Source organism: Sylvia atricapilla, chromosome 14 (assembly GCF_009819655.1).
Source record: "Sylvia atricapilla isolate bSylAtr1 chromosome 14, bSylAtr1.pri, whole genome shotgun sequence".
Lineage (NCBI taxonomy): Eukaryota > Metazoa > Chordata > Aves > Passeriformes > Sylviidae > Sylvia > Sylvia atricapilla.
In genome coordinates, this window is record NC_089153.1 from 15,071,466 (window position 1) to 15,613,554 (window position 542,089).

The window sequence follows — 542,089 nt, forward strand, 5'->3', positions numbered from 1 at the left end:
CAGCCCCGGCGCTGCTCCTCCGCTCGCATCCAAGTTTTGCAGCCTCAGCACCGAGGGGGATTGATTTATTCATCAGCCTCTCCATCCCGCAGCAGCCCTGCAAGAAGGAGTGGTGCAGTGAGCTGCTGCGTGATGTGACGAGCAGCACGGCGGGAGCAGGGAGGGATAACCGGAGGTGGCTCCGGGATGACCGGCGTCTGACCCTGCCATGATGCCTGACGGTGGAGGAAGGATTCCTCAGGGCGGGAGATGTGAGCAGCAAACTCCCCTGGGGCCATGGTGTTGAGCCCTCCTCACAGGCACTAAGACACTGTTGTCTTGCACCCCCTTTTCAGGACCCCCCTGTTCAGAGAGCGATCAGAGATCCCAGTGGCCAAGCAGATTGCAAAGACAAGTTGCAATGCAAGGAGCCCACCCCAGAAAGCACCAACTCCAGAGCATCTCCAGGGCTTGGTGGGAGCTGTTCTGAGCACCTACAAACCCAAAACAAAACCTAGGGGGGGAAAGAGCCTCATCTGCCTGCCAGGAACACAAGGGCGACAGCCTGTGGAGAAGGACTGGACAGGGGGAGGATGGGTTCCAGCTCCTCAGGCCAGTGGGGATCTTGCAGTCCTCTTGACCTTGCTCAGCACCAATCCCTGAACCAGGCTTTGACTTCTTAAAACCTCTGTGGACAAGTTCTTCTTCTTCTCACACTCCCTCCTTCTGCTGTTCCCAGCCCCATGCAGCAGCACATGGCCAGCCTGCCCATATCCCCATCCCGGAGCTCTGCAGCTCCCAGAGCAGCCCCTGCTCCAGCCTCTCCACCTCCTCTGCTCCTCCCTGGCTTTTCTGTGAGCCCTGCAGCCTCCAGCAGGCTCATGGCTCTTCATCACCCCCATCTTCAGGACACCCTGGCAAAGAACTTGGGCAAGGAGCACTGCTGGCACCTGAGCCCCCCAGAGGTGCCCTGTCTAGAGACCCCTCCTCTGGAGGGGCTGGCAGCGCCATGCGAGGGGAATCACCAACTCAGGGGGCAGAGAAGGACCAGGGCCTGCGGGGAGAGGGCAAATATAGAAGGAATTGCTGGATGAGGGGAAACTGGCAGGTCCAAGGGGTCCAGAGGGATGGCCAGGGAGTGGGGAGGGAATTGCTGGGTACTGGAGAAACTGGAGGCCAAGAAATGTGGTACTGGGAGACATGGCTGTTCTGGCACTGGAGGTGCAGCTGTAGGCACAAAGGGGTACAGGGAAGGATGCTACGAACTGGGGGTGATGCGGGGTGAGGGGGGACATAGCCGGCTTACAGGGGGCGAATGGTTGAATAGCGGGGGGCGCGTCTCGGTACCGGAGGAGCAATTACCGGGTACCAGAGGGAACCCGCCCGGTAGCAGGGCGGGAGGCCGGGCCGGGGGCTGCCGCCCGGGGCGCGGGGCGGTCCGGAGGCGGGCACGGAGGCGGCCCCGCCCGGGAGGCCGTGCGGCGGAGGGGGAGCCAGCACCGGGCCCCCCCTGTACCGCTACGGCTCCCGCCTCCCTTCCGGCGGCGGCTCCTTCTCTGCGCCGGGGGCGGACGGGGCGCACCGGAGCCGCGCCGAGGCAGCCAGGTGGGTGCGGGAGCGGGCCGGGCCGGGCCCGCCGTGCCGCAGAGCCCGGGGGGGCCGGGCACGGGCGCGGGGATCGGCCCGCCGAGCCTCCCGGGGCCGCCGGCTTATATAACGGGGCGGCGGCCGCGGAGCGGCGGGATGCGGCATGCGGGGCGGGATGCGGGGAAGGATGCAGGTGATGCGGGATGCGGGGAAGGATGCAGGTGATGCGGGGCGCGGGTGCAAGATGCAGAGCTGAGCGGCGCGCCCCCGGGCTGCCCACCCGCAGGTGTGGGGAGGGGGGACACGCCGATGTGCAGGAGGTGGCAGGAGAAGGGCTGTCACCACCGGACCGGGCTTTGGATGCCCCCTCCAGCCCCTCCGTGCCCGGCCATCCCCTGCGGGGGGGCTCCGCAGAGCGTGGCTGTGGCAGAGAGAGGATGCGACCTGATCCCGCCATCACCCCCTGCCTGCAGCCGGGAGGCTCCGTGCACCTTTCTGCTGTGGGCACCTGCCGGGCTCTTCCCGTGCCTCCCCATCGGTGGCTCCCTCCTCCACCCTGCTCTCCACGGCCAAGTCCAACCACTCGTGGAGCATCCCAGCTCCGCCGTTGCCCGTCCCCTGTGATTGAACCCCTGTCCCCTCTGCGCTGTCCCTACAAGGCGCCTCCTAAGCCCCACACCCCAGCTCCTCTCCCCGCCGTGCCCCCAGCGGGGGCAGCACACGGGCAGGTGGCTGCGGCGATCCAGGCCTTGGCACACGCGGTGGCAGTGCCACCCGCATGGCACGAGCGTGACCGGGCAGCCACTGCCCGGGGCTGGCAGGGCGGTGAGTCAGAGCAGAGAAGCAGGGCTGGCACCGCCGCTCAGAACAGGGATCACGGCTTCTCCCTGCAGCCAGCCGGGCTCGCTGGTGGTGGTGGCAGATGCTGGCAGGGGCTGGTGAAGGAACCGGAGTGATTTGAGCCAAGCTGAGGTGCTGGGTTTGGCAAATAGAGGATGAGGAAGGATGGGCCGGGCTCAGGGCGTGGAGAAGTGTCCTCCCTGCCAAACCTGCCCTGGTGCCTCTGAGGCCACAGGACCCCAAGGGTTGCCAGGACAGGCTCCAGGATGGAAACAAAGGAGCTCAGTCCCCATCCAGTAGCAGTGCTTACAGTGTCTGACCCTCACCCTCCTGGGGAAACTGGAGACGGCTCAGCTGAGACAAACTGGCACAGAAAAATGTCTCAAAGTCTCACTTGGCTGCGGGCCGAGTGCTTGTTTCTTCGATTGCCTTGCGTGATGACATTAGTATTGAAATGACCCCGAGAAGACAGAGCTCAGAACACCTCACAGCACTGGAGGATGATTGTGGTTCACACCTTGGCTCTTCCCTGCGTTTCTGCAGAGGCTGCTGCCAGGCACAGCCCAACAGGCCCATATCAGGAGCCAAGGGGAGCTGTGTTGAGTTGCCCAGCCTGGTTTATGCTCTGAAGAAGTCCCAGCAGAGGTCCAGTCCTGTGGGAAAATCCTCTGGGGAAGAGGTGGTGATCACTGGCAGTGTGGCACATCTCCGTTCCTACCCCTGGGCACCGATGTGCCCCCGTGGCCTGGAGCTCAGGAGGTGTGGTAGGCAGGAGAGCATGGTCACTGCAGCCCAGGCTGCTGCTTCTCCCACTGGCGCTGAGCCCAAGCCCTCGGGCATCACACACTTCCCCAACAGCCAGGGCTGGACCCCAGAGGACCGTCCCTGTGGCCAGAGGATCTCTGCTCTCGCCCACAGCCTCTGCGTGTTCCTGGCCAGGCCTTCCCATTTGTTCTTATGCCAGCATCATCCTCGAGTTTAAATGATCCTTCTCCCTCCCCGGTGTTTATTCTGCGGGTGTATTTATAGAGAGCAATCAGGCCTGCTCAGCCAGGGTAAACAAGCCGTGCTCCTGCGGGCTGCTCTCGCGTGAGCGCTCTCTGCTCACTCGTCCCAGGAGCTTTCCCCTCTGCCTCTCCTGGTCCCACAGAGCCTTCCCGGCTGCAGAGACACAGATCTTCTGCCTTGTCCAGCTCTGGGCTCTCCAGGCTGTGCTTCCAGGCTCACTATGTCACCCACTGCCTTGCCAGGAGCCACTGTCACTTTTGCCGTGTTGTTCTGCACCACAGGTCCCTGTTTCTCCTGCACACAGCCAGGCCAGCAGGTCCATCCCTCCCTAACTGCTGTCACCAGCCCCTGCTGTGACACTCACCAGAGGCTCAGAAACATTGTTTGTCTCAGTCAAATCCCAGAGCCCACAATGGTGCAACCCAGACCTGCCCTAATCCGAGGCAAGAGGAATTGTGCAAGAGGTATTGAGGTGTTTGAGGCTGAGAATCTGCTTTTTGAAGGCAAGGCAGAGTGGCTCAGGGACACACCTCAGCTGGGCAATGCCTCTGGGGGCTGCCTGGTGTGGCATGCCACCCTGAGTCCTCTGCATCCCTGCGTGAGAGCCAGGACAGCCAGCACAGGCTTTCCCCAGACACTGTGACTCTAAACTTTCCGTCCCACCTGCTGCCCAGGCAGGAAACTGGTGCCAGAGCCAAGGCAGGTCCCAGGAACATCTCCCTTAGGCAGGGGAAGTGTTTCGAGATGTGTCCTGAGTTTCTCAGCCCATTCACCTCACTGCTCACCCTCCTCCTTCCCCAGCCCCCTCTCTTCTCAGGTGCTTGGACAAGCTCAGCTATTCAAGCAGAGTGCTGAGAGCTGGATGTGCCAAAGCAGAAGAGCTGTGGACTCACTAATGTCTCATCTCGAGCATTAAGTTTTCTCTGGATACTGTGTCTTGTGTCCAGACTGGATGAAAACATCCCTGCCAGCACCTGAGGGCACTGCTGTCTCTGGAGCTGGGGGTGTTCTGGCACCATCACCCTGCTCTGCTGTTCCCTCTCCTCTGCTTTGGCTGTGGTTGGTGTCTGGCTGCCTGGACAGACAGACAGACTGAGCTAGTGCAGCTGTCCAGAGGAGATGCATCTTCATGGTACTGGCAGGCTCTGCCTATTGCAAAGGAGATTTAAAAACTCTTTGGTCTGGCTGAAATAAAAAAACACCCTGCAGGGATTGGAGCAGCACCCCTCAGGACCCTCTGCATTTTCTCAGGTACCTGGGCAGGGTATTCCTGCTCTTCCCACCCTCTGGGGTTTCAGCAAATAAATATCTGCTGCTCTGCACCCCAGGGCACAGCCAGCAGAGCCAAACTGAGTCTGTCCCAGCCCAGCTGTCTCCCTGACGCGGCGCTGTCTGGAAACCAGACGCCCCCAGGAGCACATCCCTGCAGCTCTCCGCAGCCCATCTCACCCTGCTCCAGAGCCTTCCCACATCCCAAAGGAGGCAGTGGTTGTCCCCAGCAAAGGTCACCTTCACGCTGCTGTTGAGCCCTTTCCAGGCTGAGCTCTTTGTGCTGCATTCCCAAGGCACCAGTCACAATTCTGGGGTCTCCTTGGAGATCCCACTGGGGACCCTTTGCCTCTTTCCATAGCCAACCTCCCCAAACCCTGTTCCCAGGGGCTCTCAGTGTCTCCTGCTCCCAGGGTTGGAATGAGGCATCCCTGCTCTGTAAAGCTTTTAAAAATTCAGGCTCCGTCCATCCCAGCCCCTGCTCCTCCAAAGCGTCGGTGTTTGCCTGTGTTTCCCCTGGGTCATGTATTTATCTCCAATTTGCCAAAGCCTCCCTCCTTCCCCAGAGTGGAGGAAAAGCCTTTGCTTGAAGTCAGGATGAATTTGTAACTTCCCCGGGAACCTGCTCCTCGAGTTGCAGAGGAGAAATCACACTCATGACACGTCACAGTGACATGAGCCACACCACAGGGACAGCACACCCCAGAAACCACCAGCATGGCACCCAGAACTCTGGTACCCAGGTCCCTGCCCAGGCCACCATCCCCCTGCCTATCCCCAAGCACCACAGGGGGATTTCAAGGACATTTGAGGAAGGGATGAGATCCCCAGACAGAAGTTTCCTGTGGTCCAGCAAGAGGAGGGAGCCCAAAGTGGCATCAGGCTTCCTCCAGTTGCTGAGTCTGAGCAAGGACTTTTGTTTGGTGGCTTGTTTTAACTTGCCATTATGTTCTCTAAAGAACAAATTCATCATGTGCAAGCTAAGGAAGGCAGAGTTAATGTGAAATTTTAAAACCCTTAAAGGGTTGAGAGCCCTCTAAATTTTTAATGAAGGCATCCAAACTGCCAGGTACCTGCAGAGATGGCCAGGAGCCCTCTGCCAGCAGCAGAGTGGGTGCCCCTGATCCAGGAGAGGACCAAAGACTCTGATGAGCTGCCACCTCCTGCAGCCTGTCACCCTCTGCACACCCTGCTGGGCTCCCACCTGCAGGGAGATGGTGGCTCTTGGCAGCAGGTTGCTCCCATCCTTGGATATCGGGATGCAGGGACTACACAGACCCATCCAGCTGAAGGAGAGGGCAGCAAGCTCTGGTGTGCTCTGTCTGTTGCCCATCAAGTGATTCCACTTTGTCTATGCCACCCGGTCCTGTGGCCCCTCCAAGGCACTCATCCTCTCGCTGTTGGTGTCTCTCCAGGCCCTGCTCTCCCTGCGATGCCCAGCCACCCCCACGAGGTCCTGGTTCCCCTGCGTTAGGTGCTGAAGCAGCAGACTCCTGGTGCTGCACACACCAAGGTAGGCAGCACTGTGGCTCTTGGGGGATTGGGGGGCCATTTCACTCCCCATGGTATGGGGGGGCACAGCACAGCCATGGGATGGATGGGGAAGCTCAGAGGTACCACCTGGAGTTGCCTCAGTGGGGCCAGTCATGTCACCCAGGATGGGGGGTCTTATCTTGGTGACACTTAGATGCAGGGCAAGAGGCACCTGAAGCAGCTCAGGACCAGGCAGAGGCCACGAGAGTGAGGACCAGCTCAGGCTCTTGGCAGATGCTGGGCACAGTCCCACCTGGAGGCCATGGCAAGTGGTGGTGACTGTGGAGGTGGCACAGGGCCAGGGGTTTTTTTTTCCTTTCTTCTGCTTTTTTTTTTTTTTTTTCCATTTGAAAGCCCCCAGATGGGAAAGGTACGAGCCAAACCCCACTGAAAGCCGCCAAGAATGAATTTTCTGGCCCAAGCCCCAGCAGCTCTTAGAGCAGCACGGTGCCTGTCCGGCGTCACGCCTCAGCAGAAACCCTGAGCACAGGCAGGCTGGGGGAAATCTGGGATGGGGAACAAGCCCCACACCCATCCCAGCTACTCCTTGGTGGTCCCCTCCCCACCTCCCCAGCCAGGGCATCTCAGGCTCATCCTGTTCCCACCGAGCTGCAGCTTGGCCAGAGCCCAGGCACCCAGATGTCCCCCCCCACGCTGCCATGGAGCCCCCCACCAGGCGGCCATCTGCTGCCATCAAGGACAGGGTGTCCCTGGGGTTGCCCCCCTGGTGTCCCCTCTGTTGTCCAGGCCATGGGGCATCTGGGCTCCCAAAGGCCCCCTCTCAGGGATACAATGAGCCTTTCCCCCACAAAAGGCAGATGCTCTCCCAGACCAGGCTGGCAGTTTGGGTCAAGCATCCCTGCTCCTCACTTCTCCCACTCCCCAGCACTGGTGGTACAGAGGGGGGAGAAAGCATCCCAGTCTCTGTCCTCAGCTCAGGCGCCCCAAAGAGCTCACAGGATCTTTGCAAAACCAACACTGTCAGCATGGGGCTGAACCTCAGGGGAGCAGTGCCAAGGATCTCATTTTTTCGGGTGTTTTGGCTGGAGAGGGGACAGGTGGGGGCTGCCATTGCTCTGCCATGACCTGGATGGCCAGCCTTGAGCCAGTTATGCCCTTGTCCTTCACATCCTTTTTCTGTCAGTGAAATGAGGGTGGGTATAAGCACTTTGAGGCTTTCTGTGGGAAATGGGTGCTCAAATCCTGTCGTGACACAGAGCCAAGAGATGATTCTTGTGCATCCACTACCCGCACAGTCCTGACCACCTCAATCACTGCTGGCTGCACAGCCCCTGTCAGTGTGGCAAGGATGAAGACCAGTGTGTGCACGGGGTGGGGCGATGAGGAGGCAGCACAGGGGCTCAGGGGGCTTTTGTCTGCTTCCCAAGCTGTGTCTGGTGTGCTGCACCCAGCTCGGCTCCGCACCGGCCCCTGCAGAGCTGCGCGGGTGTGCGTGCCTGCCATAAATATTGATGGGGTGGACTCAGTGTGCCCTTGTAGAGGAGATGGGGCTGTAAAGGCTGTACCTGATGTGGGCAGGGCAGCACAGCCTAGGTGAGAGCACCAAGGCTGAATGCAGTGTCTATTCCACAGCGAGGTGGGATCCATCCTGTACAGGATAGGGGGGTTGGAAGCGGCCAGGTGAGTAAGCCCAGGGGTCATAAACCTGTTTGGGGAACTGGCCAGACCTGAAGTGAGCCTAAATCTTGTGGCTGAGTCTGCAGCGAGCCAGCACGGCTCCCAGAGCCCGTCCCCGCACAGCCACACCAGGATAAACAGCGAGGGGCTGCAGTGCCTCTGTTTAATAATGCATGGCACAGAGGCACCGGACACACGCTGGGAGTCAGGAGCTGCGGGGATCAGGAGTCACCACTGCAGCACTCGAGTGACAGGGTCCATCTCAGCAGGGTCCCCCTGGCACTCACAGGTCCATCCCGGCGTGCCCCAGCGCTCGTGGGATGTGGACTCCTTGGGGTTCTGGGCAGCTCTGAGGCTGGGGCTGGGTGAGCAGAGCTGCACAGGGCATAGAGTGGTGGTGGCAAAGTCAAGGTGCCTGGTCACACCATGGCTGACATCTCAGCCACTCTGGAGTCTTCTTAGCTGGAGCCTGGAGCTGAGTCCCTGTTCCCTCGGGTGGTCTCACTGGGAGATTCAGCCCCTGCATCACTCTGTGACAGAGATGTAGGTGTAGATGATCGTTTCGGGGAGCTCTGGAGGGCTGAGCAGCTCTGGGAGCACCCCTCTCTCTCTCTCTGGTATCCTCCTGGGACACCGCCCTGCTGGGAGCAGCTGGAAGCCGTGGGCTCAGTCTCCTCACCCCATCCCTCCGTCAGCCGCAGCCTCCCCGGCTCTCTCCCGCTGCTGCCTGGGACGAGCAGGTTCGTGATGGGGCCCCGCAGGCGCCACTCACAGCTCACGGCCGGCTCCGTGAATGGCCCCCCGGGGACAGCCCTCCTTGCGTGCTTTTCCGTGATCCGGCCCCACCGACCATCTGCTGTGACACCTCCCTGCCACCCGCTCACTCCCCAGCCCACGCCGTGCCCCTCGGCACACAGGAGTGGGGCAGGGATGAGCCGGGGGTGCCCAATGCACCCCTCGTGCAACGAGGAGAGGGCAGACGGGTCAGCCAGAGGGACAGTGACAGGGCTGTGGCAGCAATGCGGATGGGTATTAATGCAGACGGACCTGTGTGGTGATGCAGGAGAGCAGCAACAGCCGCAGTGTCGGCCCAGAGCCCCTCTGGCTGCAGGGGTGCACAGGGTGGGCAGCAAGATCCCCCCGCTCCCCAAGGCAGCCAGCAAAGCCCAGAGCCAAGGAGACCCTCAGGGCTTGGGGTTGCAGAATTTGCCCCATAAGGGTGGGGGTTGCCCATTTGCTCTGTCCCTCTCTGGTGAGCTCAAGGGGCCCTGCCGCGGCTGGAAGCATCAGGGTGGGGCTGGGGTCAAGCATGAGCCCACCTCCGTCTCCACCAGCCCCAAGGCTCCTGGTGAGTGCTGAGCAAACAGCGAGACCACATTCACACCCCGTGTCTGACATGGGTGTGATAACGGGTGCGTGGGTGCTGGGGTGTCCCCCACGTGTGCTGGAGGGTCTGTGACTCGCTGCAGGGGCAGAGTGGTGGCCCCGGCATCCCCAGGGACTGGACGTGGGTGGTTCTGAGCATCACAGACTCGCCTCGCCCTGAGCACAGCGTGAGGGAGTGACCCCGGGCCGCCCCTGTCCCTGAGCAGTCTGTGCTCAGCCACTGAGCTGGAGGGGCTGTCTCCAGACTGATTCCACAGCACGGCTGGTGCCTGTCCCTGTCCCTGCCCCCGCCGGGTGCCAGCCCCAAGGGACCAGAGCTGCTCTTCAGAGGCTGCAGCTGCTGCATGTTTCGTGCTGCCTCTTCCTCTTCTCCCCGCTGCTGTTTTTGTTTTGTTTAAGAGGCTGGGTTACGAATTTTAAACAGGCTCCTGAAAAACCCAATTACCTCCAGAAGACAACCTGATAAAAGCTGCCTAAGTGGCACTGTGGAAATCGCCTTGTGCAGCAGCTGAGGGAAAACCAACATAACAAAGCCTTTGGAAATGGAGTTAACCACTTTTAATCCCTCGGTGCAATGAGAAGGACCAATAATTATTTTCTGCAAAGATGTTGGGGGCCGGATAAGTTAAATAACTGCCCTGTGTTAATGGGTGACAGCAGGCTAGGCTGGCAGTGCCGCAGGGATGGGTGCAGGTATTCCCTCTGCCTGGGAGCTTTGCAAGGGCCCGCAGAGGCTGTGACCTTGCAGGGTCCTCATCTGGCTCTCAGGGGACAGTGGGGACGATGCCAGCAGGCAGGTGCCACTGTGGCGTTGCTGACAGCAGATGCTGTGGCCGATGTGGTGGCACCAGCCAGTCCCATTCCCTCCCTGGGCGCCAGCGTGGAGGGGAGCACGGATCTGCTGGGGCCCTGGTGCTTGTGCAAACTCCACGGAGGCGACTTGCAGGGCTTGGCGGTGCTGAGAGCTTCCTCCTCCATTTGGCTACGGTGCTGCTACCCCAGTCCCTCACACCTCTCCACATTCCTTCCCTTCCTGCCTCCCCCAGCAGCTCCAGGCAGCCACCCAGCAGGTGACACTGCCCAGGATGATGCCAAGGATCAGCTGGGCCTAAAGGAATGCCTGCGCTGGGCACAAGCATCAGGAGCATCCCCCGAACACCAGCCAGAGCTAGCTCAGCTCTGGGACTGTCAGGATCCCCTGGATCCATCTCTGTCCCAAGAGCAGGGGTGTGCAGGGCAGGAGGCAATGCCCAGGGCTGGTGACAAGCCCTCGGCTGCTCTTCCCATGGGATCCAGGTCAGCAGGGCAGAGTTGGGTGCCCGGCAACTGCGGTTGCACTGCCGGCACCGGCAGCTGGAGTGCTGGGGCGGGCGGCCTCAGCCCACAGGAGCCTCGTGCTTCCCGCAGCAGCAGGGACGGGGGCTGCTTCGCCCACCTCCCCTGGCCACCCCACGAGGGGGACAGTGCTTGGTGACACTGCTCCAGGCCACTGAGTCCCGAGAAAGGCAAGCCCGACTTAGCACTGGGCACTTGCACAAGGGATGTCCCTGCCAGTTTGGCCTCAGCTCATACTGGGAGCAGTCCTCTGGCACACTGGGCTCTACTGGAGGAGGATGTGCTTAATGAGCCGAGGCATCTCCAAAGATTGAAAGACTCAAGGACCCATCCCAGGAACAAAAGGAGGCGTTTGTCAGGCGCTGAGAGACGGGCTCGTTAATTCCTCCTGGCTGTCACACTTATCTGTAATGAATTTGTGCTCCGCTGTATTATTTTTAATACAATAGGAGCGGTGCCGCCCGCCCACCGCCCGGCTGCCGGGAGCGCTGACGTCAACGCCCGGAGCAGGGCTGCCGCAGGACGGACGGACGGACGGACAGACGGACGGGCCAAGCACAGGCCTGTCTTGCCGCCCACACGCCCGTCCCACCAGCTGCCAGCTGGCAGAGCGGGGCTGGGCACGAGGGCAGGAGGCTTTTTTACCTTGGAGGTGGAAAAAAAAAAAAGGAGTTGTTGGTCAATGCCAGGCTGAGGGCTCGGGGCTGGTGGAGATGGGTTGTGCCAGGGGGTGGTTTTGGGAGCAGTGAGAGCGGGTGAACGAGAGGGACGAGTTGTGCCGTCCCTGCGCTGAGAGTTGTCCGTGGCAGCGGCCGTGCGTTGAGGCAGGAGCTGGCAGCGGGTGCACACACACACAGAGATCTGTCGGTGCCGCATCTCTGTGGAGGTGGCACTTGCAGGCCAGTTTTGGCCCCTCTGGCTGTGAGGTGTCCCCCCAGTGCTGCCTCACATCCTGCATCACCCCCAGCCCTCCCACAGCAGCCTCAGAAGCACCGGCAGCGCCAGCAGCATCTTCGCAACCCACCTCAAGGGGCTTGTGAGGGCAGCTGCAGCCTGTCCCAGCTCCCTGCAGCCGCCCACGTTTAGGGGGGGACATCCCTGAAAGGACCACGCACCCAGACCCTCTCCAGCACCCTTCTGGGGCCCCGCAGGCTGCTACCCCAGAGCCTATTAAACACCAGCTATCCCAAAGCCCGGCTCCAAGCGCCACTAATGTAATTGGCACAGGGCTCATCTTGTCTCTAAGAACTCAGGGCTGGATTAATTAGGAGGCACCGGCTGCCGCTCTGAGGAGCAGACACCGTCCCTATGCATCGGGACAAGGGTGGGAGACCCGAGGAGCCCTGCCCTGCACTGCAGAGGAGGAACACTGGAGGGGATGCAGGAGCTCGTCTCCCTTTGGGCAGGTGCAGGGGGGCCAGGCAGGGTGCTGCACCTCATTTCCTGCCCAGAAACCCTTCGCTGAACGGAGTTCTGGGCTCCGTGGGCATCATATCCTCGATGCCACCACAGACCCCCTCCGGCACCCTCTCCCTGAGCACCCTACGCCCGCCCTGGCAGCCCCGCGGGGGAAACAGCACCAAAAATCCAAAGCTGGGGCCCCCGGGAGGCAGTTCTTGGCGGAAAGAGGAGGGAGGCTGACATGATTTATCATGGACTTTAATTAAGCTCCCGCAGCTGCCCCGCATCGCTGCAGAGGAGGCCGGGGTGCTACGGGTCGAGGGGTCGAGTGAGGGAGCCGGGGACTGCGGGACCGGAGGCACCTCCGGCTGATTAATGCCTCGTTTCGCCCGTTAATTGCCGCGGCGGTGAATCATTAACCCCGCGCAGGAGGCGCTTTGCCCTGTTCCTCCGCTGCGGGAGCGCGGGCTGCTGTCCGAGGGGGCCCCGTCCGCAACCTGGGCAGCCGTGGGGGTTCCCCGGGACGTTTCCCCGGGGGTCTTGCGGCGTTTGCCGGGAGGGGTCCCGCATCCCGCCGCCCCCGCGGGGGCCGCTCCGCGCGGTGGCGGGGGGTGTCGCTCCGGGCGGGCCCACGCGTGGCCGCCGGGGGCGGGAGGGGGCCGGGCCGCGGCGGGGCGGGGCGGGGCGGAGCGGCGGCAGCGGCGAGCGGCGGCGGAGCCGGTGAGTGCCGGTGCTGAAGGGACAGCGCCGCCGCTGCGGCACCGGGCGGCCCCGGGCGGCGGGCGGGGCCCCGCGCTGCAGACGCCGGGATGGGGTGGGGGGGCCGAGGGGTCCCCGCGGCACCGCGTCCCCTGCGCGACCCTCGCCCCTCCGCGCGGTTCCCGCCTTCCCCGTGTCCCCGCGTTCCCCCTCGTCCTCGGTGTCCCCTGCGCCCCCGGTGCGTGTCCCCCGACCCGGGTTCCCCCCTCGTCCTCCTCGTGCCTGCGCCCCACCCCACCTCCCCCCACCCACGGCGGGGCGCCCCCCGAGTCCCGCGCTCCGCTGCGGTCCCGGTGTCCCCCGCATGCCGGCTGTCCGCTACGTCCCGTGTCCCCGCCGTCCCCCGCCTTCCCGGCGCCCCCCCGTGTCTCCTGCGTCTCTGCAGCCCCTGTGGCCCCGGTATCCCGGTGCCTGCCGGTGTTCCCCCCGTTTGCTGTGTTCGCCCTGCTTCGCCCGTGCACCTCCCGGTGTCCCCCACGTACCCCGCTATCGCTACGAGCCCCCCCCCGGCCACGCGACCCCAGTGTTCCTGTGCTCCCCGGGTTCCTTGCGCCTTGTCTGCGGCCCCGGTGTCCCTGTGCTCTCCGGTGTGCCCCCGTCCCCGGTGTCCCCCAAGCCCCCGCTGCGGTCCCGGGGCTCAGCACTGTACTCCCCGAAGGAGCCCCCCAGCGTTGTCGCGGGGTGCCCCGGGGCTGGAAGCAGCAAACTTCCGAGGGTCACAGCTCGTGCAACCCCCGCAGTCCCCACGGGGCTCCGGGGAGCCGGGGTGGGGGTCCCCGCGGGGCTGCGGCACCCACCGGGCACGTACACACACACACACACGCTGCAAACTGCACCCCCAGGCTCCGAGCACAGCCTGCAGCACCCCACTCACACGGGGCATGTGGGGGGCACGGGCACCCCACACACACACCCTCCGCCTGTAATCCCCCGCAGGCACACACACACGGAGCACACAAGCAGCCTGCAACACCCCCACACGTACACACACGCGACACAGTCTGCAAATTTGTGCGCACAGCCCCCCGTGCAGCCTGCAAACCCACGGACCTGCACACACACGCAGCTCCCCTCACACTCACACTAACGCAGCCTGCAGCACCCCCTGAGTGTGCAAACACACGCACACTCGCAGCACAAACACCCAGCACCAGACACAGCCCGCAAACCTGCGTGCACACACATCCGCAGAGCCTGCAGACCCCAAAACTCGCACACGCACACGCTCCAAGCTTGCAAACAGGCTGCAAAGCCGCACATCATGGGGGCACACGCAGCGTGCAGCCCCACAAACTTATCCACACGCGTGTGCGCACGCACCCCCCATGCAAACACAGCCTGCAGGCACCCGCAAACACACCTCTTGAGCAAACACAGCCTGCACGCAGAGCTCACACGGCGCGCACCCGCTCCGTCCTGCACAGGCAGTGCCCCTGCACGGTGTCACCCACCCGCATGCATCACACACTCAGTCACAGGCTGCTGCCTGCAACCCCTGCAGCCCCCAGGCACTGCCGCAACCTGCCAACAGCCTCTTCCCCGTCCCTCTGCAGAGCACTCGCACTGCCGTAGACACACGCGGGCACACACAGCACCCCGGGTCCGGCTGCGCCACGCTGGGGCCCCCAGACAAGGTCTGTTACCCCCTCCCACAAAGGAGAGGGCACACGGTGCATGGTGGCATGGTGGGCACCCATCCTACCAGCCCTCAGGCAGCACACCCGTGCTCCTGGTGCGACACCAAGGGCAGTGCTGCGGTGGAACATCCCTCTGGAGTCCCTGCCTTGGTGCCTCCACAGGTTCTCAAGGCCAGAAGGGATGTAAGGAGGGGGCTGAGGGGAGCAGGCACAGTCACTCTGCCTGCAGACCCCAGAACCTCCCTCTGCCCGTCCTGGAAGGCCTTTGGGCTGAGGATGTAGAGGGTGCAAAGTGCAGCCCCAGAGATCATTCCACCCCTCAGCTTGGGCAGTAGGGAACCTTGGCACGGTATCCCCAGCTCTGTCCTTCTCTGCCTGCACAGGTGGCCCAGGTCAGCCAGCCCGGACAGCAGTGGATGAGCGCTGGGCACTGGCCTAGCCCCACGCACACACCGGCACCATGGACTTCGTCATGAAGCAAGCGCTGGGAGGTGAGTGGGAGCCGTTCCCCCTCAGGGTCCCCCCTCCAGGAGCAATGCTGGCCCAGCACCCCAGTAGTGCAGTGGGAGGGACGTGGCAAGGAGAGAATCACACAGCCACCAGCAGTGGGGAGCCCTGCAGGTTTCCCATTTCCAGTGCCGTCAGCAGCTGGCTGGGGAATCCTGGCTCTTCTGCCACTAAGTGGGATTCCCCAGCGGGTCCCCTGGGTGCTGAAGAAGGAGCTGCTGGCGTCTCCCCTAGCTGACACTGAACTAGAGCAGAACAGCCAGCCCGTGGCACTCCCCATCCCCACAGCCTCCCGAGCCCATCTGCAGCCCGCTTCGGCACAGGCGGCCCTGGGGATGTCCCAGGTCCTCCCCGCCCTCCCTGCTGCTGCAGGGGCTTTGGCGGCAGCACCAGGCTGCAGCACCCTTGGGGATCAACCAAGCGTCTTGTTATGCGCAGGGGCCACCAAGGACATGGGGAAGATGCTGGGGGGCGAGGAGGAGAAGGACCCCGACGCGCAGAAGAAGGAGGAGGAGAGGCAGGAGGCCCTGCGCCAGCAGGAGGAGGAGCGGAAAGCCAAGCACGCCCGCATGGAAGCGGAGCGGGAGAAAGTCCGGCAGCAGATCCGTGACAAGGTGGGCACGCACCTCCCCTGTGCCCGCCCCTGCCCGTGGCAGCCGGGGTGGGGCTGGGACAGGGAGCCGGCATGGCCGGGAGGAGGGTGGCCCAAGTCGGTGGCGATGGGCACGGGGCACAGCGCAGGCAGTGCCCGCTGCCTGCCCTGCTGAGAGCCTGTGTCCTCTCAGTACGGGCTGAAGAAGAAGGAGGAGAAGGAAGCAGAGGAGAAAGCTGCTCTGGAGCAGCCGTGTGAGGGCAGCCTGACACGCCCCAAGAAGGCGATCCCGGCAGGCTGTGGGGACGAGGAAGAGGAGGAGGAGGAGAGCATCCTGGACACCGTCCTCAAGTACCTGCCCGGCCCACTGCAAGATATGTTCAAGAAGTAACAGCACCGTCAACCCTGCCATAGGGTGCTGGGGCACGGGCGCCCTCTCTCCTACAACTCCTCCATCAGCTCCCTTGGCCCCGGAGAGGGGGTCCCCACACCCCCTCCCATCCCCTTCTGCCCCGTCCCCCGACCAGACCAAAAGCCCGCCCCGTCCCGTCCAGGCAGGGCCCCCCCACCACGCCAAAGGGGGGCAGCCCTGGCCGGACAGGGCGAACCGGGACCAAATGCACTGATGTAACCTCGCGGCAGGCTAGGGGCACCCAGGCCCTACCGGCCCCCCCGGGGTGGCTCCTCGTGCCCCCTGCCCTGCCCCTTCTGTTCTCCCAGGGGACCCCAGTAGGCCTCTGCTCGCCTGCCCTCGTCCCCAACACTGCCATCCCCCTGCCCCCCTCCCGCCCTGGGCCAAGCCCAAAGCACAAAGCCAGGCGCCCTGCCCGCAGCTCCCCCATCCCCGGTCGTCGGGCACGGGGGTCCCCCGGGGCTGCCCGGTGTGCCCCTACATCGGGGGGTTGGAGGGGACCCCCCCTCCCCGCATCTCTGGCCCCATAGTTAAAGCCATATCAGTTAGACTGCAATACTTCAGCACCGGGAGGAGCGGGCGCCGCGCTCCGCCAACCGTGTACAAAGGCACGCGCGGGGCAGGGCCCCCCCTGCCTCGTCCCCCCGTCCCCGCCGCTCGCTCGTCTGTGTCTTGGCCCCGCTGGCCCCCGTTCTCGCATTAGTGTCTCTGTGCCAGGGTGCGCCCCGTCGCTCCATGCGTCCTCGTGTCCGCTGCTCAGACTCCCGCCCCCGAGTCCCCCCACTTGTCCCCGGGGGCCGCCCGCGGCGCCCCTCGCCGCGCTGCTGGGACCCCCACTCTGCCCCCTGCAATAAAGCCAGCGCGGGGCCGAGGGCTGCCGGGCCAGTCCCGGGCTGGGAGTACCCGGCTGCCCTCACCTGACGCTGGACACATGGGTCCCCCGGGCCTGGGAAGGGATCCCTGGGTACGTGGCCCGGGATGTCCCAGGAGCCGCTGCTTGCACCCCAACGGGGGGAGGCAGGGGCACACCCTCATCCCGGCCCGACTCTTGCCGCACCGTGCTCTCCCCTCCCTGTGCTTCCTCAGCCACGGCCCCCAGCCGCTCACCAGGGCCCTCCCAGGAGGTGGCGGGCAGCTCGGGGCCCCACAGACATGCTGTGACCATCCTGCTCGAACTAGTCTTTGACGAACTAATAAAATAAAGGGATTTGTACATTGCTCCGGCCTCTTCTCATCCGTTGTTTTCTGGGCCCCCATGTCAGCTCCCTCACCCCGCCAACCTCAGGGTTGAAATCTGGCTGCTCATCAGACATGGGCTGGCCCCCAGCCAGGCCTGTACAGGTGCAGGAAGCAGCCACATGTGGCTCCCAGAGTCCTGCTCATTCCTGCTGCCTTCCTACTCCACAGGCATCTGTCCTCTCTGGGCTTGGGGACAAGACAAAAGGGATGTCCCACAGACAGAGCGTGAGGGTTTCTCCCCCTTCCCCTTGACTCCAGGACTTCCCTCAGTGAATGACTGGGGTCCAAGTGCTGTTTCTGATGGGTCACAACCTTCTACCACTCCAAGAGAGGAGCATGAGGCTCTCATGCTCCCCACACCAAGGCAGAGGCCCTGGCAGTGCCCAAGCTCAGGAGGCTTCAGCCTGGTGCCAGCCTCAGCTCTGACTGATGTACCATCATTTACCAGCAAAGAGCTCAGCTGTTACCCAGGCGGCATCAGCAGAGCAGTCACCCAGAAAAGCTTCTGTCAGAAGGAAATACGAGGGTAGAAAACGGCAGAGATCTCGCAGACAAGGTCTCATCGCAGGCAGGCTGTGCCCTGTGACCCGGCACGACGGTGCAGGTGGGGACAAACCCCCACAGCCCTCCCTGGGCAGGGGACAGGGCAGGGGAAGGGCTCTGCCCGGGGCTGGTGGCCGTGGCACGGAACCGGCAGCGTCCTCCATGTCCCCATCTGAGCAGTGTCCCCGCTGTCGCCTGTCCCCACCGTAGGGACGCAGCGCCCCCTGCTGTGGTGACAGCGCAGGACAGGGGACACAGAGCGGGGACAGGCAGCAGGGACACGAGGGACAATCCTCGACGGACCCCTCTGCCAGGGCCTCGCTATGGCCAACGGAAGGAGGCAAGGGAGGGAAGAGCAGCTCAGCACCCCCCTTTTTCCCCTTCAAAGAGCCACAGGCACCTTCGTTAAGGAAGAGAATTTATCAAAATTAGAAAAAGACACCACAAATATAAAAAAAAAGCCCAGGCTGGGAAAACGTCTACCAGTTCAAATGCCCCCACCCTCCCCTCATTGCCCCAGCGCAGGGGAGGGACATGGGATGTCTGGGAGGGAGAGAGGCAGGTTGTGCTCCCAGAGCTGCCCTTGCTTTTGGGGACAAGGGGACAGTCACATATCTCATCACTGCTGGGGAGCCTGGCCAAAGCAGAGCGCCTCCCATGGGAGGCTCCTCAGCAGCCACCTTCAGTGACTGATTTTCTTTGGCCACTTGCCTTTGGAACAAGCCCCCCACGCCCCAGAGAGGAGGTGGCAGAGGGGGGCCCTGCCAGCATCCCCCCATTCTCCCCAGCACACAGCTGCCTGTTTATAAAAGCTCCCAAGAGCAGGACACACCGAGCTGAGCCCGAGGTCACAGCCCTGCCAGGCTGGCAAGGAGATGAGCCAGCTCCTTGCCCCACCTACGCTATCTAAGCTCCCACCCCCGAGAGCAGGCAGGTGCTGCCTCCCTGGGGTGCAGCAGCTTCATCAGGAGTCGTTGGGGAGCCCAAACAGCTTGACAGTGCCAGCCTCCCGGCTGCTGTCATATTTGCCATCTTTGTCGTCACAGGCGAAAGCCAGCAGCGGCCTCTTCGGGTGCCAGGCCACTGTGAAGGTGGGGGACTCACACTGCACCTCCCAGAGCTTCTCTCCTGCATGGAAAAAGAGCCACGTCAGCCTGGAGAGCCTCCAGCCCCCTCTGCTGCTCACCTCCCCAGAGCCAAGCACCTGCTGCTTCCCTCAGCCAAGAGGGGAGGCAGCACAAACGCTGCTCCAGCGCCTTTTAGTCACCCAGTGACAAGGTACAGACATGACAGGCATGTCTGCCACAGACTACTGAGGCAGAGGCTCCCCCTCATGGCAGTCTGCTCTGCACAGCAAAGCTCTTCCTTATCACACTGATTCTCTCTGTGCACTCCCAGCTCCACCAGCACTTTTCCGTCCAGTTCCCTCCTTGCTGTTCCCCAGAATAAAACCATTACCTGTCTCCACCTCGGCAATGTCAATGAAGTGATCTTCTGATGCCGAGGCCAGCATCTTCCCATCATGGCTAAAGCTCAGTGTGCGCACGGGCCAGTCGAGCCTGCAGCAACCGAAGGGAGCAGAGAATGAGGCACTGCCACCACAGTCCCCAGAGAGGGGGGAAAACAATTTTGGGACAGCTCTACCTACCTGGAGAAGCACCTCACACACACCAGCTCATCCACATCCCAGAGGCTGACCAATGCGTCAGCACTGCCTGTGGCAAAGTACTTCCCCATGGGATCAAACTTGATGCAGATGCAGTTGGAAGGATGAGCATTGATGGACTGGATGGGTTTCAGCTCTGGGTAGCTGTGGAGGGAAAGGGAGAGGGCAGGGATCAGTGAGAGAAGCCCAGGGATTCCCTAGAGCAGGGCAGGCATGAGGCACACCAGGACTGGAAGCAAACCCTGCTGAGGAAGAAGACACTGAGCATCCAGTGAGTGAGGCAAAGCATCAGGGACCATTATGGGGAGCTGAGCCCAGCCCACAACTGTGGCAACCTCAGCTCCAGGCAAGTTCATTCCTACCAGAGGGCAGGGGATTGCTGGGATGTGGGGCTCAGGTTTCCCAAAAGCAGCAAAGGCACTTGCAAGTGACTGCAGCCAGCCCAGCCACCCAGTCCATCAGCAGCCAGGGACACCTGCCTGAGGATGTTGATGCAGCCATTCCCATTGGTGAGGAAGAACATGTTGTTATCGTTGTTCCAGGAGATCTCGTTCACCTCAAACTTGAACTGTTCCTCAGCTTTGGAGCGATGTGTCTTGGCATCAATGAAGGTGACCACATCATCCTTGTTCCCCACGGCGATGGTCTGTCCATCAGGGCTCCAGCAGATGTTGATGTTCTCACCTGAAGGGATGGAAAGGCAGCAGGTCCCACTTCTACTTCAAAGCACTCTCAAAGGGGAAAGACTGCCAGTTCTTCAGTCTAACACACAAACTCTGCACAGTAGCTATCCAGCAAAACCAAATTTGTGAGAAGAAAAGCTTGAAAACAATATGCCACACCCCATTTCAACCAAGATGGGACCACAGCAATCACCACACAAGGTCAAGTCAAACATCTCTGAATCCAATTATCTCTGAGATCCAGAAAAAACAGAAGCCAAAAATAAATATATTTGAATAAATACAAGAATGTGGCAGGTTGCTGTTACACAACCTTACAATGCCATTCCCAGCCTCAACAACCCAAAACTGGACATTTCCAAGAGATAGTATTTGAGTTAAGCATCACATGAATTCAAACTGTTTTTCTGAATCCACATAAACTTTTATTTCCACTATGGCTCTCTGTAAACACGCTTATCTCCAGCCTCACAGCCCACTGACCCCAGAGACAAGTACAAAGGACATTTTAACAGCCACCATATTTCAGTCGTTCTACCAGTCCTGACCCCACAGTAAATCACCTGTTACATGATGAGTGCAACACAAATATAAAGCAGTTAGCAAAGATGTCCCAACCAGGAACAACCACAGGAAAGGTCCAAAGCTCTGTGCCACTGCAGATGGGTCCCACGCAGCTGGGGTCCTGCCGGTACTCACCTGGGAAGGGAGGGACTCACCTTTGGTGTTGACAGTGGCGATGCACTTGGTGGTGCGGACGTCCCAGATGCGGATGGTTTTGTCCCCTGACGCTGTGACGAAGAGGTCAGGGTTGCTGGGGTGCCAGCAGAGCTGATCCACGCTGTCCCCGTGGCCCCGGTAGTTGTTCTCCTTCACCTGGAGGGAGAGGGCAGACGTGGTGATGCGCCTACCTCTGCTCCCACTCCTGCCCCATGTCCCAGCCCTCTGCATGGCATCGACCCGGGGCCTCGCCCGATGGAGAATCCCGGCCGCGTTCCCCGCCAGGCACCAGCTCCACTCCCGGCTCGCAGACCCGGCCTGCGCCGTCCTTGGCGATGCTCCCGTTCCGGTGCGCCCCGAGTACCCTGCCCCAGGCCCGGTACCGACCACCGGCACACCCTCCCGGTTCCGGATACCAGCCCGAGCACCCGCACCCGGGCTGCCCAAGGGCTCCCGGTTCCAATCCGCACCACCGGGGGCTCTCACCAGCCGGTCCTTCTCGAGCAGGAAGACGCTGGCGGTCTTGTCGAAGGAGCCGGAGGCGAGGCGGCGGCCGCAGCAGCTCCAGGCCACCGAGTGCACCTTGGCGCCGTGCGCCGGGAACTCGCGGCTCCGCGTGTTGGCGCGGAACAGCTCCTGCATGGCCTGCACGTAGGGCGACAGCGCCATGGCGGGGCCGCCGCCACCGGCACCGCGACCCCGCGCGCGCCCCGCCCCGGCGCCGCGCCTGACGTCACTTCCGCCGGCCGCCCGCGCCCGGCGCGGCCCCACCGGCGGAGCGGAGCCGCCGCCCGCCGCCGGGATGGACGACGACGTGGTCCTGGTCAGCGATTCGGACTCGGTAGGCGTCCGCTCGCTGCCGCTCCGGCCCCGCCGCTCGCTGCCCGGCCCCGCCGTGGGTCCGCGGCTCCCGCCGGGCACGGCGCCGTTGCCCCACACAAAGATGGCGGCGCTGCCATGGCGAGCGGGGATGGGAGCCGCGCACGGAAAGCAGCCTCGGGGGCAGGGGAGGGGGTGGGCGTGTGTTCCCCGCTTCCGTCGCGCCCCAGCCGCATCCTCAGGGAACTCCCACCCTCTTCCCAGCCGGGCTCGGGTCCCCGAGGGCACCTCCCGCCGGCAGAGCCCCGTTCCACAAGCGGGCCTCCCCGCACGGATGTCCCGGCCGAGAAGGGTCCGGCCCCGCAGGGCTCTGCCCCCGGCGGGATGCGGTGCGGTGGCTGCCGCCCTCCGCCCTGTCCCGCTCCGCCGGCGGGTGCGGGGCCGGTGAGGCGGCGGTTCCGGGCACGAGGCTCCGGCCCGGAGCGGGAGCAGTCGGTCCCCGTCCCGCACCGCTGTCCCGGGTCCTGAGGCGGATAAGCCCCGCAGCTCCCGCCCTCCGCAGCTCCTCTTGCGAGCCGGAGCCCGCTGAGCTTTGCCGCATCCTTGGGGAAGGCAGCAGGTCTGAGTCAGGGGGGAAAGAGGTGGACAAATTATCTGCTAAACGCGTTCCCCGCTTTGAGATGCTGAGAGGGACTTTTTTTCCCCCCAAGAGCGAACAGGCTCTGACCCCTCCTGGGCACACCAAAAGCTTGGGAAGTGCAGTGCCTGGTGCAGGCACAGCTGCCTTCCCCTGCCTGCTCCTGCTGCCCCTCAGACCCTGCGTCGCCCAGCGAGGCCCGGGTGGGAGCCCCCAAAGTCTCAGGGCTGCTGTAGCTCCGATTAGTGCCACAGATCAAAAGGCAGCTTTGTTTCCTGTCCTCCAGAATGGGTGGCCAGAAAGGTGCCAGGGTGTGGATCCTGTGCTGTTCTGCCAGTGCCTGGGTAAGGAGAGCACCCTGTGCTTTTGTTGCCCTCCCTGGACATGCCAGCAGGATTGGCATTTCCCTGTCGTGGGAAGGAGCTGAGCAGGCAGCAGCCAGGTCTGCTGTGAGCCAAAGCAAGAGGGCATGAACCCTGAGGGAAGTGGGGAAGAAGAGCCTAGGTTAGGGTCTGTGCTGCCAGGGGAGGCTGATCCCAGGGCTCAGGGCCACAAACCCCCACGGACAGGCAGAAGGGTCTTTGCCCTTGGTTTTCTGGGCTAGTACCTTTTCCCTCTTGGACTGGGGCTACAGTGCCACTATAGCAGAGGCCCCTGGCAGGATGGGACATTGACACTGCTGCTCTGTCCCCACAGGACATCATTGACCTGACCTGTGAGGACATAAACACGAACTCGACACTGTTGAGCAGCCTCGACACCATCGACCTGACTAAGGACATGTGCAGCCCTCTCCACTCCACCCTTGGTGCTACCCAGAACCCCAGAAATGCTGCCCCAGCAGCATGCATGTCCCATCCCCAACTCTGCCCCACCGCAGAAAAAACACAGGCAGCAGCAAAACCTGCACCAGCATCACACAGCAGTCACGTGAAGCTCAGTTCCACCGTGGTCCCAGCAGAAATCATGGAGAACTGCAGCTGCCTTTCTCCTGTCTCTAGGCGCCGTAGCTGGAGCTCAGAGCAGGATTACAGCACTACTGCCTTTAACAGCAACTTGGACTCACAGTCAGACTCAGACTGCCTGTCTCCATCTCCCCCCAGCCTGGAGAGCAACAGGAGCTGGAGAGCTGATGGCCCAGAGGAGGATCCTCCCCAGCCCTGCCAGGAAAGGAACTTCCCCCCAAGGCTGAGCCCTGCCCCTATTCCTGTTACACCAGGAAAGGCTCAAAAGGTTTTGCTGGAAACGAGTGGCTTCCCACCACACCAACCAATCCAGCAAGCCACCCCAGCCAGGACTGATGCTGACAGCAAGGCCAGGCTGGATAAACTGCACAATTTCAGCAGAAGTGGAGTCCAGCACCTCTTCCTCCAAGGCATAGAAGCCAACAGGGAAACACAGCAGGTAAACAGGGTTTAGAGCAGCCTCTGTGGTAGAGGATGGAGAAGGGCAGCCCCTGCTCCCTTTGTCAGGCAGTCAAGGGCTCTGGTTAGTGCAGGTCCCTTCACAGTGGGCCCCAGATCACAGCTGGGTTCCTCTGTGTCAGGGAAGCTTTCACTCATTGTTTTGCCTTGTACATGGCAGAAACCTGGACTCATCCCCAGCATGAAGCTGAGCATGGTGCACACCACCATGGAGGAGAACATCCTGGAGGGCACCTTGTATTTCCTGAACGAGTTTGTCTCCTGCCAGCACTGTCCCCCCAAAGAAATCATCTCCCACCTGATCAAACAGATGCTGTCAGACACCCATGAAGGGGAGATCCTGAATGACATCTACATGCTGCTGCTGAAGATCCAAATGTATGTGTTCACCTTGTCCCAGGGCCCTGGGGTTTGCTAGGTGCTGCCAGGGTCTATCCAGCATAAGGGTTATTCTCTGTGGTGCTTACCCACAGAACAGGGTGTGATTTCCCCTATAAACCAGGATAATCCTCCTGCCAACACAGGCACAACACAGGCTCTCTCTGAGGGTGGGTCAGGGACAGCTTGTGACACAAGGGAGCTCTTGGGGACAGAAGAGTGTGTTTGCCTTTGCCCTAAAGTCATGGTCTCATTCTTCACTGCTGTGACATAGCAGAAGCATCTTCCCTGGGCTGCAGCAATGCCAGCAGTGGCTGGAGCAGCTCCCTCAGGTTTCCCTCAGAAAAGCACAATGTTTTATGAGGCCATGAGCCCAAGAGTCCTGGGCCTCTCCACAGAGTATAGCCCCTGTCAGGAGCTTGCTTGTGTTATGGGGAGCAGAAGGGGTGAGGAGAGATGGAGAGGAGAAGGGAGGGAAGGCACCTGAGCAAGTGAGGCTGGGAGTGGCTGGGGAAGGGCTAAGGGGCTGCAGCACCTCCAGGCAGATGGCAATTCAGCACAAATGGACATGGCTGTCCTTGCAGGCTCCATCCAGCCAACATCACCACGGTGGGATGGGACTGGACACTGGTGAAATTCATCATGGAGGACGAGGTACTTGGCACCGTGTGTGTCACATGGGGCAGGGATCATCCAGCACACGCTGCCTGAGGGTGAGCATTTTCCAAGTGCTTCCTGTGGCTGTGCTCTGCTGCAGAGCTGGCCAGTCCAATAGGGAGTGCCAGCTGAGAATCCCGCATTTATCCACCATGCTTCCTTAACCCTCTGCACAGTTTTAGCCAAGTTATCCCACTGAAGAAGGCACAGCAACAAATAAACCCTCTCTGGGTCACAGCACTAGTGCAATGCCCTTCAGGGTCTTGCCTGATCCAGGCAGCTCCTCCTACAGTATGTACATCAGTTCCTCAGTATGTACATCAGTCCACTTCCAAGACAGCCAGCTTCCCTGGTGTTTCTAAACCCATGGCCCCACCAGACTCCTGTGCTCTCCATCTGCTCCCAGGAGAAGCCCCCCGGACGGCTCCTCTTCCTGCAGTACGTGGTACAGACCCTGGAGGATGACTTCCAGCACAATCTGAAGTCACACCAGCTGCAGAAGTCAATTGCCAAGAAGGTGCTTTCATGTGACTTGTACTTCAACAATGTCAAGTAAGAGACACTTCCTCCTTGTTCTGTAACCAGATGCTGAGAGGCAGGGACTCAGGGAACACTTGTTGAGATTCCAGTCAGACTTTCCAAGAAGCAGACTTGGGAAGGGAAAGGAAAGTGTGAAGTGTAGGGCCAACTATAAGAGCTAGGGAAAGATTTACAAAAGCAAACCACCAGAGATGATGCATGGCCTTTCCAGTCACAACAGCATGGGCTTTTCCAAGCAATGAGGTCAGATTTGCATTGCTTAGGACAGGACTGAGAAGGAGGCAGTCCTGTAGGAGTATACAAATCAAGAGAGCTCCTCAGTTGAGCTGTTCAACAGAGCTACTCTTTAACTTGTCCAAGTGGGTGGAACATACTCTTCATTCTCAAGGCCTTCCCTCAAGCTCCAAGTGGATCTAGAGGTGAGAACACAACAAAACAAGGCACATCCCCAATAAAATTCTTGTTTCTGTCCCAGGGAAGTGGTCAAGTGGTTGGTGGCAGCAGTTACAGGAGTCGGGTTCTCCCAGCCCCAGGAGCAGCTGCAAGAAGCCAGGGCTGAACACAGCTCATCTTCACCAAGGCTGGCCAGCACTCAGACAGCTCAGACAGACCAGGCTCAGACAGCTTTCTTTGCCCAAAAGTAAGCTCCAGAATTCCAAACTCCCTGCTGGCATTGTCATGGACCCAAGTCAGGCAGAAGCCAGAGTCTGTCTCACTGTCAGTTCAGGGAAGCCAGGCTGACCAGCTTTGCTCATTCTTCTTTGGGTTAAAGACTTGGTGAGCACAAGTCTCTCACCTGGTAGGAAACTGGCTCAGTGTCATCCTCTTGCATGTAGTGTAAGGCTGGAGCTCGTGGCACACAGCTCAGGCAGCCCCATGCTGCTCCAACACACAGGAAACCCACCGAGACCTCCTGAGGGTCACTCTGGGCATGAGCTTTGCTTGCAAAAGCATCAGATTCAGATGCCACCAGGAGACACCAAACCTGCATTCCCACATCCCTCATTGCATGAGAGTGAAGTAGGGGCCATCCCCAAGGCTTTGCTTGGCAAGCTGAGGGGCAGTGTCCCTGTGCTGACTGTCCCTCTCACCCAGGACGATGCTCCTGCTCCAGCGGATGTTGTCCATGGCAGTGGAAGTGGACAGATCTCCCAACTGCAGCTCCCGTAAGATTGCAGATGACATATTCCTGTTCATACTGCATATCCCCCAGAGGAACCAAAGGTGAGACAAGTGTGTGCGAGGCAGCATTTGCCTGTGTGAACAATGGTCTTATTCCCAATTCACATCCAAGTCTGGATACATAAAGTTCTACAGGCCAGCCAGCAAGAGCATGTCTGTGTCTCCCACAGAGATACAACATCCCCAGCTGAGCAGGTGATGTGTTGCTGAAAACACACCCAGATGGTGGTGTTGCTGAGAACAGTCAGTTCTCCCACTGGTTAAAGCTGTGACCTTAAAACTGTAAAGAGGGTCTGAAAAGCAGCACTGTGCATCAGCACAGCCAAGCACTGGCAAAGTAATCACTCATTCCCATGAACAACCAGGTAGTTACAAATACGATGCAGTTCCTACAGCTTTGCCTTGACATCCTTTGTTTGCTCCTTTAAAAAACACTAATCTGAAGCCAAAAGCACAAGGGCAGAACTGGCTCTGGTGTAAGCAAGAGACCACGAGGCCCCCAAGCATTTCAAACCCACATGTAAATGCCCAGCAAGCAGCTCTTCACAGCCTTTCAGCAGAACCCTGTACACACAGTAGGTATAACCAAGCCAAACTGACTCTAATCAAGCTGTCACTTTGCCCAGGACAGATATAGACCCAATTACCCCTGACCACACGTCACCCTTACTTGGCTGGGCTCCCTGCAAGTCAGCAGGAATGAGCCACTGCCACGCAGGCGGCTGGGCAGGGTGAGGTGCAGCAGCTCAGTTTGCTTTAGAGGCTGTACTCACTTCCAGCTGCTGCAGGTCACACCTGAGGATGAAAACACAGCCATGGCCAAGCCACATCACAAAGGTCTCACCACATCTGGTGGTCTTCCTTCCACGGCATAGCTGGGTAGCCCCTGCCGTCACCCCACATCTGCACTAGGTCAGCTGCACAGCAGAAGCTGGAATAATTGTCTCTGCTCAGGGTGTGCTGTCTCAGCCAAAGTAAATTCCTTTTGTGTTCCAGGGAAGCTTTATTAAACACCATGGAGAGCCAGCTCCTGCGCTGCAGACTGCTGGAGCTTTTATTCCAGCACAGTTGTGATGTGCCCACAGCCTCATCTATGTCTCTGGACAAGATCCTGTATTTCCTGAGCCACTCCTCTGTGCTGCCACAATTCCAGGTATCCAGTCCAACCTCTCCTTTGACTTGTTTTCCTCTGAGAAAACTTCTAACAATCAAATACTGTCTCCTGTCCTAGGATGCAACAGCAACATGGCAAAGGTGGGATGAGATGCTGCAGTACTTGAGTTTGCTGTTGCTGAGTTACCAAAGTGTAAAACTGGGTAAGCAGTGCTTGTTCTGGCCCTAACAGTCTCATCAAGAGGCTGCAGTAGAACAGCCAAATTCCTCTTCCTCCTCTCATCACCCCTTGGAGTCATGGCCACTGAAGGACAGTGTGCCTCCATCCATTATAGTAACTATTACCAGTAGTCAAAGAAGTAATGTTGCATCAGTCAGAGCACCCACCTTGCTTTGCCAAGTTTAACCCCTGCAAAATAGCCTTCTTCCTAAAGGAAGGAAGCACTTCTTAGCACTGGAGAGTACACAAGAGGTTGCTTTGTACCCACTGTTATCTAAGTTGCTGCACGGTGGGTGGAAGAATAGGGTGGTTTAGGAAGAAAAGCAGAAGACAAGGGATCACAGAATATCCCAGGCTGGAAGAGAGACACGAGAATCATTGAGTTCCATTCCTGGCCCTGCACATACACCCTGTAATCCCACTCTGTGTCTAAGAGAGCTGTCCAAACACTCCTGGAGCTCTGGCAGCCATGGAGCCATGACCGTTCCCTGGGGAGCCTGTTCAGTGCCCAGCCACCCTGTGGAGGAAGACCTTTTCCCAAATAGCCAACCTAAATCTCCCTTGGCACATCTCCAGTCATTCCCTCAGGTTCTGTCACTGCCCTACAGAGCAGAGGTGGGAGCTGTGGACCCCAGTGAGGTCAGATCTGTCTCCTTGAGAACACACCCAGTAACCTAAGCCACTCATGTAGTTTCCCCTCTAGACCCCTCACCATCTCTGAAGCTCTCCTTTGGGCATGTCAGGACACTTTCAGCACTTAGGAAACTGTACAGGGAGCACCACCCACAGCAGCCATGGAAACAGCAGCAATTCTGACCTCAGGAGAGTGGCACAGTCACAAAACACTCTAAAACTCCGTATTTTGCCAGAAGTCTCTTCCAGCTTTGGGTGCTTTAGCCCAGGGTTAAGGCTGTCATTAATGAATGCAGAGTCATCATATATGCAAAGTCTCACTCTCCCTGAAGCCCCAGACAATCACTGTTGTTGGGCTCTTTAGAGACTCTTTTGCAGCTGCCCATTTTGCCATTCACACAGAAGGATTATACGAGCCTTGCCCCCTCCCCATTCCCTGGGCTCCCTCTCCAAACAATGAGCTCCAGGAGGGGCCAAATCCTTCTTCCCGGAGTCTAGTGCAGATCATCATCGAGGATGACAAGAGGATCAGCCCCACTTCCAGCACTGCCTGTGGCACTCTGGGATCCATCCCAGCAGCTTGGGCAGCCCTTTGGGTGTTGCCTCTCCCCACCAGCATTTCTTCTTACAGAGCACCTGCGGACCTCCGTCACTGACCGGATGGATCTGATCGCTCAGAAAGCCAAGCCCAGGCTCCAGGACAGTGATGACATCAGCCAGCTGGACATTCAGCTGAAGATGAACAACTTCATCAACAGAATGCAGAAGACCCTGGGACAGCCTTTCCCCCCGCAAATCCAGGAGAAACTGTTCATGCTGCAGGAGTTGTTCTTCATTGTCATTGCTGCCTGATGGAGACAACCACTGAAGCAAGGGGGACAAAACTTCATGTTCTCAATACAAAACCTCCCATCTCATGCTGCAATCTCAGCATCATGGGGGTTGGTTTATACAGTCCTTTTGAAAGATGTTTGGTTTACATTGTCTCAGCATTTCCGTTCAAGTTTGACTCGTCATGCAGTTTTACAAAGCACTTTGTACACTTTAAAAAATAAATTTTTTTTCATGTTTCCTAAGACTCTTTCATTCTGGTGCCTTTGCTGCCCAGAGGAAGTTCAGAGATCTGTCAGATCACTCCACAAGGCCATGCTTTAACCCCAGCCTTCCCAATCTGTGAGATTCACCTGTGTAATCAGGACCACAGCAACAGCCTGTACCTCAATACCTCAATCTGTTCCATGACTTTTAGCTCAGCTTACACTCCCGGAGCACAAGGAACACCAGCATTCAGAGCCCAGACTTCCCAAGCCCAGGTCAGTCATGTGCTCCATCTGCAGTATTTTAAAGAGCAGCTAAAAACACTAAAACATCACCAAACCACAACTTTCCAACAGGGAACTGGGCCCCTCTAGGGAAGCACCAGCCTAGTTCACACACCTGTGCCCACCTGCACAGTACAGGTGGAAACACAGCACACAACCAACAGGATAGAAAAATCTCAGGAACATGAATTTAGATTGCTCAAAAAACCACAAAGACTTCATGTTTAGTTTCATTTGCACAAGCCCTAAGATAGAACTGAGCCTGGCTGTAAACCCAGTCTCCCTGTGAAAAGAAAATTTGTGGGCAAATATTTCACCCTAGTGAGGTGCTGCCAGAACCTTATCCACCAGAACCTTGACCCCACACTCACTGGACAGCCCCACATCTCTCCCACAGATGCTCTGCCAGCACCAAAACACACTGTGGACATCCATTCCACAAGGCTTTTATTGTCTTGTAACAAACAAAACACACACACACACACATTAGGAGACGTGAATACAGTCAACAAATAAATTAATGTCAAATGAGAGCCTGATTGCCAAGGTGCAAATGAGCAGTGGCAGAACTGCTGGTTTGGGTGGGGGACTTGCACACAACACATCACTGGCAGTGCTGCTGAAGCTTGAGAGACAGCAGTGCTACAAAATGTGCTGTTTCAGAGGGGCCAGCAGCCAGCCAAGGGAGCCAACCCCCGTTTCATTCTCCAGGGAGATTGTTTGGTTTAAGAAGGCAGAAACCCGGAGCTCAACAGTTACCACCTGTTAAGTAACCTCTGTATAATGTTCTGGCAACAGAAACTTCCATGTCCAGACAAAAGGCTGCTGCTGGCCGAGAGACTGCAACACAATTGTGAGATCAAGAGCAGACCTGAGGAGACCCATTTGCCACAGCACAGGTGAGGATTAGAGAGCAATGCTGCCTATCAAGCTTAAGGGATCAGATGGTAGCCAGGAGTTCCTTCCACATTTCCTGAAAGCCAGTGTTAGCTGTTCCCAGGAACTGGTTCAGACTAGGTCAAGGCTCACATCCAGCTTAGCAGGGAGGATTGCTCAGCCTTGGTCTGCCCTCAGTCCTCCCCCAGCCCTGCAGAGCACACTTAATGTTGATAAAACGAAATAACCTGTGTCTGAGAAGTGTTTCCAGCATCTAATATATCCTACATGATTCTAGGGAAAAAAAAACCACAAAAACAAATCAAGCAGCATCCAGAGTGCCAGAACACCTGCAAATCTGCTGTCTAGAACACAGGACAGTGCTGTTTTGCAGAACAAAGACAGGAGGATTACTTGGTTCAAGTCACACCAGCTTTGGTTACATCCACCTTCTTAGAGGAACATGAAGAGTTGGGAGAAAAGGAATTTTCCCTTATTACTTCCAAGCTCCATTAGATTCTGCTCCCTGCCTTTCCAATGAGAACATCTTAGAATGGTCACTGGTCCCTTTTCCCTTTAAAAAACATTCCAAGAACAAAAAACATGGTCACACTGGATAGTGAGGGAGTGCTACATTTATACTGACCTATCACACACCCCATCTTCCTTCTGGCAGTTAATGGTCCAGTTTTCAGTCTTTGCTTGTTCACATCATTTTCTGCTTGATCTCTTGACCACCAGTCCTCCTGTGGGTCCTTCAGCACTGAGCAGAACAAGACAACCAGATTCCAGGCATATGAGCCAGGTGCACACACACCACATGGAATCCTGTCCCAAAAAAACACGGCTCAGGGTTTCACTGTGGTGTGGTGTACTGGCAAGCACATCCAGAGCAGCCTGGCAGCCCAAACCAGTGCAGTGCAGTAGACAGGATGGTTTACATTGGTTTAGAACTGATGCAGGAGCTTTTCCAAAACTGGCTTTAGCAGGACAATCACGACTGTTTCTTTTTCTGAGATCAAGAGCTGGAAAGGGAGACTTTCCTACTTAACTGCAGCACATGGGACAGGGAAGCAGAGCCTAAGACACCCTGTAGCCTGCTAAAGACACTGGAAGCTTTCCTCTAGAACCCAGTGGGAGTGAGCACATTCAGATCCCGAGGTTTAATATTGTGGGAACGTGGAGATTGTTTCCTCCCATCTGTGCCTGGAATGTCCATTTTGGGTGGCTTGAAGGTGACTGAATCCTCTGTCATCCTTGTTGCCTGAGCACGCATCAGCTCCATTGGGGATGGCTTCTGGGCACCCTTATAGGACTGAATGGTAAACCCTCCTGATGAAAAGAAAAAAAATCACAGTAAAAACCAGGAAAACCAGTCAAATCCATTTCCTCCTGCTGCCAGGAGTGAGCAGTGTCACTGACACTCAGCACCACAGACAGCCTGTACAAATTCCAGCAGCTTTATGTTATCTGAAGCCTATTCCATATCAGGGGCTGACACTTCAGTCCTGGTTGCATCACACATCAGAGAAAAGAGTAAAAAGCTGTCACCTTCACACCCTGCCCCTCCCACTGCAAGTTATCTCTATTTCCAGACCCTTGGCACATGTTTTACCCAACTGCTCTATATTTAGGCACAGAAACTATATGACTAACACGCATTCCCAAGGTGGTCCTGGAGAGTAACAAGGCAAGCAGGATAAGACTTCAGAAAGTGCCAGCAAGTCTGCTGTGACAGTTCCTCCCTTGCTCTTTGCAAGGCAGATTTTCAAGGACATACCTGCATCACTGGCCGATTTCTGGACAGCTCTGGGTCCAAAAAAGCTCCATCTTTCAGATGACAATCTGTCCGCACCACCTTCCATAGCAAAGTCTGAGCCAGTGATAGAAGTAGAGGATCCCTGACTAAACCAACCCCTAAGAAAAAAAATTATTGATATGTTTAAAACATGATAATAAATACTTTCAGTGACCCCACTATGCCAAGAACTCTTCATGTAGTTTAAAGGGCCAACTGAAGAAATCTTAATAGGTTTGTTACTACCCAGGATAAAATATACATGCTTAAGTTCCACAGGCTTCCAGCCTTTGGATCTATCCAACAGAAATCCTCATCAGGCTCTAAATTTCACCCTGTGCAGTCCCTCACAGAATAAGAAGGTTATTTGTAGCAGCTCCCATCTCAGCAGCCTGTAGGAAACCAAAGGAGGCAGAGTACCTTTTTTTATGACTGGGGGAGGAGTGGGGGGTGCTGCTTGGAGTGGACTGAGCAGAAGAATTCTGTTTGTCATCTTTTGTTGTCTCTCCATTCTGCATTTTCAGGTTCTGTCAGGAGAGGCAACAGAAACAGAAGCAACAGAGCTTAAATACTGGACACAAGGAAGGACATCTAGTTTTACTGCCAAAACCAGACAACTGTTTCTATAACAGGTGATAAAGTGCCACCACACCTAAAGTTGTATCCAGCATTATGATACCCCCTTAAGTTTCTCTCCACATCAAATACAAGCATTTTGGAAGTTCACTTTGGGCTACAGGAAGGAACACCAGCACTCATAGGGAGGTTGTGGATACAGCAGAGCTCACTTCAGCTACCTGGTGGTCTAAATGCCACAGCATCCATTTGTCTTCAGCACTTTTCAGAGCAACAAAGCTTTCAGTCCCACCAGTTCTCTAACAAGGGTGAGACCAGTGCTCACAGAAGGTACAAGGTCAGACACCAGACAGTGTGAAGCAATTAGTGTACATCAGGATGCAAACACTGCTCTGATAAAGAGATGAACCTGGGCACAAAATAAACAGGAACTGGGTGTATGCAAACCATGTTATTATAAGCTGGACAGTACAAACTGAACTTTGAAGAAGTCATTTGAAGGGCAGTTACAGTTCAAACACAAAATACACAGGGTACCTTGTAATGTTTCCTGTGGCTATTCAAGCCACACTAATGCAATTCATGGACGCAATTACTGAAACTTTGGCCTCGTGGGAGGACACTGGAAGAGTTGACTATTAAACTCCAACTCAAATTTTTTTAAAAGCTCAGTAGCCCACAGTAACATGTTTACTCAAGACTTCTGTTTTCAGTAAGACACAGCTGGTTCCTTCCACAATGGAAATGCAGTTTACAAGTTCTCTTTAGACACAGTTTCAGAAATCTACTGCAGGGCCCCATTCAAAAGTACAGCAAGAAATTAGATTGTGTAGGGCTGTCCCCACTTGGAAAGACAACTGTCACAGTTTGGTATGACAGTGAAACACAACAGATTTCAGAAAAAAAAGCTGTTTCAAAACTACAAAGCCTAATGTTAACTTTAAAATAAAACTGGGTAATGAGTTTACCAAACACAATGAGCTAATAACCTTCAGAAGAAGCAGCTTAAGGAAAGTCTTGGCAACACGCTCCAAAACTTACGTCACCAGGTAAATGCTAAACCAGACACATCCTACATAGAGAAACTGAACAGAAAACAAGCCTTACGTGGACTGCCTCAGCCACTCGGTGGTACTTGGTCTCCTCAGTGGTGAGGCCTTTGTGGGGTGTGTAACCAGCTTCCCTCAGCCCTGCCTGCTGCTCAAAGCGCTGGATGCTCTCCTGAGTCTGCTCTGGAGCACAAAAGAGCACAAATTCACACAGAAATGCCACCACAAGCAGTTCTAGCAACTGAAGGCAAACCCTTTTTTTCATCATTCACACACTGCAACAAGATAAGGCAGAAAGACAAAGCTGGTGAGATATTCTGACTTGCCACCCTGAGACACAGGGCTAAGCAAGAGGAGCAGTGATTTGTCCCAAATCACCAAATATATCACAAATGCAACACCTGTAATTAATCCCACCTCACCCCAGACACTGCATCACTCCTACTCACAACTTCATAAATCTAGGAGAATCCAACAAGCTGGACACTTTAAGTGGCCATTGTATGCAAGGGAGCCTTGCAGATCATGTTTTAAAGACACTCAGTGATTTCATATCAGGTAAAATAAGCTATTTCAGCCAGATACATCTTATACTGACAGCAACTTCAGTTCTGAAATACATAAGCACTTTCTCCAAACCCCAGTGTAAGATGTTCACTCCCTAGTGGAACAAGGAGAAAAGTCAAAAGAAATTAGAGCACAAAAACATTTGTGGAAAAAGCTCATTGTCTTCTTTAAAACAGGTAACACTTCCCATCCTAAAGTTATTTTCAGACCCTTGTTATTTGTAGTCACTGAAAGAAGAGGCAGCACGGACAGAACAACACAGAAATAATTCCTCTTATTGCAAAAGGGCACATCTTCTCTGCAAACATAACTGACCCAATTTCATTTTAAAGCATCATGATTTGAACCATGTTTTGAAGTGTTGCAGTTAGCAAGGCAGCTGCTTCTATTAACAACATAAATGCCAGCAAAAGCTCCATTAGCACATTGTGTCAGCTCTCCTCACTGCTTGGGTTAATGGTAGAGCTCTGCCTGTCATTCAGAAACAACAAGTTAATAAGCAAACAGAGCAGCAGCAGCCTCTGAGCTCCAGGAACACGGACTGCAGTGCCCTGTCAGCAAACAACAAACTCTGCACTCCTCCCCCTGCCCCTGGAAACACAGAAGCACCACATGTGGCCTATTCCCCAGTTCCTTGTTGCCTTCTAGAAACATCCTCTGAAAAAAACAAACTCACACAGAGCAGAGCCAGTCTGAACCCAAGAGGTCTCCAGGAACCACCCTGAGGCATTACCAGGCTGGAGCACCCTCAGTGCCCAACCCACACATGAGTGTGAGAGGTGAATTCTTACTTGTGATCAGGGAGTTCATGATGACGTGAGTGGCCTTGGCCTTCACCACAGGCACCTTGTTCACACTTTCTGTGGACGATGAAGGAGTTATGACAGGTTTCGTGTTGGCATCCCCTTCATCATCCTGTGGGGAAGCAGCAGGGAGACAGTTTGAGATGGGAAAGAATCTCAGCACCCAGCCAGGGCACATCTCTAACGACACAAGTGAGACAAGGCCATGCTGCTCTGGCAGCCAGCCTTCATCCCACAGGAGAAATCCCCGTGCTGTGCTCACCGCAGACCAGGAATGTTCAGAACCTTAGAATTCATAGCAAGGAACAAGTGACTTGCACCCAACATTTGAAAACCTCCCAGGCTCAGAGCAAACAAGTCATTAGCTCACGTACAAAAAGGTCAACAGAAAAGAAACCAGAACATCTGTTCTTCTCTTAAATGCCAACTGGACTTCAAGGTCAACTAGGCAAAAGCACCAAGAGCACCTTCCACAGGCAGCTCAAGCACCAGCTGTTCACATGAATGGCAGTCACAGAGCAGAGCTTGGAGTGAACAAATTGTTTTCCCACCTCATTCCTTATATGTTTCTTGCTCAATGTGTCCAGTGGTCATAGTTCTACCACTGACCACAAGACCCCAGCAAAGAAACAGAAGATAAATGCTAGAATATAAAATATCTTGTGAAACACTGACTTCCTTCTCCCAAAACAGGAGTTCCCTGACTAGAGAGTTTACTTTTCATACCAAACCACAACTTTCATGTGTCTCTCACAAGAGATTTAAAAATCTAGGAGTTATAAAGTAGAGATTAAGCTCAAAGAGACAAAAGGTTACATACTTCCATCCAACAGCATTTAGTTTAATTTCAAACTTTAAAAACAGCCTCTAAATTTAAAAGAGCTGGTCCTGCACTCAAAGCATAGAATCCTACAATGGTTTGGGTTGGAAGGGATCTTAAAGATCACCCAGTTCCAACCCCATGCCATGGTGAGGAGACACCTTCTACTGGAGCAGCTTTTTCAGAGCTCCCACCAGCCTGGCCTTGAACACTTCTAGGGATGAGGCAGCTACAGTTTCTCTGGTCAAACTGTGCCAGTGCTTCACCACCTTTATTGTAAAGGACTTCCATCCAACCTAAACCACCCTTATGCTGGTTGCTGGGGTTTTTTTACAAACACGGAGGAGACGCTCAGCACATTGTTGTCCCACCCACAGCTCCAGAGCGAGGCAGAGGCAGCAGCGCCGGGCTCGGTCCCCAGCCGCTCCCGAGGATCCTGCTGCAAGGGCGGGGGGACAGGGCCAGCCAGGCAGGAGGGGTGTAAGGACAGGGGGAATGCCAGGAGAGGGCCGCCAGAGCTGCAAGGAAGGACATGCCGGGGCCAGCCGGGCCCGTACCTTCGAGAGCTCCTGGTACTTGCGCTCGGGGATGACCGGCTGCTTCCAGAGCACGCTGGCGCACAGATCGGCGGGCGGCGGCGTCATGGGCGCCGTGTCCTCCAGGGCATCATCGTAGCTGAAGGCGCGGCGTGGGACGCCGAGGGGAAGCGACATCCTGCCCGAGCGGGGCCCGCCACCCGGCTCCAGCGCTGCGGAGAGAGCGCAGCACTCAGCGCCCGCCGCCGCGCCCGACCGAGGCCGGCGGGGAGCGCGTGGGGAACCTTACCGGGAGCGTCGGGCTGCCCAGAGCTCATGGCGGGGCCTCAGCGAGGCTCGGTGAGGGGCAGCAGGGCCAGGCCCGGAGCGCTCATCGCGGAGCGCCGCCGAGCCGCCACGGCGGAAAGTGAGCGGCTTCTGCGGGGGCGCTCTTATAGGGGCGCGGTCTCGCGAGATGTGGTAATCTCGCGGGGGGCACCGGGAGGTGTAGTTCGTGCGGAGAAGGCGGGGCTCGCCGGAGAGGCGGGGCCGGGGCGGGGCCCCGCGCACCCACGGCCACGGTGGCGGGGCTGGAGTCGTGTGCTGCCGGCGTGTCCTGTCCTTCTGCAGACAGCCTCCAGGGCGCTAAGTACTGGGAAACCAATCCTGGAAGCTGGCTAGCCCATCAGGGAACAGGAGTACGTGGCAGTCTCACTGTGATACCTTTTCTACAGCTGCTCCTTCCTCTTGTCAATGAAAGGGTGACCTCTCTGCTGCTCTCCAGTTCCTCAGCAGGGAAGGGGCCTCAGCCTGCTCTCCCAAGCTGCAAACCCGGGGAAAGGAAGCAGCACGTGGCCCTGCTCCAACTTACCTTGCCTACAGGACAATCTGCCAAAGTCTGAGTGCTGCCCACACCCAGCCCTGTCACCACAGGGGCTGGCACGTGCCCAGTGCCACCATCACAACGGCTGGCACCAGGAGCTCTCCAAAGCAGGACTGCACCAAGCAAGACCCCACAAACAAGACATTCACAAGCAGCTAGAAATAGTATTTTATTTTAGCAAAGCTGAAGAAATGCTGGCTGCCGCACAAAGTGAGCAGAACAGCACAGTCACGGTGCCAGTGCCAAAAGAGTCTTTCAAGGATAGTTATAATCATCTCTGCCTAGTGAGGGTCCTTCCTCCTTCACCAGAGGTTTTTTCAGTTTGGAAAATACTCATGTCAAGCCTGCACATGCAGGTAAACCTGAGGCAAAAGAGCAGTCACTGCACTTCCATTTTTTCTGGCTTGAGTGACGCAATGAAGTTCTTGTACTCCTCAGGATAGAAATTCTTGTACACATTGATCTTCCTCTTAATCTGTTTTGGCGTATCCTGGTAGTAGTTCTTCTCATCCCGAGCCATTTCCTGTGACAAAAGAGAAGTTAAGTGAGAGGAGCAGCCCCAGGAGCAAACACCAAACCAGCCACCCACACCAGCGTGATCACTGCCTGACTCAGACAGGGAGCTGGCCACAGTTCAAAGTGGTTTTTTTTCCCTAAAGAATCAGCTGACTACAAAACAGAATCCAGGACAGAGAGGATTAGTGCTCTCATCCTGCTGATGGGAAGATCCAGCAGTGAATCACTGCAGGTGCTCCTTGCTCTGGAATGTACCTTGTAGTTCTCCCCGTGGTTCTGGATCATGTATCGCACATAGTCAATGAGGTCTCGTGAGAGCGTGTTCGACTTCTTCTCAGGGAGGCTGGCTTCCAATTCCATCTCTAGGCAGAGGGCAGAGGCAGCATGAAGGAGGGGAAGGAAGCAACAAGACCTCAGAGATGCCCAGCCTTCCCCCAAGGTTGACTCCAGCCACACAGCCTGGCTGCTGGTGCATGCAGAGACATTTCCCAGCACAATGGTGCAGGAAAATGGCCAAGACAACAGCCCTCTGGTCGGGCTGCAGGCATCCAAGCCTGCACTGCAGCTCTTCTCCAGCTCACATACTGGAGGAGCAGGCCCTTTCAGGACAGGCTGAAGGGTGTGACTGCCCAAAGCTGCCCAGCCCACCACTGAGGCACATAAGGTACAGCCTCCATGGCTTCTTGTCACCCTGGACCCACACACCAGCACATCTCACAGTGACAAGAGCCCTCCTGAGGCTGCAGGGACAAACACTGTGGGAAAGACATGCTCCTCCACAAAGCTGGATAAAAAATAACACTCTTCCCTACCCCTGGCACAGCACAGGATAACAAAATAACCCACAGAGGCTTAGGAGAACCCCAAATGCAACACTGACCATTCACCACATACGGCTTCCGCACTATTTTCTTTCCTGGCTGTTGTCCATCACTTTCCACTTCCATCCCCTGAATTACGGCAGAGAAAAGACAAATGAAGAAAAGCCCATTTGCAAGAGTGCTGTGTCCCCACACATTGTTCCCATAACTCCAAACTGCTTCTACATGGCTGCAAGGGGCAGGAAATCCCAGCTCGTTTAAGCAGAGACTTATTTGTGCCATTAAACTGGCTTGTGGGAGAGGCTGTCTGCTAAGAAATGCTGTGTGAATGGAGACAAATGGCATACAAGGTCATTCCTACTTTTTCCTTGAATTTCTTGGGGCCACCTTTCATTTGAAAACACTGTCCTCTTATGCAGATAGGCCAGACTGGAACTGCTGTACAGAAAGAGCATTTCTCTGTTATCAGGAGGAACTTGGCTGCAGTGTTCCCAACCCCACTTGTCTCTGGCAAGTCCCAGGAGATGGACTGACGTTTTTAATATTTGTTCTAAAGTCTATTCTGTCTCCGGAGCGCTGTAGCTCGTTCCCACGCCAGGATCTTGGTGAGATAAGAGTGTAGATCAAGATAAGAAACGTGTCTACTGCCAGACACTTATCCAGAGCCACCTGCCCCGTGCTGCGAGAACACCTCCCCCCGCAAAGGAGCGGTCCCGGCCAAACCCTTCCTTACCAGCAGCTTCTTCGGGATGGGGACAGCCTTGTTGGGATCCTCGGCCAGGCCCATCTCGGCCAGGTTCTGCGCCACTGACTTGTGCGGGTCCCAGGCATGGCGGATGTGCGAGCTGCGCAGGGAAAAGGGACATCACGGCTGTGTCCCCTCATCCCGCGGCGGTGCGCGTCCCCTCCCCACCGACACGTGCAGAGGCTGCCGGCCGCCCTGCCCCAGCCCACGCTCGGCCCGCGCCCCCCGTGGCCCCGGCGCTCACCAGGCGATGCGGGGCGCGGCGCGGCGGCGGGCGCTGCGGTAGAGCCGCTTGCGGTTGAGGTTGTAGGAGTATTTGTGGCGCCGGCTCTTCCCCTTGGCCTTCGGCATGGCGGACACACGCGGGCTGCTCACGGGGCCGCCGCGCTCGCCTCGGGGCACCACGGGAAGTGTAGTTCCGAGACGGCAGCGCCGCGCGATAAGTGTGCGCGTCGGACTGCAACCCCCGGCATGCACTGCTTCGGAGGCGGCGGCTACGGCACCCGGAAAGGGCCGTTGTTGTCACCTTGGCCATGGCGGCCGGGCCGCCCCCGCCGCTGGATCCGGGCGAGCTGCCCACGTTCACTGATGAGGGATTCACGGAGAAGTTCCTGCGCAAGACCCGCGAGAACCCCCTGGTGCCCCTGGGTGAGGGTGGGGCGCGGGGTGGCGGGCCGGAGGCTGAGGGAGGGGTGCGGGCCGGGGCGATGGTCTTTGGTGAGGGGTCCGGTCGCTCAGCCCCGGGCCGGGTGACCCCCGGGGAGGCGCGGCTCGGGTTCGGGAGTGCGGTGGAACCGGCCCGCAGCGCTCAGGCCCGGGGCCAGCCGCGCCTCACAGCCGCCGTCCTTTCCCCGCAGGCTGCCTGTGCACCCTCGGTATCCTGACCTACGGAGTTATCTGCTTCAAAAAAGGCAACACTCACCGCTCCCAGCTGATGATGCGGGCGCGTGTTTTAGCCCAGGGCGTCACCATCGCCTCCCTGGTGGGGGGCATGTTGGCCACGACTTTCAAATCCCGACAGTGACATCGGACAAGAGCGAAGCTGCATCCACCGACAAGCGTCTACCAGCAACCCTGGCTGGCAGGGTGGATCCTGGCTGCGGATGGAGTTTTCTGAGGGACTGTTGTGTTGTCTCAGTGAAGCCAGTTCTAGAGCACTGGAAATGGGGTGAATACACTCTGTGATTAACATGTAATTTGGGCCGTGGCTTTTTTTTTTGTTTCCCCAAGAGCTCGCCCTCCTGTAGCACTGAGGCTGCATGTCACTGAGGCTTACTACCCTGTTAGACTTCTTGTCCCTGGTTGATGCTGTCACAAGTTGATAAAATTGTGTCTTCTTGGTCGTGCCTGGTCTGAGGTGTGGTTGTAGTCAGGCAGTGACCAGCATTTGAGAAATGAGCTGCCCATGAGGAAAGAACCGCTGCTTATGGCTTGGTCCTGGCAGGACAGAGTCCCTAGGGAACAGAGGGAGTTCCTAGGCAGTTTGGGAGGTTGTGTGACCTGTTCAATTGAAACTGGTGAGCAATAAAGTGAATTGCAGCAAGATTCTGATTGATACTGTATTGCAGAGCACTGAGAAGCCACAACAGTAAACAGTGCAGGGAGAAAAGGGAGTGGACATGGCTATCCTGAAGCTGTGGTGATGCAAAAAGGAACAGGACATGAAACTCCCTATGAAAACAAGCAGGGAACTCATATTACTGAAATGGGATCTTGGCTGTGTTCTCTGGGATGTGCTGCTGCTTCAGCTGTTCTTGCTGTGAAGTCAGCAACACCTTGTTCCCCCAAGGGACCTGTATCCTGACAAACACGGTCCCACTGTTGGCTTTGGATCATACCAGGGGGTTTGGTGATCCACGAGGCTTCACTCTCCCATGGCAGGGCCATAGAGCTGGGAGGACACAGGGCCACATCTCTGTTCATTGCACTGTTGGCTGCAGCAGCTCGTACCTGCTGGGGATGGGTCACAGACACCTCCGCCTGTGCTGAAACACCTCACCAAGCAGCCTGGGCTGACTCCAGGTGTTCTGTGAGGTGGTGCATGTGCCCTGAGTCCTTATAAGGATGGGCTGAGGGGTGAACCTTCTATCTGCAAACAAGCATGTGGATTGTCCTGTCCAGGGATTTGTGCTGGTGAGTATTGGCAAGGAGAGAGGGAAGGTTCTTGCTCACCAGAGCTGACCTCTGAGACATGAGGGTAGGCAACAAGCCATTGCTGACCAGGGTGAGCTCCACCTCAGCACTGGGGAACCCAGGGCCTGTCTTCCCTCTCCAGCTGCCTGCATCTTTCCCAGAGGAAATTGCTTTTGGCTGCCTCACTGGCACTTCCAGCCCAGCCAGCTTGGGGCAGGGGTGTGAGGAGCAGCAGGTGGGCAGATCCATGAGCACAATCCTTTGGCAGCTGGGGAAGGGCGCAGTGGACAGGGAAGCAGCTCAGCTTGTTTGGACAAGCTGGAGATTGCAGCTTCTTGGAGACAGAGCCAAGCCCTGGGCCCTGCTGCTACTGCTTTGGCCCCATCTGAGCACAAACCCTCCAGCCTTCCCCTCACTCCTGTTTTTTCCTGTAGGATGTTTCTTCTCCAGCCCCATCATTCCCACAGGAGGCTTCATGGCTGTGGGTTCTCCTAAACACAGCGTGCATCCCTAATGCAGAAAGACAACAGTGCCCTGTAGGATTGGAGATGTCGGTTTATTGTAACAGGTAATTTGGACAGTCACAGATACCAAAGCCGAGGGGATGTAGAACAGCTGTGGGCACGGCTCCCCAAGAGCAGCCCCATGTGCTGCCTGACACAGAGCACATGGCAGCTGGGAGACCCAGGGGCCCAGCTGCCTGCAGGGGCTGGAGGGGCAGAGCATGGGGGGGAACACTGCCCCCCACAAGTAGCCAGGGGTGCTTCCTGCTGCTCTGCAATAAAAGGCTGAGGCAGGTAGCTGAATCCCCAGGTGTCCTGCAGTACAGCAGAGCTGCCTACGCATGCTGGAGCTCAGGGGGGCCAGGCAGGAACGATCAGCCCTATGGGCAGGGGGCACAGTCCCAACACACAACACCGAGTGATTCCCTACACAGCCATTTACCTTCCCAGCCAACTGGTGAGATCATGCCCCAGAGCCATGGGTGCCCAGGCATCCCCCACAGCTGCAGCAGCAGGACTGGTTATACTCTGGCCCTGGAGCCACAGCTGCAGGGCAGAAGAGCTCTGAACACTTGATTTCCAGCTGAGCAGGGCTCTGCAGAGGGGCTTAAATGAGTATTTTGTGGCTTCTGCTCTATGTCCCCCCACCCCCCAGGCTGCTGTAAGCCTTTCCCAAGCCCTCAACAGGCCAGACCCTGGGCACCAGCTCAAGGTTGTCCCACTCCTGCTACCCAGGAGTTGTGCAGGTTCCCAGGACTGGTGCCATCCCTGCCAAACAGAGGAAAGAAAGTTCGAGCAGGGAGCAGGACTGAGGCATCTCCCTACACTGCCTTAGGTGGGCAAATCCAGGGGAGCAGAGCAACTGCAGACAAACGTGCAGGTTGTTCTCAGGGACAGTACAAGCCCCAGCACCAGAACTCTGCCCAACACTGCTCTGGGTTATGGAGCTGGGGGGCTTAACCGGCCCCACAGCAGATGGGCCTTCCTACCTCCTTCCCTGCAACTACACAGCCTCCATCTCTTATTCTGGTAGCAAGAGAAGGAGCAGAGCAAAGCCAAGCCAAGGGTCCCCCAAAGCCTGGCATCCCACATTTCCAACTGCTGGTGTTCATAGGGGAAGGACAGGAAACATCCTGCACACTCCTCCCACAGTCCATTCCCACCTGCACCACACTGTGCTGCCAGCACTGCGGGATGGATGGGACATGGACACTGGAGCCCCACCAACTTTTTGGGGCAGAGCCAGGCTGGGCAGAGTTCTGATGGGCCTGGAGCAGCCACTGGCAGTCCAGGCCCAACCTAGGTGCCTGTACTCACATTCCTCGGTCCGTGCCAGTCTGGCAGTGCCATGCTGCAGCCACGCTCCCTGCAGGACCCAGCAGTGTGGAGCCAAGCCAGGGCTGTTTCTCCACCCTCCTAACTGTGCTCCAGCTCTGCTCTAAATCCCATGAGAAAGGCAGACAGCAGCCCAGGATCCTATTGAGATCCCTGCCTCAGGGTTAAGACTGAGGCCTGGACATGGGGCTGCCAGGACAGCTGCAGGCAGATTTATTCCCAGCACAGGCTTGAAGTGGGGAACACAGGATGGGATATTTCCCGCTCATTTAGCCAGGCCCTCAGACACAATCTGCTCAAGAGCCTGGGCTGGGGCTTCCCCACTAACTCAGCTCTGCCACCCAGTGCCGCTTCCCGGGGAAATGCCACAGTGATTTATAAATAAGTGTAAAAAGAGACCAATGCACCTTTTAAGCAAAGGAAAACCATGGGGAGAGTTATACAACCAGTGACTCGAGCACAGCCGAGGCGCAGATCAGGGAGCAGGCAGCAGGAGGCCCTTCCTGGGCCAGCCCCTAAAGCTGCCTGGCTCAGTGAGCCCAGCCATGCCCGCTGTGCTCCCGGCTGTGCCAGGCACAGCTAACGGGACAGGGGCATCTGTTTGAGGGAGATGAGCACCGAGCGCATCCGCGACACATCCTTGCTCTGCTTGCTGCTCTTGGGGTTGAAATCACACAGCTGAGCCACCTTCTCCCACTCAGAGCCTGGGGTCTCCTCCTTGGACTCCTTCAGGAATGCTTCCTCCGAGGCCCTGCAAAGACATTGAGGGTTGTCACTGGCAGACCCCTTTCCAAGGAGACTCTTCCTTCTGTCTTAACAACTCTTGTGTCCCTGCTTCCTGTCCCTGTACTCCAGCTGATGAGCTCAGTGTCCTCTGGGACCCAAAAACATGGGATGCTCAAGTTTGCCTTTGGCTGCACTCACCCAAAACATCATTCATCCAGGGGTGCAGGAGTATCTGCCTGCTCCCAAGACTTCACCCCCCAGAGCTATTCCCAAAAAGGCGTAAGAGCCCACAGCTTTGCATCTTCAACCAGCTCCCACAGAGGCATTTCCAGGAGCTCCACTCATCTCCTAAAACTCCACCATTTGGAGACACTCAGCTGCCTCATAGTCCCTCTGGTACCTCATGAGAGCCCAGTACCTCCCAGCATCCCCACTTCCCTTGGCTGGGCAGGCAGTGCTGGGGCCAGGACCCCAGAGCCTGCGGGGCAGGATATGGTCTGTAAGAAGCACATACACGTAGCCAATGATATCGGCGTCCGGCTGCTGGTAAAAGGCTTTGTCAGCGATCCTAGCCCCAGGCACAGAGAGAGAGAGAACGGAGCGGAGCAACAGGCAGGCAGAGGGTTAGAAAGAGAGAACAGAGGGGGTTAGTCCTCCCAAAGAGTGACCCACACACTGCAGCACACCAGGAGAACCTGGAGCCCAACCCTGCCCCCCTGCGAGCCCCATGTAGGGGCAGGAGGCACCAAAATCCCAAGGTGATCCCAGTGTGGTTCCAGCCAGAGTGGCTCTGCACAGCCACCAGAGGCACTCCAAGACCTGGGGTCCCCCCGCTTGCTTGGCAAGGCTCTGTCCCTGCAGGGCTGGGCCCCACTGTGGGGAAAGAGGCCCTCAAACATCCCAAGAAGGCAGACAGTCTCTTGGCCATGCTGACCCTGACAGACCTGTTGTTTGCTCGGTTCTTCTCCATCTGCTCATTCTGACGCAGGTTCCACTCCTCCAGGTCCTTCTTGGCCTTCTCACGCCATTCCTGCTCAGTCACCTTCGATGCCGCATCTAAGGCCCAAGTGAGACAGAGCCCATCAGCCACACTGGCACCTTCTGGGTGTGCTGGGCAGCCCCTTGGCAGGCAGGACAGCTGCAGCCCCTCAGACCTGTCCCTAGTCCCCACCAATACTGGCAAAAGGTGCCACTGCCCCAAGGATAGCAGATCTTTGGCAGGGACACGAGCCATCTCTCTGGGATGCAGCAGGGTCATCAGGAGGTGAGGGACCCCAAGGGTGCTGACTGTCATGTCACAGGGTGCCACAAGCACAGGGAGCTACACATGGCCTTGGGTCTCACCCAGCTCCTCCAGGCGCTTCTTCTGCTCCTCCCTCCACTTGCGGATGCTCTCGGGTTCCTGGGTCAGCCGGTCGGCCTTGGCTATGGCTGCGTAGGCATCCGTGGGGCCGTTGGACTCCTGCGGGACATGAGCACCCCACCATCAGCACCAGGGTTTCCAAGAGCCCAGCCCAGCCACCTCCAAGGGCTGGCAGCAGTAAGGACTCCACACTCCCAGCACTGACAAGCCAAGATAGAAGGTAGGAAGGGTGACACCTTGGGACATGTGTGACAGTGTTCCCAAAGGGCTGCTGAAGCTGGTGTCCCAGCCTCAGGTCCTAAAGCCTTCCCAGCATTTCCCTCCTTGACTCACTGCTTGCTGCCACGCAGCTCTTGTATCCTCCAGGCAGTCCCACTGCACAGGGCAGACACTGGCCTTGGAACTGCTCCCCAGGGATTTCCTGGCGCTCACTGGGGCCCAGGCAGTTCTGGGACTGAGCTCTGAGAGAGCTGCTTCCCTTGCATATGATTTGAGGGCCTCATCAGGCCCAGCACCTCCCCTAACACCTTCCACTGGCCAGATGCCCAGTCTGACACCAAGCTCAGCAATGAGATTACAGCTTTCTTCCAAGATCCTCAATCTAATTAAGTCTGTCCCATTCCAGATGCCATTATCATCCTATGAACCAGGCATGGGCAGGGCAAATGCCCCACTGCTGGGCACCAGGTGGGGTAAAGGGCTTGTCAGACGCTGGCACTGCTGACAGCAGAGCTGGGCTTCAGGCTCCCAAAGGGATCTGAGACCCAGGTGGGTCCTCCCAAAATGCCCCTGGCCACGGGGCAAGTGGTTTTCATGAGAGATCCAAGTCCTATGGCAGCCCTATACTGGCTCTGACCTCTGTTAAGAGATGCTCCTGCCTGCCCCAGAGGCCTCCAGAAGCTAACCAGGCTGGAGAGAGGGGCTTCTGGGGGGAATGGACGATTTGTCACCTGCTCTTAGGGCCCAGGCACTCCTTCATGGCACAAGCCACCTGCAAACAGATGTGGGGCAGGTCATGGCAGGTGGGACACATCTTCTCTTCAAAGAGAATGGAGCAGCCAGGACTCCCACAGGAGACCCAGGCCTTTCCAGAAGCACCGTAGCTGTTCTGCAGCTGGATAGCAAATTCCAGTCAATGCTGGGGACAGAGTAGCAGAATGCTGGCCCCACACCCACCCGATCTCCCTTAACAGCCCTGGGCCAGCAAAAGGCTGAGCTCTCACCTGAAAGGCATCTCCATTGACAATGGCTCCACCATTCTGGAAACCTGCTTGAGAAAAAGGAAGAGAGAAGAAAAAACACAACTATGGCAGCTGCAGGTGATCCCAGAGAGGCTAGTGTTCATGAAACTACATCATACCAGTTCCTGGGAGTTTATCTGTGCCTTTTTCAGCTCAGCACACCATGCATAACACCCCCAAGAGTGTCCTGTCCTTGACTGGATTCAGCGAACACCTCAAACGCTCCCACACAAACTTCTGCAGGCATTTACATCTTTGTGGTGTTTTCACTGGTGTTTAATGTTTTCACTGGTGTTTAATCTTATCTGAAGATTAGGGAAACTGCTCCAGCACAAGACCGACACAGGCTGCTGCTCTGACTGTAGAAACACAGCCTGACCAACCCCAACCTGCAGAGGCTGCCGATGGACACAGCTGATCCAAGAGCTGCCGGCCAAGTGCCAAGGCAACTCTCCAGGGACACGGCCCATGGAAACACTCCTTGTTCTCCACCAGGACAGGAGGGAATGCCTGCAGGCTGAGGTTCTTGGGAGCCCACCTGGGATGAGCTACAAGGTTAGGGTTGGTAATGAGGTGCCCATCTGCCTCCATAGTCCCAGAGAGCTGCACACCTGGGTCACAAAGCCAGGCCAGGCAGGGGGCTTTGTGATGCCAGAAGAGAAGAGGTTTTGAAGGAGTCTCACTCCAAGGCCCTCAGCTTCCCCCAGTGACCCAGGGCTTCTCCTGGCCAACCAGCTGCAGGCACAGATACAGTGCAGCTCAGGCCAGCACTGTCCCCAAAGTGCTCACCCCCAGGACTACACCCAGCTCCAGCCTGTCTGACTGCATTTATCACTGTGGCTGTCAACACCTCTCCAGGCCCAGATCTGCCTCCATGGCCCTGTGTGCAGAGCTCTGAAACCACTGCTCCACAGCCAGCATGACGAGACCCTGTGGGCTGGGTTAGGGGAAGGAGTCAGAGCCCTGTGGCAACAGTGCCCCTATGTCCATACAGAGAGCAGACACCAGAGCCCCTGCAGGCTGGAGGGAAGAGATCAGGATTAGCACATTCTACCTGCAGGGCCGGGGACCACAACGTTCCCAATGGCAATATCTTCCATTTTGCATCCCAAAGGGCTCTCCTGTCTGTGGGGACAGTGACAAGGCTGTCATGGCTCCTCAGTGCCGCCTGGATGGCTTTTACACTGCCATAGCTGCGAGCACTGAAACATGGAGTCGGGAGTCCATCCAACCCGGGAAACCCAGCCTCAGCACAAGGGGGAGAAATCGCCGCATGGATGGCATATCCCAGCTCAGGATACATCCCACATCCCCGAGGTTCGAGAAGCCCTTTGGGCACAAGCACAGGCCCAGACAACCCTCGCTAGAATGCCAGCCTGGCCCACAGGGTCACCCCGCCACCGGCCTATGAGGTGCAGCACAGACCTCATCACCCACACGGGGATGCTATACATCCCCCGGGGACCCCAGCTACGTATGGATGCGGCCCGGAGGACCCTTCCCTGCCTTCGGGGCAGAAGGGGGCACAGCCCGCGGTCACCCCATGAGGCCGGCAGCCCGCCCGTACCCAGCGGGAGCGCAGCCGGGCGGCCCCCGGGGCGTGCTCACCCTGTTCCGGCGGGGCCGTCTGCCCGCCCGGGGCGGCGGCCGCCTCGCCGTCGGTCGGCCCGAAGCCCTCATCGTTCTCGATGCCCGCGATCTCGCTCTCCTGCTGGGCCAGAAAGGCGGCGGCCGGGTCCTCCTCGGCGCCAGCGCCCTCAGACGAGGAAAAGAAGCCGAAGTCGTCGGCCATGACCGGCCCGCCCGCCCGCCCGCCCGCGCCGCTCCCGGTCCGGCTGCGCGGCTCCGCTGGGCTGGGCCCGACTGTGCCCGGGCGGAGCTGCCGCTGTCACTGCGGCGGCGGGCGGGGCAGCCGCGCTGACATCACGCCAAGGCGGAGCCGCGGCCGCGTCCCTCCTCCCCGCCAGCCGCAGCGGGCACGGGGAGCCGGGGCTGCCCGCCTGCCACCCCCGGCGCTCCACTGGCCGCGGTCCCGCTGCGCCGACCCCTCACGCGGGCGCTCGTAGCTGCGGGTGGGAGCGGGGGCCCCTCACAGCCTCCTCCATCTTAGCGGCCGCCGCCATCTTGGGCCCGGCGCACGGGCGGCCCAGCGGGACGAGGGGTGCTGGGCAGAACCCGCCCGGCGGGACCGGAGGTAGCGGGCAGGACCCACCCGACGGGACTGGAGGTGCCCGGGCAGGACCCACTCGGTGTCCGGCAGCCCCCGCGGTGACGGGAACACAGTCAGCTCCCGGGGGTCTTCGCCTCATATCCCCCTCTTGGGCTGAGGGCCCGCTCCCCACAGCAACGGGCTGCCCCCTTATCCCCGGCCTGTTCCGGGAACACGCGAGCAGCCTTTGGCACGCTTCGGAACTCTTCGTGCGTGCCCCGAGAACAACCGAGCGGTGCTCGGACACTTCGGAACTTCACGTGCGCCCGCCGGGGACACCCGAGAGCGGCCACCGCCGCCGATGGGATTCGGGCATCTCCGGACAGGCGCTAGAGCACTTCGGTTTTGTCCGGAATGCGGGCCAGCAGTTCCGGCGGCGGCCGATAAACAGCCATTGGCCGCGCCGCGCGGGGCCGGGGTGGAAGTGTGGGCGGGGAACGTCACTTCCGGAGAGTGACGGAGCGGCGGGTCAGAGGCGGCGGCAAAATGGCGGCGCCTGAGGAACGGGAGCTGACGGCGGAGCAGACCGAGAAGCTGCTGCAGTTCCAGGTGCCGCGTCCCGGAGGGCCCGTGCCGGCCGGCGGGAGCGGGGGAGGCGGTGCATGGACACGGAACGGGCTGAGCTGAGCCCGCCCCGTCGGCGCTGGGGGGTACGGGGCTCACAGAGCCGGGTAGGCCCGTCCTGGAGTGGGGTGTCGGGCTGGACCTGGGGGGACGGTGAGAGGAGAGACACCTGTGGTCCCGGTCCTGCCCGGGGTGAGTGAGATTTCCGTGCCCCTAAAGACTTTGTCGGGACGATGTTCTGTCATCGCTAATTGACGAGGCGAGAGGTGGCTGCTGAGTAAACTCCGTGCGGGAAAAAACCCCCTGGTAAATCCCGGCCATTTTAATTATTCTGAAAATTTTCCTTGTCGTAGTTGGAGAGCCTTTCCTGGCACCGAGGGAGAGTTACCCAGTGGGTTTCTGTGGAACGTGGTTCCTGCCTCTCACGATTGGGTAACGCCGCTGGAAACTGTAACGATCTAATCTGTGTCTGCTACACAACACGGGCAGAGTCGCTTAACCTTTGGTTTGCGAGGCCCGGGGCTGTGTAGCAGATAGATGATCATAAACACAATCGGAAGATGTGGTTTATTGGGGAGAAAACAGTGCTGGGCAGATGAAATACTTAGGGTTGTTCAGTGATGAGTAATTAAGTGTGCTGAGCAATGCAAATTACCTTCAGGTGTCTCGGGTTTGTTTCTGAGCTGTAGGACATCGTGTGGCATCCCTTGGATTGCAGTTCTTTTGCAAATAACATGATTACTTTCAAGGGCGTTTTGTCTGCTTTTGTCGCTTTACATTAGTTTTTTTAAGACTGTGTATTGGAAGTTTGGTGTGATGTACCTGTAGATTTAAAGGGACTCCAGAGGCATCTGGCCCTGCCTTCCCCAGGTGAGACAGTGCAGGTGTTTATTCCACACATTGACTTCCCAAGCCTTTACCTGATTCACAGCCCCCTGACTTAATGTGCTGAGGTGTTCTCCCATGACTGGACTTATGAGGAAACTTGCTTTATAGGTGTCCTCTCTAAGTCTACTGCAAGTTGAGCTGTTTGGGCAGTCAAATTAAATACAGATAAAAGGCACAGAGCAATGTTAATAATTGCTGTTTCTGTGCTGCTTGGTGAGGAGTAGAGGGTTTGGCACATGTAAATGTATAAAAGCTCCCATTCTCTTGCTGTGAGATATCCTGGTTCTTGCTCTTCTGCTTTGTCTGGACAAGTAAGACCAGCTGCTCTCACCACTGCCCCTGCTGCTATTTTCAAACCCCTGTGGACAGCTGTGAAATAATCCTGTTTCCCAATGCAACCTGGTGTTGTCATGGACGGAGGGCTGCCAGGGAGGCAGAAGGAGGGATTCATGCCTTAGTCCAGCTTCCTGTACAGCCCTGGTTTGAGGCACAGGGAAATACTCCTCAGGCTGTAAAGGGTAGAAATGTTTTCAGTTAGACCACTGCTGTGCAGAGCCAGGTGTGAAAGCTGTGGTCCAGAATGCTTGGATACTAGCCAGGATCCTCACTCCTCTGTCTTGTGGGGTGTGTGGATCAGCTTTCTCCAGGGCTCGTGACACCCACTGGTGATTCCTTCTCCTCTGATACATCACACCTGGCTGAGAGGGGCTCAGGTGTGTGTCCTGCTGTTTCCTCAGAACTAAATCAGTCCACCTGGAAGAGTTTTTTCTCTGGCTCCAGTAGAAAGAACGTGGTGTTTGGAGAGATTAGCTAAGTCTCATTAAAATAATTTGTACATTGCTACAAGTCAGCTTGGAATTCCTTCAGGGATCCCTGCTGACTTTGCAGGGAGCTCTTCACTGTTTTCAAGGATAACTTCACACTCCGTGATGTGCCATCATAAGTGGGCTGTGCAGCATTCCATGGTGACAGAGTACTGCACTTCCACAGAAGGTTATATCCCACGGCAGTGTGGATAGAGCAGGAGAGCAGACTAGGAAAGAAGGCAGGGTGACAAAGAGGAGGTAAGAAAAAGTAGAAGGCCCTCAGTTAAATAGAGAGCCAGAGGGAAGCATTGAGCAAGGGCTGCTATTCATCCAGCAAACAGCTGTTAGGGGTGAAGATGCTGTTGCTCTAAACTGTTTATCCTACTTCTGCTGGAGAGTGCACCTTTCCAGGCAGAGGTGAATGTGCTGGCCTGGCCTGGCCTGAGCTCTTGGGCACAGTTGTGTGTTAGTGCCTGCTCTGCATTAATTCCACTGATGTTTGTGTGGTGGGTTCTGCAGCGCTCGTACAAACAGCTTTGCTGGCAGAATGCTGAAACCAGCAGCTTCCTTGTAGGCAGGGCTGGAACAGGGCAGCTATCTGCACCATGCTGGGGCAGGTTAATAGAGAGGGAGGGAAAAAACAGTAGAGAGAACTGGGATAAACTTGAAATGAAAGCAGCAAAGCCTCTTGCATGCTTTCAGCCTCCCATTTACAGCAAGAAAACTGGCTAATAATGTCAGGGAATAAAAGCATCTAAATGTTTCATCTGTCAAGACCTCGCTGTCCTGACATTTGGAGAGAGGAGTTTGATGTGAACAGTTTAGGAAAGCTGTGGAGATATGATTCATTTGGGAGATGGAAGAAACAGCAGAGCAGCTTTTGTAGGATCTGGTTATTGATCTGTGCCCATTACACTTGGGCTGATGTCTGATACTGTAATATGCTAATGTAAAGTAATGGAGTGTTATTTGCAAAAGAGTTGGCACTCATGATATCATCTCTGACTTCAGTTGGGGAAAACAGAATGCTCAAGGCTGGATATGGCTCTGATTTAGGGGAAGGAGGAAACATGAAACTCCAGGCAGCTTTCCCACTCAGTGTATCGATCAAAACCCTCAGAAATGCATTTGCTGTAATATGCAATGAGAAACTCTTGGTTAAGGCTTTTTTCCAGTTAGAACTCAGATGTTCTTTACCCTTGGAAAGCAATTCTCTGGAATTTGGCAGTGGGTTGGGAAGTAAGAGCAGTGCCAGTGAGTCCTGTGGATTTGCATCTCTTGTGCTGGTTTCAACATCGGAGCGAATCTGCAGAGGCGACGGTTTCGTAAGTCCAGTTTACAACCTTTGTCCACTCAGGGGTATTCCTTCTGCTTTTGAGCCATGAAATTGTACTTTCCACTACTTCAGTATTGAGAGGATTCTGGGCAGTCTCAAAGGTGAGAGATACAAATAATTACCTCCAGCAAAAACTTCGTTATGTTTTACAGTAACACTCTTGCTTTGTGTGGTGGTTGAGAAGGCACTATTGAACTTTCCTGGCATTTGTGGAATTTAATATTTTGTTTTTGAAATATTAGCCACTGTGTTGAGCTTGTTGAATGTTTGAGAATGCTGGTTTAATGGGACTGATTTTAAGTATGTCTGTAAGATACATGCTCTTAAAGGCAGCTAATAGAGACCACAGTGAGCAGGATCTGAGCAGCAGGGTTTGAAGCTGCTGGTTATTCTCCTAGCCCTGATGATGCTAAGAATGTGCTCGTTTGCCATGTACCTAAGTTTGTGGCTGAACAAAGTTCACCAGAGATGCTGTGAGTGAGGCAGTGGAAATGATGTGGCATTTCAAGTTTCTGATCTTTCCCGTGACTTGGTGAAGCAGGGGCTGTAGGAGTGTCCTGGGGGTGATAATGACCAATATCAGTGTTTGCCAGCAAGAGTTGCCTGAAGTGGCAGTTGAACTGTGGTCCTGCCATTCCTTACTTGGGGTGTGGGTCATTCTGAACCCTGATGTGTCTCCCAGAACATCGTGGAGCTGTGGTGTATCCAGTGGAGCACATCAGAGTAAGAGCCAACAAGGTGTTGAGTTTTAAAAGCTGCCTTTGCTGGGCAGGTTTTTTTCCCTGCAGTGTTTAGTTGTGAAGCCTCATTGATCAGACAAGTGGTGGGAGCTCAGCGCTGTGCTGAAGTGGCTTTGTCACTTGTGGTTTGAGTTGAGAACAGCTGAATTAAGATGCTAAGGAAAGAAAAAAAAAAAAAAGATACAAGGAAATTCCCCTCCCTGGAGAGCTTGTGTGGAAGACTGAGAAGCGACTAGAGCTGCCTGACATTGTGGTGGTGGTCAGGAAGGGAGAAGTTGGCTGCCTCTGATGTCTCTGTGAAACTCAGGTGGTCTTGCAAATGCTGCAGTGATTCAGTGCTCATTAAATGCTTTTTGATAGCTCTGCTGCTTTCTGACCTCAAACTGCAGAAGAATTTTGCATAATTTAAAAAGGAGGAAATGCTCAGTAGCGTTCTTAGTGCTCACAGATAATCCAGGCATTTAGAGACAAAGGTGTAAATGAGTTTCTGGGTCTTGTAAACTTTGTAAAAGCCAGCAGAATTGCCAGGGTGCTGAGGAATGGTGATCAGAACACTTTCAAGGCTCTGGAATAAGCACATTGTGACTCCACTGTAAAATCAATTAATTGAGTAGATTGCAGGTGCCTTTAATGTTGTCCTTCTAAAAAGACAATGGAATGTTTGCTGTAGGAGTTCAGGTTAAAAAAAATAAAGTCAGAATTCAAAATAAATGGAATAAAAAAAATAAATAATAAAGTCAGAATACAAACCTTAAATTTTACTCTGTGAAGCACATCTTGAAAGAAAGGTAGCTAAACTAAAACATTAAATGGTGAAACTGAGTGATAATTAAAGGTATTCTATCAGCAACAGCTGAGTTCACTGAGCTTTATTTCTTCTATGAAATCCAATTCTGCAGTGTTCCCTTGCAAGGCTTGCTGCAGACTTACTTTTTAATAAATATTTATACACCACTGAACAGCAGCTTGAAGTGCTTTTTTTTCTGAGCTTCTGCAGTCACCATGCTTTAAGCAGTCTGATTGGTTCTGTGCAGCAGAATGAAACAATGATTTTTGCTCACTAGATTGGAGAGATGGTGGTGATCTGGAGACTTCGTGAGAAAGAAGCCAAGAAATGCTCAAAAGTTTGAACTGAGCCCAGAGACTGAATAGGGCATTTGTCCACAGTGTTTGTTACTCGGGTGGAAATGGCATGTGGAATGTGTGAAGGGGGGCAGGGAGGGGAATAGATGCACCATCCTTCTCCAGTAAAAAAAACAACTCAGTGCGTTCTTCAATGGTCAGCCTGTCAGGAATGTATCAGAGTCCTTTCAAGGAACCAAGGAAAATGTCTGCTCAGACCTTAAAGCAAGTGCAGTGGGGAGAGATGTTTCTGTGGCACAGCGGCAGGGATCTTCTCTTCAGCAAATGTTTGTCTCTGCTCAGGAGATCTTGATGTGGCTTCCTGTAAGAACAGACACAATTGTTTGATGTTGTGTGCAGAAATTCAGATTGGCACAGGGTTACAATGTGCCCACTGGCTTTGAGGTGTGCCAGTGTATTTGGACTGTTTTCTGTTTCGGCCCCTGTGTTGGACGGTTGCTGCTTTTTTTACTACACTGTTTACTATACTTTTTTTTACTTCCCCTGTGATGCTGGGATCATCACCATTGGTAATGCCTGGCTCGTTTTGGGTTTAGTTTCTGTTTATGCTGGCAGAGAGTGGAGTAACAGTCATCCTGAGTTTTCAGAAATGCTTTGTCTGTATTTTGAGTTCGAGGTGATGTTTGAGGGCGTTGGCCTGGCATCTTTTCAGAGGGAAGCCTGTGGGCAATATTGTGTTAAACCTTAGACTGTGCTGAGTGCTGTTGTAGTGACAGACCTTGGGCACACCGAGTTGGCTGGTGCTGGAAGGGTGCAAAGGCCTGTTTGAGGCCTCATGTGTTTACGGATTTGGGCTGGCTCAGGTCACTCTGCTCTCAAAAAATGAGCATTGTGATAATGTGTTGTGGAAACTCCCATCATGTGCTCGTGGGTTGTTAAGAGCAGTCAAAATGCAACACTTCCTGGCACTTATCTGCTTTTATTCTCCTTCTTTAGGACTTGACTGGCATAGAGTCCATGGACCAATGTCGCCACACACTGGAGCAGCACAACTGGAACATAGAGGTACCACTGAAAATGAGATTTGTAGCAGTTTCCAAGTACCTGGATTAAATGTAGCCCTCTGTGGGAGGGGAGCCCTACCAGTAAGATTAATCTGTCCACCCCTGGGTTTACCCGAAGGAGCTCTTTAGAGCTGCATCTCCACACGTCTGGAGATCTGGTTTCAGGCAAACACAGCAGAGTCATTATGGCTGTGAACAATCCCTTGACTGGCACACGGTGTGGCCTCCCGTGGAGCCTGTGTGCTGGCTGCCATGGAGAGGGCTTTCCATATGGAAAAGAGCACTGTTGGTTGCTGTTTGTGAGGAATTGTGCTTATCCAAGTGCCCCGGGGCTGTGGACAAGTAATACCCACTGTCAATGTGCAGAGTATAAAAACCTTAAAATGCCTGAAAACTCCCTTTGCTCTTTCTTATGTCAAAGGCAGCTGTGCAGGACCGACTGAATGAGCAAGAGGGTGTCCCAAGTGTCTTTAATCCTCCTCCACTGCGGCCACTGCAGGTCAACACAGCTGACCACAGGATCTACAGCTACGTTGTCTCAAGGCCACAGCCAAGGGCAAGTTATCTTACAGTGGATTTTGTCCTGCTTCTTCTCTATGAACACAGACCTTGAAAGCAGGGAAAGGAATTGTTTTCTTTGCATGTTGTTATCTCCTTTCTAAATATTTTATCTTGCAAAAACAAAATGTGGAGCTATTCCTTCAGTTTCTGTTACTGCTGTGGAGATTTTCTCCATGGTGTGATTCACAGTATGAGGACTTTCTTCTTTTTTTATCATAGACTGTCTTGCTGTGGTGTAGTGAAACTTTTAGATCAGTTGAATTGGAACAAAGGACTGTCCCCTCCATGTGACAGTAATAATGTTTTTCTTTTTAGAGCCCCCTAAAATGTGTATTACCTAGAATGCAGTATTAATTACTTTCATTAATGTTTTACAAATGAATTTGCACGAGCACCTGTAAGACTTGCTGCTGTTAATATCCTTGTATAGTTAAGAAAATTAAATCCTTATTTGTAATTGCAGGGCCTGTTAGGATGGGGTTACTACTTCATAATGCTTCCATTCCGATTTACCTATTACACGTTACTTGATATATTTAGGTAAGTCCTTGTTTGTGCTGACTCACTTATTGACTGCATCAGGGAACACACTAGCTCAGATTTGGCTGGATCTCTGTCACTTAGATCTTTAAGCCTCATGGCAGATTTTCCATTGCTTTGCTTAACTGGCATTATCTCTAGCCTTGTGAAGTTCCTGTGCTGTTTAGTAAGGAATAAATCTTATTGCAGAGAAAAAGAGCACCTTGCAGCTCTGTAAATGAAGTGTTTCATTGGAGATCAAACTCCACAAAGCTTTACAATCTGAATGCCATGTAAAGGGGTTGCAAAACAGTGTCCAGCTGTTTGGTATTCTTGGATAAACATCAGAATCATGTCCCATTGGGCTGGGCCACAGGCGAACCTGCCCTAATTCTGGATGGTATTTGGCAAAACCCAAACTGTAAACAGCTCTGCTTTATTTGAATACCTTTGAGGTCTACTGCCTCTTCTCCCTTTGCTGCCCTGAAGCACTAATTCTCCTTGTCTCCTTTACAGCATTGATAGAGGAAAAAGGGAATGGTAAGGGTGGGAAATAGCCAGCAGTCCTACCATCTGCACTGGTTTGGCAGTTTTCCCTGTTGTATTGCTTTTTTCCCCACCAAAGACATTTCCAAAGTCCAGTGTATCTTCTGTGCATCAGTAGAACTAAACAACACGGATATCTGCCTTGCATTGAAGCTTTTTCAGCTTCAGAGGAATGGCAGTTTCATAGGACTTCTAGTGTAATGTTCCATTTCTGCAATTCTTTGTGCATTGGAATTGTTAGTTCTGGATTAGCAGAAATGCAGTTTTCAAAGTTATCTGGACAAAATTGCTTGGCTTTTAACAGCCTATCTTTGACTAAATTCCTCAAACCTCCTCCTGTTGGTGTGGCTTATGCCTGATGCTTCAGAGGAAGCTGAAACTGTTTAATCACACAGAATTTGGATCCTTACTGATCCCTGGCATGAGATGAATCTTCACTGGGAGTTGGTTCTGTAGCAGTGGTATCAGTTTGGAGGGGGAGTCAGTTCAGGCTCAGATTATAAATGTTCAAGGGTCTCAGCTGTGACTTTTTTCCTCTTTATGAAACCCAGTGACTGTGTGTGGAAAAGAAAATCTGTTCCTCAAGAAGTCAGTGAGCTGAATTTCCAGTGTCCTTTCCTTCCTTCCTAGGTTTGCTCTGCGTTTTATACGCCCTGATCCTCGTAGTCGGGTCACCGACCCAGTGGGTGACATTATTTCATTTATTCATATGTTTGAGGAAAAATATGGGAGGATACACCCTGTCTTCTACCAGGGAACTTACAGCCAGGTCAGTGTCACATGTTGGTGCCTAGATCCTGGGGAGCTGGGGAGTGGGAATTTTGCCACATGGTATAAGGGCCTTGATGGCAAAGTTGCTTTTCATCTACAAGCCCAAAGTTTATCCCCAAACTCTCTTAACAGGGTAATGGAGAGCTAGTGAACAAGTGTATTGGGAAACCAGTGTCTGCCAGGCTTGATGATTTGCCAAGCCTGCAAAGTTGGAAAGCAAAGCTGCTCTGGCTGTTCCTCGACCGTCTGTGTGACTCTGTAGCCGACAGCTTTTCTTTGTAATCCTGCCTTTGTTTTTATAAACTGGTGTGCTGTGCCAGAGTCTATCCTTCTGTTCACCAAATTGGGATTAACTGCCTGGGCTTGTATCACAATGCAACTTCACAGTAGTGCAGAGCCTCAAAATTGAGAGGGAGCCCCTAAGAAATTATGGGAGGCGAGTGTTCCATAGATCAAACCTGAGGGGGCTGTTCCCATGGACACTGCCTCTTCCACAGCTTCTCTCAGCCTGGCCAAGGGAGGGGTCTCCTGCAGAGCATCCCATCAGACAGCTGGATCAGCACTGTTTCCCAAGTGCCTGGGATAAGTGTCAAGTGCCTGTCTGCTCCACACTGCACAGTGATGGAGCTCACTGCCTCTACAGCTCTTTTAGGCTCCTCTGTCATTCCTGGAATCCAAACTCAAATAATCATGGAATGATTAGGCTACTAAAACTCAGTGCCAGTAAAACAGGGAGCATATTGTGCACTTATCCTGTGGTCTTGTTAAAAATGCTCTTGGGTGGGTGGAATCCAGACACTGTAAATGTGGAAAGGGAGAGGTTTTTTTTCTTTGTTGTCTGGTTTTTGCAGTCTTGCAGCATTATTTATTACCTGTTTTAATAGAATTTTCATTTGGTGTGATCTGAAGATTGTGTCCTGTACAGGCTCAAGGGAAAGCTCAGCTTTGGCCATTGTGAATGCAGGGGGGTGAAGGAGGTTCTTCACTGCCAGCTGAGTCTGGTGAGGCAGCTGAGTGTCAATCCATGTCATTGCCTACCCAGTTCCACTCTTGAGTTCAGTGTTCTCCAAAGCCACATCCTGAGAGGATATGAGAGAACACCACTGTAGCCCTCTTAAATGAAAGGCTTATTTATAAGCTCTGACAGGTTCATCCTCAAACTGCTCTAGTGGCAGAGTAGTGCCTGGGTCACACGAGCCTTGTGGGTGCTGCATTCCCCTTGCCCAGACACTCTGTAACTTTACCCCTTCTGCTCTTATGCCAAGGCACTGAACGATGCCAAGCGGGAGCTGCGCTTCCTGTTGGTTTATCTTCATGGAGATGACCACCAAGACACAGATGAGTTCTGCCGGTAGGTAGGGGAATTTCCCAAATAACTGTTCTTTGCACTTGAAATGCAGCTTCCCTCACATGGTCTCTTCTCATCCCCCAGCAATACACTGTGTGCGCCTGAGGTCATCACCCTCATCAACACTAGAATGCTCTTCTGGGCTTGCTCAACCAATAAACCAGAGGGATACAGAGGTGAGTGTGTCCCTCCTGGACTTTACCTGTCCCCTCCTGTCTCTGGAACAAGCCAGATGCTCTTTGACAAATTTACACGTGTGAAACACTGTATTTTGTGCAAGTAGACAAGAGGTTTCAGGATTGCATGGGGAAATACATGTGTTGGTTTCCTGGGATATCTCAAATGGTTTGGGTGCCAGGGAAATACATTCTGATCTTCACCTCCACTCTTCTGTGTGTTTCTGGACAATCATAGTTCTTTGCTCATCGATGTGGGCATTCAGGCTGCTTTCAGTGCCTTATCAAAGGGAGTTGGTGGGTGTGTGCTGGGGGTGAACTGAGTGGAGAAACAGGTATCCAACTAGATCTGTCTATAACACTGGCTTCTGTGATGCCTGAGGCCAGGAAGGAGTTGTTAGGTGCATTCTTTCCCTTTCTGAGACAATCATTGTAATCCACACCCAGTCTCTGTCTCCTCAAAAACCCACTGTGTTTGAGAGCTGTTGATAGCTGGCCAGACAGAAGTTGGGTAAGGTCTTGCTGCAAGTGGAGCCTTTTCCCAGAGTTCTGTTCATGGCTCCTGTGTTGTTTCCACCATTTCTGTTTCATGGTCAGGAAAATGCTAAATTTGGGTCACTCTTGGCTCCATAGTTCTGCTCCCAGTTATCAAAAACTTGAGAAAACAGCTCTCTGAGAAGACATTATTTGACTTATTCCTGTTTTGTCGCTGCAGTGTTCTGCAGTCACAGCCTGGAAAGAAGAGCTGAAAGGGATCGTGGCCTTCCATTAAATTCCTGGGCTGCTCTGGTTTTCTTTGAGGGGCTCCATTGGTAACAATGGCTCCAAGTTGCTGTACCATTTGTGTTTCAAGGAGGGCATCAACAGCTGTATATGAACAGTAACTTAAGCACATAATCTGTTCCATTCCCTGCTTCAGACAGAGCCTGCCTCCAGCAAAACCAACCTAAATTTGTTCAGAAATGTTCAGCATGGACATACTGCCATCTCCCCCATGACAGTTTCTACCTGAGTCCAACCATGACAAATACCTGAGCAAGTGTTTCCATGTGCTTGTCCTGTGTTACTCTTCCTGCAGTTCAAACCCATGGCTTTGTCCCATTTTGAATGGACATTCAGAGCCATTTACTTCCTTCCTGCTTGAGTTAAAAGAGCCTTTTTTGGTTACTTGAAAGCTTGGGGGTTTTTTTCCCCCATCAGTCTTTGTGCTCCCAAAGCCATTTCCTCCCTTTGCTAACTTACAGGGTTTAATTTTCAAAATGGAGCCTGAGGCCTTTTCTTCCTTGGGAGAGAGAATGTCTGGGAAAGGTGCTTTCCTTGGCCCTCAGTGATGGGAAACATTTGTGCTGCAGCCCTTGGTGGCCCTTGTGGATGGGGTGGTGACATTTGTGGCTGTTCCCAGTGTCCCAGGCTCTGCGGGAGAACACGTACCCGTTCCTGGCCGTGATCATGCTCAAGGACCGCAGGATGACCGTGGTTGGGCGGCTGGAGGGCCTCATCCAGCCCGACGACCTCATCAACCAGCTGATGTTCATCATGGACGCCAACCAGACATACCTGGTGTCCGAGCGCCTGGAAAGGTAGGGTGCAACCTCCAGTAACACAAACCTTGTTCTGGCAGGCTCTGCTCTGTCCCCTTCCTTCCCCCAGACACTGTGTGTAGGCACACAGCTCAGCACCTCCCGTGCTGTAACACAGCCCGTGGGCTCTCCTCTTGCCAGGGGGATCATCAGTCCATAAATTCAGGCCATCTTTATAGCCAGAGAGCCAGATGTGTTGCACACAAAATCCCACCCCTGAAAGGTGGATGTGAGTACTCTGTTCTCTGCAATTGGAGCACACCTTTGGCATGCTGGAGCTTTGCAGAGAAAGCTTGGACAATAGCCAGTGGGATCCAAGTGAGAGCAAAGGCATTATAGGCAGGGGAGCTGGTGTCCACAGGTAGATGGATGGTGAGTGTGTGCTGCTGGCTGGGCTGGCTGTGCTGAGCTCTGGCAGCTTTTCTGGTGTGGCCACAAAAGTCCCTTGTGACTCTTAGGATGTACAAGTTGGATCCAAAACAGGACCCCACCATTTGATTTTCTGTCTGTCCCTTCTCTGCCCCACGCTCTGCATGGGGACCCAATAACCAATAACACGTCCCTATTCATGAAATGTGCAAGGAATTAACTGAAGGAGATAAAACCAAGAAGACTCTCAAATATGAGACAGGAATCCTGGGCACTGTTCTTGTGCTGTCTGTCAGCTCTGTCAAGCTGCAGGGCTTGAGAAGCCTTTTAAGTTCATTTCCACCCACCCTTGGGAAGCAGTTTCATTGTGAGGGACTGTGGGGACTTGGCTTGGCCTTTTGGGAGCTTGTGGTGTCTCAAGGCATTACCTGCTGTGTGCTCCTATTTGTTGGAGGCTGTCCCTGCACCCTTGGGTCTGCCCTCAGCCTGCCATCCCCTCACTGTAGGGCCTGTTAGCCCTGACCACTTCCCACTCGTGTTTGCAGGGAAGAGAGGAACCAGACCCAAGTCCTGAGGCAGCAGCAGGATGAGGCGTATCTGGCGTCCTTGCGCGCAGACCAGGAAAAGGAGCGCAAGAAGAAGGAGGAAAGGGAGAGAAAGAAGAAGAAGGAGGAGGAAGTGCAACAGCAAAAACTGGCAGAGGAGAGGCGGCGGCAGGTGAGAGCAGAGGGATTGCAGGAGAGGCTGCAGTGTCCTGTGGGATGCCTTGCCTGCAGTAGGAATTGCTTGTCATGCTTCTGGGGCTTGAGCGTCCTTTGAGGCTCCTGGGGCAGCTGTGCTGCAGGGGACAGGCACAAAGGTCAGTTCAGTGCACAGCCTTTGCTCCTGCTCCCCCCTTGCCTTGCAGACACTGCAGGAGGAGAAGGAACGGAGGTCGGAATGCCTTCCTCCAGAACCACATCCCGACGACCCAGAGAGCGTCAAGATCATTTTCAAGCTGCCTAACGATTCCAGAGTGGAGCGGCGATTCCACTTCACACAGTCATTGACGGTGAGCCTGGGGCAGAGCAAGGGGGTGAAGAGACTTGCAGGTGGCTCAGCTAAGCTTTATTTCCCTTGGACTTTGCCAAATGGTGACCTCTGCTGAGAGCTTTGGCAAGGCAGAGCTACTCCTTGGTAAGGAGAGTGCTGTGGGGCCTGGTTCCACCACCCTGGAAGAGGAGAGGAAATGGAAGAAACTTTTTTACCTCCTTAAAAGCTGGAAGGTGTCTCTTCCCATGACAGGGCAGGGTGGGACTAGGTGATCTTTAAGGTCCCTTTCAACCCCCTTAACATTCTGTAATTCCACTGCTCTCTGTGAAATAAAGATGTAGGAAGAGCCAGAAACAGTGTCTGGTCTCCCCAGTGCTCTGTGCCAAGCCCAGTTTGACGTGTGCCAAGGAAATGACTCTCAGGTCTACAGTGCAGTGATGGTGCAGATTTGGGAACCTTCCCCCACGAGATGCCAGGGGTTCGCTCTGGCTGTGTCACTGCTCCCCCAGCTGGCGGTTATTTCTCTGCTTCTTTCCCAGGTGATCCACGACTTCCTGTTCTCCTTGAAAGAAAGCCCTGAGAAGTTCCAGATTGAGGCCAACTTCCCTCGCCGTGTCCTGCCCTGCCTCCCTACAGAGGAGTGGCCCAACCCCCCCACGCTGCAGGAGGCCGGACTCAGCCACACGGAAGTCCTCTTTGTGCAGGATCTCACGGACGATTGACACTTCTTTTTTGGTTTTGTTTTTGTTTGTTTTGTTGTTTCGTTTTTGTTTTTTGGGTTTTTTTTTTCCAGAAGACAAAAAAAAAAAAAAAAAAAAGAAAAAAAAAAAACACGGAAAGAGAAAAATTCATATTATTATTATAATACAATATTTTTTTTAAAAGACTGCATACAAAACGAGGGATCAGAGACCACATGGCCCGTGCCAGCCGTGCTGCGTGTGTGCGCTGGCGAGAGGACGCGTGCGCACGGCCATCCCCTGCACCGGGGTGGGCACTCAGGGGGGAGCTGCTGTCGCCCCTCCGCCCTCCCTGGGGAGGAACAGGAATGGCAGCTCTTGGTAATTATCGCTTTTATTGATGACAATAATAATAAAACCCCAGCAACCCAACATCTCGTCAAGATTTGATACTCTGCTGCTCCTGAGAGACACAAGACCGAGCCACCGGAATGTGCTGGGAGTGGGGTGGGGGGAAAAGGGCTGGACAGACTCTCTTCAGCTTCCCTCTGTGTATAAATACTGTTCTTTTAATATTTCTCTTGCTTTGTAATGACCAAAGGAGATTGGGGTTGACTATAGTATTAACTTTTTGATAAAGAGCTGGTTCGATTCTTACCCATGTGGGGTCTTGCCCAGAGTTCTTAGCCTGCGTAGTGTAATAAACTCTGCCTCTAGCATGTCTGTGCTGATGCTTTCTGCCCATGCCCCAGGGAGGAGCTGCTGTGGGACTCATGGCTCCCAGAAGTGTGGGTGCACTCAGCTTCTGGTCTTACACTGGGGGTGACTTTGTGCCAATGGAGCTGTTACGTGAGACAAGAGTGTGTCCAGCACAGGGGCTGGCAGGGCTGGAGTGCTGCTGTGCCACCTCCTGTGGGCTCAGGCTGGGAGCGAGGGAGCTGCTGAGGCTGGGTCAACCCTCTTGGAGCAGGTGGGAGGTGGAAAAGGTGTGGGAGGTGAGTGTAAGGCTGGTCCCTGCCAGAGGCTTGGTCCGGGCTGCCCAAAGGCAGAGTTGGTAGGAGCCTGTTTGTCCAGTGACCTGTTCTGGAGCCAAGAATGGTTGGGGGTGGAAGGAATCTCAAAGCACATCTCACTCCAACCCTCTGCTAGGAGCAGGAACACAGGGATTGCCTCTTCCCTGGGCCAGCATGGGAATGCTGGAGGGTTGGGATGGAGGAGAGGTGGAAGGTAGCCCACTGCTGTGGCGGTCCCAGAGTAGCAGCCAGGACTTCCCCATCTTTGTGCAAGCTGTGAGGGGTCTCCAGGTGGGAAGGAGGGAGTGTGTGGTGCTGCTCAAAACCAGATCCTGCTGGGGCAGAGCATCCACCCAGTCCCTGCTCCCACCCTCAGGCTCTGCTGGGCTCTCCTCCAAGCCTCTCTCCAGGGCCCTTCCAGCTGCAGCAGCTCCTTCCCATCCCTGGCCCCCACACTTCCCCTCAAACCCCCACGGAGACAAGAGCTGGGCCCAGCGTGTTGGTATACATCATACATTTATTAGTGAATATCCCTCTCAAAATCAGCCACAACATTAAAAAAAATAATGATTGCACTACTTGGTCAAGCAGAACTAGCAACTTTCATTTTAAAAAAAGTACAAATCTGTTAAAAATTTCAATCAGTATAATACACATATATATAATACAACATACTAGTTATGTTAAATGCTACAAAACCAATATGATTCCAATGGAATGGAAAAAAACAAACACTTTTAGAGCTTTAAGAACCTTTTTTTTTCTATATATTAGCCTTTTTTCAAATACATACATGGGAAAAATGAGGTAACTGTAAAATGTGCAAGTAACAGAGCAAAAAAAATTATATATATATATTTATATATATATATATATATATAAAAACTTTCTAACACAGAACACACGTCCTAGCACCTTCCGGGGAGCCGCGGGGAACGCGGGGGTCCCACCGGAGGGCCCGGGGACTGGTATAATAGAACAGTAAACAGTCCACTATCCCACCACAGGAATTCATTGGTAAACAGTGGTATCTACAGCGCAGTCAGCAATCACAAACACCCTAAATAATTGTTTTTTAGTATTTTTTTTTTGTCATTTTTTCTTTTTGTTATTTTTTTTTAAATGATACTTTTAGCTGCTCATTGGAATAAATTCTGCAGCACACGAGCTGTGAGCTTTCGAGTCGCCGTCAAAGGACCGTAAGGCTTTCCTGGCTCCCTGGGCACCGCGAGGGCGGGAGGGGAGGAGGGGGGCGTCTCCGGGGGCGCGAAGCCGGGGACTCCTTTGGTTATCTGTCACTGAGTGAGGGGACGGGGAGGGGGCCGGGGTCCTGCCCAAGGGGCACCGAGCCCAGCGGTGCCAGCGCCCGTGCCAGGGCGGAGCGGGCGGCGCCGGGCCGGGGGCCCTTGGCCTCGATGCTCCGCACGGAGGGCGACCACCGGAGAGGTGGGAAAGGGCGGCGAGGGGGAGCTGGCCCGTGGCCCCCCCACCGCTCGTCGCCCCCCGCGCCCGACCGGGCAGCGTCTGGGGCCGGCCCCACCGGTGGCTGGCACCGCCCTCCGGCCCTCAGCGTGGGGAACACCGTCGTGCCCACCCCGTGTGCCAGGCGCGGCCCCTCTCACCTCGCACCCGGCCGAGCCACCGCCGGGGGCCAGCCCCGCGCCTGCCCCCCGCCCCGCGGGGAGCCGCCCCCTCCCACCCCGGTCCCTTGCACACGCCGCCGCCGCGGGCGCGGACCCCGCGGGGACGGCCCTGAAAGTCTCACGGTCCTGCTGTGGCGTTGCGGACATGTGCAGTACAGTGCATGGCAGTATCAGCTGAGCACAAAAACCCCTCTCCCCACCCCCCTCACCCCACAGCCGGCTAGACGTAGCCAAGACCACGTTCCAAGCTGGTCAGACATGCATGCATATTTGTGAACATTTACATAGGGCTGGCGTCCGCTCGGAAGCTCCCAGGCGTCAGCGACGCGCCAGGAGGGGAGGGCGGTGCTCTCACCACCACCCCTGCCACCGCCTCCCGTCACCCTCCTCGCTAATTAATCATGCAAAACAACGGCCACGCGGGATTGATGGAGCCGGGCGGCGGCGTGGCGGCTTCTCCCCCGGCCCCTGCACGGGCAGGGGGGATACGGTGGCAAGGGGACCGCTCACAGCTTCCCCCGCACCAGCCGGGCCGAGGCCAGGGTAGCATTGAAAGTACTCCACGAGGTTATGAATAAAACCTCCCCCGCTGTGGGGGCCGCAGCCCAGCCGGCCCCTCGCTGCCCACCAGCCGGGGAAACCGCGCCGTCCAGCCAGCAGGACGGGGCATGGGGCTACCTTGATTTACGTCGTCGGGACAGAGAAATGAGCAGGAGCCGGGGGCTGGGCAGCACACTGGGGACACCACATGCCCGAAGCCCTAGGGACGGGGTTGGTGTCCCCTCCTCAAGCTTGGCTGCCTTGTGGGATGCCACGTGGCCTGGCCCCGGGAGCTGCGCTGGCCAGGCACAGGGGAATGAACAGGGAGAGGGGCCAGGGCTCCGCCAGCACCATCCTCCCACTGGCAAAAGACCCCAAGCAGCCACAGCCCTCTGGGGCTCCCCGGGGCAGCGGAGGCAGGAGAGAGGCCGTGCCAGGCTGTGCACAGGAGCGAGGGGACAGAGGCATTCCTGTGTTCCTGCCTTTCTGCCCCAGCCATGCCGTGGGGTTGCTGGTGTCCCACCTTGGCCGCACTCCGCCAGCCACCTCCTCCGGCTGTCCCCGGGGCCGCGGTGCCGCCGGCATCACACCCGCAGCGCTCCCTCCTCTCTCCTCCCCGCGTCCTCGAGAGCAACGCCCAGGGGAGGAGCCGCCTGCGCGCCCCTAGGGCAAACGGCCAAGGAACCAAAAACGTGATGGAAATGAAAAGGAAACAAGGGGGAAAAAAACTATCGTAAAAAAAAAAAATAGTGACAACGGGAAAAACCACTAATTCCCTAGCAGAGTACAAAGACCTGGAAAGTGATGGAGCAACAACAGCGTCTTTGGAGCGCAGAGGGCACGGCCACGCACCTCCCGCCTCCAGCACAACACGATTCGGGGCCCTGGGAGCGCAGCGGGCAGGCGTCCGGCCGAGTCCGTGCCCCGGCGGGGAGGAGGAGGGCTGGCCGGGAGCCCGGACTGCTCAATGCTCACCACATCCGAGGAGAGGCTTTGGGGAGGGGGGGTAAGCGCAGGGTCAGGCCCTAGCAGCGGGCAGCGGCCCCCGCCCGAGCCCGGCGTCCTTGTCCTCTAGTGAATTGTGCGGCACAGCGCCCGCCAGCCTCAGTCCGCCTCCCGCTGCACCTCCGACGCGTCCGCCCGGCAGATGGGGCACGTGCGGTTTGCCTGCGGGCAACGAGACACGGGGGCAAGTGAGCGGCACCACCGGCAGTCACCGGACCCGCCACGCACCACCGCCAAGGCTGGAACCACATCACAGAAATGGCTTATCCAGCCCTGCGCACTGCTTGGCCCCGGCTCCCACCCAAAAGGCAGCAGCCTGTACCCACAGCACCTCAAGAAGCCACCCTGCTCCCCCCACAGCAGGCACAGGCAGTACCTTTAACCATTTGTCGACACACTTGGCGTGGAACTCGTGGTTGCAGGGCAGGACACGGAGAAGCTGCCGGGCCTCAAAGTCACTGAAGCACACGACGCACCTGGGGGAAGCAGCCATCAGTACAGCCCCACTGTCAACCACGGCCCTTGGCCCCTAACCCCTGCCAGGCCCCCCATGTGCACCCTGAGCCCACTCACAGGGTCTGCTCGGACTGGTGGCTCTCAGGGTTGAAGCGGTAGGACGGGAGGTGCTCGATGTCTGCTTTGGTGAGTCCCCGTGGCTTGGCCTCCCCCAGTCGTTCAGCCAAGTTCAGCAGTGCCTGAAGGGAGATGCAGAGGCTGCCTCAGCTTGTCTCATGTTCTCACACAGCACCTCTCCAGGCTCTCCCCTCCCAGCAGAGCAATCAGAAAACCCCTCCAGCTCTCCCATCCTATCACTGTGGGGAAGCCAAGCTGACGCACCTCATAATTCTCCATCTCCACATCATCCACGTCCAGGTCTAAGCTGATCGTGGGCCCCACGGCTGTTGGCGACACAGGAAGCATAGAACTAGGGAAGAACAACAAGGCAGTCAGCATGGGGCTGCAAACCCCAACATCCACCCCAGCACCCCCCCAAGGGGGCACAGCCCCCTGTGCCAACACAGTGCCACCCCTGCCCTACACATCCTACAATATCCCCACCAGTACTCACAGGAAATAGGGCAGGAAGCTCGGATAGTACGGAGGAGGCGGCGGAGGGGGTGGCGGTGGGGGCAGCGCCTGTTGCAGCCGGTACCGCTGGGTGTTCAGCCGCCGGGGCATCATGTGGGGGTATGGCTGCAGGGAGAGACGGGGCACTCAGAGTCGTGCCAGCCCCACAGTGTCCCCAGCCCCTCCCCAGGATGGGGACTCACCACGCCAAACGGCAGTTCTTGGTGCAGCGGGTCGTGGGGGAGGTAATGCAGCGGCATGGAGGGCGACAGCGTGGGAGCGTGGTGAGACGGAGGGTATGTGAAACCTGCAATGGGGTGCTGCTCCCCTCGCAGGTCCACGTCATTGTCTATCCTCTGCAGAGGCTATGGGGGAAAGAGTTAGGCTGCGAGGAGCATCCCAAATTACACTTCCCCAGTGCTATGAGGTACCCTGGGCACTCTGCCCACCACCCCCAGCTTAGACCCACAGGGGCTGCAGAAGGACAAGACCCCAAGGTGGTGGGCACCTCACATCCCCAGCCCGTCCCTCCACCCCAACTCACCATACGTGGATGCTGGGCTTGGAGAGGTACGAACTGCCCCAGGGGGGCCATGTGGGGCGGCTGGTGGGGGGGCACTGGCGGCGGGGGTGGGTGCAGGATGTAATGGTCGCTGGAGATGATGGGGGGGAATGTCTGGTAGGAGACGGGAAGTTGTTGCATGGCACATGCCTGAATCAGCTGTGGGGAGAGAAAAGAGAGAAAAACAAGGGTCAGACACCCCTGCCTCCTCCCCAGGGCCTCCAAAGGACCCTGTGCTCCCAGAAGCTTGCACTACAGTGGGCTTGGGGACCCACACTACGTCTGGGCACTCACAGCCCAGGCTGTCCCCAGGAGTCCCCTGCTGTGACTCACCGGGGGTGGGAGGCAGCAGAGCGGGTAGTGCTGTCCACTGAACATCACTGAGCATGCTGGGAGCTGCTGGGTGCTGCACCCAGGGATGTGCTGGCCAGCGTGGATGGGGAAGCCTTGCGTTGTTACGGTGGTAACCGTGTAGGAGAGAGGGACAGGTCCCTGGTGCACCTAAGGACAAGGTACCGAGGCCGCAGTCAGGGTACAGCCCTGTCTGAGCTGTCCCTGTCCTGACAGGATCACAGCAGGATGCTGGGCGCACAGCACTGGGACAGCTGGCATGCCCATCCCGCTGGTGTGGACCAAGGAACAGGCTGAGTGATGGCTCAGCTTGAGGGAGTTTTGGACCCTTCTTTCCTCCAAGTGGACAGGCTGATACAGCCTCCAACACATCATCATTACCATGGATTATGATGACAGTAATCACATGTACAACCCTACAAGGGGACTCTCCCCAGCCCTTGGGAGCAGGGACCACCCTGGACATACCCAGCAGGCACAGGGACCCCAAGATTTAAATCTTGGAGAACCAGAGCATCAGCAGGCTCAGGGCTGGGTGATCCCAAAAGCAAGTGGCCAGAGGGGACCCAGGGACATATCACCATTCCAGACACCAGCCCAAAGAACACCACAGGATCACATTTTGGAGCGGGATTAGGGGCTGCAACACCTACCTGGTCATGCAGATCCACCATGAATGGGTTCTGGTGGGGTGGGTGAGCGGCTGGGTGAAGCATTCGTGGCGGCGTGCTGGGAAGAGCGTAGGCACGGGGCTCATCTACAGGGATGTGCGGCTGCTGGGGGAAGGCAGGGTGCACCTGGGGCTCATCCTGGCCCAGCAGGGTTGCCAGAGGTCGGTCGCGTCGTCCCCACTGACGCCTGGCAGAGGGGCTGTGGGGCCACCGCAGGAGAGAAACAGAGCAGGAGTGACCCCCCAGGCCAGAGGGGCACCACAGCCCCAAGCAGGATGGCTACGGGAGGATCGATGCCAGCCCAGTGCCCAGGGTGAGATGCTCAGGACACTGTGCCAGGACACCTCAGGCTGGACAGCTCCAGAAACAGCTTCTCTGCTCAACTCTGCAAGTGCCCTCTCCGTGTCCACAGCATAAAAAGGACCCTTGCTCCCCAAGGACCCCTCATCTGGGCCAGGTGGATGTGCTTCCCTGTCAAACGTCCCCCCAAGCCCCACTGGGAGCTGGTGCCTTGCCCCAGCAGGACCAGAGAACCGGCCCCACGTCCCCATGTGCCACAGGGGCCAGGGCTCCACACCACCCTGCACCCGTACCTTCGCCGGAGGTGGTCGGGGCTGCTGCAGGGTCCCCCCGAGAAACGGCGCTGGGCAAAAGGGGCAGAGGGCGGCCGCCTATTCACTGCCAGTTCCCATGGTCGCATTGGTGACGTCGGGAGGCGGATGGGCACACGGGGTCTCAGGCTCCAGGCAGGGCAAGACACCAGCACCTTGAATTCTGCAAGAGGGACAGCGGGTCATGGCACTGTCCCGCCACCGCTCAGGCTGCTGCTCCATCCTCACAAGGATGGTGACGCCAATAGCTGGAGCTCTTGCTGCTCCTCCACCTGGAGCTGCCCCCACCCCATCTCCTGGGGCTGGATGTGGCCCTGAGAGGGGTTAGGAAAAGCCTGTCCCCAGCCCCCTCATTGCTGTCCCTCCCCTTCATGGCCAGAGTCATCCCCTATGCACAACGCACACACAAAGAGAGAGAGAGAGAGAGAAGCACTTGTTTTTGGCACAGAGGAAAGAAAGTGATGAAGAGCCCCGTGGCCGTGGCAGCATCCCAGCCTGCTCACCGGCCAACAGGGAGCCTGAACACAGCATGGGGAGTTTCCAGCAGGTCCCTGACGCTGCTCTGGGGTTGCTCTTTGTTGAGCTCCTGCATATCCTACTCTGGAGTGATGCTGTTGCCCCAGTGACTGGCAGAGGGGTTGGTGGTGGCAGCAGGGCTCATGGCCCTTCTCTGTCAGGGTTGTGCACTTCAACTCCCTGCTGCAAACAGGGCACAGCCACACGTCCCCACAGAGCAGGGGACAAGTATGGGCTGTGCTGAAGCCAGGCAGGCACCTCTGCTCCCCTAGCTGCTCTCCATGGCAGCGTGACAGTGGGAACACTGAGCTGGCCCTGCCCCATCTCCCCTCCTGCATCCAGCCTCAGTGGTGTTCCTGCACCAGAGCCCCCTCCCAGGACACAGCTCGGCCACAATGGAGCCTGGCACTGCACAGAGGAGACATCTGCATTTGGGGCTGAGCTTCCCCAGACTCTGCTTTCCCAGGTCCCAAAAGTGCCTTCCTTGGCTCCATGTACTACCAAGACCCTCCCTGGGTACCTTTCCATTGCCCAGCTTCCTTTGGCCTCCATAGCACCAGGTCAGCACACAGCAGCAGCCATGGCCTTGCTACCACAAGCCCACACACCCCTAAATCCAGCTCACCGCAGGCTGGTGAGGTCTCCCCCAAAGCAGCTTCTTCAGCCCCACCTCCTCCTCAGTGCCCACGGCAAAGACACACCCGGGACAGGAAAGACACTCCGCGGACCTGGAGCCTGGGGAATGCTGCTCAGCAGCAGCTGGGGGATCTCAGCCCAGCAGGGAGAAGCTGCAATGTCACTTTTGGGTGATGGGTATCAACAACCACTGGGGCAACTCCTGTGCCACACACAAGTCTCTTCTTGACCTCACCTTCATCTCCACACTACTGTGGAAGCTGAAAGCAATTTTGTCTCTTTGTTTTGGTAGGAAAATGAAGAAAAGCAAAAGCCACAGCCTGAGCACCCCCCGAACCTGTCTGTGAATGTCAGCAGGGAAGGGGGTGTGCCTGAACAGGAGGTTCCTTCCACAGGGAATTTATTCTGCCCACCTCGAAGCTCTGCCCGACCACAATATGCCCCTGAGTGGGCTGGGGGCCAGAATGCAGCAACAACCCAGGTTTAGCCTCACTCTGAAGAAGTATCTCTGAGATGTTATTGCTTCCAGTTCCACATCCTCACTCTCGGAACATGTGTGGTGCCAAGGCTCTGTGTGATCCAGCAGGCACCTTCCAGACCAGGCACCACAGCGATGGGCTTGGGGATGGGCAGCACATCCGCAGAGGAACACTGAAGCCGTACAGGGGCTTGTCTGTTCCTGGGACCTCCAGAGCAGAGGGTTGCCTGCGCTCCCAGAGCCCCAGACGGCATCCCCAGGCAGAACGGCACGCCCGACTTGTGGGACAGTGCTGGCCCGGCCCTCGTCCTGCCACAGCCAGCACCCATAAGGCACTCTAGTCCCAAGCGGGCAGACCCGGCTCCCTTCGCACCCGTGTCTGGAAGCCAGCGGCCACGCCGAGCAGGGTGACCGTGACCCCGCGGAGACCACCGCAGCTCCGAAACGAAGGGGATCGCGGTCCCGCAGCCCTTCGGAGGGGCGGAGGGAGGCGGCTCCCGAGCCCCGCCGAGAACAAAGTTAGCAGCGCGCCAGCGCTCACGCCCGGTGCCATCTGCTCGGGCAGAGCCGGGCTCCGGGACTGCCGGGGGAGCCGCCCGCCCCGGGGGTCCTGCCACCCCGCTGCCATCCGCCGCCGGCTCTGTCCCGACACCCCGAGCTCTCCCCGTGGCCCCTTCCCCACCGTTCCCACCCGAGCGCCGCCAGCTCGCCCGGGAGCGGGGTCACCGCTGGCCCCGCTGCACCGGCAGCCCCTTCGGAAGGCCGACCCCGACCCCCAACCCCATCCCCAGCCCCGACCCGAACCCGGGTGTCCGGGACGGCGGCGCACGGCGGGGCAAGCAGCACATCCCGGAGCGCACCGACGGAGCGCCCCACCGTGCAGCACCCCGGGGAGGCACCGCGGCCGCCGGCACCCGGGAGCGCTCCCCGGCCCGCGGCGGTGCCGGTGCGGAGCTGTGGCTTTAAGAGCGGCCGCTCCGGGGCCATGTGCTCGGCGCCAAACAAAAGCAATAACAAAGGCGGCCGCCGGACCCCGCCGCCGCCGCCCGGGGCAGGTGCCGTCGGGGGTCCGGCGGGCGGCCCCCGCCCCCGCCCCGCTCCCGCCCCCCCCGGCCCGCACGTACCTGCACCGATGGCCTGGGCCGCCGCTCCGGTGCCGCTGCGGCGCCCCCGCCCCCTCCCTCCCGCCGCTCTTTGTTCGCCGACGCCGGGCCCGGGCCTGCCCCCCCCGCCGGCCCGCCGCCGGCCCTCCCCTCCCTCCCTCCCGCCCGCCTCCCGCCGGGCCGGCCCCCTCCCCGCCGCCGCTGTTTCCGGTGCCTCTTTGTTTTCCGCGGCGCGGAGCGGCCGCGGCGGGCCGGGGTGCGTGGGGGGTGCCTGTCCCTTTAAGAACCAGCGGGGACGCACCGGACCGAGTCACAGCGCCCGGGGGCACCGGGGGCGCGCGCGGCTGGCGCGGGGGGAGAGCGGGGGGCGGCCGGGGGCACCGGGGGGAGGGGGGGGGCGGCGCGGCGCGCGCGCGTCCCACGTGACCAGGCGTGTCACGGTCCGCAGCCATCTTGGAGCGCGGGGCCGCCACGCGGGGCAGCGACCCCCGCCCGGGACCACCGAGGCGGCCCCACAACGGGCGGCACCGGGCACCCACCGCCCTTCTCCAGCGGCCTGGTGCCGCTCCCGGACACCTTGTCCCGCCGGGACTGGCCTTAAAGGCTGCTGGCACCGTACCTGCGGCTGTGCCCCCCGCATCACTCCCGGGCCCCTGCTCACCGGGTTGGCAGCTCGGTGGGCCGCGGGGACGGCAGCCTCGTGCCCGGGAGTCGGCGTGCTTCTGTGCTGGTGGGCAGAAAAACCCGGGGGTGGGGAAGCAGAGGCTCGCTTCCCCGCCACCTCCCGCACTCGGACGGGGGCACGGAGGAGCTACTCCCCTCTCGCTCGGCACATCGAGCCCTTTGCCCGCACCGACACCTCTCCCAGGGCATCTGTAGCCAGTTCAAACTTTTATGCACTAGAAAAGCCCTTTCTGCTTCAGAAAAGCCTCCTGTTCTCTCACGTTAATTAAACAAGAAGCAGGAACTCCTCGGATCACCACCTGCACACCTGCAGCTCACCTGAGCGAGTCACCCGGCTGGCGGCTAAGGCTGAGAGCTGGACACGGAGAGGCCGAGCCACCGGCTCCCCGTGTGTCCCAGCAGCACCGCTCAGGCACCAGTCAAATCCCCGTGCCCAGGACAGCGCATCGCAGCAGCTTCACTGAGCGCCAGATGCTGCATCCGAGCCAAATTTCCCCCGGTTACAACGCACACTTAGAAATTCCCAGGTAGGCGAGCGAGCCAGCCGGCAGCCCTGATGTAATGCCTATAAACCAGCCCTCCCCTGACAGCTGGGCTTTAAAGTGCTAACAACCAAAAGGGAGCTAATTAATTTGTAGCATCACCCCTTTCAAAGAAAACCTCAGATCGACGATTTAACAATTCAGTAGCTCATTGTTGTGATGCGCAGTCAGATTCAGCTTTGCCTGATTCCAGCCCTGTGCCCAGGTCCCTCCAGGCCCCTCGCAAGGCTCTCACCTCTTCACCCCACATCCAGGCGTGCAGGAGCAACTACACCAGGCTCAAGGATCCTCCAGGACATAGAGCATTCTGGGGAAAGATGCCTCTACCACGATTGTCAGTAGCACCACGGCCAATTGCTTCTGTCCCCAAAGTAGGGGACACACGGGACAGGAAGGCAGCACAGCAGGGCAGACCTATGATGGTGTCAGAGCCACGCACTCAGGCAAGAACTCCAGCAGGAAAGGCCAAAGGATTGAATCAGCCCAAACCTGAACAACCACCCTCCAGGTCTGTTCCATACAGCCTCTTTGCTTCAGGAGCTGGGGACTACAGGGAAGAGCAGGAAAACAACACTCTGTCCTTTGACCTTGCCATTGTTTGTGGGCAGAGACAACACTGCACCTTCACAAGGCTGCCAGGACACGATCTGATCTGGGCAGAGCACCGGCAGCAGGCAGAGGCCACAGATGGTGGATATCTGTGCAGATACTCCCTCCAGACCCACTCCAGCATCACCAGCTCCCCTGCTAGCAGCAGCTATTGATGTCCTCAGGATGGCATCAGGAGAAGCCATCGATGGAACACAGCTCACACGCTGCTCACGCTCCCTGCCCAGCCAGGCAGGATCATTCCCCTGGCACAGCCACACTGCACACGGCTGTGCCAAGTGAGGACGGGGCACCACACAGCCAGCTACAGGATCAGAGCATGTGGAAACGCTCTGCCCACACTGTATCAGAGACACAGCCATGCACACAGACACCAACACTGCCCCAAGTACAGAGCTCTGCCTGAAAAGCCATGTGAGGGGCCCAAACAATGCTGGTCAGCACTTCTGGGCCAGGACAAGGGATCCCAGTCCAGCCACAGAGACCTGTGACACCCTTGGTGAGTGAGACAGTCCATAAGCCATAGAAAGCTCTCTACCTGCAGGGGTTGCTCAGGCTGAACCTGGCTGCTCTGCAGCTGACAGGTGGCCCATCCTTTCCTTCAGGATAGCCAGGGGCCAGCAGGATGAAGTCTCCCTGAGCCCAGGCTCTTTAAGACACCATCTGCTGCCACAGACATGCCACCTCCCTTGCCTCATATATGGGTCAGGTCTGACACAGGATTAGCCAGGGTGATCCAGTGGTGAGAACACATCTCCCACTGTAGGCTTGGTCTGCCCTGTGTTCTCCCCAACACTCAGCATGCCAGTGCTTCACCTCCACATTCTTCTGGGCCTCTCACACATGTCCAGGGAGAGAAAGGGGCCTCAGATCCTTCTCTTTTTTTCCCCTGGGCCTAGAAAAAAGCATGAAGAAACCAGCACCAAGAACACAGATGCTCTCAGACTGCAGGGAGGGAGGAGCAGCAAGAGTGTCCCTACCCTACCCATGGCTCAGCATAAGCACCAGAGGACATGGGACACCCCAACATCAGCAGGGTGAAGTGCTTCTCCACCGTGGAGATGGAGGAGCAAGGAGCTCCCTCCCTGCTCCACACGCTCAGTGGAGCCGAGTTCACTGGCAGTGGAGGCAGGACGCCTCCGCCGTGATCACACGCCACCCACTCCCACCCCCGGGCTGACAGCACTCCCATCAAACGCCTCCAGCCACACACACGTGGAGGATGCTGACATGAGGAGCGAGTAGCTGCACAGGCAGCGGAACTGATAACGCCCAGTTTCCTGTCGATCTCTCCCACGTGGATTCTCTGATGTCTAATAGCATGGCTGAGCTGCACTGCAGAGGGAGAACTAGCAGCACCTTCCTCCCCAAGAGCCTGAGCCTGTAGCAATCCAAGACCTCAGAAGCAGCATCCACACCTGACACCTACCCCAAGTGACACCGTCCAGCAAGCTCAAAGAGTGAACACTCACAAATAAGCACTAAGCTTGCAACAGGCCTTCATTTCCTTAGGACAGGGTAAATAATCTGCAGAGATCTCCACCTTCCTTCGTTTGCCCTAGAAACACCAGCACAACCTGAATAGCATGACCAGAAGGTGGCAGGTGCAGCAACTGGGTCCAGCTTGGCCACCTCTGTAGCTCAGCAGCATCACGGAATGGGTTGTGTCCTCCTCTCTCCTGGGTGGCCTCTTCTCCCCTGAACAGAAGAACGCTGAACTACACGCACCTCTGTCTGCCCAGGCATCTTGCAGGAGCCACTTCCACAGCTTAGTTGCACATGGGTGGGAGGAAAAGAGCAAATGTCACCATGTCCATCCCCAGCCTGCTGCCTGGGTAGCCTCTCTGGCCCTTCCTTTCCTTCCTACTATGAGACTGCTCTTCAGGACTCCATAATTCTCTGCCCTTCACTTTTAGTTCTCATTTCAGACAGCCCTTTCCTAAAACAGACCCAATCTCTCCTGGGGCAGAGACAGCTCAGAGGGAGGAGGGATCACCCCTCTTTCCCTTCCCCACACAACATCCCTGGAGTCCCCAGCTCATCTGTCACCTCTCCACAAAGCATCTCTCTGAGTCCAGCCTGCTCTCTACATGCTGTGGACAGTGTTAATGGCATCTGTCAAGTGAGTGGCCAAGGGCAGGAGGGGCCAGGCTCCAGACACCTTCCCCACTGCTCTCGGGCAGAGCAGCTCCTGAAAAGGGATACAGCCAGAGCCAGGAGCTGGTGGATGGCAAAGAGCAGTTTCGTTACCACTCAGCAAAACGAAGTGTCTCTTGAAAGCACTAGTGACAGTCAGGAAGTTGGGCTGGGTGGTTTGTTTTGCATTTTAAGAAGCCTGCAGGGACACCGACAACCTGCAACGATCATTTTCAGGAAGGAGCTTAGAGAAACTCATGATTTTCAGCAACCATTTACCCTCCTTTGTCCTTGATTAAAAATTTGCCAAGAGGCTGCTTACAAGATGCATCAAAACAGGGAGTGACCAGTACCCTAAGTGCAAAGAAGGTTTGCTGCAATACATCCCTGTACATCACCCAGAGAACCCCACACCAGTGCCCGAGGTTGGTTTTAAGAGCAAAAACATGACTTTCAAGCTGACAGCCCCCGTGCACAAAGCGCAACTGTGCTGTGACAAGAGAGCAGCCTGGGGCACAGGAGCTGCCTGACCTCTGCTACAGCTCTCAACGGCAGATTTTTATTGTTCACCACTTTCCCAAAGCACAGGCATGGAGAGAAAACCAACTAAGACACTTGGCTCAAAATGCAAATGTAGCCAGGGAGCCCCACCAGCACAGCAGGGAAAAGACAACCTGCCGGAGGGGACCGCGCCTCAGCACTGCCAGGCTTGGGGGAAGAAGGACCAGAACATGGGCCCTCCCTTCCCAGGGGCAACAGCCAGGGATGCCACAGGCCTGGATCACCAAGACAGGCTCACCCGAGAGAAAGCAGCTCCTGACACACAGTACTGCAGGCCAGTCCTCTGCTCTGCATGGCTGAGCTAAAAACCTTCATCCTGCTTTCCAGAGTAGCCAAGGAAGACCCAGAACTACAGCTCTGCAGCCAGTGAGAGCAGGTCTCCAGGGACCAGCCTGCAGCTGGAAAATAATATTCCCAAGGCCAGCAACGAGCACTGCTTTGTTGGGGGACACTGCTCAGCCTCACCCTCTGCAATGCACACAGCAAAATGTGGAGCCCTCCTAAACCACCCCACTCCAGAAAACCCAGACATGCCACACTGGACATGGTCTGCTTGTGCCCTCCAGGAAACAGCTCCTGCCCTGAAACACTGAGGACTTGCAGGTGCAAAGGTAGAGGAAAGGATAAGCACTATGGTGCAGCTCTGCTGCCCAGAGAGTCAGCAGGCTGGTTTCTCCCAACACCCTTGTGAGGCGACAGCACAGATCCTCACTGCTCCCCTCTGGAACTGACCTGTCTCAGGGAGCCACGCAACATCCTCATGCAGCTCCATGACCGCAGGGCTCAGGGCTTGGCTCTCCCAAGTTCCTGCATCAATGTTGGAGGGTTCTGGGAGAAGTCCCCAGCACCAGCAGCTTCCTTGGATGTTTTTGCAGCCTCTGGACACATCAGACTGGCACTCTATGGGCTGTGCCTGCATAGTGGGTACACAAACCCCTTGGCCAACCAATTACCCATACACAGCAGGTGACAAACCATGTTTCTCAAGACTGGTCCAAGCAGGGAGCCAAGGGATGGTGGGGAAATGCTGTGCTCTGGCTCCTCAGTGAAGAGGTGAAAATCCCAAAAGCATCCAGAAGCCAGGCTTTTCTGCCGAAAACCAGCACCGTGCTGCCTGCCACCACCACCTCCCCAGCTGTGTCCTGCGGCCGGCCTCACGTGACTGTGGAGTGGATGCACACAGGAGGAGTGGCTCTAGTGACAGCCTTACAGCTTGTGTCCAACACACAGCTGAGCCCAGCAAATCCCAGCGCTCTGCAGCTCTCCTTTACAAACTCCACACACTGCGCAGGGCGCGCACGGGCATCAGCAAGACCCCCAGTGCCACAGCCCAGGGAAAATGACACCTAGAGGGAGACAGCCCAGTGAGTACGGGGCTCCCAAACTCTCTGATGTCCATTAGCACAAGGACTGGCCCACACCAAGCCCCAGGGACCAAAGAGAGCTTTTCTTACACCAGCCCAAATTGCCCAGGGCCAGCCCCTCTGCTATTTCAGCACACATACTCCCAGCAGGAAGCAGGGACACCCAGCAGGATAAGCAGGACTTCACCCGGTCTAACTCTGCTCTGAGTGACTTCACATCATTCCCCACTCTACCCTGGGTGGCAGGACTTGACCAGTTCTGCAGACAGCCTGCAAGAAAAGTGCTGCGAGCTGAATCCCAGCCCTCACCTGCCGGCTGTTATTTCATTCCTCTAACAGGTCCATAAACCAAGGATAATTAAATCTCTCCTAAACTCTCTTCCATTTAAAATAAAAATCTATAGTCCCTATTTCATTAGCTGGCTCTGGGTTTTACAGCTTGATCAATTCCCCTCACAGGGCCCTGGTCCCGGACAGGCAGATGCAAACACGCAGCTTCCACGGTGTGGATCAATGGGACTCACAAAGTCTCCTACCCCATTCCTTGTTCCTTGCTCACCAAAGGGAGCCACACAGCGCAGCAGGTAGGGACAGTGTGTTTCACTGCTCAGGGGAACACCACTGCCATGTGTGGCCTCAGATGTTAGAGTCAGTGCCTGGCAAGACCAGAGGCAGCAGCGACACGCCCTCTCCAGTGAAGGGCCCCAAGAACACAGCCATGACCCTAAAGGCAAAGCAGCCCAGCATGCCAGCAGGGTGACATCTCCCTGTTTGCTCCACAGCAAAGAGGGACAAAGCTCAGCTCCCAGGGCTGACAGCTGGATTCAGAGCCCACCACAAGCACCAGCTGGGAACCAAGAGCAGCCGCCACCTCTCTGACCTCTCTGCACACAAAGCGGAAGAGGCTCGTCACTGAGACCCTGGCACACAGGCTCAGTGTTTCCTGCCCTTTCCAGCCCTCTGCTGCTGCCCTGCCACGCAACACCTTCCCCCTGCCAGGCCAGTAGGCTCCAGATGGCTCTCACCACCCCTGCAAGCCTCTCCCTCCGCTGCAATGGGAGCTTCCAGAGCCTGGCAGCAGATGGAAGGACCACAGCAGCAACCAGAGCTGCACCGAGAGCACCCAGGCAGAGCCCAAGGAGTGGACATCACAGTCCTGAGCAGCCCTTGGCCTGGGCCAGCACCCAGGTGCCCCCCAGCACCTATCACATAATTTCCCTCTGTTCCAGGTGCATATCCCTTCCTCCCTCCCACCTTTGCTCAGCCAGAAAACAGCAAGTTGCCACAGTCCAAGTCCTGCCAGTGCCAGAGCACACCATGGTGGCAGCCACAGAGGGAAGGTCCAGCAGGCCCCAGCTCTAGTGACCTCTGCCCTGGCACACAATGCCAGTGATGGACAGACCACACCACCAAGGCCCAAATCCTGATCTGTACTCGAACCAGCTGGTACTTGAAAGGGGCTATAAGGGTAGATTTTTGGGACACAAAACAGCCACCACTTCGAGACTGCCCACCTCCAAGCAAGGCTAGGGGAACAAAGCTTTGCCATCCTACCAAGACTCCCTGCATGGCTGCGTGCAGGAAGGTGGCACTGCAGCCTCCCAACACACACAGGTGCCTCCTGCCTCACCTCCCATGCCAACACCTGTCCTGTCTCCACTGGCATCACGTCCCATGTAGGGAGAAATGGAGGGGCCACAGTTCACCTGCTAAACCTAACCCACTGCTCAAGGGGTGTGACACCACCCGGCCAGCCCCAGAGCAGACACCCAAAGGTGACAAACAAAGGCGCCCAGCAGGCACTCCGCATTAGCAGTATTTTTAGACACCACTATGGAGCCGGCCTTATTATTTTCATTGCAACGTGCATAATTACCCACCATGCACCGCAGTGACATCAGACGCAGCCGGCTCTCCTCCGACAGCTGCTCCTCCTCCCGGGGCTCCTGCCTGGCCCCGGGGACCCAGCTGCCCCCGCCGGGCTCTGCCCTGCGCATCTCTTCGGGCCACAAGACCCACCTCGAGGGGAGCCTCGAGGTCCTGGCGCGATAGAGCCGACATGGGTGCAGGTGACAGAGGGACAGAGCAAGGCACTGGCACAGAACAGCAAGAAGGCAAGCACAGGGATGATCTCTGGAGCTGCAGGCACACACTGCCAGTTGTGCTGAAGCACGGGGCTGGTGCAGAACTGGTGGACAAGGTATCAGCACAAAACAGACCCGCTCTCCTGGGAAGAGTTGTTGTCCCCAGTTGGTGGAACAGCACCTGCCTAGCCAAAGAGCTCAACTCCTGCCCGGGAGAACAAAACCTGGAGTGCATCCCAGCTGCCCACAACGCGGTCCCACACGTCCTCCGTGGGACAGGGCTGCCAGGGGCCTCACACGCAGCCCACGCTGCCAGCACAGATCCTGGCGGGCCGGTGGCACGGATTGTGCCACTGCCACCACCCCGGGTGCCACTACCCCACCCCGTCGCTCTGGGCTCATTTGTTTCCTACCTCCTCCCCAGGGACAACTTTCTGAAGAGTTTCACCACTTCCCCTCCTGTCTCCTATCCCACACCGGGGCTTGCCCCTAGCTGGCACAGTTTACCGGGTCCGGGGGAACGGCGGACGGGACACCGCGAGGTGCCAAGCCGGACAAGGCACAGCACCGGCCTCAGCAGAAGCCCCTCACTCCCTCCCGGTCGGGATCGCAGGAGACCCCAAGGAGGGGCTCGGGCCGGGGCAGGCTGGGACAGCCCCATGGGCAGCAGCGCCCCGGCTCTCTGCCCGCTGCTCCCCTCGTCCCCGCGGGGCTCCCCCAGCAGCGGGGGCTCCTCCCACCACCCTGCGGCTGCACCGGGCCTGGCAGCGCTTTACGGCCGCTTCCCCGAACCCAAATGCGCCGGCAGCCGCCACCTCCGCCCGCGCCGGCCATCCGCCCCCTCGGTGCACCGGGCCGGGCCCGGCCGCCCCCGCCGCACCGGGCCGCGCTCGCTCCTCCGCCCGCCGCACCGGGCCCCGCGGCCCTGCATCCGCCCCATCGCTCCGGGCCCTGCCCGCCGCCCTCCCCGTCCCGCTGCCCCGGGGCTGTCCTCCCCCTTCCCCCAGCCCCGGGCCCTGCCCGCCGCCTCGCCCTGCTGCCCCGGCCCTGCTCCGCACAGCCCGGGCCTGCGGCCGCCGCCGCGCCCCGTACCTGCGGGAGGCGCGCCCCCGGCGCTCGGTGCCGTGCCCCGGCGCTGCCCGCCGCTCAGCCCGCTCGCATGGCGCGGCGGCCGGGCCCGCCGGGCTCCGTGTCCGTCCCGGTGCCGGTGCCAGTCCCGGTGCCGCTCCCGCTCCGGCCTCAGCCCCGCCTCATGGCGCCCCCGCGCCCGCGGTGCCGATGGAACCGGCCGCGCCGCGCTGCTCCCCCTCGCGCGGCGCCGATGGGCGCGCCCGCCGCCTCCTGCCGTAATGAGCCCAAGAACGGCGCCGCGAAACTGAGCAGCGCAGCTCTCCGGCCGTAATGCTCCGAGTGCCAGCGCAGTCAGCGCCACCCCGGACTGAGTCGGGGAAGATCGCAGGAGTTAGAGAATCACAGAATCAATTCGGTTGGAAAACATCTCTGAGATCGTGCAGCCCAACCTATGACCCAACACCGTCGTGTCAACTACACCATGGCACTAAGTGCCACATCCAGTATTTTCTTAGACACCTCCAGGGCCGGTGACTCCACCACCTCCCTGAGCAGCCCATTCCAACGCCTGGCAAACCTTTCCGTGAAGAAATTCTTCCTAATGTCCAGCCTAAACCTTCACTGGTTGCCAGGGGGAAGAGGTCGACTCCCACCTGGCTACAACCTCCTGTCACCCACAACAAGGAAGTTGTGGATGTCTCAGGACAACCCTGGGAGGAGTGGAAGTGACCTAGGACAGCCAGGGGCAGTTTGCAGAACAGAGTCAAGCACCAGCCCCAGGAGTGTCGGGGGAGGCACCTTGGGACAGCCCTGGGGGACTCCGGGGGTAACCCAGGCAGCTCATGGAGTGTCTGTGAGGATGTCCTGGAGCAGCCTTTGCAGGAGCTGGGGTGGTCCTGGAGCAGCTCAGGAGAGGTTTGCTGAGGGGTGATCAGAGTTTATCCCCTGTAGGATCTATCCCCTGTAAGGGGTTCTCTGACCCAGGTGTAGAGTGAGATGGGAACCTCAGAGCAGGCTGAATGTCTGGGGAGACTCCAGAATTTCTCCAGTATCCAGGCCCTGTGCGTTCCCCAGGGAATAGGGCCACAGATGCGGGGGTCCAACAAGCTGGCCATGCCCTCCCCCTACCACCTCCCAGCCCTTTTCTGCCTGAGCAGAGCTGGACAATCCACCCTTGTCCTTAGCGGGTCTGAAGTAGGTCAGGGAGGCTGGGCCAAGCCCCTGGGGAGGGGAGTGGGTGGCAGGGGGTGCAGAGGGCCCCAGGCACCCGCCCCAGTGGCCACACCACGAGATTGGTGCCCACCCCCTGTCCTGGTAGGACCCCAGTGTCCCCAGCTGAGGGGATGCAGGGCATTTCCCTAACCCCTCTTTGATCTCCTGGGGTGTTTTGGAATCCCTCTGCATTCCTGCAGGCTCCACACCCCTTCTGAGAGCTGGGGTCCTACGGATGCAGGCTGGGGTGGCTGAATCCTGAGGGACAGCACCCAGTATGGAGACCTGAGGACCTGATTTTGGGGAGTGAGCCTGGACCTGAGCTGGGTGGGAGCTGTGGGATGAGCAAAAGGAATACAGGAGACAGGAGAGGGATTTCTCACCCTTTAATTGCAGTTAATGATTGATGAACATGTTTACTGCAGGAGGCAAAGGTCTGGCAGTGCCAAGATGCGAGTGCAGAGGCAGCATCCCCAGGGACGCAGCCACAGGTAAGGGATGTCAGCCCCTATCCCAGCCCCCAGGGGGGGAGGTGGGGGTGTCTGTCAGCTGTGGAGCTCCCCACAGGCCCTGGCACAAGGAGGGAGACACCGTGGTCATTCCTTGGGTTGCTCATGGACTTGGGCAGGCCCTGTCGGGCACAAACAATAATGGAGCCTTCAGCCATGCCCAGGACAGGCTCCTGGAGTCCCCCAGGCACTCCTACAGTCTCCTCTACCTGGAGGTCAACCCTGTCCTCCCAAGCCATGTCCTCAGGGAGCCCATGCCCAGGAGTGCAGTGTGGAGCCTGATGTTTGCTCCCCGGCCGAGCTCAGCAGAGGGGACTGTCCCCACCAGCACCCCTCCTGCCCTGGTCGCTGCTCCCCAGGAGGGATTTGGGGGGCAAGCCTCAGTCTCTCAGGTGCTTGTTCTCTGGTGTGTACCCACAGGCATCCTGGCAGGATGGCATGGCACTCTTTGGTGCTGCTGCCCTTCCTCCTGGCAACAGGTAAGGACTCTTCTTGGCATCTGGCATGGGAGGGTGGGAGGTGTTGGAGCTGCTTTCAACCCCCCGGTACTCTTTCTCAATTCCCTGGGGGAAGCTGTGACCCCAAAACAGCTGCCTACCCCACTGGAGAGCCAGGGCAGGGCAGGGCTGGACAGTAGGGAAAATATGGGGGCTGCAGCTGGGAGAGAAGCGTGGTCTGGAGGTTAGGGATGAGCACAAGGGTGAGGGGGCTGGGGGTTCCCCTGTTTCCCATGGAGACCCAAACCATGGCTGGGAGCTGAGGAGGTGCTGCCAGACGTGGGTCTGCCAGCAGAGCCCGGCACAGTGATGGTGCTCAGCTCCTCTTCCCTGTAGTTTCAGGCAACACAGTCCCCATCTTCAACGTGACCATCTTCTACGTGCCTGAGGACCTGGAGCTGAGTGAGTAGGGTGGTCTTGAGAAAGGCCCTGGGGTGTCAGAGGAGTGACTGTGGGGTTCTCAAGCAGGGACTGACACTGTCTGTGCCCCCAGATGAGTTTGCTTTCCAGCTGAAGGCTTATGATCTAGACAACGACCCTCTCACCTACCAAATCCGAGGTTTAGATGCCTTCTACTTCTCTGTCGACTCCACATCAGGCAGAGTGACACTGAGGAGTTCCCTGGACCGTGAGGTGTGATCAGAGGATGGGGTCAGATGTCCCTGCCTGAGTCTGGGGCTATGGGGATGGAGGACAGAGCCTGTGGGTCACTCTCTGGCCCCTAAACCCAGCTCCTGGAGGGAGAGTTGTCCTCACAGAGGCTGGGGCTCAGCCATCCAAGGATTGAGCTCCACCTTGGCCCTGACCAAGTCCTGCCTTGTGTCCCCTCAGCTCCAGGCCAGGCTCACCATCACCGCCGGAGTGTCTGATGGTGTAAATAATGAGGTGAGTGCTGGGGCAAGGGCTGGGTGGCTGCAGGGGGAAGGGAGTTCCCATGGACAGGTCCATGGACAGGGCTCAGTGGGAAGGCGATTGGAAGCAGGTGGGTGATGTTGGCTGGCTGGCCAGGGTGGGCATGAGGTGCCAGAACTGCACCCAGCTCTGCTGGCCACCATCTCCTAGACACCCATCCTGTGCCCTCTCTGACACTTGGTAGGTCTCCCAAAAAATTACCATCATCGTGGAGGACCGTAATGACAACGCCCCGGTCTTCCAACGCCTGCCATATAATGCTGTCATTCCCGAGGTACTTTTCTGGAACTTCCTTACCCCCACAGACAGCAGGGCACGGGTGCTGGGTGGCTCCCATGGCATGAGTGTGCCAGCAGTGGAACAACAACAGGCTGGGAACTGTCTGACCCCACTCTGAGTGTGTGGTTGCCCAGTTTCCCGCAACACAGCATGTGGTGACAGTGTGCCTGGGCGTGGGGTCGTTGATGGTGCAGCCAACACCTGAGAGCACTCTGTGCCAGAGCAATTCCCGATGTCTCACCCTGAGATACTGGAATGTGACAGGGACTCTGCCCTTGCAATAAGTTTCTTTTCTGGGTGTGGCTGTCAGCCCAGGACAGCGTGACACTTGGATCAATGTGTGGATGGGGTGTGGGGCTGAGTTTGACCCCTATCCAGAAGCTCCAGGGCTGGGGTGTAGCCTCTGCTCACAAGGGGCCCCAGGGAGGGCACAGAGCAGGTCCAGCCTCTGCCTGGCCTGAGCAGGGGCAGCAGCTCGTCCCTGTGTCCCGTGGCACTGGGCAGTACCTGCAGCCCTGCAGGGCCAGAACATCCCAGGGCAGGGCTGGCAGGGTCCAGGCCCAGCATCACCCCCCTGCTCTGCCACCACCACCCCCCTGTGTGCCCAGAACGAGAATCCGCACAGCATCATCTACACCGTGTTTGCCAACGACAGCGACACTGGGAACGCCTCCAGAGTCAGCTACGGGATCGAGGAGGTGAGCACAGGGCATCGTGGAGTATGTCATACCATAAACAAACCCCACCCCTGGGCGCCACCCCTGTGGTGCTGGGGGACAGGGCCAGGGCAGACCCATATCTCTGGGGGTGCAGGGAGGTTTTGGGTCAGGACCCACTGGGCAATGGGTGCAAGGTGCTGAACACTTTCAGGCCAGGAATGAGCCAGGTGATTGGGGGTCCCCATGGGCTGACACAGGTTGATGTCCCCTGCTCAGGTGATCCCAGACAACACGGAGAATCTCCATCTCTTCTACATCCTGCCCAATGGGAGTGTGGTGCTCAATGGTTCCCTGGACTATGCCAAAAACACTTTCTACCAGATCAAGATCCTCGCCCAGGTGAGGACCATCCAGGCTGGGGGTGCAGGGCTGCCAGGTAAGGGAGCTGTGGGACTGACAGGTGCTCTGCTCCTCAGGATGGCGGGGGATGGCTTCACAACAATTGGACGGTCCAGAAGAGCTTTACTTACCTGTCCCTGACCATTAAGGATATGCCAAACCTGAACCCACGGTTCCTCAATGAGCCCTACTCGGGATCTGTGCCTGAGAACTGCGACCTGGTCAGGAGCCTGTCTGCCCCGGTGTCATGTCCCTGCCCCTGGCCCTCCCTGGGGGCTCTTATTTATGTCCTGAAGTGTCTGGGCTACCAGGCCTGTGGGCAGCTGGAGATGTCATAGGTCCTGCCCTCATGGCCATGTCCCCACAGGGCACCATTGTGCTGACTGTCAAGGCCATAGACCAAGACACAGGGGTGAATGATGAAATCTTCTACATCATCACCAGTGAGTGAAGGGGCAGAATGGGTCAGGCAGGGGATGACATGGTGGGATGAGCAGGAGGGGTGGTCAGGCAGCAAGGGGTACCCTGGAAACTGGTTCTGGGCATCCAGGCTCTGACAGCCTGACCTGCTGGCAGAGAGAGGGCCAGGCCTGCCTTTCCCAGTGGCTGCCACTGGTTCCTGCTGTCCCCTTGTCCTAGATCCCAGTGTTCCTTTTGTTATCAATAACACAACGGGCACCATCACTGTGAGTGAGCCCCTGGACCGTGAGCAGCTGCCAAGCGAGGAAGTGCTCCTGAACGTCACAGTGAGTAGGAGGCAGCAAGGGGAACCTCTTCCTCTCCCTGGGCCCCTCCAACCTTCTCTCTCCTCCTGCCCAGGCACGCGAGAAGGACCTGGATATCCACGGCAAGGTGGCCCAGACCAGCACCCTGGTGACAGTCTTGGTGACTGATGTCAATGACAACAAGCCCCAGTTCTACAACTGCTCCCTGTCCAGCTGCAACTTTGCCAGTGCTCAGAACAAATTCACAGGCAGCATCACAGAGCACTCCTCCTCCAGACTGCCCGTGTCCAACCTCAACATCGTTGCCCATGATCCAGACAAGGTAGGAGCTTGTCCATGGTGCTGGGTTGTGTGCTGGTCTCTGTCCTGGCTGTACCACTCACCCTCACTCTTGTCCCTCCCTGGCAGGGCATCAACAGCAGTTTTGAGCTGAGCCTGCAGGGTCCGAATGCCAACGCCTTCACTGTGTCCCCCACAACGATTGTGGGCACAGGGGAAGTCCAGATCCTGGTGCAAAACTCAACCTTAGTGGACTACGAGATAAGCCATGTCATGGTGGTGCAGGTGGGACTTGTAGGGCTGGCCTGCTCTGTGGAGGCCATTCCTGCTCCCTGCAGGCATTGGGACACAGTGGGGTCACGGCCCTTCTCTTGCAGAGTTCAGGAGCTAAAGCAGAACAGGGCTCTGCCCTGGCAGTTTGTTTGGTGCAGGGGATCTGGACTGGAGTGTGACAGGTCTCTCTAAAGTTTGGGGGCTCATGTGAGACACCATCCCTTTTCAATCCTGCAGATCATTGCTAATGACACGGGGAACCCTACAGACTGCTGCTCCACGGCCACCGTGACCATTGACCTCATCGACACCAACGACCACATCCCTGAGTTCCCCCAGAGCACCTACAACCTGAGTGTGGTGGAGAACAGTCCCGATGGCACCATCATCTCCCAAAACATCACGGTCAGACACTGAGCAGGGAGTGGGCACACCTAATATCCCCAAGCAGGGCACTGGGCACACCTAGCATTTTTAGTAGAGCTTGTGCTGAGGGCATTGATCTCTTCATGCACACAGGAAGGACTCAGGGCCAGCGGGTACTCAATGGTGGGATCCCTTGCCTATCAGAGCCATATTTTTGGGGTGCTCACTGCCAACAGCCACTGCCCCAGACTCATCACTGCTCTGAGGGCTGAAACAGATTGATCAGATGGTTCCTTCTGCCTTTTAGGCCTATGATCCAGACAGCGGTGTCCTGGGCCAGATCACCTACCAGCTGCTCCCGGAGAACATGTAAGTAAGAGCAGAGCCAGCCACAACCAGGGCATCATCCTGGAGAGTGGGCTCCAGGCCTGAAGGCCCTGTGTATGCCACAGCCGTGACACCTTCATGGTGAACGCCACAACCGGGGCACTGCTGGTGTACAACGGGAACTTGCTGGACCGGGAGACTCGCTCCATCTACTACGCCAACCTCCAGGCCAAGGATGGGGGCAACCAGGTGGGCACTACAGTGCTGGAGATCACCGTGCTGGATGCCAATGACATGGAGCCCATCATCATTGGCACCTACTTCATCTCAGTGGAAGAGGGGCAGAATGTTAGTACACAGATCCAGGTATGTAGCAACAGAGGTGGGGGAGCTGACAGAACTGTCAGAGGGGAGGAAACCCTCTCCAAGGTGCTTGACAGCCTTGTTCCAAATGCTGACATTTTCAGGCCATCGACAATGACCAGCCTGGCACCCCCAACAGCAAACTGGGCTTCATGATCCTGCCAGGACTGTTCAGCAACAACTTTACCATCGATGCAGACACAGGTGATATGTACAGCAAGGAGCCGCTGGACCGCGAGGCCTTGGAGGATGAGCGTGGACAGATGGTGGTGACAGTGATGGTGTATGATCACGGCGAGCCACCACTGAACACCACAGTGAACGTCACCATCACCGTGGGGGTGAGCCCTGGGCACAAGCAGGGACATGCTGGAGCAGGCTTGGGCTTGGAACTGGAATGGATGGGCAGGGAGGGGATGTGGAATCCCTGACTGTGGCAGAGGTGTCTCCAGGCTTTCTGTGGGGGCAGAGTGAATAGTTGTTGCAGGGAGGCAGGAGAGGGCTTGTGTAGCCCCTGCCTGTGGGCAGGCAGGTGCCCACACTCCTGTCCCCAGCTGGCTGTGAGGAATCCTGTTTCCTCGAAGGGCTACAGCCATGGGCTTTGTCTCCTGCAGGACCTGAATGACAACATTCCCGTGTTCCTCAACCAGTCCTATGAGTTCTCAGTCTTTGAAGACTCTCCAGGTAGAAGTTGCATGGCCAGGCTTGTGGGACCAGCAGTGGCCCTGAGTCAGTTCCCACTGCCCACTCAGTGTCTGTCTCCACCTGCAGGTTCCTTAGTGGGTGAGGTGAATGCCACAGATGCTGACCGGACAGAGATCAACTCCCGCATTTCATTCCGACTTGAAAGAGGCAGTGGCTCCAGCAACTTCTTGATCCGCTCATCCCGCCTGGGGCCAGGGAATTACAGTGGGCAGCTGTCCGTAGACCCTGACATGTCCCTGGACTATGACACGCTGCAGCAGAAGTCCTTCACCCTGACAGTGCTGGCGGAGAACACAGCTGCAGACGATGCAGGGGACACGGCCAGTGTCTCAGTGACAGTCCATGTCCTAGATGTCAATGACGAGTCCCCCACCATCCTGCCAGGCTCACTGCAGGACTTGTCAGTGGCTGAGAACAGGACACAGCTGGGTGTGATCCACACACTGAACGCCTTCGACCCTGACACCAACCACTCCCTGGTCTTCGAGGAGCTGGCAGTGGCCTGCTTCAAGGGGGACAGCAGTGCTGAGGACGTGTGCTGGGACTGGTTCGTGCTGGCACCCAATGGCTCAGTGCTGGTGAACAGCTTGGAAATCGACTACGAGGTGTGTGACAGAGTCCTGCTCACGCTGCGGGTGGAGGACCTGTACACTGAGAAGGGCAACCGCTACAGCCAGAATGGTAAGGCTCCTTCCACCACCACTGAGCATGGCAGGTGGGACCTGGTCCCAGCTGGGACCTGCCTCTCCCACCTCCCAGAAGAAGCTGTGGGCAGCAGGGTGGGAGCTGGGTGGTTTAGCTTGAAGGGAGGGTTGCTCCCTCTAGCTCTTTAAACCTGAGCCACTTCAGAGGACAGAGCTCCCACAGGAAGGAGAGGATGGTGTTGCAGGATTTCTCTGTTGGTGATCAGAGCTCTGCTTTTGGGACATTTGCAGAAACCCTGAGGATCATCATTACTGATGTGAATGACAACGCACCAGTCTTCGAGGCCATCTCAGGGATTTTTGGTGAGCAGCTGGGGTTGGCACATCATGTGGGCTCCTCACTGTACCCACCCATGCCCTGCCACATTCACCAGCAGTGAGGATCTTCTCCAAGACCAGGGCAGGGCTGAGCAGTGGGGGCCAGGCTGGGGTTACTCAGTGCTTTCCGTGAAGGCTGTGGGGCCAAGGGCAGCAGTGGGTGCTTGGAACCCTGGGGCTGTGTGGGTGTGGGGTCTGCAGCAAGTCTGGCTGCTCACCAGCATAACTGCACCATCCATCTGTTCCTTGCAGTAGTTGTCCCCGAAATCTCTCCTGTGGACCTGGAAGTGGCTACTGTGAAGGTGAGGAGCTGCCTGCTGGTATCTGTCAGTCTGTGGAGCGCTGTTCACTTGTCCCACCGTGGGCAGGGAGGGGCCATTCTCACCTGTGCTCCTGCTGTGTTCTGTCCCTGCAGGCTACAGATGTTGACTCAGGGCTGGGAGGAACCCTCAACTTCTTCATCATCAGTGTGGTGTTTGTGGAGGACAGTGGGGTCAGTCGGCCCTTCAGGAACCTCTTCAGGGTGTTGACAACTCCCGACAAGGACGCTTACATCGGGAGTATCAGGTGACGCCATAGGTCTGGGCTGGGGTGATACAGCTGAGCTCCTCCCTGCAGAGGGCCAGCAGGCTGGAAAGAGGATAAAGCCTTTCTGGAGTTCTGCTTGGGCATGGAGGTAGGATGGAGCTTGTGGGATGGCAGAGGACATCCTGTGCAGTGCAGTGGGATTGCTGATGTCCCTATCCTCACAGGGTGGACAGCAACCTTGATGAATCACTGAAGGGGCAGTACAAGGTGACGGTGGAGGCCAGGGATAGTGAGGAACCAGTGCACACAGCACAGACTGTTCTGAGTGTGAGTGTCACCCCCAACCCCCATCCCAGAACACCAGAGGCCCAGCCCAGCTCTGCTCACCCCTGCTCCCTACACACAGATCTTCACGGTGGATCAGAGCTACCGCATTCGGCTCCAGTTCTTGTCAACAGTGGAAGAAGTCCAGAGTAACTCCGAAAGCATTAAATTGTAAGGGGTGCTGGGCCGGGGCTGGGGGTGCATGGCTGGACCCACCAGCTGTGTCTCTCAGCTTCATGGACTGTGAATGGGATGGACCAGGCAGGTCCCCACCAGACGAGGGGGCTTCAGGGGGTCCATCTGCTTCCTGTGCCCATGAGCAGAACAGAAGGATGTCCAGATGTTCCCCCCTCTCTCTTGTTCCTAGGGCCCTGACCACCGTGACCAAGGCAGCAGTCTACGTGGTGGCCATCCGAAGCACAGACGACACCCGTGACACCCAGTGAGTGGTGGTGGGGAAGGGGACATGGTGGTGGCATCAGGGGTGTCATTCTGGGGCAGGGTACCATGCCCTTCACCCCAGCACCTCACTCTCCCAATATCTCTGATTCTGCAGAGCGGATGCCAAGTCAGTGATGGAGGTCTACTTCGTGTACAGTAATGGCACTGCCCTGACTTTCAATGACCTGACCACGTGAGACCTGGGGCTGTGCATGGGCACTGCCACATGCTGGAACCAGCCCAGCTGCTCATACCTCCTCTTTCCTTGGCAGACTCATACAGTCCGATCCGCTGGGCTTGGCTGAGCTGGTGAAACTGGGCCTGGCTGTCATTGTGAGTGGGGCCAGGCAAGGGGCATTGGGAGAGGCAACAACCCCTTTGGGGCTGGCTGGGGGGTTCCACTGGCTGGAACTGTGTCCTCACCTCTGCTCTGTGCTAGGGTCCTGGGGACGTGACAACGCCCACCAAGGAGATAGAGCTGATTGGTGTTATCGCAGGATTGGCAGCATTCCTGCTCATCTTCATACTCATCATGACCCTGGTTTTCGTACTCACCACCAGGAGGTACCTCACTGCCTGCACCCCTTCCTACTGACTCCCACTGTCCCCATCCTCACCAGCACCCCCAGACCCACCCCTGTCCTCCAACCCGCTTCTGCCCACCCCATCCCACAGCCCACCTCCTCCCTGCCCCTCTCACCCACCCCATCTCTGGGCTTTGCAGCTACAAAAGGAAGCTGAATGCCATGAAGGCTCTGAAGGTGGCCACAACATTCAACCCAGTCACAGCACAGCAGGGAGCTGGCATCCCCGGGACCAACCAGTACAATGCCGAGGGGTGAGTGGGGGGCTCCCTGCAGCAGATGGGGAGAGATCGGGCTTGTCCCCACATCCAGGGGCTGCAGCTCCCCGAGGGGTAGCACTTACCTGCCACCCATTCCTGACCAGGGCCAACCCCATGCTGAACCTCCCGCTTGATCCCTCCCACGACCTGGGCTTCCATGAGGACTCCATCTCTGTGACCAGGTGAGCTCTGTGGGCAGGGCCCAAAAGTCACAGGCTGTCACCTCATACCTCACTTCTCCAGTGCCTTTTTTACCTCCCACTCTCCGTTCTCCTCAGCATGAATTCCCTGGATGAGAATACAGTAAATGCACCCGCAGATGACAACTTTGAAGTCGAGGTAAGTGTGCAAAGAGCTGCCAGTGCTTGGCAGCTGGGAGTCCTGACAGAGCACCCTGCATCCTCTTCTCTCTGCTGTGGTCCCCAGGGCCTCATGGACACCTTGTGTCCTTTAGTCTGCACCCCTCAACAGCCCTCAGCTCCTGGGAAGGACGGGTGACCCTGCCCTACATCTTTGTCCCCATCCCTTCTGACCCCACTCTCCTCCTGCAGCAGGTCAAAATGCAGCCAACAGACCCCACCGACAAGGAGGTGCTGGTGGCTGCCCTGAACCTGAAGGAGCCCACCAAAATAGCGTACATCAACAACACCTTCACCACCACGGACTTGTGAGCGGGCTCACAGGGTGCAGCGGGGCTGGAGCAGGACTCCGGCAGCTGCTTCGGTGTTGATACGTTGTGTCTGGCAATAAAACTGTTCCGCGGGGGTCACGGTGTCCTGTGCCATCAGCCCATCCGCCTGGGGGGCTCAGTCAGCTTGGAATCATCTCTCCCAGTGTGAAGTGCTGGGTTTGGGGCAGCTGGTGCCAGAGGGGAGGTGCCACTGTGGGGCTCAGCCTGGCTTCTTGTCCCCAAGACCCTCTCCGCCCCAGGGCAGGGAGGCGCAGGCAGCCCCGCGCAGAGGTTTGTGCAAGGTTTTATTACCCAACATCCACATTGACAGACTGATCCTCCCGCCCCTTCCTCCCCCCGCCCCACCCCCAAAAGAAATGAAGAGGAGAAAAAAAAAAAAAAAAAAAAGGAAGAAAATAGGTGATGAAGCTGCAGCGCTGGTGTGCCACAGCTGGCAGTGCGGGGCTGGAGGTGAGCGCAGCCTGGGGCAGGGTGGCAAGGGGACGCCCCAGGGCTCCTGGTCTTCCTGGCATGGCCGTGGCACCGGTCCCACAGCCCAAGGCACTGAGCAGAGCCAGGTCCCAGCGAGTGCCACAGCACAGAGCGGGCACTTGCCATGGCCCTGGCTGCCAGCTGGCACTTCAGCAAGCCCTTTGCAGCCCCTCAGGGACAAAACAAGCCCAGGATGTACAGTGTGGGTTTAGGTGGGCAAGACTTAACCCTTAAGGAGGGAAAACTGCTGCAGTGATTCTGGCTCCTTGAGCCCTCCTGCACTTCTGCCCAGAGGGGATGGTGCAGCTCTCCAAGCACCCCTTGTTTGCAGCCTCCTGCCCATCAGATGCTGGATACAGGCCTGGGCCCCCCATTGCTGTGGAACTCTGAGGCTGGTCCTCTGTATGGGACCAGGCTGGGGGGGGCCAAGATCCACGTCTTGGCAGGACATTGAGGTGCTGCCAGCCACAGGGATGTGGCCCAACCACAGAGATATTCACCCTCCTGCAGACTGACCCTTCAATCCCAATGCTCTTCAGAGCATAGGCAACGTAGGAACAGTGTTTGAAAAGATGGTCTCAGCCCCACAGGCCACCGTGGAGAGGTGGCTCCAGGCAAGACGTTCATGGCTGAAAGTGTCTCTTAAAAAGCTCCAAAAATGCAAACACAGTTCAATAAAAGCTCCCCTTCCCCCCACCCTGTAAAACCCCAGCTGTAAAAAGTGGCAGCGTTTTGCAGTCGTCGCATCCCCAGCTGCCGTTGGAGAGGAGAAGCCAGCGGGGCACGTGCCCGTGTCCCCAGCACATGTGGGGCCTTTCCAGCACCACTGGGGCAGCTGGACAGGCCTGCAAGCAGGACAGGCTTCGTGCCCACCACCAGCCGTGGCGAGGATGTGCTGCTTCCAGGCAGGTTGAGCTGGGGGCCATGGGGACAAGACTCCACAAGCACCTCCAGCCATGGTGACAGCAATGAGCAGCTCTCCATCACACACGTGGTTGGCCCGTTTCTCTCATTTGAGATCTGTCCTGGTGCCCTGCGTGGCCACATCCTCCTGCTCCAGGGCACCCACAACACGGCAGTGAGGCAGAGAGGACAGGGCAGTTGAGGGACTGGTGCCTTCTACGGGCAGCAGTGGGGACCTACACATACACAGCCACGGGCTTGTTGGAGTGTGGCCAAGCCCTGCACAGGCAAAGCAACGGCAGGGCGATGCACCAGTGTCTCTCCAGCATGGGAAGTGATGCTGCTGCTCGGAGTGCCAGAGTTCAGGGCAGCCAGCAGCACCCACCCTGAGCCATCTTCAAACCTGTGCCACGGGCAGGAGACACACAGGAGCAGCTGCCTCCATCTGGAAGGAGCCACGTGCTTCCTCGTGCTGAAAAAAGCCACCAAGCACAGAGACAGGGCACCAGTCTCATGTCCAAGGGCACCTCCATGGGGCTACACTCATGGGGGAACCCCAGGCCAACAGGAAGGACCCCAGCAAAGGAGATACCTTGTCCCAGTGTGCAGTGCTCCATCACCACCACAGCCCTGCACGCTGGCACCGGGTGTCTCAGGACGTCAGGGCAGGGACCCATCCCCACTTTCTCCGAGAAGCCCCGAGGCACCCCCACCCTGCCAGCACAGGCAGCAACTCACTCCATGGCAGGGCCGGCGCGGGAGCAGCACCGGGGCCGCCGGACGTTCTGCAGCAGAGCCCGAAAGACACTGGGCTGCCTCTTGGCCTCGCCTTTGCGGGGCCCTCCCTTGACGGAGCCGGCGCGGGTGGTCTGCGGGGTCACCACCACCTGCCGCCCGTGTTCCTCAATCTGCTTCTCCAGGTGCTTTTGGATGGCCATGCCCAGGACCTCCACCTCCATGGAGGCCCCATACACCTCCCACGTCATCCCCTTCTCATCCCAGCTCACCTCCCGGATGGGCTCCGGAGGCTCCTCCTCCACCACCTCCGGCACCGTCCCCTTCACCTGCACCTCAGGATACGAGGTCTGCGGGGACTTGGCCACGGGTGTCATGGGCCCAGTGGCCACTGAGCGGGTCTCCACAGGCATGGACACCTGCATCTCCGCGTCCTTCTTGGAGGGCTCCAGGCGTGGGGCTGCAGAGGCCGTCTCTCTCTTGGGGAAGGTGAAGGCAGCAGCCCCACACGGGGGGCTCATGGGGCTTAAGGCCACCGACACCAGGGACACGCGGCTGTCCACTTGTGTCCCCATGTCTTGTGTCCCAGCGTCCTGGGGTGGGGTCACGTCAAAGGAGTAGGATTCACAGAGCTGCTTGGCTGTTTGGGGCTGCTGGCTGCTCCCAGCACCCACATCCCGGGCTGAGCTCCCCTCGGCTTTGCCCTGGCCCAGAGCACTGGAGCTTGGTCTTGGCTCACTTTGACCCCCAGTCCCCACAGAGCTGGTGCTGGGGAGGTCTGCTGTGCCTCCTTGGGGGTGCTTGGGAGCCTCGCTGCTCTTCTTCTGGGGAGCAGCAACCAGGGATGTCCCTTTGCTATCCTGGGGCTGCTCCTCTCTTCCAAGCTCAGCTGTCCCAATGTTTGCAGTGGGCTCCACAAATGCCACGTGTTTGGCAAGAGCTGGCGTGCTCCCCATGTCCTTGCTGGTTGCCTGGAGGCAGGGATCAGGCACAGGGGAAGTGGGGGCTGCATCCTCCTTCTGGGTGTTTGGGATCCCCATCCCTGTGGGACCACAGGCAGGAGCAGCACCACTTGGTCCTCCGCAGCTCCCTGTTGCTCCTGCCGCACCCTGCTCTGTGCTGGTGTCCTGGAGAAGCGTGCCAGGAGCTGGTCCTGCTGGTGATGGCACCTTCTTCTCTACCACTGAGCTGGCCTTGGTGCCCTGAGACTCTGCCTCAGCCACACAGCAGGTCCTCATGGCACGGGCTCCCGCAGCACAGCCGGAGCCGGGCAGGCACTCCCCTGTCGCTGGGCAGCCAGGGGAGCTGGCACTGGGCTCACAGGTGTCCTCAGCCCCGGCCTGGCACCTCAGCACCTGCAGCCCCTCGGGCTCCTTAGCACTGCCCATGCCCAGGGAAGGCTTCTCCCATGCTAGTCCCGCCACGGGTCTGCAAGAGAGAGGATGGAGCAGTGAGGAACGAGCAGCACATGGGCCCCCAGTACACCTCAGCTGCTGATTGTTTTTCTTCATGCCACCCATGACAACAGGTTGGGCGGCCACCTGGAGCACTCACTGTCCCTGGCACAGCCCGTGTGGTGGCACACGGTGCCCAGGCACATGGGAAGGGAGGAGCAGTGTCGGCTGCCTACCGTTAAAGTCAGCCTTCTCCCGGCGCGGCAGGACCGGGAGCAGGATCCAGGCGTTGCTGTGGCTGGTGGAGCGGCAGACACGGTGCAGGCACCCCTGCAGAGAGAGTGTTAGCTGGAGAATGGTCCCGGGCACCAGGCTGAGAACCGGGGGGCTCAGCAGCCCCCTCCTGTCAGCGGGAATCAGTGAGGGGTGAGAGCAAGCTGGGCCTGGGGTCCAAGGGAGGCTGCAGAGAAGGGCAGGAGCATGGGGTAGCCCAAGCCCTTCCTTCTCCACATGAGGAGAACACGGTCCAGTGTCAGCCGGTTGCTCCAAACCCTTCTGCCCTATGGGACAGAAGCAGGGCAGGAAGCCCCAAACATTCCAGGAGCCCCCCACCTCTGGCAACTCTACAGAGCTGGGAGCACATGCGTCCCGCAGGCGTGGGGCACTCCATGCCTCAGGACACGGCCACTCGTGGGTCCCGAAAAGGGCATAGATGAGTGGACGCAACTGGAGCCGAGTGATTTCCCCCCAAAGGAGACGACAGGAGCAGGGACCAGGCGGCCACCGACGTCCCCCAGCAGTGCAGAGCCTGGAGGCGATGGTCCCCGCCCCGTCTGTAGGTTCCCACGCAGCACCCCGATCCCCGGAGGGCCTCGCCGCCCCGCACCCCGACCTGCCCCGACAGCATCCCGATCCCGCGGGGCTGTGGCGCCGTGCCCGGTACTGATGCTCCGCGAAGGAGCTGCGAGCCCCGGCACACGCGTGTGCACACGCACGGGCACGCACACGCCAGCACATGGCCACGGGCACACCCGCACGCACGGACACGCGTGTGCACGCCCCGGCCTCGCTTCCTCGGCCGAACCCCGGACAAAGCAGCCCCCGCGGCAGCCCCGGCCGGGGGAGGCCGACCCGCCCCCGCCGCTCGTCCCGGGGCTGCAGCCCACCCCACCTTTCCCCCCGAGGGTGCCGGTACGGGGCGGACGACGGCAGCTCCCGGCCCGGTCCCGCCACGTGCGCGCCCCGGAGCCGCCGGTACCTGCGGCGGATGGTCCCGCCCGGTCCCGTCCTGCCCCGTCCCGTCCGGTCCCGTCCCGCTCGGCTCGGCTCGGCGCGGCGGCGGCAGCGGCGGCGAGCATGCGTGGGGCGGCGGCGGCGGGGGCGGTACCGTGCCCCGGGCCGCTCCCCCCGGCTGCCGCCCGCCCCGGCACCCCCAGCAGCAGTGGGGAGGCGAGGGGGAGCCGGCTGCCGAGAGGGGAGCGGGGGTGCCGGCACACCGCATGTCCCCCGATGTCATCGCTGTCACCACAACGGCCTGCCCTGGGAGGCCCCCATCGTCCCACAGACCCCCCCGGTACCCAAAGCATCACCACCCCGCGTGCCCCAGGGATGAGCATCTCGGCACTCCCCGATGCACTGGGGCACAGCAGGACACACAGCCGGGACCGCTAGAGTCCGGGGATCCCAAACCTTCGCGTAGGTGCCGTGGGTGGGGGTGACAACAACACAGAGCCCAGTCCCCCTCCTACCTGGTGATGGAGACGGTCGCTTCCCTCCCGGGCATTACCGGGGACGGGGCTGCACCCCAGTCAGCCCGAGGGACCGGGACAACGTGCCAGCGTGGCGGGATGGAGACGGGCTCCCGAGTGCCCCTCGCCCGAAGGTGGGGGAGGACGGGGAGGGAAGAACGGCCCCGTCTAGCTCCCGGCAGCGCTTGCCTCTGCTCCCGGGCTCAGGCTTTGTCTAACTCCTTCCCACGCACTCCCGCTCGCGCTGCTGGGGGGAAGGCGGCCTGCTCGCCTCACCTGCATCCCTGCATCCCCCCGAAAACTCTCCAGCATACCCCCCAAACTTCCTACTGGGTCTCATCACCCTAGGGGATCAGGGTCCCCTCCCTGACCCAGAGATGTCATTACAGAGACAGGAACCCTATAGATCTATAGGGTCCGGAGAGGTGAGTCCTAAGGTTAGACGGGCTCCCCATCTTGGAGATAACGTTAACACCAGTCCCCCAGCCCTATAGATCTATAGGGTAATGCTGGTTCCATGGGAGCTGGCACACCTGGTTGCTTGGAGACAAGGGAGGTTGGAAATGCTTCTTTCAGTAAACAGCCAGCTTGGAACAAAACCCTGAAGGCTAAAAATAGGGAGGCAGGATATGGAAATGAAATAAAAAGCCTTGCCCCCCTCCCTCTCTAGGGCAGAGCAAGGCATCCCAATGTCACCAACAGGGACTCCCAATAGATGGTTGGAGAGGCTGGAGTGCGAGGTGTATCCCTGCACCCATCTGTGTGTCCCCTCCTCAAGGTGTTTGCGTGCTGGTCCCGGTCCTGCAGCATTGACTAGACCCAATTGCATGCCTGCAGCGGTGGGGGAGCTAACTCACTGTGAGGCACAGGTGTGGGGTTACATCCTCTGGTGCCCCGTGTGGGATCAGACCCAGCGCTCGGCACATTCCCTTTCAGGTCCAAGGGACACCATGGACCGGGGCAAGTCCTGGCAGAGGAGGGGACAAACGCTCCCTGGCCTCTAGCTGGGACTTTACCGCAGGCAGGAGGCTGCGGGGTCACATCCTGCTGCCATTTGCTTCCACCTGCCTCTCTAAACTCCTCCAGCAGCGTCTCTCCCCATCGGCATCTTGCCACCAGCGCGGCCCCGTCCCACCACAGCTGGCTGAGGGTTTGGGGAGCGAAGAGGGGGGATCATGGAGAGCATCCTCCCCTCCTCGCAGGCAGCCTTCATCCCAGGCTGGCTGCCTTCTCCTCCTCCTCCTCTCCCCGCCCGGGCACCTCAGGGCTGGCAGGAGAACAATAGCGAGGAGGATGAGTAAGATGGTCCCCATCGCCTTGGCAACGCAACTCCCGCGCTGCCGGCTCGGGAGGAGCCAGGCAGCTGCCTGAAAAGCGCCTTCTCCCTCGGCGGAGGGGGATGCTGGCGCAGGTAGCACGGCACCCCCTCCCCGGGCGCCGTGGCCCACCTCCCACGCCGCACGGGCAGCGCCACGTGAAGGCGCACCGGGCTCCCCCACAGCCGCCGGCGCCCGCACACGCCGGAGCGGGCAGCACACGAGCCCCGCGCTCGCCTCGGCCCCAGCTCGGCTCCGCGGCCTGCGGCTCTCCGGTGGGACACGGCTGGCCGAGTCTGGTCGGGAATGTGAGCCCTGCGGCAGGAAGGAGAGAGGTTTCCCACGGCCTCTCGCAGTCGCGTCACCTTCACGCACGGCCGCCCACGGCATCGGTGGGCAGAGATGTCGGGGGAGGAGGTGGTGGGGTGTTGGCAGATGGCGGTGGCAAGGGGTGCCCAGGGGAACCAGGATCCTGTCTCCAGCTACAGCCATGTGTCCCGTGTTGTCCCCCAAGTCGGGCCACCAGCAGGAGGACTCTCAGCGTGCCCAGAGCTGTGAGTGCCTCGGGGTGACAGGGATGTTCTCCAGAGATCCAAAAGCACCAAGCACCCTAAAACCAGCACTGTTTTCCCAGCTTCCTTGGGGTGGATATGCTGGGGGTGGGGAGGGTGGGGGAGACTGGTATCTGATCCCTGCCAGACACCTCCTGTCCCAGGTACTCCAAAACACATCCCCTGCCACAGCCCTGTGGGATGGGGGAACACTGCATCCAGGACACTGCAGCCTGGTGCCCAAGAACACAATTTAGGATATTCCTGGGTCCAGACAGGGGTATGGCCCCAGGGCCAGCTGGGGGCAGAGGCAGGAACAGAGGCACAGAGAGGCCCAGCTGTGCCAGCTGCTCTGTGCCACTGAGAGGGAGCTGGGTGGTGGCACTGGGGAACGTCCCAGTCACACATTTGATCTTTCAGCACAGGATGAAGGAGAGCTCTGGAAAAGAACCAACAAAGAGAATCATATAACCAATGAATGGTTTGGGTTGGAAGGGATCTTAAAAATCATCTCTTTCCAACCCCTTGCCAAGCTGTCCTTGGACAGGGACAGCTTCCACTAGACCAGGTTGCTCAGAATCCCACCCAACCTGGCCTTGAACACTTTGAGGGATGGGGCAGCCACAGCTTCTCCTCTCCAATCTGAACAGCTCCAGCTCTCTCATCCTGTCTCCACAGCTGAGATGCTCCTGCCCTTTGATCATCAATACAATCATCTATAACAACCAGATGCTGCTGCTCCAGAACAATGAAATTTTCTTACAGTGCCCCTGTGCCTTTGTGATAAAGAAGCAGGGGTTCTTCACTTCTTCTCTCTCCTTTCCCAGGGGTTCGTTTCAGCAGCTCAATCCATGCCAATGAAGTGAAAGCCCTGGCTGCATTAAGAGCACACAAATGCACTGTAGTGGGTGAGTACAAAGGGAACATAAAGCACATGGTGGCTTGGGCATGGGATGGGGCCACGAGTCAGAAAAGCTCATTAGGTGCTGTGAACATCAGAAGGTCTTTGAACGTGCAGGATGCTCCTCTGGGCACAGATGTGTGAGGGCATGTCTTGTTGCAGAACATGCCACTGGCAGCCTGGAATGTTGGTGTTAATCAGGAAGTGGCAAGCATCATGCTCCTCAGATGCAGTCATTGTGCCTGGGTTGTCATGGATTCAGCTCTGGCTGGTGGCATTTGTGGCAGGCTCAAGGTCCATATCCTGTCCTGCCTTCAGCTCTGCTCTGCAGAGACTTCATGGCATTTCCAGGGAGCCATGTGTGGCGTGGCCCCTTGCCTGGATTCACCAACACGGTCACGCTTGCCATTGTCACTTCCTCCCCCTGGGGAGCAGGTGAGCTGGCGGAGAACATCTGTCTGCCTTACCCAGCCTTTTCCAGATGTTCCTTTTTGTGTTGCCATGGTGGGTGTGAGGATCAATCCAAGGAAATGCTGGGTGAGTTCACTCCTCGTTTCCCTGCCGACAGCCCATAACTCACGCTCCATTTGCACAGCCCTCCCTCTATCACAGCAATGTGCTCTGACGAGTGGGGGGAGACGTTTGTAGTGAGTAACACTCACCCAGCGACTGTGAAAAGCAGCTTGGGGCGGGGAGAGGGGGGTGAACTCTGGTTTATGGGTTGGTGCATCTGACCCGAGACACGCTGAGGGAGCCTGGAGTGGGGATGCTCCCACCATTCCCTGCTGTGCTGGGGGAAGGGGCAAATCAGCAAGGGCTCACAGTGATAGTGAGCAAAGGGGCCACGAGTTCACACATATCTTTTTTCCATTCCAAGGTCCCCAGCTGCTGTGACTAAATTCCCTGGAGCCGTCAGGCAGGGCAGGGCAGCTGCTGGATGCTGTACTGAGGCTCTGTGATTTTTTTCCTGGGGCCTGAAGTAACAACTGTGTTTTGTTGTTCTCAAACAGGAACACGAGCTCAAGAAAATAACAAGGCCTTTTACTGTAGAAAAGGCCAAGAAGGAGTCTGTAGGTGGTGGGTTTGTCCTGGCTCTGTAAGCAGTGTGTGCTGGCAGTCAGGGGAGCAGGCAGCAATTGCCTGGCCAGGCAGATACAGAAGTTGTCACCATCACTGCCTGTCACTGTCCCAGTGCTCCACTGTCCCTTCACACTTTGCCTGCACTGAGAATTTGGAGTAGAGGGACCCTCAGGCTGGTCCTCCTACTGGGCAGGGGCCTCACTTGGACATTATCCTGTACTCTCACCGGCCTGCTCAGAGTTTGGGGTGGCCCTGGGATATGGGCAGCACCACACATTGTTCAAGGGACTCCTTGGTGTGTTGAGACCATGGCCAGCCTGTGGAAATCACCCAGTTCTAGATATACTTTGGTTGAAGCTCAGCAAATGAGTTGCAAGATGTGACTGATTTTTCTACCCCCACAGGGCCTGGGATTGATGTGCTGGTTCCTGATGTCAGTACCTGGGGAGTAGGAGATGCTTTGGATAGCAAACATCTATGCCCATTCAGTGGGGCACTGGCTGAACTCTGGTTTGGAGCCCCAGAGTTCGGCGGGACCCTGAGACTACCGGCATTGCATTTTCTCCTCTCCTCCCAGGAAGGACCTTCCCTGTCTTCCCTGCAGACCGGGTCCAGCTCACAACTGCGGTGAGGTGCTTCCCCCTGCTGTAACTCCAACAGCTCCTGCTCTTGGCCAGGCGCTGCTGCTCCGACCCAGCGTGGGCAGCTGCCCATTCCTGAGGCCATTGACAGGGAGGAATAAACTGGAAAACACACAGTCGAAGTCCTGATGGCACTCTGTGTATCCCTCCAAGCCCTCTATCCTCACAGAATTCCCTCCTGCGTGGAAAAGGCTTTGAACCAAGGCTGCACCCTGAGCTGCTGCCCACAGTGCCCTCAGGAACTGCCCTGTCTGTGCTGATCCTTTTTCTTTCCACACATCCCTCTGCTTCGCTGATGCAGCAGAGAATGAGACAGCTGAAGACCTCAACTACTATGTGGATAGTTCTGCAGTGTTTTGGGACTGGTTTTGCAGTGTCAGTTCTGCTTTTAGGAGCTGTACTAAGCTGGCAAGAGCTTCAAGGCAAACTGTGGAAAATCCTCTGTCCCAGTAAGTAAGGTTCATCTCCCCCATGGCCCTGCTGTGTGCTGATGCTGTGGCAGCCAATTGCACGGGAGTGTGAGGTGCAGGGTTGCTCAGATTGTGCCTGGATGCTGCGTGGTGCCCACCAAGGGACTGTTTCTCACTGGATCTGTTTTCTACCGGGATTGGCTCTTAGGAACTGAACAGCATGCTGTGCTTGGAACATCATGTCCAGGAGCTGTGGAGGTGATAAAGACAGGATGAGCTGAAAGATGAGCAGACTCTGCTTTACACTACCCTCTCACCAGCCAAGGAGATCTCTGTCCTGCCATGTCCTAGTCTATCCAGCCAAAACATTCACTAAGAACAGCTATGCTGAGATTTCTTTTTGTGCTTTTCAGCAAAAGCTCCTGAGAGGAAGCTATTATCAGCACAGAGGGTCAGGTTAAATGTTTGTCCCCACAGCTTCCCTCTCCCCACACCATCTCTGCTCTGTCTCACTGTAAGGCTTTGGCAAAGTGGGCTGAGCACCTGCACGAGTCTGGTGCCTGCTGTATCTGTGTGGGGGACAGAGCCACAGCCATTTCCAATTCCAGAAGGATCAGCACCAAGGCACTACAAGACTATGAGCAGGTGAGTGGAGCCCAGTCATCCCAGTCCCTGTTCTTTAAGGGGTGGTGGTCAGTGCCTGTCTCTGAAATGCCCTCAGAGAAGGTGGCTGCCCCTCCTGTCTTACAGACCCAGCTCTGAGGGCTGTGCTTAACACTGCCAGGCTGGGAACAACAGGACTCTCCTGCACATTCCAGGACCACAGCAGCATCCTTGGCTTCCCAAAAACAGATCCCTATGATAACAGCATCCTGGAGATGTCTCACAACACCCTGCCACTGTTTAGGATCAGCTCAGGAGGGAGAAAACACCCCAGAGCAAGCAAACGTACAGACCACTCGTGCCACACACTCCTGACAGACCCTGCATTGGTGTGTGAGTGGCAGCAGCACGGCTGAATTTTGGCTTCAGGAATTCAGCAGCCCAGGAACGTGCCACATCACCACATTGATATCTTGCCTGCTGTGCCAGAGGGATGGAGCATGAGGTGGAGGTAGCAGGTTACATAATTTGGGGGAAGAAAAACCCAAACCCTTCTGTTTGCTGGCAGAGAGCAAGGATTGTTGGAATGACCTTGACTGGCTCTTCTGCATCTTCAGTCTTCATTGTTGTATCAGATCTTCCCCCAAGGCAGAGGAGATGATGCTCTTGAAGGTAACTGGGGTGTCACCGTGTTGGCACTGAAAATCATGGGCAGCAGAAAAAAAGTGAGCAAAGCAGAGGACTGCTACAAATAACAGCTTCCTTCCACCACTGTGTTCAGGATTGTCCTACACCATGGAACTGTCAGCCTCTTTGAGGCTCTTTGCCTCACCCATTCTTGTTCTTGGGCTCTTTGCCTTGCTACAGAGACCCCTGGCTGTATTTGAGGGATTCCTACCCATAGCACCTCATCACAGCTCCTGGCAGGTCAGCACAAGGCCTGACTTCATCTTCCCACAGTGACTCCATCCATCTCCGATAAAGCCTCGTGCTCAGCAGTGCTCCTTGATGCTGCTGGGTCTCTGTCCCTCTCTCTGCTGCCACAAAGCTTTGTACTCCATTTCCAGGGCTGTGCCTGGTGCTCACACATGTGGCACTGCCTTACATGGGCACTTCTGCCCCCCTCTTGCTGCCAGACCCTCCTGGCAGACACCAGCCTCACAGCTCTCCTCTCCCTAGAAAATTACAGCCAGGACTGCAAGTACAGCCTAGGTGAGGGCAGGGAACCTGGAGCAAGTGTTCACTGTGTACAATGAGGTCAGCTGCACCTACAGACACAGCACCCAGGGGAGCTGCCCCGGTGAGGGTCACAGTCCTGCTGTGCAGGGGGTGCTGCACAGAGGAGACACCCTGCTTTCTGTAAAGCATTGGTTTGAGCAAGTCCTCTCCCTGCTCTCTGCCTTGCAGCTCTCCAAAGCACAGGCCTGTCTTCCCCCACACTGCCTCTGCCCCAGCCCCTTTGTAGCCTCCCTGGTACCTAGGGCATGCTACACTGCTGCTGGTTTGGGTCAGCTTGCCCGTGGACGGCAGAATTGGACAAGGGAAGGAAAAATTGTCTAGGGGAACAGGTAGCCAGCCCCCAAAGAGCTGTCTCGGCCCTTCCAATAACACACAGTGGGTGCTATGAGCACTGCTGCAACCAGAGCCAGGGTAGGATTTGCTGGCATCAGCAAACCTGTTGTGTGTCCGTGCTGACTGCTGCAGATTCACTCTGCGCTGGCAAAGCTGGCGAGCCAGCACAGGTGGGGGTTCTAATCTGATATTCATGGCAGGGACACTCAGCCCCGCCTCTCACCCCGGCTTGTGATGCAGTCAAGGGGCTAAAGGCTAGCTGGGGGCCCAGGCTGGGTTGGTGCTCCTGCCCTGGGAGACCTGAAGACCCAAGGATGGTGCTGTAGGGTGGGAACAGGACCCCCTGCTATGGTAGACATCCCGCAGCATGTGTGACAGCCACCTGCCCTGCAGATGGTCACACTGCATCTGAACAAGCCGTGGGTGACAGCCACGTCCCCTGCCCCTTGAGGGGAGCAGAGGCACCTAAGAAGGGGGGAACCAGTGCTGGAGCCCAGGGCTGTGTCTACCCTCATCCTGGCTTGTTGTCCTCAGCCCCACAGGGCCCCCTGCAGACAGCCAGGTGGTATGGGGACACCGCCTGCACCCCAAGTCTCAGCCAGAGTCTGGCTGGAGGTCGAGGGCACAGTGACCTGCCGTGATGCAGCAGCCAGCAGACAGAAAGACATCTTGTCCTCATGAGCAACCAGTCCTGCCCACTCTCCCAGCATCAGCCTCATTCCTCCTTGCAAAATTATCCCTTGCCACCAAAGCACAGGGGCCAACCCCACCCCAGGGACCCCACAACCAGGACCAGGGGGCTACAGACAAGAGTTGGCTTTATTCACGGTCACGGGGACAGCTGTGTCACTGGCAGCTGCCCTCGTATTGCACATCCAGCGACGGGGGAATATCCATGCCACGTCACAACACAGCGTCGGCACTATGGGACCTCGGGGGGGGGCGCAGGCACCGTCACCACCCAGCAGGCTGGGGAGCGGGCTGGGGCGCCAAGGGTTCACAAAGGCAAAAGACCCGTCCACCCATAGATAGAGAGAGAAAGAGATATATAAAAAAAAATAGTTCCACGATGACCAGAGCAGAACCACAGGGACACGCGTGCAAGCGAAAATGTACAGCAGCCCGCGAGCAGGGAAACATGCTTTGTACACACACAGACACGCCGGGACGCAGCCGGGGTTTATGGTGCTGGGAGGGAGACAGAACCATAAACCCGGGCTTCTCACACACACTCACACACACTCACACACACACACACCAGCCCCTGCGGGCAGCACCCACGGCTCGGGCACGCGCCGGGGCTCGGGGGCTTGGACACAGCGGGTGTTTCTCACTGCTAGACATGTTACGGAGACACGGACACGGTCCCTTGGAACGGAACTGGAGGAAGAACTCGTGAGCGAACGGGGCAGGGGAACCCCTGCTCCTCCCCGGCGCACAGGCACCGGCTGGGGCCGGCTGGAGGGGAGCAGGGGGCTACCGGCGGTTCGTTGTGCTGCTGGTGGAAGAGGCAAGGATGGGGGTCCATTATGCCTCTGGCTCGTATTCCTGGTATTCCTCCTGTGGGATGCAGAAGGAAAGAGCCAGTGAGAGGGTTCAAGTGGGGCACAGGGCCTCTCTCTTCTCCAGCCCAACACCAGCTTTGCTCTGGACAGTGCACTGATCACCGTCACACTGTGGCCACTGTGCCACCCTGTCCCCTCACCTGTGGGGGTTCCTCGTAGTTCTCCCCCTCTGGCTCCAGCAGCGGCTCGACCAGTGGCTCCTCCACAGCCTCCTGGGCCACCTCCTCTGCCTGAAAGTGAACCAGGAGGTCAGTGCCACACGCACACACACAGCACCCACCGTCCCTGCCTCTGCCAGACCAGCAATGCACCCAGGATACAAGGGGCTCCATGGGGAACCAGTGGGCCCCTGGGCACACAGCAGCCCACCCAGCTGGGAGATGACATGCACACCTCTGTGGGAGCAGGGGCCATGTGTGTATGTCCCTACACTGCTCCCAGCCCCAGCCTCGGGCAGGCAATGAGTGCTGGCGCCACGTGGGCCTCGACAGTCTCCAGGCACTGGCAGGGCTGTGGGAGCATCCTGCATCCCTGGCAGGGGAGGGTGGCGCTGGGTAACCCCTCCCCGGGGCTGGCAGGCGAGAAAGGGGGGCAGCCAATCCCCCTGTGCAGCAGCATCGGCGGCGGTGGCCTCATTTCTTCAGCTGATGCTATTTTGGGCTAAGCTGGAAGCCAAACGGCTCATGGGGCGGAGAACTGGAACCCGCTGCCCCTCCCGCAGCTGTCAGGTCACCTCGCAGCAGCCGCTGGAGCGATGCTCCGGGGACCCACGCCGCCGGCCGCCATGGCAGGCCCCGAGCGCGCACACGTCCGCACAGCGGGGAGACCACCTGGGCACCCCCTCTTTGGGAGCGAGGAGCAGCCAAGGGGCTCCTCCTGGCCAAACCTGGGCATGTGCCAGTCTCCCCACGGGCACGGCAATGCCTGGGGACTCGATCTCACCTTCAGGTCTGCAGGGAACTCCTCCTTCTTCACCAGCCCGGTGGCCGCCGCAATGTTGCCGGCGCCGGAGAAGGCTGCTTCGCCCAGCTGGGACGCCTGCTCCTTCGCTTTCTCAGCCACTGCAAGAGCCGGGGGTGCCCATCAGTGTCCAGCCCCATGCCAAAAGGGGTGCCCAGCTATGGCTTCGTGCCCTGCACCACCCAGGGGGGGAGCTGGCGGGGAGATGCCGGGCAGGATCAGGCTCTTCCCACTTCCTCGCCCTGGTGGGGAGGGGAGGGGGCCATGACACTGCTCTGCAGCTGGACAAGGAGTGTGAGCAGCCGCCGCAAATCCTTGGTTGCCGTCCCTGTTATATAAGAGGCTTTAGCAGAGTGACATCAGCCCCTCAATTAGCCTCTGATCTCGTTAGTGTGGCCACACTCTCAGGGCCGGAGGGGTACCGCGGCAGGAAGACAGAGGGGTCCGTACCTGAGGTTACGCCTTGCACCACACCTTGGGTTTTACTCCCTGAGGGTAGAAAGAGACAGACATCAGGTTAGAGGGATTGACAACTGGGCTTCCAACATGTGCCATGCCCGGAACCCTGGCAGGGCTCTGAGCCAGGACAGCATCCTGTCCACACCCCATGGCACGGCACCTGGGGCGCTGAGCACTTGCCTGGCCCCCCTCAAGGCTCCCTGCAGGAGCCAGAACTGGGGCAACACAGGGCTACCACCACGTGCCAGGCAGGGCAGAGACCCCAGGGCCCAGCACCGCGTCAGGGCATAGCCAGGCAGGGCAAATGCAAGCCGTGCTGCTGAGAAAAACCTTCCAAGGGACCAAAACCTAGAGCTGGTGCCAAAATAGAATAGGAAGCCCCACAGATGGAGTGCCCGGAGTTTGATGCTGCTGCTGGCTGTGCCAACCTTGCCAGGCCCCCCTGAGCAGAGAGACACCATCCAGGACACCCCATGGAATGGGAGTGGGGTGTCTAGGATGGAAGGAAAGGTAGGGGCTGGGCAGCTCCTGTAGGATGAGGCCTCAGGGTGTTCCTTGAGCTCAAACACCCTAGTGAGGATGGGGGCCCAGGACAGACAGACACCCACCACTGCGCAGGACAATAGTTCTGGGGCCTCAGTTCTCCCACAGAGCTCGTGCCCTCTGGAGCAGAACAGAGCCTCAGGCTGCACCCTCCTCCCTCCCACCGCAAGCAGAGTTGGCCTCAGCTCCCTCCCTGGGCATTTCAGCACCACAGCCAGGCACACAGACTGCCCAGGAACTGCTTCTCCTGCCAGCCACGTCTTCTAGGACTTGGCCCTGAATGGATCCTGCCCTCAAGGGGCAGCACGGAGAGACCCCTCAGTCACCAGCCGGGCACAGGGGAGATGCCAGTGTGGGATGAGCTCCAGGGCACTGCCTCTCCAAGGGGGACAAACATGGTCCCTACCCCCCTGCCCCAAGATAGGCACATCCTAACACAGGGGTCACCACCTCCATCACGGGCCCTCTGCTTTCCTGCTCCAAAGCATCCCTGGCGCAGAGCTGAGAGACCCTCGGGCTCAAACTGCGAGCTGCAAGGGGTATGGTCCCCGAGGGTTCCATCTTCTCAGCCTAAGGACCAGTCCCCGACTCTGCTCCTGCCTGCAGAGCCCACTCTCCTGCCCTGCAGACTCCCGGTGGGCAGCGAGGCACTGCGGGCACCGACCCGCTGCCCCGGAGCACTCCGCCGCAGGGTGGTCGTGGCGGGGAAGGAGCAGGGGAGAGGAGGAGAGGGGCCGGGGACAGGTGGAGACGCAAGGGGGACGGCAGGGGGATGGGCAGGAGGACGCAAGGGCAAACGCAGGAGCAGGCAAGGGCAGGCAGAGAGGGCCGGCAGGAGCAGGCAGGGACGGGCAGAGATTAGCCGGGAACGGGGAGGCAGGGGGCAGGCAGGGGCTGGCAGGGGGCAGGCAGGGGCTGGCAGGGGGCAGGCAGGGCAAGCCGGTCCTTACCGACATAGAGGACCCCTTCCTTGGTCTTCTCGGCAGCCTCTGCCACCCCCTGCTTGGTCTTCTCAGCTGCGGCGACCACCCCCTCCTTGGCCTTGGACAAGCCCTTCATAAACACCTCCATGGCGGCTCTGCGGGGAGAGGCCGCACGGCTTCACCCCGCCCCGGCCCCGCGCCCGCCAGCCCCGCGCATCCCGGTCCCGCGCATCCCTTCCCCGCGCATCCCTTCCCCGCGCATCCCGGTCCCGCGCCCCCGGCCCCGCCGCCCGCCCGACCTGGCTCGCTGTCGGCGGGGACGGGCGGGCCGGGCCGGGCCGGGCCGGGCTGCGGCGGGGCGGGCTCAGTGCGGCTGTGCCGGGGCCGCGCTGCGCTGCGCCGCGCTGCGCCGTGATGCGCGGGGGGGACCGCGCCGCGCCGGGCTGCGCCGGGCTGAGCCGGGCTGAGCCGTGCTCGGCCGTGCCGAGCCGTGCCCCGCCGCCCCCGCCCGCCCCGCACCGCCCCCCGCGGCAGCGGCGCCCCCGGCCCTTCGCCGCCCCAGCCCTGCAGGCTCCTTCCCCGCGCTGCGCGGCGCCTCGGGACAGTCGTTCTTCTCATCCCCATCACTCATCGTGATCTCACCCCAAGCTGTCCCCAAGCTATTCTGTCCTGACCCCCATTGCGTCCTATCCTACCTTCTCCCGGTCACGTCTCCTCCCGTTCCTTGTCCCATCTCGTCCCGATCCCATCGCTTTCCATCTACAGGCTGCCCTTACCCCGTTCCATCCTTGTTGCCATTCAACTCCCTCCACGTTCCACCCTGTCCCTATGCAATTCCCATCCCCTTCTCGTTATGTCCTCTTCCCACCTCATCCCACCCCATTCCCATCATACCACATCCAGTTCTGAATCCATCCCCTTCCCATCGCATCCCCCACTCTCCCCATCACATCCTGTCCTGACCCCATCCTCCCCATCCCATCCTACCCCTACCTTCTGACCTGATGCTATCCCACCCTCTCTGTCTACCATCCTCCCCTGCCCATACCACATCATGACCCCCACACATGGTGCACAACATACACAATTCTACTCCCTCATCCTGATCCTATCCCACTCTGAGCCCCGGTCCTCATTCCCCAGCTCCCTACCCTAGAGAGGGATCCCCCATCTCTCTGCTCCCCAGGAGGGGCAGGACTGGCCTGTCTCCTCCCACCCCATCAGCTGCAGCTGGGATAGCTCCTCATCCCACCTGCCCGTGGGTACTTAAGAGCCAGAGGCAGCCTAGGAGAGCCTGTGATAGTCAGGATGGCTACAGGGGAGCAGGTGGGTGCTTGCCCTATGGGCCAGGGAGGCTGTACAAGACAAAAAACCATGCCAGCCCTCGGGCTGCCCAGTGTGGGAGGTAGCTGGGGGGCTGCAGGCTCCCTGCTGGGGCGGTCATGGGGCTCTTCAGGGCTGTCCCACCTTCCTCTGCAGAGGCAACAGGAGAGGCGCCGGCAGAGGGCTCGGCAGCAGGAGCTGCTCCCGGCAGAAATCCTAGGCAAGCACCCCCTGCAGAACAGGTAGGGGAGGCCTGGCAGTGGACAGCTTCTCCCAGCATGGGAGAAGTATGGGAGGGGTGTGCTGGGACTGGAAGGAGACTCCAGCATGATTGAACACCCATTTTCTCTCCCTCCCCAGATGGGCACTGTGGTTTTTCAAGAATGACAAGAGCAAGATGTGGCAGGCAAACCTGCGCCTCATCACCAAATTCAGCACTGTGGAAGACTTCTGGGCGTGAGTGTCCATTGGGTGGGCACACCCACTGTGCCCCTTCTGGAGATGTTCTGATGGGAGTGGGTCTGAGCCTGGACACCTATTCTCACCTGCTTCTGTGTCTCCATCTAACACAGGCTGTACAGTCACATCCAGCTCGCCAGCAAGCTTGCAGCTGGCTGTGACTACTCCCTCTTCAAGGTACAGTACTCCAACCTCAGAATCCCCCCAGCACCCACCATTATGGGGACACACTGGGTGCTGGTAAAGCTGTCAGGATTGCCCTGGCCATAAGGTGGGAGGAGGAAGTCTAGCTGGATGTTCACAGCTCCCCAGCCCAGCTCCGGCTGGGTACTTGGTGCCCCTGACTGTCCCCTTGCCCACCCCTAGGATGGCATTGAGCCCATGTGGGAGGACAACCAGAACAAGCGTGGTGGGCGCTGGCTCATCACCCTGGCCAAGCAGCAGCGGCACACCGAGCTGGACCGGCTCTGGCTGGACACAGTGAGTGTGGCCCTGTTCAAAGGTCCTGGCTGTGGTGTTCTCCCTGCCCCAGGGCTGAGTCTCAGTGGGGACTGTTCCAGGCTCCCCTTCTCCTCCCAACAGCTGCTGTGCCTCATTGGGGAGATGTTTGATGAGTACAGTGACGAGGTGTGTGGTGCTGTCATCAATATCCGCACCAAGGGGGACAAGATTGCCATCTGGACTCGGGAAGCTGAGAACCAGGAAGGAGTCACCCACATTGGGTAATGCAGCTTCAGGGGAGCCTGCACAGGGGAATAAGGACTCCCCTTGTTTGGGGGAATAGGCCCAGTGGGAGAAGTGGTGCTGCCCTATTCATGCATCCCCTTCTCTCCTCCAGGCGTGTCTACAAGGAGCACCTGGGCCTGTCACAGAAGGTGGCCATTGGGTACCAGGCTCATGCAGATACGGCCACCAAGAGCGGTTCCCTTGCCAAGACCAAGTTTGTGGTGTGACTGCAGGGAGAGTGGGGAGCTGCCTATGAAGTCCCCATGTACTGTCTCACAATGAATTTCTGCATCTGAGCATGATCTGTGTCTCCAGAGCTCTTGACAACTTGGGGTGGCTCCTGTTTGTTGGGGAGGTTTCCTGGGAGGGAGATGATGATGTGCCATATCCTGGCCCCTCCATTCTGGGTGAGCAGAGCCAGGAGCACAGAGCTGGGTTCGCTGTGAGCTTCGGACACTATACATGTCCATTCACCTCCTCAAGAGTCCGGCACCAGTGCCCCTCTCCCTGATGCTGTGGGGGTGTTTCCTGTGTTTTGAGGGGCCTTGGATAGCTCCCACAAGGATGCTACTCTGTCCTCCCCTGGCCAAGGCCTGGGCATAGCTCACTGCCCTGCAAACCTGGGCATGGCAGGGGCTGCCCAGAGGCCCAGCTCATTTGGGTCAGCTCAGCCTGGGGAGCTGGCCCACTTTTCTCCTAAGTCGCTGCACATCTGTGGGACATGGGTCTGCCTTCTCAGGAAGATCAGTTTCCCAGCTGAGGGCTGGCCATGTCCCTGCAGGGTGGGTGCTGGGTTGCAGCACAATGTGGTCCTCATGCTGCATCCCCTCGCACAGACACTTGCAGCACAGGTGTTATGAAGTTCATTTTCTTCTCAAGGATTTGTTGGTGCCAGGCCTGCAGGTTCACAGCCTCAGTCTTTTGAGCCCTGTGACTTGGCTGGCCCCTCCTTTCCATGGCTCATATGTTCTGCTGTCCCTTCTGTTGGTCCCGGCCCCCCATTCTCTTCCAGACCCACCCCACACTCTGTCCTTCAATCTTTTATTTGTGTGTTGGATTGTTGTAGCTGTACTTCCCTCCCTAGTCAGATTCTAGAGGTGGAGCTGTCTGCTCACCTCCTGACAGTGGCAGCTGCAGTTCTGCCCTCGCTGCAGCTCTCATCCAGGAGTATCCTCCATTCTCTCCAGCAGCACCCCGGCTCCATCTCAGCCCAGGGCTGCACCTTGTCCAGGGCCACATGTCTAACTCATCCATGCCACCTCATCAGCCCAGATGCTCGTCCCCTGCTGTGATGGCTCAGTGCTGCCTTGCCTGCAGACAGGCTCTGCAGAGACCTGGTCCTGCAGGATGATGTATTGACCACTCTCTGCTCTTAGAGCTGATTGTGACCTGTCTGGTCACAGCTTGACAGGCAGCTGGTGTGGCTGTGTCACCCAGGGTGACACTGCCTGCAGTGCAGCCTGTGTGGTTGAGCTTGCTGAGCCCTGCACTACCCTGGGATGTTGCCACGGCTGCGGAGAGCTGTATCCCTGGGACTCAGCTGCCTTTCTCCGGGGACATCAGCCTTGCAGGGCCCTCCACCACCCAATATTGCTCCTGTTCCAGGCAGAAGATGATACCAGAGACTGAAGACAGGAGCTGATCCCTGGCAGGCAGTGCGTCAGGCCATGTCCCTGTGTCCTTGAATCCTGTGATGGCTTTGGGTCATTTCTCTGTGCAGGTGCAAGGGCAGCAGCACGGCAGTGCCCTCCCTGGTAGGGCAACGGGGCTGGGGAGGGCACGGGATTGGGATGAGGGGATGCAGTATGGGGGGGTAGCAGCCCGGAGTGGGGGTGCTGCAGGAGGCAGGACTGGGATGAGGGGATGCGGCAGGGGGGCAGCACCCCAATCTGGAGGTGCTGCAAGCGGGGGATCAGGGGCTGGCTCTGTCTGCCTTGCCCACCGGTCCCGCACGGGCACGGCGTGCCCGCAGCCCGGCTGGTGCCTGCGCTGCCTGTACCGCCGGTCCCTCGCCACGCGATGGTGCCGCTCGCCCGGCCTTGGGCAGCTCCGGCGCGGCGGGGATGGCAGCCTGCCCTGCCTGCGGCGGGGTCCCTGTCTGCCCTGCTCTGCCCAGCCTACCTTTGGGTCTCTGGCTGAAGTGGGGTCACAGCGCTACCCCAGGGCGCCCCCCCCAACTCGCCCCCCCCAGAATGAGAGACAGGCAGAGCCACGCGTGGGGCTGGCAAAGCCGAAGCCAGAGGAGGGGTTGTGAGACCCCCCCTAAAATGCACCATTAATGTCCTTCGCCAGCAGTGACAGCGTTAAGTGTGTCCCTCTGTCCCTTCAGCCTACTGCTCTGTCTCATATATCCCTGTAATCGCCCCCCATGCGGCTCTAGGGCTGAGCCCCCTGCAGCCAGACTGTCCTTGTCCCCTTACCCCAGCAAGGGCGTTGTTCTCCTGGGGTGCTCTTGCCCCATCACGTCACAAGGCCAAGGTTAACTGGGGCAGGAGGGGGTGCAGAGGCTGCTGCACTGCCGTGGTTCATCACCATTCTCATGCAGCCACAGTGGGATTTCATTTGATTGGAAAAATAATAGGAGCCATTTATCTCCATGGCTTTATGGGTTCCCATCAGCCCTGCAGCCCAGCCAGGCTGAGGGGCTGGCAGTGCCCACTCAGAGCCTGCCCTTTGGGAACACAATGACCTTCATCCTCAACTTTTGCACCCCACAGTCCCTGTCTGAGGGCCAGAGAGTGCTGAGGGACACAAAGTCACCCTCTGGGTGGGCACAGCAGTTGCCAAGAGCCACACAGTGAGTACAGCAGTGCCAGGGCTGCCCCCGGCCTGTCTCATGCTGGGCAGCTGTCCCAGCTGGCAGCCGAGCTGGCAGGCCTGTCAATAATAATAATTAAAAATTAATACTAATCAAAAGGGAGAGGCAGATGGCAGCAGACATGCGGCAGGGCTGGAGGTGGGGGTGGGAGGCACAGCAGACAGAGGGGCCTGCAAGGACAGGAGTGGGGGGGCCGGGGGTGCTGTGGGGTCTGGTGGGGATGGGAGGGGCAGGTCAAGGGACCCACGTGGCACAAGTGGGGTGAGGGATATGGGGCTGGGATTGCTGTGGGGCACAGCAGGGATGGGGATGGACTGTGCTGCTCCAGAGATGGGGCCCTGTATCCCCTTTTCCATGCAGGGGGTGTGGGTCAGTGGTGCTGGGTGCCCGTGCTGGGTCACCTTGCCAGCAGCTGGTGTACAGCCATGGCCAGGCACTGCCAGTCCAGCTTCTCCCTGAGCCACCAGCTCTGGCAGCAAGGACAGATCCTGCCTCCGACCCCTGACACACCTCTGGTGCAGGCACCCATTCTTGCAAGCAGTGAGTGCTGCAGGGTTAAAATCCCCCAAATAACTGGGGAAGGAGCTGCTGGCTCCGTGCAGGGTGCGTGGGCCAGGGAAGAACAGGCAGCGCTGGCTCACCGTGGGAGTGGGCAGGCAGTGCGGCTGCCGGCGCTGAGGCTGTGCCACGCTGTTCCCGCAGTGCTGAGCCCACCTGCCTGCCCCGTCACACAGCCAGGGGCCACGGGGGGGGGACTCTGGACCTTGCAGGAGAGAGGTGGATACACAGAGATCCTCCGTCCCTGGCTACCGCCAGCATCCCCGTGCATTCCTGGACTGGAGCTCCCCGTGTCCTCCCTGTCGGTGCTGGAAATGGCACAAGCTGCGAGGACCCTGCGTTCAGAATCGCCGTGGTGTGCAAGGAGGGGTACCCAGGGTGAGGGGTACCTACAGCGCACCGTTCCCATGACAACCTCCCGGCAGAGACAGCAGCCGGTGTGGGAGATGCGGGAGGCGAGGGGCTGTGGACCTGCCAGGCACGGGCTCCCACGCCCGGCAGGACACAACGGGGCACAGCAGAGCGGATGCACCTCTGGTTTTTGCTCCCACGCTTGGGCTCTTCCTTCTCGTCCTGTTTATTGCAGCTTGGGACAGGCAAGCACGGCACTGCTGGCGCTGGGCTGCCGCCCTGCAGCTGGTTTGCACGGTGGGGAAGTGGTTAAGTGCCTGCGGGGTCGTCTCCAGCGCCAGCAGCAGAAGAGGCAAAGACGGGGACAGTATCTCCTGCCCTGAGCCTCAGGGAGCCTGTACCTGAGAAGGGTCCTTTGCTGTCACTTCTCATCTGGGTGGATACCAGGCTCTGCAACACGGCTGAGCACTCTCCTTCCCCGCAGGGACGGGCTGGCACTTCTCGCTTGGCAGAGGCAGGCGGGGGAAGTGGGCGGGTGGGATGGGGACAGGGATGGCGATGGGGACAGGGACAGGAGCTGTGTGGCCACAAACCTGCACGCATGTCTGCAGCACGGGGCTGTGCAGGCAGTGCCACCACACCTTTGGGGTGTGTTCTGCTGGTCCTGTATCACGGCCTGGCCGCCCCCCAGATGGCTGACACGTGCCCACAGAGCCTTTCCCTCCCCGAGTCACCGTGTCCATGCTGTCCCCGAGACTCTGGTACTGCCCCTGCCCGCAGCCCCCTCCCCCAGCTCCCACAGTGGGTACCACCAGCTGCGAGGGACCACCCTGCACCTCCCTCGACAGAGATTCATCCACACATTAGCACGTCCTCGCAGCGTGACACAGGAACCAGCCGCTCTCCCGGTTCACAGGGGAGCAGGTGTCAGCCCCGAGGCTGCCTGGACACGGGACACGTGGCAGTGCCGTCGGTGCCTGTCCTTTCCCTCCCGGCCCTGCGGACCCTGCTGCGCCCTCACAGGGGGCTGGTGATGCTGCACCCACAGCCACCCCCTTTGGCGGGGCTGGAGGCTGCCAAGCTCCTTGTGTGCCCCAGCTCCACGGCTCTGGCTGGGAGGGCTGGAGTTTCCCGGGCGGTCGATGTGCCCATCGATCCCGCACAGCTCCGCCGGCTGCTCTCCCACCGCCCTGCTAATTAATTGTCCTCTGCTGCTGCTGTGGGAGTGCTGGGCACGGGGCTGCTTGGGCTGCCCTGCCCTGCCTGCAGCCTGCCTGCCAGCACAGGGGCTTTGCCCCACACGTGTCAAGGAGCCAGCACCCACTTCAGACCCACCTCAAAGTGGGTCTGTGGGTACCACAAATTGGGGGGGTCTGTGTCAGGGTGGGGATGGAACTGGCAGGCCCAGGGCAGGGTGAGGGATACAGGGGATGTTTGGGGGGGTAGCAAATGGCCACTTGCAGCCCACTAGCTGCCTGTATCCAAAACGACCTCACACTGCTCACAGCTGCGCCCACCCCTGTGCCAGCCCCCAGCCTGGGATGGGGACAGAGATGGGGACAAGGGCACTGCCTTTGTGCCAGTCTGTAATGAGATTTTTGTTTGGCTGTCTGGATAGAAAATCCCAGCCAGAGGATGCAAAAAGCCTCTCCAAGCCCCAGCAGCCTCCTGCCCCAGCACCCACAGTACTCCCAGGGGTGCATCAGCACCAGCTCCATCCATGAGCACGGACTGCACTGCTTGGTGTGGGGCACCCATGGGATGTGCAATCCAGAGGCTTCTCTACCTATTGATCCCACTACCCTTTGTCCCAGCCAGCAATGGCTCTGGTGCAGCCTCCCCATGCCCAAGCTGGGTGTGCCAGGCATACCCTTGGGGACCCCAAGCTGTATGCCAGCACAATGCCCACTCTCCTGTCATCCTGGCTGCCAGCATCTTCATCTCAGTGCTGCCAGATGCCGATTCTCTGTGGCAAGGTCCTGGCACCCTGGTACTGTGTCTGCAGAATTTGTGTGTGCAGGGTGGCACCACACTGTGCTTCTGGCCACCTCTTTTTCCCCCACAGCAGCAGCAAATCCATCTCCTCAAAAAGTGGGGAGTGACTCTGTGGGTGCTGGGGGCTACAAGGAACAGGCTGTGCCCAATGGGCTTTCCTGCACATCGGAAAAGAGCCCGTCCCACCCCCAGCACCATGCGCCGTTAATCTACTCTTGCAAATGGCTAATTTTGAAAATCCTCTTATCAGAATTAGGTCCTCAACATCCATATTTATTTACTTTTCATTTTCATAATCTTTCTGCTCCTGGTGTGGCTGGGGTTGTTTTCACTGGCTCAGTTTCCGAGCACCCCTGTGCTGGATGACACCTGGGGTGTCCCACGCTGTGCCACACTGTCCCAAGCCACGCTGTCCCATGCCATGCTGTGCTGTGCCGTGCTTTGTCACCTGTCTGTTATACAGCACACGCGCTCCTCACACCTTTGGCTCTGTCAGTGACACCATCAGCACCAGTGTCCCATGCCCACCACAGCCCAGCCCCTGCCTGGCGCCAGGGCAGCCACATCCTGCCCGGGGGTCCCTGCATTATGCATTGTTTATCCGTCAGCACCTTCCCTGTTTGTAACTCAATTAAGCAGGCGCGGTTTCGCTAATACAATGGTGTTTAATATTCGGCTTCCTTAAATACCACAAATGGATAGGGAGGCAGCGCACGGGCGATCCATTATACATGAGCTCAAATATCTACTTAAATATTTGATGGGAGTTTAGAAAATCTCAGGGCTGGCCTTGCCCGTGGCTGCCAGGAGGTCGGGCACGGCACAGGAGGGGGCTTGCCAGGCTCTGTGGTGGTGGGAGCTGCCTCACCCAGCTGGCCCAGACAAAAGTGGCACCTGGGGCATGTGGTGAGAGGTGAGCAGTGCCAGGGAGGTGACATCCCTAGGGAGCTGGCAGCTGCAGCCCAGAGAGCCTGGGTGCAGCACTGCTCACCAGGTGATGCCCTCCCTCCACCTCCACCTTAATCCAGTCTTTTTCAGAAGAAAGCCCTGACACAATGGGTGTAGCACGTGGCTGAGCCATGACCGCAGAACACTGGAGAGGAGAATTAATTTTTAATTCCACCTTAATTACTCTGAGTAATAATCCATTTACAGCACCCGGTGGGACCGGTGTTTCTGGCATCCCCCTGGGGTTCACAGGACACCCAGATGCTGAGCATGTGGGGTTGAAGGCACTGGGCTAGCCAAGAACTTCAGTCTCCTCCTCAAAGGCTCTGATTCCCATGGCTCCCCATGTGCTGCAGCCCCTCACACCACCCTGGCAGGTGGTCAGGGGTCCCAGATGCCCCCACAGGCATGAGCCAGGCAGACATTGACCCTTGGCAGCAGGACTCAGGGCTCTGGCAGCTGTAGAGCAGGATCTGGCTCATCCATCCCCTCAGTTTCTCCTCAACAAGAAGGAAAGCAAGCGGAATTAAAAGCGATCTCCCCAATCTGTATTAATTAGAGTTTATTCATTCATCAGTGCACCCTGCCACTTCTCCACTGATGACCCAGCCGTGCTGGCCCACAGCACAGGAGGGACATTCAGGGTGACACCACACAGCCTTGGCATGGCACCTCCATAGCAATGAGCAGCACCAGCACATGGCGAGGGGAACTGAGAGAAGTTGAGGCTGGACTGGGCACCACCGGCACCCCCGGCTGGGCACAGGGACAGGGAGGATGCAGTGCATGCCCAGGGGGTGGGAATGTTGTTGCCGGCTCACTGCCAGGAGCAGGAGCTGGAAGCCATCCCGGGAGTGAGATGCAAGGAGCAGATGGGGCTGGCATCGCACTTGGGACCCCCAGGCCCCTCCCCAGAGCGCTGCCCCAGGGCAGCACCGTGCTGGGTGCCCACCTCAGGTCCCATCTGCACTGGGTATCCCCACCTTGCCCTGCCCTGCTGCTTGCCGGGGGGGTTTGGCCACCGTGGGAGCCCGAGCTGGGGGTCCCGGCACTGCGGGGGAGCTCTCCCCGGTTCCCATGGCAGCCCCCCGGAGCTCATGTGCAGAGCGGTGACTTCAGCAGGAGCAGATGGAGCCGCAAGGAGTAAAAACATCCTGTTTCCATGCAAATGCCATCAGTAATAACGAGCCAGCCTGAAGGAGGGTTGTTATTGCTGCGCCAGAGCTCTGCCCACAGGCGCTGGGGGTCTCCTCTGCCACTGGCCCTCACCAATGTCCAGGCAGATGTCCCGGGACTCGTGGATCTGTCTGGGGCAGCACAGTGGGATGAAAATGGGCACCCACGAGTGTCACCCCACAATCTCTGCCCTACCTGTGTGCATGGCTTGTCCAGAACTGCATTGGCACAAGAGGTCCCGGGAGGTGTGTGATGATGGGGGATGGCTCTGGCCTCGCTCGGAGCAGTGCTGGCAGTGGGCTCGGCTCTGCCTGGCACTGGCAGCATTGTGTTGGGGTGGAGGGAGGCCACGGCACAGCTGGTGCCACCCGGGAGAGCCGCGCTGGCTTCACACGCGCTTCAGCTCTTGAAGGCATCAGAGCAGTTGTTAATTGTTCCTGATGCCACTAATGAAATTATTGCTGCACGACGCTGGGAGCCACTGCCGGGCCCCTGCTGCTGGGGACAGAGCTGCTCAGCACGGCTGCTGCAGGCTTTGACTGCCACAGGATTTCAGAGCACCCCGGGCACCCCGGTATAACCTCAACCCCCTTTGATCTTTGCCCCTTGCCCACATTGCAGCTGCCCACTGGTGACGGCAGCACTGCTTGTGGGCACCTTGGCAGGGTGCAGGGAGGGGACAGAGAGGGAAGGGGCCACATCCTGCGGCCACATCCCCTGGGAGAGGCCAGTGTGGCTCAGCATGGGGTATTGAGGCCGGACCGCAATGTATGGCAGTGAGGTGGGGGCCCCACAGGTGACCCACGTCGCCGCCAAGATTGTGGTCCCTCTTCTGTGACATTTCCCGTGGGGTGCCAGGCTGGGCTGGGGAGCATCCCTGGGCATCACCTGGTGGTGCAGCAGGGGTTTGGGGCGGAGTGGGGTGTGGAGGGGAGATGAAGTACGTAGCAGGTGTGAGCTGCTCGGGGGGTGTCCCGGGGGGTGCAGAGCCCGCGGGCGTCCCGGAGAGCAGGAGTGACGGGGGATGCGCCGTGCCCGGGGGGGATGCGAGCCGGGGGAGCCGCGCTGCGCTGCGCCCGGGGACGGTGCGGACCCCCCGTGCCGGCTCGGCTGTGTGCAGAGGCACGGGGTGCAGCGCCGGCGGGGGGAGCGGTGCCGGCGTTGCGGGCGGGGGGCGGCGGCGGGGGCGCGCCCAGCTGTTGCGCCGTCCCTTCCGCGGGCGGGTCCGCGCTCCCGCCCCGCATTGGCGGCGCCCGGGCGGAGCGGAGCGGCGCGGCGGCGGGCGGCAGCCGCGGCGGGGCCGGTGGCGGTGGCGGGGGCGCCATGGCCCGCTGAGGGCGGCGCGGAGCGCGGCCCGCCCTGCTCCCTCGCCCCGCAGCGCTCCGCGGGGCGCGCCATGGGTGCGCGGCCGCCCCGCCGCCGGGCCCCCCCCGCCGCCGCCGCCGCCGCTGCCGCCGCCGCGCCGGGGCCGCTCGGTGCCCTGCTCGCCGCTGCCCTGCTCGCCGCCGCCGGTGAGTCACCGCGCGCCTCCCGCGGGCACCGCGCTCTGGGCGGGAGGGACCCGGCACCGGGACTTGGGCGCCGGGCAAGGTCACCCGGGGAGCGGCGGCGGGCGGGCGTCCTGCGGGACGCCGGTGCTTTCCCGGCGACGGGGACCGGCGGTTCGCCGTGCGGGATGCCCGCTGCCTGTGGGAGGTTCAGGTCTTGACGGGGCGCCCTCCCGGACCGGGGATGCGTCCCCGCGCCCCACGGCGGGCACTGCCGTCTCCCACTCCTTGCCCGAGCGTGGCTGCACACGCGTGTCCCGCCGGCGCTGCCCCGGACGCTGCCCGCGCCGGGAGGGGGCTGCCGCTCCCCGCCACGGCTGCGCTCCCCCGGGGCTCTGCCAGCGCCGGGCAGCGGTGTCCGCAGCGCACCTGCCCCACGCGTGGTGTCCCTGCCCCACGCACAGCATCCCTGCCGCTGGCACGGTGTTCCTGCCGCTGCCATTACTTGGCCGGGACACGGAGGACCGCGGTGAGGGGATAGCCCGGAGGGTGCTGTCACACCGCGGGGGTGCGCGTGGGTGGTCGTGACGCGGGGATGATGCGGGACTGTATCGGTGGTGCTGCAGACGCGGACGGTCCGGAGCACGGCTACCCCGGGCAATGACCCCCCCGGGAGGGACCCGGCGGGAGCGGGAGCGGCAGGGTGGACCCTCGGGGTTTGGTCACTCCGGCGGCCGGTCCGTGGGGTCGGCGGCCGGGAGTACGGTGGGTGCCCGGGGCTGGCGGCCGCTGGCAGGTGTCACGGCAGACGGGAAGTGGCGGCTGCAGACAAAGGACCAGGCGGGGGGCGGGGAGCTGCGCGAGGCTGGACGTGAGCTCTGCGGGGGGTCCAGGGGGGTGGACGACTCCCCCTCTGCGCCCGAGGGTCCCAGCCCACTGACCCTCCACCCGCCAGCGGAGATGTCCCCTAGCATGGTTTCAGTGCGTTGGTGGGCACGGCAGACACCCAGAGGGGCTGCAGCCCCTGTGCTCCCTGCAGCCGTCTGGGCATCCCCAGAGATCCTGCGTTCCCAGCATGGCCCCGTCTGCATGGGGACGCTGCAGAGAGACGGCGTGGTGGGTGGGCATCCCTTGGGTACAGGGGACCCTAGATGGAGGGTGCTGTGGATACCGAACCCCAGCTGGGCATGGACCACAGCTGTCCCCACAGCACCCGTGGGAACCATGAGGATGGATGGAGATGGGGGGCAGAAGGTGCAGGAGATGCACCAGAGCACCCCATGCCAGCCCTGTGATAGGAGGCGTGAGGAGCCTGGAGGTACCAGCACTGGCTCGGGCAGTGTGGTGTGCTGTGGTGTGCTGTGGTGTGGTCCCATCGCTTGCTTGGCAGGCAGCTCACAGCCAGTAACGGCGTGACTGAGCCCGGTCACCTGCACAGCCACTGCTTGGCACAAACGGGGCAGGGCTGGGCCTCTGCTCCAGCCTGGCAAGGCATGGCACAGCATGGCACAGATGGCATGGCACGGCTTTCCTCACCAGGGTTGTCAAGCCACGGGCTGGGGACAGTGAACCCAGGTGTCCAGGCAAAGGGTCCCTGTCTGCTGCTGGAGCAGCATCCCTGGCTGTGGGCTGCCTGCCCGCTGGTGCCCGCAGGGGAAGGGCGAGAACAGCAGCGAGGACTGGGGGTCTCCCATGGGCAGCACTGAGGGGTGAGCTCCCGAGGTGGGGGACTGCCCTGCTCAGCTGCTGCCCTGGTGGGTGGGCAGGGGCAGAGGGGCACGGTCCTTCCCAAGAACTGTCCCTGGCCCAGTTGGGCCCTTCCCCTTGGCATCGCTGCAGCCGGTGCCAGGCTCTGGTGCATCTCCTGCCCCAGCCCCACAGCGGCTCCTGCTCCAGCTTCTCTGGTCGGGGCCACGGACTCTGCTGTAACCGTGCAGGAGCCACGTTGTGCTGCTGACTTCACTGGGCTGCCAGGAACCCCTGGGCTGCAGCTGACAGCCGCCAACCACGGCACTCCACACCTGAAGCCCCACAACCCGGCACCGCAGGTCGTTGCATCATTCGGCACCCCACAAGCCGTGCCCGGCCGGGCACTGGCGGCTCCGTGGGGCAGGCAGGAGTGTGGGGTGGCGGGCAGGGCTGGCGTGCGCCGGGCACCGGGAAGCTGCCGTGCCGTGCCGTGCCGTGCCGTGCCGTGCCGTGCCGTGCCGTGCCGTGCCGTGCCGTGCCGTGCCGTGCCGTGCCGTGCCGGCTGTCAGCACGAGCACGCGGCAGACGCAGCCTGCCCAGGGCTGTTTGTTCTGGCTCAGTGCCACGCGGGGCTGGCACTACATCAAACCGTGCGGAGCCTGGCAGGTGCTTGCGGGAGGGAACCGAGATGCTGACGGTGCCACCAGGGGCTGGGCACCCCCGGAGTCACTGCAGGCACCTGATAGCCTGGGCCACCCGGGTGGCCAGCAGCACACGAGACCACCCTGGAACTGATGCCGGTGCCCAAGGGATGTTGGCATGGGGACTAAGTGCTGTGCATGTCCCACTGTCCCCCCTTCCCTGTGCCCAGGGGTGCACCCTCCGTGCCGGCACTGCTCTGTCAGCACAATCGCTGGTCTATGCATTGCATGTCTGCCCATGGGAAGGCTGAGGTGGGCTGGCTCCAGACTGGGCACACTGAGACCCTGTCCTCATCCAGTCAGTCCCGGTTACTCAGTACCCCTTGGCTCTGCTGTCTGCCTGTTCTTTAGGTGCTGCTCCCAGGGAGGTGTCAGGCAGGTTGCTCCCCACGAGCCCCCAGACCCTGCTCTGCTGAGGCTCCTGCAGGATGCGGTTCTCAGGTCCCAGGTCCCTCAGCCAGCCCTTGCTGCCACAGGCTTGTGAGGTGCCAGGGCTGCCGTCACCACTGGGTGACAGGGGAGAGATTGGGGCTTGACCCTGGCACCTGGGACTGTTGTCCCCTGCCTGTTCCAGTGGGATGGAGGACTGAGGGTGACCTTGACACTCCTCGCGGTGGGGTCAGGGCTTGGCCAGAGCTTTTGCTTCTCACCGTCAGTTAAAGGAGAGCCAGGAAACCCACTCGGCTTCCCAGGATCGAGACCCCAGCGACAGTTCCCGCACGTTGCATTGGCCCAGGCTTTTGTCCCCCACTATCCCAATTTTATACTGGGCTGGGGGACCCACACATCCTCCACTGAGCACGGGACCCCTTCCCCATGCCATGCTGCTTAGAGGGGCTGGCAGCTCTCAGCACGAGTCCTGCCGGCACAGAGGGTACCTGTGGTCTACACTGCTCTTCAGCTACCCAGAGCTGGTCAGGAACATGTCCTCTCTCAGCCCCGGCTCTGTGTGTGCATGGGCAAGAATGTCCAGCACTGAATGCCGGGGCTGTGGCCCTCAAACAGGCAGAGAGGTGGTCCCTGGGTAGGTGCTGCCACCCCCGTCTGTCTTTGGTGGCACTGGCGCCATTGTCCTCAGACCCCGGGCATGGTGCAGCGTGGGTCATGTGCGGGCGCAGCCAGGGCGTGCAGCCCTGGGCAGGCGCTGGGAGCCCTGCCCGCCCTGGCACATGCTAATTGCATGTAATGGGGAGAGCAGTATCAGCTCAAATCCGTAATTAGGCAGCTCCATTGTCATGCAAACCCGCCTAATTCATTCACAACCAGCACTCGCTTCATCAGCGCCCAGACGCTGCCAGGCATTCACCGGGAGACAGGCACCTCCACCCAGCTTCCCTCGTGGCCTTAGGGCTGGCACACGTGGGCCACACGCCTGAGGGGCCCAGACAATGGCCAGCTTGTGGGGACACGCCAGAAAATAGGGCACACGGTCCCAGGGCGGGCAGGGGCACCCCGCTGGACACAGTGTCCATTGGAGAGTGGAGGCCGTGTTGGCATCATGTGCCCAGAGTCGCATCGTCCGCAGCTCTCAGCACGCGCCAGGCTGGCCAGGAGCCAGGTCCTGCTGCCCAGCGCTGGCATCCGACCCTGCTGGCTCCCTGCCCAGCCGGGGCTGGCACTGGCACCCGCCTGGCCTTGCCGTGGGGTTGTGTGGGGTGGAGAGGTGGGTGCAAGGGAAGCATTTGACAATGTCCTGATGCCCCAGGTGAGGGTTGGAGCAGCTGGGCGGTGCTGGGTGATGCTGTTGCCCGTGGCTGGGGGTGTCTCCCAGAGACAACACCAGCTCATCATGGCTCAGAGCCAGCCTCTCCCAGCAGGATGGTACCCAGCTCAAAGCCTCAGACGAGCTTTTTGATTGTGGCGAGTTGTGCCAGTTCCCTTCCCTGCACCCTGCAGAGAGCAAAGTGCCAGCGACGGGGACCCCTGCGTGCAGGGTTGGCACCCCTAGGCTCCCCTGGGAACAGATGGGCACCCTCTGCCCTCCCCCTGAAGCCCACCCTTCCCTCGTTAAGGCCGGAGCAATCAGCAGCAATTATGGCTTTAATTACCTGCTGCTGGGGCACACGCCGAGCACCGGCAAAGTGCGAGGAAATTTTTCATGTTAATGGTGTGCCAGGCCTGGCACAGACACGATGGATGGGGCATCAGCTGGAAGCGAATCTGCCGGCTGCAAAGCCCACGGGGATTTGGGGAGGTCCTCAGAGGGCCACAGTGGTGGAGGCAGGTGGTGGCATTGAGGTCCCCACGCTGCTGTGGGGACCCCAGAGTGGCAGCAGCAGGCAGGAGAGCATGCAGGAGGTGGGAGCAGAGGGAGGATGGGGTGAGACGCCCCATCGGGAGTGGCTGATGTGGTGGGCAGCAGCGTTCAGACAGACCCGTGCCATTGGAGCGCTGTCCCACTGCAGGCAGCCACCTGCTGCCTCCCAGGGGCAGCTGTGCCGCACGGGCACCCTCTGGCCGTGCCGGTGCCGGGGCTGGCGCTGCCGCAGCCACCGGCGGGCAGGCTCTCCTCGCCAAGAACACGCTGACCTTCTCAGTGTCTCCCCGCGGCAGGCACAGAGGCACCCACCACCAGGCTGCTCCTGGCACCACTGGGGACTTCGGCACCATCACCCAGGGAGGATCAGCCCCTTGAGGACCAGAGGGACCATACTAGGGCACCCACTGGAGCCTGGTGGGTTCTATCAGTGCCCCCCCCAGCCCCCAAACTGGGCAGTGCAGTGTCTCACGGTTTCTCCTTGACCAGTAACACCAGAACACGTGGTGTTTCTGCTGCTGGGGGGCCCAGGTGCTACGGTGAGAGGCTGTGTGACCACCCGGGGTGGCAGGAAACAGGGGGAGATCTATGCATGTGGGGCAGGAGCAGCTGGGGGTCCCACAGTGCTGTGATGAAGGCAGGGGCAGGCGCCCAGAGCTCACAGCGGGGTGTCCCTCTCCTCTCTGCACCCTGAGGTGGGTGTTGCAGGCTTGTTTTCCAGCCCACCACTCTTCCCCTCCATCAGGCACCACTCGTTAGCCCACGTGTTGGGGGGATAATTGATATTAAATCCCTGCTTAATGCACCGACTTTACTGGCTGAGATTTATCGGCGCTGGAGCAAACTGTGCTCCCAGTCACCCCTTTGGCTGCAGACAGAGCTGCCGAGGCTGTGCCCTGCCTCGGTGAGGGAGGAGGCGAGGGCTGTGTGGGACCCATCGCCCCTCCACCCACCCACCCCGTCCGCTCGTTCCCCGTCCCCGCCGAAGTTCCCCGGTTCCCTTTGCCAAGGTGACATAAGCATCTCGCCTGTTTCCATGGCAACGCAGCGGCAGGTGAGCGCGAGGCGGATGCGGGAGCCGGCACGCGCCACGTGGGGGGCCCGCTGCCCACAGGGAACCCACGCTGCGCCCGCACCCACGGGCTGGGGGTGCCACGCTTTGGGGGGGCCACAGGACGCGGGGGGCCCGCGGTGCACGGAGGAGGCTGCGGAGAGCGGGGCATCAATGGGGTGCAGGGTGCCTGTGCTGTGGGGAGTGACTGTGGTGCGGGAGATGCACACGCTGTGAAGGATGTCTGTGGCGTGGAGGGGGCCCACGGGACATGGGGGGCCCACGGTGCGTGGAGGTGCCTGCAGAGTGTGGGGCGCCCGTGGGATGTGAGGTGCCCACAGTGTGTGTGGTATCCACAGTGCATGAGACCCCCGAGGTGTTTGGCGTAACTGTGCTGTGTGGGGTGGCCGTGGTCCATTGGGTGGCTGCAGGGAGGGCATGGGGTGCTCGTAGTACATGCAGAGCCCGTGGTGTGTAGGGTACTCCTCATGGATGGGGTGTCTGTGGTGCATGGGGCACACAGACCACAGTCTCCCTGCTCCCTCATGAGGCTCCAGGCCAGCTCCAGCTTCCTGGCTATGCCACATGGCTCCAGCCATGCCCACACCACATCACAGAGTGCCTGGCACAGTGCTCAGCAGCAAGACATCCAGGGCTGGGCCGCACCCCAGCTCTGCCACTCACTGCACGTCCCCAGCTCTGTTTGCTGTGCATACTCCCGCCGCCCTACCCACGAGGCACCCAGCGCCCCGCTTGGGTGGGCAGCTGGGGGGGCTCCATACCCATCCTGCCTCCTCCATGCCTTGCTGCCGGTCCCAGGCTTGCTGCGCCCCTCCACTCAGCCGTGATGGATAGACACGCAGCTCGGCAATCGCTGTACTCATTTCACGTGTGATTAAAAAGCTGGTCCCGCAGCACAGTTCACCCGGCGCGTCTGCCACAGCCGCCCGGGCAGGAGGCAGCCGCGATGCTGTGCGGCAGCAAACACGGCATTTCATAAATAAATTGGGTTTATTTATCCAGAGCCCACGTGGCAGCACGGGTAGGGCAGTGTGGGCACCCCGGGGTGCCCGAGCAGTAGGCACAGCGGTGGGACCCACCCGCGGGTGATGCGGCGAGCTGTGCCGCAGCCGGCACAGGGACAGCACCGCGACGGGGACCGCAGCGCCTGTCCGTGCCGTGACCCCCGGGCCGGCCCCATGCTGCGGCTGGGGGGGTCGTTAAACCAGTGAAATATGAAATGCCTGTATATCCCCGACAGGAGTTTTAATTAAATTAATTGCCAGTGACATTGTAAAAGTGCTGATGGGGTAATAACCGGCGCGTTATGGTCGCCGTTTATCTTCCCCGCGTAAATTAGCTGCCGCACCTTGCCCGTCCCGGCGGGCATCGCGGTGGCCTCATCAGCACCCACTCCCCGGCTCTGAGGGGCCAGAGCCAGCTGGGGGGAGCAGCAGGGTCTGGAGCGTCCCTGGGGGACCCAGGCAGGGCCCAAGGGACCTCCGTGTCACTCACGTTCCCATCACCAGGCTGCCGTGCGAGGCGGGAGCCAGCCGGGGTGGGCACAGGCAGTGGGGTCCCATGGGCACATGGGGAGTGGCTGGTGGTTGCCAAACGAAGGTACTTAATTACTGCGCATTCCATCCCATTTAATTGCTTATTAAATCCTAACCAGCCAATTAGCAGCTGCAATTACAGCTTCATTCAGTGACACAATCGCTATTTTATCGTTTGTTAATCAAATGCTTATTTAGGGCCCTGGTTTATTAACTCTTTCCACAGCAGGCACCGGCAGGGTGGGGGGAGAAGAGGCACCTGGCCTTGTCTGGGTTGAGGGAGGTGGATATCGTGGCACTGTGCCATGTGTCATGACCTCAGCACTGCTGTCCCCGTGGGGGCACGTGTGTGCAGCGCTGAGCCATCCTCATCACCCTGGGGACAGCCCCCATGTACCATGTAATCGGGGGTGTCAGTGGCACAGGATGGGGCGCACTGCTGTGCCACCCTGCCGTGTCACCATCACTTGTCCAGCATCCCTGTGCCACTCTGGGGTGCAGCAGGGCAGGATGTGGCCCCTGGTCTGTGCCTCACAGTGTGCTGGAGAAGGGGGTGGCAGGCGCCCCGGAGGCGTGAGCGATGGCCCTTGTTGGTCACACTACATTTCCTTTTCATTAGTGCTAAGTGTGGACATGAGGGATCGGCAAGGGTTCAGCAGGCACAGCCACTGTGTGGCTGCTTTGCCTGATGGATGGCGGGGTGGGAGAGGGCTGCGGCACTGCTGGTGGAGGGGACAGTGGGGAGGCACAGGGCCACTGGCATGTGGCTGTGCTGGCACGCCAGCCAGGGCACGTGGAGGTGGCCGAGCCCCATCTCCCCACAGGTGCTCAGCAAAGCGCGACTGTGGCCAACCCGGCATCTGGTGCATCCCCGGACCTGCTGCCGCACTTCCAGCTGGAGCCGGAGGATGTCTACATTGTGAAGAACAAGGCAGTGAGCCTGGCCTGCCGTGCCACCCCTGCCACTCAGATCTACTTCAAGTGCAATGGCGAGTGGGTGCACCAAGGTGACCACGTTACGCAGCACAGCACCGACCGCAGCACTGGTGAGCGCCGGCAGGAGGGACGGTGCCAGCCCCACCCCGGGAAGCCACGTGGGCCACTCTTGGCGGGGCTTGCATGGGGCTGGGGCCACGGGGACAGTTCCCTCATGCCAGTGTGACGTGCCACTCTCCCGTCCCAGGGCTGCCAGTGATGGAAGTGCGCATCGAGGTCACTCGCCAGCAAGTGGAAAAGATCTTTGGGCTGGAGGAGTACTGGTGCCAGTGTGTGGCCTGGAGCTCCTCTGGCACCACCAAGAGCCAGAAAGCCTTTGTGCGCATCGCCTGTGAGTGTCTGCGGGTGTCTGGACAGAGTGCAGGGCACTGGCCCCGGCCTCCCATCTCATCCCTGTGCCTCCCCAGATCTGCGCAAGAACTTCGAGCAGGAGCCAACAGCCAGGGAGGTCTCCATTGAGCAGGGCATCGTGCTGCCATGCCGCCCTCCCGAGGGCATTCCCCCCGCCGAGGTGGGTCCCTGCAGCTGGGCAGGACAGGATGTGGCTGAGGATACCCCTCTCCCCGGGCAATGATGTGTGTGATCCCAGGTGGGCGCCCAGTGACGTCCCTGTGCCCTACAGGTGGAGTGGCTGCGCAACGAGGAGCTGGTGGACCCGGCACTGGACGCCAACGTCTATGTGACACCAGAGCACAGCCTGGTGCTGCGTCAGGCCCGCCTGGCCGACACCGCCAACTACACCTGCGTGGCTAAAAACATTGTGGCCCGTCGCCGCAGCGCCTCTGCTGCCATCACTGTCTACGGTATGGCCCCTCCACGCCAGTCCCTGCCATGCTGCCCTGGTGTCACTCTCCCTGTCCTGTCCCTCCCTGTGTCCCCTTAGTGGCAGGGCGCTGACGGGTCCCTCTCCACCCAGTGAACGGCGGCTGGTCGACGTGGACACAGTGGTCAGGCTGCAGCACCAGCTGTGGACGGGGCTGGCAGAAGCGGAGCCGGACATGCACCAACCCCACACCCCTCAATGGGGGTGCTTTCTGTGAGGGCCAAAATGTGCAGAAAACCGCCTGCACCACCCTCTGCCCAGGTACCTGCCCTGCTCGGGGCACCGCCACCGCCCCGTCGTGCCGATGCTGCACTCCCCACTGCGCCCATTGCGGTCCCTTGTCCCCACCAGATGTCTCGTCCTCCAATTCCCCTGTGTGTCCGTCTCTGCCAGCCCCGGGGCAGGGAAGGGGGGTGGCAGCAGGGGGCTGACCCCAAGCTGTGCCTGCAGTGGATGGTGCCTGGTCAGAGTGGAGCAAATGGTCGGAGTGTGGGGCCGAATGCACCCACTGGCGCAGCCGCGAGTGCTCGGAGCCAGCGCCACGCAACGGAGGCCGGGATTGCCATGGCCCCGAGCTGGACACCCGCAACTGCACCTCTGAGCTCTGCACCCACGGTGAGCACGGTGGGGATGGCAGGGTTGTCCTCGGGGAGAGGGGACCAGGGGGTGACCATGTGTGCTGAAGCCTTGCCTCACACAGCTGCTCCCGGCGCAGAGGACGTAGCACTGTATGTGGGGCTGGTGGCCGTGGCCGTGTGCCTGGTGCTGCTGCTGCTGGTGGGGGTGCTGGTGTACTGCCGCAAGAAGGGGGGCCTGGACGCTGATGTGGCTGATTCCTCCATCCTCACAGCCGGCTTCCAGCCTGTCAGCATCAAACCCAGCAAGGCTGGTGAGTGATCATTGCAGGGACAGTGCACCCACACTGGGACACAGTGCCCCTTGGACCTGCAGGTGGCCACACCTTCCAGGGGGTCTCTGGGCAGGAGCTGTCTGCTACAGGGCATCCCTGTATGGAGTTCTGTGCCCTATGAGGTCTCTGGTCCTGAGCTGATTTTTTGTCTTATGGGATCCCTGACTTAGGGACAGGGATTCTGTATCTTGGAGTCCCTGACTGTGGGGTCAGTGCTCTATGCCACATAGGGTCAGGTCCCTAGGGGAGGTGGCTGTGCCTTATGGGGTCCTCAGTGTGGGGCAGGGCTGGTGTGCCCCATGCCCTCTCAAGCTGATGATGCCCACACATCACTGGTGGGGACCCCCTATTTCTGCCTTGCTCTGGTACCATGGTCGCTTGCTCTGTGCTGCAGACAACCCCAGCCTGCTCACCATCCAGCCAGACCTCAGCACCACCACCATGACCTACCAGGGCTCGCTCTGCCCACGCCAGGATGGCCCTGCAAAGCTCCAGCTGCCCAACGGGCACCTGCTGAGCCCGCTGGGTGCGGGACGGCACACACTGCACCACAGCTCACCTGCTGCCGAGGGTGCTGACTTCGTAGCCCGGCTCTCCACACAGAGCTACTTTCGCTCCCTGCCCCGTGGCACCAACAACATGGCCTATGGCACCTTCAACTTCCTGGGGGGGCGGCTCATGATCCCCAACACAGGTACAGTGGGGTGGGGATTCCAAAGCACTGCCCAGGCCAGGCAGGGTCCTCATGGGGCTCACCCCATGCCTGCACCCCCATTCCCACCCAGGGATCAGCCTGCTCATCCCACCCGATGCCATCCCACGGGGGAAGATCTATGAGGTCTACCTGACCCTGCACAAGCAGGAGGAGGTGAGGTAGGTGCTGGGGCTGCTGAGGCACGGGGCTGTTGGAGGGGGTTCTGTCCTGACTCAGCTGCCCCCACCACTGCCCCAGGCTGCCCCTGGCTGGCTGCCAGACGCTGCTGAGCCCCATCGTCAGCTGTGGCCCCCCTGGGGTCCTCCTCACCCGCCCCGCCATCCTGGCCATGGGGCACTGCGTGGAAGCCAGTGCTGAGAACTGGAGCATCCGGCTGAAGAAGCAGTCGTGCGAGGGCACGTGGGAGGTGAGCAGAGGCGAGGGGTTTCAGGGATGGAGGAGGGACAGCCACAGCTGAGGTGCATCTCTGCCTGGGTGCCGCAGGACGTGCTGCAGCTGGGCACTGAGCCGTGCACGGAGCTGTACTACTGCCAGCTGGAAGCGCAGGCTTGCTACGTGTTCACGGAGCAGCTGGGGCGCTTTGCCCTGGTCGGGGAGTCCCTCAGCATGGCGGCCTCCAAGCGCCTCAAGCTGGTCCTGTTTGCGCCGGCCGCCTGCCCCTCGCTGGAGTACAACATCCGTGTCTACTGCCTCAGTGACACCCAGGACGTCCTCAAGGTACCGCGATCCCCAACCTGCCCATCCCGGCTTGGAGCGAGAGCTGCGCTCCTGGTATGGCATCTCCTGCCTGACTGCTGCTTGTGCTGGCAGGAGGTCATCCAGCTGGAGAAGCAGCTGGGAGGGCAGCTGATTGGAGCCCCCCGGGTGCTGCACTTCAAGGACAGCTACCACAACCTGCGCCTCTCTATCCATGATATGCCCAGCTCCCTCTGGAAGAGCAAGCTCCTCGCCAGCTACCAGGTGAGGAGTCTGGCCAATGTGTGGGGATGGGGATAGAGGTGTAGGGAGGTGTCTCTGCCACTCTGACACCCCCAGCTGTGTCACCTCGCTGCAGGAGATCCCCTTCTACCACATCTGGAGCGGGTTGCAGCCCTTCCTGCACTGCACCTTCACCCTGGAGCGCCTGAGCACCAGCACCTGTGAGCTGGCCTGCAAGATCTGGGTCTGGCAGGTGGAGGGAGATGGGCAGAGTTTCACCGTCAACTTCAACATTGCCAAGGTGAGGGCAGGACTGGGCCACTCCTAGGGGTAGCCATAGGATTGCTAAACATCCGTTTCTCTCCCTGCTCGTGCTCTCCCCTAGGACACGAGGTTTTCAGATTGGCTGGTCCCCGATGAGGTGGGCACCCCGGCTCTGGTGGGCCCCAGTGCCTTCAAGATCCCTTTCCTCATCCGCCAAAAGATCATCAGCAGCCTGGACCCGCCGGGTACACGGGGAGCCGACTGGAGGACACTGGCACAAAAGCTCAACCTTGACAGGTAATGCAGACTGAGGACAGTGCTGGGTATGGGGTGGCATGGTGAATGGGGGCAGGGGTTTTGGCCTCATCCTGCACCTATGGATGGATGCTGAAATGCTGTGGGATCTTGTGAGAAGCCTGCTGCATAAGGTGAGGCTAGCACAGGGGTGTGGAGCCATCCCTGTGCCCTGACTTGCTCCCTCCGTCCCCTTCCAGCCATCTCAGCTTCTTCGCCTCGAAGGCCAGCCCCACAGCCATGATCCTCAACTTGTGGGAAGCTCGGCACTTCCCCAATGGCAACCTCTCCCAGCTGGCTGCTGCCGTGGCCGAGGTCGGCAAGCAGGACGGTGCCCTCTTCTCCGAGGCTGAGTGCTGAGCATGGAGGGTCCCAGGGGACCACCACCGGGGGGCTAAGGGGGGCCCTGGCTGGCTCACCAGGCTCCTACTGTCCCACAGCGCACGAGGAGGGCTGTCTGGCCCCCTTGGGTGGGCAGGATGCCCCTGCCCCATGGCAGTCAGGCCCCTCCAGCACTGTGGCGGCAGGACTCAGCCCAGCCCCGGGGATCCCAGAGCCCCATGGTGGGGGACTGAGGGGGGCACGGGGTGTGCGTCGTGCGTGCAGTTGCCGTCGTGCTGTCTGCGTGTGGGGCCGGGCGGCCCCGGGCCCCGTGCCGTGTTGTGTAAAGCCCGTTTTTTTAATTCTGTATTAAGTGCATTCAAGTATTTACACTTGGCCTTATGTACATAGCGGTGCCGCGGGCGGGGGGTCTGCCGGACGTGAATGTAAATAAATTCGATATATATTGCTACGTGGGGCTATGCCCGGCCATGCGCTGCCCCACGCCCCTCAAGATCCCCCCAGAAGTTGGAGATGCACACCGAAGAGCTTTATTGGAGTGGTGACTATTCCATGGCGTTGGCCTCACGACTGGCCACAGCTGCTACGAGCGCGGCCCCTTTCCCCGAGCCATCCTCCGATAGCATGAAGGACACATTGCAGTTGGGTGCCAGGTCCTTCAGTGTGTTCTGGAGGTTGGTGGAGAAGCTAGGTAGGACAGGAGGGGAGAGTGAGGACTGATGCTCCCACCCTATACACACCATGCCTCCCACCACAAACCCCTTCATAGAGCAAAGATGTCATGTGGGTGCCTGCCACCCCTGGCCCCACTTACCATGGGTGCAGCTTGTACAAGGTGCCATCCACCCCAACAGTGACAGACAGTTGGTCCAGGCCCCGGTTCTCCCGCATCTTCTCCACCACAGCAGCCAAGCCAGCAGCGCAGAGCTGGGCTGCCCGCAGGGACACTGTCTGGCACACCTCCCGCAGCAGCACGCTGTCCTCAAAGCTGGCCTCAATCTCCAGTTCATTCAGGATGGCCTGTATCTGCCGCAGGGCCAGCCCCTTTCTGCTCCAGACGAGTGCCACTGTTAGCAGCAGATTCCCCATCCCCATCACTGTCCCCATCTCTTACCATTACCCTGCCTGTGCCACATCAGTGTAGCCTGGCTCCTCTCCTGGGGTTCTGATACCCCTACCCCAGGTTCAGGGAACCCACAGGAGCACAACACTCACACCTCGATGGTAGAGAGGAACTTGGTCTGGAAGATGTTCTTGGTCTGGAGTTTGGAGCTGAGTTTGCCTTGGAACAACAACTGTTTCTCTGTCATTACCATCAGGATCTGACGCACGATCTCGCCCAGGTACATGCCACTGATGAGCTTCTCAAACCTACCCAAGGCACAGCCTCAGCTAGGCACAGCCACCCAGTCCCAGCCCCCCCTGCCCCAGGGCCCTCACCCACCTCTGCTTGCCCGGGTTGATGGTGGATTGGTCCACCACCTGGTCAAAGTGGGTGAAGATGTGGTCTAGGCAGCCGTTGTCCCCAAAGGCCCCCCACTCCATGTTGATGCACATACGGCCCTGGTCCCCCTCCACAGTGCCCACGTTCTTCATCTCCTCCATGTAACAGGCATTGGTCCCTGTTCCTGCAGGCCACATGCTGTTGTCACCGCAGCACAGTTCTGGCAGAGGCATGTGGCCATGCCACATAGGGTAGAGGGGTGGTGGGGAGATAGGGGACCTCCTGGATGAAGAGGTGCTCCTCACCCACAATGAGGCCAATTTCACATTTGGGGTCATCATAACCACAGGCCATCATGGTTCCCACCGTGTCGTTGACCAGAGCCACCACCTGCATCCCTAAGTGCTGCCAAACAGGAGACGGGGACACATATGGTCTAGTGGCACACAGACAGCTCCTGGAGCTGACACTCCCTGGATGTAGGGTGTACCCTGGGGAAAGGGACAGGCCACAAGACATTCCCTACCTGTTTGCGCCGGGCAGCCTCCCGCAGCAGCTGGACAACGTCTTGTCCAACGCAGCCTGAGGCGCTGAAGCCTTTGGTCCAGGTCAGCAGCAATGCCTGCCAAGAGTATCATGAGCAGTAGCCAAGGCAGCTGTGTCACACAACATCCTGGGGTCCTTCCCACCGTTCTGGAGCTGGAGCCACCCCCTCACCTTATCTAGGCCCAGTTGCTTGCAGGGGAAGGAGAAGGTGAAGCCAAGAGGCAGCATGTCTGTCACCAGGTTCTGCTTCATCTGGAAGTCTATGATGCAGTCGATGATGTGGTCAAAGAGCTGTGGATAGTGGCCACGGTCAGCAGGGCGTAGGCTGAGGCAATGCTGAGAGGGCCTCTTCCAGCCCCATCATGTGGCCCCATGAAGAGCAAGTAGGGAGGCAATGTCCACCCCCATGCCCCAGCCACAGCCTCACCGCCTCGCCCGTGCCCTGCATGATGGCAACTGGGATGACATAGATCTCGCTGGCCATGGTGATGCCCTCCTCTGTCACATGCACCACCAGTACACGGAAATTGGTCCCCCCCAGGTCCAGCGCCAGGAAGTCACCTCGCTCTGTGGGGAGCCAGCACAGTGCATTACCACGGCCACAGCCTCCTCAGCACCCCATTCCCAGTGTCCCTGTCCCTTACCAGTGCCATCAGGCGTGTGAGAAACATAGGTGGGCAGCATGCGGACAGAGGCAATGGCATTGGTCTCCTTACCCAGGCCCCGATCCATCTCCTCCCTCATCAGTGCCTGGACTTTCTCCAGGTCAGCACGGGAGAGCCGCAGTGGGGCCAGCACCTCGTTCACCTCACGGCGCAGGGCTGCCAGGCGCAAAGCCACTGCTGTCACCATGGCCGCCCCCCGCCCAGAGCCATCTCTCGAGGGCAGGAGGGTGGCCATGCACTCAGGGGACAGTAGTCTTGACACACTCAGCAGGATCTCCTGAAACCTGCCAAGGATGAAAAAGATAACATGGGCTGGGTGTGAGGCATCCCACTGGGGTAGCATCCCACTGGAAGCCCTGTGTTCCTCATCACCTGGGGTAGCCCTTGTATAATTCTCCATCCATCCCCACGTTGACCATCAGCGTCTCCATGTCCCGGGTCTGGCACATATAGCTGAGGATGGCAGCCAGGCCAGTGGCATGGAATGTGGCAGCACGCCCCACCACTGCCCGGCAGATCTGCTGCACCCGGCTGCAATCCCGCTCGCTTGACTGCAGCCCCAGAACGTCCAGAATCCTCTTCACTTCAGTTGTTCCTTCCTCATTGCTAGAAGGCAGATCACAGCCTTGCAGCACCTGCAGGTCCACGAGCTCACAGCCAGGAACACCCATCCATCGTGCCCCATCCTCCCACCCATGGCAGCTCCTGGTCCTCAGACACTCACTTGACGATATCCAGAATATGCTGCATCGTGAACACACCCTTCTGTCTCAGGACACCAATATCAGTCCCAGTGAAGATAGCTTTCTCAGCAGTCAGGCCAATCAGTGCGTGCCGGACAATCTCCCCCAGGTACAGGCTGCCCACCATCTTCTCAAACCTGTGTGGGTTTGAGCCCACATGAGAGTCAGTCATGCCTCCCTAGCAGATCCCCTTGGCCCTTTAAGAGCACCCAGGAGCACTGCAGGGAATGTGTGATTCTTCCAGTGAGGCCTGACATGCTCAGGGATAGATGGGGAGCCTGTCCTGTCTGGGGGAGAAAGAGCACCTCTTTTCCCCAGGGTTGGAAGATTCCACATCCACGCATTCATCATAGGGTGTGATGATGTCATTCAAGGTGCCATCATCCCCAAAGCAGCCCCACTCAGTGTTGACACACATCCGCCCGCTGGTCTCGTCTGCTGTTTCCACCAGGTATGCCTCAGCCATGAAGCAACAGTTGGAGCCCTTGTCTGCAAGAGTGATGGGGCTGAGCACCAGCACAGCCCCACTGACACCCACCACCATGGTACACAGGGTGCCCAAGTCTCACCTGCAACCATGGCAACCTCACAGGGTCTTCCCTCCGTGCTGCAGGTCATCATGGTGCCCACAGTGTCATTCATCACGGCAACAACATCCACGTGGCAGAGCTGGCCAGGAGTAAATTCAGAAGATTTCCTCCTCCAAGAGGACAGCCAACTTTTACCAGTGGCTGCTGTCCCATTAGCCGATCCAGTCCCATTGGTCCCCACCTCCTGTTTATTGATGGCTGACTGCAGCAGCTCCACCACATCCTTCCCTATCACATCATTGCAGCTGAAGCCCTTGGACCAGGAGAGGAGTTCTGCCTGTGGAGAGCATGTGGCAGAGCCATTGACCTCTGGCACCAGGATGGTTCTTCTACCCACTGCTGCTGTGTTGTGGTCACAGCGTGGCACAGGGCTCTCCCTCTCACCTTGTCCAGCTGTGTCTGCCGGCATGTGAAGGGGAACACAAAGCCCAAGGGGAGGCGTTCCACAGACTTGCTGGGGTCAGAGCGGATGGTCTCGGCCAGGAACTGGGACACGCATTGGGCAATGAAGTCAAAGAGCTGCAAATTCATGACTAGGGGTAAGGGCTGCTCTCCTTAGGCAGTACCCAGGCTGTTGAAGGCAGCCTGGAGCTCCAGCACCAGCCCAGGGCCCTGCTGAGCCTCCGTGATGCTGGGCAGCCCAGCACCAGCCACCCTTTGCCATGGCCTCCTCATACCGCTTCCCCCTTGCCCTGCGTGATGCCCTCTGGCAAGTCATAGATCTTGTACACCATATTGGGGCTCATGTTTCCATCTCCGTAGAGGGTCACCAACACGGTCCGGATCTGGCTCTGGCACAGCTCCACCACCAGAAAGTTGCCCTGCTCTATGGGAGAACAGAGGCAGTGTCAGGCAGAGACCTTCCCTGTGGCAGATCTAAAATCTGCTCCTTGCCCTGTCCCATGGACAGTCAACCACCCATAGGGGATGCTCCTGAGAGCCTAAGACTCTCAGAGAGGCCAAGGGAACAAGCTTCTGGCTACTGCCCCTGCACTGGGGAGTGGCAGAGGAGAAGCTTATGGACCCCATAACTGATCCAAGAGTGGTTTACCCTCAACCCCCAGGGCTGAGTCCAGTGAGATGTGCAGGGCTGCCGGTAGCAGAACAGTTCGTCCTCATTCCTTACCAGTGCCATTGGGAGTGGAGCAGATGTAGGTGGGCAGCATTCGCACTTTGGCCTGTGCATGTGTCTGTCGGCACAGCCCCCTGCACATGTCCTCCACCATGTGGCCTTTCATAATATGCAGCCTCTCCAGCGGGACGCTGAGTGATCGCAGGGCTCGTTGTATCTGGGGATGGCACATTAGGGCAGAGATGCAAAGGCAAAGGGCAGGGAATGACTGGAGCAGGGATGGGCCTTACTGGTGTGGTGAGGGAACTATCGCGACGTTGGCTCAGATTGCCCATTGAGATCCTGCATGGAGGAAGGAGGCGTGTCACCCACTGAGCTCTGGCCCACAGGACAGGACAAATGCCTGCCCTTGCCCAGGCACGCAGTGGGGCTGGGAGCCTGTACCCAGCTCTGCTCCCACCTGGTGTCTATCTCCATGCTCGTTGAGGGCTCCATATTTTCGTCCCTGTGCAGCACCCTCACGCTGCCTCTGCGGTTGTGGAGGAGGCAGCTCTGTCCCATCACGGTCATAGGGCCAAGCTCGGGGATGGCAGAAGAGGGTCCCCACGACCTGCAAGAGGCCAGAGGCTGATGTCTCTCCCCTGTAATAGCCTGAGGGCTCTGAGGAGCCTGCACGACCCCATTCCCGGCCCCACAGCGGTCTCCTCAGGGCAGGAGCCGCTCACCAGTCCACGTACCGGCCATCCCGCTCCGTCGCGCCGGGCCTTGGGTTTGTTCTGTCCGCCCCGCCGGGCCGGGTGCTACGGCTGCCCATGGCGACGGGGCAGGGGCCGGTGTTTGCAGCCGGTGTGGGCCGGGGCTGGTGTGTGGGGCCGGTGTATGGGCCGGTGGTGGCCGGGGCCGGTGTGCGGGCCGGTGGTGATCACGGCCGGTGTGCGGGCCGGTGATGGTCACGGCCGGTGTCGGGGGCCAGTGATGGTCACGGCCGGTGTCGGGGGCCGGTGATGGTCGCGGCCGGTGTGCGGGCCGGTGGCGGCGGGGGCCGGTGTCGGGGGCCGGTGATGGTCACGGCCGGTGTCGGGGGCCGGTGATGGTCACGGCCGGTGTGCGGCCCGGTGATGGTCGCGGCCGGTGTCGGGGGCCGGTGATGGTCGCGGCCGGTGTGCGGGCCGGTGATGGTCACGGCCGGTGTGCGGGCCGGTGATGGTCACGGCCGGTGTCGGGGGCCGGTGTCGGGGGCCGGTGTCGGGGGCCGGTGGCGGCGGGGCGGGTGGTGGGCCGTTGCCGGCGCGCGCGGGGCCGTTGCCGCCGCCGTCTCCCTGGCAACAGCCGCGCCCCGCTCCGCCATTGGTCGCCCCGCCGCGAGCCGGCCCCGCCGCGGCCAATGGGCGGCGCCGCTCCGGGCCCCACCCGCGGGAGGGGCCGCTCCCCGCTCTCGGGCGGGCGGCAGCGCTGCTCAGAGCCCGGGGTTTAATGAGCTCTGCACCAACTCGTCCCGTTAATTAGGCATGGGTCGCCCTCCCCTGTTCCCCGTCAGGATGCTCTCGGGGAGCAGGTCCCTCCAAGGCCCGGTGCGAGGCAGACAAAGCCCCGCTGCCCCGAGGAGCGGGCGTACGGCCGACCCACACGGGGACAGGAAAGCACCAAGGACACGGGGACACCGCGGCCGTGGCTCCTCTGGTCGTTGCATCCAGTGACTGCGGCTTTCAGCTGGCACCAAGGTGCCCTCTGCCACTCCCGGCTGGGAATGTTAGTGCTGTGCTGCTGCACAGAGCACAGGACACTGCAGCCGCCTGCCCTGAGCCCTCCCACCAACCCCAGCTCTAGAAGAGGCCTGGGGAAGTGATTTGGGGCCCAACGTCTGCTGCTCCTCCTCTCCTCCCTCCAGCGCCCTCCCATTCCCCAGAGAAAGCCAGCAGAGCTCTGCCGTGGTGCTGCAGTTTCATAAAAACATACATAAATATATTTCCATTTCTGTAACAGAGAGCAAAGCTGCACAGGCACCTATAAAACACACAGTCGCTTCTCCACCCAGCGCTCCCCACACAGGTCGTATAAAACATATAAAAGGGGCACAGGAGACAAAGGCTGCAGGTGAAGCAGGGGTACAGTGCCAAGAAGACCCTCACCGGGGGGCACAGGGAGCTGCTGCATTGCCAGCTCCCTGCAGCATTGCCAGCCTCAGAACTTGTGCCTTCTCCGGCGGCAGCCTTTGGTCCGTTGCTGGCTGCCCGCATGGAGAGCCATGCGTGGCTCTGAGTCCACCACACCGTCCACGGCTTCTGAGGAGATGCCGGGTTTCTCAGGAGAGACATGGAAAGGAAGGTGCTGAAGGGAGATGGGGCTGTCTGCTGACGGCTCCCCATCAGCAGCTGAGAGTGTAGGAGAGGACTGTTGGTCTCCTAATCCAGTGATGGGAGTCCCCGCGTCAGCACCTGCAACAATAGCACACGTCAGCCCTCCTGTGTGAGCCACTAGTGCTGCCAAGAGCACCTCTCCCCCCTCTTCTCCTCCTGTCCTTGCACCCATAGAGGGAAGTGCTGATGCACAGACAGGGACAGCAGAAGCCTCCCACATCCCCCAGGAAGCTGGACATATCTTGGTGCAATGGTTCAGAGTACACCCCTCTTCCTGCTAAGGGCTCCGGGCTCTGGTGTGGGTCCAGTGGGCACACATCCAGTGGGTACTGGCAGGAATGCGTGCAGCCAGCTGGGGAATGCTGACAGCCAGCTAAACCCACAGCCTCCTGCTCTGAAAGAACAGACCCTTCCAAAGGGAATTTGCTCTCAGAACAGCCCAGGCCGAGCCAGGACCAAAAAGGGAGAATGGGAAAGAGCAGCCCTGACCCAGCCAGGCCAGAATAGAAAGTTTTCCACCTTCAGACATGCTCTCCGAGAGCTCCAGCATCCTGAGGAGTCCTCTCTCCTGCCTTCTGGTGTCCTGCCAAGGAGAGGAGAGCCACCATCACAGCGCTGCCACGAGGAAACCCCTTAGCCAGGATGGCCTCGTGGGCACTTGTTCCCCCAGCCCTCAGAGTGAGGCTGGGCACATGAGGGACTGCTGCTTATCCAGGGCCTCCAGCCATCCACGGGAAGGGCACTGCTCCATGCCCAGCCCACACAGTGCTCAAGCAGAGGCAGCAGAGAGCAGCTAATCAAGCAGAACTTGGTCAAGAGGGAGGCCAGGGTACAGTATGTCACCCCCAAGCCCAGCCAGCAAGCATAGGGCTGTGATAAATGGGGGTATCAGGGGCTCTGACACAGCTGCAACACATCCCCCAGCACTGCATGTCCAAGGGCAGACTGGTCCCACTCTGTCCAAGGGTATTTGGGCTTGATGTTGGAGGGAAGGGCTTTTCTTCAGGGCACAGCCAGACTAGGAACACACCTTGAGCCCTGGTGTGCCCCTGGGAAGATGCAGCCATGCTGGTCACACATACTAGGGGAAGACCACTTGGCCTGGCTGCTTTAAGCTTCACTGGCCCAGCAAAGTCCCCTCTCCTGGCTGCTCCTTGCCCCCAGAACTGCTCTGGGAAGCACTGGTATCCTGGAGCTGCAAATCACCCCAAAATGGGCCATTCCAGAAAACTGCAAGCCAAACTGTGCCACTAGGAAGCTTTGCAATAGCCCAGGCCATGCCCAGGCTGCCCCAGTGAGCTCCCACCCTAGCAAAAGGCAGGGACAAAGGTAACAGAGCCTTGCTGAGCCTTCCCAAAGAGCTCCCTGGCTTCAGCATCTTTCCCCCATACCCTGTGCCTACTTGCAGGACCCACACACCAGCCAGCTGTGGGGCACAGGGACAGAGTCAAACAGCCCCCACAGAGCTGTTCACAGGCAGGAGCAGCCATGCCCTGCAGTACTCTGAACCACACAGTGCTTGGCTGTATCCCAGCCAAAATCATCAACCAGAAATCTCATCATTTGCATCTGAATCCCCAAAGGGCTGAGGTCTGTGATGGATTTAAGGGATTATACAAAACTAAGACATCATGTTGCATCTTCATGCCGTGAATCACATTTTTGAGCGCAGGCAAAGCTGCAGCACTAGGGTTTTGCCTGCAGGAGCCAGCAGGAAGGCCTGGAAGGATCCTCTCTGGGCTCCCCTGGGACCACCACAAGCAGGAAAAAGCACAGTGGGGACTAACACCTGGCGAGTGACTGTGAGCCAGCTGCTACCCACGCTCCTGCCTCCCACCTCCTCTAGCAAGGCACGTTCCCCACACCCAGCACACCTCCACCACAGTGACTCCCCAACAATTCTCCTGGGACACTGCTGTTTGCTCCCAGCACTGAGCAATTTCCCCTGCTCTGGCTTTAAAGCCTTCCCCGTGGGAATGGGCTTGTGGATATCCAGATAGGTTTGTCATCCTGACGCTGGCCTCCACTCCATCAACATTCAGGCGAGGAAGGCTGCAGGACTGAGGCGTGCTGGCTGGCAGCAGGACAGCCCTGGCTGCCTGCCCACTGGAGAGGTTGCTGGCAGCTCTGCTGGATTAGCTCACCACTGGGACCAGTCCGTGCTCTCACAGAGTGTCATGGGAAGGAGGGCAATGAGTTCTCTGTCCACGGCGGCCCACAGGGACAGGCAATCCTACATCAGGTCAGCTCATCCCTGCCAACCAGGGAAACAGCTCCTGCTGCCAACCCAGCCCCACGCCCAGAGCAAAGCAAAGGGGATGGTGTGCAGGGTCACCCCTCACCTTGCCTCTTCGCAGCCTCCTGGTTCCCTGAGCTTGCCTAGCAGCCTGAAGGCAGCTGTCCACGTGCCTCTGATACTGCAGCAGTGGCACCAGTGACTTACAGAGGTAGCACTTCTCACACCTGCCAGGCAGCAAAGGACAGAGCACTGCATTAGGATTCACTCTGCACCGGGCTCCCAGACACCAATGGTGACTCTCCTCCTCCAGGCCATGCCATGGAGAAGACGTGTCACCAAATCCAGTCACGCTCAGTGGGGTCAAGCCGGCACCAATTGCAAAGACTGAGTGATTATCAGTTTTCCCTGCCTGCTCCTCTGTATCCTGCTGCTGCAGCAGCGGGACAGTAATCAAATCTGCTCATCTAACTATCTCAAACACCACTGATTTCTCCCCAGACATAAAGCACCCTGTCAAAATCTACAGAAATGAAGTGCAAGGGCTTTGCAAAGGGGAGTTAAATTCTGCCTGAAAAGCAAACCAAGTGTGTTAAATCAGAGAGACATTTTACCAGGGCTGGATGAACTTGTCTGACTAGTAAATCAAGCCTTTCTCTGCACTGTCTCCATTTTACATCATGCCATGCAGGGAGAGGAATTGCAGAGCACATGCTCCTGCTGGGGGGTTGGCTCAGCCTGTTTCTCAAACCCCCTTCTTTGGGTGGAAGATGCTCAGGCTCACGCAGGACAACTGTGTGTTCTTAGGAAGAGGATTATTCTGGGTGAAAGGAGATGAAGGTCAGGCATAGATTTACACAGCTACATTCACTTCCACACCAGCTCTCAGCAGGGACTGAACCCTGCAGAAGAGGACACTGGCTCTTCAGGAGGGAAGCTGAATTCCGGAATGGACTATCTCCAAGAAGAGACAAAGCCCCCAGGGACCAGCCCCAGCAACACTGTGTTCAGTTTGATAGTGGTACTCTCTAAGTGAAACACCCCAGGCTCTAAAATGCATATGGAGAGCCCCCATCGAGCAAAACTCTGCAGCACTTTTTCCCGTATTTTCTTTCCAGTCAGTGCTGATTACCCAGATAATGTGTCTAAACAGAAGCTGTCCTCTCTATAATTAGCCTAATTCCATTAGTGATGTTGCCATCCACTGTTTGTAACAGCAAAATTGCTTCCATAGCAGGGATTTTACTGTCAGATCCTCTCTTATGATGCTTTGTGTGGGTGGCAGGAGGAGGGGCTGCATGGAGAGAGATTAAACAAAGCCACTGCTATTCTGAAAGTCTAATTTAATTAAGAATATCACTACAGGTGCCATGTTGACAGCCTCCATGTCCTGGCCTCTTCTTTTTCCAGGGTTACCAAGCTCAAGCCTCCCATCAGAAACTGGCTGAGTTAGCACCATTTTAGCTACAGCTCCCCCCCAGCAGCCATGCACCCCCTGACCCATCATGGATGGGGCTGAAAGGAAATCAGTGCAAAAATAAACAATCTGAGAACAGCAAATTCCTCTTGCTTTGGTTTAAATATAGCCAGCACTGCAACAAGAGGCACTGAGGAAAACCAATTTCTTAGGGAAACACTGTTATAAAGCCAACAGCCAGCATTTGTACAGGAATAAAGACATCCATAGTCAAGCTAGAACAGAAGCACAATCTAGGAAACAATCTAGGAGCAGGCATACCTACTTACTTGTCAATGTCGAAGGATGGTGGGCTGCTTTCAGCACTGGCAGCTTTATTTCTTGCCTCTCTCTGACGCCTGGTGAGCACTGGAGGAAAAACAGAAAGGGTTAACAAAAAGGGTTACTACCATCCATCCCAAACCATCCCTACATCATGCTCAAATGCACCAAGTTTCCATCACTTCCACTCAAAGCTGCAGCAGAAGTGATGGTAGAGGTGAAGAAACAGTGGACTGGGACACTTTCCTGCAGAAATTCTTTCCTGCAGAAGAGTTTGCTGGACAAGTGTCCTTTTTTCCTAGGGGGATACTGAAAAATTTACCTTTCCCAGACTGGGGAGCCAGCTGACCATTTCACACCTAACTTGCCAGAAACAGCTGGATTGACAGACTGTAGCTTACAGGAATTTCAGAGCTGATGCACAGCAGTGCGATAGCCTGAGAGCAGCGTTATCCAGCTGCTCTGGCAGCACAGCACCACTCCCTGCCAAACCAGGCTCCTGTGCCTGCTGCAGGGAGGGACAGTGCCAGCTGTGGGCTCAGGGGAACACAGAGCTGAGGCAAAGGGCTGTGCAGAGGCACCAGACCTTTGACAGAGAGTCTGGCTGGAAAGGGGCACAGCTCACATTGGAAAGGGAAGGTTACAACAATTACCCCATCACTTTCCCACTGCCCATGTGAACTGTGGTGATCAGTGCTATTGTCCACAGACAGCCCTGGGAGTCCCCTGGATGAAGATCTCTAGCAGGAGCAGTGCTGCTCTCCAGAAGCTCCAACACGTGGGTAGCCAGTGAGATCCCAGCTGAGCAGCTGATGATGGGTCCCACCATTTCTGTTCCCTCAGCAAGCCCAAGCAGCCTTTCCCAACTGGCTCTGCAGGCATCTGCAGGGAGCACGTTGGAGTGTTGTCCCTTTCAGTTGAATTCCTCTCAGTGTATTCCTGTTGATATACCACCAGCAAAGATCCTCAGGGAACATTTCAGATAGCTTAGCTTGCTTCACCAGGGACGTTCAAGACTCCAGCTCCAAAACAGATGTCACAGTAAGTGCTCTCAGGCATGCTGGCTAAGGGGACAATGTAGGGAGCTGTTTTACGGCTTGCTGATACTGCTTCCCATACTCATGAGGAGAAAAGTCTGACTCTAAGGTATAGGCACAACAAACCTGTTATTGTTAGTACTTCATCTGTGATAAAGAAAGCAAAGCACAAAGTTTTGCGTGGAACAAAGGAAATTCTTGCGGGTTTTAGCAAAACCCCATTTCCAGAGTGTTGGGCAACCCCAATATCTATCCACAATGCAACACTGCCTATCCTTAGCAGCAATCACTGATCTGCAGCTACAACCAGCAACGTACTGTGAAGTGATCAGGAACTGTTGGGGCTGACGGGAGACAACCATGCTAAAGAAACAAGCTCAAGCGTTTCCTAGGATGTGCGTATTGTCTCGTAGGCGATGACTGATACCAACAGCTCATTGCTCACAGGAACTAAAGAAAACATCTCTTTTTAACACAGCTTGGCTCAGATTTGAAGTGGCAGCCTGACTAGGAAGACTGGTAACAATGGCCACCCCCACCCCCAGCCATCCAGCCTCCCAAGAATCCAACCAATATGTATATTTGACAGCGTGGTGAGAACTGCTCTCCAAATCAGCGTATGCTCGTTAATATTCCTTAACGAGCCTTGTGCACCAGCTCAGGTGTTAATCAGTTCTATTTTCTTCCAAAAGCCGTGAACACATCTGGCATAATGGGCCCATTAGAGATGTCTGGGACTAGCTCTGCAGCTGCCCAGGAGGAGACCCTCAGCTGTGTTGCTGGAAGAAGCAGCAGAGTAGAGAGAACAAGGCCAGCTGGTGAGGCACAACCCCTGCCAAAACATGCTGGTTGCCCCCAAGAAGGGGGCTCAGAACACAAGAAAATAACTGCCACAAGCGAAATCTCCACCACAGAGCACTGCTGACCTGCTTGTGTGAAAGGAGCCTTGTAATTCTCCCAAATGCAATGCTCTTTGCTGGGTCAGACATACTCCGTGGCCCGAGAACAACCTTTTCCCTCACTCGGCATTTCTTCTGGTTGACAAGTCATTCTTGGCCTGTTTGGCTCAAGCATTCACCCTGGGGAAGAGCAGCAAACCCTGCCCAGTATGGCCTTGCTATCAGCAAACTCAGCCCAGGCACCTCCTGGGGCTCCCAGGTCTGGCTGGCATGTGGAGCTGTGGGGTCAGAGCCACTGAGCTCCTCACCTTCCTGCTCAGCCCACCTGCGGTTCGATCCACCAGCTCCCTGTGCTCACTACCAGCTGTGCCACTTCTCTGCAGGATCTATTTGTGTCTGGCTCATGGCATCTAGTCCCTTCTCAGAAGCCATGCAGTTTTGCTCTGCACCCATTTCATTCCTCTTTCTGCCGTTATCAGTGCCACTTCTACTGATGTCAAGAGCTTTTTAATGGCACCAGTGCCGCTGCTGAAGACTGACAGCTGCATCAAGACTGCATTTGAGCCTTTGGGAGGAAGGGATATACCAAATCCTCATTTTCCTGGGCTCGCCTGGGAACTGAGAATGTCGGATGCATGCAGATGGAGGGTGAGAGGCATCGAGTATGTCACAAAGCCCAAGAGTATTTGCTGTACTCAGCTGCAGCCAAGACTGGCTTCCAGACTGAGACCAGCGGAGCCCTGTGTTGGCAGCAGCAGCAGGCGATGGATGTGGTGACTCCAGCAGAGCCCTCTCACACAAGTGAGCCCCTTCAGTTGAGTGCACGAAGAAAGAGGGAGCTGGCACAGAAACTCCACAGCTCCACTCATTCACTTGGAATTAACACCAGTCACTGAGCTGGAAACCCAGGACCTCAGCCCTCTCCAGCCTGGTACAGCAGCTAACATCAGGCTCTTCTTTTTTATTTACTCAGATCACAGGAAAGTGGAAATTCATGATAAGATTTTCATGCTGCCCAGGTATGTGGTGGTCTGGGCATTCAGCCAGGGTGACCATGTACGTAGGGAAGCAACTGTAGCTCATCTTGCCCAGCTGCTCATTTGAAAACTTGCCCTTAGATATCAGCCAGACTGAGCTGGCCTCCTGAGACCTAAGACAGAGACTTTGGTGCATGATTAGAAGAAGGAAGAAGAGAAGTAAAACCAGCAAGAACCCATCCTTTCATAGTATTAAAATGAAAACCACTGACAGCTATAGTCTGCAGGACTGCAATTCTAGAGACATCAAGAGTAAGTCCAATTAATAAATCTGAAGACCAGCTAGGAACCCCTGACCCAGTGCACCAAAGGAAAACTTTTTTTAACAGATCAGGGCATGGCTTAGAGGGCAGAACTTTGACTTCTCTCACATAAGGCTGTTGTTGCTGTGCTCCCAAGGAAGCCAGCAGCCAGCCAAGAACACACAGTGCTGCAGCAGTAGAAAACAGCTTCTGGACCCACACAGGAGCTGGCATTTGCTTCAGAAGACAGTTCTCTCACATCTTTTTTCTCCCCATGCATTAGCTTTACCTGTGGATGTTGTGCTAGTGGTGGATGCCAAGGTAACAGCCCTGGAAACAGAGTCCTTTTGTACCTGCACAGCTGTGCCAGGCTCCTGTTTGGCCTCTGCTCAGAGCTGAACATCATCTCTGCCTATTCAACCCAAATCCCACAGACTAGCCCAGCAGCTGAGAACCCTCTGGGTGACAGTTGCCTTCCAACAGCTGTTGGAAATCAGCCCAAGGTGCCCCAGGAGCCAGAGTCCCACAGGCAGGCAGGATTCTGCCCAAGCCTGGGAAGCCCATGGTACTGCAAAGAGTCTGGGTGAAAACAACACAGGTGTCTTAGACTGTTATGGCAAATAGAGCCTGGTCTCTACAGGGAAAATACTAGAATAACTAGCAATAGAAAACTCAAATTACTGTGATTTTGTCCCAGATCCATTGCTCTGCTTACAGCCATTATTGCGGAGCAAAATCCCTTTTATTCCAGGCTGGTTTTCTTACAGGGGGATTGTTCCGAACAAGCAGGAACAGCAGAGTAGCAATTCCAAAATAACTACCCTTACAAACATCCCCAAGGAGACTAGCCTGGAAGCAGAATGGAGAGGCCAGCCTTGAACTCTGTCCTGCTGAAAGCCAAGACCAAAGAAAAGAACAAATTCCCTTGCACTGCCAAAGAATTCAAAGCCTTTTCCTGATCACAGTCGGGATTCCCCAGGATCAATGGATACACTCACAGTCCAGCCACACCAGGGACCAGAACACCACAAGGCCAAAGACATTCCTGCTAAAAGGCACACTAAAAATTCTGCTCCCCTTTGTAGCACAAATAAGACCTTTATCAGTCTTGAGGATGGCAGAGGAACTATGATAATTTGTGATTTCCCTGAGCCAAGTGCTTTGCAACAGTAACTGGGTTGTGCCTGCAGAGAGAACCTTCCACCAAAATTAAGCACCAGCCAGTATCAGCCTCTGCTCTGGCTCCTGTTATCTTGACAGGACCCATGTTACATCCCCAAAGCTTTAGTATAGCAGGAATCTTTTATTTTAAAACTACATCAACTCTGCATTAAGATTACTTGGTGAAACTTTTTCCTGCTAGAGGAATGCAGAAGTTACAGTTCTTGTACTAGCTCTGATTTGCTCAAATTGCTTAAACATCGTAGATTTAGGTTGCATTTAACAACCCAGTATGTAACTGAAAATTATATATTCACAGCCTGAAAAGTTAATCTTATTACAAGCTACTACTTTGATATTACCTGACATTGTGCTAACACAGATTTTACATTTCAAGCAGCAGCTAAAACATAACTTACTGAATATGTTGATAACCAACCAGTGTATTTGTTCACTTAAGCTCTACAAAGGTTGGCTATGGAAAACTGATATGAAAAAGAATACAAAGAGGATTAATATGGGCATTCTGACTGTACTTCCATGCCTCACTCTTTACATGAAGCAGAAAAATCCACATTCCCAGATTGACAGTTATCATTTTGCAATTTTAGTGAAACAAGAGGGAAACTTTCCTGCAGTCTCTGCCACTCGAACAGGCCATTTCTGCACATACAAATGTCAGACTTCATGCAGAGCACAGGCATTCTCAGAGCAGTACAGAACATTCTCCCCTCTCAAGAGCCCTGAAGGACAATTGTCCACATGGTTCAAGCCTTCCATTTTCTACCACTGCCACATTCTCTGCAGGTCCTCAACAAAGCACACAATGGACACATTTTATAAGTATTGCTTGAAGCATCCAGGACTAGATCCTGGGGTAATATTCAGGAGCTGATGATGTGGTGAATTATTGTGTGAAGTCAATCAGAAATTATGTCTGTGCAGGAGATGCTGGTAATACCAGAGCCTCCAATAACACTCTCCTGAGCAGCGTGGAGATGCAACAAGGCAGAGTGAACAAACCTCCCCATACGCCAAACATCCTGAGAAAAACAAGACTGCAGCACCTGCCTGCCAAGTAACAACAGGGAAAGGGGGTGAGCATGAGGAGCAAACACGTGGAAGCAGCACTTGGCAGACCTGGAGCGTCCTCGGCAGGCTCCGGTCCCGCGATGCCGTTGCAGTACATGGCGTGCACCTCGATCTCGTCAGCTGGGAAGCCGTGGTCACACAGAGGGCACGACACACGGGCAGCAGCTGTAGGACTGCACTCAGACACAGTCCTGCCAGCATCTTCATCCCCACCAACCTAAGGAAGAAGAAGAAAAATTAGCCAAACAGGGCTGTTTCTCTTTCTTTGCTCCACGCTGTCTGGTAGCTACCTGCCATCCTGCAGACTCAGATTTTCTTGGAAAGTTTTATTCTTCCTTCATCGCATAGTGCCCAGAAATAACACCACTGGCTGAATAAATTGCACTGCACTAATAATTAATTCTTCTTGCAAAGGCAACATGTCCTTCTGAATCATGGTGAAACTCCCTGCACAGCCATGCACACCGTTTAAGGCAAACATCACCTGCACTACAGTGGAAAAACAGCAAAGCTTCCATTAATCAGGAAATCTCAGAACCGAAACTGATGGAAAATTCATGGGGCAAAGCAAGAGTTCAACACCTGACTTGTGCTCATCAGTTTCTGGACATGATCCATGCTACACAGGCAGCATTGTCTGGGAACACAGCTTCCCCCAGGATGAAAGGAGGCTGCTGTGGTGTTAGGAAGCCCAAAGAGATCACTGGAAGCTCCTCCTTTATAGAGGAGGTGGTTGGAGCAGTCATGAGAGGGGACACCGATCAAGGAGAGAGGCAATACCATTAAAAACCTGTGTCACACAAAATTATTAGCAGAGGCTTTTCGCCAGGGCAGAATGTCACAGCATGTGTACATTCTCAGGGTGCCATTACCACTTACTGGCACTCTCTTTTTGCATTGGTCACACAGCTGCAAAGGTGCTCCACTACCAACCCACAGAGATCCAGCCTGCTCCCTATGCCACAGACATTCCCAAATGCAGCAGACTGCAGCCATCTCACTCATAACTGCATCTCTGCCTAGTCAGGCTTGCTGTAAGATTTTTCCATATTTGAGAAAAAACCTTCCCCTCCCCACGACGATTAAGAAAAGCTATTTAAATATTAACCATGTAGAGAAACCTATAGAAAAATAATACAGGAGAGGTTTCCGTTCTTAGAGCTAAGCAGTGACATGTAGACAGTGCACAGCAAAACTGCTGTCTGCTTCCCTCCAACAGTATCATTTCAGGGAAGCAGTAATTGGGGTCAGCCAAGATTCTCCGTGCCACTGGAGCGCTTTGCTGTATTACTCAGTTTATTACTTCCTTTCCCAAATGAAGATCTGATCCTAATTTTTATGTCCTAAAGGGAAGGAGGGTGCTTTACTGACTCAGAGGAGCTATGACAAAAATTGCAGAACTGGGCTTCAACCTGAGATTCTGACTCTCAAAAATGCATTTCTCCCTGACACCAGCTGAAAGGCTACAACAGTGATCCCCAGGAACATCCCTCATTCCCAGGGAGGCTCTCTGCCCTGAATTTCTGCAGAGGAGCTGCCATAAGAGTTCCTCCAGCCAAACACAGTCTGCTGAAGAACATCACTTACAGCATTAACACTCGTACCCCTCTCTCACATTTCAGTGTCGTTACATCTTGTGAAGTCCTCACTGTGGGGCATCACACTGAAGAGCCATAAAAAACAAGATGTGTCAAATGTGAATGATCAGATCAAACCTGCGCTACACAGACAACACACATAAAAAATATGATGCGAAAAGCAGCAGGCACTGCTCCTTCTAGCTGCCTTTTTTAAAGCAATCTTAGGAGATCACCAATTCTGCACACTCTGCCCGCCTACATTCAGCGGTAAATTACTAATTTTAAATGGAAATGCAACATTCTGTAACAAAAGACTGCTTGTACAAAACCTTGCTGTAACAGTCTGGAAAACCTCAACTGCAGAACCAATCACCCCTGTCAGAGCCAGAGACAGTTGCCTCTGCTTTTTAACAGAGGAAATTGCCTACAAGACATAGTACTTGCAGCCAACAGCCAGCCAAGAGCAACGCTAGAGGCTGAGCTCAACAAGACTCCTGTGTCCTGGCTCAGCATCTGCTAGGAAGAAGTCGGTCCCAGTGGTCTCTGCTTGGCTCCTGCAAACCACTGATGCCATGGTAGCTGTTTCTGCTGTTTTCCTGGAGGTCTGGGACCTGCTGCCAACCGTAATGTTGTCAAACAATCCCTAGGAACCCACTCCCCACCATCTTGTGCCACCCAGACCAGAGGTGTGAGACACAAGGTACCCTCTGCAAAGCACAAGAGGACAGGGCAGTGTCCTGGCCACAGCCAAATGGGCCATGAATGTGCTTTGGTGGCCAGCCCAGGACCGCCTCTCTCCTTGCTGCAGTCCCTAATTGACTGAGCAGTGCTTGGAAATACCTGCAGAATGAAAGGCACATGAGAGCAGAAGATGGTTTATTAAGAGGCCTGTGAGAATGAGACATTGGAACTGCAGACGTGCTGTACAAGCTGCAAACTCCCAGAATGAGCTTTCCACAAATGAACCCTCTTGTCAAGAGCTGTATGATTCTGTATTCACGTACCCTGCGCCAGAGGAGTACTTGGCAACCCCTTTGATATCGCTCTCTAAATTAATAGACAAAGAGAGTTTTATCAGAAGCAGGAACTGAAGTCAGATGTTGGTTCAGTGACAGCTGCAAAGCAATTGCTGTGCAGGTGTGACAACACGGGGAAAGGGGCTGCACACAGTGCACATCTGCAGCAAGAGGTAAGAGGACGGCCCTGCCACTGACTTACTATTGCTATTAACTATTACTGCACAAAACTTAAGATTCCCAGACTCAGGACACTCTGCTTGGCCTGAAAACCACTATCAGCCCTCAACACTTCAAGCACATCTTTATACCAGTCTGAACTCTGGCTGAAACTCTCCTCTTAGCCTCTTGGATATGATATGTGGAGAGGAAACTGGAGTTCAGAGCACTGTAACAGGGAAAAGCAGGTGACAGCATAAGTGACTGAGGTTTACTTAGACTCCCCTTAATGCTCCTGGGGTCCCCTCTGCATCCTGCTGAGCATCACAGCTTGTACCCCAGAGCATGGGCAAGCAATAGCACTGCCGCCCACGCTGATGGCATCCTCCAGCTCAGCAGCATTGGGATATAAAAGAACAGGCTGGAATTGATAACAGCTCTCCAGCTATAGGACTGAAAGGCTTCAGAAGCAGCTGCATGCAGTCCTCAGCCAAAAGGGACTGGAGATATGAAGCAGTAGAGAAAAGCAAAGAGGGAGCTGTTTGTGAGGATCCAAACAGCCTAAGTCCAAGCTTCTACCTACCAAAGAGAAATGCCAGCACAGCTCAGATGAATCAAGGTCTAAAAGGTAGGATTGGAAACAGGACCCTTCAACTTCAAGCTCTTTTACCTGCAAAGGTGCACCTCTGATGTCTGAACAGAGCTCTTCTCTCTCCTCCTCAACAGCTTCCAGTGGGCTTGGCTGTGTCTCTGCAGAAAAACACCTCCATATCAGCACAGGTTTGCAACCCCCAACTATCTCCTCACTTGTTGATGTAGCTTAGTCCTTAATGCTTTTAAAGAGTTTTCACAGTTTCAAAACATTCTTTAGACTTGCCAAAAATGTTATCAGACAAAGTGCAACAACACAGCCAGATGAGGGGTTAAAGTCACAGCATGGTAGTGTGAGGATAAAGGCACTGCAGCTTTGTAGCTTCATGGGGAGTGAGATTAGACACAGGGAAAGTGCGTGGGACACTTGCTGGGATGGAGACAAAGCAAGAATAGAGCTGCTCTCACATTGAGACAAGCAGAGCTCCCCTTCCATGGTCTGTCTCACAGTCACACCTTCTTTAGACCTCCATATCTTCATTAGCAATAAAATGTCTCCAAACACCACCGTGACCTATCTGCTACAGCTGCTCGTGAACAGGAACAGCCCCTTCATTATTTTTCTCACTTAAAACCCTGGACCAGAAAATCTCAAAATGGTAGGAGAGACCAAGGAAGAAAAACCCCTTAGTCACAAACATGTTCAATTAACGTACAACAAACATTATTTCAGCTCTCATGCTTTGCACATTATCTTGATACTGAAAAATCTGAAAATCTGATTGCACTGCAGAGACACCTTGTTTTGAGTGATCTCTCCATGTCCAATGCACATCCAGTTGCCTCTTCAGCAAGTCTCCAGCAATCCCGTCACAGAACTGTCTTAGAGGAAATGGGTCCAAAACTAGGGGATCAAACTAAATTACCTGAATAATTTTAGCCTTGAAAAATGAAGATGAGAAAGAAATCTCATTTTGTTCAAATAACTTGAAAATTCTCTTCTCTCTGAATTTCCTAAGCATGTAACTTCTGGTACAAAATTCATATCAGTCTCAAGTGCCTCTTACCTGGGCAAACAGAGATCTCTTCTTCAGCAGAGTTTTCTGTGGCAGTATCTGGGCTCCTTTTACTGCCAAGTGGGGTCATTGTGGAGATGCTGTTCAAAATATAAATATAACATGAATCTCCAATCCAATAGGTGTGAGGAGACCTGCCTTTCTCACACAGTTCAGAACAGCAGACGATGCCATAATTTCCAAGTGGTCAATATCTGACAGCCAGAAATGATCAGGATAACAACAAAATATGGGTCTAAAATGCAATCCTAAGCAAAAGCCCCAAAGGGAACATTTTTTTTTCTTCTAGAAAGGCAGAAAGGGTCATTATCTCTTGTCAAGGGAACAAAAATACCTGCTCACAATTGTGGGACTCTGTGGGAGTTATGCAGGTACCAGCACTGTGCCTCTTTCTGTCTGGGGAAGGAAATCCTCACAGGAGAAAGACAGACCTCCTTTATCCTGCATTATCCTCTCCCTCCTCACACTGCTCATTTTCTCCCTTATCCCTGTGCACAGCATCCAAAAGCAGCATGGATGTGACACAAGGCATTTTCCCTGCAGCAAAGTCCTTACAGCATTAGCACAGTGGTTCCTCGGAGGAGCACCCAGCACTGCTCCTCTCATTTTGACCTTTGGATTCCTTCTTTTTTTTTCCTCCCACCTCACTGCACAGTGTCTTTCTGACACAGGCAGGCATTGCTGAGTAAGTCTGGCACCCATGCTGACACACTCTGCACCTTGCGTGGCTCTCTGATTAGTCTGATCAAGTATGCAAGTACACACTTTAAAAACATGAATCCCCGCACTGACAAACACAAGATTTATTAAGCTCAACCACAGGCCTTAGAGAAGAGAGAACAGCCACTGCTGATTTATGATAAATAACAAAATTCTGATAGGAAATCACAAGTGGCTTTTCTCTCTAAATAAAGCATCTCAAAGCATTTGTTATGAATCCAGGCTGAGCGTGTTTTACTCTGTGTCTAACATCAGGGCTCTCTTCAAAAGAACTCACACAAAACAACTTGCTATGACATTTATAAAATGGGCTAATCAATTTGAAGTCAAACCACATTTCTTGCTACACCAACTATCTCCTGGTAACAAAGCCTATAATCATTTATTAAAACCCCAATCTTCCATGCTCTGTACAAAGTGTGGAACAAGCAGGGAGAGCAGCCCACAGAAAGCAAGGCAATTTCTTCACAAGACTGGCACTTCCTAAACTGCTCCACTCTCTCCAGACAGCTCAGAGCCATGTTTTCCTATTAAGTGTTGCTGAGGCCAGTCAGTTGGGGTGCCTGAGCCATACCCAAGAGAGGCCTGTGCTGGCAAACTACCAGGAGCCAGATGGCAACACTTAATGTGCACAAAACTGCAAAGACTGCAGCCATTTCTTGCCTTGCTGCAGATGTTCCAGCTGCTCGAGGAGGGGCCAGGTGCATCCCACCCCAAGGCAGGCAGCCAGGAGCTCCTGGGCAGCTTGGGGAATATCCCAGACTAACCACACCAGCTACACCAAAGGAAAGAAGCCCCTCTCCTTTCACATCCTCCATATCCTGGGCTCTCAGGCCCTAAGCAGGCGGGAGGCCAGCGCTGCAGAGCGCACACCTCGCTGCCTTCTACGCAAGCTCAGAGCTTGGCTGTCACAGGCTCATCAGCCTCAGCAGCAGAGGCAGCTGCAGGTTCCTCCTGCTCCCCAAGGCAGGTTTTAAGCTTGTTAGAAAGGTGCAAGCAAGAGGGATTTTCATACTCTGCATATTGATATTAACTGCTCAGGCCAAACGCTGTTAGATCAGAGGAAAGTTGGCAGTTTTGTACCAAAGCAGGTTTAAATTATAAAACCCAGCAAATTAAAAACATGACATTATCTGGCCTTTCTTGTAACTTGCTCCCTGAATCCTCTCCCATTTGTCCTTCTTCTCCATAGCCTTTGCTGCGGAATTGCATCCCACAGGAAGGAGAGGAAAAAGAAAAAAAAAAAAGGGAAAAGAGGAGTAGGCTTAAATCTGAAGAAAATCATGTTGACTTGCCCCACACCTGTCATCTGCTGAAGTGGCTTTTCTGGAGCACTGCACTCTATCTTTGGCTGATAGGCAGTGCCGTCTGGCTTCCTCCTCCCTGCTTTCCTCTTCAGCAGTAAGGCAAGAACATAAAAATACACACAGAAATCCAGTAAACCCTTCCCCGTGCTGCCTGTGCGCTTTCCCTGACAGACACGTGATGGCATCGCTGTAAGTCACCTCCAGCTCCCCATGGCTTTACTGCACCATGTCACAGGAGCTTCAGAGGGCAAGGAGCAACTCCTTCACCTTGTACAAGAATGCACCTTGCACATCTTATAAAGAAACAACAGCAACTGATCCCTTCTCCTCAGCTGTGCCTCACCTCTCCCATGCTGCTCCAAAAGCATATATTTCCAGAGATACTTAACAGCAGTGACTGCAGACAGCCTTTCCAGCAAGCCTTGCAGCAAGCTGTGGCAGAACTGAACCTCACAATACTCCAGGGAGAGTGGAAAAGCCCATATCACTAGAGACAAGCTGTGAGCCCCACACTCTGAACACCCTACTCACCTCTGTGCAATTTGCATGGGTTCCCCATCTTCAGGCACGTCCTCTGCAGGCAGTACCTGGGCAGGCTGGAAAAGAAAATTCTGCTGTTATATAAAACAATGTGCACAGCTGACTGGGGTCTGCTGGGTCATTTGATTCTGTCCATGACATTGCACCCAGTCTGCTGTATATTTTTATCTGAAAATGGCTCAGGATCCATCCGGAACTAGTCAGCTTTTTCCTCCATCCTTCCTTTTGGCAAGGTGCTCCCTGTAATAAAGCCTTTTTGTTACCTTGCTGCCTAGACATGTTCCTGGACAGTCCATGCCCATCCTCTCCTTCCAACATTGCCCATCATCTCTGCCTATTCTCAGTATCCACTTCAATGTATTCATAGGCAGCAATCATAGCTTTTCTCCACCTCCACCTGTGCTGAGCCTGAAACAACCCAAGGTTTTTAGTGTCCTCTGCACTCCCCCAGGTACCCTAATAGCCCTCACCTACTCCACTTTAGAACTTATTTTCCTGAGCCAGAATGACCTGATCAACTGGTACAGCTAATGCTTGACCATAAGAAGCACTTTTCTGAAATTTCCTGGAGATAAAATCTGTTGCATTTTTCTTGCCTGGGAAATCTGCTGTCCCATCAAAGGAAGGGAACAGATTAACCTGCACATTCTACAGCTGGAAAATCTGTGTGCATTTTATCCCATTTTTCATTTAGCTCTACGACTCCACTTGTTCTTTCCTTTAAAATTTGTTCAAAAGCCTTATGCACTGCTGAGGTCAGGCTAACATGCCAGTCATTACCCAGATCCCTTTCTTCTTCTGCAGTGTACATGTTACACTTGCCATCCTCTAATCAGGTGGAATTACAACGGTTTATTAGCAGTCCTTGAGATCAGGCCTACAATTTCTCATGCTAGGTCTCAAAGAAACCCAAGGAGTTTTCCTCCCCCTTCCTTGAGTCTATCAAATGCTATGAGCTTGATTTCCACCAAAGGTTTCAACTTGGATCAGCTCCACTCCTGGGTATACTTCCCCAGCAAGCTCCAAATCAAGGCCTCTCCTGTCAAATTTCCCTAACATGATTCCAACCCCCAAATATCCCGTTTTATCTAGGCTTTCTTTACCTCTTTGCAGCCTAGCTCATCATTAACATAAAATACCACACCTCCTCTTTTTTTTGTATTTGTCTTTGTCCTCAATTGTGCATTGCTTAACAATGCCTCTGCCCTGGTCATGAACACTCAACCATGTTTCTGTTTTTCCTTGTACATCTGTTATAAAATATGGCACTAATTCAGGTCACCAGACTCTAAATCTCCAGAATTGGGTCTTTTCCCTCTGAATCTTTTAAAGACCAAGAGTTCCCTAACGTTATCTGAAAGGCTCTGAAGAAATTGATTCTATCAGCACTGAAGTTTGTTAGTGCAGGTTCACAGGCTGTGAGATCTCCCGACAACCAGGATTTGCTCTGTGCAAACATCCCCTGGCTGCTGGAGGCAGTGGCAGCAGTTGACTGCTGCCAGGGTGAAAGGTCTGTGCCCATTCCAGGTGAGGGTTTCAGGGCAGGAGTACAGGCAGCCTCCCTCAAGCACATAATTTGCGCCTTCATTTCACACATGGCATGAGGCCATGTCCTTTTTCAAGGACAGTTTTGAATCCTGAAGGATGGTTTCTACACTCAGCACAGCCTAAGATCTCCCACCAGCAGAGCAGCCCTGGTGGCACTGGGGGAGCCCCAGGGCAGCACAGGCAGCCAAGGGTCTCCAAAAGATGCAGCAAGGAAGAGACACGACAGCTCCGGGCCCCTCCTTTGTCACTGCCAGTGGAATTGTATTTGATAGAGGGAAAAAAATGGAGACAAGGCACAAGCAAACATCAAACATATCGATTTTGCAAGTAAATCACCTGCTCTGGCCTCAGTGTGCGACTGCACAGAGAGGCGAGAGAAAGGAGCTACCTCTCATGCTGGGTGTGATAAAGCAGATGAAAAGGCATTTAGAAATTATTTTCTCTCGTGTAAATAGAAAACTGGCAACTTTTGAGCTAACGTTGAAATTGTCAAGTCTGCTCCCTCTCCCTTATTTTTTCATCTTAAAAATATCAGAAAGGCTACATCTCTCAGCTATGGCTCTGAGACAGCTCCCATGGTCAAGAGGAGTAGGTTACGAGTTACCACTCAGCACCACTAAAACCTCTTTTCTCTCCAAGAATTAATTAGGTATTAGCATTAAACAGATAATATTTTAAAAAATACCACACAATTTTCAGTACTGATTAAAAGTTCATGCCCTTCCCAGCTGCTGTAGCTTCCCAAGAGCTTTAGAGTACACATCCGCAGACCTCCAGTCACCCCAATCTTCCAATATAATAACACCTTAATTTCCAGAGGAAAAGCTACAGAAAAAAAAAGTGCAGTTTGCTTTAAGAACCTCTCAGGTCTTTTGTATCTATCCTAAGGAAATGAAAAAGGGCACAAGTCAGTTCCTTTCCTCTGCAGATCACCTCTAAGGCTTGTTTAAATCTCCATCTGCTAAACCCGAGCCAAAGCACTGTCATGAAAAGTCACATTTCAGCACAGGCTGCTCTGCTCTTTTTCTGCAACCAGAAAATGCAGACATGACGTTTTTCCTAAGTGTTCAATATTACAAGACAGAATATAAATATCACAAAACAAGTTAAGTATCTTTCTAACACCAGGGTAAATGATCAAATACACTTGAAAACAGGAACAACAGAGCCAAGGCTTCAGTCATAGAGAAGATAAAGTTATACAATGATCCGGGAGTGAAGTCATTATGAAAAATGAGGGTTGGAAAAGGCTGACACAAACCTAAAATACAGCAGTAATAAATACTTCATCTGACTAGCAATCTGTTTAAACTTAGCAGTGACAGAAAGCTGCCTTCCGCTCCAGCAGGAGAGCCCTGACAGAGACAGAGGCTGACACCTAGTGTCTAGCACACCCGAGCCTGAGAGAAGGTGCCCAACACAAGGACAGGGAACACCAGCGTGGTGACAGATCACCAGGGCAGGCAGAAGATGCCTGTGACCACACAGAGCCTCTCCCAGCCACGAGGGAAAGGAGTACTTGCAAGGGTGAAGCACTGACGGATGCAGATGAGCACGGAGGAGCAAACAGGAAAGACTGCACTGCAAGGACAAATCCACATCTGTCTGCAAAGGGAAACCCAGAGCTCCCCACACACCCACAGGTTTATAAACTGGTTTACTAGAGCTGGTGGTGGTCAGCATCACCTCTGTGCTCTCTACCTTGACACACTGCCAGGCTGCACCCTTCTGAGAAGGATCAGTTGGATGTGTCGGTCTCTGGAGCACTAATGATGACTGCCAGGCTGCTCAATGGCCCCTGTCTTGTGTGAGCTGGGTGTCAGCCTGTACACATCTCTCCATTTCACAGTCACCTGTGTGGCTGGGGGAGGAAGTCTCTAAATTTAAGAGAGGTATTAAATAGCAGTGCCTGCTTTGCAGAAGGGAGTGAACCGTAAAAGGGACAGAAGGGCATGGCTGCTCAACCTCTGCTCAGTGGTGAAGCTCTTACCTGGCAGTAGCTGGTAGTCGGTTCATCATCAGAAGTGGAGTTCTTCTCTTCTTCCATGCTGTGCCCTGGACTCTCTGCCTCCCTCCTCTTTGAAGAGTGGAGCCAGGTGATGTTTTCAGACTCTTGTCCTTCTGTGTCTCCATCTTCTGTACCATCAGCAACCCCATTCTCCCTGCTTATCTCCTCTCCCTTCCCAAGCTCGTTTTGGCTCAAGGAAGAACTGGGCACAACAGGGTTACCAAACTCCTTCTTATGCAATAGCTGCCTCTGAGCCTGCTTCAGGCTCTTCTGGTAAACCTCCAGCTGACACAAGATGACTTTGGTGTACTGGTTGGGGTCCACCCCTTTGGGGCAGAAGGGGATACCCCAATAATAGTGCACTGTGTCTCTTGCCTCCTCCTGTTTGTGCTTCTCCTCCACTGCAGTCAGCGTGCAAAGATCAGGGGTACTGCCAGACCCCTCATTCTGCTCTGCTTGCTCTGTGGAACCACAGACCTTGGCAGTGTGCCCAGGCTGTGAGCTGTGTTTGCTACCTGCTCCTCCACCACTCTTCCTGGGGCTGTCACACTGTTCTGTGGTCCTGCTCTTCCCGAGTGTGGCTGAGCTCCCAGTACCAGCTTCTCCCACAGAATGGCCAGTGCAGGGCAGGAGCTGCTCTTTTGGTTCATGGCCTGCTTCTTCAGAAGAGCTGGAGGGGCGGGTGAACAGTCTCCGAGGTGTGAGTCGCCAGGAGCCTCCTGAAGCCACCTTGCCAAAGGTGGGACTCAAAGACATGAAGTCCTCTCCAAGAGTGCTGGGTAACATTTTACTCGAATCACTTTTTGCTGGTGAGGAAGACTTTTCACTTGACCTTGTCACAGGCTGGCCCTTCCCTGGAGACACGATTATGCTGGATACTAGTGAGCTTTCAACGATTTCCTGGCTTAACCTCCTCAACACTACCAAGGGGCTCTGGGCGACATCCATCTGTCCATTCCCATCAGCTCTGGAGCTCTGTGAGTGGGAGCTGCAGTCAGAGGGAGGGGTGTCAGGGCAGAACGCCAGGCCTCCCAGGATCTCAGGGCCTTCTTTCTCAGCAGGCTGGCCTTGGCCCTGTGAATCTAGTGCTTCCACTGACAGCTGAGGAGTTGCAGTCGACGAGTCTGAGGGCTGACAGCTCTGAAAAACAAAAGGTTGACTCTCCTACAGGCATGTTCTCTATCAGCACACCAAGGGCTCCCCCAGCACACTGGCAACCATCACCTGGACTGCAGATCCCCCTATCCCAAATCAGAACTTTGCACCCCAAAATAGGGACACCTGGGGTTAGACTTCCATGTCCCTCTCACTAGGAACAGTACAAAGCAACTACTCTGTGGCTGCTGACATTCCAGTTTGTGCTGGGAATATCTAGGCCTCCCCCACCAGTAGAACTTTCTTTTGTGCAGCATGGTAAAACAAGCACAGACAGCAACGTTGCTAAAGAACCCTAGTGAGCCTCTTCACAGAAGTGCACTTACACTAAGGCTCTCAGCAATGGCCTTCCTCAAGAGCTCCTCCTCTTCCTCTTCCTGAGAGTTCACTTGTCTAGCTTCTTGCTCACTCATTTTCAGGGCCAGTGCAAATTGTTCCTCTTCCGTCATCTCTACAGCAGAAGAAACAGGATAATGTCAAGTCACAGCTGCAGGTGTATGTAAACACTCAGTGAATATCCAGCATGTAGGGAGAAATGGGTGAGAGTCCCACCTCCCCAACAGGAATGCAGAGAAAATAATCTAAACCTCAGCCATCCTGAAAAGGTGTCACCAAAACTGGAGCAGGCAACACTAAATGAGAAAGGTAACTCAGGTCAGGAACTCCACCTCAGGTTTCTACAGCAATCTAAGCTCTCATTCCCCAAGTATATTAACTGCAACATGACATTTTATTCACCATCAAACAACACACACTGCGGTTGCAGAACGCACATTCAAGGAGAGAGGAAAAGGACAGATTTCTCAAGTGTGTTCATTTTTGTATCCATTAGGCTCAGCAGCAAGGAAGGGTAAACAACGTATCTTCTTTAAGACACTTTTTTTACTAACCATGTAGCACACCTCATTGTCTTCTGACACAGATACCTGCAATACCACAGGAGACCTACCCAAGAGAAAAAGAGCTACATGTTGTTCACCCCGAGCTGCAGGTGGAAAGCTCTGTGGAGGATAATGTTACTTGCTTGATGGTATTATAGAGGATATTTCACATGCATATATCCCCCTTCTGCTCACATCACCACTCCACTGCATCACTAAGTCAGTCATGCATGGGAAACAGGTTTCCTACAGTTGTAACTGCTATTTCAGCAGAAAATTTATTCCTGAAATATTCCTCGCTCCAATCAAACTAGAAGTCTAGACTGGCTACGTAGAAACAAAGCAGTTAGTTACTTTGGAAAACACTTATTTACTCAGACTCAATCCAACACTTTCAGTCTGCTTAAAATATACAATGCCTGCAGAATGGAGTGCAGCTTGAAAAACAACTCAACAGCACTCTCAGGAGCTGAAAAATACATCTTCTCACTCGAAACAAATTGACAGATTTCCTTCAGAACCCGCTGCCTCCTCCAGGCAGAATCCTGCACACGCCATCTCATGCATGAACCAAAGGCTCACGCTCTCTGACGGGCTACAACATCTTTAAGACATGCCATTTGAGCAGGGAGGCTGCCCAAGCACAAAACATGCCTCCACTGCTGCCAGCTCCGGAGACAAGCGTTTCCCTGGATAAAGATGTATTCACAAGTTGCAGGCTCCCATTTTCTATCCCATCCTCTCCCCACCAGCTGCCACCCGAACACAGCAGTGCAGCCGTGCTCTGGCCGTACTGCAGCCTGTCCATGACAGCACTGCTGCAACCAGGAGCATCCACAGAGCAGAGCTTTGCTCTGCCCTTCCCCCAGCTCATGGATGATGGCAGCCTCGTGCTCCCCCACCCAAGCAGGATCTGAAGCATTTTTGGACAGATTACCTTCAGATTCCTTTATGTGTCCTACTAAAACAGCACTTAGCTTCAGGTTGTTGGTTTGGGGCAGGGCGGGGGTGGGGGGGTAATTCCTTTGAAAATTAATAAAGAGGTTGAAGGGAAAGCAGACTGCAGCACTCTCAGGGCTCATGAGGATCTTTTGTCCTTGGACAAAGTCACTCTATGATGTTACAGCCAGGAGGGACCAGGGCAAAAAAAAAAAAAAAAAGCATCCTTTAATGGAAAGCATAGTCCAGTGTATGAAGAAAGCTCCCAGCCCCAAGAACAGCAGCGTTAAACAGCATATCACAGAGTCAATTAGGTTGGAAAACACCTCTGAGATTGAGTCCAACCTTTGACCAATCACCACTGTGTCATCCAGACCACAGCACTTACTGCTACGTACAGTCTTTTCTTTTTCCATAATACCAAACACCTTCCAAGCATTCGGAAAGTGTGTGCTGATTTGTTTTCCTGCCCAAACCATCACAGCAATCAGGCCAGATCCTGCAAACTCAGACATGTGCAGGAAAACTGGTGCACATGATCAGCACCCTGCAACACACGACTTTCCACGTGCTTCAACAGGGGCCTGAGTGTTTGCCAGTTCAGGCTATCAACATCCATGAAGCTTAATAAAAAGAAACATTTTTTGGCGAGTTACTGCTGTACATTTTGTTTTCTTCTCCCTCCCTGGCACAGCAATTTCCCCTCTGGGGACAGGGAATGTGCCAGACAAATGCTGCCTCTGGCAAAGAAACCGGTGACAAACAAGATGCACTTAGTGCACGTTCCAGTTGAGTAGGTGCTCTGGAGATGGGGAAAACTCGAGTTTAAACCCACCTGGTATTACTGTGGGGAGAGCAAAGAGCAGCACTGCTCATGACTTCCAGCAGACCTGACCTGCTTTAAGTGGAGCTGACGGTATTTCATGCTCCAGGACTGATCACTTCTCAGCACCGTGTGTTTTATTAAACTTGATGCTGATTGCAGCCGTCATAATTTATGATAATTAGAAACCCAGAGTGCTGCGTTAGCCCCCGACCACTGTGTGCAAACAGAGCTGGGGAGAGAGCTCAGACTGTGTGGAGGGGGCTCCACAGATCCCGGGAGAAACGACCCCTCTCCATCTGGACCGATGCTCAGCTCACACTCATCACTCGCCTGCCTTGCAACAGCTCATTCCCAGGGGGAAGCACCGGCACCAGGAACTCTGCATCTCACACTCCACAATCCTCTCCAAAGTCACACGTCCATCCCAACGCGGCAGGAAATCCCAGCACCTCTCTGGGGACCAGGGCATCCAAGAGACCCGCAGATGGGAAGGAGGGGTCAGAGAGAAACAGCCTTAAACAAATTAAACCATTTCAGAGCCTTTTTAAATGCTAATACGGCAATTTGCAAAGCGATTTATGTTCCATTTTGACATTTGCAAAGTGAATTAGATGCAAAACCCCACTAGTTGTAGTTAAAACACTTACTAATAAGAGATTTACTCAAAAATAACAGAAATGTGGGATCTCAGTATTTTTACATATCCAAAGTGCAATTACAATAAAAACATTCAAATGTGCTTTAAAGCACCGACTTCCTCCGGAAAAAGAGAGAGAGAGACTTCTTTAGGTTTTGTATTTCCATTTATCCTGTCAGGATGAAACGTCACAGATATATTTTAGTTATGGCTTTAGGTTAAAATGAATAAAACCACAACAAAGCAAAAAAGGGAGGATACGCTTTATAACGAGTGCCTGCCAATATCCGAAATTTTCCAGTTTTGAGGAGAAAGAACTCGCTCTACCCAGAAGCACCCAATCTTTACAAAAGACCAATTTGCCTCGCAATTCAAAGAATTTATTTAAAGACATTGGGAAAAATAATTACTACTTCAAACCTTAATTTGCCTAAAAGCAAACACCGAAAGTCTAATTATAGCTTCCCACAAATGAGAACAGCCTCACCATCACACGTGCTTAAATAAGCCCCTGTTCTCTGACCATGTGGTGCCAGGCACCCCCAGATTCAGACGAGCACATTAAACAACAAAAAAGGCAGCTTTTGCCCCAGGAAAAGAAAAATTATCAATAATTTCAACTTCTAGAAACACAGCAGAACTCCTCTGTTATACAACGTCTGGAGAGCCGACCCTGTCTCCTGTGGATTTTCAGGAGCACACTGAACACCTTTTGCACAGCACCAGCTCCTAAAATCCTACATGTTCAATGATGCAACAAGGACATCCAACTTCAGCAGATCCCTGCTCTTAGCAGCATATGCTTGGTCACATTTTAGTGGCATCTCCAAGGGGGGTTTCAGCTTTAATTTGGTGTTCTGTTTCCTTTGGGAGAAAAAGAAGAATAAGAAAAAGAACTCTTCCCCCATCTCTGACTTTGCTATCTTACTTGTTCAACACAGACATGCACAGTGGGCTGCAGCTCCCACAAAGAACTGGGCTGTTCTGTGCTATGGCCTTAGGCCTCTATTAAAAACAATTTAATTCACACAAGCCCTGTGAGGACTGACAAGCCCAACTGCTGCTGCTTGCGGAGCACTGGAGTGCTCCATTTTGTTCAGTGATTGCTTTGGGTTTTTCAGGAGGCAACATCTCTCCCATTTTAAAATGTCCTGAACTTTACGTGCTGGATAGAGCACTGCATCACAGAGTACAGGAACACGAGTGGGGATGCTCTGGGCCCTGGCTGCTGTAATATGTGGGGCTGTAGAGGGAGCAGAGGTACACTGGCCATGCTCAGTGGGCCCTTCTGCCTGTACATCAGAATATGAACAGGAACATCCCAGCCTTTAGCATCTGTTCACAGATTTATTGTCCATGAATGCATTAATCCCTTATTAAAGCTGTTGTTACTGACCTCTCCACAACCTCCTGTGACACAAACTTTCAGGAGTTCACCCCATGCTGTGTGAAGCATTACTGTCCTTCACCCCTTTTAAACCTGTCTATTTCTTGCTATTTCCACTGATACACCCCAGGAGCTGGTAAACAACAGCTCTGTGCTCAGCTGAGGCATTGCCTTCCCGACGGGAACTTTGATCCCACTGTTCCCTCCTAACAAAGCAGCCCCAAGCCTTCCAGTCTCTCCTCATCAGGCAGCTGTTCCACCCCTTCATGACTTGGGCTGCCCTTCTCTGGATGTACCACTGTGTCCTTGATATGCAGGGGCCAGAACTGCACACAGTGCTGTGGCAAGGGTGCACCAACGCTTTATGTAACAGCAAAATGACATCAACCAAATCCCTGGCTCTTAACACCCTTCCTCATGATGCCCAACATTGCTGGTGCTCTGGCTGCCCCCACACTGTGAGCTGATGATTTCAGAGAACTGTCAGCTGCGACTCAGCTCCTTCCTGAGCGGCAGCTGTCGGGTCAGAGCACTGTGATGATTCAGGGACAGACAGGAGCAGAGGGGCCTGGACAGGAAAGCAGTTTGTGACTGACGGCGCTTTCAGATCAGCCTCAGACAGTTTTGAACCCAGTGAGGTAGCAACATCCTTGCACACTTATTTCAGAAGTGCAAAATTTAGCCCTGTGAAGGGTCTTTTCTGCATCCCCAGGCATGTCACATGCTATTTCTGCAAGGGAAATTATCTCTAACACAAACAGCAGAAGCTGCTCAGCACCAAACAACTTCCCCAGCCCCACAGTTGAGACCTACGTGCAATTTTTCTTTTAGCAGCAAACTTCGTTCGATCCAGCTGTTTTGTTCTCTTCTTTTGCAATCCACTCTCTTCCTTTGACTCCTGCCGCAATGGGAAAGAACATGGTGAGTGCATGCAATATGTAAGAAATACTACCAGTCCCCTCCCCCTAACTACTCAGACACAAACACTGGTACAAGAACAAGCATCTATTTGTGTGAAATTTGAATTTCAAACGTAATTCAAACACATTCTGTAACTATTAAAAGCTGTGTGATAAGCCTAACGAGCAAAAAGAGTTACAGACTGACATAAACAGAGAAGTAGGAGAGACAATAGACTTCATGCCAGTCACCATCATGCACTGCACCTGCTACCCATGATTTTAGAAAGAATTTGTTTGGCCTTGCTAAAGCATTGATATTTGTAAGCTCTCAAAACAGAAAAACAGAACCTTTTTATAAGTGAGCATCACACACCTGTAAGCCAGGACTCTTTCCTGCCATGCAGCTTCTAGTACTATGCCCAGGCAATATGAGGTGATCAAAACTAGAATCCCTAGCCATTTTTGGAGAACCACATCAATGCACCCTGAGGGCAGGAGTGCCAGCTGTATTTTCTCCTCATGCTATTCTTTCATCGTATTCACAGAATCAAAGAATGGTTTGAGTTGGAAGAGACTTTAAAGATCATCTCATTTCAACTCTCTGCCATGGGCAAGGACACTTTCCACCAGACCAAGGTGCTCAGAGTCCCATCCAACCTTGATGGTGGCAAGGACACTTTCCACTAGAACAGTGTGCTCAGAGTCCCATCCAACCTGGCCTTGAACACTTTGAGGGGTATCCACAGCTTCTTTGGGCAGTATTGCTAAAAATATTTCATTTTTGAAACTTGAATACTTCAGAAACTTGTTATCTCGAGGCTCCCTGGAACAATACTCCCACAAACAACTAAAATGCATGCTGCTTTAAGCACAAGGACTGCAGCAGAAATGGGCACAGGCTTAAATGACACAAATTTCTGCAAGTTGCTGTCCTAACGGCTTAGGCGAGGGCACACACATTACCCAAGGCTGGCACTGGACCCCTTCCAATTTGTCTCTCTAAATCAGGTAGGATTAGAATCAAATCCAGTGTTTCAGGCAGAGACCCATGCCTGGCCAGAATGGGCTTTGCATGGCTCCCTCTGCAGCTACACTGAGTTTCGGTGCCATCCACACATCAACCACATGCTTGTGCCCCATTCCACCTCTTGTGCAAGAGGAGGGTTCAAGGAGGGGCACATGGCTTGTGCTATTTTAACACAAAGAGATACGTTCATTATTTTCAAGTGTCCATTTCTTTTGTCCTTTGCCTGTGTTCCGAACCCATGAAATCCTTCAGACTGCACCTCTGTGCTGAGTTTTGTTGAAGACATCTCTGGCTTTAGCATTATCTGTAGATTTTATTAATCTATATACACCACTTGCTCCCTCTTTCAGATCATTAATGAGGATGTTAAAACACACACAGACCTAATATTGATCCTCTTGGCCTCAGATTTACATCTCCTCAAGACGAGCCTCTCCTTTGTTCATCAGCAGCTCTTACTGACAGTCTTTTAGCAGGATTTCAATCCAGGAATGGTGCTATCTAGACCAAATTAAATTATTTATCCAACTAAGATTTTGCAAGACATACTATTAGGTGGTTTCCTGAAACCTTAATACATTACAGCTTTTATATGCCGTAATACCTACACCATTCCTCACTTCCACTGACTTAAGAATCACCTCACAACACAGCAGCAATCATGCTTGGCAAGTCCACACACACTGATGCTTGTGCCTAAGGGTTTTTTCTGTGACTGATTCCTTCTCTTCCCCACACAGAAAGGTTTAAGTACCCCCTTCCCTAGATCTGCCACTGTGTCTCCAAAAGGCTGCTTCACATCCAGAGTCTCTCCTCCTAGGAGATGGACGCCAAGCTCCTGCTCAGGAGGTGAAATCCTCTCTTCCAGGGCCCATCTCCACAGTGTTCCGTAAGCCATGGGATCTCCCACCCCAAACTGCCCTGCCTTGGTCTGCAGCAACAGCCCCATGCTGACCTCATGGGCTGCTCCCACCTCAGGGGATGGGGAACAGTCTGTGGGATCACACCAGGATTGCACTAGGATTATACGCTGGAGGAGGTTCAGCAACAGCTCTCCTGCCCTCCCCCAAAACCCTGCCTAACAATGCTAAACCCAGCCCAGCTTAAAACAGGGGCAATTTAATCCTGACAGGCTCTGTAAATCCCCAGCTCTTCTCTCTAGGCATCAATCTTCCCCTCATCACTCCCGCACTTGCTGGAAGGTCAACCCTGACACTCTCATCTGCAGCTCTCTTCCAGGGCACCGATGTGATTTATGAGCACACCAAACTTTCCAGGGCTGTGAGTGCCTGCTCTGTGCACAGAGACACACACTTACAACACACACCATGGGACAACTCAGGGCTCAAACACCCCCAGGGCTTCTGAGGGGAACAGAGTGCCCGGCACCAGGCACGCTGCCCAGATCCACGGCACAGCCAAGTACGTGCCTCGGTTCCCCACGCTGGTCCTGAAGAATCTCGACATTTACATCAGTGGCAGGAGCAAAATTATTGCAGGACACGTGTTGTACGAACCTCATACATTCGAGAAAGATGTTTAAATTGCTCAGCAGCGTTCTACTGAACAGCCGTGGTACAGTGAACCGCTGAAGCAAATCCAATTAATCCTGATGGGCCAAAATATATACACACATCTCAATTCCAAGAATTCTTAAATCTCCTTTATTTTTAAACCCAGAAAATAAAACATACCTTTTAATTAGGATTTATGGCTGTTTGTACCTCTGCTGGGAGACAGCCCCGCAGGCCCCACAGTGCTCTGCATAAATGCAGGCGTGGATGGTAGAAACAGAAGGGGCCAAGAAAATTCAGGGAAGACAACAGGGCTTGCTCTTCCTGACCCAACCTTTTAATGCTCATCTATCTACAAGGATAATAGGAACTCAAGGGGCCACTCAACCAACTGCCTTTCTAATAAGATCACTAGTCCAAAAATAATCTTAATCAATTAAAATATTCCCAAACTGCAGCCAATACTCTTAGTTACAAGGTCATCTCCAACACACATCTTCCAAGGGAAACGAATTATTACAGCGGAGGCGAGGTAGGAACTGCACACCTCTGCTCAGTGCCAGCCTGGAGAGCATCCCTCCTCCTTTGCTGTCAATTCAAGGCATAACAGCCAGAAGGAACCCATATTCTCTTCCTATGTCAGGCTCTGCACTTTAATTTATGATGCTCTCTTATGAGCAATTTCACTGTCAGCATTGTACACAGATGAAGAAATAGACAGGTTTCCAAAGTTCCTTACACATTTAGTGGAAGGCAGCCACTATTCTTCTTCCTTGTTTCTGTAACCTGCTTGGTTTCACTAGACAGCAGGAAATCAAATTCCTATTTTAAAAATGCTTTAGCACATACTTAAGAGAATCTGACTCTGCCAGCAGAAACAGATACAGCTCCACTCGTTTCTAAAAGCCCATAAATGGAAGCCAGTAGCCAGCATCCCACATCCTGCTCCCTCAAATCCACATGATAAACCACAGAAATCAGCTTCTACTGACTCAGGGAAGAAAAGGCTACAGCAGAATGTCTCCACCCCTAACAGTGCAGACTGCAAAGTCAAAAGGTCTGGGTAATTTTACTGCTCAACAGCAGTTGGGACCATCTAACAATAGGGCACAGCCAAACACCACACATCCTGCATGGGAAATATGCAGATGAAACCAGACTAATTTATTTTTAAAAGCCAATTAGATGTTGGAATTGCCATGTTTGGCTCTTGCCAAGGCTGCTGCTGAAATTAATATCACACCCTACTTTATTAGTCTCTGACTTCAGTTCAGAATCTGTTTCAGCTTTGCTCTTTCAGCTCATTAGAACAAACCTGCTGGAAGTGGAGATGAACAACAAGCCACAACAGGGCTCATGCCAGGATTTTCAGTTCCTGACATAGGGAGAGAGGACTCGGTAGGAAAAAAGGGCTTTTACTGGGCTGTGAGGAGACTGGATTCAGATCAATCTGATTTTCAACAAGTAAGCTCAGCAGAGCCATGAAGCCTCCTCCAGGACCAACTCACATTGCATTCTCCTCTGGGAGATGGAGGCACTGGGTCCCTGAGCATCAGCAGAGCCCATGGAGACAGCAGGGCACTGCAGCATTTCTCCCATGTGGCTCTGCTCTGCTTGGATGGTCAGTGGTGTGAGGTGGCATCCTGGGATTAAGTTATTTTTATTCCTAGTAGCTGGTGCAGTGCTGTGTTTTGGATTTAGTACAAGAATAATGTTGGTGGCACACCAATGGCTTAGTTGGCGCCAAGCAGTGCTTACTCTAAATCAAGGACTTTTCAGTTTCCTGTGCTCTGACAGTGAGCAGGTGCACAAGGAGCTGGGGGAACTGGGCAAAGGGATATTCCACAGCACAGCACCCCATGCCCAGTGTATAAACAGGGGGGAATTGGCTGGGAGACACTGATTGCTGCTCAGGGACTGGATGGGCATTGGTGAGTGGGTGGCGACCAACTGGATTGTGGCACTGGTTTCTCTTAGGTTTTACTCACAGAATCATGGAAAGGTTTGGGTTGGAAGGGACCTTAAACATCACTTCATTCCAACCCTCCTGTCCTAGGCACTTCCCACAAGTTAGGTTGCTCATTGCCTGCTTGGAACACTGCCAGGGATGAGGCATCCACAGCCTCTTTGGGTATCCTGTTCTAGTGCCTCACAACCCTTATAGTAAAGAATTTCTCCAACATATCTAACCTAAATTTCTCCCCTTTCAGTTTGAACCCATTCCTCCTTGTCCCATCACTACAGTTCCTGATAAAAAAGCAGTTCCTCTCTCTCTCTCTTCTTTTCATTACAATTATTCTTGATATAATCATTAGGATTATTAATAGTATTATTATATTTTATCTTGTTCCAATTATTAAGCTGTTCTTATCTCAACCCACGAGATTTACTTTTTTCCCCCACGATTCTTCTCCTCACCATGGGGTGGGAGTGAGCAAGCAGCTGCGTGGTACTTAGCTGCTGGATGGGATTCAACTATGACAGGTGGGCACTGCCATCTTGGCTGTGACATTTCCAGTGCCATCTTTTCCATAGCAAGATGTCCCTCTGGCCATGCCTAGTCCTGAGGTGATTGTCCACTGTCACAGCTGATGGACAGAGAATAGGGCAGTGGCTGGGTATTCCAGCCAATGCCTAAACACACCTCCCTCTGCACCACAGCCAAAATCTGATCTGGAACATCAACACATGCTGCTGATTACCCCGACTGTGAGTATCTCCAAACAGAGGAACACTCAGGCAAAGGGATGTTCCACACCAAAAGGAAGACAGGCCATGCAGAAATAGATGGCACCATCACCCTGGAGTCTTGTCATATGTTCCCCGAGGGCTGGCAGAGCTGATGGATCTGGCAGAAAGAGCTTGTGAGAATTGATGCCAACTTTATAAGTGCAGGCAGGTACTCTCAAAGCTCCCAAAGGATCTATCCAGGCAAAATATTCTTCCAGAAGGTCTCAGACCAGATCAGCAGCATTTGAGGATCAGCTGCACTAAAGGCTGAAGATCAGTTTAACAGGTCAGCACAAATTTTGGACTGTGCTCAGAGTTCATGCTTGACCAGGCCCTGTGCTGAGGAACAATCATCTTGAAGACATGGCTTCAGTGGTCAAACCAGCAGCCCAATGCAAGCAGGAGGTTCAGAAGACCAGGAATTGTCATGCTCAGAGACAGCATTGTTGGGCACTACTTGAAATATTGTGTATTTGTGAATGAACATCCATCTTCTGGCACAGGCAACCAATTCCCTGTGGGATTAAACAGCCAAGGGAGATGGGAACTACTCTACTCACTCGGAATGTCTGCAGTTTCAGAGACACAGTCTGCACAAAGAAGGTCATCTCCTCTGGTTTCCACAGAGCCAGAGAGACTGTTCTTATTTTGTCTGACCCTTTCCAAAAAAAGAGAAGTGTTCCCCGAATCCAGGATTATATATAGAAGAGATCAAAAAGCTTCACATCCAGAAAACTTTTTTCTGATGCAGCTCTGCAGATGCCACAGCATAGACATGAGCAAAGAAAGGGAACTTGGCAAAATAACATGGATGAGCTTGATAATCCAGCATGACTGAAAAATTCCTGGGAGAGGCAGTCTGCCAAAGATCATCAAAAGTGAGAAGCTGGAGGCTTTCCAGGTGCAGCTGCTACAAGATCTGCTGGTCTGGAAGCAGAACTAGGGACTTATTCTATAGATACCTGCCAAGAGACTGCCAAGGAAGAAAGCCATCGAATCAATGATGCCCAAATTGTCCTTGTAGCTTTTGATTCATAAGGAACCATGTCCTAACAGATGCAAGATTAATTGAGAATGTATTGTTCTCTAAAATTGCTATTGATCTGAGCTTCCCACACCTCTTCTTGAACACACAACAAGGTCTTACCAGTGCAAGAACAACAGTTACAACATTCAAAATTGAAATTCAGCTTGATGTACACAGAAGAGCTGAGACAGTTACAGAAGGCAGACAGTTATTTTTTTGAGATCCCAAGTAAATCAGTTTTGTGTTTGATTTTGCAGAAAACAACACGACAAGAGACTGTGGCACTGGATCTGGAAGCTGATGACTCACAGAGAGAGACTGAAGTGAATAAATCCACTCATTCAATTGACTGAACTGTTGTCACTTAAACAGAACCTAATTGGCTCTTTAACGGCCTCTCTGAGCATATCCTTTTCTGTAATATGACCGATTATGCCATCGGAATTTATTGTTTATAGACAAACTTACAGAACAGTGAGGGAGCCTAACCTTTTTATAGATGTGTTTTAAGAGACGTTTGTTTCCTCTTTTTCAGATACGTGCACATTGAGATGAATAATTGCAGACAATAACAGGTCCTGATCTTTTATGTACTGCAGCAGCTCTTATAGCTGCTGATTTCTTTTTTCCTTATAGGTTTCACAATAAAGGCCAGTGATGCAGCAGACGTCTGAAGTTAACTTAGCATATTGCAGAGCTAAGGGTTTAACCCCACTGAACTATTACTGCCATATGTTCCATTTCTTTCAGGGAATTTCCCAATGGGAAAGAACTCAGACAATGTGAAGAAAAAACATCCAATATCGTTTGCCCTACAGCTTCTTACTGTTTATTTCTAGTGATTTTCCCCTCCTCACATGATAATCGCCTTACTGGAGAGCAGCACACTGCAGATGTGGGAGCAAAAGGGACCTGATTTAAGATCTACAGCTTGAGACTGAACTGAAATGCTTTTGAAAATAGTGGAATTACAAAAAGCAGCTTAGGATCCCCAATCACCAGCAAGACAGAGCAAAGCCTTAAGAGCCACACATAAAAAAACTGATTGCAATAACTTCCTCTCGTGTACCTCACTCAGTCAGGGACAGGTTCTGAGGGCTCTGGGTTTCCCCCAGGCAGGAATTCCCGTGCTCATCCCATCGCCCGTGTAACCAACACAGACATTTCAATCTTGAGGGTAGTGCTGATGTGCATAAGCCGACGCTGGGGATCAGGGATCTGAGCCTTGATGCCTCAGCCAGGCACTCCCACACCACATTCACCTTTACATCTTTTGGAGCTGGGTTACAAACTCAGGCTCCTGTAATTCAGAATCAGTTTACCAGACATTGCCTGTCTTTGAGCTACTCACAAGCCTGAGTTCTGAATCATTTTCTTATCTATTTGCACATAATACAGAATCATGTTGCTAAGGTTTAGCTGGAAATCAATCAAATAAAAATTATGAAAAAAAAGATTTGTAAAGGGATTGAGGAAAGGTTACTTTTAAATTACGTTTCAGATTCAGTTCTGAGAGGATTTGGTTATCAAATCCCAGACTCATAACTCACCCTCATGAAGCGCACCATTCATTTCCTAGTCAAATAGGATTTGATTCATCTCATATGTAAGAAAAGGAATGGCACAAGACCCTCTGTGCAAAGCCTGACCCCAGCAGGACAGCGAGGGCTGCCCTGGCACTGTCCTGCAGCAGCAGGGCCCAGCACAGGCTCTGGGTAGCCCAAAGCCATCACTGACCTCTCCATCGCTGTCGGATATAACAATAAATGCGTCCACAAAACTGCGCTTCTTGGCATTGGTTGGGTTCCTCTTCTCTTCCTCCTCTTCCTCCCCATCCTGACCTCGAGACTCCAGGCCCTCTGCAGGCTTCTTCCTCCTCGGCATTCTTCACTCTGAAACAGAGGGAAAGAGTAAAAGCCATTTGTTTCCTTCTGATTTAGATTTCCCCTAACACTTTTTTTTTTTTCCTGCTATTTTTAGGCAAAAGACCCCAGGCACTAAAACCTTATTACAAACCATGGTGGATTTAGTGTTACTGGGAGCCACATGCACCAGTCACCACTCATCTAGTTAAGAACACTTTATTACAGCTGATTGCTAAAAAGGGGTTTCAGGGGAACAGCAACACAGACCAAAGCCACTCTGAATGCCTCATTCCAAAGCAATGAGGCTTTCCTCTAAAAGCCCGTCAGCAAACTCCTCCACAGCATCACTTCACAGTGGGTCTCCCAGCTTCCAACACAACCTCCCCTCCTCAGCCCCACACCTTGACCAAAACAAACTGGGCTGTGGCAGTGGATCCAGCTGACATTTGCACACCCCAGCACAGCCACCACAGCACAGCCCTTTGTCAGCTTTTGTATTCAACAAAACCAGGGAGAAAGGCATTGTTCGGTCAAGGATGCTGTCCTGCCGTCTGCACAGCTCAGTGCGTGGCTGCTCCAGCACTACAGACAGGGAAAACACAGGCAATGGCAGCACGCAGGCAGGAAACAAGACAACAGGTTTATCTGGCAGTATGGATTTCTCAATGAGCAGCAGCCTCCGGAAGAACTCCATCCCAGACATGCCCAAACCATCCGCATTAACGAAGGCACTTAACGAGCAGCGAGGAACCTGCTGAGTGTTATTAGTGCAAACCTGAGTGCACGGAACAATTGAGGGCAGGTGCCCACACAATACAAACTGGTACTTCAGCATCCCTTCCCTTGGCAGCCCACAGACTGATGGAGAGGGATGCACAGCAAGCATTAGCTGCCTGGATCCAAAAGAGCTCAGAGGAGAGGATTGGGAAGAGATCTCAGGAAAGGAGAGCAGCAGGATGGCACAGAGTTAAATCACCCTTTCCTGCCTGTGCTTGCTGTTTGCCTGGTAGCTGAACAATAAAATTCAGTGCTTCTTGAACTGTGATGTAAAAGAGCCTTACAAAGCAGGCTGAGCATGACCAGCTCTGCTGAAGCTCAATTAAACATGTGCAGACAGAGGCTGAACAACAAGCCCCTCGTTCCACATCAGGGAACAGCAGAGCTGGAAATGCAAGTTAAGTTGGCCAGTTCCCAGACCAGTGTCCTTCCACAGAATCACTCTGCCTTCCTTCGAGACCACTGAAATAGCTCAGATGTGTGCTGAGATCTAAAATAAGAGTAAATAAAGATGCAACAGAAACCCTACATCACCCAGGATAGAGCCAAACCCTTCTCTGTAACACCACAAAACTGCAAACAGCCCCTGCATATAGAAACACTAAGGGAGGCCAAAATCCCCATCAGCGTCGAGAACAGCAGTGCACTGCTCCATCTACAGTCCGAGCAGCAAGGTGAGGAATAACCACGCTCCCTCCCTACGATCTGCAGCCTTCCTTCTGCAAATACATGCACACACACGCCCAGAGACAAAAGGCGATTATCCTGGTGAGTCATGATTTGCACCAAAGGTTTGCTGAGCCCTCTGAAAGCAGAATGTTGCACAAATGGGCAGTCACGGCGCCAAAGTGACTGCAAGGACCTCTGCAGTCCTCCAGTGTTTGTCTGTTTAGAAATCATAGAATGGTTTGTGTTGAAAGGGACCTTAAAGATCATCTCATTCCAAACCCCTGGCATAGGCAGGGACCTTTCACTATCCCAGGTTGCTTCAAGCCCTGGCCTTGGACAGCTCCAGGGATGGGGCAGCCACAGCTTGAGCAACCTGTGCCAGGGCCTCAATGGGAAGAATTTCTTCCTAATAGCTAATTTAATCCTGCTCTCTGACAGCTTGGACCCATTAAAGGAAGTGAAAAATAAAAAACAAGCACTGTTTTTGGTAAAGCACTGGCTCTTGAAAAACAAAGCTGTTCAGCTCCAGCTAAGCTGAACTCCAGTGTTGTTGGAATATCCTCACTATATGTTCTCCATTTTTTTGTCTTTTGCTCCAAATGGTTTCTTTGCCCTCCCTGCTCAGAGAGATGGACCGAGCCTCCCACCCGGCTGCTGTGAGCTGCCCCCACGAAGGGCATCCATGGTGGTGGAAAATATTCCCTTATCTTTGGAAAACCACTCATTCATATGCTGTGAGGAGCACAGAAGGACCAACATACAGGGTCTCTGATGCTTTGGAGAGGCAGCCTATAAACCTTCTTACCCCCACAACAAAAGCAACAGCAACAAACAACTGCTGTGCTACCTCTTTTTTTTTTTTTTTTTTTTAAATCCATACCAGTATCACCATCTCTCCTCTGACTCTGCGATACATCTTCTGCTTGGTGCTCTGTGCTAAATAAGAGATCACTGAGAAATATCAGCTGAAGTTATGATGAGTCACCTACCTTCAACATTTAAAGGAGAGAAAAGAGGAGATGTAAGAGATGTAACCACACAACTCCCACAAAGCTTCTGAAAATGAAGGGACTTGTGGCAAAGAGAGTCTCTGAAAATGTAACTAAGGGAACAAGACAAGTAAGAGATCACTTGTAGCTGTGCTAGTCTGAGGCTATGAGTAGGAGAGCAGTAATAGCTTTTATTAGACAAGCTGGTGTAGCTGAGGGAAGACAACACGCATCAGAGCACAGACCTCCTCTTCAGGAAGCAAAGCTGGGCATATTTTGCTTTTAGCACTCTTGGAAAGGATAGTTGTGAGTGCCTGAGGGGAAGATACCTGCTTTCAGACCCACCAAAAAAAAAAAAAAAAAAAAAACAGGCCAGAGACTGAATTATCTAAAATTACCTTTGCAGTCCAGTTTGCAGACTCATTTTACAGTTATCCAGATTTTTTTCCAACTCTGAATTTAAGAAAATTTCTTTGTAAACGCTCTGACAGCAAAGGTGACCTCCTGACAAGGAACTCGCACATGCCACGCTTCTCCAGTCACATTTTTAGGGATATCCTTGAAGATCCCCAACTTGTGATTATTTGTCATTTTCCCTCTCATCTATCATTTTGATGAATCAGAAAGCAATTACCGACAGAATAATTCTAAATCTTGACACCGCAGCTACAGACCTGCCAAGCTGTGACAGCTTGAAAAATGCTCGAAAAAACCAAGCCAAAAAAAATGAATGACTCTCATCCCCGGATGAGTTCCTGAGCCGTTGGAGACACAGGCTGTCGCTTTGTAAACAGCTCCCCCCACCTCGGGAAGCAGAGGCACGACGCTCCCCGTGCTCAGGCGGGTCAGCACCACACGCTTCCATGGAAATATCATCCCCAGACCCTCGGCTCGACCCCGCACGCAGGGCGCAGCTGATGCTCCGTGCGCAGAACACGAGGGCTGGCAGCGCCCCGGGGAGAGAGAAATTGTTTGCAGGATTGATCCGTTTATAGAGCTGGCTCTGCACAGAGGGGACTCGGGCACTGCAGAGGCCACGCACGGCCGGGCGCATCCCCACAGGCTGCTGAGCTCGGGAGATGCTCCCTGCTCCAACGCCCTCGAGCTCAGCCCGCAGCACCTCCCTCCTCCGAGGGCAGGGGAGGAAAATGTTTTCTCTCCCGTACACGGAGGGAAAGTGATCCAAGCCCAGAACCCATCCACGGTCCTTTCCCAAGCCGCTGCCTTCGGGCGCGGAGGGCTCTGCAGGGAAGTTCACAAGGATGCGGTCAGGGATACTCGACAAGCTGGGGAGAAGCATGGGGCATCCCAGGCGGGACAGGGGTGAGCTCTGGGGAAGGGGATCAGCCACAGGTGGGCAAACCTAAGGGAAGACAGCGTGCAGGAGCTGCCCCGGGAGAAGGGGAGGGAGCCGGGCCTGGCAAGAGGAACAGCACAGGCAGGAGCGCCTCGACCTCAGGGGATGAGGCCAAGGCAGAGCTCCGGTTTTTGGGTCCTCTCCCCAGGGATCGTTTCAGGAGGAGTTACAGGGTATCCCCAGCCACAGCAGCTGGGGGTGTGCCTCTCTGTCCAAGCAAGAGACCGAGGAAGAGCCCTTAGAAGGGGACGGGAGGCGTCCCTTCACCCGGGGACAGCGCTAGGGGCCGGTCCCGGGCAGTCGGGGCGGGGATTGGGGTCATACCTGGGGGAGGTCAGCCCGGGGGCAGGGGCCGGAGAATGGCCCCGGGGGAAGGAAGGGGTTCCCCTCGTAGCTCCAGGAGCCCCGCGGCGCGCCTAGGGCCCACCCGCCGCGGGGCAGCGGCATGCCCCGCAGGCCACCAAGGTACTCACCGGGCCCGGGCCGCCCCGTTACCCGCGGCCTCCCCGCCGGGTCTCCCGCACCGGCCCCGGTCGGCGGGTCCCGCACCCGCGCTCAAGTTGGCGGCGGAGGCCTCATTGCCCTCACCCAAGATGGCAGTGGCGGCTTCGCTGCGTCACACGTGGTCATCGGGATGCTGAAGCGGGCAACGCCATGTCCGTAGCGGGCGGGCGGCGGGCCTGGACGCCTCGCTCTGAGGTGCTGGTTGTCTCACTGTTTTCTCAGCCCGGACGCCGCTCCCTCAGGAGAAGGATGCTTTGCGTCTCGCTTAAACACCCACAAAAACGAGCCGCCACGGGGCTGCCCACAAAACACCGGTGCCCACAACCAACATGTCCGCCGCCGCCTCCATTGGAGGGTGCGGTGCTCTCGCGGGAGACCACCCCGCCGTTGCTAGGCGCGGATGGGGCGCGCGGGCGGCTTATCGCGAGAACGGCGTGAGGCGGCGACGGTGGCCATGGCGGACGGGGCCGGTAGCAACGGGGACGCTGCGGGGCCACTGGTGGGCAAAGAGGCGGGTGAGGCGGCGGAACCGGGAGCGGGCGGGTGATGGGGTCTCACGAGGTGCCCTCTAGCCCGGTTGGATCCTGCGAGGTACGGAGCATCCCGAACAGGGATGGCCCGCACCTCGCGGGGTCCCACCGGGCCGCTGACGCCCCCGTATTGTGTCTCACCCCACAGTGGAGCGGCTGATCCGGGAGAACGGACATATTTTCACTGAGGCGCAGTGCAAGGTGTGCAGCGCCCTGCTCATCTCCGAGTCACAGCGACTGGCTCATTACCAGGTAGGGAAGGGGGAGACCCCTGCCTCCGCCCCAGCCCCGGGCTCGGCGAGGCACCGAGCGGGGTTTTCTCTGCTTTCCCCAGAGCAAGAAACACGCCAACAAGGTGAGACGATACCTGTCCATCCACGGCGGGGAGGAGGGTGCCCAGGGGAAGAAGATGAAACTGGAGGTGAAGCAGGTGAGAGGAGACCTGATCAATGTCTATAAGTAATGTCTGTCTACAATCACTGTCTTAAGATCTAGACGGTAAGTCCAGTGAAGAGCGGCTGAGGGAGATGGGGTTGTTTAGTCTGGAGAAAGGAGGACCAGGGCAGACCATATTGCTCCCTACAGCTCTGTCAGGAGGCTGTATCCCAGTGGGGGTCAGCCTCTTCTCCCAGGAAATCAGCAACAAGAGAAAATGGCCTCAGGTTGTGCCAGGGCAGGTTCAGGTTTGACATCAGGAGGAATTTCCTCAGTGGAAGGGTTGTCAGGTATTGGAAGGGAGGTGGTGGAGTCACCATCTCTGGAGGTTGTTTAAGAAATGACTGGACATGGCACTCAAGTGCTCTGGTCTAGTTGACAAGGTTGAGATCAGTCAGCGGTTGAACTTGGAGCTCTTTCCCAACCTTAGTGATTCTCTCATTCTGTGAATTGTCTGAAGGGAGCATGTCAGAGGTTAAACCAGACTCTGCCTAGGGGTGTCCAGCAACAGGGTGAGAGGCAACAGGCAATAACTGATGTCAAGGAATTTTCACCTGAATATGAGAGAGAACCTCTTACCTGTGCCATGACCGAGCACTGGAAGATTGCTTAGAGAAGGCATGGAGTCTCCCTTACCAGGGATATTCCAAAACTGTGGAGTCACTCTCCTGAGGGATATTCCAGGACCATTTGGATGCAATCCTGTGCCAAGTGCTCTGGGATGACTCTACTTGAGTAGGGAGGTTGGACCAGTGACACACCGTGGTCCCTTCCAGCCTGATCCATCCTTAGGTTTTGTGAGTGCAGGATCCACCAGGGCTAAATACAGCTCTGTGTGACCTGCTGGGCTAAAGGCAGTTGCACAGCCATGTAAGTGATGGAGGAAAATGCTCTCAGGAGAGGCTTTGTGAGAACAGAGAAACTCAATGGCAGATGTTTCACCAGGCCTTGTCCCAGTTCCTGCTGCCCTCCCCTCTCAGACAGCCTCTTTGAGCTTGTCCTCCCCATTTAAACAAATGCATGTTCCTCTTTTTGATAGTCTTGCTTGAAATGACAGAGAAAGAACAGGAGCAACTGCTTGTCAGGAGCATCGTTGCATAACATGACACAGAGCATGTTGGGTTCACCATCCACAGGAATTCTCTTCCCAGAGCATTCTTAATTTTACTTATTTAGGTTCCCTCAGCTGGTAGCTGGAGCCTGTTGGTCAGTAAAGGCCCCACGTTCCATTCAGCCATCTGTTTGCCCCATGACTCCCTTAAGGAACAGATTCTACTTTCACCATTGCTTCAGCTGTAATCCCTAACTCTGGCATTTGCAGGGAGCTGGGGGATAACAGCAGATGCCTTTGCACATAGTGTCAGGCTGAGAACTGCCTGCTGCTCCCTCCTCAGCTGGTGTTATGTTGCAGATGACCCAGCTGATAGTGATGTTTGTGCTGCTCAGTTCACACCTTGCAGGGGACAAGGCTGCATGGTCCAATTTTGGAAGCCACAGGCTTAACCTTGTCCTTAACCCAAATGGGCCAGGGCTGCCCCTCTGCCTGGAATGTCTTCCAACAGGTTAAAACCAGAAATCTGCTGCAAGAACACCCTCCAGGGAGAGAGAGGGTGATGCTGCATGCTGGAAGTTCTTCCTAGTCACACTTCATCAACTTAACACCTGAATGTCTTTGATGATCTTTTTTTAGACCCCCCAAACCATAGAGTTTCTCCTCAAAACCAGGAGGCTGGATGGGATGACCTGCAGAGGTCCTTCCCAGCCTCAGCAACTCAGTGCTTCTCTGTGCACAGGACAGCAAGCAGGAAGGCAGCAATGGGGAGGACAGGAACAAGTGTTGTCCCATCTGCAACATGACCTTCTCCTCTCCAGCTGTGGCAACATCTCACTACTTGGGCAAGACTCATGCCAAGAACATGAAGCAGCAGGCCCCCAAAGTAGAAGGTATGAGTGTCTGCAGCACCTTCATGTTGTCCCAGAGGGCTGTTGAGAGGTTTGTTGAACCCCAAGTGTCAGCTTTGGTGAGAGTGTGTGCTCTTTGCCATGAAATAGAATAAGCCAGCAGTGCACCTCCAGGTACCTGGCTGTGCCAGCCTGCTCAGTGGGCTGGCATTGGCAAGAGGTTGTGTGGGTTTTTTTTGTTTTGCTTTGTTTGGGGGTGGCAGCAGTCATTGTACCCATCCCTGTATGCAGGGACCAGGCGTGTGATGTTAAGATGTAGAAACCCCTGCCACAAGGTGTGATGCTCATTAAAAAGTTACAGGGGCTGAAGTGACTGGTGAAGCTCTGATTTGGCAAATTCCCCAGAGCTGCTCAGCCACAACAATGTGGCGTCTGAGGTTCACAGACTTGGGAGCTGCAGATTACTGGGGAGTGGGAGAATAGAGCTGAGGAGCATCAGTATGTGCTTGTTCTGAACTCGTCTGCCCTGGCACAAGGGTGTCCATCCCTGTGCTAGCAGCCAGAAATGCCTGGTGAGTGGAGAGTGACACCCTCAGCCCAGGGCAGGTAGGGGTAGCTGTGGGCCAGGGGGGCTGCAGCTGGTCAGGACAGAAGGAAAACAGCCATTGAGTGCACCTGAGGATGGCACTTATGCTAATTCCAAGATGGGGACTTGTGAGTCACCCAGACACCTGACTCCTGGGATCTTCCAGGCAGAAACTGTCTGTCTCAGTGTGTCTTCATGACTTTGCTAAAATGTGTGCACAGAAAAGCCTCCTCCGGGATCTTCTTGTTCTTTGGAGCCCTTGTTTTTGGGTATGATAGGAGCCTGCAGGAAGAGGTAGATGTTCACTGAGCAGTCTGGTGTGTGCCTTTGGTGCTGGCATGAGAGGAGCTCTCTGATCCCTAGCAGGTTACTCACTCTGTTCTTTGGCACTCTGAAATGAGACGGTGAAGGTTTCTCTGCCACACAGAAGAGCTACTTCTCTGTGTGGATTCACTGTGTCAGACCTAGTCCCATTTATGCTGTGTCTCAGGCAGGACTCCTTATGAGTGCAGGATGAAGTCCTGTGGCTGCACGGTGCTTCCCGAATCCCACTGCTTTTGCTGTGCAAGAGCTTATGCCCATGTTCTGTCTGGGAGATGATAACAGCAGGTGGAAGCTCAGTGTCTCTTGAATACAGTCATGCTTATGTTAAGGACAAATACGCAAATCTGTTGGAAGTTTTAAACACTGAAAGTTTTCTTGGCATTCTCTGAGTTGTGTTACCATTTCTTTAAATTCTGCAGCATTAAGAGAAGAGGTAGGAATATCATTAATTTATTGAGATATGTTACATTGACTGGGTTTGGGGTTTAGATGTAGCATGTTACTGGTTTTATTGTGGGTTTGGGGGAATAAAGTAACTGGTTTTTACCTCTCAGTTCTGTGACTGACCAGGAGTTTGGATTCACCCTACAGAAACGGTGCCCCCACAGAAACACCCCGCTGCCCTCCCCACCTCTACTGCATCTTCTAACGAAGAGAACAAGGACATTACTGACCCGGACAAGTTCTGTAGCCTCTGCCATGCCACTTTCAACAACCCCCTTATGGCAAAACAGCACTATGTAGGCAAGAAGCACAGAAAGCAGGAGACCAAACACAAGCTGATGGCGCACTACGGCCGAACCCCTGATGCACCAGCATCATCCTTCATGGGTGAGTTCTCAACAGGGAGGTTGATAATCAGCTGAAGAGCAGAGTGGGAGAGAAGCAGAATGTGTCTGACAGGCCTTTGGACAAGAGAGTCTGTGTGGAGGGAGCAGGGGAGTATTGCTCATGATGAGGAACTTGATTATACACCCTAAGATTGATTTGGTTGATGCTGTAACTGGTGGCAGCAGATGTTTTAGACTGTAGCTACTCGTGACAAGCTTTGGGTTGTGTTATGCGGTGTTGTTTAATCGGGGACATGTCCTTTTTATTCTCTGTGCGGATAATCCAGGGATTTTGGCCAGTACTGTTTCTAGTTAGGTGATTGCATCCAAAATGGAAAGATAAAAGTGGCATTTGATGCTTAAAAGTTGTCTTTGAGGGGACTAGCCAGAGATGGAAGGAATAGGTTTAACTGCACCTGCTGCTTCAAAGCACATGAAAGCCAGAAAGATTTCTCCCTGAATGCCTTTCTGCCTCTGTGTGGGCACTTCCATCTGATGAACTAATGCAACTCTCTCTGGAGCAAGCAGGAATGTGGAAAAAAACCCCCAGAGCTATTAAGGAGGAACTTTAGGCAGACAGTTAAAACTCTTTTGGTTTATGATCTGCTGCTTATGAGCACTTGTACGTGATGAAAGCCCTCCAAGTCCAGTGAAAGCATTAGGCACTCACAGAAAACTCCTTTGTTCCTCCCAGCAGCCTTCTGTTGGGCCAGGAAGTCTTAGTACCTGCTGGATACTTGAGGTAAATAATAAGCAGACAGATCATCTTAAAATCTTCATCGAGGGCTTCTTTCTCTGTCGTAAAAACCCACACAAGCAGAAGATTAATTATTCTAATTCTTTGCAGGCCACCTTTAGATACCGGTAGCACTTATGACAAATGAGGCTCAATTAGCCAAGTAATGTTCTCTCCCACATTGCGTGGCCGTGTGGGAGATGGAAAAGGTGCTCTGTATCTCACGTTACCCATCTGCTCTGCACCTAATTAGTGGGGTCTGATGAATGGTTCCACTTGAGTGTGACTCAGGCGCTGACAGGGGCAGGAGCCCCAGCCCAGGTGGGCTGGGGAGGCGGGCAGTGCTGTTGCCTGGGTGGGTGGGCAGTGCCCTGGCCTGTGTGATTGATGTGTCCCAAGAAGTGCCAGCAGAACAGGAATACATACAGTCACATCTCTAGGGCACTTCAGCTCTTCAGGAAAGGTTTCAGAGCCTGGGCTATAATCAGGGGCTTCTCAGATGACATGGGCTGCAGTGGGGTGTTTTGTCCCGTTCTCTTTGCCTGTGTGTGTGTGCCAACAGCCACAGTTGTCCCTACACTGTCTGCTGGAACCTGACTTGCAGCAGATAAAGATGTGTTCTTTGCAGATGCAGCACTGACGTGGTTGCCCACTTAAAGTTCTTTGGGAACGAGTGGTTTGGGATTGAGGAGTGTAGTTTAGACAACTTCATGCATGCACCTGTTGGATGGGGTTGCAACAAAGGAACCTTGACACTGATGGTGCTGGGAAACAGACCTGAAGGCTGTATCAGCTCCTCTGGCCTTTACTGCCCAGATCCAGCTCCATTTTGAGAGCCAAATGTCCCACTGGAATCTGAAATATCTGAGGTGCAGCAGCCATGTGGCAAAGTGTCTGCTACATCCAGAGCTGAGCTTCCCAATGATTTACTGCTCTGCACTGCACACCTGGGGTCCATGTCCTCTTTCACCTTAAGGAAATGTTTTCCTTGTGAGATTCCCAATAACAGCCCTTCTTCAGTGAACCAAAATTCAGGAATGCTTAATGTCTTGAGGACAACTTCCAGAATTGTTCCCTTTTAGAGACTCCTGTGCTACCATACTTGCCTGTTTGGTATCTGTGACCTCCTGAACTTTCAGTCCAGCTGGAGTTGTCATGTTACACAAAACCATTGATCTGTTGAGTACCACTATTGTTAGAAACTTTTTTTTTCCTGGCAGTTAACTGATCCACTGACTGTAACCAAACTGCTTGAGGACAGAGATTAATATCCTCAGTTGGCACCTCAGCAAGGCTTAGCAAAATTATGGAGCTGGACAGTGGGTGTAATCTCTGGCTGCCTTTTTAATTGAAATGTTTTTAGGTTACAAATTCAGTTTCTCCTGTTTTCTGTTTCGAGATATCCAGATCAGTGGAAGTAGGAATATGGGAGAGAAATGGAAATTGCAAAGGCATATGGAAGTTGCAAAGGCAGTTATAGCCTTTGGGGTTTGGGGTCCAAATCTGAAACTTTTACTACACCTGATACTGTGAACTGTTTGTAGGGAACATGTGTGTTTTCTAGCAGTGAACAAACCATGTTCTGATCAGAAAAGCTTTTTTGGCTTAGTGATTCCCTTGCAATGACTGGCTGATACACGGTGGGGTAGTGGGATTCTGTGATCTCTTTGGCTGGTCAGATTGTTGACTGTTATTTGTCTTTGTTTAGGGTTGTTTAATAAATTAGGTGATTGAGTATCTTGCTTGTTTCTAACTCAGGCACAGGGATTGGCTAGCTGTGTGTGCTAACATTGCTGTCTGTTTCAGCTGGGAAGGGCTACCCCTGCAGCACATGTAACATAGTGCTGAACTCCATAGAGCAGTACCAAGCTCACATCAGTGGCTTCAAACACAAGAATCAGTAAGTAATGTTCCTGTCTAAGTGTGTTTCCAGCATTGCTGTTCAAATCGATGGCCTAAATATAACCTAAAATGCAGTTTTGAGCACGTGTTTCCAGCTGACTTCCAAACAGAGCAGCAGGGTCTGTGCAGGCTCTCTGTGTCCTGACGCTGCTCCAGGAGCTCCCTCTGCAGACAGCCCAGTTGTGCTGCCGAGGTGGAAGTCTCCGGTTGCTTTTGGTTCCCAATAGTTCAGCTCAGCGCAGGCCTTTGCAGTGAACCTGATACCTATTAAACATAGTTTCTCTTAACAACTGAGATTTTAATTTAATTAAGGACTGGCTCAGTAGAGATCTGCTTGCCATTCTAATCTCCGTTGGGATTGCTTGTTTTAAAATTTGGCATATAGTCAGCACGCTCCAGAAACCTGGACTGTGTTCCTGAACTCATTCTTACAGCTGGCAAGTTAAATAATGGCATCTCCTGCATATATTATTAATTGAAAAAAATTATGCTGCCAGATGATTAATACCAAAAATACTTGTTCTGGAGACTGCCAATCTTTAATTTAAGAGCCTTCACTAAAAGACGCTCAGTAATGAGCCTGGGTTGGTTAGAAAGCTTCTTAGAAGGAAGAGGTATTAGGAAATCCTACCTTGAAGGGAAGACAGGCTTGTAGCCAAATTCCCCCGAAGGGACAGGAGGAAAACTGGGATCTCTTGTTGCCTGTCTATGAAATAACAGCCTCCTGGTCCCTCAGCTCTGGGGAGTACTTGATGGGAAGACATCTTTCATCTCAGGGAAGTTCTGGCACAACTAGATCAGTGAATAGGAAGTATCCCATTCTAGAGAGATAATACTGAGTACCCAACACACACACATTAATGTTCTCTTTAAGGACACTGCTGGTGTCAGAGCTGTTGCAGCCATACAGCTCCCTTTCAGAAGGCTGCTCTGGATTAAGCTGTGCAGCCTGCAGAGAAGCGAGATGCTGGCTTTGTAATGGGAGCTCTTTAGCAGTCCTTGAGCTGTGCCGCAGCTAATTCTGCCATGCTAAAGGTCTCTGTTTACACACAGGCACAGAGAGCAAGGATTCACTTGGAAGATTTTCTGGCAAGTTGTTGCCTTGGCTGCAGTGGGCTGTTGCTCTGCTGACAGCCTTGCCTGCTGAGCAGTGATTGCAGCTGGCACATTTCAGAGCATTGGTGACATTGTCTCCTTTTTTTCCTTTTTCTTGCTGCCTTCAATGTGCAGGATGCCAGGAGCAGTGCCGGTTGTCGGACCGTTCCCGCCACAGCAGTATGTCCGGGAAGAGTCAACTGCCCCAGGAGGCTACAGTTACTTCAGCCAAGACTTCTAGAGCAAGTTGCAGCACTATTCTTGGAGTTGTTGGTGGCCCCAGAACGCACATCCTTTGCCAGCCCACAATGGTTTCATTATCCCTCTGGATAAGCAAAGCCCTACCCTCCTGTATACACCCGTTGAGCAGAACGGGGACTGAATCTGTCAGGAAAAGGATCCAGCTGGAAGAGACTTGCTAGACAGCAAATACTTCACTCCCTTAGAGTAGTTTTCATTGTGTAATTGCTTCCTGTGAAGGTGGGTGAGGTGTGAGAGGAAATGTGTATCTGGTGTAAGGAGGGTTTGGCAGCAAGCTAGTAGTGGCACCTTCTCCCTGTCCCCACTCTGGGGGGCTGCCCGTCCTGTGGTTGGACTGCTCTCAGAGGGACACCAGCACCCTGGGCACCCCTGGGCATGACAGGAAGGGACCTGGAGCCTGGGTATGGGACCAGAGCTACCCACATGGCCTGGCTGAGGATGGAGCATTGCCCTTGTCCCTAGGTGAGCCCTGATGTTGGTGTGCCGTCAGCCCAGCTCTGCTCCTCCCTGCCCTGGGCCAGGGCTCTGGCTGCCTTGCCAGGCTGAACTCCGTTGCCTTCTGGGCTGGCAGAGCCACCCACCAGCCACATCCTCCACAGAAGCACCACAGTCCCCTGCCCAGGCCGCAGCCAGCTCTGTGGAGTCAGTTGCTCCTCCAGCAGCAGACCCTGGTCCCTGCCTTAGCCGGGGGAAGCGCAGTCCTGGCCACAGCCCCAACCACTGCCATCCCTCGTGGCCCCACAGGCTCCATTGAGTAAATGAGGTGCAGATGTGGAGTCAGGACTGGGTGCCTGCTTACAATTAGGGGCTGGGAGGATTGGGGTGGCCCTGTTCCTGCCTTGCAGTTCCTTGCCATGGCTGCTTCTTTACCAGGATGAACCTCGATGCTGTGCAAGGGACAGGGCTGGTGAACAAAGCTCCTGCTTTCTTGGCCTATAGATGGGCACTGTGGTGGCCAACCCAGCACATGGTGTGTGCCATGTCCCCTCAGGGAGCAGGACATGTTCTGGCCCCATGCACCTCATTCTCTGTGCCAGCTGCAGCACTCCCCTACACAGCCAGGGGCAGGAAGAGGTGGCAGGGCTGCAGTGGGACAAGGCATGACACTGCCTACCCTCCTGCTGTATCACCCTCAATGTGTATGTTCCCTGCTTAGCCTTTACTGCCCAAATGTGTGGATGCTCCTTTGCCATGCTGGGGGCTAGAGGAAGCCTGGGCCCCTGGTGTCCCTGTCCTGCAGCCCCTGCATTGGGCCCCACATTCTTGGCTCCCCAGAGGGAGCAGCAGGTTTATGTTTGCCAAGTTCTGCCTGGTTAAACCTTAACTGAGCTGGGTTGCTCCATCAGTCCCTCCCAGCCGCAGATAAGGATGGGCAGGCAACACCAGGGCCTGGAGGGACGTGCTGCCCTGAACCTGGCTGCTTGCCTCCATGGCAGAACCCAGCCCCTGCAGAGCACCCTGCCCAGTCTGGGGCAGCTGCCTGCCCCTCCAGTTTGCCCCTTGCCTTCCCCAGTGGGTCCTCGCTGATAGGAGGGCAGCAGGTTGTGGCTGGAAGCTACCATGTCGAAGCCAGTGGGACTGGATGGAGCTGGAAGCTCTTTGCTGGGGCTCACCCCTGTGCTCTAGGGCTGACCCACTCTCTCAGTGACAGAAGGTTCACATCACCCCAGCGCATGGAATGAGCCTGCTCAGCCTCAGATCTTATGCACGTACAGAGTACAGTGAGCCGGGGCTTCTGTGCCCCAAACAAGAGCCGTTCAGGGGAGGCCAAGAGAAACTTCCAGGAGGAAAGAGCCCCCCAGGCTCCGGCCCCCACAGGAGCCACCGAGCTGCGCGGGCTCTGGCTGGCCGCAGGTGCCACCGCAGCAGGAGTGGCGGCAAGTGCTGGGGCCAGGCACAAGGGGCGGCTGTGTTCCCGCAGCTCCGGCTGCCTTCCAAGAGCAATATTGTTGGCACCAGGCAGGCTCCCTGCACCGGCCGCACATACATGGGCCTTTCATGAGAGGAGTGGGGATGATTTACTGCCTGGGGGAAGGGGCAGGGGCGGGAGGATGGAGCCTCAGCATGCCGGCGCCCGGCCCCTTCTGTGTGCTCACTGCCGCGGGGCCCCGCACATGTAAGCAAGGCCGAGGGTCTGGCCAGGGGGTCGTCTCTCCCAATGGGGCAAGAGGGATCCCTCTGCCCCATCTGTGGAGATCTGAGAACACTCTTCATCTCCGTGCACCCCACTGTGTCTGAGTTAAGCAACCACAGGCCACACATCCCTTGTGCCACAGTGATGGGGGAAGCCCATGAGCTGGGGAAGACAGGGGCACCAGAGGAGGGTGCTGGGGCAGGAGTGCACCCACAGCAGAGTGCTGTGCTGGCACAATCCCCCCCTTGTTGAGCTGCTGGCGTGGCAGAGGCCGTTGTGGTGCTGTTGGCAGCGGGTGGCAGGCGGTGGGGCTGGGCTGCCATGAAGGGCTTTTTGTTTGCCGTCAGTTGCTGTTATAAATCAAGCCAGGCAGCCCAGCCCTGGCCCAGCGCTGCCCCACGGCAGGGAGGTGACCAGTTCCCAGTCGCCTGCAGCAGAGCCCCACCAAGCCCTGGCCTGTGCCTGGCACTGCCCTGGCCCAATTTGGATGTTTAGTGTGACACTGGGCAAGATGCCCACGCTGGTCTGCTTGCACTTCTTCCATTCAGCATTGGGGAACCCTGGGATACAGGGAATCTTTCCATGTTCATCCCAGGCTGTGGCTCCCACAGGCTCCTCAGAGTCCCAGCTCTCTCTGGTATTCCCAGTATTGGGACCATCCCCTTCTCTCTGGTTTTAATTTGGGTTTGGTTCGAAATGAGCTGAACCCAACATTTTTCTGTGCTTCTGGCATGCTGTGAACTCTGCAGGGGCGGCCGCTGCTCCGTGAAATTGATGTTCTCGTCCGCTTCACGCGTCAGCAGGAATGAACAGCTGCTGGGGGCTGCTGGCCCCGGGACTGCTCTGCACACCTCTGCACCCCAAGGGGACACCAGTACTCCAGACAGGGAGCAGCACGGCGTGGATGGTGCTATGGGGGATTATAGCACCAACCAGACCACACAGTGAAACCGTGTCATGCTGGAAGTTGCTGCTTTGGCACTTCACAAAGCAGCACGGACAAGGCTATGCCCAGGACTCGCAGTGTGGCCCTACAGAATGGGGGGTAATGGTGACAGGAACAGTGCACCCCACTCACAAGGCCAGGCATGGGCAAGACTGTGTGTAGGGCTCAGCACAGCCCTGGAAGATCTTGCTGAGAAGCAGGTGGTGAAGCAGACCGTAGTACAGGAAAGGAGAACCACTCTAGGGCCAGACCCTGGCCACGTACTGGGGGACACTGACCCCTCTTGATGGCAGCAGGATGTTCAGGGGATATTGTTCCTTGGGATCACACCAGCTCAGAGGGTCTGAGGCCAGGCTTCCCCCAGTAACCAGGGGTCCTACATGGGCCAACGAGCAGCAAGGCCTGGGCATGGTGGGGTCTGCCTGCCCCAGCACAGGCAACAGCATAGGGAAGGTGAGGGCGAAGTGTTTATAGGTCGGATTAGCCCACTCCAATGCTGGCTCGCAGCTTAGCCACGTTTTATGACACTCGGTTATGGGCTCCTAATGAGGGTCACAGCCACTTTATGGCACCGACAGCGATAACGCTACAACTAATTATGGCACAATTAGCGTGTGGGCTGCTGGGCACCCAGCAACACTCAGCACCCAGCCTGGGCTGCAACACCTGCTTGGGGCTGGAGTGTTCCCACTCCCAGCAATCAAGGAGAAACGGCGGTGACCTTGCCCCCCTGTCCCATCTGCTGCTCCCCACGCGTGGGGTCTGCCTGGAGGATGGCACAGGAGAGCAGCCTCGGGTGTTTTGCAGTCCCCTGCGTTCCCCACCGGCGAGGGGAGGCTGCACCGGCGGGACCGGGACGGAGGGGCCCACGGTCCGCCTCTCGCTGCTGGGGGGGAGGGCCGGTGCTACCCCCCTCACTTGCCCCGTCCAGCTCGGCGGCGGCTCGGTTTGCAGAGATGCCGGCGGAGCGGGGCCGGACCCCGACCCCCCCTCCCGCCTCCAGAGCGCTCCGGGCGGGGCCGCTGTAACCCGAGCGCGTCCCTACAAAGTGCCCGCGCCCCCGCGGCGGCGGCAGAGCGGGGCCGGAGCCAGCCCGGAGCGAGCCCCAGCCCTGCCCGCCGCCGGAGCCGTCCCAAGCCCGGAGCCGGAGCCGTCCCCGCCGCCATGGGGCCACGGTGTGGGGCGCGGCGGCGCTGAGCCCCGCTGTCCCTGGACTTTACCCCGGCCCGCGCAGCACAGGCGGCTCTGCCGCTGGAGCCCGTCACCGCCGGTAACCACGCCGACCGCGACCCTCACCCCCGGCACCGTTCGGGCCTCCCCTTCCTGGGACACTCTCCCCCTCCTTGGGGTCCCCCGCGGTCCTCTGCCCCCGGTTAACCTCCCCTAGCGCCCTAACCAGGCTGCCGCTGGCTGGAGAGGTCGGATTCCCGGCACCCAACCGGGATATTTCCCACTCTCCGTGCCCACTCCCATTCCTGCCCAGGGACCCCCCTGCTCTGCCTCCTGTCCATGCGCACCCACCCTCGCGGTGACCTGGGAGAGGACGGGGCTGCCCGCCCGGATCCGCTCACCCGACCCTGCCTGTCCCGCAGGGTGGGACCCCGGCGCTGGGGGGCCCCGGAAGATGCGGCCCCTCTTGCAGATCGTGGCGGGGCTGCTGCTGGCGGCGGCTGCACGGGGCAGGGCGATGGAGCCAGGTACGACTGCGGGGGGCGAAGCGGAGCGGGGGAGCGGCGGGAGTGGGGTCGTGCTTTCTGAATACTTTCTCCATCCCAGCTGGGCGGCGACCCCCAGGCTGGGATGCGGGTGCTTGCCCTGGGCACGCAGCCCCAATGCTCTGCCTGCAGGGCAGGGCTGGCGGGAGCTGGAGACACGCTACAGGGACCAGCGTGTTCCATCACTGACAGGAGCAGGGTGGCTCCAGCCAGACTGTCCCTGTGCTGCGGGACCTTGGCTTGCTCGGTGGACACACGTGGCAGAGACGGGTTGCGAGTCCGCTGTTGGCTGTGGTTGTTGTGCGTGGCTCCTGGCGAGATGCAGGCAGTCCGTGCATCGCGGTGCTGGGTGCGGGAGAAGGACGCGTCCCCAGAGACCAGCTGTCCCACATCCCTCCTGTGCTGTCCATGCACTGGGTTGGAGACACAGCCGTGCCCTCCAGGCTCCTGCACGCGGGCAGTCGAGCTGCCGTGGTATTGCTGTGCTGGCAGCCAGGTTGATTCTGCCTTCCACGTGCACACGCTGCTGCTGGCCGTTGCAAGCTGGGCTCCACTGCCAGCCTGGGCACTGCCAGGGAAACCAGGCTATAGGGGTCCCAGCCGTGCTTGGGGACGTAGAGGTCCGATGATGGGTGTCTGGAGGGGTTTTGGTGCCCTCCTTCAGTGAGGCAGAACAGGCTGGGGCACCCTGCGTCACTGGGAGTGGTGGAAGGATGGTGGCATGCGTGGCCTTGGACGGGGACGTGCCATTGGGGAAACCATGTCCCTGTGCTTCAGGGCAGAGTCCAGCCCTTACCCGCTTCCGGGGAGGGAGAGCCAGGCTCTGGGCTGTGTCACACTACATGCTCTCCACACTAGGAGGGACATATGGAAGGGTCCTGCTATGAGGGAGGGGTGAGCATGGGGTGGATGCTCACCACATCTCTCCAGAGCTATTTGAGAGCCCCTTGCTGGAGTCAGAAGAGGAACATCTCGTACTGGACCAAGGCAACACATTGAAGCTGTACTGTGATGCCAACCACAGTGATGCCAGTGTGGTCTGGTACAAGGAGTCCCGGCCACTCGTCTCGGGGGGTCGCCTCCACCTCCGTCAGAGCCTGCTGGAGATCTCAGAGGTCGCCTATGAGGACTCAGGGCTCTACATGTGCCGGGCATGGGGAACTGGGGAGGTCCTGCGCAACTTCACCATCTCTGTAGTGGGTAGGAGCCCTGGCAGCACCCGGCTACCCCCGGGGCAGCAAGGCAGCACTGCCCGCCCAGCCCTGCAGGCAGGGATGCCCCTATCAACCCTTTCCCTTTGCAGACTCCCTGGCGTCAGGTGATGATGATGAAGATAGTGATGGGGCCAGTCCCCACGGAGGCCGAAATGAGGAGTCAGTCTATGTGCACAGAGGTCAGTGCCACACCGGGGCACTACAGGAGAGGGCAGGTGGGACAGAACCAGGGGCATGGGGCACTGCTGCCTCCTGCTCCCAGCAGAGGCTCTGCCCCACTGTACATCCTGCATGTCCCCAGCTCCTTACTGGACTCACCCACACCGGATGGACAAGAAGCTGTATGCAGTCCCTGCTGGGAACACGGTGAAGTTCCGCTGCCCAGCCTCAGGCAGCCCCAGCCCCAGCATCCGCTGGTTCAAGAATGGGCGCGAGTTCCGAGGGGAGCACCGCATCGGGGGCATCCGGGTACAGGCCAGCTACTCCCACCTCCCACAGCTTCCCTCCCAGGATCCATCTTCCCCAGCTTACCTCAGTGCTTTACCTCCTTCTCTACAGCTCCGACACCAGCATTGGAGCCTGGTGATGGAGAGCGTGGTGCCCTCTGACCGCGGCAACTACACTTGCCTGGTGGAAAACAGGTTTGGCAGCATCCGCTACAGCTACCTCCTGGACGTGCTGGGTGAGAGTTCCTCAGCATGGTGCTGATCTGGGTTCCTCCTTGCCTGGTGGAGTCAGGGGAAGGGATGGAGGAGCCTCTGTTCGTGGCCTATCCACTGATGTAGCCCACATGTCCCTCACACCCCAGGGACATGGGATGGAGACCAGGCTCATGTTGTGCTGGTCTGTTTTAGGGCTGGGGAAGGGCTCTCTGTGGCTCCACAGTGGGTGAAGGACAGAGAAAGGAGCCTCTGTTCTTGGCCACCATGTCAGTGACACTGCTCTGCTTCCTGTGCACAGAGAGGTCCCCGCACAGGCCCATCTTGCAGGCTGGGCTGCCTGCCAACACCACAGCTCTGGTGGGCAGTGATGTGGAGTTCTTCTGCAAGGTCTACAGTGATGCCCAGCCCCACATCCAGTGGCTGAAGCACATTGAAGTGAATGGCAGCAACTATGGTCCTGATGGGGTCCCCTATGTGCAAGTGCTTAAGGTAACAAGGGCTGGAAGCACTCAGGTCCCAGATACCCACGCTAAAGTGGTGACAGGGGTGCACAGAGACCCCCAAAGGAAGAGGGATACTGACCATCCATCCCTCTCTCTGACAGACTGCAGATATCAACAGCTCTGAGGTGGAGGTGCTGTACCTGCGCAATGTGTCCATGGAGGATGCTGGCGAGTACACCTGTCTGGCAGGGAACTCTATTGGCCTCTCCTACCAGTCTGCCTGGCTCACCGTCCTGCCAGGTAGGAGTGGGGTCCCAGTGTGGGGTCTGGGATCCTGAGAACACAGAGGCCATGCCTCAGGCCAACTCATTCATTCCCCGCAGAAGAGGAGCTGGTGCGGGAAGCTGAGGCCCCTGAGACCAAGTACACGGACATCATCATCTACACCTCGGGCTCACTCGCCGTGGCCATGGCCATTATCATCGTGGTGCTGTGCCGGATGCAGACTCAGTCCAGCAAACAGCACCTGGAGCCTATGGCAGTCCACAAGCTCTCCAAATTCCCACTTATCCGACAGGTGGGTACCAAACTTGAGCCCTGGTAATGCAGCAGGACCTTGGTGATCAATGGGCTCCATGAGTGTCACTTGAACCCACAACACCTTACCCTGCTGCCAGCCTTGAGGCTGCTCTTCCCACTGCCTCCTGTGGCTCCCTCAGCCCATGGCTCCAAGTGAGGGTCCTTTTGCTTTTCTGTTGCATCTTTCTTTGGCCCTGGAGCATGGGATGGGATGACTGAGGACCTGTGTCTCTCTCCACAGTTCTCCCTGGATTCCAGTTCCTCCGGGAAGTCCAGCACATCCCTGATGCGTGTCACTCGTCTCTCCTCCAGCTGTGCCCCAATGCTGGCTGGTGTCATGGAGCTGGACCTGCCCCTTGATGCCAAGTGGGAGTTCCCCCGAGACAAGTACGGTGCTACACAGGGCAGGGACAGGGGGTGCTGTCCCCAGCTGCCCCAGGGACAGGAGCTTGCAGGTGGTGGATGAGGAGGCCTCTGGCCACCATAAGGACATCCCTGTGATCTCTCACGGTTCTGCTTGTCCCTGCCAGGCTGGTGCTGGGGAAGCCCCTGGGGGAAGGCTGCTTTGGCCAGGTGGTGCGGGCAGAGGCTTACGGCATAGACAGAGACCGGCCAGACAGAGCTGTCACCGTGGCTGTCAAAATGCTGAAAGGTAACACAGCTCCTGTGCCAGTGTCCTGGGAACAGAGGTGGCATCAGTGCCAGGCAAGGGTGCCACCCAGCTGGCATCGTGACACAGCCCTCCTTCCCTAGACAACGCCACCGACAAGGACCTGGCTGACCTCATATCCGAGATGGAGATGATGAAGCTTATGGACAAACACAAGAACATCATCAACCTCCTGGGAGTCTGCACACAGGATGGTGAGGGGGCTGTGCAGGCAGGGTTCGGGCAGGGCATGGAGCAGGACTGGGGATGTGGAACTGCTGGGGTCAGTGGCTGACTGGAAAGGGAGAAGGCAGGGCAGGGGCTGAGCAGGTGGCTGCCCTTCCCAGGGCCGCTGTACGTGATTGTGGAGTTCGCTGCGAAGGGCAACCTGCGCGAGTACCTCCGTGCCCGCCGCCCCCCGACACCCGACTACGCTTTTGATGTCATGGTGATGCCTGAGGAGCAGCTCTCTTTCAAGGATCTGGTCTCCTGTGTCTACCAGGTGGCCCGTGGCATGGAGTACCTGGAGTCGAAACGGGTACAGCTGGCATGGCCTGCCTGGGTTACCTGTGCTGGGTACAGCTGGGGAGGGCATGGCGGTGACAGAAGAGCTGTGTATCCCCGGTGAACCCACTGTCCCTGTGGAAAGGGAGCCCAGCCCATTCCCATAGGCTGTCCAGAACCTCCCAGCCCCATTCAGCAAAGCTCGAGGCAGTACCTCCCCAGAAATGTGGGACTCAAAGCCTGACCCATCTCCTGGGGAAGTGTATGTGACTCCCCCCACCATGCCTGTCACTGCAGCCAGCCCAATGACAGACCCCACCACTGCAGAGGTGCTAGGAGGTGTGTGGGAGGGAAACGGTGATTTTGGTGTTGGAAGGGGACATGTGGAGCTGGAATCACCATCTCACACCCCTGTGGGTGACGCTCCTCCCTGGCAGTGCATCCACCGTGACCTGGCTGCCCGCAACGTGCTGGTGACAGCAGAGAGTGTGATGAAAATCGCTGACTTCGGCTTGGCCAGGGACGTTCATGACATTGACTACTACAAGAAAACCAGCAACGTGAGTGGGGCTCCTGGGAGAGGGGCACAGGGACCCCCAGCCAGGGCTGAGCTGAGCAGGGCGTTGCTCTCATAGGGTCGCCTGCCAGTGAAGTGGATGGCACCTGAAGCCCTGTTTGACCGTGTCTACACCCACCAGAGTGATGTGTGAGTCTTGAGGGGAAGGAGGGTCTGTTGGGTGTGGGTTGAGGATGCTGGTGGTGTGGGATAAGGCAGCACTGTGGGGTTATTGGGTTCCTATGAACAGAATGGGGGTACTCTATGGGGACAGTGGGGCACATATTCCCCAGGGGTGATTCACCCTCTCCCACCTTTGCTCCCACAGCACTGCAGGGTGCAGCGGGCCAAGCTGGGGGAGAACCCTAGGATGTATTCGATCCCCCATTTGCTATGTGTGATCCTAGGTGGTCCTTTGGTATCCTGATGTGGGAGATCTTCACGCTGGGGGGCTCCCCATACCCTGGCATCCCTGTGGAGGAGCTGTTCAAGCTGCTGAAGGAAGGGCACCGCATGGACCGGCCATCCAACTGCACCCACGAGCTGTGAGTACCAGCCAGATGGGAGGGCAGGGGGCACAGTGAGGCCCCACTAACACCCCCTCGTCCCCAGGTACATGCTGATGAGGGAGTGCTGGCACGCCGTGCCCTCACAGCGCCCCACCTTCAAGCAGCTTGTGGAGGGGCTGGACAAGATCCTGGCAGCTGTTTCAGAGGAGGTGAGAGGAGGGGAGTCTGGTGGGTGAGGGGTGGGCAGTGTGGGCACAGACAGCACTGGTGGTCATGGCACCATCCCTCCTTGCAGTACCTGGACCTCTCCATGCCCTTCGAGCAGTACTCACCCTCCTGCGAGGACACTGCCAGCTCCTGCTCCTCTGATGACTCCGTCTTCACACATGACCCGCTGCCGCTGGCTCCCCGCCTCTTCTCCTACCCCAGTGTGAGGACTTAAGGGAGGGCAGGGAAGGGTAATGCTGAAGCCACCTCTGCCCTTGCAGGGAGAGGGTCCAGGTTCCCAAAGGTCCCTGCTTTGTCTGGGCTGAGCAGTGGGTGGGCAGGGTCCTGAGCCACAGCACCAGGACAGGGTGTCCCTCTCTCCAGGCTCCTTTTGGGCTCTGAGCCATCAGCCCTGGCTGAGATCTGCCTGGTATTGGGGGCAGCAGGACCTGGAGCCTCTCCAGGTGGGCACTGCCTAGGATGCCCATGGCATTGCTCAGAGAGATGGGCTTTGGCCAGTGCTTCAGTGGAAGTGTCTCTGGGCAGGAGCCCTGCAGCTGCCAGGCTCCTGCTGCATCTGTACATAGGCACAGAGATGAATATTTATGTACATGAAATATCAACCTGATAAATTATTTTTTGGAATATATCCCGGTGCAGTTTCTGGGCTGCTCCTGGGGTACAAAGGGCTCACCTAAGCTTGGAAGGCAGGTCAGGGGCTGCATCTTCTCTCCGTTACTGCCCCAGCCAGTACGGGGGCCTGCAATCACTCCTGGGGGACATGGAGACAGTGCCACAGGTGCAGGAAGTGATGTCCCCACTCCTGTGCCTCCAGGCCTGCTCCAGCACAAAGCACCCTTGCATCTGTTCCCTATTAGCCACTGCTGCTCTAAGCCACCGTGAACTCCACTACCAGCATTGCCCTGAAACCGATCCCCCAACTGCCATGGGCTCTCAGGCTGGGAAAATGCTCTGGGGCCCAGCCCCACGCACTGGGAACCTCCCACACTCTCCTGCCCAGGCCAGCCCAGCACTCCAGATAAAAGTGAATTATGGGCTCTGTCTCCCCAAAGCCTGTGGGAGCACAAGTTGGGAGTCTCCAGCCCTCCTGGAGGACTCTCTGATACCTGTTTTGCACCCCCCCCCTTGCCCTATGATGCCCAGCAATGACGGCAGCGTGGGCAGGGAGGGCTGCAGCTGTCTCACCCCCTCCTGCCAGCCTGCTCCCTGGGTCTAGGGTTTCATCTAGGGCCAGGCTTTGCCAGCCGTTAGCCCCAGGATCTGGTTTCCTCCTTCAGCTCCCAGCTGCACTCACAGCCCCCCACTTGGAAACTGTCTCTTCCAGCATGGAAGCTGGCTCTCTGAGGCACAGCCTGCCCCAAAACAGCCCAAGGTGATGGGGGCTGGCAGATGCTGTGGGGCAGGACCTGGGCCCAGGGCAGCTGGAAAAGGAGTCCCTCAATCCTGGCCACTGCTGTGATGGTGTGACAGTCTGGAATCTCAAGACACAGAATTTGGTACTTGACTCGACCATGGGTGTTATGCATGTTGTGACTTGTATGTTCTGGGAGTTCAACAGCTTTCAGAGCCATCCCAGCATCCCATCCTTTTCACAGCCCCTCACAGGGCTGCTGGGGGAATCCCACGCCACTGGCATGCTTGCAGCCTCCATGCCCAGCCCAGCTCCCCTCTCTGTTGTTGGGACAAGCCCCCCATTCCTGCATGGCCGGCAGAGGCAGACAGCCCACTGGCAGGTGTGAAACCTGCCTGTCCCGGCAGCCTGCCTGCCTGGGAAGGATCCCAGCTGTCCGGTAATGTGCCAGAACCAATGCATTTCGCACAGCCCTGAATAGGGCATTCACACGCTGAAGGGCAAATTGCCCAAGCTGCCCACAGAAGCTGCCCAGATCCTGGCCAGGACTGAGACTGGACATGGAGAGGGGCTGTGCCCAGCTTGCCCCCACCTCACTTCAGACCAGGGTTTCTATGCTGAGGGCAGCACAGAGGGCAGGCAGTTCTTGCTCTCCCTGCACTGTCCTTTTCCTGGAAAATAGGGCCATAGCAAATTTCACAGGGTGAGGCGTAGGTGGGTTTGCTGGTCTTAATACCAAAGGGGGGGGGGGGGGGGGGGGGCAGAAGGGGACATTGTGAGCAGGGACCTGCCAAAGCCTCACTCACTCCTGCATGCTTCAAAGGCTTGGCACAGGTGTAGGCAGTGCCCAACAACCCCCACCAGTGCAGCCCAGGGATACTTTCAGGGTCCTGGCAGTGCCCAGCACTGTGCCTGCCTGCCTGCCCCAGCTTGGAGGGATGGCCCTCAGCCCATCCCCAGGCACCACTGCATCCCCCAGTGAACCCTCAAAAGCTGCAGCAGTGGGTACATGGGCTGTGCCCAAGCCAGCTCTGCCAGGCACAGGGCAGCCGAGGCCATGGCTGGGCAGGGAAGCAGCCCGGGGCATCTCACAGCCCCACGACAACTGGAGGCAGTTTTTATTGTTTAACATTCCTGGTATTTTCTGTCAGGGCTGAACCAATTGTCCTTAATCCGCCAGGCTCTGCTGGCCAAACAAGTGTGGCTGAGCCACCAGCATCCTGTCCGCACGAACAGGCCCCTTTTGTGAGGGGGATTTAGCGTGTAGCCCAGTAAATCCTGCTGGCTTCCTGAGGCAGCGTTCCCACACACCCCCACCACCACAGCCCCCCCTTGCTGCCTGCTCCCCGTCCCTGGGCCCTGGCACCGATCCCTGCCTGGCCATGCCCCCGGGCATCCTGTCTGCCCAAGTTCTGGGGCCGTGTACCTGCTGCTCCTCCAGAATCTGCCCACTCCAAGGCTGCATATTCCCCTGGCACATTTCTGGGATATGTCTGTGAGTCCCTATGGGATGTGGGGTGTTGGTGGGGCTGAGAAGCTTCACAGCCACCCCACTATGGTGCTGGTCCTTCATGGGATGCTGGGGTCCCTGGAGGGGAGTACTGTGGTTCTGGAGGGATTCAGAAGTCCTGGAGCAAATGCTGTGCTCCCAGGGGGAATGCTGGGCCATAGGGAACGAGGTTCTGGTCTGGAGTGGGGGAAGGGGGTGTGTGGGGAAGATGCTGAGTCCCGGGGGAGCTGCTATAGTCCTTGGGGGAATGCCGAGTGCTGATGGATATGGTTCTGGTCCTGGGAGGAATGCTGAGCCGTGGGGGAGACAGGACCCCAGGGGCCAGGACACCAGCTGGTTCCTCATTCCAGCTCCGGGATGTGGCTCTGAGCCCCTGCCTGGAGATGCCTTCGCTTAACGACTCTGTTGTTTGGCCGGGAGCTGATGTTGTCTTTTCTCCACAAAACAAAGGCGACAGGATTTTATCTCTGGGGAGAATCTGGTTTCTGTGAGATGCAGAAAGCCTCTGCCCCCGGGCAGGAGAGGATAAGGCTGGCGGGGCGGAAAGGCACCAAGCTGCTGTCTGCCCCACTGGTAGGAGGAGCTGGCACTGCCCCTCTGGCTGTCCCTACCTGCCATTGCCCGCGTTCCACGACCTGTCATTGTCCCATGCCTGTGCCCAGGCAGCGAAAGGGGGAAAGAGCCCCCATGGGCCAGCGGGGAGAGAAAAGGGGCCCATGAGCACCCACATATCGGAGTAGAGGCACTCTGCACACACACCTCAGGAGTAGAGGCACTCTGCACACACACCTTAGGCAGACCCTCCAGGAACAACCCCCCTGCCCATGCATGCATCCACTTCCAGCCGAGCACACGCACTACATCACTCACAAAAGCCCCATGCACTCTTCATACACCCCCATGCACCTGCTTCCACGCGCACACACGTACACCACCATCCCTATTTACACACACACACACACCCCTCTGCACCTCCCTTCACGCCCCCTCTCTTCACCCAGCGCCAGAGCCAAGGCTCCAGCGCCACTGCGGACCCCCAGCCCCAGGCGGACAGGCCAGGCTGGGGGTGTCAGCAAAGGGGGTGGTCCCATGCTGCGAACCCCCCGCCAGGAGCCCCCCGCCCGCCGCCCAGAGCCGCCGGTGCCGCGGGAAGCCGCGGACTCTCAGCCCCATCTCCCGGCCGGCAGGAGCAGCTGCGCGGGGCGGGCAGAACGGAGCGGGCGAGAAGGTCCCCCGCCGCGCACCGCCCGCATTTGGGCTGGTGACAGTGCCCGTCGCGGCAGGACAGGCACGGGACTGTGTTGGAAGGATGACAAAAGCTACGGGGAAAAACGGTCTGCGGCATGGGGATTGTATCCTGGCTCTGCTCTCCATCACCCGCACCGATGGATGGGGCTGGGAGTGGGGATTGGGCTGCAGAGCTGTGCTGTGTCCCAATGTGTATTCCGTTTGTATCCTTCCGGGTGACACGACCAGTGTGGGGAGGGCACCGCATGGACACTTGAGCCTGGTGAATATGGCTCTGTCTTGGGTGGATGGATCAAAGCCGAGCGTGAGCTCAGCCTCGTTGCCGAGGGCTGGAAGCTCTGTACACCCCCTAAGATGGGGATGGGGGGCAACCCGAGGGTTGGGGAAGCAGGGCGGTCCCCGAGCGCAGCTGCAGCATCCAGACGGGTATCCTGGGCCTCGGCCCCTCGGGATTATCCCCATGCTGCCTATGGCTGCTACAGAGACCGGCCTCCAGGTGACAGCGCAGCGATAGCTCTTCCTCCCCGGGCAGATTTGCTCAGCAGTGATGGCTCCTGTCCCCTGCAGCTCGTGGCAGCGGTCCTGCCCGCACCCACCGCCCTTGTGTGTCCCTGGGCTGCCCCCCCGCAAGGTTCCGGGGCGGCCATCGAAGCACCAAGGCAGGGGGACTTGCGAGGTGAGGGACCTGCGAAGCAGAGGTCACCCCGGCAGGAGGAGCAGCCCCGGCGCCAGGGACACCGGGCCGGTGCAGCCGGGGCTGAGCCCCGCCCGTCGCTCGTCCCTGCTCCCGCCGCTCCATCCCTGCGGTTTCAAGCCACGCAAGCCGCTTCCTGGGGGAAAGGGGGCCCCCGGCAAACCCTCCGGGCAGGATGCTCTCCGCTCCTCTCTTCCTCTGCTTCCTTCCTCTCCCTTGGCCTGGCCAGCCCTCCCCCTGCCCGCCGCGACTCCTTAACCCTTTCGCCCACGCTCCCGGCCGTGATCCAACCCCACGGCCACGGCTTCCAGCCACCGCCCCCGGTCCTTTGTGCAGGATCCTGGTGCTGCCCCCGGGGTCCGCGCTCCCCCCAGGCCCCGCCTCGGCGAACATCCGCGGTCGGAAGCGACTCGCAACCAGCCCATCCTGCCCACGGCTCCCGCGGGACACGAGCACAGCTCTCTCCACGCTGGGCTCTGGGGCTCCGTGCCGGCCGGCCGTGACTCCCTCATCACCCTCGGGGGGAACGCGCGGGAGCCCCCGGTGCGAGCCCGCGGGCCCTTCGGCATCACGGCGGCGGCGGCGAGCCGCCATGGCGGGAGCCGGGGATGCGCATTCCCGCCGGGCGCGGGGGCACAGGCCGTTCCCGTGGGGGCACCGTGCGATCTGTGCGCGGGCACCGGAGCCTGCAGAGGGAGCCCGCAGTGCCGGGCGGGTCCGCGGCTACCGGCCTGACCGGCCGTAGGAGCCCCGGCGCGCACTGGGAGCGGGGCTGGGCTGGGGGCGAGCACGATCGTGGGGTGGGGGGCTGAACCCCGCGGTGGGGAGGCCGCAGCCGCCCGCTGCAGCCCGCAGACAAAAGCCCCGCGGCCGCAGGGCCGGCCACGCTGCCCGCCGTGCCGCACATCCGGGCGGGAGCGGGAGGCAGCGGCCGGGATGCCATTTCCCTGTTCCTCTGCCGGAAGAGAAGGGCCGGAGCAGGGCCCTTCCTGCGGGCGCTGGCCATGGCACGGGCAGAGGTGACACAGCAGATGGGAAGTGCGTCTGAGGGCATGCCGCCACCACTGCCCTGCTCCTCCCTGCGCCAGTAACCACATCTCTGCGAGGTCCCACTGGGGTAGTGGGATGTGGACATGCCTCGGGGTGCGCAGAGCTGCCTGGGCACCGCTGCCCGAGCAGTACAGCCCCTGCACACCAGTGTCCCATCGGGATGTGCTGTGCCATGTGCCAGGGGGCAGCCAGGCTGGGACGTGTCCTGGTGGTGCCCTGTCTCTCCCCGCTCAGCCTAAGAGAGGGGGCACTTCATCAGGAGGGCAGCTGGTGAGAATCAGTGCCCAGGGTACAGCTCCCCTGCTTGGAACAGCCCTAAACATCTCCCCAGGTTGCTCACTGGGCCTCAGACACCAGACTCTGCAAAGACACCAGGCGTTCCTGCTCTGCACACGCCCTGCCCGCCCCTGGGGGGTATAAATAAACCACTAGCTTTATTTTGGGAACGTGGCAGAAACGTGCGTGGCAGGTTGCTCCAATGAGAAAGGAGGAAAGTTGGCTGCTGGGCTGTCTCCCAGGTGTATCAAGCTGAAGGCAGCTACCAGTGAATCCTGGAGAGATGGACAATGTATTTTCCCCACTCAGGTGTAAACCAAGCAACCTAGGCACACTGGGTGATGCCCCAGCTCTGCGAAGGTGGGGAGAACTGTGTGGATACTGGAACTCAGTGCCAAGTTCATTCAGCATGAGGGCACAGCATGGCCTCGGCTCCCACATGTCACCATGGCACGTGAGCAGGGAGGGAAAGGGCCTAAAATAGGTCAAATGCCACCAGCTGAGCCCTGGGATGGGACCTCTGAGGTACAAATATGTAACGAGCAAAACTTCCTGCATAGTCACCGCACTCCCTGTGGGTGTGCTGGAGTGGCATGAGCTAAACATGGCAGTCTTTCTATAGTGGCAGCACCACCACCGGGGTGACAATAGGTTGGGGACCTTGGTTGGCACCTCAGGAGCAGATGCTGGGAGAAATGGTTTCTCCATCACCAGCCACAGACAGAGCAGAGGGAGTGCTTGGGCAAGACCACAGGGGCACCAGGTGCCCTCAGCGGGGCTGCCAAGGTGCGCGGGCAGGCAAGAGGCAAGTCCTCAGCGCCTCGCTGAAGCGCCAGCCCGCAGCCGCTCCAGGACGGCGTTTCAGCGGGGGAAAAGCTGCGCCTGCGGGGCAGCGAGGCCCGGGCAGCGGGCGCTCCCTGCCTGGGTGTGCAGAGCGGCTGCTCCGGGGCTCAGGCCGGCGGGGGGAGCGCGGCGCCAGCACGGCCGGGGGCTCCCGCACGGCCGGGCCGGGGTGGGGGGAGAAACAAAGGGCAGCGGCGGGCGGGGGGAGCGGGTCCGCCCGGGCAGCGCCGAGTCGAGCCCCGCGGCGGCACCCCGGGGGGCGGCAGCCCGGCCCTGCCCCCCGCGCGGCCCGGGCAGCACCGCCCCGGTGCCACATCCCCGCGCTGCCCCGGCTGCCCCCCGCCCCGTGCCTGCCCAGCCGTGCCGGTGCGGCGGCGGCGCGGCGCGGCGCCCGGACCCGTGCGGCTGGCGGCGGAGACCCCGGCCCGCATCGGAGGTAGCGACGGAGCCGCCGCCCTCCGCGGGCCGGTTGCGGGGGGCGGCGGTGGCGGCCCGTCCCGGCGGAACGGGCGGGCGCGGGGCCGGTGCGCGCCGCTCGGCGGCGGGAGGGCGGGCGGGAGCGCGGCTGTCCGGGAGCGGCGGAGCCCGGCGAGGACAGCCAGGCCGCGGGCACCCGGCGCCGCTCCCCGGCGGGCGAGGCTCGGCAAGGCTCGCACGGTTCTGCACGGCTCTGCACGGCAGCCCCGCGGAGGCCGACGGCCCGGCCCGCCGGTGCGCGGGAGGGCGGCGGGGGAGCGCGGCGGGGGCGCCGGGCCGGCCCGCGGGGCGCGGCGGACAATGGCAGGGGGTAACCCGAGCCCAGCGGGGGCGGGCGGCGACCCGCGCTACCCGCTCCGCTGACCGCCCGCGGGCACCGGCGCCGGGAGCTGTACCGAGCGGTGCACGGGGGCCGCCGCCGCCCGGGTGCCCCGCCGGGGCGCAGGGCCTGGCTGACTCCATTTTGTTGGCGCCCGCTCAGCCGCCGTTCGCAGGCCCCGCGGCCTGCCCGGCGTGGGGGGGGGGGCAGCGGCGGGGGGAGACACTGCGGGGCCGCCCCGTCCCGTCCCGCCCGGTGCCCCCTGCCGCCGCCTACGATGGACGTGCGGGCGGCGGCCCCGAGGCCGCGGTGCCGGGTGGGGGGATGCGGGGAGCGGGGCAGGCCGGGCCGGGCCGGGGCGCGCCGGGGGGGGGCAGCACTGAGCGCCCCCTCCCCACCTCCCCCCCCCGAGATGTGAGGGGGGGCCGTCGAGGGGGGGGTGCTCGTGCGGGGGGGCAGAAGGGGAGGGGGGGCCAGGCCCTCGCGGGCGCGCGCGCGCTGATTGGCCGCGGCCGCCGAACCCCAAGAGCGGGGGCGCGCGGGGCGGGGGCGCGCGCGCGCCCTCGCGGGATGGCGGCGGCGGCGTCGGGCGCGCGCATGCGGGGGAGGGAGGAGAAGGGAGGCGGCGGAGCGGCGGCGGGGCCTGGCCGGGCCGGGTCGGCGCGTCTCCCCATCCGCCCGCTCCGGGGGCAGGCGCCGAGCCGCCCGCGGCACCCGCAGGTGAGCGGCGGCCCCGCGGCAGCGCCCAGCGGGGCGAGCGACCCCGGCGCCGGCCGTGCCGAGCCGAGCCGGGGTGGCCGGGCCGCGGCCTGGGGCCTGTAGTGCGGCGGTGGCGGAGCGGGGCCGGCGGAGCCCAACGCGGCCCCCGGGTGCGGCTGCCATTTTGCGGTGCAGGCCGGGCTGACCCCATTGTGCTGTGCCCGCAGGTGGATGCCCGCCGCCCGGCATGGAGCAGGCCTGCGAAGTGAGCCGCCGCAGCTGCCTCGTCCCTTTCGGCACCTCGCTGTCGGCCGCCGAGCCCAAGGGCGGCCCTTTCGGCGAGGCCCGCGGCCCCGAGCCGCCCGCCATGCAGCTGGCGGCCGCCAAGCCCGGCTACGGTCAGGACCCGTCGTCCTGCTACATCCCGCTGCGCCGGCTGCAGGACTTGGCTTCCATGATCAACGCCGAGTACCTCGGCGGTGCCGCCGACGGCGGTGAGGCCCTGCCCGACCCTGGCTCGCCGGGCCCCCGCCTGCCCGCGGCGCAGGACCCTGCGGCCGAGGTGCCCCGCGGGGCCCGGGCCTTCCCCCTGCTCCTGCGGGACGGTGGAGAGGAGGCGCCGGAGGAGGAGGAGGAGGGTGCCGAGACTCCGGAGGAGGAGGAGGACGACGACGACGACTACGACGACGACGACGACTACGAGGAAGAGGAGGAGGACGACGACGAGGAGGAGGAGGAGGCGGCGACAGAGCCCGGCCCGCGGAGCCGCGGCCGCACCGCTCCACAGCGGGGCCCCGACAGCCGCCTGCAGCCGGCCGAGTCCGTGCCGGACGGCGGCCCCGGGGAGCAGCCTGAGTCCTCGGCGGCCCTGCAACTCGTAAGCACCGTCGGGGCGCGGGCGGGGGGGCCGTGGCCGCTGCCATTTTGCGGTGCGGCAGGGCCGGGCCGGGCCGGCCGCGCTGCCTCCCTCGCCCCGGCGCCCCGGAGGATGGGAGCCATCTTACCGAGCGAGGGGACGCTGCCGGGGCCGGCGCGGGCTGTCACCGCGCTCACCGCGCACCTGTGTCCCGGCCCGGCCGCCCGCGCTCCCCCCGCCGCTTTTTCTCCCGTCAGGAATAAGGCATCATCCCTCTGCCCAGCAACTCGCTGCGGAAGTTCGGTGGAGTTTTTTCCCCGTTGGAAGGGGTGGTTTTTATTTTTTTTTTATTTTTTTTTTTGAGCGCAGTGCAGATGAGGAGGGCAGGAGGGAGCGTTCCCATCTCCTGCGGCTCCGGCTGAGCGCTGTCAGAGGCTCTTTGTCTGGCCAGGCCTGAGGTTCCCGAGCTGCGAGACCTTGGCGGTGGCCGGGGAGAGGCCGTGTCAAGGCCTGACAGACCTCACGGGCAGCAAACCTGGCCTCTTATTCAAGCTGCCTTTTTTTTTTTTTTTTTTTAATTTTTCTCTACACTCACAAATTTCTTTAATTATAGTATAATTAATAAGAAGCAGAACTGATGGAACTGTAGGAGTTCTGAAAGGAGATAGATGCATTTAGTAATCTTTTTTCTTTTTTTTTTTTTTTGTAATTTGCTTTTGAATCCAATTATAAGAGATGTTTCTCGGTGTAACCTTTTATTCGCAGCCATGTATGTATATTTCTTGTAGTTTTCGGTTGTTTGTTTTGGTTTGGGTTTTTGTGGTGTTTTTTTTGTCTATTTCTTCAATATGTTTTTCAACATCAAGATTCCTTGCTGGTGGAAACTCTGAGCTTTATTGATGCAGGGTTTGAAGATTAGCTCCTTTGACAGGACTAATACCGAGTCCTGCTCTCTAATTTCAGTAGAGCCACTGATGCCGGACAGATCGTGCTGGTGCGTGCGGCGCTTGAGAGGCAGGATTGCGTTCCTTTGGGAACACTCAGTGTTCCTGCTGCTTGCTCTGCGAGGTGGGGAGCACTTCTCACGGAGTGCCCCTGGAAGGGGCGATTTCGGGAAGATGCTGACAGCAGCTTAATTTGTTTGTGGACCAATTCAGGCTTGTAGATACTCTTCAGCGTTTCTTGGGAAGAATCTCTTGGTTTCTGGTGGTGAAAGGCTGCTGTGGGTCTGAGATTTGTGGGTCTCTTAGCTTTGTTTTGCAGAGGAAAGCGGGGATCTCTCGCAGACATGTGCTCGGTGATGCAGTTGTGGGAGGGTCTCACTTTGTAAACAGAAGCTCGCAGAGGTACTTTCACAACACTTGCCTTTACAACGTGCTCCACAGAACTGCAGCTGGTACAGTGACAAAACCGTCCTAGTGACGGAGCCTGTTATTTGAATATGCAACGAAGGTTGACTTTTCAGTAAAACTGCCTTACCTGTGTGCTGTAGTTAGCCTTGCTGCGTTGTTCTGGTGACTTGAAAGCACAGCTGCATTCCTAAAAAATGCAAAGAAGAAAAGCATTTTTTAGGCAACCTGGGCTCCTGCTTTCTCTAAGTCTTGCATTCTTTAGTCAGTAGTAAATGTATGTTGTCTGAGTGGTCCTTCATTTTAGCCCCACTGCTTGTGGAATGGGAGAATACAGGGATTTTCCTCTGTGCCAAGTTACTGCTGAGACAATTCAAGTCTTTTAATGGTTGAACATGACTGTAACTAGAAATAATCAGGTTTGCTCTTCACATCATGTATTCATTTAGGCATTTAATTCCAGTCTCATCTGTGTTTGGTAACTGGAATCAACTTTTTTTTTTTTTTTTTTGAGAACCTGCTAAAACTTAGAACAAGAACACACCCCCAAAAAGGCATCAGGAGTCGCTGGGAGTTCTGCACAGCTGTTTGTCGTAGCTGGGCTACACTTAGAGGTATCAGCTTTGTGCTACCTGCTGATGGGGCTCCTCCACCTTACAGCAAGACTGCCTCAGAGCTTTTAGTTTTGAAGTTCATGGCTCTCAGTGTGCCACTGGTGCTCAAACTTCCTGTTTTGCCAGGAGGGAAGTGTGTGTGTATTTCACATGTCTGTGTCTGCCCCTTGCAAGATTTGAATTTTTCGATAGATGCTTGCTTTGAAAAGGCTGATTTCTGAAATGTCAAGAGTGCTTGCAGCAGAGGGCCAGAATTTGGTTTAGTCTTAAGTGGGATGCAAAGTCCACCATTTAAATAATGCCTCTGGGCAGGAGGGCTGGTGGCAGGTATTGTTTTGCATGAGGATTTGTTAATAGCCCTGGCACCTGCTGCTCTCAAACATTGCCCCAAACAGGGGAGGTTGCTCAGGTACCATTCAATTGTAAAGAGAGATGTGCATATTCTGAAGTAAAGCTATTTTAAGTGCCAACTTAATCTTCCCTCAAGGGTGTCTGAAGTTCCCAGCAGCTCCTGACAGATTTCTTTGGGGTTTTGTGAGGAAGGAAACGATAGCATCACTTCTTGGGTGTTGTTCTCCAGAGGTGGTGATGCAGTGACTGCTGGCAGCTGCTGGCTTGCTGCCTTGTGCACGTGTTGGGCTATGGCCATTTAAATTTAAATGGGTGGTTGTTCTTGAAAGAATCTGTTCTTTACCATCCTGATGTGAGTTTGTCTGTAGTGCTTTCCTGGCATTTCCAAGTTGCAGAGGCCCTGGACAGCATTATGTCGAGTTGGAAGGAGAAGTGAGTCCAGACTCGGGTGCTGGGGAGGGTGGATACAGCCACAGAAGGTCTGAGTGCCATAGATACTGCTTGAATTTAGATGCTGAGGAATTGGAGCTGGTGGATTTGTTTCTTGCAGAACTGTCATGTGGAAATTTTGCTTTTCTAATGTAACTTTTGATACCTCAATACTTCAGTTTGTTGGCTTGTTGTTTTTTGGTTACTGCATGCAAAGTATGTTTGAGTCATTTGAGTTGCAGAGCTGAGCATTTGAGGAAGCAGAGAGTTCTTGGATTCAGGTACATCTGGGACACTCCTGCTCTGTGTACATTTTGCATTCACAAGCTGTTTTCTCCATGAGATCCTGATGGTTTCAGACTTCAGGATGTGCAGAGGCTTGCATGAGGCTCAGTGTTGCTTTTCATTATTATTTCCTTGTTGTCCTTTCTCCACAGTGCCTGGAGTGTGGTGTTCGGGTAATGACAGTGAGGAGCTGAGGTACAGGGAAATCTAGAGCCAGGTGTTTTATCCTTAGGAATGGCTGCTTCCAAGGGCTGGGTGTGAGGAATGAGTGAGGCGTGTGTGTAAGGCTCCTGGAAGGTTTTTGCTTTACCAGAATCACACTGTTTGCACTGTGTTAGAAGTACTGGAGGCCAGCAAAGTCATCTCTAGAATTAATCCATGATGAACTTGGGTTCTGTTCTTTCCTGCAGCTGTGGGAGGGTGTTCTTATTACAAAGTGTTGGTGTTGCCTTTGTGAGAGTTACTCTGGTGCTTGGTTTGTTAACTGATGTGTCTGGTGCCATTTCTCTCTCTGCTAAAAATAAAATGAAGGAACCAAAGCCACGTGATCCTCACTACTGTAAACATTTCTGAAAGAATCTCCTACTACAGACTGTTGATCCGAAGTGTAACTAACTACTGATAATATCAGTATATCCCTGAGATACAGTAGATTTGGCAGTGGTTTGTTTTAGCAGGGAACATAAATTTCCTTGGTCAATTGACATTTTCCTAGTGAGGAGATGAATTCTGTTTGGCTGTCAGTGATTCTTGCAAGCATCATCTCCCACTCTGTGCACCTGGAGAGAACAGGATCTTTGTGTGCTACTGTGCCCATGCCTCTGATCTTTCACACATCCCCCTTTGCCACTGGGATTTACACTGTTTGGAAGATGGTATTATTTCAGAGAACAGAGCATGTAGCTGGATCTTGCCTTGCTGTGCAGCCTCATGGCACCCACCAGGCCTTGCACTGAAGGGCATTCCTGTTTCAAATAGCTCTAAACTCGTATAAAGGACTTCACAATGTCCAGAAGAATGGGGATTTCCACAGTGAGGGCCCTGTCCTGGCCTGTGTTATTGCTTGACCATAAATTTTTGAGGTCCTTAATGACTTCATGCTCTCACAGTGTGATGATGCTGCATTGCCACTTGGTCATGGTGAAGGTGTGAATGGGTGGGTGTTAGGAGCTGTCATAGGAGGACCTGCTGTGTGTGAGAGCAGCTCATTCTGAGCATTTTGAACAGTCTGTAGGATCCAGAGCTCTAAAGCACAAAAGGTTGGATCCTGGAAGCGTTTTATCAGAGCATTTGGCTGAGATTGCCCTTCCTCTCCTCGTTTCATTGTATTTGTTCTCTGATTGCTGATTAGGTGTGAAATATCTGTTTGTGTACTTTGTGTTACAGGAAATGACTTGGTTTCTCTAGAAAATACCTGGTGTGCCATGTGAAATTTGAATGACTGATGCTTTTTCGGTTCATGTTCTGAAGCTGAACCTGTCTGTTTGCAAATAGCAAAACCAGAGGTATTTTCTTGCAGATTGGACAGTTTTCAAAGTGATGTTTTACGGGACATAGTGACAGAAACCTCTGTGTAGTTTCTGCTTTCTAAATTTAAAGCTCTAATTTTAAAACTTGAACAGGAGAGAAGTTGTTCAAGCAATGTCCTGGTTAATATACTCTCTGCAGTTTTAAGTCTGGCAGTAGTAGCAATTAAATTGGCTTTTGCAGGTGTTTTTTTGGGCTGAATGCTGCCTCTCAGGCTCTGTTAAATGACTGTATTTGCTGGTGATTTCTTTTGGAAGAGTGTACCTCCCACAACTTGAACCTTTTTTTCCCTAACAAATCTTAGGTTGTTGAGGGTGAAGTGATTCAAGTTTTACTATTACAACTTCTTCTCAAGCCTTGATAAAATCAATGATAGTGGCTAAGTTTGATGCTGTAGGAGTAACCTTTGACTTCAGAGCAGCATGTTCTGATGAAGTCTGGGATTTGTTCATTGCCTCTTTCAATGTAGCAGCTTCTTGTTGCATCTTCTTACACCCTTGTTCCCAGAAGTGGAAACTGTGTGATGTGCAACAGTTACTAAATGGTTGGGTTTTTTTTTTTTTTTTATTTCCCCAAGTTAACTGAACAAATCTGTAACTAACTCAAGAGGTGAACTCTGAATATTGTCAACAAGCTACTTGATCCCCAAGAAAAAAGCAGTATTCTCTAAGATATAACTGAAATGGTACTTCAGAAAAATATATTTGTAACTCAGAAATCGGTGTTATGGGTGATGATCAATTTTCAGTGCAGTTGCTTGGAATATACTTCTGCTTTTCTTGCCTGTGACTGACAGCTTATATACAGTAACTTTGATTGCTTTTCAGTTATTTGCTCTGGCAATTAGAAAGGTAAAGGGAATAGAAACATTGGAAAGAGGAAATCTTAGCAGGCAGGGGAGTTAAAAAATTCAACACTTTAGGTGAATGCCACTTTTAATACCAAAAACCTGTGACCTGTGTTTTGTTCTGTCTGCACAGAGCCATCTGGTGCAGAATGGTACCATGAGGGAGTTTGACATGACTGCAGAGCTGTGCTGCCATGCTGAGGAAAACTGTGAGGTGGAAGGTTTGGAGTCTCACTGGTTCAGTCCTGGGTAGGAGCACAGGCATTGCTTTGGCTGATCTAAGGGCGTGCTCCTTACCCCAGTGTCCAGGAGAGGGGAAGATGCTGCCCTTGTGTTGGAGCAGGTGCCAGCTGAACTGCTCTGTTCTTGTTAAATTAGGAATCTGGTTCCAATGTGGCTGCTGACAGTTGCTCTGCATCAGTGATTAAATGTGTGACAGAGATAAAGGTGGCCGGGGTGTCCATCCATCTCTTTTGTGCCCAAAAGCATTGATGAAGCCAGGAGGAATTTCAGCAGTGTGTCTTGCCTCTGCTGAAGGATGGTGAAGCACTTGTTAAAATTGACGTACCGACTCTTTGCGCTTATCATTAAGATTTATCTCACATGGTTCTTTGAAAAAATGGCAAAGAGAAGTTGGGGAGAAAAGTGACCTTGTATATCACTTCTTTCCCTCTCAAGGACAGGCTGGTCCTGGCTGGGTGCCTTCACTGCTGTCTCTAGCACAGCTGGAGCAGAAGGGTTGTGCTGAGTTGTCCCAGCTCATTGCCTGGACTGGTTGTCCCCAACTCATTGCCTGGTTGTAGCCTGGGCAGTGATGGAGCTGCACAATCCACAGGAGAATGAATGGTTTTTTCCAGCAGCATTCCCTGCAGTCTCTGTGGTGCTGCTGGGGTTCTGAGTGAAGAGCAAAGGCTGCAGGTGGAAGGGGCACCCCACATGAGTGGCATCAGGGGAGTGTTTTGGGAGCACTGTTGTTGGCTGATCACAAGGAAAGGGCAGCACGTCTCTGTCACCTTGATTTTTCAGCCTCCTGATGTTTAAATTTGGTGCTGGAGTTTTCTCACCCATTGTAACATAAACTAAGAGTGATGTTTTGTAAATTGTACATTCCTTCCTGGGGGACAGACAAATTAATAGACTTCTAGTTTGACCAGTGGGGTCAAAGAGGTGTCAACCTCATCTGCCAATCGCTGATCAAACTCCAAAAACTATTTAAACCCTAATCCCAAAATAAACTTCCTTCTTTCTTATTCTCACAACCTGATGGTGTGAGTGTGATCTTTTCGTGTCCGTCTGGCGACACATCTCTAGTCCTGGAGGCTTTCCCCTTTGTTTTCCCATCCTCCTCCTCATGAGGTAGGCCAGTGGGGTAGGAAGGGTTGGCAAGAAAAGCTTTGAGTGACTTCTCGATAGGGAACTTGTTCTGTTGGTCAGGTGCAGTAATTGGGACAGCTGTGGATGCTGCTGGAGATGGCACATCCCACTGCTGGGCTCTTCAGGAAAAACCACTTTTATAGTAAAATAATTGTACAGTAAAATAGTTAAAACAAATTACTCTGCTTTCTGACAGTCATCAGAAATTATGCACTGGGGACTCCTTTTACATTTTCAGGCATTGACTTTTGTGTGTGAGACACCAGAACTGTTGAGTTGGGTGGAGCAATTCAAGTGTTGTGTCCAAGCCAGAGGATGGAATGCCTTTTGGTGTGATGTTCTTTAGGAAAAAGTGAACAGTGAATTTCCTGCACGGTAATATCTCAGCACACTGGAAACTGGCAGTTTCTTTTTCAGCTCCTGTAGTGCTTGCAGTGCTCAGTGTGCAGTGAGATTCTCGCTCTGTGCCCTGCTTGAAGCTTCCATGTTCCACTTGTTTTGGTGGAGTGTGTTCATGACTTTCCCTCCCACTGTTGGTGGAAAGATAAAAACCTGCTGTTGCCTAACACAAGAAGGGTGAGGAGCAGAGTGGTTATCACCCCTTTAATAGTTCCTCCCCTTGCCCTGATGTTACTTTGTTGTTTGGTTTTCCCAAGCACCTGTTCAGACTTCCTACTGTTCTGGCTAATGTGGTGACTGCCTGCAGATTCCTAAATAACAGCAGTAAAACAAGTCAGATTCTTCTTGATTCTAGTTGGTGATCCTCTCACAGTATGTTCACAGTGTTTAGGAAGTTGGATTCATCACAGAAAGGTTTGGAAGCCTCTTGGAAGCATAAGTTTGTAGTAGTACCTGTTGCCTGAAGCATGAACCTTCCTCAGGTTATGGCTTTGAGTGTGGTTATCAAGAAATTATTAAGCTTAAGATAAATGTATTACTCTGTTAGTGTTCAAAAATTCAGATTTCAATTTTAGCAGGAGTTCAGAAAAAGCAGTCAAAGTTTTAAGTGCCAATTAAAACTTAATTTTATTTGAATAGAAATTTTGTTTCTTTTTGGAAACAAGTGTTGTAGGGTAGGAGGATTTACATGCTGAATGTCACCTCTTTTTCAGGAGTTTGGGGTTTTGTGTAAAAGGCGTCTTTTTATTTGGACTAACAAAGTGGGATTATCCCATCCTTTCCTGTAAGTAAATAAAAACTTCTGCAGAAAATGAGATTTGTAAACCCCTCCCTTAAATGTTTGCTCCTTTTAAAGAATCCCATGGACTTAAAAAAACCCGAACAACATCAACAACCAAAACAAGCAACAAGGCAGTCAGTAATTTAATTCAGCCCAAACTCACACTTTTTATCTGTTGAGGTTCTAGTACCATACTCTTTGCACTGTACATGTTGTTCTCTAGTTCTACTTAATTCTGGTTACAGCTTAAGCTGTAATGAATAGAGCATACATTCTAACATTCAATACATATAAAAATGAGGAGAGCCAAGTTTCATTTTGCATAGTTTGAATCTGTTTTTCATTTCATGGATTTAGAAACTTCATGTCTGAAAAATGAGCACTGTGTTTATCTGATGTCTTGCTTGTGAGCAATTTGATAATAAATAGAAGAGCACAAAAGTAAGGCTGAAAAGGGGAGAAATCTGATGACCTGGTTTCAGTTAGTGGTTTTTTGGCTTGTTCTCTGACATAAGAAGATATTTGTGGGTAATTGTTCTTTGTGAGAGTTTGCAAAGTTTTGGTAATGCCAGCAGTTCCTCGCTCGCTGAAACAATTAGTGCTGATTAAAAGAGCCAGATTTAGAGAGAGTGTGGTTTATCATTTAAAACGTGTGCAGATAAGCAAGTATGAGAGTCTGTCCTCTGCTTCAGGCTCCTGGAAGTGGCCTGAAATCTTCTGTGTATTTGTGGATTTCTCTCCACCGAGGATCTGGGTGAGATCCTTCTCTCCCACTTCCTCCTCCTGCCTCCCTCAAACCTTGCTCTCAGGTGCTTTTCTGGTGGTTAGGATGCTGAAGTGCCAAAGCTTTCTCTTGTGCTGCTCCCCCATCCAATCCATAAGGAAAGCTACCTCCACTAGTGAAACAGGGATGCTGTTACTTAGTTATTTTAGAGACTGAAACTTGGTGTCTTGTCAGTGCATTCTTTATTTAAAATCTGTGTGTGGATAACTCCTGAACTTGATAGAAATGCTTTGGGATGTAGGAATCACTCAAAGTAGTCCAACCTTGCTCTCTTGATTTTAACCTTTCAGGGTAGTTAATGTATTCACATGGACCCTGAAAAACTTCAGTACCCTGGTAAACAATGGTAAAAACTGGCCAAAGACAACAAATACCCACAAACATGTTGATAACAGAAGTTCGGTCTGTATCATAATCTCTGCTGTATTTTTTGCTAGTGAATATTTAATTAGTGAGTATTTAACACTTCTGGATGATAATGGTCTCAGATAAGAAGTAGTATACTTTTTCAGACATGAATGTGGGTGAGACGCCTGTTTGCTTTTTGCTGCAGTGCTGAAGCTGAAGGAAGCCTGGAGCAGTTGGGATGAAGGGCATGCCCCCAGCAGCACAGGCTGCCCATGGGCTTCCAGCAGGCTTCTCCAGCTTCTCTGTTTGATTTAAAGCTTACCATAAAGTGCCACTGTGATAATTACTCTGGTTTCTTCAGATATGCCGTTGCGTGCTGTGGTTAAGGTGAGGGTTTTGTCCATATGGGCTCCAGTTGGGCCTGCCCCTTTCCCTGTGCAGGGATTGATTCCTGTAAGTTTTGTTACAATGAGTGTAGGGTCAGCATGGCAGCTTCTTTCTGTAAAGGCTTACAGGTCCTGTGCTTGGTGTAGAGGAAACGTTGGTGATCTCTGTTTGCTTAGTTTCAAATATTTGTTAAGCTATCAAGTACATACAATTTAATTTTCTCTCAATTTTGTTGATTTTTTTAAAACTGGTTTGGTTTTAATTTCAGAAAAGCTTATTTAAAGCATAAATCTTTGCTTATGAGAATTATTATTTCTGGCTTCCATCACAAGCAGTTACTGATTTTTACTTTGTTGTTGTAAATTGGTATCTTCTCCTTTTTATCTTTCCATGCAGCATTCCCAAGCAAAGGTTATTTCCCAGTTCCTCTCTTTCCTTCTCTCTGTGTCCATTCATTTCTCAGTGCACAAGTCTTGGGGCCTGAGTGAAGTAATGAACCATGGATCACTCAGGTTTCTTTCTATTCTCCCTTCATTAAGAGCAGTACAGAGGTAGAAGTTGACCTTTTATTAACTATTTGTCAGCAGCAGTCACTGTATGGGAATTGCATCCATTGCTGCTTCATTTCTGTGACCAGAGTTAAAGGATCTGATCCCCTGGGACAGGAGCTGTATGGACAGAGGGATAATCCTGAGTGCTGAGGTTAAAACTGCTCTGCTTTGTCTTAAACTCTGCCAACTCTGTGAGATTGTGCTGTAGCTGGAGGGAAGTTCCATCTCCTGAAGACTCTTGGGGTAGCTTTAGCAATGCCCTTCCAGGCTTGTTCTGGGAGTATTTTAACAGGGAGAACTTGCCCCAGTTGCTTGCTGCCTCTCCTTTGTGAGGGCAGAGGGTGAATAACCTGTTCCACCGAAATGGCAGGAGCTGGGAGTGGCCTGTCCTAGGCACAGGGTACCTGTGACACCAGCTGTGGAGTTGGTTGTGCCAGTGGATAACTTCTTTATAAAATCACAGAATGGTTTGGGTTCAAAGGGACCTTAAAGACAGTGTAGTTCCAATGCCCTGCCATGGGCAGGGACACCTGTTAGATGAGATTGCTCAGGATTCCATCCAGCCTGACCTTGAACACTTCCAGAGATCCAGGGGCAGCCACAGCATCTCAGAGCAACCTGTACCAGGGCCTCACAACCTTCACAGGGAAGAATTCCTTCCTCACATTAATCTAAACCTATTCACAGATTATGGCCATTCCCCTTGTCCTGTCACTCTGTGTCCTTGTAAGAAGTCCCTCTCCAGCAGACTGTTTGGCGTAGGCTATCCTGGTGCCTTCAAATGTCATCTTTCCCTCAAGTTTGTTTTGGTAGGGTTTTTTTTTCCGGTAAAAAAAGCTGTTGATTTTCAGCCAGTTCACCCATATCTGGTGTTGGTGGCTCATAGAATTAGATGGACTTGTCATCTCAAAATGTTAGGAAGAAATTACTGATCACCAAACTTTAAGGAAAAAAAGGTGGTGGTGGGTGCAGGCTGTGGACTGATTCTCAGCAAGCTTCCAGTTCTAACTAATAAGAAGCAAGTATTGGGAACAGCTTTATCCTGGCATAGAGGGAATGCAGGGAGAAGCACGAGAGTTGCTGACCTGGGAATGAGAAGGTTTGAAGAGAGCACTGGAAGTTTAAGGGGCAGAGTTGTTGCTGTTTCTGCCCCTGGCAGTGATGTTTGGGCCGGCTCATGCATGGGGTGTGGCAGCTACCAGTGTGGTGAGATCTGCTCAGGAGATATCCCTATCCCATGCTGCTGCAGGGCCCTGGGCAGGTATCTGCTGTGCACTCAGAGGAAAAGGTTATTAGTGTCATTGTTTACACTGGATTGGTTAATTACCCTTTGGATGTGGCCACCTCCTTTTATTTTCATCCTTGACTTTAATTCTGTCCGGTTTGTGCCTGAAACAGGCTTGGCAGGATCTACCTCCATTATTTTGGGGGGGATCTGTGGCTTCTTTCTTGCTTTCCTTCATCGTCCTTACACAGTCTCTTTTGCTGCCCCAGCCTTTCTGCAAAACATGTTCTGTGCCTGGCTTCATTGAGTAACATTGTTTATAATTAAGTCGGGAATAAACTGTAATAGAGCTTTCTTGGCCAAATATTTCCACAATGTCTTTCCAAGGCAGGTCTGAATTGGAAATGTCCAGGGCTGCAATGGCTGCAGATCAGTGCTTGGTCTCTGGACAGATGTCTCTTTGGGTATATGAAATTGCAAATCTGAAATTGCCTGTAACAGCAGACATATCTCTGCCCCTTTGTGTGCAATTCAGTCTTGCTGTGGCTCTGCCAAGGTGGTCACATCCCTGGTCACGCTGCTGGAGCACGTGAGGTGTCTGCAGCTGCGTCTCCAGCTGCACTGGAGGGTCTGGTGCTGCTCTGATTTTTATTCAGAGATGTCCAGTGCTGCAGGAAAGGTCCACCCTGTGGCTCTCAGTATTGTCTGTGTTTGTGGGCTTCTACTTTGTGCCACTTCTTCCAGCAAGATGAATGGGTTGAACAGCAGCTTTCAGTGACAGAGCCAAGAGTGGTTACTGGATAAGGGTTATTTTTTCCACTTTTTAATGATGTGGTTATTTTTAAGGGAGGAAGATTGGTGACAGACAGTTGAGGACTGACAGTATGTTTTACCAAAATAAAAACATTGGGGAGTTAAAACTTTCTTTGCTTGATATGTTTCATTATTTGCTGTATGGTGAGAATTTCAGGAGGGTAAAGGTACTTGGCTAATAGGAAGCCTCCTTCTCATGAAGCTGAGCACCAACATTTGGTATTTCACTTAGGGAACTGCATACTGGTGTGTTTTGTTGGCACAGTACAAGAGATGAGTTTGCAGGTGGTTTTTGTGTCATCTTGCTGCTGAATCTTGTCTTGTGACCCCTTCCACAGTGATCATTTGGGGTCTTTGGTGGAGAGGGTTTGATTAAAAATGTCTGCAAGGTACAGTCTTGTTTTGACCAAAAATAGCACAAAGTTAGTTATCTGAAATGCTGCATATCATCTTGAGTTTCGGCTGTAGCTTGTCCCATCTGAACAGCAAATTAATACCAAACATTTCATTACAGAGTAGACAGTTCTGACTCCCTTGAGGAGAACATCAAACAATACAAAACAGTTGTTCCTCATCAGTGGAGAAAGTCCTAGCCTTTCCTTCCTCATTAGCCAAGGCTCTTACCTGCTTTAATTTCTTCAGTGTAACTCCACTGGAGTTACAACGTGGCTCTTACCCAGTCTGGAGTGGTTCACAAATTTTCTTGTAAATACTTGAATATTTCCGTGCTCTGAAGGTGAACAGTGTTGTGATCAGATGTGGGAGACTACTATTTAGCCCTACTATTACTGTAGGGCTAAATTTCTAAATTTTTGTCCATCAGGATTTATCAACAGTTTGATCTTGGCGTAGTAAATGCTAATTTTAATAGGAGTGAAATTGGTTGTGTTCTGACATAAGAAATGGATGCTTTGGGGCTATCTATAATTTTTCTATCATGCTGCAGAGTTTAAAGGAAGAGACTTAACTGTACCTGGGAAGGACAATAACTGCTGCTTTTGCTTCTCTGCTGTTGTCTTTTCAGTGTTACAGGTTTTGAAAGTCCCTAGCAGATTTTTTTTTTTTTTTCCCTGTGTAAAGGAAAAAATGCTAAGGCATCTCTGACAGGTTGGTGGGATTTAGGGAGAGTATAGAGGAAAATTATGCTAGACAGTGACCTGCAGTGCATCCTGTCACAAGGCTCTCCCTCAGGACATGATGCTTCCTGATCTGTCCCAATGACCCCACTGGTGGGGACTTTGTGGTGGGTGATGGTGAGTCCAACACCTGACTGCTAATGCTGGGGAAATGAGAGAGGAAACTGGGCAGGAATGAGAATAGACGCTGACTTCTTGGAAGGAGGTTTAGGCATTGTCTGAATAGTTTCTTGAAAGCCACCTTTTTACTGGGCTGGGATGTTGGAGGTTGACAAAGAGTTGATTTAAATGCAGACTTGCCTAAGGGCAGGGGTTGTGGGTGTGCTTCAGGTAGATCAATGTGAATGGCTCTGGCAAATCTCCAGTGAGGTTTTACTGCTCCATCCAGTCGGTGCTCCGGTTACAGTTGTCAGTAAGATGCACATCTATTGTATGTGTATGCACAGCATCGGAGATAATCAGCTGGGATATACATGTGCCCCTCAAAGCCCAGGCTGGAAATCTGTAAAAAAAAAAAAAATTTGAGGCCAAAGTCACATTTACAAGAACTCAAGCAGGAAACAGACAAAAAAAGAAAAAGAAAAAAAAAAAAAAAAAAGAAAAAGAAAAGGCTTTGCATCTGAAAGTGCATCTGCATTTTAAAAGCAACAGCCAAGGCAGCACCTCTGGTTCCTGTGCTCACAGATACAGCTGGAGACACACAGGCTGCAGCAAGGCACTGGCTGAGAGAGGAGCTGCAGCCCCCTGCCCGGTGCTGTTCACATTCCCTGTTCCTGAACTCCTGCTCAGCAGTAAGTTATTGTGTGGCTTTTGATGACTGAGTGAAAAGAATTTCAATAATGTAGTCTGTAACCTCATTACGTGCCTTTTTTTCATGTGACAGGATTTATTCTTTTGTGTTTTCTTTAACCACATGAAGAAGACACATAAAACTCAATGAGAAATGGAATATACCTTGTATTAAAGAGGTCTGTTGTGTTTTAGTTGCTGGATTGTTGAAGTGGGTATGGCAAGAGACGTGCCTCGAGCAGGGTGGTTAGCAGGATGGAGAAGTGAAGCAGAAAGGTGTGTGTGCTTTAATGAGGAGCTTTAAAGCATTAAAGCTCACAGCTTTAATGAGGATCATATTGCTTGTGCTTTTTGGCAGGAAAAATACCTGGAGTGCTTCTTGGAGCTCCTAAAATGCTGAACCCACCTGGGACATGTTGGTGGGTGCTGCTAAACAGGCAGGATACTTCACAGCTGGATGCAGGGACTCTTGTATCCTGTGAAAACCTATTGTATCTCGTCTTGGCTCAATTATTCACAGCACCAAAGCTCCTAGATCCTCTCCTTGGCAGAGGTCCTGCTGGTAAAGCACATCCAGCCACAGAGACTTCGTGCTTCCATCTGCTCTCAGCTCTTGGGCAGGGACACACAAGTGGCATTAAACAACTTTAGGGTTTGTGTACTGAAAGATTTCGGCGTTGTTGTGGCTGCTGCACAGCCCTGAGAAGCTGAGTGGGTTTGGGTGGCTGTGTCTGTGGAGTTGATAACTTGTGGGCAGGCAAGGTCACTGTGTCTGTCTGTGTTCTAGAGGGGGATGACTGCTGTTATGCTCCCTCTCTGCTCTGTAGTTTTGGGGCAAAGCAACACCAGATCTGCTCATACAAGCTAAACATTATTATGTAAGTTTTGGGGGTTTTTTGTGATTGTGCCTGGTTTTGGTTTCAAATATTTTCTGGTGAAACTTTTTCCTGAGCACATCTGAGAAGTAGGAAAGTTACTAACTTGTAGATACCAACTTTTTTTTTTCTTTTTTTCCCCAGTTGATAAACATGTAATTTTTTGTTCTTATCATGTTTCAGTCAGGAAAATTTCACTGTCTCTTACTCCTACTTTTTCTGTATGTTGCAACCTTTGAAACGAACAAACTGGTATTGGTGAAATAATGGGGTCTAGTAGTGACTCCAAATATTTACCTGTTCAAATGTGTGAAGTTTGAGTGCAGTCATTTACCAGAGGTCATGTTACTTACTAAAAAAATAACAAAAACCTTCTCAAATCCTCTTATTGTTTTGTTCTTTCAGAAGAATGGGGAGAACCATTGTGTTCTTTGAACGTGTAGGAGCCACTAAATAAAATCAGGACTTGCTTTTTAATGTAAATGTCTCTGCTGTCCCGTGTAATCTGCACACAGGGGGGGAGGCAAATCTCTTCAAAAGCATCTGGAGCTTTAGTGATTTCTTGTGTTCTGGTTTTTCCCCAAAGATCCAAGCCAAGAAGAAACCTACTCCAGTGAAGTATGAAGTTGGGGATCTTGTTTGGGCCAAGTTCAACAGACGCCCATGGTGGCCATGCACAGTTTGTCATGACCCAGTGCTGGACTGTCACTCAAAAATGAAAGGTACTGTATCTGCTCAGACCACAAAGTGAAGGTGTTGTGTATGGCAGGATGCTGCAGTTTTTTATTAATTTTAAAAGCATTTCTGGCCTTTGAAAGGTGTGAAGAAATAGATTCTGCTGTGGAAAACAAGACCTGGATCCATAAATGGATCTAAATAGAGCTAAATGAGGGAGGTGGCAGGAAGAAGAAAGGGTTGGGGGTGGTGAAGTGGCACAGATAGTTGTTGGACATTTGGACTTTCTTCCTAGACAACAGGAAAGACAAATAGCTGGGCTAAGCTCAGAGCAGTGTGGAAGAAGCAGCCCCTCAAAAAAATTTATGCAGAGGAAAAGGAGATGGATCAGAGAGGTGCAACAGATGAGGAAGCAGAGCTGAGAAGATTGGAGTGTGTGAGGACACAGAGTTGTTCTTGGAGACAGGGAGGCTGGAGAGGCTGAGGAGTGGAGCTAATGCAGTGTAGCTGCTAAATGCCTGAAGGTGTGATAGGAGTATGTGCATGAAAGTGAAATATTTGGGTCTTGTTTGGCACTAGAAAGTAAGGGGCTGTTAATGGGGAAGTTCTGGAAAAACCAAGAGATGGAGCCATATATGTGAATGTTTTGGGTGTAGTGTGAGCGAGCTGAGTGTAAGGAGGAGAGATGGGCAAATATGACAGAGCTGTGTGTGCTTGGCCACAGGAGAGAGCCAGGAGGGGAGAAAGAGAGTTTTAAAAGGTCAAGTCAGAGGTGAGTGATAGAGAGAACAGAAGGGAAGTGATGAATTGTTTGCTTTTAGTATCGTACCAGATGCCACGGGGAGACTGCCACAAACAGAAAGGCTTATCTCTTCCTGGTTTCCCTTTCTGATTATTTTTGTTCTGTGGGCAGCTGCAAACCCCTTGGACTGGTGTCCTCTGCCACTGACAGCTCTAGACTGGTGAGATTACCACTCACTGCTGTATTTGCCTCTAGGTTTTGTGGCCCTTGCCAGCCTAAGCACAAGTGCTGGGCATGAGTGGAGTTCTTTTTGAGTGGTCATCAGCTCAGAGCTGCTGCTGTTTCTCTAGGGACATAAAGTAGCTTTTCCTATGTGATGCTCACATCATCCTCAAGCCTGGTTACTGAAGTATTCTTTCTTCACCTCCTTCATCCTTAGGGAGGCATTTATCCTGATTCTAGAGAATACTGAACGTGCTGTCTTAAATAGTCTTTTTCCAGCTCTCAAAATCCTGTTTGAGATGTTTCTAGAAGATATGCTGATACATATTCTCTCCCCACATCCCTTCTCATGAAGTTTTGGGCAGGATTTAATGTATATAGCTGTCCAGTATTCCCCTCTCAGCATGAGGATTTCTAATAAAGGAATTCTGCAGGGAAGAAAAGCTCTGTTAGCAAGTTCCAGGAAGGCCTGGTCTCTAGCCACACGATGGACTCTCCCGTCATTGTTTCATCTGTGTTCAGACCAACAGAGTTCAGGGAAAGATTGTATCTTCCAGCTGTGGCTGTATGTAATCCGCTTGTCCTCCCTTCCCCAATGCCAAGGTGGCAAAGCAGGTGAGTCTGTGCTCTGGCACTTTTGGGCAGGAAGAGCTGGGTTCTGTGTACACTGTAGGAAGCACAGTCCTACTGCCTTGGCTCTCCTGTTGCCAAGGGAACAAGCCCTTCAAAACAAGGCAGGTCGCTTCAACCTCATCACTTGTGCTGAAAGCTCTTCTCTTGGGATTTGAGGAATGGTGTTTAGTTAAAGGCAGTTTACCTTTTCTCGGCAAGCTCTTGACTTGAAAGATTTTTGGAGCTGGAAGGTATAGGCTCAGTGGCTTGAGTCCCAGAACTGTGAATGGATGAATGAAGCCTGTGGTCTTTGCACTTGGTTTGGTGTTGCTCTGGTCATTGTTCGTCATCTCTCAGTGGTCTTGGTTAGAATCTCAATTTCAGCGTCAATTAAAGCCAGGTTGCCACACTTAGCTGGCATTTTGAAAGAGGCAGCACAAACCAGATGGGCTTGAAACTGTAATCTGTCTGATGGTGAAGGTGTTTCCATGAAAAAGTTAATACATTGCAGAAAACTGCTGGGGGAAAGTTTATATCCCTTGTTTTCAAGTGTTGTTTGCTCTGTTCTAATACTTGTGACCTGTCCTTTTCTCCAGCACACCCAGCAGTGATTCAGTTCTTATTTGTACCATGTGTGTTTAACATTCTTGCATAGAGAGTACCTTTAAAGAATCTTTGAATGTGCCCTTATGATTGAATTTCTCCTCTATCTCTGCACCTCTGTACCTGAAGTATTGGAGAGACTAATTGCAACTAATGCTGTTGTGTTGTGTCATATTGCACCTAATATTTTCAGTATGTATGTATGCATATGTTTAAATGCTGCTGTTCATGTTTTGTGTCCTAAATGAGACTTTGTTTGGTATTAAAACATTGAACAGTATGGGATGTGTTGTGATGGGGGAGGCTCAACCTGTGTGAGGAAATCCTATCCAGAAGGATGTCAGTTCTGGGTGTTGCCAGCACTGTTGTGTTTTCCCAACGGTCAAGTGCTCTGAACTGTTTAATCATTAATCAGGGAGTAGCAGAAAAAAAAAAAATGTTCTGCCTAGTGTGTTGTGTCTCTCAAGGAAAAAATATTTAGATATTTTTGCCTTGTCTCTTTTTTTTTTCTTTTTTTTATTTTTTAAGCAATCTTTGCTGTAGGAAGATGACCAGTCATAGGCATATTAATCAATTGTTTGTAAGAAAAACTCAAACAACTTAAAACTAGAGTAGCAATGTAGAATATAGACAGCAGCAAAGTGGTCTCCCTTAGTTGTGAGTAGAAATCCCCAGAACTGGCATTTATGTGGGAATGTTGTTCAGCAAAATGTAATTGAAAATTTCCTCTCAAATTGTTACAGCTTTCTGTGTCTCTTTTTGTGTCTTTATTTTGTTACATATGAGGGGTTAATTCTGTTAAATTTCTTGAAATAGTTTCCAATCAAAGACCATACCGAGAGTACTATGTGGAAGCCTTAGGAGAACCTTCAGAGAAAACCTGGGTTGCTGGGAAAGCTATTGTCCTCTTTGAAGGGAGACATCAGTTTGAAGAGCTGCCTGTTCTCCGGAAAAGAGGAAAGCAAAAGGAAAAAGGCTACAAACATAAGGTGAAAAAGCTGTTTTCTGTAATATGTTTTTATTTCTTTGAATCTGCACAGTACAAAATATTTCTTTATGCCTGGATTTGTACTTTGACAGCTTCTGTGAGACTGACTGCAGCAAGGCGGCCAGGGAAGGGATTCTTTACGTCCTTACAGCAGCATAGTTTATAAACTGCCAGGAGTTTCCAGGCTTTCTTCTATGCTGGGGTGTGGCCTGCTGCTTCTATTGCCCTGGACAGCTTTGGAAGGCAGAAGAATCTGGGCTCTGTTGGTGTGGGATCTGTTCAGCAGCACAGCCCTCTCCTGATGTGGATTGCAGCGCTGCTAAAAAACTTCTGTGCTCTCTGGCCGCCTCCTTTGGCTGATCTGAATCAGAGCTGGAATTGCATGCTTCACTAGATCACTGGCTGAGATAAAGCAGTGGGGTTTTTAGCACTGCTTCAGTAATTCTCTTTATAGAAACTTGTTAGGACTTATAATTTGACTTGGAAAATGCTTTGTCAGTGAGCCTGTGGGAATGAGTTTTGTGGCTCATCGCATCATCTCCGTTTCCAAACATAACAGCCCTGAGCAGTTGTAGCCAGTTAATGTAATGTGACACAGGGGTCTGGTCTATGTCTTTAGGAAGGTGACTGCAGAAATTAACTCGTTAGAATTGCTGAAGTGAAGAACTACAGAGGCTACTGTGTTACTGTAAGAGAGCAAATAGTTATACTAGGCAATAGTATCCAGTTTTTCTTTTTCTCTTACACTAAAGCTTTATAACCTATGTTAGTTAGGTTATAAAGTTACATTATATCTGGAACCATCAGATTGAATGTGCTCTTGAAGATGTGAATCCCTGGGGGCAACAGCCTTATTTGGTTTTTCTTTTCCAAGGGCATGTTCAGTATCTTCTTCAAAGACTTCTCTCATTGCTCTCAGCCCTCCCAACAACTAATGACATGCTCCCAAGTAACTTCTCTGGTCCTAAAAGTGCTGCATGGCTGAAATCTCATTCTATATGTAAATGGATCACCAGCATGCCCACAGTAGAGGGAATCAAATGTTCGTTGCTCACATAAATGTCCAGGTTTGCACCCCTGGAAGCCAAAATTGATGGAAAGCTGAGAGTATTTGGTTGGATTACTGTTGTGCTTCATAAAACTTCTTGAGTCTGCTGAGATGATACTTTGTTGGTTTGGGTTTTTCTTTGAAAGGAAAGTGTCACCAATGTGAGTTGTTCTTCCTGCCTTGGAATGGGTTTTGATTTTAGGAGCAGTTGTGAAGCTTTTGGCTGTTGTGCAGCCAAAAACTACATATGCAGATAAGAAACAAGTTTCTTGTTGACTTTGAGTATTAGCAGAGGTTCCTGTTAAGTATGCAGAGAGCTTTCTGGTTTTTCTAAAGAAACAGAGTTAAATTGGGAGACTTCTCAGGAATTGTGAACTTGATAGAGCACATCTTAGATGTGTGTGGATTTCATGTTCGTCCCGAGGTGAGTTGATGGAGAGGGCAGATCGTGCTCTGAATTCAGAGGATGCAGCAAGAATCAACAATGAGCACAGCAAACAGGTCTGCTCAGATATTTTGAGGAAAACAATGCTGCATTTGCGTTGCAAGGCTTGCTGGCTGTAGCTTTGCATTTCTGTGCCAGGGATCCATACCATATGCATTGCCCTTTACAGACTGTTGTGTTCAAGATGTATTGGGATGCCAAGACATCTGGTTCCTCAGAGACCTGTGCTTGCCAGGGACCTTTTTACTGTTCTGGGAATGCACTGGGCACAGCTGGAATGCAGAGTACTTACCCAGGAGTACTTCCTGTGTCTGCCAGACATAGTCTCAGGGAAGCCCTGTGATTGTCTTAAAGATGCAAAATGCAGGAATGTCACTGTGTTCTATGCCTTGTGCTCCTCACCTTTATCTCTTTGATTACCTACTCAAATTTTGTCTTCTTTTTTTTTGTCTTTTTTTTTTTTTTTTGTCTCCAACTTTTAAGGTTCCTCAGAGATTTAGGGCTAAATGGGAAGTCAGTGTTGGACAGGCAGAAGACATTCTTCTCGGAGGACCAGAGGATCAGAAGTGCAGCCAGAACTCCAGCGAGCCAGACAGCGAGAAGGACGTGCAGTTGGAATATTACACCAATGGCCCTGGAGCTGAAAGGGACACACAACTGAATGGCTGCTTTAAATCCTTGGCTTTTGACTCCAGACACATGGCCAGCGAAAAAGGAAAATTGCACATCAAGCCACACTTGAAAACAACCTCTGAAAGCAGAAAAAGGACTAGAGTAAAAAAGAGTGGCGCAAGAGGGGAAACATCGAGGGAAGAAATCAAAGACAAAACACCAGAGAGCATAGTTAGAAACGTGATTGTAGGGGACCTACCAGAGAAACACGCTTCTCATGAGCTTCGCCGGATTGCCAACAGCCTGACAGCATCCAGTAGCACCAGGGAAAACCATTTGCTTTCCTCCTTTGGAGAGAGACGTTTTGAAAAGACACCTTTAAAACCGGACTATGAGAACCGTAAAAGCGATGCTCTGAAAAACACCTTCCAAGGAGATTTGTTTTCCAGCCCCTCTTTTGAGAGAGAGAAGAGCTCCCTGGGTATTTTGTGCAGTTCCAAGTTAAAAATACACTATTCTGCATCTGATGCTGGTGTTGAGAAAAAACGAACTGAATCAGATTCATCCTCTTCCTTCTCAGATGGTGGGAACAGTGATGTAGATACCATGGACCAAAGTTCAGAAAGAGCCTCTAGTGCTCTTGAAGTTAGTGATTCTTCAGATAAAGTGGAGAAGGACTTTCCTATGACGTCAAGTGGAAACATTAAACTTTCCATGTATCTTTCTCAGAAGAGCAGCAGAAGGGCCAGGAAGAAGTCGCACAGAGATCGCAAACCTCTGGGAGGTTCAGTAACCAACAGACTTGATGCTGAATTTGCAGATGGGGAGCTTGAAGTAGGTCTCTCTGATGCTGAGATGTCATCGACACCTCTCGAGTGCTCTTCGGATGTGAGAAATGACAATCTTTCCCTAGCAAACAAGCACACTACCACCCCCCAAAGTGTTTCCAAGGACAGCTCCTGGCCTGCTGTTACAAATCAAGCAATCTTAAAACCGAAAAGTGTGAAATTACCCCGAATCAGGAGTATAAAATGTAAACATAAAGATAAGGTTGCTGGGTTGGAGCCTTCTCTTGCAGAAGAGGATAGTGGTATGAATCGTTGCCCCTCAGATACCAAAGGTTTCTCTGGCCTTCCGAGAGATTCTCTTCAGAGAAGTGGAAAAGTTGATGGTCAGAAACTGTTAAACAACATGCATGAGAAACGCTCGGATTCTTCTGAAATCGAAACAGCCGTGGTGAAGCACGTTCTGTCAGAGCTGAAGGAACTGTCGTATCGGTCCATGAATGATGATGCCAGTGACTCTGGCACTCAAAAGGCCACAGTACCTTTGCTTTTCTCTTCTGCCTCTGGTCATGGTCGTTTGCCTATTGAACCAGATTACAAATTCAGCACCTTGTTAATGATGTTGAAAGATATGCATGACAGTAAGACGAAAGAGCAGCAACTGATGACTGGTCAAAATATAGTCCCATTTCGAAATACCAGCACAGGTGATAGTTCTGGAAGCAATTCTGCAAGTGGTCTCAAGTCTTTGTCTATTGTAGGTCCCCCATACAAAATAGAAAAAAATGGAGATTGTGTCCAGGAAACAGTAACTCCAAACTCCGCTATAAGCAACTCCTCATTTTCACGCAATCCTCCAACCAAGTTGACAGGGATTGGTACTGGTAAAAGGGAGCCTGCGAGTGCTGCTGTTTCTGGGACAAATGGCACAAATTGCATGTCCAAACGCAACTGTTCAAAATCTAAGCAGTCATCAAAGCTTGGAAATAAAACAGTTTCAAACAGAAAGGACTTAAAACCAGGAGGGCCAAGTAAGTTGCTAAGTCGGTTACCCAGAGATTCAGGAGAACATGCATTCCGTGTGCATGGTTCAGTTACCAGTCCTCTAGGGAATGAGGCAGAAGATACTGAGAGGAAAGAGTGTATTGATTTAACAGAGCATTCAACTGATGAAGACTCTGCCTGTTTATCTGATGACAATTTAGGTCGTATTGGAAGGAGACCTGAAGCTGGTAGAAATAATGAGAGCTGCAATGCTGCTGAAAATGGGGAGAGTCCAGACTTGGATTCAGAGGCAAATAGTGAGAGCTCTCTTGGTGATGAGTCTAATGATATAAATCACGTAGCACCCAAAAAGCGATGGCAGCGTTTTAACCAAAGCAGTGCTAGATCTAATAAGCACATCAGTAGATCTAGGGAACAAGGAAACTTGGAGAGTGCCTTTGGCCTGAATTCTCGTGGCTTTTCACTGAAGGGAAATGAGTGCTTGGGACGTAGGCATTCCCCTCATTCAAAGGTGCTTGAGGGAGACGTGGCAGTTCAGGACTTTGAGAATCGTTTAGACTTAGTTGATAAACGTTTGAATGTATGTGGTAAGCCAAACACCAGTGTGATGGACTCAGAAACAGAGCTTGGCAACTTTGCTCCCCAGTCTGAATTCTCTGCACAAGGTAAGGGAGCTGGACTTGCGCCAGAGTATTTGTATACATTTTACACTTTTTCATTTAAAGGATAAGTTACAAAACTTGTGGCTGTCTGACAATGTGAAGATGTCTATGTCTGAGCAGAAGAAAAGGTGGGACCTTGGTTTAAGTTCTCTGGAAGCACAGAGAACAAAGTACTGAGCTTGTACTCAGGTTATTGGTCAGAAGATTATACACACGTTACAAATCTTTAGTTCTTCCATGGGGAAAGGTAAAATTTGAAACCTGAGCCTAGGATTTTTTTTTTTTTTTAACTTGTGCCTTCATAATGTGTTCCTTATAGCCACAAGGTTGGTGTTAGTGGGATAGGTCAGTGCTAGTTCCAGGAAGCTGAGCCTCAATGGTTGCTCTGTTTTTTATCTTCATAGTGCTGGTTGACATAGTTTGTCTTTGGTTTGTTCTGTAGGATTTCCTCAAGACAATGTGTTGGGAGTTTTTTGTGTTTTAGTATGGGATTTTATTAGCTGCTCATAGTGAATTGTGGAGCCCCACAGATCTCCTAATTAACAGTTCTGGTGTGGCTGCCTGATGGGTGAAAGAGAGAACAGAAGAGAGGGAAGCTGCCAGGGAGGCTGAGCTGGAGGTGGGTCTGGAATATGGCAGACAGAAGTAAGGCAGCAGCATTGGAAGGGAGATGACCTGAGAAGGAGGATGCTTCTGAAGACCAAAAGGCAAGAGAGCCCTGCCTCTCCCACAGAGGTGGGGACATTTGGTTAAAGCCAAAGGAAGAAATAAAAGGGTGTGTGGAAGGAATAAGACCAACAGAACCATATTCAGCATGTACCGTCCTCCAGCTTCTGCAGGGAATCTGGGGAAACACACCTTTAAAAACCCAATAAAAATTAGGTTTCTGCATAGGTTTCACCAAACTAAATTGCTCTAATCTAATTGTGATATCATAAAATAATACAACTCATCATAATTTTGAGCCTGTGTGCATTCTATCACTTATGTGTTCCCTCAGTGCACATTTTGATGTGTTGTATTTTGATTTTTGTGGTTGCTGGAGGCAGCCTGCATTTCTGTTTCACTTGTGGCAAAGGCAGCTCCTGGCTTGGTGGTTGTGGGGCCTGCCCAAGGCAAGTTGCAGCAGGCACAGAAAACAAACCTGTAGGGTGTAACACATGGGGTAAAAGTTCTGGTTTTAAGTCATGACCAGCTTAATCATTCACTGACTCCTCTGCCTGGGTCTGTGTGTTTTTGAGGACTGAAGTTTCTATAGAGCAGGTGAGAGGATGCACATTCTGGGCTGTGCTGTGGGTTTTTCCTTCACACTGAGATCTAGACAGGTTCTTATGGCTTCATGGTGGTTTGGCAGTGATGCTGAGTGAGGCAAAGATAAAGGCCTGCAGAGAGAGCTAGGGAGGAGGAGATGCTGAGAGGCAGTAAGGGTAAGAGGGTAGTGGCAGAGGAGGGCAGTGGGGGCAAGGTGGCATTAGTGGAGAGGAGAGTACAGGGTCTTGGTGCTGCACACAGGGATGCAGCAGCAGCACTCAGGGTCTGGGTTTGCTGGCAAAAGTGCCAGATCAGTGATGGCAGCATAAACTAATTCCCCTGCCCTAAATAGCATATGAGCTTTGTGCACACCCACACCCTTTTTTACAGATGTGCTGTGGGGAGCCACTGTCAGGGCTGCTGTAACATCCTCAGTGCTGGTGGGACTGAGTAAACCTCTAATACTGTGTTGAGACCATTCCTTAATGTTGGGCAAAGCCTAGAAAGTATGGAAATTGGACTGGCTGCAGTGCTTTGAGAAGATGTGACCCATCCTTGCCCACAACAGGCAGCTTCAGCTTCAGTGTAAGAGATCAGAACAGATTGCAATCACAACTGTGCCATTTCCACTAAGCTCAAACTACATAAAGTCTTTTTCATAGTTAAATGGCAGCATTGGGCATAATTTTGCCACAAACCTTGTGCAGTGTCTTAAAGCAAATAAGGCAGAAGTAAAGATTGGTGTAGTTGGGCTGGTGTAAACCAATTCTGTAAATAATACTTTCATCACATCTGTGATGATTTGCCACTGTCAGTCTGCATTTGGGATTCTTGTACAAGATTCCTTTTGGGAACAAAAAGCAGTTAAGGCAGCCCTTCTGGCACAGTGCTGTGTACTCTGCTGCATGGCTTTGGAGCTCTAAATAGTTGCTTGGTGAGGAAACTCATCCCATAACTGCTTATGTACTGAAATGTGTTACACTCAGACACCTGCGCAGTGTGTTAATAGAAGCTGAAAATAGCTGTATTTGAGAAAGTTGTTTCTTTCTTCTGTTTTGGCCAAGTTTGACATTTTCATGCTTGTTTAACCACAAAGCCACAATAAAATGCAGCAGTCTTGTCCAACATCCCTGTTCAGAAGCGTTGCATTGAAATGCTTTGTTATAAAATACTTCCGTTTTAAAGAAGAAAATGCCACCTTCTAGAAATTAAATTAAGCAAAAAGAATATTTGTGGTTTGTTCCAAAACTTTCAGGAGACTGCAGGTGTTTTCATGTTTAGGGGAAATCTTTGGGCAGTATTATTTAATGATTTTGAATGCCAAAAAAGGACAAAAGTCAGAGATATTCAGAAGTATTCTGGGAAATGAGAAAAAGACTTGAATGTGCATCACCTGGCTTTTGCAGCTTGCTGAGATGTTACAGAGTGTCAGGGTTCAGTTTTTTGGAGCTTGCCATGCGTTGGCGTGTTGTGGCATGGGTGGTTAGGGTTGTGGTGAGGAAACACCTTTTACCTTGCAATGGTACCACACTGCAGAGACGAGAAGTGTCGCAGTCACTGGCTCCCTGATCTCATTGTGGAACAAACAAAGCAATAAATGGGCTCACAGTAGCAGATGGGGAATTTGTAGTATATAAAAAAATGCCAGGGAGGAGGGGAAGGGAAGGAATTAAGCTTACATGCTCCTAATGAAACTAGTGACTAAACTGTGTTACCAGAAAACAGTGTTTTCCTGAGCCCCTGTACTAAAACCAAAAGAGTTTGGGTAAACAGCAAAAGAGTAATGAGTTACTAATGGCCTTTGGTTCTGGTAGAAGTACTACAGGCAAGTCAGATGTAACTTGTAGGGACATGTTGGGTGAAACTTCAGGAGCCTCTCAGTCTGATGTGTTTTGATTTCTTACCTGAACTGCTTGAAGTCCTTAAAAATCCCCTCTGCTAAGTTGGGATTTTGGAAAATAGGAAGCTCAAAAATTCTTTAGGCTGTCTCAAAGAATTATCAGCTCTTCCCACATGGAACCTCTGGAAAGGAAGGCAGGATCAGCTATTATCCACAGATGTCTTGTGATCATCTCAGAAACACAGTCTTGAAGCTGCTTTCCTTTTTCTTAGCACATTCAGAGAGGAAACGCCTCAGAAAGCCAAGTAAACGGCTTCTGGAATATGCAGAAGAATATGATCACTTGTTTGCACCCAAGAAAAAATCAAAGAAGGAGCAATTGCAAAAGGTGGGTGAAGGCCAATGTGCTCTTCATGGGTATTACTTCAGGCCTCTGGTCTGTGTGTGTTTATGTTCTTGATGGCTGAGTGTTCTTGCTGTGTGCAGTGCCATGCAGGATGAATGTTTTCACCAACATATTTCACCATGCCAGGTGAATTCTGTGGCGAGGTCTGAATTTGAAGGAGGCGTTCCTGCACAAGGCAGTCCTAACAGAGATACCCAACGAGGGTCAAGTTCTTTGGTTTCAACTCCATCTTCAACCAAAGAGTCCCCTCCCGTCCTTGAAGCAGAGTGTTCCTTCTCAGAACTAGGATCCCGCTCCACTGATCCCCCTAATCAAGTTCCAGGAGGATCTTCAGATTTACCAGAGGTGGTGGTTCTGTCTTCCTCAGATGCTTCTGAAGTTTCTGCTTCTCCTGATGCAGAGGAGGGATTCCTGAAAACAGGTAAGTGGCAGGTTGTGGGATGCTGCTTTTGTAAGTGAAAGTAACACAAGTTCAGTGGAAAATGGTGCTTGGGGCAGCACGAAAAGGTCAGTGGCTGTTGCTCTGTTCTTGCCTTCCTTCACTCACTGACTTACTTTGTTGAGAAGGGAGAGAGGGCAGGTGCAAGGGTGTCCAGTGACCTGGTGCTGTTGGCTTTCTACAGACTATGGTGGTCCTCCTTAATACTGGCACAGGATGCCTCTTTTATCCAAATGAAGGAGGCCACAACTCCTTCTCTGAGTCTTTGCTGTCTGTGCTTCCAAACAATGACATTCCTTTAGCTTGACAGTCTCTTGTTGCTGTAAACCCCTTTGGATGAACATTACTGTGCTGAGAGTGAAGCACAAAGTTTAAGCTGCATTGTTCATGGAGTGATCTTTTGCTCTTCTAGATAGTTCAGGAAGCTGTAGCACAAAATTCCCTCTAGGAGAACCTTCTCCTTAAGATGTTCTAAATATCTGTAGAAATTTTTGAAGACTCGTGTGAACAGCAAACCAGGATCTTGGCTTTCAGTAAGGCACGGTGTAGAAGGAGTGTGGTCTGAGGGGCCTTTTCCCTTTCCAGCAGTGTCAGTCTGAGGGTCTCCTTTTAGTATGTTTATTCTGTGGCAGCATCTGAAGACATGTCCAGAGTTAAAACCCTGGTGTTCTAGCTGTGCTAACTTGGAGGGAACACTGTTCCTAAAGGGCTTGTAGTAAAAAAAAAAAAAATAAACCAAGCAGGCAGATTTATGGTCAGTGGGAGGTCAGATAGCCTATCAAGTGAGAGGGAAGAGGGATTGCCTCTGGAGACTTGTGTGTGTCACAAGGAAGTGGGAAGTTCGAGGGAACTAAAGGAGGAAAAATGGAGGATGTGAACCCAAGATTGGAGATGCAGGAGAACAGAACAGGCTGCAGCAGTGGGAGCAAACATCCAGTCTGGAGTATGTGTAACTCTTTCCCCTCAGCTCTTGCTGAAGCACATAGAGTGGGCAGAAGCTTGTCTTGAGGGTTAGGGGTGTGATGGATGAGCTGTGCCTACAGAGGTGTCAAAGGGCACAGCTGAGACTGTCGAAGCCAGCAGATGAATGGGGTGGGATGGGTAACAGGCTGTGTCTGTGAAGTGTCTGCACTCAGCATCAGCATTTCCTGGTTCTAAGTTTATACTGTTGCCAAAATTAGTGAAGGAGCCCAGGTCTAGCAACTTGCTACCTCTTGAGGGCCAGGATAAAGCTTGAGTAGGAAATAGTGCAGGTTGCACCTAGTTTTGTTGGGGTATCTTTTCTCAAATGGGTTAAACCAGGATTGTTATTTTCTGCCTGTTTACTACAGCAACATGAATGGGTGTGGGAGTGTAGGCAGGGCTGTGTCAGTGGTAGGACTGGCTTATGCAGATCAAAGTGTTTGGGAAATTATGTGAATTGTGCTGCCAGCATGTGTTACCTGCTGGCAGTGAGTTTGCAGCCTCTCTTCTGTGGGTAGATTTTTATATTACATATTGAGGTGAGCCTGAAGGTCATGGCAGACTGAGGTCTGTTTTTATTGAAGTTGTACAGAAGCAGGTAATTGGCATCTCTGCCCTAGGAGCTTATGATCCCAAAGACAGGGTGAAGCAGATTGTTTTGAACTGTTGGCTGCTATTTACTTAATAGTTTTAATCTGATTGAAGACAAGAAAACCCCTGTTTATCTGATGTGAAGGGTTTCATTGCAGGAAACTTGGAAAGCAAGCGTCAAAGGAAGCCCACTAAAAAGCTCTTGGAATCCAATGACTTGGACACTGCCTTTATGCCAAAGAAGGAGGAATGGACTCCCCAAAAGAAGGTACTTTCCTTCCAGCCCTTTTGAAAACCAGATAGAAAACAGGCTTAGACAGCAGATCCTGCTAAACAAGACACAGTGCAATGGGATGTGGTTTTTTATTGGCTGTGACCCAGGAGCAAAGGTCCACCCTTCCCAAAGGTGCTGGTTGCTGTGTTATGATGAAATAATCCACTGTCCCCCACCCCTCCCCAGTTGTAATGGAGATTGGATAGTTTTGGCTTAAAATCTCATTTTTGAAATTGATTTGTATGGAAAAGGAGTCATCTGGATGCTGGCTGGGAAAGGTATGAGCAGAAATGTTCTGCACGGAGGCTTTCTGTAATGTTACAGTGTAGCTTGAACTTCAACCTAAGGCTTTGTCCTTTTCCATCAGATTTCCTCTGAGCAGCGTTTTCTTTGTTACCTTCCCAAGTGAGCTGATGAATGCATGCAAGTGCAGAGCTTGAAGCAGGATGGAGGCTTGACATGAATCACATGTAGGATACCGTGTTTGATTCAGATTTTTCAAGAAAATGCTGTTCTTCTCCACTGGATACTCAATATTCAGTGACATGGTTTGGAAAAAAGTGACTTGTATTTATTTCAGATCATGTACCTGCACAAAACCTCTTGCCACTGCTCCTGAAGTTGAGTAATAACACTTCTTTCCTTTTTCTTTCACTATGAGGCACAGTGTTAGTACAGTTAGCACCATTGCAGTAATGTACAGGCCAGTATTTCAGTCTTAAGGTCTGTAAAAGTGTAAACTCAGAAGAGAGTGTCTTTTCCTAGCACCTTAGAGATTATTAGCAGCCTATTTGGGAGAGCACAGGAAGCACTGAATGGTGCTGATGAGCCCAAGACACGTCAGACTCCACATTCCTCCCTGCCCAGAAACACATTTTTACATGTGTGATTTATCACACACACAAACCAAATATTTTCTTGTAAAATCTCTAATGACGGATGAATTCATGACCTGGATGGTAAATTAGATGTTGCAGTCATTCCTAAAGGCTTCACAGCTGGAGGAGTGTGTGCCTCTGTTTTCATCTGATGACTTGACTCTCCTGTGTGTTTGTAGGGTACTGGCCCTTCAGAGAGTGACAGCTCTGAGCTCTACTCACCAGCCCACTTCCAGGACCTGGGAGAAGGTAAGTGAAGGCAGGCACAGCAGGACAGACTCTTGGGACATTTGCCTGTGGCGCTGTGTATGTGCTTGGTGGTCTGGGTCCAGCAGCCCAGCAAAAATTGCTTAAACCAGTGTGAATTGGTGGTTCTCTGATGGCTGCAGGGCAGAGTGCCTGCAAGCTGGTATGGCCCCAGCCCTTAGGCCCTCAAAGAATATAGGACCCAGCCTGAAGGCCTCAGAAAGGCTGCAGAACTTGCTGGTGTCACCTGCAGCAAGGGAATTACTTTGGCATTTTCCTTGAATGGTCTTTCTGTTGCATCCCAGCTTCTGAAAAGCTCTTGGAGAAACAGCGGAAGCGGAAGAGACAGCGCCATACCTCTGCTGCAGTCCATCCCAAGAAGGAGAAAAATGAGGAGGGGCTGGGGGAGACCCCACACTCTGAGGTACTGTTGGGACTTCATGCTCTCATCCTATAACATGTCTGCTACTTCCCAGGGTACTTGCAGAGCCTAAGCCAGAGGCATCTTTTGGCCTGTTGTCTGAGAATTTGTCCCACTGGTGCAGCTGCATGAGCTGGGGTTAGGCTGTAGACACCTCCTTGATCCGGTAGCTATTTTATAACGATGCTGAAATCAGGCTCTGTTTTCAAACTGCTACTCAGCTACTTCTCTGTTAGAGAGGCTGTTCTGAATTCATGGAACCAGGTTTTGCTTGGTATCTTGCTTTGCACCTCAGAAAACTGCTGTAAAAGGTCTTCTCTGGGGGTGAGACTCTTGCCCTTTCACACACCAGTATGAAGCACAAGCACTAAGACTGGACTTCAGCCCCTTCTGCTTGCACCTGAACACCAGGATGAGCCAAGAGCCCCATTGGAGGGGCTGGGGGGGACTATCTGTGACTGCTCTCAAGAGCCTCTGATTGCATTCTGCCATCCAGCAGAAAGGGATAACTGGGGCAATTCCCTCTACTACATATTATCAGGGTCAGTGTATAAATATCTCTGACAAGCACGTTTTGCCTTTTAGGAATGAGCCAGTTTTCAGCAAGTGTAGGGGAAGCAAGACTTCCTGAAAGAGGCAGGACGCCTCTGGGCCTCTCGCCATCGCCTCTCACTTCCAGTGGCCCAGGTTCAGCAGCAGGCAGGATAGTCAGTATGTATTTCAGGAGCCAATTATAGATAAATATTGTTATATTTGTTGTTGTAACACAGTTTACAGGAGAACACAAACCTCACACCACTTTAAACAGTTCCAGCCATCCTGCTGTGTTTTGGAAAGGGCATTTCTGATAAAGTTAATAAATTGAGGTAATACCCTTGGTCCATGTAAGCTTTCTTGTGCTGGTGTTAGTATTCTTTTTGAAGTGTGCTCAGCTGGACTAATGTTTTGAATCAGCCTGTACAAATACCTTTGCCAGTTCTGGGCAGGGGCAGTTAACATTGTCTGCTGTATCCACTAAGAGACAGCAAATTCTCTATGAAAAGAGGGGCAGTTCAGAGTAACAAAGATCTAGGCCATGGCTCTGAATCCTGTACCCACCATTCATTGCAGAGGAAACCCAGTCTTAAGTGCCTCCAGCTGTAGACATCTGTATTGACTACCAGAAGTCAGATATGGTGTAAGCCATTAAAAAAAAAAGAAAAAAAAAAGTCAATGCTTGGCACCTTTGTATGAAAGCATCCTTTCCTATGTAATTGTGTCTCTTTAGCTGCTGTGGTGGGTGTTCATCCCCTGTCTTAGGTGAGTGCTTGGGTTCTAGTGAGTATTGGGATTCTGTGGAGATGCAGTTGTGCTTTCATGTGGCATGCTGGTCTCTCAGTGACTGTTCCCTGGGCAAGGAACTCCACTTTGCTAGAAAAATACATGGTCTGATGATACAGCACAGTCAAGCCTTAGATCCAGCTGCCTTCCAAGGAAGAGAGGGCAGAGAAAAGCTTGTCAGCCTGGGCTGAGCTAAGCAGCTTTCTCTGACCTTGCCCGTCTATGGAGCCAGGAGTGCAAATTTACAACATCAGAGCAGTAAGAGACTGACAGAATGGGATGGAAAATGCTGTTGAAATGGTTGTCAAGGTTGTGAGCCAAGGTCAGGCTGTGCCAAAGAACAGGTCAGGCTTTGGGATTATGCCAGACATAGCAGCGGGGATAGTTCTGGAAGAAGACCTGGGATGAGCACTTCTTTCTGCAGGAGGTATGTAGTGTTGCAGTGCTTGTGCTGGGCAGAGGAATGAGGGGGAAGAGTGACAGGTCCTTGAGTGATGGCCTTGAGTGGCAATGCCCTTTTCTATTTTCACAAAGGATGGGCCTTGCCCATCCTGCCTAGCTTTGACATCCCTTCCCTGGGCAGTTCAGGGAGCAGGGTTAGAGCAAGGCTGTACTCTGTAAGATATGTTGGACTGGCAGTAGCCTGGAGTTCGGATTTTGCTTTTTTTTTTCCTCTTAATAAAGTTGGTTTATACCATTCATCTTTGTATTGTGTACTTCAGTATACCCTCAGTGCATCATTGCTCCACAGAAGGCACTTGACTTTCAGGTATCCCCAAATAAAATCACACTGCTACATTCAGGGAATAGGGGGAAAAAACAATAGTTCCAGGCAAAGAAAGCATCATTATCTGGGCAAAATACTAGCTTCAGGTTTTTCCAGCTTTCAGCTTTAGAAGATCTTTATGTTCTTTTTTTGCCCGGGTTCAGAATGCATTCAAAAGACATTCAGTTCAGCTTGCAAGCTTTAGTAGCACCACAGCTCAGACTTTCCAGTACAGAAAGTGGTGCAAAGCTCCCTCTCGTGCTTGTTTGCTGGACAGCCTGCACCAGGCTGGCCTGGAGGTGTGGGAGTGATGGCTGCTGCTTCTGTCAGCAGTCTGAATTCCTCACAAGGTCTCTCAGGTGTACTATTTGTGCCTGGATGTACAATGGCTACAGCTTGGTGACCCAGGGAGGACCTGGCAGCTGTGCACTGAGATCACTCAGCTACCTGCAGTGAGCTGGCATGTTTAAAAGTGACAGAGTCCTTAAAGTGTTCTGGCTCAAAGCACGTAGCTAAAGGCATCACTTTGGTGCAGTATTAATGGTCCTTGAATTGTACCTACTGTGGAGCGGCAGCTGGGGCTGGTGAGGCCACTGAAGTGTTCCCTAGACCTCCCAAGTGGACTGGAAGCTGGCAGGATCATGTTTCCTAGCCTTTAGTTGCCTGTTTTGGCAAAATCCATAGCACTGCTGCTGAGTGTAGTTGCAGGACCAGCTGTATTTTGTGGTAGAAACAAGTATCTCTGGGATACCTGCTATTCCTCCTTAACAGTGCCTGGCCAGGTCCCATGGGCACTGTGGGAAGCCTTATGGCAGGATCCTTGACTTGGCCCATGAGTGTGTGATTGTCATTTGAAGCCCATCCTCTCCTCTGGATGCTCTTTCACCGGTGGATGTTACAGGCAGGGCTGTACACTCAGACAGAAAGTGGGAGACTCCACTGTCCTGTATGTCAGACCACCTCCAGATGAGGTGTAAATGCCCTGCTGTGCTGCTCATTTGGGGATTGGCTGACTTCATACCAACAGAGGCCTTGAGTGCCTTTGTGTTTCTATTTTATATGGGTTAGGACAAGCTGAGATAAGTGTAGAGAAAAAATGTAGTTCATTTAGTGTGTGACAGGTGCTATGAGGGTTTTTCATTTGTGTTTCCAATGCCAGTAGATACTGGGATGCTTCTCACTTTTTAGCCTACCTGATTTGTCTCCATTCAGGACTGACTCTTTGCTCAGAGAAGGGTTATGCACAGAAAGATAATTGTGTTGAGTGTGTGGTTTTATTCATGTAGTAAACTAAGAGCTCTTTCCTTTCCTTTCTCATAAATCTTTTGATGGAACTGTGATGGGGGATGTTCTCTTCAGGGTGGGTAACACACAAATCACCTGTCAAACCCATTAAGTGCTCAGTGACTGAATTTGTAGTTTCCAAGCGAGGATAGGCACCGCTGACAGTCCTAATTCTAGTTTTCTCTTTAAAGGGGGATGCATTGGTTCATGGGACTGCTGCAAGCCCCAAAGAGGGTCATGAGGAGGGGTCAGAGAATGACCATGGAGTGCCTTCGTCCAAAAAGATGCAGGGGGAGCGTGGAGGAGGAGCCGCTCTCAAGGAGAATGTGTGTCAGGTAGTGTTCTTGAAGAAATCTCTTTGAAACTATCCCACTGTAAAGTATTTTTGTGTAAGTTCTGGGACACGTTGGTGCCCCAGGTAGCCTCCAAGTACTTACTGTTGAATTAACCAGCTTAAGTTCACAGAGGTTAGGAAGATGTGCCCAGAGTAAGATACATTTTAGCAAAAGTAGGATATCAGGGAGTCAAGGGTAAATGACAGTGGTTATTCACAAGCTACTTGAATTAAATGACACAAAGAAAATGTAGCATTTTTCCCCAGGGGGTCTCTGACAGCAGTTCCGGCCAGCCTGGGGGGCTGCTGCTGTCTGGGATGCTGCAGGGAAGAAAATTGCTCAATTTTTGTGTTTCTTTCCCACAGATCTGTGAGAAGCCAGGGGAGTTGTTGCTGTGTGAGGCACAGTGCTGTGGTGCTTTCCACCTGCAGTGCCTTGGGCTCTCCGAGATGCCAAAGGGCAAATTCATCTGCAATGAGTGTTCCACAGGTAGGGCAGCTTTTGTGAGTGCAGGACTGTGAGCATACCTGGTGCTTCCTTGAGTGGAGTGATGTGCCTGCTATAGGGCTGCTGGGTAGCTCTCAGTCCTCAGATTATTGGTTTGATGTCTGATAATGACTTTCTAATTAGAATCATAGAATCACAGGGTGATTTGGGTTGGAAGGGACCTTAAAGATGATCAAATTCCACTCCTCTGTCACAGGCAGGAGCACCTTCCAATAGACCAGGTTACTCCAAGCCTTGTTCAACCTGACCTTGAACCCTTCCAGATATGAGGCATCCACAGCTTCTCTGGGCAACCTATGCTAGGGCCTCACCACCCTCACAAAGAAGAATTTTTTCCTAATGTTTAATCTAAACCTACTCTTTGTTGATTTGAAATTACTAATAATGGCTTCAAGTATTTACCAGCCCTACTTGATTGATTCAGACTTGGTGTACAAAGAAGTGAATGTCCATGATCTTCTGGGAAAGAGACAAATTCTTACCTGGGACTATGGAAAGGGATCTGGTGGGGAGGAGGAGTCTTTTTCAGGCTGGAAAGGGGGAAAATCTCAAAGTAGGGTTATTGATTTTTTTATTTTCTTTTTTCCCTCGCCTGAAGTCCCAGCTATAATACTATTGATTTTGATGTGGAGTTCTACTGCAGCTTCAAGCTGAACCAGCCTGGTGCAGAGACCTGTGCTCTGGGTGCAGAGGGTGGCAAAGCTGTGCTGTGCTATTAGGCAGCCTGGTGACAGCATCAGGTTCTCATTTAGGCTCCTTGTGTGACCAGTGCATTGCTCTTTCTCCAGGGGTCCACACCTGCTTTGTGTGCAAGAGCTGCGGGGAGGATGTGAAGCGGTGCTTGCTGCCCCTCTGTGGGAAGTATTACCACGAAGCCTGCATACAGAAATACCCACCCACAGTCCTGCAGAACAAGGGCTTCCGCTGCTCCCTGCACATCTGCATGACCTGCCATGCTGCTAACCCAGCAAACATCTCTGCCTCTAAAGGTACCCGGGTCCTCCAGGGTGGTCTAGGGGGTGCAGTCACCTGGTTTTTATTTGTTTCATGTCCACCTGGTTCTTTGGTTGTTGCCTTTGTGTCCTTGCCACAGCTCTGTCTGTGTTTGCTAAGGAATAGCTGCTCCCAGGGGAGTGGAAGGGGTGGTGTCAGAGTGTGAGGCTCGGCAGCACTCCCCATGGTTGGACGTGGCAGCTGGAATGTTCTCAGGCTATCTAGAGGCTCGGATTCTTGCACGCCCAGCCTTGCCTCAGGCCTCAGTGGGTTTTTGAGTAAATCTCTGGAGCTGTACAGACATGCTTGTGTTTCTCCCACCTGCTCCTCACTGTGCCACTGCTGTAGATGGTGCCTTGCTTAGCAGCACGGGCTGTCAACACAGCAGCATCAAGAGCAGCACAGGGCAAACTATCATATTGTTCTACTTATCCATTTTTTTTTTCTATGTAAACTCTCATCTTGTAGTAGAGACACCCTTGGGCTAAGCTTCTCAGGCAAACATTTGTTTGAGCTGTTTGCAGCTATACCTTGACCTTTATCTCACAAGATCAGACTTAAAACTTTTGTGATTGCTGTGTATGTTTGCTTCTAAGCCTGGCTTTCTTTAATCCTTGGAGTCTTAAGACAAGTGACAATAAGACCGGCTCTATTTTTATCCTTAGAGTCTGTGTCAAAGTTGGCTTTTTTCCCCCCATTTATCAGTATTTGGTGTAGAAAACAGCACCAAGGCAAAAAGCCTGCAGCCCACAGCCAGTCACTTCCCCACTGAACATTTGTTGACTGGCTGCTGCTTCTCGGTGGTCACATTTACCCCTTCTCTCCCACCTCTTCTTCCTGTTTATAGTCTGCTGTGAGGAACTGAAAATGGGCTCTCAAAAACCCCACATAAACTAGGCCTGTAGGGAAGTCTGAATTGCGTGGAAGTTCTGGAATTTCAGGGTAAAATCTGATAAACAAGAGGCAAGTGCTGGTGTGTTCAGAAGCTACATGGATTGATTTCATTATGTGCAGCTAAGCACTTGGAACACCCCGTCTGTAATTACTGTCGGAGCTGATTCAGTAATTATTTGTGTATGATAGGAAGCAGTCCCAGTCTGTGAACTCTTGAACTGTTTCTGCACGGCACGCAGGAGATCCTTCATTTCAAAATAATACAATTTTAACTATGGTATAGGTATTACAGATTTTATAATTTTATATATGTTTAGTAATATTAAATAACTTTAAAGGAATCCAGTGAGTAAATCACGGGCCTTCTATAAAAATTAAAGGTCAGCTTCCTTCTCCAAAGCTCATTTTGAGCTTAGACGTGAGTAGAGTCTAATTGTAGCAGGAGAGAGTGGCGATCCTGCCGAGGCTCACTGTGTTGTGGTGGCAGGTCGCCTGATGCGCTGTGTGCGGTGTCCGGTCGCGTATCACTCCAACGACTTCTGCCTGGCCGCCGGCTCCGTGGTCCTGGCCTCCAACAGCATCATCTGCCCCAACCACTTCACTGCGCGCAGGGGCTGCCGCAACCACGAGCACGTCAACGTCAGCTGGTGCTTTGTCTGCTCAGAAGGTGAGATGGTCAGCGCTGGGTTCCCTGGCACCAGGGAACGCCCTGGAAAGAGTTTGTTACAAAGGGCAGAAGTTTTTCCCGTCTAGAATGTCCCAATGGGAACTGCAGAGAACAGACTGCCTCTCTGTCTTTCCGCATTTAAGTGCAACTTCAGGCTAGGATATTTTCTGGATCCTTAGAAGGGTTTGTTTTTGTTTTTGTTTTTTTGTCTGAATAGGGCGCAACTTTTGAAAAGGGCTTGCAGGACACCCTCATTTCCTTTTTCCAGGTCTGTCTGGAAATCGGGAGTGCAGGGCTTCTGCACAGTGACTGATAAACTCCTCCTCCTTCTCTTTGCAGGGGGCAGCCTTTTATGCTGCGAGTCGTGCCCGGCTGCGTTTCACCGTGAGTGTCTAAACATTGAGATGCCAGAGGGAAGCTGGTATTGTAATGATTGCAAGGCAGGCAAAAAGCCACACTACAAAGAAGTAGTCTGGGTGAAAGTTGGGCGCTACAGGTAGGTGAAGATAGAACAGACTTGTCCCCATTCCTTCTTCATGCAGTGCTCATAGTGATGGAGGTGAGAAGCTGCTCTTCTCTGCAGGGTTCATTGCAGCAGGCCTCTGGCTTTTTTACGTGCACTTTACTGGTAAAACATAAGCATTCCTCCTCCAGTAGCCTCTTTTCTCCCCACCAGCCCTGCTGGTAGCCCTCACACACTTTATCCCATGTCTCCATGCAGTAGCATACTTTTGAGGTGGCTGTAAGTGAGGAAGCCAGAGGTTTCATCTACCCTTCCCTGTGTTGCAGGTGGTGGCCAGCTGAGATCTGCCATCCTAGGACAATTCCTGTCAACATCCAGAAAATGAAACATGACATCGGTGAGTTCCCTGTGCTGTTCTTTGGCTCCAAGGACTACCTGTGGACCCACCAGGCTCGTGTGTTCCCTTACATGGAAGGTGATGTCAGCAGCAAAGACAAGATGGGGAAAGGCGTGGACGGCATATACAAAAAAGGTAACTTGTCTTAATCCAGGGAAGTGCATGGTCTTTCCCTTTTCATTCCTCTTTGGAAAAGTGTCATTCTTGTAGCAGAGAAAAATGTCTTCTTAAACTGAAGTGAAATTAAACTTGCAGAATGAGCTGCTGCTTATGTATGCTCCAGCTACTCAGAGTGTTTGTTTGACTCCCAGAGAGGGAGAAGGGTGTGCAGATCTCAAATGCTTGTCTAGCTCTGGCATAACATCTCAAAATTCAAGTGAGCTGCTGCTGTATCAGCTTCCCTTTGTGTGATGCAGTCATTATCTTGATATAAAAGTACACTTGAGAGTTGTAGATGCAGCTGCCTGGCATCTCTGCCCAAGAGGTCAGGCAAAGATAGCCAACAGATGGGATGTTTCATCACCCACGAGCAGGCCCCTGACTGTAATTTCTGCACTTCCCTGCTGCATTGGCCTTTTCTTCATCCTCCTCTGTTGAGCCATGTGAGCACTTGGTGGACAGTGGCTGCCCAGCTCTGTGGAGCAGAGGCAGTTCCTCATAACAGAGCATGTTCTCTCATTTAGCTCTTCAGGAAGCTGCTGTGAGATTTGAAGAGTTGAAGGCACAGAAAGAACTGAGACAACTTCAGGAAGACAAAAAGAATGACAAGAAACCTCCTCCCTACAAACACATCAAGGTGAGGGAAGGTGGTGGGGGGCAGGTGCAGAAGAGAAGTCTTGAGCTGTCGGTGCAGGTGATCAACAGGTATATAGAAACATTTCTGATGTTTGGGTGTCTGGCTGTTCTTGAAGGTTTCTTTGATCTTCTTTCTATCCTCAGCAAGCTGGGCTGCAGTATCAGAGGTGCTGTGATTTGCTGGAATAGATCTGGTCATGTCTGTGCTGTCCATGTCAGTTGTGTGGTCTGAAGGAAGTGTCTCTCTACCTTGAGAACTCAGGGGGCAGAGGGCTGGTAATGCTCAGTATGGCCAAATGCTCTGTGCTGTTGATGGCAAGGTGGGCAAACCAGGTGGTGCAGGACAGGAGGTGGTCAGGATACAGTGCAGCAGGGCTCTGAAGGGTGGAACCCACAGTGTCTTCTATCATTTCTGCTGCTGTTTTATATCTCCTTCTGTATCAGTTGATGACTGAACAGAAATACTGAAGCAGGTGTACAGGCTGCAGTATCAGCTCTTTTCCTCAGTTTTGGGGAACTATTCATGTTAAGGGCTGTTAGGTACTATTATTATTATTATTATTATTATTATTAAGTCAGAATTGGAGCAGCACTAAAAGTCCTACAGGATGGAGGTGACTTGAGAGAGCTGGGGCCAAGCATGTGCCTGTGTCTGAGAAGTGGATCCTGACTGACCAGAAACCCATTGACTCAGGGGCTGTGTTCTTTTTTTTTTATTGCTTCTGTCTGCTCCTTCCTTTTTTTATGTAGCAAAATATGAAAGCTTACCTGATTGCTGTCACTTTTTGTATCTAGCTAGGATTTCTAGGCAGGCAGGTATATCCTGCATGAGTTACTGTGCGGTGTAAAGAGCACAACTGACTGCTGTGGCAGCAGTATGGGCCAGGCAGCTTTAGTGGAGGAAGTAGTTTCTCATTACAGCTATTTTTAGGCCTCTCTGGCCACAACATAAAGGAACTTTGGAAGCAGTTTAGAGCCTTTGAAATACCCTTTTATATAAATAATGACGGTTGTGGTCATTACTCATGGCAGCTCTTCTGAGGTCTGGGTGCAAGCTGTTTGTCTCTCTGAAAGCAAAGCAGTTTGCAGGAGCAGATGGTGAACTGGAGAAGGCTTCAGGGTGGAATAGCTGAAGCTCTTTGTGTCCACTCCTTCTAAGGAGATCAGTACCTCGAGTCCATCCCAAGGAACACCCACACAAGAGGCTGCTGCAAAATTCACTTGGGATCCTTCATCATGTCATGCTTGTGACTAGTCCAAGCATTGCCCTGCTTTGGTTGTTTTCCAGCAGTGCCTCAGAGAGTAGGGCAGGTGTGCTGGCCATGTGTGGTGTGGAGTGGCAGTGCCAGAGCAGTGCCAGTGGTGGATTGACCCAATCCTGTGAGTCTTTCCACTCTTAATGAGGGCATGAGTCTGGGTAAGAGATGAGAAGCAGCAGAGGAGAACCTGAGTGACAAGGAAGGTTGGAGGTGGGATGCAGCTCTAGGAGGAAGGTGGGGGAGATTGTGTTGAAGAGATTAATGAGGGATTTCTGCAGGGTTTGTGTTTAAACAAAGGAGGATCAGGACTGGGCCAGCCCCAGGCAGGCTGTCAATGTGGAAACTCTGTGGGTGGGACTAGGTAACTTATACAGGGGCTGGAATAGTTTAATAGTTTAAAATCCCTTCCTTTTGTGTTCTGGGAGAAGAAAGTGAGACAATGGTTCACCCAGGGAAAGAACAGCAAGGAGCTTTTCTTCAGTGTCTCTCTCCAAAGTCCTGACTCTCTGTTGCCTGCTTTTCAGTGCTCGCTGCCTTTAAGCAAACCCCAAGGACCCAGCTCATGCCACAGACACGCCAGTCGCTTCTCCACCTGGTGCTGCACTCTGCTTCCTTCTGGAGCGGTTTTTAGAGAGCTCCTTGGCTTAACTCTGAGCTCCTCTTTGGGCCTTCCAACCCCAGCCTTGTCTGGTTTGGCTTCCATTTACATCTGCAGGACAGTTGGGTAGGGAGGTAACTGCATGGTAGGCCTTCTGTCACAGGTGTGACAGCTGAGAGCACAAACCAGTTTGAAGGTAACATTCAAAATGCAGGGCAGTAAGGGAAAGCTGAGGAAAAGCATCTGACACTCAGACTGGAAAAGGTGCAGTTTGATGCAGAAAGTGCTTTGGTGCTGATCACAAGGATGGTGTGTGCCCAGCAAGAGCACTGGGCTGGCCACCTGAGCTGGATGTGGGCTCAGTGATGATGGGAGGGGGACACTTGGCAGCCTTTTGCCCTTCCAGGATCACAAAATACGCACTGCACCAAGCAATGCTAATGGGGAACTTACATCCTCCTGAGCTCTTTCCTCTAACCTTCTGCCTCTCAAAATAGCATTCCCAAAAGTACAGCTGTGCCTGTACTTGTGTCCTCCTGCCCCTCGCTGTCACTAAGGCACTGCAGCCTTTCAGCTCATAGGCAAGGGTGGAGTGTAGAAGTGCCTCTCAGGGTAACCTGTAGCTCCCGAGAGCTCATGTCCCTCGTGTGCATTGAAGGTGAACCGGCCTGTGGGGAAGGTGCAGATCTTCACGGCAGACCTGTCGGAGATCCCACGCTGCAACTGCAAACCCACGGACGAGAACCCCTGCGGCCTGGACTCGGAGTGCATCAACCGCATGCTGCTCTACGAGTGCCACCCCCTGGTGTGTCCTGCTGGAGAGCGCTGCCAGAACCAGTGCTTCTCCAAGCGCCAGTACCCCGAGGTGCAGATCTTCCGCACGCTGGCACGAGGCTGGGGCTTGCAGGCCAAGACAGACATCAGGAAGGTACGTGTGCTCTTACTGTGCTGTGTCGCTATTAGGGACATGAAAGAACGAACAGGCAGCAAAAAGGTCAGCAGGGAAAGCTCTCTACTTTGTTTTTTTGACTCTATCTTATATACACTTTTACAAGAAGCCCAAAGATTGGGTAGTCACCTCTTCACCTTTCTTGGTGAACATCACCATCAATCATCTTCTCCTCCTAGGGGAGAAATATGTAAAAAGAATTGATGAGTTCTAAAAATATACATAGTTTTCTTGAAGCTGCGTGAGAATAAAATGTAAACAGTGAAAAGCAGGTAAACTTGGGGCAACAGTGCTGTTTTCTCTTGTCACTTCTCTCTCTTACCTCTTTTGGTTTGAAAACTGAGTTAGAAGACTTCTTGCTGTAGAATGCCATTTAGAAAAAGAAACCGATGAATTTAATCTTTCCAGTCTTGACAAGAGTGTTTTGGCTCAGCTGACCGAGAAAATTATTTGCGTGCTGATGTCCCACAGGTTAGGAAAGGTGATTGCTTGGTCAGTCTGCTTGTAATAGCAATTGGACAGTACTCAGGATTTCCAGATGAGAAACAGTGATTGTTCCTCCCCCCCATTCTTGACTGTCTGGGCTTATCCAGCATGAGAATCTTGTGTCAGAAACAGAAACCAGGGCTTGGATCTTAAAAAAGGGCAGTGTCTTGGAAGTGGCTGTTACTACTGCTGAAACTGATTATCTCCACCTAAAACATTTGTATGTATTTTTTAAATGTGAGGAATAGTAATTCTTTGGACACACATCTGTGCTGAGTGAAGGAGGAATATTAAATCTGAAAGAACCCCAAAGGTAATGAAGGATGAAGTAAAACAGAGTAGTAGCAGAAGAATGACTGAAAAAGAACTAGGGATGATGTGATAACAGGGAGGCCTTGATAGAAGATGCAAAATATGAGTCTGTCCTGTTCAAAACTTTGCTGCCTGCTGTGCCATAAGGTAAGGGATGCTTCTGCCATTCCGTGTGCTTGTTTCACTTTCAGCAGACAGTCTGGAAACAGAAACACTCAGTTATTTAGTGGGAGAGTCTATCAGCCTCCTGGAGCAGAGCTAAGGTTCTCTTTAATGGCTGGAGTATGGTCTCTGCAGTACTTCACCATAGAAGAGCTCCATGGATTCACTGCAGGAGCAGGTGCCCCAGGTGCATCCTGCTGCTCCATGTGGTTGGTCCCCAAAGGGATATTGTTTTCAGCAGGAATGCAATTAGGGCAGTGCTTTGAGCTTTGCAGCAGAGTCCTGTTCTTGTGGTTAACTTCTGTGCTGTCCCTGGATGCTAATTCTTTCTTTGGCACAAAGAATAACCTGATGGTCACAGTTCTTTATTTAATTTATTTCGAGTTATTTGAGCATGTGAAACGGATGTATGGTTCAGGGCTCTTGGTGAAGGTTATAGGTCAAACTGGCTGCAAAATACAGGGAGAAATTTTTAGGAAGGAAACAGGAGCTAAGTTCTAGCACAAAGGTGGATGTCCCTCCATCCTGCAGATAATTTGTCTTGTGTTACCAGCTTGTTGTTTTCTGTCCGGCAGGGTGAATTTGTTAATGAGTATGTTGGGGAGCTAATTGATGAAGAGGAGTGCCGAGCCCGAATCCGCTATGCTCAGGAGCACGACATTACCAATTTCTACATGTTGACACTGGATAAGGTATGTGCAAGGAATCTCTTGCCAGCATCCTAAACAGAAGTAAAAAGATGGGAAGAAAGGCATGATACTCCATCTAGTAAAAAGGTGGTAAGCATTGCTGATGAGCTGGTCTGCATTTTTTCTGAAAGGACTAAATGAATTAACGTGTAGTAGAGGAACTTCAGGTTGGATTTCAGGGTTAGGAGAAAAGTCTAAAGAGATACTGCCTGAGTTTTTTCAGGAGAGGTGAGGTCAGTTTTCTGAGGACCATAGATCCTGCTTTAGTAGGAGGAATTTGGCAACCAATAAGAGTCTGAATTTGGGAACATTGGGATCCCTCCAAGCAGTTGAACCTTGAAGAGCCCAGAGCAGGGCTGGTGTGTGCCAGAAGAGACATCTGCCCTCAAACATATAAGTTATAGGCACAGCAAGACCTTCATCTAAGTTCACATCTCAGGTCGTGCTGTTCTCAGTAGAATGTTGGATTTAGTTACACCCACAGGCTCCCCAATGGGTCGTGCAGGCCAGGTTGCTGCTATGAGCTCCTGATTTTCAGAGGTTTAAGTGGTTTTTGTCAGCTGCTTTCCACACTTTATCACTCAACCATGGAAAGATGAGAAGGAAACCATGAAAGCAGATGTGGAGAGGAAGCTGTTGAGTGTGGGACAGGATAAGAGTGACTGCTTCATGTCTTTTCTGTCATCCTGCTGCAAGTTCACAGTGACCATATCTTATCTCCCTGTCTGGCTGATGGGGCAGACCCAAGTGTTTAAATATCTCCCTCAATACTACAAAATCTCAGTTGCAGCTTCCCTCTCCTCTCCAGCCCTATAACAAGCTGTGCACCAGTGTACCTCAGCTTACACACTCTTCCTGTTTTCCTTCTATACACTGACATGTTAGAAATAGGAACTGCTATTTTGCTTTTAAGCAGAAGTTGGGGCCTGGAACCACAAGCACTACCTTGGAAATGTGCTGGGGTGGTGTTTATCCAGTACTGAGGCCTCAGGGAGACCTTGTTTCCCAGAAAGCCAGCAGTGGAACTGTCCTGGCTCTTTGTGAGCCCTCTGTCTTTGAAGAGAAGGATGATGTGCAAGAGGCTGTATTGCCATGTGATCTGCCAGCACTGGCCAGAGGTATCAGAGCTGTTTGATTGCAGTTGATGACAGCTGATAGAAATGTGGTTTTCTGGTTTTTTTTTTTCAATTCCAGGATCGAATCATTGATGCTGGGCCAAAGGGCAACTATGCTCGGTTCATGAACCATTGCTGCCAGCCCAACTGTGAGACTCAGAAATGGTGTGTGAATGGTGACACTCGGGTTGGGCTCTTCGCACTTGTAAATATCAAAGCTGGTAAGGAACACACTCTCAATGCCTGCAGTAGCCTCGGGGGTTCTGTAAGGAAAATGGGGGGTTTGTAGCACCCTGGAAGAGGATTTAACTTTTATTTTCATATAGGTATTCATGGGGCTTAGCAGCACCACTAAGCTAATGAAACACAGCCATGGTATCAGTGGAGGTTGATACTGGGCCGTGCTACAGGATCAGTCCCTTTTTTAGCTGTAAAATATGGTGGGGGTGAGGGGTTGCACTGAATTTTCAATCTACACAGATCTATGGGGAGATTAATAGTTTGGTGTCTTTGTGTAGTGCTGGCAGTCATTTGTGACATTGTTTTTAAAAAGTGCTTTTACTTCAGCAGTAAAACATCCTACTCTGTAATTCATTAACAACTTGCTTGATTTTGATCTGCTTTTTTACCAGGGACTGAGTTGACTTTCAACTACAATCTGGAGTGTTTGGGAAATGGAAAAACCGTTTGTAAATGTGGTGCCCCAAACTGCAGTGGCTTCCTAGGAGTAAGGCCGAAGGTATGATGAATCCTTTAAGCTTTTATTCTTCCAAATTACCTCTTTGCATAGATGTGTATCATTCGTTGGTTTCAGAGGTTTCAGGTTGAAGAGATCATTTCAGTGTGGCCATGGGAACAGTGATTGAAATGAGTTAAATATTCGAGTTTTCATTCTGAGAAAGCAAATCTTAGTCTTCAGTTATCAGAGTTGCTATAAATAATGACAGGAAGTTTTATTTTACACTGAAAGAATTAAAAAAAAGAGGTGGAGGGGGTTTAAATTCTTTTCGTTGTTGTTTAATTTTCTACTTCTTATCGTGACAATTTCCATAGCACTAGAGGAGCAAAGGACAGGCATGGGAAAGACTTCATCAGATAACCAAGAAAATACAACTCAGCCAATTTCCCAAAGTAAAGGCTTGAGTAAATTGTGAGCATGCATGGAAGGCCAGCAAACTCACATTCCTTCACAGTGAAGCTGCTTCAGAGCCAGAAGGCTGCTAACACACCATCTATTCTGCAGTAAAGTTCTTGGTTTTATTCTGGTTTTATGAAGTGACCAATTTTTACACATCAGACAGACGTAAGAAATTTGCCATATCTGAAGTAGAAACGCCACCAGCTTTTAGAACTCACTGACTTTTTGAGGGCTTCGATTTGTAACTGTAATGTTGCAGTAACAGGAATTGATTTCAATTACCTCCTTGTGTGAGCTGGTTCTCACTGGGAGAAGGAAATAACAGGAGCAGTTGGCCGAGTTCCCAGCTGTCACCCGCTAAATCTATGTCTCAGCTGTTGGTTTGTTACAAGTGCTTCACCAAATCAGTCTGTAATCCCTCTGCTCTGGCATGTGCATCCTGCCGTGCCCACAGTTAAGGGTTAAAAACCTCCAGCAGCACAGTTGTTGAGCCCCATCAACATATAGAGAAGGTTTTATGAATTCTCCAGAGATTAGTTCTTCAGGAAAATTAACTTATAAAAATAAAAAATGGATGTCTTCAGAAGATGACAGATGAGGGGAATTGCACATCTGATGTAGTTAGTTCTTTTTTGGGTTGCGATTTGAAGTTCAATTGATTTTGTGCTGCCCCTGTGTTATACATGGTTTGACTGTCATTTTTGCCTTGAAATTGCAGGTTGCAGGATGGAAATCAGAGAAAGATGCCCTTTAGCTGGCATTCATGTTCCATTATATCTGAGGCGACTCATTCCATCTTGTTGAGATGGGCTAAGAAACAATACTGAGAAAACAGTACCTTGGGGTGTTTTTTTAAAAAAATTCTTCTCACAATAGATGCATTTTTAAGCTTCCTGAACATACAGCAGAACAAAACTGATTATACTCAAGTTCACTCTTAAAAGTGCCTTCTAACTGGGAGTGTGGAAGAATGTTTGAGAGTCTATTGTGCTGCAGGGAGCAAGTGGGAATCGCTTAGTCCAGCTGTTAGACCTCTTAGACATTCAAATTAGCTGTGAAGGGATTTTCTTGTTCTCTTTGTAATTAGATGGCCGAGGAACTAGGCGCTGAAAATCGGTGGCATAGTTTAGGTGGAGGCATTTCAGTGCCTGCATTTTCAGTGATAAGAAAGGCCTGGCTTGTCCCCATTGTCGGGGGAATGATGGTATGAAAGCAGAAACATCCACATGAGAAGGGGAAGGAAACAATCAAGAGATAACACCTTGGTGACAGGAAAGCTGGATAGCCAACTGCAGAGTTCTGGAATTGGAGGTCTGGGGACCAAGGTTTTTAAATGTTTTGGTGATTAAAATATTATGCACGATATTTGTGCAGAATAAAGAATGCAAAAATTGCTTCATAGGCATTGTCTCAACACACAGAGATGTCCTACATGGAGAACACATATTTGAACACAAAGAGATGTAGAAAATGGCACAGAATTTAGCTCAATTTAGTCTCCTTAGATAAACTGAACTGATGGTGCTTTGATAAGGTCAGGACTCGGGGCAAGAAACATCATCTTTGTGGAGCTGAGTGTTTGACACAGTAGGAGGCTCAGCCTGGCTTGGAGGGGGAGTTGAAAGAGCAGGATTGGAGGAAGCCTTAGGCCAGAGAAGAGAGCACTTGAACCATTTAGTTGCCTGTCCTGAGTCCAGTTGTAGTTAGTTCACTACAGGGATAATTTACCTGCAGTGATGACGCTGAGTTTGGTTGTCATTGGCCTGGGAGAGTGAGAGGATGGGGCAGTTGCAAAGGAATAACTGAGTGTAGGGGAGATGGAGATTGGATATTCCACAGTACACACCTGGAGAGGTCAACAGCAGAAACAAATCCACCATGAGGTCATGGCAGGTCAGTCGTGGTGGAGAAGCTGCCACAGGACTGAGCTGTGGTGTGGCACAACTGTGGAAAAGGCAAATAGGGGCAGTGCTTTGGGGGAATTTCCTGTTGTTTTGGCTAAGTGTTGATATCTGTACACTGCCTGTGAGATGTTACCTGAGGTAGCATGTGTAATTCTGTAATTTTCATTTGGGATAAGTATACTCAGTAAGGGCAGATAAAAGCCACTGGGAAGACTGAGTGTGCAGACCATGAAAGTTTCAGTTTGCAAGTAGGAGAGTGTGTCCCAGCGGTTTCTTCAGGGAGGTAGAAAAGCTTCAAATGTTGAACTTGATGATGAAGGTGTTTTCCAACCGTAAAGATTCTGTGATTCTGGTACAAAAGAGCAGCATTGACACAAGAACAAATAGGTCAAATTGATGACAGATAAATTCAGACTGAAAACAGAGAGGGAAGTGATGAATGTGAAAAAGTGCAGGAAGGCCTTGGATAGACTTCTTATGAATCATGTGTGCCAGGAGACCTGATGGCTTTGACCTGAAGAGTCTGTGAGAGGTGGCACGAGCTCAAGTGACACCAGGCAGCTCGAGCTCCTCATTCTGCTGTTGCTGGTTGTATAAAGCTCATGTTGAGCGAAGCTTTTCTGCAGGACTTCCAGACTCTTTCAAAATAACTGGCAGCTATTAGCTGTAGTAAATTGGTTGCCAAATACCGAGCAGCACTAGAGACGCTGCACAGGTCTCAGGTATAGCTGGCGGTGGGATTTCTGTCAGCAGGAAGGGAGCAGGTAGAGCACCCAGAGCCCTGCATTTACCCACATTGTTTCACCCCCAGAGCCAGCCCAGCCTCAGCGAGGAGAAGTCCAAGAAGCTGAAGAGGCGGCCGCAGATGAAGCGCAGGTCGCAGGCGGAGGTGATGAAGGAGCGGGAGGACGAGTGTTTCAGCTGCGGGGACGGAGGGCAGCTGGTCTCTTGTAAGAAGTCAGGCTGCCCCAAGGTGTACCACGCAGACTGCCTCAACCTGACCAAGAGACCTGCAGGTCAGTGCTCTGCACAGCTGGGCTCTGCTTGGGTCACAGTGTTGGCTCTGGGTCTCCTGGATGCTGCACAGGACATTGAACTCTATTCACAGCATCCTGACATTTAGAGAAATCATCCTCACTTCAACAGACCTTGTTGCCCAAACAATCCATCCCAGGTTTGCACCCCTCTCTGACTGCAAAAAGGTGAACTTGTTGCTGAAGGGGGAACTGGTCCTTGCCTAAGAGATAGTGTTTGTGAACTAACACCATTCTTGGGACCTGGCAGAGCATAATCCCAACAGTAGCTGAGGTATTGTCCATCACACTGGCTGTTTTCCCAAAGTTGAAGAGAGTTGTGTGTTGAATGGTGAGGAGAAGCACTGCTGGAAAATAGGAGTTAGAAAAGAATCTCTTAAATGTCTGAATAGCCATTAGTTTGTACCTAAGAGAACAGTACCAAAGCATGTTCTGGTTCGTGGTGAAGTGAGGGCAAAAATTAGAAATAAAAAAAAATACTCAAAAACTACAGTCCAGCCTCCAGCCTGTTCCCCTGCTTTCCATTTGCAAAATTTCTCCTAACAGCCCAACTTAAAATCACAAAGGATTGCCTGCTCTCTAATACGCTTTTTTTTACATAGTGGAAGTTTGTTGTTCAGTCCTTTTCCGGCTTCTACAAATATAGCCACAAGTTTTTATTCTTGATCTACTTTGGACTGTGTCCCACTTGCCTACACATTTTTTCAAAACTGGAAACAAGTATTTTAACAACATTGCAGCCGATGTAAGTAAGTAAGCCTTACTTACTCTGACAGAAAAGAATAATTATATTTAGTTTTTACATAAAATTCCTTGGAAATTGTTTTACTTGTTTGTCAAAATAACTTATGTGATGTTGATGGTTTACTTTATCCTCCTTGAGTTTTCATGTTGATCCTTTTCTAATATTTACTTCTTCCTCTTCCGTTCCTGTTTTGCCCCTGTCTTTATTTAATTACACCTTGTTGGTCTAAGAGCATTTGTTCAGTTTAAATTCTGAGCCTGTTTAACTGGATTTTTGCAGTCCCTTACAGGCTTGATATTATCTACCTGTATCTGTAAGAGTATTTGCTGTTCTGCTTTCAGAAATTTTAATTATTTTACAGATTAAAATACACTCCTGAAGGATGTAGTTTGAAATGCTTCCTCAGTTTGCCACAAGACCATTAATAACTGATTTTTGAGAATAATTTTCAGTCAGTTTTAGCAATTCTACTTTTTTCACACACAGGCAGTGATTTTCATAGCCTGCTCCTCAGAGTATCATTCAGGACATGAAAGGTTCGGCACTTTCTTTTCAGATGTTTCCTCTGCCATGGGCATTGCTGTCAAGTAATTGGAATTTCCTGCTTGTTTGCATGTTTGCTAATTGTGTGATCTTACTTCCAAGAGCTCTGGGCTGTCCCTGGAGAGGATGCTTATTCATTAGACCTTTTTATCCTGTCAAAGACCATTAGAGTGGTTTGATAGGATTTATCCTTCTTGCAACTAACTAGCAAGTTTTGACTTACTTTATTTTCCATCTGTACAAATGACCTCTGTAAGGATGCTCCCAAGGTCTTTGCAGGGGCCCAGTGTTGTGTGCCTCTCTGGAATGCTGCTGGTGCAGGGGAAGCAGTGATGGCCAGTGCTGCAGCACTGTGAGCCAGGAACAGGGGAGACCATGGGAAGTGTTAAACATCCTCACTTGGAAAAAAATGCTGAAAATTTGGAAAACACACAGAAGAGCAGTGTGCATATTTTGAGACTGGAACAGAAGCCTTGGACTGGCTTCAAAGGAGGGGAAAAACTTACTACGTGTTGCCTTCAACCCCAGGGGAAAATCAGCGTGAGAGAGGAGAGTGGAGAGCTGCTGTTGCACAAGTCCAGGGAGCAATGCAAACAGCTGCTCAGTGCTGTGCTGCAGGAACCAGCCTGTCTGGCAAGGAGCTGGTAGCCACAGGTCTGTGGGTTTGGTTCAGGCAGGCTGGGAAGTGCTCTGGCCTGGCTGGTGTTCATGGCTGCTCGCTGGCTCAGAGCTCTGTGTCAGGGCTGCACTGTGAGGAGCTGCTCCTCACAGCAAGGCAGGGAGCAGGAGAAATGAGGGATGTGGGGTGCTGGGAGAGCACAGAGGGAGGAGTTGTATTTGGAAAAACATCCTGGCTTATCCTGTGGTGAGAGATCAGGAGCTCAGCATGTGCCTGGTTGTGTCCATGAATTGGAAGCATTTGGTAGAACCAACCATAGCCTTGGCTGAGGGAGCAGGAGGCTGAGCCAGTGAGGTCATGTACAAGTGAGAAAAGCAGCAATTTCTGAAGTGTAATGTTGTGTTTTGCCTGCTGGTGGTATTGGTAGTGATGGTCAATGTGTTTGCTGTGAAGATGAAGCTGCTGGAGGAGTAGCTTTGTTTTATCATGGCCATACATGGCCAGAGGTTAAGGATGTGCCTTTGGGTTCAGAGACAATAGAAACTTAGCCCCTGTGATCACTGCTCTCTCACTTCTTCTTTCTGAAAAACAGGAAGGGAGGTTCTTGACCCAGAGTTAAAAGATGAATCTGACAGGTTTGCTTTAAAAGTCCTTTGAGTGTTGTGCACAGATAACTACTGCTGTTTTCTATGAAAATCAAAGCTACAGAGATGTGCAATCTGGGAGTGTCAGCTCCTCCCTAGACACCTCTGTTGGTTAGTGCTGTGCAGGAGCCAGATGGGGTTTTGGTCTGAGCTGATGTGGCTTGTGTTTATCATTATTACCATTGTCATTGCTGCTTCTGAGAATGCAGATTCATGTAAACTGCCTGTCAAGCTAAGGCAGAAACTGAAGAGGACACGTAGAGTTGTATGTGGGTATTACAGGAATGTTCTCACTTTTCCCTGAACTCCCTTTGCTGCAGGCCTTTGTGTCTTGCCCTTGTCCTGCTCCTGAGGTGTGTCTTTTCTCCCATGTTTGTGCTGCAGGAAAGTGGGAGTGCCCGTGGCATCAGTGTGATGTGTGTGGTAAGGAAGCAGCTTCGTTCTGCGAGATGTGCCCCAGGTCCTTCTGCAAGCAGCACCGGGAAGGAATGCTCTTCATCTCCAAGCTGGATGGACGATTGTGCTGTACAGAGCATGATCCCTGTGGGCCTCACCCTCTAGAGCCAGGAGAAATTCGTGAGTATGCACCTCCCATAGAAGGCCTGACAAACGGCGAGGACACCCAGCCACCACCAGAGCAGCTGCCTGCAGACACAGAGGCAGACACAGACCTGAGTGTTCAGCCCCTGGACAGCCTACCTCAGTCTGTGGCCGTCAGACTGCAGTCACCAGAAAAGCCCCCTGCTACCCTAGCGCTGAGGCTGCCTTCTTCAGACAAGCCCCCCACCACCCTTGCCCTGAGGTTGCAGCCGTCAAACAAACCCCCAACCACCCTGGCCCTCAGGCTACCTTCACCAGACAAACCACCTGCCACCCTGGCTCTGAGACTGCCACCGTCAAATAAACCCCCCGCCACCTTGTCACTGAGGCTGAAGCCATCCAACAAACCCTCCACCACCCTTTCGCTCCGGCTTCAGCCTTCGGACAAACCTCCCACCACCCTGTCGCTTCGCCTGCAGCCCTCAGACAAGCCCCAGGCTGCCCTGTCCCTGAGGCTGCAGTCAGAGAAGCAGCCCATCATTGTAGCGCTGCGGCCTCAGCAGCCCGACAAACCTCCCAGCAACGCGGTGCTCTGGCCACTGGACGAGTCTTCCAGTGACGCCTCGCAGCCTCAGCTGCCCAGCAAATCTCCTCCGGGATCACCGAGGTCCCCGTTGGATGAGTCACTTGTTACTGCTGGTGACCTGCAGCTCCAGCTGTCAGATGAGACTCCTGAAGCCCCTGAGGTTTTGGAGTTATCGGACAAGTCCCTCATTGACAGCAGGGCCCAGCAGCCCGAGCTGCTGGATGAGTTCCCCGTGAAATGCCTGCATCCTCCGCTGTCTGACAGACTCCTGGCCACGGTGGGGATGCTGCAGTCCCAGCCGGAGGATGAGCCTCCTGAGGCCGATCAGCTCCAGCTGCTGGACGACTCCTCTGCCCAGAGTCCACAGCCACAGGCTGTGGAAGAGGCTTCCAGTTCTGTGGTGTCGCAGGTCTCAGCATTGGAGATGGCTTCCAGTCCTGAGGTGCTGTGGTCTGTTCCCATTGAAAAAGTCCCAGACTCCCCAGTCTCACGGATCCTGCCCTCAGAGAAGGCTCCTGGATCAGCAGTACCACAATCCCTGCCTCTAGAAAAGGCTTCCTTCTCTGGGGCAGCGCGGGTCCCTGACACAGAGAAGTCTCCCAGCTCTGGGTCACCCCATCCCCTGCCTCCAGAGAAGGCTGCTGGTTCAGGTATGTCTCAGACCTTGCCCACAGAGAAGGCTCCCAGCTTAGGGTTGTCGTGGCCTCTCTCTCCAGAGAAGGCCCCTGGCTCCCGGTCACCACATGTCCTGCCCACAGAGAAGGGTCTCAGCTCCGGGGCCCTTCGGATCCCGCTCACACAGAAGTCTCTCTCCTCTGGCGTGCTGCGACCCCTTCCTCCAGAGAAGGCTGCTGACTCCGGGGCCCTGCGCGTTCTTCCTTTGGAAAAGGCTCTCAGCTCCGGGGTGTCTCGGCCTCAGCTCTCGGAGAGGCCTCTCGCTCTAACATCCCCGTGGCCTCAGGCATCAGATAAGCTGGCTGCTGCTGTGGCTCCTCGGCCTCAGGCCTTGGACAAACCTCTAACTGCATCAGCTCCGAGGCTGTTGCTGTCGGAGAAGGCTCTGCGTCCCGTCGACCAGAACGCTCAGCTGAAGGAGAGAGGAGCCCCAGCCATGGAGCTGAGTCCCCAGCAGAAAGAGAGGACCATGTTAGCTGGGGAGCAAATCTCTTGGTCTGCTGGGAAGGTGGTGACACACGCTGGACAAGTACCTTGGCCTACGGAGAAGCTGCAGACGCACGAGCAAAGCCACTGGTCCACCGGGAAAGCCGTGACACCTGCGGAGCAGCCTTCCCGGACAGCAGAGAAACTACCGGAGCCAACCCTTCAGCCCAGCTGGGAAGTGGCCTCAGCCCCCTCGGAGCAGACCCCGTGGACATCAGAGAGATTGTGTGCGTTCCAGCAGACCCCTCGGCCAGCCAGGGAAGCGCCGGTGCCCCCGGAGCAGATGCAGTGGCTTGTCACGAACCTTCAGACAATTGATCAGATTGCTTGGCTGAGTGGAAAAGCACAGACTCCTCGGGGGCAGGACCCTTTGCCTGAACAAAATACAGCGCTAGCCCGTAACCAGGATTCTGTCTGTCGTGAGTTGGCTGACTCAGAGCCAAAGTGAGGTTGGTGAATATGGGAGGCAGGTTTCAGTCATTTAATGTTTAGGGAGGGGGAATCTTCGTTTTGGTTTTTTTTTTTATTCACTTCCCTGAGCCCAGCCCCTAACCCATGCACATCCCATCCATATTCTCTTGTGACATGAGCAAGGACATTCTCTTAAATGTGAGTCTGGCTCAGCCAAAGGGAGAGAGCATCCGTGACCTTTTCCTCTTCCTTTTACAAATGGTAAAGCTGAAATAAAGAGTCCACTCTGGGTAAAAAATCTCCAATTCCATTGAAATGGTCACATTACTGATCCAGCATGTTCAAGCTCCAGGTTTGATTCCCAGGTGGGTTCCCAGGCACAGCCAGGGGCCTTTGCTCTTGTTACTGCGTTTAAAGAAAGTGGATCAGTCAGGCTGCCCTGGCACTGGAGGTGTTTCAGGGATCATGTGGTGAGCAGTCGGGTGTGTGTCCTTGCCAGACTCCAGATGCAGGGAAGGGATTTTCTGTCACCTGCCCAGGTCTCTCTCTGTGCAGTGCGTTGCTTTACGAGGCTTGTCCATGTGTTCACTGGGACATGCTGTGTGTGTGGTTTGCTCAAGGACAGATCATCTCCAGTGAGATGGGAGAGGCGCTCCTGCACTCACTCTCTCAGTGCAGTTTTCTCCAGCAATAGGCAGTATCCATTCAGGCTCCTTTTTGACAGAGCTGCGACTGACCAGGCCCAAGAAGTGGGAAATCTGGAGCAAGTCAGGGAAAAGAGAAATCTTGAAAGAAGTCATCTGGCAGTTTTTTCATTCTTGTGTCTTAATCCTTTAGCACAGGACACGTGGAGTGTTTTCCTGCACTTGACAGCGTAGTGACCCATAAAGCAGCAATAGCGGAGCACAGCAGAGTGGGTTCCTGGAGGTGCTGAGCACTGCCCTGCCAAGGGGGCAGTGCTCCCTTTCAAATTTCCATCCAGTCTCTTCTAGACCTCTGTTGTCAGCGTGAGCCAGCAGACTGAGCAGTCCTTTCTCCCTTTGCCTCAGACGTGTTCAGAACGTGTTCCCATCACACCTCGTGTTGCCAGCAGCAAGCCAAGCCTGTCCCGCTCACTGCACAGCCCAGAGGCGAGGGTGCCCTAGCTGGATGGGGACCCATCTCAACACCTTCCCCTTGTGTAGCTTCTGGCTTAACTCTTCTACAACCAAAGGAGACTTGAATTAACTGGACTGTGTTGGTATGCATGTGTGTGTGCATTGTGTGCGTCCATCCAACTGAATTGTAGTTCTCACACTGGAACACGGTGGGCTCCAGCAGCTGGCTGGCTTTCTTTTTTCCTCTACTCCCTTTTACAGTGAAGGCAATGTTTAGTACCTGGTGGTCATCGGGCTGGTGTCCAGACTAGGGCTGCTGAAAGCCATTCACTCAAGCTTAGGCAGAAGTTGGCTTGGCTGTGGTGCTCGTGGGGCAGGCAGTCCCAGGGACCTGCAGCATCTTGTGAACAGTGGCACCCTCACGAGCAGGAGGAGGACAGACCTCCTTCAGTGGCACTGCCTGGCCTGGATAGGGTTGGTGTCCTACCGAGGAAACACTGCTGACCAGCTTTTTCCCACTCTCACAACACATTACCTCTGTAATTAACTGAGCTCCACCAATCTGGGGCCACAGCCTCGGATCTCCGTGCCGCCGCCAGACCCTTGCGCAGCTCCAGTATGTGTATCCTCCTTCTCCTTCCAGGCAGATCTGCAGGCCCCTGCTCAGGAAGGGAGAGTTCAGCCCCATGCTGACCTCCTTCCTCTAACATAGGAGCAGGTCCTTGTTCCCACCTGGCTTGCAAGTGCCTGCTGCTCCCAGAGCAGTCATGAGCTTTGCAGTTTTCTATGAAGGGAGGCAGACACCTGTACCAAGACAAATCCCAGTCCATTCTCCTTTCCTGGTGTGTGCACCCCGAGACAACGTCCTGCTGTAAAGGCTGGGTGTGCTGGGCACAAGGGGACATTACCAGTGCTATGGTGCATCTTTTCTCTAGTCCAAATCATTTCAGATTCTTTGTAGAATAGTTCACGACTTGGAAAAGCTTTATAGCTTATGGAAGCTTCCTTGTTTAATGTTGTTTTTTTTCCGGGAAGACTGGCAGGTCAGTTCCTGCTTGCTGCTGAAACTAGGGAAATGCAAGCAGCTTGCATTTCTGCGTGACTCCTCCACAAAGGGAATCAGGACAACTCAGATCCACTGAGAGAGAAGATTACCTTAAGGGCATTCATTAAGGTTTTAAAACGAAAATTTTTAAAGAAATTATGACGTTCAGTATATTAAGTATTTATCATGTGTGAGAAGGAAAATAAATCTTGAATTTACATTTATAAGCCTTCCCATGAGCTGGACTTAGTCATGTAGATTGTGTAAGTAGGGTTTCCTCAGTGCCAGTGCCCAGCTAGCTCCTGCTGTAACCAGAGAGGTCTCTGCACTGCTCTGTCCACCTCCGCTTCGCATTGTCACGTGTTAACTAGTTACTTGTTTCATGAAAAAATAAACTGTGAATATTTTTGGTGCAGGCTTTTTTAAATCTGTAAAATGGAGAAGTTTTCAGTGAATTCTCACGAGCAGGTTTGAAAAAAATCACTTCTATAAATCGTGGGCTCACGTAGCAGGGTGAGGCTCATGGCAGCAGCCGCCTTTCATGCCAGCAGGTGCTTACCCAAAAGCTTGTTTGGAACAGTGAACGTGGATTAAACCATTGCATGGCATTTCCCACAGCCTACTTTGTTGCAGCTACTGTACCTCATCTCTCTTCTTCTCTCCCTTTTCCACAAGGATCCAGGTTTCTGGCTTGCTACCTTGCAGCTACCGTTGGAAAGTTGAGTTCAGCATAGTTAGGAGGCTGCTTGGCAAAACTGGTGTTGAGGAACATTGTTGAAGGAGGAACAGCCAGCCCTTGCTTGGAGCTCTGTGTGATGCTCTGTCAGATATGGGGGGCTTTTCAGAGGGAGTAGTTGTGCTTTTGGGAGTCTCTGGGCTGTTCTGTGTCACGTAGACTATGCCTGACCAGCTGTAGAGAGAGGTCCCAGCAGCCCTGCCCTTGTCCAGCCTGCCCTCACCAGGGAGAATGAGCTGGGGAACAGCTTCAGGCAGGAAGACCCGGGTGAAGGAAATGGGGACCATCTTCTGTACTCAAGGTGACTAATTCTGGTGGCAGCTGCAGCACTGCTTTGGAGGAAAGAGGGACAAGTCTGTGCTGAAGCAGTTGGGTTTGTTTGCTGTCGTTCATTGCTGCCTTCAGAATTCAGACTGTTTGAATCATGAGGAATTTTAAAAATAGAGGGTAGAGGCAAAGTAACACACAACCCTGGCAGACTCCTGGGCGAGGCACTGCTGCAGCAGACCTGTGCCACAGCTTCATGCCAAAGCTGTGATGCTCTCTTGCTGTGGTGGAGGGACCCAGTCACCTGGTCACTTAGTCCTGGGTCAGCCCTAATTGCACCTAAGGTGGGTGAGAGGTGACTCCTGTGTTGATTCACTGGTGTGGAGCACTGTAGAAGCAGAATCAAGGGTCTAATTATCTCTGTCCCTTCCCTGGTGTCCCACAATGGCTCACAAGAATTTCCCAGACTCATTCCTGGTAGGAATGGCTCCCTCTTCCATTTCTGAAGGGGATGCAGGCTCTGCTTCTATATGAACACTTTGCTGGTCAACATCCCTGCTGCCAGAATAACTGCTGCCCCTGCTCAGAGCGGTGGGCTGGGGTCAGTGGCTGTGGCTTCCACCCCACCGCAGGACCCTCTTTTATGTTGCGTTTCCACTGTGGGCAGGAGAGTCCAAGGTGCCCTTTGGTGACAGAGGAGCTCTGGTGAGGGACAACAGCACAGTCAGGGCCTTGTGCCCCCCTCAGGATGAGGGTTGCAGAGGAGGAGCCACCACAGGACCTGTGGGATGTGTGGGCAGGAGGGGAGCTGGCACAGGCCACTCTTCTGCTTGGGTTGTCCCATCTTCTCCCCTGCCCACTGTCAGCCAGGCTCTGATGAATCTATCAGGAGTGTTATCACTGTAAGGAATAATCACATCACCTACTGCACGTCTCCAGATGCAGATTAGCTCATGGTAGCTTGCTTTATTGCTGTTCTCCAGTTAAACTTTTCCTATTTAACAAAAAAAGCTCCACAGGAACCAGTCACTTCAATACACAAAGCATCTGAGTGGTACCATTGGGAGCATGTGTTAATTCAGGGTTAAACCCCTGCAGGCAGAGGCTCTGAAGGTGTGGCTGGTGTTCAAATTTGGGAGATAAGAGAGATGGTTGAATGTAAAGGACATTAAAGAACTAAGGTGAGACAGTGCATTTGCTAGAAAAGCTTCAGATTAGTTTCACAGGAAAAAAAAAAGAGAAAGAAAAAGCAGCGCTAAACTTGATGCTCTTGGCAGTGTGTTTGCCCTGAACATGCTGTGCATGTGCCCAGCTCCTACTGGGACACCACAGCCAGTGTTGTGACAGGGCAGGGGGAGTTAGAGAAAGAAACCTCAGACCTTCAACACCTTCTGTTTATTTTTAATTTCAGCCTTAACTTCTGATTTTGCTTGATGTTTGGAATAACCATAATTGTAACCTGCTTGTAATGTGCTTTGCCCTAAATTACTGATGAGGCTTTCGGCCTTTGCTAGCCAGTGAGTGTTAAAAGCAAAGTGGCAAATCGTGCAGCTACTCTGAAAGTGTGGGGGGATGCTGTGTTTGATCTCCCAGGCTTTGCCCGCGCTAATTACCCACCCTCCTGTGATAGTGATAACGCCGGTGGCAGCGTTTGCAGCAGAGGCTGCTCCTCTGGCAGCAGCACAGCTGGGCTGATGGGTGCTTGGGGCTCCCAGGGTCTGCGACACGGGACACTGGAGCTTGGGGACTGCTCTGCCACATGCCTGGCTTCAACAGGAGTCTCACCTGTGGGGTGGCAGTGCCCTTGCTTAGCAGGAGATGGGAGAATGCAAGATTCCTGCTCCAGGTCAAGTGATGTAAGCAAAGTGTGTTGGCGGGGGTGGTGGGGGGGACAAGGACAGATTGTGTGAGCTGGGACTGGAGGAGCAGCAGTGATGGACAGTCCCTACAGCACTGAATCTACCTCCTAGAGAAATCAGAAATGGGTGTCGCTATGGCCTATTTCAAGGTAAAGTTTTAATCAAGTTTGCCCTTGGCAAAGCCCTTGGGCTATTGTGGTGCTATTGTAAACCGTTGGCAGCTTAGCACAGTAGGGCTGGACTCACGGCTCCTGGCCACGGGCTGGGGCTTTTTGGCCAGCTCATCCCATCCCCCTGGAGCTGGTGTCAAGCTTCAGCGCGTGTAACTGAAACAGGACAAGGAGTGACTCGGTTCCTTCAGTTCATGGTGGGTTTGAGACTCAAACCAGTGTGTCACTGAGCCCCGTGGGGAGCCCGTGGAGCCACGTGAAGCAAGCAGGCATCCGCTACTGCATGTTCTTCGTGTCTGTTTGGTACTGAGCTGGTTTCAGTTTTTGTTTCTTTTTCTGATGTTTCCGAGTTGTTGACTTCAAGGAACTGGGTTTTGTGTATTTTTTTAGACACTGGGAACTTGTTAAAAGGAAAATCAGCAAGCACTGGGAGGCTCAAGGTGGAGTGTGGCTGGAGCTGAGGGTGGCCCCGGCCGGCGTGGGTGGGAGGTGAGATGTGTTGGCAGCATCGGGAGCAGGCAGGGAGTGGCTCTCCCTGCGAGGAGCCATGGAAGCCTTTCAGCAGTGGCCCTCCCAGCCCTGCATATCCGTGGTGCTGAGCTCACTGCCCCACCAGCCTGCCCACCGCCGAGACACTGACCGTGTTGGGCACCGTGCTCACTTCTAATGTCTCCTGCCACCCTTCCAGCACTGTGTGCTCTTAGCTGGGGTCCTGGCTGCCAGCTAGCCAAGGGCCCTGGGGAGGGGGGGTTGCCCACTGCCCCTTTCTCACTGCCCGGGGACATGGGGGGCCACTCGTGGCAGCAGCATAAGTTGTGCTGGAGCCGTGAGTGAGAGGTTTGCTTGTGGGAGGAACCATGGTGTGAGCAGCCCCACACTGCCTGCCTTCCCCTCTGAGGTCTGCTGCCCACAGGGTCCTGTTCTGCAGGCTCAGGCAGAGGGAAACACATCAGGAGTCAAGGATCCCGGCCAATGCAGAGGCCAGCGCACTGCAGGGGGGACAAAAGGGTGCTCAGCCCTGGCCAGGAGTCACCTGTCAGTTTTAAGAAGGAATGCCAGAGCAGGTGAGAGAAAACTACATATTTCCAGCATGTATATTATTTTTAGAAGAGGGAGAGGGGAGAGTCTTGGACCATTGATTACTTTCATTTTGCTCCCCTTAGACTGTTGGCTGTGTATGTGAAACTTATAATGAAAAGAGGGTTGCCCTGCCCAGGTGCTCCCAGAACATGTACTGTAATTCTTTGTATATAGAAGAAAAATTACTGTAAAGTAAAGTTTAACTTTACTCTCGATGTCCTCTTGTGGTTTGTCTTGCTGAATGGGGGGAGGCAGGGAAGGGAGAGCCCTGACAGCCTCGTGCAGGGGGTACGGCTCAGACCACAACGCGTTTTATTTACATTGTACACCTCGAGAGAAGACGCTTAAATAAATCTGCAAAGAACCGAGCATCTCTGAGAGAATAAGTTACTGGCCACCGCTGGGCCACCACAGCTCCCACAAACGCCACAGGTGGCAGGGAGGGGGTTCCCAGGGTGACAGTCCATGATTCCCAGCACTGCACGGCAGCCCTGTGCCGCAGTGTGCCAGGAGAGCAGTCTGTGGGCTGTGCTGTGGACAGGCCCCAACAGCTAAAACACAGCAGGTGAAAAACCGGAGGAGTCCGACGCGCGCCAGCTGCCCGTCCGGCAGCAGCAATTCCCTTTTGGCACAGGGGCTCAGTGGTGGCAGCAGCTGTAGAAGTAGGGACTGTTCCTCTGGCCCAGGTTGACACCCTTGTCCTCTGGAAGAGAGCAGGAGTGGCAGGCTGCTGGCACGTCCACGCCACCAAAGCTGCTGGTCCCAGCTGTGGGCCCCGGAAGGTCCCGTGGGGAGGGTTTGGTGTCCCGTGGAGAAGTGGTGAGGTTCGGAGTCGTGGCACAGCCCAGGGCAGGAGGCACAGCCAGGCTGAGCATGCCTGGGCAGGCCTGGTGCAGAGCTGAGCCAGTCCTGCAGCCCAGCAAGGCTCCTGGCTCCCAGCTGCCAAAGGCCACCATAACCCAGCTGTGTGGATGTGCTGAGCCTGGCCTGAGCAGGCATGAGGATGCTGTGATGGAACCCAAACTCCACGAGACAATCCCTGGCACAGAGCCACAGCAGCCCCAAGGGAAGCCCTGCCAGATCCTCAGAGCTCATGCTCTGCACACTTCCTTTGAGGCACAGGAAAGGGTGCCTGGGGAGGGACAGGCCCTGCCTACTCACCTGTCATCACCTGGAAGGCGGAGAAGTTGACATAGTCCTCAGCCACCTTTTGGAACAGTTCATCTGGGGGAGAGGAGGCATGGCAGGTGTGGGTGCCCCCCTGCCAGGCAGAGCCCCCAGCCCTGCTCAGCCAGGACACAGCCCCAGCAAGGAGCTACTCACCCACGCTCTGGCCCGTTTTACTGGAGGTCTCAAAGAGGTCTGCCTTGATCTCTGAAATGAGGGCCCAGGGTGGCACTTGCTGCAGGTGCTCCACGGGCTTGTCTGCCCCCAGAGTCACCCCTTGGGCACAGCTGCTGACATCGGGCTGGCAGGGACCCAGGGCAGGGCTCCTGGCCCCTTGGCCCAGCTGGCGATGTGCCTGCCCATGTCAGGACATGCCGTGCCTAGGGAGGGCCCTGGCAGAGCCAGTGACCCTGGTGCCATTAGACCTGCTGCGGGCCCACGGCAAGGGCAGAGCTCCTCGTGTGGATGCAGCAGCTCAATCCTCCCTCACTCCCCACCCACTCAATGCTCGTGAGCCCGGGAAGAGCCAGCACCAGCCGTACCGTCAGCGTAGTCCTGCACATCGTGGAAGTCAACGCCCCGCTTCCTCCTGTCCTCCTCCAGCAGGTCGCTCTTGGTGCCACACAGGTAGATCCGGCAGCCCTGTGGCAGGAAAAGGGTTGGGAGAGGGCTGTGCCCATGTCCCCACCACCAGCACCCCTTGTCCTGTAGGGAGGCTTCACAGTCCCCTGGCCCCTGGTACCTCCTCACAGTTCTGCAGCTCGTTCACCCAGAACTTGGCTCGCTGGAAACTGCCACTGTCGGTGAGATCTGGGGAGAGGAATCAGGGTCTGCTGACACTGCTCCTCAGTGCCCGACCCACTGGTGTCACCACCACCCCGGCCCGGGACCTTTGCAGCCGCCGGCTCCTTCCCCTTCCCATTCTCCGTACCCTTACCATAGCAGACGACGGCAGCCCGGGCTCCCCGGTAGTAGATGCGGCTCATGGCCTCATAGCGCTCCGAGCCCGCCGTGTCCTGGGGGCGACAGGGAAGCGCTCAGCAGGTGACAGTGGTCGGAGGGTCACTGGGGTCCCTCGGCTGGGGGTGGCCAGGGGTGTCAGCGGCGCGCTGGCACAGCCCTCGCCCCTGCACTTACCCAGATGCCCAGGGTCACTGTCTGGTCCCCCACGGTCATCACCTTGGCCACAAAAGCGGCTCCGATCGTCTGGAAGTGAAGCGAGAGGAGCGGTGGGAACCAGCCCCGGGATGCGGGGGCATCTGGCCTGCGACCGCGGTGGAAACCGGCGCAGGGACAGGGGGGAATTCACCCCGGGGCGTGCGGAAGGAGGGTGAGGAACGAGGGGAATGACCCGCGGGCGCAGGAGGGATGCGGTGGGTCCCAGCCCGGACTCGGAGGGGACAACACGAGGGGGACGCCGTCCCAGAGACGTGGGTGGCAGCATCCCGGGGACACGGCGCGGAAACGGGGTGACCACGGGCAGGACGCGGCGGTGACAGGAGAGGGGCTCATCCCGGGGAGGCGAGGGAGACACGGGGGCCCCATCCCGGGGCCGCGGGGCCGCGAGGTGCCGGTGTGTCACTCACGTTCTGGTAGGGCCCGGCGCGGAAGCGGCCGTGGGCGCAGCGCTCCACGAGGCTGCTCTTGCCCACCCCCTCCTGCCCCAGCAGCACCACCTTGGCGTCCACCCGCCTCCCGCTCATCCTCGCGCCGCCGCCGCCGCGGGGCGGGGCCGCACCGGGCGGGGCGGGGCCGGAAGCGGGCGGGGCGGGACCGGAAGCTGGTGGGGTGTGCCGGAAGTGCGCAGTGCGGAGCGGAAGCGCGCGGCGGGGCGGGGCGCGCGGGCCGCATGGCGGCCGCCCAGCAGGCGCTAGCCTGAGCGGCGGCCCCATGGGGAAATACTGCGCCAGCCTGGGCGTCCTCAAGGGGCCCTGGGACCAGGTGTTCGCCGCCTTCTGGCAGCGCTACCCCAACCCCTACAGGTGCGCCGGGGGCTGCCCCGACCCCCCGCCCCCTTCCGCCGCCCCGGTCCCACCTGGGATTGGTGCCACCCCCCGTCCTCAGCCCAGCCCTTTCCCCGGGGGTCCCGCGGGCTCCAGCCTTCGGGGATGGGTGTTCCCGCACCGCCGGTGCCCAGCGGGCAGTTGGTTCCTCCCCTGCCTTAATCCTTCAATTCCTGACGATCCCCAGCCTCGGGGAAAGAGTTGGCGAGGAGCAGGGCTTGATGTTTTCTTCCCCATTATAGCAAACATGTCCTGACCGAAGATATCGTGCACCGAGAGGTGACGCCGGACCACAAGCTGCTCTCTCGGCGGCTCCTGACCAAGACCAACCGGATGCCGCGCTGGGCAGAGCGCTTTTTCCCAGCCAATGTCGCCCACTCCGTCTACATCCTGGAGGACTCTATCGTGGACCCCAAGAACCGAACCATGACCACGTTCACCTGGAACATCAACCACGCTCGTCTCATGGTAGGTGCTGCTGCTGGGCGGGGGTGTGAGGAGTGGAGGGGACCAGCAGTGCCCACGGCCGGGCTGTGCCTCGTGCAGGTGGTGGAGGAGCGCTGCGTGTACCGGGTGAACCCCGAGAACAGCAACTGGACCGAGGTCAAGCGGGAAGCCTGGGTATCTTCCAGCCTGTTTGGCGTCTCGCGGGCCATCCAGGTGAGCCCAAGCAGTAAAGCCACTGCTCATCCCTGCTCTACCCTTTCCTTGTCCTGGTTTTTACGCTTTCCCTTTGTTCACCCCCACCCCTCCTTATGACCTTTTGAGGCACCCAGAATCATCACTGTGAAAGTAACTGTGACTTTTCAAGCTGGGGCAAAGCCTCAGGAGCTGTGTGTGACAGGGCTCACACCTTCACGGACTTTTCCCTTACAGGAGTTTGGTCTGGCCAGGTTCAAAAGCAACGTGACCAAGAGCACTAAGGGATTTGAATACGTGCTAGCAAGAATGCAAGGTGGGCACCAAGGGCAGGCTGGGGCTGACCGGGAAGGGTCTCTTGGAGTTAAAGGTCACACTGGGAATACTCCAGTCCACGGGCAGGTTGTGGCTTGAACTAATGACTGTGAAATCCTCACCCCTTGCCTTTGCCCTGTGTCTTGGCACAGCCTGCTCTTCCTGAGTGGAGCAGGCCAGCAGTGATTGCAGGGCCGGGCAAGGGTGGAGTGCAGGCAGGAGGGGATGGAACATGGCAACAGTCACGTGGCTGTGGTTCCCCTTTTGTGACGTGCCCTGACGTGCTGGGGTCAGGAACACCGGGCTCATCTTCCTCCCTGTGTGGGGAAGTGCCTCAGCGGCAGGGCTGGTCTAGCCAGCACTCCTGTGGGGTTAATAGCTTCCATGTTGTAGGAGAAGCTCCATCCAAAACACTGGTGGAGACAGCCAAGGAAGCGACCGAGAAAGCCAAGGAAACAGCTCTGGCTGCTACAGAGAAAGCCAAGGACCTGGCGAGCAAGGCAGCCACCAAGAAGAAGCAGTACGTGTGAGGGGCCAGCTGCACCAGGACAGATAGGAGACTCCTTAGATTTTATATTTTTAAAGAAACTGTACAAGTCTGACAATCAGCTGCTGTTTGACCCTTTCTGAGATGTAATTATCATTAAAGAATCTACTCCCACCTCTGATTTGGCTGAGGCTGGCCTGGCTAGAGCAGAGCCCAGCACTGCTCTCCACTCTGGGGGTCCAGCCCTGTGTAGGGAAGACACAGGCCAGGGTTCCACCAAGTGCCTTTACTATAAAGTGTCGGGTCTGTACAAGAGAGCAGGGTCACTGCTGGGAGCATGAAGACAGGTTGCTTAATGCACTTGTTTCCCCTTCTTGGCGCTCCAGGGGCAGGAGAGCCTTCCTGTAGTCGTGTCTGCAGTGGGCAGCACTGCCCCATACCCACACCAGACAGCCCCTCAGACTGCCCAGGGGTGCACAGGGAGAGGCAGGAGGGTGTCCTCACTGACGGCTGGCCTTCTTCCAGCACCTCTTCCAGTGCCTTGTGGTGCACAGCAGGTACCACAGTGCAGTGCCAGCCCCATGCACCCAGCACCACAGCCAGTGCCACCCAGCTGTGGGGGTAAAGCCGGACTCGTGCCCCCACCTGTGGCCCCTTACCCTGGCAGCTGTGATGAGGCTGGCCGAGGCTGGGTTTCCAGCAGGAAGGAGGCAAGCAGGCAGTGCAGGGAAGGCAGCGGGCACCGTCAGGATTCGGGGCTGTGGGGGCTGGAGTAGCTGTGGTCCCTCCCGGTGCCAAAGCTGGGCAGCAGGTCCCCGCTGAACACCACACCATCCACCTCTACCTCAGCATCCTCTGGGCACAGGGGGAAGGCCAGGTGAGGCCCTTGGCTGCTTTTTCTCCCTCCCCACTCAACGTTCTTTCCCCTTTCTTACCTTCCTCGGAGGGCTCTGACAGCTGGGACGAGTCCAGGCTGTCGGCCCGTGCCCGTTCCCCATCACTGGGCAAGAGCAGCAATTCCAGCCGCCGCTGCAGGCTCCGCTGCCGGTCCCGCAGTCGGTCCTTGGCCCTTCGTGCCCTCAGTTCCTGCTCCTGCAGCCTCTGTGGGGACCCGGTGAGCCATGAACGGGGGCTGAGCTGGGCGGCCCTGTTGCCCGACAAGACCTCCCGAGCGATGCCGGGGCTGTCACCCCCCTCACCTGGATGTGAAGCCGGGCACGGTGCAGGAGGCTCAGCGTGGTGGAACGGGACGGCCCCGCGCCCACCGGTACCTGCTGCTTCAGCCGCTCCAGGCAGCATCGGAGCTGGGCTCTCCTGCATCCGGGTGGGGGGGGAACGACACGGGGGTCAGCCGCCGAGAGGAACGGGCTCTACCACTCCCTGCCCCGCCACTCTCCCCCTACGTCCCCGTACCTGTGCTTCTCCAGCGCGTTGTGCACCGACCTGCGGAAGAGACCCCGGTCATCAGCACCGCCGCCAGCGACCGCCGCCGTCCACCCACTCACCCACCCATCCATCCACTCGCCCACCGCTCACCGGACGCTGCCCACGGCCCGGCGCGACGGCGCAGGACAGAGCGCGGCGTAGCCGTGCTCGGCCTCGGCCAGGCCGAGCGGGTGCCGGTGCTCGCGGTGCTCCAGGAACTCGGCCGCCTGGAGCAGCACCTGGATGCTGCTGGCCGCGGGCTCCATGGCGGGAGGCGGGGGGCGCCGCGAGCCGCGCGCTCATTGGCTGTGGGGCGCCCCGCGCCGCTGACGTCACCTCGGCGGGCAAACAAATTCAGGCGGGAAAGCGCGTGCTTCAAATTTGAATCGGCGGGAGGGGACGGCGCGGGCCACGCCCCCCGGCAGCAGGACACGCCTCCTGTGCCGGGCCACGCCCCTGCCGGTGTTTAATGACTTATCGCCCCAAGGTCACGCCCCCCTAAGGCCACGCCCCCGGGAAAGGTGCGCAAGTCCCCGTGTCCACCCCCGTGTGCGCGCCCGGTGACGCGCGGATCGCCCGTGTCCGTCCATGCGAGCCGGGCGGGAGCGCGCACGCCCTGCTGTCCCCAGCCCCGCAGCCCACGCCCCACCGAGTCCACGGGTGTCTCCAGACTGGCCGCGCCCACCGGCCCAGCGCCACACGGCCCAGACAGACGGGTTTATCGCTTTATTAAAATCCATCGGGTGGAGGCGATAGGGAGGGAAGGGGAGCGCCGGGCCCCAGCTCCCGGGCACGGCACGGCACGGCACGGGCGGCCCCGGGGCACCCGCTGTCATGTGAGGGCTGTTTGCACCTTCTCAGGGCAGGCCCCGGGGGGAGACTCTGCCCCGGGCCCAACAGCAGCCAAAGTTCACCTGAAAAAAAACCACCACGAAGCACATTTCCAGCCGGGGGGCAGGTGCACGGCAGCAGCAGGCAGCTCACTGAAAGTAGAGCAGGCCACGGTGCACCAGGAGAGGCGGTCCTGCGCCCACTATCACTCCGTATGGGCTGCCACCGTGTGTGGGGTCCTGCCCCTGCGCATCGGGGAGAAGCCTAACACCATCTGGGGGGGTCCTGCCGCCATGCCCACCAAATTCTGATGAGAGTCAGAGGGCCGAGGTGCTGCCCGGCAGCCTCGGAGTGGCCCTGGGCACCCAGTTGTGCGGCCTCCGACGATGCAGATCTGGCAGAGGGGCTCTCACTGGCTCCGGGCACAGCGGGATGCGGGCGGGAGGTGTGTGGTGTAGCAGTGGGTGCAGACACGTACTGGTTTGTTCTGGCCATAGCGGGGCAGCACTGCAGTATTCGGTGAGCAGCGGGCACAGAAGATCTACGGGGAGGTCAGAGAGGGGTTGAGCAGAGGTGGATCCCTCCAGGAACCCCATGTGCTCCATCCCAGCCCTGTCCTACCTTCCCACAGCTGCGGCAGTGGTGCCGGCGGCGTAGCAGGGTGAAGGGCGAGCGGCAAGCAGAGCACTGGCTGCATGTGCTGTCCGGCACCCACTCGGGCAGGTGGCGGGCACCTGCTGGGCAAAACACATTGGTAAAAGCCCCTCAGCCTGGCTCCCCTCACAGCCAGAGACCCTAAGGCAGGATGGGGCAGGATCAGCCCCAGCCTCACACCCTGCCCCAGAGCCATGGGCAGCCCCTTACCCGCCCTCCGGAGCCTGGCAGCCTCTGCAGGGCTGGAGCACAGTGGGCAGTCAGCCACGCGAGGAGCATCTGTCACGCAGGAGTCACCATCCTTCTCTTCTGTGGGGGCAAGGGTTGTGGTCCAGTCAAGCTGGAGCTGGGCATGCACTATGGCCACGTTTTTCCCAAGCCTTGGGCTGTGGCCATGTCTCACCAGGGATGGGCAATGGGCAGGGCAGAGAGGAGCAGTCCCACATGTCCCTGGGGATTACTCACTGCTGTCACTCTGCTCCTCCGAGGGCTCCGCCTGTGAGCACACGATCTTGAAGACCGTTTTCAAGATGCTTCTCATGTCACTGGCAAAGTTGGTCTGGAGCTGATCAGCCACCCCTGCACCAGGAGGGTGGGGGATCAGGAGGGTGCTGGGGCGATCAGGGTGCTGGGGGCTTGGCTTGGGGGGTCACTCACCCGAGATGCAGACGAAGAGGGTGTGCAGCATGTCCTTGGTGCTGCAGTAGCGGGAGCGCAGATCTGAGCAGCGGGTACCTGGGGTGGCATCAACCCCCATCCCTGGGCCGCTCCCAGGGGGCTGGGGGCTGCGCAGGGGGGAGGTGAGCATTACACCAGGGGTGGTATGAGATATCCCTGTCCCAGTGGACAGGGATTTGCCACCCTGGCCCTGTTCCCTGCCCACTGCACACTCCTGCTGCCAATTGGTGCCCAGGTCATCCACTGCACTGGGGGGTCCCAGTTGTGTCGTGCAGGTGGGAGGTGGCTGGGTGGCATTAGGGACCTCCACATGACTGAAGGGAGCAGGGGGGTCCACACTGGGCACAGCTGCCCCCCAAGCTGGGACGGCATCTGGACTGCAGGAATCCTCCTGTTCAGATGTGCATAGGCTCCTCTCCAGCAGGTAGAGCTCCTCTGCTGACAGCACCCGCAACAGGTCCCTGTGGTGAGGGATCAGCATCAGCCCCATGTCATGGCTCCACTGCTGCCCCATAGTCCCACCCATCACCCCCCACTGCACACCTGATCTTCTTCAGGAGGTTGTAGAAGGGGCTGAAGACCCGGGACATCTCCTCAGGGCTCCGCTCCAGGCTGAGGGGACCCTCAGGGTAGATGAGGAGACCGCTGTGAGGGACAGAGCCCAACTCATGTCAGGGGTTGCCTGGGACCCAAACTCCCCATGGGGAGAAGGGACTGGTACAGGGCAGGGAACATACCCCCTTCTCCAGGGGCCGCACCCACCTGATAATGGCCAGGCGAGGGATGGTGAACATCAGCAGTGGTTCATAGCCATCAATCATCTCCTGGGTCAGGTAGCCCAGGTGCAGGGCTCTGGGGACACACAGACACCCTTACAGTGGATCTGAGCCTGGGGATGGTGCCCACCCTTGACACAACAGTGACCCTTCACTCACCTCTCCACTGTCTCACAGAAGAGCACGATGATCTCCTGCTGCCTGTAGATCTCATCAGGAGACTTTACTGCCACCAGCGAGGACACATAGCTGGAGAGACGGGGAGACTGTGATGCCCCTACTGCCCTGGCACAGCCCACCATGATCCCAGCACCCTAACCCTGCCCCTTACCTCAGCTCAAACTCTGCAAATAGCCGGTCAAATTGGATGAGCACAGCCCGGACAGGCTCTGGGTAAGAGCTGGGTTGGCTCAGGCTTTGCTCCCGCAGCACTCTCCGGACCAGCTCCAGGCTGCACAGCAGATTCCTGGCCTGGGGCCGCAGCTGTGCCCCATCTGACTCCTCCATCTCCAGGAAGGTCCCAGCCAGGAGACACTGTTGGGATAGGGACTGTCAGCAGCCAGCACCCAAGGCAATGCCTAACCCCAGGGTCAGGTCACGGTGGAGTGTCCATCACCCCAGGCTTACCTCAGCAGCAAACAGCATGTGGTTCCCCAAATTGTCCACCATGAGCTCCTCAGGGAACTTGACCAGGTAGTCACGGCTGTGCCGCTGCGTGGGGATGCACTCCTCCATGATCCGCTCCAGGACGGCCAGCAGGCGAGCCTGGGGAAGGAAGGCAGGGGTGTCACGCGCAGCTTCCCGGAGGGGACCGAGTCACACCGGGATCCGGGCTGTCCCCGTACCTGGCTGAGGTGGAGCTGGTTGAGGAGCACCAGGTACTGCTGCGGATCCAGTTCGGCATCCAGCCCGTTGATCTCGGCCACCACCCGTGTCACCCTCTCGTCGGCAAAGAAGAACTGGGAGAGCAGGCGTGGGTCGGAGCGCTGCGGGAAGAGCAGAGGGTGATGGTGGGGGCACCTCGCATCTCCATGCGCTGCTTCAGCGGGATCCCAAACCTCCCGTTCCCACAGTCGCGGAGGGATCGTACCCCATGGATCCACAAACACCTATTCGGGCAGGTACGTGGGACCTCCCACGGCAGCTCTGACTTCTCCCGGGGAGCGCCGCCCTCCCCACCCACCCGTGCCTCAGTTTCCCTGGGGGCAGAGCAGGATGAACAAGCTCAGCCGCATCCCGGCAGCTTTGGCACCGATCCGTGCGTGGCTGTAAACACCGGGAAAGGTTCTCCGGAGTCCCCCCGCTTCCTCCTCCCGCTCCACCACGAGGGACCCCCGCTGCCCCCCTTGCGCCCGGGATCGCCGGAGTCTCTGGATCGCCCCGACGGGGATCCTCCGGGGGTTCCGCCGGTCCCGGGCGCACGGAGGGCGGTCCCGGTGCGATCCCCCCGGTCTCACCTTGGGTCGGCGGAGCCATCGGCGGAGGGCAGCGGGCAGCATGGCGCGTCCCGCAGCTCTGCCGCCGCCCGGCTCCCCGCGCCCGCCGCTCCCCGACGGGGCGGGTCGGCACCGGGCACCGCCCGGAGGGCGGATCGGAGCGGTGTCCGCCCAGTCCCGGCACCGGGACGACCCGTCCGCTCCTCGACGGACCGGTTCTCTCTCATGGGAAGAGTGAGGGTGCGCCTGCCGTGGGGCGGGATGGCTTTCAGCGCCGGCTTTCTTTCCCGGTCTAAGTTCCTGTCTCAAATTCCCGACTGCATCCCCGGCTATCCTCTCCCGGTTCCTCTCTCCTCGCAGCCCAACCTTGCGGGGACAGGGACACCTCAGAGCTTCCCGCAGCCTCCCGAGAATTCTCGGAGTGCTGGGGAACACCAGGAGAAGCACCCACCGGCATCTTTACTGTGCAGGGCATGGGGTGCGGAGCAGAGTAGTGGGAAGGGAGTAAAGTGGCCCCTCGGTGTGACAAAGAGGAACCCAAGTGGCTAAGAAGAGGTCCCGGAGAGGTACTCGGGATATTGGGCACAGCAAACTGCCCGGGCTGTGCCAAAGGACGTGTTTGCTCCAGACCTGGCACTGCTGGCCACAGGATGTGGGTGCCGATAATTCAGGTGGCTGAACGCCTAATGGGGTGGATTCATGGGTAAAAAATCCGTGGAGGATTGTTGAACAAACACGGCGGCGGTATGTCCTCGGGTGCAGAAAGTCGTGAGTCATGGCAGTGCCCGGGCTGTGCCAGACGGGTGCAGGTGTGGGACTGGCCCCGGTGTTGGGGCTCTCTGTGTATCCCACAGACTCTCTGTGTATCCCACATGACTCTGTTATCAGCCATGTCCTTGTTCCCGTGGATGGGGATCTCTGTACACACAGACTGGAGATTGTCCCACAGATCTGAGCACCACAATAAAAAGACATAAAGCAATTAGAGAATGTCCAAAGGAGGCTGCAAGGAATCTAGAGGGAGGTCACATGAAAAGCTGCTGAAGTTCCTTGGTCTGTTCAGTCTGGAACAGACTGAGGAGAGACCTCATTATGGGCTGCAGCTTCCCCAGGAGGGGCAGCCGAGGGCGGGTCCAATCTCTGTTCTCTGTGGTAGTAACAGGACCCGAGGGAATGGCTGGAGCTGTGTCAGGGGAAGGTTAGGTTGGATATTAGGAAAAGGTTCTTTGCCCAGAGGGTGGTTGGGCACTGAACAAACTCCCCAGGGAAGTGGTCATGGCCCTAAGCCTGTCAGAGCTCCAGGAGCATTTGGACAATGCTGTCAGGCACTGGGTGAGATTCTTGGGATTGTCCTGTGCAGGGCCAGGAATCACAGAATAGTTTGGAAGTGACCTTAATGATCATCTCGTTCCATCCCTCTGCCATGCACAGGAACACCTTCTACTAGACCAGGTCGCTCCAAACCCCATCCAACGTGGCCTTGAACACCTCCAGGGATAGGACAACCACAGCTTCTCTGGGCAACCTGTGCCAGGGCCTCCCCACCCTCAAAGGAAAGACTTTTTTCCAAATATCTGATCTAATCCAGCTCTCTTTCAGTTCGAACCCAAGCAGTTGTACTCTGATGATCCAGCTGGGGATACGATCGCCATGCGCCCCCGATCACGATTGAGGCACCGGCGCCTTTAGGACCCGCGGGAGCCTCGGGGGGCGGGAGTGGGCGGATTCGAACTCGCGGCAGCGGCGCCACTCCCCCTGCCCGCCAGGGGGCGCAGCGCTGCCCTCTCGCAAGATGGCGGCGGCGGCTTCACCTCCCCGAGCGTTTCCCCCCTCCCTCCCTCCCTCCTTCCCGCGGGCAGGGGCCGGACGGGCCGCGCCGCCATATTGGCTGTTGTCCTGGCTGCGGCGGGCTCGCCATGACTCGCCGGCGGAACAAGGCGGCAACGGCGGCGACGGCGGCGGCAGCGGCGGCAGGTGGCTCCGGGCCTCGCCGTGACAGGGTGGCGGCTCCCGACGTCGGGCCTCCCCCGCCGCCACCACCACCGGAACCGCCCGCCCCGCCTGAGGTGGCGGCTGCGGCGGGCAGCGGCGGGGAGTCGGGCAGAGGCAGCGCGCAGGTACCGCGGTAGCGCTGCGGCGGGCACGGGGCTGGCTCCGAGGGGGGTGCAGCCTGGGCGGGGACGGGGCCCTGCCCCTTACACCCCATCCCCCCTGCGCGCCCTGCCCCATCCCCGCCCCGACCCCCGAGTCGGAGCATCCCTGCGGATGGGGCTCGGAGCGTTCCCACAGCGCCCCGCGGGAGGGCCCAGCCCTGCCACAGCCCTGCCACAGCCCTGCCACTGAGCGGTGGCAGGTGGCTCCAGCATCCTCATTCAGCGCGCTTCTCCCGGCTGGACACACCTGGCTGCTGCCACCACCTGCTCCGGGCTGTGGGCAAGGGAGGCGGGAGTGGGCGCCGGGTGTGGATGTGCTGGGTGGATTGGGGACAGCCGTGGTGTCACCAGCCGTGGTGTCACTCGCCGTGGTGGCTGTGTCAGCTGGGACACGGGGTGGCCTGTTTGCTCCCCCCTCGCCGTGGGTGGGCATGGGGGGCTGTGCTCCCACTCTGCTCTCCTTGGCCTCTGACCTTTGCTTCACCTTGAGCCTGCAGACGCCATCTGTTTGGCAGCAGCAGTTCAATGCACGGCTCATTGTGGCAGGGCCCCGCTGCGCCGGCAGACAATGGGGGCCCCCTCACCCGCGCCACGCCGGGCTCGTCACGGCTGTCAGGGCTCCAACGAGCCCAAGGGATGCAGCCCAGCTCCTGCAGGGAAGCCCCAGCCTGGCGGTGCCTGTGCGGGGACAGCATGAAGCAGCACGGGGGGCTGCACCCCACCCTGGCGCATCGGCACCGCTGGCTGTGCAGAACAAAGAGGCGGGAGAGAGAGTTTGGGGCTCTTGGGTGACACAGTGGGGGCATCTTTGATGGGCGAGGAGGGAGAGCTGAGGCTGCCAGACCCACCTTTCATATGCCTGTGTGGGATTTCTGTGAGTCTTGCTTTGCCATGCAAGTGCCTTCAGTCTCACTGTACCAGAGGTGATGGTGGGAGTTGCTGATGGCTTCCCAGCCTTGCTTGGTGGCAAGGCTGGCTCTTTGGCATGCTGTGATTTTCCCAGAAGTTCAGACACTCCCAAGCTGACACATGGCAGGTCGGCAGCAGCTGATCAGCCTGAGGCTGCTCTGCTCCAGTGGGAGAAGGTCCAATGCTACATGTAGCCTACAAGAATTTCCTTGGTTTGGTGTCAGCGTCCTGAGGTCTCCTTCACTGCCACATCTGTGCGGGATCACACCTGGGTGACTCATAGTCTGTGTGTCCTTCCTCAGGTGCTGCCCACCACCAACCAGTCCGTGCAGACGTGCTGCCTGCTCTGTCACCGGGAGCGCAAGGACTGGGGAGGGCCGTCCCACAATGGGCTGGTTTCCCCAGGCGAGAGGCTGCCTCCAGACTTTGTGCCAACGCTCGTGCAGAACCTCCTGGGAGAAATGCCACTGTGGATCTGCCAGAGCTGCCGGAAGAGCGTGGAGGAGGAAGAGCGACGGGCAGTGCAGGAGCAGGCCCTGGCGGTACGGGGTTACAGAGCTGGGGTTAGAAAGCTGGGGCTGTAGCTGTAGGAATATGGCACTGACCACCCTGTGGCACTGACAGGGTGTGTGGGTCCCATCCTCATGCCGAGCTGAGTGTCCTGGACACCCCAGCCTTCACTTCCCTGCCCAGGACTGCCTCTGGCTCAGTAGGGACAGGCCCTGTTGGAGTAGTGTATGATGCTGTGGAGGCTCATCCAGCAGCCTGCCATGGCTTGGGGCTGACCAGGCTGACAGTGCCACTGCTTTCCTGCCAGCCTCGCTCTGCTGTGCGTTGTGCCGCGTCCCCCAGCCCCAGGGCTGCTCCCTTCATGACGCAGACAGAGGCAGCCGCTGCCAGGGCAAGTGCCTGCCTGTGCATGGGGCTCGGGTAGAGGAGCTGCCTCCTGCCTGGCTTTATTTCACTCTGCCCTGGTGTGAGTGGGACCAGCACAGGCATGTGGCCCTTGGCATGGCCCAGCCTCTGTAAGCCAGACTATGTTGGTGTAGGATGGAGGGACTGTTTGTCACTCCCAAGACAGTGACAGAAGTGGATCACGTGAGTTGAGCCCCTGCTGCAGTGGAGAGAGTATTGGTGCTGACACCCTGAGGCTGAGGGTGTCCCCTCAGCCACTTTATTCTGTGTTTCCTTTGGTAGGTCTCGTTGTCCCACACATCCTGCAAGTCCCAGTCTTGTGGGGGTGGCTCACACTCATCTTCCTCCTCCTCCTCGTCTTCTTCCTCCTCGTGCCACGGGAGCTCAGGGGACTGGGACCCCAGCTCATTTTTGTCTGCTCACAAGCTGTCGGGCCTTTGGAACTCGCAGCACACCAACGGGACCGCGCAGGGCAGCCCCCTTGGGACGCCCCAAGCTGCACTAGGTGAGTTGAAGCTGGCTATGGGGTTGAGCAGAGCTGTCTTCCCAGTTCTTGGCTTAGGTGGTTCCTTCGTGGCAAGGGTGGGCAGGCTGGGTGTCTGAATCTCAGTATCAGCAGCATATTGGGCCCCTTCGAAAAAGGCAGATGGTGCTGGGATTGAGCCCCAGCTCTGCTTTCTTTCCAGGCAACAAGTACTCCAGCCTTTCTATGTATCCGGAGTGTGCCAGCCAGGTGTCGGCCATGGCGCCAGGGCTGAAGGCCTGTCCCTACAGCCACACGGCCTCTGCCACCTCCAGCAACGCCACACCAGGCTCGCCTCTGCCTACCTCACTCGATTTCTGCAAGACGCTGCCGAAGCAGTTCAAAAGCTTGTGCCGGAGGGCCACCCCACCAGGTACGTGCCCAAGGGCAGCACTGGCCACAGCGTCCCAGCCTGCTGCTCCAGAGCCTTTGCCCTTGCCTTTTTCTCCATGGGGCAAGGCTGGATCCTGTGGGGGAGGCACACTGACCCCAAGGCCCTGTGTGAGCTGGGATGGCTTCTATCCCAAGCACTCTGATGTCTGGGACGAGAAACCCCTTGTACAAAGGTGGTGGGTGGCTTTGACCATGGCCTTGGTCCGTGCAGCACAGCCAGTGTCTGATTATGTCTTCTCCTGCCTCTCTGCAGGTGAGGCCTTCCACTCCTCAGAGCATCATCAGCACTCCGACCTCACTGCTCCTCCCAACAGTCCCACGGGCCTCCCCTCGCAGCCAGCGGCGCTGATCCCCTCCAAGCAGACACCTCCCCATCCGGGGCCCTTCAGCTCGTCCCCGCACATCCCACTGGGCACCTCCTCTCAGGCCGCGCTTTTCCCTGCTCCCAGCGCGCAGGCGGCCGCCCCCAAGCTGGTGTCCGAGTCCCCCCCGGCCAGCGCAGCCTCACACAGCCCAGGGCCCTGCAAGAGCCCTCACCTGCCCCCTGCCAACGTGCCGCTGCTGAAGATGCCGCCGCCGCTGTCGGGCTGCGCTCATCCCTGCAACGGGCATTGCAGCACTTCACTCATCCCTCCTCCTGCCTCCCACCAGCTGCCCAGCACGAACAGGTGAGTAGAGGAGCCCTGCCTGCTTCCAGCCTCTCTTTGCGGGGCTATGTGCCTTTTCTGCCATCCCTGCCTATGGATGCACTTTTCCCTGTGGAGGGACTGACTGCTCTGGCGTGGTGGTGCAGGAAGCTGCTGTCTTTCTGGGACAGTTCCACTGCTGCAGACTGAGGGTCAAGCTCTTTCTCTCCCGATGTGTGTTCCTCCTGTGGTTGTCATTTGGTTCTGTGGTGCAGAAGAGGCTGTGCTTCTCCTCCAGCTAAAAGACCCAAAGGAACACCCTGATAAACCTGCTGTTGGCCAACAGGACCTATGTCAGTGAGACCTGTCAGGCAGCTGTGGCACTGAGCAAACATCCTTGAGAAGATGAAGCCTGTGGACTTGTTCTGCTCACCTGTTCCTCCAGTCCGCTCTGGGCTGCACGTGCCCTGGAAGAGAGCACACTTGTTCCTCTCTGCTGATTAGCTCTCTCTGTAGAGAGCCAGTTGGGTCCTGAGCTGGATCTTGAGGAATGATGCTGTGGGCTGTGCCCTGGCCTCCCTGTCTCTGAGCTGGGTAGCCTGTGCCCTTGTGAGCTGGGCCTGCCTCATGTGGGGATGTCTGGCAGCTGCCCAGTCCCAGTGTTCCTCACCTGTGCTACCTACCACCCCCAGTGAGTACTGCACCCTGCCCTGCTTCCAGCCCAGGGCCTGGCTCGCTGGGGCTCTGCTGCACCAGCCTCCTGCTAGCCAGAGGCCCTGAGGGCTGGGAGCAGCAGATTGCTGCTGCTGTGGACTCCTCGGGCATCTTCCCCAGAAGAGGAGAATGCAGGGGAGAGGGTTTGTCCTGCAAAGCTTTCCTAGGAGGGTTGTTCCTACATGCATAGCATGGGGCAATTTTGAGATCCCCTGGCATCTGCTCACCTCTTGTCCTCCCCTTCTCCTCAGGGACCCCTCTTGCAAAGGGCACAAATTCCCAAACGGTACCAGCTGCCACCCGCCGCAGCCCTGCGAGGCAGACGAGGGACTCGGGGAGGATGAGGACAGCAGCTCAGAGCGCAGCTCCTGCACCTCCTCCTCCACCAACCAGAAAGACGGGAAGTTCTGCGACTGCTGCTACTGTGAGTTCTTCGGCCACAACGCGGTGAGTGAGGGGCTGGTCTGCAGCCACCCCTGGTCCTTGCTCTGCATGGGGAGGCGTCACTCAGTCCCTGTGCCCAGAGTGTGGAGGTGGGCGGGCCTGGCCATGGCTGTTTCCTGCAGGCACATACATCCCCCGCTTCCTTTCTACCCTGCTTCATCAGCCTGCTGGTCCCTTGCTCCCAACTCGCAGCTGCCTGCCCAGCCCCGGGGCTCAGAGCAGCCGGCCAAGCCCTGTGGCTTCACGGTGGAAGAGCTCAGTAGAGTTGTGCTGACTTGTCTTGCTGAGACTGCAGGGAAGGGAGTGTCTGGAAGGTCATGGGGGGCTGTTGGGGGAGCTGGGGCTGCCTGCCCCTCATGCTGGCTGGTGCCTGGCTGACAGCACTCACCTTCCACAGCCCCCGGCCGCTCCCACGAGCCGCAACTATGCTGAGATCCGAGAGAAGCTGCGTTCTCGCCTCACCAAGAGAAAAGAGGAGTTGCCACAGAAACTAGGGCACACCAGCAGCTCAGGGGAGCCTGCTGTGGACCACCGCAATGTGGACGAGCTGCTGGACTACATCAACAGCACAGAGCCCAAGCCCTTGAACAGTGCCAAGGCAGCCAAGCGGGCACGGCACAAGCAGAAGAAGAAGGTGAGGCTGGGCAGGGGCTGGGGCTGCAGGAGAGGGGCCAGGCAGGGCTGTGCTGCTGGCAGGGCTTTTTGTTCTCTTCCTTGCATCCACTTGGGTTCTCAAATTCTGTGTGACTCTCACCCAAGGTGGCAGCAGTGCCTGGCCCCATGTTAGAACCCCTCCTGCCTGTGTTCCTGCAGAGGGTGGCCCAGCCTTCCTGGGTGCTTTGGGTTGCACTGTCCAGTGTGCTCCATGCCGCATTCTGACACCATGCATCTCTGGTAGGGAGAGGCAGTGCCATGGCTCTGGTGCCTGGAGCCCAGAGCAGTGTCAGGTGTGCAGTGTCCAGCTGTTGCAGTGCCCACGGGGGACGTGACAGTTTAGGGGCTGTGGAAGATGTGGCATGGTCGTGGTGAGCAGCTGCCCTTGGATTTGCTGTCATGCAAAGATCTGTGTCCTGCACCCTTGGTTCTGTGGCCCACCCCAAATGATCCTCATGGCACCTCTGTTGCAGGAGAAGGAGAAAGCCCAGCTGGAGGCAGAGGCCCAGAAGCGGGCAGAGCGTGCCCCTGCAGCTAGCCAGGCCAGGGAGCCAGCTGAGGAGAAGCTGTTGGAGTGGCCGGAGCTGGAGCTGGAGCGAGTGAACAGCTTCCTCAGCAGCCGGCTGCAGGAGATCAAGAACACAATCAAGGACTCCATCCGGGCCAGTTTCAGCGTCTATGATCTCAACCTAGATGTCAATGACTTCCCCAAGAAGGCAGCTGTCCTGGAGCAGAAGAACCTGCTCTCCAACCTCAACGGGTCTTCTGACCTGCAGGACATAGACCTGGCGCTGGCCCCGCTCAGCCTGGGCCCTGCCAAGAGCCACACGCTGCTGCGGGGTGAACTGGGCCCCCGATGGGGCGAGGGGCCCGGGGAGCCCCCGCCAGCCCCAGCGGCCGAGAACGGCGTGGTGAAACGCCTCAGCGCCGTGCCCAGCCTGTCCCGCATGATCTGGGTGCAGTCCAAGGCTGCAGACTCTGCTGCAGATGGCAACGGGCTGAGCCCAGAACCCAAGGAGGGCCCGCAGTCCAAGGGGCCAGAGCCGCCAGAGTCACTGCCCGTGGGGAGCCGGCAACGGAAGAACAAGCGGCAGAATGGGCAGGCAAAGAAAGGGGAGGGCAGCACGCCTGTGCCCAGCGGCCAGGCCCGGCTGGAGAGCCCTGGTGTGAAGGGGCAGGTGCTGGGAACCAAGCACCCTTCCAAGGCCAGTGCCCCGGAGCCACAGCGGGCGAGCGGCTGTGCCGAGCCCGGGGAGAGCGGCAAGGGGCAGCCTTGGGGCTGCAGCAGCGCTGCCAGGGTGGAGAAGGAGAGAAACAGCGAGTGGAAAGGCCGGAGGGGAGAGGGCAAAGCGGAGCTGCCTGAGCTGGCGCCGCAGCAGCCACCTGCCCTGGCCACCCACCTTGCCCTGGGGGGCTCCCCCCAGCCCAAGGGCAAGAGCAGGAAGAGCAGAAACAAGGTGGAGAAATCCAATACCTCGATAGGTGAGTGCTGGGAGCACTGCTCTGCAACACCATCCTCGAGGTGGCCCCTTGCCCAGCTGGTAGCCCCTCCCTGCCCTGCAGCTCTGACCCTCTGCTCTGCTTTCCCAGATGATGTGTTCCTGCCCAAGGACCTGGACGGGGCAGAGATGGATGAGACTGACAGAGAAGTGGAGTATTTCAAAAGGTGAGGGCAGAACCCTGCCAGCCTGAGGTCTGCCAGTGGGGTGGAGGGATGAAGGGGCTGGGAGCTGACTGGGGCTGTCCTCTCCATGTCAGGTTCTGCCTGGACTCGGCCAAGCAGACGCGGCAGAAGGTGGCCGTGAACTGGACCAACTTCACCCTGAAGAAAACCACTTCCAGCGCAGCCCAGTGAGGTGCGGAGGGGCCACCCCCACCCACCCACGGCCGCTCGCCTCTCCTCACTGTGCCCCCCGCCTCACCTTGGTGGTGTCCCCTCCTTCGCGGGGGACCCCGGTGCTCTCCTGCCCCGCGGGGACCCCCGGGGCTCCCTCCATCCTCCTGCCCCTCCCCGCGGGGTGCTCCCGGCCGTCCCGTCCTCCTCTCCGCGGGCACGTGACTCCCCGTGCCGCGGGGAAGGACCGTGCTGGACCCAATAAAGAACTTTTTAATTTTTTATTTTATTTAAACCCCGGTGTCTGCTGCTTTCTGCCGCGCCGGCGAAACTGGGGAGCGGGATAAAGCGGGGGGGGGAGGGAACGTAAAGGGCGTTCTGCGCAAGTTTGGCCGCCGCGGGGACCCGTCGTGCCGAGTCTCAGCTCCCGCCCAGTGGCGCGCTCTGCGCGTTGCTAAGCGATGGCGCCATGGGGGATGACGTAACTTCCTTCATCTCTTCCGGGAAGGAGCCATGGAGGCTGTGGCGGAGCGGAAGGTGGGAGCGGGCCCGGCCCCCGGTACCACCCGCTCTGCGCTCCTGGTGCCGCACCGGGCTCCCCTCACCGCCTGTCTCCCCACAGAGGCAGCGCGAGGAGCCGGCGGACACGTCCGACCTGTCCGGAGAGGATGATGACGACTACGTGCCTTACGTGCCCGTCAAGCAGCGCAAGCAGCAGATGGTAATGGGGTAACGGGGCTGCCCGGGGGGAGCTCTGAGCGGCCCTCCCGCCGCGAGGCCGCTCACTCCGCCTCGATCTGCGTCCTTCCAGCTGCAGAAGCTGTTGCAGATGCGGCGGAAGGTGGTGTCGGAGGAAGAGCAGCGGGACAGCGGGAGCGAGCAGCGCGGGGACGAGGATGACATCCCGCTGGGGCCCCAGTCCAACATCAGTCTGCTGGACCAGCACCAGCACCTTAAAGAGAAAGCGGAAGGTAAGAGAGGAGCTGGTGGCGAGACTGGGTGGCTTTCAGGGGACAGCAAACCCCTTCATTGTTTCTTGGATCTCCTACAGCTCGGAAGGAGTCAGCCAAGGAGAAGCAGCTGAAGGAAGAAGAGAAGATCCTGGAGAGCGTGGCAGAGGGCCGAGGTGAGTGGGAGCTCTGTTTCAGGTCTGTCTCCAGAGCTCCCAGGATAGCAGGAGAGCTGTTCCCTTCCTTGGGAATGCTCATACTCAGCGGTGAGACTGGAGGTGACAATGGGTCCCCTCAGATGGCACTGCCTGGCTTAGCTGAGACATGGCTGTGACACGGCTCAGGACACAGCAGCATTTGGTGTTCCTGTGCCAGAGGGGCTGTCAGTGCTGCTGCTTCTCCTCTTCTGTCTCCACACATGATCTCGCAAACTGTGCCCAAGTAGCTCTCAGTGAGGTTGATGTGGATGTGGAGAGTTTGCTCTGACTGATCACCTTTGTTCCTGCAGCTCTGATGTCAGTGAAGGAAATGGCCAAGGGCATCACCTATGATGACCCCATCAAAACCAGGTAAGTTTCACAGCAGAGCTCAGAAGCTGTCCTTATGAAAACATCACTTCATCGTGGCTGAAAAGAACTAAAGGCCAGAGTCTTGTGAGCCAGTGTGACTCTGCAGGTCACTAAGCCAGAGAAAGAGTCTGGAGAAGCCTTTGGAGCCAGTGCTGCTCGAGGCAGCATTGTGGAGGTGGTGATTGGTCGAAGACTGGACTTGATGATCTCAGAAGTCTTCTCCAACATCAGTGATTCTGAGGCAGTGTCAGGGAGATGACTGAGGTGTGTCCAGATATTTTTGGTGTGTTCCATCCACCATCCACAGGCTGTTCTCAGCTGTTAGCTTAGCACTTTTGACTGAGATTTTGGGAAAGGGTTTAATGCATGGAACTGGCTCAGATCTGCTCCTACGCTCACTCCATGGAGCCCCTTGGGGTTACCTGTTTTATCTGGGAGGATACTGGAGCCTAACAGGGAGTTGCCCTGAATTCCTCCATGGGAGCTGCTGGTTGTGGAGCCCTGGCCTCATTCTGCACCATGACCTGTTTGTGTTGCTTTCCCAGCTGGAGAGCCCCTCGCTACATCCTGGGCATGTCAGAGGCACGGCACGACCGTGTACGCAAGAAGTACCACATCCTGGTGGAGGGGGAGGGCATCCCACCCCCCATCAAGAGCTTCAAGGAGATGAAGTTCCCAGCAGGTAGGCCAGGAGAGGAGTCTGGAAGGGATCCCACCTTTTTCCTTGGCTGTTGGCCTGAGGGGTGTTTGTCACTGGTGGAAGAGCTGCTGCTGAGTGGGAAAAGAGAGGAAATAGTTCAGGTCATGAACATGGTGTTGTTCCTTGTTCTCTGACAGCTATCCTGAGAGGCCTGAAGAAAAAAGGAATCCAGCAGCCAACACCCATACAGATCCAAGGCATCCCCACAATGTGAGTGCTCTGTCCCTGTCCCAGAGTACAGAGTGGCTGCTCCTACAGCCCACTCAGGTGTGTGAACCAGGTGCTCTTCCCTGGTGACAGATGCACCCTGTCGCCTTGCTCAGCCCTGGAGGTTTGAGCTGCATCATGGTTTTCCTCCTCTCTATTTACCCTGTTTTTCTGGCAGCCTCTCAGGAAGGGACATGATTGGCATTGCATTCACTGGCTCTGGGAAGACCTTAGTGTTCACCCTCCCAGTGATCATGTTCTGCCTGGAGCAGGAGAAGAGGCTGCCATTCTCTAAACGAGAGGGACCCTATGGACTCATCATCTGTCCCTCGGTGAGTGCCGGGAGGAGACTGTCGTTGACTTGCAGTGGCAATCCTAAATTCTGCCTGTACAGAGGTGTAGGAATGAGCTGGTTTTGTCTCCGTAGCGGGAGCTGGCCCGGCAGACCCACGGCATCCTGGAGTACTACTGTCGTCTGCTGCAGGAGGATGGGCTACCCCCACTGCGCTGCGCCCTCTGCATCGGGGGCATGTCTGTCAAGGAGCAGATGGAGACCATCAAACAGTAAGACCTTCTGTGGGAGTCCATGGGGCTGGAGCTGCTCTGTTTTCTGGCAGGGGGGCTAAGGAGTGGCACCGTGGCTTCAGGATAGTGTGGAGGTGGAAGTGGTGTCCTGTGTGCGGCAGGAATGCCAAGGGCCTGACTGAAACCTCCTCTCATCCCACAGTGGGGTACACATGATGGTGGCAACCCCCGGGCGCCTGATGGACCTGCTGCAGAAGAAGATGGTGAGCCTGGACATCTGCCGGTACCTGGCCTTGGATGAGGCTGACAGGATGATCGATATGGGCTTTGAGGGAGACATCCGCACCATCTTCTCCTACTTCAAGGTACTGAACTGCCATGGTAGGAGCACCATGAAGCTCAGTCCTGCTTATGCCAGGTTGCGTGAGTGCTAAAGGCTTCTTTGCTGTGCAGGGCCAGCGGCAAACGCTCCTCTTCAGTGCCACAATGCCCAAGAAGATCCAGAACTTTGCCAAGAGTGCCCTGGTGAAGCCCATCACCATTAACGTTGGGCGAGCGGGTGCTGCCAGCCTGGATGTTGTGCAGGTGAGGTGTTCGGGTGCTCCCTCGTGCCTGTGTGGGAGGCCAGAAACATTAATGAGGGGCACTTAATTCCTTCCTCTGCCAGGGAGCTGAGATTCATGGCCCTCCTTCCCAGCTGGCTAAGCAGTGGCAGTTCCTCTGCAGTTCTTCTGCTGCCTGACCCATGTCTCTGCTTGTTCCTAGGAGGTGGAGTACGTGAAAGAGGAGGCCAAGATGGTGTACCTGCTGGAGTGCCTGCAGAAGACCCCTCCACCTGTGAGTATGCTGAGGACAATGTGGTCATGCTGGGGCATGGGGGGAGTTGGGAGGGGGACCCCCTGTGTGTTGTGGACATGTGACCAGCAGTGCTGTGTGCTCTGTTCAGCAAGAGGGAATGGGCTTCCCCAGGGGGCTGTGATTGTGCCAGCAGTGCCAGCCTGCAGAAGGGGCTCTGATATGATGCCTGTGCTGCCACAGGTGCTGATCTTTGCAGAGAAGAAGGCAGATGTCGATGCAATCCACGAGTACCTGCTGCTCAAGGGTGTGGAAGCTGTGGCCATCCATGGAGGGAAAGGTCAGTGAGGGTCCCAGAGAGGCCTGGGCTCCTGGTGTGACCCCCGTCCTGCCAGGAATGTGTGTAGCAATGTAAGGTGCTAGCCTGAAGCAGTTGTTGATGGTGTGAGGAAGGGCTGTGGCAGTGTCAGGAGGGAGCTTCACGTTGTACATAGCAGGCATAAACACAATGCAGGTCCCTGTGGGGTTTAGAGGCCCCATGTAGAACTTGACTCTGAGGCCCTAGTCTTTGCTGCAGTAGGTAGAGCTGAGAGCTCTGGCCTCACTGATCTTCTCTGCTGGGCCTTTGCAGATCAGGAAGAACGGACAAAAGCCATTGAGGCCTTCCGGGATGGGAAGAAGGATGTCCTGGTTGCCACTGACGTCGCTTCCAAGGGCCTGGACTTCCCAGCCATTCAGCACGTCATCAACTATGACATGCCAGAGGAGATTGAGAACTATGGTAGGCCCTGGGCCTTGTGGGAGGGGTCAAGAGGCCAGCAAGGCTCTGTGCCTGTCTCTGCAGTGCCTTAGGGCAGGGATGGTCTGTCACACTCTGCTCCCCTGTTGATCCTGTCCTTGTTTTGTCTCCACAGTTCACCGAATCGGGCGTACAGGCCGTTCAGGCAACACTGGCATTGCAACCACCTTCATCAACAAGGCCTGTGGTGAGGAACAGCACGGGGCTGGGGGCTGGAGGCTGGAGGAGGCAGCTGGGCAGTGGCAAGGGGGTGTTCTGAGTAAGCAGGATGGCTTTGCCTGACCTCTATCTCTGCTCCCAGATGAGTCGGTGCTGATGGACCTGAAGGCTCTGCTCCTGGAGGCAAAGCAGAAGGTACCACCTGTGCTCCAGGTGCTGCATTGTGGGGATGAGACCATGCTGGAAATCGGAGGTGAGAGACCCCTGGCTGACACAGAGACCCTCAGGGGGTTCTACGAAATTTGGGCTCCAGACAGACCCCTCCAGCTCCCAGTGCCACAGCACTGGGGAGACACTGGTGTACCCTCTTTGCTCTGGCGTGGGGACTGCTGTCCTGGCATGGCACTGTGCTGTCCTGGCCTTGACCCTGTCCCTCTTTTGCAGGTGAGCGGGGCTGTGCCTTCTGTGGTGGCCTGGGCCATCGCATCACTGACTGCCCCAAGCTGGAGGCGATGCAGACCAAGCAAGTCAGCAACATCGGCCGCAAGGACTACCTGGCCCACAGCTCTATGGACTTCTAGCCTGGAGAGTGTGCTGCCCCTGGATGGGCCTGAGTTCCCTTTCAGCCCAGGGGCCTGTCTTGCACTGCTGTGGCCCCTTTTCCAGAATTTTGGTCACTGGGACTATTTCCAGCTCAGCCTGATGAAGCTGCTGCCCCGGAAGGAAATGTATGGAGCTGTGCTGCAGCAGCCTGTTACATCAGTGGTGTGTTGGGCAAGCAGGTAGTGATGCCTCGGGGCGAGAGAAAGCCCCAGGTGGGAGGACTGATCTGGCCAGCTGCCAGCTACCCCTGCCAGCCCCCTGCAGTGGTGAGATTGGGGTCTTGTGTTGCTCTTCACAAATCCACAGAGTTTTTCTGGGTTCATTTTCCTCAACAGTGGGTGGCTGTTCCCATCTCCCCAGATACGCTGGAAGGATGCAGCCAGGGCGAGGTGCAGCGTGCCATGCTCGTGTGAGGCACTCCCTGAGGTGCTTCCTGTGCTCTGCCCCCGCGTTCTGCCCCACTGCCCTGCTGTGAGGGGGAGGGCGGGCACATGGACACCTCCTATGGCCCAGCCTCTGCCCCCCATCCCACACCTCAAAAAGGGGAAGTCTCTCTGAGAAGGAAGTCTGCCCCCATGCCTTGCCTTTGACTGCAGCAGTCACATTTTCTCTGCTGTGGGGAGCCCGAGTCCCTGATCCTTGTACTGGCTGCCAGGGTGAACTGGGCCCATGGAGAGACCCGTGAAGGATGGGATCCTCTATGTGCAGCACACCAAATTTGGAAAGGTAAAGGGTGGATTTGGGGTTGGTAGAGGGTTTGCCCTGATTCGTCCTGATGCCGGGCCTGGGGCTGGGCCCTCAGCAGCTTGGGAAGGGGCGACTGGAGCCAGACTTACCAGAGCTGTCCTTGGGGGAGCCCTGGGCTCAGCAGCCCCCTAAGTGGGGCTTTCCATTGTGGCTGAAGGGGCTCATCTGTGTGGGCACCTACTCTGGGTCGCCGGTGTGTCGGGTCCTTCTTGCTTGGTCACCGCGTGAGTCGCGATGGAAGAATAAACATGCGTTAATGTGGCGCAGCTCCAGCGTGTTGTGTGTGTGGGAGCGGGGCCCTGGGGCAACACGTGGGATGTGTCCCTGTGCCCTCCATCAGCCTGGCCCTGGGGGGCCAGCACCATGCAGCAACACCCTCATGGCTTGGGCTGCTCCTCTGTGCCCTTGGAGGGGGCACTGAGTGACACAGTCGTTGGGGAAGGGTATGGGTGACATGGTGAGAGGACCCAGGGTTGGTCCAGCTCCAGGGAGCTGTCAGGCATTGGTGAAGTAGGTCCTGGTGGCACACTGGTCACGCCATGGCAGGGTGGCCATGTCCTGGAGGGGGTCTCAGTGGATATGTGGGCCTGCAATCACATTCTGACCTCCCTGCCAAACAAGAACCAAGCCCTAAAAGCTCAGCAGGCAGCCCTGTGTGTGAGGAGCTGGTGCCCTGCCGTGGAGGAGGCAGGTGGGCTGGGGGTGGTGAGTATTTTGGGTGCTTGGCTGTGCCTGGTTCCTGCAGGGTGGAGGCTCTGCTGCACTTTTGGGGTACATGGTGGCACGCGCCCCCGCTATCCCATGACAGACTGGGAAGGTGCTGGTGCTGCAGAGCCTCCCCTGGGAGGAAGCGGGCTGCTCAGCAGATGTGAGGCTGCCAGCAGGAGCCTCAGCAGCTCAAAATGGCTTTAATTTGCATCAGGGTCTGTCCTGAGAACAGTCTGAGAGCTCAGCTGCGGGTCGGCAGGCCAGCACTTGCAGCAGGGAACAAAGAGCAGGACCTGGTGCTCAGGGAGCTGGGAGTGTGTGACTCACCCAGTGAGCCATGCCAAGCCTGCTCGGGGCAAGGCCCCCCTCTGCCCAGCTTTGGGCCTGCCCTGCCCCACAGTTCAGGGGTCTGTGCTGGCCCCTGTTCTCTGTGCCCTCCAACAGCATCTGGCAGGTGCAGGCCAGGTCTTCCCTATGCCCCTCATGCCCTGTATGACTGCTAGCCCTGTGCTGCCCGATGCAGTGGCCAGCTCTTTGCTGACCCGTTTTTTCCCTGCCTTTGCCCTTTCCATGCACTAGAGGTCCTGGAGGAAGATGCGAGCCCAGCTGTTTGCCGCCAGCCCGTCTGGCGTGGCCCGCATGGAGAAGTTCGATGTGCGGGATGATGGCACAATCCCAGAGAAGACATCCCTGCAGCGATGTGCCCGCCGGGTGATCCGCCTCTCTGACTGTGTCTCTGTGGGCCCGGTGGGCACAGAGAGCTGCCCCAAAGCCACTGCCGCTTTCTACCTCACCACCACAGAGAAGAGCTATGTGCTGGCAGCTGAGCAGCGAGATGAATGGATCACCCAGCTCTGCCAGCTGGCCTTCCAGGTACCAAGGGGTCTGGCAGAGCCAAGAGCCCTATTTGGGTGAGCTGAGAAGCTCCAGGACAGGCAGGGAATTTGTGCACCCCCACCACATCCCAGGTCATACTCTCATTCTTTTGTTTCAGGGTGAAAAAGAGAGAATGCCGAGTAGTGCTCATTCCCAGCCTGGCCCTGCTGTCCCCATGGAGGAGAATTCCCTCTACTCATCCTGGCAGGATTGTAGGTGCTGGGGTTGTAAATAGGGCTGAGGCGGGCTGCAGCTTAGTGCTGCAGTGCTGACTTGTTTGTTTGGCTTGTTTGGCTCCCGCAGTGACTGAATTCTTGGTGCTGGTGGTCCAGACAGATGCAGCCACCCGCTGTGGGCTGCATGGGCACTACCTGCTCTCGGCCCTTCCCCAGAGCCTGACGCTGAAGGACCCCCAGACCCGCCAGCCGCTGCTCACGTGGCCCTACGCCTTCCTTCGCAAGTTTGGCCAGGATCAGGTGAGTCCCCCACTCCCTTCTTGGGGCTGTTGCCTGCCCAAGGTGGGTGGCAGCCCCTCACCCTCTCCTCTGACCTTGCAGGCTGTCTTCTCCTTCGAGGCTGGCCGCCGCAGTGACTCCGGCGAGGGCACCTTCACCTTCAGCACCCCAAGGGCCCCTGAGCTCTGCCGGGCTGTGGCTTCTGCCATTGCCTGCCAGCAGCAGGGCAAGGACGCCCCGGAGCCCAGACTTTTCTGTGCCTCAGACCCCCAGCTCTTTGCACAGGGCTTTGAGCCCCAGCCCTGGGGGCATGGGAACGATGATCCCCAGCCCAGCCCGGCTCTGGGGGGAACACAGCCTGCCTCCCATCCCTCTGCCAACCTCCTCTGCTTCACCTCACCAGAGCCAGAGGGCTCATGCCCCATCGTCTATGCCTCCATCGCCCGGGGCCAGCAGCCCCTCTTTGTGCCAGGGCAGCCAGACTCTGCTGAGCCCTGGGCCATGGGGAAGCCACTCCCTGAGCATCTCTACGAGAACATCTTCACTGCAGAACCACGTCCAGCCGGGGCCCGGGAAGAGGAGGAGGAAGGGCAGTGGGAGCTGGGGTGCCGACAGGCCCCCGAGGGCCACAGCAGTGAGGGGGGGCCCCTCTATGACAACCGGGCCGCCATGGCACAGAACCCGCGGGCCGCGGGCTGGGGGCGCAGAGGGCAGGAGGCGCTATCAGGGCGCTCCGGGCACAAGCATCACAGCACCCTTCGGGCCAAGCTGGTGCGGCTGCTGAGCCGGGAGAGCCCCGGAGCGCGGGACTGGGCTTGATATGGTCGGTGCCGTTCGGTCAATAAAGGCCCTTCCCGGACCGGGCTCCGCCGCTGCTGCGGGGAGTGGGGGGGAACGGGCGGGGGCAGCTCCCGCCTCCCCGCTAGGGGGCGCCGCCGCGCCCGCCCCGCGGGCAGAGGCGCGCACGGTAATTGGCCGGAACGCCTGCTGGCTCCGCCCCCTCCCGAGCCTATATACAGCGGGGCCGTGCCGGTTGGGGGCGGTGCCCGGGTTCGAGTCCCGTGTCGGCCCGTTCCGCTCCGCTCCGCTCCCGCCCGCTTCGCCGGGCCCCGCTGGCCGCGGGTGAGTCCGGGGAGCCGGCCGTGATGGGGGGCTCCGTCCTGTGCTGGGGGGGATAGAGGCATAAGGGGTGGAGGGCTGAGGCCTGGCTTAAGGGGAAGGCGGGTGGTCAGGGTCGGGCCCGTGCGGGGCAGAGCGGGCCGTCCTCGACCCCCGGGAGGGGAGGCGGTGTGGGATGGGGAGGGGTCCCGAGGCCCCTCGCGGGTCAGGGTGGGGCTTCTGAGCAATAAGAAGGGCTGCCCTGCCTTTTGCACGCTGGGGACCCCCGGTTTAGTCGGGCCGTGTCCTTCCGGGGAGGGGTGGGGGCTATCCGCCCTCTCCGGGCCGCCCCGTCCCGGCGGCTCTCTGGGGCTTGCGCGGCTCCCGGGCGCCGGGAATGCCTGACACGCAGCTCTTCCCCTGGCCCTCCCGAGCGGGGAGCGGGCTGGTGTCGTCTTACACGCCTTATATAGCCCGCCCCGGCCCGGGGAGAGCGGGGGCACGCTGGCCCCCGGCCCTGCAGCCGGCCCGTGCGAGGCGTGGGGAGCCCTGTCCGCCCTCGGGAGGAAGGTCCTGGGGCCGTTCCTGGGGGTCTGGCGGCTTCTTCCAGGTAAAAGGTGGCAAGAGGCTGGTGCTGGCCCATCTGTCCGGAGCCTTGGCCGGCTGACAGCTGTCAGGCAGGGGAGCACCGGAATTCCCTCCTGCCGGAGCCCCGGAGATGGGCTCGCTCCCAGGGAGCATCTGCTCGGCTGGCTGCCGGAGCGCCAGCCTGGCTGCTCTGCCAGGCGCCTCGGGTGGTATCACGCAGCTCCTGTGTTGCTGTTGATAATTCATCCGGCAAAAATGCTTCTGGTTCCTATCCTTCTATACCTGCTGTTGCTTCTCTGTGGTCTGAACGGCCTTGGCTCTCAACAGCAGGAGTTCCTGGGCTGCTGCAAGGGAGAGCACATCCTAGGTTTGGAAAGAGAGCAGAGCCCACAGACACCCCACTGTGGGTGGCAGCAGGGCTGTGCCTGGCTCCCTGGCACTAATCTGTGTTAGTGTGGGCCCTCAGCTCTGACGTTGCTGGAGGAGATGCTGATGGATTTGGGGTGCGTCTCTAACCACAGTGTAGGATAGTTAGGGTGGAGTTACAGCTGGAAACGTGACCTGCCTCCTGTCCTACCCTGCCAGGCACCAAACCTTCTCCTCGCCTGTTCTCCCTGCATTGTTTCCACATACCCTAACGACGGGATCACACCCTCTTCCCTTGCAGAGATGGGCGACATGGAGTCCTACAAGGTGATGCTGAATGGGCCGGCACCCTGGGGCTTCAGGCTGCAGGGAGGGAAGGATTTCAGCATGCCGCTCTCCATCTCCAGGGTAAGAGAAACCAAGGCTGGTGACACCCATCCTTCCTCCTGCCTCTGTGGGAGGGAGGCCGCAGTGGCTGAGGCAGAGCCGTACGGGGGATGTAGATGAGCTGGGGCCCTGGGAATGCTGCATCCTGCCCTGCCTGGCTCCACGTAGCCTCCTTGGTCCCTTATCAGCTGCAGCCCAGCACGGGGGTGTTCCGGGCAGAGAGCTGCAAGCAGGAACGTGAAATTCTGCACAGCCTCTGCAGAGGGGGGCAGGGGAGGCCCCTTCCGGAGTGTGCCCACCACAGCCGGAGGGGATCTGCTCTCCGAGATGTGGGACTGGCTTCCTGGTCTGCATCCCAGCACTGGGCTTGGCATCCCAGGACCTAGCCAGTGCCCTTCTGCCCTCCCTTCCACAGCACAGCTCCCAACTCTGTGTCTGAGGTCACTCCTGAAATGGGCATGGAGAGGGGGAAGCTGTACTGCTGTCTGCATAGGGATGTGACTCCCTCCACAAAACTCTCCCGTTTCTCCAGTGAGAGCCATTGTGCCACAGCTGGTTGTGCCTGAGGCTGCTGCTTTGAGCCTCTCCTGTTGTGATATTCCTTGGTCTGACCCTGGATGTGTGCAGATCCCCATGTCTGGGCGGGTGCTGGCCACGGCTTTGGCCATGTAATTGCCTTATAAGCCTTGGAATGTGACTGCATCGCCTGTGCCGCTGGCGCTTGGGCAGCTGGCACGGAGGCTGCTTCTCAAAGGACAGCTTTGCTCGTGGCCTTGAGTGCTGCTGGGGACCTGCCCCTGGCACGAGCCGGGCACTGCACACCTGTCCCAGAGGGCACAGATCTCACAGCATCCCAGCATGGAGCACGGGCCCTGAGGGCACTGTGTGAGGCTGGAGTGGCCTGCCCTGGGGCCTGCTGATCTCTGCTGAGCACACAGAGACGGCTTCAGCGAGTTTATTCTCTAAAAAATGTTTCTCTTGGCTGCGAGCCAGTTCTTAACAAAGGGTCTGGTCGGATGGAGGAGCCTCCCAGAGCCTGGGGCAGGGGCCTCGTGAAGCAGTGCTTGGTGAGGCTTGGGCAGTGCTGCCCTCCTGGGCAGGACAGGAGCAGCAAGGAGATTCCCAAGGGGATATAGCCAGATTTGTGGGCTCTGTGGTGAGGCTGGGCTGCATGCAGGGCGGTGTGCTCCGATGGGAAGGTGTGAGCCTGTGCTGCTCTGCACTCCAGAGGCATCCCCAGACCCAGAGCTCCTGCTCAGAGCATGCTGCTGTCGTTGGCCACTGCTTCCCATGAGCTGGCCCTGCCGCAGCAGGCTGGAAGGAAGCACCCTGCCCCGGCTTTGTGGGCTGCAGTGGGGCCCTGCTCAGCAGGAGTGGGCAGCACTGGTGTGTCCATTGGCTTGACTTTCTGCTGTGTCCATTGCTGTGGCACTCCTGGGTGAGCAGCGAGGCTGTTTCACTCACTGATCACACAGAAGAGGTGCCACTGTGGCCCTCTGACATGTACCTCCTGTGGCATGGGGCTCTGCTAGGGTGCTGACACCCTGGCTAGGCAGGCTGTGAACCATGGTCCCTGTGCTAGAGCCAGGATAAGGACTGCGGTCTGGATAGTTGGATGCTCTGTGGCACATCTTGGCACCTGCCACCTGGGAAAGAGGAGGGACACCTTGGTGCTACTGATGGGAAGGTACTGAGGGATGCACTGAGGGAGGCTCTATCCTGGACAGGGCAGTAGGCAAGCACCTCTCTGCATGTGGCGATGGAGGTGCGGGGAGCAAAAGACTGGGTGGAGAGGGGAGGAAGGAAGCCCTTGTTAGCAGGTCTGTGTGGGAAGTAGGAGTGCTGGCACTGCCACGGCTCCTGGCTGAGCTGGCACCTGTCAAAGGGGTTTCCTGCACGTTGGCATGGAGGGGGACGGGAAGTGCTGACCAGGCTGGGTGAGGCTTCATGACGCAGCCTGACGTGCTCTCCCCTTCCTGGGCAGTTGTGTGAAAACCTCTCCCAAACTCCTGCTCCTGCCTCCAAACCCACGCAGCCGCCCCGTGCCTTCCCCAGCCCTCCAGGGCAGCAAGCTGGGGCTTGCAGCAGCATGGCCTGGATTTGGGGGCATCACTGCTGCTGAGGGCACCCTCCTGTGCCAGGCAGGAGGAACAAAAGGCAGGGTGGGGGTACCCATATGCTGCTGGGAATAGCAGTGGGATGCAGGTGGAACAGAGCCACATCCAGCCCCTGCGTGATGTTTGGCCTTGCATGGAGGGCTGGTGCTGGCCTAGAGAATGGATGTGTGTCTCTGGGGCGAGCCGAGTTCTGCAAGGAGGGGCCAGGACTCAGTGGCAGGGATTTTTCAGCCCTCTGACAGTGCTGGGAATCTGGCTCGCTCCTTTATGTTCATGTCGAACAGGACTTGAGGAAATACTTGGTCTGGGTCCAAGCGCCTCGAGTTCTTCCATGCTGGAGGAGCAGGAATGGCTGCAGCCTGCCCACGTCTGTCTGTCTGTCTGTCAGTGCCTGGGAGCTGTGTGCGGTGCTCCGGGCCCTGCTCGCCTCTGGCTGTGCATCCCTGGCGGCAGGGGCGGGCAGCCTCCACTTCCCAGCATGGGCTTGGTGTACAGCCGTGCCATGGAGCTATAGCAGGGGCAAGGCGCATCCCTGGCACCCTGTCGGGAAGGGGAGCTCATGGCTGTGCTCCTGGCTGTCCCATCGAGGCAATGTGGGTGGGGGCGGGTGTCTCCCTGCCCCGGGAGGGCTCCTGCTCCTCTGTGGGAATGAGGTAATGTCTGTGCCTGGTGGGAACGGGACGGGAGTGAGGGCGGCTGGGGGAGTGCCCAAGGGGTGCCTCCCCTGTCCTCCCCCGCCCCAGGCGAAGGGCTGGACATGCCTGTGGTTTGCAGTGAGATGTGGGCTGCCCAATGGGCCCTGACTCACTGTGCTCTTCCTGCCTCAGGACCACTGGGATGACTCCAAGGGGTGGCTGGGCTTCTCGTCGAGGCTGAGGCAGCACTGCCTCTGTGTTTGGCGTCACGGCGATGAGGCCCTGGGGTGCTGGCAGGGTCCCCAGGCATGCCAGAGGGCAGGGGCTGGGCAGTGCCCTGGAGAAGTGCTTTGCCTTCTGCTGCTGCCAAGGGGAAGAGGCTGCTCTGGCCTCATTCACTGGGAAATGGGAAGTAATCTGGAGGTCCCCACTTTCCTGTGGGTCAGGTCTGTATGGTGTCCTGTGCTGGGCTGGGGGTCCTGGGCCTTGGCAGGCCCCTGCCCTCACGAGTATGTCCCTCTGCTCCCACATCATTGCTTGGCTGTTCCAGCTCTCCCTAACTCTGTCTGTCCTGCAGCTGACTCTGGGTGGGAAGGCAGCCCAGGCCGGTGTGGGAGTGGGCGACTGGGTCCTGTACATCGACGGGGAGAGCACCAGTGCCATGACACACATCGAGGCCCAGAACAGGATCCGCGCCTGTGGGGACAGGCTCTGCCTTACCTTGAGCAGGTAGGAATCATGGGTCCCTCAGATACGGGGTTCTGGTATGACTGGAGTGTAATCAGCACCCTCTGACCAGTGCCACCTCCTGGCAATTCCATCTCTCAGCATCACTGCTCCTTACTCAGAGCCTGGAAGTCCCTGGCTGTGTCCAAGGGCTCTGCTTGCCTGGATAAGGCTTAACCTGACTGCAAGCCACAGGGCATTGCCAGCTGGCCATGTTTCCCCTTGGTTGGGTGCTGTATCCCTAGGGCATCAGCATGCTGGTGGTGTCTGGACCAACTCCAGTACCTGCCCATCTGTCTCCTCTCTTACAGAGCCCAGAACCAGCTGGGGAAGCCGCAGAAGGTACGTGTTGCTCCTGGTGCCGCAGTGGCAGCTCAGCCTCATCTCAGGGGAAAGGAATTTCAGTGTAGTCAAACAAATGGACTTTGCTCTGGGGTTTTTTAGGGGGCTGAGGGGTGTTTGGAGGTCTAGAAAACCCAGCCGGAGGAGCAGCTCTGAGCTCTGGTTCTGTGGAGGATCAGAGGGAGCGGGATCTGCGCAGTAGGTGCCGGGCCCAGATTGTCTGTGCCCCTGCTGATGCTGGGTGTGGGCAGGGATGCAGAGGGGCCAGCACAGGGGAGGAGGCCGGGCAGGTGCAGCAGGATGTTTGCTAGTGCTGGGGAGTGCTCTGGCACAGGGAGTCAGGGCTGGGGCTGGTGACTGGTGGCTCCTGTGCAGAAGCCACCCGCATGTGTTCAGCTTTGTGCCATGGGACAGTTGCAGTTGGCGTGTGTGCATGCACCGCCCTGCCACGGGCAGCAGCGAGTGTCCGGAGCACCTACTAATCTTCAAATGACCCTCAGGCTGGGTTTGTGATCTGCTGTCACTGGGCAAGGTGCCCAGTGGAGTGACTGCCAGCCTGGCAGAGCCTGGTCTCCAAAGGTGCACGTGCTGTCTGGCTTTCCTACCTGGCTGCCTGCTGCGCTGCCTGGCCCAGGGCTGCCCCTTGCATGCTGCTTGACGTGTGAGCCCGTGTCTGTGTGTTTTGTCTCGCTCAGGACTCACTCCCCTGCTCTGAACCCCTGAAATATAACTTCGCTCCCAGCACCGCCCTCAACAAAACAGCTCGGCCCTTTGGGGCCGGCTCACCTCCGAACCCACGGCCCGGGCTGGTGACGAAACCCGTGACGTACGCGCCCCTGGCGCCCGCCTGCACCCCCCAGCACAACGGGTATGTTGCTGTCCATCCTGCTCCCTGAGGATCGGGGGGAGCCTGCTGCCCGGCCCTGCTGCGCCTTGCATGCCAGGCACCCTGGGTGGGAGCGGGTGACAGTGCCCGTGCCGGAGTAACCGGTGGCCGGTGCCGAGGTGGCACAACAGAACTGTCACACACAGGGACACACAGCCACGTTGGTGCCGGTCCCTTGCTCAGGGACGTGTCAGTCTGTGGGGACTCCTGCCAGGATTGACAAGGTGGCTGTAGCAGGACACTGGCTGGCATCTGCAGTGGCAGGGAAACGGTGGCTGGCTGTGACCAGAGGCCGGTGCCTGCCTGGGGAAGTCCTGATGTTCCCTTGGCTGCAGGAAGGGGCTGGGCAGAGTGATGGCCTCCAGCTCTGCCACATCGTTCTCCCCTGGCTCTGCTGCACATGTCCAGCAGCTGCTGGTCCCTGCTGCTCCTGCCAGAGCTGCTGTAGTGCCCAGGAAGTGGGCAATGGAGTGGGATGTGGCACTGACTGCCCTGGGTATCCAGGCCTGTTCGGGCGACTGAGGGAGCACAGTCTGGTCTGCTGGCATCTGCCTCTGTGTCCCAGTGTGCTCTCAGCCCTGGGTGAGCTGGGTGTGAGAGTCAGGGATAGGGGGACTAATGCAGGCCATAAGTGAGCTCTGGAAACTTCTTGGGTGCTGCAGGTCTAATTTCACCTTCCTTTTTCTTTCTTTCTCTCCTCCCTTTCTCTTTCCCTCTCCCTACAGGTGCTGAGCCTTGACAAGTCAGTAAGCCTTTTACCTGCTCTCTCTATCCTCCCTGCATGCCTCCCTGCCAGTGCCCTGTTTTCCGGGGCAGGGCCAGCCTGGGGATGGGCAGCAGGTGCCTGCTCTGCCCATGTGGGTGGGTCACTCCTGGCACCAAGCTGTCCTCAGGGTAGAGGGGACAGCTGCGTGTCTCTGCCAGCTTCTGGGGTCCTGGAGTGTCCTTGTGTGTGATCCATTCCCTGTTCCCCAGGATGTGGCTGTGCTGGACAAGTGCTGATGGGCTGTGCTGGGCACAGTGCCCAGGGCCAGGTGGCACTGCCATAGACAGCTGTGGTGCAGCTTCTCTTGATGGTGTTTTTTGACCTTGGCTTATTCTTACTCTGTCCTTTCTCTTTCTGGCCCTTGGGGCCGGTTTCAAATTGCCAGGAATGGTGTTGGTCATTCCAGAGTCACAGGCCCAGCCTTTGTGAGGGAGAAGTTGAGGGGTGGGGGAGTAAGAGAAGATGTGGCATCTCTGGTGCTGGTGTGCTGGGCAAGGTGTGGGACCAGCCCCAGGAGATCTGTCAGATTTGACAGATGACTCTGTCGCTCACAGGCAGCCCCCACAGCTGCTGGAGTCCCCCAGCACCCCTGTGTGTGACCCTGTGAAGCTGCGGATGTTAGAGGACATTGACGACTCAAAGCCCCACAGCTGGACCTCCCAGTCCCGTTCCTTCCGCAAACTGTCCCGGCTGGTGGGCGCAGACAGCAGTGAGTTCCCATAGGGCCTGGCACTGGCTGACTGCCCAGCTCTGCTGGGGAAACTGGAGCTGGATAAGGGCTTTGGTTCCTTGTGGAGTGTTGGTTTTGGCCCTGTGGGGCACTTAAGTCAGGCGGAGCAGCCTGGGGCTGTGTGGGCTCATGGTGGTGCTGCTGGGCTGGGGCCGTGCTCTGCCCCGTGGCCAGGCAGGGCTGTGTGTTGGGACAGGTGGGCAGTGGGAGGAGTCCTTTTCCCTTTCCTCTGTCTCTGGGCCTCAGTTGCCATAGACTGACTCCATCTCCCCTTTCTCTCCTGCTGTGCTCAGTGGAGGATGGTGAGGACGAGCTTGTTAGAAAGCCCAGGTAAGGGGGGCGTGTGCTAGAGCAGCAGCAGGAGCCACAAGGTGCCCACCCCAGGCTCAGCCCACACACCTGGTTCTCTCTTGCTGCCTGCAGTCACTTAGGGGAAACTCTTTGCTCTGTTGCTGTTTTTTCTTTCCCTGTCCAAGAGTTGAGCTGTTGGTGGAGCTGTAGAGCTCGCCCTGCACTCACCCCACAGTGGGCACCACCAGAGCTCAGCCACTGCTCTGGCCATCACCTTGGGAGGGTCCTGCCAGGACACCCACTGGCCAGACAAGATGTCCTGTGCTGGGTAGGACCTGCTGGGCACTGCTGGCACCAAGCTAAGGAGGCCAAGCTCTGCCATTGCTTCTTGAGGAAAAGGGATCTGGAGAAGGCTGGTGCACTGACAACACCTTGCTGGGGGTATTGGGAGGTTCTAGAGAATGGACAGTGTGCCATGATCCTGGCGTGGGGCTACAGGATGGCAGGGCAGAGCTGGCTGAGTGTCTCCAACTTCTCTTAGTTCTGGAGTGCATTTGTGAGGGATGGGCTGAGCAGTGATCATGTACTGAGTGTTGTGCTACCGTTCTTTTCAATATCACAGGGATGCTCATGGGTCCAGCTGGGGCACAGTGGAGCAGTGGTGAGTGCCAGGGTCTGGTGACAGTGCCTTTGGCAGCACTCCTCTGTGCTGTAGTGTTGGGCAGGGTCTGTCCATTGTGCTGGCTGAAGCTCCTGCCCTCTGTCACTCACAGGCAGCCTCCACAGCCTCTGGAGCCCCCCAGTACCCCCGGGTGTGATCCTGGGAAGTTGCGGATGTTGGAGGACGCTGAGGGCTGGCAGCCCCGCACCGGGACCTCCCAGTCCCGCTCCTTCCGCAAACTGGCCCAGCTGACGGGCACAGATGGCAGTGAGTTCCCACAGGGCCTGGCACTGGCTGGGGATGTGGGGCTGTTGTGGGCTAAGCAGATGCTGGGAGAGGCAGTGGGGTGATGTAGCACTCAGGAGCTTGGGTTTTACCTCCAGGTGGGCAGCTGAGCCAGCGAGATCTGCCGGTGGCTGTGTGTGGGCTTGTGGTGGTGCCGTTGGTCTGGGGCCATGCTCTGCCCCATGGCCAAGCAGGCTGTGTGATGGGGTGAGAGGATGATGGGTGGGGAGGTTGGTTTTCCTCCTTTCCTTTCCTGCTTTTCCTGGACCTTAGTTGCTGCAGACTGACTCCATCTCCCCCTTTCTCTCCTGTTGCACTCAGTGGAGGATGGTGAGGATGAATTTATTAAAAAGCCCAGGTAAGGGGAGCGTGTGCCAGGGCAGCAGCAGGAGCCACAAGGTGCCCACTCTGGGTTATGCCCACATGGCTTATTCTCTCTCACTGCTTGCAATCACTAGGGGAAACTCTTTGCTCTGTTGCTGTTTCTTCTCTCCTCTCCTTATCCTCCACCCTCTGTCCTGTCCTTTCCTTCTTCCTAGAACCAAACTGTTGGCAGAGCCACAGGCTCTGCCCTGTGCTTACCCCACAAAAGAGGCACTGCCAGTGCTCAGCCACTGCTCTGACTGTCATCTCAGGAGGGTCCTGCCCAGACACCACCAGCCAGGCAGGCTGTTCCCAGATGAGGTGGCCTCATGCAGGGTGTGCAGGCAGGACCCACTGGGCACTGCTGGCACCAAGCTGGGGAGGCCAAAATACAGCACAGTGGGCAGGGGTAGCTGGTGGCACTGACAGCACTTTGCTGGGGGTGTTGGGAGTTGCAGGGTAGGGAACTAGACCAGACCTGGGGCACAATGTTGTGTGGGGCCATGGAATGGCTGCAAGGCTGGTCAGGAGTGAACGCTGTCAGCATTTCCACAAGGCTCATGCATCTCTGGGGCTGGGGATGCACATGGGGAGGGATGGGCTGGTCAAACACTGACTGTTGTGCCACCATTCTTTCTGATACTGCAGGGATGCCCGTGGGTCCAGCTGGGGCACAGGGCAACATCGGTGAGTGCCAGGGTCTGGCAGAAGTGTTGGCATGTGCCAGGGCATCTTTGGGGGTGCTTCCCTGTTCCAGAGCAGGGTCCAGTCCTGGTGCTGAGCTCCTGCCCTCTGTCACTCATAGGCAGCTGCTGGAGCCTCCCAGTGACACTGTGTGTGACCCTGTGAAGCTGCGGATGTTAGAGAACATTGATGACTCAAAGCCCCACACCTGGACATCCCAGTCCCGTTCCTTCCGCAAACTGGCCCGGCTGGTGGGCGCTAACAGCAGTGAGTTCCCACGGGGTCTGGCACTGGCTGACTGCCCAGATGTGCCCAGCTTTGCTGGGGCAACTGGATAAAGGCCATGGTGTATTGTTACAGCAGGGCATTGCTTTTGACCCCACTTGGGCCCTCTGTGGCAGCTGAGCCAGCAGGAGTTCCCCAGGGCTTTGTGGGCTCGTGGTGGTGCCGCTGGGCTGGAGCTGTGCTCTGCCTTGTGGCTGGGCAGGGCTGTGTGTTGGGGCAGGGGGGCAATGGGAGGAGAGGGCATTTTTCCTTCCTTTCCCTTCCCTTTCCTTCCTGCTGTGCCTGGGCCTCAGTTGCTGCAGACTGACTTCATCTCCCCCTTTCTCTCTTGGTGTCCTCAGTGGATGATGGTGAGGATGAGCCCGTTAAAATGCCCAGGTAAGGGGCAGCAGCAGGAGCCACAAGGTGCCCGTGCCAGGTTCAGCCTCCACAACCACTTCACCTTCACTGCTTGCGGTCACTCTGGGGGTGCTCTTTGCACTGCTGGGGGTTCTTCCTTCCCTCTCTGTCCACTCTCCCAGACTTGAGGTGTTTTCAGAGCTGCACAGAGGCACTGCCAACACTCAGCCACTGCTCTGACTGTCACCTGGGGAGGGTCCTGCCCCAAGCACCCAGCTGGGTAGGGGTGGCTGGTGACAATCACAGCACATTGCGGGAGATGTTCGGAGGAGCTGGGCAGCAACTGCTCTTGGTGCTTTGCATCCCATGCGGCTGTGAAGCAGCTGCAAGGCTGCTGGTCAGTATTTCCACATGGCACATGCCCCGTGGAGCTGTGGGTATGGCATGGGATGGTCAAACAGTGACTGTTGTGCTGCTGTTTTTTCCAATATCACAGGGATTCCCATGGGTCCAGCTGGGGCACAGTGGAGCAGCGGTGAGTGCCAGGATCTGGCAGAGGTGTTGCCCTGTGTCAAGTCACCTTCGGCAGCACTGCTCTGTGCTGCAGTGTTGGGCAGGGTCTGTCCATTGTGCTGGCTGAAGCTCCTGCCCTCTGTCACTCACAGGCAGCCTCTGGAGCCCCCCAGTACCCCCGGGTGTGATCCTGGGAAGTTGCGGATGTTGGAGGACGCTGAGGGCTGGCAGCCCCGCACCGGGACCTCCCAGTCCCGCTCCTTCCGCAAACTGGCCCAGCTGACGGGCACAGATGGCAGTGAGTTCCCACAGGGCCTGGCACTGGCTGGGGATGTGGGGCTGTTGTGGGCTAAGCAGATGCTGGGAGAGGCAGTGGGGTGACGTGGCATCAGGAGTTTGATTTTGGCCCCGAGTCACCTCTTGAGGGCAGCTGAGCCAGCGAGATCTGCCGGTGGCTGTGTGTGGGCTTGTGGTGGTGCTGTTGGTCTGGGGCCATGCTCTGCCCCATGGCCAAGCAGGCTGTGTGATGGGGTGAGGGAGTGTTGAGTGAGGGAGGTTGGTTTTCCTCCTTTCCTTTCCTGCTTTTCCTGGGCATCAGTCACTGCAGACTGATGCCACCTCCCCCTTTCTTTCCTGCTACATTCAGTGGAGGATGGTGAGGATGAGATTGTTAAAAAGCCCAGGTAAGGAGAGCATGTGCTGAGGCTGCATGTCCCAGGTTTCTGGGCACTGCTGGCTCTGAGCTGGGGATGCTGAGCTGTACCTTAGCCTTTTGGGCATACAAGGAGTGGAGGAGGCTGATGGCACTGGGAAAACCTGGCTATGGGATGTTGGGAGGTGCCAAGTAGCACCTGCACCTGGAACACATTGCACTGTGACCCTGGTGTGGCAGAGCTGAGTGAGTGCTGCTGGATCATTTTCCCTCAGCATCACTACTTCTCATTACTCTGGGCAAACTCTTCGCCCTGTTGTGGATTCTTCTCTCTGTCCTCTCCCAGAGCTGAGCTGGTGGTGGAGCTGCAGAGCCCACCCTGTGCTCACCCCACAACAGGCACTGCCGGTGCTCAGCCACTGCTTTGACCTTCACCTTGGGAGGTTCCTGCCTGGGCACCCATCACCCATTTGGTTTGTCCCCAAATGGGTGTGCAGGCAAGACCTGCTGGGCACTGCTGACACGAGCTGGGGAGGCCAATATGCAGCACAGTGTGTAGGGGTGGCTGGTGACACAACACTTTGCTGGGTGTTTTTGGAGTCACATGGTGGGCACTGTACCTAAGGGCACGATGTCTTGTGTGGTCATGGAACGGCTGCAAGGCTGGTCAGCAATGAATGCTGTCAGCATTTCTATGAGGTTCTTGCATCTCTGAGATTGTGGGTGCGTATGGGAAGCATGGGCTGAGCCGTGGATCAGCCACTGACCGCCGTGCCGCAATTTCTTCTGATGCCACAGGGATTCCTATGGGTCCAGCTGGGGCACAGTGGAGCAGCGGTGAGTGCCAGGGTCTGGCAGAGGTGTTGGCATTGTGCCAGGGCACCTTTTGGAGTGCTTCCCTGTTCTAGAGCAGGGTCTGTGCATTGTGCTGGCTGAGCTCCTGCCCTCTGTCACTCACAGACAGCCCCCGCAGCCTCTGGAGCCCCCCAGTGCCCCTGGGTGCAACCCTGGGAAGCTGCGACTGATAGAGGATGCTGAGGACTGGCAGCCCCGCACCGGGACCTCCCAGTCCCGCACCTTCCGCAAACTAGCCCAGCTGACGGGCACAGACAGCAGCAGTGAGTTCCCACAGGGCCTGGCACTGGCTCAGGGTGCTGGACTCTTCCTGGGTTGCCAGGGGCCAGCAGAGTCTGGAGTGGCACTGGAACGTTGGGTTTGGTCCCATGTGATCTTTGTGGGGTGGCTGAGTCAGTGGGAGCTGCCTGGGGCTGTGCGTGGTCTCATGGTGGTGACATCAGTCTGGGGTCTTGGTCTGCCCTGTGGCTGGGCAGGGCTTTGTTTTGGGGCAGGGGTTGGTGGGAGGAGAGGTTGGTTTTCCTCTTTTCCCTTTCCCCTCTTCTTGTGCGCGGGCCTCGGTCTGTGAGGACTGACTGTTTCCTCCTTTCTCTCCTGCTGCACTCAGTGGAGGATCATGATGATGTGTTTGTTAGGAAGCCCAGGTAAGGGAAGTGTGTGGCAGCAGGAGCTGGGGGGCTGCATGTCCTGGGCAGAACTCCTTGGGCACTGCTGCCCCTCAGCTGGGAATGCTGAGCTGCGCCATGGTGTTCCAGAAACAGTGGGTTGGGTGTGGCTGATGGCACTGGCCAAATCTCACTGGGTTGTGATGTTTGGGCAGCATCTGTACCTGGGGCACAGTGTCCTGCAAGCCTGGCGTGGGACTGTGGGGCAATCAAGCTAATGGATGTCACCAACTTGTCAGGGTTGTTCCTAGTTCTCTGCAGCCATGCAGAAGGGTGGACTGCACCCCATTTTTTGCCTTTAGCTCTCTGTGACACCTCCTGCCCTGCTGCCATCGCCCTTGGGTACCAGCTCTGCCCAGTTTGCTCTGACACAAAAGTTGGGTTTGTTGCCATCTGCTTTTGGAATTTGTCTTGGAGACACACAAAGCCACTGGCTCTCCCCCTCTCCCTGTCCCTTCTCTTTCGGTGGGTTGTGCCTCTTTAGCCCTGGCTTGCCACGCCTGTTCCCAGCGCTGCTGAGCTGGGCCCTGGGGCTCCTTGCATCACTTAACGTCCAGGTCCCCCTGCACCCCAATGAGACTTGGGGTGGTCATTACATAGTTCATCACATGGTAGGCAGCCAAAGTCTGTGTGGTCCCTGGGGTTCTCTAGTCTGTCTGAAGAAGCTCAGAACTGTCCCTCCTGCCACTCCCCAGACCACCACAGTGGGGGCACAGCCCTGGGGATGTGTGTCTTGGCAGGACTGAAGGCCCTTGGCTCAGTACGTCATCACTGAACAACCTACCACTGGGCATGGGGGCTTGGCCAGCTCCCTCCTGCTTGTAGGGGTGGGGAGCCCTGCCTGCCCACCCTGGGCAGTGGGGGTGAGCAGGGCAGCCTGGATTAACTGCTTGTTCTGTAGCCAGGTCTCCGTGCCGGACCCGTCCCCAGGAGCAACGATGAAGACTGAGCCAGGACTGGGTGAGCAAAACATCTCTGGGCTTTTTGGGGAGGGGCTGCCGAGGGATCAGGAGCACTGTCCTTAAGACCTGTGTGTGTACACAGCCCCCAGGACCCCCAGTGCCACTCCCAGCCCTACCAGCCGCCCACCCTGGGCTGTGGACCCCTCGTTTGCCGAGCGCTACGCCCCGGACAAGACGAGCACGGTGGTGAGCAAGCACAGCCAGCCGGCCACGCCGACCCCCATGCAGAACCGCAGCTCCATCGTGCAGGCAGCCCAGCAAGCCCCCGAGGGGCCCGGCCGCACCCCTCTCTGCTACAAGTGCAACAAGGTCATCAGGTGAGCCCTGGCCGCCACCACTGCCACGCCACCGTCCTGGGCCCCGGCCTGGCTGACGTGGCTCTGTCCTGCCACAGGGGACGGTACCTCGTGGCGCTGGGACATTATTACCACCCCGAGGAGTTCACCTGCTGCCAGTGCAGGAAGGTGCTGGATGAGGGCGGCTTCTTTGAAGAGAAAGGCTCCATCTTCTGCCCCAAGTGCTACGACACGCGCTACGCACCCAGCTGCGCCAAGTGCAAGAAGAAGATCACTGGGGTGAGTGTCCCTCAGCCTGCCCTCTGCTGTGAGTGCCTGGCTCTGTCGCTTCCCACCTTGGTCCCATCTCAGGGGATTCCTTGTCCTTTCCTGCCCTTGTGGTCCTGCCCCTGGCTGACAGTGGCTCCCTTCCAGGAGGTGATGCACGCACTGAAGATGACCTGGCATGTGCAGTGCTTCACCTGCAACGCCTGCAAAACTCCCATCCGCAACCGAGCCTTCTACATGGAGGAGGGACAGCCCTACTGCGAGAGAGGTAGGACCCAGGGGACCCCATGTGTTATCTTATGTGGCCCTGGGGCACCACTGAGACTCAGCAGCTACACGCAGGGCTGGGAGCATGAGCTGCCCTGCTCTGTGGGGCTCCCCCTGGGCTGTGGGGAGCATGGAGATCCCAATCCCAGAGCCTTAGCCCTCCATCCTGGTTCTCCCTAGCTGCAGGATAGTGCCATCGCTCCTATGTTGCCATGGCAATGAGGGAGGATGTACATCAAAGCGAGTGCTGCATCCTGGGAGATGAGGTTCTTCTCCTCCCCCTGGAGCCCTGTGGTGGCTGGGCCACCCTGCACCTCTCCCGTGTGTCCAGGGCATTATCTCACCTGGATGGGGGCGGCAGAGTTGTCTCCAGGCTGTGCCTGTGGGATCCCGGCTGAGCTGCAGCCCTGCTCCCCTGGGATGAGCAGCTGTAGTGCATGGAAGTGCTGACCTGGGCTCTGTCTTTCCTTACAGACTATGAGAAGATGTTTGGCACCAAGTGCCGCGGCTGTGACTTCAAGATTGATGCTGGGGACCGGTTCCTGGAGGCGCTGGGGTTCAGCTGGCACGACACTTGCTTTGTCTGTGCGGTGAGCAGTGTGTCTCCCTCCCCGACTTCTCCCCGCAGTCCTGCTATGGGTGGGGTACACCAGCAGCACAGGGGACCTGCTGCTACAGTTTTTCCCACTTGCCTCCCTTATGGGGACTTGGGACTCTGCTCTGGGCCTTCTGGTCCCTGGCAGTGCCCCAGGGCCCTGTGGAGTGGTCCCTGGTCCCTGTGTGACACCAGTGCTGAGCTGTGGGGGATCCAGAGGCTGGCTCAGCCCCCCAGCCTGACACCTGCACTCTCCTCCCCAGATCTGCCAGACCAACCTGGAAGGGAAGACGTTCTACTCCAAGAAGGACAAGCCGCTGTGCAAGAGCCATGCTTTCTCCCACGTGTGAGGGGTGGGAGTTCAGCTGTGCCCACACATGCCCCTGGCCCTGCATGCTCCTCTCCCCCTGCCCTGCTGTCCCCAGGGAGCTAGGTGGGCCCTTGGCCCTTTCCTTTGCTCCTGCCTCTTTCCTGGCAGCTCCTGGCTCAACTACAGCCAGATACAGTGCTGGGTCCAGAGCCCCTTATAGCTGGGTGGCTTCTTATACTGCTTCTCAACTGGCCCGAGGAGCCCTGGGAAGGGGATGCTGCATGGATCTCCTGCCCCTGAGCCACACAGCATGGTGGGCACAACTATGCTGAGGCAGGAATTGGAGGGGGTCTGCCACAGCTGGGCTGCTCCTGTGCTGCCTGGCAGCTCAGTGGTGGGGCACAGATACTCCTTACACATCCCTGAGTGGGTGAGGACCAGCTCCTGTCTCACTCTCCTCCAATTTCCCTGCTGTGTGGTTGGGGCTGGAGACCTGGCCCTGCTCTCCTGCTGGGCCCTGCCCATGACAACCCACCAGCCATCCCTCAAACTGCTTCCTGCAGGTGGCTTCCTGCCCCGGTTGCATTCTGGGGGTGTCTGTGCCTCATGCCCCCCACCCTGCTGGCCCACTGCTCCCCTGGGGCTGGCAGTGCCCCCAGCCTGGCATGGGCTGGCAGTGTGTGCTGATGGCCAGCCCAGCCAGACAGCTGCTCCTGCAAGGCTTGGGCACAGCTTCCTACCAAAGAGCTCTCTGCCACTGCCATCCTGGGGCCATCGATGCCTCCCCCCAACCCACACCCTCTGGTCGGGCTGCACTGATGTAGCCACGGTGCTTTTAGTGCCTTTAATAAACACATCTCTGCAAGTGCCGGCTGTCTCCAGGCCAGTGGTTTTGCCAAGTGAGGTGCAGCTGGCTTGGGAAGATCATGCTCTGCCCTCATCCCGCTCCCTCTGGGGCCTGACTCAGCTCCTTCCAGCTTTCCAGGGAAAATCTTCATCTCAGATTTCTCCTCCTCTGCCTGTGTCAGCCCAGGCTTGACCCCTCGTGTCGACTGGGTCATCCTTGGCAGGACCGCAAATGGAGGCAGTAATTAATCTAGGGGGCTAAATGCAGCAAGGAGAGATGGGGAAGGGGTCAGACCTTACTAGGGGTCCCTGCATACCCGTGGCAATGTCCTTCGGTCCCCATGCCCTGGCCTCGAGTCCTGTAGAGGGGATGAGGAGTCGTGGGGCACGCGTGGGCCACGTGCACCAGCTCTGGGCGTTCTCTGGCGTGGAGCAGCCAAGCGTTTGCTCACGCGAAGCAGCTGCCGTCCCCAAGGACGGGTGTGAGGCCACACCAGCACCGCCGGCTGGAACGGGCTCGAGGGCAGTGGCTGTAGGGAAGTGTGTGTTCTCCTCCCTCTCCACTCTGACAGCTGGAACGGTCATTAATAATTGCAGCTCTTACCGTGATGAGCAATTGTAAGGAAAATTGTCTTGCTCATCTACTGGAAGGTTCTGCCGGGGGCAGGAGCTGGCTGCGGGAAGCCAAAATGCCTCCTGGCATCACCCAGATCTGGGCTGCGGTGCCACATCTTCTCACTGCCAGTTCCAGGAATGCACAAGCACATCAAAAATGGGGCGAGGAAAGTCGAGGGATAAAGACAGGCTGGGGCTGGGCCAGGGACTCAAGCTAGAGCACGTGTGAGCAATGGCCTGGTCACACAGAAGCAGCAGGACATGGGCGTACCAAGGGACGGAAACAGCTGGTGTGTGCCTGGCAGGGCCAGCAGGAGCAGGGCTGAGTGCCCGCGTGTGAGTCCCAGCTGTGCAGCCAAGGTCAGAGGAAACACAGGGGAAGGTGAGGTGGCTGTGGCTGCACGTGAGCAGCCCCTGAACCAGCCCTGCTGTCCTTGGCTGGACAGCAACCCGTGAGTGGAGGGCAGGAAAGGGGCAGGGGCAGGCAGTGGTGCGGGACGGAGCCTGCTGGGGTAGCACGATCTGGAAACAGGTTCTGCCGGATCAGCCCCGGGGTGCCCAGCTGCGGAGCAGAGCCAGGGTGCTACAGCCAACCTGCCTTTCCCCGGGGGAGAGCCAAACATCCCCTTGTGCCACTGCAAGGTCTGAGCTCGTGGGGGGCTTGGCTCTGATGTTGCCTCTGGGCCCTCCTGATGACGCCTCTACCACCCAAGGTGCCTCTGCGCTTTGCCAAGGGCATCTCTTGCCCACCAGCTCTGCGCACCATGTGAGGAGCTTGTGCACAGGCAGCGGAAGGAGGGTCTCGGGTGGGCTGCGGAGGTGGAGCCTGGGGAGGGGCTGCAGCCTCGCTGCTCCGAGAACAAAGCCTGGCGGCGGCAGGCTCAGAGCTCCCACCACGTCCCTGGGCAGGATCCCACCACATCCACCCCCAAAGCCATCTGAGCCGCTTGTGGGGCGCCTGCCCCGGCCCCAGCCCCCGCGCTGGCCCCGGCAGCTGCTCCACAGCTGCTCCCAAACTCTCCCAGCCTCTTAGGGCGGCTCCGCTCTGGCCTCGCTCGGAAATTGCTGGTGCAAGGGGAGCGTGGGGGGAGAGGGCAGCACAGCCAAGGACCCGCGGCACCTTGTCCCATGTCCCTCTGGGGTCATCTACGGGCTGCTGTTAAGGGCTTGTCTTGGGTCACTTCAGCAACATCCTCAACCTGCAGGAATCGGGCCCTGTGCGCTATCCATTGCTGCTCTAGCACAGAGACCCCTCCAGCTCGGTACTGGTCCAGGCTGGGGGCAGTGCCAGGGACGGAATCGCTGCCTGTCCTGGCAGGAGCTTTAGGACCTGGCTGGGAACCCCTGCAGAGCCCTGCGCGGGTCAGCGCAAAACCAGCTATGGGTTCATACAGAGGCAAAACCTGGAAAAGGTGCTTGCGGACACAACCTGGCAGCGTTCTGAAAGGATCTGGGGCTTGGGAGCAGTGGGGATGGAGGGGCAGACGGGCAGCAAAGAGGTTCCCAAAAGGGCTGTGTCCGCTGACCCCTTGGGCAAGCAACGAGTGCATGGCTGGGTGTGTAGGGCAAAGCCTACGGTGCCGTGTCCTTGGAGAGGAAACCTTGGACACAGGGGCTCGGCGTCGGGCAGCAGAGGGCACAGGAAACCCGGTGTCCCACGTCCCCTGGGTGCAGAGGATGTGGGGCAGGGGAGAGTCTGGGGATGGAGAGGACCACCCAGCACGAGAGGTCTCTAGAGTGCAAGTTCCCAGGAGGGACAGCACAGGATGCGGGGTCCTCAGGGCGGAGGAGAGCCCGGGATGCGAAATCACCGGGCGTGCACGTTCCCAGGAGGAGCTGAGCCGGGGTTCAGTGTCCCTGGGGCGGGGGATGGCCCGGAGCGCGGTGTTGCGGGGGCAGAGCAGAGCCCGAGCTGCGGGATCCCGGGGGCGAGCTGTGCGCGGGGGCGGCCCGGGGCGGGGGCGATGCTGCCCGCACCCCCGGGGTCCCGGCTCGGGGCCGGGCGGCGCGGCCGGCGGGGTGCCCTGGGGGCGCCCCGAGGGCGCGGCGGGGGCGGGGGCCGGGCGGGGGGGCGGAGGGGAGGGGAGGGGGCCGCCGTTCGCGGCGCTAGGACCGGGCGCGGCGGCGGGCGGAGCCTCCCCGCCGCTCGCCCCTCCGCCCGGCCGCTGCGGCAGTGTCTCGGAGGCGGGCAGGCGGCCGGTCCCTCCGGTCCCCCGGCAGCATCCCGGCCCCGCCATGGCTGGCGTCGGCTTCGCGGCGCACCGCCTGGAGCTGCTCGCCTCCTACCAGGACGTGATCGGCGAGGACAGCCCCACCGACTGGTGAGCGCGCCCGCCGCCGCCGCCCCTTTGTCCCCGCCGCCGCCGCCCTTTGTGCACGGAGCCGCCCGGTAACACCGGCCGCGCCCGGCGCTGCGCCCCCCGCCGTCCCCGGGAGCCCCGGCACACAAAGGCGGGCGGGGCGGCGGGGGGTGTGCCCGGCTCGCCGCCCCCGGTGCCCGCACCTGCCCGCCGCACCGGGCCGGGGCGCGGTCCCCGCTTTGTCTGCGCCGGGCCGGCACGTGCGAGCGCCGGGAGTCCCCGGCACGGCCCGGTCCGACCCCCGGCCGGGCAGCGAGAGCGGGGAGCGGGGGAATTCGCGCACGGCGGGGAGGGCCCCGTGGGGCTCCCGGCTGCTGGGCCCGGCACCGGTTCCTCGCCATTGTCTGGAGCAGGAGCCGCGGGCAGGGGCGCCCGGAGGACGGGGGATGGGGAAGGGATCGGGGCGCCCCCAGCCCGGCCCCGCTCTCGACCGGTTCTGCTCCCGACCGGCCCCACCGGTATCCCGGCAGCGGGCGGTCCCGCTGCCCGACGGAGCGAGGCCTGAGGCCGCGGGGGCACCGAGCATCCCCCGCCGGTCCCGCTACCCTCAGATTCCCCAAAGCTCCTGGGCTGCCACATCCCTAGGGGGTCATGGTGCTCGGCCCGGGATTGCCCCGCGGGGCTGGGATTGCTGCTGAGTCGGGGAGTGGTTCTCTCCCCTGGGCCCCCCGGCTGCTCGTCCTGCCCGCACCCCGGTGAGGGCCACCCGGTGTCGGGGCCGGCTGGATCCAGGCCCGCTGCAGGAAGCATCACCCACTGCCAGCCCACCCGCATCTCCCAGCCCAGCCGGGTGCCGGGAGGCTGGCTGGGGCCATCTGCTCCGCGCTCCCCTCCCTGCCCTCCAGGGTGCCTCTGGCATGCGAATTGGGAATGCTGCCGGCACGCTGGAGCGCATCTCCCTGGGCAGAGCTGGACAGCGTGGGGTGCTGGGTGCATGCTGTGCATGATGCTTTTGGTGGGGGGCGGGAGGTAGGGGGGGGCAACTGTGCGCCCACCATCCAGCCAGGGGCACCCACCACCCATCCGGGGACACCCACCACCCATCCGGGGACTCCCACCTCCCAGCTGGGCTGCACCCACAACCCAGCTGATCAGACGTCTGTCTCTGGACAGGTCCCTGCTCTCAGGACAGGGCTGTGAGGGCCTGGGCAGGTCGAGGTGCCCGCCAGCCCCCGGGGGTCTCGGGAGGGCCCCACAGTCCCGCTGTCGCCCCAAGGGCGCTGTGGGCAAGCGCCGTGTGTGTTGCCGGCCAGGCGGCAGCTGTCAGCCCTGGGTACATCTCGCTTCCCGGCATCCGCTGCAAAGGAGCCGTCCCTGCCAAAGCTGCTGAGAGCAGCAGAATCGGTTCCCGGGAAGGCGAGTCCCCGTGGCGGCTCCCTCACAAACACCTCCAACTCTGATCCCGGCCAGGCAGCGATCCCCTGCCATCCCCATCGATGGGGCTGACTTTGCTCCGTCGTCCCCAGCCGCTTCGTCGTCCCCAGCCTCTCCATCCCATTGTCACCTGTGCCTCCACTCAGTGCCTGTGGGACAGCATCCCCTCTGCAGGGCGCTGCGGGGGTGCGGGATGAGGGGTGATGCTGGTGGGGCTGCACCGGGCAAGGTGATGGGGACAGTCCCACGGGGAGGAGGGCCCAGCCTGGCTGAGCAGGGAGCTGCCTGGGAGGACACCGTGCCAGAGCCTGGCCCTGGGCCGGTACCGGGGAATGCCACGCTCTTGCCCGGCCGGGATCCCTCTGTTTAGTCTGGGATTCCCCCTGCTCCAGCCCGGTCCTGGAGGGTCCGAGCATCCCCTCCCCCTGCCCGGCCCCGCGAAGGCTGCTGGGGCCCATTACTCGATCGGAAAGGAATTTGGTGCTGCTTTCTGAGCACGCCGACTCCCTGGAGCTCCCAGCCACATTGGAAACACATGTGTCGGGGCTGGGGCGGGAGGGTGGGGCGATGTGACCCCTCCCTGGCCATGGCATGGGGGGTGGGCTGCCTCGGGAGCCCCGTTCTGGCACCCGGGGGTGCTGCTCTGCCTACGCCGGTGAGCAGCGGGGCCACGCGAGGGCAGCGGGGCCGCGATGTCTTCGGCTGGGGTGATGAGGGATCCTCAGTGGAGCCCCCCGGCTGCAGGGAGCCCCCCCGGGCTGCACGGGGCATCTCCACCCACGGGTGACCCACATACCTGGAGCCCGGGGGTGGGGGAAAGGGCTGTATGGGTTCGGTGGAGGGATTAAAGCCCATGGAAGCGGGGTAAGCAATGCATGGTGCTGACAGCACCCGCTGTGACACAGCTGGTCCCCACTGCCAGGGGTTGTGGTGATGCTGTTGGGCTGTGGGTCCCTGGAGGCGCCCCTGGGCATGCTACTGGCCCCAGCATGGCTTCCATGTCTCCTGGAATGGAAACCTCCATCCTGGCGTGGAGTCAGGCTGTGCTGCTGAGCTGTGTCCACAGCAAGCCCCATCTGCCCTGGGAGCAGCCCCCGGTGCAGGCAGCTGCCTTATGCTCAGATATCACCCAGCATGGCAGGGTTCTGGGGAAGAAAAGCAGGCAGTGGGTGCCCCAGCACCCACAGGGCTCCCCAGGCAGTGATACTGTGGCTCTGCCCTACTTCTTTTCTCCTGCCTGCTGCCAACTGCATGCCACCCTGCCAGCTTCCAACTCGCTGCCCTGGGCTCCCCCAAACTGCTGCCATCCTCCCCCGTTCCTGGGGGATCAGGGGCTGCATTTGCCACCCTTCCCTGTCACAGCCGTCTCAGACGGCACTTTGCAGCTGTTCCAGGCCTGGAAGCTGGCGCCGGCTGGGGCGGCCGATTAGCGGGATCGGGATGTGCGGATTAAAGTCAATCTTGTTGGTGCAATTATCTGCGGCTCCCTGCCAGGGGCTCGGGGGGTGGCGGGTGCTGGGGGTGGAGGCCCTCTCCCTCTTAGGCACCTGCCTGCCTTCCCCCTGCTTTTTAGCTCCAGCCATGGCCCCGTTTTGGGGGTGGCTCTGCCCGTAGCGACGCTCAATTCCTGTTCCCCAGGCTGTGGATTGAAGCCGCAGGCTTGAGCGAGGACGGCTCTGCTCGGCGCAGCGGGGATTTTGGGGCTCTGAGAAGCTCCGTGCGGGCACCACCAGCCGAATGCTGATCGGCAGAGCCGCCCACCCGCGGCGGTACAGGGATGTGGGGGATCCAGCACGGGCGGCCCTGGCTTTCCGGGTGCAGCGCGTGACGGTGGCAGGCAGGTTTGGGTGCCTGCCAGGCCCCGCAGGTCCCCACTGCCTGCCTGCCTCCCCCGCTGCCCTCCACTAATCACCTCGTCATCGGGGCGAGCTGCATCCCAGCTGGGATGGGGGGGTTGCCATGGCGATGGAGGATGCTGGTTGCCTAGTGACATCCGTCCCCTCGCCCACCCGCCCTGGACCAATTTGGCATGCGTGGTCTCCCCTCCGTCGCTGGCTGTGTGCCTCTGGGGAGGTGCTGGCTGGTGGGGGTCCCCGCGGAGCCCCCAGAGGGGCTGGCCAGGGCACGGTGGGAGCGACAGGGAGTTTCCCATCAGCTGGGAATGGTTTCCAAGGAACAGTCTCCATGACGGCCCCATCACACTCTGGCGGCTCATTGATTTGCTGCTGCTGGTGCTCTGGCGTCCTCCCCCAGCCTGGTGCCTGCTGGGCTGGTAGCTCACGCAGCCAGGCACGTGAGTGGACCCAGGTCCTTGCTGGGGCACAGGGTTGTCCCCAAACCTGGTCAGTAGCTGGAAGGGTCGTGAGGGGACAGGGATGGGCAAGCAAGTTGCTGTGAGACTGTGTTAGTTAGCTGGCAGCACTGCAGTCAGTGAGTCCGTGTGCCCAAGTGACTATTCTGTCCCCAAACTTGGGACCCTCCCCCACAGCTGCCACCGAGGGTTTGGGAATAGACTCTGCCCCACATTTTGTCTGCCTTGTCTGGCACTCTGGGTCTTGGTGCTGTTGATTGTTGGACAAGGGGTTGTTGTGGCTGTGTGCTAGTTTTGGGACAAGCAGTGAGACCCCAGGACATGCTCCTGACCTCAGTGTAAACAGGACGTGGAGGTTGGGGGTGTCCCACACTCCTCCTGGCTTTGGCTCACCCTTGGTGTCTCCCCAGGGCACTCTACACATACGAGGATGGCTCTGATGACCTGAAGCTGGCAGCGTCTGGAGGTAAGGTCCTCTGTCCCCTCCACTGGCTCACCTGTGGTGGTGTTTTTCCCTGTCACCCATTCCTGGTGCTGGGTGCACGTGGGCTGACGGTGCTGTGCTAGGTGGAGGTTTGCTGGAGCTTTCCGGCCACTTTGAGATTCAGAAGGTGATGTATGGCTTCTGCAGCGTCAAGGACCCCCAGGCCGTGCTTCCCAAATATGTCCTCGTCAACTGGGTGAGTCTGGGGTCCATGCTGAGGGGGGGCTGTGCTGTGTCCACAGGGATACAGCTGGGTGTGAGGGAGCTGGCAGTGGCCAGGGGCTGTGGATGCCCCACAGTCCTGCTGCTCCGCTGTGGTCAGTGGGGTGGGGGTCACCCTGCTGCCCCTCTCAGCTCAATCCCTCTCTGGCTGCCACAGGTGGGTGAGGATGTGCCGGATGCCCGCAAATGCGCTTGTGCCAGCCATGTAGCCAAGATTGCGGAGTTCTTCCAGGTGGGTGAGGCTGGGGAAGGGGAAGACGTTGCCAGGGCGCTGACCCTTAACCCTGATGGCTGCTTGCACCCCCCTAGGGCGTCGATGTCATCGTCAATGCCAGCAGCGTGGAGGACATTGACCCAGGGGCCATCGGGCAGCGGCTCTCCAATGGCCTGGCCCGTGTCTCCAGCCCGGTGCTGCATCGCCTGCGGCTGCGTGAGGACGAGAACGCCGAGCCCGTGGTAATGTCCCCGTGGTAATGTCCCCGTGGTAATGTCCCCGTGGTAATGTCCCCGTGGCGTTGCTGGTGATGGTGGCGGCACTGGGCTGTCCCTCCCACCTGGGGCTCCTGTCTGCTGCAGCCCCTCACCCCGTGTGCCGCTTACTGTTGCCCCCCTCACTGATCCCAGCCCCTCCACCGCCCCCTGCCTCTTCTCCGTCCCAGGGCACCACTTACCAGAAAACCGATGCCACCGTGGAGATGAAGCGGCTCAACCGGGAGCAGTTCTGGGAACAGGCAAAGGTGGGACACGGAGGGACATCTCCCCAGGGAGCAGGGTGAGCTGCTGGCTGGCTGACGGGCAACCCCTTCATTCATCCCCCCCACCAGAAAGAGGAGGAATTGCGCAAGGAGGAAGAGCGGAAAAAGGCCCTGGATGCCCGGCTGCGGTTCGAGCAGGAGCGGATGGAGCAGGAGCGGCTGGAGCAGGAGGAGCGGGAACGGCGCTACCGGGAGCGTGAGGAGCAGATCGAGGAGCACAGGCACGGCTGGGGCTGGGTGGGATGTGGGTATGGGCTGTGAGTGGCTGGGTGGGCACACGGGTGTCCCTCACAGGCTGGGGTTGGGGCAGGGGCTGTCTGGAGCCGATGCCCAGCGCCTCTCCCGTTCCCCGTTGCAGGCGGAAGCAGCAGAGTTTGGAGGCGGAGGAGGCCCGGCAGCGCCTGAAGGAGCAGTCCATCTTTGTAAGTGCTACGGTGGGACTGGGGCCAGGATCAGAGCTGAGGCTACAACTGGCATTACTCCCAGGGAAGGGCTTTCCCCAGCCGGGTGCCTGGGGCTGGGAGGTGATGCTGTGTCTCTTCCCAGGGGGACCAGCAAGAGGAGGACGACAGGCAGCAGTTTAGGAAATCGGAGTCAGAGGTGGAGGTGAGTGTGGTGATGGCCTTGCCCAGTGCTGGTCCTCACTCTCCATCCAGCAGTGCCCACAGCTAGATGGGAATGCAGCTGCGGGATGCATGGAGGGTGGTCTCACAGCCCACTGGGGCAGTGGGGCTCAGCCTCCCCCATCCCCACAGGAGGCTGCTGCCATCATCGCTCAGCGGCCTGACAACCCCCGGGAATTCTTCAAGCAGCAGGAGCGGGTGGCATCAGGCAGTAGCGATGCTGTCTCACCAGGCAGCCACAGGACAGGTGAGGGGCAGTGGGGAGCTGTGGGCACAGGGGTGGGCACCAGGAGACCAGGGCACAGGTGAGTTCAGTGTCACAGCTCAACGGGTTGCATATCCCATGTTGGGACATGGAAAGACCAGGGATGCAATGTGGGGAGGGGTTGTACCCTCTGCCATCACTGGCACTATGGTTCTGGGTGGCAAGGGTATGAGGATGGCAGGGGACGTCCTGCTCTGCTGTGCCACCATCACTGCCACCATCACCGCCACTGCCTCTGCAACCTCATGTGGCTCCTGCAGCTGGGGCAGCTTGTCAGGGGCTGGATATCAGGTCGTCTTCAGCAAAATGGGCCTCACCCTGCTCCCTGCTGGGTGTTGTCCACTCACCTGTCATAGCACTGTGCCCACAGCCAAGCTGGCAGCGTGGTTAGTGCATAGGGGTGGGCAACTGGAGGTCCACGGATGGCTTGGGAATACATCCCATGGTGGTAGCTAAAAGGAGCAGGAGAGAGTAAGGCAGATGTGGGGGTGCTCAGGGTGCTGCCAGCTGGCAAGGAGTGCCCCATGGAGAAGCTGGGCTGCCCCACAGTCTGAGATCCACTGCTGGGACTCTTTCTGTGAATCTTGGAAAGGGCTGTCTGTCCTGGTGGGCGCCTCCAGCCATGGGGCTGCGTCATGGTGCTGTGCTGGGGGGCTGTGCCGTGGGGCTGTGCTGGGAGGGAGCCTGTGACGTGTATTCTTGTGTGGTGTGCCATGGGTTGTGCCATGGGCTGTGCCGTGGGGATGTGCTGTGGGGTTGTGCCGTGGTGCTGTGCCTCGGGGCAGTGCTGTGGGGTTGTGCCGTGGGTCGTGCTGTGGGCTGTGTGTTCTGGCCATGCCGTGGGTTGTGCCGTGGATTCACGCTGTGGGGCTGCGCTGTGGCTGAGCAGACAGTTGGTCCCACGGCTGTGTCCTGGCCTCTCTCCCCACATGGCCAGGCAGTGCTGCCTCATATCCTTCTGTCCTGCTGCCTTTCCATCCTCTTGTCCTGCCATTCTCCCACCATGCTGCCTTCCACCCTGCTGTGCTCCCATCCCGGTGCCCTGGTGCTCCAGCCCCGCCATGACTGTGCTGAGCAGGGACTGACCCATCTCTTTGCTCTCTCTCTCTCTCTTTCCGTCCGTCCGTTCGTCTGTCTGTCTTTCTCTCACAGGTCGTCTGCACTGTCCTTTCATAAAGACAGCTGACAGTGGGCCACCTTCTTCCTCCTCCTCCTCCTCCTCCCCCCCACGGACCCCCTTTCCCTATATCTCCTGCCACCGCACTCCAAATCTCTCCTCTTTCTTCCCATGTAGGTAGCTGGGAGCTCCCGGGCGCGCAGCTCCGGGGGTCGAGCCGTGGGCAGCTGCCCCACAGCCCCCCCAGCCCCACGGCACACCGGACCGGCAGCGGCGGCAGCGCGGGCACCCCGAGGGGGACGGGCACCCCGAGGGGGACGGGCACCCAGGCGGGGACCGTGCCCCTCCTGGGGCTGGCCCAATGCTGGTCCCTGTGCCCCTGAAGTGGGGGGACATAGGGCAGGCTGTGCCCATGGGTCAAACGGGGACAGGGTAGAGCTGTGTCTGGGGAGGTGATGGTCCACACTGGGATGGAATAGACTGCGCCCATGGGGTCGAGTGGGCACAGGGAAGTGTCTGCCTGTGGGTAGCAGTGTATAGGACAGTTGTGCCCTGGATCATGCAGGACTGTGCCCATGGGGCAGGGTGGGGCAGTGTGGAAAAGGCTGTGCCAGAATCATGCGCTGATGGGGCAAAAGGGAAAGAGACATCTCTGCCCCGGACCATGCAGGTCTGTGCCCACGGGGCAGCATTAGGCAGTGTGGAAAAGGCTGTGCCCAGGAATGTGTGGGGCTGTGCCAATGGGGCAGAAGGGACTAGGTGGTTCCAGGGGCCATGTAGGGCTGTGCTCCCTCAGGCACAGTTGACAGGGCACAGAGCTGTGCCCACAAAGGCTGTGCGAGGGCACAGCTGAGTGACGTGTGGGCAGAGTCAGTGTGCACAATGGCAGATATGAGGCTGCCTGTCCCCCTGCCCAGCAGATGTGGGGGCTGAAACTCATGGGGGTGGTGAGAACACCTGGAGGGGACATGGTGGTTGCTACACCCACAGAAGCCTCCACCCCATCACCCAGGAGGGGACCATGTGGTGTCAGGCACACAGTGATACACACTTGGCAGCTCACAGCTGGGTTGGTGTGGGGCAGGAGCAATGCTGGGGTGCTGGATCCCCCTCTCAACGCTGGCAGCCCCCCCACGCCACCCCGTCTCCCTTGTCTGCAGGCAGCCAGTCGGACGCCTTCCGCAAGGCCTCGGCAGCGGGCTGCAGCCCCTGCGAGTCCAGCCCGGCCGCCAGCCCGGCCGCCACGCCGCTGGGCGAACCGGGCACCACCCGCGCGCCCGCTGACCAGACGCCGGCAACGCCCAAAGGTGGGCGCAGGGCTGGCGCTGCCTCCCCCTGCCCAGGGCTGCCGGGTGCGTCCCCACTGCAGCCCCCTCAACTCTGCTGCGGCCCCGCCAACCGCGCTTGCATGGCTCAGGGCATCCGTGTTGTCCCGTCCGTGTCCCTTGGCATATCCCGCCTGCCTCCGCTGGGTCCCACAGCGCATCCCTGCTGCAGCTCCCTTGGCTCTGCTGCAGCCCCCCCAGCTGCCCTTGCATGGCTCAGTGCATCCGTGCTGTCCTGCCTGCATCCCTCGGCATATCCCCATTTCCTCTGCTGTGTCCCCCAGCACATCCCCGCCGTACCTGCTGCTCCGTGCCGCTGCATCCGCGACGTCTCTGCTGCATCCCCCAGTGCAGCCCCGCCGTCATTGCTGCATTCTTACCACCTCCAGTGCATTTTCTAATGCCAGTGCATCCCTGCTGTCTCTGCTGCACCCCTCGGCATGCATCCCCCCTCTCCAGTGCATTCCCCCTGCTCTGTACATGCTGGCCCTCCCTGCTGCATCCCCCAGTGCAGCCCTGCTGTCTCTGCTGGGTCCCCCAGTGCAATGCTGCCCAGTCTGCGCCGTCCTGCCCTATGTCCATTCCAGGGCTGCTGTATCCCTCTGTGCACCCCCTCTTCCCCACTGCGTCCCCAGGGCACCCCAGCCAGCTCTGCTGCTGTCACCATGTGTCACAGCTGCGGCCCCACTGGCCCCCTGACATCCTCTGGCGCATCCCAGCTTTCCCTTGTGCATCTTCTCAGGGCTCCTCTCCCGCTCCCTCCACAGCCCTTTCTGCCTCCCTGCCATTCCCCAGGGGATCACCTTGTCCCTCCCCTTGTCCCCTCACTCCCCCGATGCATGCCACAGTCCTCTCCCTGCCCACCCACTCCCATCCGTCCTTGCAGCATTCCCTCTACTGTGCCCAGTCAAAGGGACTCTAAATCCCCCTGAGCTGCATTCCTGTCCCCGGGTGACCCCCAGCCCTGAATGAGGTTGTCTGTCCCCACTGACTGCTGTCCCCTCCTTGCAGAGTCCCCCAGCCCCAGCGCGCAGGAGCCCGGGCCAGCCACGCCCGAGCAGCACTGGCCCTTCCCGGGGCCCGAGGACAAGGCCATCGAGCCCCCCGGGGATGAGCCCAGTCCCAGGCCAGTGTGGACAGCGGGGGGTGATGCCCTGGGGGACCTGGTGACCCTGGAGCCCACCGAGCCCTCCCTGCCACCCGCGGCTGACGAACCCCAAACTGGGGAAGCCCCCAACCCTGAGAGCCTCATCGACCTGTGGCAGAGTGACGGGGTGACTCCCCCAGCTGCCTGGCCCCTGCCTGCTGCCCCTGTCCCCGAGACACCCCCGGCCATGCTGCCTGAAGAGGGGGCCCTGCTGAGCCTGGATGAGCTGCCTGAACCCCCTGCCACCTTCTGCGACGCGGAGCAGGAGGATGAGGATGAGGAGGAGGCAGCTGGTGAGGGAGACCCCCAGTCCCAGGACCTGGGCTGCCAGCACACGCCCCAGGAAGACACCCCGGGCCGAGAGACGCCCCCCATTACCAATGGGGAGATGGCCCCCAAGGATGGGACACCGGGTCGTGGGGAGCAGGTGAGCATCACCGTGGGGAGAAGTCAGGGGGTGATGGGTGGCTGGGGGGATCCTGACAACCTGCCCCCACCCCCCCAGGCCAGCGAGGGCTACTTCAGCCAGTCCCAGGAGGAGGAGGTGCCCCCGCCCGAGGAGCTGTCGGCCAAAGCCCCCCAGCCCGTCTTCTACAACAAGCCCCCAGGTGAGTGAGGCCAGTGCGGAGGGGGAGCCTGTCCCTCTCTGGGGCACTCCAATCCATCCTGACCCCCTCTCCCTGTCCTCCAGAGATCGACATCACGTGCTGGGATGCAGACCCTCTGCCCGAGGAAGAGGAGAGCTTTGGGGGGGCCCTGTAAGCCCAGGCCCCGCTGCCGGCACCGGCAGCCCGCCCCGGCCGGCGCGGGGCACGAGGGGGCTGCAGCCGGGGGCCGGGCCCCCCTCACCCCTCTGGGGCCCCGCAGGATGAGGCCTCCAGGTGGCGGCCGCCCCGCTGCAACCCCGCCCCGGGGCATCTTTTACAGCCCCCCCTTCTCCTTTCTTTTTTAAGTTGTCGGTAGGAGCCGTGTCAACCCCCCCAGCCCTCCCTTAGCAGACCCCACCCGATACCCCAGCGCCCCTTTGGGGGGGACGACACACGCTCGCATCCCCTGCCCGGCTGTGGGACAGGGTCCTCGTTCTCTTCGTGCCCCCCCCCTCCCCGGGAGCCCCCCCCAGTACTTTGCACGAGTTCAAAGAAAAAAAACAAGAAGAAATAATAATAATAATAATAAATGAATATGGCAATAAAATGACCCGACCGAGGCAAGGCTGCAGCCAGCGGCGTCCCCCCCCACAAACCCCGGCAGGGAGCTGGTGTGGGGGCTTTTACCCCTTCCCCACTCCTTTGCTGGGAGCCCCGTCCTCCCCCTGCTTGGCCCCTGCTTGGCCCCTCTTCCCCCCATTCCCCCTGGAAACTTTTTGGAAAGCACAAGTTCTGTACCGGCGGTGTGCTCATGTCTGTTAATAAATAAAGCGTCTCCCACGGGGGCTGCAGCCTGCTGGGGCGGCAGGGAGGGCTGGGAATGGGGGGGGCTACGGCTGCCTTGGGGAGGGGGCGGTCCCACCATGCCAGCCCGCCAGGAGGCAAACCCGAGCCACAAACTTTTATTCTCAAACTGTAACAAACAAAAAATTTAAGAAACAGAGCAGAGTCCGGGTCCCCAGCGCCCCCGGCCATGGGGGGGCCGGCGGGGGCCAGACGGGGAACCAGCCCCTTCCGCGCCGGCGGCGATGGCCCGCGTCGGGGCGGGTGTCCCTGGGGGGACACGAGCAACCAAAAGCCCCCCACCCCCCAGGTGTATGGCAAGGTCCGGGCGTCCCCCGCGGCCGCCGTTAGACAGCGGTAGTCCTGCCGAAGAGGGGCATGGAGACCGGGAGGTGCCAGGGTCCCGTCTCGTAGGTGTCCCTGCTGCTGAGCTCCGAGTCCGTCCAGCTGGGAAACATGCGTGGGGAGCACTCCTGCTGCAGGTAGAGGTCCGGGCAGGCAGGGCCGGGGCTGGCTGAACGGGGCAAGTGCAGCGCCGAACCGTAGCCGGCGTCGAGGAAAAGGGGTTTATAGCTGGGAGGCTGCTCCTGCTTCTCCAGCCTCTCATGGCTCAGGAAAGGGGCGTTGATTTTGCGGTAGAGCCCCCGAGTGTCCATCAGCACCTCGCTGTACGGCGGGGGGGGCTCCGCCATCAGCAGCGCCTCCTCATAGCACGGCGGCTTTGACAGGTCCGACTCTGCAAGGCAAAGCCCCCCCCGGACCCCTGCTGCCGTCAGCGCTGCGCCCCGGCTCTCACGTCGTATCCCCCCCAAAACAGGAGGACGCACGTGCTCCGGGGATGCGAGAGCCCCTCCCTGCTCCTTACCGTGCCGGCAGCTCCAGGGCCGGGGGGGTGGGATGTGGTGGGGGTGATGATGGTGATGGTGGGGCTCGAGGCGGAGGCGGTGGGGAATGGCGATGCCGGGGGGGCTGCCCCCGTAACCCTCGTAGTGCAGCGGCTCCATCTCCAAGGCGCGCAGGCTCTGCTCCCGCAGCCGCTCCTCCTGCTGCCGCTTCACCCGCCGCCGCAGGTAGCTGCAGAAGCAGCACAGCAGCACGATGAGGCCCCAGATGAGCCAGAAGCCCGCGAAGCAGGTGAGGAAGGTGTAGGTGCCCTGGGACATCACCATCTTGGCAGCCGGCCCCGGCGGGGAGGCCCCCGCCTCTCCCTGCCCTCGGGATGGGGGGACGGGATGCTCAGGGCGGCGGCAGGGTCAGGGAGGACCCGATGCTGTCAGGGCCGCCGAGGGCATCTCCCCGGGCCGTGCCCGGCGCCGTCTCCTCTGGCCCGCGGGCGCGCCTGCCGTCAGGGGTCCGTCCTCGCCATGGAGCTGGGGGGGGCTGGAGCGGGTGGGTCAGGCCTGGGTGCGCCGGGCGGGCGGCGGGGCGGGGGGCCGGCGGGGCGGGCGGCGGGGGGACGGGGCTGCCGGGGTCCCGCTGCCCATCGCTGGGGGGGGACCGCCGGGGTGGGGGCCCTGCAACGAGACAGACGCGAGCGTGAGCGACACGGAAACGTGGACGCCCTGTTCCCATGGTGACTCGCTCCACATGCGCCGCAGCGCCCGCAGCCCGGGGGGAACCGTGCCTGGCACCCCCATGCACCCCCCGCCATCATCCCCACGGATGCAAACCTGCACAGCCCTCCTAGAATCGTCTGCTGCACTGCTGGGCACCTTGGGGTGCGAGACGGATGCTGTGGTCCCACAACATCATCTTCGAGATCACGGGGTGCCCACTGGGATCCCCTTCTCCTGCCCACCCAGTGCACCCTAGATTGGCTGCTGAGCCCAGGCTGCTCATCCCTGTGCTGCCACACAGGAGGGTGACCCGGAGAGAGGCAGGGACCAGCAGAGATGCCGATTGCCTGCGGCACGTGGCACTTGCAGGAGCACGTGCCATTGGTGGCCTCGCAGCCACTGGGGATGGTGGCACCCCAACACAGCAAGGCAGGACCAGGGGTGCTGGTGATGGGAACCATCACCTTTGCCCTTTAGGCAGGGTGACTGCTCGGTCACACCCAGCCAAGCATCAAATGTCAAAGGGGCCTCTCTGCTCCTCAGTGAGCAGCACCCATGGGTGATCGCAGGCAGGCATGTAAGCACCCATCAGGATTCTCATTATGGTGGTGTGGGAGAAAATGGGTTCAGCAGCAGGGAGGAGGATGAGCCTCAGCGACGGCAGCCGAGTGACCACGGCGACACCGTCACTCCCTCGGAGAAGGGCGAAGGGGCACGGGGTGCTCCATCACCCTGCGGGGCAGGGCCACGCTGCCGGCAAGGGACCACGGCAGGGCCACCGCGTGCTGAGAGTGCCGGCGGGGCCAGAGGGCCGAGTCCAGCGGAAGGAAAAAGCGATGGAGAAGGAAGGAGCCGGGGGCCCCGGCCACGCTCCGGCGGGCAGTGGGGGCTGCTCCATCACGCAGACAAACGCGTGGGCTAAGGCAGAGCCGGGATGTGGGTCTCTGGGGACGAGGTGCCCTGGCTGAGGCCAGCTCGGTTCGGGCAGTCCTCGCCACATCGGCTGCAACAGGCTCCGCGCCGGCAGCCTGGGCATCCCGGGCATCCCCGAGGAGGAGAAGTACCGTGCAGGAAGGGCCGTGGGTCGAGCCCCGGGATGACGGCCGGGGAAACACCGGGAAGCGGTGCAGGGCGGGCTGGCGGCGCCGCGGACCGGGGGCGTTCGCAGCTGGGGCGTGCGGGGGGAGCGGGGCTGCCGGGGACGTGCGGGCTGGGGGAGGAGCGGGGCCGGGCTGGAGATACTCACGCCGGGCGGAGAGCGGAGCGGCCGCCGAGCCGGGCCCCGCCAGTAGCCCCGGGCAGCCCCGCTGCCCCCGGCCACGGCTTGGGGCCCGCTGTCCGCATCGTATCCCTGCCCGGTGGCTCCGCGGAGAGGGTGACACCCCGGCGGGGAACCTCCCCGCTCCCCGCGCCGGGCGCGGCACCCCTTCCTCATCCTCCTCCTCCACCTCCCCCGGGGCGCGCTCCCGCCGGGGCCGGACCGGAGATGCGCGCCCCGGTACGCGCCGCGCGCCCCCGCCCCGGCCCCGCTGCCCCCGCACCGCGCAACAGGCGGAGGCGCCGCGCCCGCTCCCTCCGCGGCTCCCGTTACCGGCGGCGGCGCACGTGGCTCAGGCGGCGGGCGGCGGCTCCATAGGGCGGCGGGGGAGGGGGCCCGGTGCGCGCCCGGTGCGCGGCGCCGCCGCCGCCTCCCGGCGCTGCCTTTGTCTCCGGTGAGCGCTCCCGCGCCGCCGCCGCCCCGCCCGCCCGGGCTCCCGCCCCGCCGCTCCGCCCCGCCCTCGGCTCGGGGAGGGATCCGCGGGCCCCCCGCACCCCCCGCCCCGGGACCCGCCGCCGCTCGGGGGCCACCGGCTGAGCACCGGTACTGCCACGGGAATCCCCCGCCCCTGGGGAACGGCGGCGGGATGCCGGTGGCGACAGGGCCAGGGCATCCCCGGGGGTGGCCGCGGGAGCCGCACGGGGTGGGGGCCGGGGATTCCCGGGTAGCGGCTCCCGCTCCGGGTGGGGTAAGGGCTCTGCGATGCCCGGTGGGGTGGTGCCACAGGCTCCCACAGTCGGTAGCCCTGCACTCGCCCTGGAGGTACCCCGGGGGTGCTGCCACCCGTTCCCCCAATGCCATCCCCAGCCTCCTCAAGAGGTGACAGCTACCTGCTCCCCGGGGTGACGGCCAGCAAAGAGCCACAGGCAGGGAGGCAGCCCAGCCGCTGACAAGACCTTACCAGCCCCTGCCACAGCCCACCTGGCCACTGCAGTGGGACACGTGGCTCTGCAGGGCAGGGGTGCCAGCCCGGCCCCCCAGTACAGCAAGGAACCGAAATGGCACCGGGTGTCTTGGGGGGTCACCCCGCTCCCTTGGGTGCCGTACCCCCAAGCAGACCCCTCGCCGGCCTGGCCTGGGCAATTGTCCCTGAGCTAGGGCTCCCTCAGCCATTTGCCATCGGGGGGTTGTCACCAGCTCTTTTCTGCCGTAACCGAGGCCGGTGGTCGTGGCCCCCGTCTGGCTCCATCGGACTGCGCCAAGCTCGGGGTCCAGAGTCCCCGCTGTCCCTTCGCCGCGCCCTGGAGCTGTGGCAGGAGCGGGGCAGCGTGGCTTCGGGGTGGAGCCGCGCCAGATTGCGGGTGGGCGCTGGGTGTGGGTGCCCCACGCAGGCCGTGACCCCGCCGCCGTTTCCTCCCCGTGGGCAGGGTGGCAGGCGCCCGCTGCGGCTGCACACACGGCGCATTGTTCTGCCGGGGCCCGGCCGGAAGGACTTCCTCCATCCCGGCCAGGGGATGACCTGGGGAATCCGGGTGCTGGCAGCCCACTCCCACCACAGCCGGGCACAGCGGCTCCGGTGTCCGGCCACCGCCTCGCTCGCAGCAGGGCCGCAGTGGCCATGTGTTCCCCCAGCCCCCTTGGCTCTGGCCCCGACTCACCTTGCTGGAACTCGCCTCCTGCGATCCGACCTCACAGCGCGGCCACGGCAGCCGGGCACTGCCGGCTCGGTGGTTGTGGGGGTGCCCCAGCAGCACCCAGGGCGGGCAGGGGGCTGCGGCCATGCGGGGGGGCCGGGGTGCTCCCTTGAAGCATGGGGACCGCAGGAACGGGGGGCACGGTGGGGTCCACGGGCATCGTCAGGTCAGGCCAAGGGCGGGCGAAGGGAGCCAGGCCTCCGGCCCCGCCAGCGCCGGGGGCCGGGAGCTGCCTTCCCCTTCCCCTTCTCCCCACGGCGGCGGGGGGAGGCAGGCGGGGGAGCGCTACCCGAGCCACATGGTGGGCTGGAGGAGGAGCCGTTGCCCAGGCAACAGCTGAGAGCATCTTTCACCCCTGAAAATGGTGTGCAGAGCTGCCGCCACAGCCCCACAGCACGGGGCACTGCTCAGGACCCCCCACAGCTCGCCCGTGTCCGTAGGGTTCAGGTGGCCCAGCTCTGGACATACACCAGCATCCCCTTATCTGCATGCCGGTATCTCCCAGCAAGGAAAGGGATGGGGATGAGACACCTCCCCAAATGCTGGGGCACCACTGGGCAGGTGAGGACAGGCAGAGCCACTTCCTTGCCCTGCTCAGGGCTGGCCATGGCTCTGTTCACACCCCAGCTCTATCCCAGAGCCACCTTGAACATGTGACAGACACACGAACATGGCTGGTGACCCCAGGACCTTTGGTGCCAAGGTGCCATGACCCAGGCAGTGCCAGGAGGGCAGCACAAGCCTCCTGCCTGGTGCGTTTGGAACAGCAATCCTCAAGCAATCCCCATCCCCCCACCTGCCTTCCTTCCTTCCACGGCTGCAGAAAATTCCTGGATTTTACCCCAAGATGCCCCCTCTGAGTGTGAGAACTCCTCCTCGGCCCGCTCCCATAGCAACTGTTCCCTAGCTACCCGGCTGCACTTGCTATTCTCATCCCAGTGCAGCTGCGTGTGGCCCCCCCGCGCTGCGCACGAGGCTGTCGCTGCTGCCGCCAGCCCTGGACCCCAAACCCACCCTGTGTCCCCAGCCAGGCTGCCCCCCTATGACTGCTTCACCCTTGGTGACCGTCATGACCCTTACCCCGTGTCACCCTGCAGGGTCTCCCCTTGGATGGGGCTGTTCCTTGGGATAAGGGGCAGCACTTTGCTGCCACAAGGTTTCAATTAATGGTGGCCCCCCTGAAGCAGTAATGCACCGTGAGCAGAGGGCAGCAGGACTCTGTCCTGGCCCCACAGCACACCTGGGACAGCCCAAAAGGGGCTGTGATACGGATGGACATGCCCCAGAAGGGACCACAGCAGCCACAAGCATCCCAACATCACAAGGCCTCATACTTGTCATGCCTTAACACTGACCCAGAACATTCAGCAGGATACACTGAGGGTCATCTGTGGCACTCAGGGCTCAGCCAGCATCAGCTTTTTTGCTCTGGGGAGCAACTCCAGGCCTTCCCTGCAGGACAGGAGCACCAGCAGAGCCCATGGCAACCCAGAAACGATGTCCCCACTCCCCTTCTAACAGCCACCAACCCTGGATGGCTTGGAGCAGACTCCCCCCTGACACGAGAGCGATACAAAGCACAGCAAATCTTTACACTTAACAAAAGGTTAAAAATTTAAATACTCTCCAACTTTAGTGCAAGGCAAGCAAATGATACCACAGGTCCAAGTAGGTGCTCAGCCCCCCTGGGGGGCCTGGCTCAGAATGAGCAGAGGCGGCAGCACACGCACACACGTGTGCACAAACACACACAGAAGAGACGAGTTATTGCTTGGGACACAGCGGGGACAAGTGTACACAAGAGGGGACAGGACAAGCTGAATGGAGAGGTGGGTTGGTCCCCACATTGCTCCCCACAGAGGGCATCTGCCCCTGGGTGCAGGAGCTCTGCTGGCTCCCCAGAACCCCTGGGGACACACACTAAGCTGGTCCCAGCCCACTCACTCTTGGGTCACAGCTTCACATGACCCCGGGAAGGAACATTCCCTTTATCACAGTTTTGCTCCCCGAGAGCAGGGTCCTTTATGTACTGCTCCTCCATCACTGAGCTGGGCCTGGGGATAGCCACATCTCTGGAATGCACAGGTCCAGAGCTGGTGGAACTGTGCTGTCACCATCCTGCAGTGTGCTGGGGATCAGACCAACCCTTTGGCCACAGCAGCAGCAGGTGCCCGGGAGTGGCTGTGTCCCGCCGTGCCAGTGGTCTGGAGAGGGGCTCGGGATCAGCTCGCTGGGGCTGGCAGCACGTGTGAGATGAGGCAGGAGGCAGCAGGATCCAGCAGACAGGGACACGAGGACAAGGCAGTGATGCTCTGCTGCCAGGACACAACAGGAGACGCTTTGGCACAGTGCTTTCCTGTGCCTCGGGGCTGAGCAATGGACTCCGCTGGAGCCAGGACACCTCAGCACGGCCAGAAAGGTCCAGGAAAGATGATTTAGACACTTCAAGGCACAGAAGGCCTCTGTCCAGGACTCCCTGGAACAAAGCTGGGACTGTCGCTCCTCCCAGAGGAGGACATTTGTGCCTGTGACAGAGTGGGGGCAGTGCAGGCCCCCACCCATAGGTTAAAAACCGACATGTGATATGTACAGACCGACATATATAAATATACATCAAACCTGCGGTGCTGCTTCGGCACCGTGGAATGTGTCAGCAGAGCTGCTCCAGCCTGGCCTTGGCCCACGCTGGCACGATCCCTCCCTCCCACCCTGGGCCTGGGCCGGGAGCGGCAGCTGGAGGCAGCAGCACCATCCCAAGTGGCAGATTTGGAAGCGTCCGGGTTTTGTCTCAGGGCTTGCCCATGGTCAGAGGCAACCTGAGCCATGTGCTGCTGCCAGCCTTGGAATCATCCTCAGAGTCTTCAAATACAGACGTATAAAACTGTAAACAAATCCACCTTGTGGGGCCACTGAGACCGTGTCCTTCAGGCTGGGCACTCACTCGGGAGAGGCAAGGGGGTCCCAGGGGCTGGAGACCAAGCTGTGCTCTACAGCCGGGTGGGCTCTTCCTCGCTGTCGCTGCAGTTTCCACAACAGTCCTGAAGTCAGAAGGGCAAGGAGAGGGAGGAGGGAGGGAGAGAGGAGCACAGCAAGCAGAGGGTGAGCACGGTCACAACAACCCAGCCTACAGCTGCCCTCTGGCAGGGATGGGCCAGGCCCCCCTCCCAGACTGTGTGCAGGAGAGCTACATGGAGGCAAGGGGCTGGAGGGGACCCCCAGACTGCAGAGAACAGTCCAGCTGCATCTGGAGGTTCAGGCCCTGGCAGACAGACTGGTGAGCACGCAGCTGGCTAGCTCAGAAGCTGTGAGGAAGCTGGGCTCCAGGGACTGCAGCCACCCAGGGACACAGCTCAGTGCCAGCACAGACGCTCGGCCCCGCTCAGGGCTCAGCTGGCCACGAAAGCAGCTGAAGCCCTTTTTGCTGAAATGGGAGTCTGACCACGGGGCAATGCCAAACCCTTCACAGTTTCTCAACCCTTCTGTGTGCCCCAGACATCCGGAGAGGAGTGAAGGAAACTTCCCACAGCCCCCTGGGAGCAGAACTCCCAGCAGCGGCAGTGCAGGGGCAACTCTGGCTCAAGCTGAGGGCAAGGCCTCCCCCACAAAGGCAGCAAGAGCAGGGATGCTGGATTAGTGGCTCAGGGGGCAGTTAGAACAACAAGCAGGTTGTGCTCTGCCAGGGGAAGGGAATAGGCACTGAAGGATAACACTCCTCTTTCCCAGATCTTGCCATGTCCGTGGGCCACCGGGTATTTCCCTGAGCAGAGCAGCCAGGAGTGACTGCTCACCTCTGGAAAGAGAAAACACGCGGGAAATCACAGCTCAACCCCTTCTACAAACAGCTGTCCATCCTCTGGCAGGTCCTGCCTGCCTCGGGAAGGGCTGGGTATCCCCAGCGCTGGCTCTGGCTAGGGCAGCCCACTGAACTGCAAAGCACAACTTGGAGCTTGCCAAGGAGCAGGAGTCAGTACCAGGTGGCTGAGTGGGTCCAGAGCCAACCATGCTGGAGTTCTACAGCTGCACACAGCTGCTGAGAGGCAGCAGCCCAGGCTTTGCCAGGCCTGGAAAGAAGGCAAAGACTGTCCTGGGCAGAGGAAACAGGCAGACAAGCAAACCCACAGCAGCTGCAACATGTTTCTTTTCTCCTCATCCCTCGAAAGAGCTGCTCTCTGCCTGGCTCAAGATCTGGCAGAAGTGCTCTGGGGAGCCCAGACAGCCCATTCTAAGAGCAAGGACTTGTTCAGGAATGGTATTATTCATGTCAGAAGGGAGATGATTTAATATTTTAGCGTCTTCAGCATCCCTCTGCCTGGGTGATTCCAGCATGTTTAGCGAGGACACTCCTTCCCAGCCTCCTTGACTCCCCCAGCATGGGGAGTGCCAGCCAGGCAAGGGCTGGGTCCCTGCAGCCTTGCATGGGTGCCCCTGTGTCTTGGTTTGGGAAAAGCTGGAGCTTCCCTTGGAATGGAGAATGTCCCCAACACCCTGAAAGCTCTAGGGTGTGGCCACCCAACACTAGGGGAGACTGCTCACTGCCCTCTTGTGCCCACCTCCCTGCCAGACCTGCCTGGCACAGGCAGGAGCAGGATCACTGTTGCTGGGAGACTGCCTGGGGGGGAAATGCTGGGCAAACCCTTACCTGTCTGCTGAACAAGCGCTGGAGTAACCCTTTTTTAGGCTGAGGAGAAGGCTGCCCTTTCCAGTCCAGGTCTGGGGGCACTGTGCCATCTGTGCTAAAGACATTCAGCTCCTTAAAACACTCTGTCTCGATCATCTGGAAGAGGGAAAGGAAGGCTGCAGCAACTGCCACGTGGAGCCCATCACTGAGGGCCCAGCAGAGCATGAGAGCAGTGGGGACAGCATGGGGACACTGCCCTCGGCCATGGTGGGCACAAGCAAGAGCAAAGACCTACCTCGTTCTGCCAAGGAATGGGCACACTCCCTGTAGCAAACTTCTGGTAAAAGTCGTTGTCTGTGGGCTCCAGCTCCACTCCTTTCACCGTGGAGAACTGCTCGATGTCCAGAACATCCTTGCAGTAGATGGCCTGGGGCTGTGCAGCACAAAGATTGCTCTAATGCCAGGCTCCACCTTGATGCCACCACCTCCAAGTGTTGCTCATGGCCAAGCCAAGGCCACCTTTCCCTGCAGCCCAGAGCTTGCTGGACCCCCATTCTGCCAGGTCCAGGGAAGGGCCCCATCTCCCCATGCCAGGGCTCCCTCTTCCCTTGACACCAGTGACTGAAAGGGTTAGGAACAGATGGGCACTTACATCTGGCTTGAAGGGAGGGTCCAGCATGCCTGCTTCCAGCCTCTTGAAGTTGAGGTGCTTGAAGAGAGGGTGTTCCTTCACTTCCTTGGCCCCAGCTCCTCGGCACCCCAGGCGCTCCAAAGGGTCTTTGCACAGGAGCTGTGACACAAAGGAGATCAATGTCCTGGGTGAAGGGTGCTCTGTGCAGGAGCAGCCCTGGGCTCCTGCAGGGTGTTCTAGGGAGAGCACAGGCCTGCTAAGGCAGCTGGGCAAGGAATGAAGGCACTCGGAACCCTCCTGTGCTGCCTTATCAGAGACAAGGGAAGCTTGCTGTCACCTCTGCAGGGAGCAGCCCCGATGTGCTGCTGCTGCTGCATGCACAGCAGTGTTGGGAGTGAAGGGACAGGGCTGCCCAGCCGTACCATGGTGCAGAGGGAGCGGGCACAGGGCGAGAACTTCTCCGAGTACTCCTCCTGCACTTCCTTCACCAAGCGCTCCACCTCCTCCCGCTTGATCTTCTTCTTGCGCTGCTGGAAGGGCGACTGGCCCTCGATCATCTCGTACACCAGGCAGCCCAGAGCCCACCAGTCCGGGCTGAACGTGTAGCGCTCGTTCTTCACCACCTCCGGAGCTGCCAGGAGCAGGGGGGAGGGATGTGTGAGGGCAGGGAGAACAGTTCACATCTTTGGAACCACTTTTTGCTTAAACGAGGGTCACTTACCCATGTAGCCAACTGTTCCCACCCGGCCCTTGATTGTTTGGCCCTCTGGCACATGCACAGCTAGTCCCAGGTCTGAGATACGGATGTGACCTGCACAGAGGAGGGGACAAGGAGAAAGTCAGGGTTTGAAGCTGCCAAAAACACAGGGTAAGCCTGGTTCAAGCAGAGTAAGAAAAAACTCAGGCTCATGCCTCCTATTCACCCTGCACTCACCATGGTCATCCAGTAGTATGTTCTCAGGCTTCAGGTCCCTAGGAGGGAAGGGACTTGATTAACAAGAAGCCTGTTGTCAAAGCAAAAGACACAAGCAACAGCCACATCTGAACAAATCACAGATAAGCAACTTTAGGATGCAATGCCCCTGCCTTGGGCATGCAGATAACCTTCCCCTGACCCTCTGTCCCAGAGCTGACCCTGCAAGCTCTCTCCTCCGGGGCAGAGAGGTGGAACAAAACAACCTTCAACCCTCTGCAGTGAGCCTGAGGATGGTTCCCTCTTTGCAGATGCAGAACTCACTATGGGGCAGGCCATGACAGTGAGGAGGGAGGCTTATCTGCTCATCCTGCCCCAGGGCAAGGTAGGACCAAAAGGGACTTCCTGGCCAGTGTTAGCCATGCTATCCTAACACTGTACCGTACAGTCAATCGACTTGTTTTCCCTCTTCCCCAGCTCTTGAGCACATTGGGGCAGCCTACCCTCCTTTGTTCTAGTGTCAATACTGCCCAGGGAGTTCAGTGCCTGCCCTGAGACATTCACAGCATGATCACATCCTGTTCTTGGCGATCATTTACCAGCACAAGGAAGCCAGACTAAGGTCTCCCTTTCTCAAGATCAGCTTTCTGTTCCCGATTCCTCTCACTCAGCTCAGTGCTGCTTTCAAGACCGAGCTTATTTTCTTGAGCAGACAGACTCAGCTGGGCTGGTAAGAGCAGCAGGAACCTTCTTGATGCTGCAGGCCCTACAAGCTCTCCCAGCAGGGACCAGGCAGCACGCACCTGTACACTATCCTCTCCTGGTGCAAGTCCTCGAGGCCACAGCAGATCTCAGCAGCATAGAAAGCTGCCCGGGGCTCCTCGAAACCAGCCTCTCCCATGTGGTAGATATGGAACTTGAGGTCCCCTCCATTCATGAGGGTCAGCACTAGGCAGAGAGCATCTTTAGTTTCATATGCATAGGCTAAGCTCACCTGCAATTCAGGGCAGAAAGGCTGTTAGAAGACACAGCTGGAAGAGGGAGGTGCCCACACTCCCATGGACACTTTGCCACCCAAGCAGCCACTCACAGGCTCGGGGCTGGGCCTTTGCCAGCAGAGGAACTGGGCGAATCCAGGGAGGACATGGCAGCACCCAGCAGTCCCAGCACACCCCCAGCTTTCCTTGGACAGGGAGGACACTTTCCCTGAGCCAAAGCTGCTGTCCCTCAGGGGCAGGCAGCATGCAACAACATTGGGTTGTTGGTTCATCAGCATCTGATGAACCCTCTGCAAAAAGGGGTTCAGGCTTTCCACACCTCAGTGCACCAAGGCAGAGCTCCCAATCACACAGCTCAGGGCTGGCCTTCTCCCCATCCCACTGCCTGGAGAGACACTTATCACTGTTTACTTGTGCCCCAAAAGTCACAAAGGTGCCTGTAACACCAGTGGGTGTTTGGGGCTGACTCTGGGGGCATTTACAGCATGTTGTTTGAGGCAGTAAATCATCTTCCCCAACAGTAAAGGTCTTGCCAAGACCCAGCCTTGTGAGATATGTGCAGCTATCAGGACCCTGCACCATGGGCAGAGCCTGCTCCTGGCCTCTCCACACCAGGTGAGGAGCACAGAGGTGCCAGGCTGGCTGGTTGGAGAAAGAATCCAGCATTGCAGCAAAGTGAGAGCAATTCCTATGTACTTACTACAAACCTACTGTTCACTTTTTCCAGGATCTGTTTTTCATTCAGGGCCATGGCTTCTCCCTTCCTCTTTTTGATCCGTTTCTTCTCCAGTTTCTTGCAGGCATACATCTTCCCTGTGGCACGCACTTGGCAGGCACACACCTGGAGGGAGGACAAGGCTCAGCACCCTCCCACTGCCATTTCCAGAGCGGGGATCTAGATTCTGCTCTCAGGAAGAGGCACAGGAAAGCAAAGAAGCCCATTGTCAAAGCAAAGACACAGGTAACAGTGACAGCTCCAGATGTTACAGAGAAGAAAGAGCCAGCTGTAACGCTTCTAACATCTTTAGCAGCACCATGGCTGGTGCCTGAGAAGACAGAAGGCCATTCCATAAACAGAAGGAAGCCTGGCAGGAAGTTTTCAGGAGTGCAGTTTGCTCTGTCGAGGCACAGGCAACAGACCTGACTCTGCCCAGTTAGCAGCAGGCCCCACATGACTCGTGCTACCAACCCTGCACAGCACCTCCAGAGTGTTACCAACCCTGCACAGCACTTCCCAGGCCTCCAGCACCTGGAGAGAGGTGAGCTCCTGCCTCTCAGGGAGAGCTAACAGGTCACACAAGGCCCAGAACACAGCCCAGCATAGCCCCCACAGCTCACCCAGCCAGCAGCACCTGTCTCCAGGTGCTGGAGCAGCTTATGGCACCCTGATGGCCAACCTGGTCTGCCTCTGGCAGCAGGCAACAGTGGCTACTTGGTACCCTGAATGCAGAGGAAATGGTGGTTACTCACCTCCCCAAAACCGCCCTTACCCAGCACACGGTACTGGCGGAAAGTGTTTTTGGTCACTGGCTGCCTGTGAGGGAAAGGAGACCAGAGTGAGAAGTGAGCAATGAGAGAGCAGGTGCTGAAGCCCAAACCACCTCCATGCCCTGGCCTGACAGACTATGGCTCAACCCAAACCCCTGTTCAACTGGGCCTTGCTTCCCAACGAGGCAAGCAAGGCTGGGGCTGCTGCTGGTGCCAGTAAAGGTCTTGAGGGACAGCAAAGGCCAGGCTCTTGGCTCCTGCCAGGGCCCAGCATGGGGAAGGGCCCCTGAGGCAGGCTGTGTGAGGAGAGTGCAGGTTTCCCAGAGGTGAGGGGAGCGTTACCGTTCCAGCCATTTCCACTGCAGGAAGCGGTTGAAGTACAAGCTGTCGAGGTAGTCGGCAAAGGGAGCCACGCTCAGGTAGTCGTGGATAAGCCTAGGAGAGAGCAGAGCCAGCACGGCTCCTGAGAGCTGATCACAGCCCTGGAAAATGCCAGCAGCCCCAGGGAAGAGGAGGTGAACAGCCCCAAAAGACTGTTTACTTTGCCATCCCTCGCCCAGCCTGGTGCTGAATCACCCACATAGCCCAGAAAGCCTCGCTCCATGCTAAGCCTGATGCAAAAGGAAGGTGCGTTGGAGGCCACCACTGTGACAAATGCAGCGCCCTGGGACCCAGCTGGCACTGCTAATTGTGGCCTCTTGGCACCAGCCAGAGCTGCAGGACAAAGGGGGACAATGGGGCTTTGCAATTGCCCCTCTGCTCACAGGGCAAACGTGCACACAAGGCTGTAATCAGCTGCTAGCAACATTCAGCACCAGGCGCTGAGCTGTTCACTATCAGATGAATATCCAGCACAAAAGGCCACAGGGGATCCTGCTCGAGAGAGCTAACTGCCTTGGAGAGCTGTGCCAGGGCTGCCCAGCGGAGTGAGGAGCCTTAGACACAGTGTCTAGACTGGAAACACGCATCAAGGAGAAGCGGATGGGCTCTCCCCTTTCAGAGCTTGCCAAGAGCAGGCAGGGCCCAGCCCGGAGGCTCTGCATTCAGACACGACACTGGTTACCACACACAGAGCTAAGCCTCCCCAGAAGACTGCAGCAAATGTGTTGCCACAGCCCTGCACTCAGTTAGGCAACATGCTCCAGCTACTGTGCAGGGAGAGGTGAGGCTGAAAGCTTGGTTTGCCCAAGAGCTTCCGCTTCACACCCGGAGCCAGGACCTCGGCCACTGCTTCTGTGATGGGAACAGAGGTGACCTTAGACCCCTCCAGCAACAGCCAGAGTAAGCCAACCACAACAGCCACTTCTGTGGCCAGTGGGACAGGACAGCTGGCACAGACTACAGCTAGTGGCTCAGCCCGGCAGGACCCTACAAGATCCAGGCACAGCACTGGGAATGGCATTGGTACAGGGTCTTCCCAAATGGCAACTCTGACTGGGAGGCCTGGCAGAGGTTTCTGCAGCAGCTCGTGGCTCCCATGGCACAAGATATCCTTTCCTGGAGCTGAGCTGCAAAGTGCTGCCCCAAAACCCCCCAGGCCCCAGCCTTAGCACCAGCTCTCCCTCTCCCAGAGCAAGGGACCATGGAGGACAAGGTGAATCAGCTGCAGCATCATCCCTGTGCCACGTGTGACCTGCAGGCACAGCCCAGCCCTCCAGCTTACTTAGTGCATTCCTTGAAGAGCTCCTTGGAAGGCTCCTGCTCCAGCCTCTCACAACAGGCATCCACCAGTTGTGAAGGAACTTCAGGCACATGGTCCTCACTCTGGGGACAAAGGGATGGAGTCAGACATAGGGAGCAGAGCCCAAGGGCTCTGCTTTAGGGTCAGTGGGCAAAACAGTGTGGCAACTTGTGAGGTGGTTGCTAAGCATGTTGACTGTGGCAGGACGTGGGCAAGGTCAGCTGTTGGCTTTCCAACTGTTCTGCCCTTGCAGGCAGCAAACACAACCCTCTTACTCACATTTGGCTTCAAGTACTTTTCAATCAGGTGCTGCCCACATTCTTTCCTCTTCTCATCTGGAGCCACTTCGTACCCTGCCTGGAGAGAGCAAACAGTATGAGGGGCAGGTCCAGCCAGAGACCCAGCTTTGCTACTGGGCAACAGCTGTGGAGCAGCAACACCCTCTGCCCAAAGCTCCCCGTGCTTTCCTTGAAAACCAGATCTCCAGCAAACATCTCCCTAAGCAAAGACCCAGCCCTATCAAGGCTCTGACTCACAGGTTTTTCCTACAAGAAAACCCTATGTGCCCAGAAGTGCCTGCTGGAGCACCCAGCCAACCAGTTTGTGCCCAGGGTGTCAGGAACATCCCTGTCTCCCCCAGGGAAGCCTGATGGGCTTTGCTCTTACCACGGCATCCAGGAACTTGACGCAGCGTGAGAGCTCGGGGCGTGTCTCGCAGAACTGCCGGAAGAGCATTTGCCCAATGGGCTGCTTCTCGCACAGGCTGTGGTAGTCCCGCTCTGCAAACGAGGAGAAGGTCACACTGCTAAATCCCAAAGGAGCAGTCCCAGCCCACCGCCCTGGCCAGGCAGCAGTGGGGGTGCTGTGACTCCTCAGCTGGGCTGCTGACAGGTCCCAACAGCCTGAGACTCTCAGGAGAGTGAAGCGCACCCAGTGGGACAAGGGACATTGCTGAGGTTTTACATTCCCCTCTTCCCTGAAAGAGGACTGACCTGCTGTTCTGTTCAGCCTGAACCTCTTGTTCCTAGCAAAAGACCTCAGCTGCTTGCCTTAAGGCTTTCTCCTCTCTCCACAGAGATCAACCAACTACTCCAGACACACAGCTTTCCTTGGAACATGAGGAACACACCAAGCTTATCTCAAGGCAGATCTTCCAGGCCAAGAGTTGTTCTGATGACTCCACCAAACCACTTGTGTTCCCAAAGACCCTGCTGGAAGCAGCAGCATCAAAATGGGAGGCACCATTCCCACAGATGCTTTGCTGATGTGCACACAGGAGTCACAACTCCCCACTCCATGTGACAGCCACTCTCTTGTACATCAACTCTTGCAGATTCCTCCCACCCCTCTCTGAACTCTGGCAGCCCAGGCGCAAACCCCTTTGACTATCCAGAGCACTTCCAGCTCTCTGCTTTTTTCCTCCCCTTCCACTCACAAGATGTTGTCTGATGGCAGGCCAGAACACATTTCTGTGACAGCCACTGCCACCGAGGGCTGTGGGCTGCCTGCAGTGCAGACGTGCAGCCACCCAGGGGATCCCAGCGCTGGGTACTCCCAGCCCTCCCCTCCCTGTGCAGCAGTTTCTCCCGAGGAAGCTGCAGCTTCCTGAGGGTGCAGGAGAGAGCAGAGCCGGGCAGGCTGTGGTGGGGGAGGAGGTGGCCCCACCAGCTCTGCCGCACCAGCTGGTTTCCTTGTGTCTGCAGGGGAAGGAGTTCCCTCCAGCTGGGGAGGGCCAGAATTTGCTGTCGGCAAGATCAAAAGCTTTCAGCTGCCCTGGTTGCTGCCCAGGCTCACACGAGGTTACTCCCTGTGGTCAGGGCACAAAAAGCTTAATTCTGCAGTGGGCAACCAGCCCGCCGTGCCCACAGTCCTGCCAAGACTCTGGAATAGGAAAGAAACGCCTTTGCAGCAGGCTGTGAGGTGAAAAGAAAGACACCCCAGCCAAAGAGTGCCCAAGCACAAGGAACAGGGTCATCTCTCCCATGGGAAAACCAAGCAAAGCTGCTGCCACCTGGGTCAGAGCACTGCTCACGTGCCTCTCCGAGGGGAAGTGAGACATGAGTGGTGACAGCCAGTGGTTGGGAAGGACTTGCTTCCCAAATCTTCGCAAGGTCACTGTCCTGGATAGCCGGACAGCAGACACAGAGACCACCAGCACTCACTGCAGCAAATGGGTGAAGTTCAGTGCTGGAAAACACCATCACAGCCACGGGAAGGATGGCTGCAGGCACAGGATGGACAAAAACTGAGGGAAAGCTCTGCTGAGGGCATCGCAAGCCAAAGAGGCAAAAAGGGTTTGGATGGTCAAGATGGGAGCTGCAAGGAGAGCCCAAGCCAGAGCCCTGCTCTTCTCCAGAGAGGCAGCCAGCAGCAAATCCAAGGCTGGGGTCTCCATTCAGTCACATCTGGCTGTGAAGCCAGCCCTGAGAGATGGTGCACAGGTTGTGTGGCAGAGGGAGGTGGGGACAGCCTGCACTGTCTGCTCTGAGCTTGAGGGTTACAGCGTGGATGAGTGAGGTTGAGTTTTTTCTATGTACTACAGTTCTGTGGGGCCCAAAGGACTGCCAGGACTGGAGAACCTGGGCAAGGCAGAACTGGGAATGTGAGCTGCAGAAACTTCCCAAACCCATTTGTTTCAGTGGCACCTGCTCTGAAACAAGGCCAGCATTGTGCCACTCTCTAGCTGGCAGCTGAATCCAGACTGAAAACTTAAACAAGCTCTCCTCTTCCCAGGATGCAAAGCACTTGCACCCTCTGTGCCCCAAAACAATTTCACATGATCTCAGGACCAAGCCTGCTGCACAAACAACATTAAAACCATGAAGAGTACAAAGTACAGAATGAAAATGACAGGCCAAGCCCTACTCAACATCAGTTCTCATCCACTCCACACAGCAAGAACACAGTTTGCCTGAGAAGAGCTACTGCTTGAATGTTAGAAGCTGAGGTCTGTGGAGCTGAGCTGAATCCAGCCAGGGAGAACAGAGAACATTAGCAAGACCTTTGTTATTTTTGCAAAGGCACCCCAGAGTGACACTCCAAAACTCTGCAGCATGGAGCAGGTCTGTCTGCACACAGAAGGGGATGTTCACTTAGTGAAGCTCATCACAGCACATCATCAGCCGCTTACCTACCCATTATTTCTTCCCTACACTCTGAACTCCAGGGAATCCTGGCTGGGATTTGCCCTGTTATATGTCCCTGACACTCAGCTTGGGGTGCACAACTCGCTTGTCCCCTTGGCTCCCACCAGGCCCTGCATCTCACCCAGGGTTTGCCGAAGGTCCTCGCAGAGGCTGATGTGGGGGAACTGCAGCATCTGGCGCCATTTCTTGCTCTTGCCTTTCCGGTTTCCTCCACCACCTGCAGGGCACACAAAATCAGCACCGTGAGTCAGGAAGCAAAGGTGTCTGACTGCAGCCTAGCCTGGCCTGAGGAAGGAGCCTCTCTCTAAGTCCAGGCAAGGAAAACAAGACCAAAGTGGTACGACCATCTCTGGGGAGACAGAAGTGTTGGGAGTCTCGGTTGGAAATGGACAGACCAACCTCTGGCTGCTGAACAAATCCCAAACAAGAACTTTAAGATCTTTCATGATGGGAGAATCCCACCAGGAGCAGGAGTGTCCACAGCCACAGCAGCTCTTCACTCCCAGGCCTGTCCCCAGCACCTCTGCATAACTAATCACCCCTCCAGGCCATGCCTTGCTTGGTGTGAAGCTCTTCCTACCGCAGTGAAGATGTTCATGCCATCTACTCATTCCAGACTGATTGCTTACTCCAGGGAGGGGTTCTCAGAGGGAGGACATGAAACTGGGAGACAGGAATTCCTGCTCTAATCCTGGCTCTACAGACAACTCGCTGCATTGCCTGGGGCTCATCACTTCAGTTTCCCACCTGTGAAGTGAGGACACTCCCACCTTTCTCCAGAGATAAGGCAGCCTCAGAAAATCCAGATCCAAGAACTAGGTATTATTCCAGCTTCAGCTGCTGAAGTAAATGCCCAGTGCTGTAGGATAGGGTGGGAAAGCTTCTAGATAGTCCAAAAAATTTACATCATAGCAAGGACTAAGTACTGATTGCTGGGATCAGCCAACCTCCAGGGATTGCTTTCCCAGTGCCAAGACACACAATTTCCCACCTTTCTTTGGAAATTCCTTAAATCACCCTCCCAAAGTGGTCAGGCCGAGAGTTGGGCCCGAGGCCCGGCCTTCTGAAATCACAGAGAGGGGGTTGAACATAATTTATCAGCTCTTGAGAAACACTTTCATTACACTTTCCTCCACTGCAGATGCAGCTCAGCCCCAAACCCTAGACACAGTCCCCTGGCATCCAGCTCCCTGAGCTGCAGGAGGACAGGCAGGTGGGATGGGGCCATCCTGGTCAGCCCCATGCAGTGCCAGCCCCAGATCCGAGCCCCTGGCATGCCATGGATCCCTGCACTGCATCTGCCCCGCACCAGCAGCTGGGCCGCACGATTGTACAAACTCAGGAAGGAAGTGACTCAAGGGTAAGCTGGGCTGGAAGAAACCAGCGGCGCAGACACCTTCTTGTCAGCGACAATGAAGCGGATGGGGGCAGCGAAATGAGGGCAGGGGAGGACAGGCCACCCTCACCCCAAGAGAGCTCAAAGAGAGGCACAGCAAAACCCCACAGCACCCGGAGTTTGCGTTTCCTTGAGTTGTTTGCTTTGAAAGGAGGCTCCAGCGCCCTTCATGCGCGGTCCTCCCCCGCCCTCCCAGCACCGAGTCCAGCGGGGAGCTGGGCTCCTGCACAGCAACTTCCCAGCACCCCTGCTTTGGGGATGGGCTGCCTGCACCCAGAGCTCACCAGGAGCAAGCTTCACAGTTGGGTGATAGATGAGAGCTGGTCTGTTGTCCCTCTGTCAGGGCAAGGGGGACAAGGATCCTTCACCTTCCGTGGGTCAGATCAAACATAGGGCATGGTCGTGCTGTGGCAGCAGCCGAAGGTGGTTGCCAGCAGCCCCTCAGCACATCCCAGCTCAGCTCTGCATTCCCACACGAGCCTAGGAAGCTCCAAAAAGTCCAGACTGGAGCAAAGAACCCAGGCCTGTTGGATTTGGCCCACCAAGCAGCTCTGTCCTGTCACAGAAGCTGTCTGAGCTCAACTCAGTGGCCACCATGGACACCCAGCCACAGGTGGGAGAGTCACGGATGGGCAGCATGGACAGCTACAGCTCTAACAGCCCAAGAGCCACCTGGCACAAGTGTGACACTGGGCTGTTTCTCCCTGCAAACTGCCTGCTGCTGCCAAGAGAAAGGCACCATGGAGCACCAGGAGCAGCAGTCGTCCAGCACCTCGTGCTGCATCGGTGCCAAAACTCCATTCCCCAAGGGCACAACAGGAGCCAGTCTCCGGGTCACTCCGTGTGAAGCTGGGCCTCGTGCCTGGAGGTCACAAACCCTGCTGCTTGGTTTTGAACCAAACCTTTTCATTGTGAACCCGAACGTCATGGTCCACCACGGTCACTGTGCCAAGAGTCCTTACACTTAGCCTGGTTTTCAAGCAGCTTGGAAATGTTTCTGCCCGTGCAAATTAAATTTCGCTGCTTTTTGTTCCCACAAATCTAATCTCCAAAGCCCTCTAACTGGATTTCAGCGGGTCTCTCAGACTCCAGGATGGCTCGGTGTGGCCAACTGCACACCACGGGACAGGGGGGACTGCACTTCCCCACCACATCCGTGATCTAATGAACCCATCGATGCCTGGCTGAAGCGGATCTTCTGTGCAAAGGACCAGGTTCCTGTGTGAGACTTCCCATCCCCTCCTGAGGCTTCTCCACGCAGCTCGCCTGCATCTTCAGGACAGCCCTGTTGCTCGCAGGCTGCATCCCACACGGGGGCTGGAACTGAGCGTGGCCCTGGAGCGGTGGGAGCGCCGCGGGCCCGAAGCAGAGCTCCGGGAGCCCCGCAGACGCCGGCCGGGGATGGTGTGAAAGCGGCGGACGGGTGGGGCTCCCCGCCGCAGTTTCGGGATCGGCCCGTGTGTGGGAAGCAGCAGTTTACCGGACTGGAATCAACTTTTTTTTTCCCTCCTACGGCACCCAAAACTGCCTCTTCTCTGTGCCAGAGGAGCTGGAGCAGCCTCTGGAGTGGGAGGAGAGGCAGATGGGGCGATCAGCACCGGAGAGGCAGCGAGGCCGCCCGGGAGGGAGCTCACCACCCCCGGGGCGAGCACAGCACCGGGCAACCCCTGCGCCGGACGGGGGAAGCCGAATGCCTGTGCCCAGCCCGCGCCGCCGCCTCCCCGCTCCCAGCCCAGGCCGCGATGCCCCGGGAGGGACGGCCCCGGCCGAGCCCCGGGGCGGCACCGCCGGGGCCAGCAGTCCGGGCCTGCCGCCCCGCCAGCTCCAGTACTCGGCGTCGCTCACCTTCGCGGGCCTTGAGCAGGACGGTGTTGGCGACGATGTTCTCCAGCTCCATGGGCCCGCGGGCGCCGCCGCCTCCCGCCGGCTCCGCTCCCCGCGCTCGGCCCGCGCCCGCCGCCCCCCGCCGCCGCCGCGAAGCCGCGCCCCCCGCGCCCCGCCCGGCCAATGCCTGCCCTCGCTCCTCCCGCGCCGCGCTTCCATTGGCCTATCCTCTAAGGAAGCCCCGCCCCCTCCACAGCGCCGCCGTCCTCCCGGTGGCCCCGCGAGGCGCGGCGGCCGGGGCGGGACCAAGGCAATGACGCCATCGGCGAAGCCCTGCCGGGACGAGGAAGCGAGCGCTGATTGGAGGGCGAGATGTCACTCAGAGGACACCGCGAACGGATTGGGAGAGAGTCAGCGGAGATCACCATGGGGAGCCCCGCCTCCTACGTCATCTGATTGTGGAGCTGCCACTCAGCCTCAGAGCGAGTCGTGATAGGGTGTCCTGTGGTGGGCGGGGCTGAGAATTTGCATATAAATTCGCGCCGGGACGCTGGAAGCCGCGATGTTCCGGTTCTGGTTCTCTTGCTGTGGGTTGGGGTCTCTCTGAGGTGCCCTGTTAGAACCGGTCACATGTGTAGGGGAGCCTCCCCACCTTCGCAGCCTGAATAAAGTCCGAGCAGTCACGCGTGTTTCCCCGGTATCTCGGTCAATCACGGTCACGGGGCGGGTGACCCAAGCTCCGGTGCTGTGCCCTGTTTCCGTGGTCACCGCTGCCGGAGAGGTTTGGGTTTTCTCATCCCCCAGTGCAGCTGACCCAGACAACTCACGTGCCCTTCAGGTGTTTGAGCTCCCGCCAGTTTCTTTCCAACAATTATTCGCTCTAAAAGCTAGTTTTTAAAAACTTATACCAAAATCAGCAGCAGTGCTGCCCTGTCTGAAGAAAAGCTGTGGTATGGGAACCTCTCCCCACCTGGTCTCCAGCAAACCAGTCTCTGGTTTCCCTGCAGAGCTGGCCTGTACTGGAGCACCCTTGATGACCTTTCAGCCCCTCAGGTCACCTGCCCATCTTCCTGCCTCTCCTGGGCATGAAACTGCTCCTTAATCTTCTTAAACCAAGTGGTGTCTGCCCTGCTTTGTGCTGCTCCTGGCTTTGGAGTGAGGATGTCACCTCTGCCTTCCCACGGCTTCTGTCTCTTGCTCCATGTCATCTCCAGCCCATGGGAGATGTCTCGTTCCTGGTGGCTGCTGGCCAGGGCATGGAGGAGATGATGGGCAGGTACCTTGACTGGTGTCTGTCAATGGCAGCCTGGGCAGGGCAGAAGGGTTCCTGTCCTCAGGATGTAGTGAGGATGATAATAACACAGATTACTCCAAGCACTCACTGTCCACGCAGTTGCTACCGCCTGTGGCCACCGTGCCCTTCAGCATCCACCGGAATTCAGGTGTCACATCTTCAGGGTACAAATCTGCAGCGATTAGAAGGAGGAGGAGGAGGAGGATGCTTGCCCTGCCATACCTTGGGGGTAATCTCTCTGTCACTCTGCCTGGAGGGATGAGCTCATGCTGTGAGAGCTCCTCTTTTAGAGCTGCTCTCCTTCCAAACCTGCCACATGTTTATTTTGAACTTTAAATGAGATGACTCTGTTTCCATCCATTTCCAGCATTAACCCTTGTGTTGCTATTTTCTGTTTCCTTCCACCTGGCATTTTGAAGCATCATTCTCATCACTGACAAGAGTCATGGACAATGGGAGGCTGCTGGAGCAGCACCAGTGTCCAGAGGATCCTGATGACCCCAAAAGATCCCACAGCAGCTCAGGTGGTGGAACTGCCACTCTGCTTTTTAGCTCTGTGGAGGGGATGACATGGCTGGAGAGGGAGAAACATCAAATCCAACCCTCAGGATTTGACGTTTCAGACATTAGCTTGAGTTCCCTTCGCTGACTCGGATTTTGCCCTGATACACTGGTGTTGCCTTGCCCAAGCAGGGGTGACCCTGTGTGCCCCACTCCAGCTGGCCCCTCTTGCCCAGCACCCTCCTGGAGCTGTGTGCTCATGCACAGAAGGACAGACAGTGCCTGGTACCCTGGCTGGTACCCAGGGTGCTTGGCCAGGGCACTGTGGGGCCCTGGGGTGCTGCCACAGGGCTGATGGCCCCCTGGAGAGCTGGCCTGGCCAGGTCCCCACTAGCTGCCCTCACCTGGGTATTTTTAGAAGCAAAATGTTGTTTAGTTGTGAGAAGGAGAATGTGCAGCAGGAGGGGAAGCTGGGCAGCAGCGATAGGGCAGCTCCTTCCGCAGGCAGATCCCGTGCAGCTCCAGCCACTGGGGTTAGATGCCTCCAGGAGTCAACACTGGGACCCATCCCAACCCAATTCCGCTGGGAACCTCTGCTGACTCCAAAGCTCACACCATGAGCCTCCCCACATGGGGCCAGCAGGCACAGTGATGGCCCAGGGATCCTCAACTGCTGCGAGTACCCCCATCCCATCCAGCCCCCATCCCATCCCATCCAGTCCCCCATCCCATCCAGTGCCCCCAGACCTCAGCTGAGCTGCACCCACCCCGACAGGGGCTGGGGGGCTGGCGGGGGCCAGTGTTCCTTGAGCTCCAGCTCCCAGGCGCCAGCAGCTGTTTTTAGCCCAGAAAAAGTCCAATGTTTTGAGATTTTCTATTTTGAGCAGCAAAGCTGAAGAAGTGGAGCAGCCCCTGACCCCTGGGTGTCTGTGCAGAGCGAGGCAGGCAGCCAGGCAGGGTGGGTGTGGGGCGGCTTCTGCCCCCCAAGGGGGATGTGGTTGCCCTCGGGTCTTCGCCCCACGGCTGCCTCTGTGGCCTCTTGCACGTCAGGCTGTGCCGCAGCCTGTTCCCATGCGATCCCATCTCCGACACTCTCCCAAGAGAAAACGGCCTTTCTGGCACTGGGATATCATTCCTGCTTTCCCTCCTGCAGCAAGATCCCAGTACAGCCCCTGAGCACGATATGGGGTGTTCCATGCCAGACCCGCAACCCTTGTACCCCACTGTGGGTACGTGTGTGCCCTCACAGAGCCCCCATGACATAGCACAGCTGGCAGGTTTCCAGAGGGGACAGCCCTGGCAGAGAGGCACAGGGCTCGGACTGGGCTGCTGTGGTGGCTCAGCCAGCTCAGCCCAGTGCTGGTGATGCTGCCATGTGGAGGGTTTTGTCTCCTCGCAGCAGCTGTGGGGGTCATCCCCTGCACAAGAGAGTGCACAGACATTTATCTGAGAGTGGGGAGGGCTGATACTCACTGGAGCTGCCACAGCAAGTTGTCACCACTTGCTGCAAAGCATATGTGTGGGGTGATGCAGGTGACAAAAGGTGCTGGCAGTTGGTGCCACTTTCTGGGCTCCCTGGAGGCAGACATCAGCCCCAGGCAGAGGCTTTGGTCTCGTTTTATTCAATCCTGCATTTCCAGAAGCACCTCGAGCCGCGCACTGGCACTGCCATCCAGGGTGTGTGGTGGGGCCAGATGCTGTAAATGCCGAGCAGGGCTGGGGGCCGTGTCCCCGATGTCCCAGTGGGTCCCTAAGTGCGGTTCCGGTGGGGGACAGCAAGGAGCCGGCGGAAGGCAGCACGGAAGTCCCGGTTGAAGAGGGTGTAGATGAGGGGGTTGACGCTGCTGTTGCAGTAGCCGATCCAGAAGAAGAAGTTGAAGAGGGGCTTGGAGACGTGGCAGCCCTGCCCACAGAGAGCCCCCAGGCTGTAGGTGAAGAAGAAGGGGAACCAGCACAGCACGAAGGCCCCCATCACCACGGCCAGCACGACGGTGAAGCGCCGCTCCCTCGCCCGCACCAGCCGGCGGCGGCACAGCAACACGCTCTGGTGCTGGCTCCGGCGCCGCCATCCCGGCATCCCGACGCCTGTCACCTTTCCGTCACCGCCGGCGGGCCGCGGGGAGCGGGCAGCGAGCAGGGCGGCCGTCCGCCGGGCGGTCAGGCGGTAGATGCGGCAGTAGACGGCCACCATGACGAGGCAGGGGACGAAGAAGGAGGCGGCGCAGGAGGCCAGCACGTACCAGGTCTCCTGGCTCAGCTGGCACTCCCGCCCGCCCGGCCGTGGCCGCAGGAGCGGTGGCAGTGCCACCAGGGCCGCCGCCGCCCAGACGGCCCCGATCATGCCCTTCACCCGCCGCGGGCTGCGGCGCAGGTTGAGCCGCGCCGCCCGTGTGACGGCCCAGTAGCGGTCCAGGCTGATGGCACAGAGGTGCCCGATGGACGCGGTGCAGAGCAGCACGTCCAGCGCCAGGTACAGGCTGCACCACAGCCCACCGAAGTACCAGTAGCCCATCACCTCGTTGGCCAGCGAGAAGGGCAGGACGAGGACGGCCACCAGGATGTCTGCCGAGGCCAGGGACACGAGGAAGAGGTTCTGCGGGGCTTGCAGGGCCCGGCTGGTGGAGATGGCCACCACCACCAGGGCATTGCCCACCAGTGTGGCCAGCAGGACAGACAGGGCGGCCAGCAAGATGAGCCCCGTGGCTGCGGGTGAGTGTGGGGCGCTGCCGGCGCCGCTGCCGTTACCGGAGGTGTTGGGAAGGGCGCTGGCCGGCTCCATGCTGGCCCGGCCCCTCAAGCAGATGAAGCCCCATGGGGCTTTCCCCCACCCAGCTCACCGATCCCGAAGCGGCTGTGGGCGCAGTCCCAGCATCGCTGAGTCCCCGGGGGGTTCTCCCGGCTGCCGCCACTCCTGCACTGACCCACGGTCTGGGGGCGAGGTCGTCCCGGCTCAGTGGTTGCCCGGCTGGGCATGCGGGACAGCGGCAGTGCCGGGAACGCAGAGAGGCTCCCACGGCAGCGCTGCTCGCTCTGCTGGTCCCAGTCCGGAGGAGGGCGGGCGGGGAGGAGGGAGGGAGGGAAGGGTGGGCCGATATCACTGGCAGGAATCCAAACATCTGTGGGCAGTGGGAGAAGCTGTTATTGCCACTTAAAGGGCTCCCTTCAGGGTCACCATGGCAGGAGGGCTCCAGCCACTGGTGCGAGGGTGCCTGCTGGTGCAGGGGCACTGCCCCAACCATTCCGGGTCATCATCCTGCTGATGATCCCAGCTCAGCAGCACTGCGGCAGCCCAGGACCTTGTGTGGCTGCCCCGTGCTGTGCCTCGCTCACTGATATGCTGCTGTGGGGCACCATGGACCCTGCCAGCTCAGCCCTTCGGAGATGAGGGTGGGAGAAGATGATGCTGTGACTGCTCAGTACAAGTGGCTACAGACCTCTGGCATCATCACCACGTGCCCCAAAGCAGGAGCTGAGTGTTTGGTGTGTTCCCAGCACCAGCTGGGCTGAGCGGTGGTGGTGTGTGGGAAATGGGGAGCATGGTGGGTGTGGGTGCCTGTCGCAGCAGGATTTGCAGAGGGAGAACCCAAAGAGGCACACGGGGTAAAGAGACACGCATGGGTGCTCCCCCTTTATTAGACACCAGCTGAGCAGGGACGGTGGGCACCAGCGGCCACAGGAGCAGCAGCCTGGGTGTGCATTGCCAGCTACAGCCGTGTGGCACCGTGCGGGAGCTGCCGAGGGGATCCCACCAGCACGGTGGGGCTGGACATATCCTCGGGGTAGGAGATGGCACCGTTGTCCAGCCCCAGCCTGGCCTTGTCGCGGGAAGAGCCCTCGTGCTCCCCCCAGCCCTCGGGGCTGCGGCAGCGGTCGGTGCAGCACAGGGTGGCCTGGGTGATGACACGGTCCAGGGGCTGCAGCGAGTGCATCCAGGCGGGGAGGAAGTCCCAGGTCTGCAGCCACTTGGGCAGGCGCCCGGGGCTGTGTGCCTGCAGCACGTTCACCAGCCCCACGAAGAAGAGGAGGCTGAGGAATGGCGCGCCCACCCCCACCAGCACCCGCCAGCCCGCCATGGAGATGCCGAAGACGAGGGAGGGCAGCAGGAGGAAGCAGGTGATGAGGTACAGCACGGCAAACCAGCGGTACTTGGCCGTGCGCTCGCCCAGCGCCTTGGCCATGCGGATGGGCAGGCGGGTGAAGGGCAGCGGGTACCACAGCAGGATGCCCGAGATGTTGAAGAAGAAGTGGCACAGAGCAATCTGCAAGGATGGCATCTCCCTCAGGCCGGGCACGTGGGCGTCCCCCAGCTCCTGCCCTGCCCCGTGACCCCATGCAGCCCAGCCATGCCCTGGGCTGACTGTACCTGGAAGGAGCTGGCCAGCTTGTCCCCTGGGCTGGCCAGGGCAGCCAGGATGGCAGTGGTGGTGGTGCCAATGTTTGAGCCCAGGGTCAGTGGGTAGGCACGCTCAATGCTGATCACTCCCAGGCCTGTGTGAGAGGCACCCCATCCATCCCATTGCTCCTGGCAGTGCCATCCCCATGCTCTCCGAAGGAGGCACAGCTCCTTTCGTCCCTCTGAGTGCTTTAGCACCCACAGGCCAGGGGATGGCACATGGCAGGGGATGAGGAATGGCTGGGACTCACCGATCAGGGGTGTGATGGCCGAGGTGAAGACAGAGCTACTCTGCACCACAAAGGTCATCCCAGCACCCACCACCATGGCGAAGTACCCGGTGAGCCAGCTGAGCGGGTGTGGGAGGTCTGCCATGGCATGGGCACAGGCATGGACACAAACAGAGACATGGGCATGGACACATCAGGGTTGGGGGTCAGGGGACAGGTCTGAGGATGGCAGGTGGAGATGGGAATGGGCGGCCATGTGACATGTGGTCCCCATCCTACTCACCAGTGTTGATGACCTTCTGGATGGCTTTGGCCACCTGCCCCTTGAGCAGGGAGTTGAGGAGTTTGACCAGGAGGATGAGGCAGGTGCAGAGCACGACAAGGGACCCGGCCAGCAGCACCAGCCCCACGGCCAGGTCAGGCAGTGGTGTGTCGGTGAAGAGGTGCTTACCTGCCCCACAGCATGACTGGGCAAGGGGCTGGGGCTGGCCCGGCCCTGCTCACAAACTTGCCCCCACAAACACTCCTGCACTTGGACCCCAGCACATCTCCCAGCTCTGCCCCACACCATGACTCCAGCACTTTTCCATCGCATATACAACTCCCAGTCCCACTTGCACCTTCCCAGCCTCATGCCCTGTGCCCCAGCCCTGCCCAAGCCCTCCACACCTACTCACACTTCTGCCTGGTGACGTTGTGGAGGACCTCGATGCCCTTAGTGCTGCAGTGACCGGGGGATGTGCAGTTGGGGGGCGTCCCAAGCCCCACCTGTGGGGAGAAGGTTGGCTACAGCTGGCTCCACAGTGTCCTCAGTCAGCCTTTGCCCACCACCCATCCTCTGTGTGATTGTTTGGTGGCCCCAGCAGGGCCATGGGCCCCTCACCTGTGAGGGTGCAGGGCCACACCAGACGCGGATGAGGCTCCGGTTGCGCAGGCTCTCGTCCCCTGTCGCGATGCCCGTGATCACAGACTTGTCCAGCTGCAACAACACACGTGTTGGAGAGGGCACCTGGGGGCTAACAGCACCCACAGGCTGGGGACATCTTCACTGGCATGGGGACTCCACTGCCAGCCTGGGGACACTTGGATGCAACCACCATCAAAGGGACACTAGTGCTGGAGACATCACCCCCAGCCAGGGGCATACTACACTGGCAAACAAAACAGCTGAGGAGACCTGGATGATGAGCTTGGTGAAGGGCTCTGTGATGATCTTCAGCAGGTTGGGGGCATCTTTGCCACTGCGGATGTTGAAGGTGGCCACAACCAGGCGGGTGACATGGTGCAGGTACCCACTCACCACCTCCAGTGGCAGCAGCACCAGCACTGACAGCCAGTTGAAGCAGTCGTGCACCGTGGCACCGGCAAAGGCCCTGTGCAGAATGAAGGAGCCTGTTGGTCATGAGGTGGTCCTGAAGAGCAGCCCCCAGCCCCAGAAGTGCCCTGTGACACATCCAGCTCTCACCGTTTGAACTCACTGCGGTCACCAGCCTGCATGAGGGCCACTATGGTGTTGGTGACCGAGGTGCCAATGTTGGAGCCCATGATGATGGGGATGGCAGAGCGCACCTCCAGCACTGGGGACAGAGAGACCTGCTAGCCTTACATGGCCCAGCTAAGGGTGACCCCATCCAGCCATCCTCTCCATCAGCTTCACGTTCCCACGAGCCTCATGGGCAAACTCACACCCTGAGGAGACCATGCTGACAACGATGGAAGTGGAGGTGGAGGAGCTCTGCACCAGCACGGTCACTAGGATGCCCACCACCAACCCAGCCACTGGATTGGAGAGGATGGCATTGTCCTTGAAGATGTCCCCCGCCACCTTGCCTGTAAGAGAATGTGAGCGCAGGCTGCTGGCACTGCCAGTGCCACCAGGTTCCCAGGCATCCCTGCCACCCTACTACCTCCAGCCAGCTGGAAGGCAGAGCTGAGCACGTCCAGAGAGCACACAAAGAGGTACAGGAACCCAAACATCAGGGGCACCTTTAGAAGGGAGACACAGAAGGACTGGACCCTGGCCCAGCACCCGAGCTCTGTGCAAGACAAGAGAGAGTGTTAAAATCCTGCTATGGCATGTGGCATGGCATTGGCTCCCCAGGCTCCTACAGCCTTATGGCATTCTCATGACTCCTGGCAGCACAGGGCTTATGTCCCTAGCTATGCCACCTGTCCCAGTGTCCCCTCCATCTCCTCCCACCCTGCAGTGCCTTGTGCCAGCTGCCCCATTGTCCCTCAGCTCTTCCCACATCATCTCAGGACACTGAGCGTCTCTCCACTGGCACTCCCCTCCCACCCTGCCACTCCATAGTCCTGGCACCCCAAGTGCCCCAGGTGCCTCTGTCAGATCTCTAGGGTGTTCCCCAGGTGCTGTGGGACCCCCAGCACCGGTAGGGTTTCACCTGGCCTCTGCAGGTCGTCCAAGCCCAGGCAGCGCCTCGGCCAGGACAGCGTGTCCCGCTCCCGGCCCTCGCGCAGGTGCCCCGGGGAGCCGGGGCAGGAGAAGCCATGGTCAGGGCAGGGCACAGCGCTGACGGTGAAGGCACAGCTGTGGGTGCCGGGCAGCCGGTGCAGAGCTGGGAAGAGAGGCCACCTATGTTACAGCCCTGTCCTTGCAGGTCGCTCCCTGCAGAGGAGAGCCCAGCAGTGCCTGGGCCAGGGTCTGGCCAGAAGCAGAGCTAAGCCAGGCGAGGAAGAGGAGGAGGAGGGCTGGGGGCACCTACCTGGAGGGCTGGGGCAGTAGGCAAACTGTGGCCCGGGCACAATCCTTCCTGCTCGCACTGGGCAGCGGCCGGGCAGGACTGGGCTCTCCGTTCGGTAGGGCAGCATCGCTCCTGCTGAGGCTGAGCAGAGGTGGCCGCATGTCACCACAGCTGTGCTGCACCGACTGCCACGTCCCCCCAAATCCCTGCAGCGCTGGCACCACTGAGGAGCACCATCCCACCATCTGTTGGTCCCCTGGACCACCAGCTGCTGCTGTGCCACCCCAGCAAGCTCCCAAAAGGTAGGCATTCCTGGGACTCCTCCTGCCCAGGGCCCAGCTCACCTGGGGCTGGCCGGATACTCAGGGCAGTGCCACTTCCACATGCCACATCCACGCGTCCCTCCGGCGAAGTGGCCTGTGGGGCACCACGGCCCTTTATACACATGCCAAGAGCAAAGTCTAAGGAGCCCCGTGTTGCCCCTCACCTCCGCTCGCTGCTCATCTCCTCCCCAGAAATTCCTGCAGTTAATGGGTAACCTCCGCCACATCCCCGCTGTCAGCTGCGGCCCCGGGGCAGGATGAAGCACGTGCCCCCGGGGTACCGCGCCCCCGGCGCCCCCGCCCCGCCGGCCCGGGGTCTGCGTGAGCTGCAGCCGCTGCGGAGATGAGCAGAGCCAGGGCACTGCTGGAACACAGTGCCCGAGAGCTGATGCTGCAGGAGCCTCAGCTCTCCATCATCTGGTACCAGGTGGTTCATCCACTGCACGAGAGGAAGATGAGGAGGAGGAGGAGAAGGGCTTGGTGCTGGTGCTGCTGGGGCATCACAAACCAGAGGTGAGGCCATGCACATATCCAGCGCCCTCTGTGTCATCATAGCATCAGCCATGAGGTGATGTACCCTCATTGTGCCCTCAGCTCTGCCCAGGGCACAATGTCCTCACTCCCAGGGCATTGGAGATGGGTGATGCCAACACCAGTGTGATCCTCATGTCCTGCCACTGGTGGAGATGGTGGCATGCAGCCAGGCTCTGTCTGTGCCAGCAGCTCAGTGTGGGGCAGCCAGCAGTGCTGAGAGGGCTGTGTGGGGCAGAGCCTGCATCTCCCTGGCACCACATCTCCCCAGCACGTGCAATGAGTGGGCAGGAGAAGAGCGAGGCCAGCGCTGCTGTCACCACCTCCTCAGCCCTGTTTATCATTACCTGCTGCCTACACACCTCCAGCCAAGTTTCCATCCACCCACAGGACACCCAGCAAACTTATGTCCACAACTGTCCAGGAGAGAGACAGTGGCCAAAGGCTCCTCCAGCCCTGTGCCTGTGGGAGGTGTTCAGTTGCCACATCTCCATTTCCCCAGGATTAAGCACTGCCAGAACCCATCACCATGACAAGCCAGGTGCCAATGTATGGGAAGAACAAGGGAAGATCCTTTGGGTACTCCAGGGCATTCAGGGACAGCCCGGGGGCACCTGTGCTGATGCTGGAGCATCACTGAGCCACCTCCACTGAGTCACAGACTGATGGAGCTGAGTGCCCAGGAGGTGCCACAGCAGGGGACACGTCCTGCCTCTGCACCCTTCTGTCTGGGGGTGCGCAGGAGGCTGGTGTCCGCACTTGCCCCGTGCCCAGGGGCTCTTGGCCAGCTGCCCTCACAATCATTAACCCAGTGAGGCCCTGGCAGCTCTGGCTGTCACTCATTGACAGGGTCGGGGCTGAAGTCCTCGGCCATGCCGGCCCTGCAGCTTCCCCTACTCCGTCAGCAGTGCTGGGAAAACAAGCTCCTGGCACTGCCCCTTGCTGCCAGTCAAGGTGGCACTGGAACCAAGGGCTCCCAGCTCTGCTATGGCCCTAAGAAGACTCCGTGGGGTTGAGGGGACATTGCTGCTGGGAGAAGCATCATCCAGCCTTGATGATGAAGGAAAGAGAGGCACATCCAGGCAACTGCTCTTTATTTCCCCTGGTTCCACACCACAGACAGAACTGAGCAGCATCACAGAGACACAGTGGGGCTCTGACTAAGGCCACGGGGCTGCAGCTGGCTGTGACAGCATAGGGCTGGGTGGACATGCCCCCATCTCTGGGCAAGCCTGGAGGCCCTGGGCCACCCCTCTGCCTCTGGCCAGGCAGTGGTGATGGAGTGGTTACCCAAGGCACAGCCAGGAAGGGCTCTGGCACATATGGACTGTGGAGGGATCTCTTGGCTGCTGTTGAGGGAATGTCTCCATCACAGATTCTGTCTGGGACCTCTGGGGACACTGAGCTGCTGGGCATGGGGACCAGCAGCACACAGCCAGGACTGGCAGACTGAGGCTCAAGGCTACAGCCCAGCACAGCCACTGGCAGGAATGACAGGCTGAGCACACGCTGGGGACCTGCACACCAGAGGCTGAGACACTCAGCACCCAGGGATGCTGCATTCTTCTGGCACCAAGCAGAGCTGTCCTGGAAGGCTGAGCACCCACAGCCCCAGTGGGGATGGGGTAGGGGGGATATGGGGATTTGCTCCTGCATGTCCCTCAGCAGCTGCCCGCGCAGGATCTCCGGCGGGGAGGAGGAAGGCTTTTTTGGCACCATCTGCTGGCTCTGCCTCTGTCTGCCCGGGGCAGGAACCATGTGCCCTGCTCCAAGCAGTGCTGCTGTGGCAGGATCAGGCCACGCTCACGCAATGCAGACGTAACAACCTGCCTGGGGCACAGCCCGGCAGGGCCCTGCTCACCCTCCCCAGGAAGGGTGGACTTGCAAATCAACAACAGGGCAGCCCTGTTCCCACGGGGCCAGGGACTGGATCTGGCTCTGAGCTCCAGGCACATGTTCTCCTGACCTTGCCTGCTCACAGCACCAGAGTTCAGCACTGCAGCCTGCCTTTCCTCCCCACCCACCCTGTCTATCCTGCACACCCTTCAGTTGGAAGGGAGCTTTTCCCACCCAAACAGTGAGTGGGGGTGTGTCAGCCCGACACAGGCAGGATGTGCTGGGCAGGCAGCTCTGCTGCAGGCAGAGGCACTGGGCAGGACAGTGCCAGGCATGCACGGGATGTTGCAAAGTGCTTTGCAACGAGGGTTCAAACTATGTACAGGACTCCCTTGATGTGCACCGGGGTGTGGCCCCACAGAGGGGCATGGCAGCTGCTCAGCCACTCACAGCGACACGACACGACAGTTTGGGACAGGACGTGGATGGATCTGCAGTCCGGGCAGTGTCAGCGGTGCAGGGCAGGGGCTGTCGGGCCCCTCTTGAACCCTGGCATGGCCTGGGGGTGCCACGCGCCGGGTGTGGACGTGCAGCAGGACTCATCAGAGCTTGTGGTCAAACGAAGGCTGAGAGGAAGGCTCCTCCTGAGGGCAGCTGCTTCCCTCAGAGCCAGCCTGAGGGACACTGGGCTGATCTGACCCCTCAGAGGCACTGTCGTCCCGCACGGGGAGCTGGAGGAAGTCAGGCAGGACCAGGTCCTCCTTGGAGAGCAGCCCACGCTGGTCGTTGGCCCGGCAGCTCTGGGCACGGTTCAGCAGCTCCACCAGCCCTGGGGAAATGCAGATCATGCACCTGAGCCAGGCACTGGGGCTTTGTCCTAGCACCTCGGCTGCCCTCTCCACCTGATATGACCCTGAACACGTCCCAGGTACAGCACCTGCACCTTCTCCCTGCTCCCTGCCAGACCCCAAGACCCCATAGCTCATTCCCAGCTTCACGGGACCCTGCACCCATCCCCAGCACACCAGGGGCTCTGCATCCCTTGGCCTGTGTTTTGCCCCAACCCCTCAGGATTCAGACATGCCAGGTCTCACCTTCCAGGTCATAGGTGCGGCGGTTGAGGTTCATGGCAGCTGAAGACTGTGGCCTGGAGAAGGAGGAGGGCAGCTCCCACCGCGTGTCAGGCTCTGCTCCTGTTGGGCTTCCCTCCTGCAATGAGCAGCCCAGGCCTCAGCCACGGGGCAAAGAGGCAGCACTCCTCTGGCCTGTGTCCCCATCACCCTCCCACAGCCTGGTTCTTGCCTTGGCACCCACGCCCAGCCCCATGGTATGTGCTGGGGCCACAGCAGGGCCCAGCTTCCCTGTGGATGATGACAGCAGCCGTGAGGGCATCTCTGACCAGGGCTGGTGGGATTTTATGCTCACCTCACTCCAGAGCAGAGAGGGGGCAGCAGCAGCCTCTGCGCTCCCCACTGCTCGCACATCTGCAAGGAAAGTGATGCTCAGTGCCCCAGTCCAGCATCCTGGCCCAGCCAGTGACAGGATGGACCCTGTCCCAGAGAGCAGCAGCCATGGCCAGCAGAAAACAGCCTGACCCTGTGAATGCTCTTCAGAGTGATGTGGCTTGAGGGGACATGGTTTGGGAGGGAGGACACTTTACCTGCTGGTGTTTCCAAGACGAGTTTCTGAGCAGACACTGTGCTGACCAGCTTCTCCAAGTCCAGAGTGGCTGGCTCACCTTGCTGCAACAGGAACAGCAGCCAGTGTCACACTTACTAAGGCATGGGAAAGGCAGCCAGGCTGAGGACCTGCTTGGCCAGACCCCACTGGGCCAGCACAGCCAACACCCACTGGTCCCTTCCAGCACGCAGTGGCGTGTCATGGCCTATCCCAAACCCAGTGATTCTAGGAGCCCACAGGCTGCCCCCAGCACCTACTTACAGCCCCTGGCATGAGCCCCCAAACCCAGAACTCCCCCCAGACCACAGGGGCTGGCCGTGCCCGCCCAGGCCTGAGCCTCACCCTCCGCAGCCGCGCCTGCTCCACGCTGACGCCGTACTTCCCCAGCATGGGCTGCAGCGCTTCCCGGATGCGCTTGGTGGATTTGGCTGAGATGCGGATGGTCTTCTTGAGGGAGGAGATTTCCAGGCTGCAGAGGGGGAGAAGAGGTTGTTGCAGGCAGGAGCAGCACTCGGGACTGCCTGGGGGACTGGGTTTGAGGCACATCAGCCTCAAAGCTCCCACTCACTCAAAGCTTATCCTGCTCTCCAGCTTCACCTCCTGGTCTGCCAACACGGAGCACTCCTGGTCCAGCACCAAGGCCTTCTGCAAGAGACAAACCATCAGGAGAGAGCCAGCAGAGTGGCACGCAGTCCCAGCACAGGGGTGGTTTGGCTGGCAGAAACCCTGCTCCCCCTCACCTGCCCTACCTGCTCATTCCCCACCATGTAGACCTTGATGTCGGGGAGGCTGAGGCCACGTTTCTCACATATCCCTGCCAGCATGTCCCGGATGGAGTGGCCGGGCCGGACAGAGGCCAGCGAGGCCGTGCCATCAGGTAGGTACACGCAGCAATACTTCATGGGTTTGGCTGGCAGCTCTGCCTCGCTGCCCCCCAGGCTCTTCTGTTGGCCCTGAGGGAGGGATGTGGCAGGATGAGCCCAGCCAGTGGCAGCGTGGTGCCGTGGGATTGGCGTGGTGCCGACTCACCTCTGTCCAGGGGCTGGCAGCTGTGCTGGCTGAGGACAAGAAGCCCAGGTCCAGGCTGGCTGAGGAGTTGAGTGAGCCCTGGGATTCCCTCCACAGCATGGCACTCCTGCCGCCTTCTCCTCCCTCTAGGACAGACAGAGGGACAGTAGTGAGGACGTGAACACCCCTCAGGGTGGCGTGGCCCCTCTGTCCTGCTCAGCACAGCACCCACCTGCCCAGGACGGCTCCCGCCGCTCTCCCTTCCTGAAGGACCGCTGAGGGCTGCGGTTGGCACCACTGCCCGCCGTCTCCACGCCCAGCGGCAGGGACTTGCCCAGCTTCAGCTTTGACTTCTGGGGTGAATTGAGCATCATCTCAACGTGGCAACATCTGAGGTTTCCCTTTCCCTGGTCCCCTGACTGCTTTTCTGTCCTCAGCCTGGGGTTGAGCAGCAGGGAAGGGACCCAGCACCATGGGGACATGTTCCCATTCCCCTTTTCCTCTCACTCACCTTGCTGAGGTCAGGAGGGGGGCTGCTGCTGCGGGAGTGGGGCCGTAGGTCAGGCAGGGGCTGCCCCTGGCTCTCTGCCCTCAGGCAGGCCTGGTACAGTGGGGATTTCACAAAACGTGTGTAGCTGTCAAACTTCATGAGGTTGAAGATCTGGAAAGGAAGGATGTGTGTGCTTAAAACTCCTGACACCTACAGGCTCTAGTCACTGCCCCATGGCACAGCCCCATGGTGACAGCAGTGATGCTGGGTGACATGTGGGGTGGTTCCACAGTCAGATCCTCTGGGTGGAGCTCAGGTGCTGCCCATACCTGGAGCTGCTGGATGCGAAACATGTCGGGGGAAGGGGTGGCCAGCATGTCCTCCCCAATCCAGGCCTGCTTGTCGATGTTCACAGGACTGACCGAGTGGCTGGAGAGGAACTCATCGTAGATCCGCCGTGCCTCCTGGGCCAGCTGAGGGGACAGGAGGCCAGGCTGAGACCAGCACCCCCTCCTCTATACCACACCAGGGGAGCCTCCTGCTCACCCCACAGGGACACCCGAGCCCTGAAGAACCGACCTGCCCCAGGACCAGGTCAATACCTGGACTTCAGGACCAAGCTCTGGGCACAACACACCAGTGTCTCCACAGAGGCACAGCCTGAGGGAGGAACCATCCCCTGCAGCCACCTGGCTCTGTCCCCATGATCCCCTGTCTAGCTCTGCCCTTGGTCTTGTTTCTCCCCCCAGAAACATTCTCCACCCTCTGGCAGTCCTGGGCTGGGGAAGCACATCCTGCTCTCTAGGACAGGCAGTCCCAGCTGTGGTTTTTCAGATGGACATCACATCCATCTCCTTATTCCTTCTGCAAGAGCCCCCAGCCTGCTCAGCCCCACAGAAAAGGAGTCTGCCAGGACCCCTGGACATGCAGGCTGGACAGCTCTGCCTGCATCCCTCCCAGCTGCATGGAGCTGCTACCTGCTGTGTGTCACTGGCCGGGATCTGCTGGAAGCGCTCACATGCCTGCCAAAAGTAGACGTTTTCAGCACTGAACTCCTTCTTGAGGAACTCCTGTGGGGCAGAGAGACCTGCTGGTCTAGTGGCACTATGGCTGTGGGACAGTTGGTGTCCAGCAGTGGATGGGAGCAGGGGCTGAGCTCTGGGCTGTGACACTCACAGTGAAGTAGGTGACGGCCACACGGTCCTGCAGCAGCGTCTCGAAGGATTCAGCCCAGCTGACCACAGAGCCCGGTGTGGATCCACACGTGGCTGGTGGGCCTGGCAGGCTGTTCACACTGTGGTTGCTGCCACGGGCCCGGGAGGCATTTAACTCTGAGAGAGAAAAAGGGTCAGTTCTGGCTGTCTCCCTGTCCTCCAGTGTCACCACCCCAGCACCAGCAGCCATCCATCTGCCCCATCTGGATGGGACCTGGTGAGTGCTGGGGAGGGAACATGAGGAGCATTACAGTGGCATCCTTGGAGGATTGAGCCACCAGATGCCACAGCTGGCACCTCCTGGCATGACAGCTCTCCTTGCCAGTGCTGGCAGTTGTGCCCACCCTGAGTGTCACCATGACTCCACCTCTGACTCATCTCCTGGGGTAAGACAGCCATGGGGAAGGCACCCAGCCAACAGGGAAAGCAAAGTGGAACGGGACACAGAGGGCACACAGAGTGAAGCTTGGAAGATGGGCAGAGGTCCCTGAACCCACTTTCTCTATTCCTCTGGTCATGACGAGGGACAAACTCAGCATGTGGAGGGCACAGAAAGTGTCATTTCCAGCTCTCAGCCCTGAGGAAACTCCACTTCGGGGAAACCCATGGTGCATTCACAAAGATGGAAGTTCCCAGGGGCAACCCCAGCTTTGGAACTGGTTTGACTGGTGTGTAGCTGGAAGCAGGGGGTCATTTGCAAGAGAAGGTAAGAGTATGGAAGCAGTGCTCTCCTGGCAAAGCTGGCCAGAATAGAGGAGGTGTGTCAGGCTGCTCCCTTGCCAGGCTCCCTGTACTTATCCTCCTGGTGGTCTAAACCACGAGTAACTGGGGCCAAGACAGCTAAATAAACCATCTGAGATATCCAGTGCACAGTTAGACAGACAGACAGACAGACAGATTCCCTCAGAGAATCTGGGGCTGGCTGGTACCCAGGTTCTCCTTGCCCCAGGAAGCCACTAAGCCCCCAGCACCCCACAGTGCCAGCTGAGCAGCCAAAAGGAGGGACAGGCACCAGGGGCCATGCAGGAGAGATGGGGGGACATGGCCAGTCCTGGGCAGAGGGCTCAGCCCTGCCCTGCCACCTGCCCATGGCACAGTCTGTGCTGACACAGGACCTCACTGTCTGCTGGCTCCCTGCCCCTGGCACCAGGCTGCCTGTGGGCTTCCCCCTCCCCTGGAGATGATGCTGGCCTCCTGTCCCAGGGCAAAGAGCAGCCTTACCTCCATCCGACACGGCCGGGCCCTGTGGGAGTGGAAAGAAGAGAGGTGAGAGCGGCTCCCTGGCACCTGCTGGCCGGGTGGAGTGGCAGCAGCACCAGGGAAAGCCCAGTCTGAGCCCAGAGCAAGAGACACAGTCAGCAAACTCTGCTTTGGTGTTACCTGCCCTTTGGCAGAGGCAGGACACAGGACTTCCTATGCAGGGCAGCGAGTGGAGAGTTACAAAGGGGGTACAGCCTTTCTCCTACCTCTCCATGGCCTAGGGACAGGCCAGCAATTGAGAAAGGGCAGATGCTATCAGATGTAACCCTACCACCCCAAACAAGAAGGGAGGAGAGAAGCAGCCTCCACGGCACAGGAAGAGGAGGGGAGGAGGGAAGGGAAGGAAGGACAACCACAGCCCCAGGCAGGCAAAACTGCCCGTTCCCTCCTTCCTTGGAGCCTGGAGCTACAGATGCCCAAAAGCAGGGACCAGGTGCTGCCAGCCCAGGGCACAGCAGGACAGGGTGTCCTGCAGCACCCACTGGGCCACCCCAGATAGCAGCCGTGGGGATGGAGTACCCAAGGACCCACAGCAAGCAGGGAGATGAGCAGAGCCTCCGAAGCCAAAGCCCAGCCCCACACTCGCTGCACGGTGCTGAATCTCATCACCTGCTTGGGGCCACACTGAAGTGGTGCCCACATTCGAGTGATGATTTTGACCCAGCTGGCCCTGCCAGCCCCACACCCCTCAGCCTACCCCACACATCCGCTGACTGTCTCCATCCCAGGCCCACTATCCCACCCCTCCCTTTCCCTGCTACCCCACCCCACATTCCTCTGCCGTGTCTCTTACTCCGGTCCCACGTCCCTCTCTCTTGCCAGCGCCTTGCTCCTCCCCATCCATCCCTGCTGCCCACACCCACACAGCCCTGCCATGCCTGCGCCACCCGGCCCCACAGACACCAGCACTGCCGACTCCTGTGACCCCATCCCCATCCGTCACCGCTTGTCCTTTACCCAGTGCCACGCATCCCCACTTACAATGCTGTCCAACCCCTGCTGCTCACTACCCCAGCCCCATACGTGCCTGCTACCCAGCCCCACACACTGCTGCCTGCCCTAAAAACCCTCTACAACTCCGCCTGCTTTGGACTCCCATCCGGCCCTTCCTGCCCAGAAGCCCCACACCCTCCCGCCTGCCTGTTTCCTGACTCCACACATCCCTCTGTGTGCCCGTTATCCTCTCCACAGCCGCTGCCCGCCCGCTCCGCAATCGCACACATCAGCCGCCGGCCCGGTACCGAGCTCCACGCCGCGCCGCCGGGCGGGGCAGCCCCGCGGGACGGGGACCGGCGCCCCGGGGGATGGGGACCGGCGCCCCGGGCACTCACCATGCGCCCGTTGTGGACCACCAGCAGTTTGCCCTTGCCCTGCATCCCTGGCTCGGCCTGGCCCGGAGCGCTACGGGCGCGGCCCGCGGCCCCGCAGCATCCCCGGCCGGCGGCGCGGCTCTCCCGGCCCGGCCCGGCCCGGCGCTCCCGGCACTAACACACTACCGCTTTCGGCTCCCACAGGAAGTGTCGCCATGGGAACCGAGACCGCAGCGGGGGGAGCGGGGCCGCCCTGCGCCGCCGGGCACCGCCCCGGTGGGCACCGGCTCCAGCTCCGGGCCAGGAGCCGCCGCGGCGCCGCTGCAGCTCCGTCCCTATCCCCGTCCCTGTCTCCATCTGCATCCACATCCGTTATCCCATTCCCATCTGCATCCCTGTTCCCCATCCGCATCCCTGTTCCCCATCCCATTCATTTCCCATCTGCATCCACATCCGTGATCTCATCCCCATCTGCGTCCCTGTCTCCATCCACATCCCTCTCCCTGTCTCCATCCACATCTACATCCGTGACCACATCTCCATCTGCATCCCTGTTCCCAAACCCTTCCGAGTCTCCATTCCCAGCACGGCTGTGTTGCCCTGGGGTCACCACCTCGTTGTCCCCCTTCCCCGCAGCCTGGGCGGATGAGGGGGCTTCTCCCAGCCATTGCATCACCCCAGGGAAGGGGGGTACAGGGGGACATCAGCAGGCCCTGAACACACTGCCACCAGCCTACTGCCTCTTGTCCTGGTCACAGAGGGTCTGGGGCTGGCCCCCAGGGCCAGCAGTCAGGGAGGGCTGCCTGTGCTGTGGGTGCCAGCAGAACCTGGCAGAGAGGAGCAGTGGACGTGCAGCTTGGAGTCACCAAACTGATGCCTAAGCAGTTCTGCCCATCTCCTAAGGTCGGGGTTCCATGTTGATCAGCAACCACAAACCAGTGGAGGATATTTTAGGTTATTTGTTAGGAAATCTCAGTAACTAACAGCGCAGGATAAACCGCAGAGCACCATGGCAACCCGCTCAGAGAAATGCTAATAACGGGGACGTAAGGTGGGTGATTAACCTATCAAAAGCAGAACCCTAACATTAAGTTGGGCGCAGATCTATGCAGAAAAAAATGAAGCTTTCCCACCACGAGCAGGCAAAAAAGCAGAGCAGCACAAGCAGCCACAGCCCTGGCAGGGTCTCCGGGTGGGGGCAACAGAGGGTGGAACCTCTGGCTGCCCCTCTGCCCCCTGCCACTGCATGGAGCAGCAGTGGGATGAGGGATGATCCTGCTGCTCCCCTTTGCTTTGTTGGAGTGTGGCTGTGTTGTTTGTCTTGGCTTTGCCACGAGAGTTATAAATAAAAATGTCTCTCCAAGAGTGCGTGACTCACGGTCCTCACCGCAAAGATAACCTCTCTGCTGGGAAACCTGATCTGAGGACAAAACTGCAGCATGCAGGAATCAAAAGGCATTGCTAAATTAATGCACTGAATCCAAACGGAGAACAGATGAGCCCCTCACCCCACCTGGGCTGATGGTGGGCAGCTGGGGAATGTGTCTGAGCCCCTCTGCACCCCTGTCCTGTGTCATCCCCAAGCTCCAGCTGCTGAGAACCCAGCCCTCAACCTGCTCCAGGGCCTGGTGGTTTCCTTTGGGCAGCAGTGGGGAGCCGTGGCACTCGCTGACGTGGCCTCAGGCAGGCTCAGCAATTTCTCCTGCAACCCTGCGAGGGGACAGCTTGTGGGTGCTGGTGTTTCCTCGAAGTGAGGTATCCCAGAGTGGGAGGCTGTGTCAGCCCTGTGCCTGGGCACAGCACCCCCCCAGGCTGGGACCCCTGCCCCGTGGGGAGAGGGATGCCCTGTGCCCCAGTGCCCCAGCCCGGGGGGACCTGATTTATCCGGGGGGTAGGCGACGGCGGGGTGACAGCTGGCTGGAGGATTTGCCGAGGGCATTATTTAATGCTGTGGGTAAATGGAGGAACAGCAGCTAATTCCAGAGCCCGTAATCCTCTTCCTCCCCCGGGGACGGGGAGTGTGCCAGTCACGCACCCGCCGGCGGGCCCCGGGGACGAGCCCCCGGCAGCTCCCAAGGCGGTGCCGCAGCGGGCCGGAGCGACTCCCAGACCATGGGTGATGTGCAGAAGGTAAGCGGGGTCCAGGGACATCCCACCTGCTCCGGGGAGGGTGTGCAGCACCAGCTCTCAGTGGTGGTGCCAGGAGGGCGGACAGAGCTGGGCTGTGCCTGGGGCATGCCCCCTCAGCGTGCCCAGGAGCTGGGAGTGGTCCCAGGGCTGGGACAGCACACCCCGGGAATGGGGGAATTGGGGTTGGGCAGATCTGCTGTGGGGCCACCCCAAGCCTGAACGCCTTGGGAGCTGGGCCTTGGTGCTCGCTTGGGCCATAGACACAAGGTACCCAAAGCCAACAGTGTGCCCAGTTGCCCCCTCCCAAATAAGGGTGCCCTGCTGCGACCCAGCACCCCACAGAGCTCCCCTAGCACCCCCTGCCCCCAGGGGCTGCTCTCTGTCATCCAGAAGCTGAAGGGTTCACCGGAGCAGGAGCTCCGCATCGTCCTGCTGGGGCTGGATAACGCGGGCAAGACGACGCTGCTGAAGCGCCTGGCTTCCGAGGAGGTCAGCACCATCACCCCCACACAGGTAGGTGCTGCTGGGGGCCACGGGCAGCGGTGGAGGGTGCAGGTGCCACCCATCCCTTGGGTGATGCCGGGGTTTGTGTCCCCGTGCAGGGATTCAACATCAAGAGCGTCCATTCCCACGGTTTGAAGCTGAATGTTTGGGATATCGGGGGGCAGCGCTCCATCCGCCCATACTGGAAGAAGTATCTGGGCAGCACAGACCTGCTGGTGAGTGTGGGGCAGCATCCCCCAGCCCTGTGAGTGCTGTGTGGGCCCCACAGAAGGGCTGTGCAGCCAGGCAAGAAGGAGCCCCTGACTGTCGCTTTTGTCCCCACGACAGATTTATGTCATTGATAGTGCCGACCAGAAGCGTTTCGAGGAGACAGGGCAGGTATGACTGACCCAGTGAGGGGTGGCTGTGGGGTCCTGGGGCTCTGATCTATATGGCACCAGCTCTTTGGGAATGAGGGGGGAAGCAAAGCTGCTCTCAGTTGAGGGGCAGTGCTGCGGGGGGCCATGCTGTCCCCAGAGCTCTGTGATCACGATCAGCATCTCAGCAGGCAGAGATACCCCACTCCACAGCCCAGCAGCTTCCCCGGAGCTGGGATGCTCCAAGGGTGCCCAGCACAGGGTGACAGTCCCTGGTGAAAGTGACTCCTCAGTCCCCAGCCTTCATCCCACCCCTCCCAGCATCAGGTTAGTGATATGGCCAGACAAAGGTTTGTGAGTAGCAAATTCAATTACAAACCCAGGGAATGAAGCTCTGAGAGGAGAAGGTGAGACTCCAAGTGCCAGCCCCAGCTGTTCCAGCACCAGACGGTGGTGTGGGTGTGCCAGACAGCTCGGGACTGCCAGGAGCTTCCTGCAGCTGCCCTTTGCCCAGGGCTCTCAGTACTGGGATGGTTTCAATCCACAAGTAGCCCTGCATGTGGCTCCTGGGCTGATGGAGCTCCAGGAGGTGAAGCCCCTTTGGGAGCTTCTCTCCCTCGGGATGTCAAGACCTCACAGCTTCCTTATTTGCAATGAGCACCAGAGAGAAGGCATGAGGCATTTGCAGGGCTGAGGTGTCCAGCCCATGCTGGGCAGCTCCATGGAGGAGGGCAGCAGCCCTGGGAGAAGCTTCTCTCTTGGCAGGAACTGGCAGAGCTCACAGAGGACGAGTCCCTCACGGGGGTCCCACTGCTGGTGTTTGCCAACAAGCAGGACCTGGTGACTGCAGCACCCGCAGCCGAAATCGCAGAAGGGCTGAGCCTCCACACCTACCGAGACCGGGAGTGGCAGATCCAGGCCTGCTCAGCCCTGTCTGGGGAAGGGGTACAGGTAGCCATGGGGTCCTGTGGGCTCTGCAGAGCTGGGAGAGGGCCCAAGGGCCTGTGTTCACATCCTTCTTCCCTCCAGGATGGGATGAACTGGATTTCCAGCCAGATCATGAACAGGAAGAAGTGAGAGCTGCAAAGTGCCAGATGGGACTGAGCTGCAGGTCCCTACGCCACGGCCAATCCCCCATGTCCCTTGGCTCCCCCTGAGCCTCGGCTGGGCCCTGAGCCTCAGACTGCCATGTTTGGATGATTCCCCCACCCAAGTCTTCCAATAATCAATTGGCTTCCCCTCTCCCTGCCTCCTGAGCTTCCACGGGCTCCTCACACCCCCTGACTCCCCTGCAGCCTCGCTGCTGTTGGAGGGAAGCACGTGTCCCACTGTGTTGAGGGCTTGCACACCCCCAGCATGAGAAGTCCCCCTGCCCAGGACTCGTCCATCCACGCTGCCGTCACACCCTGCAGGGGCTGCTGTGACCCACACACTGCCCCGGGCACACCGGGTACACCAACACGGCGCTGGCTGCACCGCCAGGCACCCGAGTGTCCCCGTGTGCTCCTGCAGGGTGGTGCTGCCCCAGCCGTGGCGGCTGGCTCGGGAAAGCCTTTGTTCAGCATCTCTCGCTGGCCACTGGAGTCCCCATGTGCACACAGAACGAGCAACGAGACAGGACCAGTCGCCAACAGAGGGATGTCCTTGTCCAGTGCCAGCGCGGGTTGCTCTGTGCCACGGAGGGTTCCCTGTACCCTTGGGACATGCCGTGTGTCCCACCCGGGGCTGCTATCACTTGGCTAGAGGAGCCCATCTAGAGGGCTAGCAGATTCCGCTCCCTGGCCACCACAGCTGCCGTGGCGGAGGGACGGGGAGACCTGCGGGAGCGGGGCGGGGGCTGCGCTGCGACCCTCAATAAAGCTGCTGTGACCTCCACACTGCCTCGGCCTGGCCTTCCTGCCCTGCGCCGCTGCTGAGCCGCTGCTCTGCGGCCCGGCGAGGCCCGAGGAGCCGTTCCCAGGGCCATCCCGGGGCCGTTCCCGGGGCCATTACCGGGCCATTCCCCGGCCCATCCCGGGGCCATTACCAGGCCATTCCCCGGCCCATCCCGGGGCCGTTCCCATGCCCAGGGCCCGTCGAGGCGGGTCACATGTCCGCCAGGCGGCACGAGCCGCGCACGTGAGGCGGCCTAGGAAAGCAGGAGGACTACATCTCCCGGCAGACCCCGCGCCGCCCCGCACGCGTAGCGCACGCCGGGAGCCCGTTCGGCCCCCTCCTCCCGCAGCACAACGGGAGCTGCTGGCCCCGGGGGCCCCGCCCTCCTCCCCTGCAATAGGTGGGCAGGGATGCCCCTCAAGTCTAGGGGCGAGATCACGGCGAGTGCGGGTGTCTAATTGGTTGTTGCTGTGGCGAGGCGAGGCTGAGGGCGGGGCGCCGGAAGGCGGAAGCGGAGCATGGCGGCGGGTGCGGGCGGGCTGGTGGCGGCGGCCGCGGTGCTGTTGGCCCTGGCCGGGCCGCGCCCGGTGCCCGCCGAGCTCACGGATGGCAACAGCGAGCATCTGAAGCGGGAGCATTCGCTGATGAAGCCGTACCAGGGTAAGCGCGGGGCCGGGGGGACGCGCAGGGCGCCCCGCTAGCGGCCCGGGCTGATCCGCGCTCTGTTCGCCCCTTTGCAGGCGCGGGCTCCGCCGCGATGCCGTTGTGGGACTTCCAGGGCAGCACCATGGTCACCAGCCAGTACGTCCGCCTGACGCCCGACGAGCGCAGTCGGGAAGGCTCCATCTGGAACCGCGTGGTGAGAGCCCGGGGAGGACGCGCAGGGGGCTCGGGACGGCCCTGCCGCCTCATGGCCTGACGCCGCTGGGCTTTCTCCCACAGCCCTGCTTCCTCAAGGACTGGGAGCTCCACGTCCACTTCAAGATCCACGGAGCCGGCAAGAAGAATCTGCACGGGGATGGGCTGGCGCTGTGGTACACGCAGGAACGCCTGACGCCAGGTCAGTGCCGGCACCGGCTGGTCCGCAGCGCACGGGCCCTGTCCCGCAAGGCAGCTGGCCGGGGAGCGCCTCTGAGCTCCCCCCTCTGGTTTCACTACACTGGGGTGACGTGTCCCATGTGTTCTGCCCGGGCAGCAGGTGCCCTCAGCCACCTGCTTGGCAGTGAACAGTTTGTACAGCTCAGAACTCTCTGAGCACAAATTCTGATCTCCTTTTGTCTCTTTCTCTCTACACTCTTCTGCGCTGTTCCAGGTCCTGTCTTTGGCAGCAAGGACAACTTCCATGGACTGGCTATTTTCCTCGATACCTATCCCAACGATGAGGCGACAGAGGTGAGTAGTCCCAGGAGCTTGTGCAGTGCCCAGCAGGCTGTTCCTTTCCTGCTTTAAGTGCTTCTCACCTGATCCAAGGAAAAGTCTCCCCTTAGTTGTGCATGGTCTGCTCTTCCTGTGATGGGAGTTGGTAAAGAGAAGAGTTTGTGTACATTAATGGACATTAGAAGCTCCTTGCTCTTTCTTGTGCTGCTCTTGTCTATGCAGATGTTTCTGCACAGGAGAGTAGGCACAGAGCTGGTGTACACCCAGCACTACCTGCTAATACTCGTCCTGAGTGTCATTCCCTGACCTCTGTGCTTTGAATACTCATTCTACAATGTTTCAGCCCTTATTTTCTCTTTGCAACCTGTGTGTGTATGAAAGAAACTCCTAGGCTGCCTTTTTGCTCCAGGATTCCTCATGGCCACAGGACAGATCAGTCCTGTGAGGGCTGGAGATTCTTTTCTTCTGTTCTGCTCTGTGTTTGTGGATGTCATTATGGCACAGTCAGAAAACAAAACTGTGCTATGGGGTTTGTACCATCAAAACCCTGATACTTCAGTCATAAAGCACCTGGAAATGACCCATTTCCCTGTTGTGTTGATGCTCATGGGAGGTGAATTCCTGCCTCCAGTTGTCCTCTTCTGGTGTAGGTAATCCCCTGATCATACCGCTTGTGTGTAGTTTTGCTGCTTATGTGAGGTTTCTGTATGTTCTGGGTCTTGTGCTTTGTTCTCACACTTCTGGTGTTCAAGGAATGTCTGGACATTGCAGTCAGGGCTAGCTGACAAGGTGGGGATTGGTCGCAGGTTGGACTGAATGCTCTTAGGTATCTTTTCCAGCCTAAATGATTCTGGGATTTTTTACCCAGCCACTCTGCAAGTGTGGGACAGCCTGGTTGCCCTGGCCATGGAGTACAGGCTGGGTTTATCCACAGAATCACAGGATGAGGGTCTTGAAATGGGAGATCAGAAAGGCTGGCTCTGCTTAGGCAGCTGTGGCTTGGTTCAGAAGCAGGTTTAGGTGGAGAAGCAGCCGTGGTGCTCCGTGCCTGAGCTGTGCCGTGCTCCCACCGCGCTCCCTGCAGGCACAGCGCCTCTGGCTGTGCCCCCATGAGCCCTGGCAGCTGCTCTCTGTCCCCACAGCGTGTGTTCCCCTACATCTCGGCCATGGTCAACAACGGCTCCCTGACCTACGACCACAGCAAGGACGGGCGCTGGACGGAGCTGGCTGGCTGCTCGGCCGACCTGCGCAACCAGAACCACGACACCTTCCTGGCCGTGCGCTACTCCCGCGGCCGCCTCACGGTGAGACAGGGGCTTCCTGCCTGTCAGGTGGGGCAGGGCTGGCTCTGCCAGGAGCTGGAGATGGTATTCCAGGCTCAGGCACTGCCTCTCTGGTACCTCCAGCTCCAGAGGAGGTGGGCCAGGCGGGATGGTGGCTCTGTGTTTGCCACTATCACAAAAGTGATTGCCTGGAGAGGGTGTGGAGTGTCCCTCACTGGAGATAATAATGAATCGTCTGGATACAATCTGTGTGATCTGGGATGGCCCTGCTTGAGCAGGATGTTGCCAGACGGACATGAAAAGATCACACTCACACCTTCAGGTGGTGAGATGAGAAAGAAATAAGTTTATTTTAGGATCTCGATTTATATAGCCTTTGGAATTTGATCAGGGATTGAGGGCCGAGATTAACACCTCTCTGACCCCGCTGGTCGACATAAAAGTCCATCAATTTGTCCTTCCCCCTGGAAAGGAATGTATTATTTACAAAACATCATTCTTTGTTTATTTTACAATGGATGAGAAAGCTCCAGTAGAAATGTAAACCATCAGAAGGCTGAAAAATCAGGGTGACAGTTGGACTCTGTCCCACGATTCTGAACATTCCTGGTGTCACTCTCTCCTGGTTTTGCAGGTGATGACTGATGTGGAAGACAAGAATGAATGGAAGAACTGCATTGACATCGCAGGGGTGCAGCTGCCAACCGGGTACTTCTTTGGTGCTTCTGCTGGCACTGGAGATCTCTCTGGTGAGAGGGGGATTTGCTCCGTTGAACTCATGGTGGTTGGAGCCTGGATTAGGTGACTCTTTCTTGGCAGGGAAGTCAGATTTCCAGAGGTCCCTTCCCAACCCTAAAAATTTTGTGATTCTCTGATTGTAACACTGGATGGACTGGATAGTTTCCATGGCTTCCTTTCTCTGAATTGTTCACTGGGCTCTTTAAACTCTTTTGGAACCCATGGCTGGGGAAAGGAGGCACCTGAGAGCTAAGGAACATCTTTGGATTGCAGTTTGACACCTGGGGATGAGGGTGGCTTGAGAGGGAAGGAGACTGGACCTGGCAGAGGATGGTCTGAGGGGTGCTCCAAGTGTGTGGACATCTCAGAGCTTCTGATGGTGTTTGGCACTCATGGTTGTTCCCCAGATAATCACGACATTATCTCGATGAAGCTCTTCCAGCTCATGGTGGAGCACCCTGTAGAAGATGAGACCATTGACTGGACCAAGATCGAGCCAAGAGTCAGCCTCCTTAAATCCCCCAAAGGTGAGGCTGTGAGCTTTGGAAACCTTTCCTGGGGGATTGGGATGTCAGGCCTGGACTCTGGAAGGCACTGAAGGTGTGGCACCTGGCAAAACTCCACAAGATCTGAGATCCCGTTGGTCACTGTAGCTGTTTTTTACCTTGCAGACAACGTGGATGACCCGACGGGGAATTTCCGGAGCGGGCCGCTGACAGGCTGGAAGGTGTTCCTGCTGCTGCTCTGTGCACTGCTGGGCATCATTGTCTGCGCCGTGGTGGGAGCCGTGGTCTTCCAGAAACGCCAGGAGAGGAACAAACGTTTCTACTAGTGGAGCACCTGTGCCCAAACCCATCTTTTTTTATGGGGAGCTGTAAAAAAAAAAACCCTGTGGTTTCTAAATGCTGTTTCTGAGAAATACCAGAAGTATTTTCTTACCTGTCTGTTTTGGCTGTAACCCCCGCCCGGGCCTTGGCCTCCCGCGGGTTGGACTGAGGGCGGTGATACCCGCCGGCTCCCCGGAGCCGTGGTGGGGGAGCCTGGAGGTTGCTCCCCGGTTTTTCCAGAGCTCCCCCCGCCTTGCTGGGACTTGCTGTGCTGCCTGGGGCAGGTGTGAACACGAAGGGCTGAGGGGAGGGGGCTGCGAGTGGGGCATTAAAGGACTGACACCATCCGTGGCCGTGGCTCTGTCTGATGGGGAGAGAAGGGGGGCTCTGCTGGGAGCGAGGATGGGAAGTGCTGGTCGAAGGGACCGGGACTCAGCTTGGTGGGGGTGCAGGGAGGCAATCCTGGGAGGCTCCTAAAGGAACTAGGGGCGGGATCTGTGCTCGCCGGCACCTGCCGGGGATGTGGTGGGGTGTCCCCGCGGTTTCCGAAGGAGCCCCGGCAGGGGCTGGCGGTGGGGCGGGATGGAGGGGGTGTCCCCGGCGGCCGGTCCCGCCCCCGTCCCACCCCCTCGGCGGAAGACAGCGGGGCCGTGTTTCCGGGGGAGAAGGGGGAGCGGCGGGCGCAGCCAGCGTGTCCCGGGGCCGGCGGGGCCGGGCGGGCGCCATGGGCCCGGCCCGCCGCAGGGACGCGCTCCGGCTGCGCGGCGGAGGGTGAGCCCGGCGGGGTCCGGGGGGATGGAACCGGTTGGAGGGATGCTATCGCGGTGTGGGCGGCGGGGGTCCCACCGTGCGCTGACCCCGCGCCATCCCGCAGGTCCCCGCCGCTCCTGCGGCTCTTCCCCGGCCGCCTGTCCGCCTTCCCGCTGTTCCTGCTGGCGCTGCTGCTGGGCTTCGCTTCTCTGCTCTGGCTGCAGCTCAGCTGCTCGGGCGAGGGGCCGTCGCCGGGCGGGCAGCACCGGGGGGTTCCCCGGCAGCCCTGCCCGCCGCCCGCGCCGCCGCAGCCGCCCGAGGAGGAGGCGGCGTGGGGCCCGCACCGGCTGGCGCTGCTGGTGCCCTTCCGAGAGCGCTTCGAGGAGCTGCTGGCCTTCGTGCCGTACATGCACCGCTTCCTCGGCAAGAAGAGGATCCGCCACCACATCTTCATCCTCAACCAAGTGGATCATTTCAGGTAGCGTCTCTCTCTGCCGAGGGGCTTCCTTCCCGAAGCTCTGTGAGTGCTGGGAGCGTCCTGCAGAGAAGTGGAGGATCAGGGCAGTGGGATGGCAGGGGCAGTGTGTGATGCTCTCCCCAGAGCTGCCCATTCTAGAGCTTAGAGATGGACAAAGTGGTGGTTTGCTTCCTTCTTCCTTAGCAAGAATAGAATCTTAGCATAGAATCCTTTATCCTCGGCTCTTTCAGCTTTCTTCCCAGTGTCACAGGTCTGCAGCAGCAAACTTATGGGGATTCTGGAAGTCCAGGACAGGTCACGGGGTGTTTGGAAATGCTGTCACTCCCAGCTCACTGTGCGGGGAGAAGCCGGGGTGCAGGTGCAGGATGGAACGCTGTGTTTGCACGTGTCCCTGTTTGGGGACAGCTCAAACATTGAGCATTGACAGTTGTGGCAGAGGGATGTGTGGGGACAGTGGCTACTGTGCGTGGCACTGAGAACCCTCAGTGCCGTGGCAGGTTTAACAGAGCGTCCCTGATCAACGTGGGCTTCCTGGAGAGCGGCAATGACACCGACTACATCGCCATGCACGACGTGGATCTCCTGCCCCTCAATGAGCACCTGGACTACAGCTTCCCGGAGGCAGGGCCCTTCCATGTGGCATCCCCCGAGCTGCACCCGCTTTACCACTACAAGACCTACGTGGGTGGCATCCTGCTGCTCACCAAGCAGCACTACGAGTTGGTGAGCTGCTGGGTGGGATGTCCTGGATGGTTTGGAGCAGGAGTGATGACATTATCATGGTGAACTTGGGAAGTGGGGACAGGAGTCGGAATGGTTTGGGGACAGAGCCTGTGGTCTGAGTTGCTGAGGGGCAGGACAGGAGAGGCTGGGCTGGTGTCTGCTCCTCTGAGGGTGTGGAGTTGTGCTCGACCTTGGCTGGTATGGTGCTGCTCTCGTTGCAGTGCAATGGCATGTCTAACCGCTTCTGGGGCTGGGGACGGGAGGACGATGAGTTTTATCGACGTATCAAAGGAGCTGGTCTCCAGGTAAGTGGTCTCTGCACCCTCCTGGCTTGAAATTGCCCTTTGTTATGTCTCTTCACCTGGCCCCCACTGTGGCTACTCAGTTTGGGGTCTGGGGAAGGCACTCCAGCAGGTGCAAGAGTTTTCCAGTAGCTTTATGGAAGCTCTGCTCTTCTCCCAGGTTCGTCGTCCCTCTGGAATCACAACTGGATACGAGACCTTCCAGCACCTGCATGACCCAGCCTGGAGGAAGAGAGACCAGAAGCGCATCGCTGCGCAGAAGCAGGTGAGACCTGTGGCCAAGGGGAGCCATGGGAGATTTGGGCTGTGGCCACCACGTGCTCTGAGCCCTCCTTGCTCATGTCCTCTGCCAGCTCTGCCTCCCTCCCCGGCCACTGGGTGCTTCCCCTTTCCAGCCTGGGCCGAGCAGTCTTTCTCTTCCTCAGGAGCAGTTCAAGGTGGATCGGGAGGGAGGCCTGAACAACGTGAGGTACCGAATCGAGTCACGGACAGATCTGAGTGTGGCAGGAGCCCCTTGCACTGTCCTTAATATCTTGCTGGACTGTGACACAGACGAGACCCCCTGGTGCACGTTTGGCTGAGCCAGTCCCCACGTGCCAGTCGTGTGCTCTGTGCTGGTGCCAAGACTCCGTGGCTGCCGTGGAGCTGCCTGGAGCAGGCAGGGGTTTTGCAGCGGATGAGCATGGCAGTGCTGGCGAGACACAGAGGAGCAGAAGAGGCTGAGAACTGGACTTTGCTGGAAGTAACAGAAGAGGCTGAGAGTGGGACTCGCTGGTATCGCTGCAGGCGCTGGTGCTGCCTCCCAGGGCAGGTGCAGGAGGTGGCTTTCCTGTGCTGGACATGGCTGAGCTGCCACGTAGCTCAGAGGACAATAAAGAACTGTCAGGACACCTGTGAGTTGTGAATGCCCTGGGCTGTGCTGGCATTACTCCATTTTCCTGTTCCCTTCACCTTCCTTCAGCACACCTGTTCTGGCTTGGCCGCAGCTCCTCTCTGTGTGACAGGTGAGCTCTGAGCTGCTCTGGTTCAGAGGCCAAGCCAGTCTGAAATGGGCTCTGAAAAAGACGGTGCCTCTTCCAGCTGCCAGGTACCCCCAGGGCTGGGCTGTTGTCATTTCACTGCAGGAAGTGGTTGTGGTTGAGCCGTGCCCGAGCCCCAGCATCCACAGTGCTGTGCTTCTAGTCCAGGGCCTCTCTGGGGTGAGGGAGAGACTTCTGGCTAAGCTCTCCTTTCCCTGCCTGCCTTCCGTGGCATGTGCTGCCTCAGCCTTTCTGGGGGGGTTGGAAAATCTGATGTCTCCCCTGGGGTCTTGGCACACATAAGGTGCTGCTGCCTCCTCAGGCTGGGCAGACCCAGTTGAACAGCCAGTACCCCTCCATTCAGCCCTACCACTAGCACTGGCACCAGGCCCTCCACGTTTCCTGGCCCCTTCTGTCCTCATCTCCTGCCTGGCACTTCCTGAGTAGTTGCTTTGCATCCCCAGAGAGAAGCTGTTGCCATCCCGGAAAGATGGAGTAGCTCCAGAGAAGAGGGAGGGAGGGAGGGAAGAAAGCATCAGAGCCAAGTGCAGGGGTCATGTACCTTGTAGGGGCCGTGGGATGGAGTGTCTGGAGGGATCTGGTGCCTTCTGCTCTGTGTGCTGCTCTGCAGCTGGGAGAGGAGTCTGGAGCCCTTAGATAGGCTGTGGGGGGCTGTCTCTGAGGCAGGGATTGACGTATTGGTGCAGGATCTGTTTTGCATCATGGAAGCAGCAGGCCCAGCCTCGGGGCAATGCGGGGATGTGCTGTCCAAGAGCTCCTGATGGCCTGTCCTGCCTGATGGCTCCAAAGCAGCGCTGGTATCTGGCATGAAGGTGCTGGTGGACTTGGACAGCTGGTGCACTTCTCCACAGGTGTTCCCAGGACCAGTCATGCCCTTGCTGTGGGCAACCAGAGGGACATACTGGCCCAGCAGCCCCACTCCTCCTGCCTCTCCATGGCACGGGTTTGGGATCAGCCATCTGTATGGCAGCCCCTTCCTGGTGCCTGAACCACAGCCAGGGCTGGTGGAGGCAGATCAAAGTATTTCTCTGCGCCGTTCAAAATAGATGACACAATTTGGGGCAGGTTTCATAAAGACGTAGCTGTGCAGAAACAGAGAGCATATGTGCACCTCGCACTTGGCTCAGCGCTCCAGGCTCCTCTCCTGCTGCCTGGCAGCTATTTCTCAGCTCCGCTCGCAGCCCCCTCATCCTCCGGTTGCTTTTGTGGAAGAGGCGCCCTGCTGGAGACCCGGCTTCCTTTTATAGCCCTGAATGTGACTCGGGGGTCGCTCTGCTCTGCTCCCCCCACACGCTGAATACCGGCAATGGCCCAGCGGGAGGGGACGGAGATTTTCCCCGTTGCCTTTCCACAGATGGATAACACCGTGCCTGCCGTCCTGCAGAGCCGAGCCGAAAGCCTCCCAGCGTTCTCATGCTCTCAGCAAGCCTGAGGAGAACATCAGAATGCTCAGGGGCAGAGAGGACCCCTGGAGGCCCCTCTGTGACTCCCCTTCTGGGGTCCCAATTACTGTCAGGCCACGCGGGGTTGACACAGCAGGCACAGCAGCAGATGGCTTTTATTGCCAGGTTGTTACAAAGTGGATGATGGTTCCAGAGCTCTTTGCTGGTGGGCACTTGAAATTGCTGTAGTATCTTAGAGGGGAGCACTGGGGGTGAGGTGCGCAGAGAGCGGGGGACTGGGGAAAAAGCAAGAGGAGGCTGAAGCATCTCCGCCTGGAGAAAGTGACATCCCTGGCTGCCGGAGTGACCTGTGCAGGGCCAAGCTCCGGAGCCCTTTGGAAGTTGCCATCCCAGGCAGACGTGCTCGTAGAGGAGCAGGAAACGGGGCAGACGGGAAGGAGAGGCGCGGCCGTGACCAGCACCCCTTGCAGTCACTCGGCATCACCGCAACCCGCCCCATCCGAGCCCCGTGGGACCATGCCAGTGCCCGCGGGCTGCCGGGGGAGCTCTTTCAGGACTGCGCTCCAGGCAGAGGGCCAGGGCATCGCAGACACATTCCTGAGACACATCCAGCAGGATGGGAAACGGCACCGAGGGGAAGGGCTCCCTTGTTTCAGAGGCCACGCGTGCTGGTCCTGTACCTGAGCACAGGAGCTGGGGGAACGGGGGCTGGGGCCCGAGGGAGCGCAGCGTGCCTTGGCAGCGCACCGAGGACACTGCCAGCATGTGAGCCCGACGAGCAGCGACCGGGGACAGTGTGTGTGTGGGGGAGAGCACTGGCAGCACAGCTTGAGGACTCGGGTGTGCGGCGTGGGGAGCTGGCAGCGAGCGGGGTGCGAGCACACCGGATCCGCCGGGCCGGGCACGGGGCGGTCCCTGCCGGGGACAGACGGAGCAGGTGTCCCGCTCCCAGAGGAGGCCAGGACGCCGGTGACCACGTCCACCCCGTGCCGGGATCCTCGCTCCCTGCGGCTGCCAAAACCGGCTCCAAGCCAGGATGTGGCAGCGCTGATTCAGAGGGATGGAGCGCGTCCCGTCTCACTGGCGCCAGGCCAGGCCAGAGCCCCACGGGGGTCCCCCGTGTCCCCCGGGGCTTTGCGAGGCCCCTGCCCACCCGCGGGTGCTCTGAGGGGGGGACAAGGGGATTGCCCTGCTAGGGGACGGCACAGAGAGTGTCCCACGGAGTCGAGACCCCTCTCTGCCCCGCAGGTACGAAGCTAAATATTTCTCTCCACCCTTGGTGGGCGATCCCCGGGAATACCAGCCCGCCGGTCAGGAGGCTACCGAGAGCCGAGTGACGCCGGTGCTGCCGGTCCCGGAGCTGAAGCTGGGGGGATTTGCGGGGGTCTCCCCGCCATTGCGAGGGGGGTTCCCCGCAGGTGTCGGCGCCGCGCACCGACAGCGCGCCCTGCCCCGCCCCGCTGGTGGGCACGGCCGGGCCGGGCCGCCCCCTCCTTCCTCCTCCTCCTTCCTCCTCCTCCTCCTCCTGCTGCTGCTGCTGCTGCTTCCCGCCCCTCCCGTCCCGCCGCCCCCGCGCCGCGATTTGCCGGTGCCGGCTCCGCCCGCCGCCCCGCGCGGCCGCGGCCGAGGGGCGCGTTCAAACGCGGCGAGGGAAGGAGCGCGGAGCGGAGCCGTGCGGGACCGCAGCGCCGCCGGCATGGTGAGTGCGGGGCCGGGCGGCCCCCGCCGAGCCCCGGCCCCCTTCCCCGCCGCGCTGCGGCCGCCGGGGCTTTGTCCCGGCCTCGGGCCCGGGCACCGAGTGCCCTCTCCGCCTTCTCCGTGCCGGAAATTCCGGCGGGGAGGCGCGGAGGGGGCTGCGCGGGGACCCGCGTCCGCCTCCCTCCTACCTTGCCGTTCCCTCCCGGGCGGAATGGGAATGGGAAAGGGAAAAAGGTTTGTGGCCCTATCCTGCCCGGGCACGGCTGGGATTGGGAGTAGATCGCGAAGGAGCCAGGCTGGCCGGACCGGTGTTTTGCCGCCTGGAGGGTGATCCCCTCCCTGCCGCAGGCAGGACACCTTCGGGCTCCCCCGGCGATTCCCAAACCTCCCACAACCTGACCTACTTCCTCGGCCGCCTGTGCCGGGAGGAGCCGCTGCGGGGCTCGGCCGAGCTGCTCCCCAATGCCGGGGGCTGGATGTGCTTCCACCCCCCGCCCCTCACCATGTTCCCCACGGGAACGTCCACGTCCCCCATCCCCGTTCCCGCCCGGTGGCTCCGCAGGCAGCCCGGATCCCCGCAGAGGGTCCATCCCTGGTGCCCTTCGTGGGGTGCCGGTGCCCGGAGCAGGTGTTGGGCTCGCAGAGGGAGGTGACAGCGCAGGCCGGGAGCTGTCAGACAGGTTTGTGCGTGGCAGCAATTAAAAGCGGGGTGTTTGTTTACCCGGCGCGTGGTGCTGAGAACCAGGGCAGCTTCCTGGGTGTAACCCGGCCCCGGAGCCTTCGGCGAGGCTGGGAGCGGTGGTAGGGGCTCTGCCTCGCCCCTGCCGCGCTCTCTATGTCCCCTGCCCTGGTGTGAGGCCACCGTCCCCTCCCTAGCGCTGGGCAGCCAGAGCCGAGCCCAAAGGCATCCTCTCATCCTTCCTCCCCCGGCCACCTGCGCAGGAAGCTGCATTGTCCCGTCAGCATCCTGCCCCTTCCCACCGCCCTCACGCCATGTCCGGCCACGGGGTCCCCGGCACGCACGCAGCAGCTGGGCTGTGGCCGCCTGCTCCCGTCCCCGGGGATGGGATGGGAATGCCTGTGGATGGATGGGGCCGTGCGGAGCTCGCCCTGCCAGCTGCAGGAGCCCGTGCCGCCCATGCTGTGCGGGAAGCGTCCCCCGTGCTCCCGCAGAGATACCCGTCCCGTGCGCGCCCCGGGGAGGCCAAGCCGATGGGCATCCCCAGGAGAGTTTTGGGGAAGTCTCCAGAGGGTGTCCGGAGCCGGAGGTCCCGGCGGGGAGGTTGGGTGCCGCCGGGCCGGGGCTGGCGCCAGGCCCGGGCAGGTGCTGCCGGCTCCCGAACTCGCCCGCCTGGCTGGGCGGCAGGTGCCTGTTCTGGTGGCGGCCCCGGCCCCGGCCGCGGGCGGGAGGTGGGGCTGGGTGTGGGAGGAGGCGCTGCACCATGATGGGGGCAGCGGCGGGGAGCCCCCGCCCCGTGCCTGCTGTGCCCTGTCCCCCGGGAAGCTGCACGGGAGATGGCAGATCCATCCCAGCGCCAGCAGCCCGTGTGGGCCCTTGGGGCCGGCTGGGAAAAGGGTGCCGGGGGTGTGTCCCGGCTGCCCGGCATCGCTGACTCCGTCTCTCCCCCGGCAGTGCTGCTTCTGGGCTTTTCTCTAATCCTCCATGGCAGCAGCACAGGGTCCTGTGACCTGTGAGCCCGACACCCGTGTCCTCGGCACCTACCTCTCCTCGGAGCCCGTCGGCGTCGTTGGCAGCATGGGCAGCGTGGGCAGCCTGGTGGAGAAGCAGGATCTGTCCCCCCTGGAGCTGCGGGCCCCGCTGGGCGGCTCGCGGGGGCTCCGGCAGCCCGACGGCTTGCTGCGGAAGGGGCCGAGCCAGCGGGAGCTCTTTGGGTACCTGCACGGGGCCAAGAAGGAGGCGCGGGCGGAGAGGAAGCACCAAACGTCGGGCGCCTGCTACAAGCGGGACTACGAGAGCGACCGCGAGAACCGGTCCCCCGAGCGCTGCTCCCGCGAGCATCACCGAGGGGCCGACTTCTCCAAGAGCTCCCTGCCGGAGCGGGGCCGCTTCGACAAGGTGAGCCTGGGAACTCCTGATGTACGGACTGGTCTGAGACAGGATGGCATGGGTGGGATGCGGGGATTTGAGGATGTTTAGGGATATGAAGCTGGGGGCGTGTTGGGTCTCTCTGGCTGTAGAGGCTCATGTTGCTCTTGTTTTTCAGTGCCGTATCAGGCCCTCAGCCTTCAAGGCGGTGGCTGGGAAGGGGCTGGTCTCCATGCAGGGCCTGTCCTCGTCCAAGGGGCAGAAGTTGTCCAAGAGCAATGGGAGCCTGCACACGCTGCTGTCGCAGAGCAGCACAGCGGCCCCGCAGCACGGCCCGCTCCGCACCCACCTGCTCCACGCCATCAGCCTGGATGAGGCCTCTGACTCCAGCCACAACTCCATCCAGAGCTTCCCATCCTACGGCTCCCGCCTCAAGCCCCCCCAGAGCCAGTTCAGCGCCTCCATGGGCCACATCAACCACATTGGGGGCTCCTTGGATAGGGTTTCCCGGAGCCCCAGGGATACCCTGGGCCCTGAGAAGATGCCCCTGTCCTGCAAAAGCATGGCCACCCTGAGCAGGCTGCAGAGCCCCGGCGAGCCCCCACCACCGTACGAGTTCTCCTACTCTCTGGAGGACGCGGTGAAGCAGCTGGAGGACCGGCTGCAGGAGACCGGAGGGGAGCTGCGGCAGCTCAAGAGGAGCCTCAGTGAGACTGAAGACCCTTTCACACAGGTGAGCCCTGGGGCTGGGGCAGTGCTGGGTGCCCTGGGCAGGGATACAGGGGGGGAAGGAACAGTGGAGGAGCTGCCGCGGTGGGTGATGGCCGTGGAATGCCCACTATCACGGGACCTCTTGGGATCCCTTCTGGGGCTACAGCCTCTCACCAGTGCCCACCTGTGCTGGCAGGCGTTTGAGGACAAGCAGCGGCTGTGGCTGGACGAGCTGGAGGACCTGAAGCAGATGTACATGGCCCGGCTGCAGCAGGTGATGCAGCAGGCGCAGCGCGGGCAGCGGGCACTGCAGCTGCAGCTCTACAAGGCGCAGCAGGAGAAGAAGCGGCTGCAGGAGGAGCTGAGCCTGCAGCAGTGCCAGTGCGAGGAGGCCAAGCTCCGGCAGACCCAGGGCGAGCATGGCAGCCCCAAACTGGAGGAGACCAAGTGGGAGGTGAGTCCCTCCGTCTTTCTGTCTTTCCTTTCTTAGGGATAGGGGCAGCAGTTCCCTGCTCTGGTGTCACTCAGGGTCACAGTATGGGAGGGATGAGCCATGTGTGGTGCTTGTGGTCTCCCAGGAGGACAACTTGGGGTGCTGCCACCTCTGGGGTCCTGCTCTCCCAGCCCTTCCTCACTGCTCGCCCGTGCCCTGCAGGTGTGCCAGAAGGCAGCGGAGATCTCCCTGCTGAAGCAGCAGCTCCGGGACACCCAGGAGGAGATGGCTCAGAAGCTAGGGGAGATCTTCAGCCTGAAGACGCAGCTGCGGGAGGCCAAGGCAGAGGTCCAGGCCAGGGACTCGCAGCTGGCACAGCTGGCAGACTCCTTGCAGAGCCCCCCGGAGCCCAGCACCTCGCTGCCTCTGGGCGATGACCCCATGCCGTCGTGCCAGGACTTCCCTGGCTGCGAAACTGACGACTCCAAGTGCCGGGGCCTGCAGAGCGACTCGGCGGAGCCCCTGGAGCGGCAGGTGGAGTGGCTGTGGGCAGAGCTGCTGCGGGAGCGGCGTCAGGGCCAGCTGCAGGCTGTGAACTTTGAGCTGGAGAGGAAAACGTGGCAGGAGGAGAAGGAGAAGGTGCTGAGGTACCAGCGGGAGCTCCAGGCCAGCTACATGGAGATGTACCACCGGAGCCAGGCGCTGGAGCGGGAGCTGCGGCAGCTGCGGGCGGAGCCCAGGGATGTCAGGATCGATTCGCCCTGGATCGAGCGGGTGGAGTCCTCCAAGATCTGAGGGGCGGGATGCCAGTGGGACTGAGCAGGGGGAAGCTGCAACAGAACGATCTCAGGGTGTGCACAAGGACTGGCCCCGCTTGGCGCTGCCCTGGGCTGAAGGACCGATTGCCACAGGGGAGCTTTTCCTTCTTGCAGCACTTCAGGCCCTTCTGCTGAGGGGCTCTGGAGGGTGGGGGGTCATCTGTGCCAGGAGGGGGGGGTCATGCATGTGCCCCGTGCTCTGACTCCAGGAGCGTTTGCCCTGTGATTCCTTCTGCCGTGGGGGAAGAAACCAAGGACCCTGTGAGACATTCCCTGTCCCTCCTGCGCTGCTGCCACTGCTCCTACAACCCAGTAACTTCATGTCTTGTGAGGAGAAGCTTAAGCCCTGTCCCCCACCCCACCACCTTGCTGTGGGGGTTGCAGCTACTGTTTGCAGTGGCTGCCTTGTCAGCAGGGCCCTGGATCTGGTGCTGCCACTGGGGAGGCAGAGGAGGAAACCCCGAGGAGTTCTGGTGCTGCTGGAAGGGGACAGCTGCCCCAGCACCTCTCCTGGGGCTTCTTGTGGCCCCAGTGTGGAGCTGCTGTGCAATGGAGGTGGTTGGTGCAGCTTTCTTCGGGCTGAGAGGGGGGAGTGCCTTGTGCAAGGAGGGATGGGAACTGGTGCTCTGCCACACTGGGAGGAACTGGGGTGGGAGAGAGGGCTGCTGTGGCATGTGCCCGAGCTGGGGAAGAGGCCGGGGTCCCCCCTCCCAGGGGAGGTGAGGGGGAGCCCAGAGGCGTTGGAAGGAAGGAGTCGTGCTCTGTGTGTGTAGCAGCAGAACCACGTGGAGGTCGGGCCCGGCTGCGCACCCCGTTCCTGCAATAAATCCGCATTTCTCTCTCCCGGCCTCTGCTCTCCTTCCCTCGGGGTCGGGGGGCTCCCGGCTATGAGGGCAGGGTGAGGGGATGATTTAGGGGCCGGCCTGGGCCTGCCCAGTGCCCGCCCCGGAGCTGCCGTCGGGCTGGGCAGTACAAAGCGGGCGGAGACTGGCCGTGAGTCACGGCGGGGCCGGGCGGGCTCCCGGGGCAGCCTCGCCCCCGCTGTGGTTAAACCCAGCCGCGGATCCCTCCAGTCCTCGCCCCGAGCACCAGGACCACGCTGTACAAACCCACAGACACCTTTATTCACCCCACAGCGTTCAGCATCCCCCCATCGGTCCTCTCGGCAGAGTCCTCACAAACAGCCGTGCGGCCGCCGGGCAGAGGGGACGGGGCCCCGCCCGGCCCCGGCTCTTCACAGCGGCAGCGGAAGGGCCGACACCTCCTCCAGACACTCGTCGTAGGCCTCCTGGTACTCCTCGTGGGGCTTGATCAGGATGACACAGGTCGGGCGCTTGGAGCCGGCTGCAGTTCCCAGGTCCTGAGGGAACAGGGGGGCCATGAGGTGCCTGGTCCCTTCCCGAGGTGAGAGCTCGGGACCAGCTCGCTGTAGGCTCTGGTTTAATGCAGTAGTTCTGCCTGTCCAGCCCATCACCCCCAAAGCCCTCTGGACTCGTGCTGAGTTCATGAACCTGTCTCCCAGCTTGTCTCCAAGCTGGGCTGGCAGAAGGGGCTGGCACCTGGCTCATGTGCCATAATCCTTCAGGGTGGGTCTGCAGAGCTGCCTGCACCGGGGCTGAAGCTGCAAAGATACCAACTGCCCTCCACAACTCCCTGTCTACAAAAGAGCTGGCCCCACCTCACAAAAGCCTAGAAAAGACATGCTGGCCCTGCCCTGGAGTTGCTGCAGGAACTCCATCGTGGCAAACAGTTTTGTGGTTCCACAGTGAAACATCCTACACCTCTCCCCATCCCTTCTGTGCCTTGGTCAGGGACAAGCACCGACTTCTTTATTCGGGAACCGGATCTGCACGCCCCCAGGAAGGCTCCGGTCACAGTCTGGGCTCCTCAGCGGGTGCCCCGTCCCCAGGGCTGGTTCCTCCCCAGCACTCACCGCTTTGGAAGGGACGTATGCGTACGGGAGGCTCCTGTCCTCGCACATGATGGGGATGTGGCAGTAGACATCGATGGGCAGCGTGTCTCCGGCCAGCACCGTGATCCTGCAGGGACAGCCGGGTCAGCAGCCGGGTCAGCGGCCGGGCCGGCGGGGCCGTGGGGCCAGGGCAGCACTTACCCCTTCTCGCCCTTGTTGATGAACTTCTGCACCTCCTTCACGCCGCGGCGGATCTGCTTGTGCTTGGTCGCTGCAAGAGAACCACGTGAGGGGCTGAGTGAGAACCGCAGCGTGTGGGACCGCACAGCGCCGCCGCCGCGTCCCGGCCCCTCTCCACCCCCGCCGCACGCCGGCGCCGCCAGACCTTTCCTGATGCACTTGAGGAGTTTTCGCGTGAGCTTGCGGGAGGCGAGCGGCTGCGCGATGGGGTTCAGGAATTCGAGCTGCTCCCGGTACGAGAGCTCCGGTGTCGCCTCCGCCTCGGCCGCCGCCTCCGGCTTGTCCCGCGCCATGGCCGCTCCAGGCCGCTTCCGCTTCCGGGGCAGGCGCCGCGCCGCGAGCGGGACACACGCCCAGGGGATCTCACCCAGCCAATCGGCAACCGCCCTGGCATTGACAGACAGCCGAGACGACCAATGGCAAGCGGCATTTAGAGCACCCCGGCACGCCCTCCGCCTTGCGGATGTCGGTCCCACTGTCAGTTCCAGTTCTGGACCCACTCCCGGCCGCGGTCCCAGGCCCAGTTCCACTTCTGGACCCCTTCCAGCCCCAGTCCCAGTGTAAGGCAGGCGGGGACAAGCTTCAACACGGGCCTTTATTGGGTGTGGTCAATGCCGGTAACGCTGGACCCACCCGACCCAACACAACAGCACAACGACCAGAACACAGGAACGCTGCCGTGCCCGGTGTGCAGCCAGCCATCCTCACGGGCTGTGCCCGCTTCATCCACCTGGCCACACACGGGATTTTCTCCCTTGCTTTTCATCCAGGGAAGTCTTCTCCCTATAGGGCTACATCGCTGCTTTCCCCAAAAAATGGAGGCTGCCAACATGGCACCCTCCCAAAAACTGCTTTGAATCAACCCAGCAGCCAGCACTGGGGATAATGAGGTTTACCCAAGGCCAGGGCGGCACATACCCTGAGCCCAGGAGATGCCCTGACCCACAGAGAAAACGCTGCTACAACTGAGAGAGGCCTCAGGCAGGGCTGGTTACCTTCTGCCTCACTCCAGCCTCTCCCTGGACAGCAGGAGGGCTTCAGCAAAGACCTGCAGCTGCTCCAGGACCTCTCGCTGCATCTCCACAGCCACGTGGAAGACGCGGTGGTCGGAGCTATTGTACATCACAGCGTTCTGGAACATGAGCATCAGGTCACACTGGAACTGCATCACGGACTGAATGTCTCCCTTTGACAGCCTCCTCTTTATGCTGGATAAATCCATGGGTCTGCAAAACAGAGAAGGATAATGAAATTGCAACACAGGGCCAGGCATCCTTTGGGATCTGCATGAATGTGCTTGTTCTCATTTCAGGGTGGCCCTGAAAGCACAGCTATTTTCAATCAATTTTATTGCTCAAGACACATAGTGGGGAGTGAGAAAGGCTTTTCTTCCAAGCCAGACAAAAGTGAGTGCAGCCAATGCGACACTTGCTATCCAATCAACTTGGCAGGTCATTAGCAGTCACCTCTGGAAAAAATGGGATGCTGAGCTCCAGAGAAGGCAAGCAGTAATTAGTCTTCAGGAAGTCAGTCCAGGTCTTAGTGGAGAAAGAAAAGTTACAAAAATAGGTATCTATTAAACCCCCTGAAGATCGAATGGTGCCACCAGCAAAAATAGCAGTGCTGGTAAGGGGAACATGATAGGGAATAAATATTACTTCCCTTATTTTGACAGAATGGGAAAATGAATGGCTGCAGAGAGGACAACTGTGACCAGAATAGAACATGATTCAGCTCTGAAAAAACGCCATTAATCTCTCTGGGAAATATTCTTCTGACCCAGTTGTGTGCGGAGAGTGAAACATCTGGGGCGCTCGCAGCAGGTGAGGAGGGGGCACCTCCTGAGGCACATTCCAGACGTGGGGACAAGGGACTGCTGAGCTGCAGGGCCTGGAGCCCCTGCCCAGGGACTGTGCCTGGGACAAGCCAGCCATGCAATCAATGCCTGCACAGGGCAGGCACAATCCCTGCCAGCCCCAGAGTCAGTGCAAGCTTCCAGGTTCTAATTACACAGAAGGGAGTTTTACTGAAAGAAATCAGTGGGAGATGCTGGTGACAGCCAAACTCTGGAAAAGGAGAAACGAAACAATCCCACTGGCCCTTTGGAAACCAGAGAAATAGAAAACAACCAGAGAGAAATCAACCAGTGAGCACTTCCTCCACAAACTTACCTCTTTACCACATCCTTGTATCCAGGGGCTTGTTTCTCTGACACTGGCTTCAGGAATGGGCTGCTGAACCTACAGGGACAAGGACAAAGAATGTTCTCTGCCTGCCCCTGCACCAAAAACATGGAGCAGGGCTTGCCTCTCCCTGCTGGCCCTGAGGGCCACAGCCAGTGTTGTGCCAGCTGTGTAGGAAGCAGCATTTGGGCTCTGCCACATTAAGCAGAGGAAATCAATATGCAGTGTTCTTTCCAGCTCTGCAGCAGGCAGCTGTTCCCAAAGCAAAGTCCTGGGGAGACAGCCCAGCCCCTGGGAGGTGACACAGGAGCTGGGGCTCAGGGCAGTGTGTTCAGGACATGTTGATGCAGCCCTCTGCTCCCACGTACCTGTGGCTGGCTATCATCCTCCAGATGGACAGGAGCCTTTTTCTGAGGATCAGGTGCTGCACGGGGTTATTCCAGCTTGGCTGCAGCCTGTGGAGTGAAGATACTGCCAGATTATCACACTTGAGACAAAGTGGGAGGTGGAAATTCTGCTGGCACCCACCACATCCAGGTGGACGAAGCTACAAAAAGCCTCTGAGTGTGATGGTGGGAGTGTTCTGCATCGGAATGCACAACTGAACATCCAGAATGCAGGAAGATGCAGGACAAGAGGTAAAAGCAAAGCTGAGATAAAGAGCAGGACCAAACTGGATAGAAAACCTCAAGCTACTCTTCAGTTCAGAACTTCACTGCGGTGGTTTTTGTGAAGTTTCTTTTCCCAATACCCCACATTTTTTCTTTGAAAGGCAGTCCAAGTGATCACACGTGCCAGAGCCTGCATGTGACTGATACACCTGCTCAAGGGGGTTGGTAATGCTGGGCTGTGCATTGCCTGACAGACCCTGATGTCCAGCTCTCACCAGGCCTACTTGACTTGAGAAAACATGTATTTTCCATTTTATCTCTTACTTAATCTCTACTCTTCTCACTTCATCTTAGCAGCAATGCCCTATAATACCAGCAAATCCAGAGATAGCACAAATTACCTCATTCTCTACTGCTCTGCTTGGCTGTCTCACCCTCCTGGATGTGACCTGTGCCATGCACTTGTTCTCATGTGTGAGAGGAGAAATGACTCTGCTCTGCTGCCTTTGCAAGACTGCAGAACCAGCTACTTACAGGTGCATGTTGGGAGAGGCTGTGGAGTCCAGCACTGGGGCTGCAGAGGTGCTGTTAATGTCATCTTGATCCAGGGCCTGAGCACTCATCTCTGGTGGATGCAACTCATCTACAGGTGGTTCTTCAGGTGTCTCTTGAGTCTCGTCCTGAAGAGCAGAGAGAATACATCTAAAATGGCAGCACATTACCTGAATCCTTTATCTAGAAGCCAGCCTGCTGCATATCCCTTTCCTGCATCCAGGCTCAGCTGGGAGCTTGCTTGCTCTTTTACTCAGAGGATGCTGTTTGACCTCACTCAGACCTTCCCAGCAAGAGCTGTGTCTGATCTCTTGGATGACATCCACCCCTGGCTGACACAAACCCTGTGGAGCTGAGTGGTGCCCAGTGTTGTGTCTGTCTGCTCTCTGGGAAGAGTCATGGATGCAGAGAGGGCAATCAGGAGCTGAGGTAAGACTGCCTCAGGCTCGTTAAAGCTCCAGATACAGATAACAGGAACCTTTAGAGTTCAACAAGGGTTTCCTCAGAAACTCCCACGTTAAAATGACAGGGCATAGACTCAGCTAGGAAGGAGAGTGGTGCTGTTGTTGCAGTGGTTTGCCAGTAAAATGCTCAGTGGGATTTCATGCAGGAGCACCTCAGAATCCTCAGCAGATCTGAAGCATGAGCAGACTTCTCAGAAAGAAACTGGACACTGCTGTTTGGCTGTGACCACTGGGAGAACTGTGAGGGAGCTGCTGGGAATAACAGCAGTTGAGAGCAGAGTAACTGCTGGGAATACACTGTCCTGGCTGAACAGGTGAAATCCTGGAGGTTATTTGTCTCCAGTTTCCTGAGTTTGCAAGAGAACAAATGTGGGAAAATGGCCCCTGTTCCTCCACTGCTGTGCTACTTCCCCAGGAATACCCAGCAGGCTGGTGGGAGCCCACAGGCCCCAAATACAGGACTGATGCAAACCCAGGCTAGACAGTGCCTGCTTCCAAGACATGACAGTCCCCAGGGGCAGATGGTTATTGCTGGCACAACCACGTGGGCCTGAAACCAGCCAAGCTGTGCTGCAAAACACAGCAATTAGAACCAGGCAAGTATTCCAACCTTGCCTCAAACCTGAGAGCAGCCTGCCAGCTCTCATGAGTCACCTTTACACTGCCAAGGAGCAATTCCTCCAACTCACATCTGAGGGTTTCATCTGTAACAAGCTTCCTGTTTATAAAGATACACAGCCATATATAAAAACCACTCTTCCCTCACGCACTCTGTGTTGCCCCTCCCGTGTGTTTTGTCTCCCCTCTCAGAACCTAGGGCTCCCCTGTCTCTTCTAGAGCTGGTTTCCTTCACTGTCTCATCTCTCATCCAGAGCCAGAGACTCTTTTAGGACCACCACTTTCCTACCTCTCTTCCCAGGAAATGTTCTTCCTCATCTTTTGCCAGGGTGTGTAGTTGACTCTCCTCTGCTCCCGAGACTGCTGTTGCTGTGGTCTTTTCCTGGCACCTCACTTCTTTCCCATCACTCTGCTTCCCTGAGCCACAATAATCCCACGGAGTCTGCGATGACTCTGTGCTGCTAATGCAGAAAGATTCCAACATCTGGGTTACCTGCAAGACAGTGATTTATTACTTCAAATTGTGAAGGCAAAAGGGAGCAGAAATAAACAGCAGAGATGCTATTTTTGCAATCACTCACGAACGCCTTTCCATTTTTAGGAATCCTTGCAAAATCTGATGTTATTATTTCAGTGATGTTATTATTACAGTGTCAGCTCACTGACATTTCTGTGCTTAAGGGTGAGCTGTGTTTTGGCAAAGCAGCTGCCTGGGTGCAGTGGGAGCTCCAAATGGGAGGGAAGACTGGACTTGGGCTGGGGAGAAAGTGAACCCAGAGCTTCTGCTGTGTCCCCAGACTGTTTCTGTTCATATGGATGGTGCAGGCCCTGAAAAGCCTGAAAAGTTTCAGGAGGGCCTGAACTATACTGCCCACCTTCTTGTAATCCAAACAGCCCTACCTCCAAGAGGAACTGAAAAAGACTGTCGCTTTCACGTGGCTTCTCTGCCTCATGGTAATCTTCACTATCATCCTTCCAGAGAGGCTCACTCAGCTCCATCTCTTGGTCTGCCTCTTGGCTGCTCCCCTCTAGCTTCCCCACGGCCACCTCTTCAGTATTTCTCCAGCTCCTCACATCCTGATCCAAGCTTGAATCCCAGTCAGGAGGAGACTGGAAATCACTGTTCTCTGACTTAATAGGAGATTCCAGCTCAGACTTCCAGGCATGGCCCATCTGCAAACAATAAAAAGACAGTAATTTCTTCATACCCTGATCCAGAACTGCCAAGCCCAGCTCATTTCTCGACACACTTGGAGGGCCACAGCACGGGAAGGACTCTGAGATGAGCAGCCTACACCTGAGCTCACCACACAGCATGCAGCAGGGCTGCAGCTCTGCAACACAAACTGCTGCTTCAGAGCAACTTCAGGTTTTCTGGTGATTTTACTGTGCTCTCTCCCTGCCCTGGTCAGTGGGTCACTCTGCTCAGGGCATGCTGAGCTGTCTGGGAGCACGTGGCTTTGCTGATGCTCCACCTTTAAGGTGCTGAAGGCAGCCAGCAAGCTCAGACTGAGTCCTGCTGGGGCTCCTCAGCTGCTGACTCCAAGGACAACTCACTGAAATTCCACTTGCTGCCCCCTGAGAACTTTTTATACTGGAGGTAACTTACTACAAACCTTACAGACAGTTTTGAAAGTGACAGGTGTAATTTATCTGGATGGTGATCTCTCATGTACCTGAGCCAGGAGAATTATAACCACACAGTCACACACACTGACAGGCACAGTTCTATACACTGCAGAAAATAAAAGTTAGCATTCTCGTAAGAAGGAAGAAACCACTCTTTCATCGCCGTTCATTAGTCCATGCCTAAATGTCTTCTACTTCATGAGCGCACTGAGTCCTCTGAGCCTGGGGAACTGATTGCAGAGTCACAGTACAACAGCAAAGGATGTCACAAAATCTGCATCTTGCCACTGAATGGAGCTGCCTAGATGCTGCACCTATGGAGAATTCTATGCATTAATTAACAAACACTGTCTTTAGAGTCTTCAGTTAATTATGTACAACCTAATTTTTTCAGTTTTGAACAAGCACATTTCTCACTGACTGGCTCTTCCATTCTCAGGACTGCTAGCACAGCTTCAAATTCAGCTTATGGTGCATAACTGGGAGAAATACAGAATCCATTTGGTCTGGGATAAGAAAACTGCTTCGCTTATTTTGTGAACTTGCAAGCAGAGTTGGGATTTGAAAGCCTGTCCTTCCAAAACCTCTTTCGAAGTTCACTTCAGTGGCAGCAGATGAAATTTGATGAGGTAAGAGATAACATTAAATGCTCTCAGCTTCCAAGTGAGGGAGTTGGGCAAACTGAGATTCCATCTGATGAGAAACTCTGTGCCTGGAGCTCTCTCCTGCAGCCTCAGCACAGCTGCCACATGCAGAGGCACCAAAAAAACCTCAGCCCAGGGTAATCTGATCACTTGTGATCATCTTTCTGTGCTCCAGAGGGATAAATGTTGAAAATCAGGAAGTCCTGGGAACTTGGGTGTAAGATTAAAGACATCTTCAGCCTTATGTTCAGTTTTACCAAATCTTGGAAGACTCAAGATGCCAGACAGAAGAACAGCAGCATTAGTGCAAGACATGATGAGTGAAATAATCACAGATAGCTCAGCTCTACACCAATTCCGGACAAAATGACACAGACTTGAACTTTTAATTAAGAATTGCCTGACAGTTCTTAATTATGTTGGCTACATAAATCACTAGCAAGGAACCCCTCTCAAATTGGAAAGTTTTAGTTCACTTTGCAGAGATCAGACACTGCACAACCCTTGCTGTTCTGGGAAAAAGCTGTTAGAAATCAAAAAGCCTTTAAAAAGAACTTGCATGTCAAAACAAGAAAAATGATAAAAGCCTGAACTCTAATAAATGAAATGTAGAATCCACATAAAGAAGACAAAAAAAAAAAAAAAAAAAAAAAAAAAAAGGAAAAAGAAAGAGAACAATTTGCTGAAGACATAAAAGCAAATAAAAACAAAAAACCTCATCAAAAAACATCAGAAGCAGAGAGCTGCCAGATGATCAGTGGGGATGACACACGATCAGTGCCAAACATCTCAGTGGAAAATAGGGCCAGTTGGAAAAACCAAATTAATCATCATTATCAGCAGTTGCCACAGAAGAGCTCACATGAGACCTTCTCTTGGGATGGGTCTGAGAGATGATTTCTAATTAAAATGTCAACAGGGGAGACTTTAGAACAATTTGAGGGAGTGAATAAACCTTAGAACCCACTGGGATTCATTTGTGTGCCCTAAAGAAGCTTAAATATAATGTGACCGAGCCTATGCTGTGTAACTTGTCATTTAAGAAGAAAACCAGAAAAAGGATGACAGTTTCATCTGCCTGTAAAAGGGTGGGTGCTGGGAGATGCAGCACAGTAAAACATCAGCTCTGCACTAGACAGATTAGAACAAAGTATTAGGAAGAAGAAAATTAGGAAGTAGTTCAGAGCATGAGATGATGAATTGGAAAGAAGGAATGAGGCTCTGTGGAGAAAATCATATTTAAAGCTCTCAAACATCATTAAAGACTATTAAAATGTCATGGGACAAGAGAAAAGGCTGAGAGAAAAATACCTGGTTAAGAGAAGAAACCGAGGGTAGGGAGGAACAGTAATGCTTCCCATGATGAAAGCAAATTACCAGAGGGTCTGATAAAGGTCTTCTCCTGTGCTGCACCTTGTTTTCCAGCAGAGACAATGGCAGGGCAGAGGTGTTACAGAGAGATGGAGCCAGACTCTTCTTAGTGCCCAACAGTGAAAGGAGACAGGGATGACAAGGAAATTCTGACTGGGTATAAGGTAAATATTTGAAGCTGGCCCTGCTCTGAGCAGCTGAATGAAGTAAAGGAATGCACAGAGGTTCTCTCCAACTTACAATCATGGAACAGGTTGGGTTGGGAGGGACCTTTAAAGGCTGGCTGGGTCCAGCCCCCCTGCAATGGGCAGGGACACATTCCACTATCCCAGGTTGCTCAGAGCCTCATCCAGCTTGGCTTTCAACACTTCCAGAGACGAGGCATCCACAGCTCCTCTGGATAACCTGTGCCAGGGCCTCACCACCCTCATTGTAAAAATAGTCTAAATAGATCCTCTTTTAGTTTAGAACCATTACCTTGTCCTGTCACAACAGGCAAGGCTAAAATGTTTGTCCCTAACTTAAATCACTCCATAACACACATGGAAGACAATGACCCCTGTAACTTTCTGTGCTATGAACTGAGAACAGTAAAAATTCAAACCAGAAATTTGCTCCTGGGTTTAGCGGTGAAGGACAAGTAACCCATCACCAATCCAAGGGAGTTTCAGCATTTCCACATCAGTAAGATGACTCTTGGTGAAAATTCACCTCAGCAATACACGGGACTTGACACAGCAGGCACGGCCAACTTCAACACGGAACTTGTGAAAATTCAGAGCTCTTACTGGATAAGGCAACAATGCCTCTGGTCTTAATCCCAGTGACTCAGTTTCCTGAAACCTGCCTACCAGAAAGCTGCACCCTGGACATGCTGCACAGGGTGCAGAGCACTCCCAGCTGCTGCAACAATCAAGGATGGTGTCATTTTGTTGTTTTTTTTTTCCCCCGTGAAAGATTGTGTGGGCAGGAAACATGCAAGTTTCATCTCAGGTCATATGAGCAGAAAAAGTGACTTGGAAATTCTTGCAGAGAACTTAAACCTTCATGTTGCTGAGGAAAAGGACTGTAATTCCCAGTAAAAAGTGCACAAGCTCAGATGTGAAACCAAGTACTGGCAATCCTGTCTACGGGTGCTGGGATCACAGATTTTCATTCTGACTGGTGCAGCCTCTACAGATCTCTGGGGAAAGAATGTCAATTCTTTTTCAGTGCATTTTGTCCTAAGGAAAGCTCCAGCAAGATTGCAGTATTTAACTTCTCAAGGTTTGATCTCCAGTGTCACCACAGTGGTGCTGCATCCTTACACACTCACAAAGGGAATCTTCCTCTCCATCCAAGCTCTGTGCAGCATTCCCAGGATTTATGGATTGTCAGAGCTCTGCCATGCATGTGTGCTGTAAGGATAACTGGAAAAGAATTACATTTGCAGATATTCCAGCTGGGGATCCAGGCTTGTACCACAGGGCTCCTTCCCTGCAGAGCTGCGATGCTCAGTACACTGCATACAGGTTTGTTCTCAGATTTTAATATACATCACATTTACACATCACTAGTAAAAATCTGTACACTTCACATTACAGTACATACGAGCCACCAGTTGCTAGCTAACACCAGAACACTGATGAAGCCCATGATGACTGCCCTAAAACAGGCAGAGGGGCTGGTCCTCCCCTCTGGGGAAGTTTCTTTGGGTTACACATTCTGACAAGACACTGCTTTCCAGAAGGGCAAGCGAAGGTGGTGAACCAGGTCCCAGAAATGGACCTGCAGCTTTTCTTCCTCCTCCAACAGCTTTTAAGAGCTGCCTGCTCACACTCCAGCTCCGGATGCCTGGGGTTCTGCTGGGATTTTGTATCTGCAGCATCATTTCTTCATCTTCATGTCTGCCTCGATGGCGCAGCGCCGCCCTCTGGTGCCTCCGTCCTGCTCACAAGGCAAACAAACACAGTTACACAACCCTGAAGGAACGTCCCTCCGGCACAGCGGGAGGGAGGGAGGAAATTCTGCATCTGGCAACAACTTTTCATGCTTTCCCATTAGGAGAAAGGGAAGCTTTCCCTGCCAAGGCCTGCCTGCAGACCTACCTAGAGCTGGCTCTGGACACAGCAGGGTGCTGGGCTTGGCAGCATCTCTGCACTGCTGGAGCCAGGGCAGAGAGAGGCAACACCTCTGGCCCAGACAGATGCTTTTGGAGCCTGGACAGTGCAGGCTTTCTCCTAAGCACCAGATTCTAGCTTAAGATGGGAAAAGGAAAACTGCTGACTAACATACCTTATCAGTTGCTGGTCCCTATGGGAAGTGCTCCTCCAGCTGAGTGACCCTGGCACTAGCTCCCTAGTTCCTCCACATAGCTCCTTTCCAGGAGCAGGTGAGCTGAGAGCTTCCTCTGATCCGCTGCCCTCGCTCTCTGGCTGATCTGCTGCCTCTCCTGGAGTATTCCTCTGTCTTTAGATACATGTGAGAGATAAGGACAGCTCTCCATCTTCCTCCTCTCTCTCCTCACAGTAACTCAGAGACTTGGGGTTTCCCAGAGGGAATATTTTTCCAAACACTTCCAGATCACCACGGGCACAGAGCAAGATATTTCTGCAGAGTCTTATTTGCCTTCTGAACCAGGAACAGAGAAAGGACACACAGCTGACTCCTCACTCTCCCAAGACCTTTTGTACTGCCTCGGACATGTGGAAGGGGCAGCTGTATAAACATGAGAGATGTAGGAACTACAGGACTGCACCACTTGGGGTTTGTCTTCCCACTTACATGGAAAGAAAGCAGGAGAGAAGTCATGGAAAAAAGCAAAAGCAGATGACAAAACAAAAACACTTGGAACCAGAAGAAAAGACAAGCCCCACCCGCTCACCCATTTTGAGAATAAGGGACTGAGATGTCTCTTCTCAGATCACAGTGGTGCAGCCCCCAAGTCAAACACACCCTGCTGCAGTGCTAAGGATGCTGTGACAGTGCAGTGATCACCCAGACAAGGAGCAGAGCACCTGGCAGCACTACTGCAGAACCTGCTGGAGCCTTTCAATACTTACAAAGAGAGAGAGAAGGAAGGCAGGAGAGCCCATTGGGACACTGTCCTGTTAAAAGGCCAAACAGAAGGACTTATCAGGCATCAGCTAGGGAAATGCACACACCACACAGAAGCACTGAGCCCACACACGAGCATAGAGGAACATGTGCCCCACTCCCCCTCCTGCAGGGTGTCAGTCTTATGCAGCAGGAACATAAAAACAGACAAAAAGAGGGATACTGCGAGAGCCAGAATGCCAGGAAAGGGATATTCCCTCCACAGCCACAGCAAGTTTTCCTTGTCTACCAAACAATTCCTGCTTGGTGCAGCTGTCACTAGAACTAAGCAGGCTGTCCCTGCTGTCACAGTGTTGTCTGCACCAGAGAGCACCTGAGATCACTTCATCAAGTTTGCATGTGTCTTTACAGAGAGAAAAAAAACCCCTACAAACCTTCATTGCTTAGATCAGTGCGGAATTCAAAAGTTCTCTGGTATATTTTATACAACAAACCAGAGGTGACCGATTCTCTAGCTCTAAAAACCTGACTAGACAGTGAAGGATATGGCAATTCCCTTCACCTTTCTGCCATATCATAGAATCACAGAATCCATGGAGTTAGAGAGGAACCACAAGGATCGTTGAGTCAAACTCCCTGCCCTGCAGGCCCATCCCCAAGAGTCACACCACTTGCCTGAGAGTGTTCACACCTCTTCCAATACTCTGTTAATTTCCCTACAGTTTTTATCACCTGTTTTTAAAAACAGGTAATAGAAGTATTTGGATTACAAAAAAAAAAACCAAAACAACCTCCTGAGACCTGCCTTTGGAATGCTGTACAGTTCCAGAACTGAAATCTAATTAATAGATACATTTAAAGAAAATCTCTTCACATGAAGATGCTGGTGTGGGAGCTTTTGCCTCCTTGGTGTGGGAACTTCATGCAGTATCCTGGGATTCTTCAGAAGATCCCAAGTGCCCTTGCACAGGGTGCAGCATTCTCACCTTCTCTGAAGCATCCTGCTTGCGAGTGGAGTCTCGCCCCCGCAGGCTCTTTGCACTGATCCCTGACTCTGATGTTTGCATCATCAGTTGTGTGGCCAGAAATTGCTGCAAGGAAACCACACTCTGTTAAGACTGTCAGGCAAAACAAGCTCAGTAAGTGCGTGTCAGTTAACTATCACAGACCACAGGCTGGGAATGATTGGGTCACAGGCAGTTTCAGTTCCTTGTGTGCTGCTCAGAATAAGTTCCCCAATTTACCTCAGAAGCCACAAGTCCTGAGGAACTACAAAACCCCAATTCAAACTCTGCTAGCCCTGCCAGCTGGGACATTCTGCTTCAAAGAATATTTCAAACAGCAGAAATTCACAGAGCAGTTTCATGTGCACTTTATAGCAACATAAACCAGCACAGCCACCCAAAGAAGCTGTTGCGTCCCCTGTCATTCACCGTTCTTGTTGCTTGTTTCTGTTCCAGAACCACACCCTGGTTCTTGCTGGCCTAAGCATTTCCCTGAAGGAAATTACATTTGAAATTGTTCTGGGATGAACATATAAAAAAATTTGCTGCATTACTTTTAACTCGCCCACAATCTAGTTCAACATAAACACCTGAGGTTCCAGCAGAGAGAGAAGCAGGGGTGGACAGGACCCACTGCATCCAAACACACTGGGAGTGAAACTGTGGTCTTACAGCCAGGCCTGTGGACCAAGGCAGATTTCTCTGTCCTGCACTGTCTTCAGCTCAGTACTCAGTACTTTACCTGGATCTGCTCCAGGACATCTCTCTGCATCTCCACAGCCATGTGGTACACATCATGGTCAGAGCTGTTGTACATCACTGCATTCTGAAACATCAGCATAATATCCCGCTGGAACTCGGCTGTGGTTCGGATCAGCCCGTTCTCAATGTTCTTTTTGATGGTAGATAAATCCATTGGCCTGTGAAAGAAATGCAGGCAAAAATTGCTTTGCAAAATGCTTAAATCTTTCCCATCTCCTTTGGAAACAGCCATGGGTCTGTCATGTGTTTAGTTAGAGTGTCTATTTTATTTAGCTGAAGGGGTTCTCCCCTCCCATGAGCTGTGCTCCCAGCACCAAGGCCTGGGTCGGAAGACACAAAGTGTCCAGCAGTTACCTGGAATGGTAGCAACAGCCTCAGAGACCTCTCAGGGAAGGCACCTGCCCTCTCCAGGCACCAAGGACACAGAAACTAAAGAGCTAGAGCTGCAGCCACTGAGCTTCAACTGTTTGTAAGAGATTTCAGCAGCTAGCAGGGGATTCTGGCAATTCTTCCAAAAAAGTCCACCATCTGGGACAGTAAAAAATGCTGATTAAAAAAGAGCTTTTAGCAATTCCAAAGGTTAAATCCTACTCTTGGATAGAAACTGCGAGAAACAGATCAGTTTCACCTTACTGATAAAAAGTTCTGTGTAACTCACTGTACTTCAAGAGAAGTCAGGGCTGTGTACAGACATGTGCCTGTTACTGCTGTTAATGATGATGACTGTTCTTGGGGAAACCCTATTCTGACTGAATCATGTCAGAAAAATAATTCTTTTCCAAGTCTGCACAGCAGGCAGAAACTACATTGCTCCTGCCAGAAATCCCTACAAATAGGCAAACATACAGAGTTCTAATGACAGAATACTGCTGAGACTCACCTCTGCACGATGCTGTGGTAGCCTGGTGCTATGTCATCAGTTACAGGCTGTAAGAAGACATTGGCATACCTGCAGAGAGAAAGAGTCTACTCAGTGCCTGTCCTTGCTGGTAAATATTTGTTTCATGCTCTCCTGTTTATTTGACTGTAACAAGACGATTTGTCATCTCCCAAGAGAGATAAGCCTCTGAGGTGGGAGAGTGGAGACTTGTCTAGGATTAGTCACTTCTTTCTGCCAAGACATCAAACTCACCTGTGATTAGCTGCTGCTCTCCAAACCAGCATGATGGCTTTCTTCCAAATCTTCTGAGCCTGTATCGCTTCCTGGTCCTCACTGCACACTGAGCTGGGAAGAGAAGAATATAATTCCTTCAGGAGTCTAATTACTGCCTCAGAGCAGAAAACTCATGGTTTGTTTTATCCCTGACATGCCCACGCTAATCCATGCCAAAGACAGAAGGAAAAAGTGGGAGCCGGTACTGGAGTGCTGTCCGCACACTTGCCCTTGTAAGCAAGAACCAAACAAATCATGAACAAATTCTCCCTCAGGACCCACTCAGCAAACCAGAAATGGGAATGCTGCTCTCCCTGTGTGCCCTGACACTCACAACTGCGAGGAGGCCGGGCTGCTGGGGATGGAGTCAGCGAGTGTGTGGGACTGCAAGGGCGCGTTGTGGACGCTGAAGCCATCGTCGCTCTCGCTCACGGGGGGCTCGTTGTCCATCTCTGAGAGATACCCCTCACCCTGGTCTTCTTCTTTTGGCTCCTCCAGACTGGCAGCCTCACTGGCACCATCCTCATCATCCTCTTCACCTTGCCCATCCTGAAACACAGAGTCCATCAGCTGGCACAGCCACTCAGCGCCTCCAAAGCAGCTTATGGTTCTGTGAGCAAAGTGATTTTCTTGTGAGGCTGCTGACAACTGTACAGGCACTTCCACAAAATCCCAGTCTCTCCAGCCTGCCCTGCTTCTCCCCACAGACCCAGAAGCACATACACAAACACCTTTACATTCTGAAGCAATCTCCCCTTCAGCTGCAGACTGCTCACTTCCCCGTGCAGAAAGCTGAACACAAGCTTTGCCTTTCAGCAGACAGCAGCAGCAAGATGTTGCTAATAAACTCAAGATGACTAAAACCAACTGGGAATTACCTTTATCTGACTCCTAAACAGGGCTTGGGCCTCCTCCTTCATTGACTCTGTGAAAGAAACAAACGCAGAAAGATTGATCTCCCAGGCATCCTTTCCTACAAAAGCTCCTGCACCAACACCTACTGTCCTGCAGTAATTAACACTGTTCCTACAGGTATCTTTTCTCCCTCCTCCCCAAAAAACCTGAACCATATAACTAACAACTATCCAGCTAACAATGTTGCATGTAAAAGATTTCCTAGCTGAATTAAGTTACCTGACAGCTCAAATTTGTGCTGAACATCAGCCTGTGAGGAGTCTTCACTCACATTTGGGACTTGTGGAGGGGATGAATCATCATCAGGTGGGGTCTGGAGGGAAGAGAAATGCACAAATCTAGATGTTTGTGTCAGCTTACTTCAGTGAAGGTGTGGGCACATCTCACTCACCCTAACCTAACTCCAGGCAATGAGGTTCACTGAGCACCTTCCCAGCAGCAATTCTGCACATGGGTGGGGGGAGATACACAAAGGTACTGCCTACAGCAGAGCTGCTCTGCACATCAGCAGCCTGACTCCCAGAAAAACAGTCAGTCACACTCATTGAAGGGTCACTTCAGCACTCATCCTTCCTCTAAACTTTGCTCCTACCTGCCACAACTGCTCCTCTCTTTCCCCACACCGGTTCCAGACAGCCTCTGTGATCACATACCTCTGTCTTCACTGGATTGAGCACAGCATCTTCTCCCTGGGACGACTCTATCTTGATTTCAGAAGTCTCTCCTGATGTTACAGCTGCTCTTTGATCTTCTTCTATCTCTTGGTTTCTAAGCTCTGGTGTTTCTGTCACTCTTGCAGTTGCTGCTATGGTTTCTTCAGGGCCTAGCTGACTCTGGTCCTGCTCTGCAAGTTCAGTCTTTATTTCTGACCCCAGCTCACTGATGCCCATTAGGTCTCGAATTCCCTTTGCCTCTGGCTCCTCACACTCCAGTCTCTCTTGCTTCACAGTCACAGACACTTGTGGCATCTGGGCCTGTTTCTCATGCTCCTGACGAATTGAATGTTCCCATGGGCCAGGAAGGGTCTGAGGGTCATCGGTATCTTCACAGAAAGAAGACAAAGCAGCTTCAACAACTGCTGCATCCAGGACTTCAGGGTGGTCATCTACCTTTATTGTCAAAACAAACACACAGCAGCACAGAGGTCAGAGAGAGGGATTAAAGAAAGTTCATGTTAACCGGTACTGAGACAACTATGGGAATCCCAGTCTACGCCATTTACAAAGTTGCCTTTTGCAGCCAGATTTGTATCACTCCCTGTGGGAGCTTCTCCAGAAGCTTCAGTTTCAGAAATACAGCGCTCCTGGAAAGGATTCTGTGAGCAGTGCTCATCTGTCTGCCAGAGACATGACCCAAACCCTACCCTCCAAGGAAGAAAGACATTTCTTTTTGTACTCTGAAAAGGAGCACCAGCGTCACACAGGCAGCAGTAGTGTCTTTCCTATTGATCTGGAAAATGAGGGCGAGAATGTGCATTCTAGAATAGTTATTTCTTGCTTTTTTAAACTAGTGAACAGCAATCATTTGAGATTATTAACCCAACTGAATGTGGAGCAAATGGCACTGGCACTCTGCTTTCCCCATTTACCTTGTCCTCAATGATGGCAATAATATTTCCAACCGTATCGAAGTCCAGCTCTTCCCCCGTGTAGGACACTGCAATATCCATTTTTTCAGCCAAATCCAGATCTTCTTTCCCATCCATGCAGTGATCTTTGGAAGATCCTGCAGCGCTGCCAGCCCCAGAGCCCAGGCACTCTTTCTTGATGGAATCAATGATCATTGATATTTCGCTGCTGTCCATTGACACTGTCACAGTGTGGGAATCAGACACTGCCTCCATGGAAACACAGGCTTCTGGCTGGCTCACTGCACAAGGATGAGAGGGACAGTCAGAGAGAGTCTGACCAAGCTGGAGAAGCCCCCACACAAACACTGCAGTGGGTAACACCAAGCACAAGCATCCCAGGCCCACCCACCCCACCACAGCTTAGATTAATAAAAGACAAACACGGGTTTGCTTTCCCACAGGAGAGACAAAGTGAGATTCCAACCCTTGAACCACAATCCAGCATATCACCAGCACTCCCACCCAGCAAACCCTGTTTAAAACCATCTGTTTACTCCAGAACCCAGCCACAACCATCCTTTTTGGCCAGGATGGAGAGTCTGAGGTGATAAAAGCCCAGCCTAGAGCTCGCAGGGCGCCGATCCCACGGGAAGTTCTGTTCTCCAGCAGGATGTGACCTCTGAGTGCGTAGTTCAGGAACGCACCTGTGGCTACGCTTTCTGGAGCTGCAGCTGGTGGCACAACGGCTGGTGCTGACAGCGTGGGCATCATGACAATAGTGGCCTGGGACACAGGCTCTACGGGGGGTGGCAGGAGCTTAGCTGGAGGCTCGCTGGCAACAGCGGAGAAGGAAGCAAGAGGTGAGGTGAACTGTGCAGGACCAGCTTCTAAAAGCCGGGAAAGCGTAGGAGCACCTAACAGAGAGTAGAAGGGAAAAGCACATGAGCAAGAAGCAGCCACCACTTGAAGTCCACAAAGCCACCACTGGGCTCTTCATTGTCTGGTGGCTTCTTCTGGGAAAAGACATGGAGAGATACCTAGAAAGAGTCCCAAAAGCTGTACAGAGAACCCACACCAAATAATGCACGACTCCTGTTGTGTGTGCAGTCTGAGGTGGAATCATGCAGCTACAGAACATTGCACTCACTCTAAGGGCTGGACAGACTAAGCCACACATGCACAGAGATGCCCTTCCAAAGGCTCACCCCAAAACAACTATGGGAAATCTGAAAAACAGTGCTGAGAGAGCCACACAAGGTAAGCCAAGACGAACAGTTGTCACAGGAGCTGGGAGGGAGAGGAGGGGATCTCTTTGCAGGTTTTTCCTGGAGAATTTCTCCTATCAAAGGTTGCCATTCATCTTAGCTGTAACTTCTGAATTACAGAAGTCTGAACTTAAAGTTTGGAGTCTGAATTAAAGTCTGAATTTACTGAACTGTGTGGACCAAATTAACAAGTCTTAAAAAACCAGACATGGGTAAGGAAAGCAAGATTATTTGTATGGAATTCTATATGAATGAGTGACATAAATTCTCAGTTACAGATAATGTGACTAAATCACTGGTCAAGAGGAGCTGAGAAAAAAAAAAAGACTTCTTTAGGCAGACTGTTCTGAAAAAGCCCAATGCAGAGTCTTGCACTGTCCTCCTTATCCCCACTCTGTGGAACCTCCTCTGGAGCTCAGTGCTCTAACTCTCAACTGAACTCTAAGATACAGCAGAGGGAATACACGTGAGGTCTCTAGATCCACAGGGAGCTGCATTTGACACGTTGGGAATCAGGTTTAGGACCATTTTTTTCCCAAATCCCTGTGAACAAACCCTTTCTTTCTACACTCAAATGCCTGGTATTAGCCAGTGTCAAACCCAGAACCAGACTTTATGGTTCAGGACTGAATCAAGCCGAATTGTTTCAGTCACTCTTTTAAGGATTAGGGTCTTCTTAAAAAGTAGGGGTGAGATGGACAGGAGCACAGAAATAGGAATACAACTGATAGTGAAGCCCCCAAACCAACCAGGTAGACATCACCTTTCTCCCAAGAAAATTCACAGAACAGTCTGAAGGTACACCTTAAGGGAGAACTGTACAGGGAGAGGCCCGAGTTACCTGAAGCAGCTGGAGATGCAGGGACAGCACCAGGTGCTGACTGCATTTCCCCACTGTGCAGCACTGGAAGGACACTTCCTACCTCCAGCAGCACTCCAGAGCTGTTCATGTGACCAGAAGCCACTGCCATTTCATTTTCACCAACCTGTCAAAGGAGGACAAGACTGAAGTTTCTGGAGATACTACCACGCCAGTGATTCTCTGCCAGATGTGCACCTCCATGAACAGGACCAGCATCTGCTGTCCCAGCATTTTCTTCTGCAGTTTTTATTCATGTTGGTCCCTGCCTGAGGCTCCTCATACAAATGCAGAACATGACAGTCTGAAACTGCTGCTGTTCTTCAGCTGTAACACAGCTGCAGTGACACCTTCCTTTGAGGTGAGGCCAAGTGCATCCTTTGCTCTATCACAGTTCTTGTGTTCAAGGACCTCACAATCTTCTACACGAGTCTCTCTAGACCCTGAGATGGCACAGAAATATCCCTTGTTTTGAGTTGAGAGAAGCAGAAGAACCAAGATGGAAAGTAACTTGATCAAGGTAACACAGTGAACCTATGATGGACCTTGAATCAGATGCAAATCAGTCCTGTTCCTACAAAGAAAACTCAGCCTTCCAACAAGCCATTACCTTTCCCTCCTCCACTTTATGTTACATCCTGCAAACACAAAACTCTTGGAACATTTACCCAAGCTAATAAATAGATAAAACTCTAGATTTGACTACTATGAAGAAAAAAAGTCAACAGCAACACACCTACTCCATCACACAAGCGCTAACCCAGGGAATCTGTGTCACAAGCAGGCTGATGGCTGCTCTATTCAGACTGGGCTCTGAACAGTATCAGCATCTCCTGGGACTTCCCGAGTCACTAACACCACAAGTGGGTTCTCATCACAGAGATTTTAGTAACTGTCTACAATCAGGAGGAAACTGAAGCAATTCTGTGTAGGTCATAAATGCCATTCAAGGATTCCCTACTCTCGTGCTAAGACGCATTAAAAATACTGAAACACAACTTCCTGACAAGGTGTAAAGAATTGTGAGCCCAGTGTAGGAATCACCAGGGACACAGCTCCATGGAGGCTGATGGGGATGATGCTGACTAACAAGTTCCCTCCCCTGAGGAGAATAATTTCCTCTAGCAAACCCTGCAACTCCAACTCCTTATGACTGAGGGGACAGCCAGTCCTACGTGCTGTAGAAGCCCTGCAGTCCTGCTGGGAAAGGGGCTCACCTCTGCAGCTCACAGGGGCATTTCTACATCTCTGTTTATCACTTCTGCTGGGACTCTCATAAAACTGCACATTTTTAAAAATTCTTTGCAGATCCCTCTTTTTCAGTGGGAGAAGTCTGGAGCAAATTGTTTGTGTGCTTGCATATATGAGCAGAGAGCTCCATACCAGCCTGGGGCTTGTGGGCAGGAGACTGCCCTTCTTCAGCAGCTCTGAGAGCAGAGGGGAAGGAGGCGGAGTTGCTTTTTGTCCTATCATCTTTTTCTGGGGTGAATCATCAGTGACTGGGGTCATGGGGGCATCCAGGGGAGCAGAGCCTGGAGGGGTGTCAGGGATTCCAATGAAGGAGGCAACTGGGGTGCTGGGCAATGTCCCTGGCGTGACCTGAGAAAGAGAAAAACCACACTGTTCAAAGCCACACTCCACCACACGGACCAGCCCCACTTGCTGCTTCCCCCAAGAGCATTGATCCAGCACACCACAGACACCTACTCCATTCACTCGCTGCCCCTACTCCAGGCATGTGCTTTCACCCTTTCCCTGCCCTGCAGAGCCATTTCCCAGGCACTCACAGACTGCCTGGCCAACCCACTGATGCCCCTACACGGCCTTTGATCCAGGCACTGGATCACCACAGACAGGGGAGAGGACGTGGATCTCGAGCAGTGTTGTCACCAACCACACTACAGCACCTGAAGTCTGCAAAGCAAGGCAAGGGCTTTTCCCCAGGCCCCTCCTCTGTGATGGATGCAGAGCCCCATGTCCCAAGCTGTGCTTTCCCTCCCTCCCAGAGAAGGATCCTTACCCCTGGACTGGCCTCATCCCCAGCGGGCTGGGACAGGTCTCCGAGGGAATAATCCCCGCCCGGGGAGGTGGAGCCAGCAGGAGAACGAACCATCACCCCCGTGAGTCTTCGAGGTGGGTTCTTAATGGCCTGGCGAGCTGGAAGAGAACAGAAACTAAAGTGAGAGCCCGTGACTCCATCGGGGACAGTCCCCAAGAGTTACCTTTGACTTTATCCTGAAGAACTTTAATAGAACAACTTATGTTATAAGAATTTCTTGCACCCCACTAGGCTCAGTTCCCAAATAATACTAACTTTGGGGAATGCACTTCAACTGCAGGTTTCTCCAGCAGTTGGGTATTCACCTCCTCCCACCACCAAATTAAATGCCCCATGAGTTATAAAGAACTAAACATTTAGAATAAAAAGTCTCTTCCTTTTGTCTTCAGTGACCAGGGGAAACTAAAGGTGTGAAAAGCCTGACATTCTAACAAAGAGCTCCTTATTAATCCTGCTTTCCCTTTGGATACACCTTTCCTGAAAATTTTGTTCCTTTTTCAGAAGCCTCTGCCTTTTACCCTGTTACAAATATAGTGCTGGAAAGAGAATATAACCTCTCTCTCCAACTCTAGGGTTAAGGAATTCCTCCTGCAGGTCTTAACTAGACTTCAGTATTTTCTAAATGTTCTTATGAATATATGCATTAGTCTGAGGAAAACAAAGGCAGCTCATTTCCAGCTTACCCTGATAAGCAGCATCTGTGGCCTTCCTCTTGACTTCTGCCTCCTCCTCTTCCATTTTTTTCTTTCTGCATTAAGAACAAAAACCTGTCACAGGATGTCTCAGTTCCTCTTAACTGCCCCTTCAAAATGCATTTTGCTGACGCCCACCCTGTTATCTCCAGACAACATCAAACCACTCCTGTGGACTCAGGCTCAAATCCCCCAAGGCAAGAAGCAGAGCCAGAGAATGACACACTGGGCAGGAAATTTCACTTCCAGGTGATTGTCAAAACGGAGGCAGCAAACATGGTTCTGCAAGCCATGGCCAAGCTCTTCAGTGAGCAACTCCAAAGATGTTCCACACCAGCTGGAATCCCCCAGTCCAAGCTGAGTCCCCGTCAGAGGCCAAAGCATCTGCCCAGCTGCCCCACTTCTCTTAACCCAAACTATGTGGAACAAGAGATGTTGGACAGCATGTCAGGAAATGACAATGCCAGAAGAAACAATGAAATAACCCACATCATAATCTCATTGCACAGCTCCTCCAGTCTGTTATCCATGTGTCCGGCCTGGATCAGCTCTGCATCCTTCTTGAGCTGCCTGTAATCATAAAATCTTTTTACTTTCTGATTACTGAACTGGATACCTTAAGCAGCATCTTCACCCCAAACCCCATTCCACTTGGACTACTTTTTCAGGACAGGATTCTCAGGTGTGCACCATTTTAATACCTCTGTCACGTACCTGTATTTTTCCTGTGTTTCTTTAATAATTTTCTTCAACTCCTCAACCCTCTCTGCAGTCAGTTTCCGCACAATAACATCTTCTACAGTTTCCACAACTTCTCCCTTCTCACCACGTTTTCTTCTACAGAACAAGAGAAAAGAGAAACTCAGACACAAACCACAAGAGAACTCACTTCCTCTTTAATAAATGGCTTTAACAGCCAGTGTTAAAGTCTTTAGGAAAAGATCAAAGATGCAAATCCACTAAAAATTCTCAACCTGAAAATAATCCTTCCACTTGACTAGAAAATTCTTTTCTCCCCAAGAAGAAACATCTATTTTTTTCTTCACTAGCTCTACTAAGGCCTTTGATTTTGCAACTCTAGTGCTGAAGATCATTCACAAACACGTAAGTCACACATGAATATTACTTTTAAACATCCCATCTTTAAGTTAATATCATGTGAAGTCCTCAAACAAAATGCCTGGAATTACGAGCAGTAAATAACTGAGATCACAAGGCTGTAGTGAAAACACTGGTAAGAAAACTGCAAAATAGTGACAAACACAAAACATCTCCTTTCTCACTCCTTCTCTTTTCTATCTCTATTTTGAATGATAAATTTATGTGTAGAACCTCTCAACAGTAAGACCAACAAGCAGTGTTTTAGTCCAGCCAAATAAATATTATCTTTCTCATCTGACAAACCCTGATCCCACTATCCCACAACAGTTATTCCACATGAATTTTCTCATTCTGAAAAGTTCTTTTTGGGAGGAGTTGGTTGGGGGCCAAGGTAATCTAACAGTGAGAAGAACTTTGCTGTAAGAACCCACGAGTCCCCCCTCAGCTGCTGCAGGCTGTGCTGGGGTCAGATTTTGTACTCACTTAGGGGTCTCCGTGGTCTCCAAGAGCTCAGAGTACTGAGATGCACAGTGCTGAGAAGAAACAAAGGAAGTCAGAGGACAATTTGCTTGCCCAAACTGCAGGACACACCAAAATACATGAACATGCACAAATTCCCATTCATAGCTTAATCACGTGCCTGGTAAAGAATCTCTTTAGTTAGTCTTGCTTAATAACTGATAAAGCACAGAACAATTAATCCTTAATTCATCCTCAATACGGCATTTCTGATTGAGCAGAGATTTGGTGTCCAAGATTCAAATGTCAGTGTCTTACCTTTTGGGAAAACCAGTCAGGTGGGCGTCCTGGCTCTGCAAAAGGTTTGATGGCTCTGCTGACTGAGACCCTGTGGGAAGGAAATGGCAAGACACCATTAATTTACCTTCTCCCACAACCAACATACAGAGAAAAGATGAAAACTTCTCTTAACATCATTGAATAACCCTGCTAAACATAATAAACTCATCAAGGAGTTGCACAAGTCTCTAAAATATTTGTCTGCTTCTAATAGGCAGTAACTTCACTCCTTTGCTTTGAAATGCAAGATTCTTGCATCTGGTTACACAATTACATTTCCACAAAACCCCTACTTTAGTGAGGAGAAATATACAGAAAAACAGAGCTACAGGTTCAGTGCAGAGGAATCTATTACCTGTCTTTGTTGTCCATAACTCACCTTAATTATTATTATTATGAACTTAATTAATGATGAAAACAGAACCACAGAATGGGTTGGGAAGGACCTTAAAGATCATCAGGACCACAACTTCTCTGGGCAACCCTCTCCAGTGCCTGACCACCCTCATAGTAAAGAATTTTTTCCTAATTTCCAACCTAATCCTCCCTCTGTCAGAAGCCATTCCCCCTTGTCCTGACACTTCAAGTCCTTCTCCAAAGTCCCCTCTCCAGCTCTCATCGCTCATTATTGTGATTAACACACCTCTACTTTTACACAACAGTTATGAAGGCAACAAAACGCCTGTGCAGGTCCACCTTCAAGGCCTCTTACAGCCCATCTTTGTTCTGTTTGAACAGAGGCAGCGGGGTGACATCCCCATGCTGTGGCCCGGTGCTCTGCACATGCCGCCCGCCTTTCCCGCTCCCGTACCAGTTCTGGTCGCCGCTGCGCATGACGGAGGAGGCCAGGCAGAGCTTCTCGCGGATGGACCAGGGCTCTGTGGGGCCGGCGCTCAGCAGCTTGTGCTCTGCGGGACAGGGCAGGAGTGCGCGGGGGCAGCAGCCGGGCACACCGGGACTCGAACCCGGGGCTCCCGCGGCTGGCCCCGCCCCTCCCGGACTCAGCCCCCGCCCGTCCCAGGCCCATTGGCCCCACCCCGTCCCGCCCCACCGTTGGCACTTCCCGGGAGGGTCCTTCGCAACCGCTCCGTTCTCCTCGAGCCATTCCCCTTGCCCCTTCTCCTCCCCAGCCCGGCCGCCGCTCGCTCCCCGCCGCGCCTCCCGCCCAGCCTCGCACTCACTCCCCGGCCCCGCCGCCATCTTCCCCGCCCGGCCCTGAGGGCGGCAGGGGCGGCACCGCGCGCAAAGCCCATCGGGAGGCGGCCGAGCGCTACCACGCCCCCCTCATCCCGTACGCGCCGAGGAGGCCGGTTACCCGGGTCCCGCCCCCTCTGCCCAAACGGCGGACTCTGATTGGTCGAGGAGCGCGCATGCCATGCTCCCATTGGCGGAGCAGGCGGGCGGCGAGGTTTGAAACGACGAGCGTCGGCGAGGGGCGGCGTGAGGGGCAGCGGGGCCGGAGCGGTGAGAGGGGCGGTCGGCGGTGCCTGTGGATCCCTGTGCGTGCGGCCAGACCCCGCGTGGTGCTGGGGGATGTGTGTGTGTGAGGGGGAGCCGGCGTGGAGCTGCGTCTGGGTTTGGGGGTGTCCTGAGTAGTGGTTGGTATATGCGTTAGGTCTGTTTGGTTCCGTGTGTTAAAGGCAGAGCTGGTCTGTGTGCGCGAAGCGGTCCTGTGTGGTGTCCGTATGTCCAGGAAGTGGATTTGAAGTCCTGGGTAGTGTCTGTGTGTGCACGGGCTGTGTCCGGGGTCCTGTGTGGTTTCCCCGTGCGCAGGGGGTGTGTGTGCACATTTGCAAGCAGTACCCTGTGTGTAGGGAGCGTTCCACGTGGGATTCCGTGTTTGTGGGGATTGATGGATGTGGCAGGGGGTCGGATGCGTGGGTTGCTGTAACATCACCCTGACCTGTGCCCCTTTCTCCCCAGGAGCCGTGAGAGGCACCATGGCACAAACACTTGCCTCCCCAGGGCTGTTTTCTGACGATGAGGCTGCAGTGTCCCCTGTGCTGGAGTCCACAGCAGCAGGGTTCGGCGCTGACGTGCGCAAGGACCTGCTGTCGGAGTTCTCTGCCATCTCCCCAAACCTGGAGGGCTCTCAGGTGAGGTTGGAGCTCTTCTGTCACAAGCAGGGCAGCGTTTTCACTCATGGCTGCTGTTCTCTGTACAAAGGTGATGTGATGCAGAAACAACAGAACTCTTCAGAAGAGGCAGGAACAAAATTCTGTATTGAGGGGAGCAGTTCCTGGGAAAGCAGTGGACAGCAAGTGTCTCTTGGGGTGATACTTTGTTTTGGGTTCAGGCTTTTGGCTTGTTGGTCTAATCCATTAGATAAACAATCAAAAAAAAAAAAAAACCCACACACACAAAACACACACACAAAAAAAAAAAAAAAAAAAGGCAAGCTGGTGTGCTTGGAAATGCCTAAGAAAGCTTCTGGCATTGCTGGTGACTTGAGGAGCAGAGAAGTTCCTCAGCACTAGCAGCATAGGCAACATGTGTTTTCCATACTGTGGTTCCTGTTCAGTGTTCTGATGGGGGGTTGTGTGCTTCCTTTCTGGCTGCCATATTTATTTAACTTGTGCTGATTCTTGCAGGCTGTAGCTGAAGACAATAATGGAAAATTAAAGGTCTACCTCAGAGTTCGACCTCTGAAATCTACAGAAGTGGAAAAGGGGGAAGACCAGGTGAGACACTGAATGAAGCCGAATCTGAGCTGGCTGTGTGCCTGCTGGGAGATGCTGTCATCCTTTGCTGTCTCTCCTCCAGTAAGCCATTGCAATGATGGATTTCTTTTGTGTTCTTTAGGGCTGTGTCTGTATTGAGAACTCAGAAACCCTCATTCTAAAAGCTCCAAAGAATTCCTTCACCATGCGGAGCACGGAGCGAGGAGTGGGACAAGCAGTGCACAGATTCTCCTTCACCCGGGTGGGTAGCTGGGACAAACAACCCATCTGGAAGTGATTTCAGCTTAAACCAGCCTTGCAGCTTGAAAAGCAGTCTTATTCATATCCACTGACCCCAAGGCACTGCATGAACTTTGCAGTCTTGTACAAACCTTTTTACTTCATGTTTTAGTTGCTGTTTTATTATTTTTTTTTTCTAAGCTGTTTCTGACAACTCTTTTTTAACAGCAAATGGCAAACTCCTGTTCATGAGGCTCTAAACAGATTAGGGGCTGCACTGACTGGAATTGTTGATGAATGAAATGTTATTGGATTACACAAATGAGCATCTTATTTGTGTAGGGGACTCAGCTGGAATTGCTGGTGGGTCTCTTGCTCATGGCTAGTGCAGGGAACAAAGGATCATGTAATACTATGAGCAACCATCAGCAAAGGATAGGAAAGGTCTACATGAAGCCATTTTTCCTGTGTCTTGTTTGCAGATTTTTGGACCAGAGGTGGGGCAGAAATCATTCTTTGATGAGACAATGAAGCAGGTGGTAAAGGATGTGCTGAATGGGCAGAACTGTCTGGTTTACACCTATGGCATCACCAATTCAGGGAAGACTCACACGATTCAGGGTAAGGACAGCACCAGGTGTTGTGGGGCCTGTTGCAGGAGTCGTTTTCTGTCTTCTGCCTCTGAATCCTGACCTTTGCTGCTGTTCTGGCTGCAGGCACCACCCAAGATGGGGGGATTCTGCCTCGCTCCTTGGCAACCATCTTCAACAGTGTGAAGGACAGGCTGTACCAGGCCATGGACCTGAAGCCTGCCCTTTCCAACGAGGTGACCTGGCTGGACAGCAGGCAGGTGCGGCAGGAGGAGACCAAGAAGCAGATGATGCTGCAGGGGTGTCTCTGGGAGGTAAGCACTGGGCCTCTGGGGGTTCAATAGCAAGAGGTAAGGGGTAATGTCATACTACCTGCGTGCTCCTGTTTGTTGTTTCCTTCAAGGAGGAGCTGCTAACGCCACTGAAGAGGAGTCACAGTGCTGAATCTCAGCTCCAGGCCACCACCAGTGGCAGTTTTGACAGTGGAGTTGCTGGTCTGTCTTCATCCAGCCAACTCACCAACCATTCAGACCTCAGCCAGACAGAAGGTATTCCTGGACGCCTGTTGTGTACAATGGGCTTCTTTTTGCTGGAGGGTGGGAGAAGAAAAGGATGATGGCTGTTTGGATGCTGTCTTGTGGTTAAGGGAGAAAGGTGCTGTAGCATCACAGATTTTCCCATTGAAAGATATCACGTCAGAAGAACTCTGTGCATATATTTTGCCAGTATCAGAAGAATTCACCACTCCATAATAACCAAGCCTTGTGAAATGAGAAATTACTCAGCACTCACTCACTTCATTCAAGGAATGTGGTTATTGAGCAGCTGATTGCTGTGAGATGGAGATTGCTGGGAAGCAGGATGCCAAAGGGACAGGCTGCCCTGAGCACTTGTGCTCTATCAAACCCAGGAACTACCAGCTACTTAGGTATTCAGAAGCATAGAGTAATTGAAATAACCAGGACTAAAACTTCAGTTATGCTGGAAAGAGTTCATGTTTGAAATATCTTGTATTACTGGAGTCAAAATAGAGTATATAAAAGTCCTTACACTTGATGCTGTTAAAGGAAACTTTAGGCTGTCTCACTGGGGATGGGCATTAGGATAGATACAAAGGAGGGAGAGGAGGTAAATAGAAGGATTTTTTTCTGGGGTGGTTTTCTTGCTGAAGAAAGTATCTCACTCTAGAGCTAAACCATTCTAGTTGGACTCATGAAAAGCTGCAGTCACGATTTTTTTTTTTTCTTTTTTTCCCCAGAACTGGGCCCTTGCTGGGGTGACTTGGATCGCATTTCACTCACCAGCACAGGAGATGTGCAGTTCTCCATCTGGGTCTCCTTCTTTGAGATCTACAACGAGTTAATCTACGACTTGTTAGAACCAGCTGTACCCGGGCAGAACCGCAAGCGGCAAACTCTGCGGCTCTGCGAGGACCAGACTGGCAACCCTTATGTGAAAGGTAAAGTCACCTGCAAGAGAGCTTCAGTGGCCTGCTAGGAAGGCTTTAGGATTGAGTGGGTGGCAGGCTTTAGCATTTATGTGCTGGAGAGCCCCACAGAGAACTCTGATATCAGGATTACAGATTGTCGAATTTGTTGATGTCAAGGATGTGAAGTGCTGAGGTTGGGGCTGAGATAAGTTTTCTGCCAGTCTCTCAACTGCTGTGCCCAATGCATGCTTGCTTTCCAGATCTGAACTGGATCAATGTCCAGGATGCTGATGAGGCCTGGAAGCTCCTGAAACTGGGTCGGAAAAATCAGAGTTTTGCGAGCACCCACATGAACCAGAACTCCAGCCGCAGGTCTGAAGTGGGGAGGGATTGTTTAGGCAGAAATACAATTCTGACAGGCTTTTAAAGTTTGCCCCTTTCTGTTTTTAACATTTACATGTTTCTTTACAGTCACAGTGTGTTCTCTATTCGGATTCTGCACTTGCAAAGAGGTGGCAGTGAAGTTGCTCCAAAAATCAGCGAGTAAGTTTGATGTTTTTTAGGATTTGGGTGTAATCTCAACTTTCCTGTCTCTTTGCTTGAGGGCCTGGGATATGGGAAGTATCTTGATGGTGTTGTTGAAAGCACTTGGAAGGAATAAATGCTCCTAGTGTTAAGTCTTGGAGCTGACAGGAGTTTGAGGAGTACTGCAAGGTGTAACTTGAGGTAGTTCTCAGGGTGAAGATCAATGTGAGCATCCTTACCCTTGCAGCAGGGCTGATTTGAGTGCTGCTGGTGCCTGTTCCTGGGATGCATTTATTCAGAAAGTGGCTGTTCTGAGGACTGGCAAAAAATCTTTGGAGTTGGCACTTCAAAGCTCATTTTGCTGCTAGTTTGTGTAACGCTTAAGGCAGGCCCTTCCATCCATCAACAGCCCAGGCACCCCAAAGGAATGGTCTGAGCCCTTATGGGGAAGCTGGGAAGGTGACTGTGGGGTGTCTGAACTGTAAACCTGCTATGGCAGGACAAAGACTGTAAGTGATGTGACCATCCCTGTGTTTCCCTCAGGTTGTCCCTGTGTGACCTGGCGGGCTCTGAGCGCTGCAAGGACCAGAAAAGCGGGGACCGAATGAAAGAAGCCAACAACATCAACACCTCCCTGCACACTCTGGGCCGCTGCATCGCTGCCCTCCGCCAGAACCAGCAGGCCAGGTGAGCATCCACACCTCCAGAGGGAGGGTGTGGGGATTTTTGTTTTGCTTTCCCAGCTCACTGCTGTCTCTCCCACAGGACGAAGCAGGCGGTGGTTCCGTTCCGGGACAGCAAACTGACCCGCGTGTTCCAGGGTTTCTTCACCGGGCGCGGGCGCTCCTGCATGATCGTCAACATCAACCAGTGTGCATCCACCTATGATGAGACTCTGTACGTGGCCAAGTTCTCAGCCATTGCCAGCCAGGTGAGTAACAACACCAGGACTGTGGCATGGCAGTCTAGCTTGGGTTTCTCCTGCTTCTGTGGGACTTGGCCCCCATCCCACCACAAGGAGAGGGAGCATGCTTGTACACCTTCCCTATGCTTCTCCAGTGGTTATTACCTCCAGAGTATTTCCAGATTCTGCTAAACTGAAAGGGCTGACACATTGCAGAGAAGGGCTGTGTTTAAAGACTACATAACTTTCAGGCTTTGTAGACTGATAATGGTGGCTTTTTTCCCCCTTCAGCTTGTTCAGGCACCTCCCTCAAAACTGGGACTTCCATCCTTACAATCCATCATCAAAGAACACAACAGACGAACCAGCCAGGGTCCAGAGGCAGAGCCAGAAGAAAACGTGGAATCAGAAGAAGACACTGAGGATGAGGCAGATGTCTCCACGTATGAGAAGAAGGTGGGTTGTGGTTTGTTTTAAAGCCCTTAGGTAGATACAAGGTTAAGAACATAACTGTTAGCTTTGATCTGGGGAGCTGGGATTGGAGCTCAGCACTATGCCAAGAGAGATGACACATAACCTCAGAAGGATATAGGACCCAGGAAATATGGAATCCATTCTGCAGTTGGTCTAAATCTGACACACATGCTGAATTTGGAAGCACTTTGTCATCTGTGTGACAGTAACAGTGCAGGTGCAGACCTATAATTCCTTCTCTGCAAGGGAAATCTAGAAAACATACAGAACAGGAGGCTAAATGGGAAAAAAACCAATCAAACTTCCTAGACAGTCAAAGCAGGCATCTGGGATAGCTGCAAGATCAAGATGAAGTCATATCCCTCCAGAGACTCAATCTGTCAAGGTAGCAAACCCGGGCAACTTTTCTTTCCAAATGACTAAACCCTTAAATGTAGATCACTGCATGCTGCAGATGTGTCTCAACTCTGTTGAGCAGCATGGGCAGTGGGGATGTGTCCCTCTTGCAGGACTTGCTGCGTGTGGTCGAAGCTGCGCGGGAGCTGCTGGTGCAGGAGCGGCAGAAGAAGCTGCAGCTCGAGGTGCGCCTGCGCGAGGAGATCTGCAACGAGATGCTGGAGCACATGCAACAGAAGGAGCAGTGGTGGAGGTACAGCCTGGGCTGGTCTCCCCTCCCTCTGCTCAGGATGAGCTGCAGCACCAAGAACTGGCAGCTCCTGACATGGAGTTGGTTTTTCTCTTTCTAGCCAACACGTGGACGCTCAGAGAGAGCAGCTGGAGGAACTGTATGAGGGTAAAATGACCATCCTGAAGGAGTTACTGACTGACCACTACCAAGAGAAGATGCAGGTTTGTTCAGGGCAATGTAATGACATCAGGAAAGTGGCAGTGGGTTGGGAGGGGACTTCTGAGTACTTGAATCCAGGAAGATCTTTATGCAAAGATCTGAGGTATTTTTGGTGATATTATTTCATCTTGATCCACAATTTTTGCCTCTTGTCTCCTACTTTATGTAGCCCACTAGGTTTCCTAATTTTGAACACTCAATCTGGAAGTTAATGTACAGCCATCCTGACTTGTCTGTTTGTTCAACATGATTCTCTCTCCCCATACTCTTTTCACTAGTGGCTTGATTTGGGATCTTCAGATTCACACAAATTGTGCAAATTTCTCTTCTTGCTCTTTGTTGTGATGATGGGTATGGACCTGTCCGTATTTTCATGCCTATGGCATTTGAGTGACCTCTGGGACTTGTTGCTCTGAAGATGCCAACTCCCAGAACAATCCCTCTTCTTTACAACCTGTAAAAAAGGGGTTTAGGTTTCCAGGAAGTGGGTTTGCTTTACTCATTTAAAAGAACCTTAAAGGCTGGGTTCAATGTGTGAGGTGTGGGATTGAGAAATTCTCCAGAAATAAAGACATAGAAAGTTACAGACAAGTTGTGCCACAAAAATCTTGTTGACTATCTGAACAAACTTCCTTTCTCAGGAGCGTGACGATGAGATTTTGGAGCTCAAAGCTGCTCTGCAGGAGACCAAACAAAAACTGGAGAGCTTGGATGCCAAGCAAAAGGACACAGAGCAAAGTGTACGTCGATCCAAGCGAGTGGCCACCTCGTCTGCTCTGCAGCAGGAGCTGGCAGACACCAAAGCCAGGCTAGAGCAGTGTCAAAAGGAGTTGAATTCCACAAACGCAGGTACTGCAGCAACGCTGCATCGGTTCTGAACCGTGCTGGGAGATCCTTGTGCAGGGTTAGAGACACCTTCTTCAGGGTACATTGGATCCAGACACCCTGAAAACATTATTCGAGTTGTAGGTGACAGGAATGATGTGCTGGATGAACAGCTTCACTTCATTTTCACAGGAAAATGGACTTCAGGGCAGGATAATCTTTCCATTCAAGTTCTTAAGTCCCTTTGTCTAAGTGAATGGGGGAAGCCTGGAATGTTTGTGCCTTTCTGCACAAACTCAAAAGGTCTTTCCAGTTTGCCTGTGGCAGCTTGTCTCAAGGGAAGTCCTGAGCTTCAGGAATACTGGAAGCTGACCAGTGTCCTGTTGCTCACTACGTTTTGTCTGTTCCTAGAGTTGCGCAAGTACCAGAAATTAGTGGAGCCACCTCCCTCTGCCAGACCCATTACTATGGATGTGGACAGGAAGCTGGAGGATGGACAGAAGGTAACTCCAGTTCTGTGTTACAGAAAATAACATTTGCAGGGCAGAGTGATGTCCAGTTTAAACAGTGTTTGGGGCTGCTGTTTCCAAGTTTTTAAGCAAATGAAATGGGTTTGTTGAACTTGCAGAAACTGTTGAAGGTTGTGGTATCTGTGACCACTCAGATGGGATCCTCCCTCAGTGCTGCACTTCTGAATTATCTTGGAGTGGCTTTGTTTGCAGAGCAATGCCAAACCCAGTCGTTGCATTAAACCTTTCTCTTCTAGAATGTCAGATTGCTGCGTTCAGAGCTACAAAAAATTGGGGAATCTCTCCAGTCTGCTGAGCGGGCGTGCTGCCACAGCACAGGGGCAGGGAAGCTGCGAGAAGCCCTGGGCACGTGTGATGACATCCTGGCAAGACAGGTGATGTATCTGCTTTGGTGTGGGTTGCATGGGGGAGAGGGGTTTAGTCTGCGTGCTTTGCCATAATCAGAACAACAAAAGCTCTTGCTGCTGCAAATAAAAATGATTTATTTGCTAGTATGTGCTGTATATTTTGTGAAGGGGGTTTTACTGCTGCTTTTTTCAATGGCTGAGTCAGTTGTGTATTTACCTCTCCACAGGAGACCCAAATTGTTCTTGTTCAGTTAACTGGCAGCCTGCACTTAAAATAGGAGAATTCAGAGCTCTAATTTCCTTATCCACTCCATCAGAGTTGCTATGGCAGCATATTTGCAGCAGGATAGTCAGCTTTGTCCCTTACTGTTCCTATGTGTTACTGAAACTGCCACACTGTTGACAGTAGAAGCTTTTATGCATGGTCTTAGAAGAGTTTGGCAAAAGGCAGTTTATCCTCCTCAGTTGACAGTAACCAGGGAGTTAAGACAAGTTGTCTTAAGCTTACCTCATGGGAGCCTACAAGAAAGCTGGAGAGGAACTTCTTGTAAGAGAGAGAATGACAAGACATGGGGGAATAGCTTCACACTGAGGTTTAGATTAGATATGGAAAAAAATTCTTTGCTGTGAGGGTGCTGAAGCACTGAAAACACGTTTCCTAGAGAAGTTGTGGCTGCTCCACTCCTGGAAGTGTTTAAGACCAGTTTGGATGGGGCTTGGAGCGACTTAGTCAAACCAGAGAACAAGAGGATCTTAAAGGTCTGTTCCAACTAGGAATGGGCTTTCCTTTTTATGGTTTGACATTTTTTATATAAATCTCTCTTGCCCTGCCTTCCTCAGGACCAGACCCTGGCAGAGCTGCAGAACAACATGATGCTGGTGAAGCTGGACCTGCGCAAGAAGGCGGCCTGCATTGCTGAGCAGTACCACACGGTGCAGAAGCTGCAGGCCCCGCCGACCTCCGCCCTCAAGAAACGCTTCTGCGCCAACAGGGAGAACCTGCAGCCCAATCAGCCTCCTGGCAAAAAGCCCTTCCTGCACAACATCCTGACACGTTCAGCCACCCGGCCTGTGGCTGCCAGAGGGTGGCAGCTTCGTTCGGTTGCTCTGTGACTGTTCAAAAGGTGGTCCCTGCCCCGCTATTGCTGGAACAGGTGGCAAATCCAATATGATCGCATCTGGTTTTCATTGTGCGCTTGTTTATTGTTATTGTAGCTGCTTGAGAACTTATGTAAACATCTCTGCATATGTATGTTTAAACTTTCAATCAATACCAAAGTGGACAAATTGACCTCATGTACTTTAAACACTACACTGAGGCAAGTCGTTAACTGTAAAACAATGCAGATGATCAAACTTGTTTAACAAAAGGACAAGATAAAGGTGTGTTCTTGTCTATGTTGGCACACAATTCAAAAAATAAGTTCACAAGTTTCTCCTTGAAAGATACTTTGCCTTCCTTGAATTATAATCCTTTATTGAAGTATACACGTTCTAGGCCAGGGCTGTTGTCTTTGATCCTGGCTTGCAAATCTGGCTCCAAGCGTGACACGGCCATCGAACTGAGCAAGAGAAACAGTAAAGGGGTTACATCAAACAAGCACCAGAAAGGAAAATGAGATGGACAATGCATCTGGTTAAACTTCCTACATTGTCAAGAGAGTTCAGATCTTTTTAAACATCTCATCAAGGAAGCAGACTCACAGACCAGGGCACTTGAATCCCTGCTCCAATGGCAGTGGGATAGTCTGTGGAGTCAGGAAATGACTGTTGTTACTACCAAGAGGATAAGGATCCACTTCATTGCTTAGGGTGTTGCTGGCAATAGAAACTTACCTTCCTAAAAGAGTTTTTATTCAATATAATGTATTTGCCTATTTTATTTACTAAGTGATTTTATTCAGTTGAATAAAAGGCTTGTTTTTATGAGAGCTGGTTCACAGCAAAGTGAACTAAGCTGCCAGGTCATCTGAACAGCTGCAATTTTCTGAGCACAGTTCAAGGTCTAATCTTCCTCTGAACTGGAGAGCCCTGGGCTGGTTTGTTAAGTCATCTCCAGGTAGCCTAGTGACACTTGTTTACCACAGTTCTCTGTCCTAGGCCAAGCAGGGAGACAGATGGTGTCAGGCAGCTTTGTTGTGCTCAAACAACGCTGAGAATTGGCTATTGTTTTCTGGAAGTCAAAAGCTGCCTCAGTTGTTCAGCATTTTAATCAACTCAGCTCAAGCTTGGATTGTTTAAAGTACATCTGGCAGCTTGTTGAGTTTAGACAACCACTATTAAAATGAGAGGGACAGCTGAATTTAAGGTCCTGTCCATACTACCACATTGAGCTAAGTTTTTTGTTAAGTAACTCATTCAGATTTCATAATGATTTCAGCTATAATAAATATTCTTTCTAAGACAGTTTTCAGTACTATTTCTGTATTGATGAAAAAGTCTGGAAAAATATTAATCAATTAAAAAATGGGCACAGATAGTCCAGTGCTGTTCTGTACAACTAGAAGACTTTCCAGTGGAAAATTAAATGGGCTCTGACTGTATTTAGTGCATTCATAACCTTACTGGACATGAATATATTGTATAGAACTCATCTTGAGCTGCTGGGGTTTGTAAACAACTATTATATATTATATGATGAATAACATAGTTATTACTTTTCTGTATATTCTCTTGTTTATCACCTTTGTTATATGAGAATTAAAACTGTGCTTGAGCAGGCAATGACCTTGAGTTTGTGTCTGTGTGCAGCACCATGACTGGCTCTAGAATAACATTAAAATGAGAAGAATTCACAGCAGTACCCACCTTTTCTGAGGAAACAGTGCACAACACAGGGGAGTTGCAAACACGAGACTAGAGGAAACAAAAACAGGTTTACAATATTTAGGGTGCTAAAACAGAACTCAAAAATCTTATACATGATTTAGGTAAAAAGCTTTCTTGTTTTCTGTACACAGTGAGGTGAAGTTCCATGAAGTGCAATGTAATTTTTATTTCTCACTGCATTGTACCTTATGAAATAATTTACTTACAAATAACAGTTTCAATACTACACTCCCAAATTCATCTAAAATTACCATTTGATGTCCTCACTGTGCTTTACCTTCATGTGCAGGACAACAGAAAATGCCAGAACACAGCAAATAAAATCCTATTAACCAAATGTTTCAAGAACTCATCAACCTCCAGGATGAGATTAGAGGTAGCAGCCAAAGCATCTTTTCTAATCAAACTGCCACATTCCTTTTTTTTGCCACTCCCTTTCTCCCTCCCTCTTTTCTTGGCAGCTTCTTCCCTGCTAACGGCTTTTTTGTTTTTAACATGATATTTTACCAGTTACAGAGATGGAAATAACTGCTGTGCCCTTGTAACTCCCTCAACCTTTTTTTCCTTTAAAAAAAGCAAATACTGCTGCATTCTCAAAACCCCTACAAGTATCTCTTAAGATAGCAGACCCAACCCAAAGAAACCACTTACCACATTCCAACTAATCCGACCTGAATGGGAGCGCTCATCCAAGGAAATTTCTGTTGAAAATAAAACCACACACAGTGAGTTTGGAATCTTTTCTTCCTGCTTCTCACCTTCCTGGAATTCTTGTTTTACAAGAGACAGGTTGGACTAAAAGACTCTAAGATGTGAAGGCAAAAGCCTGACCAGTGTGGCTTCATGCTGAGCTCCAGTTTGAGCGAAATCCCTTTGGAAAGCAGCAAGAAAATTCCCTGGGGAATCAATGTACACAGCGATCCTGAGTAAAATTCCCTTAGAAACTCCAATGGGTACATGGCTCTTTGACTCAGGACCAGCTCCTGGGCCTTTGTTTTCATTTTCACAAGCCCAGAGTAGTAACAGAGCTGAAATTTGGAGTGGTGCTGCCACACCTCTGCAGGGCACAGGGAATTTTGCCCAAGCATTCCAAGGAAGAGCTGAGTCTGGTTACTGCTCCCTCCATTTGGTGGCATCCAAAGGTTTTAACCTGCAGCTAGAGCCACCAGCCATAAATAAGGGAGATGTAAATCTGCCTCTCTTAGCCCTTTCTCCTGTCATATGATTTCCCCTGATGTGCAGGAACTTGTCTCTGTAGCAACACTCCAGTTCTGCAAGAGTTCACCTTTTATTGAAGGAAAGAAGGGTTGAAGGATTGGAAAAACAAAGCTGAGAAAGCAACACATAACCCACATGCCTCATTAATTCTGTAACTTTTGCAGAACTTGAATATATGCCAAGAATATTTTTTGCAAGCTTTTAAAATTATTTAGGAATCCACTCTCTGTCATTGGTAGAATTTTAGTTGAAATTCATTAGTAATGAAGTAGACCCAGAGCTGTCCAGTGGACACTGCTGCCTCTTCCTCCACTAAGAGGAGGACAGACAGCTGCCATGAGGATACAAAGGGAATTTTAAAACAAAACAGCTCGTGAGGTAAAAATCACTTGATACAGGGGATGATATTTTCAATGAAGATGATCTTGTTTCTGCAAGAAGAATTTCTCAAGATACAGAAGTTAGAGGGGAAAATAGTGAACAAGCTGGGCACTGTTTGAGAGTAGAAATGGACAAAGGAAATGTAGAAAGCTCAGGAGGTCCAAGCTCAGGGCTGAGGGAGGTCACAGCAGTGTCTGAGGCAGGAAAAAATGAGCCTGTGTGGAGTAAAATTTCTCCAGAGCCTGAGGGAGAAGAAGCAATGTACAAGACTGCTTCTCTTTTCTCAAATTTTTTTTTTCCCTGGAGTCAATCTGTAATCCAGAAATGAGTGCAGGAGGGACTGTGCAATTCAGCAATAACCTGCAACAAGAGATAACAAATGGGGAAAGACAACAGCAAGAAGGGTGAAGGCAGCAGAGGTTTGCTGTTCTGGCATTCTCTAAACACTTCCACCTGACCTTCAGCTGAGATAAATTCACCCCAAATTTTCATTTTATACCCTGGGAGAGTCCATGCCAAGAGGTGGTGAACACAAGCCAAATCCTGCACTGGCTCTGAGAAGGGAGGGGGATCCAAGGTATGTAACAGAAAAGCCCCAAATACAATTTTACAACTGAAAAGGCTGTTGGAAGGTGCCCTGAGAGGAATAAATGGTTCCATGCCTTTGTCAGAGCTAGTAATTGATCTGAGAGAGAGAAAGGTGTCTAATACAGACTCCATAAAGAAAATGGAGTTTATGTGCTGGAACATTTTGCTTACTTAATGTGAATTACAGCCCTTATTTTTCAAGAATGTTACCAGGCTGCAGTAATCCAGAAAGATGGCGAGGAAAAAGTAACACTGGGAGGTCAGAATGAAGAATTGGAGCTGCCCAGGGAACAACATAAAACAATAAAACAAAATTGAAATGCAAGCTGCACACCCCACAAAGAGAGAAAATAGAGAAACTACGAGAGAAAGCAGAAGAATTCACTGTTAGAGAACTATCATTTAACTCCAGAAGAAGACAGTTCCCAGTGAATTAGGATTTAATTTATGTCTTTATGACATTTCAGTGGTTAGTGCAAACAGAGAAAATGGAGAAATGATAATTAAGCAAACAAAAGCCATAAGGAGAATCAGCTTTTCTCTAACTCCCTCCTTCCTTCGTTGGATCTAAAAATCTGTCAGCTTTCCCAGGCCAGCTATGTCTGCTTTCAAGAAAATAAATAAATGAAACGACAGTAAAATTAGGAATGCATTGAGGACTTCAGGGCATAAGACATTCAAGAACAATGCTAGAAGGAAAAGGCTCTCTGTTCTGGTTTTGTAACCATTTTGAATACAGACTTTAGTTGCAGATTAAAAGATCCCAAGGAGCTTGTTTCAAAGATATATGTGAGGAAACTTCTAGAATCAACTTGGATGTTAATGCAGTATGCAGAATAAAAGAGAAACTGTAGCTAAAACTTTGTAAGAGTAGTATCATAAACCAAGACTTCATTGTTGACTGGAATTTTCATAAGTTTCTATGGAAAAAACCCAATTTATTTCTTTAGGAGAAAAGTTACCTGTAGGTAAAATCTAAAAACCCTGTGTCTCAGGGGAAAGCTCTTTATGGATCCTTCTGCTGCAGCAGGTAAAATAACTTGGTTCTGCACAGAGCTGGTCAGGAGTATGGCCACAGGGATAATGAAAATAAACATTATGCAGCGTAATCAATTACTGCTATGCTGCATAATTACATAAACAGGCCCCAAAGCTGCTGCTGAAAGCTATGGCAAAAGCACTTCTACAGATAAAAATACTTTTTCAAGGCAACTTTTTTTTGAAGCAGTAAATACGTGCTTGTGTTCTAAGAACATTCTTGAGGCATCTTCTAGCAATAACTTCTGGGAATGTTCTTAATTCACACCAATGTCTTGGTGCAAAACACTGTGGGAATGTGGGGGATGAGTTGGGCTACATGACCTACATCTTATCCCAAATATCACAGCACGACAGGCTGGTCTCATTTCCTTCTCTCTGTCTTACTGCAGGCCAGCTTTCTAATTTCTTTTATCATTTCACAACCATTTGCCTATTTTTTGGCCTTGTGTGTTGCTTAACAGGCTGGGGCAAGCAGTCAGGAATTATTTCCAAGAGTGGTAGTGAAGCAGAGGCCAAGGGGATGGAGTTAGTAAAGCAGTGTGTGGATGGTGCTGGAGTGCTGGGATGGGATGGTGCTTCTCAAACTCCACGAGGACATGCAGAAGCTGCTTGTTAAAAATGCAGCTCGTTCCTTCATGGGTTTAATACTAATCTCTACCAGGTGTTACCACTGGCTACCTGCAGAGCAGTGCTTCACCTGGATTCAGTCTCTGAGGCTGAAGGAGAGGACAGGTGAGCACAGTCAGGATGGTATCAGAGACCACTGAGTAGTCATAGCAGAAATCGCTCATTTTGGCTGATCTGAAAAATTCACAACACCCTTATGTTGATTACACCACACAAAAACAACAGGTATTTTGTGTCTCCAGACCCTGAGGATTGCTGCAACTTCTTCACAAATGTTATGTATTGGTCAGCTGCAGCAATGGCTTTGTGACTTTTCTCATATGTCAAATGCATACAGAATTATTTTTTATATATATTTTTAAAAGGGTTAATTTCCCAGGCAATACAATCTCAGAAACATCACAGTATCACAAGTTGTGGTGTGTTTGGCTGTCCTGCAGGCTCACTTCTTCCAGGAGATAAAAGCAGCACACGCTGATTTCTACCCTGAAACTCAAAAGCCACATTTCCTGTTTTTACACTGTGAGCAAAAGTGTTTTCTTTTAACAAATGGGAGAGAAGCAAAGCACTCCAGGGAAAAATAAGTTTTAAGACTGGAAGACAATCACAATGGTTTGGGTTGGAAGGGACTTTAAAAGGTCATCCAGTTCCACCCCCTTCACTATCCCAGGTTGTTCCAAGCCCTTTCCAACCTGGCCTTGGACACTTCTAGGGATGGAGCAGCCACGAGTACCCCAGGCAATCTGATCCTGCCTTATAAATACAGAAACACTTTCAAATGGGGTGTCTAACTGGGTAATCTCACTCTGCACAAGAGACACAAAGGGCAGGACCAGTCAGAGATAAAATTTAAACACTTCAGTAAGCTTTATCTTAGACAAACAAAACCATTTAAAACAAAATCTTTCCCTGCTTATCCCCACACAAACTTTTCCAAGGCAAGGCCTGGGGACTCAGATCCTTTTTTCCTGTTTTTTTCCTAAGAGGAAGGAGACAGATTTTCTTAGGCTGCTTGGGTGGGTCTCACAGGCAGAGGCTTTGCCTGGAGCTACCAAATAATTAAATCAGTAATATCAGCAGTGAGGATGAAACTCCCTTTACTGGTAAAGAATTAAAGGGTTCCTCACCTGAATATTTTCCCCTCATTTTAGACAACCCTGTAACTAATTCCATTATTGTTCTTTAACCCCTCATGCACACACATTGCAGAATGTTGATGTAGGTAATAGATTTACCAACACCAGGGGGTTGACTTCACACTTCACACATTGGCATAAAAAGAATATAGGAAATAAATAATCTTTGATAAAGAATGCCCATTCTATGCCTACCTTGCACTTTACGTCCAGCAAATTTTAAAGAATCATTTCCAAGAGAGATTTTTACCATTATTTTTGTTTCCAAACTCAAGACTGCTACTACAGCAGGTAAGCAAAGCCTCCTTATTGCTATCTTGAGAAAACCAGCATTATTAGAATGTTCTTTTTTTGCCCCAATAAATTGTATTCCAAGACTCAATATAAGGAAGGTTTCTTTCACAGGAGGAAATGTTCAAGAACAACCATAAAAGAATGTTCCTATTTTCTCAAAGTTACCTTGCACTGTGCAAAAAGAACCAAGTTATCTCTAAGAAAGCAGAAGGAAAGTGACAGCTGTAAAGCAAGTTCTACAGGGATGTCCTCCCACAGTGTTTGGGAGGCAAATATGAAGATTCAGGAAGTATTTAAAATTCATTAAAATATTAACTTAGGATATGAAATACATAGAGATAGATTATCTAAGACTAACCTTTAAAAAGGCTTTCTTTTCCAGGGTATTCATTATGAAGGGAGGAATTGCTGCAAATAAGATAAAAAAAGACATTAACATTGGAGAGAAAGGCACTTTGTTTTCATTTTCTGTTTAGCTGAACTAATACCACAAGACAACTTTCACAGCCTTTTGTCATGCACTGAGTTTTCACTTCACATTGCCAGTTGGATTGGTACTTACAAAGGTGAATTCTCCCAATAAGCAAAACCTGCAATTTCAAATGTAACTAAACCTGAGGTCAATTATTTGACACTTACAGACAACCTAAACCAACTCCAAGAAAGGAATCTCCCCCCAATTCCTTTGCTATCTGTATCTTTTCTGCACAAACATCCCAGGAGCTTTCCTGCTGCCGCTCAGTGTAACACACTGAGGATGTTTCCACATTTCCCTGAGGAAGCTCTTCACAGAAAGGCAAACACTGCCTGGGGAACTGTAAGGTAATTTGGACCCTGTGGAAAATCACTTGGGTAGAACTGAATCTCCTTCTCACAGCAGGAACTGATAATCAGGACTGCACAGGACTTATCCTCACCCATGCCAGGAGAAGCCATCAGAATCCTGGATATCACCACCTGGGTGATTGCCTGCTGAGCTGCTTTGCATGAATCACCCAGTCTGTTTCCATCCTCATCCGTGACAGGAATCCCAAACTTGAGTTCCCTGTCGAATAAGGGGTGAAAAAAATAAAGCAGTGATGGATGCGAACTTATTTTTTCACCATTTTTTCTCACCTTATCTTTGTCCCTTAAAATTGTCAGCTGTAAGAATTCTCTGTTTTGTTTTGTTTTATTTTATTTTCTAAGTGAGTCTGTTTGTGACATTCCTCAGCACAAAAAAAAAAAAAATTCAAAAGGCAGAGAAAGATCAAGGAAAAACATGTTGAGAAGGTATCAACTGAATATTTGTAACAGCAATCTGCTGTTTGAGTCTGGTCACAGCATTCCAAGAGGGAGGAAAGGAGATGTGCTTTTTCTGTGTTCCACAGATGGAAGAGGACCCTTTACACATTAGTTCAGAAAAGTGGAATTTTCTGGACTGCTCTGGAAGTGGAGTCTGTCCTATCTGACAGCTCATGGAACACAGGAAGATTATCTTCACTGAGATGAGGCAGAAGGCTCTGTGAAAATTCCCTCTGGCATTCCAGTCTGAGCTGTCATTTCAACCACAAAGAACAGACTTAAAAGTATAAAAGGAGGCACAAGCAAAACTACATTTCTGTAACGGCCTTATTCTCTATTAGATCTTTTGCTCAAGTGCAGGGTTAGGTGTTAAACTCATACTGGGAGAAGCAGAGAGAACAGCAGATATCCTGAGGGCTGCCTTTTCTCTTCAGATTTTATAAAAGATAAAATACTACCACAGATTAACTTCCACTGTAAATACAAAGTCTAAATATTCCCTTTTCTGCCCATAACCCTGTGTTTATAATAAGATGCTTTTAATTTGCTTTTCCCTACTACTATTCTCATTGTTAGTGAAATCACAACACCAAAAAAAAAGTTTGTTTCTGAGAAACTGTGTATTTTTGTCACCTCGATGATTAAACAGAACTGCAGAGCCTGACTCCTATGACTAAGTTCTGCAGGTGGGATTTCAAGCACCATTTCTGAAATGTCTCTGTTTTTCCAAAGTGTAGCTAGTATTCAAAGGTCCATGTGATCAAAGTTTTGAAGGAACCAGTAATTGGTTTCTGAGATCCAAGACTGAAGAACTCTTTGGATATTTATCTGAAGAGAATGAGCGTGTTCTATTTTATACCTGTTACAAACAACCAGTCAAAACCTCACGCATGAGGTTTCTGCAAGGTTCTGAAACAAGCTAAAGATACAAAATGTGCTTTATTTAGTAACTTGCTGATCTACCAACTGAGCAACATCTTTTCTTCCAGCATGAGTGATCTTTGTTCTTTTTCCTACCTTTGTCTCATCAGTGGAATATTGATGCAGTTGGCAGAAGCAACAGCAGCAAAAGGAACAAACCTCCCTATCAGAGGAGAGACACGCTGGAAAACACACAGAGAGGGGACAACAAGGAAAATAAAAATGTACTTAATCATTCCATTTATTGAAATGCTTCATCTGCTAATGACAGACCAGACTTATTTCTTTTACATTAAAGTTCAGTGAAAACTCACTGGTGGGGCAGAGTTAAAACAAGATTCAAACAAGAAATAAGTCATAAATGCTTCTCTCTGGAGGGAGCAGTGGCAGGCGAGTGGCAAAACCATTCTGAATTTACTAGCATCACAGGGAAGTGTAATTACAACTCCAATTAATTTTCAAGTGCTATTAGATGCCTTGACAGGTGAAAAAAGAAACTGGAAAAAAAGACACCTTATTAGATAGTCTGCATGAACCAAACATGAGCTGTTTGACAGATATGCATAAACCCATCTCCACGGGGAAAAAATAAAGTTGGGATCTAAAGAAAGGAGCAGCCATAACAACTCCACAGTGAGAGCTGTGCATGACACAGATACACCAGAGGAGTATGAGCTGTGAGCTTCTCACAGGACATCACAGTTCAGTAAGAACAGAAAAACTACCAGCAGTACCTTTGCCAGTGAGTTCAGTCCTAGGGCTGTTGCGACAGCACCCGTGGTGGCAGAAACATAGGCTGTTCCCAGCTGGCTGAAACAGAAATGAAAATGTTTGCACATGCACAGCTACTTTGGTGTCACTTTGAAAAACAATTACATTTTACACATGTAGTTATGCCCCCCCTCAGAAGTTAAATAGGCTTTCTTGTGCTACTGCAATAAGGTGGGGATGGAAGATTTCTAAGTGGAACACTGAATTAAACATTTTTACTTTACTAGCAGTAAAAATCATATTCAAGCCACATTGTAATACTGAATCAGGTTCTGCTGGTTGTGCATTGCTGCCTGTTCAGCATTTTCTCATGTATCTGAATGAACACCTTGAAGGGTTAGTTCTTTAATTAATTTCCTAATTGCTTAACCTAGTAAAATCAGTTTGGATTTCCATGGCCATGTCTATAATAGTAATTAAAATAAGCCATACCAAACCCCATCCACACAGACCAGCTATGCTGCAAACACTCAAATCCAATCCAACCTGCCCCAAACCACACTTTACATACTTCCCAGCTAGGAGGTGTTAGGAATAGGCTGGAATCCACAGTTTGCTTCCAGACATCTTTAAACAAGTCAGCCCCAAAACCAGAAAGTCAAGTACTGCAATTCCAGTTTTCTATTCATAGAACCATAGAATGGTTTGGGAGGAACCATGAAGTTTATCCCATTCCACCCCTGCCATGGGCAGGGACACCTTCCACTGTCCCAGGCTGCTCCAAGCCCTGTCTTGACCTGGCCTTGGGCACTGCCAGGGATCCAGGGGCAGCCACAGCTTCTCTGGGCACCTGTGCCAGGGCCTCCCCACCCTCACAGGGAAGATTTTTTCTGTTTATCTAACGTAAATTTCCCCTTTTTCAGTTTCTTACTTAAAGATTTCTTACTTTCTGCATCTATATAGTCTCTTTTTTAGACATCAAGTAGAAACAAGCACAGACCAGTTGAAGGAATCTTTTTGTAAATGAACTTTCAGTGTGATGTGTGCTGGCACTGAGGAGGTGGCACAGTGACACAACTAAAGGTCCCCACAAAATATCAGCTTAGAAATATCCTGGTAGGACATCAAACTGATGAGGAAAACTTGCAAATGGTTTGACTGAGCCCTGAAACAGATTCCTGTTAAATCCTGCACTGTTAAGTGCTTTTGATCAAGGTGCTCAGGCTTGTCTTTAATGGTAGAAATGGAGTTCTCGGCTCTGCCATTCTCAGACTTCTCATCTAGGCATATCAAACTAATCACTGGTACAGATGGAAAAACCTATCCCTGTGTCACCTCAAACTTTAATATACAACCATGTTCAAGTACATCAGAGAGCAACTTCTAAACTCATCAGACTTAGGAGGTTCAGTGCCTGACCTGACAGTGATTGGGGCATCCCCGCTCCTGTTGGTGTAATTTACTATAGCATTGAAGGACTGGTTGACCCACTGCCAGAAAAGCACTGCTGGTGTCGTCCTTGAAAAGAGAAACAATTGTAATCATTATTATTATTATTATTATTATTATTATTATTATTAAACTCACAGTTGAATTATCAGCATGAGAAAATGACGACAAATCGAGAAAAGCCACCACAAGCAGTAACCATGCAGAAGTTCTTTCTTATTTGAATGAACCAATACAGTCAGTGAGATACTGACTTGATAGAGTTATTCTAGAAGAATTTAAAAATCACCTAGTTTTGAATCTGAATGATAATGCAGAGAAAAGCTTCTCTAAGAGTTATAGATAATAACAGAACAAGCAAGTAACAGGAGGCAGTGCTTGGGAATGGGTAGCTGTGCTGAGAGTTTGGTTCATATTCTTGCCTGCAACTTAAAGCACACATGTGTTTTATAAACACCATTAAAACCAGGGGTGTGTGTCAGGAGTTTGTACAATCTCAGCATCCAAAAGGCTGCTGCTGTTTCCTCTGAGCTCCCACCACTTCCTGCGTCCTGTGTCAAAAAATGTTTCTAACATCGAGGCTGCTAAGAGAGCACTGGCTCTGCTCCAGTGGGTTTCACTGTCCTGGAGATTCCAGAACCACTGAGGAAATGCAGGGATCACAGGGGAGCTGCAGAAACTCCACAACCAACGAATTGAAGCATTCTGAGTACTCACAGGGCAGACAGAACATCCTGCATGCCAGTAAGGTTGGAAATTCCCAGGGATCTCCTTCTCTTTGTCCTCCACTCAGATGGGATTTTGGAACATTTCCCAGTTTGAGGGAAAGTGGGATGGTGAAAGGAGAGCTAAGGGCTTACCTCAAAACTACTTCTACAAAGAACTGTTAATCAGCGTGAGGGAAGGGGGAGAGAGAAGAGGAAAAGCAAGCAAAATTTCACATTTAAAAATATTCACAATGAATCTCTGGACAATAACACTGACTTTCACTTCTCTGATTCGCAGGCAATTGTTTGATGTGTTTCATTGCCATCTCTCACCTGTAAAAGGTCATCATACAGCCTACAATAGTCATGTTCATGGGGACCTGGGCAGACATTCGGCCGATCAGGAACATCTTCTCCCCAGTGTCTGGGTGAAAGGCTGAATCATAGATGTATTTTGCCCTCCACAGCTCATCTTCTGTCAAGCCAGGTGCCACAATACCTTGTCTTGGGACAGGTTAAGAAACAGTACAACAGCAAAAAGCACAACTGTTATAAAATGCTGCAAAATTCTCCCGTGAGAAATGTGGCATCAGAGGATTTGGGGATGGTCATCCTAAGCCAATCAACACTCTCAGATAAGATTTCTCAGTTTTTAAGTGGATTGATGAAATAAGAAGAATTAAAACTCCCAGCAGTGGTTGAGTTGGCTGAGTCTGTTTACTCAAACCTGCACTAGGTTTCAGAGGTGAAATGTAGAGCCAAAATCTCTGAGGTCTGTAGTGTGAAACAATGAAAATTCACTTTGAGAGTATTTAAGAAACCAATTGCTCCAAATGTTACCCATAAGAGGAAGTTTTAAGCTTTGTTGTCATATTAACTGTTTTCTAGACACTTAAGTATTTCAGAACCCTTAAGAAGGGCATAACTTCCCCATCCATCAGCAAATTTGATTAAAAATAAAGGGGTTTCAAGCTCTGAAGTGGGAATAAGAAGTGTTGCAACAAATACAGTGTTGTAAATATTTCCTTTTAAATATATCACCATGTACTTATCATTGACGTGGACTTTCTGGGGCTAGTAGCAGAAGTAGTCAATGTCATACCTGTAATCATGCACAATTTTTCTTGCATTTTCCAGTTGAGCATTAGATAACAAAATATTCCTGGGGTCTGTTACAGTGAAGAAGTGATAGGCTCGTCCAAGAAAAGTGTTTTGATCCCATCGGGGCTCCTTGATGTTAATATTTAATGGGATATCTGGTGCCATCTTCAAAAGCTCTGCCAAGAAAACATCAACATTTGCAATTCAAAACTCCACTCATTTCCTAATGTATCTGCAAGATGAAAAGTGGCCACATTTAGAGTAAAAAAACCCAGAGGACAAACACCAAAGAATTTGCAGAATGGAGGTTTAAAGGGGTAAGTCTAGAGAAATGCTTCTGTGTCCAGTGCCCCAAAAGGTTTATACATTACTTATTATACAACATTATTTTTTGAACAGTGAGACTGTAAAACTGTAAGAACTAGGTACAACACCCTCAGTTTAAGTTGCCACAACATTATTTTTACCTACCTGTCACCTTAATTTTTAGATACAATTTCAGAGGGGTGCTGCTGTTTGCATAATCCACTCAATTACTCAATAATAAAAGCACTGTAATAAAACTACTTAGGATTTAATTATTATTTTAACTACAATGCTTTGTCAAGGGTGGGACTCCACTGCTTTCAGTGATCTAATTTTCCACCTGTACTAAGTGTGCCCAAGATTTAAGTTCTCATTATTTGTTACATTTGTACAAATACCTGAGGATGAGGCAGATGCAAAGGAAGCACAGAAGGTTATTAATAAACAGACCTACCAAACAACAATATACTAATGAGAAAGTGCTTTACTTCAGTGATGACTTACTGTTTGTCGAAAATAATGGATTGAAGGGAATGAGAAATCAACTATTTCAAGAGATGCCTGAAGTGCTATAAAGTGCAGTGACAGATGAAACATTTAATAAAATCCAGCTAACTACTCTGACATAGCAAAACAAACAAACAAAAAAGAAACAAAATGCACCAATTTATTTTAATAAATGTTTCTCTAAATCCACGTTTTAACAAAACAGAAATTATATAATGCAACATTTTGCTATATTATGAACACATGAACAGATCTCCTAATGATACTTCAAAGATGGTTAAAGTACTACAATGAAGGACCCTGAAGAGTTGTGCATTTATGGGGCATAAAGCCCAGAAAAGTAAAAATTACTTCAGGATGACTAAGTTTACTTCAACATCTAATGAAAAAAGGACAGTCCCTCCAGAGCACAAGTATATGGATTTTAACTTTCTTAAAAGAAATTTCTGCAACATATTCAACAACCAGTGGGAAAAAAAAAAAATCCTCCTCCAAATAATGCTGGTTGAAATGGCAGAAAGAAATTTGATCTATATAAATCCATATATTTATATATATTTATATATATTTATATATATTTGTATTTATATTTATCCAATTTTAGATGATGTTTAAGGTCCCTCCCAACCCAAATCATTCTGTGATTCTATGATACCAGAATACTAATAAATCTGCTATACTAGGGGAAACTAGTCTTTTCCCCTTTTTCCATTCACATTTCCTTCACTGTTAAATTTATCATTGTACAGCACTGTTTATTAGCAGGATTATTTTCATGTGTACATCTCTCAACCAGACATGCTGCAGGATGAACAGAGATCATGGAAATGAAAAAAAGGCTCAGGACAGGTTTGGAGAACAGATTTCTCATGCACAGCATCTCAACAGGAGATGGTCCTTAGGTTTCTTTCCCTTTTCTTAGTGCTTTGCCATTAAAAACACCCTTCTGTGAACAGTGCTGTGTTGTGAATTAATAGTCCATCTTCTGGCCTAAAAGGGGAACTGCTGGTTTTGCAAAGCCCTATGAAGGCACTCATTTATTCAAACCCTCTCTTCCACCAAAATAAAGATAAAAATCAGGACATTAGGGCTGGTAACCTGTTCCGTGACTGCTTCCCTTATTTGCAGGAAATGTTTTTAGAATTAAATTATCTGTTTCATTAAGAAAGATTAAAGCTGGTTTAGATTATGATAATCTGGTTAAAGCTGTCTAATGAATGCTGAATAAAGCAGTGCATCCATAGAAGCTTTTTTCTCTCTTTTCATTCTGGATAATTCTTACTTTTCACTTTAATTAGAATATACAGTACTGGGATCTCTGGGAATTCCCTTTATTTACTTCTGATACCTCTGTCCACAAACCCAAGTCCCTCAGTAACAAGAAATCTAAACATTAAGGATCTGCCTTTACTGCAGACGGTTCAACTCAGGATTGTTTCAGTCTGAAACAATCAGAAAAGGTGAATGCACAGAACACAGGAGTTTAAACACATTCATATCCTGTCTTTGCTCCCTCCCCACTTTATCTACTCTGTGTCTGCTCTGATGTTCCTTGCCCCAGGTGTGCTGATGGAATTTACTGCCTTGGCAGGAGACTAATGCAGAAAGATTGTACTGGAGGGAAATAAACCCCTGCAGCTGCACAGCTGGGGTGACCTGCTGGACAACGAGCTCTCCATGACCAGCAGAGTGTCCTGGTGACCAAGAATGCCAACAGGATCCTGGGCTGCACTGGGAAGAGCATTTTGAGCAGGTCAGGGAGTGATCCTGCCTCTCTGCTCAACCTTTGAGGCACCTCTGGGTCCAGCTCTGGATCCTCAGGAAATGGAGACCTGGAGCTCCTGGGGCCAGTAGAGGCTGAGGAGCTGAGGAAAGGTCTGGAGCATCTCTGTGCCCAGGAAAGGCTGAGGGAGCTGGGGCTGCTCAGCCTGGAGAGGAGCCCCAGCTGAGAGGGGCAGGGTGTTCTGTCAGCCCTGGATGTCCCTGGGTGTCCCTGGGTGTCCCTGGGTGTCCCTGTGTGCAGGGAAGGTCAGAGCAGGGCCCAGGCTCTGCCCCAGGCCCAGCAATGGCACCAGAGGAATGGGCAGGGACTGAGCCCAGCAATTCCCCTGCACAGGAGGCACAACTTGTGCCCTGGGCAGTGCCTGAGCCCTGGAACAGATTTCCTGGATGTTTCCATGCCTTTTCCCCTGCTGTTAGCCAGCCCAGGCAGACTCAGCTACCAGAGACAGGTCAGCACAGGCTTTTTTGGTCTCTCTTTCTCCTTGTAAATCTACAAAACAGGGTTAGTGCTGCTGCAGCAGCAAAAAGCAGCCTAGCAGGAAAATCGAAAACATCCATTAATTCACGTGCTACAACAAAAAATCGTGTTTGAAATGTCATGTCTGCGTCTGTTTAGAAAGATGGGAACAGAGAATATGAACTTCACTATTACTAATCTCAATAATGTACATAGAGCCTTCAGTCCTGCATAGGATAGGGGTAGGAGAGCTGCCAACCCTGCAAAAAGTTAGATCTCCTGTAAAAAGGGGTTTAAATTCTAGGTGACAGCTATTTAAGTACACAAACCCATTTTCTTCTCTCAATGATGTGTCCTTCTAACTATTAAGTAAGAACAATAGTGTTCTAAAGAACATAAAATATACCTGACAGACCACCAATGCCCACAGAGGAAGAGCAGATGCCACACACACAAACTGTAAAAAAGTTGAGAATAATACGATTTGGAGACACATAAAACTTGCAGTGAAGTAAAAAAGGTGGCTGAGTTTGCCAGTCATGGGACTCTGAATCACAGACCTGTTCCAACAGTGCCTAAGAAAACCAGGGAATTTCTGGCTTGAAAACTCAGAAGTTTTTCAGCAAAACATTTTTACAACAAAAGCCCCATTTCTTGTTTTAAAGAAGACTGCATGATGCCACTTATTACTCATCAGACCCCATTAGTAAATGCTGAAAAGGGAAATAAATCCCATAAAGCAAAAACATAAGCTAATAAAGTGCTGATATAGTTCAAAGGGATCCCCTTATAAAACAAAATGTCCAAATATAAAGTAGAAGTGGCGACTGCACAAAACTGGTTTCATCAATATATTGTCTAACAGCCACAGAATCATCATCATAAACTAGATGGCTTTTTTTTAGTTTCACTTTTTATTTGAACAGTGAGACTGTAAAACTGTATGAACTAGGTACAACACCCTCAGTTTAAGTTGCCACAACACTATTTTTACCTACCTGTCACCTTAATTTTTAGATACCTTTTCAGAGGGGTGCTGCTGTTTGCATAATCCATTCAAACACTCAATAATAAAAGCACTGTAATAAAACTACTTAGGATTTAATTATTATTTTAACTACAATGCTTTGTCAAGGGTGGGACTCCACTACTTTCAGTGATCTAATTTTCCACTGGTACTAAGTGTGCCCAAGATTTAAGTTCTCGTTATCTGTAATCAAATTTGGTACAGAAAAAATAAAGAACATTAGGATTACATAAAATTTAAATAAATCCATCTGAACCTTGAGATAAGTAGAAAGTTTGCAAGGGAACTGGAAAGGAAAAGCACAAAAAAGATAAAACTGTTTGCTTTGTTACAATCAAGTAAAGAAGGCAAACTACCTAATCATTAATTAATTAATTAATTAAGGTGCCTGTATATGTAAACACCTGAATTTATTGTTCCAACCGGATGCTATCCAGAAAATACCAACTAATCCTGAATTAGGATACAACTTTCAATCAACAGCACCTTGAATTTTAAGCTGGAAGGAGCGAAATTGCTCAAGCAATTGCTCTTCACCACAAACAAAGCCATTAACAGGGGATTTGGGGAACAAAATGAATTTTTCAAACACATCAGTTGTTGTAATAATCCATATAGAAATGTCACTCTGAGGTTATGTCCACATAGGAGGATCAGCAGTACTGGAAAGGATAAAGAATGACATTGTAACGCAGTCAAACAATTAACAGCTCTCATGGAAAACAGGCAGTAAGAGAAAAAATTATCCATATTTTCACTATTGCACACTACAGATCAATTAGGAAGGAATTGAATAGAACCACTTGTACCTGGAAACCCCGCAGCTGTTTACCCCCAGCAAAAATTAAATCAGCAGCGAAGGACGGACTATGCTCTCTGGCACATTCATATCACTACACCCCTTCAGTTTCCAAACTGGAGCAGCTGGATCCAAACTGCCCGTGGAGAAGAGCAGCTAAATCCTGCCTCGTGCTGAGGGATTGTCTGGCCAAACCCCGGCCCCGCCGCGCTCCAGTGACTGGACAATACCAGGGGGTGGCATTCCCGTGACCAGGGACATTTTTTGGCATTGTTTGTCTCCCCAGCACCCACACAGAGGTTTGATTATCCATGTGTGGTTCCTCCTATGTACCAAGTTTTCAGAGGGCATTGACGGGGAGTTCATGAAGTGTTTCCTCAATCCTTGGCTGTGTTTTCCTCCAGAGAGGAAAAGCTGAGAGGATTGGGATTGTTCAGCCCCTTCCAGTGCCTGAAGGGAGCTCACAGGAAAGATGGAGAGAGACATTTTATAAGGGTCTGGAGTGACAGGACAAGGGGGAATGGCTTCAGACTGAAATAGAGCAAGGTTAGATTGGATATCAGGAAAAAATCCTTCCCTGTGAGGGTGGTGAGGCACACAGGGTGCCCAGAGAAGCTGTGGCTGCCCCATCCCTGGAAGTGTCCAAGGCCAGGCTGGACAGGGCCTGGGGTACCCTGGTTTAGTGGAAGGTGTCCCAGCCCATGGCAAATTTCTTGCCCTCTCTGATCAGATGGATCATCTGCCAGCTCATTCTCTGAAGTTTAATGCTAATATTAACTGGGGGGAATAAAGGGTTTCAGAGTAAGTGAGAACGGCCTCCCTTAACATAATACAAAACCTGCACAAAGTCTGATCAACCATTTTGGTACAAAGGCTACATCTAGATTTTCCACAAAACCAGCAACAGCAGAAGACTTTAAACCTTTAAAGGTTTAAAGGTTAACAGCAGCAATTGCAGCAATGATACAAAATGCAGATTCAGGAGTTCAACTCTCTGCTGTTCCTTTACAAAGTTCATCTTTTAAACATCACATTTGAAGGTCATGCAACCACTTTTTAAACCAAAGCAACAGCTACAAGAGTAGCAATGACCATTTAATTTATTTCAATTTTGAACAACTCAGATATTCGATCACTTATTTTAAACTGTGTTGCACAACTGAATAATTCAGATGGGCAAATAATTTGGGAAATTCTGGGCAACTTAAACTCATGCAGCAGTGCACAAATGATGAAATGCAGCTTTGCCACCTTCTTTGGAACCATTTATATTTTCTTATGTTACTGACACCTTGTATTTTAACCCAAGCCTTGAAAAACTCCACTCCAAAATTAAGAATTTTCATCAGTTTCTTTACAGTATCAGCTAAAATTGGGACTAGAGTGACAGAAAAGGAAATTTCATGATGATGTAACTGTGAACCCAGGGAGAAATCTAAAGAGAATTCCACATCCAAAAGTAGAGCAGATATAATTGTGATAATGCTCACTGTGACATTTGACTTCTTGGTGCCCAACTCCCAAACTGCAACCCTCTGTTACAAAGCATGGGACGAGCTTGCTAATCCAGGATAAAACAGAATTCCAATCAGCCTGTATAAATGCTGAAAGAAAGATGTAACTTTTGTGCTGTCCTTTACCAGGACTTAGAACCGTAAGTTCTGGTGATGTAAAGGTGCTCAGGTCAGATAACGATTCACAAGATCTTCTAGGGGGAACTAAGAATTCTTTTTTCAAAGAGCAAGAGAGAGGGTTATCTCTGAAAACACAGTAAAAATAGAAGATAACAGCACAACCTCTTCACAGAATCCTTTAGGATTTTTTAGAATAGGAATAGTTCAAAAGTGTCAGAGCCAGGTGCTGCTGCTATTTCATGTGCAGATCCACTGGGAGAGACAAAAATAAGATTTGACACTCTTAAGCCCCTACATCTCCATTCTTTAAAGCAGTCCCTTAGCAACCTGATGTCCAGCTGTCAGTGCCTTGTTCTAGGAAACGAGATGCAGCCTGGAAAATCCTGAGGTTGAGAAAAGTACCTGCTGCTATAAAATGGGGAGAACAGCTTCTCTTCTTCCTACTCTTTGTAAACCAAAGTGCCATGGCTGCTTGTTTTTGCAGAGCTGAGTTCTGAAAAATTTCCCAGGCCACTTTGATAGAGGAATACTCCAGGATCCTGTTAGGCCTCTTTGTTCCTCAAGTAACATATTGTTCTTTTTTTGGGGCTCCTTTGTCTGAGCGAACTCAAGATTTTTCTTTTCCAATGCCCAATTTTTCACAGTGCCCACCCAAAGGGCTTCTATGTTGGCTTAGGAGAAAAGACAGGAAATAAATCTCCCTCTGATTAGGAAAATGTGACCTGTTCTACTTTAAAACTACAACACACTGGCAAAGCAAATCCATGTTTTAATTGCACTGGCAAACAAAGGAACACAAGGCCTTCTCCAGGGATGTCAGTCATGGTAGTTAATTAGTTCAAATGGGAAGAACTAATAGACTTTTCAGAGGAAAAAAAGCACTTTTGTGCGGTGGTAAAAGAGTACATGTGAGACTTATCAGGGTCTGTAAGCAGTGGTATTCCTCTATTTGCAGTATATCTGCTGCCACAGTTTAAAATAAGCAGCACAGCACATGACTAGGAATCTGAAGAATTGTACTTACACCAAATGTTAAAGCCACTTACCAAGTTTTTCTTTCCCAAAGCACCTTCTAGCAGTAAAATGCCTATTTCAATCACCAGGGGAGGAAAAAAAGTCTTTGTCAGCACTATGATTTTTCCTACTTTAACCCTAAACGGAACGCTGGAGAAGGCAAAGCATGACAACACTACAAGATGCTTGGTTTTTCTTTTTTTTTTTTTTTTTTTTGCTTATAAATGTACATCCCACTTGTAGCCTAGCAACAAAAGCAGCAGCCTGGGTGAGATGAGCCTGCTGCTGGGGCTCTCTCCTCAAAACAGGAGCCATCTTTGGCGTGCAACTTGACCAGAGATTTCATCATTTTGCATTTAAAGCAGCTCCAGATGTTAGAGGTCCCTGCAGCCAGCTCAGCTCTGTGTGCTTTGCTTTGCCACCTCCTTCTCCCACTACATGAGGCACATCCAGAGACGCTGCACGTGTTCACCTCATCTCCACATTAAGGAAAATAAACGTCCTTTGCTAACCAAGGTTAGTGCAACCTCCTATCTCAGCCCTGATTACTGCAAGCTTGTTTCTGCTCCTAGTGTTTTAACCTCCATCAATAAACTGCAGTAGCTTTGGCTCTGCCCCAGGTGTGTTCACAGGCCTCTTCTGCACTTCTGCACTATTTCACATATCTTTTTCCATCTAGGTGATATTTTAATTGCACATTACAAAGTACAAAGCAAATTTTCACCCCTCCCACCGGTATAATAACAACAGATTATTTATAATTCAATAATTTTTTAAAAAAATCTTAATACTCATAATTAAAATTCTGTCTCTGACTACCAGGTGTCTGACCTTGGAGTTATTTGGCGTGTTCCTGCCCTGGAAATGATGATCCTGCAGCAGGGAGGCTTTGTCTCTTGCAGCCTGGAATCTGTGCTGCTGTCACGCAATCCCTGTGAACAGAGGGGACAGCGAGTGGTCAGGGGCAGGATTTGGGGAAGCAGGGAGCTGGTACGTGTGCAGGGAGGAGGGGATTGTGACAGGCTCTCACTGCCAGCATCCAGCCCTGCTTCCACAGGCACACGGTGGCACATGGGGCTGGGACCCTGGGGAGGTGACAGGCGTGACAAACAGAGCAGGGGCTCTGCAGGGTGACGGAGGTGACACACGGGGCTGGACCTCTGTGGAGGGGCTGGGTGGACATTTGGGGCTGGGTCCCTGTGGAGGGGCTGGGTGGACATTTGGGGCTGGGTCCCTGTGGAGGGGCCTGGGGTGACAGATGGGGCTGGAGCCCTGTGGAGGGGCTGGGTGGACATTTGGGGCTGGGTGGACATTTGGGAGCTGGAGCCCTGTGGAGGGGCTGGGTGGACATTCCGGGCTGGGTCCCTGTGGAGGGGCTGGGTGGACATTTGGGGCTGGGTGGACATTCGGGGCTGGAGCCCTGTGGAGGAGCTGGGTGGACATTTGGGGCTGGGTCCCTGTGGAGGGGCTGGGTGGACATTTGGGAGCTGGAGCCCTGTGGAGGGGCCTGGGGTGACGGATGAGGCTGGGTCCCTGCGGAGGCGATGGAGGAGGCAGACGGGGCTGGACCCCTGAGAAGAGAGCTCACAAACAGATCAGGGCCTCAGCAGGGGGAACAGAGGCGACAGATGGGGCTGCGCTTCTGCGGAAGGCCCGAGGAGACACGGGGCGCTGGTCCCCGGCGATGGGGATGGAGCGACACGGGGGCTGGGAGGGGAATGGAGGCTACTGAGGCGGCAGACGGAGCTGGGTCCCTGCCTGGTCGGCGGTACAGCACCGGCAGCACCACCGGCGATGGCTCCTCCGCCCGTCCCCGGCCGCAGCCCATCCTGGCGGGGACTACCCGGCCCCGGTACTCACCCGGCCCCGCTCCGCCCCGGCCGCGCTGCCCGGAAGAGCCTCGCTGGGCGCCGCGGGCGAGGGGCCGGGAGGCGGCGGGGCCGCTCCGCCTCGCTCCGCCCCGCCGGGGCCGCCCGGCCTCCCTCAGCCCGCGCCGCTGGCGGCCCGGCCCGGCTGGCGTTTCTGTTATTGCACAGTTGGTTATTTCATGGATGATCCTGTGCTGGAGGGGACCCGCTGGGTCTCACTCCTGGTCCCCCACAGCCCCGGCAATCCCACCGCTAGCCGAGGGTATTTGCCAGACAAACGCTCCTTGTGAGCTTTGTTAGGCTTCCCTGCGGAGCCAAATCACCCTTTGAGTGAAGAACCTTTTCCTGATTTTCTTCTCCCCTGACACGGCTCCAGCGATTCTCTAGTGCTATCACTGGTCTCAGATCGGTGCTGCCCCGCCGCTGCCCCTCCTGAGGAAGCTGCAGACCACAAAATCGCAGAGCCACGGAGTGTTCTGAGTTGTGAGGGGCCGCCAAGGATCATGGAGCCCAGCTGCTGAGTACGGCCCCGAATGGCCATGCAGGTGAGGTCTCCTGTCAGTCTCCCCCAGCCTGCACTGGACTGGGATTGTTTCAGGGTTATTATCACAAACCCCAACCACACTAAGGCCCCAAACCTGGCGGTGAGGGACAATAAATCGCCATGTGTGAGGTGTCAGCTCAGGGGGCGGCTCTGAAGGTCGCTCAGGTGCGAGCCTCGTCACAGCGCTCGCACCTGAGGGAGGACATAAAAAGTGCATTAGCAGCAGATCAGGAGTGTCGGCATGTCACTGTCACCCCCTGCCCGCACTCCAGCCCGACATCCCTCCCTCAGCCCGGCTCAGCCCGTGCCCTGCTCTGTGCTGTGAGGAAGGCAGCAGTTCTCGGGGCAGGACGTGTCTTCATCTCTATTTCAGCAATTCAAAGCTGCTGGCACCCAGTAATGATGTTCTGGACACAGCTGTGGAGGAGGAAACCGGCACAGGGACAAATGGTGGCCTCCCCACCGTCATTTTCCTTCTTTCTGTTGTTCCCAGGAATGGCTGGGCTGCTGCGACAGTAGAAATACTTTGGAATTTTAAACCTTCTAGTTTTTTTTGTTTTTTACTTCCACTGAGGTTCACACCAGTGCAACCTGCTCACTTGTGCCCGGGCTCCGCTAATTGCAGGTGTCCGGACAGGTGACACTGTCCCCGGGCAGGGACAGAGGGAGCACCGTGATGGGAATCTTTGGGATCGGCGGGGCCACGAATCTTTGGGTACCACCGGGGCGGACAGGACCGGACCAGGACCGACCCGTGCCGTGCCCGAGCCTGGCCGAACCGAGCTGGAGGTGGACCCGAACACAATCCCATTCCATCCCATCCCATCCCTGATGCCGAGTCCCCTGGGATCAGAGGGACACGCGTGCAGACACTGCGGTGCTACGGCCCCTTTACAAACCATTAACTCTGCTCTTTTGTGGACCAGAATTACACAGAGACGGATTGTAAGTGCCATCTATAGCCCAGCCCAGCTCCTCAAGTTGAAATTCCCATTGAAAGGTCACTGCTCTGTCCCCAGGTCTCATCCCTGGAGGAGTGGCAGCTGTGCAAGCAGAGCTCTTTGGATCCAGGGCTGACCTCCCTCTCCCTGCTCATTGCAGGATACTTAAAGGGAATTTTATATTAAAAGGCCACTACTCTACCCAGGTTTTGTTTGTGGAGTTGCACTTACTGACAAAAGCTTTGCTGTTAATACTCAATTTCTATGAAATTATATATATATTTTTTCATAAAATAGAATTGTGTAGGCTGGAGTTTGTTTTCAATTTTTAACTGAGAGCCAGCTCAGTTCATGATTTTCAATAAAAAAATTAGGAGTCAACCTTCATTCTGACACAGCCACATACAATCTCAGTTGTCTCCTGTTCTATTTCCCCTGTGGCTCCACAATTTAAAGCTTACAGATATAAATATGACAATTGCAGGTGCAAATATACCAGGTGAGAGTCCATCATGAAAGAATAAAAATTAGCACTGATATCCTTGCACTGTGCAACAAAATTTGTGCACAATTTATATATTTCACTCCTAATGTCTAATTCTTTTTAATCTTGTCAATCAGATCCCAGACTCCATGACCACTGAGATCCAACACTGATACGTTTGTGGTGGTATCTGACCATAACACTCGGTGCTAAAAAACATGGCAGAGACTGAGCAGGAAAAACACCTTGTTCAGGAAATGGAAACAGTTCTATGTTGTGCAGAGAAATAAATTAGTCTTTGTAGGCTATAACTGGTATTCTTTGGTATGGTTTGCATTCTAAGGACTGCTGTGTTCTGCGTCTAATAATTTCCATGTATGCCAAAGATACGAGTTTGTTAATCTTATTTAAAACCACACATGGACTTTTTTTCACATCACAATTGAAATTCTGCTTGCAGAGTATTTAATATGTACCTATGAATACCTAATTTTTTTCTCTGAGTCACTACATGCAAAGCTGCATGAGTTAATAATTTGCTCTGTGCTCAGATGGTTTTGAACAGCTACATAACTTCTCTTTCACTGGACGAGTCATTTCTCCCATTGCTGAGTAACAAATCTGATATTTTGCCATGAATCCTGAGAAGGCTTGAGATGGCTCTGAGCAATCACCACCAGTTACTCATCAGCTACAAACTGATAGGCAAATTGGTGAATATGTGTTGTCACAAAGAATATCTGACCTCTGACTCTATGTCTTTCTTCATCTGCAGTAATTTTCACAGTAAAATGCTTCTAGCTCTATTAAAAATGTATGTCTGGATTAATCAAATAAACCCCACCCCAGCTCCTTTTAAGCAGCATTCCTTTCAGTTCCCTTATTTCCCAAGGGATATATTAATAAATCCTGCAAACTCCCATATACATTTGTTGAAGTAGGGATGAATTTAACCATCTGCATGTTTCCACATGGAAAAATTCCCAGATTATTACAGGGCAAATTCTTCCCTATATTGACCAGAAAAGGAGGATTTCTGTTCCTCCACAGTTACTGCCTCATCTAAGAAATAAGCTTTACTGTATTTGGTTTCCTGTGTTCCTAAGTGAACATTGGTGTATTTTACGTTTTTCTCCATTTCAAATAAGCCCTGGGAATCAACTGAGGAAATGAAGAGCTGCTGCACATTCTTTTATGAACAGAAATGTCCAGTAAGTGGCACTGCAGGACCAGGAATTTCAAACCGTGGGTTGAAAACAGTGCACTCAGAGTGAAGGCAAACGTGGGAGATGTCAAGACTTTTCTGCTCCATAATAAAAATAGTTGTAGAGCAGTGGGGAATGATGTGATGATGGTCCCAAAGGCACATGCAAGGATCTGGGGTGTTTTCAGTGGCTGGCTCTGGAATATGATGTCAGGAACTGGCCTTGGCACCAAGCTGGCTGTTATCATGGGTTTGCCAGAAGAAACCAGCAAAATTTCTGGGAATTATTCATTAGCACTCGATGGGAGGTGCCTGTGAAGGCTCTGTGCTAGGTTTTGCTATAAGGAGCAGAATGCTGGGCGAGGTGAACCACATATATTCAGCATTTCCTGTGGTTTCCTGACAAAATATACATTAATTTTATGTACAAGATCCAAACTTCAGACTGGGACATTGGTACAGTCTGAGGGAGTTCAAGGATTGTTTTTGTAAATGAGCCAGAGATTTCTGTGTGTCTGTGTCAGCACATCAGAAACCACCACCCTGCTCTCTCAGTCTCAGCTGATAAGGAATAAACTATTATCTTGGGAAATTTGATCAAACAGTCAAGTAACACAACATTTTTTGGCAGTATAAATTGTAATGAAACTCTTATATAAGCTGATAGAGTGTTACTTAAAAAATCACTTAAATGCTTTGGCTCCATCTGCAATATTTGAACTCAGTCTTAGGTTACTCATGCTCTTCTGTGCCAAGCTAAATTAATGCATACTCAATTTTCCTCTTTCTCTAGATGCACGGTTATATTGGATAAGAATGGAAGGGAATGAAGATGAAAAGCCAATCTGCATTTAGAATGGACATAAAGCTGTGTTTAAAGGCATAAACCAGCCTTTCAAGGGGATTAGGAAGCCATTTCCTTTATGATGTGGCTATTTTATAAATGTCTCATGTGGGATTATTGCTGCCATGAAAGATCCATGCCAGCTGCTGTTGGCAGCAAGACCCTTGACCAGCAGAATGATCTGGTCAAATATGTCAAAATACACCTGTAGGGGCAGGAGGAGGTCTGGGAACACCCCACAGCACACAGGCTCTCACAACTTCTTCAAACAGACCTGACTTTTTTTTTTTTATCAGTGTCTAGGGACCAGATATTGATTAATCCTTTTACTTTCACCTCTTGAGCCTTTCCTGTGGCTTTATAAAGTAGTTAAAAATATGAGAACCAGTTGTGCCAGCATGACAGTGACAAAATCTGTCATATAGGACAAAGCAGGACACCAGAGGACAACTGGGAACAGCATTTGGCACGTCACAACCCGCAGCAGCAAAAGCAGCATGGAACAACCCGTGACACCATGGCACAACCTGGTAGATACACCTCTCAGCTGACAAAAGTGCCTAGAGAGCAGTGAGAGATTCATAGTGGCCTGGAAAGGCATGGAAGATGTCTAGAAATATATGGAAAAGTCCTAGAAAACTATAGGGAACTCATGGGAAAAATATGGGAAATCCTTAGAAAGGAAAATTGAATTCTTAGAGAGATGTGGGAGAATGCCAGGAAAGCAAAATGTGAGTTCTGAAAAAATTGCCTACAAATTCCCAGGAAGCTGGAGGGAATTTTGTGTGAAGTGAGGAGGAATTTCTATAAAGCAAGGAATTGCAATAAAGTAGAAAAATTGTAGAAGGAAAGTCACAGCTCTTAGAAAGCTGTGGGAGATTTCTAAAGAGCAGAAGAGAACTTTCAGAAAGCAGAAGGGAATTCCTATAAATAGTACATCATTACTAGAAAGCAGCGGGGAACTTTCTACTGGCATGGAACTTGTACCTGGAAGGCATCCATACTTTTAACCTCTCCTAAATGGAGAGGACTGGTTTGATGGACTGAGAAGAGACTCTGGATGCCTGTTTTGGTGGAGCTGAGCCCTGATGAGTTTTGTGGGAAGAGAGTAGGAAAAACTGGCCGCCTTGGAAGGCCCCCGACCTTGGGACAGATGTTGACAAGTGGATAATGAAACTCAGGGAACATTTCCAGCCTGGGAAAGTACAGCCTATTAGAGAGACTGTCTCAGCAACAGGGCAGGGAAAAGCCAAGGACATCAAAGCAGGATGCAAAGAGGGGGAAGAAACAGTTCTGCCTGATGTGGTGGGCCAGGCACAGAGGCTGGGACAGGATAACAGATCCAGGTGATCAAGGCTGAAAGTGGATTTGGGGTAACATCATAGTTTGGGGCCGTTGGATCACTGCGTTTTCCAACAGTGTGAATGAAAGTTACGTCAGGAGGAGTGAGCAGCCCAAGGCTTCGACCTTGGTACAGATTCTTGCTTGGAATACTGTTCCAGTGTTTTACTGAACTTGGTGGGATGTTTCTGGCTGCTGTCAAGGCCAAACTGTGTGATCTGACTTCAACAAGCCGCCTCAGAGAAGAGTTTAATCCCAGAACCTGAAGGTGGAACTCAACATTGCAACAACAGCAGGGTTGTGTGGGGAGCTGCAGATGGGAAAATGCTGCCTGGGACAGCAGAGCTGCAGGACTGGCACATTTGGAGTGTTCTTGTCATTGCTGGACTGACCCTGTCTGCTGTAGCTGGACCTGTTGTGCTCTGTGGGCACTGTGGGGCTGCTCCCCTTGCAGAAAGCCCTGGCCGGGCTCCTGTGGCTCCCTGTGATGCAGCTCTGAAATGCTGCTGCCAGTCTTCACTGCAAGCCAGAAGTGATGCTTCTAAATTTTTGGTAAGTATTAGTTTAGTTATCTTTAATTCAGTGATTTGTAGCCTGCCAGTGACTGGGCTGTGGACCCTGACCATGCTGGATGTGTAATAATGTGGATTTAATAACCAAAGGTAGGGCAAACCATGGTCTGCTTGCTGTGGGTACCAAGCACACACTTCATCATCATATGTCCTGGACCAGAAAACCAACAAATTTGCTGTTAAACAGTTCTTCTGTTAGACATTTCTTCTCCATCCATCAATCAGGGGCTGGGCTGGAATATGGGTAAGGATCTATTTGATGCTGGCATGCAGCTCAGGAGTAAATCTGTAAGAGAAGCTTAGGAGGGAGAGTGCCACCTACCAAGCCATCTGCTGAGAAAATTGTATTATCTACAGTCTCATCCACTGCTGCTAGAAATCACTGGGAAAAAACTCATTGGTGAAGAGTTTTGCTGCTAATATACCTATTTGTATTCTTTTTTTCCATCCCGTCAGAATTAATTATTCCTCAGATTAATTTCACTCTAATGAATCATTCGGTATCACTGGCTTTATTTCATCTCTGAGATGCTAATTAATATGTCAAAGCCATCTTTAACATGAAAAGGGCTGTCATTTTCTCCGTGAATTTTTTTTTTGATTCACATATTCAGGTGTGGGGTTTTTTTTTCTGAGGGCCTAAAATGTCTGTCCAGTGTGGAGTGAAAATTCAAGCTGTACAGTAGTAAAAAATATGCATATGCAAATAAAGCCTAAATTGGGAGGCAATGGCCCACTCTGTGTTTTCGTGCTGACTTACTACTTTATGAGCCATTTCATATAGTAGGCCTTTAGCAAGCAGCTAAGGTTTTTATGTACATGGACTAGAATATAAAATTCAGGAGTACATCCAGTCTCTACGCTTGTCAGTGAAATGATCAGAAATTTTGAGGTATTGTCTATTTGTTGGTGTAAATTAAGTTATGCCTAATTACCTTTTAAAAGGTTTTCAAGAAAGGGTCTTGTTAGTTTACTGTGGATTTCCTGGCACTGTTCTGCTGTGCCGCAGGGATGAGGCAGTTGGAGGATGCATTTTCCTTTCCTTAGAGCTCTCCTCTCAGCTATAATTTATTCTCATCATCCTCTGCAGTTTGGCTCTCTACCCACTCTGGAGGGAAGTGTTGGCAGGGCAGTAATCCCTCTCCTGCCCCGTATCTCTGGCAGATGGAAATCCCAGAAGGAAAAGGGGGGAAATTTGAGGTTTCCCTGCTTGAGCAATTTCCAGGGTGATTTAAGATCCAGTAAATGGCCTTTGGATTGGCAAAGCAGGTCGAGCTGCAAGAGGAAGGTCACTCCAAGTATTCCTTGTGGGAAATTTTTCTTTCTCTGATCCTGTGGGAGTGAGTGGGTGGAACTGGAAAAACCCCATAAAAAGTCACTGCATGAGCTCTGCAGATTAAATAACACAGCTATTGGCAGCATCACACCGAGTTTAAATTACCCACAGCTCCTGGGGCTGGGGACTGTGCAGGTGACAGCTTCTGCTTGGATCCCTGGCAGCAGGTTTGGTACTTCTTTCCTGTCTTCTTCATCTCTCCACAAAGAGCCATCTTGTTGCAAAATATGGGGGGCTGAACCAGCTGAAACCTGCTCTGAGGAGATGCAGAGAGGACTCACTGAGGAGGGAGGCAAAGGGGAGCAGAGCCTGAACAGGCTCTGAGCAAGAGGGGGCTGGGAGGGGAAGATGGAACAACCAGAGGATGGTTTTCCAGCACTCCTAAAGCCTGTGGGTGACACGAGGCTGCCTTTTGAGAGGCGGCTGCCTTATCTCCTGCAGAGCAGAAATCCTTTCTGCAGGCTCCATGTGCTGTGGCCCAGGGGTGGAGCTGGGAGTGAGGCTGTGCTGAGGCATCAGTGCCTGAGAGGGGAGATAGCAGAGGAGCAGCAGTGCCTGATCCTGCCTTCTGAGCACCCTGCAGCCAGTGCATGAGCTCCAGATCCTGGGAAGCAGTGGCACTGCACAGCAAATCCTTGCCATTTATACCCTCCTGCACTACCCTCTGTGTCCAGCCTGAATGAGCCCCCTCAAATGAGTAATTTAAAGTTATATATGGTGTTTCTCTCTGGGCCTTTTCGATTTTCCTTTTCCCTGCCAATGTTCAGGTTTCCTCACATAATTCATGGCCTGTTTCCCAGCTCTGTGGCTGCCACTGGAAAAATAGTTCACAAGTCAAAATGCACGAGGGCACTGATGTGCTTTCTGAGATCAGCCCTGCTGAATCTGCCAGCTGCAGTGACTATAATCTACAGTCAAAAAAACCCAGTGCCCACACTCAAATACTGAATATTTAGGCCTCTTGTTGTCTGCCTTTGGGGACTAGAAATCATCTCTCTCACTGATCCTTTCTCCCTGCTGATGGATCTTTATCATTCAAGAGTGAGCTTGAGATCCTTGGAGATGTTAGCAGTGTTTTTTTGCTTGCTGCCACTCTTTGCTCTGTGATTTTGTAGTCACTACCGTGGTTTTCCTCATGGAATGCACAACGTGATAATATCAATTTAAACAACGTGCTTCACTGATCTTCAAAAGATTTCAGAGCTGTTTGATTTCCAGGAACCCTTGACTTTTCCAAGAAGGTTACATTGAGGCTATATTTATCTTGGCTTATTAGTATAACGAGTTATTTACAGATCTGACAGCTCTTTTAGACATTATTTCGGATAATATGCCTCAGCAGCTTTCATGTTTAGTAAATCCCATGCTTGCAGACACAGAAAGTCCTCCTGAGGGTGATGTGAATACAATTTGTATCCACATACTACAATATGTTTTGTAAATTCTGCTAACCTTTCTCCAGGTCTAGTATTTAGATTGAAGAATGTTCATCTCTGAATGCAAGATCTGGACTTGTTCACCTTGGACTTGATCTTCCAGTAGCTAATTTGTGCTTGAATTAAGATCATTTGCATCAAAGTGCAGCTCAGTATTTATATTTTTAAGTCTTTATATGGACCAATTAAGGCCTTCTCCAACCAGCATCTCCTGGGAAGAGCAGGTGGGAATAAAGACACAAAAGCTTTCCTTTGCTGGCCATTGCTTTGATTCCAGCAGCAGTCGGTAGTGATTGAAAACCATTAAATAAAGTTAAGCAGCTGCTTTATGTGGGTACCCAGGGAGAATTTAACAAGCTCTGTGCTTGTTTCTGAATCTCCAGGAAACACCTGCACCATCCTCCTGTTGCTGACAGTTTCAGGCAAGCCCAGAGCTGATTCTGCTCACACTGGCTGGTCAGAGAGCTCACACAGCTTGGTCAGAGAGCAGCAAAAGGAAAAATGACGCAGCACTCGTGTAACTGGCTCCCAGAGTTGTGGGAATCTGCTGCCTGATCCCAGGGTTAAATGTACCTAAATAATAGTAAGGGTTTAGTGGATTTCGCTTTTGTTCCTCACCTAGGTATGACTGTTAAGTTATAAAAGTTTTAAAAGCTCAGGAATTAGCAGAAGTGACAAATGAGTACAGCAGGATGAGCTGCTGGTGTTTGAAACTGCTGAAGGGGCTTTGCAGTCAGGGCTGAGCCAGACCTCACATTCATCCCTGGACTGGTCACACAAACTTAGGAAAAGACAGGAGACAGGCTCTGACTTCTAAAATTGATGCTTGAATTGCCAAAAAAATAAGGGGGCTGTGAGAGTCTTATAAGCAGCTGTAAGTGTCTTGTAAGCTGCTGTGAGTAGTCCCAAAAGGCTTTTTTAAATGTTAGATTCAAGTGAAACCCTCACTCATATCAGCAGCATTAGGTTCTTCCAATGCTGAATCCAGCCTCTCCCCCAGGAAAGGCACTCCCTGGTAAAAAGGAACTGAAGAGTTCACTGGATGAACTGATAGGCAGATGCTTGGGAGCAGACTTCTGTCTCCTCTGCAATGTGTACCTCAGTATTTCTCCCCAATATGCCTCAAAAATTTTGCTTTTCGGGCAAGTGCAAGTTGTGATTTCTCTTGGAATAATCCAGGATGGCTGTGGTTGAAAGTCATTTTAAGAGAGCCTCTGGAAGTTATTGTAAATAAAATCAGGTGTGCTCAGTGGCTTCTTCTGCACATAATGTTCCCTCAGCCCAGGGTTTCTAAGGAAGAACAGGAACGTGCTACCTTTGCAGCAAATACTTATCATGCACTAAACCTCACCTGTGTGGAGCTTTAAGAGCAGAAGACAATAGAAAAAGGCATCTTGAAAATAGAAAAGAAACTCACAGTGAGTTTCATTAGAGATTTCAATTACCAACCAGCACAGGATTCATTTTCTTGTCTATTTTCACCCTCCTCTAGGGATGAATGATGATTAAAGGACAGGATAATAAGCAGGGGGAGGGTGGGATGAGAACTTGGTGAGAAGCAGTTAAAATTTGTAAAAAAAGAAAGAGAAGGGGAAAGGAAAACAAGTGTTTCAGCTAACTAGACAAGGTTGGCTTAGCACTGTCTCTGCTTTAAGTGACATTATGAGAAATTACAGATGGCTCAAAAGCAACTTCACAAGTGCTGGACCCCACAGAATTTATGTTGATAACTTATTAAGAGTATTTGTTATTCTAGGAGGTTTTTAAATCTCCCCGTGATGTCTTTTATATTTATTTTCTGATTTTTTTTTTTGGGGGAGTGGGGGGTAAGATTCCCGTGCAAAGGCTGCAAATCAGCACCTTCATCTTTCCCTGCCTGTTGCAGCTAAGGTAAGCAAGAAAAGACCCTTTTGTAGAAAGAATGATTTGAGGAACAGCCACTCCGGTTTTGATGCTCACTACCGAACGGGAGGGGAAGGAGGACGTGGGAGTTTGTGAGACGTTTTGTCGGGAGCTGCGGGTCTGCTCGGACGGGCTTTCCCTGCCCTCGGGGATGCTCGCGGCTCCGCGGCGTTTGTCCCTCTCGGTGCCCTCGCCCTCGCCCGCACGGTGCAGCCGGGAGGCGGAACCTGTCCGCGGCTTTTCCCCGCTCCCTGCCCGCGGGATGACGGTGCCGGCCGCGGTGTGAGCGCTGCGGGACCGTGCGGCCGCTGTCCCCCATCCTCGCCGCCCCCGCCCAGGAGAGGGAGCCCGGCGGCCGCGGCTGCGCCGGGAACCGGGGGCTGCGCCAGGCGGGGGGCGGCGCGCACCGAGCGCTGCCCCGGCCGAGCCCCCCCGGCCCCGGCCCCTGCCCCGCGCTCCCGAGCGTGCTCCGGGCTGTCGCCGCTCCCCCGGGTGGCCGTGCCTCGCCCCGCGGCCCCTCCCGAGCATCGCCCGTCGCGGAGACGCGGGGCCGGTACTCACTGTCCGCGTCAGCGCCCCGCGCGTCCCGCAGCTCGGGACCGCAAAGTGATCCCGTCTGCGCTAAACTCCGCTCCCGGAGCCCCGCTCTGCCTCTCGCCTCGCCTGCACGGGACCTTATTCCCCAGGAAAGGCAGGAAAAGCTGCCCTGAAGAAGCGGCGCCCGAGCGAAGATGTTAAAGGAGGCGAAGGGGGGTGGCTTTTTGCCCGCTGCGTGCCTCCATGCCTGTCATTCCCTTGTCTTAATCCTTTAGGAAGGAGTCGCCGGGCAGACGGAGCGTTCCTGGAGGGGCCATGCTGCCGAGCCCTGCCCCGGGCAGAAGGAAGCCGGGAGATGCGCGGCCCGGGGCGGGCAGCGGGAGAGCGTGAGGAGCTGCCTCCGCCTGCGCCTTTCCGACAGGGAAAAAGCATGGTAAGAGCTGGACTCGATCCCTGGAGTGCAGCCCCGCTGAGCAGGAGGTGGGATTATTCCGGAGTAGTTATGGAGAGCTATAATCTGGCAGCGGAGTGTTAAAGCGACTTGTTCCTGCTGGAAGAGAAACCCACTGCGGGCATCGCTGGCGTGGTGGCCGAAGGAAGGTCACTCGGGTCCTTCTCCTCCTCTTGCCTCTTTCTTCATCCGGCAAACGACCGAGGGAAAAACTGGTAACCGGCTCTTGCCAGTGTTGGGAATACCGTGCCTTTTGCCTGGGATGATTTGCCCTGATGTGCCGCCTCAACGGGATGTACAAAGTGCGACTGGGACTGATCCGGCCAACAAAGTTTGCAGAGTGATCAGCGGGGGCCGTGGGATGGAGGGAGCTGGGCACACACCAGCAGGGTCTGTCATGCACGGCCCGATGGCACAGACCTGCTGCTCCCTTGAAAACTAACTCCTGGTGGTCCAGCTCTTACTTTTCCCCTGCTAATTTGCACTTTCAGGGGAGAAAAAACCCCACATACACCATGCAATGCAGTGTTCCTGTGTTGGTTTTGTATATAAGATTTGCTATGCAATTCCAAAACTAAAACAGGAGGAGAGACGGCCCTGCGTCCCAGAGCAAACAGGGAATCAGAGGTGAAAGGTAGGAGCCAGCATTTCTTGTTTAAGTCAAACTAAATAACCTGAGCTATTTCTTGCTGAGAACGTTTAAAACACACCTACTGTATGTTTATTTATTTTGTCTTGGAAATGTAAACCAGTTTGAAACAAAGTGAAGATTTGCTTTCTGATACTGCCAAGAAACAGAGGACTGGTGCATTTTGTAACAGGAGTGTACCGAGGAGGAAGGATGGAATGTTTCATCAGTGAGACATTTAGGGAACTAGAGAAAAGGCATCTTGTCTAACACGCTTCAGTAAATATGAAGGGCTGGTGCAGTGGACACGGGAAACACTCGATCAATAGTCTATTTAAGTGGGAATAGATGCAAGCATGGAAGAGTGATTGCTTTGCTGTGTGTGGGGCGTGTTTGCAGAGGACAGCGGCAGAACATTTTCAGGTGAGCTGTCTGAGTTAGGCTACTCCATGCCGGGGTGGTGCATAGTGTTTCTGAAGGGATTGTTAAAAAACCCCTGTTTGTAGGGTGGACTGTGTTTGTGCATTTTCTGTTCCTGCCCACAGAGCTTTCAGGATGTTGTTCAGGGTGATTCAAAGAGGGTGAGGTCCGTCGGGGGGCAAAGGGACTGTAGGAAAAGACCTTTGGTTGGTTTGGTGATGAGTAATTAATGGACGTCTGATGTCTCTGATCTCTGCAAGGAGAGGAGTTGATGTCGTCATGAAAATCATGATATGATTTTCCCTCAGGAGAAACTATGACTTGGAACGACACCACTATGGACGGGGAAGGGTTGCTGGTGGAAAGGGACTCCTCTTCCTTTCGGATCCTCACGGGCTGCTTCCTCTCGCTCCTGATCCTCTCCACGCTGCTGGGAAACACACTGGTCTGCGCAGCTGTCATTAGGTTTCGCCACCTCAGGTCCAAGGTGACCAACTTCTTTGTCATCTCCTTGGCTGTGTCAGATCTCTTGGTGGCAGTTTTGGTCATGCCTTGGAAAGCTGTGGCTGAGATCGCCGGTTTCTGGCCTTTTGGTTCATTTTGCAACATTTGGGTGGCCTTTGATATTATGTGCTCAACAGCCTCCATCTTAAACCTCTGTGTCATTAGCGTGGACAGATACTGGGCCATCTCCAGCCCGTTTAGGTACGAGAGGAAAATGACCCCCAAGGCAGCCTTCATCATGATCAGCGTGGCGTGGACTTTGTCCGTGTTGATCTCCTTCATCCCAGTGCAGCTGAATTGGCACAAGGCGACAACCACGAGCTTTTTGGACTTCAATGCCAGCTTACAAGGTGTGAGCATGGACAACTGTGATTCTAGCCTGAACAGGATGTATGCCATCTCCTCTTCTCTAATTAGCTTCTACATCCCCGTGGCCATCATGATAGTAACTTACACCAGGATATACCGGATTGCTCAGAAGCAAATCCGGCGCATCTCGGCTCTGGAGAGAGCAGCAGTGCACGCCAAGAACTGCCAGAACCCGGGTGGCAACAGGAGCAGCATGGACTGCCAGCAGCCAGAGAGCAACTTCAAAATGTCCTTCAAGAGGGAAACGAAGGTGTTGAAGACTCTCTCGGTGATCATGGGGGTGTTTGTGTGCTGCTGGTTGCCATTTTTTGTGTTGAACTGCATGATTCCCTTCTGCGAGCCCACCCAGCCGTCCAAGGGAGCAGAGGCTTTCTGCATTAACTCCACCACCTTTGATGTTTTTATATGGTTTGGATGGGCCAATTCTTCCCTCAACCCCATCATTTATGCCTTCAACGCTGATTTCCGCAAGGCATTCTCCACCCTGCTGGGCTGCTACAGGCTCTGCCCCATGTCTGGCAATGCCATCGAGACTGTCAGCATCAACAACAACGGGGCAGTGGTCTTTTCCAGCCAACACGAGCCCAAAGGCTCCAGCCCCAAAGAGTCTAATCTGGTTTATCTGATTCCACACTCAATTATCTGCCCGGAAGAAGAACCTCTTAAAAAGGAAGATGAGGGTGAACTGTCAAAGACCTTGGAGAAAATGTCTCCAGCACTGTCGGGTATCTTGGATTATGAAGCTGATGTTTCTTTGGAAAAGATCAATCCCATCACACAGAATGGGCAGCATAAAACCTGAACAGTAAGGTTTACTCAGCAAGACCTAATGGTGTATATTGTAATGATCTTTTTTTTTGGGAAAAAAAAAAAAAGATATACCAGATTTTTCTTTTTTGTAAGAACCTAAGCTCTAAGGGAGAAAAATGCACGTTTACACCAAGCCCAGAATTAATTTTCCTGGCATTCAGAGCAAATTTAACATTTCAAACAATACACAGGAAAAGATACTGGAAATTGGTTATAAAAAAGGATACTAAACTGTATTGTTCATACTGAGGAAAACCTACAGATTTAGATACAGTGCAGTTAAAAAGAAAATGTTGCTTCTTCTCTGTACAGAGAAACCAATTTCTAGCTAAAAGTGAGGCAAAAGATAAATGTTGAGTATTTAAAGATTAATGTTTACTAGAAGTTAAAAGATTGCTGTGTCTTGTGATAGTGGGTGTTAACAGGTCCTAATTAAAGACTGAAGGATTGTAAAGGTAGGTAGATGCCTTCTTAAAATTATTTCTGACAAATAATTGAGCCTTATAATGAGAATGGTTATTTTTAAAGCTTTGGGAGGTACTATGTTGATACTGGTTTTATTTATTTATTGTTTTAAATTAATATTTTTCATATGTTATAACAGATCTAGCTTTATTTATGTTATTTAAGATGTTTAAATAATGGGATATTTTTGGAGTGTCATAACGGCATTTTGACCAGTCAACCAGTCAGCACTTTATTACAAGCTCTGATAGTCTGAAGAGCTGGTGAGAGGAATGGAGGGATGTTGAGAAGCTCAGCAAGAAATGAAGGAATCAACAGAACTGATGCTGTGTGGAGTTCGTTTGCTTGTGGGCTTTTTTTATTTTTAAGTGGGATTTCTTTCAAAAGATAGGACCAGAGTTGACTGAGTTGCAAATTCTCTTCCCTTATAGAAATAAAAGAAATTGCTGCTATTTATTTTTAAAAAGTTTCATGTTACAGAGACTGCTAGAATGTCAAGTTTGTGGATCTGTAAATACCTTAAATATGACTACAACCTTAAGAAGAATCCGATTTGGGAAGGAAAGCTTCTTAGATAACAATTCTTAGTATATAGTGTTTTGTATTTATGTAAGATAAACAGCTTTCTCAGACTTTTCTTATTTCAAGTCTTGGATATCTTTTTCTGAACAAACACACTGGGTTATAATGGTGGGAAGGTCCTTGTTATCCTGCAGGACCACCTGGACCCTGCTGTCTGTCTGCTCCTCGGTCAGAGTCAGAATTAAAACCTGAGGTCCCTGGTGCTTTACTCTGGGAGCTGGGAGGACATTACAGTTTAGTGATTGCCATGTCAATACTCCAATCAATAAGGAATAGTGGCCTCATTACCATTTGGGATTAAAACATTTCTAAATATGGGTGGAACTGCAGCCTCCATCTTGAAATCCTCCCGTGAACTCCAAAAAAGTTGCCAATGTTTAATTAATAAGTCCTGCTACTTTTCCACTGTCCTTCCCTTCTGCTTTCCCTCTGTAATGCCAAAAGCAATCAGTGAGCATTAGCAACAGGAACATTTGGTGTTAATATTCAGCAGCATTCAAAGAAATCCATTTCTATTCTGAATGGGAGAAAATACCCTTTGGAGCAACTTTTTCGTAACATATATTTAAAAAAAAAGAAAAAAAAAAGATGTTAGGAAAAGAGAACTGAGAGGGGAGAAAAAATTTAAAGTCTAACAAACTATATACATCCTGCATCAGGTCTGTGTATTTATGTATTGTGAATGTTTTCATAATTTTATTGCCTGTATGCTGCTTTCATACATATAATAAAATTATTTTGTGAACAGAAGGTCAAATAAAGCAATCTACATTGCATTTATTAAATACATGCTGGTTTTTGGCAGTTGTATTGATCGTGTTAAAGGGAAGGATGGTTCCTTTATTTTCCCATTTGCCCTTGTTTGGGATCACACCCATGAGGCAGATGGGAATTTCTGTGAGAAACAGAGGAAATCCTCCTTACTAGAGACCACTGAGCCCTTGCTCTAAACGAGGACTTGAAAGCAGTAAAAGCAGTTTGGAAACAGCCACTCTCTGCTTTAGAAGTGTAAAGCTCAATCTACTGGTGACTTTTATTTAAAAGATTATTTTTGCCTTGGTGTAACAGCACAGTGAATTTAACCTGTTTATAACACGTTTATATTGTTGTTCTTCCTTTTCTTTTTTCTTTTTTTTCCCCCCAAGCTGTGAAGTACTTCTCAAAGCCTGATACAGCCCCACTGCTGCTGTTTTTTGGAGCAAAATGAACCATTTCAGCAGTGGGGTGATGATGGGTGCAGCTGAGGATCCCTCTGCTCCTGGCAGCCCTTTGCTTTTGCCTCTGTGTCAGCAGATTCATTTTGAAATGAAGAAACAAATCTACATGGTCACTTCTGCCTGGAGCAGCACCAGCAATGACCAGCCCAGCACCTGGGCCTGGAGCTGGTGCAGGAGCTGTGGGAATGTCCAGGTCCCCCTCCCTGACAGCTTTGGAGGTCACTGAAGCAGCAGGTCGGAGGCAAACAGGGCATCCTGGCTGCCTCCAACCTGTCTGGGCTCCTTTGGGAAAATTTCCTAATGCCTGGGGTTTTTTTGGGGTGTCTTTGAGGAATTACTTCATTTCTTAAAGAGTAATTACTCAGGCCAAAGACGAACTTCGGTGGTTTCTTACTTATTCTCAAAACTCCCAGCAGTCTGATATAAAAGCAAAATACAAAATATGATTTAAGGAGATTGTGTAAAGCAAGGTGCTATTTTTACACAAGTTCACGGGGATGATTTGTATTCTATAATAAATATTTGTTCTGCTTGACCAGGAGCTGTTGCAGAACCTTCCTCCTTGCAGAAGGATCTGAGTTTCAGGGAGCTCTGTGAAGTTTGGTGAAGTGCTGCTGCTGTTGCTGCTGGGAGTGTCCCCTAGGTGTGAGAGGCTGGGGAGACACTTCGATGACTTCATTTTATTGTTTTATCTCTCGTTTGATTTAACTGATTTTTGCTTCTGGCTCCTTTTCCTTTATTAATTCATCCTTTATGCATTTTAAAATAACATGAATTGGCCTCGATCCTCATTTACCAACACACCCCATTTAGCCTTTGTTTTCCAGCCTTCCCAGCAATTGCATTTACCTGTCCTCTCTGCCTTTCCTCCCATTACTACCAGAGCCTTTCTCTTGCCTTTTTGGGCTTTATTTGCCCCGATTACCCTTTGCTTGGAAGAAAACCCAAGTTAAAATCTTTCCCCTCCAGCAAAGCCAAGAATCCCTTTCCCACACCCTGCTCCCAGAAATGCCTCCCTTACCTGTTGCAGAGCCTGGACAGTGTCAGGGGTGGCTAGCAGGGACAGCAGCAGGCACCTGCCAACTACTTCTCTATTTATGTGCTGAATTAATTGCTCAGAAGCCGTGTTCATTACCTGCTCTGCGCCTGCTCCCCGGCTGCTCAGAACCAGTGGTCTGCTGGAAGTGCTGGTCACACCAATGTCAGGGTGCACCCCGGGGGCTGGAGCAGTGCCAGGCCCTCGCTGGGCTCTCTGGAGCTGATGGCAGGGAGCTGACTGATGAGGTTTGGCTGGAGCAGCCTGTGAGTAGCCTGCGAGGATTGCTGGCTGTTCCACCCTGGCAGGCAGCTGCTGCTCTGGGACTCATTTCTGAGAGTGTCTCCCCTGTTGGTGGAAGACCTCCCCAGGAAGGTCTTTTCTCACTGTGTGCTGCAATGAGTGGCTGGGCAGAGGCAGAGCCACAGAGGAGCAGTGAATTGCCAGGACACTGGGATGTCCAGGATAGTCCCCATGTCTGCTCCAGGGGAATCAGGCACTTTTCTCCCTGCCTTGCTCACTCTTTTCTCCCTGCCTTGCTCACTCTTTTCTCCCTGCCTTGCTCCCCTCCAGCAGCGTTTTCCTCTGCAGAGTGAACCTTGCTGTGTCCCTTTCCCATGACAGGACATGAATGCAAGTTTACCCAGATAAACCAAGGAACCTTTTTTTCTGGCTTTGCTTCCTCGTGACTGAAGGTATTTTTCTGTTTGTGGATGGAAGAGGTTAATAATTCACCTCATGGCCTTGATGAAGGAGCTGTTGACGACGAATGAGCTGCAATCACCAGATTAAATCTGAATACATTTCTTCCCTTGTCAAGCATTTTGTGCTGATTTGAATTTCTAACTTAACAAAGCGTGCAAGAGATAGAGGATGAATGAGGAAATGCTTTTGCTGAGGTACAGGTTTAATTACACAGTTATTGGGAGCCAATCGTGGATTTTTTCAAATCAATAGCTTTCAGAAGCAACCAAATCTGATTGAAATCTCCAAAACCTGCTATGATTAGTATCTTGAAAGACTATTCCAGCAATTATTTTGGTTTCTAGTGTAATGATAGCAGAGTGTGTTCCTAGAGATGAACACGTGGCCTATGTGGCCACGCAATGAATGTGACTTAGGCAAGGACAATGTGATATTTATTTCATAGCTTTTAAAAGGTGGAAACATAAATCCAAAGTGTTCTTGCACTGGTCTGTGAACCAAATGTTGGGCTCCTGTCTTGGTTCAGGTGATGATCCCATCTTTTGAGAGAGAATCTGGTGCTCCTACCACACCCCAGATCTCAGGGCTGGGGTTGCATTTTGACACCAGCCTCTCCCAAAGGACCTGCTGAGCTCTGTGCTGGCCCAGCCACCACTGCCAGCATCTTTCTACAGATGGGATTTTGGGGCTGAACTTGTAAATCGAGTATTTATGGTTATATAACAGTTGTTTTCATGTTGGTTGTTGTTACGATCACGGTCAGAACGGACCAGCAAGTTCCTGCTGTGCTTTGTTTTATTTGATTTCTAGGAAAAAATTCTGGGCAATGATACAGGACAAAGCTGCTGGCCCTGCTGTGCTGGTGGCCATTGCTTTTTTGTTCCAGTTGTATTTCCCTTTTGGTCATACCAGACTGTTCCTCCCTTTCTCAAGAGGGATGTTCCTGTTGGTTTTTTGGTGAAGGAGTCTCCTCAGTGCCTGGGTGAAGGATGGCAGGAAGTGCCAATCCTGGTACCCACCACCAAGAGCTGCAGCCACACACTTGGACCCACCAAAATAATGTGATAAAGCCAGTGGCCTGGCTTTAGTTCCTGTGCCTCTGGATGGGGTTGGCTTCATCCAGGATGGGATCAAAGGAATACTCTGGGTCTGGTTCATTATCACGCTTGGAGCTGCTGAAATGGATGATTTGGGGTGGGAGAGGCACAAAAGAGAAAGAGGCTTCAGGGCACTGGGGCTGGGGTGGTGGCAGTGGGCAAACCCTGTGCTCATGTGCCCTGCCACAATCCTGGGCATCCAGAGAGGGATGAGGGAAAAGCCCAGGTCCAGGCCAGAGCCAAGGACCAAACCAGCTCCCAGTCCCTGCATCACCACAGGAACAGCTCAGCAGGGAATGTGGATTTTGCTCAGGGCTCTGTGTGGCACAGCCTCCAAACCAGTTGCATTTTTTTCTGTTTGAATAGTCCCCACCCAACAGGAATAAAAGACTTCGTGGGTTATTTCAAATAATAAAAACAAAACCCCAAGTGAAACCAGACAATCAGAAAAAGTCTTGTTTGTATATATAATTTTTTACATTTTCAAAATTATTTTATTCTTGATTTACTTAACTCTAGGGTTTGCCGCATGAGATTTTTAAAACTCATATCTCTGGTTTGAATATACTGACAAGGAAGTTCAACATGAAAATAAAATGAAACAAGTTAATATGACTTGCATTAAGCATTTGGATTGGAAAAAACCTTTTCCTGCTCCCAACCCTTGATTTTCAGATAATAGAATTCCTATTAATTTCACATTTTCCTAAGACAAGAGAATGTTTTTGAGATCTTGAAAGAAGAGAATCAGGGAAATATTTGCTTCCCAGATTGTCCTTCCACTGATGCAAGCAGAGGAATCAAACATTTCCCTGACCTTTGCCACCATGGCAAAGATTTCCCTTAATTTCAGGGGAATTCTGGATTCAGACACCAGGCATTTCTCCCTGTTTTCATTTTATTTCCCTGTTCATAAAGGAGTGCTCAATGGTGCCAATTTCTTAATGATTTGGATGCCACTCTGTGTCAGTACCAATAATCTGTTTTCATGTGCATGTTCAAACACAACATCCATCATCCTCAATTAAAGGCTTCATGGAGCGTGTGGAAGGGACAAATGGGAAAGTTAAATGAGAATTTCCTTGTCACAGAAGCAGGAGATGAACCAGGCCTGCATCACCTGCATTGAAAGGACAAACCTGTCAGGACTGATAGATCTTCCAGAGAGATAAAAATGTTTAAACAAAAAAAAAAAATTTGTGAAAACACACTTTGAAATTGCATCGTAAAAGTGTTTTAAATAATAATAAAGAAAGATGTAATGATACTGTTATGTACCTTTTCACATTCTTGTTTACTAAGATTTTCTGGCAATTTCTGTAATGATTTCAGAATTGCAAATGGGACCATCCAGTTTCCTTCTCTTTGCTCTTCTGTGCTGGTGTTAGACTTTGATATGGATTTGTGTTCTCAGCTGAACAGATTCTGCTCCAGCAGCTGCTGCAGCCTCCTGACACCTTCTGGAACCCTGGATCCCACCAGGTCTGTTGGGATGAGGGAAAAGAACCCCCTGGAAACAGCTGTTTTTCAACAGTGTGAAATTATTTTTGAGGAAAAAAAAAGACATTTTCTGTTGGTATTTTTTTGTAGGTCCAAACCTTGATCCATTTTTGTATTTTTCTGGATTTATTTGCAAGCAGTTTTGAGTTAATTTTCTCAAAAGCAAGATTATGGCTTAAAGAACAGCAGTATTTTTGAAGTGAGAAAGATTATAGTAGTTAAAATTTCAGGAAAAAAACATCACTATGATCCTTATAAAGTAGAACATTTTCAATGCCTTTTATTCATGTATGACAACCTTCAAAAAAAAAAAAAAAAAGAACAATTCCTTGATGAGAACAGTTTAATGCAGAAACTTCCAGTCGTATTTTTTGTTTGCTTGAGAGGATCTAATACAGTGATAGGGAGCTTTGGGATAATGTGTGGCACGAGTAAGAGCCTTTCTAGCAAACAGTATAGGCAGTCACATTTAGACATTTAGTAATTTCAGCTGTGCTGTTTAGTTCCTCTCATTGTAAAATATTGATTGTATTTTAAAAAATTAATTAAATGAATATGTGAAGGTAACTTTCATTAGGATAAGTGGGATTAATTGGCTTTTTGCTGGGAGTCTCAGTGGACTTTTGCCTATCTAAATGGCATATTTATACCCTGGCTACAGCGCAGGAATTCCTGCCCTTTGTGACTATCTTCCTTCTTCCCCCTTCCCTGTCTTTAATGCATGTTCACTCCTTCAGCCTCTTTATCCTATACTTCTGGAGACGAAGTAAACGGTAGGAATGTGATTTGAATGTGGTTTTAGCAGCCTGTCTGTAGCCCAGCCAGCCCCGGTGTGACCCCATGGACATTTCTGGCACTCACCCCGTGCATGGATGCAGCATCCCAGGATCCTGTTGGTTGGGATCTCCCCACTCACATCCCGAGGTGAGTCCTGCACAGTTTGGGGTGGGACAGGGAGAGTCCCTTGAGAAAATTGACTGAGGCATTCTCAAAAAAAAAAAAAAAAAAAAAAAAAAAAAAAAGGCCAAAAAGTTGAGCTCAAACCCCTTGGTAAACTTAACCCCTGGAATGCTGCTCTGCAATGCTTCCTGCCCTTCCCAGCTCAAAAACCACTTGCAGAAATAGATTTCATTTTGCAGTATTTATTCAGCTCTGCTGTGCAAACACCCTCAGCTCCGACGTGTGGTTGAAGTGAAGACCTGTGTGCACAATGAAAGCAAAGAGAATATAAAGTTATCAATCCTGACACCCAGGAAAAGAACCCATCAGCAAGGGGCTGGATTCCCATCCCACTGATGGGATGTAAGGCAGCGAAAACACAACAAAACTGTGCTGAGTGTGAGTGAGGAGCAGGATCTCCCCCGTGGCAGTGCCCATCCATTCCCACTCCAGGGACAGCACCATGAAGGAAACACTTTGCACACCACAGGCTGCAATCAATGGAGTGTTCAATATTTCCTTCATTTCCCTTTCCAAAATGACTGGGGATTCCTCTCCACATCCATTTGCTGCCTGTGCTCAAAGTTAAGTGTAAGAAAGGATCACCAGTAAAAGTCTCTGGGGTTTACAGTTCAGCTGGAGGGAAAGCATGGGATGTCTGAGGAGAAAATACACTATTCCCTAAAACAAAAGAGCTTCAGTGCTATTTTAGTTTATTATTTAAAAATTTTATTCTATCGCATTTTATAGCGTGATTTTATTTTACTGCTTTCCATTGCTCACAAAATCGTTCCTGAATGCTAATTTTCCTCTGTGTCTTATGTAATATTTTTAAACTACATTTTAAACTATTTATCTACCTGTGGATAATGAAGGCCAACTCCCTTGTTGTGGTGAGCAAAACCAATGCTCCAGAAACACTGCCCAGGGAAACCAGGAGCCACTGAGCTGAGGAGAGAGGTAATATTAGGAAGCAGGACCTTCCTCTCTGAGAAGCTGTTTCTGCCCTCTGAAGTGAGGAATTCCCTTGCTTGGACTGAATATCTTGTTTTTATTACAAAGGATTCCCTTAATTTGCATTGCCTTGTAACACTGCTGCTTTTTTTAGGAGCGAGTCCATGTTCAGTTGTATCCATAACTCAAGGCCACTAAACAGACTGTAATTGTTTCAACAGTTGAATTAATCAGAACGCTCCCGATGTATTGTAGTTCCTTAAGGGAAATAAAAGGATTGCATGTAGTTTAGCAGAGTAGTTTCTCAGTGTTTAGATTCCCCCCAGGCACTTGTGGGTCACAGCCTGCTCTATGGGCACAGCGCAGGTTGTTGTTGGCATAGACAGCCCTTGGAAAAGCCATACAGACCTCATAATAAACCGACCTCATGGTCACCACAGACAGACCAGGGGACAGTCACAGGGATAAGACTTCAGTGCTGTGATTTCTGTGAGTGTTATTCAAGCCAGCACCCCGTGAGGGACTCACGTGTCAGGGAGGACGCGGCTCCCGCTCGTTCCCGCAGGCTCAGGGTGTGATGCCATCTCATACTTCAACTCCAGCTTGTTCCCATCCATCACATCTGTCTCAGTGGGAAGCTGAGAGGGGAGGAACATCCACGAGGAGGTTTAAGTGTTGCTTTCAGGGAGTCATTATCATTTGTCACTCTTGGAGGAGCTGCTGTTATCACACAGGGGCTGGATTTGAGGGGTTGGGAGACCCCGAGTTCGGTTTGGTCTGAGGGTCATCGTGATACTCCCCAACTTATCCCCATTACAGCTGTCATGATGCCCCCCTTGCTTTTTACAGGGACAAATAATGGTGGGAGTAGAGTTTTAAACTAAAAGAGGGGAGTTTTAGATTAGATATTAGGAAGAAATCCTTCCCTGTGAGAATGGTGAGGCACATAGGGTGCCAAAGCAGCTGTGGCTGCCCCATCCATGGAAGTGTCCAAGGTCAGGTTGGATGGGGCTTGGAGCCACCTGGGACAGTGGAAGGTGTCCCTGCCCATGGCAGGGGGTGGAATGGGATGAACTTTGAGGTCCCTTAGCACCCAAACCTGTCTGTGTTATGTTGGCACCCCAAACAGCTTCTGCCTCCTCTGTTCCTTTCTGAAATCAGCCCTCTCATAAAAAAAAAAAAAAAAAAAAAAAAAAAAAAAAAAAAAAAAAAATTGCCTGCAGCAATCCTTCAACAGACAGGTTCTTGGGACAGGGTCAGCTAGTCCTGAATGCTCCCTTTTGAGGAGATGGAGATGTTCCCACCCACCCAGCTGGTGTGTGAGCACTGCAGGGATCAACCTCCCCGTGGTCCCTCCAGGAGCAGCTCCCATCCCTGGCAATGAACCACTGCTGGGAGCTGCTGGGGATTAACGAGGCTGCCCGGGTGGGCAGAGAGATTTAAAGGAACGTGGTGATTTCAGGAGACAAACGTTGCTGATCCAATCCCACGGACTCTACAGCTGCCCTGGGGATGCTCAGCGAGTTCTGCCTCCCCCAGCACAAAGCCCTGATGGAGAGGGCACCCATACCCCCAGCCCCCAAAATCTGCCCAAACTCCCTCTCTGTTATCTCCCTGCCTGCAGCTCGGGAGCTACATGCTGATATTTCAGTGGAAGCCTTGATTTTATTCGTTCTGCAGCCAAAATTAGGCCAGCAATGCTGCCAAGAGGCACACTTTCTTGGTTTGATACGTGGAGAATGCATTTTTAATGCTCTAAGTGCTGTTCTCTGCCATTGGACTCCCATGTGATGCAGAGCTGCAGTCAGAGCCCTGCAGTGAAACAACATTTTCTTCCAAGCAGGACAGAGAAAAATACAGCAAATAATATTTTCTTATTAAAACTGAAAAATATTACTTTTAACTGGCCAGCTTCTAAGCTTTCTCAGATCTCAGCTGCCGAGTAATAATTCTGTCTTGTGAGGTTAAAACTGGAGGAAGAACAATTCTCTAATCAAAACCAATGTTTGCCACTGCAGGAAAATTTGTGTGTCTAGACATGGGCACCAACCTTTCAGTTAATATTGAGAAACATTATTTTATTTTCTTTCATTGTGGTCATGCTGTGAACTACTCTCTAATTGGAGAAGAGGCTTGTGATTAAATGTGCAGGCTTCAGAAATCTTAAATTCTAAACTGGGCAGAGGAGTTTCAATACTGAAAACCACCCCCCAGAAAAATCCCAAACTTCCTTCCCGCCAGTGCAGAACTCTCTGTGAAGTGGAAACAAAGATATTTGATTCTGGGGTATCTGTGCTTCCTTTCAGCAATAGCTATGAAGGTGAGAGATTTTCTGATTGATTTCCTGGTCACACCAAAAAGGTCGATCATGAACCAAAGAATTAATGAGTCACCTGAAATGGAGCCACATATGATGAGGATGTTTGCCGAACAATAATCAGTTAAGAAAAATACAAGCAGTAAAAATCCAGTAAAAAATCGTGCTTTTGGTTCTCCTCAGCCGGGAGCAGGAGGAGGGAGCTGTGCCACTGCCATGACACAGCAGTGACATTCAAATGTGCAATTCCAAACTCCTGTCTGGTGGTGAGGGTTGGGAGCAGCTCTGCCATGTGGCATCAGTGTGGAGAGCATCTGGTTAACCTGACTGTGATTTGGAGCAGGATTAGAAAGGAGCTCAGGCAATCCCTGCTCTGCCCCGGAGCACTTTCTAATCAGCGAGTTTAGGGAAAGAGACGGTGCCAGATGAGCAGCTACTTAATTTCTGGTGCATCCTAGAGCCTGCAGAAGGCAGGGTACATGATTATGAGGATCTGGACAACTGGTCTCTGTCTGGATTAATGCAGAAGATGTTTCAGGAGAGAAATGCAGAGGAATGAAGTCTCTTGAACTCTGAAGAATCTCGCATTTTCCCAGTCTAGGTTTGTTGTGTTTTCCATGTGAGGGCATGGTTACATATCTGTGTTTTTTTGAGATAGGAGCCTCTGTCTTAGGGAAATTGTACATTTGAAATTCTCCCATCAAGCAAAATGCAATTGGCTTCTTCCTCTCTTTCCTGCTTAGCAGAAGAAACATTTCCTCCTGTGGGGATGCATTAGCAGGGAAGGGACTGACACACAGGGAAGAAATGCTGGAGTCACTCGGGGACAAATGCTGATCTATTACAGCTGAATAAATCCACAGTAATATAATTTACTCCCTGAGATTTGCATTAGATTGATCCTGGCATATATGAGATGGCAGGATCCCCCTGCTGATTAGCACAATGCAATTGGGGTGAGACCCAGACCACCTTTAGACTGTCTGATCTTTCACTCAAAGACCCTTTTTTTTCTGTCACTTATCTCTTTTGCTGAGCCTCAGCCTTTGGAGAGAGATTTTTCTATGCTGGATCTATGCCTCAGGCAAACCTACAAACTTTTATAGTGTCAGTCACAGCAGTGAAATCAGTGCAGCATAAGAGAAGAGCAGAAAAGGAAAGTTGTGTTTCTCACATGAAAATTTGGGGCTGTTGTGAGGAGAAGCTCGAGGGTTGCTGTTTTTGGAGTGAGGGCAGACAGTTCTGCAGGTGGCTGGGTCTAGAGGTGCCTTCTGTTGGGTTTTGCTGCTCCAACAGGGAAAAATACACTTGAACTTTAGGAGTTGAGGTGTCTCTGAAATTACCTCACCTCCTGGGTGCTTGGGACTGTGTGGACACCTCACAAAAATCCTCATCACTCCACCAAATGTGCTCCTTCTCCTTCCACCTGGATCCAGGCTTATCTCCACTGAAGTTTTGAGCTTCACCCAAGACAAGGTCTCCAATTTTAAGGATTTATTATTAGACTAAAACAAAGAGGGAAAGGCTTCATTTGTGTTTTTTTAAAATATTTGATACACCAGAATATGAGAACAGGGAGATATTGCTGATCACTTGCTTCCATGTGTGTGTTTAATGAACAATTGTGTGCCCAAGGTGATTCCAGCAGTGCCATCCAGAAAAAGACATCAGCAGAAGTCTTTCCCATTAAAGCTGGCACAGCTTGGGAGGACTTAAGCGACAGAAATAAAAAGGAAAATGAGCAGCTGGAGGTTCAACTCACATCGAGGCAAAAGATGGGAAAGGACAGGAGGGATTTGGTGAATTTGCAAAAAAAAGAAAAAACAAACCAAAAAAAGAAGTCGTGTCCCACTCATAACGTGCTGCTGACAGCACAGACCAGTGCTGGGGAGTTGCTGCTCCCACTTGTGATGGCCAGACCTGACTCCAGAAGGTTTCCTTGGGCAGAATGGTGGGGGAAAACAATCCCCACAAGGCTGTCAGCCTGCACTGCTGCAATTCACACCAGTTCTGCCTCACACTAACAACATACCCAGCTCGTGTTCCCAGCCCACCATGAATTTCTGCTGGGAATTTCTGGCTTTAGGCCTCACACAGGCAGGGATTGAAGCAGGAATTTGAGGCAGGAATTGCTGGCAGTAGCTTTGCAGGATGGCACAGTCGTGCAGAACGTTGAGCATTTAAAATAATTTGTGATATTAAGACACAAAATCTGCCCCGTGTGTTATGAGTCTCCCTGAAGAGGAGTTCTGCTGATGAGTGCTGTACCAAGTGGTCTGAAATAGAAGCAAGCTGCATTCTGGCTCTGTGTTCCAATTAGATGTGGCCTTTTTGAGGTTCTCAAATGAGTGTGGAGAGGGGTATAGAATTGTTTAAGTTGTTTTTTTATGCCTATAGGCATCATACTTACATTTTTTTTTTCTCCTTAACTGACTGAAAAAAAATCCCACTTACATGACCCAGTTTTCCTAATGGTCCCATCAACTTTCCAAACCCAAGCAATTAAACTGCTGATATTTATCTGAGCCTAAAAAAGTATAATCCCTTACAATTCCTGTGTCACAGGAGTTGAGAGGCAGCAAAAACATGGCAGCTCCACAATTTGGTTTTGCTGACATGCTCAGACAGCGAGTGTGACATCTTGCAGGATCAAAGAAAGATTTTTATTACCAAAACTGCATGACAAGTCCAGAGCTCCTTTACATGGTTCATTTCCATTTCAAGTACCCAGGACCTTTGATGGAGCTGATGGAAGGGAGAAAGACAGGACGTGCTTAGATTGAGGATCTGAGTTTGTCTGAAAGGATCTAAAAATAAATTAATTTTCATTTCCCGGAGAATCTCAGGAGGAACAGGCATGTCAGTGCACAGAATCACAGATCACAGGATAAACTGAGTTGGAAGAGACCCACAAGGGTCGAGTCCAAATCTTAGCCCTGCCCAGGGCAACCCAGTGAATTCCACCATGTACCTGAGAACACTGAGTTCTTCTGTCTCTAGATCCTAAAAGTGTTTCTTCTGTTTTACTGATGTATTTTTACTTTCTTCCTGACCAGTTTCTCCAATGTTTGAAGATTTCTACAGAGAAGAAGGACTGGAAGATCTACTCCACTGCCATATGTGCAGGATGACCTCACATAACAATTTGATCAACTCAGACATGATTTTCCTCTCTAGGCTAATGCTGCCTTGCTTATTTCATCCTAAAGCTCATGGAAAGCTTGGGAAAGGAGGAAAAAAATCCATCCAGGCTGTGGGAAATCTGTGCAGTCTCAAAGGGAGAGAAGTGAGAGGGCTCTGTGAGAGCATTTCCCATCAGCTGGGGTGAATTTGTGAGTCCCACTCTGTGCTGTGTGCAAGGCTGTGGAATATCCTCCTTTGGGGGGTTTGGGTGAAGCACAAAACCTTGGCCCTCTCCCTGGTCCCTCCAGCAGCAGGCACAGCCCTGGGGCTGTTTGTCCCTTGCTGTCCTGTCCCTGCTGGGGGCTGTAAATACCTTGGGCAGAGCTGACAGGCTCCAGATGGTTGGGATGGTACCTTGCAGAAGAGTCAAATCATAATTAGAAAAAGCCACATGAGTGGTTTTGAAAGCAATAAGGTAATGTTGCCATAGCACGAGGGACCCTGGGGTCAGCAAAGCAATCACTTTTGGATAAGTCATTCAACCATTTAACCTTCTTAGCATCTGAGAAATCCCCTGTAATGGACTCGTGGTTATTTACTACCTCCCCCATCTGGGAGGCAGACACTAATATTGTAATTGTTTTATTCCTCTTCATTCTGCTGTCACTTAAGCCCTGTTTTCTCTGCTAGGTGATAATAAAGCTGATGTGAGTTTTACTGTGCTCTGATACATTGCTCCCCAAATGAGAGGAGATAACTTCAGCTGAATGTCAGGCTCCAGTGAAGGAAGAAATGAACATGAAAAGCAAATAGCCCCTTGAAAGAATAGTTCTAAAATCAGAATTTATAAGTGCTGAGTGCCTGCCTATTTTTCACCAGTGTTTTGTACCGTCACGGTGAGTTAAATAGAAATTGTCACAGCTCTGTTGGCTTTAATAGCACTGCGCTTAAAACTGGCACCTTGTGTTGAAGTGCTGTGGAATGAGTGATATTTAAATCTGGCTGTGAATATCAAGAAATTGCAGAAGAACCTTTTTGCTGAGGGTCTTGAGCTTGCTGCCACAAATCCTGTCACTCTTCTCCTCTTTTTCCAAACAAAGGGAAGATCTGCTGAGAGCTTGTTCCACTGCCCAGCTGCCTGTGCAGACAGTGTTGCCTTCTCTTCCATATTGTGTTTTTAAATTAATTTACTGTCTTTTAAGAACATTTCTGCAGCTTGTGGGTGGGGATGAGGAGAAGGTCCCAGCTCAGACCTTGGGGACTGGTTTTGCTACGTCTGTGCAGGAGCTGCTGTGGTTCCATTTCTCTTCTGCTCCTCTCCTGCCCCTGCCCTGGCCCAGGGAAAGCTCAGGAAAGGTTGCCCTCAGTTAATGCAAAAAGGCTGCATTGGCAGTGCTGTATTCAGAATTTCAACCTGTATTTTCACTTTTCTTATTTCAGTTTTGTATGCCCTTGCACCCTGAACTTGCCTAACAAGATGTGTCCGCACCTTTGAATTTAGCTTGAACTATCTTTCACCTTACTCTATTCCATCCATTATTCAAATTGCAATAGACAACTCTTCAGGGGCTTTAAAACAAATGAAGAAAACCAAATTCTCATTGGAACCAATTGCTTGTTGTCTGTTTATCTCTTCAAGAAATGGCTGTTTTCAGATTTGAAATATAAATCTTGACATATGTAGACTAAGGGACACATCTAAAGAAAAAGGGGAGCAGCTTGTGGCTGGGCACAAGCAATAAAATAAATTTCAAATTTAGCATCCTATTTTCTGTAATGTGCTTCTGCCCTTCCCTCACGCTGTGTTCTGTCCTGGGGGCTGAGTGCTCTGGCTGAGAGCTCAAACACCCACAGATGGGAGGATTTCATCACAGGACAGCCCAGGATCTCTGTCCTGACATGGATTTAAGGAGCTCAGGTAAAGCCACAGGCATGATTTGTCTCCAAAATACTCTTCTGAAGCCTTTTCTTCAGCTGGTGCACACCTGATGGATGGCTGTCTTCAGAGAGAACCAAGGGCTTCAAAAGCTAAACTAGGATGTCTGCTGGCAAAAACACTCAACAAAACCAGCAATTTGTCTCTGCAACAATTTGGTGTTTGCAGTGAAATCCACTTTGTCCTGGAAATCAGAGTAAAAGACAGAAAAGGAAGCTGGAGAGGGACTCATTATTAGGAACTGTAGTGATAGCACGAGTAGTGATGGGCTCAGACTGAAAAAGGGGAAGTTTAGGTTAGATATAAAAAATATATTTCTTCCTGTGAGGGTGGGGAGGCCCCGGCACAGTTACCCAGGGAAGCTTTGGTGCCCCTGGAAGTGTCCAAGGCCAGGCTGGACAGGGCTTGGAGCACCCTGGGATAGTGGAAATTGTCCCTGCCCATGGCAGGGGTGGAATGAGATGAGTTTTAAGGTCCTTTACAACCCAAACCATTCTGTGATTATAATACTAGAGGAGAGCTTTGGTTTTGTGTGTGTGTGTAGACAAAAAACATGTGTTTACAAAGGGCTCAGACAGCTGAAAATGCAGGAGAAAGCAACATGCAGGGAAGGAATTTGGCAGGAAGAGAGAAGTGGATGAAGACAAAAAAAAGTTACTAAATTTTCCAGAAAGGGTCACGGGCAGTGAATCTTTACAGTCTTGTGGAGAGAAATTAGCAAATGGCCTGAACCCAAAGAGGTCCAAGGCAGTGATGTGTGAGTCACAGGCTCGAGCACAAACCCGAGAGGTAGAAAGTGAGCTCAGGGTTTCAGCCATCCTCTCCAGGCAGGAATGAGTCAGGCAAGGAGACATTTGACGATGCTCATTCCAGAGAGGAACTGGGAAATTTGCAGCAGGGAGAAGAGCAGCAGCCGTGTGAGCTGTGCAGAGCATGGGGGGAGCTCAGCCTGGGGCTGCTCACCAAGGGGAGCTGCAGACAGAGGGCTGAGGGCACAGTTCTGGCCGTTCCAGCCTCTGCTGTGCTCTCATTAGGGGAGGGCTGGGATAAAATCCTCATCCAGATGTGACTCGTGTTGCTCTAAGCCTACAACAATAATTAGACTACCGTGTAAATAAAAAAACCCAAAAAGGAACATCCTTGTGTCTCGTTACTTGATCCATGCTCTGCTCTGGATCTTTTGCTGTTGGTCTGCAGCTGATTGACTTTGAGGCTCTCTCAGATTGGGAGATGCACAGTGGGAGACCAGAGCAGGCTCAGGAGATGCTCCTGGGGCAGCACCTCAGCAATGGGCTGGTGCTGCTCTGACCCAGGCACCTGCAGAGGAGGCTGGGGGTGGATTGGTGTGCAGGAGCTGTTATGCCCATCCTTTAGGAAAGACTGGAATAGAGGAGGATGCTTTGGGAAAGGAAATGTTTGGAGCTCAGCACAGTGAGCTCTGGCTGCCCTCTGCTCCCCACAGGCTCAACACCTCTCCGGGGCAGGAGGAGAGGAGAGCTCCAGGCTAAAGCAGTCAGATGTGGCTCCTCACAGAGGTTTAGAAGTGCTCCCTGCAGTTTGAAGGGGCCAAAGTCACACACTGGGGTGCACAGGGAATGTGCCTCTGTCCCTGGCAGTGCCAGACCCCCCAACTATGGGGCTGGGAAGGGAAAGTTCTGCAAAGGTTTCAAACAAAACAAACCCTTCTGTCTCAGCCCCTGTTTGATCCCAGGGCTCTGTGCTTGCTGGTCACAGCATGGGGAGGTCCAGCCTCATCTCTGGAGGCAGCAACTTGCCCTTCTCCTTCTCCAGAAGTGTTTGGTCCAAGCAGAAGTGGAGCTGTGTCAATGTGTAACCCCTGAGATGCTTTGTTAACACGTGCAGCAAATCCTTCAACCCAAACCACTTCCAGAATTTTCCCTCATGTCAAAGTAAAGTAAAGGTTTAAGGTTCCTTTTAAAGGAAAGGTTTTCTTTCCTTTTCCTTTCCCCCCCTCTACTTTATCTCTTTTTAAGTGTCTCAAATTTGCTTCATTGCGTAACTTCTGCTGGTTTTTTGTAGTTTTTTTTTTTATTATTAATTTTTTTTTTCAAATATTAAAAGCCAGCAGGCAAAGTGATGCTGGTGAGCTGGGACTGGAGAGAGAAATAGGTTCTGAATTCGGTGATCCCAGGACTGGGAGGTTGATGTCCCACCCCAGGCTACCAGCAGCAAGAGATTCTCCCTTTTGGGCTCTGAACCTAAAGCCCCTGGTTCTGCAGGAGCTGAAGCATTTCCTGCTTATTCCACATCTGCTCCTTCCTCCCCTTTGATAGGGACACATCAAACACAGCTGGATGGGCTGAGGGTGGTCTCAGCAATCCCTGGTTTTCCTCTTACACAAGTGAAACAGCCATAAACATCATCATTTCCTATGTAAGCTACCCTTACCTCTTTGGAATTTTTTATGAGATTCCAAGCTCTGAGTCTGGATGAGGATCTCCTCCCACAGAAAATTTAAAGATAAATGATTTGATTATAGAAGCACGAATTCTTATTTAGTGCGAATATTCTCCTGAAATAGAACAGAGAATTACAAAACCTTTTGTCTTACAAAATGAAGCTCTTTTCTCAGAAGAAGAAAGGCTCAGGACTGGTTTTTTTTATTTTATTTTATTTTATTTTTTTCCCTAAGTATGCAATGGAAAGCATGTGGAATGCATACAGAAAAATGTAAAACACCTGAAATGTGAGCCTTTTATAATGTCCTGAAAATAGAGAGTAGGGCTGGTTTTGTGAGATTTTCAGTTGGAAGGTGATATATTTCCAAGCAATGCTTTCACAGGACATTTTTTAACCTGTTTGTGTGTCAGCGTGGCTTTTTGCCCAGAGCACAGATTCCAAGCTATATCAAGCAAAAGTAAAACCTCCAGAAGTTGAATATATACTTAAAAATAAAGGGAAAAGAGCCAAAACTGAACAGTGAAAGAAGCAAAATCTTGCAGTTTCAGAGCAGCATAAGATTAAGGGAGGTTTTATCATGTTGGATAACACCTAAGTTATTCATACATCAAACATAAAAAATGGGCTATTTTAGAGGTAACCTGAAGGCTTGTTAATGACAGGGTTTTTTTCAGCCCTTTTCTGAGCAACATCATCTTCTCAATTCAGCTCCTTTGCTCATGTTGCCCAAATTCTATTAAGCTTTATCAAACCTTTTCTTTGCTACCCCAGAGCTCTGCTGTGCACACTGTGTGTGCAGCTTCTCGCCCGTCCCTCCCTTGCCAGGGGAGATTTAAACCATCTGGATTTCCCTTTTCCACGGGGGAACTCTCCTGCCGTGCCCAGTGTGTTAACAGGGTCAGTTTGTCAGGACATTTTCCCCGGAAAACTCCCACTGACAGATGGAGAAATCCCAGGGAACCAACTCCAGGGCTCCAGGAGCTGCTGTGGCAGCGCTGCATCTCTGACCTCTGCTTCTCCCATTTAATGCATGCCCAGGATTTGCCTGGATGGTGTTGATAAACCCGGGAGGTGCCTCTGCTCTGCTCAGGGAGGAGATGGCAGCATCCAGCCCCAGCCCTCCTCGGGTTATATTCCAAGGCTGATGGAAGGGTTTGTTGAGGAGGACTCAGCTCAGACAAAGAACAAGGCTTTTAGTGACACAGATCATTAAAATCTGGACAAGGAACAACACTGTCAGGGTTGATTTATTTCTAAAAAAAAAACCCCCAGTGATTCCTGAATATATTGAGTGCAATTTTGTCCTCTTTAACTGAACAACCAGTATCACAATATGTTTTTTTCTTTTTTATTTTTTTTTAATCTCAAAACATCTTGAGGACAAATCACATCGTAATGTACTTTTTTATTGTACTTTTCAGCACAGTTTTCTAAGAAACTGTCTAAAAAAATCATCCTTTTATCCACCAGCTCCCTGCAGCCCCTCCTGGGCTGAAATAACATGTTTTTTTACAACGTACATCGTTCACTGCAAACCAGCTTGGGGCAAGAAGGGTGAAAATATACTGTATCTGTTACCTTTGAGGGAGAATTTTAGGCAGAAGACAGTTAATTGCTCTTACAAATACTCAACACAACGGAAGAAATTCTTCATAGCAATCACTGGATCCTTTTTATTTTCTCGGATTTAATTGCTGGATTTTTACTCAGCAACGAGAGCCAGATCTTTTGCTTTTCTGTTTTGCTCACATAGAGGAGCCTAACACCTCCTGCCACTAAGATAAAGTACGTGACTGCCACTAATTTAAGCAGTGAGCAACAGCACGGAGTTTACCCTCCCTAAACTGCAGCTCCATGAATTTTTCTTTAGAGGTTTAGGATCTGTGACAGATCCAGCAGGATCCTGCTTGAGCTGTGGGATACAAAGGAACCAGAGCCTGTTGTAGGCAGCGTGTAAGTGTGAGGTTGTAATCAAATATTCAGAGCTGCCAATAGTGAGTGATGCCAGCGATGGCAGTGATGTTCCTGAAGTGACAGTGTAGAAATGCCACCATCTTACACAAATTAAAGCAGAGCTGCATCCTAACAGCTTCCACGATGAGGCTTTGATGCATATTTTATTCTCTCCACTAAATGAATGACATGCACTCTGCTGCCTGCAGTTCCCCAGCTCTCCCCGTGAAGCCTTGAAGGATGTCACTCCTCAGAGAGCTCTCCTGAGCAAGTCAACATGAAAATGAAGCCTGAATTTAATATGTCAACAGGCTTGCTGGGCTGGGTGGTTTGCAGTAGGTAACAGTTGTGTAGGAGAGGTGTCACCAAGCAGAAGGATGCCATCCTTTGAGCAGGTCATGGTGAGTGTTTGGATTCATTCCCCAGGACTGAGCCATCAGATTTCCACTGCTGTCCATGGCTCTGCTCTGCCCAGTCCTCTGAGCCACGCTCTCAAGGCATCTTGACTGCAGAGAACTGCCCAGTTATTTGGGAATTGCCGCTGTGCTGTTATTAACCTGCCATGCCTGGCCATTCTTTGGGTTTATATGGCAAGGTTGATTCACCTCTGATTTACACCACGGTGTCTCTGAAGCCTTCTAATGATTTCCTTGCCCAGAGAGAGCCTTGCCCCACATCTGTCACCTGACATGAGGTGACACAGAGGACCTCATACTCACCAGCTGCAGCTCCCCAGGAGATTTATCTGCACAGACACTGAGTGCACCCATTTCTTTGCAGAAATGATGTGTGGCAAATATGAACTATGGAGCAAACTCTCTCTTTTATCTCACCTGTGATCAATGCTTCCAGAGGAAGGAGGGATCATTGCTGTGAGTGGTTGTGTTAATAACCAGCCTGCCCTGTGCAGAGCGATGCTGTCAGATTTCAATATTGCTGCACAGATTGATTTTGCACATTTTATTTTTAAGGCAAAGTGCAGCCAAAAATGTTTCAAGAATGAAATGTTTCTGCTGCAGAGGAACCAGCCAAGGCAGCTCTTGGTGTGTGAGGTGTGTGAGCCCCTGGTGTGTGAGGGCCCGTGGTGAGGCTCAAAAAGTGGGGTGCAGGGTGGGGAAATCAAGAATTCCAACCATGGCCATGGGGCCAACAGGCTTTGACTGACCTCATGGTTTGATTTCCAGTTCCCCATCACTTTTCTGGGCTCTGCACTGAGGCAGACCCTGTCTGTGGTCAGCAATGAACCCTCAAATCCTGGGCCAACAAAGGAATAACACAACAACAAAAACAGCAGCAAGAAGAATCCCTGTTTTCCAAGTGCACGGTTCCTCTAAGTGCAGCTTTCCCCTCTGCACATATGGCTGCAAGAGATGGGCACAGAAATTTATGAGAAAGCCCAGGTTAGAAATGTGTTGGCCCTGAAAGATGTTAGTCAGTTCATAGCCAGGAAAAAGGAAATCTAGAGCCCTTGTCTTGGTCACAGTGTTCCTGGCATGAAAAAAAAAAAAAAGTGCATCAAAAATGCCGTTTTTAAAACCTGCCCCTGTGAAAAAGAGATGCAGAGCAACCACACAGCTACAAACCTGGGAAAATATGATTTTTTATATGTTTTTTTTTGGGCTTTGGGAAACTTAACACCTTGTCCAAAGCATTTGGATATCCCCATTTCATCCAGAGAGTGTTGCATGGCTGGGTGATCTGGCAGCACAGAAATGTGCTGTCAGGGATATGGAAGCACCACCTGAGGTGGCAGAAGGTGCTTACAGAGGGTCTGTGAGCAATAATTTGGGATAAAACCAGGAAAGAGCTCTGGCCAGGCTGCAGGGCTGGAGGCTCTTCCCCTGGAGCTGCATCACTGTGGTTAGAGAAGTTAACAGGGCAGGAGAAACGAGGCCTTGGTCTGTGATTTTCAATGCTTTGCACCTTTGGGAGATATAAAAATAACCTGTGCTTTGCCAGCGGGCGAGAGAGAGGGAAAGATGCTTCAATATGGGATTAGAATATAAAGGGCAAGTGAGGAAACAGAGCTGAAAAAAGTGGGGGGAGCAAAGAGGACATTGACGTGATGAGTTTTGGTTGGGAAAAGAAGTCTCATGGAAAATTGTTCCAGGTAAAAAAAATGCTGTCTTCTTCTGCACCAGCAGCTCTGAGCCAGTCTCTGGCTGTTTTGAAGAGACCAAAATACGTTTCTTCTTCTGTATCTTTTCCTTTGACATCCCAGCCCAGGGCTTGGATTTCCATGGAAGCCTTTGCTCCGGGGGAGGCTGGAGGGCTGATGGCAGACCCTCCTCCTCCTCCTCACACCCCAGCCTTCCTCCCCCTGCCAGCTCTTCTCCCTCCCCAGGGCTTGTCAGCTCCCTTCCCTCCTCTCCCCACGGGCAGAGTGTGAGATTGAGCAGAGCCTTCCAGGCAAGAAGCCCAGGAAATGTCACAGAAGAACACCAACATTTTCTCCAGCAGAACCGAACGTTTCAGGCAAATGTTGCAAGAAAGAAACCAAACTCACCTCGAAGCCAACAGACCAGGGGAATGGTTTGCTCAAAAGAGAGAATTTTTGACCCAGGGAAGGGTAGGGGGTGAAATGGTGTGACGTCACTTTTAATGCCATGTGCCTGTACCTTGTACCTGCTCATCTTTCCCTTTTTTTCATTAGTGCCTCTCTGTCTATTCCCTCAAGCAACAGGAATTTTTATCTTGAGTGAAACTTGATAATGGAAAAAAAGAAAGCAAAAACAATGTTAGAAAAATGCTACACCATCACTGTCAGAAATATTTCACTTTTTTCCCCCAAGGCCAGCACAAATCCACTTTTTACATTCGCTTTTGAAACATCTGCTTTCAGAAACTGCTTCAGCTCAGCTCTGTCATTTCAGCTATTATGTGCAAATCATTGCTTAAAATGTTAAGATAAACTAACTTTTATTTTTTTTTTTTTTAAATTCAGAGTTAGAACTTTTTTTTCCTGGAATTCATAGATGGATTCTTTCTCTTGGGAAGAGATGAGCATGATGGAAAGGCACAAAGCCTGATCAGTGAGCAGGGGGTCAGGAACTTCTCCATGTGTTGTGTTACCTCATCAAAAGGATGTTGGGACGTGGGAAGCTGCTGGCAGTGGGGAATAATTTCACAAAACATTCACTTAAGGCACAGTCATTGAGAATGTGAACATTGACAAGAATTTCAAAAGAATTTGTGGCTTATAGGAATATCGAGAATATTCAGTTTTCATCGTTGATTGTAATTGCAAATTTGGAAAAGCCTCTCAACTTTGTGCCTTTCACTGCTCATGGCCCAGTGGTTTTCAGACATTTAGGCACTCCCTGAGTAATAAACTCACATTCAGTCCTCGTGGGTTCTGTCTGGAAGTCCTTTCTCTTCAGTTTTCAGATAATTTGAAAATCTGTTTTTCAAGCAATAAATAAACACAATTAAGATATGATTTGGCCACTTACACTCAGAGGTGATGCTCCTCAACGTCCTGTCACTGCACCTCCTGGGCTCTAACTGACCCTGGTGAATACCTGAGCTTTGAATATTGCAAACTTCTGCAAAAACTTGAAATTTTGGACAGGGAAAGACCCTGAGAATCCCAGTGTGCTTTTGGTTTTGTCAGAGCTAAAGCAGAAGGTGCTGGAGGAGCAGAACTGCCCCAGTCTTGGCTTGGAGGGTGGATCCTTGTGTAACCCTCTCAACATGGATCTTGAGTATCTGAAACTTCACCTCTCATTAAAGTAACAGCAAACACGTACTGAAAATTTGGGTGGCATCAAGACGCTTATTTTTATAGCTCCAACTCGATTATCACTTGTTACAAACAAGACTTTATATACCTAATGTAAGTGAAAATGAAACCATCTGTTGAATGGCTTCCCACTAGGGAATAACAGATGCACGAAACATGTGCCATAAATGGTGCTGGTGGCTTTGAACCTCCTGTGGGAGGCCAGATTGTTTTCAATCTCCTCCCACAGTGATCGATTACCCTGTGGCTACTGCTCAAGTGCCGTGTTCCTGATCCTTTTTTTTTTTTTATTTTTTGGTCAGGAACGAGGCAAAACCGTAGAGCTGCTGGGAGAAGCTTGGAATTTTGGACTGGGAAAAGATTCCGAGCATCCCAGTCTGCTTTTGGTGCCATGAGAAATAAAGGAGGAGGGGCTGGAGGAGCAGAATTGCCCCAGCTTGGTTTGGAGGGTGGATCCTTGGGAGGAGGTGATGGATTCTCCCGCTCTGCTCTGCTCTCCCAAGAGCCCACCTGGAATCCTGAGCACAGATCTGGTGCCCCAGCATGAGAAGAAGTGCAGCTGTTGGAGCAAGTCCAGAGGACTCTTATCAACTCCATGGTGATAAGAGGATTGGAGCCCCTCCTCTGTGGGGACAGGCTGAGAAATTTGGGGCTGTTCAGCCTGGAGAGGAGAAGGTTCTGTGGAGACCTCACAGCACCTTCAGGTGTCTGAACAGTCTGCAGGGAAGCAGGAGAGGGACAATTCTTCAGGAGCTGGAGTGACAGGACGAGGGATTCCAGCTCTAGGAGGGGAAATTTAGGTTGAATATACAGAATAAATAGTTCCCTGTGAGGCTGGGCAGGCCCTGGTACCCAGAGAAGCTGTGGCTGCCCCTGGATCCCTGGAGGTGTCCAAGCCCAGGCTGGGTGTGCATCAGGATAACCCACGTTTTCAGACAGGATAATCTTATGATATTCTTAAAAATTGTTATTTATTTACTCACAGCTAGACCTTTACTTTGATTTCATCTCTTTCTCCTCTGACTTTGTCCTGGAATTTCTCCAGCTGACACTGCCGTATTTTGGAAGAGTTTTTGTTTCTACTGCTTTAACTGAAATGCCCATCAGATAAATCACCTTTGGAGGTGTGAGCACCTCATTTCAGGACTCTTTTAGCTGCTCTGCTTGTCCTTTCTCTTCATTGAAAACATATGGTGGAGAGGATGGACAACAAACAGCCTCTGGTTTATCTCAGTGGAGTTTTAACTCTCTCACTATCTTGCACAATCAACCCTTGAAGAAATTTAGTTTGATGACGTTTTGTGTTGAGATAGACAAACATTTCTCAAGAGCTCCATAACAGGAATTCTTGGAACGTGTATCACTTCTCCAGTCCTCTCATCCTTTCCTCTGCCCCTTTGTTCCTCAGTGGAAATACAATTTGCTGCAAATCATTTCTTTTCATTGTCTGCAGACATGCAGAAACACTGATAATATTTCTTTTAAAGATAATCTTAGGGGTTTTAAAATATGTGAATACATGTAAGCGAGTTCTTTGAAGATCATTTTTGGTCTGCTGAGGCTCATAAAAACCAGTGAATATTTATAACAGCCACCACAACAAAAGGGAAAGAGAAAGATATCAAGTGTAGACTAGAGAAACTGTTTTAAAAAGATCTCCATCTCTTTGGTAAATGACTTTGAATGCAGTTGTCAAAGAAGCCTTTGGGAGTTAGGTGCTCAAATTCCATTTAACTTCATAAGAACATAATAATCTATCCCCTTGGTCTTCTAAATAGATCCAAGAGATATTCTGAATATTGTTACAGAAAGAAGTGTTTATAAATTAATGATTTGCACCTCTTTTAAAAATACAGGATAATTGGATTTCCTCCTCATGGGGAAGATCAGCTGTAGCTTGATCAGGTTTGCAGTGAAAAGCTCATGCAATGCCATCCTGCAAATTCTTTTTGGGAAGAATTGAAGGAATTTTACATAGAACCAGGGTTCTAAATGCAGCTCAAGCCCAGCTGAAAGGCTGAGGAGAGCAGAGGGGCTGCAGTGTGACCAGATGGACAAAAAAGCAAATTCAGGTGATGCCAGGAATACAGCCAGCCGTGGGTCTCACTGCCATAATTGTTTTGGGGTAAATTACAGCCTGAAAAGGCCAAGTGATCACACACCAGTTCAAGAATCTGTCTTGATTCAGGCATCTCATTGTCAGGACCAGGTCTGCAGTTTGCTCCTGGTGCTGAGCTCACCCAAAGGAATGAGGGGACTTTCTGAATGGAGCTTGTCACGGTGCCAGCTCATCAGCCTGGCTGAATTCATTCATTAATTACGTTACAAATACGATTTGGATGGAATCAAAACCAAGGGAATTAGGTTTGGATTGAAAAACTGCCTCCCATGGGACCCTTTTACAGTGCATTCATGAGTTTGCTTCATTTAGGGATGATTCCTTCCTTTAAAACATATTTAAATTAATTTCTAAGTGCAACGTTTTTCATATTAAAAAGCCCCATGGCTTTTCATTAGAGAAATGTCAGGATCAATTTTTTTTTTTGAGTTTTCAAATTTCTGTCTCTGTTTTTTTTTTTTTTTTGTCAAACAAATGAATTTGCCTCTCAAACTTGTGCGTGCTTTCCCTTGATGTAAATGAAGAGTTTTTTTTCTTTGACTTGCTTTAGTGTTGAGTGTCAGATCTTGTACGACACGGTCTTGGTTTGATCAGATGGGCAATTGTGATTCCGTAGTTTCACCTTTCATGTTCCCACATGGAATTCGGCAAATTTAGGGAGAAAAAAATAAATAAATCAAGGAAGTGGTTGGTAGTAAACAAAACGCAATGCCAAGCACCAGTCCCCTCACGGAATGGTGACCTCTTCAAGAGTCTGGGTGCATGATGCTCTGGAGATGTTCTTTGTCAGGGCTGACTGGCTGAGACAAAATGTTATGTGTCACAGTCATCGAAGATGAAACAAAATAAATCCTTCTCTCCTGTTTAGTTGACTTCTGTTTTGCTTGTTCTCGTCATTCTGTGACAAACTGCATGATGCCAGACATTTCTATCAAAGCTCAGTACTTTCAGTCCTGCACATGTATCAGTTTTGGCTTCCTGATCATCCTCTGACCTTTGTGGCTGCACAGAATAAATAAACAAGACCTCTGAAAGTTCAGGATTACCTATATTTATAATATACATGTATGGATGATAACAGAACGTTTGTATTAATCTGCTCTTTTGGACTTACATGAGGCTGGTATTTGAAATCCTGAGACCTACATCCCTTGGTACTTTCAAACCAGGATTTAAATTCTCCCTGAGATCAGCTTTGTACCATACGTTAAAAGAATCTGAATCCTTTCCCATTCAACTTAAGGGAAACTTTAAAAACCAGTTTACTGAAGTTTTAAACTTTAGTTTAAAATATGTCATATTCATTCCAAAAGTGCATTCTCTGAAAAACTGTTCCTCGAATTGGAAAGGGAGCAGGAGCTGTCTCCTAATTAACTTTCTGTAGGTCTGTTCCCATGTAACAGACATTATCCTTCTCACAAGTATAAATTACTTCTTTTTCATCCTTTCCCCTTCACCCCTGTCACTGAATTCATTATTCATTTTACTGACACATCCACTAAATGAGCTGAGACCTAGTATGATTAGCTTCAAAATTTGCTAATCAAAAAGCCTGCAGTATAAATATTTAAATTTCAGATTTTAGTAAACCTGCCTTATCAAAAGTAAGAGAAAACGAAGCAACAGAGTATTATGTATTATGTGTACTACTATTATAGGGAAGTATGAGAAAGCCTCCACAGAAAAACCTCAAATTTTTGATTTTTTTTTTTTCTTAAATAAGGGTCCTGTTGAGCAATGTTCGTGCTGTGAGTAGGTAGGCAGCCTGTACCTACGCAGGGATGGAGATGAGATGGAGCCTTGTCATTCTGACAGGCAGCCTCGCTGTCCATCGATCCATCTGATCAGCTGGAACCAGCCCAGCAATACTTCCACACTGAACTGTCAATTGCTTTAAAAATACATCGCACTGAATCTGCTTTTGGGTGACTCTCACTGTCAGTTCGCAGAGTTGCAGAATCGTTTAGGATGGAAAAAACCCCTTGAGATCACCGAGTCCAAGAGCTTTGTCAATGATACCAGAGCACTGAGTGCCACCTCCAGCCCTTCCTGGGACACTCCAGGGATGGGGATCCAAACCTCCCCGGGCAGTTCCCATTCCTGAGCGCCCTTTCCATGGAGAAATTCCTGCTGCTGTCCCCCCTGAGCCTCCCCTGGCCCAGCCTGAGGCCGTTCCCTCTCCTCCTGTCCCTGTTCCCTGGAGCACAGCCCGATCCCCGGCTGTCCCCTCCTGGCAGGGACTTGTGCAGAGCCACAAGGTCCTCCCAGGTTTCCTCTTTTCCAGGCTGAACAACCCCAACTCCCTCAGCCACTCCTCATGTAATTTACAACTGAACTGGGGCTGGTCCATTTGAGAAGGACCAGAGACGTTTTAACACCCAAGAGTCACTTCAGAGTGTCTGTGGGTCAGGGCTGGTTATGGAAGGGCTAAAACCTGCCAGGGAGAAGCTTCCACAGAAGGGAAAGAGAAACAACAGTGTCCTGAAAAACCCTCCCAAAGATGATGATCTTGGCCTTCACCTGCTGATTGTGCTGGAAGGAAATGCTGCTCCCCCAGCACAGTTTGGGAAGTCCTAGTTAGGGGAGAAAAGTCTCTGTTGAAAAGATGCAGCCTTCAGTGTGTTTTGTTGGTTGGTTTTGCCTCTAGAACTTCCCACAGCTCAATATTCAAATGTCCATTGATTTAACAGTCCATGACCTACAGCTTTTGTTCACAGGGTGTTTTGTCAGCTCAGTTGTTGCTCGATTCTTTATGTTTTCCACATAACTCACAAACACAAGTTCCCCTGGTCTGTGGCTGAGAAGAGACGAATTCTGAACCTCTGTTTAGTCTCATCTTTTGCAGTTCTGAATATTTGGGGTCTTCATGCATTGCTATTTTTGAATAGATGGAAAGGAGGAGGAAGCCAAAAAACCAATTCGGAATTGCCAAAACGATCTAATATTTCCCTTAACTCTAAAAGAGAAAATTCCTTTAGGAAGAGGAGTTCTGTGTCCCTTGCTGTTGGTGAACAGATGGAAAATGTATCCAGGAGAGGTTTACTTCCATCAGATTATTTCCTTAGGAGCTGCCATTACTGTGCAGATTAATATTCTTTGATGCTGTGCGTTTTTTATATGCGACATCAAAGGTTCCTGCATGTCTGTTTGAAATTGTTGAAAGCATTAAAAGGAAACCAAAATCCACTCAGATTTTATTTTCCAGAACCATTTCTACAACCAAGAGCTGTAATTTAAAAGCCACTAAGCAGCTGGTTCAACCCAGAATCCAATATGCAGTATGTTAATATGCTTTGCTTCTTCCAATAATATTCTTATTGGTATAAATCCTTCCAGAGCACACGAGAGAGCACAGAACCTCACATCCCTACCAATCTGAAATAAAAATATGCACAGTATGAAAATATCAGTAATCAATAATTCCCAAACTGGCTTCCATCAGTGGCTGTCCAAACTTATCAGACTGCCTGAGGACAATTTCCTGCAGAAAACCCAGCCTGAACCAGGCGATTACGTGAACGAGTGATGATAATGTGCTTTGAAAGTTAAGCCAGGGGTGATTAAATGTCTGTGGGTAATAAACAGAATTAAAAGTATTTAGGAAACAAAGCACGGCTCCGAACACAACCAGAGCACAGTGTATCATTAGTGGGTGTAAGCAAAACACCCCATTCATTTGTGGGACAAGATAATGGTTGGATGTGAGAATCTGTCCTGTTTTCTCCACTCTTTAAAATGCCTGCCCATAAGCTGAGTGCTGCTGTCAGCATTTAACATGCTCAGTGGTGCATTTATATATTTCATAAATCCAAGCTGCTTCAATGCCCCCTCAAAAGACTCTTTGGAAAATGCTTTTTGGAAAAAGATAGCTCAACACGAAGAAAATTTTGGCTCTTTGCAAAGTGTGCAACGTGGATCGTGGTGATACTTGGGAGAAGCCCCTGGGAGCTGGAACTAGAACACATCAGCTCACATTTTGATCCATTCCCTTGCATCCTATTTCCAGGCAATAAAGGATAATAATTCAAGATTTAAACTTTGATGGCTTCAATTGCTTAGCAACAGATTCACCAAACTCAAATTGTTTCAACTCTGAAATTCAAAGAACTTTTGGAATCTGGAAGACAAATGACACATTCATCTGCCTAATTTCATGATTTTTTTTTTGCCTTAATTGCAGGATAGCAAAGAGGTAAAACCCACTACAAGCAGTCATGGTAGGCTGTAAAAAAGTGAAGGGATTTGACCTTTAGAAAGCTATTAGGAAAAAAAAAAGCATTTCTATTTTGAAATATAAAGATTCTTCAGAGCTTGGTTTAACCGCACAGAGCACAAGGTTTGAATCAACAGGTCCTTATTGTTGTCAAACAGATTTCCTGATTAATGTTAAAAAAAAAAAAAAAGAAAAAAAATTTCTATTTTATGCCACTAGATAGAGTCAGTTGGAGCCTGGGGATTTTTGCTATAAATATTGATACGCCCCCACAATCACTTTTCTGACTCATCCACTTTCTCTTTCCTGTTCCCCTCTTTGGCTCTGGTTTTCACGCTAACGTTACACTTCTTACTCACCAAGTGTCACAGTCACTGCTGCCTGCAGCACGGCGTTAAAAGCCTTCCTTCCAAACCCGTGGAGGGAAAGCACAGTCTGACAGATCACCTTTTATTTATCCTGCCTCCTTGGGAAGCCACCTGCCTTGGCAGCCGGGCTTCTACTGAGGCAGCACCTGAGCTGCAAGGCTGGGGAGAAGCTCCCCTCCCTCCCAGTGTGGGGATTTGGTTGCCATTGGGTTTGTTGGGAGATTTCCCCTTCCCTCTTCTGCTCCTGGCCCTCCACAGCCTTGTGGAAGTGCTGTTGGAATGGGCAGATGGAAAAATTTCCACGTGGCAGAGTTTGCCTTTTCTTCCTCTCTGAAGCTGGATGCTTTAAAAAGGCCCAAAAGGAAATCCCAAAGAAGCCGCCAGATCTTTCCCACAGGTGTTGGAACACGACAAAACTCTGTGGTAAATACTCTGTGGGTTCAGTGCCCCTGCTTGTGACCAAAGGCTGAGGCAGGGAAGGGTGTGACCAATTCTTTGGATAAAGGCACTCCTGGATCTCGCAGGGTGCTGTGGCTGATCCCTGGTGGCATTTGGAGATCTGCAAAACCAGTGGCCACTCACTTCTCTTTTCCAACTTTACATTCACCCTGCAGGTTTCTGAGGTGCTTCAGCTGATGTCACCATTTTGTGGGAGATGTGAATTATCAGTCTTGGCTTTCTGCCTTCCTTGGAGTCTGAGTCTGGGTTTGCTGAGATAAATTCTTTTCACTCCTGTGCTGAAGAACTGGGCTCTTCACCAGTTTTTAACCAGGACAGAGTTGTCACCTTGCATCTCAAAATACTTTGTTTTATTAATAATATTTTTTCATGGTCACTCTTCAAGGAAACCCCAGATTCCCTTATCACCTATTTTTTCCCTTTCATTCATTAGCCAGGTAACTTCACTGGACTAAATAGGCAGCATTCTCCAACAGCTTTTTGTGTTTCATTTGTAACTCATTTTGTTTTTCTGGTAGTTTTATTATTCTATCTCTTTCTATATTTTCATTCAACTTTTTTGTAAACTAATTCAAACTCTATTATAAAAAAATCCTGTAATAAAAGTCCTGCCTTTCAAAAGAAAGTTCCAGCTCTTATCTACAGTTTCTAGTTTTCACATTTTTACTGACATTATCATTAACTCTTTTTCAAGATCCTTCAGATCTCTTGCATGAATAATCTCTGGTTTAATGACCCCTGCCTGGTCTTTAACCAATTTATGCCAGCCACTGCCCGAGGCCTTTTCAGTTTATTACCTTGCTTCAGTTGCTTTAGCAAAGCTTTTATCTCTGCTAGTGAAGTGACTCTTTAATTCTACATTCTATATTAGGAAGAAATTTGTCACTATAAGACACTGGCACAGATTTCCTAGAGAAGATGTGAATTCCCCATGTCTGGAAGCGTCCATGGGCAGGTTGGATGGGGCTTGGAGCAGCCTGGGATAGTGGAAGGTGTCTCTGCCCATGGCAGGGTGTGGAACATGATGTTCTTTAAGATCCCTTCCAACCCAAACCATTCTATGATTCAATTTGTAAATAAAAAGAAAGGATGGCTTTGCTTTAAGTCGAGGTGTTCTTGCCTCTTCTTGGAATTTTAAAAGGGTTTAAAAATAAGGCAAGAACCTCTCCAAAATGAGATGTTAAGATATTCAGGCACAGCTGACAATCGAATCAGCCGCTCACAGCCTTGAAAGCAGGCGATGTTTCCTTCCTGAAAATGTGCCTGTGGAGATGGAATCACTGTGGGCTGTGCTGGGTCAGCCTTGAGAAAGGTTTTACCATTTCCCCTCCATCCCTGGCTTCAGGTGAACTCATGACAAACTTGTTGGTCTGTGCTGAACTCCACCCCTGCCCCACACTAATTGCTGTGTATCATTAATTATCCTTCCTCCTAATATCCAATCTAAACCTGTTCTCTGTCAGTTTGAAGCCATTCCCCCTTGTCCTACCCCTCCAGGCCCTTGTAAAGTCTCTCTCCATTGTTCTTGTAGCTCCTTCAGGCACTGAAAGGCCACATTGAGGTCACCCCAAAGCTGCTCCAGGCTGAACAATCCAAATTTTCCCAACTTTTCCTCAGAGGAGAGGTGCTCCATGATCCCCCTTGGGCTGTCAGCACCCAAACAAACACACGATGGTCAAACTCTGCCCCAGTCTGGCCAGTGCCTGCTCATCCCCTTTCCCATGGACGTCTCTGCAGGGACAGCAGGACAAACAAAATCTGCTGCTCCCCAGGCAAGGCAGGGGTGAGGCAGGGAAGGGAGGAAACCAGGGGACATCTGGGCATGTGCCTGCCCTCCTCCTGCTTTTTGTTTTCCCTGCTCCTGGGCTATAAATAGAGATGCCAATCTCCAGAGCTGTCAATCCAACATCCTCCACCCTCATGAAGGTAACGTTTAAAATGTGACACAGATTGAACATGTGAAATGCTCTTTAATTTTCATGTAAATTCCATCTCTGCTCTCCTGAGTCTGGAGGTGTCCAAATTTGAGAAGCAGAAAATAGAAGACTTCAAAAGAAACATTGAGCTATTTGCCAGCTTTCTTGTATGAAGAGCATTTAAATGTGCAGTGTTCTAAGTCTTTAAATACCAAGAACTGGGCTTTATAGTCTTATTTTTTTCATGCTCTGCTCGTGACTGGGGTGTCAGCAAGTTGAGCTGTTTGTTGTTTGAGCACTTTTGCTTTCTGTTTTGCAGAGTGAGTGTTATCCTCTTATCAAGCAGCTCCACCATTCCCTGTGTTTGCCATCTCACCAGTTAATTACTGCTCCTGGTTCTCCCATCACTGGGTTGTGCCAAACTGTGAAGGTGGTGAGGCCCTGGCACAGGCTGCCCAGAGAATCTGTGGGATTCTCCATCCCTGGAAGTGTCCAAGGCCAGGTGTGACAGGGCTTGGAGCAGCCTGGGACAGTGGGAGGTGTCCCTGCCCATGGTGAAGGGCTGGACCAAAATGATGTTTAAGATCCCTTCCAACCCAAACCATTCTGTGATTCTCCAGCTGAGGTTCGAGCTGGAAAATTTGCTGAGATATTGTTTCAAAGTGCTTATTTTGGCGTGTTTTAAGAGAACAGGACATGAAGATGCAGATCAGCTGATGCCCCTTGTCCATCTGCCCTGTCACAGCTCTGACCCTGTGAAATCCTCTGCCTGCCTCACCTCAGCTGGCATCGCTCAGCAAAACGGGGCTTAGGAGCACTTAGAGGAGATGCAAGAGATCTCAGCAGGGTTTAGCACTTCATTCACGTCCTTCTGGTTAAAAAGACAAAAACCAAAAGTTGCACCAGAGAGTGAAAAGATGAAGGCAGAGCCAGGCCGTGGGTGCCTGCAGGCAGAGCAGCAGAGATGTGCCAGACTTATTAGAGGTCCCTCTCAGGTTTCCAAAAATGAAGATGAAAACCCATCCTTTTATCACCCCTGAAAGATATTTTTTTATCCTTTAGGATCCCCTGCTGTGCACACACACACTTTGCCTGGCTCCACTGGCAAACTGGGTTATGAACACAGTGTCCCGAGTTATCCTTAAGTTTAGCTCCTGGCTCGGAGAAATATTGAAATAAGATTAAGGCTGCTTCCAGTCAACTGAGGATCTGCTTCATTCCTGAATAATGAAAGGTGAAACTATTTACACAGTGCTCAGAGGGATGAAACAAAGGGGTGGAGTGGACTGAGCTTTGTGTTTGATTTTGGGATGCACCAGGGAACACGGAGATAAAGCAGAACTGTGCAGGCTGGTGTGGTTTTCCCCCTGTTCTTTAACAAATACAGAAGGCATTACCTCTTAGAAGTTCATTCCTGGATTTCCAGTGAGACACGGAGCATGTGGGAATTCTGATGTGGCAGGGCAGCTTTGGGGCTGTCACAGAGGGGGAGTGGTGAGTCCATTCAGAGAGATTATTCCAACCTTTCTCCAGCGACAGCTGATGTGCAGCTTCTTCCCCCACATCATGCTCAACACTGGGGGGCTCCTCTGGGGTTTTCAAGTTACCTAAGGGGGGTTTGAAACAAAAAGGTCTTGCAGTGAATTTTGCCTTTTTTTGCTGGCTGCAAACTACAAGTGAGAAGATTATCTCAAATCTCTGGGTTTTGTTTTTTTTTTATTTTTTTTTTTTTTTTATTTTTTTTGGTTTTTTTTGGTCTTTGCTTATATTAATTGAATGATTTCTGGAAGCAGGTTGGGTTTGTGACACCCTGTAATGATCCTTAACTGACGTATGATATCAGGTGGTAAAACACTGCTCTTCTTACTGCACATTATACTCACAGAGTGTATTTTTCTCATTTAAATGGATTTATAAATATGCAGGAAAGCTTTCCTGGGGAATATCATACCATCCTAATTTTACTTTCGTTGAATGATGTCCAATCTCTGCTTAAAATTTCCTGTGCTGATGAGTATTCCAGCTGGCAAACTAGAGCAGTCAGAGTAAATTCATTTCAAAGTGCAAATTAATATTTGCCAAGATGCACTCACTCTCTTTGCAGCATTCAATCAGCTCTCCCTGAAGCATAATGGGTGGAGAGAGTGAAATGGATGAGATACCTATTGCAATTCACATTAATGTTACTTATGGGAGTCCTAAATGGGAGTTGGATCAGGCACTAGATAAATTCATATGTCTCTCTAGTACTTAATTAATCAGTCAGTTTATCAGTAATTATGAATAAAGCATTTCTGATCTTCAGGAAAAGCTCATCCCCCTCCCAGAAGCCATGCACAGATCTGATTTTCACGGCTGAGAAGTGAACATTTATGAGTTGCTCACTACAATTCTGTTTGGTTTTTTTTTTTTTTTTTTTTTTTTTTTTTTTTTTTTTTTTTTTTTTTTTGTATTGTTTGGTGCTTTTCTTTTGTTTTGTGGTTTTGTTTTTGTTTTTCTCAACTGAAAAATTTCTTGCTGTTTTCTGGTTTTACTAAATGAGTATTTCCATAGAAATGACATATTCCCACTGGAGAATTTATGTGAAAAGCAGCCTTTTAATCACCTTTTGTCAGAGCTGTTTAAAATATAATCCAACCATTTGCTGAATTTGTACATGCTCTGAGTCATGAACCACTAGAAATGTTTGTGTCCAGATGTTTTGAGACTGCATTAATTTATTATATCAAAGCCTGACTTTTATACAGGTATTTCATCAGATAGTTTGGTGGCAGATTCCAAAATTAGTGACAGATTCATTACAAAGAATTTGTTTTGTCACTTGGGGGTAACAATCAACTTCCCCTCTTTTACTGGATGAAGAAGAGAAATAATTCCTCAGTCCAATGTGCTCAAATCCTGCCACCTCCACCATTTCAGGTGCTTACTTAAGTTGGGGCTCCTCTGGAGAAAGAACAACCCAAAACACTGATATTTTGATTTATCCTTGAGATTAAGAGGCAAAGGAACTGCAGGAACCTGCCAGTACTGTGAAAAAGCAATGTGGGCAACAAGGGCACGAGGAACACGTTTGGGTTTCAGCCCAAAGGCTGCTGAGGTGCTTCAGTCCCACTGGTGGCTCTGGGTGGACTGAAGGTTTGAAGAACTCAAACCAAGATTTGTCTTGGGGGGATCTTGGACTTCAAGAAAAGTTTGTGTCCTGGTGCCTTGGCTTCCTGGGCTGTGGTGATTGCATTCCTGAGGGAAGGAGGAAAGAGGTTGGGGGGCTTGGAATTGCTTCTTTTTCTGGGACAGAGGTTGGGAATGGAGCAAATGAGCTTCAATGCAAGATGGAAAAAATAATCTGTGGAAGTGATGGTCTTTTCAGCCATTAAATCTGTGTCTTCTTCACCAAGACATCACACCACAAAAACCCTGAATGCAGCAAGGCCAAGATAATTCAGTTTTAGTGTCTTGCCTCTGTGGCGTGAGGTTATGGGGAGGTTTTTAACTGTGGCTTCATCTTGATTGATTTATTCTGCAGATCTGTGCTGGTCTTTGTTGTGGTGGGGTATAAATCAAGAGCAAGAAACCCAGGAAGGAGTGGATTACAGTGTATTGGATTAAACTCAGAGCTTGTCATCAGTAACTCTCTCTTTTGTGGGTGATTAGTGGAGAATTAAATTACCCATGTGGATAATTTGAATAAACATTCTGGGAGCTGGCAAACTGACATTTTCGGTTTGGCATTATATTTTCCTTTCATTTTGTTCTCTCTTTTCTAACTTTAGTATGCATTATTCACTTTCAAAGATGGCTCTATTTTCAGTATAAAATATATATTTTCTGAAAAAGGAGAACGAATTCAAATATTTGCTTCATTTGAAAACTGGCATATTTGCCGTTTTTTTCCCCCTAAACCTTCTGTAGAGTCAGCTCAGTTTCAAACTTTTCAAATATATGAAAAGGGTTGAACTTAAGGAAGCTAGCAGGATATATATACATATATATATATATATATAATTCAATTCCTCCCTCAATTTCCATCTGTATTGAGTTTAAAGTAGACTTGCATTAGGTAGCAGATTTTCACACACCAGAAACCTGCCTCATTCTCTTTCTATAAATATTAAAGATCATATTGAATTTATACTGGGGAGCACAAAGATTTCCCAAGGTGATAACTCCAAGCACTGATTTTCTGGGAATGTGAGGCCACTAAAATATTCTGCTGAAGTCATCCTAGTCAAGCTGGACAGTTAAACAGGACAGTCAGAATTTTCTTTCCTCTTTCCTCGTTGGCCTTTCGTGGTTGTAGTGACATGAGATAAATCATCCCTCAGCCTGATGAGGAGCAGTTCACTCCTGTGGTTGTTACACCCCCTGATCAGGAGAGTGAGGGCTGAATTTTTGGGTTTTAACCATTTTTCTGTGTATTCCTATTCTTCTTGGAGCTGCTGGGACAGAAGGAGTGCATCACTACAAGGAAGGTCCCGAGCAGACCAAGGGCACAGTCCTGGTCCTGCTCCCAGCTGGACTGGACTGGACTCAAGGATTTTAAGGCTCCAGTGCCCTGCTGGTGGGACTGGTCTCCAGAGGATTCCCAGCATGGAGAAAAGGGGATCTGACCCACTCTGGTTGGTCCGGGGAGCCTGAGCAGAGCCTGGTGTAGGAGAACCCCCCTCTGGCTCTGTGTGGACATTCTGAGCAGGTACTGGAAAGGTTCAATCGATATTTTCCCAAAGACAGCTCGAATTTCAGAGTGGGTTGGTGATGTGGGGGATCCAGCAGCAGCTCCTGACCCCACAGGACCTTTCTCTTGTGAGCAGTTAACAACTGTTTAATGACTGAGTAGTTCTGATGTCCCGCTAATGCTCCTTCCCTTGCTGCCTTGTAGTGGGTCTGTTCCAGTTCCTTGAGCTTGTTCACTGCCTGCCTGAGCCAAGAGTTTTTCCATTTTAATGAGAAAGGAATGGCTCAGTAGACTCGGGCATAAAGATATTTATTGGCATTGTACGTGCAGGCTGGAAGGGAATCCTTTAATTAAAGTCCTGAGAGGTCGGAGGAGATACACGGGATGAATGAACCCGAGTCATTTATCAGTAAATGGATGAATATGGATGGATTCAACGAACTGGTGAAAGCACAGGGAGTGTAATTCACACAGTGAAAATTTAAATAATGGAAAGGAAAATCCAGGGAGGATTTTCTGCCTAAATGTTCGAGGTGAGAACAGAGCAGAGATCAATTAAAAAAGCCAAACATGGCCAGACTCCCCTGTGTTAGAAACAGCTCCAGAATTCATTCATCAGAGAGAGTTGGATGTTTGAGAAAAAGGTGCTTAAATAGTTTTAGAATGTTTTATATATATATTAAATATAATAAATAAGAGGAAGAGGAGGAACACATAGAAGTATATGGTGGACAGTGCAAGGCCTTATTTACAAATGAATGAGTTTGGATTTGGCTATTTTGGGACCACCAAACCTGAATGGGATTTCAGTAATGAGGGATTCAACATGTCACAAGATCTGGGAGTCTCTCTGTCACTATGAAATTAAAAATTTGCAGTTGAAAAAAGGCATTCCAGTATAAGAAAGATAAGAAAGAACTGACAATTTTAGTAATGTTAAATAAAAATCCGTCTAGTTTATAATTTAATTTTGTTGGTGTTGGTTTTAATGAATTTTATTCTTGTAATGGAATATTCATGTTCCTTCAGCTCACCAGTTTCTGACGCCAGGTGCCTCTCTGTGCATCAAGGTAAGACACACCTGATCATGGTGGAGAAGATGCAATGTGGATGGAGAAATTCCAGAAGAGGAGCAGAACTGCCCTGAAACCTCCCTGCAATGAGAATTTGAGCCTTGGGACAGTGGAGCATCAGTTTGGAAACATCCCTGTGTTCAACTCAGAGATAAAGCAATGGGAAATCCTGGCTGCAGGGAACCCCCTATCTCCTATTAAGGAGATAACTAAGGAAATAAATAAGGAAATTGTGATGGGGAGTACTTAGAGAGGAAAACTCCCTTCTGGAGTCTAACCTGGGTATTACCATCTATTTAACAGTCTTGATTTGGGTCATCTCTGCTTAAGAAAGACTTCTTGGTGGTAACGATCCCAGAATTCTCCCCATGATTCAGAAAATCCATGAGTCTTTTGGTTCTGTGACTTCTCATTCCCACACGTTTATTTCCCTGCCATTTTGACCCCAGATCTGTTCTGATGTGGATATTTTCAGTACCACCAGCATGGCACTGATTTCTGGATTAACAGAAGTTTGGCCCTTTTTAATCACTGCCTGAAAACTCTTAGGCTTCCTTATATCTCTCCAAAAATACTGAGCAGGTCCTTTGTGTCCAGCCCATTTTTTTTTTTGCTTTCAGGATGTGCTCTGCTGGCTGGGGCAGCCTTTCCCTGGGGGCTCTGGAAGGCTCCTGTGCTTGGAGCATCCCCCTCTACAGAGCCTGAGCCTGCTGGTCCTGGGGCCACGCTTTGCTTCCTTCCTTTATTTGCCTGGAATTCAAAGGGCTTTGCATCAGAAATAATGACTAAATAGGGCAGGGCAACGAGTTAAAAATAAGCTGTGACAGGCTTCAAGCATTGCTTTGTGTCCAGTTAGATCTGATTGCTGAGCTGCTGCAGTGACCACTGTCACAAACACTTCCCTGCATCAGGGGAAGGCTGAATGCAGCATCTTCCTGACTGCTGGGCTCCAGGACTGCAGAGGAAAAGGCAAAGCTGCACTCTCCCAGCCGCGGCACGTGATGGGAAATTAACTCCATTGGCAAATCCAGCTTTAAAAACCTTGTACCAAAATCGTTGTTCCATTATTTAGGGGTGTGGGTGGAGCAGGCTGATCACCAGCCGCTGCTATTACTGATGCTCTAAAAGTTTTTGGAAGGAGACAAGCTGGAGTCGTTCAGTTATTAATAGAGATGTTATATTTTATTCATTCTGAATGAAAAAAACATAGGGGGTGATATAAGATTCCCTCAAGTTGAAGGGCGACATGTTTGCAGTGCATGGGATCATTGGAGGGGAGTCGAGTGAGTGACATTAAAAACCTCAATTCTGAGGGAATATTTTTAATCAAATCTTCCAGTGGTCTCCTCACAGCATCCGGCCAACCACAACAGCTGCTCTCCAGGTCCTCTTCTTCATGGGGACTCTTGCAATGTTCCTATACCTCATTTACTGTAAAAATGATGTGAGCTTGACCCTGCACGTCTGCACCACAGAAACAACACTGTGGGGTTGTGATTTGTGTTCTGCCTCCTGCCTGGATGTGCCAAAGGAGGCCAGAAAACACAGGGCTGAGTTTTTGGGCACACATTTTGCCTTTGGTTTAGGTCAAGGCTGTGAACTCTGCGCCAGCATAGGGTGAAGGAGGAAAAGGGCAGCACAGAGTTTTGTGTCTGAGCTGCAGAGCAGGACAGGTTGGGTTGTGTGACAGGTTGGGTTGTGTGACAGGTTGGGGACAGAGTCTGGTGTGTCCATGAGCTTCCCCCTGTCCACAGGCGTGGATAACTCAGCTGCTGAGTAACTGCACTGGTTTTACTGGGTGAAGCCTGCTCAGGACTGACAGCTTGGATGGAGCAGATTCCCACAGCCCTGGAACAAACTCAGTTCCTATTAATGCTCAGAGGCTGTGACAAGTGTAGAGCACTCGGGGGTTGACACCTGTTCAGGGCTGGTTAATCCTGAATTTTTCCCATTAAAATACAATCGTGCTGTCATTTCAAATGTGGCTGTTTTCTGTACAGACATGCACAGAACAGAAAATCCTACCTTTTTTTTTTTTATTCCACTCCAGCTGCCTGGAGGAGATAAGTCCTATCAATATCTCAGTTCCATGCTTTCTATCTACCAAAGGCAGGAATCCAATGCACAGATACCACTGAGCCATCCCCCTGTTCATGAGGAGGTGGATATAAATATGACACTGTGGACAGATGCGTATTTTGTAGTTCTGCTTCACAGATTTTATTAAGGTGAATTTGCAGGTTTCCTCCCCCTCCATTTTTACAACAATCAGTGTTTTTGCTGATCATTTGCATTTTCAGCCCAGCCAAATTTGTCCCAATTTCTCATTTATTGGTTCCTGAAGGTTAATCCAGTACACATCATTTTCCTAAATGTGAAAGGCAAACTCTGTCTTGCAGGGAAAATAAATTGTATCACCAGGTAAGGTACTGATACCAAAAATAACTTCAAAAACAAATGGAAAACAAAGAAATAATGTCTGTTGAACTTCCAAAATGCATCATAATATAGAAGTTTTGCTATGGGATTATTCAGAAAGAAGAAAGTAGAAAAGGAAATGCCCAAACCCAAAAGTTACAGGACACACACGCTTTTAAATTTGTGGGGGCACCAGAAATTAATGCTGAACCCCAACCTTATCCAAAGAGCTGCTTCAGGTCCCTGATGATTGTTGACGGGGGTTTGCTGGTGGGGTTTGGCTCCTGTTCCCCCAGCCATATGCAGACTCATGCAAGGAGACGTTAAAACTGGTGCCATCTGTGGCTGATAGTTTATAAGCCTTAATTAGTCAAAGTTTATCCTTACGCCGAACACAACTAGTGTGTTTAGCAGACAGTGGGCCCACACGTGTCAGCAGGAAGATTTCCTCTGTCTCTGCCATCATCCCTGTCACGGGAGGGGAGCTCAGAGGCTACAAGAGGCTGCAAGGAGAGGCTTTTCCCCGTGGCATTCCAAGGACAAGGTTAACACAGCCATCCTCGTGTATCCCATGGGATAACTGCTCTGTGACTTGTTAGCAGAGAGTGGAACACTTGTGCTGGAAGCTCCAAATGCTTCAGCTAAAATGGGTACTCTGTGTGATGTCTGGGTGACATCTGTCATCCCCAGCGCTGTCACACAGAGAGGCTCTGATGTCTAGAAAATCAGTTTTAACAACTTCAGCCTTCTCTGAGTTGTGATCAAGACACATCTTGGGCTGGGATTCCTATAATCTGATTTCAGGCAGGTTTGACAGCTAGTTTAGCAGGATTGTCTGTGATTCTCCCCACCCTGAGATAAGAGCCAGATGTCTGTCTCTCTCCTCTGACTGGAGGACTCGTTCTGATTCAACTTCTCCTTTCAATCTTAGGTGAGGGCAATCCTTTGATGTAGAGGTGCTTTACAATATTTTTTATTGCTTCCACCCTCACTCTGTCAGGATTTAGCTTCAGGTGTCTGGAATGAAACAGATCCAAGGGAATAGATTTTTCCTGCACTGGCTCCACCCAGCTCTGCTCCAGGAGCACCAGCAGAGTCAGGCCAGGGGTTTGCTCCAAGCAGCTCAGTTGGGGAGAGGAGATAGCAGAGAATTTATCACTAAGGTTAATCCTTCTGAAAGCTGGGGGATCATAGCACTGATCCTCAACTGAGAGAGCATGAACTACCTCCCTCTTTCATGTTACTGACTGATAACGGGAGCAGGGCTGGCTCCAGTTTTGGAGGCAGATGCAAAACAATTCTTCCAGATGGAAGCCAGAGTGAAGCAGGCAAGATGCCATCTGGAAAGAGAGGGCCTTTGCTGTGCAGATGCACATTGCAAAAAATGATAGAAATATAAAATTGGAAAAAATCCCCCCGTGTCTGTGGTGAATGGGAGAGTTCACTGAGTATCTTGCTGCTGGCTGCTGCCTTTCCAAAGAGTGCACTTGTGCACAGCAGCCTGGTAATAAAGCCTGGAGTAAGAATCTGTTTCCATCTTTCTGAATTTAGCTTCATCTATTTGGGTTTGGTTTGAGGTTTAAATTTCCTTTTTATTTTCAGTCATTCTTTATTTTGTGGTGTGGCTTTAACCAGATTTTGCACTCATCTGAATGGATGCAAAATGTTTCCAAGAGCTGTTGGTAGCAGTGAGAGGTTTGGGCTCTGGCATTCTCCAGCTCCACGCACTCCACAGTATTTTGGGCCAGGAACTGAAAGGACAGACTGGAGGGTCTGCACAGTGGATAGAGGAAATTACCCTTTAAAGCTAAAGAATGTTCTTACAAAGTGCTTTTCTGTTTGACAATGAACATGGTCCTTCAGAAGAATCTTATGGCATCAGAAACAACGCATGGACGAGGAGGAGGAAGTGGGAAAGGGAGAAAGCCTGGATGGTGAATGTGGGAATCCCAACAAGCATCTCCCTCTTTGTGCGCCCAAATTATCTTCCAGGCTGTTTCTGGAACTGATCTGTGGGTCAGCAAAGCTCAGGCCAGTGGCTCTGGAAGTGACCTGTCCCAAGCTGGGAGGCTGCAGTGGTCACTGGCTCTCTCCTCTGCCTGACCTCTCCTTTCCTACTTTTTCCTCTCCTCTGCCAGGCAGATGGGCTGTGATTTATCTCAGCCTCATTTAGGGAGTATTAATTCACAACAATATGAGGACTCTGGATGTGAATTCATTACAGACTGAGAAGGAGAGTTTTTGGAGGCAGCTCTTCAGTGCAATCCTGCCTGCAGATCCCTGACTACAATTCTGTTCAAGAGCCATCAAACCTCAGACAGGCTGCATCTGCCACATCATTTTTCAAAAAAACTTTTTTGTCATGGGAACAAGTGTGACAGAAATGTGTGAAAAGCAGAAATAACAATGAACCATTCCACATACCCTACAAATACCCTAATGAATTCCAATCACACGTGGATGGAGCCAGATCTGCCTGGTTGTGTGGCACTGCCCATACTGTTCTCACCTGGAATCAGGACTTGCTTTAGGACATTTTCCTTTCAGAGGGAGCTGTGGCAATGCAGAGCTGGCAGCAGTTCTCATCCACTTTCTGGGCTCTAAAGCACAAAGCCTCAGGAGCTTCAGGTTTTTGTCCAGTGGTTCTGCCATTCCTTATCTCTGAAAATTAGGGCTACAAACACTGGGCTTCAGGCAAATTTTCCACAGAACTTACTGGATTTAAATGATATAAATCCAATGTACCAGCTCATAATGAGTAGTAAATATTGAACTGTAGGAAGCTCAATATAAATTAATGGAGATACACACATCTGCAGGGAGGAATTTTGGCTGTTTAGAAAATCCATTTGAACAAAATCCCTGGAAAAAAATCACAGTCTTTTATGATTAGAGAGAACCACAGTGAAGGGTTGATGGACTGAGAGCAGCTCTGAAGAACTTGTGAGAGGGACTGTGATACAATAAAAATCAGAATGAGGGTGCTGAGGGAAGAGATCTTGATGGATCTCCATCGAAGATATGAGGTAAATTCTGGTGTTTATTCTTGCCCACAAAAAGCTGCCCATGGTCTGCAGGCACAGCCCCAGAGCCCTGCTGCTGTCTAAGTGTCTGCACTGCTGCTGGGCAAGGCAGAAAATCAGAAATGAGGAAATATCCCTGTCAGATGGTGCTTTGAGTGAGCAGGGAATTGGTGGTGGGGCTCTGAGCTGGGAGCTGTGGGGTCCCACTGACCAGCTGTGGGATGGGATCCAGCTCACACAGCAGCCAGGGGTGGCCCAGGGCAGGGGAAATGTGTTCTGATGTGATGAGCAGGCAGCTGCTCCTCCAAAAGCTGTTCAGAGACCTTGACTTGGCACTCTGAGCACTGGACCCCAGGTAGAGGGCACCACTTTGCTGTTAAAACGGTGAGTTTTTGCTCAGATTAACCACCACCACCACCACCACCACCAAAATCCTGGAAACAATTGGAGTGAGGAGGTTGGAAGCAAAATATTTCTCTTAGCGTTGTTTATGGACTGGAACAGAGAAGCTGAGAGCAGCAATTCAGATGTTCAGCTTCTCTCCTAAGCAGTATTAATGAGGGTTAAAATGTCAGTTGGCTGCACTGTGCTTTAAATCAGATTGTTGGTGCTGGACTGACACCTGACAAACTGGAAAAAATGAGCAGCTTTGCAAATCCATTCTTTATATACTGGCAAAGATGAATAAATCAATCAGGAGTAAGATGGAAACAGCAATATAGAACTGAAAGCTGTCACAATACTGGCCAGGTGTACATGAGGGATGAAAGAATAAACAAATCATTAAGTGAAACAGTTTCCTTCTGGTACCATTACTTATCTGAAGAATTGAAAAGTGTAGACAGTCATTTAATGATTTCAAATTCTTGGTGTCTATATGGCTCTGAAAGTCCGATTTCAAAATATGAACAATAGTGCAAGAAAGTGTAGGAAATGTTCTTCTGGATGCATCAACATCCCAGTTCTCCCAATCCATCAGAGACAGCAAGAGCTGATATTTAGGGAGAACACAGAAAATTTAGGGAGAACACACAAAAACCCACAAAAAAGTCACATCCTCTGGCCCTTTCCCCCTCTATCCCTGGCTCTCCCAGGTGCTGTCTTTAGGAAGTCTCTGCCTGGTCCTCCAGCTATCCAAACAAACACCTGCTCTGCAGAATTTATCTGCTCCTTTTGTCATTCTGTGAATGCTCATGGGTGCCTGGGGCAGCCAGTTCCATTTCTCCATTGCTGTGCAGTTACTTTGATTTACCTCTGTAGTTACTTTAATTACTCTCCTTCTCTCCAAACTGAAGATTTTTTTTTTCAGTCTCTTGCAAACAACTTCTTCCCCTTGCTCATTTGGGCTGTCCTTTTCCACCTCTCTCCCTCCACGACGTTTTTGTTGAGGTGTGGAGACTGCGAATCCACACTTCCCAAAGACATGAGCATGACCAGCTGTTATGGAGCTGCAGGATGCTGCTGCACAAGGTCCTGAGGAGTTCTCAGAAGTGCCACCCACGACCCCAAAATCTCTTCCCATGGGTGGAATGGGTTCAGCTCCATGGAGACATGGTTTGTATTCCTTTTGTGTCACCTGAAATTTAATTGTCTGGGAGTCCATCTGCCATTTCTGTGCCAACCACTGGGCTTTGTGGGGTGTCTCAAGTCTGCATTGTTTTGGGGCATTTGACAATGAAATCCTGCACAGGTTTCCATGGATTTGGCCATAAAATAGCATGGATCCAGTGGCAAATTCCAGGGGACATCCAACCCTCTCTGCCTTTGGGAAAAGTTATCACAGGTTGTAGATCCACTTCCTAAGGGGACGTGGCTAATTTTACACCTATCAGAAATCTCAAGGTTGCACACACCTAAAGTTAATTTCTCAACACCTTCCTAAATAAAAAGCATTATCTCACAACCTGCTTATGTTCCTCAATCAAGCCCTTGATTGTCTCTCACACACACAAGTTTTGCTGAGCTGAAGGAAGATTTCTCTAAGAGCTGCAAGGGATCTTCATCTCAGCAGCACTGGGTATAACCAGCAGCAGATTTAGATTTTTAGTGCTAAAATTAGATTATTTTATTCACTTCATAAGGCAGCAGGTGGTTTTTAATCCAGTCTGTGTTTCGAGAGGCATCAGAAATCAGCTGATGGGATTTGTGCATTGCTTCAGCTGCCATGTTTGTGAATGTCTACTTAAAACAGCATCTTGAGACTCCTGGCTGTCAATTTAGAAGATTAATTTAAGACTTTAAAACTGTAAAAAGTCTTTAAATGTAAGAATTTAAAAGACATTTTTTGCCTCATTTCAAAATAATAAATAGATAATATAACATTTTAAAGATTATGTAATAGAATATAATTAATATGGCATAATTTACAAATAATAAATGGATTTTAACAATATAAAGATGTTATTGCCTATTTTTTCATTAATAGACTAACATTGTCATTTATGGTCTACTTTTTAACCACATGTATTGGCACAACTTGCTTGTGCACAGGAGAACAAAGAATTCAGAGTAGAAAAATCCATATTTCTTCAGGGGTCACCTCCACTTCACAAACCCCTCTAGTGACCCTGTGTAAATGACTCTCTGAAAGTCATTTATGGGGCTATTTGGTTCATTTTCTCTTTCTTAGCAAAGCAGCTGCATAACTTTCTATTGAGAGATCTTAAAAATATTTGTCATATCATGTCAACTGCTTCAAGACATGAGCTGGTGCAGAGCCTAAAAATAGCTCCTTGGAGATGACTGGGCTGGCCTAGAGCCAGGCTGGGATCAAGGAGGAATAAATGTGACTTAAACTCACTTTGGCTCACTCGTGTTCTAAACTCAGGCTGAGGACTGGATGAAACCAATTCAGATGATGGCACTGTGTGTAAAAAAGGGGGAGAATGAGAAGAGAGGGGAATTTTTATCCCAGCTCTCCCTGTAGCACCTTGGCCACACTTGAGGCACCGCAGAGTCTGTGAAATAAAACATTTGGCATCCACTGGGGAAAATCAGAGGAGAGATGTTTCCCCCAAATGGAGCACGAGGGAAGGAGGTGGGGAAGGAGCTGTTCCCAAACTGCAGCTCCCCACAGGGTCTGTTCTGCAGCTGAACCTCTCTTTAAAGCTGTTTAAACCCTAAGAGGGTTTTAAACCCCTCTCTAAAGCACTTTGTGTTCCTGAGCTGATCAGACACGAGTCAAGGGGATCACTGGAATCACCACAGGGATAACAAAGACACTCAGCTGCTCAGGATAGACCCCCAGTGCCCCTTAAATAGATTCTTACTTAACATTTGGGACTTGGAAATCTCCATGAATAGGAATTTTGATGAAGGAAGTGCCAGGGGAAAGCATCTCCTTGTGTGGCTGGCTTTGACATTTCCAGGCGTAGCCTCTCTCCTGGGCCATCATTTTGCACCCACACTTGTCTGACAACTTGCTGAAGAAGTGCATCCAAACAGACAATGAAATGCCTGCGTGATTCGTGCAGGAGGGAAGTAAACAAAATATCACTGAGGATAAAATCTTTTCAGAGGCAGCTAAAAAAAGCAGTATCAGACACTTCCAAGTGCTGGGAAATTGCTTCTCTCGCTGCTGCTTGGCTCGTTTCATTTCATTTGGGATGAGATTTTTCTTGATGAGGTTTGACCAGACTTTGATTTAAACATCTGAAAGTCCCACAGTAATTGTTGTTAAGTGTTTGGTGCACTCTGTGTTTGGAGAGTCGGCTCGTCTCCATGGCACAGGGAGAGTGATTTATTCAGAAATCTGCTGAGAATAAAGATCATCAGTAAATTGGGAGGCCAGTGCCTGTGAAAGTGTGAAGTTCTCTGTCCTGTTCCATTCCTCAGTTCTCATAATTGATGATCACATTTGTGCCTACGACAACTAGAAACTGTTTTGCCTGGAAAATTCTCCAAACTTTTCCACTTGAACTCAGAGTCTGATCTCCCCTATAAATAAATAATCAGTGTTCAACTTTGTAATGCCTCTCCTTTTGCCTTTTCCCTTCACGCTTCTGTTGCCCCTCTCTTAACAACAAAATGCAAAAATGAAATGCAGAGGGTGCTTTGTCCCGTTTCACCCAGGCAGGACGTCAAGAAGCTCTGCACAAAATCTGTGCTGTTCAAACAAGTGACACATTTATCGGACCCAGCTGAGAACGGGAGGAATATTGAAGATGATGTGGAAACTGTAAACAGGTCATTTTCTTCAAGATAAAGTGGATTACTTCAATGCAAGACATAATTAAATGCAACCTCTTTTCACTCACCCATTTGTGGTTTAATTAGTGCCTGTTTGGGAATGCCAGATTATTTTTTAGCAGTTTTAACTTTCCTACTTGTAGATATATTTGGTCTAAATTTCTTTTTATTTTGGCTCCCAAGGAGCTTATGATTTACAGATAGGGATTTTTCCATGTGACATTGAGTGGCATCCATGAGTTTGAACAGACCTCCTGTTTCAAAAGAAAAGATTAAAGAATGGAGAGCTCCCACCTGTGAAATGCAGCTCCTGATGAAGGTACTGATTGCTCCATTGTGTGACAAACTGATAGCACACAATGGAAAATTGTTTGAAATGTGTTTCAAAGCTGTGTTTTTTTGCAGAAAATTCCACCTCTATAGAATAGTCCCATCAGCCTAGCACTGGGCCAAGGCAAGTGAAATAATTTAAGAGATGGGAATCTCCAAAACACTCTTCTGGTGAAAATGTAATTGCTTTGTTTTGAAAGTGCCTAATGATCCAAAAAATGGGTTGATAGCTTTCAAAGCTTTCAGATGTGGAGATGCTGACAGAGCAAATTTAAGAGTGGAAGAAGCTTTGTTTTTAGTGTCTCCTTTTCCAGGCTTTCTCCTGACAACCATTACTCATTAGCCAAACCCAGAGAAAGGGGCAATGCTCTAGAGAGTTTTCAGTACAGATAACACAAGGAAGCAGAGGAAAAAGCTGTGAAACAGATGCATCTTGCAATTAATAAGCAGATCAAAGCAGATAAAAGCTTGTAAGAGCGCTGTGAGCTGAGGAAAGTCCCCATTTGTCCTTCCTCCCCTCCATCCTTCTGTGCAGGGGGAAGCAGGGCAGGAGCACTGCTGCTCCTCCTGGTCTTTTCCGTGGAGAAATCAGCAGATTTCCAGATCAATACATCCTCCAGGCTGGAAAGGATCCATCTCTTTGGTGTGCCACACTCTGAGCCTGTGCTCTTGGCATCTTCTGAAGGAGCCAGCTCAGCTTTGCTCTGGGGGATGCACAGGATGGGGCATGAGGCTCATTCCCACCTTGGAAACTGCTGAAAACGAATTCATATTCAAAACAAGCCTGGTACTGCACAGAAATTAAAGAGGAGCAGCCCAGGGGGAAAACTCCCAATGTTCCCAGTGCATGGAGGCTCTGAGGAGAAGCTGGTTGAGAGGATGCTGAGTGAGTGAGAGCACGTTCTGTGCTGAGGAGCTGGGGGGAGGAAAGGGAAAAGCAGCTCCAGAACATGGTGGGTGGGAAAGCTGATCCCAGCAGAGCCAGGACAGGCAAATTCATCTCCAGAGACGGTCACAGCAGCGCTGCCAAACCTTGACTTCACACCAAGTGCCTTGTTTCTGCTTGCATATGTAAATAACAACAGCAATTTCAATCAAGAAAACAACGTTCTCTCTTCAGAGGGAAGAAATTGCGGATCTGGGGGTGGAGGTGTCATCTGCACGGAGTGTTGAGGCTCCAGATCCAGTGACAGGTGATTCCTGGCTCCCTACAAGCCATACAAGCACTCAGCCTGTTTGCATTAGGCTCTGGGATTTGTTTTCCTGAAGGATTACTCCAGCAAATCCTGGCATAAACACCAAAGGTTACCCACTGAGATGCTCTGCACGAGGGAAACGTGGGCTGGGGGTATTTCAGTTAACTAAAACTGGCAGTAAATTAATGCCAGAGTAAAAATGCTGGAAATAAAACCCCCTGCACTGATGAATTCTCATGTAGCAGAGTTGCTCTTCAAGAGTGTTCTAATGCTAAAACCTGTGAGGGTAAAATGATGGGGAGAAGAGATCCCCAAACCAGATGTAGGCCTGAACACAGAGCACTCAGGTGGGCACAGGGAGGTTTGGGGTGTGTTGTTCTTGCTGGAATAGTTCTCTGTGAAAGACTTTTCCTGGAGAAATCACTCATTTACCCAGTGCTGTGCACAAGCAAACACATTCTGACTCAGAGGAGCTTAAAAAGCCCTCCCAGCAGGGTGTGCCAGGAGGCTGGAGCTGCCTGTGCCCAAGCTCAGTTAGGAAAATAAATCTTTATACATCCTCCCATACACAAACACTTGTGTGTGTGTGTCAAATGCAGTTAAAATAAACCTGTGATGTTTAGACATCAAATGCAGTTTGTTAATTCCAGGTGCATTTAAAAAAAAAAACCTAAAAAGGCAAAATTTGAATGTGGCTTGTGAAAATTTTAAATGTGGTTTCTAAAATTTCGTTGCCGTTTAGGAGTGGGCAAAATGAAATGGGCATTAAGAAATGTCCTGAAAAATCAAGGGTCTTCCAAGAAGAAACACTGGGGTGTGCAATGCAGGTATGTGCACTTCTCCATGCCACTAAACACTTGATAACTTCATATTTTTATGGTCCACTTTAGTTAAAAAGCTTTAATTTTTAATGCTGGCAGTCTTCAAGTAACAGCACTGAAATTGGTTTGCCTAATTAGGGTGATCATGCAGTTGTAATGATTTAATTTCAGATTTTGAGGGGTATTATAGCTGCAGCTTTCTCTGCAGCCTGCTATTAAATACCTGCAGGTGTTCTGGATTCAGGGGACGTCCCTGGCATTAACACAGGCACATAAAAGGAAGATTGTGTTTCCAAAGATCTTAAGAAGCCTAGAAGGTCAGGTGAAAAATTGAATAAACAGACAGGCTTTTAAAATTATCTTCTGATCTTATTTTAATTCTGTGCTTTTTTTTTTTTTTCCTTCAGAATCTTTATTTATTTTTTTTAAATTAGCCTCATAATAATAAAGATGATAGGGTAGAGAAATGCTGGAATACAAGGTGGAAGACACTGGCTTCTTAATTAACCAAAATGTGTGCTTACTTTGCTGAAGGTTACATTCTGTCTGGTGAGCCCCAGGACTCAAGAGGACTCAAAAGACTGAATTTTTTTGTGCTGTGAATTAACAGAAAATGTGAGCTCTGTATTGGGCCCATTCAGGGATTTGATGAGCCACGAAACCTGAGTGTGCCTGGATGCCAAATTCTGCCTGTGTGTGCAAATTTGGATCAAGATTGATGAAAACAGGTGCCACAACTTATATTTCCAACAGCTAAACAATCCACTCATTTCCTAAGGAGTGTTTCTGACTTCAGCAGTGACCCTCAGTTTTATCTGCACAAGCAGAGGAAGCTGTGATGGGAGCAGTGAAGTTGTTCTAATAGGATCAATAGTCTTTATAAACTCACTACATTGAACTGTGCATGTGTAACCTCATTTTACTAAAACTGAGGTTCACAAAGATAGCGCAAATTGTAATGGGCCTCCCGTTTTCAAATATATCCTTGGAAACAAACACTGGCTGGAGGAAATTGTGTCTTGGAGGTCATAAGGTTGTGGGGCTTAAAAGTCGATGAAATGCACTGAAAATCCCACTTTAAAGAAAAGTTGTTTTTCACTCTGGGTTCCTGTCTTCCACTGCACTTAAGACATTTTTAACATGGTTCACGCAGGTCAATCTCTACTGAGCATTAAAGTTATTTTTGAAGTGAAAAGAAAAACCCCACTAAGAATGAGTCAGCAGGACTGCACTCTCTGCACTTGCATTAGCAGGAATTTTTATTTTAGGGAGATGCTTGAGGTTTTTCCTCCTATTTTGATGACCCAAACTCGCAGAGCTGGGCCACACTTTTTCTTACTGCTGTGGTTAATAAAAGTTGGATTATTCCGCTGGCTTCTGAGGGGAACCTCCTTATTAGTGGGCAGCTGTCACTGAGGGATGGTTTATGTTCAATTTGTTGGATTATGCAATTGTCCTGGTTCTGACACAACTGCAGCATCATCCCAGCCACTGTAAACACAAAACTGCAGGAAACTCTGGGGAGGCAAAGGGAGAGAAATCACTTCTTCAGTGGGAATCACTTCTGCCCTCTGTCCTTCCTGAAAATAGGGTTTCGTCCTGAAAACATATATCAGGAGTAAGATAAAATCACTCAGTCAACACAACTAATGTCCACTTGAAAGGGGAATAGTATTTGCTGTGTGTTATAATATCCCAGCTGAGACTAGAAAAAGATAGCAAGCTGCAGGAATGTATCCTGCATTACATAAAAGAACCGCGAGATTAAAGCTGACTCTGATCTTGTTTGCTCAAGATTTAAATTGATGTCTCTCATTGACATCAGTGGCCTTAACCTGCATTTACAATGGCAGAGGGGAATGTTAGGTCATAAAAGCTGAAGTCTGATGTGTTAAAGAGAAAAAACTAAAAGACTTTCAATATTTCTGCAATGTGACGGTGTTTCCATTCGATCTTGACAAGTTATTTATTCGGTTGGTGCCTCAATTTCCCAGCAGTAATCTGGCAATAAAACTTCTGTGAGTGCCACAGCGCTACTAACTCTTGTGGAAGGATTTGAGGGTCTGAATGACTGGCACTAAAAAGAGGGTTTTTTATTGACATTCTCTGCATGCAACATCAAGATATCAGCGTTTCTCTTCCCCTGTGCTAGTTAGAGGGAAATATTTGGCCATCTTTCCCCACTTTAGCACATTTATGGCTCTCTGAAGGGCTCCACTGTCTCCAGTGACCAACTGAAATTACACGGAGCCGCTCATTGGCATTTCCAGAACAACCAGTGAAAATCAATTGTTGAATTTAGCTACAACGTTGTCAGTAAATAGACCTTTTGATCCAATTTCAAGGTCAGTGCACACCAAGCTTAATTAAAATGGTGTGGTGTGTTACCCGTTGTTATTGGATGATTCTGAATGTTCAAGAGGGGCTCTGAGGGCTCTGGAATTCACTGGAGCAATAAGAAAAAAAAAAAAATAAAAAGAGGAAGAAGACTAAGAGGATCTAGGGAGGTCTTATTTCTGCTTCCATTTCTCTTATTCAGAAGTTGCTAGGAATAATTAGCCCACAGACTTTCTTGATTAGGTTAAACCTGGCTAAAACCAGCACTGTCACATAAAGAAGGGTCCCCTTTTTGTCTCCAAGGCATTTCCTCCTGCAAGTGCTGGACTTTGGGAAGCCTGGCCTTAGTGAAAGCAAAATGAGAAACATAAATCCTGCACATCTAACTTCGTGTTAAGTGGGTAATTGCTTGAATTTTCTTCAAAATATCCGGATTGATTTTCATCTCTGCACAATTTTAAACCGTGTAACGTGTTAAATTTAGTAAAAGCTACTTATTTTCCTGTGTAGAAGAGAGACCAATATCTGCAGCCACTGTGTAATTTAATTACAGGAAAATACGGATTTATTTTTTTAGTTACTCTATAGAATGACCTCCTGAAGCACATAGAAAAGAAAGTACCAGGAAGGTACAAATTAAGGTGAAAGACACAGTGGGAGTCAGTTCTCCACTCCCACCTCTCGTTACACCCACTGAATGCAAGGCTCAGGTGAGTCTCCCTCCTCTCCCTTTGCTCCCACTGCCTCCTGAGAGATCTGGGTTTGGCCTTTTATCTGACTCAGTTTTATTGGATGGGATATGACATCATTTAAGTAATTTTTTGACCCAGTGGGACTCATTTTCCCCATCCACTGGCTCCGTTTGCAAGGGCAGAATTCCACCCACTGCCTTGACTTTCCCATCCCAGCACGTCAGAAACATTCAGAGGGCAGCATTATTCCTTCTCCTAATTAATAAGAATATGTGCAACTCTTCTGCTGTGAAATATTCATTGAGAATTTGCTGTTAAATATTCATCAGTGTTAACAAATAATTTTTTTCCTTTGCATACACCAGTGACACGTAAGAAAATGAGAATACACTCACACAGAGCTGTGCTGTATTACAAACCACTGCTATTATTACGTGCTGCAAATCTAGTTTATTTCAGGAGCCTTGAACACAGATCATGGCAGTAAAATGTCTCCTTTATACACATCAGTGCTTGTTTGTGGCACAACAGCCCTTCTACGTTTTAATAATGTAACTACTCCCTTGAACTGTGCTTATTTCCTTAGTGATGGATCACACATTTATAGCAGCAGATGAAATCCTTGCAGTGACATTTTAGTGCTGGAAACCAGAGCATTTATACCTGGTGTAAAATCAAAATTGTCTGTATTTTCTACTTAGTGCTAGGAAATACTTTCACTTGGAGAAAAAAAGGTGCTTTTCACTGAGGGGAAAAAAAGGCTTTATTTTAAATGGTAACTGCAAGAGGTGCTCACTGGAACTATGAATAGTTTAGATTATTCCCCTTGCTCTCTTGCCTAAAATAGAGCCAACTGGATGATGACAGTTCATTCTGAGGCTCTCACACAGCTGATTTCTGGGCTGTTCACCAAGCCCAGCCCCAGTTTGCTGCCCTGAATTCAGGAGATTCACTCGACTCCTCAATTTGGCAGCAGCTCCCCAGCCTCTCCTGGGGTCACACTGGGACATTCTCCTCTTTCTATCCTTGCACCTCTTCAAACAATTCCTAACATTTCCTTTCCTATTTCAAGAGAGCTGGGATTGTTCAGCCTGGGGAAGAGAAGGCCTTTGGAGTCACTCAATTCTGGCCTTCCAGAGCTTGGAGGAGCTACAAAAAAGATGGGAAAGACTTTTTACAAGGGCTCGAAGTGACAGGACAAGGGGGAATGGCTTCAGTTGACAGAGCTTTGGTTCAGACTGGATATTAGGGAGAAATTCTTCCCTGGCAGGTTGGTGAGGCCCTGGCACAGGGTGCCCAGAGAAGTTAAAATGCTTCTTTTGCTGCACAAGTCAAGGAAATGGAGGGATTAAAATGACTGCATTTGAAAAAGAGCAGAGAGCTGAGGACCCAGGTTTGGGCTGAGTGAGAGTTTGTGTGGGCTGCTCTTCATCTCTCGGGGCCACATCTGGGATTTTATGTACCCCATAAAGGAATGAGATGACAACTGCTGTGGAGAAGGTCCAGGACAAAGAACCTGCAGCCCCCAGTTAAGGAAAGGTTTTTCACCAGCTTGTAGGTGCTCAGGAGGTTTGGGGGATGGAAGAGCCCCTGTGGGGAGTGGGTCTAGAGCTGCTCAGGGAAATGTTAAGTCAAAGTGACAAATGAGGCAGGGAGGGGAAGGTGTGCTCAAGTGAAGAGAGAATCACTCACCAGCAGGTTTAAAGGGAATAGCTTCACAGGAGAGGAATTAATCTTATTTTGGATTTTCACAGAGAGCTCGTAGGAGGGCTGTGAGCAGAACAAAAGGGAAGGAGCAGCTCAGAGTGACTTTGTGCATTGGCTGGTTTTATATTGGCCATCCAGCTCTCTCAGGGAGCAGGAAGGAATATCTGGATTTTAACTCCATCTTCTGTGAGCTCCTGTTAAGGGGCACACCACCCACATCCCCAGGAGCAGTCCTGATGACATCCATGTATAAATGAAATGTGAAAGCTTTGCTCTGGGGTTTATTACCTCAGCAGATTCATTTGAAGTGTCTGACAAATGAATCACCAGATAAAACTGTGGCAGTTACCCACCTTAGCAGGCAATTATTCCCCATACCTTTGGCTTGCTGACATTCACTGGAGGGTCATTTCTGAGCTAGAGAGAGACGTCACCTCTGCTGCCACCATGGCTGTGGACACTGCCCACCAGGCCCATGTCTGAAAATCAGAGGATTTGCCACTTGGAGAGTCTGAAATTGCCACCTGCAGGGTCTCTCTCAGAAAACCAGCCACAAAAAGCTGGTGGAATCACCACCAAGTGAACTGCTGCAGAGGGGAGCCACGTCCACATCATTTATAGCTGAGATCTTTGGGCTGATTCATCTCAGCGTGCCAAAAATACATCAATAAAGCAAATTCAGAGTGGGGTCATGAAGGCTGGAATTCATCACAGTGTGCTGTGGGATGGGCCATGCTCTATGCAACAGGTATGCGAGTTCCAGCAGAGGAAAGAGCCAAAGATAAACGTTGGTTTCTGTTGATGGAAGGGAATAACCACATTAAAAGGGGAAAAGGCAAAGAAGAGAAGGGCAGACAGTTCAAAATTTCAGCCTGACTTGTATCCTGTTCAGTATTCTTGCCTTTGTTGGGGTTTGAGCTTCAGGATGGACAGTATTTCTCAGTTAACATCCCACATCAAACTGCACCTGGCAGTGAGCATAAAATCAATCAATAAAACCCCAGAAAGATCTTTGAGGTCATCACCCCAGCCCTTGAATAAACAGCTCAGAAAACCTCAGGCTCTGGCAGTGTGTTTTCTTCACATCAGGGGATGATTGGAGCTTGCAGAGGATCTTGTGCATCTGAGTGGAGCCTTCCCTGTCCAGATCTGGAGGCAGGAGATGCTGAAGGATGGCTCTGGTGTTAATCACAGAGTTATGGACGTGCCATCCCTTCTCCTCCAGCTCCCAGGACAGCAAGGGTTTGTTTTTCTCCAGCTGCACAGACACAGCCTGGCAGGAGCTGTTGGCAGGGAGGAGCAGGAGGCAGCTGCAGACCTGTTGCTCCAAGTTGGAGAGGGCCTTGGACAAGAATTTGGGCAGAAGTGCCCCGTAGTTGATGTGGCAGCACCAATCCAGGTGGTGGGAAGAGGTGACTTTATCCAGGTTTCTGTGCTGAGGTGTGTGGTGACCCCCACACTGCAATTCCTGCTCTCAATTCCTGCTCTCAGTCCCTGCTCTGAAGGCTGGCAGCCCGCTGTAAGTGCTCAGGAACTAAACAAAACAAGGCAGATACCATCAAAGAGAGAAACCTCAGTTTACAGAGAGCTGTTGAGTCAATAAAGCCCTTCCCCTCACCCCCCTGCTTCCCATGTGCTCAGCCAACACCAGCTGTGGCCCAATTAAACTCAACTGCTTACAGAAATGGATCTGCTGCAGCCGGGCACACAATGGATTATGATTGTAATCACTTGAGAGGTCACAGCAGCTCAGGCCTCGTGTGTTCTGATTTCTGGGTGGGACACAGGAGCAAAGTTCTGACACACGTTGGGTGTCCACAGACCCTCCAGCCGCTCGTTGTTTGTCAGGATGGTGACACACCACTTGTGGTGTCAGCAGACACGTGCTGACTCTTCCTCTGCTCCAAAGCTGGGTGCTGCCAGCAGCCCAGAGAGGAGAGCTGGGAGCAACAGGCAGTGAGATTCCTACTTGCAGGATCAGTGTGGTCCCAGCTCCGGGCTGAGAACTCCAGTGAAATGGAAACACCTCGGGGCAGGTGGGAAATGAACCTGCAAACCCAAAGGTCCTGCAAGGTGAAGAACACTCACCGTGGATTTCCTTGTGCAGCTTCAATCTCCCCCTGGCGAGGTGGGACGTGGTCCCTGCTGCTCTGTTTGACCAGCATCCTCCTCCATGGGGACACTGCTGCTCTCCAAGATGCCTCAAGGACTTCAGGCTCTCCAGCTGGAGGAATAAATTTGTGTGGCATTTAATACGTTTCTCTTTGGGACGTGTTAATTGTTTTCAGTCACGACTTGCCTGGTTCTATCAGCAAAGGAAGTTCTTACAGACACGGAGTGCAGCTGTTTTTCTTCTTTTTGAGTTCTTTTCTGGAGATCTCTCTTCTCTGGGCCTCCCTGGAGGCATTAGCCTGTAACCTACAATGCCAATGCTTTGCTGGGCTGTGGGCAGGTCACTTGATGAATTCAGCAGGGAGTTATTGATGGCATTGTTCTCACCGAGGGACAGTACCAGGGAGCAGAGGAAAAGATGCAGAACAGCAGAAGCATTTAGGTTCTCAGGGATCTCAGCAACAAAACGGGACAAAAATGGGGTTTATCTTCTTGGGGTACCTCTTGTGATCTACAAAATCCCTGCTGCATGAACAGCCCCATGCAGGGGCAGCTTTGGGGAGTGAAAAGACCAGCAGCACTTTCAGGGTGTGGGGCTGAGGTGAGGAGCACAACGTGAAAATCAGGAGATATTTATTAAGTGTAAGAACCAGACAAAACCTCTCTTTGAGCAGAAACTCATTCCCATCTGCTCCGTGCCTGGCCCTTTTAGCTAAACTTAACTTGTGGCTGCTGCTGCTGCATTGTCTGGAAAGAAAATCTGAAGTGACTGATAGAGAGGGAGAGTTTTTATTAGACAGATTTGCTGGGAGCTGCTTTGCTCAGCTGTCTGGAGGGCTGCAAGAAAATATCTGCACCGTAGGACAATCCCAGCTCTTGCTTTATATACACATGAAGGGGAAAAAAGAGAAATATTTTCTTCTACTTGGAGCAGCAGCCAACACCTTCGTTTTAAAAAAGTACCTGAAAGAGCTGAAAATTGCTTGTCGAGATTTAATTAAATTTTTTTGTTGTTTTCCACCCTCTGGTCTGTGTTTTGCTCGTTCTCACGTTGGACAAGGGGTTATTTTTATCCTTTTGGTTAAATTAATCTCAATCAATTTTTGCTAGAGCTCTGGAGTATGTAATTGTGCTTGTTTGTGGTGTGAATACTGAGCATTACACAGAAAATGAGCGGTGTTAGAAGAAATAATACATGATAATAGATAATCCAGCAAATTAAAACACCACAACCACAATTATTAGTAATTATTGTTAACAACAACAACAACAGGAACAACAACAGCATATAAAATGCCTGCAGGCTGTCACATTTATTGTAGCTCAGAACAAAGCTGGAAAAGCAAATAAATTAATTTTGCCAAATGAAATTTAATATTTATCTGTATCATTTGATATAACACAGTGAACTACCTGGAATCTGCTTAAGGAAAGTCCAGGTGAATCTCTCTGAATGTACAGGACTATAATGAACAATCAGATGAAAAAAATCCAACCATGAAAACACCCAGGTTGGTGTTTACAGCCAATGAACCCTTTTTAAGCACTCTGGTGTCTGCAAAGTTTCTTTTACAACAGATTGTAAGAAGCCCCAAGGTTACAAGCAGCTTTACAACATCAAGACAGTAATAAAACACCTTTCAGCCTTTTATGAGAGAAGCCAGATCCTGAATGCACTAAAAGTAGTCACTCGCTGAAATATAAAAGTTATTCCAAGGAATTTCAATCCTGCAGGACCAGATTTTGCTCTTTGAGATTAAAAAGCTCCAAACAATACCAACAAAAAGTAAAATATGCTGGAGAACTTCCCTTGATGTGAGCTGGCGTGATTTTTACTGGAATGACACTCTCATGGAACCCGATTTTGCAATTTTTCCTAATTTGCTTTGGAGTATTTCCGCTTGGGAAGCTCAGGAAAACTGCCATCTTTTGGGAAAGTCCAGACTTACATCCTCAAATGGACCAGAAATGACCTAAAAGGATAATTTGTCATTGGTTTTTCTTACGTAGCTGCTTCTGGGCAGGAAGGATTGCAAGGATTCTGAGTGACGACAATTTTCTATTTCTTTCATTCTTTTAATTTTTAAAGGAGCTGGTTGGAACGTTTTTGGTTTCTGATGATGTATTCTTGTGCTGTAACACATTCAGAGCCTCAGGACATGAGGACCTTGAGAATTAGGGGTGAGGAGAGGTGCACCCAACAGCTGGTTTTGCTTTGCAAGCATCACAGACCTTGTGTAAACAACACATCTTAATATAACTTTACCCCAAATAATGTCAGGATTGTTTGATTAGTTACCATTTTTCAAATATACACCATAATTTTGTTAAAAGCTGACAAAATCAGCTTGGATAAATGTGTTGATAGCATGATGCTGCAATCTGATCACTTACTGTCATTAAGTTGGGAAATTCCTCAGCTTCAACAGATTCTACAGTCAGCCTGAAAACTGAAAACTTCCAAACCAAACCATCCTCTGCTCCTGTGGTTCTGTAAAAAGGAGAAAGAAAGGGAAAGAACTCTTCTTCTGGTGAAATGGAATACAATACAATAGAGCCATTATTAATAATAATGTCATTATTTTTCTAAGTGTATGTTTAGGATGGAATCAGAGGTTTCAAGGCTACAGCAAGAGTTGCATTTTTCCCAGAGCACAGTTCAATCTCTTTTAAAGCTATTAAAGTCACAGAGATGCATCCATCAGCCATTTTACTGAGGGAATGTGGTGACAGCAGACATCCTGAGCAAAGGAAGAGCCGGAGGATGGCAGGATTAGCACAGGTACTGACACTCATTTGTCTGCTGAGTTGGAAGATTTTTCAAATTGAACTGAACTTTGGATGATCTCCGTGTCCCAGGTCACTAAATAATCCTTATCTCCAGGTGCTTTTCACAGAAGGTGGAGCAGCAGTTCTCCAGGGTCACTTATCTTGTGAAAGATGCCCTTCACAGCAACTCCTCCGTCACTGGTTTGGCAGCATTTTCCCAAGGTCATCTGATTGCCAGTTCTTGATAATACCAAATTATTTTCCTAAGTATTTTTGTCTATAATTTCCAAATCTCATCGTTTAAATGATTAAAACAGTGATAGATCAGAGTCTTTTCACACAAGGAGATTTCTGCCTGGCTCCTTGGAGTGGAAATTCACATTTTTAACGTCATCATTGAGTCAGAGAAGGTTTTGAGGTTGAAAGAGTCAAGAGTCACAAAGCCTCAAAATAAAAAATGCTATCAATGAAAATGAAAACTGGTCTAAAGGGATGGAGCAATTGTCTGGGTGAAATGCAGAGTGAAATCATTACCCTCACGAGGAATGTCTGCTGCAGATTAAGGCCACTGACTCATCACATTGAGAGGCTTCTCGTGGCCTTCTCCTGAAAGGCTGCAGCCTTGCAAAAGCCTTTAGTGGGAATGTGTGAAGAAATTCAAAGGTCAAATCCTTCCAGGAACAGTCACAGGGAGGGTGTTTAGCCAAGCACAGTCAGAGATGCTTTTGTCTGTTTGTTGGACAGAAGAGTTCAGCTCATAAAAGACGTTTTCCTGTGTATTTTATGAGCAACATTTTAAACCAAACCAAACCAAACCAAACCAAACCAAACCAAACCAACCAAACAATTGTTCTTCTCGTGCTTTTGCTGTAAGCTGGAATTTCATGAAGAGTGTCTCTGGCTCAGGAGGTGTTTTTTAATTTGCACAGCACTAAGAACACCGGCAGAACGTGTGCTGGTGCAGAGGATGAGGCAGCACAGGTTTGTGGAGCTTTGCAATCTGGATTTGGGGCTGAAAACAGGGAAAGGTACAGAAGGGAGCTCGGAGGGAATATACAGAGCTGTGGGAAACACAGAGACAGGGAAGTGTGAGAGGCTGAGGGCATCATTTACTCAGTTATCCAGGAGGAGACACAAAGGGGAGCAGAAGAGTGCTCAGCCTGTTTGGAAAGAGTGATTCTCACAGTAAACAGCACTTTAGCAGGAGAAGGATCAGTTGGGTGTTGGGTGTTTTCAATGATAATTTAATGTAATAAAGCTTTAGGATAATGTAGCCAGAGATACAGAGAGCTCCTATTCCTCTGAGCCTCTTTTTGTAAAACTATGCCTTAGATGAATCAGAAGCCCTTGTGCAAAGCTGAAATTACTGGGAGAGATGACTTATGGGTGCTGAGCAAAAACTCTGAGTGTAAGGTCATAATAATGACGTCTGCACTTGAAACCTGCATTCCTTTTTTCTTTTCAATGACACAGTGTGTGGCAAGGAGGACCTGGGAATCACAGCAGTGCATTTAGTCCTCAAAAAATGATTGGAAGATCAAGTTGTAATTTACTCTGTCTGAGCCCCTGTGGGTTCAAACATCAAACACTGGAGGCACGAGTGCTTTTTGGAAGAAAAGAGAAAGAAAACCCACCTTTTGCAAAACACACAGGAAGAAAAAAGAGCACCAGATGACTAACAGTGCTGCTGTGATTGCACAGTTTTGTGGTGAACTGTGATCAGCAGTGACATTTCAAGGAGTGGAACACCAGCTCTGTGGTATTTATGTGATATCCTGCATTTTTACTCAGATAGTGGAGTGATTCTCTGCAGCCAAGAGAGAGAATTCAGGAATGGCAGGAGGATGAGATGAATTCCCGCTGGAAATGAGCTAGTTCATGGATACTCCGGGATAGTTCAGCCCATTGAAGGAATTCTGTGAAAGCTGTGAGGCTCCAGAGCTTTCCCTTGCCTGGGCTGCCTGGGTGCCAGCAATTCCTCACCCTCTTCCTGAGCATCTCCTGGCCTTGAGGTTTCCCATTTTTGCAAGCTGTGAAATTCCCTGCTCCCATTCATGTGGAAAGGCCAGGACACTGTGAGCAGTCTGGGGTGCTGACCATGCCCAGTGCCCTCCTCCAGACAGAGGCACAGGGGAGAGGCAGATGCTTGCAGCTCTTTGGCAGCCAGTCCCTGGAAGATGCCTGCCTCTAAATATAGAACCTGCTCAGCTCTCAGCTGCTCACACCTTGCAGCAGCAAAGAGGAGGAGAAGATTTGCATTCAGTTCAGCTGCAGCTCTTTGAGAAGCAAAAAAAGGGAGTGGGGATTTATTTCTGGAGGACAAGCCTCCTCCAAGCAGCACTGACTGGGGTTGTTGTCTGGACACTCTCAGGGCTGGATGAGGTGTTGGTGGTTTCTTTATGAAGGAGGAAATTCTGTGGGACTGGACCAACCAGCACCAGCTCATTCGAACTGTCATTTTTAGAAGGACGCTGAAAAGATGCCAAAACATTCCTGCTCTGGCCCAGGGCCTGTGCAAGTCACAAAGGAAAATGATTTGTCTAAAATTTTCCCATAATTTAGAATCACAGAATAGTTTGGCTTGGGAGGGACCTTAAACCACCCCCTGCCATGGGCAGGGACACCTTCCACTGTCCCAGGTGGCTTCAAACCTCATCCAACCTGGCCTTGGACACTTCCAAGGATCCAGGGGCAGCCACAGCTTCTCTGGGCGCCCTGTGCCAAGGCCTCCCCACCCTCACAGGGAACATTTTTTTTTCCTAATATCCCATGTAACCCTGCCCTCTGTCATTGGGAAGCCTTTTCCCCTTGCTTTGTCACTCCAGGCCTTGTAAAAAAATTCTCTCTGCATCTTGTGGGGTCCTTTCAGGCACTAAAGGACAAAATTAGGGAACCCTAAAGATTCTCCAGGCTGAGCAATCCCAGTCCTCCCAGCCTTTCCTCACTGGAGAGCTGCTTCATCCCCTGAATCAGCCTTGGTGGCCTCCTCTGCACTCTCCAGTATGTAAAACCTGCTGTGATGGAGGGTTTTGTCTGAAATCCTTTGTCCTAATCTATTTTCTTCCCCACCCATGGACACGTCTGCAGACCCCCAGCCTTGTGTGGGTACCTCACCCAGAGATTTGTCTGCCAGCTCCCATCAGAAACCAAATTTCATTTGGCTCTTCCTTTAGCAAAGATCCTGTAGGAATGGGAAAACAAAATCCCCTTTGCAAGAGCAGGATCTGTGTTGGAGACCCTCAAAGACATGGACACACAAAGAACTTTGGGCCTTTCACCTTCTGAACTTGGAAAGTATGAAAATCTTCCGAGGTTGCTCCATAAATATCCCCTTGTCAGTCAGTCAGCTGTGGATATTTCTGCTGTTATTACACAGATCCTGCGAGCTCAAGTCAGTGGCTAAAAAAATATACCGAGCACAATGGCTTTTATTTCATTGTTATTCAATACACATCTCAGGAGAGGTGACTAAGAGGTGAATGAGAGATTTCAAAGTCTCTTAACTCTCTAATTTTGCGCACAAAAAATAACTTTGGCGCAGAACATCGTTTAAGATCTGCCTTAAACCCTTACAGGGAATAATTCCCTATTAAATCTGACCTTTTCTCCTCCTAGGGTGAATTTACCAAAAAAAAAAAAATAGCAACAAACCAATAAATATGTTTGCTAACTGCAACTACTTTAACTCTATGAAAACACAGTGGAGCTTATGGTGCATTCTTGAGATATTTCTTTAGAAGAATACCATGCCCAGGCAACAGGAGCTGTAGGGCTGTGGGAAGTTGATGAATTTTTGTTGCCCCTCACCAAGTGACTAGTTCTGAATGTTCAAACAAATTAAAAAAAAAAAACATATACAAGTTAACACATCAATACATCTAAATGTTGCTTCTGAATATTTAACAGTCAAGATTAATCCATTAAAATTAGTTGTAGGACAAATTGACAGAAATTATTTCTGTTCTAGGTAAAGCTACATAAGGTATTTAAATTTAAAGTATTTAAAGGGCTATTTTACGATGTATTTGGGTTGGTTTTCATATTTCCTGTCTTTCTCTGTATCAAAGCCAGTGCACTCAGCTCAGACTTTGAGCTGCTATAGAGTGCAGTCATGCACACTGATTCCCCATGTATTTGTCAATGTTTAAGCAGTTGTACTACAGTTAGTGTTGTGAGGAGATGGCAATTCAGTTCAGCCTGCAGTGCTGTCAGAGATTTCATCCCTCTGTGAGAAAAAAAAAATGCCATAAATCACTGTGCCAGTGTCCAGAGAAGAATAATACACCACCAAATGCACAAATATTAATTTCTTTAGCACCTCCTGCAGGCTCCCTTCTTGCAGATTATCTCTTGTGTGTAAGAACAGGCTTCATTTTGCAAGCTTTCAGCTCAAATCAGCACAGCATTGTCTCGTGGATATCTACTCTTGGATATCTGAGGGAATAGCCACTTTGATGGGAAGGCTCAATTTCAATACATTAAGTTTGAAGGACACAAAAGCAGGAATAAATCCCTTTAATTTTCCTCACATCTCTGACTTTGAGCCATTATCATTTTAGACTCAGAGCAGAACTTCATGTGCCTCTCCTCTCCTCTCCTCTCCTCTCCTCTCCTCTCCTCTCCTCTCCTCTCCTCTCCTCTCCTCTCCTCTCCTCTCCTCTCCTCTCCTCTCCTCTCCTCTCCTCTCCTCTCCTCTCCTCTCCTCTCCTCTCCTCTCCTCTCCTCTCCTCTCCTCTCCTCTCCTCCTCTCCTCTCCTCTCCTCTCCTCTCCTCTCCTCTCCTCTCCTCTCCTCTCCTCTCCTCTCCTCTCCTCTCCTCTCCTCTCCTCTCCTCTCCTCTCCTCTCCTCTCCTCTCCTCTCCTCTCCTCTCCGCTCCTCTCCTCTCCATCTTTATTGAATGAATCTGTTTCTGGGTCAATGACACTTTACCACTTGAACAATGCAAAATTAGGAGCTCATCCAAGGGACTTGAGGGTCTCCACAAGCACTCCCACATGTCAATGTAAGCTAAAAAAATATATATATTTATTTCCTAGCAAAAGGCATAGAGGAAGCTCAAATATCCCAGCATGGGGTGCAGCAGGATATCACAATTTTAACTGAAATGAAGTTGCCAATGTGGGCTGTTGGCAGCTCCTCTTTGGTGCCTGCTGGCCTGGCCCTGTCAGTATCACCAAGAATTTTTCATAGCCACAGGTTAGATAGCAAAAGATAAATTGTCAACAGTCTCACTCCAGAATATTGTTGGCATTTTATTTCCAAGCAATGCATATGGCCACACAGTTTATTGCTCCTTTCTTTTTATAATTCCTCCCCTTCTTTTCACCCCTAAAGTTTTTAATGAGTAGCTTCCTTTTCAGAATTCGTTTTTCCTGAAGGCTTAATATTGTGCTGCTCTCAGGATTAGGAAGTAGGTGATCTTAATTTGGGACTCTCATTTATTTCCTCCAGTGCTGCTGTATTTATTAGTGCTGGGGAACAGAGTGGAGCAGGTTGAACATTATTTATAATCTCAAAGGATTGTTTTGTTCAACTTGGGGTGTGATAAAAGTTAATGGCATTGAATTGTTTCCTCCCCAGCTTCTAGCTTTTCACATGATTTAGGGAATTAGTTTTTCTTCTGGACCTTATTTTTCTCCTGACACAGGCTGCATTTCTCAGGAAGATATAAGGAAAAGTATTATGGATAATGGATATCCTTGGGGGCCCATCACAGGAAAATGCTTCAGGAACTGAAAAGCCAACTATGATGATGTCCTTCATTTCTATGGTCTTTGGTGGCAACATTTCTGCTTTTGTTACAATTTTATATGTATTTTTCATTTCAATATAGATATCACTTTCCTGGCACTGCTGTTATGTCTTTTACTTTGATCAAGGGAGCTCATCCTTATAACACAGTGATTAGATTCACTCAAGCTGAACCCCTGAGGATCTCAAACCTCTTTTTAGGATGGCAGAAAGTAGCCAGGTTGGGAGAAGTGTCTTCCAGATATGGAGTCACAGGGGAGAGAATGAAGCTTCCTTTAAGAACCAAAAAATCATTTCCTTTTCAAAATCTCCTACAGGAAAAAAAAAAAAAAAGAAAAAAAAAAAAAGAAGAAGAAAAAAAGAAGTTAAATATATATTTTTACTTTCGATTTATTTAGTTGCTTTTGCAAATTGAAGCTAACAAAGAGAGGCATTGCTGGAAACAAAAGGCAGTGATTTGTCACTGACAGTTCATCGTTAATTGGAGCTCTATTTGGTCTGAAAGATTGAGGGGAGAGTAATCCGAGGAGACTGAAATGAAAAACCCGGAGTGAATGCAGGAAAATGCATCACAACTCCCACACACAGCCACGACTGCAGGAGGCAAAAAGCATCCTCTGGCTCTGTGGGTGAGCAGCAGCCACTGACCACCCAGACAGATGCAGACAGACAGGATTATTTTAGTCCTGAGCTCTGGAAATTTGGGGTGTCAGGTCTTTTCCTTTGCCTCCTGCCCTGTGCAGCTGGGAGTGGGACAGCCCTGAGCCAGGATAAAGCTCCTTGTTGCACATTTCCGTGAGGAGAAAAGGTGGAAAGAGAAACAAAGGCAACAGTCACAACCAAACCCAAGTATGTGACTTGTCAGCTCAAGGTGGTTTGTTTTGTAAGAAAAGGTTTATTTTGTTCCAAATCTCCCCAAATTTGGGGTCAAAGCCCCCAACCCTCCACAGAACCCCAACATTTTGGGGTAAAACATCCCCAGAGACCCCCAAGATCTCCAAATTTGGGACCCTTCAAACTCCTGAGACTCCCACATTTGAGCCAAACCCTCCAAACTACCCCAGAACCCCCAAAAGAAAACTTTGGCCAGGGTGATGAGCGTTATCAGTCAATGGTTGTTTTATAATGGGAATAATGGGATTCCAGCCCTGGAGGGGGTGCAGGTCTAAGTGGAGGAGGATGGAATGGGGTTTTCAGGACACAGATCAGATGTGTGTTGTACCAGTGCTGCTCCTGGGAGGGGACAGCAGAGTAATCTCCTCCTCAGAAAATCTGCTTGTGTCCAAGAAACTGGGGAGCAAAGAATTATCTAAATCAGAGGCAGCACGGCTCCATCCTCAACAACTTACACCAAAAGGATGAGGCAAGAGAATCATCCCTATCCCACTAACTAGATAACTGGGAGCAAAATTAAACATCTTGCCAGAGGAAGGTCCATAATTTCACCAGGAATCCTCATTCCCCTTTCCTTCGTCTGTCTGCAACCTGAGGAAGGTGTTTTTGGCTGCTGTCTTTTCAGCTGAAGCTGATGGAGCTGACACACTCTTCTGTCTCCCAGGGAGATTTGTTGTTTTCCTGCTACTTTTTCTGCTAAGAGGAAAGAAAAGTCCATTGTCAATGAAATCTTGGGGTTCTTGTTTGAGTGCAGGGGAACGTAATAAAACTGTCCAAGGTAAATGCTATTAACCAAAGTAGAAGCCTACAGGTGATCCAATTATTCAAGGTTTGGCCAAATATTAAATTGAAGGTGGAGTTTAGAGCAGGTTCTGAATTATCACTTGAACAGCAGCTAGAAAAATAGTACAACACCATCTCTTACTGTCTTTGATTAGTGATTAGCTGGAATATCAGGAAAAGACAGGCAGAAAGAGAAGCGAATGAGCACCAATAATCCACTCAATCCAAAGGATGTTTTAGGATTGCTTGTCCTAAATTCTGACAGACAGGGTTCTGATTGCTGCACTGAACAATGAACCTGCCTTGAACTCCTCACAGAATCTCAGGATGGATCAGGCTGGAAGGGACCATAGTGTGTCACTGGTCCGACCTCCCCACTCAGGTAGGGTCATGCCAGAGCACTTGGCACAGGATTGCATCCAAATGTCCTGGAATATCCCTAGGGAGTGTGACTCCAGAGCCCTGAATATCCCCCCTAAGGGAGACTCCAGCCCTTCTCTAGGCAATCTTCCAGTGCTTGGTCATGGCACAGGTAAGAAATTCTTCCTCATGTTCAGGTGAAACTTTCTGGGCATCAGTTCCTGCCCATTCCTCTAATTCCTTTAAATGTTTTGGATCGTTGCTGCTTTGCTTCTCTTCCATCTTACCACCCTTAACTGGTATCAATCCTGAGTAAGGTGCTTTTATTTTCACATCTCTCATCCCTTCTTTGTCTTTTATTTGCCATTTCCACTGGAATTCAGCCCCTGCTCTCCCTCAGGCTGCCGCCTCCATCTGGCTTGACCACATCAGATTTTCCCTGCCAAGTATTTCCCTGCTCCCTCCCATGTGGCTCCTCATGCTTCAGAAGAGTTCACCAATGTCCACATCACCGTTTTGAAGTCTTCCAGTTGCTGGGGTGGTCTAAAGGAATTTACCAGATTAGGTATTGAGATTATCATTTATCCCACAGGTGTGATTGTGTCAACGTTACCTGTGCTCATTAACTCGTAAGTCAAAAGGCCATTATTTTTTTTCCTGTCTGCACTAAATAAGAGCTGACTTTCTGAGCAAGAAACTCGAGGAATGTGCACAAAGGAAAGAAAGGTTCTCCTACAGAGAAGTTACAGAAGATATGAGAAGAAAGCAATTTGCATGAACTGGCTTCTGCACAAATGTAGCCCTTAAATTATGAATAAAGGTGCTTTTGAATGGATGAGCTTATGCAAATCTAAAACTGCCATCCTTTTGCCTTTGCAATATTAGCAGGAAGAAACTACTTAAAATACAAACAATTTTTCGAGTGTGCAAAAGGAAGTAAAACATGCTTTTGTTTAAAAAACCTACTTTCTATGACCACTGCTTTTTGCTACTCTTGTTTACTGTCCTCTGTGTGTTGCAGACCTTAAAACTTTACTGAAAAATCTGATTCACATCTATAAGAGATTAGCTGGAGACATGAGACCTGCTCTAACCTCCCTGCTGGGTGGTTGTGTTTCTGCACAGGCTTTTTGTTCTTTCCACGAGGGAAATGCAGTCAGAAAAGCTGATCTTGATTTGAGTTTCAGATAGAAGTTGGCCTTTCTTCTTCCATCAGCCTCACAGTCAGGAGGATTTAAAACTGCTGTGAGTGTGAGCAGAAGTGCCTCCAAATTTGAGCAGCCTGAGTGGGTTTGAGCAGCCACCAATATTCAATATTGTCCAGTGCAGCCAATTACATACAATTCTGCCTAAAAAAGCAGTGTTAGAGAGCAAAATCAGAGTAGTGAAACTGTGTGTTGATCACTCCTACACTGAGATTCCAAGTCATCCAAGAAATGTGAGATTCAGCAGCTTTGCCTTTGATTCCCTGAAATCAAACCAAGAAAACTTTCTCAGGATAAGAAACAGGCATCATCAAAGTTTCAAAAGTGACAAACAAGCACAGCTTTTTCATTAGGCTCTGCAGCTACCTGATGTGAAAGTGCACTGTGTGCAAAGATTTTGCTGTATTTGGATGTTCTAGTACCACATCTTATCCTCTTCATTAGTAATAACAGATAAATAAATCAGAACTCCTCAGGGGAGACTTTGGAGAACTGTGGAAATCAGCTCACCTTTCGTGGAGAAGAATGGATGACATCTTTCTGTCTTTTCTGTCTGTAATATTCCATACAGGACACAGAGACGTGTGTCTAGAACCACACAGTCACACTCCTTTGATATTGCAGGATAATATGCACAGAAATTTTACTTCTGCCATGGCTTGTAGCTGTCAGCTGCAGGGCCTGCACCTGCAGGACCATGTTATCACTGAATTGAATCAAATATAATTGTAAAAATATTGTATCAAAATCCTGCTCTGGTGCAGGGCAGCCTTATTCCCCTCAGGACTACCAAACCTGTTTCTACATGATTTGAGGAAAGGAGGAAAAAGATCCTATTTCTCCCCTCAGCTACATGACATAATTGTGCTGGTAGGTGCTGACTTGAGGCAAAAAATCTGAGTTTTTCTCCCAAAGTACCACTTAATTATCTGGGATTGATTCACTGTCCTCTTGGATAAAAGGTTGCCAGAGATGGATGGAATTGATTAAGGTCTTCAGGCAGAAGAGCCTAAATCTCTGTAAACAGAGATATAAATAATCAGTAGAAATATTCCTGATGTGTAAGTGTAGGGATATACACATCTCTAAACATGGATATTTGCTACTGCACACAATTCAACTCCTACAACTGTGCTGGGGCTCCTTTTTCCCATCCTCTGGATTTGTCTCCTTCAAGATCCTTAGTTTGAGGACTATATTTTCCTGAGGCCAGGGATAAAGGCTGCAGAACACCTTGGGTTCCTGCTTTTGAGCAACAGCCTGAGCTGCTGCGTAGAGCTGCAGGAGGTTTTAAAAAACACAACCCCCAAACAGACCCACCTATAACATTCCCAACATTTCTAATTAAGTCAGTGATGGAAGTAAATTTTGCCTCGAAGCTTGTTTCACAATAAATCCCCACCCGACAGCGCTGCACCTTCTGCAATTTCTTACCATCTGAGAAAAGGAATGGTTGTTAGAGGAGTAGTGTGACCTTCAAATCTTTTCAGAGCTTTGCAATCATGAGCAGGAGCGTGCAAGGGTTCAGCAAATCTGCTCCTGCCTGTTTCCTGCTGTGCTGCAGTTTCACTAATCAAGTATAATTAAAATTAAAAAAAAAAAAAAAAAAAGAAGCAGCAATACAATACCGTGCACATAGAAATAGTAATCAGGGTGGCAGCAAAGTCACTTTTATGCAGGGGTTTCTATCACATGCACCACTCAATGCTCCCATTGCTCACCTAAGTAACGCTCATGGAAACAATCCCCTGGTTTTTCTGGAATTACCTGGTTGAGAAAGGATCTGCAGAATCCTCTGTGAACACTGACAGATGCCTGGTTCTGCCACAAATGCAATTTTCACATTGTGATTCTTGTGTTAGACCGAGTGACATTAAGATTTTAATTTATTTGCTTCTTTTTAAATTAGTCGACATTTGCCAGATGAGCTGCAGGAGAGTTGGTGATTGTTGGTGATAGCTGGTTCTAGCTCCTGATGAATTCCTATATAAGCAAAAATAAAAAAAACAACCCATGAGCTTGGATGAACACAAATGCAACTGAGTATTTTTGGTAGCGTTTGTTTTTCTTCAGATTTGCTAATAATACCAAATTACAATAATAAATATTTTAATTTAGCTGTGGCATTAATCATCACCTTCATCCTCATCTCACGTCAGCGGTGACATTCAAATAATGCAAATAATTTTTAGTGGAATAATTCTGGATCTTCACTGACACTCCCCAGTAAAACAACTCTGCTTCAATAAAATACATTTGTCTTTCCCACTTAAACCCCACTGGATGGGGCCCTCCAGAAGGGAAAATTTAATTTGTTTTAGGACATGTAATTTCTGAAAATCTCCTTTATTATATGTGCAACCCCAAAATATCTCAGTGCTCAGTGAGGTTGCTTTATTAATAATGATTTCTGTTTCACAGTTTGAGTTGGTTACTTCTTTCTGTTATGGTTGACCACAGAAATTCACACACAGAAAGCAAAAGCTTTAAAATACAGGCTAATAAAGTTAAAAACATGAAGGTTTCTAGAACTATATTTCTGTTTAATAGAATAGGAAAACAGCCTGCTAGATATTTAAATTTCTTCAATCAGGGTAACTGTTTTGCTCTTTAAAAAAAAAAAAAGAGATAAATTAAGCAGTTTTAATTAAGCTCATCTCATTTTCATAATCCTCCTTCTCACCCACACTCCGATGGAAGGTCAGAGAAGTAACAGTGGAGGAACACGGCGCTGCAAGAACAAATTCTAATTATTGCAAAGGAAAGTTAAAATCTTCACTTTTCAAATACACTTTCCCCCCCCCTCGCCTCCTTTTCTGCTTAATTTTGAGAGTAATTTCTCATTGCTATTCCTCTGTTTTCCCCCGAGGCAGTTTGTGTTGATGGATGGCACAAAGTTAGGGGATAACAGCAGAACGAAAAGAAGCAGCGGGGTGCTGACAAACGCAGCATTATCAATATTGAGAGATTGCTCCCAGGATTAACATTCCCATTCCTCACAGGATGAAAGGCACCTTATCCCAGAGCTGGCATTGCTGAGCTGAGCTGGTTTTGTCCTTTCCAGGGATGTGCAGCCTCAAAATCCCACTTTTTATCCCAATTCCATGGCTCTGAACTGGTCTATGGACACAGATCTCTGCAGGTAAATGGGCTGCTGGCATTTCACAGTCATTTAGCTCAAAGCATAAATAAAGATAAATTAACCTGACTTGCCTGTATTTTGTGCTTAATTTATGAGGTAGTTTTAATAAGGTTGTACTATTATAAATGTTATTACAGATAATCTTTATTATCACTCCAGCCTGCAATATGAGGCTGTCTGAGCTCATATTTCATTTCCCAGCTCCCATAACAATGACTGAAATCCTGATGTGTGCTCACCACGGACTGACAGCCTTGACTTTTAATGGAGCAATCAGAGGAGAAGGGCTCTATCCATCACTCTGCCCTTAAAGGAAACCACCAGAGGAATTCAAATCCTTCCCTTTTCTGGGTCCAACGTAGTGACAGAATTAAACACACACTTCTGTAGTTCATGGTGCTGAAGAAATCGTTACTTTGTTTTGCCTGATTTACCTCTTGGCTAATATTTTGGGGGGTTTTCCTCGCATAAAACTGTGCTTTTAAAGAGAACTTCTCAGGTGTTTGAGTGGTTTTTTTTTGCAGAAGGGTAACATCACTGCCATGTGCATTTGGCACTTCATCCACACCACTAAAATAAAAAGCCCACAAGAACGATTTTATCTTCTCTGTGAAAAGACACCCCAAAGCTTGCAAAATTCACTGCATCCATGTGTCCTTCTTCCTTTTTACCAAAACATAAGGAATATATATTTTTAATGTCTTAGAAGACATTTCAAGGTCTAGTACACAACACAGGCTAGCTTAAACCCACACAGAATGGGAGAAATCCCCCTGCCTTGCTGGCATTTACCCTGAGGCAGAGGATTTGAGGTAAAACAACTGTTCTGCATGCTCCTACAGCAGGCAGCACGCCCTGAGCCCTCCCAGGTCTCAAGGCTCCGTTGGAATCGATCCTTCCTGACCAGCTCAGCAGCTCAAGGAGCACCTGGAACAGGGAAGAGCAGCAGCCCCACGCAGACCTGAGCTCTCCATAACATAAAAGGATAATTGCAGGCTTCAAAACCATTGAGAGGCTGGGAAAATTAAGACAGACATTCCAGCTGTCCCTCACACAGCCAGGTCTTTTCAAATCTGTAATTCCTGAGCTCAGGGAAGGGCACGAGCCTTAACCAGTTTGTCAGTTTGTGTCACAACAATCCAATTTACTCGGTGAGGCATCCAGGGCTTTAATACTCCTTGAGTGGCAGTTTCAATCCCAACTTTTTTATTTTTTTTTCCAGTGGCCAAGAAGCAGAAATCAGATGGTGCAAGGAGCCCAGAGTGCTGGCAAGTCTTGCAGCAAGCTGTGTTTGCATTAGTGAGGGTAAATAGGTCTCTGGGAGGAGGCATCAAACCTCGTGCTTGTGGCTTTTCCCTCCGTGCTTGCAATTAGCTGGGAGGGGAGCACAGATGTTCTGCAAAGAACTCCCATCCAAATTAAAGATGCAAAATTGTTAGGGTGGCTCTAATTAATTTTCTGCCTCGGTTTAAATGACATCTTTATATTGTAGCACCGTGCAGGAGGCTCTGAAGTGACTGGACCAAAATTGCTCACTGAATTTTGCTGCATGAAATGAATTTGGCCTGTTCTAATAAGCACACGTAGAAAGGATCTCATTTAATTGAATCCCCAGATAGAAAAATGTTTTCCAGGAGACAGACATTACTGTGAAGTCTGGTGTGTCTCTGTTGTTCAATGCTGTTGTAATTTGTCCTAATTTATTCTCATTGTGCTGGTGGAAGATGGAGTGGTTTCACAGCCCCCATCACATCTCTAGTGTTTACAGGAATGGAGCAGCCAAATCGAATCTGTTTGGCCACAACAGAACAGACCAGAAGTGTTTTAATCTCACTTTATCTCAGTGCTTGATTTTACTGGTGAGTGGCTCTTGAGGCAGAACCCCTCAGCGTGCAAGGCTTGGATATTCCATGTCCAAAGGTTGGACTTGATGACCCTGGGAGTCTTTTCCAACCTAAATGATTCTGTGACTCCGTAGAAGAAATAATTATTTTTTTATTATTTATATTTTTATTATTTTTATTAATAAATATTTGTATAATTTAAAAATTGTTATATTGATCTACACTTGGTTTTTTGGTTTTTATTCCTTAACAGTCTGTCTGGTTATAGGAGAAGAAATGATCCTTGATGTGTTGGGATATCTGGATTGTATTGAAAGAACATCTTGACAGGCAAGTTTGATATTGTAATAATTTATACTGACCTGGGACTTGTTGAGAGAAAACTTAAATGTGAAATGTGCTTTGCTTATCACAAGGTTTTTGAGAAGTAGCTTGCAGTCCCATGGGAATGTAGGGACTGCTTTCAGCAGAGATTAAAGAAGGGAAAGAATCCACACTAGGATTTGTTAGGCCAGATTCCACATCTTTAGAGGCCCGGGATGCTGTGGTTTACAAGAATTAAGATTTCACACTGTAGGGTCTCACTTTCTCCAGAAGTGTTTAGGAAAACAGCCCCGTAAAGTTGGTACTTACAGACCATTTACATATTTCTAGTTGCACTTCAGGCATTTATGAATTGAAATGTGTCGTTATTCTAACTCAGTATTCAATATTCAAAGGGTGCCTTATCCATCCTGAAAATAACCCTTTTTTGCAGTAATCCCCCACCACGTAATTCAATCATGACTAAGCAACATCTTTTTGCTGTGAATCTGAGGGAGGATGTGGGAGTGAGATGAGGGCACCCTCACCTTCTTGGCAACCTAATTTTTAACCCAAACTGAAATCCAGGGGTTAACTGAGGAGGTTTATATAAATAACACAGAGAACTGCTCTTGTTCCTAAAATGCCACAAAGTTTCACTTGAGGTGATCCTTGAAAATCGGGAGAAAAATAGCAGCGGCTGTTTTGCCTGGAGCTGGAAAGTCAGTGTTCCGAAAAAAAAAAAAAAAAAAAAAAAAAGTGCCAGGAAAAACGAGGGGAAAAAAGAGAGAGAGGTGAGGAGAGGGAAAACTGCAGCTTAAACGCTTCGGAGCTCTCCCAGAGCCGGCACCGTGTGTGGCCACCAAAACCAGCTTTGTAGGGGCTTGTTAGGAGGAGATATTCCCGTGTGTGTGTGTGTGTGTGTGTGTGAGCCAGGAGGGAACCAGCGCTGTCGGGATGCTCCAGAGTGTAATGGAATTTTTTTCGGGAGCAAGGACATGATTTATATTTGGAGCAATTCCAGCCTGAGCCCTTTGGCCTGTAAGGCCTGTGAGGCCTGTGGGGCCTGCAGGGCCTGTAGGCCTCTGTGGCGCAGAAGAAATTCTCAGTCGTGGCTCAGCAAGAATTTACTTTTTATATTAAGGCGTCTTGGAGAATTATAGGGTTTGATATGTAGAATATTGTAGCCTCTTGATCTTAGCCACCTTAAGGCAAGGATTGTTTACGTATTTTGTGTAACCTGTAACATCAACTACGTTGCTAAGGTATAAAGGCTGTTGTGATAAGCAGTAAAGAGGAGAACCATAGGATAACTGCTCCAGTTGAGACGTGTCGTTGCTCTGTCCGATCTCCCATTGTTTAGGGACTCTTTTTCCTACACTGGAGCATCCACAGCCGCCGTCCCCGCGGGTCCATCGGGGAAAGGATCCTGCAGGAGCCGTGCAGCTGCGCTGCTGAGGATGCTAAATTTGGGTTCTGTAATGCAGGAGGAAGCCAGGAGTAGGTTTGCTGGGAACGTGGATGCAGAATTTCTGGCTGGAGTTTTTGTCGAGCTGTTGGGTTGTTGTATTTAAGCACCAATAACAGGACGGGGTGACTGATGGATGTTCCACGAGTTTTTTGTTTCATTATCAGTCTCGGTGAAGGTAGAGGCATAAAAGATGGTAAAACTCATGCCACAACAACAGTTAAGCCAAAGTTTTCATTGTTACAAGGACTTTTAAAAAAGTTTTTCAGCCAATAGGCTAATCTAAAAGCTTGCTTAAGCTTTTAAATTTTTATTTTAATTTAATTAGTAATAAAATATTTATTATTTTATACATATTGTATAAATTATTATATAACATATAACATGTGTCATCAGGGCCATGAGAAGCCTTTGGTGGCAATTTGCCATGTCCCAGCCAAACCTCTTGAATCTGCAGCATCCCTGCTATTTGCACAGAAGTACCTGCATGTTCCAGTAGCTGGATTCTTCCTAATCCCAAAACTTTTCTTCCAATTTATCCTACTCCACAGCATCCTTAAAACCCCACTGGCATTCCTTGGGAATTTGGAAGCTCTCACTAGCAGGGATCCACAACCTCCGCTGTCAGTAACCAACTTTCCATATGCAGTACCCTGGACAAATCCTTGGACTCTCAGATTCTCATACTGAGTGTTTTCCACATCTAGAGTTGTAAATATATCTATTTTGGCCACTCAGACCCTGCTGGGGCAATGTTCCACCGTTCTGAGGTTTGGCTTTACACCCTCAGCTGCACAAGCAGCTGAGGCACGAAGGTTCAGGAGGAATCTCGTGGCCGACAAAGCACAATGTGGGAAGAGTCCAGAATGACTAAAGACCTGTTTGCCCATGAATTGCTGGTTCTCATGAATGCCCCAAACCAGAAGAATCCCAAATGACGTCTGTGAGTACAATCATTTGACCCAGCCCACAGACACAGATGGGGACTCGGGAACACACGCCAAATCTGTTCAGGAGGCAGATGGAGATGAAATTAAATGATATCAGCTAACTCACTCTGAGCACAGAGCTGGAAGTTAGCTTTGCATATCCTGAAATTCAAGCCAATGAACTCTCTGCTTTTGGAGGCGTTTGTCAAGGAAAATGCTGAGAGATTCAGACAATTCTTCATTTTCACTGGTACCTGCAGCAGGAGGAGTTGAACACTCCTGGCTTTGTTTGGCTTTGCTGCATTTCTCGCCTTAGCTGCTCAGTGAAATATCACCCCAGTGGCTGTTCTGCTGTTAATGCTGTAGTGGCAACAATAAATATCACCACTGAAAGCAAGTAGCTTATTTAAGAAAAAAATGGAGGGGGAAAAACCAGTCTAAAATGTAAAGTGTGGCTCTTTTGCACCTGAGGCACAATTTAGGCCAGTCTGAAGTGTACTACAGGGCCATTTGTTGTACCCTCTGCATCATAAAAGTCTCAGCCCCTCTTTTTGTCGTGTTCGAGACACTCTCAGTGGAAAGGAATGTCACATTTTTATGACCAGCTCAAGGTATTTTAATTGAGGATTTTGTACAACATTTGCTGGGCTGCCTAGAAAGGTGGGATTGGAGATCAGTTATCAGCTAATTAATTGTCTTAGTGTTACTGCTATCCCTCGGGAGAGGTGGCAGGTTGTGGAAAAAGCTGTTTTCTCTGACAAACCCGAGCAGAGAAAAGGTTCTCTGATGTCAGGCCACACTTTTGGCATCTCCACAGCACGACCCAGAGGTCCCAGCTGAAAAGGAAAGGGATTGAGAATTTACAGGAATATCAGGGAAAAGTTGTTGAGTGAATAAAGCCCCTCTGAAATGTACAAAAGAGGGCAGAATTGGCAATTATTTCCCCCTAGAAACGTCCCTTTCTGAAGCAGCCTCTTTGCTGTCAGAGATTTTTACTTCTGAGACCACCATGACCCGCTGTGTGGTGTGGACATCAATCATCAAATGTTCCTCTGGAATTTCTTCAAAGAGTTATTTTTTTCTCCATTAAAATGGTTTCTGCTTCTCCCCCTCATCTGCTCCTGGATCCCTTTCCTAAAATCGCATATGACTCAGAGAAAAACTTGCATCCACTTGGAATTACTGGAGAAATTTGCTGGAATTAAGAAGGCACATTGTTGCTTGTATTGAATCCACAATATGGGAACAACAACTGGTCGTTTTCTTTTAATCTGTGGGTGCAACTTCACCTGCTTACCCATTTCTGCCCATGAGGCCAAATTTTCCCATAATGAATCAATGGGATATCAGGAAGACATCCCCTGACACGCTCAGGTACCAATGCTTCTTTCTGGGAATAGTGAGTGTCCATAACAAACAAAAGGAGAAAGGAAAAGAAACTGGAAGAGGATTTGAGAGGTTTTTTTTTCTCTGCAGTGATCCACATAATCAGTGGCAATTTTATTTCATTTGCTCATGAGAGAACAGGGCCTCAAATTGTGCCCTCTCTATTGTTCCTTGGTTTTAAGGTGCAATGAGCCAAACGAATCTCCATCAGCTGCTGTATTTACAGAAAGGACACATTTGATCCATTCAATGTATTCATGATGAGAAAACCAGCCCACAATTCGTGGAGCAGATTCGTGGAGCACAGACAGGAGGGAAAAAGGAGCACAGTAAATCTGTCTTCTGTCCCTTTGCACGCTGGGACATGTGAACATTTCCAGTTTGTGATGGATGGGCACATCAGTGCAGGTTGGAAATCCCTCACTGGTGGCTGTTTTATCTTGCCTCCTCACCTGGGATTCTCCTCCCCTCAGGCTCTGGGATGCTCCAGAGCTTCCTGCAGGGCACAGATCCCTTTTCACGAGGTGGGCAAAGCTGTGGGATCAGGGTTTGGCTCAGGGGTTTATCTGAGAGATCCTGTGCCAGCCCCGAGCCCAGCAGTGCCCTGCCAGGGATTTATTCAGCTTGGGTGGAAGCTCATTGTAAAATTCCCATATTCCAGGAGTGGATGAGTTATTTTTTCCAGGTTGCTTTGTGCCTTTTCCATCTCAGCACCCCAGCTCTGGAGCAGGTTATCCCACTTCCACGGCAGTTGGAATGTAATGGAAGTCAGATAACCTGCTCCAGAGCTGTAAATGCACAGTGTAAAAATTACAATAGGAAGGAACTGGTGCTCTCAGCAGCGCCATAAATCAGAGATTTAATCTGGAATTAACACCTCCTCCCTCCCCCAAAAATAAATCAGTCATGGTTAGCAGATTTACCTGATATTGTGTGATATTTATCTCAGAACAAATACTTCTACTCTGACATCAGTGTATTACTTTGAATTTATGTTGGTTTAAAAGCTCTGCAGTAATTAATGGGTCTAATGGGAATTGTACCTTGATTTCTTTTTTCCTGGAAGTTTATTCATTCCCTTTCTTTATTCCTACTGCTCAAGATCTGCACAGGCTTCTGAATAATTTGTATTTGTTATGTTGCAATGATGTAGGATCAGTAAGGAACATCAAGAAGAAACATGACACGAATTTTCATCAGAATTAATAAATGTAGAATGCATTTCTCAGTCTTTTTTATTTTTTAAATAAAACTACATGGCAGAGCTTGCCTGTTGGTGAAGCTAGGTGAGCAGAAAATGAAGAAAAAAGAGATTTTCTCCTCTGTGTATTTCTTTCTCGCAGCTATTCAAGTAAAACGGTTCATTTTCTTCTTTTCTGCTTGGGACCCAGGTATGCACTCGGTACATTTAAGTGTTCCTAATCTCTAAACAGAAAGGTACAAGGATTAATTCAAATAAATTCCCTGAGAAAGAATTGCAGTTTGAAATATTAAATAATCTACATCCAATTATACACCTTTTTGAAACACACCAAGGGTCAGGAACAGTATTGCCACAAAATACGAGTAATTCTTTTTCTTCGCTTTTGTTTGCTTCCTTACCGGAACAGGATTATCAGGGGTAGTTTTATAGGCTACAAATTGAAGTGTAAAGAATGCAGAGAACTTCTAAAAAGAAAAAGGAAAAAAAACCCAAAAAAACAACAACAACAACAAAAAAAACATTTGGCATGGGGGCACAAAAAACTCTTGTTTGCTGGCCCAAGTTATGGCCACCATCCAGGGCAACAACTCCAGGGCTGGAAGACCTCAGTGATCCATCTAAAAATAGGGTGTTCACCATGTCAATGCAATTACCAGTGGTTTCAGTGTGGTTTCGACCCTGTCCTTGCAGGCTGGAGAGTTTTGTTGGGGTACCTCGGGCCTGAGATCACACAGTGCCATTATCCGCCTTCCTGCACATCCATTGATGGCTGGAACTTGCTAATGGGCATTTTACCCGTCGATAATTACGCCCTTTCCACCGACACGCATTAAGCAGATTACGCGGGTAAATTCTTCTTCCCAAGTGTGTCCTGGGAGAAAATCCTATTGCCTTTTGTACAAAAAAACCCCCCAAAACCTAAAAAAGTTACCTA

The 542,089-nt window shown here is 53.5% G+C and overlaps 44 protein-coding genes across 83 annotated transcripts; 22 read left to right on the top strand and 22 right to left on the bottom strand.

Moving 5' to 3' along the window:
* Positions 1–1,492: 1,492 nt before the first annotated feature.
* On the top strand, positions 1,493–17,101 carry CPLX2 (complexin 2). Of its 2 annotated transcripts, XM_066329283.1 has the most exons (5): positions 1,493–1,584; positions 6,099–6,196; positions 14,756–14,863; positions 15,318–15,493; positions 15,665–17,101. In XM_066329283.1, exons 3-5 carry the CDS (start codon positions 14,833–14,835, stop codon positions 15,860–15,862), a joined length of 405 nt encoding a protein of 134 aa, XP_066185380.1. In that variant the 5' UTR covers positions 1,493–1,584; positions 6,099–6,196; positions 14,756–14,832; the 3' UTR covers positions 15,863–17,101. The 2 variants fall into 2 exon arrangements, with proteins under 2 accessions (XP_066185380.1, XP_066185381.1); XM_066329284.1 differs by lacking the exons at positions 1,493–1,584; positions 6,099–6,196 and adding an exon at positions 12,620–12,696.
* Positions 17,102–18,070: 969 nt separating this feature from the next.
* THOC3 (THO complex subunit 3) lies at positions 18,071–21,469 on the bottom strand. Its single transcript, XM_066329281.1, has 6 exons — positions 21,221–21,469; positions 20,734–20,890; positions 19,811–20,015; positions 19,314–19,475; positions 19,124–19,224; positions 18,071–18,793 (listed from the first exon to the last, which is right to left on the bottom strand). Exons 1-6 carry the CDS (start codon positions 21,401–21,403, stop codon positions 18,630–18,632), a joined length of 972 nt encoding a protein of 323 aa, XP_066185378.1. The 5' UTR covers positions 21,404–21,469; the 3' UTR covers positions 18,071–18,629.
* Positions 21,470–21,479: 10 nt separating this feature from the next.
* SIMC1 (SUMO interacting motifs containing 1) lies at positions 21,480–29,413 on the top strand. 3 transcript variants are annotated; one of them, XM_066329276.1, is made up of 10 exons: positions 21,480–21,575; positions 22,887–23,594; positions 23,775–23,992; positions 24,577–24,646; positions 25,056–25,201; positions 25,665–25,829; positions 26,285–26,413; positions 27,368–27,524; positions 27,603–27,687; positions 28,882–29,413. In XM_066329276.1, exons 1-10 carry the CDS (start codon positions 21,537–21,539, stop codon positions 29,187–29,189), a joined length of 2,025 nt encoding a protein of 674 aa, XP_066185373.1. In that variant the 5' UTR covers positions 21,480–21,536; the 3' UTR covers positions 29,190–29,413. The 3 variants fall into 3 exon arrangements, with proteins under 3 accessions (XP_066185373.1, XP_066185374.1, XP_066185375.1); XM_066329277.1 differs by having other exon boundaries at positions 28,969–29,413; XM_066329278.1 differs by lacking the exon at positions 25,665–25,829.
* A 676-nt stretch (positions 29,414–30,089) lies between these two features.
* KIAA1191 (KIAA1191 ortholog) lies at positions 30,090–37,133 on the bottom strand. Its single transcript, XM_066329282.1, has 7 exons — positions 36,974–37,133; positions 36,706–36,896; positions 35,317–35,440; positions 34,017–34,141; positions 32,754–32,860; positions 32,316–32,452; positions 30,090–31,867 (listed from the first exon to the last, which is right to left on the bottom strand). The coding sequence occupies exons 1-7, from the start codon at positions 36,999–37,001 to the stop codon at positions 31,659–31,661; spliced, it is 921 nt and encodes a 306-aa protein (XP_066185379.1). The 5' UTR covers positions 37,002–37,133; the 3' UTR covers positions 30,090–31,658.
* A 569-nt stretch (positions 37,134–37,702) lies between these two features.
* On the bottom strand, positions 37,703–40,109 carry NOP16 (NOP16 nucleolar protein). Its single transcript, XM_066329289.1, has 5 exons — positions 39,873–40,109; positions 39,617–39,728; positions 38,943–39,012; positions 38,318–38,424; positions 37,703–38,069 (listed from the first exon to the last, which is right to left on the bottom strand). The coding sequence occupies exons 1-5, from the start codon at positions 39,977–39,979 to the stop codon at positions 37,926–37,928; spliced, it is 540 nt and encodes a 179-aa protein (XP_066185386.1). The 5' UTR covers positions 39,980–40,109; the 3' UTR covers positions 37,703–37,925.
* A 34-nt stretch (positions 40,110–40,143) lies between these two features.
* HIGD2A (HIG1 hypoxia inducible domain family member 2A) lies at positions 40,144–40,824 on the top strand. Its single transcript, XM_066329290.1, has 2 exons — positions 40,144–40,276; positions 40,486–40,824. Exons 1-2 carry the CDS (start codon positions 40,162–40,164, stop codon positions 40,650–40,652), a joined length of 282 nt encoding a protein of 93 aa, XP_066185387.1. The 5' UTR covers positions 40,144–40,161; the 3' UTR covers positions 40,653–40,824.
* A 1,474-nt stretch (positions 40,825–42,298) lies between these two features.
* Positions 42,299–48,833, bottom strand: CLTB (clathrin light chain B). Of its 3 annotated transcripts, none has more exons than XM_066329287.1 (6): positions 48,538–48,833; positions 46,912–46,955; positions 45,670–45,787; positions 45,270–45,381; positions 44,840–44,893; positions 42,299–44,350 (listed from the first exon to the last, which is right to left on the bottom strand). In XM_066329287.1, the coding sequence occupies exons 1-6, from the start codon at positions 48,719–48,721 to the stop codon at positions 44,179–44,181; spliced, it is 684 nt and encodes a 227-aa protein (XP_066185384.1). In that variant the 5' UTR covers positions 48,722–48,833; the 3' UTR covers positions 42,299–44,178. The 3 variants fall into 3 exon arrangements, 2 of the variants coding, with proteins under 2 accessions (XP_066185384.1, XP_066185385.1); XR_010744702.1 differs by lacking the exon at positions 44,840–44,893 and adding an exon at positions 44,524–44,822 and having other exon boundaries at positions 44,213–44,350; XM_066329288.1 differs by lacking the exon at positions 44,840–44,893 and having other exon boundaries at positions 48,538–48,829.
* A 129-nt stretch (positions 48,834–48,962) lies between these two features.
* Positions 48,963–63,920, top strand: FAF2 (Fas associated factor family member 2). Its single transcript, XM_066329286.1, has 11 exons — positions 48,963–49,687; positions 55,552–55,620; positions 56,041–56,175; positions 56,644–56,720; positions 57,876–58,014; positions 59,282–59,367; positions 59,449–59,540; positions 60,943–61,120; positions 62,035–62,206; positions 62,397–62,540; positions 63,061–63,920. Exons 1-11 carry the CDS (start codon positions 49,625–49,627, stop codon positions 63,241–63,243), a joined length of 1,338 nt encoding a protein of 445 aa, XP_066185383.1. The 5' UTR covers positions 48,963–49,624; the 3' UTR covers positions 63,244–63,920.
* Positions 63,921–64,711: 791 nt separating this feature from the next.
* RNF44 (ring finger protein 44) lies at positions 64,712–82,657 on the bottom strand. Its single transcript, XM_066329291.1, has 11 exons — positions 82,471–82,657; positions 70,648–70,828; positions 70,037–70,253; positions 69,366–69,533; positions 69,015–69,191; positions 68,674–68,835; positions 68,472–68,596; positions 68,240–68,327; positions 67,976–68,097; positions 67,779–67,878; positions 64,712–67,564 (listed from the first exon to the last, which is right to left on the bottom strand). Exons 2-11 carry the CDS (start codon positions 70,752–70,754, stop codon positions 67,502–67,504), a joined length of 1,329 nt encoding a protein of 442 aa, XP_066185388.1. The 5' UTR covers positions 70,755–70,828; positions 82,471–82,657; the 3' UTR covers positions 64,712–67,501.
* A 1,933-nt stretch (positions 82,658–84,590) lies between these two features.
* On the top strand, positions 84,591–93,873 carry CDHR2 (cadherin related family member 2). The gene is made up of 31 exons (XM_066329292.1): positions 84,591–84,649; positions 85,004–85,069; positions 85,161–85,300; positions 85,499–85,552; positions 85,764–85,853; positions 86,467–86,556; positions 86,794–86,916; positions 86,994–87,137; positions 87,284–87,359; positions 87,556–87,662; positions 87,736–87,963; positions 88,050–88,205; positions 88,431–88,598; positions 88,867–88,928; positions 89,012–89,252; positions 89,354–89,590; positions 89,864–89,933; positions 90,021–90,635; positions 90,890–90,961; positions 91,229–91,278; positions 91,392–91,543; positions 91,729–91,831; positions 91,911–91,999; positions 92,196–92,270; positions 92,385–92,462; positions 92,542–92,602; positions 92,709–92,833; positions 92,994–93,107; positions 93,218–93,295; positions 93,392–93,452; positions 93,665–93,873. Exons 1-31 carry the CDS (start codon positions 84,604–84,606, stop codon positions 93,782–93,784), a joined length of 3,891 nt encoding a protein of 1,296 aa, XP_066185389.1. The 5' UTR covers positions 84,591–84,603; the 3' UTR covers positions 93,785–93,873.
* Positions 93,874–94,678: 805 nt separating this feature from the next.
* Positions 94,679–97,728, bottom strand: GPRIN1 (G protein regulated inducer of neurite outgrowth 1). Its single transcript, XM_066329293.1, has 2 exons — positions 97,544–97,728; positions 94,679–97,341 (listed from the first exon to the last, which is right to left on the bottom strand). Exon 2 carries the CDS (start codon positions 97,299–97,301, stop codon positions 95,913–95,915), a length of 1,389 nt encoding a protein of 462 aa, XP_066185390.1. The 5' UTR covers positions 97,302–97,341; positions 97,544–97,728; the 3' UTR covers positions 94,679–95,912.
* Positions 97,729–106,930: 9,202 nt separating this feature from the next.
* SNCB (synuclein beta) lies at positions 106,931–111,431 on the bottom strand. Of its 2 annotated transcripts, none has more exons than XM_066329295.1 (6): positions 111,356–111,431; positions 110,607–110,734; positions 109,105–109,143; positions 108,637–108,755; positions 107,835–107,924; positions 106,931–107,689 (listed from the first exon to the last, which is right to left on the bottom strand). In XM_066329295.1, exons 2-6 carry the CDS (start codon positions 110,725–110,727, stop codon positions 107,657–107,659), a joined length of 402 nt encoding a protein of 133 aa, XP_066185392.1. In that variant the 5' UTR covers positions 110,728–110,734; positions 111,356–111,431; the 3' UTR covers positions 106,931–107,656. The 2 variants fall into 2 exon arrangements, with proteins under 2 accessions (XP_066185392.1, XP_066185391.1); XM_066329294.1 differs by lacking the exon at positions 111,356–111,431 and adding an exon at positions 110,879–111,007.
* Positions 111,432–111,852: 421 nt separating this feature from the next.
* Positions 111,853–113,383, top strand: EIF4E1B (eukaryotic translation initiation factor 4E family member 1B). Of its 2 annotated transcripts, XM_066328827.1 has the most exons (7): positions 111,853–111,905; positions 112,059–112,144; positions 112,263–112,358; positions 112,475–112,538; positions 112,728–112,841; positions 112,944–113,083; positions 113,200–113,383. In XM_066328827.1, exons 1-7 carry the CDS (start codon positions 111,888–111,890, stop codon positions 113,312–113,314), a joined length of 633 nt encoding a protein of 210 aa, XP_066184924.1. In that variant the 5' UTR covers positions 111,853–111,887; the 3' UTR covers positions 113,315–113,383. The 2 variants fall into 2 exon arrangements, with proteins under 2 accessions (XP_066184924.1, XP_066184923.1); XM_066328826.1 differs by having other exon boundaries at positions 112,728–113,083.
* A 16,685-nt stretch (positions 113,384–130,068) lies between these two features.
* Positions 130,069–135,501, top strand: UNC5A (unc-5 netrin receptor A). Its single transcript, XM_066329300.1, has 15 exons — positions 130,069–130,720; positions 130,858–131,001; positions 131,078–131,181; positions 131,293–131,473; positions 131,587–131,754; positions 131,944–132,108; positions 132,194–132,382; positions 132,798–133,097; positions 133,189–133,276; positions 133,356–133,524; positions 133,602–133,835; positions 133,929–134,078; positions 134,173–134,337; positions 134,422–134,597; positions 134,795–135,501. Exons 1-15 carry the CDS (start codon positions 130,363–130,365, stop codon positions 134,952–134,954), a joined length of 2,751 nt encoding a protein of 916 aa, XP_066185397.1. The 5' UTR covers positions 130,069–130,362; the 3' UTR covers positions 134,955–135,501.
* On the bottom strand, positions 135,444–140,897 carry HK3 (hexokinase 3). 3 transcript variants are annotated; one of them, XM_066329298.1, is made up of 20 exons: positions 140,734–140,897; positions 140,457–140,606; positions 140,287–140,338; positions 140,051–140,213; positions 139,602–139,750; positions 139,309–139,443; positions 139,106–139,201; positions 138,904–139,003; positions 138,640–138,823; positions 138,316–138,471; positions 137,964–138,197; positions 137,571–137,875; positions 137,354–137,493; positions 137,098–137,217; positions 136,907–137,002; positions 136,686–136,785; positions 136,381–136,564; positions 136,152–136,307; positions 135,751–135,984; positions 135,444–135,623 (listed from the first exon to the last, which is right to left on the bottom strand). In XM_066329298.1, the coding sequence occupies exons 1-20, from the start codon at positions 140,808–140,810 to the stop codon at positions 135,482–135,484; spliced, it is 2,973 nt and encodes a 990-aa protein (XP_066185395.1). In that variant the 5' UTR covers positions 140,811–140,897; the 3' UTR covers positions 135,444–135,481. The 3 variants fall into 3 exon arrangements, with proteins under 3 accessions (XP_066185395.1, XP_066185393.1, XP_066185396.1); XM_066329296.1 differs by having other exon boundaries at positions 138,904–139,201; XM_066329299.1 differs by lacking the exons at positions 138,640–138,823; positions 139,106–139,201; positions 139,309–139,443; ... (3 more) ...; positions 140,457–140,606; positions 140,734–140,897 and having other exon boundaries at positions 138,904–138,946.
* Positions 140,898–141,936: 1,039 nt separating this feature from the next.
* Positions 141,937–181,826, bottom strand: UIMC1 (ubiquitin interaction motif containing 1). Of its 8 annotated transcripts, none has more exons than XM_066329301.1 (13): positions 181,496–181,826; positions 177,103–177,257; positions 168,979–169,063; positions 163,822–163,946; positions 162,323–163,480; positions 158,776–158,840; positions 156,209–156,297; positions 155,221–155,300; positions 151,844–152,012; positions 146,336–146,414; positions 144,696–144,816; positions 142,843–142,936; positions 141,937–142,431 (listed from the first exon to the last, which is right to left on the bottom strand). In XM_066329301.1, the coding sequence occupies exons 2-13, from the start codon at positions 177,247–177,249 to the stop codon at positions 142,178–142,180; spliced, it is 2,466 nt and encodes an 821-aa protein (XP_066185398.1). In that variant the 5' UTR covers positions 177,250–177,257; positions 181,496–181,826; the 3' UTR covers positions 141,937–142,177. The 8 variants fall into 8 exon arrangements, with proteins under 8 accessions (XP_066185398.1, XP_066185399.1, XP_066185401.1 ...); XM_066329302.1 differs by having other exon boundaries at positions 142,873–142,936; positions 181,496–181,823; XM_066329304.1 differs by lacking the exon at positions 144,696–144,816 and having other exon boundaries at positions 142,254–142,431.
* Positions 181,827–181,911: 85 nt separating this feature from the next.
* On the top strand, positions 181,912–190,313 carry ZNF346 (zinc finger protein 346). 2 transcript variants are annotated; one of them, XM_066329312.1, is made up of 7 exons: positions 181,912–182,041; positions 182,205–182,308; positions 182,391–182,486; positions 184,285–184,435; positions 185,895–186,134; positions 188,676–188,769; positions 190,002–190,313. In XM_066329312.1, exons 1-7 carry the CDS (start codon positions 181,927–181,929, stop codon positions 190,105–190,107), a joined length of 906 nt encoding a protein of 301 aa, XP_066185409.1. In that variant the 5' UTR covers positions 181,912–181,926; the 3' UTR covers positions 190,108–190,313. The 2 variants fall into 2 exon arrangements, with proteins under 2 accessions (XP_066185409.1, XP_066185410.1); XM_066329313.1 differs by having other exon boundaries at positions 181,912–181,996.
* A 1,338-nt stretch (positions 190,314–191,651) lies between these two features.
* FGFR4 (fibroblast growth factor receptor 4) lies at positions 191,652–200,894 on the top strand. 2 transcript variants are annotated; one of them, XM_066329309.1, is made up of 17 exons: positions 191,652–194,904; positions 195,853–196,122; positions 196,226–196,315; positions 196,438–196,604; positions 196,695–196,818; positions 197,097–197,287; positions 197,403–197,541; positions 197,625–197,818; positions 198,062–198,207; positions 198,351–198,472; positions 198,574–198,684; positions 198,817–199,007; positions 199,411–199,533; positions 199,609–199,679; positions 199,937–200,074; positions 200,142–200,247; positions 200,334–200,894. In XM_066329309.1, exons 1-17 carry the CDS (start codon positions 194,832–194,834, stop codon positions 200,478–200,480), a joined length of 2,403 nt encoding a protein of 800 aa, XP_066185406.1. In that variant the 5' UTR covers positions 191,652–194,831; the 3' UTR covers positions 200,481–200,894. The 2 variants fall into 2 exon arrangements, with proteins under 2 accessions (XP_066185406.1, XP_066185407.1); XM_066329310.1 differs by lacking the exon at positions 195,853–196,122 and having other exon boundaries at positions 191,653–194,904.
* Positions 200,895–207,164: 6,270 nt separating this feature from the next.
* On the bottom strand, positions 207,165–208,916 carry LOC136367767 (serine/arginine repetitive matrix protein 1-like). Its single transcript, XM_066329563.1, has one exon. The coding sequence runs from the start codon at positions 208,914–208,916 to the stop codon at positions 207,165–207,167; it is 1,752 nt and encodes a 583-aa protein (XP_066185660.1).
* Positions 208,649–269,946, top strand: NSD1 (nuclear receptor binding SET domain protein 1). 3 transcript variants are annotated; one of them, XM_066329314.1, is made up of 24 exons: positions 208,658–208,754; positions 208,961–209,610; positions 225,040–225,175; positions 228,124–228,296; positions 230,272–232,855; positions 236,216–236,331; positions 236,476–236,770; positions 238,501–238,610; positions 239,674–239,743; positions 240,046–240,164; positions 243,723–243,866; positions 244,232–244,355; positions 245,162–245,362; positions 246,748–246,927; positions 247,267–247,423; positions 247,717–247,922; positions 248,471–248,583; positions 251,098–251,367; positions 252,924–253,040; positions 254,232–254,373; positions 254,785–254,891; positions 258,006–258,210; positions 261,164–262,555; positions 262,664–269,946. In XM_066329314.1, the coding sequence occupies exons 2-24, from the start codon at positions 208,981–208,983 to the stop codon at positions 263,512–263,514; spliced, it is 8,442 nt and encodes a 2,813-aa protein (XP_066185411.1). In that variant the 5' UTR covers positions 208,658–208,754; positions 208,961–208,980; the 3' UTR covers positions 263,515–269,946. The 3 variants fall into 3 exon arrangements, with proteins under 3 accessions (XP_066185412.1, XP_066185411.1, XP_066185413.1); XM_066329315.1 differs by having other exon boundaries at positions 208,649–208,754; positions 261,164–269,946; XM_066329316.1 differs by having other exon boundaries at positions 230,272–232,216; positions 261,164–269,946.
* A 65-nt stretch (positions 269,947–270,011) lies between these two features.
* On the bottom strand, positions 270,012–272,790 carry RAB24 (RAB24, member RAS oncogene family). Its single transcript, XM_066329320.1, has 8 exons — positions 272,485–272,790; positions 272,036–272,104; positions 271,836–271,914; positions 271,641–271,708; positions 271,441–271,540; positions 271,055–271,105; positions 270,893–270,955; positions 270,012–270,434 (listed from the first exon to the last, which is right to left on the bottom strand). Exons 1-8 carry the CDS (start codon positions 272,788–272,790, stop codon positions 270,370–270,372), a joined length of 801 nt encoding a protein of 266 aa, XP_066185417.1. The 3' UTR covers positions 270,012–270,369.
* Positions 272,746–274,516, top strand: PRELID1 (PRELI domain containing 1). The gene is made up of 5 exons (XM_066329321.1): positions 272,746–272,880; positions 273,144–273,369; positions 273,448–273,561; positions 273,778–273,856; positions 274,249–274,516. Exons 1-5 carry the CDS (start codon positions 272,789–272,791, stop codon positions 274,383–274,385), a joined length of 648 nt encoding a protein of 215 aa, XP_066185418.1. The 5' UTR covers positions 272,746–272,788; the 3' UTR covers positions 274,386–274,516.
* A 97-nt stretch (positions 274,517–274,613) lies between these two features.
* On the bottom strand, positions 274,614–276,480 carry MXD3 (MAX dimerization protein 3). The gene is made up of 5 exons (XM_066329322.1): positions 275,879–276,480; positions 275,756–275,785; positions 275,542–275,656; positions 275,278–275,443; positions 274,614–275,197 (listed from the first exon to the last, which is right to left on the bottom strand). The coding sequence occupies exons 1-5, from the start codon at positions 276,031–276,033 to the stop codon at positions 275,088–275,090; spliced, it is 576 nt and encodes a 191-aa protein (XP_066185419.1). The 5' UTR covers positions 276,034–276,480; the 3' UTR covers positions 274,614–275,087.
* LOC136367575 (lateral signaling target protein 2 homolog) lies at positions 276,479–280,900 on the bottom strand. Its single transcript, XM_066329319.1, has 12 exons — positions 280,164–280,900; positions 279,552–279,692; positions 279,334–279,471; positions 279,038–279,240; positions 278,866–278,955; positions 278,693–278,782; positions 278,474–278,575; positions 277,910–278,391; positions 277,718–277,831; positions 277,463–277,561; positions 277,220–277,332; positions 276,479–277,139 (listed from the first exon to the last, which is right to left on the bottom strand). The coding sequence occupies exons 1-12, from the start codon at positions 280,203–280,205 to the stop codon at positions 277,008–277,010; spliced, it is 1,746 nt and encodes a 581-aa protein (XP_066185416.1). The 5' UTR covers positions 280,206–280,900; the 3' UTR covers positions 276,479–277,007.
* Positions 280,901–281,934: 1,034 nt separating this feature from the next.
* FAM193B (family with sequence similarity 193 member B) lies at positions 281,935–289,602 on the top strand. Its single transcript, XM_066329317.1, is given in 11 exon segments — positions 281,935–281,964; positions 281,966–282,259; positions 283,507–283,746; positions 284,402–284,624; positions 284,806–285,015; positions 285,289–285,703; positions 286,627–286,822; positions 287,217–287,453; positions 287,947–288,955; positions 289,064–289,139; positions 289,232–289,602. Coding segments are annotated over 11 exon segments (3,027 nt in total). The 3' UTR covers positions 289,329–289,602.
* Positions 289,603–289,714: 112 nt separating this feature from the next.
* DDX41 (DEAD-box helicase 41) lies at positions 289,715–294,760 on the top strand. Its single transcript, XM_066329318.1, has 17 exons — positions 289,715–289,844; positions 289,930–290,028; positions 290,119–290,278; positions 290,359–290,433; positions 290,766–290,826; positions 291,372–291,508; positions 291,664–291,736; positions 291,912–292,065; positions 292,161–292,297; positions 292,461–292,623; positions 292,712–292,843; positions 293,024–293,095; positions 293,297–293,393; positions 293,685–293,834; positions 293,968–294,039; positions 294,154–294,264; positions 294,456–294,760. The coding sequence occupies exons 1-17, from the start codon at positions 289,821–289,823 to the stop codon at positions 294,590–294,592; spliced, it is 1,854 nt and encodes a 617-aa protein (XP_066185415.1). The 5' UTR covers positions 289,715–289,820; the 3' UTR covers positions 294,593–294,760.
* Positions 294,761–294,903: 143 nt separating this feature from the next.
* DOK3 (docking protein 3) lies at positions 294,904–298,259 on the top strand. Its single transcript, XM_066329324.1, has 5 exons — positions 294,904–295,340; positions 296,649–296,942; positions 297,064–297,157; positions 297,249–297,421; positions 297,503–298,259. The coding sequence occupies exons 1-5, from the start codon at positions 295,284–295,286 to the stop codon at positions 298,217–298,219; spliced, it is 1,335 nt and encodes a 444-aa protein (XP_066185421.1). The 5' UTR covers positions 294,904–295,283; the 3' UTR covers positions 298,220–298,259.
* Positions 298,260–298,452: 193 nt separating this feature from the next.
* On the top strand, positions 298,453–315,200 carry PDLIM7 (PDZ and LIM domain 7). Of its 7 annotated transcripts, none has more exons than XM_066329337.1 (22): positions 298,453–298,522; positions 299,754–299,860; positions 303,169–303,320; positions 303,629–303,659; positions 305,271–305,287; positions 305,866–306,020; positions 306,335–306,371; positions 306,955–306,993; positions 307,106–307,260; positions 307,600–307,636; positions 309,446–309,484; positions 309,615–309,760; positions 310,109–310,145; positions 310,913–310,951; positions 311,075–311,232; positions 311,577–311,613; positions 312,536–312,594; positions 312,679–312,913; positions 312,991–313,171; positions 313,307–313,427; positions 313,901–314,016; positions 314,285–315,200. In XM_066329337.1, the coding sequence occupies exons 2-22, from the start codon at positions 299,756–299,758 to the stop codon at positions 314,369–314,371; spliced, it is 1,983 nt and encodes a 660-aa protein (XP_066185434.1). In that variant the 5' UTR covers positions 298,453–298,522; positions 299,754–299,755; the 3' UTR covers positions 314,372–315,200. The 7 variants fall into 7 exon arrangements, with proteins under 7 accessions (XP_066185434.1, XP_066185436.1, XP_066185438.1 ...); XM_066329338.1 differs by lacking the exon at positions 298,453–298,522 and adding an exon at positions 299,003–299,108; XM_066329339.1 differs by lacking the exons at positions 306,955–306,993; positions 307,106–307,260; positions 307,600–307,636.
* Positions 315,201–317,952: 2,752 nt separating this feature from the next.
* Positions 317,953–329,207, top strand: DBN1 (drebrin 1). 5 transcript variants are annotated; one of them, XM_066329331.1, is made up of 15 exons: positions 317,953–318,113; positions 322,248–322,303; positions 322,405–322,517; positions 322,701–322,775; positions 322,853–322,999; positions 323,203–323,280; positions 323,368–323,519; positions 323,657–323,720; positions 323,845–323,904; positions 324,054–324,168; positions 325,339–325,476; positions 326,464–326,655; positions 327,640–328,202; positions 328,281–328,383; positions 328,467–329,207. In XM_066329331.1, the coding sequence occupies exons 1-15, from the start codon at positions 318,028–318,030 to the stop codon at positions 328,535–328,537; spliced, it is 2,013 nt and encodes a 670-aa protein (XP_066185428.1). In that variant the 5' UTR covers positions 317,953–318,027; the 3' UTR covers positions 328,538–329,207. The 5 variants fall into 5 exon arrangements, with proteins under 5 accessions (XP_066185428.1, XP_066185430.1, XP_066185431.1 ...); XM_066329333.1 differs by having other exon boundaries at positions 326,464–326,610; XM_066329334.1 differs by lacking the exon at positions 325,339–325,476.
* A 102-nt stretch (positions 329,208–329,309) lies between these two features.
* On the bottom strand, positions 329,310–334,453 carry PRR7 (proline rich 7, synaptic). Of its 3 annotated transcripts, none has more exons than XM_066329358.1 (3): positions 333,678–334,095; positions 330,071–330,719; positions 329,310–329,968 (listed from the first exon to the last, which is right to left on the bottom strand). In XM_066329358.1, the coding sequence occupies exons 2-3, from the start codon at positions 330,372–330,374 to the stop codon at positions 329,553–329,555; spliced, it is 720 nt and encodes a 239-aa protein (XP_066185455.1). In that variant the 5' UTR covers positions 330,375–330,719; positions 333,678–334,095; the 3' UTR covers positions 329,310–329,552. The 3 variants fall into 3 exon arrangements, with proteins under 3 accessions (XP_066185455.1, XP_066185456.1, XP_066185454.1); XM_066329359.1 differs by having other exon boundaries at positions 329,310–329,941; positions 333,678–334,093; XM_066329357.1 differs by having other exon boundaries at positions 329,310–330,719; positions 333,678–334,453.
* Positions 334,454–335,320: 867 nt separating this feature from the next.
* On the bottom strand, positions 335,321–350,571 carry GRK6 (G protein-coupled receptor kinase 6). 2 transcript variants are annotated; one of them, XM_066329347.1, is made up of 16 exons: positions 350,430–350,571; positions 347,310–347,405; positions 344,709–344,821; positions 344,322–344,399; positions 344,025–344,125; positions 342,704–342,796; positions 342,344–342,407; positions 341,574–341,714; positions 340,679–340,869; positions 339,897–339,934; positions 339,684–339,773; positions 339,385–339,593; positions 338,984–339,121; positions 338,627–338,764; positions 338,353–338,487; positions 335,321–336,751 (listed from the first exon to the last, which is right to left on the bottom strand). In XM_066329347.1, the coding sequence occupies exons 1-16, from the start codon at positions 350,479–350,481 to the stop codon at positions 336,701–336,703; spliced, it is 1,728 nt and encodes a 575-aa protein (XP_066185444.1). In that variant the 5' UTR covers positions 350,482–350,571; the 3' UTR covers positions 335,321–336,700. The 2 variants fall into 2 exon arrangements, with proteins under 2 accessions (XP_066185444.1, XP_066185445.1); XM_066329348.1 differs by having other exon boundaries at positions 335,321–337,503.
* A 3,233-nt stretch (positions 350,572–353,804) lies between these two features.
* LOC136367590 (alpha-2Db adrenergic receptor-like) lies at positions 353,805–355,539 on the bottom strand. The gene has a single exon (XM_066329350.1). The coding sequence runs from the start codon at positions 354,980–354,982 to the stop codon at positions 353,954–353,956; it is 1,029 nt and encodes a 342-aa protein (XP_066185447.1). The 5' UTR covers positions 354,983–355,539; the 3' UTR covers positions 353,805–353,953.
* Positions 355,540–355,818: 279 nt separating this feature from the next.
* On the bottom strand, positions 355,819–359,942 carry SLC34A1 (solute carrier family 34 member 1). Its single transcript, XM_066329362.1, has 13 exons — positions 359,873–359,942; positions 359,550–359,669; positions 359,229–359,402; positions 358,734–358,862; positions 358,513–358,656; positions 358,292–358,403; positions 358,004–358,199; positions 357,710–357,805; positions 357,504–357,594; positions 357,110–357,277; positions 356,848–356,964; positions 356,567–356,691; positions 355,819–356,462 (listed from the first exon to the last, which is right to left on the bottom strand). The coding sequence occupies exons 2-13, from the start codon at positions 359,653–359,655 to the stop codon at positions 355,908–355,910; spliced, it is 2,013 nt and encodes a 670-aa protein (XP_066185459.1). The 5' UTR covers positions 359,656–359,669; positions 359,873–359,942; the 3' UTR covers positions 355,819–355,907.
* A 1,517-nt stretch (positions 359,943–361,459) lies between these two features.
* On the bottom strand, positions 361,460–369,397 carry RGS14 (regulator of G protein signaling 14). The gene is given in 16 exon segments (XM_066329345.1): positions 361,460–363,047; positions 363,313–363,427; positions 363,644–363,702; positions 363,879–363,960; positions 364,241–364,367; positions 364,467–364,543; positions 364,648–364,851; positions 364,928–365,052; positions 365,139–365,259; positions 365,418–365,567; positions 365,726–365,869; positions 366,374–366,466; positions 366,573–366,727; positions 367,832–367,853; positions 369,202–369,354; positions 369,356–369,397. Coding segments are annotated over 16 exon segments (1,896 nt in total). The 3' UTR covers positions 361,460–362,820.
* Positions 369,398–371,011: 1,614 nt separating this feature from the next.
* LOC136367596 (ADP-ribosylation factor-like protein 3) lies at positions 371,012–373,247 on the top strand. The gene is given in 7 exon segments (XM_066329360.1): positions 371,012–371,240; positions 371,242–371,310; positions 371,623–371,823; positions 371,913–372,029; positions 372,142–372,192; positions 372,936–373,121; positions 373,200–373,247. Coding segments are annotated over 7 exon segments (774 nt in total). The 5' UTR covers positions 371,012–371,138.
* Positions 373,248–374,529: 1,282 nt separating this feature from the next.
* Positions 374,530–378,364, top strand: LMAN2 (lectin, mannose binding 2). Its single transcript, XM_066329352.1, has 8 exons — positions 374,530–374,705; positions 374,786–374,904; positions 374,988–375,105; positions 375,358–375,437; positions 376,565–376,726; positions 377,340–377,454; positions 377,851–377,970; positions 378,115–378,364. The coding sequence occupies exons 1-8, from the start codon at positions 374,564–374,566 to the stop codon at positions 378,273–378,275; spliced, it is 1,017 nt and encodes a 338-aa protein (XP_066185449.1). The 5' UTR covers positions 374,530–374,563; the 3' UTR covers positions 378,276–378,364.
* A 562-nt stretch (positions 378,365–378,926) lies between these two features.
* B4GALT7 (beta-1,4-galactosyltransferase 7) lies at positions 378,927–381,413 on the top strand. Its single transcript, XM_066329353.1, has 6 exons — positions 378,927–379,041; positions 379,145–379,498; positions 379,996–380,221; positions 380,443–380,526; positions 380,684–380,788; positions 380,949–381,413. The coding sequence occupies exons 1-6, from the start codon at positions 378,995–378,997 to the stop codon at positions 381,102–381,104; spliced, it is 972 nt and encodes a 323-aa protein (XP_066185450.1). The 5' UTR covers positions 378,927–378,994; the 3' UTR covers positions 381,105–381,413.
* Positions 381,414–384,541: 3,128 nt separating this feature from the next.
* N4BP3 (NEDD4 binding protein 3) lies at positions 384,542–389,514 on the top strand. Its single transcript, XM_066329346.1, has 5 exons — positions 384,542–384,665; positions 386,298–386,741; positions 386,890–387,444; positions 387,619–387,876; positions 388,078–389,514. The coding sequence occupies exons 2-5, from the start codon at positions 386,328–386,330 to the stop codon at positions 388,648–388,650; spliced, it is 1,800 nt and encodes a 599-aa protein (XP_066185443.1). The 5' UTR covers positions 384,542–384,665; positions 386,298–386,327; the 3' UTR covers positions 388,651–389,514.
* A 261-nt stretch (positions 389,515–389,775) lies between these two features.
* Positions 389,776–391,158, bottom strand: NHP2 (NHP2 ribonucleoprotein). Its single transcript, XM_066329361.1, has 4 exons — positions 390,971–391,158; positions 390,787–390,856; positions 390,607–390,712; positions 389,776–390,033 (listed from the first exon to the last, which is right to left on the bottom strand). The coding sequence occupies exons 1-4, from the start codon at positions 391,116–391,118 to the stop codon at positions 389,908–389,910; spliced, it is 450 nt and encodes a 149-aa protein (XP_066185458.1). The 5' UTR covers positions 391,119–391,158; the 3' UTR covers positions 389,776–389,907.
* Positions 391,159–391,579: 421 nt separating this feature from the next.
* On the bottom strand, positions 391,580–396,426 carry LOC136367768 (bromodomain-containing protein 8-like). The gene is made up of 6 exons (XM_066329564.1): positions 396,154–396,426; positions 395,543–395,746; positions 394,154–394,299; positions 393,377–393,463; positions 392,997–393,065; positions 391,580–392,051 (listed from the first exon to the last, which is right to left on the bottom strand). The coding sequence occupies exons 1-6, from the start codon at positions 396,424–396,426 to the stop codon at positions 391,829–391,831; spliced, it is 1,002 nt and encodes a 333-aa protein (XP_066185661.1). The 3' UTR covers positions 391,580–391,828.
* Positions 396,427–400,409: 3,983 nt separating this feature from the next.
* On the bottom strand, positions 400,410–415,366 carry BRD8 (bromodomain containing 8). Of its 5 annotated transcripts, XM_066329325.1 has the most exons (22): positions 415,293–415,366; positions 414,923–415,019; positions 414,091–414,160; positions 413,797–413,846; positions 412,927–413,049; positions 412,702–412,782; positions 412,204–412,268; positions 411,482–411,618; positions 410,845–411,060; positions 409,444–409,588; positions 408,042–408,251; positions 407,356–407,636; positions 406,421–406,876; positions 405,987–406,080; positions 405,731–405,777; positions 405,187–405,401; positions 404,832–404,924; positions 404,580–404,648; positions 403,680–403,857; positions 402,920–403,024; positions 401,939–401,983; positions 400,410–400,823 (listed from the first exon to the last, which is right to left on the bottom strand). In XM_066329325.1, exons 1-22 carry the CDS (start codon positions 415,309–415,311, stop codon positions 400,764–400,766), a joined length of 2,856 nt encoding a protein of 951 aa, XP_066185422.1. In that variant the 5' UTR covers positions 415,312–415,366; the 3' UTR covers positions 400,410–400,763. The 5 variants fall into 5 exon arrangements, with proteins under 5 accessions (XP_066185422.1, XP_066185425.1, XP_066185424.1 ...); XM_066329328.1 differs by lacking the exon at positions 410,845–411,060; XM_066329327.1 differs by lacking the exon at positions 408,042–408,251.
* A 674-nt stretch (positions 415,367–416,040) lies between these two features.
* KIF20A (kinesin family member 20A) lies at positions 416,041–425,411 on the top strand. The gene is made up of 18 exons (XM_066329330.1): positions 416,041–416,207; positions 416,703–416,792; positions 416,914–417,033; positions 417,494–417,632; positions 417,728–417,915; positions 418,005–418,149; positions 418,860–419,060; positions 419,291–419,402; positions 419,502–419,573; positions 420,099–420,242; positions 420,321–420,486; positions 420,751–420,915; positions 421,443–421,582; positions 421,680–421,782; positions 422,422–422,629; positions 423,017–423,108; positions 423,372–423,509; positions 424,323–425,411. Exons 1-18 carry the CDS (start codon positions 416,052–416,054, stop codon positions 424,593–424,595), a joined length of 2,652 nt encoding a protein of 883 aa, XP_066185427.1. The 5' UTR covers positions 416,041–416,051; the 3' UTR covers positions 424,596–425,411.
* Positions 424,915–447,239, bottom strand: SFXN1 (sideroflexin 1). Of its 3 annotated transcripts, XM_066329354.1 has the most exons (12): positions 447,156–447,239; positions 446,127–446,227; positions 437,771–437,945; positions 437,002–437,172; positions 435,932–436,030; positions 434,536–434,611; positions 433,898–433,983; positions 432,514–432,641; positions 431,955–432,004; positions 426,963–427,012; positions 426,291–426,338; positions 424,915–425,044 (listed from the first exon to the last, which is right to left on the bottom strand). In XM_066329354.1, exons 3-12 carry the CDS (start codon positions 437,932–437,934, stop codon positions 424,948–424,950), a joined length of 969 nt encoding a protein of 322 aa, XP_066185451.1. In that variant the 5' UTR covers positions 437,935–437,945; positions 446,127–446,227; positions 447,156–447,239; the 3' UTR covers positions 424,915–424,947. The 3 variants fall into 3 exon arrangements, with proteins under 3 accessions (XP_066185451.1, XP_066185452.1, XP_066185453.1); XM_066329355.1 differs by lacking the exons at positions 446,127–446,227; positions 447,156–447,239 and adding an exon at positions 442,658–442,752; XM_066329356.1 differs by lacking the exons at positions 424,915–425,044; positions 426,291–426,338; positions 426,963–427,012 and adding an exon at positions 430,174–430,340.
* A 12,077-nt stretch (positions 447,240–459,316) lies between these two features.
* DRD1 (dopamine receptor D1) lies at positions 459,317–461,548 on the top strand. Its single transcript, XM_066329349.1, has 2 exons — positions 459,317–459,389; positions 460,112–461,548. The coding sequence occupies exon 2, from the start codon at positions 460,120–460,122 to the stop codon at positions 461,476–461,478; it is 1,359 nt and encodes a 452-aa protein (XP_066185446.1). The 5' UTR covers positions 459,317–459,389; positions 460,112–460,119; the 3' UTR covers positions 461,479–461,548.
* Positions 461,549–542,089: the final 80,541 nt, after the last annotated feature.

Excerpts from the sequence above, each read along its gene's own strand:
- NHP2 (XM_066329361.1), bottom strand. The coding sequence starts at position 391,118 with ATGGCGCGGGACAAGCCGGAGGCGGCGGCCGAGGCGGAGGCGACACCG. Across the intron at positions 390,857-390,970 it reads CCTCAAGTGCATCAGGAAAG|CGACCAAGCACAAGCAGATC; the intron begins GTCTGGCGGCGC and ends GTTCTCTTGCAG. Across the intron at positions 390,034-390,606 it reads CATACGTCCCTTCCAAAGCG|GACCTGGGAACTGCAGCCGG; the intron begins GTGAGTGCTGGG and ends CTGTTCCCTCAG.
- HK3 (XM_066329296.1), bottom strand. The coding sequence starts at position 140,810 with ATGGGCAGCCGTAGCACCCGGCCCGGCGGGGCGGACAGAACAAACCCA. Across the intron at positions 138,824-138,903 it reads TGAGGTTGCCATGGTTGCAG|ACAAGGGCTCCAACTGTTGC; the intron begins GTGAGACTTGGG and ends TCACTCTTGCAG. Across the intron at positions 136,565-136,685 it reads TGAAATTGGCCTCATTGTGG|GAACAGGGACCAATGCCTGT; the intron begins GTGAGGAGCACC and ends TGTGGCCTGCAG.
- CLTB (XM_066329287.1), bottom strand. The coding sequence starts at position 48,721 with ATGGCCGACGACTTCGGCTTCTTTTCCTCGTCTGAGGGCGCTGGCGCC. Across the intron at positions 46,956-48,537 it reads GACGGCCCCGCCGGAACAGG|GTTTCCAGAATGGTGGAGCC; the intron begins GTGAGCACGCCC and ends TTTCTCAAGCAG. Across the intron at positions 45,788-46,911 it reads TCAATGGAGATGCCTTTCAG|GAGTCCAACGGCCCCACGGA; the intron begins GTGAGAGCTCAG and ends CATGTCCCGCAG.
- PRELID1 (XM_066329321.1), top strand. The coding sequence starts at position 272,789 with ATGGGGAAATACTGCGCCAGCCTGGGCGTCCTCAAGGGGCCCTGGGAC. Across the intron at positions 272,881-273,143 it reads CGCTACCCCAACCCCTACAG|CAAACATGTCCTGACCGAAG; the intron begins GTGCGCCGGGGG and ends TCCCCATTATAG. Across the intron at positions 273,562-273,777 it reads GCGTCTCGCGGGCCATCCAG|GAGTTTGGTCTGGCCAGGTT; the intron begins GTGAGCCCAAGC and ends TTTCCCTTACAG.
- MXD3 (XM_066329322.1), bottom strand. The coding sequence starts at position 276,033 with ATGGAGCCCGCGGCCAGCAGCATCCAGGTGCTGCTCCAGGCGGCCGAG. Across the intron at positions 275,786-275,878 it reads CGGGCCGTGGGCAGCGTCCG|GTCGGTGCACAACGCGCTGG; the intron begins GTGAGCGGTGGG and ends TCTCTTCCGCAG. Across the intron at positions 275,198-275,277 it reads GTCAGAGCCCTCCGAGGAAG|AGGATGCTGAGGTAGAGGTG; the intron begins GTAAGAAAGGGG and ends CCCTGTGCCCAG.
- EIF4E1B (XM_066328826.1), top strand. Across the intron at positions 112,145-112,262 it reads AAGCACCCCCTGCAGAACAG|ATGGGCACTGTGGTTTTTCA; the intron begins GTAGGGGAGGCC and ends CTCCCTCCCCAG. Across the intron at positions 112,539-112,727 it reads GTGACTACTCCCTCTTCAAG|GATGGCATTGAGCCCATGTG; the intron begins GTACAGTACTCC and ends GCCCACCCCTAG.
- RNF44 (XM_066329291.1), bottom strand. The coding sequence starts at position 70,754 with ATGCGACCATGGGAACTGGCAGTGAATAGGCGGCCGCCCTCTGCCCCT. Across the intron at positions 68,836-69,014 it reads AAGCCCAGCATCCACGTATG|CCTCTGCAGAGGATAGACAA; the intron begins GTGAGTTGGGGT and ends TTTCCCCCATAG. Across the intron at positions 68,328-68,471 it reads AGCTTCCTGCCCTATTTCCT|TTCTATGCTTCCTGTGTCGC; the intron begins GTGAGTACTGGT and ends GTTCTTCCCTAG.
- SIMC1 (XM_066329276.1), top strand. The coding sequence starts at position 21,537 with ATGGACGACGACGTGGTCCTGGTCAGCGATTCGGACTCG. Across the intron at positions 23,993-24,576 it reads CTGCTGCTGAAGATCCAAAT|GCTCCATCCAGCCAACATCA; the intron begins GTATGTGTTCAC and ends CTGTCCTTGCAG. Across the intron at positions 25,202-25,664 it reads TTGTACTTCAACAATGTCAA|GGAAGTGGTCAAGTGGTTGG; the intron begins GTAAGAGACACT and ends TTTCTGTCCCAG.
- CDHR2 (XM_066329292.1), top strand. The coding sequence starts at position 84,604 with ATGGCATGGCACTCTTTGGTGCTGCTGCCCTTCCTCCTGGCAACAG. Across the intron at positions 90,636-90,889 it reads CAACCGCTACAGCCAGAATG|AAACCCTGAGGATCATCATT; the intron begins GTAAGGCTCCTT and ends GGACATTTGCAG. Across the intron at positions 91,279-91,391 it reads TGGAAGTGGCTACTGTGAAG|GCTACAGATGTTGACTCAGG; the intron begins GTGAGGAGCTGC and ends CTGTCCCTGCAG.
- ZNF346 (XM_066329312.1), top strand. The coding sequence starts at position 181,927 with ATGGGGCGCGCGGGCGGCTTATCGCGAGAACGGCGTGAGGCGGCGACG. Across the intron at positions 182,042-182,204 it reads ACTGGTGGGCAAAGAGGCGG|TGGAGCGGCTGATCCGGGAG; the intron begins GTGAGGCGGCGG and ends CTCACCCCACAG. Across the intron at positions 184,436-185,894 it reads GCAGGCCCCCAAAGTAGAAG|AAACGGTGCCCCCACAGAAA; the intron begins GTATGAGTGTCT and ends TTCACCCTACAG.
- LOC136367575 (XM_066329319.1), bottom strand. The coding sequence starts at position 280,205 with ATGCTGCCCGCTGCCCTCCGCCGATGGCTCCGCCGACCCAAG. Across the intron at positions 279,241-279,333 it reads ACATGCTGTTTGCTGCTGAG|TGTCTCCTGGCTGGGACCTT; the intron begins GTAAGCCTGGGG and ends CTATCCCAACAG. Across the intron at positions 278,392-278,473 it reads AACCTCCTGAAGAAGATCAG|GGACCTGTTGCGGGTGCTGT; the intron begins GTGTGCAGTGGG and ends CCCTCACCACAG.
- RAB24 (XM_066329320.1), bottom strand. The coding sequence starts at position 272,790 with ATGGGGCCGCCGCTCAGGCTAGCGCCTGCTGGGCGGCCGCCATGCGGC. Across the intron at positions 271,915-272,035 it reads CAGTGACCCTGGGCATCTGG|GACACGGCGGGCTCGGAGCG; the intron begins GTAAGTGCAGGG and ends TGTCGCCCCCAG. Across the intron at positions 271,541-271,640 it reads AGCTGCAGAACTGTGAGGAG|GGCTGCCGGATCTACCTGTG; the intron begins GTACCAGGGGCC and ends TTCCTGCCACAG.
- LOC136367767 (XM_066329563.1), bottom strand. The coding sequence starts at position 208,916 with ATGGCAGCCGCACCCGGGGGCCGCGTTGGGCTCCGCCGGCCCCGCTCC.
- CPLX2 (XM_066329283.1), top strand. The coding sequence starts at position 14,833 with ATGGACTTCGTCATGAAGCAAGCGCTGGGAG. Across the intron at positions 14,864-15,317 it reads CATGAAGCAAGCGCTGGGAG|GGGCCACCAAGGACATGGGG; the intron begins GTGAGTGGGAGC and ends TGTTATGCGCAG. Across the intron at positions 15,494-15,664 it reads GGCAGCAGATCCGTGACAAG|TACGGGCTGAAGAAGAAGGA; the intron begins GTGGGCACGCAC and ends GTGTCCTCTCAG.
- LOC136367768 (XM_066329564.1), bottom strand. The coding sequence starts at position 396,426 with ATGGGCCATGCCTGGAAGTCTGAGCTGGAATCTCCTATTAAGTCAGAG. Across the intron at positions 394,300-395,542 it reads AACATTTCCTGGGAAGAGAG|GACGAGACTCAAGAGACACC; the intron begins GTAGGAAAGTGG and ends TCTGCTCTTCAG. Across the intron at positions 393,464-394,153 it reads GCCTCTCCCAACATGCACCT|GCTGCAGCCAAGCTGGAATA; the intron begins GTAAGTAGCTGG and ends TTCACTCCACAG.
- PDLIM7 (XM_066329337.1), top strand. The coding sequence starts at position 299,756 with ATGGGCGACATGGAGTCCTACAAGGTGATGCTGAATGGGCCGGCACCC. Across the intron at positions 309,485-309,614 it reads TGGGGCACAGTGGAGCAGCG|GCAGCCTCTGGAGCCCCCCA; the intron begins GTGAGTGCCAGG and ends TGTCACTCACAG. Across the intron at positions 311,233-311,576 it reads GACGGGCACAGACAGCAGCA|TGGAGGATCATGATGATGTG; the intron begins GTGAGTTCCCAC and ends TGCTGCACTCAG.
- SNCB (XM_066329295.1), bottom strand. The coding sequence starts at position 110,727 with ATGGAGGTGTTTATGAAGGGCTTGTCCAAGGCCAAGGAGGGGGTGGTC. Across the intron at positions 108,756-109,104 it reads GGTGCAAGGCGTAACCTCAG|TGGCTGAGAAAGCGAAGGAG; the intron begins GTACGGACCCCT and ends CGGCTCTTGCAG. Across the intron at positions 107,690-107,834 it reads ACTACGAGGAACCCCCACAG|GAGGAATACCAGGAATACGA; the intron begins GTGAGGGGACAG and ends TGCATCCCACAG.
- KIF20A (XM_066329330.1), top strand. The coding sequence starts at position 416,052 with ATGGCACAAACACTTGCCTCCCCAGGGCTGTTTTCTGACGATGAGGCT. Across the intron at positions 421,583-421,679 it reads CAGAAGGAGCAGTGGTGGAG|CCAACACGTGGACGCTCAGA; the intron begins GTACAGCCTGGG and ends TTCTCTTTCTAG. Across the intron at positions 422,630-423,016 it reads GTTGAATTCCACAAACGCAG|AGTTGCGCAAGTACCAGAAA; the intron begins GTACTGCAGCAA and ends GTCTGTTCCTAG.
- FGFR4 (XM_066329309.1), top strand. The coding sequence starts at position 194,832 with ATGCGGCCCCTCTTGCAGATCGTGGCGGGGCTGCTGCTGGCGGCGGCT. Across the intron at positions 196,819-197,096 it reads CTACCTCCTGGACGTGCTGG|AGAGGTCCCCGCACAGGCCC; the intron begins GTGAGAGTTCCT and ends TCCTGTGCACAG. Across the intron at positions 197,819-198,061 it reads AATTCCCACTTATCCGACAG|TTCTCCCTGGATTCCAGTTC; the intron begins GTGGGTACCAAA and ends CTCTCTCCACAG.
- DOK3 (XM_066329324.1), top strand. The coding sequence starts at position 295,284 with ATGGAGAGACCCGTGAAGGATGGGATCCTCTATGTGCAGCACACCAAA. Across the intron at positions 295,341-296,648 it reads AGCACACCAAATTTGGAAAG|AGGTCCTGGAGGAAGATGCG; the intron begins GTAAAGGGTGGA and ends TCCATGCACTAG. Across the intron at positions 296,943-297,063 it reads TCTGCCAGCTGGCCTTCCAG|GGTGAAAAAGAGAGAATGCC; the intron begins GTACCAAGGGGT and ends CTTTTGTTTCAG.
- GRK6 (XM_066329347.1), bottom strand. The coding sequence starts at position 350,481 with ATGGAGCTGGAGAACATCGTCGCCAACACCGTCCTGCTCAAGGCCCGC. Across the intron at positions 338,765-338,983 it reads ACCCTCCCTTCAAGCCAGAT|CCCCAGGCCATCTACTGCAA; the intron begins GTAAGTGCCCAT and ends TGTGCTGCACAG. Across the intron at positions 336,752-338,352 it reads AGCGCTTGTTCAGCAGACAG|GACTGTTGTGGAAACTGCAG; the intron begins GTAAGGGTTTGC and ends TTCTGACTTCAG.
- UNC5A (XM_066329300.1), top strand. The coding sequence starts at position 130,363 with ATGGATGGCGGGGTGGGAGAGGGCTGCGGCACTGCTGGTGGAGGGGAC. Across the intron at positions 131,002-131,077 it reads AGCCTTTGTGCGCATCGCCT|ATCTGCGCAAGAACTTCGAG; the intron begins GTGAGTGTCTGC and ends GTGCCTCCCCAG. Across the intron at positions 132,383-132,797 it reads CATCAAACCCAGCAAGGCTG|ACAACCCCAGCCTGCTCACC; the intron begins GTGAGTGATCAT and ends TCTGTGCTGCAG.
- FAF2 (XM_066329286.1), top strand. The coding sequence starts at position 49,625 with ATGGCGGCGCCTGAGGAACGGGAGCTGACGGCGGAGCAGACCGAGAAG. Across the intron at positions 56,721-57,875 it reads ACGTTACTTGATATATTTAG|GTTTGCTCTGCGTTTTATAC; the intron begins GTAAGTCCTTGT and ends CTTCCTTCCTAG. Across the intron at positions 62,207-62,396 it reads CAGAGGAGAGGCGGCGGCAG|ACACTGCAGGAGGAGAAGGA; the intron begins GTGAGAGCAGAG and ends CTTGCCTTGCAG.
- DRD1 (XM_066329349.1), top strand. The coding sequence starts at position 460,120 with ATGACTTGGAACGACACCACTATGGACGGGGAAGGGTTGCTGGTGGAA.
- N4BP3 (XM_066329346.1), top strand. The coding sequence starts at position 386,328 with ATGGCAGCAGCACAGGGTCCTGTGACCTGTGAGCCCGACACCCGTGTC. Across the intron at positions 386,742-386,889 it reads AGCGGGGCCGCTTCGACAAG|TGCCGTATCAGGCCCTCAGC; the intron begins GTGAGCCTGGGA and ends CTTGTTTTTCAG. Across the intron at positions 387,877-388,077 it reads TGGAGGAGACCAAGTGGGAG|GTGTGCCAGAAGGCAGCGGA; the intron begins GTGAGTCCCTCC and ends CGTGCCCTGCAG.
- SFXN1 (XM_066329354.1), bottom strand. The coding sequence starts at position 437,934 with ATGGCACCAGATATCCCATTAAATATTAACATCAAGGAGCCCCGATGG. Across the intron at positions 432,005-432,513 it reads GATGGCTTCTCCTGGCATGG|CAATTCCTCCCTTCATAATG; the intron begins GTGAGGATAAGT and ends TCTTATTTGCAG. Across the intron at positions 426,339-426,962 it reads GTCGGATTAGTTGGAATGTG|TCTCGTGTTTGCAACTCCCC; the intron begins GTAAGTGGTTTC and ends TGTTTCCTCTAG.
- LOC136367590 (XM_066329350.1), bottom strand. The coding sequence starts at position 354,982 with ATGGAGCCGGCCAGCGCCCTTCCCAACACCTCCGGTAACGGCAGCGGC.
- DDX41 (XM_066329318.1), top strand. The coding sequence starts at position 289,821 with ATGGAGGCTGTGGCGGAGCGGAAG. Across the intron at positions 290,434-290,765 it reads GAGCGTGGCAGAGGGCCGAG|CTCTGATGTCAGTGAAGGAA; the intron begins GTGAGTGGGAGC and ends TTGTTCCTGCAG. Across the intron at positions 291,737-291,911 it reads ATCCAAGGCATCCCCACAAT|CCTCTCAGGAAGGGACATGA; the intron begins GTGAGTGCTCTG and ends TTTTTCTGGCAG.
- HIGD2A (XM_066329290.1), top strand. The coding sequence starts at position 40,162 with ATGGCGGCCGGGCCGCCCCCGCCGCTGGATCCGGGCGAGCTGCCCACG. Across the intron at positions 40,277-40,485 it reads GAACCCCCTGGTGCCCCTGG|GCTGCCTGTGCACCCTCGGT; the intron begins GTGAGGGTGGGG and ends CTTTCCCCGCAG.
- THOC3 (XM_066329281.1), bottom strand. The coding sequence starts at position 21,403 with ATGGCGCTGTCGCCCTACGTGCAGGCCATGCAGGAGCTGTTCCGCGCC. Across the intron at positions 19,476-19,810 it reads GGCTGCATCAACATCCTCAG|CTACCCAGAGCTGAAACCCA; the intron begins GCAGGTGTCCCT and ends TTCCCTCCACAG. Across the intron at positions 19,225-19,313 it reads TGTGTGAGGTGCTTCTCCAG|GCTCGACTGGCCCGTGCGCA; the intron begins GTAGGTAGAGCT and ends CGGTTGCTGCAG.
- B4GALT7 (XM_066329353.1), top strand. The coding sequence starts at position 378,995 with ATGGGCCCGGCCCGCCGCAGGGACGCGCTCCGGCTGCGCGGCGGAGG. Across the intron at positions 380,527-380,683 it reads TCAAAGGAGCTGGTCTCCAG|GTTCGTCGTCCCTCTGGAAT; the intron begins GTAAGTGGTCTC and ends CTCTTCTCCCAG. Across the intron at positions 380,789-380,948 it reads GCATCGCTGCGCAGAAGCAG|GAGCAGTTCAAGGTGGATCG; the intron begins GTGAGACCTGTG and ends TCTCTTCCTCAG.
- PRR7 (XM_066329357.1), bottom strand. The coding sequence starts at position 330,374 with ATGGTGATGTCCCAGGGCACCTACACCTTCCTCACCTGCTTCGCGGGC.
- KIAA1191 (XM_066329282.1), bottom strand. The coding sequence starts at position 37,001 with ATGAGCTCTGGGCAGCCCGACGCTCCCG. Across the intron at positions 36,897-36,973 it reads TGGGCAGCCCGACGCTCCCG|CGCTGGAGCCGGGTGGCGGG; the intron begins GTAAGGTTCCCC and ends CTCTCTCCGCAG. Across the intron at positions 32,453-32,753 it reads TCCCCCAGTCATAAAAAAAG|GGGTTGGTTTAGTCAGGGAT; the intron begins GTACTCTGCCTC and ends TTTTTTTCTTAG.
- UIMC1 (XM_066329301.1), bottom strand. The coding sequence starts at position 177,249 with ATGCCGAGGAGGAAGAAGCCTGCAGAGGGCCTGGAGTCTCGAGGTCAG. Across the intron at positions 163,481-163,821 it reads CCATTGCTGAGAGCCTTAGT|AGCTGTCAGCCCTCAGACTC; the intron begins GTAAGTGCACTT and ends TTTGTTTTTCAG. Across the intron at positions 144,817-146,335 it reads CCATCCTTCGACATTGACAA|GTGTGAGAAGTGCTACCTCT; the intron begins GTAAGTAGGTAT and ends GCTGCCTGGCAG.
- LMAN2 (XM_066329352.1), top strand. The coding sequence starts at position 374,564 with ATGGCGGCGGGTGCGGGCGGGCTGGTGGCGGCGGCCGCGGTGCTGTTG. Across the intron at positions 374,905-374,987 it reads GCTCCATCTGGAACCGCGTG|CCCTGCTTCCTCAAGGACTG; the intron begins GTGAGAGCCCGG and ends TTTCTCCCACAG. Across the intron at positions 375,438-376,564 it reads CCAACGATGAGGCGACAGAG|CGTGTGTTCCCCTACATCTC; the intron begins GTGAGTAGTCCC and ends CTGTCCCCACAG.
- BRD8 (XM_066329325.1), bottom strand. Across the intron at positions 414,161-414,922 it reads CGCAGCGGCGACCAGAACTG|GGTCTCAGTCAGCAGAGCCA; the intron begins GTACGGGAGCGG and ends TCCTTCCCACAG. Across the intron at positions 405,402-405,730 it reads TGTTTAGGAGTCAGATAAAG|GATGGGCAAGGTGAAGAGGA; the intron begins GTAATTCCCAGT and ends TCTGTGTTTCAG.
- NOP16 (XM_066329289.1), bottom strand. The coding sequence starts at position 39,979 with ATGCCGAAGGCCAAGGGGAAGAGCCGGCGCCACAAATACTCCTACAAC. Across the intron at positions 38,425-38,942 it reads GAAGCCGTATGTGGTGAATG|AGATGGAATTGGAAGCCAGC; the intron begins GTCAGTGTTGCA and ends CCCTCTGCCTAG. Across the intron at positions 38,070-38,317 it reads ACCACGGGGAGAACTACAAG|GAAATGGCTCGGGATGAGAA; the intron begins GTACATTCCAGA and ends CTTTTGTCACAG.
- DBN1 (XM_066329331.1), top strand. The coding sequence starts at position 318,028 with ATGGCTGGCGTCGGCTTCGCGGCGCACCGCCTGGAGCTGCTCGCCTCC. Across the intron at positions 323,281-323,367 it reads AGTTCTGGGAACAGGCAAAG|AAAGAGGAGGAATTGCGCAA; the intron begins GTGGGACACGGA and ends CCCCCCCACCAG. Across the intron at positions 325,477-326,463 it reads TCTCTCCTCTTTCTTCCCAT|GCAGCCAGTCGGACGCCTTC; the intron begins GTAGGTAGCTGG and ends CCTTGTCTGCAG.
- GPRIN1 (XM_066329293.1), bottom strand. The coding sequence starts at position 97,301 with ATGGGCAGTGCTAAGGAGCCCGAGGGGCTGCAGGTGCTGAGGTGCCAG.
- NSD1 (XM_066329315.1), top strand. The coding sequence starts at position 208,981 with ATGGAGCAGGCCTGCGAAGTGAGCCGCCGCAGCTGCCTCGTCCCTTTC. Across the intron at positions 247,424-247,716 it reads GTGAAAGTTGGGCGCTACAG|GTGGTGGCCAGCTGAGATCT; the intron begins GTAGGTGAAGAT and ends CCTGTGTTGCAG. Across the intron at positions 258,211-261,163 it reads CCTGACCAAGAGACCTGCAG|GAAAGTGGGAGTGCCCGTGG; the intron begins GTCAGTGCTCTG and ends TTTGTGCTGCAG.
- SLC34A1 (XM_066329362.1), bottom strand. The coding sequence starts at position 359,655 with ATGCTGCCCTACCGAACGGAGAGCCCAGTCCTGCCCGGCCGCTGCCCA. Across the intron at positions 356,965-357,109 it reads CCAGAAGGTCATCAACACTG|ACCTCCCACACCCGCTCAGC; the intron begins GTGAGTAGGATG and ends ATGCCATGGCAG. Across the intron at positions 356,463-356,566 it reads AGCTGGCCAGCTCCTTCCAG|ATTGCTCTGTGCCACTTCTT; the intron begins GTACAGTCAGCC and ends CCATCCTTGCAG.